The sequence below is a fragment of the Oncorhynchus tshawytscha genome, unplaced genomic scaffold, assembly GCF_018296145.1.
Source record: "Oncorhynchus tshawytscha isolate Ot180627B unplaced genomic scaffold, Otsh_v2.0 Un_contig_1824_pilon_pilon, whole genome shotgun sequence".
In the NCBI taxonomy this organism is placed as follows: Eukaryota; Metazoa; Chordata; class Actinopteri; order Salmoniformes; family Salmonidae; genus Oncorhynchus; species Oncorhynchus tshawytscha.
This window is the reverse complement of record NW_024609829.1, coordinates 642422-1093830: the sequence shown is the minus strand read 5'-3', so window position 1 is coordinate 1093830 and position 451409 is coordinate 642422. Positions and strand designations below refer to the sequence as shown.

At 43.0% G+C, this 451409-nt stretch overlaps 9 protein-coding genes, 2 long non-coding RNA genes and 1 pseudogene across 29 annotated transcripts; 5 read left to right on the top strand and 7 right to left on the bottom strand.

Moving 5' to 3' along the window:
• Nucleotides 1-8774: 8774 nt before the first annotated feature.
• Nucleotides 8775-16754, bottom strand: LOC112254192 (troponin I, slow skeletal muscle). 2 transcript variants are annotated; one of them, XM_024426511.2, is made up of 9 exons: nt 16511-16754; nt 12098-12211; nt 10820-10852; nt 10189-10195; nt 10034-10078; nt 9797-9928; nt 9618-9707; nt 9235-9411; nt 8775-8975 (listed from the first exon to the last, which is right to left on the bottom strand). In XM_024426511.2, exons 3-9 carry the CDS (start codon nt 10831-10833, stop codon nt 8871-8873), a joined length of 570 nt encoding a protein of 189 aa, XP_024282279.1. In that variant the 5' UTR covers nt 10834-10852; nt 12098-12211; nt 16511-16754; the 3' UTR covers nt 8775-8870. The 2 variants fall into 2 exon arrangements, with proteins under 2 accessions (XP_024282279.1, XP_024282280.1); XM_024426512.2 differs by having other exon boundaries at nt 10034-10075.
• Nucleotides 16755-16888: 134 nt separating this feature from the next.
• Nucleotides 16889-20682, bottom strand: LOC112254191 (cysteine and glycine-rich protein 1). The gene is made up of 6 exons (XM_024426510.2): nt 20457-20682; nt 18984-19093; nt 18279-18447; nt 17882-18011; nt 17402-17495; nt 16889-17255 (listed from the first exon to the last, which is right to left on the bottom strand). The coding sequence occupies exons 2-6, from the start codon at nt 19090-19092 to the stop codon at nt 17179-17181; spliced, it is 579 nt and encodes a 192-aa protein (XP_024282278.1). The 5' UTR covers nt 19093; nt 20457-20682; the 3' UTR covers nt 16889-17178.
• Nucleotides 20683-29155: 8473 nt separating this feature from the next.
• Nucleotides 29156-162356, top strand: nav1b (neuron navigator 1b). 13 transcript variants are annotated; one of them, XM_024426501.2, is made up of 34 exons: nt 29156-29495; nt 53691-54553; nt 54809-54897; nt 78786-79529; nt 97254-97356; nt 99878-100240; nt 121192-121333; nt 123707-124016; nt 126148-126940; nt 127292-127735; nt 127974-128024; nt 128132-128292; nt 131151-131351; nt 132057-132109; nt 136570-136593; nt 137017-137094; nt 139464-139472; nt 140129-140218; nt 141110-141221; nt 141396-141514; nt 142117-142125; nt 143622-143839; nt 144051-144213; nt 144758-144932; nt 145270-145367; nt 145492-145587; nt 145995-146163; nt 148763-148998; nt 153328-153482; nt 153577-153648; nt 155368-155564; nt 156316-156434; nt 156851-157048; nt 157426-162356. In XM_024426501.2, the coding sequence occupies exons 2-34, from the start codon at nt 53718-53720 to the stop codon at nt 157513-157515; spliced, it is 6717 nt and encodes a 2238-aa protein (XP_024282269.1). In that variant the 5' UTR covers nt 29156-29495; nt 53691-53717; the 3' UTR covers nt 157516-162356. The 13 variants fall into 13 exon arrangements, with proteins under 13 accessions (XP_024282269.1, XP_024282268.1, XP_024282277.1 ...); XM_024426500.2 differs by having other exon boundaries at nt 29157-29495; nt 127974-128015; nt 156839-157048; XM_024426496.2 differs by having other exon boundaries at nt 29159-29495; nt 156839-157048.
• LOC112254190 lies at nt 150747-153335 on the bottom strand. The gene is made up of 3 exons (XR_002954125.2): nt 153177-153335; nt 152918-153046; nt 150747-152054 (listed from the first exon to the last, which is right to left on the bottom strand). It is a non-coding gene; the product is annotated as an uncharacterized LOC112254190 (long non-coding RNA).
• Nucleotides 162357-163160: 804 nt separating the features above from the next.
• Nucleotides 163161-181861, top strand: LOC112254188 (myosin-binding protein H). The gene is made up of 12 exons (XM_024426495.2): nt 163161-163486; nt 166560-166697; nt 167686-167853; nt 169764-169852; nt 170086-170281; nt 171600-171739; nt 172006-172165; nt 175050-175186; nt 179758-179950; nt 180516-180575; nt 181336-181376; nt 181496-181861. The coding sequence occupies exons 1-10, from the start codon at nt 163216-163218 to the stop codon at nt 180548-180550; spliced, it is 1527 nt and encodes a 508-aa protein (XP_024282263.1). The 5' UTR covers nt 163161-163215; the 3' UTR covers nt 180551-180575; nt 181336-181376; nt 181496-181861.
• Nucleotides 181862-190172: 8311 nt separating this feature from the next.
• Nucleotides 190173-270641, top strand: LOC112254186 (synaptotagmin-2). Of its 3 annotated transcripts, none has more exons than XM_024426490.2 (10): nt 237250-237416; nt 237567-237672; nt 249402-249632; nt 249773-249933; nt 254430-254558; nt 255671-255838; nt 264418-264585; nt 264799-264916; nt 265932-266065; nt 266338-270641. In XM_024426490.2, the coding sequence occupies exons 3-10, from the start codon at nt 249431-249433 to the stop codon at nt 266551-266553; spliced, it is 1296 nt and encodes a 431-aa protein (XP_024282258.1). In that variant the 5' UTR covers nt 237250-237416; nt 237567-237672; nt 249402-249430; the 3' UTR covers nt 266554-270641. The 3 variants fall into 3 exon arrangements, with proteins under 3 accessions (XP_024282259.1, XP_024282258.1, XP_024282260.1); XM_024426492.2 differs by having other exon boundaries at nt 237252-237416; nt 254436-254558; XM_024426491.2 differs by lacking the exons at nt 237250-237416; nt 237567-237672 and adding an exon at nt 190173-190544.
• A 65-nt stretch (nt 270642-270706) lies between these two features.
• Nucleotides 270707-295523, bottom strand: LOC112254187 (protein phosphatase 1 regulatory subunit 12B). Its single transcript, XM_042319243.1, has 7 exons — nt 295223-295523; nt 282399-282415; nt 282018-282129; nt 281714-281818; nt 278521-278580; nt 278296-278346; nt 270707-271372 (listed from the first exon to the last, which is right to left on the bottom strand). The coding sequence occupies exons 3-7, from the start codon at nt 282069-282071 to the stop codon at nt 271286-271288; spliced, it is 357 nt and encodes a 118-aa protein (XP_042175177.1). The 5' UTR covers nt 282072-282129; nt 282399-282415; nt 295223-295523; the 3' UTR covers nt 270707-271285.
• Nucleotides 295524-310863: 15340 nt separating this feature from the next.
• On the top strand, nt 310864-321532 carry LOC112247288 (arf-GAP with SH3 domain, ANK repeat and PH domain-containing protein 2-like). 4 transcript variants are annotated; one of them, XM_042319246.1, is made up of 10 exons: nt 310864-311002; nt 314104-314171; nt 314419-314526; nt 314686-314911; nt 316543-316695; nt 317361-317478; nt 317846-317901; nt 318529-318608; nt 319219-319338; nt 320703-321532. In XM_042319246.1, the coding sequence occupies exons 1-10, from the start codon at nt 310954-310956 to the stop codon at nt 320775-320777; spliced, it is 1053 nt and encodes a 350-aa protein (XP_042175180.1). In that variant the 5' UTR covers nt 310864-310953; the 3' UTR covers nt 320778-321532. The 4 variants fall into 4 exon arrangements, with proteins under 4 accessions (XP_042175180.1, XP_042175181.1, XP_042175179.1 ...); XM_042319247.1 differs by having other exon boundaries at nt 314419-314532; nt 319225-319338; XM_042319245.1 differs by having other exon boundaries at nt 314419-314532; nt 319222-319338.
• A 1272-nt stretch (nt 321533-322804) lies between these two features.
• On the bottom strand, nt 322805-336622 carry LOC112247280 (annotated as a pseudogene).
• A 13708-nt stretch (nt 336623-350330) lies between these two features.
• Nucleotides 350331-375656, bottom strand: LOC112247281 (disintegrin and metalloproteinase domain-containing protein 17-like). The gene is made up of 19 exons (XM_024415995.2): nt 375447-375656; nt 371308-371440; nt 370389-370522; nt 370183-370271; nt 369244-369412; nt 365722-365852; nt 363428-363514; nt 362881-363006; nt 362463-362607; nt 362234-362325; nt 361639-361791; nt 361325-361524; nt 360379-360482; nt 359899-360033; nt 357918-358048; nt 357595-357673; nt 357367-357455; nt 357047-357088; nt 350331-350812 (listed from the first exon to the last, which is right to left on the bottom strand). The coding sequence occupies exons 1-19, from the start codon at nt 375553-375555 to the stop codon at nt 350414-350416; spliced, it is 2547 nt and encodes an 848-aa protein (XP_024271763.1). The 5' UTR covers nt 375556-375656; the 3' UTR covers nt 350331-350413.
• Nucleotides 375657-381437: 5781 nt separating this feature from the next.
• LOC121846132 lies at nt 381438-381668 on the top strand. The gene is made up of 2 exons (XR_006083055.1): nt 381438-381494; nt 381557-381668. It is a non-coding gene; the product is annotated as an uncharacterized LOC121846132 (long non-coding RNA).
• A 729-nt stretch (nt 381669-382397) lies between these two features.
• On the bottom strand, nt 382398-395216 carry LOC112247291 (14-3-3 protein zeta-like). The gene is made up of 6 exons (XM_024416011.2): nt 395076-395216; nt 393969-394404; nt 383809-383932; nt 383125-383288; nt 382730-382825; nt 382398-382534 (listed from the first exon to the last, which is right to left on the bottom strand). Exons 2-6 carry the CDS (start codon nt 394260-394262, stop codon nt 382460-382462), a joined length of 753 nt encoding a protein of 250 aa, XP_024271779.1. The 5' UTR covers nt 394263-394404; nt 395076-395216; the 3' UTR covers nt 382398-382459.
• Between the last annotated feature and the right edge of the window lie 56193 nt (nt 395217-451409).

Below are 451409 nucleotides of genomic sequence, written 5' to 3'. Positions count from 1 at the left end.
CCCATAGGAGAACCTATCAAGGCTCAGGCTAAGACGCAGATGCAGACACATGAGGTGGATACTACACGTTTCAGTTTATTATAGTACAAGGGGCAGGCAAAAGGTAAGTCAAGGCAGGCAAAGAGTCGTAATCCAAATCAGAGTCAGGCAGGTACATGATGGCAGGCAGGATCAGGGTCAGGACAGGCAGAAAGGTCAGAACTGGGAAGACTAGGAGAAAACAAAAACTAGAGCACAGGAAACAGGGCAACACGCTGGTAGGACTTGACAGGACAAGATGAGACAGGAGACAAAGGTGCTGTGAGGTAGAGGTTTAATCCTAGACACATGAAACGTGGCATGTATACGGAGGGTGCGGGACAACAGAAGACAAACAGCAGAGGGGCTAAGGATTTTAGAGATGGGGAAAGGGCCGATGGAACAGGGGGAAAGTTTCCAGGACTCCTCCCGGAGGGGCAGGTCCCGAGTGGAAAGCCATACCCTGTGCCCAAGCTGATAGCGGGGAGCAGGTGTCTGGCGGAAATCCGTCTGTTGCGATACCTGGATGTGGTCTTCAGAAGAGTGGCCGGGCTCTCTTCCAGGTACGGCGATAGCGCCGGACGAACATCTGGAAAGAGGATATGCTGACTTCTTTCTCTTGCTCAGGGAAAAGGGGGAGCTGATATCCCAAGGAACACTCAAAGGGTGAGAGACCAGTGGCCGAGCAGGGAAGGGTGTTAAGGGCGAATTCCACCCACACAAGTTGCTGGCTCCAGGTGGTGGGGTTGGCGGAGACGAGGCAACGAAGAACCGTCTCCAGGTCCTGATTGGCTTGCTCCAACTGGCCGTTAGATTGGGGGTGAAAACCAAAGGACAGGCTGTCCAACGACCCAATGAGGGTGCAGAACGCCTTCCAGAAGACGTGCTGCACCATGAACTGAGCAGTCTCCTAGGCTGAGGTTAACTTTGGAAGGGGAATAAAATGGGCTGCTTTAGAAAACCTATCCACCACCATCAGGATTGTGGTGTTGCCATCTGACGGAGGAAAACCAGTAACAATGTCCAGGGATATATGGGACCAGGGGCCATGAGGAACAGGGAGTGGTTGAAGAAGGCCAGCCAGAGCTGTCGTGGAGTCTTATTTTGTGCACACACAGTGCAGGCTGAGACAAATGCGGAGATATCAGGAACCATGGAAGGCACCAAAAGCGTTGTTGGATGAAAGCCAGTGTCCGACGGGAGCCTGGATGGCAGGTCAGTCTCGAGGAATGTGCCCATTACAGGACCGGGGAATTGGCAGGGTCTGGGACCAACATCCGGTTAGCCAGACCTCCCCCATAAGGAAGTGGATCTCTATACCCCAGATGAGTGCAGCCACGAGGTGGGAGCAGTGGATGAGCGAGTGTGACTAGGAACAGACCTCCTCTCCTTCCAACATTCCCGTAGCCGCACATCTGGAAGGTCAAGGTGATGAGGGAGACGAGGGCCATTGGAAGCTCCCGGGCTGCAAGCTTGTCTTTAACCTCCGATAATCCATGAAGGAACGTGTCGAAAAAGGCTTCTGGTTTCCAGGAACTCTCAGCCACCAACGTGCAAAAATCCACTACGTAGTCTGACACACTACAGGAGTCTTGACGTAGTTGGAGTCCCGGACAACGAAGAATCAAACAGATTTCGTACCTCCACAACTACCTCCTCCAGACTGAGACAAACGGTGGACGGTTGCTCCCACACCGCCAGCGAGTGCCCTCCCGGACATCAGCGTAATGAGGTACGCTATCTTCGAGCGGTTCGAGGGGCACGAAGAAGGCTGCAGGTTGAAGACGAAGGAGCACTGGTTCCAGAATATCCAGCGTAGCACTCCGGATGAGGTAAGCAAGGTTCTCGGGACACCGGGGTAGGCTAGCAAGAAGCGCCACTGATGGCTGGGTTACTGTTGTGGCTTGCTGCCTAGTAGGGAATCCAGGGAATTGATCCAGCAATGTATTGAATGCATGGTCATGGAGTTCTGCCAGGGTATGGAGTCCCTCCATAAGGCTTTGCAGTAACTTCTTGTGTCTTCCAATGGTGGTTGCTTGGGAGGAGACAACGTTGCGGAGCTGGTCCGAGTCTACTGGGTTAGTCTTGGCCATTTCATACTATCACGGCTCAGGCAAAGACCCATGATGCAGACACAGGAGGCAGATAGTACGAGTCTCAGAGTTTATTACAGTACAACGGGCAGGCAAAAGGTAAATCAAGGCAGGAGGGTTCAACATGGAACCCAGAGTTCTACCTGGAATCAAAAATGGTTCTACCTGAAACCAAAAAGGGTTCTCCTATGGGGACAGCCGAAGAACCCTCTTGGAACCCTTTTTTCTAAGAGTGTAGCATTAGGGACAGCGCAGCATAGCCCTAATACACACACATTTCAGAACTAATTGGACATATCTAGATTTATGGGTCATTATAGTTTATGATTATGAATTGTGACTCCCATCAAATGGATAGTTGATCTGCTTAATCTGCTAATCAGTTAATCATTGGCAACAACTTGCATACTCTTATAAAAAAGGCTTCCAAAAAGGGTTTTCGTCTGTCCCCATAGGAGGACCCTTTTTGTTTCCACGCAGAATCCTCTGTGAAAAGGGTCCTACATGGAACCAAAATGGTTCTACTGTAACGACTGTCTTCGAGTGAAAGAGAGGAGGACCAAGATGCAGCGTGATGATAATCCATATATAATGGTAATACTTAAACACCGAACAAAACAACAAACCGACAAAACGGAACGAAGACGAAACAGTCCCGTGACGTTAACACTAGAAGAGGAACAATCACCCACAAACTATGGCTGCCTAAATATGGTTCCCAATCAGAGACGATAGACAGCTGCCTCTAATTGAGAACCAATCTAGGCAACCATAGACTTACAAAAACACCTAGATAGGAAACACCCCCATAAACATACAAAACCCCTAGACAAAACAAAAACACATAGATCACCCATGTCACACCCTGACCTAACTAAAATAACAAAGAAAACAAAGAATACTAAGGTCAGGGTGTGACATCTACCTGCAACCAAAAAGGGTTCTTCAAAGGGTTCTCTTATGGGGACAGCTGAAGAACCCTTTTAGAACCTTTTTTTCTAAGAGTGTATAGAATATTTTCCAATTTGGAACAAACAGTAAGATTAAACCAACAGTCAGATTAGAAAAGAAATGTTCCAATTGGATTGAAGAGTATTGTTACACTGCAGTTGAAGGGCATAGGCCTATTTCTGTTCAGTAAACAAGTAGTTTTGCATCATACCCATGGTTTATTGTCTGATATACACACGGCTGGAATGCTGTTTCAGCCAATCTGCATCCAGGACCCAAACTACTCGGTTTATAATTAGCTATATATTCCATTTGGATTGGAGAGTATTGTCACACTGCAGTTGAAGGGTATAGACTTAGTTCTGTTCTTCACACACTTGAACTGCCGAATCCTCTGCTGCACCTCCATTGTTCAGTGTCTTATTCCTCTCTGTTAACTTGCAACAACATGTTTACAGCACTCTTTATCTCCCTGGCAAACCTTTTAATAGAAACCAACATTCTATATTAATATGAGACCCCACACGTATCAGATCTAACATGTAATTATGATTCAGCACATGTCTCACACCGCCTAAAGGACACAGCCTTTCAAAGGTTTTGTTTATAGTGTGTGTTTCTGCCCTCTGGTTGTTTATAGGTTGTTTGGTGTGAGATTTCTGACACACTTTTGGGAGCCTGTAGGACCTTCAGAAAGCGGAGGCCAGCTTTGTCTCATGTCCCATGATATATGTATGGAGATGTTATGTGACCTACAGTGAAAATCTACACACTCCTTGCACCCTTTCCACCAAGTACAGTATTAATTCCGTGGTGTGAAGACATACGCAGTCAAGGCATTTTATTTTGTATATTCATTTAGAAAATTGACTATATTATTTATTTCACTTTGAAATTGTGGAGCAGGTTGTGTAGATAAGTATGAAAAAAAATCGAATTTAATCCAATTACATTTTAACGCAGTAAAAACTGAAAACTATGCTAGTGGTGTGTAGGTTTTCACTAGGCACTGTATGTGTTATGTAAGCAAGTACACAACATACTGGCCATTATGACGGAATAACCGGTGTGGCTGTAGAAAAACAATCCCCTTGCTGAATTGGTAACTCTTTATAATAACCTTCATTCATATCCTTATAATTAGATTAAATTCAAAACGGGATACAAGTGATATTATCTAGAAATACTGCATATCCCTTGATAATTGAACTTGAGAACTCAGAGCAAAATTCTGACTTGAAATCCATGTCCTCTTCATAGAAATATTCCATCCAAGGACAAAGTCCAAGTTACAGACAATTCAAGTAAGTATACGACCCACAGTTAATAAATTCTTCTTAGCTACTATTGCAACATTGTCAGGTCTACCACAAGTTTGAACGGAAATCTGAACACAGACCATCCTACACTCTTAGAAAAAAGGGTTCCAAAAGGGTTCTTCAGCTGTCCCCATAGGATAACAGTTTTTGTTTCCAGGTAGAACCCGCTGTGTAAAGGGTTCTACATGGAAACTCAAAAGGGTTCTACCTGGAACCAAAAATTATTCTTCAAAGGGTTCTTCTATGGGGACAGCCAAATTTAAGGTAAGAGTGTACAGCATTGCTCATATTAGACTGTGTTTGAATTCAGCACAGCGGTAACACTGTCCTCTAGCTTCACAGAGTTGCCATTGCAGTTACTGTTATGAGACTGAGGTGGGCCCTGTCCAGACATAACCCCTTGCCCTTAAGTAACAGAGCTTGGGCATACAAGGGAATATCGTGTCTGTTCAAGACAATGTGAACCTGTTCCTTTTGCTAGATAGCCTGTAAAGTTCTGTCATACTTTCCAGGTCTATGGCCAAACAGTTCGAGCTTCAAATTTTAAAATTAATCTCTCCAGAAATAAGTCTCTCACTGTTGCCGACTGTTATAGACCCCTCTCAGCTCCCAGCTGTGCCCTGGACACCATATGTGAATTGATTGCTCCCCATCTATCTTCAGAGTTTGTTCTGTTAGGTGACATGCTTAACACCCCGGCAGTCCTACAATCTAAACTAGATGTCCTCAATCTCACACAAATGATCAAGGAACCACCAGGTACAACCCTAAATCCGTAAACATGGGCACCCTCATAGATATTATCCTGAACAACTTTCCCTCCAAATACACATCTGCTGTTTACAATCAGGATTTCAGCGATCACTTCCTCAATGCCTGCATCCGCTATGGGTCCGCGGTCAAACGACCACCCCACATCACTGTCAAACGCTCCCTAAGACACTTCTGCGAGCAGGCCTTTCTAATCGACCTGGCCCGGGTATGCTGGAAGGATATTGACCTCATCCCGTCAGTAGAGGATTGCCTGGTCGTTCTATAAAAGTAATTTCCTCACCATCTTAAATAATCATGATCCTTTGAAAAAATGTAGAACTAAGAACAGATATAACACTTGTTTCACTCCAGACCTGACTGCCCTCGGCCAGCACAAAAACATCCTGTGGCGGATTGCACCAGCATTGAATAGTCCTTGTGATATGCAACTTTTCAGGGTAGTCAGGAGCCAATACACACAGTCAGTTAGGAAAGCAAAGGCTAGCTTTATCAAACAGGAATTTGCATCCTGTAGCTCTAACTCCAAAAAGTTTTGGGACACTGTAAAGTCCATGGAGAATAAGAGCAAGATAACAAACAGATCACTGACAATTTTGAATCCCACCATACCTTCTCCATTGTGCAAACCGGTTTCCGAGCTGGTAACGGGTGCACCTCAGTCACGCTCAAGGTCCTAAACGATATTATAACCGCCTTCGATAAAAGACAGTACTGTGCAGCCATCTTCATCGCCATGGCCAAGGCTTTCAACTCTGTCAATCACTGTATTCTTATCGGCAGACTAAACAGCCTTAGTTTCTCAAATGACTGCCTCGCTGGTTTACCAACTACTTCTCAGATAGAGTTCAGTGTGTCAAATCGGAGGGCCTGTTGTCCAGACCTATGGCTGTCTCTATGGGGGTACCACAGGGTTCAATTCTCCGGCCGACTCTTTTCTCTGTATATATCAACAATGTTGCTCCTGCTGCTGGTGATTCCCTGATCCATCTTTAAGTAGACGGCACCATTCTGTTTACATCTGGCCATTCTTTGGACACTGTGTTAACAAACCTCCAAACGAGCTTCAATGCCATACAACACTCCTTCCGTGGCCTCTAACTGCTCTTTAACGCTAGTAAAACTAAATGCATGCTTTTTACCCGATCGCTGCCCACTGCCCACACGGTTCTGACTTAGAACATGTGTACAACTACAAACACCTAGGTGTCTGGCTAGACTGTAAACTCTCCTTCCACACTCATATTAAACATCTCCAATCCAAAATTAAATCTATTCGGCTTCCTATTTCGCAACAAAGCATCCTTCTCTCATGCTGCCAGACATACCTTCGTAAAACTGACTATCCTGCCGATCCTCGACTTCGGCGATGTCATTTACAAAATAGCCTCCAACACTCTACTCAGCAAACTGGATGCAGTCTATCACAGTGCCATCCGTTTTTTCACAAAAGCCCCATATACCACCCACCTCAGCGACCTGTATGCTCTCGTTGGCTGGCCCTTGTTACATATTCGTTGCCAGACGTGAAGAGGGCACGACAAAGCCGATTACCCCTCAGGAAACTAAAAAGATTTGGCATGGGTCCTGAGATCCTCAAAAGGTTCTACAGCTGCAACATCGAGAGCACCCTGACTGGTTGCATCACTGCCTGGTACGGCAATTGCTCGACCTCTCGACCGCAAGGCACTACAGAGGGTAGTACGTACGGTCCAGTACATCACTGGGGCTAAGCTGCCTGTCATCCAGGACCTCTACACAAGGTGGTGTCAGAGGAAGGCCCTAAAAATTGTCAAAGACCCCAGCCATAGACTGTTCTCTCTACTACCGCATGTCAGGTGGTACCGGAGTGCCAAGTCTAGGAAAAAAAGGCTTCTCAACAGTTTTTCCCCCCAAGCCATAAGACTCCTGAACAGGTAACCAAATGGGTACCCGGACTATTTGCATTGTGTGCCCCCCCCAACCCCTCTTTTACGCTACTGCTACTCTCTGTTCATCATATATGCATAGTCCCTTTAACCATATCTACATGTACATACTACCTCAATCAGCCTGACTAACCGGTGTCTGTGTGTAGCCTTGCTACTTTTATAACCTTGCCACTGTATATAGCCTGTCTTTTTACTGTTGTTTTATTTCTTTACTTACCTATTGTTCACCTAATACCTATTTTGCACTATTGGTTAGAGCCTGTAAGTAAGCATTTCACTTTAAGGTCGACACCTGTTGTATTCGGCGTACGTGACAAATAAACTTTGATTTGATTAATAATGAGCTAATGAGGAGTGAATTCGCCTGCCATACAAAATGTGCTTTCTCGTCAGGACACTGTTGTTCAGAGGAGCTAGCCAACAACACAGCACAATACAATAAGTTCAATAAGTTCAAACTGAAGCTGGAAAGACTGCGAACTAGCTTCACTTCAATTTGTTTGACCTTTTTCAATTGACATTTCTTTCCATTAAAATTATGCCAGTTGATTCATGATTTTGACTGGCTGAGAAACGCTGCCTGTCTGTCCTGTCCCGACTCCCAACCCCTACACGTTCATTACTATGGGACAGCTGGAGATTGAATTCTAATATTGAAACAGTGTTGCAAATGTTGGAGAGACAGACAGTAAGGTTTATACAAATCCCCACTGTTGAAAACTACATTTTAGTATAAAATAATGTGAGATAATGTCTTGATGCTTTTTATAGTGGAGATCAAGTTTATAACTTTCCTGGCTGGGCTGATGAGACAGTGGATTGCACAGTCAGATGGAACAGAGTAAATAGGCATTTTAACGTCACAGATTTAGCCGGTGGTAACTTGTGGAATTGACACTGGCTGGAATGCGCTTTTAACCAATAAACATTTAGGATTAGACCCACCCGTTGGCCATTATAAACTGGGTGGTTTGAGCCCTGAATTCTGATTGGCTGACAGCCGTGGTATATCAGACCATATACCACAGATATGACAAAACTTTTATTTTTACTGCTCTAATTACATTGGTAACCAGTTTATAATTTTGTCAGTCGCTCTCACTATCTCACATTCACCAAAAAGTTGTCTCCACCCCACGGCAAAATGTGTAGAATTGCAGCACAGTAGTAGCCTGACTACCCATCCACATCCCTCTGGCCAAATGTCACACCCACTAGCGTTTCTTCTTCACGATGAGTCTAGATTTGCTTTCCTCCCTGACGTCTTGTAGAATGCGACCACATTCTGACCGTTCTGATTGGTCCCAGAAAGTGTCGGGCCAAAACTGCACTGCATGACGACCTTGTCAACGTTGATACTCGGATTGGTTGGAGCTGATCCAATCGCTGATGAATTTGTTTTCTACAACGCCCCTCATTTTGGCATCAGCCCAATCGACTTCTAGTCTCAGACAATGTATGACGCGATTGATAGCGAAATTAAATTCAGGTGTCAGGCAAGCAAATAAGCTTTAAATCTGCAAAATTATTTATCTGCCTCGTCAAAATGAGTGGAATTGCATGAACTATCATTTACTCTAAAATTTCTTCTCAGGTCAATATTAACAGTGAGGATGAAGCAGAACATTGTGATTGTAGCAGCATACAGCTCGTACTGTGTAAGCCTTGCTAAACAATAAACACAAGCATTGTAGTGCCACTGAAACGAGACTTTAAACCATTAACACATTTTGAATGTTCAGGATGAATAGAAATGAAGGAAACATTTAGAGTATTCTCCTCTCTGTCTACTGAGGGGTGCCTTTGGCTGCGTCAAACATCTTCTTCCTTCCCTCCATGCCAGACATGGCTTCCACGTTCTTCCTCCAGTCACTCACCTCCACTGTCTTCTCCTGCAAAGCGTACACACAATGGCAGTCACTACCATGTCAGTAGGATGTCAGTGTGTCAGTATATCAGCCTGGTCAGCTTCAAGTTACAAGAACAAACTGTTAGCTCCTGTCATTGATGTATAGATTACCACCGGTTGGGGGAAATATTGACAATTTAAATAAAGCTCCAGGCAGTATATTATACAAACTTACTATTTATTACCTGCTGCCTTTGATTTTATGAGGACACACTAAATCTACCAGGAAAAACTCAACTTACCTTCTCTGTGTCCTCCTTCTTGACTGACTTGAGGTTTGCCCGAAGGTCCATGGAGACCTTGTGTTTGGAGCCCAGGAGGGAGCGCAAGATGGCATCAGCAGAGACCCTTACCCTCCTCAGGCTGGGCCGCTTGAACTTCCCCCTCAGATCCAAAACTTTGATGTTCAGGTCCTTGATCTACAGGACAGGTGGAAAGAAGAGGTAGACCCCATCCTAGAGATACAACTAAAATGGCTTCTTTCTCTATGGGCTACACAAAAGGTATCTCAGATTACACCATCTTTAAAGTTAGCCCTTGGAGTCGACCATGTCGTGGATATACAGTATGAACCACATTTAGAAGGTATGTTTCAAGCGGCAGAGAGGTACAGTAGGCACGGTACCTCTCTGGTGTTGTGCATGACTTTGGCTTCAATGTCATATCGCTCCTCATCCACCACGTCAACCTTGGCATGTAACTCCTGACATAACTCCTGTTGGGGAAATTTGAATTTTGCAATGAATTAGTACCCAGGTCAATGTAGTCAATAGGTTTACTGAATGTGTGTATGGATGGGAGTACCTGGAGCTCAGCAAAGGACATGCCACCGGTCTGTAAGGTGGGTGCTCTCTCTGCCAGATACCTCTCCTTCTCCTCCTCTTTATCCACAATCTCCTGCTCAATCTCCTCCTTCGCCTTGGCCACCATTAAGCTCTGAAAACACATTGAAATATTTCTAACGTATGGCCTCATATGACTGAGGTAGTTGCCAAACAGTCAAGTGTTATTGCTGTGGTCATAGTGTGGCTATAGATTCACCTTTAGCATGAGCTTACGGGAGGCCGAGATCTTCGACTTTCGCTTCAAAAAGATGAATCAATTTGATTAAGTTAGTCATAGATTGACAGTAGAATTAATGTCTCACTTAATCTGTGTTTATTGGCATTTATGCAATAGAATTATAGAAATCTCACCTCTTGTCTGTAAAGAAAAAAAAACACATTTTAGTGTAAACATAATTTAGCATAAGAGATCAAGTATCTGAAATACTTCCTAATGTGGCACACAGAATTTATCAGGCAGTCATTGTTAGTGTTTCTAAAGATAACTGGCATGTGCTGTCTGACCCATCCCATCTCTGTTTGGCCCTGTCTGGGGGTATCATCGGATGGGGCCACAGTGTCTCCTGACCCCTCCTGTCTCAGCCTCCAGTATTTATGCTGCAGTAGTTTATGTGTCAGGGGGCTAGGGTCAGTTTGTTATATCTGGAGTACTTCTCCTGTCTTATCCGGTGTCCTGTGTGAATTCAAGTATGCTCTCTCTAATTCTCTCTTTCTCTCTCTCTCTCAGAGGACTTGCTGAGCCCTTGCTGTCCCCAGTCCACCTGAGGTGCTGACTTGCTGCCTAACCTTCCTAGGTTTTGGCATTTCTAGGAAGTTTTTCCTAGCCACCGTGCTTCTACACCTGCATTGCTTGCTGTTTGGGGTTTTAGGCTGGGTTTCTGTACAGCACTTTGAGATATCAGCTGATGTACGAAGGGCTATATAAATACATGTGATTTGATTTGATTTTATGAAGGGGTTCACTGGAAAAGAATACACTTACACTTGCTCTGGCATCTTGGCAATGTAGATTCCCCTAGAAGACAAAAATAAGACCTATGTTTCTGAAGAACTTGACAAGAGAAACCATTTGCACCTGTAAGCCTATGGTACATATGTCTCCCATTTCAGTTCCCTTGATATATCATCATAGCTTTCAATGTACTGACATGCAACACAAAGTAATTTCTTTATTCTACAGTGTATTGTCAACTTGAAAAGTTATGAAAAGTAACTATCATACTCATGTAATATGACTGAAAAACACCTAAATCATAGCTTCTTTTGTTGTTATTCATTCCTTCTTTTGCTAAATGAACTATAGAGCATGTTTCCATTTGGTCATAGTTATTTACTATCTAGGCATGGGTTGTTTTTCTCCAACTACTACAGTACATTATCAGCAGGTTAAGTGGTCGCTCAGGGCTCCAAGTGGTCTACATCACCAGTCCGCACTTCTACATCTGACCCTCTGGCTTGGAGCCTGGGGCCTGCGACCCATCCCCCTGCCGCCTCTCTCTGCTGACAGTGGCACTCCCCCCCAAAAGAAAGTGATTGCAGACAGGGGGAGAGACGTCTATCTGCCCTGGCATGGTAACTATTCCAGACAGATAACGATCCTGGCTGTCTCCTGCTTATTTTCACTGGATAATGCTCCACAAATAGACCAGGAGGTCTGGATTTGGGAAGTTCTTTTTTAGAATTCCTAATTCCATAAAGGAATGTTGCAGTGTCCAGTTTAGATGGGAATCCAGTGTAAATGATTAGTAAATGGAAACCAGTGTGGAATACTTTATAGAAATAACTGGTAAAACATGAAAAACCTGTAAAACAATCTCAGAAAAGATTCTTTCCCAAAAGAAAAGACAATTGAATAAAACAAAAGAGACATTAGAAAACTCAAATAAGTTGGAAACCGAAATTGATGAATACATTTTCTAAACTAACGAATTGTAAAAAAATAAATAAAAATAAAAGACAGAAAACATATATTGAGTCCAGATTTTTCTAATAGCCCTATCCTAAAATGTTCATTTAGATTTGTTTCTGATTTACAGATGAATTTTGAGCATCTGTAAATAGAATCCAAAAGTATGTGAGATGTTTTCAAAATAGTTAAATAGTTTTAAAAAATACATATGGAAATACACCGATAATAACAAATATTACAATGAATAATGTTCAGCAATTATCAGACCTGAAAACCTCAAATTCAGGAAATACAGAAAAGCTCTAAGCATTGTCTACACAATATCACATTCAGAGAGGAGCCCAGTCTTACCTTTCTCTGCTGAGGTTGGAGATGTCCTGTAGAGGCTCAGAGTGATGGGAAGAAGAATGCACCAGAGTATTTAACTCAGCCTCCCATTGTCCCTCCTGCCCGTCACTGGGACCCCTAAATAGAACACACACACACACCCTAGTGGTCTCCCTTATCCAATGCTTATGATGCTGAACTTTCCAGTGGTGTTGGTACCATAGGTCATGATCCAGCAGCTGCTCAGTGATAACACATTGTGTTAGTGGGCTGTGTGTTGTGCCAGGTGGGGACAGACACTTTCCTTATCAGGTATCACAATAATATAATGCCATTTAGCAAGCACTCATCCAAAGCAAATTACAGTCATGTGTGCATAGATTTTATGTATGGGTGGTCCTGGGAATTGAACCCACTATTCTGGTATTACAAGCTCTATGTTCTATCAACTGAGCTACAAAGGATCATGTCATTTTTACTGTGAAGACCCTGCCCAGTCTTACTGTTGGTTGGGGACAGTGCCAGTAACTTCAACAGCCAGCAATGAATACCAAGTGGAGGAACTGCTTTTTACTATTTTCTGACTATGATGGAGCCTTGATAAACGATCCAGTGGTTGGTTTTGCAAGCAGTTGTGTCAGGGCCGTCTCTAGCCTTTTGGGGGCCCTATGCGAGATTTGGTTGTCTCCCCTCCCCGCCCCCACCTCGCGGGCAAAACATTTTGATGGCAGAGAGACATGTTAGTTTTAAATATAATTTCCTGCAATTCTACACATTTTGCCATGGGGTGAAGAGAACATTTAGCAATTTTATAACACATTTCATACAATTGTACATATTTTGCCATGGGGTGTAGAGAAAATGTTGCCGTTTTAAAGCAAATGTCCTGCAATTCTACACCTATTTCCATGACTTATGTCATGTTAATGATATCCGAGTGAGAGTGACTAACAAAATCAATGGGGGCCCCCTGGAGGTCAGGGCCTTTGGCCATTTGCCCGGTCGTTATTCAGCCATGATAACAAGTTTAGATAGCTGGCTAGATTAATTTACCAATCTGAAAATTGTTAGCTGACATAGTTAATTGAGTGACGGTCAGTTACTGACACAAGGGAAAAATTGCTGATGCACAATCAAATTTCAAACTTGCACCTTGTGTTTTCTACCATTCTAACTCTCAACAGTAAGTTGAGACCCCGACTGAGTAGTTTTGTTGGTCTGGGGCTCCCTAGCGTCCTGGAGCCCTAAGTGACCGCTTATTTAGCTTATGCCTGGAGCCGGCCCTGGGCTGTATTCACCCTGTATTTCAGATCTCTGTTGGCTGGTAATGAGAAAGGTATTGCAGACACACACTGCCCCCTGAGAACAGCAGGCCCCCACGGCCTGATTAGAATATTAACTGCAGGCAATGTTAAGCCCCGCAGTTGATGAAAGGAATGCAATCATATCCACCACACAATAGCAGGGTCCTGCCAACTATACATAGACCAGTGTATCACCATCTGATTCTACCACTCTGTTTGGGTTGTCGGATGCTTAAGTGCATGGTTTGCTTTTGTGTATGTGCGCAGGGCCAGCCCTCGACATAAGCGACCATTTAGGGGGCTGCGGTCGCTACGAAAAATTGCATGAAATGAGTTATACAATTGCTATATCTTCTCTGCACCCCTGGATAAAATGTGAAATTGCTGCAAACTTGCAGGCCTGAAATTTAAGTCGATTGTTATGCTCCTGCTGTTTTTTTTGTCTAGAAGCAAGTAGGCCTATCTCCCATTTATGGTTGCCTGTTGTACCAGGCAATAAGGAGACTGTCAGTTGTGATTTCTGTCACTTGAGAACTAGGCCTACTGATGCATCGCATGACAGCTGATTTTAATTTCGATTTATATATGGCAGCAGGATCAACCAAAGTGCTGTCGATTTGTTTGACTGTTGCATGGAAACGAGCAGCCCATGTACACAGAGAGGATTATGACCAAACCGTTGCAATACTTTGTCATAGGTATGGATTCCATCTCTGTCAAAATCAAATCAACGTTTTTTTTTGCCAAGCCAAATTTCTTAAGGCTCCTGAGGTTGAAGAGGCGCTATTGCGTGTAGCGGGTGTGGCGCCTTTGCACACACTGAATCAATTTAATAGGGCTCAGATGGGTTGTGTCTCTCTTTCTTTCTTCAGTTATGGTTTTGGAAAACTGGAGCACCGACTTATTTTTAGCATACACATTTCAACAACATGCTGGTAGCATGGTTTCCAAATGTTGAAGATGTACAATTATCTCTGGGGTGAACCATTCATTCAAAATAACTTAAATTGCTTAAAAAAACCCTGATAAATGAAGAGTCAAGGGTACAAGACTGTAGACAGTACATACCAGCGTTAGGGGACAAACAAACTACATATCCCGAACAGAATTGCGGTCTGTATCATCCAATCACAGAGCAGATACAAGTCACGTGCCCACTGGAATCATTTCTTGGACATTTTGAAAAACATGGCGATTGAGGTTTGGGTTAGGTGTTGCGTTTCCAATTTCTGTTAGCTAAATTACCGTAAAAAGGATTCAAATAAACCATGAGATTTGGTAGCGAACACATGGCACTTGATAACTGTCACAGGCGCAAACTGAATTTGTTCATTGCGTTATAGGAAAAGTCGGTGCGTATGATTAAAACCATTGATATCGTTTTAAATTACTAATATAAGTACTAATTATTAAATAATCGAATTCCATGATGTAAACATTCTAGATAATACAAAGGAAGTATTACTGGTCATACCATTGTGTTTTTAAATAGAATCCCTGCAAATAAGGCCATACATTTAATTCTGTGTAACGGCACATTTCATACTCTACTGTATCTCCAGAGATCATAAGGTAAAATATATCCAATTGTCATTTAGCCTATATTTACAATCCCCTTATCCAAACAGATTACCCATTTAGCTAGCGTTTATCAATCTATTAATTACAGTGCATGGAGAATGCCATTATTTCTACCAGAAAAAAAACGTGTTTTTCCACTTGCAACACAGGTTCGCTTGACCTTGTGTAAAGGTGGTGGAATTATTAGGGAATTAATGCTGCGTTCATAACCATGTGGGAAAGTAATAGATACCAGTTGGATGCATTCACATGCTTTTAATTATTTGAGAAATGCTGATTGGATAATGCCCAACAGGCTGCATCAACCACAAACTAACAGTACAGGTATCATGCCTGTAAACAAATGTTAATTAAAATCATATTAGTTAGCTTTTTATAATGTTTTGTTGCATTTAACTGCCGAAAGGGCTGTTCGATGTAATTTCCTTAGGTGACAGCATGTGGAAGAAACTGGAACGCAGGGACGATAAACAAGTTTCCCACTAATTTCCAGTTGGAGGGGTGTTCAAGTAGATTTCACAGTTGTGTGTGGTAAATACCACCGTCCCACATTTTTATGACCGCAGCACCATGTCAAGATCAGAACATTTATCTGTATACACCAGAGGCTGGTGGGGGGAGCTATAGGAGGATGGGCTCATTGTAATGGCATAAATAGAACAGTGTCAAACATGTTTGATACTGTCCTATTAATGCCATTTCAATGGGCCTGTCCTTATATAGCTTCTCCTATGGTAGACAGATCTGCCACACCTCCATTTCTGTCATCTCCACCACAAACAAATTGCTGGCACATGCATTTCCTCATGCTTAAGTTAGGTCAGAATGCTTGAAGAGAGAAGTGTGTGAAAAGGGAATTAAGTTCCATGTATCTCGGGTCTGAATTCCCCTCCAATTATAATTCAAATAAAACATTAACACTTGCAATGCAACAACTGTCTGAATTGAAAAGGAATTCCACTTTTTGTATGAGTGGAATTCTAGTGCCCCAGTTGCATTTTGCAGTGGGTAAAAATAGTTCTAATAACTAACCCAGACAGCTCTTCCCCCCATCAAATGACAATGGTTGACTCATGGCCTTAAACGGTACCAATTTATTTCTTGTCACCCATACTATTTTAAATCATTTGATTGTATTAATTATGGCATATTGATTTCCAGGTTTTTAAGTACACGTGTTTTCAAGATGAAGGAGACGTGAATCACCCAGCCTATTGGCACCTCGCCACACGCCCAGATGCCATGTCTTGAAATATGCAGACGGAAATAAAGTTTAAATTGTAATACCTCTGACAGACAACTTTCTAGCTCTGCCCATACATTTGGGACTTTAACATTTACAGAATGCGTGGCTTGAGTCAGTTTTACACTTGTCTGTGGATAAATAATTTAGTCGTTTTTTACTGGATTAAGCATACATTGTTAACTGTAATACTGTTAATTATGCTCAGATCTTGCCATCTTGTGCCAACAAACTAAACTTAAAATGTTGGTTCCAATAGTAATTCTCTAAGAGTGTCAGTTACTCTCAGCAAGGTTTTGTATAGCTTACCCATCATATGCACCTCCTTTTCTGACTCCCTCTAGGTTGCTCTGATGTCCAAAAGATTTCGGGTAAAAATCAGGTTGTTTGTTGCCAGATGCGTGGTTGTCATGCAAGCCTATTTCCCAAACAATGATCCCAGTGTCAAATTCAATGCTTCCTCCTAGTTTACCTTTTAATGTGCACAGTATTTGATACAGTACATTTCATAGGATAAGATCAATGCAAGTCTTCAGAATTCATAGCCTTGGACTTCAATACTTTGTGATATTCTTCTTTCACTCTGCTCTACTCTGATAAATTGCCCCATTAAGCAAACTCAACTGCCAAACAAAACCTGGGTGTGTCCATCTTACTGGCAATATAAACGGACTCACTTGGTATATATTCAAATTGCAAAAAGGAGTTTATTAGGCCAAAATGAACACGCTGGTAAATCTTGGTTCTCTCAGTGGTTACAAATTTTTTTATCATGCAGAGTATTAACCTCATTCATGCCAAATCTTAGAAAAAACATGAGCAGCTAACACCGCTGGTAAGGAAAGCACATAAGTAAACTGTGCACTGCGTGAGCCTCTGCCAGTAGCTGGAATGAGATAGCAGGAATAAACACAGGTTGACTGGGGAATCCAGGGATTTGCAGTCCAAATGTTTAGGAGTCCGAGGAGGCCTGACCCCTACTGAGCATGTGCCAGAGCTCCTGCCCCCTGGCCGAACCCAAAGCCCTTTGGACCAAAATTCTTGGCATAACATGCTGTGGATGAAAAGGTAGTATACTTGATAATGTATATAATACAAAGGGAGATACATTGATAAGATGCTACAGCATTTGCATTCTCTAGTTTATTTAAATTCTGTTTTGCTGCATTTACAGTAGAAGTTCAGAAATAGTACACCCACCTTTACAGTAGATTTCTCCATCTTTGTCAGCCACAGTGGTTGATTCCAGCCCCTTCCCACACTTGCTACAGCGGAAGCAGCTCTTGTGCCAGGACTGGAAAAGACAGATTAGGAAAAGTGTCGTCTCAGCACTGGGCTGCACAGATACAGTATGTCAACAATAACTGGTATTTCTCCTTCACATTACACCATTTGAACACATAAGATATCCCTAATCATGCATTTCAGTTGACCCACTGCCACAGCAGCCGTTGACACAGTATGGCCATTAGTACTGTTAAATATATGGGCGGTTTCCCGGACATAGATTAAGCCTAGTCCTGGACCGCAAGCTCAATGGAGAATCTCCTTTAAGTGCTTTTTAGTCCAGGACTAGGCTTAATCTGTGTCCGGGAAACCGCCCCATGATGTTCAGGAGATTACCCATAATGTAGCTCTCCCCCTTTCAAAAGACAAGATCAGCCCAAAACACTGACTTACATTTCCACCTCCGAGCACCTTCTCGGCAGAATACACAGCCTTGGCGCAGCGTGGACACACATCTGAGCTGCCAAACTTAGTGGCCAACTTTGAGGCGTTGGGGTTGTTGGTGGGGCGGTGGGCTGCCTGCCTGTTGATGAACAAACGGACCGTCTTACTGGATATGTAATGACTTAGATTTGTTATGATTAAACTACATAGAACAGCATTCAAGTCAGTCCTCAAGGTCTGCAGGTTTTTCTTTATCCCTAATTGATTAATTAATGTAATGTTCGCCCAGGCTTTAAATCAGCCCCTTATTAGAAGGGAATGATGAATATCAGCAGTGCTGTGGAAAAAGCCCTGGTAGACCTATTGGTATGGAGAGTACATACAACACTTAAGATTACTTCCTTACTCTTCAGGTCTGATTCCAAGATGTGCCCCTGTGTCCATGCTCAGGGTGCCTGCTCCCCCACCAAAGCCATAGCCTTTTGGCCCATACTTCTTGCCATAGCAGGATTTGCAGTAGATTTCATCCACATGGCAGGCTACCGTTGTGCTGTCCAGGTTCTTCTTACATGCCACTAAGAGCAGAATATTTTAGGCAGGGAGAGGCAGACAGATTTAGTGGCATTGAACTGATTGGTCAATGCTGTGCCATATCAGCAACACAAGCAGTTTAGAAGCTACACACCAATACTAACAGTCTTCCAACTGGAGGTCATTTTGTGTTATGTTTATCAGCAACAGGCCATGTAGTTGCAGACATTTGACTCTTTAGAGTCTGAGTCACTGCAAAGACATTATGGCATCACCACAGTGTTAGTTTAACATTCTGACTCTGGGGGCGAGAGAGGTGCATAGTTAACTAACAAACACTCATCTGAGCCAGATCACTCTGATACCTTTTCTCCCATACAAGGCCTGTGACAGAGCCATTTCTCCCTCTCCAAATAAGGACATGCTAGCAAGAACAGAGAACTTTGGATTCTCCGCTTCCTCAGAGTGCCAAATACTTCACATTCCATCATGAGCTCTTAATGTCAGCTCAGAATAATTGGTACATTAGTCGTCAATGTGGTTTACGAAAGAACGGGATGACCTCACGCGGATCACTTACTGCACAGAAAGCAGGACTTGTGGAAATATTTCCCCTCGCACTGCACTTCCTCAGCGAAGTACACGGTCTTCTGGCAGCAGCCACACTTATTTCCTCCTCCCAAAGGCATTCTGCAGAGTTACAGTGGAGAGTTAGTTCCTTACATAGAAATGGGAGGCATGTGGTTCCTTCTGTTGGGACACCCACTGAATGGGAGGAGTGCCTTATATATAAATAAGCAAGTATGCTTCTACAGTTCCTGACACGCATTGGATGGTAGGAGAAATGCATGAAGCTGTGTATACAATGGGAGGTTTTTCCAGACCTTGTGACGCAACAAAAAACAAAAAGTACAACCAGTTATGGACTATAACTAGGGTTCTGGTCATGTAGTCAAGAATTTTACAAATGAGAGAATAGTATTTACACAATAGAGCCTGGGTATCCTCTGTAGGTACCATACATTTAGACTAAAGGGTATTTTTAGGAATGTACTCAAAAAGATAAAAGGAATGGCCTTAGAGTTAAAACTGCTGCTGGGTTTGGCTACAGTACATGCAGGCACTTTCACTGTTTATTCTCCTTTATCATGAAATTCAAAGTTCCTCCTGAGGCTAGGGAGGTGCCAGAACACTCATTCAGAATAGTTATTGACTTAACCCAACTTATCAAGTCTACTGTTGAATTTAAATAAATTGCTGTTGGATGAGTCTTGTACTTCAATCTATATTGTTGAAATATGTCACCAAGACAGAAGGTGCTAATCTGCAATTTGAGTAAACAGGAAAGTCTCTTCATTTTATGGTAGCCTAGTGGTTAAGAGCATTGGGCCAGTAACCGAAATGCGCTTTTTCAAATCCCAGAGTGGACGAGATGTGCCTTGAGCAAGGCACTTAACGCTAATTGTCCATGTAAGTTGCGCTGGATAAAAGCGTCTGCTAAATTACCAAAAAGTTAATGCAGTTCGACTACATGTTAACAGTCACTTTATGACCTTAGTCACTGAACAGGTCAGGCAGCTTTAGACAGAATATCACTTTTGAAAAAATATAATTTTGAGCAACACATTGCATAGGAAGCTGGTCACAAACATTACTCATTTCCGGAGTTGTGACTCCTTTCCTGCAGATGCTCAGGAAATAGAACCATGAATGTACCCAGCCAAAACATTTAGGTGATTTTCCATCTAACAATGTGTTCTGGCAGCCATCATGATCGAAGAGCTGCGGTCATCATCATCATCACACACAATCAAGCTACTAAGCAATTAATTCCCTACTTACAACAGCTTATTTTACCCTTCTTACCCTGTAAGTGTCTGGCAGAGCAGATGTGATCTGCCCTGCACTTTTAAAGTGAAAAAGCAGAAGAATCTGTCCATTCTTGGATAGTAATAAACATTTTGAAAGTGTTCTGTGGCCTGTTACTGTATACTATGCATCATGAAAGCAGTGGCTATAGTAGCTGGTAGGTGTTGAGATGGTCCCATCTTACCTTGTGTAGTGTGTGTGGCTGAAACTCCCTGGTTGTAGAGTGATCTCTAACAGTGGAGTTCTGGAGTGGCTTCAGTCTAAAAGAACTCAGAGAAACAAACCAAGCTGGGACTTAGGGAGGAGTCTGCTGGGTACACACATAGACTGTGAAAGAGATGTAGAGCGAGGAGGACAAAAAAGAAAGGGCTTTAGATGGCTGAAGGAAAAGGGTTTGCGAGATGCAGAGAGAGAAAACAAATTGAGAGCCAGAGAAGCCCTGTTTATACCTGGTGCTAACATGATCTTGTCCACAGGTGTAGACAATTAAAAGACACATTGGCTGCATTCACACAGGCAGCCCAGTTCTAATTTTTTTTCACTAATTGGTTTTTTGACAAATCAGACCAGCTCTTAAAAAAAATCTGATGTGTAAATATCTGATGTGATTGGTCAAAAGATGAATTAGTGGAAAAAATATCAGAATTGGGCTGCCTGTGTAAACAAAGCCATTGTGATCCGATTGATATCTTTTTAAGGGTCATTGCACAAAATAAGTGCCTTTTGCATCCCTATGTAAACCCAGACTTAGATATTTTAAGTAGATATTGGGCACTAATATAGAATTTTAAAAGCCTCATATTAAATTAAGTGTCCTCTAATATAGACCACATGGAAAATTCAATACATATATATTTTTTACATGAATAAAGACTTACTAAAGTGCCAGAATTCACCATTTTGACATGTCCCTCTGGGAGTTCCTCCTGTCACAAGGGGATTTATGGCTGATTTAAGATGAAATCGTCAACCCTGTTACAGTCAACCCTGTTACACTTAATGGGCACATATTGTAGTATTTTTTTTTTTTGAGATTGGAAAACATGTGCTCTTTATTTTTTTTCACCAAGTTACACTCCTCAAAAGGCACCTAATAGGTGGAACAACCCTTAAGTCATAATGATACCGGCCTCTAAAATCATTGAAAGGTAGCACCATTGACTTATGGCATCAGTAATTGTCTTAAATTCATTATATTTTTAAGAATATCTGTCAAATAATTTGCATACAGGGAGGCATTAGCTAATCTGGTCACAATGTGGACACAGTGGATGGATAGGAGACACATTTTAATACAATGTGTAGATGCGACAAACCTTGATCAGATAGTGATTGGATCATATTGATCAGATCACAAATTCACATTAGTGCAAGGTGTAAATAAGGCTAGACAGAGAGGGAGAAAGTGAGGGAGGAAAGGGGAGGGTGGTGATGGAAAGAGGAGGTTAAAGGTAATAACATACCAGCAATCCAAGATAGCCTCTGTCTGGGACTTCTGACCCAGAGATATGATATGCAAAGCAAAACATTGTATTGCATTGATTAAAGATAAAACAGCTTCTGATTGTTGGCCAGTATGATATTTGGTCTGTCTTTGACATTCCCCAGTCTGTGAAGTTTGTGTCTTGGCTACAATGCCTTATAAGGTGTTTGTTATGATGATTGCAGACTGAACGTGTTTACTGAAAGGATTACTCACTTTCTCCAGGGGTGGGGCCATTAGGCAAAGCTGAAGTCAAATAGGTCTACAATTTTGGGGAATTTTGAAGCTTTGAGAGCAAAATATTTTTACCTAGCCTAGCTACATTCTTTTTGTTGGGACAAACTGTTATTTTGTACCTCAATGGGACAAACATGATGCGATGATACGATGTGTCGCGTTCCCGTGCTCAGATGTAGCATGCATCAACAAATGGTTGTGTGCCACGTCATCAACTCTGCCGTCGGGCACCAGATTGCTTTCTAAAATACCTATCCAGGAGTCTAAAATACCTACCGCTATCTAAAATACCTATCGCGCAATGAAGTCGGGGGTACGCCAAATAAAAATGCTATTCACATTTTAAAAAATGAAATAAAATGGCTCCACCTTGCTGGAAAAATTATATATCTTCACAATACATTTATAGTTTTTTTTCTCGCCTGAGTAGCCTTGTTTCACTGCCAAAAATAAAATGAAACCATCTAGTGTTCAGCGAAATAACAACAAAATGTCAAATACAGGTAGCCGAGTAAAATAATTAACATCCAATCACATTAACCGTTACTCTCTCGCGGGAAACCTTCACTCTTGCGCAGACATTTAGAAACGAAACATGACCATTTGAAAATAAGACACAGGAGTTTTTTGATCGAGAATAAAGACGACTTTTGAGTAGTAAGACATGTATAAAAGCAACAGATACCATTAATAAGAAGGGGCTAGAAGCGTCTTATATGGTGAGCTCCTGAGTGGCTACGACAGACAAGGCCTGTACTATTGTGGAGGACTTCATTCTTCCTGCCGCTGTGGATATGGCTGGGACAATGCTGGGGGAAAAGGCCCAAAAAACTATACAGACAATCCTTCATCAAACAACACTGTTTCACGACACATCAGTGACATGGCAGAAGATGTTTTCAAACAATTACTACTTTGCATACAAGCAAGTGAATTATATGCGTTACAGCTGGAAGAGTCAACAGACATGATGGGCATGGCACAGCTCCTGGTATATGTCCGTTACGTTTATTGGGGTCAGTTAAGGAAGACATCCTCTTCTGCAAACCACTGGAAACCAGGACAACATGAGAGGATATTTTAAAAGTTATGACAGGGAGACATAGTGGAGTGGTAACGCACGTGCAAGCAGTTGCTCCCGACGCCACTTAGGTACACCGCAGCATCCACCGAGAGGCTCTTGCTGCCAAGGGAATGCCTGACAGCTTGAAAGATGTTTTGGACACAACAGTGAAATTGGTTAACTTTGCAAGGCCCCTGAACTCTCATGTATTTTCTACATTGATAACCAGAAGTGCGCTGGTTATCAAGGGGCAAAGTATTGACAAGTTTTTTTCTAAATTGAGAGACGAGCTTAAAGTTTTCTTTACTGACCATCATTTTCACTTGTCTGACCACTTACATGATAACAAGTTTCTCATATGACTGGCCTATCTAGGTGATGTTTTTTCTCGCCTGAATGATCCGAGTCTAGGATTACAGGGACTCTCCGCAACTATATTCCATGTGTGGGACAAAATTGAGGCTATGATTAAGAAGTTAGAGCTCTTCTCTGTCTGCATTAACAAGGACAACACACAGGTCTTTCCATCATTGTACGATTTTTTGTGTTCAATGAACTCAAGCTTACGGACCATGTCAAATGTGATATAGCTAAGCACCTGAGTGAGCTGGGTGCTCAATTACACAGGTACTTTCCCGAAATGGACAACACAAACAACTGGATTCGTTATCCCTTTCATGCCCTGCCTCTAGTCCACTTACCGATATCTGAATTCTTATTTATTTTTTTATCCGTTATTCTACCAGGTAAATTGACTGAGAACACATTATCATTTGCAGGAACAACCTGGGGAATATTTACAGGGGAGAGGAGGGGGATGAATGAGCCATTTGTAAACTGGGGATTATTAGGTGACCGTGATGGTTTGATGGCCAGATTGGGAATTTAGCCAGGACACCAGGGTTAACACCCCTACTCTTACAATAAGTGCCATGGGATCCTTAATGACCACAGAGAGTCAGGACACCCGTTTAACGTCCCATCCGAAAGACAGCACCCTACACAGCTCAGTGTCTCCAATCACTGACCTGGGGTATTGGGATATTTTGTTTTAAACCAGAGGAAAGAGTGCTTCCTACTGGCCCTCCAACACCACATCCAGCAGCATCTGGTCTCCCATCCAGGGACCGACCAGGACCAACCCTGCTTAGCTTCAGAAGCAAGCCAGCAGTGGTATGCAGGGTGGTATGCTGCTGGCTGAATAAGAGAGCCTCATTGAAAATTGCAACAAGCAGTTCTGTGAAAATGTAATTTAATCAGAAGCCACTGCCAGATTTCTGGATAGGGCTGTGCTCAGAGTTTCTTGCCTTGGCAAATCGCGCTGTTAAGACACTGATGCCATTTGCAACCACGTACCTATGTGAGAGTGGATTCTTGGCCCTCACTAGCATGAAAACTAAATACAGGCACAGACTGTGTGGAAAATGATTTAAGACAGACTCTCTCCAATACAACCCAACATTACAGAGTTATGTGCATCCTTTCAAGCATACCCTTCTCATTAACCTGTGGTGAGTCATCATTCACCATTTTTGATGAACAAATAAGGTTTTATATGTAAGATGGCTAAATAAAGAGCAAAATGATTGATTATTATTATATTATTATTTGTGCCCTGGCCCTGTATGAGCTGTTTGTCACTTCCCATGAGCCGGGTTGTGACAAACACTCACACTCATTCTTATGTTTAATAAATGTATCGTATAGTGTGTGTGTGGCAGGCTTACAATGATGTCAAAAAACAACATTTGAGAGTGCGCCGACCCTGGTGCTAGAGGGGGTATGCAGCTGGAGGTTGAATGTTTGAAGGGGTACAGGACTATAAAAAGTTTGGGAACCACTGCCCTAAAGCATAGTCAAACAGAGCATACCAATGTCTAGGCAATCTAGGCAAGGGCCAAATCTAATTATGTAACAAGACAAACAGGCACAGTACCTTGATAAAACAATCACAACCACATGCCTAAAGCAGACAATGTACCTCTTATTTAAATTTTTACCCCTTTTTCTCCCCAATTTTGTGGTATCCGATTGTTAGTAGCTACTATCTTGTCTCATCGCTACAACTCCCGTACAGCCTCAGGAGAGACAAAGGTTGAAAGTCATGCATCCTCCGATACACAACCCAACCAAGCCGCTTCTTAACACAGCGCGCATCCAACCCAGATGCCAGCCGCACCAATGTGTCAGAGGAAACACCATGCACCTGGCACCATGCACCAAGCCTGCACTACACCTGGACCGCCACAGGAGTCGCTGGTGCGCAATGAGACAAGGATATCCCTACCGGCCAAACCCTCCCTAACCCGGACAACGCTAGACCAATTGAGTGTCACCTCACAGACCTCCCTGTCATGGCCAGTTACGACAGAGCCTGGGCGCAAACCCATGAATGAATCGTGAATAATGATGAGTCAGAAAGTTACAGATGCAAAATATCATACCCCCAGGACATGCAAACCTCTCACCATTACAATAACAGGGGAGGTTAGCATTTTGTGGGGGGGGGGGAGGGTCATTTTTATTCACGGAGAGAGAGAAAGCTACTCTGGATAGGGCAGGTACTTTTGTGTAATTCCTGTCCCTAGAGAGAAATACAAAGGACAGCGGTAACAGCAACATAATATTCAGTGCTGTCTAATTGTATAGTATAATGAAGTATAATGAAGCCTGTTCTTTGATGTTTTCTGTCCTCATATACAGAGATGAAGATGTCCCAATGGATGTCCCAAGACTGCAGTTGTTCTCAATCCTGGTCCTGGGCACCCAAAGGGGTGGACATGAGCAACTCATCATCAAGCTTTGATGATTTGAATCAGGTGTGTAGTGCTAAGGCAAAAACAAAAAGGGGCACCCCTTCGTGTTCCCCGGACCAGGATTGAGAACCACTGCGCCAAGAGGAAAAGGGTATGTACTTGTATACCATCGGTTATATGTTAGCAAATCTTGTCACAAAAATCACATAGCCTGCCAGAAGGGTCCGCAATTTTGGCAGCACGTGTGGCAAATAAAGGCCCTAGAAAGTGTCAAAGACTCCAGCCACCCTAGTCATAGACTGTTCTCTCTGCTACCGCACGGCAAGTGGTACCGGAGCGCCAAGTCTAGGTCCAAGAGGCTTCTAAACAGCTTCTACCCTAAGCCATAAACCTCCGGAACAGCTAATCAAATGGCCACCCAGAATATTTGCATTGCATCCCCCCCCCCTTCTATGCTGCTGATACTCTCTGTTACTATCAATGCATAGTGACTTTAATAACTTGAATAACTACATGTACATATTACCTCAATTACCTCGACTAACCAGTACCCCCGCACATTGACTCTGTACCAGTACGCCCTGTATATAGCCCTATTGTTATTTTACTGCTACTCTTTAATTATTATTATTATTATCTATGACTTTTTCTGGGTTAAGGGCTTGTAAGTAAGCATTTCACTGTAAGGTCTACACCTGTTGTATTCGGCGCATGAGACATATACAAATGTATTTGATTTGATTTCAAATACCAACTTGATGATTGTTGAGTTGCGAATGTCAGTGAAAGAGGCCCAGCCAGGCATATCGCAGTGTATGAAATTACAATCGTGGGAAAACATAGTTTAAAAGCAAATGGCTATTGGTGCAAAGAGAAGACAATGAAAAGACTCTAATCTGTTTTTTAGTTCTTAAAATGCTCAACTTCTCTTATTGACACCAGGGGAGTGTCCATTTTCTCTGTCTTTATCACTCAGCTTAGATGGACGTTCTATAATATTTGTGTCTCCCATTTTCGTAGGCCTATTAGATAGTTGCGGACAAGGTCATTTTAATTGATCTATTTGTCCATTTTTTTTTTAACCTTTATTTAACTAGGCAAGTCAGTTAAGAACAAATTCTTATTTTCAATGACGGCCTAGGAACTTTGGGTTAACTGCCTGTTCAGGGTCAGAACGACAGATTTGTACCTTGTCAGCTCGGGGATTTGAACTTGCAAGTGTCAGCAGAGTATTGGCGAACTTGTAATTTTTGTCATATTAAATAAAAAGACTCTGCTATCGTCTCCAGTCATATAAAGCAGGGTTTCCCAAACTTGGTCCTGGGGCCCCTCTGGTTGCACGTTTAGGGTGCATTTCGACCCGCAATTCTTTGTGTTCCTGCATGTGGGCACTGCTTTCCTGCAGTTCTGTTAATGGCGGCGAAGGCAGGTTTCGGCAGGCGGGAGCGAAAGGACACTGGACTCCAGTACATAGCAGGCAGGAATGGTAGCTAGCTAGCTAGGACAACGGTAGACAATAGGGTTTTGGAATAAAGGCCTGAGGTTAACACAGGCTTCAGAGGACTAATATGTTTTGTTCTATGAGATAATAGCAGTCAGTTAACATGACCTTTATGAATTATGAAGCCTTTATGTGCTTTGTGCATTTTTTTTAATAACAAGTTCTGCAAAATTCACGTTATATCATAGAACAAAGCTTAAGATCTCCTAAGCCTGTGTTTACCACATACCTTTTTTTGTCATTAGTCCAAAAACCCTACAAAAATGCCATACAGTTTCTCCATAGGCTTTGTCCAACGAAACATTGCAGAGATTGCGCCTACAAGAAGACGCCATTACTGTTTCTCTCTATGCCCACATGTAGGAATGTCCCGAATTGTGGTCCGCAATCACACACGATTGGAGAGGCTGATGAAGCGCGGGAATACAAACACAATAATCAACCGATATGAAAATGAAATGAGGAATTTTTAAAATCTACTTCGTAGGTATTTGCAAATGTCCATGACCTCTCAAACACCACACCCACTCAGATGATCAAACAGCAGATAAATTCCATGAAATATAGAAAGAAACAAATATTTGCTGGACAAAATAAACGTACACTATATTAGCGAACTGAAACCATGTGGCTAGCAAGCTAACAATAGCTTAGCTAACAATTAGGTCAGAGGTTACAAACATACATCCCACAAGGGGGTCAAATCCGTCCTTCGGTTGGTTTGAGGTTTTTTGTTGTTGTTATATATATTTTTGTTGGGGGGGGCGACAAAGTCAAAATACTTTAAAATGATTCAAACCAAATCAAAACTGCACAAATGATAATACAGTAGACCTACATTCATACCGTTTCTTGACGGTGTCCAACTCACTAATAATCACCAAAATAAAAGCTAGACAGTCAGGGAGCATTGAAAATTCCCAAAACGATGGATAGAGGACTATGTTGACAGCGAGGAAATAGAACACATTTTTAGTACGGCTCTCCGGACATCGTTGAAAACAGCATGCGGTCCCTGGGGCAAAATTAATTTGACACCCCTGAACTAGGTTGAAAAAATACAACCTTACAACAGGAAATGGGGTTGGAAATGAATGGTAAGGGGCTGAGAAAACACCAGTGAGCTAATGAAATAAGATAAATACACATGAAACTATTCAGAACTGGGAGAATTTGCAATGCTACTTTCTTACCAACAGACTGTGCTCTAATCACATAAATTGCTACAGTATGGACCATGGACCATGCCTACAGTACATACAGACTCAAATCATTGGCCACTATAATAACTAATTGTGACTAATACAATTTGATTTGATTTGATGATTATCTATGATTTATTGTCTCTCAATAGCCAGCATCCTTCTTGAATCTTGTACTTTTTGTTGCAGTTATTACAATAAAACACATAAAGCTTTGCACATACATCACTGTATCCAATAACCATAATATACACTATAATCAATGGCAATGACACATGACTATGTGCTAAGTAGCCATGTCTCATTCTAACGCCCCTTGTATTTCTGCTTAGTCAAACCTATACTGTTTATGGATCTCACTCAGTACTTCCCGTAAGGCAAACCAAGATACTATACTGATAATTTTCCTCCTATCGAAGAGGCTGAAAAAAGGTGAAACTGGTGGGGAGTAGAGGCAGGCTTATACAAGGAAGTGGGAACATCAGGCTGTAGAGAGTCCCTGAGTGGTGCTTGGTCTGTCTGCCTCCTCCAGCCTCCTCACTCTCATAGGAAGAGACATGCTATACTGAAGAAGCCTATAAATAGCTAGGACCCTGGACCAACACTAGCCCACTGTCTGTTTGTCCTGTGGACATCCGCTCCGGCTTGTAGTGTGTAGGCTACTTGTGATTGTGTGTGTGCATGTGGGGTGGGGGGTAAGTTTGAGCTTTGTGTGTGTGTGTGAGAGAGAGAGGAAGCCAGTGGAAAAGGAACTTCATGCTCTAAGGTCCATTGTTACATTGTGAAGAGGAAGAGTTGTGATTACTCATTGGATTATTTTTTATTTAAAAAACTAAAACATTTTTAAACCTTTATGTATCCAGGAAAACCCTATTGAGGACAGATGAGAGAGACCTGAGTGGGAGTGCCGATCTGCTCAAGTCCAGTCTAATTTCATGGAGCCCAGAAGATCTTGACTGGTAACCAGGAGTCTTCTTTCTGGTGAGTGTCTCCCTCTGGCATTATTTTGTAAAGCAGCTTTGCCAAGATAACCTCTCATGTACGGAAGGCAGAGCTAGTTTAGAGCTCAGGGAGGTTAGCTTCAAGACAATGTGCTTGGCACTGGATTGCAGTGACCATGATTGTTTTTTCAATGTAGTTTTGATTTGATATTTGCTTCATTGTAGCGATTGACGTTAGTTGAACAAGGTGTTAGTTGGACAAGTTTTGGTATGGGTTATTTGCCATCTTAGGTGGTTTCAAAATTGTTTAGAGACAATCGCTAGCTATTACTGCCATGTGTTAATAATCTAATAATAATCTAACATGGAATTAAATATGCATTCCACTCTAATAGATATTTTAACATCTTAAAGTCAAAACATTAAGAGCACTGATATAGGCCTATCTGCCATTATTTTATGATTACTGATAATAACTCCAGTGCAGGACGTGATGATCATGTGCATGCGGGCTGTTTAGTCAGAAGGTTATAGTCTTCCTCTGTTAGGACATCTCGGCAATCAGCTGACCCTTCCTCCCAACACATACCGTACTTTTAAACAAGACGGCTTTTGTTCCCTCGGGAACATATGGTCTGCTTCAACTAAGGTTTCAATTCTGCATGTCCAAAGTTGTCTTTCAATGTTAGGTTTTTAAAATAACACCTAGGTCTTTAAATAGGTCTTTAAAAAAAATGTATGACTTAACTACGCGCTCACATAGGCTATTTGTAATGATAATGTCATGAAGAGATAATTGGTCTAAATAAGGAAATCCATTTTAGGATACATTTCCATCAATGCATGCAATTGTCCTCAATCTGCGGAGCCAATAATAACACTGTTAGATTCATTTCTGTGGGGAAATGAGATCATTTAGTTGATTTCAGAAGCGGTCGTTGACAGACTTGTATAGTGCTGCATGGAGGACCCTCTCTCATTCAATAGTCGGGTTAGCTGACAACGTCACTTAAACGATGCGAATCATTCAGTGGGGCAGAAGGTCGTGTGTTGTTGTGATTCTAGATGGCCAGATAGCTAGCAACAATGACAAGAACCTGCCATGTGGAGAATCATAGGTGGCTTGTCTCAGCTAGTTTTATCTTATTCTTGATACAATGTCTTGTTTTAAGATGTTTTGGCTGATGTCACGTCTATGCTAATATGGCAAATAGCTAGCTAACCAACAACTGTAACAATGTATTTGAGGGACATCAAGAGCTCATTGTTTAAATGTATTTATTTTTTATTTCACCTTTATTTAACCAGGTAAGCCAGTTGAGAACAAGTTCTCATTTACAACTACGACCTGGCCAAGATAAAGCAAAGCAGTGCGACAAAAACAACAACCGAGTTACACATAAACAGATGTACAGTCAATAACACATTAGAAAAGAAATCTGTGGTTACATCACCCTGTGAACAGAATCTTGGGAGAGGTGAGTACAGACAGGGTGCTGTAAACCCCAGATAAAGCGGGGATAAAAGTTGAAGAATCCCAGGAAATGTTGCAGCTGCACCCTGGACGTAGGCTGGGGCCAATCCACCACCACTTTACATTTCCGGGATCCATCTGTACACTCCCTGCAGCGATGCTGTAACCCAGAAAGGGGATGGTGGAATTCGATGGAATTCACACTTCTCTGCTTTTACAAAAAGCTGGTTCTCCAGGAGGTGTTGGAGAACCTGCCAGACATGGAGCACGTATTCCTGGGCAGAGCGGGAGTTGATGAGGATGTCATCAAGGTAGACGAAGATGAACCGGTTCAACATGTCGCGGAGAACATCATTAACCAGAGCTTGGAACACAGTAGAGGCGTTGGTAAGGCCAAATGGCATGACCACTGGCCATGTTGAAGGCAGTCTTCCACTCGTCCCCTTCCCGAATCCGCACCAGCTGGTAGGCATTCCATAGGTCCAGCTTGGAGAACACGGTGGCCCCCTGGAGCGGCTCGAAGGTTGAGGAGATGAGGGGTAGCGGCTCTTCACCGTGATGTCATTGAGACCCCAGTAGTCTATGCACGGGCGCAGGGTTTTGTCCTTCTTCGCCACAAAGAAGAACCCTGCGCCGGTGGGGAGGCAGAAGGACAGATGAACTCTACAGCTAGGGAGTCCTCAAATGTAGGTCTCCATAGCCTTGGCGTCCGTACCCAACAGAGAGTACAGTTGTCCCCGGGGCGGAGTGGTGCCTGGGAGAATGGCAATCCTGCAGTCATATGGTCGGTGCGGCGAAAGTGAAGTGGCCTGGGCCTGACTGAACACCTCCCAGAGGTCACGGTACACTGCGTGAATGGCGGAGACGTCCGGGGCAACTTCCAAGCACCCAGGAAGACGTCCCGGGGCAGGCTGCACTGACTTCAGGCAATGGACATGGCAGAACAGGCTCCAGCCCATGATGGCACCAGCAGACAATGAGAGGATTATGTCGCTGGAGCCGGGAGAATCCCAATACCACAGGAATCCGGGGAGACTTAATGAGTAGAAATTAGATCGTCTCACTGTGGTTCCCTGACACACGTAGGTTGATGAGGGTGGTATTGTGGGTCACCCGGCCTAAAGAGCACCCGTCCAGCGCTCTAACGTCCATGGGAATGGAGAGGGGCTGAGTGGGGATGTCCAGCTTGGAAGCCAGGATAGCGTCCATAAAGCTCTCATCGGCCCCAGAGTCAGTGAGTACCCAGAGAGTTTTTGACTGATTCCACCACAGCAAAATAGCATGAAAAGGGATGCGAGCAAGGGGAGAGGAAAAGTTCTCTGTATGGCCCACCAGAGTACTCGCTCCTATCGGTGAGCCTGATCATTAAGTGGACAGGTCGAGATGAAATGACTGCTAATGCGGGTAAATCCACTGCATAGTCTGCCAAACTGCGGTAGTCTTGCAGAAGCTGGCCTTCCCGGACATCAGCACCCGACAGGTGCCAGACTCTCCATCGAAGCATTCTGAGGGAGGTAAACTGGGTACCCTGGAAACCGGGGTGACTGGGGAGGCAGCGCTGCTAACAACCCGGTTACTGAGGGGCTGGGAGGTTACCCTCATGGTAGGCTGCCTAACAGAAAACCCACAGAATTGCTCCAGCAATGTGTTCAACACTTGGTCATGGCGTTCGGCCAAGGTCTGGAAACCTTCCATAAGAACACAAAGAAACTCCTCGTACCTTCCGATGGTGGCTCCTTGGGAGGAGATGGCGTTGCGGAGCTGGTCCGAGTCTGCTGGGTCAGTCATGGCCAGTTCGTACTATCACGTTTCAGGGAAGTCCCAGATGCAGTCAGTGTCGAAGTAACAAAAGTATATTACTAGTACAGGGACAGGCAAAAGGACAGGCAGAGGTCAGTAAACCCGATAGGTTGCAAAACATCCAGAACGGCAGTCAGGCTCAGGGTCAGGGCAGGCTGGGGAAGATTGGCGACACCTGAAGGGGGATGGAGACAAGCACAATGACAGGTGAAACAGATCAGATCAGAGACTAAATATAGTTGACATGTTCTCAAAAGTCTAAGCCAACCCTGTCTGTTTTGCCGCATAGCTGCTTACACGTGGGTTTCGTTGCTAAGCAACCAACCCGTCTATTGTCCCGCAACTCTATTGCGCCATAGCTCAACTTTGTGTAGTCAGCGGGTTATTCATTAGTGCATACGTAGCAAAACATTTACAAAGGAAAAGGTTTCACAATAAAAACCACCGTTTCTAATTGGACACATTTAGGTAGTCTCTGCCAGTTTCCACCCATCTCCTTCCGTTTAGTTCCTACTGAATACACCTCAGCCGAATAGAGCAGTGGTTCCCAAACGTTTTGTAGACCCGTACCTCTTCAAACATTCAACCTCCAGCTGCATACCCCCTCTAGCACCAGGGTCAGCGCACTCTCAAATGTTGTTTTTTGCCATCATTGTAAGCCTGCCACACACACACTATACAATACATTTATTAAACATAAGAATGAGTTTTTGTCACAACCCGGCTCATGGAAAGTGATAAAGAGCTCTTATAGGACCAGGGCACAAATAATAATATAATAATAATACATTTTGCTCTTTATTTAGCCATCTTACATATAAAACCTTATTTGTTCATCAAAAAGTGTGAATAAATTACCACAGGTTAATGAGAAGGGTATACTTGAAAGGATGCACATAACTCTGCAGTGTTGGGTTGTATTGGAGAGAGTCTCAGTCTTAAATCATTTTCCACACACAGTCTGTGCCTGTATCTAGTTTTCATGCTAGTGAGGGCTGAGAATCCACTCTCACATAGGTATGTGGTTGCAAATGGCATCAGTGTCTTAACAGCGCGATTTGCCAAGGCAAGAAACTCTGAGCACAACACTTTCCAGAAATCTGGCAGTGGCTTCTGATTAAGTTACATTTTCACAGAACTGCTTGTTGCAATTTTCAATGAGGCTCTCTGGTTTAGATATTGGTAAGTGGAGGCAGGGCATGAAAGGGATAACGAATCAAGTTGTTTTTGTTGTCTGTTTCGGGAAAGTACCTGCGTAATTGCACACCCAGCTCACTCAGGTGCTTCGCTATATCACATTTGACATTGTCCATAAGCTTGAGTTCATTTGCACACAAAATATCATACAATGACAGAAAGGCCTATGTGTTGTCCTTGTTAATGCAGACAGAAAAGAGCTCCAACTTTTCTGAAGAAAAATGTGTCAATACTTTGATAACCAGCGCACTTCTGTATGTTGTAAAAGCGTTACATGGTCGCTGCCCATATCATTGCATAATGCAGAAAATACACGAGAGTTCACCACGAGATATACCACTCCACTATGTCTTCCTGTCAATCCTCTCATGTTGTTCTGGTTTCCAGAAGAGGATGTATTCCTTAATTGACCCCCCCATAAACGTAACGGACATATACCAGGAGCTGTGCCAGGCCTGCCACGTCTGTTGACTCATCCAACTGTATAGAATTCACTGGCTTGTATGCAAAGTAGTAATTGTTTAAAACAATCTCCAGCCATGTCACTGATGCATTGTGTAACAGTGTTGTTTGATGAAGGATTGTCTGTATAGTTTTTTTTTGCCTTTTCTCCCCAGCATTGTCCCAGCCATATCAACAGCAGCAGGAACAATTAAGTCCTTCACAATCGTATGGGGCTTGCCTGTCCTAGCCACTCAGTAGCTCACCATATAAGACGCTTCTAGCCCCCTTTTATTAATGGTATCTTTTCCTTTTATACACGTCTTGTACCTGAAAATCGTCTTTATTCTTGCTATAAAAGCTCCCGTGGCTTATTTTTCAAATGGTCATGTTTCGTTTCTAAATGTCTGCGCAAGAGTGAAGGTTTCCCGTGAGAGAGTAACGGTTAATGTGATTGGATGTTAATTATCTGACGAGGCTACCGGCATTTGGGCTCCCAAGTGACGCAGCGGTCTAGGCACTGCATCTCTGTGCATGGGGCGTTACTGCAGTCCCTGGTTCGAATCCAGGCTGCATCACGTCTGGCTTTGATTGGGAGTCCCATAGGGCGGCGCACAAGTTGGCCGGGGGTAGGCCGTCATTGTAAAGAAGAATTTGTTCTGACCTGACTTGCCTAGTTGTGTTGTTATTTTGCTGAACCACTAGAGGGTTTAATTTTATTTTTTGGCAGTGAAACGCACACCTCAGTTTGGGAATACCTGGAATAGAGGATATGATGATGGCTGTTTTTGCTGCAGTGTGGTGTGGCGGGTGTGGAGAGAAGCAGTTTCACTCTCAGACCAGCAGAGGGCCCCTTCTGCTTTGTGAGAGGACAAAAGCTGCCTTTTGAACATCACCGCCTCTTGAGACACACCCTCTTTCTCTCTCTCGAAGGTTAAAAGGACTAGAAATCCATTGGTTAAGGGGGGCCTTTGTCAATCCAGATAAGATGACAGGACTCTTACTTTGATATAGACACAAGGCATAGAAGGCATACAGCATGACATAATAGGAGTTAGCGTCAAAGTATGACACAGTCTTTTACTTTTAACCTTGCTGTGGAAGACAGTAATGACACTACTTCCAGTATATTGCGACCATTGTCTTTCATTTCTTACAAGGTGACTGTTTGAGTTAGTTGTTTTGAATACTAAAGGTCGTTTTACGGCTAGTGTCAGCAGGTGAAGGTGTGACAGTGATAGAACACCTTTCTGTGTCTCAGCTCAGTAGGTGCTTTTGATGAGTGTTGTTTATTCTGAGTTTGGTAGCCTACCAAGTCTGTTTCCTTCCTGTGCTGTGCCTGTAAACACAACTCGATTTGATCAAGGCAACTCGTTAGCCGTACAAGATTGGAGGTGTGAATGTGCCTGCCTGTGTGTGTGTGTGTGTGTGTGTGTGTGTTAGTGTGCGTCGGGGTGTGTGTGTGTGCGTGGATGCTTGTTCATATACATGGGTGAAATACAGTTGGTTGGCTATCATGTAAAAGCAAGAAGAGTCGTGGCTATACTTTCTCACTTGTCCTCCATTTTGATGTTGAAGCATTGTCTCCCAGCGTGAGTACTCCCCCTTATAGCTTTGACTCTAATCACTGCTCTTGTCCTGACTCACTTCTCCTCCAAAGCAGAAGAGGAAGAGGAGCCCAGTAATTACCGCAGCATCTCTAACGGTGTCATTTATCCTCCTTCGAAGTTAGTCAACCCACAAAGCAGTCAATTTTCATGTAGACAATGCTTGTTCTCTCTGATAAAGATTTGGCCTTTAGCCATTTAACTATCTGACCCACTTTCTGATCAACTTCGTCACAATACTGTATGTCTGTTCTGTGATTGCTCACAATGACACCTATGATACTGAGTTAAGTATATGCTAACCATAACATCCTACTTTTTGTGTGTGACAAAACCTGTTCTGTAATGTGTTTTTTTTTCCACCCATGATTCAGTATTTTTCCATGATTCCGTGATCCACTCTCAAACATTCCCCTCTAAGACACCGTGTGGCATGTAGATCCCCCCTCCCTCCAGTGCTGAATATGACATGGTGTGGTACAGTACGCTTTTGTTGGCACTATATCACTGCCTCTGAAAATGACTCCTTGCGCTGACGCCTCATAGTCACCCCATTTGGCCCAAATTCAAAGTGAGGGCCGTGATGATGAGTGTGTGCCCGGCGGGCAGCAAAATACAAACATACAGCGACAATGAGAATCAGCCCTGCCTCCGTTCTCTCCGCTCTGCCAGCTCTTTCAGTGACTCCGGACTCACAGAGGAGTAAGTGCCTCTGTGGCTGACAGGGCTTTCAGTCACAGGTGAAAATGGACACATACCACATCTAAGAGCATCTTTCCCTAGCAGGTAAAACTTTGCATTCCTTTGCTGTAGGCTAATGTACTGTGTATTAGAGAGTAGATTGTTAAAAGCTGGACTGGGGCCAGCGGGTCCATTTGCAGAGAGTAGGGAAGCTTTGCTGCAGAGTGTACTGTAGGTACAAACTGCAGCAGGGAAATTGTCGGGACGGAGCATTGTTTACGCAGGCAGAAGACGGACATCCTCGTAGATCCAGACATTGGACAGAGAGCAAAACTAATATGTTCCTGACTGCTGTACCACTGGGTCGAGGTGACTGCAGTGTTTTCCGATGACCCGTATTGACCGAGGCGTTAGTGGAGTAACGGGGTCGTTAGTGAGGACACACTGGATTGAAGTGCAGTGTTAGATCATTAGAGGCTGGTGCGTCCATTAGCTGTTGGGATGATGGAGAGAGAGGCATTGGTGAGGCACACCTGAAGAGTGGCTCTCACGTCAGTGTGTTGTCAGCTGTCTGCACCTCTAAGGGTCACAGCTACCCTGCACCTGACTGACAGGTTAGTTCAGCCCAATATTTCAGGTGCTAAATTGGAGGTAAGTTTAAGGTGTTGTTTTGTCCGATATTTCTGATATTACTTCTCTGAGTTTGTGAGGCTTTGAAAAGCAGCAGATGTTGCTATTATGTAGAGCTTAGCAAAATACCACTGCCTTGGAGGCATGGACATGACACAACATCCTAAACCTAGACCTAAAGTATGTGTCAATATAGGCTTGAGCGAAAAAAAAACAACAGACACCCCTTAACTATCTTGTGTTTAGTTGTTTTAAAAAGACTATATTCCCTTGTCTCTCCATTTGATATGCTATGTGAATATGAAGGCTATGGTTCATCGTTTTATGCATGGCTTTCTCCCGATCAAAAACCATGAACGTAACGGAGTTCCATCTCAAAAAGTTATTTGAATAACCTAAAAATGTAAGGTAGCCAGGGGATTAATAACAAGTAGCCTATAGAAAAATAGAATGACAAGTTGAATACATTTTAAGCTTATTAAGAAAGAAATTATCCATGCGGGTAATGGTTAATAAGCTATCCTCATTCCTCAAGGCTGGCCTAACATAACAGCTTAAAAAAAACGAGTTCAAGCTATGAACAATAGCTTTGAAGGCTGAAACGTCAATCTTTTAAACTTGCATAATAAAAACAGTAGTTTTTAATGGTGAGCGAGTGTTGCGCCTTTTCTTTTCCAATGATGCTTACAGATTTTTAGGTTGCACCTTGACTCACGTTGGTTCATCGCCCTATATTTCTTTCCAGTAGCTTATTTCTCAAATATTCTAGCCCAGAAAGGTGTTCTCCTGAAGTTGTGGCTTTCAAAAATAACAAGAATGAAAGTCTATAATCCATGTCTAGGCAAAGACTACCCTCAAGCACAGCTTTATTATAGATAGACCAATAACATTATTATTTTTCTATTATTTTAGGAGGCAATTATTATCCAGGGAAGATGGTAGACTGCTTTTATCCAGCCCATGATGTCACTATGGTTCCTCATCAGTCACTGCTCCATCGCAGGCAGGCAGGCAGGCAGCAGGCAGGCAGGCAGGCAGGCAGGCAGGCAGGCAGGCAGGCAGGCAGGCAGGCAGGCAGGCAGGCAGGCAGGCATTATCTTTCATCATGATTCATCCAGTTGCATCCGATCTTCGTGCTATAGTGCTGTAGTGTTTTTGGAGAAAAAAAAGAGAGAAAAATTTGGGTTGGCCAATAGGGGGAGATAGCATCGTACCAGTGTGCCCAGTGAGTCAGCTCTATTTGGCCTGACTAGGAAAATGTATAACTTTCGATTTTAGTATCAACTTTAAAATGCTTCCCTCCCTGTGAGACCTGTTATGAATACAGTATGATGAATTAGGCCATGAAGACAAAAAGAGGGAGGATGCAAACTGCTGATAGTAAGCAGAATAGAGCTATGATTCCACATGTATTTTAGAACTCAGGAGAACACATATTATTTCAATTTGGACATGAAGAATGGGGAGGAGGATTAAGCCAAATCTACTCCATTACATAAATGATGCTCTGTTCTCTTTCAGCCCTGGATTCACTTTAGGGTTCTGTTGTAAGTCATTATGTATATGAAATATTTCTTGGACTACAGACTTGAGGACTAATCTAAAATACACACACACATACGCACACACACACACACGCACGCGCACACGCACGCATGCACGCGCACACACGCACACAGCATCGTTCGCACTCTCATACAGACCTCAGACAATGCCTGGGGTCACCAGTGGGTTGTCATATGGCCATCATGAGTTCAGCTGTAGACAGACAAAGAGCTGAGGACATGGCCGAGCAGAACTAATTCCCCTGGAGAAAGTCTGATTCCATTTTAGGCGCCTGTTGTTGCGCTGGATACAGGGAGTCTTAAGGGTAGCCTTGGAATATACACATGTGTTGTTTGGTTAATATCTTGTTATTAGACAAGCAACATTGGCCACAGATTTTCATGCTAAAATAAAACAAGTAAATATGTGTTTCCATAAATGTACTTGTTGCGGATAAAAGGCTCTGCGTGATGACATAGTGCACATTAAAATAACTTTTGCAGTTAAAAACATGGACCCCATAAAAACGCAACATGTTAAATGGGTTTCCATCATATTTTCAAATCTGTTGATTGTTTTGTCACAACAAATGCTGCATTATCTAACGAATGAGCACACTCTGGTTTTGGCACGAGTGCTTTAGACAACAGCTCGCAGAGACAGTGTAAGTAGGCCACCTACATGATGAGATTGTTATAGATAAGAGAGAGATTATTTATATTTGTCAAACTGCAGCAAATTTATCGATCATCATGTCAGCATTGATCATCATGTCGATCATCAAGACCCTTGATATTTAATTGAAAGGAGCATCAAGCTCATCACCATGCATTTTCACCACCCTGTGAAATTCTTCGTAACTTATTTCATATGTAGCCTAATAAACTGCATGCTTTCCAGAGTCGTAGTGTTGACTAAAACATATCATTGTGTCACTCTAATACATTTTACTTACACAAAGAGATCCCACCTTGTCTAGCGTATTTTGTCGACGTTTGGAAAGTTTACAGACAAATTTGCACAGACAAATTTGCTGTTTCCATCAGGCCTGTACTTTACTCGCATAAAAAGGTTGGATGGAAACCTGGTTACTGACAACATCCAACAAATTCAAGATGTGAGGGTAGGGGTGGAGTCAATATGTGAGGGTAGGGGTGGAGTCAATATGTGAGGGTAGGGGTGGAGTAAAGGTGTGAGGTTAGGGGTGGAGTCTAAATGTGAGGGTAGGGGGAGTGGAGTCAATATGTGAGGGTAGGGGTGGAGTCAATATGTGAGGATAGGGGTGGAGTAAATATGTGAGTCGTTAGGGGTGGAGTAAAGATGTGAGGTTAGGGGTGGAGTCAAGATGTGAGGGTAAGGGTGGAGTCAAGACGTGAGGTTAGGGGTGGAGTCAAGATGTGAGGGTAGGGGTGGAGTCAATATGTGAGGGTAGGGGTGGAGTCAATATGTGAGGGTAGGGGTGGAGTCAATATGTGAGGGTAGGGATGGAGTCAATATGTGAGGGTAGGGTTGGAGTCAAGATGTGAGGTTAAGGGTGGAGTCAAGATGTGAGGTTAGGGGTGGAGTCAAGATGTGAGGTTAGGGCTGGAGTAAAGATGTGAGGGTAAGAGTGGAGTCAAGATGTGAGGGTAGGGGTGGAGTCAAGATGTGAATGGTAGGGGCTGGAGTCAAGATGTGAGGTTAGGGGTGGAGTCAAGATGTGAGGGTAGGGGTGTAGTCTAATGCATACAGTAACATCAGTCATGTTTATGTATAGGATGTATCATTATGTCATGCTTGACTTTTTGTTTTCATTGTCAGAGATTGAATCACTGGTTGTGGCTGTCATTGGGCAACCCCATTGAGGGGCTGAGGGAGGGATTGAAATATAGATTTGACATTTTCTAAACCCTAATATTCAGTGTGCGCTAGAACTGGGCCGTTACAAAAACAAATGTGCTCACTCTCTGGCTGTTAATAATCTTGCATCGAGTGGGAAGTCTGATCTGCTGTAAAACTCTGTCATTCTTTTCAGTCAGGCGAATGCCTCTCTCCAAACGGAAACCAAGCGTATAGTAATCTCTGCTACGCTAAGCCAAATGTAATCATGTAACAAATTTAAATGGATCAGTTCGACACAGCAGGAAGAGGAAGGGAGATTAATTATGCGCAGGATTTGTCAGATCCATATCAAATGGACTGAGAATGTACTTAATACACTGAACAAAAATATAAACGCAACATAACATGTAAAGTGTTGACCCAATGTTTCATGAGCTAAAATAAAAGATCCTAGACATTTTCCATATGCACAGATACACATTTTTTTTACATCCATGTTAGTGAGCATTTATCGTTTGCCAAGATACACCATCCACCTGACATATATCTGATATATCAAGAAGCGTATTAAACAGCATGATCATTACATAGGTGCACCTTGTGCTGGGGACAATAAAAGGCCACTCTAAATTATGCAGCTTTGACACACAACACAATGCCACAGATGTCTCAAGTTTTGAGGTTGCGTACAATTGGCAGGCTGACTGCAGGAATGTCCACCAGAGCTGTTGCCAGAGAACTGAATGTTAATTTCTCTACCATAAGCCACCTCCAACATCATTTTTGAGAATTTGGCAGTACATCTAACCGGCCTCACAGCCACAGACCACGTGTATGGTGTTGTTTGGGCAAGCAGTTTGCTGATGTCAAAGTTGTGAACAGAGTGCCCCATGGTGGCAGTGGGGTTATGGTATGGGCAGGCATAAGCATCGAACAACAAAGAAAATAGCATTTTATCGATGGCAATTTGAATGCACAGAGATACACTGACAAGATCCTGAGGCCCATTGTTGTGCATTTCGTCCGCCGCTATCACCTCATGTTTTAGCATGATAATGCACAGCCACATGTTACTACAAGGATCTTTACACAATTCATGAAAGATCAAAAAATCCCAGTTCTTCCATGGCCTGCATACTCACAGACATCACCCATTGAGCATGTTTGGGATGCTCTGGGTTGATGTGTACGACAGCGCGTTCCAATATCCAGCAACTTCACACAGCCATTGGAGAGGAGTGGGACAACATTCCACAATCAACAGCTTGATTAATTATATGTGAAGGAGATTTGTGGCACTACATGAGGCAAATGGTGGTCACACCAGATACTGAGTGGTTTTTTGAGCCACGCCCTTACCTTTTTTTAAGGTATCTATGACCAACAGATGCATATCTCTATCCCAGTCAAGTGAAATCCATAGATTAGGTACTAATGAATTTATTTAATTTGACTGATTTCCTTATATGAACTGTTACGCAGTAACATCTTTGAAATTGTTGCATGTTGCATTTCAATTTTTTGTTCAGCATAAGTAGTCATATGGTGTGTGTATGTGTGCGTGTCTGTGGATGTTGTGAGCATTTGTCATGATTCAGACTCACCTTTCCCTTACACACACATAATTCAATACCATGTGATGTGAGGCGTCTGGCCCTGGAATGCTGCAAGGGAATACCACTAATGGCTGTTGATGTCATCCCCAGTGGAACAGACCACACCCATGCACACAGTCTATACAGCTAACCTTGTGGGGACACACAATTCAGTCCCATTCAAAATCTTATTTTCCCTAACCCTAAACCTAACCTGTACCAAAACCCTAACCTTAACCCTAGCTCCTAACGCTAACCCTAAAACTAACCCTAGTTCCTAAACCTAATTCTAACCCTAAAACTCATTCTAACATGAACCCTAAACCTCCTACAAATAGCATTTGACCTTGTGGGGACTAACAAAATGTCCCCAATTGGTTACATTTTTGGATTGTTTACTATCATAGTTAAACACATCCACACACACACACACACACACACACAGACACGCACAGACATCTCACTGCACTTCTTCTGAACTTCTGAAGTAATCTCAATGTCAACTGTGATTATGGGAGGACTGGACTGAAATAGCAACCTGTGGTAACATCTAGTGTATTGCAGAGGCAAGCTATGCTGCTTCAAGCATAAACTGAATCTACAAAACATTAGGAACACCTTCCTAATATTGAGTTGCACCCCTTTTTGCCCCCAGAACAGCCTCAATTCGTCGCGACATCCACGGGGTGATGAATGCATTCCACAGCGATGCTGCCCCTGTTGACTTCAATGCTTCTCACAGGCACTTAAATCTTTTGTCTTGCCTTATTCACCCTCTGAATGGAACACATACACAATCCATGTCTCAATTGTCTCGAGGCTTAAAAATCATTCTTTAACTTTTCTCCTCCCCTTCATCTACACTGATTGAAGTGGATTTAACAAGTGACATCAATAAGGGATCATAGCTTTCACCTGGTCAGTCTATGGCATGGAAAGAGCCTGTGTTCCTAATGTTTTGTACTCTCAGTGTATACTTTCTAAGATGTTCCCTCAAGGGCAAACTAAACTGTATGCTTCATCTACGTATGTCTGAAAATGTAGTTTCTGAATGTTTGCGGCAAACAAGGTGCTACTAAGTGTATCATTTGTATAACGGACGAAGGTCTCCATTAGCCTCTCTGACTGCCACGTCTCAGTGATGCTCACCGCCACACCCTGTGTGTCCGGGCCAATGTGGACTCTGGTTTGGGCCGTCTGGTCCAGAGACACGCTCCAGTGGTAGTCTTTCCACCCTGACAAACCCAGAGTCTGGACACGTGTTTGCCTTGGAACCTTCAATCTGTTTGGCATGTGGTGTTTTTCATGGAACTCTCATAGGAAGTGTCCCAAATGGCACACTATGTAGTGCACCACCGTTGACCAGGGCTTTGGTCAAAAGTAGTGCTCTATATAGGGAATAGGGGTCACTCGAAACACATCCATCGACTTCTCATTGACCAGCTAGAATAGCTCGGGTTACAAATCAGAGAATTTGTGGTGGTGAGGTGAAGTGAAGGATGTTTATGTATAACCTAGTCTTAGACATTACCCCTCAATATAATAACATGGTAGTATATGGAAATATCTGTGGCAGAAGTGATAGCAGCTTGGAAACGGGTGTGTGGATTCCTCCAAGAATGGTGTGTTCTATCACATCCAATCCATCTTATTATGTACTTCAGAGGAGACTGCTTAGTTCTCAAGGCACACCTCCGGATGGGGCATGTGATATGTCCATAACGCAGTCTGACAGTTGATCAAGACGGTAGAGATCTTGCCAGCATGACGATGAAGAGGAAGACATGACAGTAGGATTACTGAATGCATAAACTCCTTATGAACTATAGCATTACTCAAAGGGAAACTCTGAGGCAATAATTCAGGACAACCAGGGAGAGTCTCATCCACCTCTACCTGCACAGAGAGGATCACATGTTTAAATTTGATATGCGTGAACTGAATCTCACTGCCACTGCACCTTATAAGGTAAACTAGATGCAGAACGGCAGGTATTCAATCTCCAGTGCTCCTTAAAACACTGTTGTACTATTCTGTATTCTACTGACCTACTTGTCAGCCCACATACAGATCTGTAGGCTAAGCACCACAGAACGATTGTCCCACGCCTACACTCTCTGCAGCATCCATGCTCACTGCACTCACTGCACTACAGCGTCATCCATTACTGCAGTAATAGTAAGAGTTCAATAGAGAACTGTGTCAGTTACATAACATGTTGACTGCAGTGGTCTTGCTTGTTTTTGTGGGATGTCACAGTGTTGGTTGGCACTGGCAGCGTGTACTTTCTCTCCTCTGACTACTGCTTTTAAAGTTTGGCCATTTTGGATTTGGCAAATCTTCCTTTGAAACAGACTTGTTTGTGATGAAGTGGGAAATAAATGTGGAAAAACGAGTCAATGGACAACGAACAAGGTCACCGGTGTCTCTAAATTCCTGTTTAAGTTAGATAACTGAAATAATGACACCTCTACCTTTCCTTGCTTAATGGATTGAGGGATACGTAGTTGACTGAGGCTGCATGTGCGCTCTGTAGGAGAGGCCTTTGAAAGTCTGTGTCATCATTGGACATGAGTTGCTGCCCTGTAAACTGCCCTGCAGCATGAGCTCAGCTGGGCGGCAGTGATATCATCACCATGGCCCAGGGCTGGATAGATTAGACCTTTAAAGTGACTAGTAAGGAATAAATTCCCCTTCTTAACTCACCCTCCCAAAGCCTGCAGTGGCTATGGCAGACAAAGTTCCAGGACTAATCCAACATATGCTGTGGGAGCTTAGAATTCCACTCAGTATTTAGTGTTTAAAATGGATTAAAACCCTTTTAATCGTGAACTAATTAGCAGTGATAACTGCTTAGATAGACATGTGTGTCTCTATATGGCTGAATGTTGCAGGGCGACAAATGCAAAATGGATGACATGTCAGGAAAATTGTTGCAGCTCTCGTTTATATTGACTCTTACTTGCCTTCATAAGATGCCAGTTTCAGCCAATCTATACTACCTTTCAAAAGTTTGGGGTCACTTAGAAATTTCCTTGTTTTTGAAAGAAAAGCACATTTTTTGTCCATTAAAATAACATGAAATTGATAAGGCGTACAGAGGTCCATTATCAGCAACCATCACTCATGTGTTCCAATGACACGTTGTGTGAGCTATTCCAAGTTGATCATTTTTAAAGGCTAATTGATATTTTGTTGTACTGATTAAAGAAGCAATAAAACTTCTTTAGAAGTCCGTGTCTGCATGCACGCACACACATGCAAACACACACACATTCCTTCAGGAGAGTGCCTGCTGCATAGCTGCCGTAATTGCATTAGAATGCATGACGGATTGAGGACTGAGCTTGACTAGCTTGAGTGAATGAGGCACAATTGGATTAGTAGCGATCTGTTCTGGGAAACGGAAGGGCTGGCACACTGGTCTCCCAGTATCTGTTATCTAGGTGGCAGTGATGGGAACACTGGGACCCAGCTGTGGACGGGTGATCCTGGTGGTACACTTTGGCCTGTCCTGAGTCTCATGGCATGTCTCTTTTTCGCCTCTGTGGATTTAGATGTATCATCTGCTGTGACTTATCCACAGCACAGAGAGAACGGACGGAGTTGTTTTAAATTTGTCTATTTTACACTATTGTAAATAATTAGCTTACATAAACACACATACAGTGCAGTCAGAAAGTTTTCAGACCACTTTACTTTTTCCAAATTTTGTTGTGTTACAGCCTTATTCTAAAATGGATTACATTTACATTTTTCCTCATCAATCTACACATAATACCCCATAATGAACAAGCAAAAACAGGTTTAGACATTTCTGCAAAGGTATACAAAATAAAAAATAATGAAATATCACATTTATATAAGTATTTAGATCTTTTACTCAGTACTTTGTTGAAGCACCTTTGGCAGCGATTACAGCCTCAAGTCTTCCTGGGTATGACGCTACAAGCGTGGCACACCTTTATTTAGGGAGTTTCTCCCATTCTTCTCTGCAGATCTTCTCAAGCTCTGTCAGGTTGGATGGGCAGCGTTGCTGCACAGCTATTTTCAGGTTTCTCCAGAGATGTTCGATCAGGTTCAAGTCCGGGCTCTGGCTGGGCCAATCAAGGACATTCAGAGACTTGACCCAAAGCCACTCCTGCGTTGTCTTGGCTGTGTGCTTAGGGTCGTTGTCCTGTTGGAAGGTGAACCTTCACCCCAGTCTGAGGTCCTGAGCTCTCTGGAGCATGTTTTCATAAAGGATCTCTCTGTACTTTGCTCTGTCCATCTTTCCCTCCATCCTGACTAGTCTCCCAGTCCCTGCTGCTGAAAAACATCCCCACAGCGTGATGCTGCCACCACCATGCTTCACCGTAGGGATGGTGCCAAGTTTCCTCCAGATGTGACATTTGGCATTCAGGCCAAACAGTTCAATCTTGGTTTCATCAGACCAGAGAATATTGTTTCTCATGGTCTGACAGTCTTTAGGTGTCTTTTGGCAAACTCCAAGTGGGCTGTCATGTGCCTTTTACTGAGGAGTGGCTTCCTTCTGGCCACTCTACCATAAAGACCTGACTGAGTGCTGCAGAGATGGTTGTCCTTCTGGAAGGTTCTCCCATCTCCACAGAGGAACTCTGGAACTCTGTCAGAGTGACCATCGGGTTCTTGATCACCTCCCTGATCAAAGCCCTTCTCCCTCGATTTACTCACCCGGGAGGCAAGCTCTAGGAAGAGTCTTGGTGGTTCCTAAATTCTTCCATTTAAGAATGATGGAGGCCACTGTGTTCTTGGGGACCTTCAATGCTGCAGAATTGTTTTGGTACCCTTACCCAGATCTGCGCCTTAACGTAATCCTGTCTCAGCGCTCTACGGACAATTCCTTCGACCTCAAGGTTTGGTTTTTGTTCTGACATGCACAATCAATTGAATTTACCACAGATGGACTCCAACCAAGTTGTAGAAACATCTCAAGGATGATCTTTGGAAACAGGATGCACCTGAGCTCAATTTTGAGTCTCATAACAAAGGGTCTGAATACTTATGTAAATAAGGTATTTCTGTTTTTATTTATTTTTTATACATTTTCACAAAATTCTAAAAACCTGTTTTCGCTTTGTCATCACGGGACATTGTGTTGCAGATTGATGAGGATATTTTGTTGTCGTTGTTGTAATACATTTTTTGAGTAAGGCTGTAACGTAACAAAATGCGGAAAAAGTCAAGGGGTCTGAATATTTTCCGAATGCACTGTACATACAACAATGTAGGTCTCTCTTGGGAAATGCAAGTTGTATCTCAAAAAGGCTAACCTCGTTAAGTACAACAACACAAGTATGCACAACTATGCTCCAAGCGCTTCCTGTGTTTGCAGGCAGACAAACTGAATCATTGTGTTAACCCTATTATAGCCCTATTATATTTATTGGTTAGTGAACATAAGGAATATTAATCCGATTCTAGATCCCGTTTCATCATGATTATTAAACAGCAGAACAATAGATGCCAATGATCCTATTACAGTAACACTTAGACCAGAATTATGATAAGTATGTGAAACACACCGCGGGCACTTCTTTCTTTCCAACAAGCTCATTTTCCAATCACTCGAGCGATGGTTATCACGCGACAGAGATGTGAAAGGGATATAGAGGAAGCCAATGCCTTTCTGCTGGAGGCCATGTTGAAAGACAAAGCAGAGCAGTGAGCCGTCATGGAGATACAGCGTCTCAGCCCCGCTCAACCACTGTCTTCTCACTGGGGGCTTTGAGCCAAATGTAAGGCGAGACACAGTGTTGTGATGCTTCCGCCTCTGACCCCCCAGTCTCTGGGACTCTGATCAGAACTTAGGAAATGGATCAAGATATAACGTTAGTAGACAATGTCATTATGAAGTGGTGCTCGCCTATCGCCTAGTGGTCAGCTCTAGTGGGCAGTTAGGTGTGACTCTGGAAAGTATCAATGGGGAAGATGTTGCTAATCCAGTTTTATCAATGGACTTAAATTGCTGTGACACACTCATCATTATAGTGTAAAACTCAGCTTTGCTTGAAACTCAGCTATGCTTGAAACTGAAATTCACAGTTTGACAACTTTGTTCAGCCTGCTGCCACAGACGTCACTTGATCAACTGGTTGTAATGTAGAATTCGATCGATGCAAGCTGATTGGGTCAGATTGGGTCAGTTTCCTGTATTGGTCAATTTCAGATGATGGGATTAGCTATTGAACTGAAGAAGAGCTACAAGCAACTGGTCGAAAGCAGACATTTTTTTTGTCAGACGGTGTATAGTTAGCAATTTTCCAGGATGCTTGTTTATTAAAATTAGCCACTTTCATGGGTGATGTATAAACATTTGGATTACAAGAGAGCAAAAAATGAAGACCACTACACTTTTCAAATATCACATTGGGAATATTAAACCATGGAAAGTTATTTCTAATTACACCCTTTTCAATCCCGTTGATCTTCAAGATCTGAATGACTGTTTGGAAATCCAGGACATTACAACCCTCATCTGAATATCACCTCACAATAGTTTTTGTATTTTTTTATATTCTGTTTTGTTTTTCCATGTGAATTTTAACACGACTTAATCAAGAGCAGTACAAGTCTTAGGTTCAACATAAAGAGATGTAGGCAGAACTAGCCTCGAAATGTCCTCAGCTTTGGGTAGTAAGACAAGGCCCTGAATTTTAAGGTCTCTCTGCAACCAGCTATTAAAATGGCATTTTTCCTTGTGTATTTTAGAGAGAACATTGAGTAATTCTATTGGAAGTTGATTTGTATATTTAAAAACCATCCCACTTGGCACACACTCGTTGAAACAATGTTGTTTCCACATCATTTCAATGAAATTCTGTAGAGCCAATGTGGAATAAATATTCCACATTACCACTGGGTACAATTGACATCTGTGCCCAGTGGGATGGTTCAATACAGGCTGATTGTTGGTATGTTTACTGGGCTGGGGCAGTAATGCTGGCTGTGTGGTTTGATGTTTGCCCGTTGGAAGGAGCTGTGCTGAATGTCAAAATCAAACAGTGTCGGACCATGAACTCAGGGGATAGCTTGACATGATGTCACACAAAAATATGAATCACTGTATGTGTGCGTGTGTGTTGTGCACGGAATTTGGCCGTGTGAGAGAGATTGAATAAGAGCGAATGACAGCGAGGGGAGGGGGTTAGTGCAGACGAAAATACATTAAACATAAACAGGCTGTTAAAATATATTCAAGCCTCGTTCTTAGTGCTTCCATTGGCTCATTTGTGTCCAGCATCCTCTGACCCACACACTCAGACACTCTCTGTAACGCAACACGTGGGTCTTACATTGCATTCAACTGCGTTATAGGTTTATCCCATTGCAGTGGTTAGCAGTTGGTATGGAACACTGACATATGCAGGACTGCTAAGGACTTATAGAGGAATTACTCTGGCTGGCGTGGAACAGGAAGTCTGCAGTTAGGTGAGAAAATAACTGTACTTTCTATTTCAGCCTATTGAGCTATTTTCAGATCAGATTCATATTACTGCTTTACAATTGTACAAATTCTACTATATGTCTAAAATAGTAAACTCTCTGTTTTACTCCTTTGCTTTAACCCTTTGTAAAAAAAATAGGCTATTGAGCTATTTTCAGATCAGATTCATATTACTGTTTTACAATTTTACAAATTCTACTCTATGTCAAAAATAGTAAACTCTCTGTTTTACTCCTTTGCTTTTACCCTTCGTAGGAGGAGATGTGTCACTCCACTGTCATTAATGCCAAACAGATTCATTTGAATTAGTGTGTGTGTGTGCGCGCGTGTGTGTGTGCACGTGCATGTATGTGGCAACATCTGCTGCCCTACTACAAGGCCTATATACACTAAAAGACCTGCTCGTCGAACATCTCATTCCAAAATCAGGGTCATTAATATGGAGCTGGTCCCCCTTTTGCTGCTATAACAGACTCCACTCTTCTGGGAAGGCTTTCCACTAGATGTTGGAACATTGCTGCGTTGACTTGCTTCCACTCAGCCACAAGAGAATTAGTGAAGTCGGGCACTGATGTTGGGCGAATAGGCCAGGCTCGCAGTCAGCGTTCCAATTCATCCCAAAGGTGTTCGATGGGGTTGAGATCAGGGCTTTGTGCAGGCCAGTCAAGTTCTTCTACACCGATCTCGACAAACCATTTCTGTATGGACCTCACTTTGTGCACGGGTACATTGTTATGCTGAAAAAGGAGGTAGCCTAGTAGTTAGAGGGTTGGACTAGTAACCGAAAGGTTGCAAGATCGAATCCCCGAGCTGACAAGGTAAAAATCTGTCATTCTGCCCCTGAACAGGGCAGTTAACCCACTGTTCCTAGGCTGTCATTGAAAATAAGAATTTGTTCTTAACTGACTTGCCCTGTTAATAAATTAAGGTAAAAAAATATATAATAATAAAAAGGGCCATCCCCAAACTATTGCCACAAAGTTGGAAGCACAGAATCGTCTAGAATGTCATTGTACGCTGTAGCGTAAAGATTTCCTTTCGCTGGAACTCATGAAGCTCCCGATGAACAGTGTTGTGCTGACATTGCTTCCAGAGACAGTTTGGAACCCGGTAGTGAGTGTTGCAATCGAGGACAGAAGATTTTTATGCGCTACGTGCTTCAGCACTTGTTCTGTGACATTGTGTGGACTACCACTTTGTGGCTAAGCCATTGCTGCTCCTAGACGTTTCCACTTCACAATAACAGCACTTACAGTTGACCGGTGCAGCTTTAGCAGGGCAGAAATTTGACTAACTTACTTGTTGAAAAGTTGGCATCCTATGACGGTGCCACGTTGAAAGTCACTGAGGTCTTCAGTAAGGCCATTCTACTGACAATGTTTGTCTATGAAGATTGCATGGCTGTGTGCTCAATTTTATACACCTGTCAGCAACGGGTGTGGCTAAAATAGCAGAATCCACTAATTTGAAGGGGTGTCCACATACTTTTGTATATATAGTGTGTGTGTATATGAGCTGTTCCGTCGTCAGGATTGTGGAATAATTCTAATGTTAAGCTAAAATTGGAAAGGGAGAACGCTGATCCGAGAGCAGTGCTATCTTTCTTTCGATCCGATCCGTATCAACACATGCCTCAACGGACGCACCTAGCAAACGTTCTCTCGGCGAGGTGTTTTAGGGAAACGCATGTTACATCTTCGGCTGTTGTATGAAAGATGCATCGTTAGAACACTCATAAGCCTAAATTCCACCCCTGTCGGGAAACTTGGCCCTGTTCTGTTTATCTCCACTCCAGTGATTACTGAGTGGTTAATCTGGAACAGAGACACGGTGCCATGTGTTGTGCAAGGGAGGTAAATAGGGATAAAACATTTACATGTCCAATTATATACTTCACTGAGTATCTTAGAAGTGATTGCCTCTGGCAATCTAATGTGCAGCTGTAGCACACCACGTCAACAAGTACCCCACGGTACAGATAGCTGGTGCTGGTTTGTTGTGATATGAGGGTGGTAGATAGGGGCTGGGTGTTGATGGGGAGGCCATGGTTCGCTATGCCCAGGGAGGAGGAGTGGTGGAGCATGTCCAAGGGACCAGAGCAGACGTTGGGGTGGGGTGCTGCTGGCACCACCTTAAAGGGCCGGCGGCCCTGCTAAGTGTGCCAAACGGTGTCAGTCGGTCACAGACTCTCCCAGCATGCAGTTCACTGGAGGGGAGAGCCTCATGTTGGAATATGTTTGTGGCAAAGCTGCTTCAACCTTAACAAGTAATATTGATGATATAGATCATTCTAACAAAGATATATTTGAATTGACTTTCATGACACTCCAATCTTATCCACACGCATTCGTAAGTCTCTGTTTAAATGATATTTGAAGGGGAAATACAGTAAATCTATAGACTGTAACCCTCTCTCTCTCTGTCAGACAGACAGCCTGGTATGCACATCTGTTGTCCAGTATATAGTGGAACAAATGTTACAATAAGCATGCTGTGTCTTCCGTCTCCTACGGATTGCAAGAACACGATCCACTGTATAACTTCTTATTTCAGACAGACACATGCGTGTGTTCTCCCTAGTCTCCCACAAAGCAGGACCACACACATCGAGCTTTAAAACAATGCTCAATTTCTTTCAGATTGATTCCATATGATGTGTACAGTAAGCTAGCTACTGATATTTGCCAGTCTGGAAGTAAAATACCATGAAAAAGGCAACAACTTAGAATCAATCAATTGTAACATGACAACAGTTTTGATGATTTTTGCTGGGTCTTATACAAATGGAAATGAACGCTAACAGTTTTTCTCAATCGCATTCAAGCAATTTTGGGATCTGTGTTTAAAGGTATTTATATCAGAACAGCAATGATCAAATGCTCAAATAGGCCTACAGAACTTCTGATCATTTTCTCGCCTTAGTACCAGACTTGCAATATCTTAGACCTTTTGCAAAAAAAATTTAACAGATGTCAACAGTTAATACAAAAATCCACCGTATAGTGTTTTGTTCACAGAATATTAAAACATTGCAAGAGAAATGTGTGCAGTTGTGTTGCACACTGTTTTCGGCAATAAGTAAATACTACTTAATCACCCCATCAGTGCCATACCATGTACAATATATGGAAAGTTAAAGGCAAAGGGGAATGTCTACCATATGTTTTACAATACTGTGGACATGCAGGGAATGACGTTGGGTTCCTTCTATGTAACTTTGGGTTACTACTCAGTCATTGTCGCCAACATTTTGACCTTCCATTATAGAGCTTTGCTTTGGTGTGAATTGAGGCCTGTACATTCATTTCAGTTGTGTTCCTCCTTTGTATTCACCTTTCCTTATTTCTATTGTGGATTGTGTTTCTGTGCTCCAATGGAAAGTCTACAAAACTGTGAGCAAACCAGCCTTTGCACTGAATACATGGAATTGGATTGAGATGGTACTGATGACAGAATCCTCCACCCAATGTGATTATTCTTTTTTTTATAAAAAATTGTTTATCAGGAATAATATTTACGTGTAATATATGTGTATGATATTGTTCGGTCAAATATACGTAAAAAGGAGAGTAATTTCCCATAATTCTGCACTTTTGTAAAGTTGTACTCCTAATTTTGATCATCATGATTTAGTGACTGCTAAGAAAATGCATTGATCTACTAAGATTTTTAAAAGACAGACTAACTTTCTGTTTTGTCTGTTTGGACTCAAGAGATAAGTATGGTTGCGTGAATGTTTTTGCAGGAAGTCGTGCTCATTCATATTAGCAATCTTGACGATATATGTCGATGTATTTATGTTTTGAGAAGGTAGCTACATTTTCAAAACGCGAAAAACCCACAGAGTTTTGTGTCTTGTGGACTCTGTTTTGTAAATCCACAACAATTGTTCCATAAAAATTGTTGTAGGCGATTGAGAAAAAGTGTAAATATGAAATACGGAGAGCGGCGTGTCATTTATTTCTTCTTTTTCTTTCAGAAACTGTCCCAGTGATATTCATTGACCATGAGCGGCGGTGTGAACATTAAGAACAGGTCCCAGGCCCAACCAGGCTCAGGTCTGGTTTCTGGTATCCCCCTACCCCGGAGCATGATCCCCCTCTCCAGACTGGACCCCAAACACCAAGGGGGCGGCGGCCTCCATAACTCCACAGCACAGTTTCAGCTCAGCGCCAAAACGCATCCCTCCTCCTCCTCCTCCACCTTTTCAAATGAGCTGCAAAGAGGTGCAGCTTTGAAGAGCCACCTGCTGCAGCAGAGGGGTGGTATCTGTTCCCCTTGTCCCCCCTCCAGAGCCTCCTATGCCCCAGAGAGAGGCACAAGCAGCCGGTCAGCCTACAGCAGCCCCCAGGTCCCCAAGAGGCAAGCTCCACCACCACGCTCCAAGGACACTCTTGACCTCCGCAGCAGCAGCGCGCTATCCCAGAAGGCTTTGCGAGAACTTCACGTCAGGAGAAACGCCAACAGGAACTGGGCCTCAGGCGAGGTTTGCCCCAGAAGTCTGGATGACAATGGAGACGCACAGGATGCCTTGTGCAAGCTCTCTGCTGGTAATGTCCACTCAGGCCAAAGCCGGGGTAGATTCTCCCACACTAAAGCAGGGAACGGGAACCTGATCACCTCTGTGTTGACGACCACCCATACATGCCAGGAGCGTAGGGAACCGGGAAAGCTCTCCAGCCAAGGCATGGGCATGACTGAGAGAGATATGTCCACCAACAAACCCAGAGAGTCCCATCAGAGCCAGGGTGGTGGTGATGGCAGTCAGACAGTCAGTGTGCCACGCCGAGGGATTGAGCCAGCCCAAGTCAACATGGCCACTGTGGCACCTTTCACGTTCAGGTGATGGCAGTGTTTCACATTTTTAGACGGATAACATCACCGTTACTCTACTGTTACTCTACACTCACTGGCTGTATGTCCTGGAATATATTCTAGACAGAAAACATGATCAGAGAATATGTATTTGTTCTGCATATCAATTAGGTGTAATTTCCTCGCAAAGCTGACTTCTGTATTCAAGTCATTTAATTAGGCGTATTGCCTGTGCATGATGTTGTATCATTCTGTGAAGTGATGGTCATGCTGTGTGTGTAGGTTGCAGGCCCAGGATGGTGATACCTCTTCTCTGGAGGACCTGAGTGACTGCTCCTCTGACTCCATGGAGGTGTGCTGTGATGACCTGGGTGAGTCACATTCATTCACTGCATGTCTTGCCCCAGTCACATTACAGTATATTATGGTAGGCCAATTAGGTAAAGTATTCTGCCACACTTGGAATCCAACCAAGAATAAATGATTTAAAAACAAACGGGTTTTGTTGAGTAAATTCAACTTCCGTTAAAACATCTCTTGGACATCCTTTTCTTTTTGCCAATTTATTGAGGATACTGTATGTCTGTGGGTTTTACTGCCCATGTCCTACACCACTAGGATTAAGGCTTAGGTGTTACATAAATCTGCAGACACAGGGGTTTTGGTACCAAATCTAGTCCTCCTGCTGTAGATGGTTATCGGAGCAGGCTTTCTGGGTATTTCTTTTTGTCGTTTTCAGCCACTTATCTGCGTCTAAAGGCTTGGCATCATCCCACAATTCCCCCCTGACAAATGTATCTGCTTGATTCTGGAGTTCTCATCTGGGCCTTGAAGGCCACATGTATAAAGAAACAGACTTAACTTTGGACATGATTTTGCAGCGCTCCGAAAATGATACCAGGAATAGTCGAACATATGGTAAGCCTTATACTTAGGTATCGTTAACCCATAGGATTTAGGATTTGATTTAGAAATTTAAGACCCCTTGAAGTATCAAACAAATAGTTAAAATACATTATTTGATTAAAATAAAAAAATTTGGGGGGGGAAACCTTACTGCTATTAGCCCATACAAACGCATTGACCAACAGATTCACTACATGGAACAACAGATAGTCCCCCCCCCCAAAAGAAATCTAAAGGATGTTTGTGTCTGTCCTACATCTGAGAGATATAAGAAAGATCAGGAAACATTTGTAACAATTTTTATTTTTTTTAACATGTATTTAAGCTCTTATTTTTGGCCCTAACATGTATGTATGTGTCTTCTGTTTCCCTCTACGACACTCACAGGCAGTGCAGGAGATATTAGAAGGGACTGTGACAAAATCACATTTGAAAGCAGTGCAGATCAACATGCACACACACACACACACACACACACACACACACACACACACACACACACACACACACACACACACACACACACACACACACACACACACACACACACACACACACACATTACCAGATGATCCCAATACCTTTCTGTTGCAGTTCAGTCACTACAAGCTATAAATCCTTCAGACTGACATTTTCTCATATCTAGATATGTTATTTAGTTCATTTATTGAAGTAATGGCAGTAAGATTTAATTCAAACTCTTCATCAAATGTTTTTTTTCTTCACATTTGTTTCTAATACCCCCAGGTGTCCTAAATAGAGAATCAAATAGCCTGATTGTCCACGTTTTTACTATCTTAAAACAATTCTGGGTTAAGGAAGTAGTATGTGTTTTGAATTTTAAAAAGCTATGGTCCCTGTCACAGGCAAGTTATGGACCTAAACTCAAACACTCATGAAAACATGAAAACATTTGTCTATATCAAATAATACAATTTTGGCCATACAAATGTTTTTCATAGAAGTTATTGCATTTTTTTACATGTTTGACACATAAACACCATCTCAAACCATCTCAGTGGCCTTGTGGTTAAAGTGTCTGCCCTGAGACTGGATTGTTGGGATTTCGATCCCCAGCCGAGTTCACAAAAGACTCTTTGGCGCTCAGCATTAAGCATTAAGGACATGGATTGGGGATAAGGCTCTGGTGCCTTCAGAAAGTACTCATACCCTTTGACTTACTCCAAATATTGTTGTGTTTCAGCCTGAATTCAAAATGGATTAAAAAAATAATTGCACCAATCTACACAAATAACCCAATAATGACAAAGTGAAAACATGTTTTTTTTTATTTTTTTAAATGTATTGAAAATAAAATCCAGAAATATCTCAAGTATTCACACCGCTGAATCAATACATGTTAGAATTACCTTTGGCAGCGATACAGCTGTGAGTCTTTCTGGGTAAGTCTCTAAGAGCTTTGCACACCTGAATTGTACAATATTTGCACATTATGCTTTTAGATATTCTTCAAGCTCTGTCAAGATGGTTGTTGATCATTGCTAGACAGCCATTTTCAAGTTTTGCCATAGATGTCCAGGCCAATTTAAGTCAAAACTGTAACTAAGCCACTCAGGAACAATCAATGTTGCAACTCCAGTGTATAGTTGGCCTTATGTTATAATGTAGGTTTTTGTCCTGTTGAAAGGTGAATTTGTCTCCCAGTGTCTGGCACGTTTTCCTCTAGGATTTTGCCTGTGCTTTTATCAACAACAAAAAATAAATAATCCTAGTCCTTGCTGAGGACAAGCATACCCATAACATGATGCAGCCACCACCATGCTTAAAAATATGAAGAGTGGTACTCAGTTATGTGTTGTTTTTGCCACAAACATAACGCTTTGTATTCAAGTTAATATCTTTGCCAATTTTTGGGGTAATTAAGGTTAGTATTGTGGAGTAATTACAATGTTGTTGATGGATCCATCCTTAGTTTTCTCCTATCACAGCCATTTCTTTCCTCTCTGGCAACTGAATTAGGAAGGATTTACTCCTGAAAAATACTCCTGAACGTATTTAGGCTTGCCATAACAAAGGGGTTTGAATACTTATTGACTAAAGATATTTCAGCTTTTCATTTGTTCATTTTGATTAATTTGTAAAATTGTCTAAACATAAATCCACTTTGATATTATGGGTATTGTGTGTAGGCCAGTGACACAATCTTAATTTAATCCATTTAAAATTCAGGTTGTAACAGAACACAATGTGTAAAATGTCAAGGGGTGTGAATACTTTCTGAGGGCACAGTACATCAAGTAGCTTCACACTACATAAACAGAAGATACTGTAGGCTCCTGCCCCTATAGGCCATTCTGGCTCAGACAGGGGGTGGCAGGTAGCCTAGTGGTTAGAGCGGATGCTACCGTGATTACAGATGAATCGATGAATTATTCACGAGCCCTGAATGAATCGTGAATAATGATGAGTGAGAACGTTAGACGCACAAATATCATACCCCCAGGACATGCTAACTTCTCACCATTACAATAACATGGGGAGTTACTGTATCACCAGTACTCAATGACAGGTTAAAAATCAGGCTAAAACAAGGATTAAAAGATCAAAAAGTTAAGAGCATAAACTCTATCTAACACGCTCTCCTCTATCCTTGCTTCCAACTGCCTCTCTACACATATATGCCTGTATTTCTATCATATACAATTAGCCAACCCTGATTCTACACACATTCCTCACACATTCAATGAACACACTTAACTGCTGCAGGTGAAATGGTTGAAAAACATGCAAATTGGTCCGTTGGCAGACCACTCCCTATTCTTGCCTAAACATCAGACTGTTACCATGGTTACGCCATTGATTTTCAAATCTTACCAAAGTTGCCCTAATAGAGATGCAATAGTCTTTACAAGCCATAATGTTGAATAACCTATTTACATATCCTTTACCGGTTCTACATGCTGTTGGTCCTTTTGGCGGTAGGATGTGGCAATGGGGTGTCCACAGGAAAGTGTTGTCTACCTAATTTTGCAGGTTCTGTCGCTTATATTTTCAATCTTGACGCATTTTACGTGATTCACAACACGTAAGCAATAGCCGAATATCACCGAACGTAGTCGCTGAATCACATTTCCTCTCAACCAGCTGAAAGTGTTTGCCGTTCGGTCTGTGGCTTCGGTTAGGCTCGGCCATATTGTGTAAGTGTTTGTCACGTGCAAATTTCATCAGTATGGAAAATAAAAACTGGAAATACAAACTGATATACAGACCTGCGTACTGAATGTTGCGTTGATAACACTTCCCTGTTATCAGATTACCACCGACATAGGGCCAAAATCAGTGGACAACAGGCAAAGTACGTTGAAATGATTTTTATTGTGTGTTTTTTGTTGTTGAATTTTAGCCCTTTTTCTCCCCAATTTCGTGGTATCCAATAGTATTTTTTAGTAGTTACTATCTTGTCTCATCGTACGGGCTCGGGAGAGACGAAGGTTGAAAGTCATGCGTCCTCCGATACACAACCCAACCAAGCCAAACCAAGCCACTTTGCTTCTTAACACAGCGCACATCCAACCCGGAAGCCAGCCGCACCAATGTGTCAGAGGAAACACCGTGCACCTGGCAACCTTGGTTAGCGCGCACTGCGCCGGGCCCGCCACAGGAGTCACTGGTGCGCGATGAGACAAGGATATTCCTACCGGCCAAACCCGGACTATGCTAGGCCAATTGTGTGTCGCCCCACGGACCTCCCGGTCGCGGCCGGTTACGACAGAACCTGGGCGCAAGCCCAGGGTCTCTGGTGGCCCAGCTGGCGCTGCAGTACAGCGCCCTTGACCACTGCGCCACCCGGGAGGACCCCGTTGAAATGAAGTTTGTTCAACATTCTGACTTGTGTTGGGACTGTTCGGGAATGGTGAACCTACATGTTAGAGACGAGTGTGTAAATATTTCACTCTCAGATTCTAAAAGACAGAAGGCATGTCAACCCCAACAGATTACCTTGGTTCCCGAGCTGAGCATCTCAATAGGCACTAGGCTGCCTCCCTCCGAAGCCCCTGGAAAGTGTCCCCTTGGTCCATCTGACGTCCACCAATAAAGCTGCGGCAGCGGCTCTCCCCATGGCTCACTTCAGCATTGCGTATTCCCGAACCACTTCCCCATTTGTGCTCCACCCACGCTCCACCACCCGGCGGAAAGTCCCTCCAATCCAGCAACCACAAACGCCTCCAGGTTTTCATCCAGTTGCTCACCGCCTGTGGTTAAGCCTGTTCCACACCATCGTTTAAAACACTGTTCCATAAAACCTTTGTCTTTTAAAAAAAGTACAAATCATGAGTCTTCTCATTGTAGCTAGGGAAATCATCCCACTTCTGACACCATGTGTGACGAAGTTTGCATTTACCTCGTGCACATAAAAAGGTTTCTTTAAGTCTGGACTTAGTTTTACTCCAAACATTTTTATGTATTGTCAATAAATACACCGATGGGTTAAAATCAGGCTAAGAGCTAAAAGCAAGTATTACAAGTACAAAAAGGTAAGAGCATAAAATCTAGCAAAGATATGCTCTCCGCTCTCCTCTATCCTTCTGCTTTTGCTTCTATGATATCATGGCGGTCCGCAAACAATGGTTTAAGTGCATGCCTATCTGCTGGAATGTACGATCAATCAAAATCAGCCTAATTCTGTACTACCATAATAAAAACAAAAAATCGAGACCAAATAAATCCCTAACTTCTACCACACCCTCCCTCCTCCCACAAAAAACCCTCCCAACCCCATTCAACCTTATCTATATCATTGTGAAACACTCCACCCTTGGAATTGTTCAGCATGTCAACAACCATTTCAACAGTAACATCTGTTACCCCCAATATCTCTTTTGCTGTCTCCACAATAACCTTCAAGCTGGCATTTCTACTTTCCACAATCCGAGTCGTACTGATAACCTTACCAAAATAAAAGCTATTAAGTCAACTCTATTCATTAGCAAAGTGCCCTTCGACACTGCACATTCATGAGCACAAGATTTCTGAACAGGCCCCCAAACCATGCCAGGGCCATCAGAAGGGCCCCAACAGTAGGTCCACTTACTTACAGGTGCATCTATGTAAACTCCATCAGTCCGCACTGTAGTTCTACCAATCTGTTTTACGGCCTCTGCATACGATTACATCATGACTGGTCCTATATCTCTGAGCCTCTCTAGCCTCTCTCTGTACCTGACATCCACCAAATGCTGCACTGTGTTCTCCCCCACAACTACAGCACTTAACCTTCACATTGCTTCCACATTCATCGTAATCATGTGCACCTCCACACTTGGTACATATTTTCCCCCCCTTTACACTGAGCAGTGACATGTCCCATTCCTTGGCATTTAAAACACTGCAGTGCATATGGGACAAATTCTCTAACTAATGAATCCTATCTGTACTTTTCCCAGCAAGACCTTCTCAAAACCTCAGCATCGTTGATAGGCTTTAACTTCTTTGACCCTCTTTCCTCCTGATCAACCTTTTGGCCCCAATCACTCTGCCTCCCTTCACATTTTCTTTCATATCATCTGTGGACATATATATTGGGACCCCGGGGGTGACTCACATCCATCTCCACCCTTAGGATTACACACTCACGTATAAGCACCAGGGACATGGCTTTTAATCTTCTTCCCATTAAGCTTTTCCATTTTCAGAATCTTCTCTTGCTGAGCCTGGCAACCGCACAATATTAACAATCTACCATTTCCAATGAACCAAGCTCATTTGACTTCACCTACCTCTTTCTCTATGGCGGTTAGTTAGTCGGAGTGGGTGTAAGTGAGGCCCTGTGGTCTCATCAAATACTATCACCACTTTCCTCTCCAACACATCATTACTCTTGCTTCATACCATGGCCCTCTTTATGCTTTCTTTACTAGACTCTCCAATGCTTTCTGTACCATGATCTCTCTTCTTCCTATGTCTTTGAACCTCATCCTCCCGCTCCATTACCATCAGAACTGACGCCCAGATTGTTTGCATTCCAGCCCAGCTGTTGCTTCACCAACTTTTTCTCAATTTCTCCCGCACTACTCGCCGCCATTTCCGACCTCCAACCCTCTCTTCCCCAGCTAGCTTTATTCCTGGTCTTCTCTTTCCTTCTACAACAACTTTCTGTCTTTCCTCTTTTACTAACTGTATGTGTCATTCGATCAAGCGTCCGGATTGACTGTTTGCATAGATTGTTTGGTGGTGGAACAGGAAATGGGCCGATGATTCGATGATGTCAACATCAGTCAAGGTACCTAGTCCCGCCTCTCTCAATACCCCCTTCAGGGGGGCGTTCCACTGTGAACTCCTGAAGTCCCAGATACTTTTCAGCTGCAGCCACAATGATGACCAACTTCTTTCCTTTCTTTGATACTTGTGCCGTACAGTTAACAGATAGTAATAATAATTTATTACATTTGTAATGATCTCTTCATTATTCAGAATAATCTCGCAGTTGCAATGACCGCTACAAAATCCAACTTAACACATAGCATATCCGGTTCTCTTGCTTGGCACACATTCATGGGCTGCGGTTCATCCGCGACCATATCTTCAACACTGTCACTTGCTTTCTCAACTCTTTTGGTTGCCTCCACATAGGAGATCTGATGGACCATCCTGACTTTTGCCACCTCAACTTCCTTCAACATTACAGGGCACTCCAAGAGCTCTAACCCTCAACTACCATCGACACCCCGGAGATGACTCCCTTAGCAAGCGCCCTGCTCCGGAGTTCAAACCACGACACGTTGGATGTCAAGATTCTTGTGATTCCCACTGCACTTTCTCTCTGTTCCTCAGAAATACAATTAATCAGAACAAGCTCAGCTTCTGGTCACTCAAATTGACTCCACTTTTCCCAGCACCCGTTTGACCTTTCTCGAGACCTCATACGGGTCTCCCAGATATTCATCCTTATCCAAAAAACTTCATCCAAACAGGACACATATCCTTGCCTGCATTACACGTACCATCCACTTCAATTTTAGACCACTTCTTTTTTGTTCTATTCCTCGACGCAACTGTTTTCCATTGATCTTCTCCAACCCTACTCAACGCACTTCTTGTTTCTAACTCAGCAACAGTAGCGGTGCGTGGGTCAAATCACTGCGGAAGCCAAGCCCCCCAAACCTATGTGTTGTGATAATTGCGTTGCTTGCTGAAACAATAAGAAGACACAGAATAAATTCAACCACATCTTTGTTTTTATCACAAAACTGGATAGCAACTTATGTCCAGTGAAGTCCACAAAGCACATTGCATGTACAGTTACAGACCTACAGCATGGTCAAGCAAGTTACTGTTTCCAACATTTTCGGAAACAACTACTGATTTAGAACCACAGAGTTATCGCAAAGTCGCAAAGAATGATGATAGCTGACACCACTATTCCAGCACCATTTCAACATCATCAAATCACCTCTGCTTAGTCTAATACAGTGACAACTAAAAGATAGCAAAAACAATTCAGTCCAATCAACACAAGCTAAATAGCATATGCTGTGGCATTATATTATGATTTCTGTGTGCGTGTTTGCATGTGTGTGTTATTGTGTGTGTGTGCGTGTGTGTGTATGTGTGTGTGTGTGTGTGTGTTTGTGTCTGTGTGTTCGTACAAGTAGAAAAACATGTTGACTCACCCTACTTGTAGAGAAACGCTAATGCCATCCTCCTCTCTTTCATGTTGACGAAATTATCTATCACTCTGTCATACAGTATACACTTTTATTTTTTGTTGTCCTAGCCTACCTGGCTAAAATGCTTGCTCGCTAGCCTAACTTCCATTCATGGGCAACGTTAGCTAGTTAACATGAGCCTTCAACATCTAGCTGCATATTGAACTTCCATACTCTCAGGCCAGGGGCACAACAATGTATGAATTAATGGTTGGATCTGAATCGTCGTTATAATCATTGGCCAATACAGAGAATTAAGTAAAACCTAAAGTCCAAATCTCTATATCCTTCCATGACTAATTTAGGAAAGTCTCAATTTTAGCTATCTAACTAACCACCGGAGGACAACAACACAACGAGATGCAACAATTCAAGTTTCTGTCAATGACGTATGCTATGCTCTCAATTGGATTGGATAGGAGTGATGCCAAAATACAAGCTGGCTTCCCTTAACACTTTTTTTTGGTGCGCCAGGACCATTCACAGTTGAGCTCGCTCAGTTTAGCTCAAAGCTGATTGGACATTTTTTTATACTTTTTTTGTCAAGAGAGGTCAAATGTTCACTGGCTTTCCTTACCAATGCTAAGCATCACACAGAGGGGCGCTGTTTCGCTCACTAGGATGATTTCTCCTGTGAGATACTTTCAGCATCTTGCGAATTGAAGGAAAATTATGAAACACAGAGAAACGAAAGATAAATTATTTTATGATTAAAAAAAAGATATTGGTCAATTTTTGGGGAAGCCTTGCTTCTCTTGGCCTCCATGAATACATGCCACTGCTTAACAAAATCAAGTTATGCCATCGCCAACTTCCCAGCTGTCACGGATTTCCTCCTCTTCATCTGAAGAGGAGAGGCGAGAAGGATCAGACCAAAATGCGGCGTGGTAAGTGTCCATGGTAAATCTTTAATAAAGAAAATACTGACACTGTATACAAAACAATAAACAAATGACAACCGTGAAGCTACAACATAGACAATCACCCACAAACAAACAGTGCAACCCAGGCTACCTAAGTATGATTCTCAATCAGAGACAACTAATGACACCTGCCTCTGATTGAGAACCATACTAGGCCGAAACATAGAAATGCCCCAAAACATAGAAAAACAAACATAGACTGCCCACCCAACTCACGCCCTGACCATACTAAATAAATACAAAACAAAGGAAATAAAGGTCAGAACGTGACAGTACCCCCAAAGGTGCGGACTCCGGCCGCAAAACCTTGACCTATAGGGGAGGGTCTGGGTGGGCGTCTGTCCGCGGTGGCGGCTCTGGCGCAGGACGCGGACCCCACTTCACCATTGTCTTAGTCCGCCTTATTGTCCGCCTCCGTGGCTTTCTCACCATGGCCACCCCTCTCAATGACCCCACTGGACAGAGGGGCAGAAGCTGTGGACAGAGGGGCAGAAGCTCTGGACAGGCGGGAGACTCCGGCAGCAGCGCCGGACAGGCGGGAGGCTCCGGACAGGCGGGAGGCTCCGGCAGCAGCGCCGGACAGGCGGGAGGCTCCGGACAGGCGGGAGGCTCCGGCAGCGGCAGCGGCGCCGGACAGGCGGGAGACTCCGGACAGGCGGGAGGCTCCGGCAGCGTCGCCGGACAGGCGGGAGACTCCGGCAGCAGCGCCGGACAGGCGGGAGGCTCCGGCAGCGGCGCCGGACAGGCGGGAGACTCCGGCAGCAGCGCCGGACAGGCGGGAGACTCCGGCAGCTGCGCCGGACAGGCGGGAGACTCCGGCAGCGGCGCCGGACAGACAGGACCACCTGCAGGGAGGAGACGGAGAGACAGCCTGGTGCGTGGGGCTGCCACAGGAACCACCAGGCTGGGGAGACCTTCAGGAGGCTTGGTGTTAAAAGGAGGCAACTGAAGGACCGGGCTGTGGGGAGCACTGGAGCTCTGGTGCGCAACCTTGGCACCACTTCCCCAGGCTGGACAACTACTCTAGCCCGGACCCTCCAGAGTGCAGGCACAGGTTGAACCGGGCTGTGGGTAAGCACGGGAGATCTAGTGCTTACTACACGCACCTCTCCCTTAGGCTCCACTCCCACATTCGCCCGGCACGAGCGGAGAGCAGGCAGAGGACGCACTGCACCCTCCCAGCGCCCGGAGACACAGCACGCAGAGCCGGCGCAGGATAACCTGGACCCAACCTGCGTACCGGCGACCAGACCCGCTGAGCAGGCACCATACGCCCTGGCTCGATGCCCACACTCTCACGGCACTTTCGGGGCTGCCCTATAGCGCACCGGGCTATGGGCGCGCACTGGCGACACCGTGCGCTTAACCGCATAACACGGTGCCTGACCAGTAATGCGCTGCTTATAATAAGCACGAGAGGAGTGAGCTCAGGTCTGCTACCTGGCTCACTACCACACCTCGTCTGCCCCCAAAAAAATTTTTTGGGGCTGCCTCTCGTACCTGTCGCACTGCCGTGCTGCCTCCTCATATCGCCGGCTCCTCTCTCCGGCTGCCTCTGTTCTCCTAGCTGCCTCCACCTGTTCCCATGGAAGGTGATCCTTTCCCGCCAGGATCTCCTCCCAGGTGTAGCAACCCTTGCCGTCCAATACATCCTCCCATGTCCAGGAGTCCTGTGATGCTGGCCGTTGTGGTTGCCGCTGCTGCTGCTGTCGTCGCTGCTGTTTACCACGCCGCTTGGTCCGTTGGTGGTGGGTGATTCTGTCACGGATTTCCTCCTCTTCATCTGAAGAGGAGAGGCGAGAAGGATCAGACCAAAATGCGGCGTGGTAAGTGTCCATGGTAAATCTTTAATAAAGAAAATACTGACACTGTATACAAAACAATAAACAAATGACAACCGTGAAGCTACAACATAGACAATCACCCACAAACAAACAGTGCAACCCAGGCTACCTAAGTATGATTCTCAATCAGAGACAACTAATGACACCTGCCTCTGATTGAGAACCATACTAGGCCGAAACATAGAAATGCCCCAAAACATAGAAAAACAAACATAGACTGCCCACCCAACTCACGCCCTGACCATACTAAATAAATACAAAACAAAGGAAATAAAGGTCAGAACGTGACACCAGCAGGACAGTCCAGCCCCCACTGACCATCCCCACAAACAGATATACACCTGTATTCAATCAAATCAAATTGGTGGGGCCAACAATACACAATTAATCCTTATTCTACACACATACCTCACACATTCAATTGACACACTTAACTGCTGCAGGTGAAATGATGGAAAAACATTCAAACTATAACAGGATATGAAATATGACTGAAAACAGGGCCCTTTAACAAACACTAAAGACATTTACATTCACACACAAAAGATGGAATGTTCAGTCTTTGGTGAGGATGTTTCATCATTCCAACAGACCCCCGCCAAAATGTTCAAATTACGACTATGCCACTGCTATGTGGTTTTTCCATGTTCCTTTTCAACATAAATCTATTTGAATTCCACTCTGCTTAGAATCAATCCTAGCCCCTGATCATGTTTTGACAGATCATTCAACCATGATTAGCTACATTACATTACGATCTGATTGGCTAAAATGGGGCTCCAAGCCATTGACAATTCCCTGTAATCTGCACTGTCTGAAGTAGCCTCGTCAATCGCTGAAGTAGTGCCAGTTTTCAAAATATCCATGCCTCACCTCAGATCCAAAGCCAGTGGTAGCCACAAACTTTAATGAAGCTTACGTTAAAATGAAAAGATTCATGTTAAACTTGGCTCGTGGCTGCAACACATTTTGTAACACAGACAGACCGTAGTATGCATATCACTCACCTTAAGATTCTGCAAAAAATACATTTCTGCATAAACTAATTCATTCTAGCTAGGTAGTAAAGTTTACCCTCGTCGGTCCTGCATTTTGAATGCATCCAATTTCAGTTTGTTAGGTTGTTGGTTTGTTTTTTTGTAACTTCGTAGCAAGTAGGTTGCTGCCTAGGCAGTGAGCATGCACGCTTGCTAATTAATGTTAAGTGGGCCAACCAATCGTCAATCAAGAAGCACTACACAAATAGCTGACAAATTGCCCTGCAAATTGAGGCTGGCTAGCCACGTACTGTAGGTATAGTTTTATAGTTTTATAGCCTGAATTTGAAATGGATTACATTTAGATATTGAGTCACTGGCCTACACACAATACTCTGTAATGTCAAATGGTTTAAGGATTTAGAAATATTTACAGTTAAAGTTGGAAGTTTACATATCCTTAGGTTGGAGTCATTAAAACTCATTTTTCAACCAGTCCACAAATTTCTTGTGAACAAACTATAGTTTTGGCAAGTAGGTTAGGACATCTACTTTGTGCATGACACAAGTAATGTTTACAACAATTGTTTTTTAAAATTTTACCTTTATTTAACTAGGCAAGATCAGTTAAGAACAAATTCTTATTTTCAATGACGGCCTAGGAACAGTGGGTTAATTGCATGTTCAGGGGCAGAACGACAGATTTGTACCTTGTCAGCTCGGGGGTTTGAACTTGCAACCTTCCGGTTACTAGTCCAACGCTCTAACCACTAGGCTACTCTGCCACCCCATCTGTTTACAGACAGATGATAATTATTATTATTATCATCACAATTCCAGTACGTCAGACGTTTACATACACTAAGTTGACTGTAACTTTTAAACAGCTTGTAAAATTCCAGAAGATGATGTCAAGGCACTAGAAGCTTCTGATAGGCTAATTGACATCATTTTAGTCAACTGGAGGTGTACCTGTGGCTGTATTTCAAGACCTACCTTCAAACTCACTGCCTCTTTCCTTGACATCATGGGAAATTCAAAAGAAATCAGCCAAGACCTCAGAAAAAAATTGTAGACCACCACAAGTCTGGTTCATCCTTGGGAGCAATTTCCAAACACCTGAAGGTACCACGTTCATCTGTACAAACAATAGTACGCAAGTATAAACACCATAGGACCACGGAGCTGTCATACCGCTGAGGAAGGAGACGCGTTCTGTCTCCTAGAGATGAACGTACTTTGGTGCGAAAAGTGCAAATCAATCCCAGAACAACAACAAAGGACATTGTGAAGATGCTGGAGGAAACAGGTACAAAATTATCTATATCCACAGTAAAACGAGTCCTATATCGACATAACCTGAAAGGCCGCTCAGCAAGGAAGAAGCCACTGCTCCAAAATCGCCATAAAAAAGCCAGATTACAGTTTGCAACTGCACATGGGGACAACGATTGTACTTTTTGGAGAAATGCCATCTGGTCTGATGAAACAAAAATGGAACTGTTTGGCCATAATGACCATTGTTATGTTTGGAGGAAAAAGGGGGCGGCTTGCAAGCCAAAGAACACCATCTCAACCGTGAAGCAGGGGGTGGCAGCATCATGTTGTGGGGGTGCTTTGCTGCAGGAGGCCTGATGCACTACACAAAATAGATGGCTTCATGAGGTAGGAAAATATTGAAGCAACATCTCAAGACATCAGTCAGGAAGTTAAAGCTTGGTCGCAAAGGGGTCTTCCAAAATGAACAATGACCCCAAGCATACTTCAAAGTTGTGGCAAAATGGCTTAAGGACATCAAAGTCAAGGTATTGGAGTGGCCATCACAAAGCTCTGACCTCAATCCCATAGAACATTTGTGGCAGCACTGAAAAAGCATGTGTGAGCAAGGAGGCCTTATAACCTAACTCAGTTACACCAGCTCTGTCAGGAGGAATGGGCCAAAATTCACCCAACTTATTGTGGGCATCATATTATCTTTATGGACCAAGGAGTAAAAAGAAATGGAACAGAGCTAATCACAAGCAAAATCCTAGAGGAAAACCTGGTTCAGTCTGCATTCCAACAGACACTGGGAGACAAATTCCCTTTCAGCATGACAATAACCTATAACACAAGGCCAAATATACACCGGAGTTGATTCCGAGACAACATTGCATGTTCCTGAGTGGCCTAGTTACAGGTTTGACTTAAATCGGCTTGAAGATCTTTGGCAAGACTTGAAAATGACTGTGTAGCAATGATCAACAACCAACTTGACAGAGCTTGAGGAATTTTAAGAAGAATAATGTGCAAATATTGCACAATCCAGGTGTGCAAATCTCTTAGAGACTTACCCAGAAAGACTCACAGCTGTATCACTGCCAAAGGTGTTTCTAAAATGTAAAGACTGAGGCGTGTCGATACCTATGTACAGTAAATGAGATATTCCTGTATTTAGTTTTTACATTGTCATTATTGGGCGTTGTGTTATATGGGTGAGAAATAAACATATATTTAATCAATTTTGAATTTAGGCTGTAACACAACAAAATGTGGAATAAGTCAAGGGGTATGAATACTATCTGAAGGCACTATAGCTAGGAAGATGGAGTTTGTTCTCATTTCTGCTGTCAAGTCTCTGACGTGACTCTGCTGTACTGTAGGTAGCTAGCTAATGTTAGCGCACTAGTTAGCTAGCAAGTGAAGTGACAAGAAGTTTAGCCAGCTTGTGTAACAACCAACAGAGAGGAAGAGGCAGCTAATTGTCCCTGCTACTCTATAGCTGGCTAGCCAAGTGAGTATGTAGCAGTTATGGCATTACTACTAAGGCAGACTGAGGCCAATATTATCGTTCTGTCATCATCGACATAACTTGTTGCATGTCGCTTAGTGACATGGCAACAGTCAGAGAAGTAGTGGGGGATACATTAATGTCAGAAATTAACCACACTGCTGCAACCAGAAACTGCTGGCTTTTTTAGCGACAAGCAGTCGTTTTCAGAGGGAATTCTCACAAATAAAATGTTTCAATAAAAACATTTTATAAGCACATTAACACACCCCCGTCTGTGCGTTGCTAGGTAATTACCGCACACCTCAGCGGTTGAAGTCACTCCCTCCAGCCTTCCCACACCACTGAGTTGTGTGGCAATACCCTGACAATGCACAGTCTGGATTGTGTTAATGCTGACGTAGTGAAGTGTGTCCAGTTATTACTATGAAATCGGAGCACCAGCCTGTTATTGGACAAAATTGGTCTTCTATGAAGACCTGACTTATGCGTTAGTTCAACAATAACCTGGTGATATAATTGGGGTTTATCTGAAGGTATGAGTTCTTTACTCGTCAATTTGAGCTCACTTCTTCCAGAGTAAGAAGACAACACAATTCCATTATACATCAATTATATACAAAGTAATCCAAATATTTACAAACATAATGAGAATGATCATGGAAAAGGGTAGGGAACAGGGTGAAAGATGCGAAGTAAAGACCTCGATATATCAGAATATTAAGATGTCATACTCAGTGAATGAGCAAAGTCTGTTGCTCAGACCACATAGAAAAGAACACAGGGGAAGATGGCTGTGTAGCCTTTCTTGTTCTGAGTATCCTTGTGATTGTTTCTCTTCTTGTCTCCTCAGGATTGTGTTCCTGGTTGCTCTGTCTTTTGGCTAATTCATTGAGTTCCGGAGGCTGTGCTCTGACTGTCTTCTTCTTTCCTTGAAGAAGGTTAGCTTAGGCGTCCGCATGCATAGGTTCGGTTTGCTCCTATCAGAGCTCGGTTAGGTGGAGTGAATGTCTGTGCTCACATACTCCCTTAAAATACCTACACTTGGAAAACAAGAAGCAACAATATTACTGTTTTATAATCTGAATTAATGTGTGAAATTCATATTTTACGTTTTGGCAGAGGTCTTAGTCGCACAATTCTACATCTAACTAATATGTTTGGTGCAGTATTTCTCAAGTGAAAAAATGTACATGAAAATTAGTTGTCTGTTGTTGAATGACAACAAACACTTAATTGAATAATCCCTACTGTTGACCAATCACTGACGAAAGGGTGTATACTTCGGCTACCGAACTTCGACTAGCTTCAAGAAAACTTACAAAACATACAAAAATGTACAAAACAAACAAAAACATACAAAAACATCACAAAATATAATATATACACAAACTTGTTTCTGTCACACGACTGATCTGTTTCACCTGTCTTTGTGCTTGTCTCCACCCCCCTAAAGGTGTCGCCCATCTTCACCATTATCCCCAGTGCATTTATACCCGTGTTCTCTGTTTGTCTGTTGCCAATATGTTTTGTTTTGTCAAGCCTACCAGTGTTTTTTCCGTGCTCCTGTCTTTCTCTAGTTCCTGTTTTTTAGTTATCTTCGACCATTCTGCCTGCCCTGACCTTGAGCCTGCTTGCCGTTCTGTACCATGGCACACCACCCTGGATTACTGACCTCTGCCTGCCCTGACCCTGCCGTTCTGTACCTTTCGGACTCTGCTCTGGATTACTGACCTCTGCCTGCCCTTGACCTGTCATTTGTCTGCCCCCCGTCATTGTAATAAACGCTTGTTACTTCGAAACTGTCTGCATCTGGGTCTTCTCCTGAGCCTTGACAGTTTCGACTGGGAAGCACACAGTAAGCTGAAGTGTGTGTCACACTCGTTGTAATGATGAGACCAAGGCGCAGCATGAGTGGAATTCCACATAATTTTAATAAACCGAAACTCACTGTACAAAAACAACAAATAACCAAACGAAATGTGAAGCTACTGTTGTGCCCTCAGGCAACTAAATGTAGACAAGATCCCACACCAGAAAGTGGGAAAAAGGGCTGCCTAAATATGATCCCCAATCAGAGACAACGATAAACGGCTGTCTCTGATTGGGAACCATATCAGGCCAACATAGAAATACACAACATAGAATGCCCACCCAAAATAACACCCTGACCTAACCAAATAGAGAAATAAAATGCCTCTCTAAGGTCAGGGTGTGACAGTGTGCTAGTGTTTAGGCAATAACTAGCTCTCTAAAGTCTTGTGCCTTTTTCTGGGACTAAGGGGGCTTTCACATCAAAATGGTTTGGAGTAGTTTTTCTGAACTCTGGTGCATTTACCACCTTAGTTCAGTTTGTTTGGACTGGTGTGAACAATATCTAAACAACGCACTAAAAAACGCACCTTGGTTCACTCAAAAAGAGAACGCAATCCGGACAAACCACAGGAACAGAACCAGAGTCACTGTATGATTGGGTGTTTGACCAATGCTCGAGAATCATATCTTCATATCTTAGAAACATTCTGTGAGTAGAAGAACATTTATGAGTGCATCCGATGAAGATTAGGGGCGATGGGTACCTTGGATATAGGCTACTGATATAACCTATTCATGTTGCAGTTAGAAAAGGGAAAGGGAAATTGGGTTACCTAGTCAGTTGAACAACTGAACGCCTTCAACTGAAATGTGTCTTCCGCATTTAACCCAACCCCTCTGAATCCGAGACGTGCCGGGGGCTGCCCTAATCGACATCCACGTCTTTGGCGCCCGGGGAACAGTGCCTTGCTCAGAGGCAGAATTACAGATTTGTACCTTTTCAGATCGGCTATTGCGCTGTTTCCTACCACATGTTGTTGAAAGACCAAAGCAAAAGTAATATGAAGACTGGGACACACAAGTCCCAATTCCGGTACTGAATAGGTACTTTCTCCCTAAAATATACTTCACCCCCTGGGTACTATTTCCCTAAAGATATTTCCCTCCCCTGTGAAGTAGCTGAGCTCAGAGCGGGGCAGAGAGGAGGATAAGAGGGATAGATATAGAGCTTTTTTATGACCCATTGTCTTGCAGGTAGAGAAAATCTTCAGGGAGAAGACCTAAAGTTGGCTAAAGTCAATTCAACATAATGTTTTACATTATTCAAAATATGACACTAAAACAACACATCGCTACATTACTAACATTTTAATCACCCCCTGTATTTTTTTGACAGTCGTGGCAATACGGCGAAATATGATACTGTATACAACATGCAGTTGTTTTTCAGTAAACAGGGCAGACTGCCAGACACATACAGCATATGAAGTCTATATTATAATAGTCTACTGTTAATATGCCCAACTCAGCCCCTGTCACTAGTTCTCACTACAGTGACTGCTAATGTACAGTACAGTAAAAGCTTCATTACTCCACCTGTTTGATACATCAGGATCTAGGATCTCCTCCAGCAGTTTGTCACGACTGGATGGCACTGCTGCTGTCTTGTCAGTACAGCTTTTCATAAATACACATGTGGGAAAACACGTTTTCCTGACTGTTAAAATCACTCTCAAATCCCGTACAAAATATGAAAACGGCTTAAAAAGCCACTCTTAACTTTAAACTCCACTGCCTGTTTTAGGCATATCTTATCGTAGAAAGACAAGTACAGCAGGTGTTTGTACATTTCGCATCATCAAATGTTGAATAGGAGCTTTTTCGATTTCACAGTGACATGTCTGTGAAAATGTCTGTTCATGTCTGTGAAAATGTTTAGTAAGAAGTTACTTAATGGTTGACAATTAGAGAATAGTCATTCTGCCATTATTATCCATTTACAAACATTCCTATCTACAACAAACCACAATGTTAACCTACAATTACCACGGGCCTAAGAGGAGAATGCAAAGGTCACTGGTAATGTAATAAAGATAGGGGGGCATTGTGTCCAAGTTTTGTACTGATTAGTACTGTTTAGGAACACCCAGTGCACGGATAATGAGAAAAGTACCTCATAAAACTGCGTTCACTATAAAAGCCTTCAAAGTAGTCTCTTAATTATTGTGATGACTTAGAGAGGCGGTATCCGCCCCTCACTTTATTCCTCTGAGAGAGGGTGGTGGCAGGTTGCATGGTTGAGTGGTCTTCAGGGCCGAATGGACAGATGCCGGACTGAGGGACCCAGTGATTTGATCTGGGGATCAACTATCGCCTCCTGTCAGAGAGTGCCTCTCATCCCCCCGGGACAGCCCTGGGGGGCCACTTCCAACCTGTCACTGTGTCCTAGACACTATTGATGAGGGAGAGAGGGATGCTCGGGTTATCTGTTTATTTCATATGGATAAATGCTCTCTGTGTGACTTCATCAGTATAATCAGTGTGTGGTTTAATTAGCGAAACAAAACAAGCAAACAAATAATCTAAAGAAAGAAAGGATATGTAACTCTGATCTGATTGCTGTGCTGGTTGCAGTTATGCCAGCATTGACTGTGAGCAATGACGCTCAGAAGGGGGCTGAATGCACCAATTATTTTTCTGGTGCTCATTTTGGGGGTCTTGGGGGTGTGGTTCGATTTGGGTGTATTATGTTCCCCACATCGTACCGTGGCAGTTACTGTTGTTTGTCCTTCTGGAGTGGCAACAACATAGCCACTACCTCTTCGTCAAAGTAGTCCGAATGAATCTAAGATTCATCAAGAAATCTGTTATTAAGTTTGAAGTTTTCACTGAGGAGATCTCCGAGGAGCACAGTTTTGCTAAGTCTTGCTAAGGTGTTTGGTGCAGTATTTCTCAAGTTAAAAAAAAAAGCGCATATCTGGGTGTATTTCATAGCGAACCAGGTCGTGGCAGCACAGACGATTCTCTCAAATGTTTTTTTTTCTATTGTGGCAGTTGGGATTCAAGTGCGTATCGTCTCAATTCTCATTTTGTCCAAAACAGTGGCAGACTCGAGTGATCACTATCAAACACATCAACAAGTGGCCACTCCATAAAGGGTTTAGGGGCCAAGTGTTCTTTCAACAGAACATTGGCGACATGTTGTCTTAAGTAAACAAGCCTAAGGAGCTGCGTAATGGGGGCAGGTTTGTCTCACGGTCAGGTTCTGCTATACGATTGCATAGAGTTCAAACAGCATGGGCAAGTGGGCATGATTGTAATCCAAAACCAACGCTTGTGTAAATCGTGATGAGCTCAGTTACATAAATCTTACACAACTCTGTTTTTGGAAAATACTGACTTTATGACCAATATTATCCTACTTGCACTTTTTAGCACATTCTTTCCAGTGGAATAAATGTTTCTGACTAATATCAATGCCACATAGGCCATTTCTAACAAGATACGTTTTTTCTTCGCATTCAGTTGCTCATTAAGAATGACTTCTGTTGAAACAGCCTGTAAACATTTTGACATTTTTGGTCGGTTTGTCCAGGAACAATACAGTGGAACATTTTACTCTAAAAATAGTATTATTTCTGTGGCATAAGACAAAATGCTCCCACATTAACACAAGGAGGTAAGATAATCACTTTGATGAGATTGGAAACGAGCACGGCGGATTAGCAGTTTGCTTCAGCCTTCCTCTACAGGTTTCCAGCCCATTGAGCTCAGCAGGAATGCACTAATATTCAGCATATAGGGAAGTTTGGGGGGAAAAAAACCCACTGATTATTATTTAATTCAGGTTTTTACAACATCGTGGACCCTCGGTCTCATATTCCGCTCAGCAAAATGATTGAATTAGTGATTTAAACAAGATGTATTTTTATGGTAGGGTATCAATGATCACTCTGTTTTTCTTTGACCACACACGCACACGCACACTGGGTGAGAACATTTGGACGTTCCTCTACATCTTTTATGTGTTGCATCATCATATGTTGCAGCACCCCATAGCAGCTGAGTCGCCACAAAATGATTACACAGATTGTCCAGGGAAATTTACTACTGGCAGCTGTGGAGCTATCCCCTCATAGCCTCTTTACTCATAGACATGCACACACAACCAGAGACACATGTAAACACACACACACACACACACACACACACACACACACACACACACACACACACACACACACACACACACACACACACACACACACACACACACACACACACACACACACACACACACACAAAAACACACTGCTGGCCAGTACATTCGGAATTGTCTCCAGATCTGTGGGAAAGCAGCGGCTGGATGCTGTTTCACCCTCATCTCTCCTGAGGAAGGTTGTCTCTCCCCTAGTTCATTAAATCAGTTGAGAACAGTCGGGAAATGGGTTCGCCGTATCATTGGCTGAGTACATTATGATACTTTGTGTGGTCTTTTGTAAGCTAACATTCTCTTTATAAGGACTTATGCACAGTTCATATGTTGGTTGTACAGTAGGGTTGCCCAGGCAGAAATGACTTGATGCAATTGCAATATTTCCAGCTCCATTTCATAAATATGCTCATACAAAAATATTTTCAAAATATTGTGATCAACATTTTCCCATCCACAAATATCTACACAACAGGAAACAAGCTTGTCAGAGCAGCTTGGGAGTGAGGTTATCATCAATGGACTCAACTCAGCATGGGGGCATCGCTTGTGACAAGCAAGAACAAAACATGACATTGTTTTCAGTCCCCCTCGCTAAGCCACATCAAATGACTCCATGGGTCTCAGAAGAACCCCAGGTGTCCCGGGACCAACATATCAGGCCAGTGGAGTGTGTAGGCACACGGTGGGAGAGCAGTGAGAAATGGCCCTTGAGGCATCGTAACAAACTAGTCCGTTGCATTGCATCAAAGCAAAGTGAACCATAGTGTTCCCAAAAGGTTATTGGTTCTCCTGGTTAAGAGAAATTGTGTTTCATTGCTTTTGAGCACAACCTAGAAATGATTTCTTGATTTCTCAAGTGGGCACATTACACACATACTGTATGTCAACACACATAATTGTGCCACTATATTGTACTATTTTACTGTAATAGAAGGTATAGAGGTTAATAAACAGGCATGTATTTCCCAGCTCTGTTGTCTGTGTGAACAGAAAGCCACCTAGCTGGTATAGCAGCCCTCATGCAGTATTTAGAGTCAATGAATGTCCACTTGTTCTAAGTGGAGGGGGTGAAGCAGACAGTCATTTTGCAGTAATTCCAGTGCTATACTTACATACTATAAGACATTATGAGTCTGGGTTGGATGCTGTTACCTGGGTTTAGTGCTTATGCTGCTTGCAGCTCTTTCCATAGTGTGCTAGCACTTTATTTTACAGTATTTTCCTAGTATTCAATAGGAAATTGTGGTATCAAATGGCGCCTAGTTGCACTTGTTTTATTGAATTTATTGAAAAATGAATAAATAGGTTAACTGTAATTACCATTCCACCATTTCATTCTTAGTACCCTGAACAAAAATATAAATGGAACATGTAAAGTTCTGGTTTCATAAGCTGAATAAATGATCCCAGAAATGTTCCATATGCACAAAAAGTTTATTTTTCTCAAATGTATTTCACAAATTTGTTTACATCCCTGTTAGTGAGCATTTATCCTTTGTCAAGATAATCCATCCACCTGACAGGTGTAGTATATCAATAATTTGATTAAACAGCAGAATCCACAATGCCACAGATGTCTTAAGTTTTGAGGGAGCATGCAATTGGCATGCTTAACTGCAGGAATATCCACCAGAGCTGTTGCCAGAGAATTGAATGTCCATTTCTCTACCATAAGCCACCTCCAACGTCGATTTAGAGAATTTGGCAGTACGTCCAACCGGCCTCACAACCGCAGACCATGTGTAACCACGGCAGCCCAGAACCTCCAAATCTGAGGGTGCTGAGGAGTATTTCTGTCTGTAATAAAGCCCTTTTGTTGGCAAAAACCCATTCTGATTGGCTGGCCAGGGGAAAGATGACAATTGTTTGGTCCAGTGACACTCATTTAGGCTGTTGGCAAGATACTGTATAGTGAAAAAGGACCTGAAAACCTCCATAGACACCTGCCAAAATCAGCATTTTGTTTTGTTTATTTGAAACTTGTTCTTGCTCGTCCCAAGCAATTCCCTCATGCAGAGTTTAGTCTATTGATGATGACCTCACTCCCAAGCTGCTCTGACAAGCTTGTTTCCTATTGTGTGAAACTGTGTACGCGACCAATACAATTTGATTTACCGTCAATAATTTTGATACACGAGTGATATTTTCATAGTGTATACCTCACATATATATATATATATATATATATATATATATATATATATATATATATATATATATATATATATATATATATAAAAATACGGTATTGACACACTTTGAAACTTATTGGACAGCATTGTTCTTCTGTACACATCATTGGACTGGTTCCATTTAAGTAAAAAGTCAATAACACTCAGTAGATTTAAGCATATGATTAAATCAGGATTAGAGTTAGGTAATAAGACAGCTCAGACAGGATAAACAGCTAAGTTGGATGTTCCAGTTGTTGTGGGCTTTTGGACACAGCTTTCCTCACGGCTGTTAACCCTGTTCATTTTGTGCACTGAGTAAACGACATGCCTAAATGTGTCTGACTGCACAATCCATTTCCCCAGCACACAGGCAAATCATGCATAATTGTGTGTGCGATGAACGTGCCTGACCCAAGAGGTGAAGGGAGGGGGGAGGGGAAGAACAAAGGGATTGAGAGAGGCGAGGGCGTGTGAAAACATGCCTGTGATAAAAAAAATCATTATGCTGTCCAGTTTTAAAAATGCCAAGCTTATCATTTCTCATCGCTCCCTTTACATTTCACACATGCTGCTGAGGCAGAGCAAAGTGTCTTTAAATGGTACATAGGATGAGAGAGGGAGGAGGGGGGAGGGGCTGTTGTTGCGTCTGCTGCTACTGTCATTCTGCTGCTGCGCGCTTCAGCGGCAGGAGGCTCTGCTGAAGGGAGGAGTAGAAAACGGAGCCAGGGAGAACGAGAGAGAGAGAGGACAGGGAGAGAAAGGAGAGAAAAGAAGGGAGAGTCTGTCATGAGGACAGAGAGGGGGAAGGAGGAGAGGAAAATAATTATAATCTGTCTGAAAAAAGGACCAAAGATCCAAGAACTGTGTTGTGGTTGCCTTTTTCTGTTTTCTCTTGACAAGGACAAGGGGACCGAGAGGAATACTATTTTTTCTCCTCGCTGATGCTTTTCTCAATGCTCTCATGCAGGAGGCATGCTCAGAAGTAGTGTGAAAGGAGGCAGAGAAGGAGATTTAAAGATGGAACGGGCGGAAAGTACCAAAACGTACGGCCAAGCAGAGGGCAAAGCTGTTGGCGTGGCAGCCAAGAGGGGCAAGTCGGGGATGCCCCAGAGTGCCCAGCGAGGGGAACTGAGGGTGTACCGTGCAGGTAGCTCTGAAGGGCGGCTGCCTGTGTCCTCCAACCTTCGCAAGCAGAGGTCCCTGACCAACCTGGCCGTGCTCACCGATGCAGAGAAGAAGATGCACCTCTACGAGCCCAAGTGGTGTGATGACATGGCCAAGCCTGGAGCGGGGCATCTCAAGACGGGCAAGCCCAAGCTGGCAGGAGGGGGTGGCAGTGGCGGAGGAGGTGGCGCGCCACTCTCACGCAACCTCTCCAAGTCAGAGCACTCTCTCTTCCAGGGCAAACCCAAACCCTTCAGCCCACTGGTGGCTCCTTCTGGCCTGGTCAGACCCGGTCAGAGCCGGATCCCTAGGGGTCCCTATGCAGAGGTGAAGCCCCTGAGTAAGGCCCCTGAGGATGGAAAATCTGATGATGAGATCCTCTCCAGCAAGGCCAAGGCTGTCAACAAGAAGCAAGTGGCGGGAGCTTCTGGGGAGGCAGGGGCCAAGGGCCAAGGGGATGGGAGCCAGTCCTTCCTCAAGGTGGATCCAGAGCTGGTAGTGACTGTCCTTGGTGACCTGGAGCAGCTTCTCTTCAGCCAGATGCTGGGTGAGTAAAACCAAGCGGAACCTTTTCCCTGCCTGTTGAGCCTGTTGCTTTCTACAGCACAACAAATAGAAACGCCCCTCTCTCCTCACTGTCTCCTCTCGATGCCTCGCGCAGTCAGCACGCCCCCTTACTACAGCTGTCGCTAACACCTGCTTGCTGCTGCAGACTTCATTGTCCCTGAATGGAGCTAATCTGGCCCAGCATCGATTCAGAAAAAAGCCTCTACGGTTTTTACACCGTCTCTCAGTGTTAAAATTGCATGCATTTGAAACGCTTTCTCTTGAATGCTGCCCCAGCTTTTGCGTTTTGATTTAAAGTTGTTTCCACATTATTGTGAAGCAGGGGTTTGGATCACACGACGGGTGGTGGTGGACAATACCTCCATTGTTTGCAATGCATGTAGGTTATTGTTTTGAACATCCTACTGGCTACGCTATCTCTGGCATGTGAAGCATGATGTCATGGATTGTGTGTGTAAGGTTGTTTCCTATAGCACTAGGGCTGGGAATTGCCAGCAAATTGATACTTGGGAGTCAAAGTATTGATATAATATCGTACAAGTAATATTGCAATATATAACTGTGTTGATTTTTCCCCCATCACTATCTAGCACTGGCTGTTCAATGGTATGAAAGAAAAAAAGAAAGCCCAGGTCTAGCTAGTGACACGCTGATCTCTATTCCATCTCAGCTAGTCTGCTGCAGCGGGTCTACTAACCAGCTATGCCCTTAGTGATTGTGTAGCCCTCTGTATGCTCCATGCAGGGATATCTGTGAATAGTTCCAGTAAATAGGAGCTGGGAAATAAACCAAGCCATATTTAATTCATTTTCAGCCCACTGTGAGACACATATTTAGCCTCCTCCCAGCCTCATTCATCCGTGGCCATTGGCAGATGGTGCCCACACTGTCTGCTATGGGAAAGAAAATGGCCATGGCTGGGCCTCTCTCTCTCCCTCTCATGTGGGTATCTCAGTAGAACGACAACCTCTTTGTTAACAACCAGGTCAATAGAGATGATATAATGAGTAGATATAATTGACTAAATACAGCACATTTTGAACAGGATATCTCTCTTTTTCACATAATTTTTCAGTCAGGTTTTATACTGACCAGTGATATAGGTTGATCCCTGGATTGCCTACTGTGCTTTTTTTATTGGCCTCTGGCTATGCATGTCATCATCCCAACTGAGTGCATTAGATTAGTGTGTTGGGTTAATTGGCTTTGACATTGATCAGAAACAACAGCACAGATTAGGACCAAGAACCAAATATCCCGCCCAAACCTTGTCTTTCTCTGACAGTCATACATGGCTGTCACATATCCCACTGTACAGTTTGTGCATCAGCTGCTGAATCAGTGACCTCAATTTCAATTGTGTCCAACCCCTGCCCTATTAAATTGCCAATTTCAAGTTACATACCCTCGCTATGGTTTCATAGAACGCTCATTTTGGGGGTCTGTTTCTCTGCAGGCCCCTGAAAGGGTCAGCTCTTCTCTGGTCCACTCTAACAAAAACCATGTTGAGATGGCCGGTAATTGAAGATGGGACTGGATGGTTTGAGATTATTAGGCCACTACTTTGACTGTATCTGGCGATTGCTCCCAGGGGGTTCAAAGCTAATGACAGTGAGCTCTGCCCTGAATCATAGAGCCCAGAGACTGATTTTAAACAACACAGCTCTGTCACAAATATCCTTTATGTTGTTTGGAATCTGTTTATTGATATACTATTTTAAAATCAAAAGGTTTTATGAACAAGCCCGTCAATGAGCGTTCCAGCTAGTCACATAGAGGTAGCCTATATTTTGTTGACATACCAGCTAGCCAAGTTAGAGACATATTTTATTAATGGACACATTTTTACTGATCTCATTTGTTCTCCATGCCTTATTAGTTCATAAGGACGGGATGTCGAACCCTCGTGTTCGTCAGGCTTGGAGACAAGTAAACAGTGTCAGTCAACAATCCCATTCTGAACATTGACAGTCCGTTGTTTGTGTGTATGTGTGTTTACTAGTGATCGGGGGAAAATTGATACAATTACATATTGCAATATTATTTTGGGAAAATATTATATAGACACTTTGACTCTTTTTTTAAGTACCTTTGCTATGTAGCGCTAGCTAGAGCTAGTCGGCAGTACCTCTGCCAAAACTCTGGTATTTTTCATCCGATAGCTTGTTCTCCATATTCTTTTTAAATAGTGAGCCAACATGTTTTCATCACTTTTATTTCCACGACTGATCAAATCGATTTTTCTCATGCTCTCGCTTGTCTCTCTGCAGCAGACATATACTGAGCAGTATGTTTGGAACATCAAATCAAAATAAAATTGCAGTGTCAAATGGTATCGTAAGAATCACAATACATATAGTATCATATTGTGAGGTCCCAGGCAATTCCCAGCTCTGGTGTTTACATGATTGCAATTTAAAATATATATTTTTTTTAATTTCATCTTTATTTAACCAGGTAGGCTAGTCGAGAACAAATTCTCATTTACAGATAAATCAAAGCAGTGCGACACAAACAAAAACACATGGAATAAACAAGCATACAGTCAATAACACAATAGAAAATAAGAAAGTCTATATACAGTGTGTGCAAATGTCATGAGGATGTAAGGTAATAAATAGGCCATAGTAGCGAAGTAATTACAATTTAGCAAATTAACACTGGAGTGATATAGGTGCAGATGATGATGTGCAAGTAGAAATACTTGTGTGCAAAAGAGCAGAAAAGTAAATAAAAACAATATGGGGATGAGGTAGGTAGATTGGATGGGCTATTTACAGATGGGCTATGTACAGCTACAGCGATCGGTTGGCTGCTCAGATAGCTGATGTTTAAAGTTAGTGAGGGAAATATAAGTGTCCAGCTTCAGCGATTCGTTCTAGTCATTAGCAGCAGAGAACTGGAAGGAAAGGCAGCCAAATGAGGTGTTGGCTTTGGGGATAACCAGTGAGATATACCTACTGGAGCGCGTGCTACGGGTGGGTGTTGTTATCATGACCAGTGAGCTGAGATAACGCGGAGATTTACCTAGCAAAGACTTGTGGATGACCTGGGGCCAGTGGGTCTGGCGATGAATATGTAGTGTGGTCCAGCCGACGAGAGCATACAGGTCGCAGTGGTGGGTGGTTGGGGCTTTGGTGACAAAACGGATGCCACTGTGATAGACTGCATCCGGTTTGCTGAGTAGAGTGTTGGAGGCTATTTTGTAAATGACATCAATGAAGTCGAGGATCGGTAGGATAGTCAGTTTTATGAGGGTATGCTTGGTGGCGTGAGTGAAGGATGCTTTGTTGCGAAATAGGAAGCCAATTCTAGATTTAATTTTGGATTGGGGATGTTTAATATGAGTCTGGAAGGAGAGTTTCCAGTCTAGTCAGACACCTAGATATTTGTAGTTGTCCACATATTCTAAGTCGGAAGTAGTGAGTAGTGATGCTAGCCGGGCGGGCGGGTGCGGGCAGCGAACGGTTGAAAAGCATGCATTTAGTTTTACTAGCGTTTAAGAGCAGATAGAGGCCACGGAAGGAGTGTTCTATGGCATTGAAGCTCATTTGGTGGGTTGTTAACACAGTGTTCAAAGAAGGGCCAGATGTATACAGAATGGTATCGTCTGTGTAGAGGTGGATCAGTGAATCACCCGCAGCAGGAGCGACATTGTTGATATGTACAGAGAAAAGAGTCGGCCCGAGAATTGAACCCTGTGGTACCCCCATAGAGACTGCCAGAGGTCTGGACAACAGGCCCTCTGATTTGACACATGGAACTCTGTCTGAGAAGTAGTTTGTGAACCAGGCGAGGCAGTCATTTGAGAAACCAAGGCTGACGAGTCTGCCGATAAGAATACAGTGATTGACAAGAGTTGAAAGCCTTGGCCAGGTCGATGAAGACGGCTGCACAGTACTGTCTTTTATCGATGCCGTTTATGATATCGTTTAGTACCTTGAGCGTGGCTGAGGTGCACCCGTGACCAGCTCGGAAACCAGATTGCACAGCGAAGAAGTTACGGTGGGATTCGGAATGGTCAGTGATCTGTTTATTAACTCGGCTTTCGAAGACTTTAGAAAGGCAAGGCAGGATGGATATAGGTCTGTAACAGTTTGGGTCTAGAGTGTCACCCCCTTTGTAGAGGAGGATGACTGCGGCAGCTTTCCAGTCTTTAGGGATCTCGGACGATACGAAAGAGAGGTTGAACAGACTGGTAATAGGGGTTGCAACAATGGCGGCCGATAATTTTAGAGAGGGTCCAGATTGTCTATCCCAGCTGATTTATAGGGGTCCAGGTTTTGCAGCTCTTTCAGAACATCTGCTATCTGGATTTGGGTGACGGAGAAGCTGGGGAGGCTTGGGCAAGTACAGTGCCTTGCGAAAGTATTCGGCCCCCTTGAACTTTGCGACCTTTTGCCACATGTCAGGCTTCAAACATAAAGATATAAAACTGTATTTTTTTGTGAAGAATCAACAACAAGTGGGACACAATCATGAAGTGGAACGACATTTATTGGATATTTCAAACTTTTTTAACAAATCAAAAACTGAAGAATTGGGCGTGCAAAATTATTCAGCCCCTTTACTTTCAGTGCAGCAAACTCTCTCCAGAAGTTCAGTGAGGATCTCTGAATGATCCAATGTTGACCTAAATGACTAATGATGATAAATACAATCCACCTGTGTGTAATCAAGTCTCCGTATAAATGCACCTGCACTGTGATAGTTTCAGAGGTCCGTTAGAAGCGCAGAGAGCATCATGAAGAACAAGGAACACACTAGGCAGGTCCGAGATACTGTTGTGAAGAAGTTTAAAGCCGGATTTGGATACAAAAAGATTTCCCAAGCTTTAAACATCCCAAGGAGCACTGTGCAAGCGATAATATTGAAAATCTACCAAGACCTGGCCGTCCCTCTAAACTTTCAGCTCATACAAGGAGAAGACTGATCAGAGATGCAGCCAAGAGGCCCATGATCACTCTGGATGAACTGCAGAGATCTACAGCTGAGGTGGGAGACTCTGTCCATAGGACAACAATCAGTCGTATATTGCACAAATCTGGCCTTTATGGAAGAGTGGCAAGAAGAAAGCCATTTCTTAAAGATATCCATACCATAAAAAGTGTCGTTTAAAGTTTGCCACAAGCCACCTGGGAGACACACCAAACATGTGGAAGAAGGTGCTCTGGTCAGATGAAACCAAAATGGAACTTTTTGGCAACAATGCAAAACGTTATGGTGTTATGGTGTGTTTGGTGTAAAAGCAACACAGCTCATCACCCTGAACACACCATCCCCACTGTCAAACATGGTGGTGGCAGCATCATGGTTTGGGCCTGCTTTTCTTCAGCAGGGACAGGGAAGATGGTTAAAATTGATGGGAAGATGGATGGAGCCAAATACAGGACCATTCTGGAAGACAACCTGATGGAGTCTGCAAAAGACCTGAGACTGGGATGGAGATTTGTCTTCCAACAAGACAATGATCCAAAACATAAAGCAAAATCTAATGGAATGGTTCAAAAATAAACATATCCAGGTGTTAGAATGGCCAAGTCAAAGTCCAGACCTGAATCCAATCGAGAATCTGTGGAAAGAACTGAAAACTGCTGTTCACAAATGCTCTCCATCCAACCTCACTGAGCTCGAGCTGTTTTGCAAGGAGGAATGGGAAAACATTTCAGTCTCTCGATGTGCAAAACTGATAGAGACATACCCCAAGTGACTTACAGCTGTAATCGCAGCAAAAGGTGGCGCTACAAAGTATTAACTTAAGGGGGCTGAATAATTTTGCACGCCCAATTTTTCAGTTTTTGGTTTGTTAAAAAAGTTTGAAATATCCAATAAATGTCGTTCCACTTCATGATTGTGTCCCACTTGTTGTTGATTCTTCACAAAAAAATACAGTTTTATATCTTTATGTTTGAAGCCTGAAATGTGTCAAAAGGTCGCAAAGTTCAAGGGGGCCGAATACTTTCGCAAGGCACTGTAGCTGCGGGGCTGTTGGCCCGGGGTTCGGGTAGCCAGGAGGAAAGCATGGTCAGCCGTAAAGAAATTCTTGTTGAAATTCTTGATTATCGTGGATTTATCGTGGTGACAGTGTTACCTAGCCTCAGTGCAGTGGGCAGCTGGGAGGAGGTGCTCTTATTCTCCATGGACTGTACAGTATTCCAAAACTTTTTGGAGTTAGAGGATGCAAATTTCTGTTGGAAAAAGCTAGCCTTTGCTTTCCTGACTGACTGCGTGTATTAGTTCCTGACTTCCCTGAAAGTTGCATATCACGGGGACTATTCGATGCTAGCGCAGTCCGCCCCAGGATGTTTTTGTGCTGGTCGAGGGCAGTCAAGTGTGGAGTGAACCAAGGGCTATATCTGTTCTTAGTTCTACATTTTTTAAAGGGGCATGCTTATTTAAGATGTTGAGCAAATTACTTTTAAAGAACGACCATGCATCCTTGACTGACGGGATGAGGTCAATATCCTTCCAGGTCGATTAGAAAGGATTGCTTGCAGAAGTGTCTTAGGGAGCGTTTGACAGTGATGAGGGGTGGTCGTTTGACCCCGGACCCAGAGCGGATGCGGGCAATGAGGCAGTGATCGCTGAGATCCTGATTGAAATCAGCAGAGGTGTATTTGTCAGGATAATGTCAGGGCAAGTTTGTCAGGATAATATCTATTAGGGTGCCCATGTTTATGGATTGTACCTGGTGGGTTCCTTGATAATTTGTGTGAGATTGAGGGCATCTAGCTTAGATTGAAGGACTGCCAGGGTGTTAAGCATATCCCAGTATAGGTCACCTAACAGAACGAACTCTGAAGATGGATGGGGGGCAATCAATTCACATTATGGTGGCCAGGGCACAGCTGGGAGCTGAGGGGGCCTATAACAAGCAGCAACAGTGAGAGGCGTATTTCTGGAGAGATTAATTTTTTAAAATTAGAAGTTCGAAATGTTTGGGCACAGACCTGGAAAGTATGACAGAACTTTGCAGGCTATCTCTGCAGTAGATTACAACTCCTCCCCCTTTTGCAGTTCTATTTTGATGGAAAATGTTGTAGTTCGAGATGGAAATCTCAGAATTTTTGGTGGCCTTCCTAAGCCAGGATTCAGACATGGCAAGGACATCAGGGTTGTTGGAGTGTGCTAAAGCAGTGAGTAAACCAAATTTAGGGAGGAGACTTCAGATGTTAACATGCATGAAACCAAGGCTTTTTCAGTTACAGAAGTCAACACATGAGAGTGCCTGGGGACACGCAGGGCCTGGGTTAACATCCACATCACCCTAGGAACAGAGGAGGAGTAGGATGAGGGTACGGCTAAAGGCTATCAAAACAGGTTGTCTAGTGCGTTAGGGACAGAGAATAATAGGACCAGATTTCTGGGCATGGTAGGATAGGTTCAGGGTAAAGTGTAGGTAAACCCAGGCATTGAGTGATGATAAGAGAGTTTGCATCTCTGGACGCAGTTATGCTGGGTGAGGTTTACTGCATGTATGGGAGGTGGGACAAAGGAGGTATCTGAGGCATGTTGAGTGGGACAAGGGGCTCCGCAGTAAACTAAAACAATGATAACTATCCTAAACAACAGTATACAAGGCATATTGACATTTGAGAGGGACATAAAGCGAGGCATTAAGCAATCACAAGTGTTGATTGGGAGCGCTAGCGAAGACAACAACGGTTCAGACAACAACAGCTAATCAGCTAAGACAACAACAACAGGTAAAATGGCGATGAATGGGCAGAGATGGTCAGTTAAGTACACACAAGACCTGAGTTCGAGGCTAGGGCCGACAGATAAACAAAAATAAACAAAACGGAGTACTGTGATTAATTAACAGTCCAGCAGGCATCAGCTATGTAGCCAAGTGATCATAGCGTCCAGTGAACAGCAATAGATGAAACAGGGAAGCCGCTGGGTAGTCATTGCTACACTAGCAAGCGGGTGACACAGCGTTCAAAGTTAGCTGGCCGGGGCTAATAGAAGCGTCTGCTCCGACGTCTGGCAAAGGCCGGTTGAGGGCACAACGGTTAGAGTTACATCGGCAGACCAGTCCTGGTGGAACGGCGGGGCTCCATGTCGACAAAGGGTCCAGGGCAGTTGGCGAAAGAGGTATTGTAGCTGTAGTAATTTTGTTTGCTAGCTGGGAGATGTGCTAACTGGTGCTAGCTTCTGGACAGGGGCGTTAGCCACTATAGCAGCTAGCTAGCAGCAATGATCCGATGCAAAGGTCCAGAGCTTACGGCAAGAATCCGGTGGAGTAGTGGTGGATTCTAGTCGGGTTGGGGTGGAGTCCGGGAGGCATCAGCTGTGTAGCCGAGTGATCACTGAGCAGGCCGGAAGGTGGGCCTGGCTCAGAGCTAGCTTCGGTGCTGGGCCACTCGGTGGCAGCTAGCTGTGATGATCAGAAGTAATGTTTCAGGGCTTACGGCAAGAGTCCGGCATTGTAGTGGAGAAAAATAGTCCGATACTGGCAGGCTGGCAAGTATTATCCAGGCTAAAATCGTCTGGAGTCTGTGCAGAAGGTAAAGGCCGCTAGCAGTGACTGACAATGACTAAATAGCTAGTTGCTAATTAGCTGGTTAGCTTCTGATGGCTAGCATCTGATGAAGGTTCTGACTAAGGTTGAAAAAATAGCGGATCCGTATCACATTGGGTGAGGCTGGTTGCCAGGAGGTATATTTAATTTAAAAATAGGAAAGAGATTGAAAGTAAATTGAAATATATATATATATATATAAAAAACTAAATGTACACGGGAGAAACAACAAACCACGTCTGCACTGCTACGCCATCTTATAGTCTGTGTGGTTGCGTAGGAACCACTAGAGGCAGTTTCCACTAGAGGCATCAGGGATTATTATGTATAATAATAAATCATTAATTAAGCAGATGTTTTAATTGAGAGTACCTCGTTTTAAAATAATGTGACACTTAAAATCTCTTTTCCTTAATAAATCTAGGAGGATGTGAATTAAGAACACATCCTCATAGATTTATTAAGGAAAAGAGATTTTAAGTGTCACATTATTTTAAAACGAGGTACTCTCAATTAAAACATCTGCTTAATTAATGATTTATTATTATACATAATAATCCCTGATGAGATAACATTGCAATGATTGAACAGCTTTGTTTTATGAATGCAAATATTGCCAGAAAAACAGGCAGAACTTCAGACAGTATAAGGAATCATTTGAGTCATGACTCGCCTCCCCACTGCCCATGAGAGCAAATATTAACACACACATACACCAGACTACTTCTCTTTGTGGAACTGGGAATAAAAATCAACAGGCGATTGCCTCTGCAAATGTACAATAAAGGGAAACTTGACCAAAATGTCAACAAATAAATGTGCGCGTTTACAGGAGTAATTTTCATTTGACGAACAGTAGGCCTGACAGACAGCCCATTTAGGCGGTAGTTAGCTAATTGTCTGTGAGTACCAAGGCTCAACCCACGGCCACCTGACAATGTAGCTCTGTTTAGCTTTCAGTTGGCAGTGTTTGAGAAGTGAATAATCCATTTGTCAACTAATTGACACTTCACCGATTGCTTTCAAAAGAGAAACTGACAATATATACAGTACGATTACCTGTGCAAACCATCTGTTCTCCTAGACTTTACTATGGGTGAAAAGTGTGAAATGTTATTTCAAAAGGATGGGGGTAATCGTCGGAAATCGTAGACATTGGACTAAAAGGTTTTGACCCGCGTGTAAATAAAAATGTAAATACCAATTAGGGATGAAACGCATTTACATGGCAAAACATGACAAGACAGAATGAAAAACGGTCTACTCATGTACAGTAAGTGTTCCACTTCGTGGAATAGAAAAAAATGGTTGATGTTTGATTAGATCATGTAAACAAAGTCACCACTCAGAAAAGAAAGCAGGCACGAAAAAGATGACATATTTAAATGAATCGCCAAATATCTGTATTCCCTTGATTTCCTGTCTCATTATACAATTGTTTATGTGCCATAATACAGTCGGTATTTTTGTTTTATTCAAAAATGGTCTTACTCCATTATGCAGCGGTTACATTGATCAGAACTGTATTACGGAACATGCTTTTGTGCCAGTCTTTCTTTAAGTAAATGTTCCTTCCCTACGGCATGGTATCGTACAATAGCTATCCTTATAGACGGGTTGGTTGTTTAGCAACAAAACTGACCCTTGTGCAACTATGGGGCCAAACAGACGGGTTGGCTTCGAAGATTGTTGACATGTTAACTATATTTTTTTATTAAAAACATAAATAACACACGGACCTGTGCCCCATTGAAGCATTCCCCGAGTGGCGCAGCGGTCTAAGGCACTGCATCTCAGTGTAAGAGGTGTCACTACAGTCCCTGATTCAAATCCAGGCTTAGTCACATCTGGCTGTGTTTGGGAGTACACAATTGTCCGGGGTAGGCTATCATTATAAATAAGAATTTGTTCTTAACTGACTTGCCGAGTTAAAATAAAATTGTTTTTGTGATTATCTCAGCTAACCCATCTATTGGACAGATACACATATTCATAGTCTGCATAATGCAGCCGTAACCCACTTTTAATTTGATTTATTGCTCACAACAGCATTAATGAAAAGACTGTTTTTATTCCTCTATATAGAGGCTCTATTTGTGGGACACATCTTATGACTTCATTCTGATTCGGTGGTACAGTTGTCCTCTGGATGTCATAATAGACTTATTTATGAAGTCAGTTTGTGTAATGCGACCTCTATCCACTACCAGAACAACACAGTCCAACCCTCTCACCATAAGACAGAACTGGAGATAGACTTTGGTTCACCCAATACATAGCCTCTATTGTACAGTATGGTGCAGCTGTAATGGATGAGAATGCGGAGGGAATCTCAATAGCAATCGGCAATTGTCTATATTCAACTATATTGTAAAATGGCCATACAGTGTAATGGGGGGTGGAGAAGGAGTGCACGTTAACACAACTAAGGGAGATGGAATTTGACTCGTTCTCAATGGCAGATTGAATATGAATGCGTATTCCTTCAATAGCCATGTCCACGAGGAGAGTAGGGCAGGGAAGTAAAGCATAGCTCAGGGTTACTACGACGACGACAAGAGAACTAGCAGATGAGGCGGATGCAGCATACAAGTCTTTCTGCAGTAATTAGATGTGAACTGTGCAAGCCCACCATGACTGTGACAATAGGCTGCATACACTGCCATAGAGTAGCAGGCAAATACTGTAGGTACAGTGCCTCCGGAAAGGATTCAAACCCTTTGACTTTTTCTATATTGTGTTGTGTTACAGCCTGAATGTAAAATATTTTAAATAGAGATTTTTTTTTTGTCACTGGCGAACAAACAATAGCCCATGATGTCGAAGTGGAATTATGTTTTTCCAAAGTTTTCCAAATTAAAAATGAAAAGCTGAAATGTCTTGAGTCAACAAGTATTCAACCCCTTTGTTATGGCAAGCCTAAATAAGTTCAGCAGTAAAAATGTGCTTAACAAGTCACATAATAAGTTGCATGGACTCACTCTGTGTTTAACACGATTTTTGAACGACAACCTCATCTTTGTATCCCCACACATACAATTATCTGTAAGGTCCCTCAGTCAAGCGTTGAATTTCAAAGACAGATTCAACCACAAAGACCAGGGAGGTTTCAAGAAGGGCAGCTGTTGGTAGATGGGTAAAAATAAAGAAAAGCAGACATTGTATATCCCTTTGAGCATGGTAAAGTGTTTAATTACCCTTTGGATGGTGTATCAATACATCTAGTCACTACAAAGATACAGGCATCCTTCCTAACTCAGTTGCCGGAGAGGAAGGAAATCGCTCAGGGATTTCACCATGATGCCAATGGTGACTTTCAAACAGTTACAGAGTTTAATGGCTGTTATAAGAGAAAACTGAGGATGGATCAACAACATTGTTGTAACGGCTTTCTTCCGTCGAAGGAGAGTCGGACCAAAATGCAGCGTGGTGGTTACTCATGTTCTTTAATAAAATAGAACAAACAAACAATACAAAACAACAAACGGAACGTGAAACCCTATACAGCCTATCTGGTGAAATACAATACACTGAGACAGGAACAGTCACCCACAAACACACAGTGAAACCCGGGCTACCTAAATATGGTTCTCAATCAGAGACAACGATAATCACCTGACTCTGATTGAGAACCGCCTCAGGCAGCCATAGACTTTCCTAGACAACCCTACTCAGCCACAATCCCAATACCTACTAAAACCCCAATACAAAAACACACCACAACATAAACCCATGTCACACCCTGGCCTGACCAAATAAATAAAGAAAACACAAAATACTAAGACCAAGGCGTGACAGAACCCCCCCCCCCAAGGTGCGGACTCCCGGCCGCACACTAAACCCATAGGGGAGGGTCTGGGTGGGTGTCTGTCCACAGTGGCGGCTCCGGCTCGGGACGTGGACCCCACTCCAACCAAGTCTTAGTCCCCCTGTAACGCGTCCTTTGATTGGCGACCCTCGCGTCCTTTGATTGGACTGACCCTGAGGTGGAAGCTCGGGACTGAGGGGAAGCTCGGGACTGAGGGGAAGCCTCGGGACTGAGGGGAAGCCCGGGACTGAAAGCCCGGGACTGAACCCACTCAGTACCAAGGACCCCACTGGACTGGCAGATCCTGGCTAGCTGGTGGTTCTGGCAGATCCTGGCTGACTGGCGAATCCTGGCTGACTGTGGCTGACTGAAAGATCATGGCTGACTGGCAGATCCTGGCTGACTGGTGGCTCTTGCTCCTGGCTGCTCTATGCAGACTGGCAGCTCTGGCTGCTCCATGCAGACTGGCAGCTCTGGCTGGCTCCATGCAGACTGGCAGCTCTGGCTGCTCCATGAACTGGCAGCTCTGGCTGCTCCATGGAGACTCTGGCTGCACTGCAGGAGACTGGAGAGGAAGGAAGACTCTGATAGCGCTAGACAGGCGGGAGACTCCGGCAGCGCTGTAGAGGAGGAAGGCTCTGGCTGCGCTGAACAGGCGGGAGACTCCGGCAGCGCTGGAGAGGAGGAAGGCTCTGGCAGCGCTAAACTGGCGGGAGACTCTGACAGTGCTGGAGAGGAGAAAGGCTCTGGCAGCGCTGAACAGGCGAGGCGCACTGAAGGCCTGGTGCGTGGTGCTGGCACTGGGTAGAGGACATGCACAGGAAGCCTGGTGCGGGGAGCTGCCACCGGAGGACTGGTGTGTGGAGGTGTCACTGGATAGACCGGACCGTGCAGGCGCACTGGAGCTCTTGAGCACCGAGCCTGCCCAACCGTACCTGGCTCGATGCCCACTCTAGCCCGGCCAATACGAAGAGCTGGTATGTACCGCACCGGGCTATGCACCCGCACTGGAGACACCGTGCGCTCCACAGCATAACAGGTGCCTGCCCGGTCTTTTTAGCCCCCCGGTAAGCACAGGAAGTTTGCCCAGGTCTCCTACCTGGCGTAGCCATACTCCCTGTGAGCCCCCCCCAATACATTTTTGGGGCTGACTCTCGGGCTTCCATCCGCGTCGCCGTGCTGCCTCTTCATACCAGCGCCTCTCCGCTTTCGCCGCCTCCAGTTCTTCTTTGGGGCGTCGATATTCACCAGGCTGTGCCCAGGGTCCTTTTCCGTCCAATATTTCCTCCCAAGTCCAGAAGTCCTGTGATCGCTGCTCCTCACGATAAACAGGGGGAGTTGGCTCAGGTCTGAACCCTGACTCTGCCACACTCTCCCTGAGCCCCCCCAAGACATTTTTGGGGCTGACTTTCGGGTTTCCTTGCCAACCGTGTTCCGTCGTATCGTCGGCTCCTCTCTCCGGCTGCCTCTGCTCTCCTAAGTGCCTCCACCTGTTCCCATGGGAGGCGATCTCTTCCAGCCAGTATCTCCTCCCAAGTGTAACAACCCTTGCCATCCAAAACGTCTTCCCATGTCCATTCCTCCTTTCGCTGCTTCTGCTGTCGCTGCCTGTCACCACGCTGCTTGGTCCTGGTGTGGTGGGTGATTCTGTAACGGCTTTCTTCCGTCGAAGGAGAGTCGGACCAAAATGCAGCGTGGTGGTTACTCATGTTCTTTAATAAAATAGAACAAACGAACAAAACAAAACAACAAATGGAATGTGAAAACCTATACAGCCTATCTGGTGAAATACAATACACTGAGACAGGAACAATCACCCACAAACACACAGTGAAACCCGGGCTACCTAAATATGGTTCTCAATCAGAGACAACAATAATCACCTGACTCTGATTGAGAACCGCCTCAGGCAGCCATAGACTTTCCTAGACAACCCTACTCAGCCACAATCCCAATGCCTACTAAAACCCCAATACAAAAACACACCACAACATAAACCCATGTCACACCCTGGCCTGACCAAATAAATAAAGAAAACACAAAATACTAAGACCAAGGCTTGACAATTGTGCTTAATCCACAATACTAACTTAATCAAGAAGACAGTGAAGTGGATGAGTTATTGAAAATCTATGGCAAGACGCAAAAATGGTTGTTTAGCAATAATAATGGACAAATGTTGCACAATCCAGGTGTGGAAAGTGCTTAGAGACTTACCAGGTAACTCACAGCTGTAATTGCTGCCAAAAGGCGATTCTACAAAGTATTGACTCATGGGTGTGAATACTTATGTAAATGAGATATTTCTGTATTTCATTGTCAAAACATTTTTAAAAAAATGTCTAAAAACACGTTTTCATTTTGTCATTATGGGGCATTGTGTGCAGATCGTTGAGATAAATTAATGTAATCCATTTTGAATTCAGGCTGTAACACAACAAAATGTGGAATAAGTCAAGGGGTATGAATACTTTCTGAAGGCACTGTATGTAGGGTGAAATGGGTGAGGCAAACTCATCTGGAATCACTGGTCATGCTGCTCCAGTAGGAGAATATCTTACATTCTCTCCCCCATGCTACTGGACATAACTAACAATAGAAAACTATTCATGTCCACACAGATTAAATAGATGAAAGGGATTTTCTTGCTGTAGGATTTCTCGACCTTTGCACTCATTCGTGTTTGGGAGAAGGCACCATTCTGTTGTGAGATTGAACCCTACCATTTGGTTATCACCTATCCTTTGGGCTGTTTGTACAGTTGAAGTGGGGTGTTTTATTGTGGGAGACCATTTATAGTCCTTTCACTGCCATTCTATCGTCTTCTCAGTGAAAAGACTAATCTATTGACTGGACCTTAAAGGAACAAACAGGGATTCCAGACTGCCAAATCAGTCTCGATTAACTAATCTATACAAGTTTACCCTGTCTGTCAGACCTAAGAGGTAGGTAGCCTAGTGGTTAGAATGTTGGACTAGTAAATGGAAGGCTGCAAAATCAAATCCCTGTGCTGATAAGGTAAAAACCTGTCGTTCTGCCCCTGAAAAAGGCAGTTAACCCACTGTTCCTAGGCCGTCATTGAAAATATGAATTTGTTCTTTAACTGACTTGCCTAGTTAAATAAAGGTAAAGAAAAAAGAGAGCTGAACAGATAGAAACACGTCAGTTATTTCTGCCCCCCCAAAAACGTATGATTTAAACATTTTCTGAGATTGAAAGTGTTCATAATGTCCATGGTCTTTCCATTGAGATCTGCTTAAGCATTCTGTCTGTCTGCGAGTGAGGAGGATTCCTGTTCGAACTACAGCACGTCGTCCCTCTTCTCAGTGCAGGGCACCAGGGACCTGCCAATCATTTTTACCATGTAGACCTATTTCCTCAGCAGCACATGTGGTGCGGCGCCTGCATGCATGTCTGCTATGAGCTCTGCTGGCTGGCTCAGCTTTCGTTTTTTTGGTCTATATCTTTGTAGTGGTGGTTGCCACTACAAAGATAAGGATGTTTCCCATGTAGCTGTATCCTGGAGACCGCATTCTTACGGTAGTTCCATGCCAGTGGTGCTCTGAGGTTGTGAAGTGGTTGATGACACGCATACATTTTATGGTTAGTAAGATATTCATTCAAATGGCACCGTATGGAAATTGACCGATACATTTCGGTGTTGCCTTCTTACTGACCGGTGATATCAGAACTAGAAATAGGTTTCTCAAAGGTAGCCAGATTTCTCTTTGAGATCATATTCACCGTTGTTAGAAACATATGTTTGATAGATTGGTGTAGATCCAACATACTGTATCAGCAGGCGTTATCTAGGATTAAGCTATAAATGACTCTCACCTTGCCCTAACAGGTTAAAGGGTGTGTCTGCTGTGGTGGTAGGCTAAATATGAAGGAATGGTGCATGGCTCAGCTAGCCTGGGTGCCAGTATGTTTCTCCTTTGTTACCAAGTCCTTATGGAATTGTCATGCTATACATGTTTGGCTTGTCAATGACAATGGATTAGGCAAAAACACAAATAGATCTGGGACAAGGCTATGGTTCAGCTTCTGGCAAAGACAGGTTTTGAATGAGATTGATTTTGAGCTGATGTTATCAGATTATGATATGAGTTCAAGTGTAAACTGTTTGAAATACTGTGAGCAGCAGAGGTCCTTATTTTCAATCTACTGATGCTGAAAGGACTAGAGAGTGTAATTACACACGTTTTAAAGCTGCTAAACGAGAGCATACTTTTAGCTTACAATAGCACTTCTCAGAACATTAACATTACAGCCATGTTTCTATATCCACATTTTCATGATAGTGAAAGAGGTACGAAAGGCCATACATTTTTATTTAAGGCTGTTTCGCTAATTTACAGCCTCTCCACGTGTCTTATTCCCTTGGATTGCCTCACAGCGAACAACTAATGAGTATGGCCCATTATTTGAGATGGGTTTCCTCTGCTATGCTTGACTCTTAGCCAACACCTTCAGTTAATGCAGTGGATGATAATTTTTTGTCACCTCTTATGGGCTATTACCTGTAGCTATTGTGCTGTATAGTGGAAAACAGCATTCCTGTTTTCCCACATCTCTCTTCTTCACCATCATGGTCACACAGAAATCCATTCATTCTTTTTCACAAATGAGACAGATAGCGTGGCTTCGTGTTATTGATTTAGGATAGGGTGGTCATGTCTTGTCCGCTGTCCGTGTAGGACTCACATCATCCATCATGACATTTCCCTTTGTTTTGCTATGATTTACTATGGATTATTGTGAGCGTGTGTGTGTGTGTGTATACAGTATGTGCAGGGGTAGAGGGGGGTGACTGAATGTATGTGCGATGTTGTGATTGTGTTATGCTATAATTGCATAAATGTGCGTAGGAACACGCACGCACATCAAGGAGAATGCATGTCTTCCCTAGTGGGAGGCTATGGAGTTTGAAGTTTCGATAGAATGTCAGAAGCATCCCCCTGGTGGCCACTCACAGTCCCAGTCACTGTCATCAGTGTTTTACATCTAGGACTGTACCACGTCAAGATCCAAAACAGGGGTGTTTCCACAGTTAGATCTGTATTATGTCAGGATCCTGTAGGAGGGTTAGAGCAGCGTTGCCATGGTGAGGGAGCCCAGGGAGTCACATTTGTCTTCCTAACAATGTGAACGCAGCATGGATGCTTCTCACCAGCAAAACACCTGTCACTACACAATACCCGTCCACAGTCACAACAGTGTGTTCACACTGGAACTTTCATATTTATTTGCAGAGAGGAAAATCTTTGGGATATCTCAAGGGAATAAGACGCAACAGTCTGACAGTGATACATGGAACATGTAATTGCATTGTGTGTCTGACCACAGTGACTGATGTGATGTCCCCACAGACCCAGAGTCTCAGAGGAAACGCACGGTGCAGAACGTCCTTGACCTCAGACAGAACCTGGAAGATACCATGTCCAGTCTACGGGGAGCCCAGCTCAGCCATGGGTGAGTCCATTACCGTACATTGAGTTTATAGATTATGGTAGGCAATACTGGGGTGCTTCTGATGCCACGTACTGGTGTGAACGGGGCACAACGTTAAAGGGCTTTCTCGAAACCAAGAGTATCCTTTTATTTCCGTATTTGTCTTTCTTTTAAAGTTCCATCTGCGCAAACATTACTTGCTGCCCACACCTTACCTGTCAACTGTATGTTGTTTCATTGGTTCAGCAAGATGCTGTACGTGTAGACATAGAAGAAAGCTATGGATTTGTTTGAGAAATGTAGCATACTCAGACACATTCACGAAACACAATGGACAGATCGATAGAGTACACCCAATCATATTTACACAACTGCCCTCCTTTATGTCTTCTTGGCAACTTGCCACCTGTTAAACATATCCTGTCAATCCCTCTGAAACAGACTGTTTCTGTTTCATGACCATTACATTCCGGGAAACCCTTTGTCGAGTATTTCGTTTCGGACGGCCTCTATCACGAGGAGACACGGACAATAACAGGAAGCACCAGAGACTAACTCCACGGAATATTGAAGAACCTGGGCAGAAACCGAATCGTTCGTTAACAAAAAGTTGTTCTGCATTCCAAGCCTGTGTATCTACCATTTTTGCCTGCTTCTTATCTCCAGCTCAACAGTATGTGCTCTGCCTACCAATGTTCCCCTATGCCGTTTGGTCTCTCTTTGATGTGTGTGGTGTTCATGTCCTAAGGGATTCCATCCCAGATATGAGCTCTGAATTTCCATAGCCCTGGCCTCTGGAGATTGACAGACACCTCGGCAACTTCACCCATTTAAAAACTCATGCTTTTCGACCTTGGCCACCAAACCTCTAGAGCATCTCAGTCCTGCCCCCCCCAGGTGCACATTTAGGTTTTTGGCCCGAGCACTCAACAGCCAAGTCAAATAATCAAAGCTTGATGATGAGTTGGTTATTTGAATCAGCTATGTAGTGCTAGGGGTCAAAACAAAATGTGCACCCAGGGTGGGGGCCCCAGGACCGAGTTTGGGAAACCCTGCTCTAGGGTTGGGCTCTCCAACCCTGTTCCTGGAGAACTACCCTGCTGAACTACCCTACTGTATGCTGTCGCTCCAGCCCCAGTTGTAACTAACCTGATTCATCTTATCAACCAGCTAATAATTAGAATCGGGTGCACTAGATTAGGTTTGGAATGAAAACCTAGGATGGTAGCTCTCCAGGAACATGGTTGGAGAGCCCTGCTCTAAAGCAAAAATGGACTATAGGTACTGTAAGTAACATCCACATACAGTACTACTAATACATCATAAGCTTCGGATGACTTTACCTCACTGCGTATACAGCATGTTTTTTTTTAACAGCTCTCTGACCGGCCGTAATTCTGTCACTAGTTCAGCTCCCTGTCATAACTCCCAAACATATACCCTAACATATGGGATTGTTTGATGTGCATCCATGAGTTCAAACTATCTTGCAAATTGAAGTTAAACTACATTTCAAAACTCTCAAGGAAGTACCGTCCTACTGTGAGCTAATGTATCATTCCACTGAAGCATTGTGGGCGTCGGAATGTATTCCTGAGGCAGTAACAGTTAACAGCCCCTGTTGATGAATTATCCATCTATAGAAGTACAGAAATAGCAGAAGGAAAAAACACCCACGTGGTCTCAGGCAGGCATTGCATTATTCATCTGGGCTGGTTGGTGCATCTGGTTATGTAATCGCCAGACTCAGCAGAAGCTCCTTGCCATCGGGAGGGCATTGTAAAACCTGACCAACTTAGAGAACAGACTAGAACTACTCTCTAGTCTAAACTAGAACTTCTCTCTAGTCTAACCTCTCACTTAGACAACAGACTCGAAGTACTCTCTAGTCTAAACTTAGAAGTACTCTCTAGTCTAAACTTAGAACAACTCTCTAGTCTAACCTCTCACTTAGACAACAGACTAGAAGAACTCTCTAGTCTAAACTGGAACTTCTCTCTAGTCCACATTGGTTCACCTTTCACTGGCTGACACAAAGGCCCAGAGTTTTCCCTGGTCAGGTCATGTAGTCAAGAAAAACTCCTGGCCCGAGCAAACATTTTTTTAAAATGATGTTGGCGGTGTGTGATTACGTGCTGATTACCTTGGGTCTGTAAGTCCCAGCTGGTAATGATATTGTGAACATAATGCTGAGGGTTATGAACGATCCCGTCAAAGGGAGAGAGGGGACAAAATACTTTCCTCTGTTCACACAATGATGCTATGCTCTTATTCTATAGCAAGCGAGATGCCCTTGAGTTCTGAGATGCCACCCATTCTTTGTTGTAGTCGCTGAAGGCTGAGAGTGAATGTTACAGCTGTATCTGGGTCAGCAGAGACTATATGTCAAGACAGATTTCTTGAAAGGCCCAATGACAGAGAGTGAGAAACAGGAAATGGAATTTCTTTCTCTAATTCTCTCTCTATATGTCCCTCAAACCTCCCTTTCTGTCCTCTCTTTCTACAATACTATAACCGCTCTCTCTTCCTCTTCTCTCCCCAGCTGTCTGGAGAGCAGTAATGTTTGCTATGACAGTGACGAGACCAACGCCCGCAGCATGTCCAGTCTGTCCAATCGCTCGTCTCCTCTCTCCTGGCGCCACGGTCAGTCCAGCCCCCGGCTGCAGGCTGGAGACGCCCCCTCGTCCACGGGTAGTGGCGTGTACCATGGGGGAAAGGCCGGGTCCCAGTATACGGCCCACACCATGCCTGCCCGAGTCTCCAGCCGTCTCAGCCACTCCTCCCGAATCGAGCTCATCGAAGGGCTGGATGTGGACGATGCTGACCTCAAGTCTGGTTACCTGAGCGACAGCGACCTGCTGGGAAAGAGCATGCCAGAGGATGACGATGACAACCTAGCCAATGGGTAAGGGGATATAGCAGGGGTGTCAAACACATTCCATGGCAGGCCGAGAGCCTGCTGGTTTTTGTTATTTCAATTTTTTTTTTAATTTGTGGCCAGACAACCAGGTGAGGGGAGTTCCTAACTTATCAGTGACCTTAATTGATCAATCAAGTACAAGGTAGGAGTGAAAATCTGCAGATACTCAGCCCTCTGTGATATGAGTTTGACACCTGTGGTTATTCTATTGTCCAACTCAGGGTTATTCTACTCTGGTTGTGGGGAGCTACTAGGTGTTTGTGCAGGCTTTGGATCCAGTTCTTCAGTAAGACTCACTTTGCATCCTACTGTAAAATGATCTTTGATATTGTCCTTGTGGAGTCTACGGATGGCTGTTATCACTTGGTCCTACAACTTACGGTATGTCATAAAACAAGCATCAATCAGGGATGGATTTGGATGCACTGTGCTTGTAGTAACCCTTTCACAGTGCTGTCCTCAGCAGTCCAGGGCTCCAGACTGCGACCATTTAGTCACATTTTGAGACCCTTTATCTCGGCTGTGCGAGTAAAATGTTGAATTGGTTACACTGGTGCGAGCTGCACATTCTACCTCGTCATCTACATCAAAACGTCCTATTTTTAGAGCGACTAAAACCATGAATTTGTTAAACAGTAAAGTGCATTATTCCGCTTGGACATGTTAGAATATTATAAAAATACCATCTCAGTAGTCTATTACATTCTTAATAAAACATTATTAATTACTTAATAAGATGATGACTCAAATGTATTCTACTATGTGATGCTGAAATGTTTTAACTTTTCTTTGAAAAAGTTAGTGCCACCAGGATAAAATGTTAGTCTGGAGCCCTGCAGTCTTGTCTAGTGTAACTCGCTTGTTCCTGAATGGGTCTATTATGGATTCATGCTTCATGCAGCAACCATGTCGCCTTCATCTCAGACTGATTCTGCTGAGGTGGATCAGCAAAGTCCTGCAGGATTCCTGTAGGATTTTTTGGAAGGTTTAGCTGTGATGAGTAGCGACTTGCATGTGAATCATCAGGTATTATTCTCAGCATCGATAGTTGGTTTTACTAATCAGGTTTCCATCCAACCTTGTAATGCAATTAAAGTATATGTCGGATAAGTAAAATTCACGACAGGCCTGATGGAAACAGCAAAGATCCGAATGGGCACATTCGCTATATAATACAACATGTTTTGTGGCAAAACCTTCAGTAGAGTTGAAAATGCGATGGAAACCCATTTAACTAGTATTTTTTATTTGGTTCATTGGAATTTACCGTACAAGTTATTTTTATGTCCACTAAGTCATCACACACAGCCTTTTATTTGCAACAAGTCAATTTGATGGAAACATATATCTGGTGGGAAAATTTGCATATTTTTTAAATGCATTTTATTTTATATTTGCATGGAAATATGTTGCCAATTAGATAGAAACCTAGCTACTAATGCGAATCTGCTGAAACTCATTGTCCTGTGAAATACATTGTGTGTGTGTGTGTGTGTGTGTGTGTGTGTGTGTGTGTGTGTGTGTGTGTGTGTGTGTGTGTGTGTGTGTGTGTGTGTGTGTGTGTGTGTGTGTGTGTGTGTGTGTGTGTGTGTGTGTGTGTGTGTTGATGGCAACTAGTGAATAAACATGTGCAAACACTAGACTCTAAACAAGAGTCTAGAGTCCAGAATAATTCCAAACTTGCAGCTTCACTATTCCGTCTCTGTTCCTAGCCGTTCCAACAACTTGGGAAATTATCTGCTGAAACAAGACAAGAATTGATCTGTCTTAGAGTCTTCCATTTTGTTGAAAATTAAGATGTCCGAATGGCAGCAAAACCAAAAGTGGATCTCTAAATTGATCTAAATGAGTGCAGATCACGTCTGAGTTGTGCAGTAATGACATTCATTACCAGCCCTCCTGCTGAGCTGGCTGTGTCAAAGACAGCAGTGGGCATTCATTCACACCCACATCTCACTGCAGAGACGGAGGAGGGTGTAACTGACACAAACGCACACAGAGCCCCCCGAGTCAGTGCCTGCCTCTCCACTAAATGGGATTGAGCAAGTCACTTTGTGCTACCAACAATTTAGCAGAAAGGACTGAAGTACAGAATGACATTGGCTTAAAGTACTACCCTACTTCTTTTTTTTTTTTACAGTTAAAACCCACTAACGAACTAACTGCGCATTAGTAACAGTAGCCTACCGATCAATGCTGTGGTAGGGCATCAGTCTGATCCCAGGTCAAGGTGTCAAGTGATCCCAGGTGCAAAGCCACAGCATTCTCTCCTTTCATGCGTCATTCATGCCTCATTTAACACTCATTTAACAGTCTCTTTCGCTCTCTCAATCTCTCTCTCTGCCCCCCCACCTCTCTCTTTCTCTTTCTAATTCCCTCTCCCTAGTTGACAGTCAGTAGGCAGGGAGAGGATAGGCAGAGGCAGGGAATCCAGGCCAGTTCTCTGGTGTGATGTGAGCAACTTTATCATTACTCCACATCTACTGGGATTTACTCTGCAGCTTCTGGGGCACTGACTGACTGGCCCGCTTGGGTAATCAGTCCACTCTGCCTATGAGAGACTACAGTGTAAATATTGAGAAGTGTGATTGACGGAGACAAGGCATAGTGAGAAGCAGAATGAGATTGAAGAGAAATAGAGTGAGAGTATGATGGTATGTCTGGTGATTGTAAAAATGCCTCATAGTGAGTGCTCAGCACTGGGCCACCTGTGTCCTCAATCCCTAGGTGAGCTATTTAAGGTGACCATGATGAGAAACCCTGTACCTCCTGTGGTGTGCCACCTGTTCCCAGGTCAGCCCATACAGAGACAGGACTACTGGCGTCTTTTTGATAACCATACGCTTGGATCGAGATCCCCAATGTATTTTATCTGTCAGAATATAACGAAGGGATAGTATAACTACCAAATCCCTAAGAGAAAATGTATACAGTGCCTTGACTTATTCCACATTTTGTTGTTACAGCCTGAATTTAACATTTATTTAAAAAATAATAATTCACACGTAATCCATACGTAATACTCCACAATGACAAAGTCAAAACATGTTTTCAGAAATCTTTGCAAATTTATTGAAAATGAAATACAGAAATATCTCAAGTATTCAAACCCATGATTCAAACATGTTAGAATCACCTTTGGCAGTGATTACTGCTGTACTTCTTTCTGTGGAAGTCTCTAAGAGCTTTGCACACCAGTATTGTACAATATTTTCACACTATTGTTTTTTGTACATTCTTCAAGCTCTGTTAAGATGGTTGTTGATCATTGCTAGATAGCCATTTTCATGTTTTGCCATAGATTTTCAAGTCTTTTTAAGGAAAAACTGTAACTTGCCTACTCAGGAACAGTCAATGTTGCCTTGGTAAGCAACTCCAGTGTACTGTATAATTTACTTTGAGTTTTAGGTTGTTGCCCTGCTGGAAGGTGAATTTGTCTCCTAGTGTCTGTTAGAAAGCAGACCGAACCAGGTTTTCCTCTAGGATTCTGCTTGTCCTTAGCTCTATTCCGTTTCTTTTTATCTTAACAAACTCCCTAGTCCTTGCCAATGAAAAGCATGCCCATAACATGATGCAGCCACCACCATGCTTGAAAATATGAAGAGTGGTACTCAGTGATGTGTTGTGTTGGATTACCCCAAACCTTAACACTTTGTATTCAGGACATAAAGTTAATTTCTTCTGCAATTGTTTTGCAGATTTACTTTAGTGCCTTATTTTTTAAAATTCTGCATAGCATTCCTTCTTTTCACTCAGTCATTTAGATTAGTATTGTGGAGTAACTACAATATTGTTGATCCTTCCTTCCTTAGTTTTCTTCTTTCACAGCCATGAAACTCTTGAACTACTTTAAAGTAACCATTGGCCTCATGTTGAAATCCCTAAGTGGTTTCCTTCGTCACTGAGTTGGGAAGGATGCCTGTATTTTTGTAGTAACTGGGTGTATTGATACACCATCCAAAATGTAATCAATAACTTCACCATGTTCAAAAGGATATTCAATATCATTTTTTAAAAACCAATATTCCAATAGGTGCCCTTCTTTGTGAGGCATTGGAACACCTCAATGGTCTTTGTAGTTGAAGCTGTGTATGAAATTCACTTCTTGACTGAGGGACCTTTAGAGATAATTGTATGCAGTAGCGGTCGGTGCCGTTTAAGATGAGAGCGGATGATACATTGTTTTAATGAACATGGCCTTATTTCTTTTACAGCATTTTATTACAGTTTAACTGTTTTTCATATTTCATTCACCCAGTTCAATGTTTATCCCAGTTGCTTCATTTTAAGAAACATAGTTCAACAGTTTCAGCACAATTGTATTTTTTTTAACCTTTATTTAAGTCAGTCAGTTAAGAACAAATTCTTATTTTTAATGATGGCCTAGGAGTGGTGGGTTAAATACCTTGTTCAGGGGTAGAACAACAGATTTTTACCTTGTCAGCTCAGGGACTCAATCTCGCAACCTTTCGGTTACTAGTCCAACACTCTAACCACTATGCCACCCTGATCACCCGCAAACACAGTTCACCTTCATAGCAGCCACATACAAACAGCTCATTGTATATCTACGTGCTCTCTGCCTCTCACATTTTCCCCTCGCTTGTGGACTTCAGTGCACAACACATCAGCTGTCTGTGACCAGGCGAAAAAACCTTTCCAAGCCAAACATTCATATCATGACCACTAACTGCTACACACAACCTACATCGTTGTCATGTCATAGTCAACATAGCTACTAGAACTAACATGTTAGTAAACCCGCTACAATCATGCAGTACAGTGTACAGTCAGCAGCAAGCAGTTTAGCAGTTACACCGGCAAGTCCCGGTGGCAATACATTTTTAAAACCAAAAGCTTACCTTGAGTTGGAAGAGTTCCAGTGTTGGATAGCAATAGCCAGCTAGCTAACATAGCATCCCTCTCTGTTTGAGTCTGGTGTTTGAGTAGGCTAAACTAGCTAGCTGCAATTGACTCTAGCAAAGTAAGTGAAAGTAAAAAATGTATATACTACGAAATATAGCTCTCTCTTGCTTCTCTTTCATTTTGGAAGAAAACTTGTCTTTCTCTCTTTGAGTCAGCGACTCACCACATTTTATGTGCTACAGTTAGCTGTAGCTTATGCTTTCAGTACTAGATTCATTTTCTGATCCCTTGATTGGATGGACAACATGTCAGTTCATGCTGCAAGAGCTCTGATAGGTTGGAGGACGTCCTCCAGAAGTTGTCATAATTATTGTGTAAGTCTATGGAAGGGGATGAGAACCATGAGCCTCCTAGGTTTTGCATTGAGTCAATGTACTCAGAGGAGGACAGAAGCTAGCTGTTTTAAACAGGTCCATGCAACTTATTATGTCACTTGTTAAGCAAATCATTACACCTAAACATATTTAGGCTTTGAATACTTATTGACTCAAGTCATTTCAACTTTTCATTTTTTATTCATTTGTAAAGTCTAAAAAAGTCTAAAAGCATAATTCCACTTTGACATTATGGAGTACTGTGTGTAAAATCTCAATTTAATCCATTTTAAATTCAAGCTGTAACACAAAACAATGTGTAAAAAGTCAAGAAGTGTGAAAACTTTTTGAAGACACTGAAATTGGAGCATGTCCTTCGATACATTCTTGTGCTTGAATGCTAAAACCACCTGAAAAGCCTTCATGATACATACTGTGCAGATGTGTTGTCTGTGAGTTCAGCGGGAAATGCCCTTGATTTGGATAAACCCCTCATTCTCATAGGAATAGTGCTATGCCACTGACTGTCAAAGGGCTAATCTATAATAGCGTTTTATAGTATGAATAACTACCGGTATGCAGCTAGGCTAATCCAGGTCTTAAAAACGGAAGAGACGGCTCATGCTCTAGTTTCCTCCATACTACATATCTCATCTTACTTCTGAATACATTTGCATTTTTAGCAACAATGCTGTCCTTGTTGGTAACCATTAATTAATTTTATCTGAGAGCTACTGTACGTACAGTCAATGTGAAAATAATCCCAGATTCTGACAGCACTCCACACACACACACACACACACACACACACACACACACACACACACACACACACACACACACACACACACACACACACACACACACACACACACACACACACACACACACAGTTCAGCTCATTGGAAACCATTAGCATCTACAGTCTCTTGAAAATAGATAATTTCTGCAAGCCCCTCCTGCATCTCCATAGCAACCAGCTCCAGTGTGACTGTGGGGAGACGGAGCATTTTTCCACCTAATTCGTCGTCATCCCTAATACATTCTCCTTTATCTGAATGGAAGCCATAGAATACTGTCAAGCATATCCGAAGGAAGGTTTGAGTGCCATGGGTAAAATGGGAATGTTGAGCTAAAATGGTCCTGTAGTATAATATTATAGCCACATCTATAATTCAGATGGCTCTGTATTCTGATTCCTGGTTGGCTTTTATGTTAAATCGTTGACTTAATTGAGGCAATTTGTCATACGTGTTATCAAACCAGACGCTCTAATCTTGGCTCGTTACAACACGTTTAGACCAAGCCACTGTGTGTGGTCCTTCCGGGGGTTTTGGATTCTATGGAGTGATTTGAACCTGCAGCCCATTGTTGGTGGCCTAATGACTATTGATTATATTGCTACATTAACAACATCAAAACACATAGTAATGTAGGGCTGTGTGTGATATGCACAGCTAGTCTATGCTGTACTGTGTGCTGGGGTAACCCGGGTACCCAGAGAGCAATGCCATTCCTCTGAGTGCGGTGTGCGGTGTGTTCAGATGAGGTTGAAATGTTTAGATAGAAATATGATGCATAGAGCTGAAAGGCTCCATGGCTTACTCCTCATGGCCGAGAATAATGTATGTTCTACACAATACGTTTCCATCTGAACATTCTGACTAGGCCCCACTTTGGAGGAAGGAGGGTAATGTACCATCTGTTAGAATCTGTATGGTAGAATCATAATGTCTTTATAATGACAGAATCGTAGTTTTCAGTAGTTACACTCTTCACACCACATAATAATGGAGGATGACCATCAGCAGTATCGTATTGTAACATTGGCAGCCATTTTAACCAGGTCTCCCTGAATCATATTCCACACATTGGGTTAGGAGTAATAATGATATTACTGTAATAATGATATTACTGTAATAATGTAATAATGACATTACTGTAATAATGACAATACTGTAATAACGATATTACTGAATATAGTTTAGATTTGCTATACCTGAAAGAGAAATGATAAATGTCCCACTATTCAGTGCCATTTTCACAAATGTAGAATTGAGTTTTTCACCCGTCATCTACGGTTACACCCTTAGACCCACCGAGTGGCGGCATCAGCGCTCTGTTTCAGCCCGATAGCTACTTTCTCATGTCCAATCCCGTCGTTTCACAGGAGGATAATCTGTTTTGTCATTCGCTCTTTGACGGAGCGAATGGTCTACTGCGTTAAAAAGGACATGCAAACATGGAACTTCGCTAAATGAGGCCCACCCAGAATGCTCTCTGTTTATCGCAACCAAGGGATTTACCGTCTTTTCCTGGCAGACGTTGAGTAACTCAAAACATTACTGAATGCTTATTTAGACTCTCAGACAGAAAACGAATGACTCCGAATTTTTTTTTGGGGGGGGGATTCAGATTCTAACCTGTTTAGTGAAACGGCTATAAAGCGCTTGACTGCATGCTGAGGTATCGATTATGGAGATGCCTACAGGGTGAGTAGCTTACATTACCATGTGGAATGGGAGTACTGTAGTAGGCTGAGTACTAGGCTATCTATGGCCCCCCTCTTTCCACTGTGCTGCAAGGTGAGGTAATGTATGTGGGAACATGGTGGTACAGGGGTGATGGACTGTGTGTGTGTGTTTGTGTGCGTGCGTGCGTGTGTGTGTGTGTGCGCGCATTGAACAGTGTTCTAAGCAGTGCAGGCAAAAGGAAGGGAAAGGCTGGTGCAGCAACACGCCTCTCATCATGCGGCACATGGATCGGGATATGCTGCCATGGCAACCCTCCTCTTCTGACCCACTGACGAGTCAGTGTGCTGGAGTCAGCGTGTGTGTATTCGTGCACGTGTGTGTGGTTAATGTGTGTGTGGAGGATGAAAGGGCTTCATATTGACCGATTTAAGAAGATCGCTCTGCGTCCAAACATGAAATGGTATAGTGGGAGACTAGGCAATGGATGTCTGCGGCTCGTACCTATTGTTAGAACTCCCCTTTGAATCCTTCCATGGCAGACATACTTGTTAAGGGTTTCAGATCACCTATCAATGATTACGGCACAAAGACTTGCAAGTGGTCATTCTGTTTGAGTTAGGGTCATTAGAATGTAATCCATCTCTTTCCATAATAGGTGTTGTTTCTGAAGAACAAGTTGAACAACATCATGCTCGGTTAGGTTATCATGCAGTATGCTTAATGCTGTTTAAGATACAACACTATTCAGAGTCTGACCAAAGATATGCATATTAAGTATGTGCTATGTATTACTGAGTTAAGACAAAGAATGGAGTCCTTCATGTTAGCTAATCCATCGTTTCAGTTTGCTCTTCTGGTAATGTCATTTCCATGGCAATGGTGAAAAAGCTTTGCACATGCTAGGAAATCTGTCTGTCTGTCTCTCTCTGTGTCTCTCTCTCTCTATCTCTCTCTCTCTCTCTGTCTCTCTCTGTGTGTGTGTAACCATTTACACTATGGCTCATTTTAATGGAAATTGCACATCAACACACCCATACTTGAGTGCATACAGTACAGTATTTGCCTCTAGTCATCTAATACTGGTCCACAAAGAACGGAACAGTCTGCCTTCAATTTCCCTTTCCTGCATACATTGGACTCTACTCCACAGTCAGTCTCTTCTTGGCTTTCCTGACCAGCCTAGATTAGTGCTTTCCTGACCAGCCTAGCATAGTGCTTTCCTGACCAGCCTAGCATAGTGCTTTCCTGACCCACATAAAGCCATGTGCAGATTGATTAGGTCTGGGCCTGCTTGGCCGGACCCTCCAAAAGCCCTGCAGGGATTACGGTTTAGTAGGACCGCTGCTCGGGGTCAACCCTTTATGGACCATGGCTCAAGTTCCACGTTTTAATTTCACATGCACAAGTACCGTGAAATGCCTTACTTGCAAACTCTAACCCCAACAATGTAGTAATCAATAACAATGTAAACTAAAAATAATAAAGTAGAACAAAATCACAAAATATATAAAAAATAACAAGAACACGCTAAAGTAAGTAAGCATAGTATGTATATACTATTTCCAGTACCATATTTACAATGTGCATGGATACTGAATCAATAAAAGTAGATATGTACAGGGGTAAGGTGAAGAGGGAGGGGATCACTCTACTCTACATACCCTACCCCCGAGGCCAGGAGGGGTCTTGGGCCACATGTGAACAGAGGAGGCCCTCCCCTTACACACACACACACAGACACAGAGACATAGTAGAAGACAGAATCAAGAAGACCACCACTACAGTATCACCTCCACATACATGTCTGATAAACGGACCAGTATCTAATTAGATGACCATAGCCCTGGGGGCATGTGAACATCTCTGTATCATGTCCATGATGTCATGTCATCACTCACGGCAGGCAGGCTCCATTACAACCATATCAGGGCTAGGTGTCCTGGTGTGCCCCTGTGATGTGGTGTTTGGTAAGGGAACCCTCCCGTCCTGTCTGAGGTCTAGTCTGGCTGATGTTTTCCAGCCCAACGATCAGAGGGAGTCCATTTTCACGTGGATATACAGAGCTCAAGTCTCAGATGGACTCAACAATGCATCTCAGAGCCATTACTGTTTTACTGCAAGTGTTACTGGAGCTTCCGTGCTGTACCGCCTTGCCTTGCTGCTGATGGCAGCGCAATCCTGTTAGCTTTGCCAGGGTCAAGCTCAATACAAATCAAAATAACAGTACGAATCTCTCTTTTTCATGTACTGATTGAATAAGAGGATAAAGTGATGAGGTTAAAACTGACTGGACAACACGGTGTGCCAGTGGACACTGCGCTTGATCCTCAGAGAGCTGCTTAGAGACTTCTATAATGCATCAATAAGGCATTGCTTCAGAGGAATTCAACGCTTTTCATGATAAAGGTCTTGAATATAAATTGATTGATGAAAGTATGTGGACAAAGTGTGCACAAATAGAATACAATGTACAGAATGCAAGAAAGACTGTAGTGGTCAGGCACCAGCTGCCAACAAATGCAGCAATGACACCCAAGTCATTCTGCCAATCCTTGCCATTGTCCATGCCATAGCAGGCTCCCTCAATCTGGGCTCATTGTGCCTTCTACTGGAAGGATTGTGTCATTACACCACTAGCCTTGGTAGTCATTATTGATTGATTTTCTGGGTTATTGAGTCAAGCCTTTTCAAGTAGAAGTTTCTTGCTGAATGCATGAATGGTGTTCCACTGGGTAATCAAAGGGGTTGTCCAAGAGCAGTGGATGCCTGTCATGATTATAAAGTGGATATAGCTTTCTACAACAGCCTCTGGATACTTACCTTATTTCCTACCATGTGGAGGAAGAGACTCCGCTGGCACCTATGAATATTTTAGCTGATTTTATGGACTACCTTAGCCAATGCCAATTCTGGATTCATATTAAATAATCATTCTGAGGGAGGGTGGTGCAGGGCTCTATCTCCTGCGCCCCCCCCTCCTCCTCTCCCTCCCTCCTTCCATCCCTCTCATTTATAACCAAATAAACGGCCGTCTTTTTTTACACATGACAGTCAGGGGGGCGTATCTACCGATTTGAACTAAACCTCGAACATGGACTTGCAGAAATGTTAAGCCGGCCAGACATCTTTGCTCGTTACCTTTTAACTGGTCCGGCAGAAAGAGCTGACAGCTACTGATAAAGACCACAGCCGTGAAAGGTCAGAGCATGAAAGCAGCTTCCTGTTGGTCGGGTCTGCTGCGGTACAGCCAACGGCAGTTAACGACAGCAAAGAGAGTGCAGCACATGTCATGAGTTAGTGTGCAGTCATCGCAGTCATTCACACTGACAGTGGAAATCAGTGTTTTAAACAGCTTGCACATGTCCCATCCGAAAATGCTATATTCTTGAATGGTGAGTCGTGACCTAAGCAAACATTTTGGGGATGGTTGTTTCAGACACAAGCCACTCGGTCAGTAGGTAATGGCTATACTAGTAATTACTGCTTAGTAAAGGTTACGTATGGGATAGGTGACCGCATGTTTAGCAGCACTCTGAATTGGTCAGATAAACAGGAGGCAGGAGATGTGTACAGAATTTGTATAAATGCCTGATATACTGTAGTTCATTTCAATGGCAGCAGGAAATTGGTTTCCCGGGAATGGCATTCACTTTAAGCACAATAATTACAAAGCACTTCACAAATACACTTATTATCGTTATTAAGCTCCATTGAATTCAATTACAGGTGTTATTGGTGAGAAAGGGATGTGGGTCTCTCACTGAACAAAGAAAAGTGGCAACAGGGAAACTGTAAACTGACTGTTTGCCACATAATTTGTATTCAAAAGATCAGGTTACGAGTATCAGGAGACGTAGGAAGACACAACAGTCTTTTATTGAGTATCATCGCCACAGTCCGTCTGGTTGGGGCATATCATTTGCTTTCTCTTCGGGACAGAAATCTTCCCATTGCCTGTTGTGTGGCTGGTGCTAGCTGATAACAGATCACTGGCTGTTGTTTGGTCTGGCTCAACTCAGGAACTACCATGGTAGATAAATCTTAGCCTCGCCAGCCAGCCTGATCTTGCGAGCTCACATAAATGATTCGCTACACGGATACATGAAGCGATGAGGTGAATTGACACAGAATGAGAATGCAGTGGTCAGGGTGGTCTAGGATCAGGCTAGATATACAGTATTTACATACTCTTGTTCCTTCTATGTGTAACATTTCAAAGGGTATCACAATAAAAACAAATGTCAATAAACAAATGTAAATAAACAAATGTAAATACACATTTTTAAAATGTATCATCTTGCCTCCTGAGCCGAGCTATGACCACCTTTGGTCATGAGACACCAGAACCCTTTGATAGTGTCTGCTTCAGCCAACTCTTTCCACGTTGCCATGTACTGGACCATCAGACCAGTACAGATCCATGACACAAAGACAATTTACAGCGCCATTCAGATTGAACCAATTAGCCTTGAATCTTCAGGCCTGTGCTGGTTTGGTCTGCTCTGGTTGGGGAAGGTACCTTCTTGGCCCACACAGTGAAACTCCCAGAGTTGTTGGATGCTCCTCTGACCCGATGACATCACGGTGAGAACGCTCTGTTACTAATGTGGGGAGGAACCAGAATAACATTTTCCGAGGTTCCTCATGCCCTGCTGGAGGTCCCGGCTAGATTGTGTTGTGGTTGTCTAAGCCTTGTGAATCATTCAGTTCACAGAGTTAATGCAGGCTAGTCTACCCGGCCTATGCCAGGACTTAATTTCCACTCTGATCTCAGCAAGTGAATAATGTTATAAAAAAATTAGTTTAAAGGAATAGGTTATGGAGCAATTTGCATTTAGCCACAGAAGCACAATGTGTGTATTTATTGCCGTAGTGTACCGGTCTATGTTTTAAGTGAAGTAGAGCTGCTGCTCTATGTTATCATCTCTCCTCCCCGGTGGTCCTCTGACTGAAGGTCAAGCAGGGAGGACACTCAGTCAAGCTGGCCTCCCGGACGACAGACAGGCAGACAGTGAGGCGGTGTCCCTTACCGCTCCAATGCTTTCATTTGGCAGGAGTTGGAGCGTAGAGAAGAGATGCCCAGAGAGAGTGTATGAATATTCTTTTTAAGTTATATTAATTAGCTTTCCAAGTCAAATCCAATTTTATTTTTCATATGCTTTGTAAAACAGCAGGTGTAGACTCACAGTGAAAACGCTTAGTAGTTATCAGCCCTTCCCAGCAATGCAGAGAGAACACTTAGAAAAATAACATCCTCTATGTGTTTGTTTTAAACTGGTGTGGTGTTGGTTTATGTAACCTACAGCAAAGCAAGGTTCCCCCAAACTTCCAGATGAATTCTGCTAACGTTCTATGTATTATTTCCCTGTACATTTAACTCACTGTCATTTTAAACATGATATCTTGTCATATGCCATGCAATCTCCATATATTATCCACATAATCCCAAAGAGGGTAATAATTCCAGGGTCATTGAACAATTCGTTTATTCATGTAGCTATAATGGTGGTGTCGATGATATGATGTGGGTTACATGCGAGGTTTTGGGAACAGTTGAACAACAGCTGTTAGCCATCAGGAGAGGGAGAGTAGGGGGGGTGGGGGTCACTTTTTGGAGGTGTTTCCTAACGGTTTCGCAGTCCTTACTGGGGGAACAGGGAATCGGAGGTTGTTGCAGTGAATATCAGAATTTGAATGGAGCGTTCCTTGAGGCTACATGGATACTACGGGAAATAATTGTAAAAATGCTCGTTGATGTCAGAATTGCGCGAATATGAGCGGACGTGTGCTAATTGGGAAAGTGCCGCCAATGGGGCAGCGCCAGCGGACGGCGCCCTGTGCGAAAAAGACGATACATTTTAGTCCAAGGTAAGCGCTAAACAGAGATCTGCGGCGATACTGATCTGCGTGTATCACTGTCAGACGATGTTCTGTAGCTCTGTAAATGATTCTGAATACAGTGAACACGCGGAATTTGAAAACAGTTTGTTTCACTTCAAGAGTTGAACAACGAAATGCTTAGAATGTAACGTTAACATTGTAGTTTACCGAATGAAATGATGAAAATTAGTACTGTACCATTTTAAATTCTATAAAAAACACTTTTATAGTGTATTTTTGTTCTTCCTAAAAAAGTGAATGTAATTATTTGATAGGAATAAATTAACTGAAATGTAGAGTTTCAAGTGTTGATGTTGAAAATAATAGATCAATCATCCATTTATTTTATCTATCGACAGCAGCGTCCCTATGGGAAAATCTTGATACTTTTTACTGGCTAATGTGATAGTGTTTGGCTACATTTACTAGCTTATAGGCTATATAATCAAAATACTGACATTTTCAGTAGGCTAGGCTACCTGGGGGTTCAAATGGAGCTACAGCAGTGTGACTCAACATTTTGCTTATCAAGCAAAGCTTTATACTTTGGCAAACACTGAGGTCTTGTTAGATAGGGACTTGGCACTTGTTTGTCACAAGCAATTATGGGATTGGTTAAAAGAGCACCCTCCATGATGGAATTGCGGCAACTGTACCACAGCTATCTGGGTAATTGAAGATTCCTTGAGCGTTCAGCCACAGGTATGCGCTCCCAAGATTCACAAACTATATTTTTGCCTAACTGTGCTGTCTGCCTTCCTTTCTCCCAGTCATATTTGTATGTATTTTTATCTTTATTTAACTAGGCAAGTCAGTTAAGAACAAACTCTTATTTTCAATCACGGCCTAGGAACACTGCCTGTTCAGGGGGAGAACAACAGATTTGTACATTGTCATCTAGGGGATTTGAACTTGCAACCTTCCGGTTACTAGTCCAACCACTAGGCTACCCTGCCGCCCCATAGTTGTTGTCACCAGACCAGGGACACAGATACTGTTGAAAGTATTGGAGGTGCACTTGATTTAGCTTGGAGTTTGCACTTTTGGGACAATTCCATTAGTTATATATATACTGGGCAAACTAAATCAAGCACAGCTAAAGTATTTGAAAGTATTTGGCACACGTCTGGTTGTTGCATACTGTCTTGTGCGAAGACTTAACCATGAATGGTCGATGGACCTTTTACTACCCCGTAATGTCTATAGGGTAACATGTCCCACATGTTTGTGTGTATGTCTACTTTACAAAGCTAGTATGTTTTCACTGTGTCAGAAGTTAAAACTGTCTCTTTAATCATGACTGGCTACCTGGTCCCTGCATCCGGCCTTTAAGTTCTAAAAGTAACTACATGGTAAATAAAAGTGTCAGCTGTAATTGGATAACATCAGTGGCAGCTGGTCTCTCATAATGTAGACTGGTGTTTGGGCTTCCAACAAGATGGATGAGTGTTAATTAGATTTTTTTTAAATTAAGGCGGTCATAAATTGTAATAAATAATACATTTCAGACAATGCTTTTGTCAACAACTTTATCAAGGTCATATCACAATCATATCAAACGTGGGACACTCCAATAGTGTGCAGCAGCAGTGGTTATAAACCCGGTCAGATGGTGTGTATCCCTGTGTGTGCGTGGAGAAAGTACCATTTAGTAGGTGTGATGGCTGGATGCTTATCTAAATGGGACACTTATCAGCCTGGTAGGAATGACATCAAAGTCTCAAGGTAGTGTTTTGTCTTTCTCTGTATGACCAATTAAGCTGTTTGTTTCTGTAGTCACGGCTGTATGAATACAGTTTAAATAAATCGTTATAGGCTTTTATTGTGCTTTAATCACATTTCTCTGCACAATAATATCATATATTGTGATTGATTGACTCAAGTGACGTCATTGTTAGGTTTAGTATCTCTACATTATGAAGAAAGTTGCCTTCTAGCAGTCAGATGGTCTAGTAGCCATGCAGATCTACAGTACTTTACATATTGACATGCTTTGGGGTCCAATAAGTAAGAGTCATCTTGTTGCACACAGCTGGTCCCAGTTTGTGCTCCACCAGGGAGGAGTGTAGAATGTAGATCATGTTTTTCCCCTCTTCCCCCACCACACAGCCCCTCTCTCAATCGTTCGAACTTAAACATTTTCTCAGGGACAGAAATTCAAATAATAGCACTAACGCATAAATCAGCCGGTAAGCTTGGAGCAGTGCCACTGAAAACAAAAAGGCCAATTCCCCACCCCGATGTATGAAGTATGTACATGGTTCAGTTCCTCCCACCTCCCTTGTCTGAATTCCACTTCCGAGATGTAAGCTCCAAAGTAGACCCATGTTGCAATATCAACAGACTACGGCAGGTTTCCCCAACTGGTGGCCCACGGGCCAAAGGTTTTATTTGCCCCCCCCCCCCAAGTTCTCTGAGCCACATTTTTTTTTCTATACACCGAACAAAAATATAAATGCAACATATAACAATTTCAAAGGTTTTACTAAGTTACAGTACATATAAATCCATTTAAATAAACTCATTAGGCCCTAATCTATGGATTTGACATGAATGGGAATACAAATATGCATCTGTTGGTCACAGATACCTTTAAAAAATAAATGTTAGGGGCATGGCATCAGAAAACCAGTCGGTATCTGGTGTGACCACCATTTGCCTCATGCAGCACGACACATGTCCTTCACATAGAGTTGATCAGGCTGTTGATTGTGGCCTGTGGAATGTTGTCCATCTCCTCTTCAGTGGCTGCACGAAGTTGCTGGATATTGGCGGGAACTGGAACACGCTGTTGTACACATCAATCCAAAGCATCCCAAACATGCTCAATAGGTGACATGTCTGGTGAATATGCATGCCATGGAAGAACTGGGACATTTTCAGCTTCCAGGAATTGTGTACAGATCTTTGCGACATGGGGCCGTGCATTATCATGCTGAAACGTGAGGTGACGGTGATGAATGGCACGACAATGGGCCTAAGGATCTTGTCACAGTATCTCTGAGCATTCAAATTACCATGGGAAAAATGCAACTGTCTTCATTGTCTGTAGCTTATGCCTGCCCATACCGTAACCTTACCGCCACCACGGGGACACAACATTGACATCAGCAAACCACCTGCCCAAACAACGCCATACAAACTGTCTGCCATCTGCCCGGTACAATCTGAAACCGGGATTAATCCGTGAAGAGCACACTTCTCCAGTGTGCCAGTGGCCATCGAAGGTGAGCATTTTCACACTGAAGTCAGTTACGACGCCAAACTGCAGACAGGTCAAAACCATGGTTAGGATGACGAGCACGCAGATGAGCTAGCCTGAGACAGTTTCTGACAGTTTGTGCAGAAAATCAGCTGTCCGGGTGGCTGGTCCCATATTATCCCGCAGATGAAGAAGCCGGATGTGGAGATCCTGGGCTGGTGTGGTTACACGTGGCCTGCGGTTGTAAGACCGGTTGGACATACTGCCAAATTCTCTAGAACAACATTTGAGGCGGTTTATGGTAGAGAAATGAACATTAAATTATCTGGCAACAGCTCTGGTGGACATTCCTGCAGTCAGTATGCCAGTAGCACGCTCCCTCAGAGACATCTGTGGCATTATGTTGTGTGACAAAACTGCACATTTATAGTGGCCTTTTATTGTACCCAGCACAAGGTGCATCTGTGTAACGATCATGCTGTTTAAACAGCTTTATCTTGGCAAAGGAGAAATGCTCAGTAACAGGGATGTAAACAAATGTGTGAACAATTTCAGAGAAATAAGCTTTTTGTGTGTGTGGAAAATGTATGGGATCTTTTATTTCAGCTCATGAAACATGAGACCAACACTTTACATGTTGCGTTTATATTTTTGTTCAGTGTATATATATTTTACATTTTCATTGTTGGACATAAAAGACTGTAAAAAAAAAAACAGGAAATCAGGTCCAAGTGATTTATTTTTTGGAACTCTATTCCCAAGCATTATAGAGCGACGTGGTCATATACAAATGTAAACAAGGTTTGAAATGATTATGTTTTAGACAAATATTATATCTGTTTAGGTTTCTTGTGGTCAATTTGTAGTCTACAAATGATATGTAATTATGTTCCAGCCCCCTGAACATCCACTCAAGGGGAAAAAACGACCTGCAGCTGAATCTACTTGATAATCCCTGGACAACAGGCTATAAAACACTCCCTCCATGTCTCTCTTGGATTTGCCACCCCCTTGGGGACATTCAAAGGAATGACCCTGTCTTACTTCATCATGAGTGTCCAGGGACAAACGACTGACTAATGCTACTGACGAAAGGTGTGACTTGATCGAACACACCAGACTCGTGTGAATATCCGAGGTATCTGTTAATCACTTTAATAAGTCCAGAACACTGAATGCCTTGAAGAAAAATGCTCTGCCTCATAAAATGTGATCAAGTACCAAAAATGCTGGTTTCACAAGTGTGTGAATCCCAATGTAAAATCAAAGATGGAACCTTTCCTTAGACAACAATTCATAAAAGAATGTAGCCAAGTGTGTGAGTGTTACTGTGAGCTAACGTCCCTGCTGTTCTTCCTAGTCCTCGTGATAAAATCCCTGCTGGTTTGTGGTTGTTAAAAGACTACCACGGACTACTAAATGTTTATAGTATTGTTGCTTAGAGTGTCGACAAATGTGCCTCACCTCAGTCCTCTGTATAAAGTTTGTAGACCCAGAAGTCCATTTCAACCTTCGCGCGTCACAAAACGCTGCTTAGCATTAAACATATTAACTCCCAATCTTGCAATCTTTGATATCTCTTTTCTCAATGCTGGCTAGACGTGTGGCTAATAGGTCAGAGGGATGCATTCGTACAAGTCTTGAAATTAGATTAAAAGGATATTAAAGAGTTTTGGAAAGGATATTAACTGATAATTGGCACTAATTACTGTGGGGGTACGGGACTTATTTAAAGGTATAGTTCGGGACGTGGCCCTTTATCTAATTCCCCACTCGTGGATGCCGCTAGTTAGCAACTTCCTTCAAACTGCACTCGGACACATAAAAATGGTATCCACAAGTTCATCTGACCCTGGGGAAGTAGATAAAGGGCCAAAATTGCCTCATTGCCAAAATCCCGAAATATCCTGAGGGGTTAGTGTTTGACAACCACCATGGAGTGCACTGCAGTCCAGCAAAAGATCCGTCTTAAAACTCTTAGCTCCACAACCGCAAATTAAAACATCACTCAACACCCTGTCTCTGTGTTGGCCAACAGTTCTGTGTGTGTTTGATTGATGGAGAGTCTGTTTTGTCTACCTGTTAAGGGATAGGGATAGGAAATAAATGAACTACTTTGTTGATTGAATTAACCAATTAGGGTGATTGGCGCTTCTGAGAAATGCACGATTAGTACACTTTAGTTGATTTTGTGGCTGACAACAACATGTCATACTTTCTCCTGTTGTGATTATGATGTACATTTGTGGTAGCAGTTCCTTTCAGAGAGCAAAATGATATAGTGAATTATTCCAGTGACTGTTAGATTCTAGGTCTCAAACAATGCCCTTTTTTGGACACCCTCCTCCATAGCCATGTGATTTAAAGGGCTCCTTCGGGATTTTGGCAATGAGGCCCTTTCCTTTCCCCAGCATACTAGCCGATACCCAGAGACTTCCAGTCATTGCGCTAACGCTAGTTAGCATTGGCTCTCGCAGAAACTACCTTCTGACTTCCTTCATACTGGACACAGAGACATACAAATGGTATCCACAAGTTCATCTGACTCTGGGGAAGTAGATGAAGTTAGATACGTTACAGATTAAATAGTTCCCCCCCCTCATCAATCTACACACAATACCCCATAATGACAAGTTGTAGAAACATCTCAAGGAGGACCAATGGGAACAGGACGCACCTGAGCTCAATTTCAAAGGGTCTGAATATTTTTTTTTTAAATCTAAAAGCCAGTTTTCACTTTGTTATTATTGGATATTTTGATGAGGAGATTGATGAGGAAAAAATGATGTAATCCTTTTTGGAATAAGGCTGTAACGTAACAAAATGTGGAAAAAAGTCTTGGGGTCTGAATACTTTCCAAATGCACTGTATCCCTTTAAGTCCAATTTCCTCCTCTGCTTCAGACTTTTTATGGGCCATTTTTGTCTCCCTGTGTTTTTTATTTTTTACATACACTATTCCATGTTCCATCGCCTTGCTAATTGCAGAGTAGAAACCCACAAAGAGCAATTTCAAGTCAGTGGGGCAGCACAGAAAGGGAAGAGAAGTTAGGAATGACTCAGCTTTCCAAGGGTCTTATTACTGTATCTACCTTTTCTCTATGCCACGTTTGTGTCTGGATTTTAAAAAAATGGATTGCTACTTACCCCTGCCAAACTAATGAGAGGTAGCATAATAATTATGTAAATCTAAGAAGTACTTAACATTACAGCACTCTGGAGATGTTTCTATTGAAACCATAAAGGCATACAAAGCTGTCTTCAGAACCCATTCCCTCCATTTCAAAAGTCTCTGCTTTAAATTCGACAGTGTTTTGTCCTACTCTGAACCTTACGTGACAATTGTCCTCTTCGACGACATACTCCACCCCTCCTGAAATTAAATTCCATGCAATGATGTGTATATTTGGCATGTGAGATTCAAATGAACTCCTATTCAAATGTATTCAGAGGATGCATTTGGCCTGTGAATTCCCTGCATTTGTCCCTCCCTCCCTCCTCTCACGTAGGAGCCTCTCCAGCAGTATATGTCCCAGGGTGAAACAGACCAGGCAGACGGGCGGCTGGGTGGCAACCCTGACCCTCAGGCAGCTGTCATTGTGATTTCCCCTTCTCCTCTACTTCCCCTGCTCCCTTGTTCTATCGCTCCTTGGAACACGCCATCCCAGCTCCAAGACCTTGAGCTGCCTGTCAACCCACTGCCGCCCTCGGCCTCGACCGGTCATCTTGATTTAACAGACACATCCCGTGCTGAGGAAACTTCAGTCGAAGAATCCGCTCATGGAGCTGTAGTTTGTTACTAAGAGGATGTGTTGCACATGAGAGAGTAAAGAGAGTTGTGTTGTTAGAATCAAACCATCTCTGTTGTGTAACTTAGGCATCCCTTGCCTGATAAAACAGCTTGTAGCTAGAGATCCCAACCCTCCGCTGGCAGTTACCATGATATCCCTTCAGGAGGACAGATGGACATGTCAAAGCTGTTGCCAATTTAGGCCTACCTTTGTCTTCTCCTTCGATAACCTCCTCTGTAACTGCACAGTTGCTGTTAGACAGCGTTGTCACTGTTAATGCACAGTAACTAGTACTTTCTACAGTCCCATGCTCTTCTTTATTATAACCTTTGACCCCCTTCTTTCTGCAGTTGGGATGAGAGTAGCTCCATCAGCAGTGGGCTCAGCGATGGCTCTGTAGACAACCTCAGCTCTGAGGAGTTCAACGCCAGCTCCTCCCTCAACTCCCTGCCCACCACGCCCCTCGGCTCCAGACGCAACTCCTCTGTCATGGTGAGTAAAGGCCACATTCAATCACAGCAGCCGTAGCTATGTTTATGTACTTCTGTTTACAGACAACGTACTATCTGCACACACACACACACACACAGTAAGCAGATACTGGTGTTTTGAGAAAAGCATACTCTAATAGATTTAAGGGAACAACTTTTTCTGTTTAAGTTCTGGAAGAACACAGTTAGGTAAGTCCTTTGTCCTTAAATGTTTAAGTCAATATTTCAGACTGACACTGCACCCATTGCGCCCTCTCACTGTCCCCCTGCCTGCCTGCCTGCCTGCCTGCGTCTGTTATTCACCCTCTGCAGAAGCGTGTCAAATCTGCCTGAGTCATTTGGGTCCCAAAGAAGCAGTTCACACGACAGACACTGCAATGTCATTACATCTGAAATGGATTAAGCTGATGTGTCATTGTGCACCACTCAAAGTTGTTTACTGCAACGGTTTGCCCCATTAGCCACTCATTTGAAATCAAAGTGATATTTTGCATTTCATTTAAGACTGCAACATCATGCATCCAACTTACAGTCAGTGGAAATCTGAACTGGATTTAAAATGCATTTTGTAGATAGTTGACCAACTTTTGGTAGGTGACATCTCAGGGGGAAAAACAGCCACTACTATTGCTTCATCAGGCACTTCAAATAGCCCTTTAGAAACCCCTTCACTAATCCTCATACCACAAATGATAAATGTCAACTTTCAGTAATCAATTACGGTTTGAGAATACTGTACACATTTCATTCTTCATTGGCGTGGCAAGTATGGAGGTTCTCCACTTTATCCACAGGTGAAAAATGCTTCTCAGACGGGCTTGTCACTTCTGGTGTTACTGTGGCAACACTGTGTCTTTCTTCTGTTCTCCTCCTTGTCCAAGAGAGAGCATATTGATGAAGCATGGGGATTAGTATAGCTGACTGAGCCATCTGTGACCATATTACATTATAAGGTGCGCTGCCAAGACACACTGCGCCCAATTCTCGAAGCAGCTACATACAGTAGTCCTACAGTACATTTTCCAGTATAGCACCTGTCTAGAATTATAAACACGGTCTTTGTTTTTTCTTTTCTTCCTGTGGTCATATTTTTTTGGATGATGGCTCACTACAGTATTTCCCTGTCATGGCTTGGTTGGTTTCATCCTGTCGTTACTTATACGCTAAAGCAGTGTCAACCTTGTATTAACAAAGACTTCAGCAGAGGGACGGATTAGGTGAAACAGCATTGTGGCCCGTATTGTTTTGATGAATGAGTTTTGGTGGTGCTTAACGAAGAGAATAGCTGAGATGACTCAGTCGTTGTGCCCTACAGCATGGTACTATATTGTTTTGGCCACCCCCGGCCTTGCCCACTGTGCAGAATATAATCGTAAGTAAAAGTCACAGTGAATTATTCTCTGTTGGTTCTAGTTTAATTGGGCAGTTAATAATGTGCCTGCCCCCCCCCGCATACGATGAAAGAGTAGTCCTTACGTAACAGGGTTGCAGCCTGCAGACAAGCCACTTATTTTCCCCGCTTAGGAAGAGGAGGGCATTGAAAAACTGGATGCATTTGGAACAGCGTAAATCAGCCCAGACTTACCAAGCTTTCACGTAGCACATGTCACCCAAAATGCATGTCACGAGTATGTACTATAATGTTCCTTGAAAATGCCAAGTCAATACTCGACGCACCAACATTTGTGGGATTCAAGAGGGACACATGAGTCATGATGCATCCTTTGTAGTTACAATGACTACTGGGGTGAAAGTCTCTGAAGCTCATAACATAGTGACTTTGGTAAATCTCTGGTGTTATACAGTATAGGCTTATCCGTTCCTCCCACTTGCTCTCCCTCTAGAATGCTGACATACACTCAGATTGAACAGCAGAGATTACTGAGGGCCTTCCACAGATAACAAACACAATATCTGTCACACACACACACACACACACACACACACACACACACACACACACACACACACATAAACCTGGGTGTTTCTCACATGACCCCAAATATTCCATTTCATTTCAAAATAAATAAATAAATGGCACTTTTCAATTCCGAAATCTGAATTTCGACGAATCTTCTTCATTGACCAAACTGCCACGGAATTGACTAACCCTGTGTTTCCCATTGGGACCCAGTGGAGGCTGAGGGGAGGACGGCTCATAATAATGGCTGGAACGGCGCAAATGGAATGGCATCAATTACCTGGAAACTGTGTTTGTTGTATTTGATACCATTCCACTCCAGCCATTACCACAAACCCGTTCTCCCCAATTAAGGTGCCACCAACCTCCCGTGTTGTGACCATTATAAATAAAATAAATACTTCCATTTGCAAAGTACCTCATGTTGCTGGTTATGTCCCTGTCCTCATGCAGCTCCGCACCGATGCTGAGAAGCGCTCCCTGGTGGAGAGTGGCCTGTCCTGGTACAGCGAGGATGCAAAGGCTGCACGCAAGATGGACGGGAGCAGCTACGAGACAGGGAGCCTCAAAACCGAGACCCCCAGCAAGTGGAGGAAGTCCTCCAGACCCATGGAGGGTGCTAGTGAGGACGTGGGGGTCAAGGGGGAACTGAGGAAGCCCCAGAGCCTGGGTCAGCCAGGGAACTTTAAAAAGGGACGCAACCCCCCTGTGGGCGTGACCTCACCCATCACGCACACCTCTCAAAGCGTCCTGAAAGTGGCAGGTGAGATGGGATCATTTGTTTTCTCTCTCTTTCGCTCTCTCTCTCTCTCTGACCTACCTCTCACACTCAGACGTCCACACATTTCTCTATACATTAAACACATTTTTTGGGGGGTCCAGTCCTGTTGAGTTGGAAGTAACTTAGCAGTTTGATGATTAAGTAACCCATCATTATTCCAAGTGAGCGCTATACAGGAAAGACAATAAGGGTTTTTACTTCATGCGCTAATAAAGAGTGTGTGTTAAAGTAGATGTATAAATGGTGAGGAAACATGGGGAGAAAACAGGATTGTTAACTTGTTTTGCAAGATATCCTTGTCATCCATAACCTCCCCTAAATGGATAACACATGGAAAACCAAGTCTGGTTTGGAGAGTAGCCACAGCCAGCAGATATCAACTGAAATGTAGCAAGGCAGTCTGGCTCTCTGTGCCAGAGTTTGATTGGTTGTAGTACTGTACAGGAACACTGAGAATAAATGATACTGTACAGTGTGTTCCATGCAGAACTGGGCTCCTCTTTGTGGATTTCCCTCTTGGTTCGTCTTCCTATGTGTCTTGTCAAAAAACAAACTGGCTTCAGAGAGCCACTGTCTTGTGAAGCATTTTCAGGTTTTGAACATATTTTCATATTTTTGCTCTACCTGAATTTGAAGACCATGGATATTTAATGAAGCTTCATGGGCAGTATCAGTGGAAGATGTACATTTCAACAGCAACAAACACGGTACAGTGCAGCACGGCATTTCAAATGACCACTGTGTGTTCTGTGTGCATATCTTAATGAATGGTGTCTTTTAAGACTGGATCCGCTGCTGTATGACTGCTGCCATTGAGGCAGCAATAACCGATTCATCGTTTTTAATGAAATAAATATTTTCAGAGTGAGACGTGTTGCACTGTAGTGCCTTACCTTTCTATCCAATCCAAAAGCCAGTTTAATGGAAACGCCCTTTTTTTTTTTTAGTAATGACACGCAGCAGACTGCAATGCTGTCTAGTGACTCATCCGTCTGATCACAGCAATAATGTTGTGTTTGGTGTTCTTTCATCCCACGCGATATACATGATTGAACGATAAGGGAAACATTCAAACTGCAGTAAAATGTCCTGACTGTAGTAAAATGATGCAATTTATTGCATTACCCTCTACTACTTATCTAGCTGGTTTAATGTGGCTGATTATAAGGAGGTTCTAAGGAGGTTCTAAGGATCCATTATGTTTTCTGGCATCGTTCTCTGGGATACGAATGGAGTCTAAAGATATTCATACACAGACTATTTTGTTTTTAACCCCCCCCCCCCAATCAATTATGCTGCTCTACACGTCTGATTGCATCTTGAATTCCAATGATGGCTGCCAAGTGAGGCTTTTATACGTGGGAAAGACTGGGAGCTATTTTACTAGTGTTTGCTTTGTCAACTCGCTATCTCCATTTCTCCCTTTCCCTGACTGAGTGACATGAACTGTTACTTCATGCGCCTGTGAATATAAGAGCAATAATTTATGTACTTATATTCTGAAAAGCGTTAAGCATGTCAATTTGAGTTACTTGTCCTTGACAAGTTGCCAGAATAATGTGAATGCACAATCCACAGAGTGCCATTTAATAAAAACAACCAATTTTTTCCCCTCATTTTGGCCGCGTCGCCAAAGTTATTGGGCGTTGCATTTCTCCACGTCTTGGTCAAGGGCCCAGTTTGTCACACAGACCGGTCTGCAATACCTTAGATAGATTTGTGTGTCTGTATGTCGGTGACTCGACCTCTTCATATAAACCATCTGTAAGTAAATACAGATGTTTCTTGCTTATAAAGTTGACTCTCCTCTAATAACACGAGTTATATGCAGCTGTGACCAAATGCAGCTGTGACCAAATGTAGCCATTTAGACATATTGTATGGTTCTGGTCATCCATGACTCCAGTCTGACTGATTCCTCTGATTCATCCAACATTCGTCACAGTGGTGTCATCGACATCCAGTCAGTTCACTGATGCTTTCACTCTTTTGATATTTTCGGTTAGGTTCACATTCAGCTGCACTCATTATCACAGCTTGCTAGGCAACAGATGATTACTCTGTAATGTAATCTCATCTAAACTCTATACTTATCTATCTCTTTTGATTGCAGCACCAAAGAGCGACCACAAGGCGGTGGACAAGAACAAGATGTCTGTGAAGGCTGCTGGGCTGCAGCGCTCCCGTTCCGACGCCGGGAGAGAACACCTCCCGGAGCACCGGGAACACCGAAAGCCCCCGTCAGGCCTGGTCAAGCCTTCCGCCGGGGCCTCGTTCGGCTACAAGAGATCCCCGACTACCGGCACTGCCACCGTCATGACAGCAGGGGGCAGCACCATCTCTAGTGGCTCTGCCACCGTGGGCAAGATTCCCAAGTCCTCTGGCATCCCTGTGAAGCCGATGGGAGTAGGAGGGGGAGGAAAAGGGGGGCGTAAGAACAGCTTTGACGCCACAGGCAGTGAGGAGGGGGGCTTCCTGGGGCCCAACGCCCGTAACAGCCTCCAGTACCGAAGCCTGCCGCGCCCTGCCAAGTCCAGCACCCTCAGCCTGATCGGCCGCCCTGGGTCGGCCCGGCCTGCCAGCAGCAGCATCGACCCCGGCCTGCTGAGCCTGAAGCCTGTCTCCATGGCCTGCCCTGGCCCCAAGAGGAAAGAGCCCGGCAGTGGAAGCACTAAGGGGGCCAGTCGAGGAGGGAGCACAGGCCCTGTCAACCAGACAGACCGGGAGAAGGAGAAGGAGAGAGCTAAGGCCAAGGCTGTGGCGTCTGATATGGATTCCCTGTGTGGCTCCCTGAAGATGGAAGACTGTCTGGGGGATTCTACAGGGGAGGCCAGCACCAAACTGCAGGGACTGCGGAGGGCCAGTAGCAGCAAATACCCCGAGCTCTCCTCGCCCACCAGTCAGAGGTAAATTCACCACCGTGACACATTCTCACACTGTTCAAGTCCTACAGTACGTTAAAATAATACCACTCCTTTTGCTGTGGTATGGTGTTTATAGAATCAGCTATGTAGTCATGTGTTAGTTTCGACTCAGTTTGTTCAGCTGTCATTTTATGAAGAGTTGCTGTGTAATGTTTTAACCACTTAAAATAGACATAAGAGAACAACACCGCAATAAAACAAGTAACTGTCATTCTGCTTGCTATGTTTTGCACTCATGTCTTAGAACAGGACCAGCCCAGTAGGGTCTCTGGATCCGTCCCGGTGCTGTATGGTGCTGGATCTGACATTCTGTGTCTCGTGTCTAATTCATAGGATGCTGAGCTGCAAGTCTCTGGGTCGGCCGCCCAGCCTTGCCCACTTGGACAAGGTCAACTCCAATAGCCTGGATTCATGCGTGACCATCCAGGACCTGCCTCCTAAAGTGCCCCCTTACTCTAAGCTCCAGGACCTGGCCGGGTCTGGCTCACGCAGCCCGGCCCCCCGGGGCCTCACCCCTAGCCCAGCACCCATCCTGCACTTGGACTCCCCCAGCTGCTACCCCAGCCAGACCCTGTCCTTGGGGGGCTCTCCGCTGCTGTACCCCAAACTATCTGGCCTGCACCGCAGCATGGAGTCCCTTCCCCTCACCATGAGTGTTCCTCCCAGTGGAGGATATATCCGGGCAGAGTCCCGAGACAGGGACAGGGATAGGGAGGAGGTGAGGGGCACAGGGACCTGGGTTGCTGGGAGCAGGACTTCCCTCAATCTCCCAGACAGGTGGGTCTCGACTGGAGCAACACCCTGATGATGGGGTGGCATGGGTTGGGTAACCCTCTGCTTGTGGGGGATGTCTTCACTATGCTACCTTCTTTCTACTGCAACAGAGATATTATTAATAGCAAGAGATTTTGTGATTTGAAAAAAAAACATCTACAGGTTTATCTACTGTTTTATCATGAATTGTTTGATAGCAGAAAGGGTCAAATTTGGTTTCTTCGTGTTCTTTCTCTACCAGTTTGCAAACGGACAGGAACACCTTACCTAAGAAAGGATTAGGGTATGTCAAGTAAGTTTGTCATAGTTTCCCGCAACATTTGCTGTATCAAATTATGTAGTATTCTAATCGTCTGAGGCGCATGTTTAATTGTTGCTCTCTTAATTGTCCTGCTCCAGTCGCTACAGCTCTGGTCCGTCTGAGGGTCAGTCGGAGGGAAAGGAGAGGCGTCACTCCCACACGGCAGTGAGCCTGACAGAAAGCGAGAGCCCCCCTCAGCTGCCTTCTCCCACCCACATGCCCCATCTTTCCTCTGGCAAGGCCCACCTCACTAACGTGGGTGAGTCTCAGTTTTCTTTCGTTCATCAACTGTCCTCCAGCTGACTGACTGACAAACTCTGTCTAACTCTAAACTCTCATTAAGACACATCCCCCTGCTGGTTTGTATTTATATTTTGTTCAGTATATACGTATATCCAGTACCAGTCAAAAGTTTGGACACACCTCCTCATTCCAGGGTTTTTAGTATTTTCTACATTATAAAATAGTAGTGAAGACATCAAAACGATGAAATAGTAGATATGAAATCATGTAGTACCCAAAACAGTGTTAAACAAATCAAAATAGATTTTAGATTTTAGATTCTTCAAAGTAGCCACTCTTTGCCTTGATGACAGCTTTGCACACTCTTGGCATTCTCTCAACCAGGTTCATGAGTTAGTCACCTGGAATGCATTTCCTTTAACAGGTGTGCATTGTTAAAAGCTCATTTGTGGAATTTATGACAAGGTAGGGTATACAGAAGATAGCCCTATTTGGTGAAAGACCAAGTCCATATTATGGCAAGAACAGCTCAAATAAGTAAAGAGAAACGACAGTTCATCATTACTTTAAGACATGAAGATCAGTCAATCTGGAAAATGTCAAGAACTTTGAAAGCTTCTTCAAGTGCAGTCGCAAAAATCATCAAGCGCTATGATGAAACTGGCTCTCATGAGGACCGTGACAGGAAAGGAAGACCCAGAGTTACCTCTGCTGCAGAAAGGATAAGTTCATTAGAGTTACCAGCCGCAGAAATCTGCAATTAACCACACCTCAGATTGCAGCCCAAATAAATGCTTCACAGAGTTCAAGTAACAGACACATCTCAACATCAACTGTTCAGAGGAGACTGCGTGAATCAGGGCTTCATTGTTGAATTGCTACAAAGAAACCACTACTAAAGGACACAAATAATAAGAGAATCTCGCTTAGGCCAAGAAACATGAGCAATGGACATTAGACCGGCGGAAATCTGTCTTTGGTCTGATGAGTCCAAATTTGAGATTTTTGGTTCCAACTGCCGTGTCTTTGTGAGACTCAGACTAGGTGAACGGATGATCTCCGCATGTGGTGTTCCCACCGTGAAGCATGGAGGAGGAGGTGTGATGGTGTGGGGGTGCTTTGCTGGTGACACTGTCTGTGATTTATTTAGAGCTCAAGGCACATTTAACCAGCATGGCTACCAAAGCATTCTGCAGCAATATGCCATGCCACCTGCTTTGCGCTTAGTGGGACTTTCATTTTTTTTTCTCAACAGGACTATTACCCAAAACACACCTCCAGGCTGTGTAATGGCTATTTGACCAAGAAGGAGAGTTATGGAGTGCTGCATCAGATGACCTGGCCTCTACAATCACCCGACCTCTACCCAATTGAGATGGTTTGGGATGAGTTGGACCGCAGTGTGAAGGAAATGCAGATAAAAGGGCTCAGCATATGTGGGAACTCCTTCAAGACTGTTTAAAAAGCATTCCAGATGATTACCTCCAGAAGCTGGTTGAGAAAATACCAAGAGTGTGCAAAGCTGTCATCAAGGCAAAGGGTGGCTACTTTGAAGAATCTAAAATATGAAAAACCTTTATTTGTACTATGTTCTACATTGTAGAAAATAGTGAAGACATCAAAACTATGAAATAATATATACATATAAATAGCCCTTACAGTTGACAATAATATATATACTAAATGACCAAAAGTATGTGGACACCTGCTCATCAAACATCTCATTCCAAAATCATGGGCATTAATATGGAGTTGGTTCCTCCTTTACTGCCTCCACTTTTCTGGGAAAGCTTTCCACTAGAGGTTGGAACATTGCTGCGGGACTTTCTTCCATTCAGGGACTTGCTTCCATTCAGCCACTAGCATTAGTGAGGTCAGGTACTGATGTTGGGCGATTAGGCCTGGCTCACAGTTTGCGTTCCAATTCATCCCAAAGGTGTTCGATGGGGTTGAGATCAGGGCTCTGTGCAGTCCAGTCAAGTTCTTCCACACCGATCTCGACAAACCATTTCTGTATGGACCTCACTTTGTGCACAAGGGTTTTGTCAAGCTGAAAAGGGAAAGGGCTTTTTAAGATTTCACTTCACTGGAACTGAAGGGCCTAGCCAGATCCATGAAAAACAGCCCCAGACCATTATTCCTTCTCCACCAATCTTTAAGGTTGTTGGACAGAGAACGCATTTTCGCTGCTCCAGAGTCCAATGGCGTTGAGCTTTACACCATTCCAGCCAAAGCTTGGCATTGCGCATGGTAATCATAGGCTTGTGTGCAGCTGCTCAGCCATGGAAACCCATTTTTGAAGCTCATGACGAACATGACGAACTTGTGCTGATGTTGCTTGCAGATGCAGTTTGGAACTCGGTAGTGAGTGTTGCAACCGAGGACAAATGATTTTTACGCGCTTCAGCACTCAGCGGTTCCGTTCTGTGAGCTTGTGTGACCTACCACTTTGCGCCTGAGCCGTTGTTGCTCCTAGATGTTTCCACTTCACAATAAAAGCCCTTACAGTTGACAAGGGCAGCTCTAGCAGGGCAAACTGACTTCTTGGAAAGGTGGCATCTAATGACTGTGCCACGTTGAAAGTCATTGAGCTCTTCATTAAGGCTATTCTACTACCAATGTTTGTCTATGGAGATCGCATGGCTGTGTGTTCGATTTTATACATCTGTCATCAATTGTATATATCATGTTGACTGTTGTGGACCCTGAGTGTCTCTTTACACTGTCTCATCAGGGGTGTGCGTGCGTGTGTGCGTGTGTGCGTGCGTATGCATGCAGGTATGTGTAAGTGCGTGAGTATGTGGGTGTACTTACTCGCCTCATTGTACTGTGTCAGTCTGCCTCTTACCCATGCCAACCTTCCTGTCTTCCCAGTTTCCCCCATCCCGAGCGGTGCCTGTGTCCCCAGAATAACCCGCTCCAACAGTATCCCCACCAATGACGCGGCCTTCGACCTGTACGGCTCCTCTCCACTGGGCAGCAGCATGTCGCTGGCCGACCGGCCCAAGAGCATGATGCGCTCTGGATCCTTCCGTGACCGCGAGCCCGTGGATGACTGTGAGACAGCTAGCACATGTAAGATACCTGTATACAGATATATCATTCCTTTTTTATGGCTAGCCACTATGGCTCTATTTCTAACGGCAGTTCCTTTTGGGTTGTCAGTCTACCACTGGGGCCCTCAGTTGATAAAGTTAAACTCAGGAAATGAATTGAAATTCCAATTGCCATTTGAGTGTGTTAAGTTTTTTTACTCCCTGAGTATATTTTAGGGAACCTGAACATTCCCCTGATGTTTCAGGCCCCGGCCTAGACAACCCTTGAGTCTAGTAGTGTCCTTGAGGCTGTGTTCTCAGTACAGAGAGAGGGGGGCAGAGGGTGAGGCAGAGAGCGAGAGAGATTGAGTACCTCCATGTTAGAGTTATGTAAAGGTATAATGAGGTGACCCAGTTTGTCTCTATCACTTCTCTGAAGTCATTTATCTCTTCTTCAACGTTGTCTGCGTTGCATTATGTTGCATTATGTTCTGTGAAGTACTTATATACTGCCACAAGTGAACTGTCATTTATACCTTGTTGTGAATCTACACACACACACACACACACACACACACACACACACACACACAGTAGCAGGTTTACTGGATATAACGTTGTGTTTAAAAATCTGAACAACGATAGATTAGTCATATTGTTAGCATATTCTGTAAAGTATGGATATGGCATATTTCAGTACTAAACCATGTTATGTGTTTGTTCTGTCTTTTTCTACCTCTTTTAGTCCATGGCTCTGTCCTGTCCTTGGCATCCAACGCTTCATCCAACTATTCCTCTGTGAGTAATAGAATTATTGAGTAATCCAGAAATAGTTATTGTGCTCAGCTGTTGTGTGCCCACAGGACATACTTTCATGATATAACTGTTGGACTCTTCACAATGACATGAATGTGTGCGATGCAACCGGAACAGTGCCAGGCCTGGCTAGCCAACTGTACAAATACAGCCGTGTAGTTTTTCTGTCTTTGATTGAAAACATGCCTGAAGTGAGGTGAGATGTTGTGCCAACTGCCACTGAGGCATTCCAGAGCTGAAACCTTGTTCAAAGACAACATTTTACCTCAGAACATTGGGTTCTCTCTCCTTTTCCAAATTTGGCCATTGTTTACGTTCAGATAACTGCCAAAATCAAGGGAACACTTCAGTAAATGAGGAATACAAAGTATATTGAAAGCAGGTGCTTCCACATGGCTGTGGTTTCTGAGTTAATTAAGCAATTAACATCTCATCATGTGTAGGGTCATTATTTGGGCTACCATGTCTAGAAGGAGAGATCTCAATGACTTTCAAAGAGGTGTCTTAAAGGATCATAGGAGGTTTTAAAGGGTGTGTGTGCATGTGTGTCTCAGTTTTCAGATCTCAACCCAATTGAACACTTATGACAGATTCTGGAGGGCGCCTGAGACTGCGTTTTCCACCATCATCAACAAACACGAAATGATGGAATTTCAAGTGGAAGAATGGTGTTGCATCCCACCAATATGCTGTGTTTACACAGGCAGCCAATATTTGTACCACTAATCGGTCTTTTGACCAATCACATCAGGGGCTGTATTTTAACAAACCTAACACAATGGTAAATCTTAAGTGCTGGAGGTAGAGCTATAGGTTAGGGGGTGTTTCCTATTTTCTCAACCAGAATTATAGGCGCAGGAGCTGGCGGTGGCTTTAAAGGGCTAGGTTTTGAGAAATAAGCAAGTTGAAGTATGTCGAGGCTTGAGCCCTTACTGGCCAATCATAAGTAAATAGTCAAATCTATCTTTTATGTATTGCGTTGTCATCAACTCCAAATCGAATGATAGTCTGTTATAGCCTAGTATCCTTGTCCATTATAGCCTAACCTTTACCAAACCATGTTAAATGTAAACTTCAATGAGGTTAGGGACGTCCCGAGGATCAATTATAGCAAGGACCATTTGTTAAATAGCCTACAGAAACAAAATAACAAAATGTAGTCCTATCCCATATTTGTTTTTGAACAGTAATTGAATGGCTACAATATAGAAATATATTGTTAACATAGCATTCACACTGATATAGGCCTACTGTAAAATGCATTATATTTGAGCTATGGACATGCCAAACGTTGTCAATAAGCACGATTAAGTTAACTTTTGATAAGACCTAAAACGACAGTGAATAATTAGAATCAAATTCTAATAAAACGAAACAACAACTTGTTTCAAATATGCTATGTCTAAATACAGGCACCAAAATTGCTCCCCATGGGAATATACTAATTAGGCCTAAGACAACATAGACAATGGAGGGTTTTACGCACTTCCACATTTTTCACAGGAGCTGGAAAAATATCCAATATATAGAGAAAGGGGCAATGTCCACTCACCGTTACTGCTCTCAAATATATAGCTGTAGCCTACCGTCTTCGTTGATATGGCCAGTAGTGACTTTGCCACATGAAAGGTAAACAAGCAAACGGGCAAATATAGCCTACAAGTGGATTCAGCACCACGGACAGCGATCGGAATTCCCACGATTTGAAAGTTAGGTCCAACAGAGGAAAGTGTAAAATACAAAATGATCAATAAAACACAATAAACAGTATTTTTAAATAACTTGATGTTCCTAAACAGGCTTCCTACAGTCACTGACACGTTCCATGCCAGATTGAGTCCAAACCTTTCACAGAAGCGGGATAAAAATAATGTCCAATATAAATAAAACTTAGTGAGTGAATGTTATTTATAATAAGGGTCACGTGGAGAAAATCGTACCTTTCTGAAATGAAGACGAATGGCCCTTCATTCAGCAAGTATATTTTTCTTAAACCCTCCATGAACACTTGAAGAAGAAAAAAAAGTGACCCCTATAGCCAAAATAATAATTCAAACAAAGTGGATAGCAGAGAACATGTCTACCTGTTACCCTCACTTCTTGGACAGACCAGAGCCTTAGATATGCAGTTTTAGAAACTGTCTTTCATCCTGTTAGCATTACATGGCAACGCAGGAATTTTGGAAGCACGCAGGGCTGCGGGCCAGAAGGTTGTGGGTTCGCAGACCAACGTGGACAAGAGTAGAGGTGGAAAAATCTCATTTAGAGTAAAATTATTTCATGAATCTATCATCGTATTTGCAGGTCCGAGGAAAAAAATGGCCTCTTATCAACATTTAATGCAATTTTGCGTAATTGTACGTTAGCAGAATTGTTTTAACATCATATAAATGACCAAAAATGACAGGCTAAGAATGGACAGAGAGATAGGCCTATGTGTTCATCTTATTATATTTCTCCAACGCCAAGTCAGTGTGTCTTGTTTGCAACGAAACGGTCCTTATTTCCAAATAATTCAATCTGAGCGCCTTTCCACCCGACAGAGTAGGCCTACCGATGCAAAAAAAATGTAAACTTTACCTGCTGGCTACTCTTCTTCTGTGGCTTAACCCAACGAGAGAAGGTCACAAGTGTTTCCCTACAAGCTGTCTGGGTTTAAAGTGAATAGTGAATAGCTTAATAAATTGATAGAGACCGAATTTGATTACTTCCCAAGCAAAGTCTATTTTTTTGGTCTCCTCAGCAATAGAGGGTGGAGGTCAGCCTCTGAATGTCAAAGAAACTAAACAATGATATCCCCATATGCATCAGAATCACACATCTTTCCCAAGTATTTTACAGCTTGTTTCTAGCATAAAGCACTATTATAGATCACTTTATATCATTGGATCCGTTTTATGTTCTTCAAAATCTTAAGCTAACATTGGGTAGACCTGTGCTTTGTGCCATTTTCTTTAATAAATGGTAGACCTATGGCATACCCTCTCATACCCACTCAATTCGAATCTTAGTTTGAACTTAACAGCCCTTCACTGACACAGAGGTAGTCTATTTAAAGAGTGTGTGGTTGGTGGAGGAATTGACTGACAAGTCTATGGATATAGCAGCCCATAGCCTCATTTCGTCTGTCAAAGAAATAGCCCTCTTGTTGTTAGTCTCATTAAAATGAAGATGGTTGAAATGAATTGTGTCTACATAAATCAGCACCATGAGCTGTCCATTTCCAATTGATTGTGCCACGGTTGCTGCTTTTAGTTTCAGCCACACAATGTAAGTTACTCGAATCTCAAAGTTGACCTTCGGTCCTCCTTCTCCTCTTCGCGCTCTCCTTTTCCAAACAGAACAAAACATAAGCTGTAGGTGAGACCCACACGCAAGATGCTGCATTTTTGGGACAAGGCCTAATACATAAAAACATTTGGGAAAAAGCCTTTGACTGTCCTCCTGGACTGCCGTCATAGGTACAGCCATTGGTTAGGCAGCACACAAAAAAAGCTTTTGATCAGCAAGAGCAGAGCAGGCCGGGGCTCAGCATCGGAATATTCACTGCAGTGTGTAGTGTATCCTATTTGTATTTACACCGTCCCAGCAGATATCTTAGAAATACAACTTTGCTCTGTGCTTCTTTAGCCCATATGGATAACTTGATTGAGACCAGACTGAAGAGCCTGAAGGCACACTTGATATCGCTTTCCCAGCGGAGAATCAGATTATGGGCCGCATCGTGCACACATCGATATATATCCCAATAAGCAACTCATTCTAAAACACTGAGAAATATTGACATTTCGTCAATTGCAAATGACGTGACCCTCCCCTGGACTAGATTAACAAAATACTAAACCCTCCTCTTTCTGATCCATCCCTTACGAACTAGCGTGCGTTTAAAAGTTACACCTCTTTGCCGCCAGCCGAAAATAGATCCCCAGAACTTGTCGCAACACATCTTTTTCAGAGCTGATCTGTTTGGTCAAAAGACCAGCCATATAGTTCCAGACACTTGTGGAATCTATGCCAATCTACGCATTGAAGCTGTTCTGGTGGCTCGCGGTGGCCCAATGCCCTATTATGTTGGTGTTTCCTTTATTTTGGCAGTTACCTGTTTATCCAGGTCTTTACCATGATGTTTAAATTCTATAAAACCTCACCTCTCGTGAACTACCAAGGCTCACAAGTTGTGGTTTGACTGCTACTGATACACACATCAAGTATATCCTTATATACAGTCATTATTTTAGGGTGTATTCAATCCTGCCTTTACCCTGCTGAACACTTACAAGATGCAGTCTGAATCCCCTGCCCTCTATATATAAACTCAGGATTGTACCTTAGGCCAGATCTACCGTTAGACTACCACAACCCACCGTAACCTCGACTACTCCCAAGTTCACTCTATGTGCTTTCTTCTCGTTCCTTCTTTCTGTCCTACTGTGCTCTCTAAGACCGAGGAGAGGATACAAGGAGAGGTAAGGCTAACGCGTTCTGCTCTTCAACTCTCCCTTGTCTTCATCTCCCAATATCATCTCGTTTGCTCTCGTCCATCCGTACCGCTCACCTCCACCCGTTCAGCAGTGCTTCGGGGATCAGAAGCGTTGTTTTCCCCCAAAATTGTAATTCATTTAGCATGTTCAGAGTAACGTGGCATGCTGTCCAGCAACCATTGTTTCAATTGTTACTACTTTATAATTTCATGTTCTCCCATGAGCTTACTTAGTGTCATGCACCTTACCCAGCCAATAACTCATTCCATGTACTACCATACAGTGTAAGGCGCTTTGAGATGTGGAGAAGTAAGTCAATTGTCAGGCCCTCCGTCCGTAAATGACAAGGTGTGATCTTAGCCTGCTCTGCCTTTCTGAAGGACCTTGTTGTTATTGTCTTCTTCGCAGCAAATCCGCAAGCTGAGACGCGAGCTGGAGAACTCCCAGGAAAAAGTGGCCAACCTGACCACCCAGCTGTCTGCCAACGTATGTAGAACAGGCTTCTCACCCTTTCAACCTCTGTCTCACACACCATGGTAGCAGGATCCATTTGTTTGCTTTCAATATAAAAATATAAAAAATGTCTTTGTCTGTGTTGGGACATATGATGGATGGAAGCTGAATGAGACTGAATCCAAGTCTGTTAAGAGTCATCTAATAATATGAATGAACCTGTCTCTGGGTGCCAGACATTGTGATGAGGTCTTTAATGCACAAACCAACACAAAAACCATGTCAGACAAATGTTGATATTTTTATGAAGATATTTAAAGCGCCTGGATCATTAGGCATTGATTAAACTGATGTTGAGCTACGATAGGAAAGCATGCATAGTGGAGAGGGTGAGATCAGATATGGTGCTGGCTTTGATAGATTTATGCCCAGTGCATAGAACGCAATCTAACTCGCAACTCGAAATCCAATCAATGAAAATTAAGCTAAAACTAAGCTAGCATTGGTTAAAGCTTGGGTCAAGAGTTTTCCCCGGTCATGTGACCTCACCAGGGAAAATCTTCTGTCCATTGTTGTGGTTACTAAGCAGACATAAACCTATAGTGTTCTAGATGGTAGGCAGACATAAACCTATAGTGTTCTAGATGGTAGGCAGACATAAACCTATAGTGTTCTAGATGGGATAAATGCCCACCTTGGCCTGGTGATAGCTGTACGTGGTGCTGGTTAAAGCTGGCTTTGGCCCTTGCCACCTATGGTTAGCCTACTAGAGGCTTGCTCTGGCTCCCGCTCCATAACCGTACCCAGTACAGCCAGCGATGCTGGTGGAGATTTATGAACCATAGGCACAACATGGTCTCAGGGCAATTTGTATTATTCTGTACGTAAATATTTGAGACTCTATTTAGTATGATATATTATGTTACTTGAGCTAACATTATGAATGGAATAGTCGTCTTACAATATCATACGAATTAGAGGACATATAGTATCATGCGTCTTGCCCTGTCGTGCAATAGCATATGAATTCTAGGATGTAATTTATCACATGTAATGGTGGATGTGTAGGATAGGTCTTTCTCTGTGACCAAGTTTTTCTTGTTGTGTCATAACAACAAGGGAGAATTATGGGGAGAATTTACATTGGTGGGTAGGTGAACTAACAGCAAAGGTTAGAATAATTTACGTGAAAGGTTAGGGGAACTAAAATGACAAAGATTAGGTTAATTTACATAGCATGTTAGGTGAATTGGGTTAACTTTAGAATAAGGGTTAGGGGAAGGCTTAGCGAAAATGCTACCGTTGTCCCCGACGCGACTCGAACACACAACCTTTGGATTGCAAGGCGGTCACGGATTATGCTCGCCTATCCTCCCCGAGCAACCTCTCTACTTTCGTTTCTGTCTAAAGTAACTAGACCATTAGTAGGTATCATACATCTTGGATGTACTCAGAAATACGTAAAGTATGTTGCGTATAGTTCTGAGGCCAGGCTGGGCCCACAGGGGGTAAACCATCAACGCTGCACCCCCAACAATCTCTTCTCTCTCCCCTGTACTGCCACAACCCCTTTTATTCTCTCTGCACTATACCTCCCCACCCCATATGCCCCTCACCCCATCAACCTTTACCTCCCCCCTCCCTGCCCCTGCTTCTCACACCTCAGCCTAACAATCCGGCAACTAGATGCTACATATATTTGATGTGTTACGAGAGTGAGCGACTGACTGCCATGTACTCTGTGTGTTCATGCTGAAAGAGACATGAAATCTTGGGAGGTGTCGACCAATCTAAAACCAAAGCTCTTTTCAGGAACTGCACTTGATGACTATATTGCATGCTGTTTAAGCAAAGAATGTCGAGTCCACTACAGTACTAACACTGTCCATTGGCAATACCTTTTAACCCGGTCTAACCCTCTAACCTGAGTGTGTTACTGCTACTGCATGATTGAGTGTGATATGACCACAGACCTTGGTTCAGTGTTAATACATGCATAAACAGTATTTATAAAACAATTGATAAAAACCTACACAGTAGGAAAAATTATAATTTTGCTTCATCCCTTACCCACTGGATTATTGTCTCTTTATTATGTGATAAATTGTACGATGTCGCTATTAACTGTAATTTATTATTACTGTAATTAGCTCTCTGGCCCAATGTCTGTGTGTGTGTCTAGGTTGCGTGTGTATGTGTGGATGTACGTGTGCGTGTGCGTTCAGGTGTGTGTGCACGTGCACATACTGTATGTGTGGGTGCATGCGAGGAGTGTGATCCCGGCCTAACGCCACTGTCCCTCTCTCCTCCACTGTTGGCTGTATTGACCGCTGGTTCTGGACTCTTTGCTGCCCCCTGCCTGCTGGCCGCTGACCCACACCTCTGGATGCTGGGTGTAGCAGCTAGGCCAGGTTTGTTGGACTGTCTGTTGCTTCCAGATCCCCTCCTCCGTCCTTCGCTGTCGCATGACTCTCTCTCTCTCTCTCTCTCTGACCGTCCATCCCGTTCCGCAGGCTAACAGGCTGACCTGGTGCTGAGGTTCCTGTTTTAGGCGCCGTGTGGCGACGCCAGCCAGGCCTCGACACCTACCTTGAATCATGTGGATGATGGCATATCTGTAGTTTTAGTTTTAAATAAGCCTCTGTACTTTACAATTGCCATGTAAATAGTAGCTCATGTTGAAATGTAAGAGAATGTAAAGATGGTAGCCTTGTTACAAGATGCATACACATACCATATAAGTTAAAACAGCTGAGGTTTATTGTTACTCTATTACATTAGAGTCACATTCACTACTGTGAGGGTTCAGAACAGTCTCCCATGCTACATCAGGTTGGAGAGGCCTGTGCCCCAGTGCCATACTCCAGTCACCACTCACTCACACCCCACCCTCCTCTCCTCCTTTCCTTTCATCCTCCACAGCTGTCCATCCCTTCACCCCTCCCTCCTCCTGGCAGATGGAGAAAGCCATTTGCTTGATGTGCAGTGAGCCTGTGGTGCCTGTGGCCTCTAAACGGCAGTGACTCATCTCTGTGTTCTCTCTCTGTCTCTCTGTCTCTCTCTCAAGGCTAATTTGGTTGCAGCGTTCGAGCAGAGCCTGCAACTGATGACGTCACGTCTGCAGAGCCTGTCGGTCAGCCAGGAGCAGAAGGTACCGGTAAATGCAGCTGCATTATTCTGCCCTCTCTTACATCCTTCCACGATGAGGGGGGTTATTTTCCAAATCTTCAATGGAGCAGAGTTCTATTCATTTACTGTCCAGCTATTTCCAATCCATGTCAAATAAAATGTCCATAAGATATGTTTATTATTCAGCGCTCTTTCCAGTTCACCATAATTAGTTGTTAGCAAACAGAGCTTCAAGTTGTGAGAATTTCATCAAAAAAAATGCATCTGGAGAATTCATGTTTAACCAATAGTTTTTCAAACAAATGAACCAATTTGACTTTTGTTATATGAGAAGGCTGAGCGCAAAGTGAGCATAGAGTGTAGACAGAGTCTGATCTCCTCAGTGTGTTTTGACAGTCAGGGCTAACATCCTGGACCACAACATGCCCTTGAGCGTTAGCCGCATGACCACCCCAAAGCCCTGGCATGGTCTAACTGTATCATGCTGATGGAGAGCAGAGGACAAAGACTGTCAGGAGGACAGGAAGTTAAATCTAGGTCAAAAGTTGACATGGTGCTAAGGTCTTGTTTTCACCAGCCACTCAGCACAATCCTTCAGGTCTGAGACACCATAGACACACCAGAGTCAGTCCCCCCATGTAGGACTGCTGTCAGCTGCTCAACGGGGTACATTAGCCCAGAAGATATAGAGTAGGGAGGCCTCTCTCAACATCAGAGTAAGATTTCAAAATTCCTGTAACTTCCACAAAATTCCCAGGTTTTCCCAGAAATCTTGGTTAGAGGATTCTCCGATTTCCTGCTTCCAGGAATCTTCCAACCAGGATTTCTGGAAAACCTGGGAATTTGGGAAAAGTTACCAGAATTCTGCAACCCTAGAGGCAACAGACAGTTGTAATGTACTGGTCCTGTTTCCTTGTAGGACTCTGAGCTGACTGATCTGAAGGAGACCATAGAGATTCTGAAGACGAAGAACACAGAGGCACAGGATATAATCCATGTGGCCCTCAGCAACCCTGACATCCCTCCCAAAGGTAGGGAGCCAACCAAGGGTCTAACGTTCTTTCAATATAATCGCTTTGACCATTCCCTCTCTTCTCCAGACCAGTTTTTATCTTCTTCACCGCCCTCACTAGCTCATCTTCTCTTCTCTAGAACGTTTTTTCTCTCTCTTCACTCCCCCTCACTAGCTCCTCTTGTCTCTCCAGAGCTGCAGATGAAGAGGCAGAACTCTTCTGAGAGCATCTCCAGCCTGAACAGCATCACCAGCCACTCCAGCATGGGCAGTCTGAAGGAGCAGGAGGCCAAGAAGAAGAAGAAGAGCTGGGTGAGGGCACAGAACCGTCTAAATATAATAAGGAATTAGAGTCAGGAGTCTAATTGGGTTTCTGGTTCTATGAGAGAACCCCTTTAACTAGGGTCAGGGCAGTGGTACTGTCTTGTCAAAACGGTCTGGATTTTTGGATCAATGGGATTTGATCGGCCTATTGGTGTCCAACATTGCGAAAACCTACAATTTGAGTTCCTGGAGTTCACTATCCCAAGAGTTTACCACTGGACTGGCTAGTAACAAGCAAAGTGGGTAACTTTACTTCACTTTATGTGATCTAGCTAATGTATGTATTCATCAAGCATTCATAAACTCCACATAACATGTTTTACACGAGCTATAAACCAACATAAACATTCTAAAGAGCCTATAAAATAGCAACATCATGAAGTTATGAGATTGGCATAGAACAGGATTGCTACATTTTAGAATCCTAACTTATGTTTTGCATTGAAAGGAGAGAAACCATCCAGCCACTCGCTCTGTGTCTGTGCTCCTGCATGTGTGGGTTCTTACTCTCTCTCTCTCCAAATCTGATATGAAGTATGACTCCTCTCTGATCTCTCTCTCATGCTTCCCTGCTACTGTATTTTATTCAGGTCTTTGAGGTGAGTAGTGGATTTTGTAAGAGCCCCAAGCCCCAAGCCCCCCCTCTACCTCCCTGCACTGATGAGTCATACTTGTTAGGTATTTGGAAAAGCTGTGTGGTTTTTCATCCCATATTAAACCTAGCCAGATCCACTTCATTCACTAACTGTACTTTACGGTAGCATACATTTTTATGTATACCATTTACAGTAAATATAAGGCAGATAAATGATTCAGAAATGACAAAGTAAATTGGATCATCAGACGACGGCAAATGTTGTTTTCAAATTCTGTTTTGTTTAGTGTCCCGAGAAGTTTTGATTTCGTGCAAAGCTTGTCTGAAAGTTAGTGAATGACAGTGAATTTTTTTTTGCCAGAGGACAAAATAAAATAAAAATTGTGATATAGTCACTCCAGCCATTTCCTGTTGTTTTGTTGTGGTACAGCAGTCCTCATATTTTACATATCATGACAAAACATCAAACTCAACACAATTTTTTTTTAAAGCATATGTATTGTCGAATCATAGCACTCCCTTTGTTTAAACTGTACAGACAGTACAGACACTTAAGAAATGTGGATAATTCCTCGTATAGGGTTTCTATTGTCAACAAAGTGAGCATAAACACAAAAATCATTTTGGTCATGATTCTTGCAACAACTCAAATCTGTACGGTCTGTACAACGCTCGCGGCTTTTTCCACCATGGGGCAGTTCTTTTCTCTCTTCCTTCCTCCTCATTGGACATAACTTAGTGAACATAAGTCTAGTGAACGTCTCTGTCTCATCGCCAGATGCTTATTTCTATGTGCTCCGTTACCTACAGACTAATCTGCTAGGTTATCTTCATGTTGCGTGGACTGCATCCATAGGACTGCGTCCCATGACTAGTGTTCTGCAGGGTTAGGGTAAATTCCATTTCAATTTCAGTCAATTCAGGAAGTAGACCTGGAATTCCAATTCTATTCAATGCTTTTCCGTTGGGACAATTTGGAATTGGAATTTGGTTTACTTTTTTGAGTTGACTGGAATTCTTTATGAAATTTACCCCCGCCCTCGATTAGCCTTGGGTTCTCTCATTTACCCCCGCTTCACCACAGAATAGAGGACAACACCGGTCTCACATTACCCTGCTTCACCAAAGAAAAAAGAGGACACCAGCATAGGGGTCGGGAGAGTTGGGGATTTTGAGGACAGTGTGTTTTTTCTTTCTTTCTACTGGCTATATATTCAAGTGTCCAAATCAAAGCCGAGTAATGAAATAAACACAAAAAGACCCCTGCTGTGATTTTGATGAAGAATAGCTGTGCGTGTCAAATAACACCCTTTCCCCCTATAGTAGTGCACTATACAGGGGGAAAGGGTGCCATTTGAGACACATCAAAGGTCGAATGCATCAACAAATACAGGGATGGTTACAGGAGTCACAACACTGTACGTGTTCATTGTGCTTCTCTCTGGGTGCCCCACCAGTCTTTAATTCTCACCTCTGCTGTCTATGTATTTCTCTGTGTAGCTGAGGAGTTCCTTTAACAAGGCGTTCAGTAAGAAGGGGTCCAAGCTCTCGGCGTCATACGCCGACATCGAGGAGATCGCCACGCCAGACTCCTCGGCACCCTCCTCTCCTAAAATCCCCATCCACCACGTGGACAGGGATGGGGATGGGGAGGGAGATGGAGATGGAAATGGGGACATTTCCATGATGAGGTCCTCTGTCTCTGCGTCTTCCTCTGGGTACGGTCAATTCCTCCGGTGCCCCTCCAGTCTGATTCATGTTTTGCTTCCTTAAGAAACATATTTCAAATGGGCACCAAATGGCACGTGTATGAATGTCATGTACCGTTATCTCTCTTATTCATCTCTATCACACAGTTCAGTGCAATTGAGGCGGTACCTGCCACCTCTTTTCAGTCTAAGCAAGGTGTGTTCTTCTCTTCTTCTCCAGACTGTGCGAAGGAGGCGAGGAGCCCCCGGAGGATGAGAAGGTGGTGACCACGCTGCGCTCAGCCCTCTGGGAGAAGGAGAGGAAGCTGACAGACATCCGCTTGGAGGCCCTTAGCTCCGCCCACCAGCTGGAGCAGCTGCAGGAGGCCATGAACAACATGCAGGTGTGTGTGTGTGTGTTAGAGGTCCTGCAATGGGTCGGACACCCACGGCTCGGCTCACGGTTCAGAATGATATTGCGTCGAAAACGTTTTAAATCGACACATGTTGTGTTGCAATGTGTTGCAAATTCCATCTTGTGAGCGGTGAGGCAGGCATATAGGCTACCAGTTACGCACACAGTGGATCAAGGTACTTTCCATTATTTGTGTGGCGCTGAAACGTACGTTTCATCCCCCTCATTGGAGAATACGTTGCCAAGTGTCCTTTCCCTGGCTAGCCTTGCTCATAAAAACAATGATATAAATGTATGTTATTCAGTGGGTCACTGATCCCCTTTTGGGTAGAAAGTCAATTTGGGTAGAAAAATCTGTACTGATGTCATATTGGAATTGATGTGGCGCGGGTGTGGTTCCAAAAAACTGACCTATAACTGGTTTGTGCGGTTTGAACTCTGACCCTGACCCCATTACGGCCCTACAGGAGTCCCCTCATTAAGTAGCTATGTAAGTATCACCCTAATCCTACACGGTGTGTTCCTGCCTGCAGATGACAGTGGAGAACCTAAAGGCAGAGAATGACCAGTTGAAGACAGGCGGTCCCTCCACCTCCACCTCCCAGTCCTCCGGCCTGGCATCACTCGGCACCGCCTCACCACGCCAATCTGTTGCCATGTCTCTGACCAAGACCTTCAGCATGAGTCTGGGAGAGGGCAGCCCCTCTGGTGAGGCCTGGCGTCAGTAACTATAGGAACGCAGTCATCACTCAACAAGTCTTAAGACTGAATTTCATGAATTCAAGGAGACAAGGGATAATTATCATGAAGCATTTCAGCTAAATAACCCTCCTTAGTGTGCAGGGTGAAAGGGTCATAACTCAGTGATAAGTAAACATACAACTGTCTAACAGAACACAAGGACATTGTGTACCCACGTTTATGTGTTTGACATGTTGTAATTATGACATGCATGTAGGACACTCATTAGATTACTCCTTGACCCAGTATCTCTCCGGCTGACTACCACCCATACCATTCTCTCTCTCTCTCTCTCTCGAAACAGACGTGTTCCAGACAGACACCGTTAGCCTCCCCGCTCCCAGGGACGACACTCGCGTGAGAGTGGTGGTTCGCGTGGCCAATCTGCGCGTCTTCAAAGATGTGAGTCTATTTATACGATTCATGATTTATGTATGAGCCAGACTTGTTCGGTTCAGCTGGCCTCTACAATAAGTATGATGGTGAACCATTTAACCTCTCCACTGCTCCTGTCCTCGTTCAACAGGAGGTGAAACAGCAGGACTTCTTCATCGGAACTGTGAGGGTTAACGGCAGAATGGACTGGCCTATGTTGGACTCGGCTGTTGGCCAGGCTTTTAAGGTGAGTCTCAACAGGCACCTCGATTGTGAGAAAGCACGTTTACATTCAAAGGTGGATATATTGTTGATGCAAATGTACCCTAAAAATTGTATTTGTTTAAACTTAAATGACAAGGTAGGGTGTAGGGTTATGTCTACAAACAGAACACGCATAAATACAGGGCCACTTTTCTTCTCAGTTAGGACATGGTTTTGGCTAGAGTTTAATCTGTATCTGTAAGGTCTCAGTCTGCTTTTCCCCAACACCACTAATGCTCCCCTAATCTCCTCTCCCCTCCTCTGCCTCCCCTCCTCTGCTCTCCCCTGTCTCTCCTCCTCTCCCCTGTCATCTCCCATGTCTCCTCTCCCCTGCCCCCACTCATCTCCTCTCCCCTGTCTCCTCACCTCCCCCTTCTCTCCTCCCCCCAGGTGTACATAGCCAAGGTGGACCCCACCTCCAGCCTGGGCCTTACTACAGACTCTGTCTACAGCTACAGTATGAACCACATCAGGAGGGTGCTGGGAGGGGAGCTGCCAGAGAGCCAGCCCTCACGCTGTGTCTCCAAGGGGCCCAGCGGCATCACTGTCACACTCAAAGGTCAGTACCTGACTAGGATCATAATGGTATAATTATGAACAATGGTCATTTTCTGGAAATATACCATTATTTAGGGCCAGTATGTAATACAAGGATGCCCTTTATCACTGTATCTATTTAATGTGACGATCAAAAAACTTGTTATAAAAGTTAGCTACAATCTGCAGTTTCATTTCTGATGTAGACAAATATTTCTCTGATTGTTAATGTACTATTAACTGATCATCACGGCAAGTTAGTTTTTTTCCGTGTCAATTCTTTGAGCATCGATTGTAAAAGACAGCTCGTGTCTAGCTTGTGTTAGATATATTTGGGGTCAACAGTCAATGGAGTTAATGTTCACCCCAAAGGTCATTGAGGCACATGTTTTTTGGCTGCGAGACCGTGTATGTTTGGTCTAACTGACATTCGCCTCCTTTTGTCTGCTCTGGGAATTTCTGTCCACTCTCTTCAGATCTCCCGTTCCGCACTGAACAATGATGAAAGGAATGTTTTATTTAGAGATATCATGATTTATGACCCACGCTGTGGACGTTAACCAGATATTTGGACTGCTTGTTATGTTCCATACTAAGATAGGATGTAGAATATTAGGCTTGGGTTCAAATCCATTTCAATTCAGGAAGTAGACTGACCATTCAAATTATGTTCAATGGTTTACTTTCTGAATTGACTGGCATTTAAATGGAATTGACACCAACCCTGCTGTGAAGTCTCATAAGTCCTTCTGTTTGTCTCTTTATTGATTCAACTCTATCGCGCCCCTGTCTTTGACCTCTCTCTGACCCCTGGCACCCTGTAGCGGAGAGCTGACTTTGGGCTAAGATTTGTGGTGTCTTACAGTGCCTTCAGAAAGTATTCATACCCCTTGACTTATTCCACATTTTGTTGTGTTACTGCCTTTATTCAAAATTGATTAGGAAAAAAATGGTGGTCAGATTGGAAATTTAGCGGGGACAGCGGGGTTAAAACCTCTACTCTTACGATAAGTTCCATGGGATCTTTAGTGACCACAGAGAGTCAGGTCCCCTACACAGGGCAATGTCCCCAATCACTGTCCTGGGGCATCGGGATATTTGTTTTAGACTAGAGGAAGGAGTGCATACTACTGACACTCCAACATCACTTTTAGCAGCATCTGGTCTCCCATCCAGGACCAACCCTGCTTAGCTTTAGAGGCAAGCCTCTCTGTTTCCCATGCACTTCCAACATTTAGAATATAAAGCATTTGACCTTCCCATTGTGATACGGATGGAGGATTGGTTGATTTTTCTGTTTTTTTTAAGTATATGTTTTTTTCAAGATAATTGACGAGAAATGTCCCGTCCAACCCATTGGGTATCTCACTACACCCTATTATGCCATGTCTTATGCAGTCAGACGGATTAGAAGTACATTTACATTGTCAGACGTATTACAATACAATCAACTTTCTAACTCTGAATGGCACTATACCGCTCCCTACTTGCTATATAAGAGAATGTGTGGCTTCCCTCCGTCCCCTAGGAGATCCAGAGGAAAACATAGAACATAGAAAACAAAGATAATTCAGTCAATATCTGAAGGATCATAAATAAACATTTTGGAGTATCTTCATCCATTGTCCAACTGTTGCATTTAATAGAATAGTTTGTTAAACATTTTAACAATTCCGATGACTGTTTGCTACTGGCACCCTGTAGCGGAGAGGTTAGGGCCAGGCTGAGACTGATTTGTGGTGTCTACAGCTCTCTACTTGCTAAGTTCCAGAGGAAAACACACACTCAGACAGGCCATTAGCAGATTAGCTTTCTTGGTTCGATGTCGTTTTTTTTTTAGAGCGCATTTCCTTAGAACAGTAGTGTACATAGATCCATTTCAGGGTAATCCATATCAGTTAGAACCCCATTTGTGTTTTTAAACCAATGAAGAGGTGCAGGCTGGGTAGGCTGTCTGTTCCACCTGGCTAAGCAGGAATGCCGTAGGCCAGGGTGGGAAAGAAGCAGGGGAGTGCAATCGAGGGTTCAGAGGAACATGATCCCGCTGCAGCTTGTGTGTCAGACAGCTCAGGCAGTCCGACCCAACTGGCTCAGGCCTCACACACACACACACACTATAAATGTGGGTGGTGATATGTCACACTGTAGGGTGAGGGCATGGAGGAGGTAGGGGGGAGAAGGTATGGAGAGGGAAGAGGAGGAGCACATACTCCTTGCTCTTGATCTGAGAGTTATTTACAGAACATTCTTTCTGGACTCCAAGTTGTTTATGAAGGGAGACATATGATGCGGTAAATCGTTAAGCAGAACATTTTCATGCACACGGATGGACTCCCTGATTTAACTACTCCCTGGTTTAACTTCATGTACAGTATGTCTCTGTGAGCAGCTGAATGGAGGGCTGTTTGGAACGCCCTACACCCGACCAATCCTTGTACCTGACCTGTCTATGTGTTGTCAAAGAAATGCTGTTTGAAATGTTTACCCATATAATCCCTATAATTCTGGGCCAAAATGGCCAATTTTTGTCCATTCTAGTGTTACATTTAATTCTGTGTGTTTACCCTGAACAGACAATAAAGCTTCCGAACACTAAACATTTGAAATCTGCGTTCCTGCAGGTCTGAAGGAGAAGTGTGTGGACAGCCTGGTGTTTGAGACCCTCATCCCCAAGCCCATGACCCAACACTACATCAGCCTGCTGCTGAAGCACCGCCGCCTCATCATGTCTGGGCCCAGCGGCACCGGCAAGACCTACCTCACGTCTCGCCTGGCAGAGTACCTGGTGGACCGCAGCGGTCGAGACCTCAACGACGGCATTGTGGTCACCTTCAACATGCACCGCCAGTCTTGCAAGGTGGGGACATTATAGTGTGTGCCATACGGTACTGGGGTTCCTCACTCCTAGTTCTGGAGAGGAGCTACGGGCTGAGCAGCTGAAGGCCCAGTGCAGTCAATGTGATTTACCCGTGTTTTAAATATATTTCCACCCTATGAGGTTGGAGTAATATTGTGAAATTGTGAAAATGATATTGGCCTTTTAGTGCAAGAGCTGTTTGAAAGTAAGTTAATAGACCGATAAGCCTCTCTGCCAACCAATAAATCAAATGTATTCATAAAGCCCTTTTTTTACATCAGCAGATGACACAAAGTGCTTATGCAGAAACCCAGCCTAAAACCTCAAAGAGCAAGCAATTTGGTATTTTCTTAGGATCCCCATTATCTGTTGTGAAGGCAGCAGCCAACTCTTCCTGGGGTCCACACAAAACATGACATAATACAGAACATGAATAGACAAGAACAGCTCAAGGACAGAACTACATCAATAAAAAATAAAAAAATGGCACACACAGCCGACATATCAATACATACACACAATATCTAGGTCAAACAGGGGAGAGGCGTTGTGCCGTAAGGTGTTGCTTTGTTTAAAAAAAAAAAAACAGGTTTGTTGTTCATTTGAGCAATATGAGATGGAAGGGAGTTCCATGCAATAATGGTTCTATATAATACTGTACGCTTTCTTTAATTTGTTCTGGATTTGTGGACTGTGTCAAGACCTCTGGTGGCACGTCTGGTGGGGTAAGTGTGTGTGTGTGTGTCAGAGCTGTGCAGATGTAGAAGCTTGGTGGCTAGGAAAAACTCCCTAAAAAGGCAGGAACCTAGGAACCAGGCTTTGAGGAGTGGCCTGTCCTCTTCTGGATGTGCCCGGTGGAGATCATAAGTGTACAGGGCCATTAAGGCCAGATCATTCTTCAAGATGTTCAAATGTTCATAGATGACCGGCAGGGTCAAATAATAATCACAGTTGTTGTAGAGGGTGCAACAGGTCAGCACCTCAGTAGTAAATGTCAGTTGACTTTTCATAGCCGAGCATTCAAAGGTCGAGACAGTAAGTGCGATATAGAGAGGGTCGAAACAGTAGGTCCGGGATAAGGTAGCTTATCCGGTGAACAGGTCAGGGTTCCATAGCCACAGGCCGGACAGCAGAAACTGGAGCAGCAGCATGGCCAGGTAGACTATGCATGGGGACAGACAAGAGTCATCAGGCCAGGCAGTAGAGAGGGGGAGAGAAAGAGAGAGTTATTAGACTGGCATATAGACTATTACAGCATAGATACTGAGACGGAGGGGATCGGGGGACACAGTGGCCGCATCCGGTGATATCCCCGGACATTTCCGAACCAGACAGGATATAACCCCACTCAAGGCTAGTAAAGCGAACAGAGCCTGGCACGACCGGATGCACACTTCCTAGGGACAGCATGGGATTACACTAGCAAGCCAGTGACTCAGCCCCTGTAATAGGGCCAGAGGCATATCATCCCAGTGGAGAGAGGGGAGCTAATATGATACCATTTGTGTATTCTAGTCTAAATTCTAGCTGCCGTATTTAGCACTAGCTGAAGTTAATTCAGTGCTTTATCCGGGTAGCCGGAGAGTAGTACATTGCAGTAGTCTAATCTAGAAGTGACAAAAGGATGGCTTAGCTTTTCTGCATCGTTTTTAAACAAGAAGTTTCAGATTTTGCAATGTTACGAAGATGGAAAAAAAAGTCTCTTGAAATATATACAGTACCAGTCAGAAGTTTGGACACACTTCTCATTCAAGGGTTTTTCTTTATTTTTACTATTTTCTACATTGTAGAATAATAGTGAAGACATAAAAAAATATATACTGTTACACACGCACTTATCACATAGTATTCCATACAAGTTAATGCCATGCAACCTGAGATGAAACCTGTGTGAGTTGCACATGTACAGTACAAAAACAGATTCATGCACTGTTTATTTATGTGGTGGACACTTGATACGGTCACATGAGGTTGTGGTATGTCACAAAATCATGTTACGACTACACATATCAATATTCATTTTATATATCAATATTTTGCTAAGTCTTGCTAAGTGGATGGGTCTCCCCAGTAGGTGTAAACGGTACAGCCAAATGGTTACTTGCAGAGTAGAAATATCAGAAATAGATAGTCAATATAAATCAAATAATATACAGCATGTACAAGAACAATATGAATAACAATATCAGTGATAAACGAGGTATTTATATGCATACAATCAGGGCTCAAGTGGCTGAGCAGCAGGACAAAAAAATAAAAATAGTAGCAGCAACGTATGTGTTTAGAGAGAGACTGTTTCTGTCCTGCCCTTGACTTTGGTGCAGGGCATGTGATGTCCATAGCCTCTTCGTCGCAAAACTCCCATCTCTTGTCAAAAAAATAGTTTGTCTAGCTGTGTCCAGTCCAGGTGGTGCTTGTACAGGCAGACACTTTTTCAGAGGAAGGATGTCAGCGTTGCGCAGCAGATAAAACCTGGTCCCGACAGTCCGAATGCTCATTAGCGACAACACCAGGCTCCAGAGCATCAAAGCTGTAAAACAGGGAATAACAACTGGTACTGCTTGATCTGTGGCAGCAGCCTGAAGTTGTTGCCAGCCATAGCTTTCCACCAGCACCGTGCCATCCTCCAGTCCAACCAGCTGTGGGATGTTGACCCCTGTCACAGTGATGTCCTTCACAACAGCAGCAATCTCAGACAAAGTGTTCACTCTTGTCTTTCTGAAGTGCTGCTTGATGAGGCCGAAGCACCAGTCAGAGGCGAACTTGGTGTGGCCTGTGATCAGGAAGTGAAGGTCCAGACTGTGGTGGAGCTTTTGCATGGTCTGCCAGGCACAATACCAGAGCACAAACGTGTTCTTGTTTTGGCCACTGCAGTTATCACAATTCAGATCCACACATGTTTCCTCCAACTCCGTAGTTGGTGAAGAAATGGTGCATCTAGTTGATGACTGCTCTGCTGCCTTTGCTTGCTTGGGCCAGATCTCTTTTTGATGGGAGGCCTTAGACTATTCTCCCTGTATGACTGGTGTAGGAGAGTCAGGCATGTTCTACTGATGCTGAAAGACAAATTCCACATACAAATATTTTAGCATTATTGTACAATAGATGCGAAATGGCATTCTGAGATAATATTACTACACAGATCATACACGTAATGTTAGCTAGCAAGCCAGCCATCGAACTTCAGCTGGCTAGCTAACAGCAAGCTTTAACTAACAATACAAAACCGATGGTCACAGCTAGCTAAAGTTAACCAAATAGGTTAATTGTGAGCTAGTTAGCATTAGGCTATACCTAACAATGCGAAATGGCATTCTGAGAAAACATCACTAACTTTACACACACTTCATACACGTAAGTTAATGTTAGCTAGTAAGCCAGCCATCTAACTTCAGCTAATCGTAGTTAGGTAACAGCAAGCTTTAATTTGGGGTCTTTTGTTTGGGCATGTCACGTTAACTTTGGCTAGCTAAAAAATGAAATATGATCCCAATCCATAGAGTAACATTACTAGCAATACAAACCAATTGTCATACAGTACCTTGCTAAAGTTAACCAAATAGGTTCAATGTTAGCTAGCAAGCTAACCATCGAACTCCAGCTGGCTAGCTAACAGCAAACTTTAACTTGAAAACAACTTTCTGACAAAATTAGAAACTTATAATATCTGAAACTGTAGCTAGATTCTTACTCGTATACATGGATGAAAGCTTCACGGCAGACTGCAACCCCTTTTATTAAAATAAGACATCCTGTGTCATTTCTGTTTAGTTTGCCCAGCTTGTTTGGCCCGTTGTCTTCCACTGATTTCAAAACTCAATAAACTTCTTCCGTGACAAATGTTGATCACCATTTCTTCCCTATCACTGACTGTCATCAGAAGACTCTACAATGTATTCTTTAACTAAAATGTTTTTACCTAAATCAGGGATTTCCTCATCGGTCTGATTCATTTTCTGAGTAAGAGTCAACATGGCACGATTGTCATCCAGAATGTAGCCCATCACAACTGTTTCTCACTGACCGTTGTCGATAGCGTCGGTAGCACCTGATAAATTCAGGGCAGCAATGTTATTGAGAGCTGTAGCAACATATTTGCAGTTCTTTATGGCTAACATTGCATATTTTGTTGTGAGGATACAGAATCAGAGTTAAAATAGCACTAACTAAACATTTACCTCTAATTGTCAGGTGTGTTAGTGTTGGGCTGGCATAAAAGGCTGTAAACCGTTCAGTTCAGGACCAACAGAAAGCAATCATCTGGTTTCGGGTTTGTGATTTAATATCACCATACATCAATAACATTACCTCTCACTCCCCTCTGAACAGGATCTCCAGCTCTGCCTTTCCAATCTGGCCAATCAGATTGACCGGGAAACCAGCACCGCTGAAATTCCATTGGTGGTTATCCTGGATGATATACATGATGCCACTTCCATCAGTGAGCTTGTCAATGGGGCCCTCACCTGCAAATACCACAAATGGTGAGCAGACTAACACTGAAATGGAACCTTTTCTCAAGCATCTAATACATTATTGTTTCTAATCTGAACTGTGACTATTCTGTGTTTATTTCAGTCCTTACATCATTGGAACTACCAACCAGCCAGTGAAGATGACCCCGAACCATGGCCTGCACCTCAGCTTCAGGTGAATGAAGAGACAAATCAAGTTGTTTTGTGTTTTTTTTTTCTGTGTGCAGGTTTTTGTTCTGACCTAGCCTTAAAACATCTTATTTAAGGCTACAATATATCCCTGTCATGCATCTAAAGTATGCTTTGATGCATATTTAAACTGGGATGTTGTCAGTCTAATGAATATGGACAGTGGTTAGAAAATTGGCAATGTAAAACAGTGCCTTCAAAGTATTCATACCCCTTGACTTATTGCACATTTTGTGTTACAGCCTGAATTCAAAATGGATTAAATATATTTTTCCTCTCACCGATCTACGCACTACCCCATCATGACAAAGTTTTTATTTTTTATTTTTAATGTCTGCATTGGCATTGAAAATATAATCTCATTTACATAAGTATTCACACTCCTGAGTCTAAACATGTTAGAGTCTTTCTGGTTAAGTCTCTAAGAGCTTTGCAAACCTGGATGGTACAATATTTGCACATTCTTTAAAAAATTGTCAAGCTCTGTCAAGTTGATTGTGTATCATTGCTAGACAGCCATTTTCAAGTCTTGCCATACATTTTCAAGCGGTTTAAGTCAAAACTGTAAATAGGCCACTTAGGAACATTCTTTGTAATTTTGGTAAGCAACTCCAGTGTATATTTGGCCTTGTCTTTTAGGTTTTAGGTCCTGTTGAACGGTGAATTTGTTTCTCAATGTCTGTTGGAAAGCAGACTGAACCCGGTTTTCCTCTATGATTTTGCAATTGAAAATTCCTTCACCTATATTTGCAGAAGCCGTCAAGCGCTATGATGAAAAAAAAATCCATAGCTCTTGCTGATGACAAGCATACCCATAACATGATGCAGCCACCAGTGTACTTGAAAATTTAAAGAGTGGTACTCATTGATTTGTTGTGTTGGATTTCCCCCAAACATAACAGGACATAATTTTCTAGCAATTTTACTTTAGCACGTATGTTTTGGAATATTTTTTTCTTCTGTACAAGCTTCCTTCTTTTCACGCTGTCATTTAGGTTAGTAATTATTGTGTAGTAACCACACTGTTGTTGATCCATCTTCAGTTTTCTCCTTTCACAGCCATTAAACTAACTATTTTAAAAAGTCACCATTGGCCTCATGGTGAAATCCCTGAGCAGTTTCCTTCCTCTCTGGCAAATAAGTTAGGAAGGACGCTTGTATCTTTGTAGTGACTGGGTGTATTGAGACACCAGCCAAAGTGTAATTAATAACTTCACTATGCTCAAAGGGATATTGAATGTCTCCTTATTTTATTTAACCCATTTACCAATATGTGCCCTTCCTTATGAGGCATTGGAAAACCTCCCTGTTCTTTGTGATTGAATCTGTGATTGAAATTCACTGGTCGACCTTACAGGTAATTGTATGTGTGGGTTACAGAGATGAGATAGTCCTTCAAATATCATGTTAAACACTATAATTGCACACAGAGTGAGTCCATGCAACTTATTGTGACTTGTTAAGACAAATGTTACTCCTGAATGTATTTAGGCTTGTGAAAACAAAGGCGTTGAATAACTCATGGTGTATTGTGTATAGGTTAGTGACACAGAATCTCAATTTAATCCATTTAAAATTCAGGCAGTAACACAACACAATTTGGAAAAAAGAGGTGTCAATACTTTCTGAAGGCACTGTATATATTAGAAAAGTACTTTTGATATATACAGTATGACCTGACCTTTGACCCTCTCCTGACCCCAAGGATGGTGACCTTCTCTAATAATGTGGAGCCAGCCAATGGCTTCCTGGTGCGTTACCTGCACAGGAAGTTGATGGAGGCGGAGGACGAGAGGAGCCTGGCCAACGAGGACCTCCTCAGGGTGCTGGACTGGGTGCCCAAGCTGTGGTACCACCTGCACACCTTCCTAGAGAAACACAGCACCTCTGACTTCCTCATCGGTAGGAAAACATTCTGTTATAACTGGGAAATAATACACAAATATAAAGTTAGGTTACACTTTAATTGGATATCAAATCAAATCAAATTTATTTATATAGCCCTTCGTACATCAGCTGATATCTCAAAGTGCTGTACAGAAACCCCGCCTAAAACCCCAAACAGCAAGCAATGCAGGTGTAGAAGCACGGTGGCTAGGAAAAACTCCCTAGAAAGGCCAAAACCTAGGAAGAAACCTAGAGAGGAACCAGGCTATGTGGGGTGGCCAGTCCTCTTCTGGCTGTGCCAGGTGGAGATTATAACAGAACATGGTCAAGATGTTCAAATGTTCATAAATGACCAGCATGGTCAAATAATAATAAGGCAGAACAGTTGAAACTGGAGCAGCAGCACAGTCAGGTGGACTGGGGACAGCAAGGAGTCATCATGTCAGGTATTCCTGGGGCATGGTCCTAGGGCTCAGGTCCTCCGAGAGAGAGAAAGAAAAAGAGAATTAGAGAGAGCATATGTGGGATGGCCAGTCCTCTTCTGGCTGTGCCGGGTGGAGATTATAACAGAACATGGCCAAGATGTTCAAAAGGATAGTCCCCTGTGGATGATCTACAGATCTAAATCTACATACTATCCAAATAAAGTGATATAAGTAGTTACTAGAGATCTGATTCTTGTCCATGGCCACAGACTGTGTATTTTGATTTGATGTGGTCATTAATATGATTTATTCTCTCTCTCTTGCGCTCTCCCTCTCTCTAGGCCCGTGTTTCTTCCTGTCCTGTCCTGTGACTGTGGAGGAGTTCCGCTCCTGGTTCATTGACCTTTGGAACCTCTCCATTATCCCCTACCTGCAGGAAGGAGCCAAGGATGGCATTAAGGTCAGACAGGTTTTACTGTCCTGGTAGATGAATTATAGCCTGGTCCCAGATCGGTTTGTGCTGCATTGCCAACTGATATGGTCATTGTCACGTCAAACGTTTGGCGTGACGGCACAACCAGATCTGGGACCAGGCTAGGTGAATTGCAGGTAAAGTAAATGGATGGAGCAAAGATCTTGCAAGAAATAACACTCACACTTTTCTCTTCAAACTAGCACAGATTTTGCTGATAACTTCCTTAGAGGAAAAATTGACTTACTATCACTGTGATTTGTAGCTGTCTCACCTAGCTGTCTCACCTGTCTAATGCAATAACTGTAAGTCTCTCTGTATAAGAGTGTCTACTAAATTACTAAAATGTTAAATGTGCTCGGAGTATGACGTATTGTGGCTTTGTGCCACAGGTGCATGGTCAGAAGGCGGTATGGGAGGACCCAGTGGAGTGGGTGAGGGGCACCCTTCCCTGGCCCTCAGCCCAACAAGACCAGGCCAAGCTGTTCCACCTGCCTCCCCCCAGCATGACCTCTGGAGGCCCAGGCCAGCCCAGCGAGGCCTCAGCCAGGCCTCTTAATAAGGAGACCCCACCCAGCTCCATGGACACCCTGGACCCTCTGGTGAGACACTCGACTTCCCATATTTGTACCATGGGGTATGCAACTGTTGTCCTGGAGGTCCCATAGTGTGTGTATGATTTTGTTGTGGTCCAGCAACAATACACCTGATTCACCTACTGTGATAGTGGCCAAATTTGAACAATGTGATTTGTTGATTAGTTGAATCAGGTGTGCATAGCCCGAGCTGGGCTGGAGCAAAAGCCTGTGGTACCTGATTCCCAACCCTGCTGTAAGGCCTTCTCTGGCCTCATCTGTATCTCAATTCTATTACTGTATGTCCTTGGAAGGCATCGTTGTCACAATACTGTACATTATATAGAGTTCATTTGAAATGCTTCACCTGTTCTGACCATTTCCCCCTCTGTCTGTTGTTCCAGATGGCTATGTTGTTGAAGTTGCAAGAGGCAGCCAACTGCATTGAATCTCCGGACAGAGAAACAATGGACCCCAGCCTCCCTACATTTTGAACGTCAACTTCAACTGTAGACTCAAAACCTAGCCCTTCAAATAGCCCCTAAATATTTACCCCTATGTGAGCTCTAGTATACACAGTTCATAATATTCAGGAACAAAAACTCCAATATAGTTTTCTGCTCCTTTTGGACCTTATCTTTAATCTCCGCAAACAACAATCACACTACGTATGGTTGAATGAGAAGCCATTTTGTTTTGATGTTTTGAAATTGTATTCAATCATGCCAAGTCATACCAACATATATTATAGTGAGAGAGAACATTTTGATTTCTTGAACTAGAGGTTATATTCACAATACACAGTATAAAGTCTCTCTTTCTTTACTGAAGCCTTCTCTCTATCACTGCTACCCTCGATAGAAACAGGTGCTAATTATCGAGATAATAAGTATCACTCTTACTTTAGAAATTAATCCTCATCTCTCATTGGTCTAAGCAGGTGGTTCTTCCAACAGCAAATTCAAATGACAAAATAGCACCATTCTTGCTTGTCAACTTTTGCTCAGCAACAGCAACATGGCCTGCAGTGTGCATGTACAATTAAGTCAGTTGGAGACCCTGTTTTTGGCTTATTGGAAAGAGTATGGCGGCATGTTGTATGGCTTGTCAGATTGTATAGTCCTGGTCCTGAATACATATCCATCTATCAATCTTTGAAGGCCAAATCTTAGACATATGCAACTCTTTATACATAACCAGGTGAACTTGTTTTTGACTCTGTGACCAAACATACTGAATGCCTTAATAAATATATTCCTTATGATAACCTCAAGATGAACAGCAGTATACAACAGTGGTGCTTTGCTTAATAACCATCGCCTCAGAGCAGAGTAGTGAGTGCCAAGACATTGACTTTTTGCCCCCCACGCCTAGTTCAGTGCAGTCCTGCACAGGTCAGTTTATTTTGGAGCCGCACCCGCCCCGTCCACATCATTTCCGAGCCTCACCCGATATCCGACATCGGGACAGATTTTCCTCTGCATAGAGTTGTTTCCGAGAGACGATCCATGACACTCCAAATGACATCAATTTGTTTGACTGTTTTTATGACTCCAGAGTAGTAAGGGAGAGGGGGATACCTAGGAAGTTGTACAAAAATGCATTCAACTGAGGTGTGTCTTCCACATTTACCCCTCAGGCTATTCCCATTCCCTGCAGGAATTCATTTGTCTGTTCAATGTTTGGATAAAATGAAACCATGCCATGAATTAAGGCCTATGTTCTTATTTTCACAATGCAATGCGGCACATTGACAACTCACATCGCTTTGAATAGGATCCTATTTAATTAGCCTTCTTCTTACTTGACGAAAGCCTATAGCCGACATAACAAAACAATACCTTTACATTCAAACGTAAGTAAACATTTTCCATAACTGAATAGGCTGTAGGCTGCAAAAATAGCCTACATTCATTCAGTAGGCTATTGGCTACTCAAATGTTTACCAGCCTCACAGGACTAAACTGCATATGGTCTAAATAAATGAAAGCCTGAATTATTGTAATAATGAACTTATATTAACTGAATTAACATAAACAAATACCAGCTTGCACTTTTGCAGGCTGTGTCCATACCGGGTTGTTGTCCTTGTCCACAATGACTCCAAAATCCTTCCAGACCGGGGATTTCAGTCACGCAGCACCTGTTTCCACGATGGTGTATTCCACCATCACAACCGTTGATAGGAAATGTGTTCATTCCACCCGCCAGCTGATTGCGGGTCAACTGGGGGAGCCGTGGGTAGTTCAGGGTTGATTTTAATGTCACTTAACTATATTTGAGGGATAAACAATGTGTTCCAGGTAGTCTAGATGGTGGGGATCAGGCTTCCATGGTCAAGTGAGAAAACAGGGTTGAACAGAGCAGCGCACGGACACATGGTTATTTCCTCATGGTTAATATCTTTGCTTATCATTCATTGCAAAATGACAAATGCTGTCCACTCTAACCAACACATTTAAAGATGTCATCAGTACATACTAAATTTCAGCTTCTGTGGTACTAGTTCCTCATTTACTTGCAAGCAGCATACATTTGAATTCATTTGACTGAACTGACATACAGCCATAGATTTGAAATCCAACTATCCGTTTGAAGATAGAAGGCCACGCCAGCACTACCAACATATAAAATCAGGTATTACTAAGAAAGTTATTTTTGGGGGGGAATAACACATAAGCAACTACTATTTGCTTGTAGCTCAGATATTGCTTGGCTTTTATTTTGAATATGGTGAGGTATGGTCTAATCTATTCCACGACATGATTCGGTATAGTTAATTTTGCTCAATGCTTTATTTCCAATATCGATTTCAGTTATTTTATCTACATTAGTTGCATGGCGCAAAAACCTAATTTTGCTGATCCAAATACTTTACTGTAATCTTGCATGTTGACAGTCTAGTTTGGGGAGAGCATAAAAGAGCATAAAAGTGCAAAAAAAAAGAATGTACACGTGGATCTTTTACTCAATGTGGTAGCCATATAACATCGCAGATCATTTAGGTGCTTTCGAATATAGCCTTCTCCCAAAGCTACGGTCTCATTCCTTGTAGAAAACATGTATTTGGGCCTATTACCAAGACCCCGGGGTGAGTTGAACATCATTATTTAGAGTTCTCTGTTGCATCCCACAAATCCTTTTCGTCAGACACAGGTTTAACTCTGCTATTAATAACAGTCTTTCATCTACTGTAGCAACCAATGGTGCTCTCCCCTCTTTTTGACTGGTACTATTGCTTTGCTCGCCTTTGGTTTTAGGTTATGACCGTTCAGACACACAGCATAAAACAGAAGAATCATCTGTTCGCGCATAGCAATGATCAAGGACCATTCCCCACTTCGGAGGCATGGAACATAGAAATATCGGTTGATCAAAACAAGATAGAAGTCAAAGACGATGTACATCTTTGTAAAATGGGGTCATTTTAGAGTATAGTGGGTTACGGCAGTGCTCTCAAAAGATACAACTGGCCATACTGGCTGATGCTGAAACAATGTAGGAGAATCAGTCTGTGTTTTGGGACTCTTCACACTAATGATGTATAATCCCTTTATCATAAGTCACCTGTGTATAAAGTGTCATTTAATGGCAGATTGCTTTCTTTGTACAACGGTTATCACAACTGAAAGAAATGGTGCACACTGTCACAAGGTCATTATTAAGCGCAGTGCAACTAAACCACCGCGATGAAGTTTAAAACATGGTACATTCCCTTTTTACTTCAGTTTTTTGGTATGCTTTTGCATCAAACTGTTAAACGACTCCATCTGATGACTTGAAGCGAATTGCTTTTGCTGCCTTGTGTGGTCACATTTTTACAAATAGAAAGGAATCCTTGAATAACCATATGTGTGAAAAGATGCCCCTTTGGCCAATCCATTTCACAATGACACCATGGCTGCGTTTACACAGGCAGCGCAATTCTAATCTTTTTGCCTAATTAGTGTAGAAAGAGTGGATCAGATTGGTCAAAAGACCAATAAGAGGAAAAAGATCCGAGTTGGGCTGCCTGTGTTAACTCAGCCTACTAGACCCATATGAACCTTCTGTCATCTTAATGATCAGCCTCATTAACAACTCTGCATTGTTTTACCATTTAGAAGAGTATATTATACCCCGTATCTATGTATGCAAGCAAACAAATGCCATTCTGCTCGTTCTTCATCTCATTCACTGGTCGTTGTGGCTGTTGCGCTGTCGTGCTGTGTGTTTTGCTAACTATCTTTTGTATCAGGACTATGCAGCAACTTCTACTGGTGTTGGCAATTAGAGAAAAGAAAACGGTCAAAATTGTTCTGAAAGCTAACAAACCCAGTCTTGCCCCAGTCTTGCAGTAAGTTGGACCAAATGACGATTAGGAGATAGTTTTCCAGGCAGGGTTTGACTATGCCTTAATGTGAATTTTGATGCAAGTGTTGCATTGAGACAGAGTGAGTATGTAACCTTGGACAATGGAAGGGATGCTTTGTGTCAAACCTTGGTCTCACAAGACACCACCTGACCTTGAATTGGTGGGAAAAACCTGGGCTTTAGCTCAGTGGGCTAACACACCCTTGTGGCGCACAGGAAACCCGGGTTTGAACTCAGGTTGGTCACATGAGGGATATGATGTGTAGGTTAATAGAGTTGGTTGTCCAAAGGTTTAGGCCTGTATTACAGTTGGGCACAATTGAAATATTATCAAAGATCATAGTTCAACATAAAAACTTGATTTAAAAAAAAATCTAAGATAAATCAACATTTTTTATATCAGGGTCTTCAAAAAATCTTAAACAAATCTGAAGTTCTTGGAAATGAAGTATTTCCACTCGATGAAGGCCAATACAGGTTGCTGAATAGTCATACTTATTTTACAAAGCTTGTTACTGACTCACAATAAAAAAAAATATAAAAACTGTAATAATGGTATCTAATGTCACTGACGGGCAAATGTGATGGATTTTTAAATGTTGTAAATGCATGCCAAATGAGTGTGTGAACAAAATCTGTAATAGCATCAACGTATTGTTAGGGGTTCATTCTATATAGAAAATGCTTTTTCTTTTTAAGATGCTGATATTTGATATTTCTTTTTCTAAGGAATCCTTTGTAAAATGTCATTTATCTATTTTGTACAGGATTTCATAATTGTAAACATTTGTACATAGTTCTGCATACTGTATGCGACAACAATCATTAAGGTAAACAAATAACTCCATAAAAGCCTATTACAAGATTAATAACTTATCACTCCAGAGTTGAGCCCAATACATGGAGAGGTAGGCATGCTTCTGAAATGACATTTTCATCCACCTATCGCTGTTCGTTCCAGTCAATAAAATCATGTCATATATGATTTGTCTCATAATTGCAAAAATACTTCCTTTTAAAATTATGAATACCATTTTGCAATCAAAGAGTGCTTGAGGTCTTTAAGAGCGGTCAGTGCACATTTGGGTTGTGGCCTAACCATCATATCGGTGTATATCATAGTAATTTATCAGAACAAACACAGCAGTGAACTGGAAACGGAGTGAAACACAGGGTAAACCCCCTGCTCACCTAGGGGTGTCAAACTCATTTTGGCCCCCAGGGGCAGCATTCGTTCTTCATCAAGGTCTGAAGGGCCACACTGAAAAGTGGTTATATTTCCTTGCAGTCAAAATTTATGAAAATGAGTTCTCTATCGTTTTTGGAATATATAATACTCCCTGACTGTCTAGCTTTCATTTCAGTGATTATTAGCTAGCTGGAAACAGTCAAGAAACTGTATGGATGTACAGTAGGTCCATTATCAGTTCAACATAGTTTTTATTTGGTTTTAGTCATTTTGTAAATATATTTAGTTCACCCCCCCACACAGAATTATTTAATATATATAAAGTATTTATATAGATATATTTTTCACAAACCACCCGTGGGCCTATTGGTCCCTATTCTTACTAGAGTTAGTGCTATTCGGAATCCTTGGTACGTCCCTACCCTGAACCGTAACTTTAACCATTTTAACATTTCAACTTCAACAGGGTAATGAAAGTGTTAGGATGTCCCTACTAGGTCTATAATAAGGTCCAAGATTCAGTCAAGTATCTGTTACAGACAATTCCTTAGGGGGTGGAGTCTGGGACCACTGTCTATATAGCCTGCCACTCCCTCTAAAGTGATGACTCTTTGAGGACTTACTGACTTTGGGAGTAGCAGAAACTGCCACCATGCCTGCGAAGCCTGCCCCTATCAAGAAGGCATCGCCAAAAGCGCCTGCTCCTAAGAAGGAGGAAGCACCTGCCCCTGCACCCGCGGAGGCGGCTCCTGCTGAAGTTGCTCCCCCTGTCGAGGTCGAAGCTCCACCGGCAGAGGCTGCCCCTGCCGAAGCAGCCGCCCCTGCCGAGGCTGCCCCTGCCGAGGCTGCTCCAACCGAAGAAAAGGCTCCCGCAGAACCTGCTCCTGAGCAGCCCAAAGCACCCACACCCCCTCCTCCAAATGGTAATGCAATAATGCTCCATGTAATGAGCCTCGGTTGGGCTTTTAGCAGAAACACGCGGGCTACTTTGTCATTTATGTCATTGATCTCCTCTCTGAATGGATGAGCCATGGTGACATTTGTTTGGTGCGCAAGGGGCATACTTAACATTTTCATAAGTTCCCAGGAGTGCTGAAACTAAACGCTGACATGATTTGTTAATGGGTCTTTATAATTTACCCAATACTTCAATGGAGGTCATGGATCTTATGCCGGTCCCTTTGCCACTGGGTCTCTCCAAGAGCCTTCTATAAATAGCCTTACCATTTTTGGTCCAAAATGTAACTAACTCCCATTGCGCACCGCCAAAAACCCAGCAAAAATATTCCGTCACGTGACGTGTATTCCGAGAGAGTCTGTTCTTCCACATCATTTGGTAAAAAAAAAAAGCAACATTCGTCCATGATTGATTCATAAGAGAAAACGATAAAGCACTGAAGCCCCTACTTTTGAGATAGGCCTGAAGACTCATTATGGAATACTTTGCAGAAGAATCATTGTGGGCTCCATGACGACAAGCCTACAATGTGTTGTGCAAGTGGTTGTGTAAGGCAGGGGTTTCCAAACTCGAGGCCCCCCCCCTCTTGCATCGGGGAACAATTTTGTGGTGGTGGAACTCAGTCCGTCTTTAAACTTACTCTTGAAAGTCCCCACAGTTTAGGATCCACTGGCGTAAGGCTCTTGATAGCCTGACTACCTAGTCAAGTACTAAAACTAACATACCATATTACCAAACCTTTAACGTTAGCTGCTCTTGCTGAAGAGGCTCCTTCCCCACCTGAGGTGCCTGTTGAGCCGCCTGCTGAGCCAGAGGGTAATTCATGCATCACAATGCTGACAAGGCATACTTGAATTAGAGTGCATTCACTACATCATATATGTTTCAAACTATACTGAACAAAAATAATATAAAACGCAACATAAAGTGTTGGTCCTATGTTTTATGAGCTGAAATAAAAGATCACCGAAATTTTCCATACGCACAAAAAGCTTCTTGTGCACACGTGTTTACCTCCCTGTTAGTGAGCATTTCTCCTTTGCCAAGATAATCCATACACCTGACAGGTGTGGAATATCAAGAAGGTGATTAAACAGCATGATTATTACATAGGCACACCTTGTGCTGGGGGACGATAAAAATGTGCAGTTTTGTCACACAACACAATGCCACGGATGTCTTAAGATTTGAGGGAGCGTGCAATTGGCATGCTGACTGCCGGAATGTCCACCAGAACTGTTGCCAGAGAATTGAATGTTTTTCTCTATCATAAGCCACCTCCAACATCGTTTTAGAGAATATGGCAGTACACCCAACCAGCCTCACAACTGCAGACCACTTGTAACCACGCCAGGCCAGGATGTCCAAGTCTGGCCTCTTCACCTGCGGACAGCTGATGAAATCAAGGACTCTATCTGTCTGCAATAAGCTCTTTGCTGGGCCTACGCTGAGGCACCATCCAAGGGTAAAGCCAAGAATAACAGATGTTTGTTTTGACTAGGCTACTTAACCTCTTTTACTGTAAGTTCTTGATCTCTACTCGTGTACGGGTACTTCCTATCCACATAACATTCTGCAACATCTTTTCATTTTGTAACATCTTTTGAAATGTTTATAGTCAGCTTTTGCTCTAAACGCCTTGCTAATGTTTAATTAATAGCAGCCACCTCCACTGCTGCAGAGGAAGGCACCCCAGCTGCTGATGCTGAGGTTGTTGCCCACCCTGATGGTAACAGGCTCACTACCAATCCATAAGGAGCCAAGGGACTTCATCATATGCCACTTAATATAGATTTTCCTGTTTAGAATGATGGCAAATCATTTTTGGCTAACAGCACTAACTCACGAGTGGCACAGCGGTCTAAGGCACTGCATCTCACTGCTAGAGGTGTCACGACAGATCCTGGTTTGATTCCAGGCAGTATTAGGGTTTGGCAGGGGTAGGCCGTCATTGTAAATGAGAATTTGTTCTTAACTGACTTGCCTAGTTAAATGGAAAAAAAGAGCTAGACGATCTCAATGATAATTGGGCATTTTGCCCGTCCTGGAAGGTATGGCCTTATTTTCATGGTCCCTGATCTGTTTGTGCTGTCTGTCTTGCCAACTCCTCTGGTCATTATCATAAGAGTTAACAGATCTGGGACCAGGCTCTTATGTTATTTGAACTAACATTAAACACTAGCTGATGCTGCTGCAGCTACAGGTGCCTCAACCACAGAGGGATATGCCCCTGCTGCTGAAGGAGTAAACCCTGTTCATGTGAAATGGATCAATTATACCTTCACATCTGAATATTCCAATTCCAATTCCAATCCACTCCAATATGGGATCATGAGAAGGTATAGTTAGTTTGGTATACATATAATCCATTCAAAGGTTTTTCCTGTCCATGTGACCTGACCAGGGGAACACTCCGGGCCCTAGTTAAAACCTAGTGCACCTTAGCAGATGGAATAGGTGAAGACTGTTTTCATCTCTCTACTGCATGAACAAAGAGGAGTTCAGTAAGAGATGGCATTGGAATGGATTCTAGAATACTGCTCTCATACCTACTGCCTCTGACCTTTTATGTAAATGCACATTTAACATCAGCCGCTGCTGCCGACGCAGCCTCCGTAGAGGTACCCCCAAAACACCTACCGCCCCCCACCCAAAGGTAAACCAACTCGACAGTCAGAGGAAAGATTGGTCAAACCGTTACGGAGCTCTTCACACATTCTCCTATTACATTTTTAAAATAATTGATATGATAACCCAGTATCGTGTCCTCCAAGTTTCAAGTTGTACAATGTCTGCATTATTTTTGCATTTCTAAACAATGTGGAGCCCTTAATGTCATGTTTCCGTTGATATGATAACCCAATTAGGCTAACTATTTCCTCTCGCAACTCGAGTTGTACATTGTCTGAATTGTGTAATGTGAGCCACATTACTTTGTTTTTGATTGATAATGTATAATCCAATAGGGCTAATATTTAATCTCACTTCCGAGTTTTACAATGCGTTGTCTGAATTGTGTTTGCGTTTCCCAACTGTAGAGCCCACCAGTGAGCCCTTGGAAGTGACAGTGGACGACAAGAGCGACACTTCAGTGACCATCACCTGGAGGCCTCCAAAGACCATTCCAGCCAACTCTGGCCTGGATGGGTACACTGTGGAAATCACCAAGGAGGGAAGTAAGTTATTCAAGCCCACTGCCTTAACTAACCTCGTCCCAGATCTGTTTGTGCAGTCTTGCCAACTCCTATGGTCATGGGCGTGATCAATCTGATACCAGGCTACTATTTGACTACTAAGTTCTTTGAATCTTATGTTGTCCCATTGAATGTTGTACATCTCTGATATGCTTATAAGGTCAAATAGAGAATTAACCACAACCTTAGAAAAATGTTTATCGATTTGTTTTACCTAACACCATACGATGTGGCTGCGTTCCACTTTAAGCTGTTGCCATTTGGAAATTATATTATTTGAGCTGGTCAGACCTATCAGTTGCACCTGTCCCCTGCATGTCACTAGATGATTTATACTGTACCTAACCTCTCCCTATAAGGAGAGAGGCATTACTGGCGGTGCCATGGACTAGCTGGTGCCTGCTTTTAGATCACAACCTTCTGCTAATGTCAGTAACAGACTCAAGTCAAAAAGAAATCATAGTAATGCAACTGCACATTTCACCTTGCAAATGTAATAATGCACCTGGAAAATTTGAACGTATGATATTCTTATTCAGGAATCTCCTTAATTCATCAATTTAAAAATACGTTTTTTTGGGCCCAGATAGGAAGATAAGTCATGCCAATCCTTTCCATCCAAGTACTTCCCCTGATTCTCAGTCACCACTAGAAATATTATTTATTGAAATATGTGTCCTGTAGTTTACATTTTCACTCAGTGAAGAAGTGAAGATTCTCTGTATCTGTCTCAGTGTTTCTTAATTGTCCCTGCCTCTTTCACCTTGCTGTCTGCTCATTGTCTGATCATAAGGTGTACCTTGAAGGTCCTGTCAAATAAAATGACACAACTCATGAACTGAGCTATTAGCTGATACTTATTGTCCTCACTGTGATCACTCTCCTGCCACAGTTCTATTTTGTCCTCCCTGTTCTAACTCTCCTGCCACAGTTCTATATTGTACTAAGTTTGTTCACTTTCCTGTCACAGCTGAAGACTGGAAAGTAGCCAACGAGGATCTGACCGTCTCCTGCCGTTATGTCATCAAGAACCAGACTACCGGCGACCGTCTGCTGATCCGGGTGGTTGCTGTAAACCCTGGTGGCCGCAGCCCCCCTGCTACCATCGCTGACCCTGTTCTGGTCAAGGAGGTTGGGGGTAAGCAAAGCCTGGACAATAGTCCTCACTCACAAACAGCCCTTAACTACTGTACTTCAGAAGCATGCCATGGTCCATTTCTTCCAACCAGCAGATGTGTGGGTTTTCTTCCATGGACTTCAAGTAGACAGTATTGTATTATTGCTACGGCAATAACAGCAAGTCCAAACTGTTTGCGGTGGGCGGTGTCAGTCTTTATCGTTGAAATGGCTTTTAAAAGAGCTGACGTTGAAACAGCTAGGGAGAAACGGCTCCGCTTGATTTCAATCTCAGATATCCAACGGCTGTTGTCACATCCCTGGCCCGTTAGAATAATGCAACTGTTGCCTTCCCAGATTGTTGCCACCAAGAGTGGGGTAGAGATCCTCGGTCTAAGCTCCCCATTTGTAAAAGGATAAATATACTACCTCCGACACCTTTTGGGTGCATGTTTTCACCCGTGTCTTTTTACTTTGTCTACTTTTTGTTTTCCTCAATGACAACCGTTAATGGTTAGTCAAGCCTCTTCATTTACAGCAATCATCCTGGAAGCAAAGTGAATGTACTGTATACGGTGGCCCTGGATTTTGTGTTTTATCCAGAGTCCGATGTTCTGAATATACGGTAAAATAGTTATATCAAAACCAAAGTAATTGGTAGACCTACGTTTTTGTTTTTTTATGAGAGTTGATTAAAACATTATTTATGTAAGCAAGGATCAGCAAATGTGTAACGGAGAATTTTAGTGGAGGGTAATGAAACCTGAACCCCAAGGACTTATACAGGGACTGGCCGACCCCCAATCGGAGTGTCACAGTCCCTGTACCACAGTCCCACCGTCAAACTTAGCCATTGGTCCACCAATAAAAGCATCTGGTTTACCACACAATGGAACGACCGCTAACTTTCCCACAAATCCTTGGAAAAATAGTTGGGACGTGTCTGCTATTAACACGGATTCAATTCGGAAGGTTTGGCATCAAGTTGACTCCCTGGTCCGAATGCGTGCTGGAGAGGTGTCAAGCCAACCCATGTAAGAGCGATGGAAACAAGTGCAATCTGTCGAGGGGGGTGGGGATGGGGGACATTCCAAAGTGTCCACTCTACACAGAGGGGGTGGGGACAGGGGAGGGATCTAACGTCTCGTATGCCATCTAAGTCCTTTGAGACGACCAGGGACCCTGTGTTTATTTTGAAACATGCCACAGACTCTGACGGGGACAAGGCAGTTCTCTTTTGACCTGATTTCCGCATAAGGAGCGTCAAATCAGGACACTCCACGGAGAAACACACCTAATTCTACCATACCCATTCCGCAGTTGGTTGATTGTTTTGCTTTAAATACATTTCCTGATAGCAGCACATATTTCTGCCTAGAGCACTAGTGCATAGGTTTGTATGGGTGCAGGTGTGCAATTATATGAACATTAGTTATTTACAAATGTAAACCATTCTGTCCATGTTTTAACACAGTAAGCCATTGGCTGTGAATGGTGTGTTTGTGGGGAACCCTATGGTCTTGGAGAATCTACAGTACAGTTGAGTGTGATTCTTACGGCAGCCTGTTTAACAGTGTGGGCTGGGGTAACTGTAGATCTACATCATGTGTTGCGACATGGCATGAGTTCAGATGGGACCTATTTAGAGCTCTGGTGAGTGACACTCCGCTAGACTCAGCAGGTGTTTGGTTCCCACCAAACTAGATCTGGTCTGGATGACTGGAGTGCAGGAGAATCTGTCTCGAAGCTGAAGGTACAGAGAGTGGGTTTTGAGGAGGTTGATTTTTATTCTTTCAGATACACATTCAATTGCTCGCTCTGAAGTATCTCTGAAGTGTCCTATCCATTGTCTGGGTCACAGTTTCCGAGTAATTTTACTTCTTTGAACAGGTTGATTATTATTATTCGTAAACAATTTTTTTCTGTCTGTAGCTCGCCCCAAAGTCCGCCTGCCTCGTTTCCTGAGGCAGAGGTATGTCAAGAAAGTCGGCGAGAAGATCAACCTTGTCATCCCCTACTCTGTGAGTTTGCATTATGAGATGGGAAGGCCTGGGAGTGTCTAAACCACATGAGCTGAGCAGGACCAAAACCATTGGGCCCTAGCTATAGGCTACAACTATGGGCTAGAGGTTTTTCACATGGTCAGAAAAGACTCCTGGCACTAATGATGTGAAAGGACTTGATGTTGTAGCATGTGTCCATACAGATGGAAGCTAAGGCAATTGATTGAGCCTTGTGTTCTTTACTTTCCTAGGGTAAACCTAAGCCAGTGGTTAGCTGGTTAAAGGATGGACAGCCCCTCGACTCCAAGAGGGCCAACATCCGTACATCTGACAGAGACAGCATCCTGTTCATCCGTCAAGCAGAGAGGGGGGACTCTGGCTCATACGAAATGTGCGTGAAGGTGGACGACTTTGAGGACAAAGCTGCTATCATCATCCAGATTATTGGTCAGTCAAATTCTATTAGACTATCCAACCTTCTTTTCATTTCCAAAACAGATGATGACACAGCATTAGCCTGTCAAAAAAGACAGTTGAAGTCAGAAGTTTACATACACTTAGGTTGGAGTCATTAAAACTAGTTTTTCAACCACTCCACAAATTTCTTGTTAACAAACTATAGTTTTGGCAAGTCGGTTAGGACATCTACTTTGTGCATGACACAAGTAGTTTTTCCAACAATTGTTTACAGACAGATTATTTCACTTATAGTTCACCGTATCACAATTCCAGTGGGTCAGAAGTTTACATACACTAAGTTGACTGCGCCTATAAACAGCTTGGAAAATTCTAGAAGATGATGATGTCATGGCTTTAGAAGCTTCTGAATGGCTAATTGACATAATTGGAGTCAATTGGATGTGTATCTGTTTATGTATTTCAAGGCCTACCTTCAAACTCAGTGCCTCTTTGTTTGGCATAATGGGAAAATGTATTTTTGGAGAAATGTCCTCTGGTCTGATGAAACAAAAATAGAACTGTTTGGCCATAATGACCATCGTTATGAAGCACGGGGGTGGCAGCATCATGTTGTGGGGATGCTTTGCTGCAGGAGGGACTGGTGCACTTCACAAAATAGATGGCTTCATGATGAAGGAAAATTATCTGGATATATTGAAGCAACATCTCAAGACATCAGTCCGGAAGTTAAAGTTTGGTCGCAAATGGGTCTTCCAAATGGACTCAAGCATACTTCCAAAATTGTGGCAAAATGGCTTAAGGACAACAAAGTCAAGATATTGGAGTGGCCATCACAAGCCCTGACCTCAATCCTATAGAACATTTGTGGACAGAACTGAAAAAAGCGTCACCCAACTTATTGTGGGAAGCTTGTGGAAGGCTACCTGAAATGTTTGACCCAACTTAAAACATTTAAAGGCAATGCTACCAAATACTAATTGAGTGTATGTAAACTTCTGACCCACTGGGAATGTGATGAAAGAAATAACAGCTGAAATAATTAGTTCTCTCTACTATTATTCTGACATTTCACATTCTTAAAATAAAGTGGTGATCCTAAAACAGGGAATTTTTACTAGGATTAAATGTCAGGAATGGTGAAAAACTGAGTTGAAATGTATTTGGCTAAGGTGTCTGTAGACTTCTGACTTCAACTGTAGGTATATTTTGGTCATCACTAGGGCCAGGAGTTGTTTCTGGTCAGGTCTTAACTGATCTGGAGAGTGATCAAGTTTTTTGTGAGTCTACTGATACTAATGATGCAACCCATATTGAACCATGTGTCTCGGTGCTTGCTCTCCCACAGAGTTACCCGGGCCACCAGCCAGCATTAAGATTGTGGATGTCTGGGGATTCAACGTTGCTTTGGAATGGACCGTACCCAAAGATAATGGTAACACAGAGATCACAGGCTACACTGTCCAGAAAGCTGACAAGAAGACCGGGGTGAGAAACCCTCTTGCTTACCATACAATGTAATCGTGAATGACATACTGAGTCATTCACAACTTCTGTAGCCCTCTCGTCTACACAATTCCCATTGATTCAGCAGCAAATATATTCCCTGTAATCAAATACAATCCCCCAAAATGTTATTTAAAAGTACATCTCAGTATACTTTACACCAAAAAATTGTCTTCCAAAAGAAAATACAATATGTGTAATAACAGGCCATTGAAATGTTATTAATACTCATATGGTTTCTTGCCCAGGACTGGTTCAACATTTTGGAGCACTACACCAGACTAAACGCCACCATCTCAGACCTCATTATGGGCAACACCTACACCTTCAGGATCTTTGCAGAGAACAAGTGCGGACTCAGTGACGAATGTGCCATGACCAAGGGAGAAGCCACCATTGTGAAGGAGGGTGAGACACTCTCCACACCACCCTTAAAAAAAAAAGTCCCTTACAAAAAAAGAAACATGAGAAAATCACACGTGAAAAGAACATATATATATATATATATATATATGCACCAGTCAAACTAATTCAAGGGATTTTCTTTCATTTTACTATTTTCTACATTGAAGAATAATAGTGAAGACATCAAAACTATGAAGTAACACATATCGAGTCGTATACTAACCAAAAAAAGTGTTAACCAAATCAAAATATATTTTAGCTTCTTCAAAGTAGCCACTCTTTGCCTTGGTAACAGTTGTGCACACTCTTGGCATTCTCTCAACCAGCTTCATGGGGAATTCTTTTCCAACAGTCTTGAAGGAGTTCCCACATATGCTGAGCACTTGTTGGCTGCTTCTCCTCTATGGTCCAACTCATCCCAAACCATCTCAATTGCATTACGGTTGGGTGATTGTGGAGGCCAGGTCATCTGATGCAGCACTACATCACTCTCCTTGGTCAATTAACCCTTACACAGCCTGGTGGTGTGTTTTGGGTCATAGTCCTGTTGAAACAAATGATAGTGGGACTAAGTGCAAACCAAGACGGTAAGGCGTATTGCTGCAGAATGTTGTGGTAGCCATGCTCGTTAAGTGTGCCTTGAATTCTAAATGAATCACTGACAGTGACACCAGCAAAGCACCCCCACACCTCCTCTATGCATCTCACAAAGACACGGCGGTTGGAACCAAAAATCTCTAATTTGGACTCATCAGACAAAAGGACATATTTCCACTGGTCTAATGTCCATTGCTCGTGTTTCTTGTAGACTTCCTTTCCTGTGGCGATCCTCATGAGAGCCAGTTTCATCATAGCGCTTGATGTTTTTTTGCGACAGCCCTTGAAGAAATTTTAAAAGTTCTTGAAATTTTCCAGATTGACTGACCATGTATTAAAGTAATGGACTGTCATTTCTCTTTGCTTATTTGAGCTGTTCTTGCCATTAGATGGTATTTTACCAATAGGTCTATCTTCTGTATACCTTCTCACAACACAACTGATTGGCTCAAATGCATTAAGAAGGAAAGAAATTCAGCAAATTAACAAGGCACACCTGTTAATTGAAATGCGTTGCAGGTGACTACAGTACCTCATGAAGCTAGTTGAGAGAATGCCAATAGTGTTCAGAGCTGTCATCAATGCAAAGGGTGGCTTGATTTCCTAAATACTGTTTTGGTTTCTACATGATTCCATATGTGTTATTTCATAGTTTTTATATCTTCACTATTAGTATTACTAAATAGTAACAACTCTGGAATGAGTAGGTGTGTCCAAACTTGACTGGTACTGTGTATATTTGTACATGCCATTTTCATGAGTCAGATACATGGTTTTCGGACACGCGTGACGTTTCACGTGAATTTGTCACGTGAACAAATCATACAAATCATATGTAAAATCATGTGGGGAAAGCAGACACATTGTTTTCAGACATGTGAAGTTTAAAATGGATTTTCACATCACTCAGACACATTTCCCTGTTTCTCAACATTTCACATGTGATTATATACGTTTCACATTTATGTTTTTATAACTGGCAGGATTAGAACCCAGGTGTCCAACGGGAGATGCCAATGTCTTTACCATTTGACCATGAGGGCCAACACTATTTAGAAGTCGTAGGTGGGGCTAGCTCATCACGTGGCCATTAGCAACCATGACCGACTCATGTACGCTTTTCACATTTTGTCAACCATGGGTATCAACAATAACAAAAAACTGTAATCGAGTTTATCACAGGATTTGCTGTGATTAATCGCAAATTCATAGTTTGCTCAAGTTGAGTTGTCATTTTAGATTTTTGTTTATACAAAAAACATTACATGAACATTGCTGTTCTGATTTTATCCAAAGTAACGTTTAGCAAAACGTTTAGCAAAAATAAATTGTTTAACAAACTTAGTTTAACCTCAAAGTCAACTTGTTTTGACATCGTATTGCTGATTTTAGCTATATAGACTCATGTATTTGGATGTTTTCAGTGTATTTTAAACGCTTTCAGACATTGCAATAAGAAAATTGAGCACAAAAATGATTTCAGTTAATGACTTTGGTTAACTGATTAACTTCGACAGTGCTAACTTTGACATGTTAAAAAGGATAAATAAGGAGACACGGAGCGCTAGTTTCTCAGTTCTTTTCCCTGAGCTTCTTCCAACGGTCAGTGATCAACGTATGAAGGAGAGAGGCGTGTGCTTGCAGCTGTAACACTCCGAATTGATGGCTCAAGAATAAGAAATTATACCGTTTAACACACTTGAATTATTATTCACAGAATGCCATTAAATAATGAGCAATTCCATATGTGGAAACATTTCTACCGCAACATGTTACCCCACTTTTTTCACATGTGAGGAGAATAAACACCATTTCACTACACGTGACAGTTAGATTTTCACGTAATTGTTTTTTACATGTGAAACTGCTAATTCAATTTTCATGTGATAGATTTTTTTGATGTGAACTTGAAATTCTACATTTGAATGTGAGTTCTTCACGTGAAACTGCATATCCGATTTTCACATTACATATTTACAACATGAAACAGCAAATTTCACATATGCAACTGCAATTCACATGTGATGTGAAAATGTTTTTCTTCTCACATCTGAAAGGTGGTGTTAACTTGTGAACTCTAAAAGTAATAATGTGAAAATACGGTTTCATGTGAAATTTAAGCTCAACATGTGAAAACAGCTATTTCACATGTGAAAATGCTAATTTGACATGTTTTTTTTAAACGGGTCCCCCACAACGTTAGAGAATGTTAGAACGAGTGGAACAATAAAGTCTTCTTGTAGTTGCCCCCATTTAGAACCTAATCCATGCTTGTCTCATTATTTTTCAGTTATTGACTACAAACCTACCCCGTTCGTGGAGCATGACTTCACCGAGGCTCCCAAGTTCACCACTGTTTTGAACGACAGGTCCACCACTGTTGGCTACAGCACCAAGCTGCTGTGCTCTGTGAGGGGATGCCCCAAGGTAAAACTTAGGTTGTTAATGAGGTTGTAACTGTAGGTTGTAAATGAAATGGACACCTGTCGGCTAGGCTAGCAGAACTGCATTTGTTAAGGATACCCATTAGCCAAGGCAGCAGCTTCTCTTCCTGGGGTCCAGCAACATTAAGGCAGTTATATATTATTTAAAATATTACATTAACGCTTTTCACAGCACAGTAAGTGTGTGAACTCAGGCCACTACTTTACTACCACATAAATACAATACAAAATCCATGTGTACGTGTGTGTAGAGTGCATGTCTTATGTGAATGTGTAAACGTGTGTGTGTGTCCGCTGTTCCATAAGGTGTATTTTTAACTGTTTTAAATCTGATTCTACTGTTTGCATCAGTTACCTGATGTGCACACACAGACACACATAGTCTATGGAAGGAGGGTTTTTTAGTCTCTTTGTTAGCCTCCTGCATATTTTAGGCTGGGTATCTGTATAAGCACTTTGTGACAACTGCCGATGTAAGAAAGGCTTTATAAAAAACAATTTATTGATTGATGTCTGAGCCTCCAGCTCAGCCTGTCCCCTTCCCTCCCACCAGATCCACTGGGTTGCCAGTCGCCAAAGCAGAGCAGCATTTTTTATTTAACCTTTATTTAACCAGGCAAGGCAGTTAAGAACAAATTATTTACAATGAAGGCCTACCCCGGCCAAACCCTAACGACGCTGGGCCAATTGTGCACCGCCCTATGGGTCTCCCAATCATGCCCGGTTGTGATACAGCCTGGAATCGAACCAGGGTCTGTAGTGACGCCTCTAGCACTGGGATGCAGTGCCTTAGACCGCTGTGTCACTCAGGAGTTGAACATGCAGCTCCGTATAGGGTTAGGTTATGATAGTCTCCCTCTGATCGGAACCTTGGACTCCTAGCCGACTGGGCCGTAGTGGGTGTGTGGCAGAGAGGAGGGGGTGGAGGGGTCAGATGTGTTACATTCCTACCCTGAGGGGATCATGGGGGGCCTTTACACTGACCCTTACAAAAGAACAAGTCATTTGCAGTTTCATATGTTGAGCTTAAATTTAAATATTACATTTAGACTTCACATGTTAACACCACCTTTTCACATTTGAGGAGAACAACATGTTTTCACCTCACGTGAATTGCAGTTTCACATGTGAAAGTTAACATATAAAACTGCAAATTTCACATTTGAAAAAAAAATCTCACTTTGAAATGTAGAATTGCATTTTCACATGTGAAAACATTCACTTGTGAAAATCACATTTTTCGTTTCACATGAAAATCTTACTTTCACTTGTGGAATTGCAGATTCACATGTGGGGTTGACATTATATTATTCTCCTCACATGTGAAAAGATGGTGTTAACATGTTGCAGTAGCAATATTTATTTTGTGCATGACACAAGTCATTTTTCCAACAATTGTTTACAGACAGATTATTTAATTTATAATTCACCGTATCACAATTCCAGTGGGTCAGTAGTTTACAAATTTCTTGTTAACAAACTATAGTTTTGGCAAGTCAGTTAGGACATCTACTTTGTGCATGACACAAGTCATTTTTCCAACAATTGTTTACAGATAGATTATTTAACTTATAATTCACCGTATCACAATTCCAGTGGGTCAGAAGTTTACATACACTAAATTGACTTGAAAATTCCAGAATATGATGTCATGGCTTTAGAAGCTTCTGATAGGCTAATTGACATAATTTGCCAATTGTGGGTGTACCTGTGGATGAATTTCAAGGCCTACCTTCAAAGTCAGTGCCTCATTGCTTGATATGGAAAAATCAAAAGATATCAGCCAAGACCTCAGAAAAAAGAAAATGGTAGACCTCCATGTCTGATTCATCCTTGGGAGCATTTTCCAAATGCCTGAAGGTACCACTTTCATCTGTACAAACAATAGTACGCAAGTACAGTATAAACACCATGGGACCTCGCAGCCGTCATACCACTCAGGAAGGAGATACGTTCTGTCTCCTAGAGATGAACGTACTTTGGTGCGAAAAGTGCAAAGAACAACAGAAAGGACCTTGTGAAGATGCTGGAGGAAACGGGTACAAAAGTATCTTTATCCACAGTAAAACGAGTCCTATATCGACATAACCTGAAAGGCCGCTCAGCAAGGAAGAAGCCACTGCTCCAAAACCGCCATAAAAAAGACAGACTACGGTTTGCAACTGCATATGGGGACAAAGATCATACTTTTTGGAGAAATGTCCTCTGGTCTGATGAAACAAAAATACAACTGTTAGGCCATAATGACCATCGTTATGTTTGGAGGAAAAAGGGGGAGGCTTGCAAGCCGAAGAACACCATCCCAACCTTGAAGCACAGGGGTGACAGCATCATGCTGTGGGGATGCTTTGCTGCAGCAGGTACTGTTGCACTTCACAAAATAGATGGCTTCAAGAGGAGGAAAATTATCTCGAAATATTGAAGCAACATCTCAAGACATCAGTCAGGAAGTTAAAGCTTGGTCGCAAATGGGTCTTCCAAATGAACAATGACCCCAAGCATTCTTCCAGAATTGTGGCAAAATGGCTTAAGGACAACAAAGTCAAGGTATTGGAGTGGCCATCACAAAGCCCTGACCTCAATCCTATAGAACATTTGTGGGCAGAACTGAAAAAGTGTGTGCGAGCAAGGAGGCCTACGACCCTGACTCAGTTACACAAGCTCTGTCAGGAGGAATGGGCCAATATTCAACCAAATTATTGTGGGAAGCTTGTGGAAGACTACCCAAAATGTTTGACCCAAGTTAATCAATTTAAAGGCAATGCTACCAAATACTAATTGAGTGCGTGTAAACTTCTGACCCACTGGGAATGTGATGACAGAAATAAAAGCTGAAATAAATAATTATCTCTACTATTACTCTGACATTTCACATTCTTAAAATAAAGTGGTGAGCCAAACTGACCTAAGACAGGGAATGTTTACTAGGATTAAATGTCAGGATTTGTGAAAAACTGAGTTGAAATGTATTTGGCTAAGGTGTATGTAAACTTTCAACTTCAACTGTATGTTACCATCAAAAGAAAGGGCTTAATTTCCCCCTAGAAACCAACATAGCCAAGCCTATGTGATGTTCCTTCCTTTATAGGGGCATTTAATTGATTGATCATAGAGGTACACTACAAAAGTATGTGGACACCCCTTCAAATTAGTGGATTTAGCTATTTCAGCCATACCTGTTGCTGACAGCTGTATAAAATTGAGCACACAGCCATACAATTTCCATAGACAAACATTGGCAGTAGAATGGCCTGTACTGAAGACCTCTGTGACTTTCAACTTGGCACTGTCATGCCACCTTTCCAACAAGTCAGTTTGTCAAATCTTTTGCCCTGCTACAGCTGCCCCGGTCAACTGTAAGTCCTGTTTTTGTGAAGTGGAAACTTCTAGGAGCAACAACGGCTCAGCAGCTTAGTGGTAGGTCACACAGAAAGGGACCACTGAGTGCTGAAGTGCGTAGCATGCGTTGTTGTGCAAAATAGTATTCAGCATCATCTGGCTATGTATGCATCAAAAAGTTCAACATTTGATGCATACGTTCGATAAATCCAACGTATGCACCACACCGAACGCACTGCAACAGCCTCTGCAATGCAATGCTGCAAGGCAAACGTAGAGTTTCCTTGGAAATTAATGTAATTCTGGTGTATCAAAACGAACATGACGCTGTCGGTGTGATCGACACGTTAGATCACCTTGCGCAATGCCAAGCTTCGGCTGGAGTGGTGTAAAGCTCGCCGCCATTGGACTCTGGAGCAGTGGAAACGCGTTCTCTGGAGTGATGAATCACACTTCACCATCTAGCAGTCCGACGGGAGAATCTGGGTTTGGCGGATACCAGGACAACGCTTCTTGCCCCAATGCATAGTGACAACTGTAAAGTTTGGTGGAGGAGGAATAATGGTCTGGGGCTGTTTTTCATGGATCGGGCTAGGCCCCTTAGTTCCAGTGAATTAACATTTTTACGCTACAGTATACAATGAGATTCTAGATGAATATGTGCTTCCAAAGTAGTGGCAACAATTTGGGGAAGGCCCTTTCCTGTTTCAGCATGACAATGCCCCCATGCCCAAGCAAGGTCCATACAGAAATGGTTTGTCGAGATCGGTGTGGAAGAACTTGACTGGCGTGCACAGAGCCCCCACTTCAACCTCATCGAACACCTTCGGGATGAATTGGAATGCCGACTGCGAGCCAGGCCTAATTTCCCAACATCAGTGCCTGACCTTAGTAATGCTGAATGGTAATCTTGTGGCTGAATGGAAGCAAGTCCCTGCAGCAATGTTCCAACAACTAGTGAAAAGCCTTCCCAGAAGAGTGGAGCAGCACAGGGGGTACAAACTGCTGTTGTAGCAGCAAAGGGGGTGCAAACTCCATATTAATGGCCATGATTTTGGAATGTGATGTTCGACGAGCCATGTAGTGTATGTCCCCTTTGCGATGCGCTGATCATTGTAGGATTTTAGTATCGTGCATAGTAATACATGCTCCAAGTACACGAAAGCTGAAATAAACTATTGATATGAAACGTATAAATCACATATGTCATTGCAGCCTAAGATCATGTGGATGAAGAACAAGATGATTCTCAACAACATGGACAACCCCAAGTACAGGATGATCAGCACAGGGGGCATCTGCACCCTGGAGATCCGTAAGCCTGGCCCATACGACGGTGGTGAGTATGTCTGCAGAGCCGAGAATACACTGGGGAAGGTCGACACCGGCTGCAAGCTGGAGGTCAAAAGTAAGTTGTTGTGGTGAAAAGATAAATAGCTTTCACTTGTCTTTTCCTGCTAGTACTGTCTCTTCTAGTAGGATAACTTCTTTGTTGAGAAAATTGTACTTACTATGACTGTGTGACTGTGGTATGTGGTTGTCTCAACTTAAGTAACTAACTGTAAGTCTCTCTGGATAAGAGCTTCTGCTAAATGACTAAATTATCAAATGTAAAAGTAACTTAATTTCGAACACCCTGGGCACACTCGGCTTGAATCAACGTTGTCTCCACGCCATTTCAATAAAATTACATTAAATCAACGTGGAATAAAAGTTGAATTGATGTCTGTACCTAGTGGGAAAGTGCTTTCTCATACATGGTTTTACCCGAGGAAGAAGTCTCACAAGCGAGTTCATCTATAACATAGACCATGCTTTTGTAATCAAATATATTTCTACTTTTAGTGGTGTTATATATTAATCATTATCCATGCAAATTTAGACACTCGATATTTGCTGTATTTGAAATCAGGCTGTGTGGAAATATTGCCATTTGTTCATGATCACTAAATGACTTATATTTATCTCAACAGAGCCTTTGCATGCAGACACTGACAAAGACGAGTAGGAACAGTAAATGCACATGCATACAGGTCAGTCACTCTTATTGGCATGAATAAGGTTTCATGTGGCAAATGGGCTTCAATTTACAAGGCCCGAATTCAGAAGTTGACTGAATCAATAAATAAAAGGCCACTTTGTTTCAAAATATACTTATTTAATATCTTTATTAAAAGAAAGAAATAGCCATCTTGGCCTTTCATCTGCTTTGACTTTGGTCTTATTGGAGAGAGAGTTTATATGTACCCATATTATCACCTAAAATGTTGCACCAACATTTATTTTAATATGTACCAAAGTCTATTTGAGTCCTGGTGTGACGTACATATTCTCCAAGGCTGGCCTTACATGGTGAGCACTAAAGTGGGAGGTGGAAGGTGGCCTCTGCAATTGCAAGGGTCTGAGTGCTAGTCCTATCATGCTGCTCATGAATTAGTCCTGTAATGGCTCCATATACAGTGGAGTTGCACTCAGTTGGGGGACGACATCATTTCATTGACTCGGCATAGCAGGCCCATTAAGGACCAGCGAGACACTGCAATTTACTACCAGGATCCACAGCATTGCAAGCAGCTTTTCACCCACCAAGGTGTTGAGTATCCCCCGTGGAGATTCAATCAGCTCTGTTGACTTGCAAAAAAAATAATGTATATTTTAAACTGGCTGCATTTTTTATTTTTTATGTTAAACTCTTGGAATATTAATTTTGTAGACCTGCTACTGCAGTTCTAACCACCACAGTTGGCTAAATATGGCATGTGAATTGACACCTGTTCTTTACATCTGTTACAGTCCCAAATTAGAAGCAAGCGGAATGAGGCCTTTACAAAAAGGTGAGGTGGTCTTTATAAGCTCTAAACTGTACTTTCTCTCTTTTGATGTGAAATATGTCGAGACACTAAATAACTTTCGGTGAGTTTTAAAGTTATATATGCCACTTGTTTTTCTATAGGATGGTTCTGGATGCTGGAAAAAAACATGTACATATGACTGACTGGAGAGAACAAACAATGAAATGGTTCATGTCTACAACCGCTGTATCCTACCCTTTCCTATATTTATGAAGATTTTGTTTTTGTTGCCTTTATTTATTTTTCTTCCTTAGTACTCTCTGGTATAGAGTTCATATCCATGTCCACAACCAACTCAGATGTCAACAACTGTCTGTCACATTGTAATTCTGAATAGGTCTCCATTATATAGAGCAAATCGATTGTTACTGATTGGAGATTAAAGATGTAAAACCTCAGAATGTGTTACAATATTTTGATTTAATGCTTTTCTTTTGTTGAATAAACCTACAATTGAATAAACCTTCTCTAACCTGAAGTAAAAATTACAATGGGTCGATCGAAAACATTATGTACTTATTGTGGAAGAGGAAAAGTTATGGCAAGGCCAGCAGATTATTTCCTTACAAGGATTTTGTCATGTATTTGTATAATATACAGTATGTGTATGTGCAGTACACAGTAGTCACTCTTTAACTTGTTTATCACATGATATGATCTGATATTACAGTGGCATTTTATGGGTTGAATCCAAGCTGATCAGGTATCAGTCTACACACTGTCCTGGCACTCGATTAATCTCCTATGAATCCAGCCAAGAAGAATACAGAACTGAAAAAAAGAAAACAGGGCAACAACACCCCTGCTAAATCAAGAGGCATAAGAGCGTGTCCACACTTGGGCACTTTGGCTCACACACAAAAAGGTACAAGTGTAGCAACAGTATGACTGGCCCTCCAGCGGGCTATGTATCTGTCTCATCCTCACACAGTCATGGAGTTATTGGCATAGTGATAAGAGGCTGTGTTGCCAGAGATATGTAGATTGTTGCCAGTGATGACAATATGAAGCATTTGGATATGGTTGCTGGATGACATTATGTCTTTAAGAGAGTTGGAGAGAGAGGTGACCAGTGTCTGAAGGCATGGTTGGTACAAGAGAACCACTCAACAACAGCTCCCTCTAGTGTCCTTACTTGGAAATGACAAAAGGTAGAGGCTATTTCTATTACAGTGAACCCACAGTGGACAGAAGTCAGTGCAACATCTAGTTTTGATTTACATTTGGTTGAATTGTCAACTAACATGAAGTCACCATGTTTTTAAGGTTAAAAGTTGGATGAAAAAAACATTGACTATCTGGGTTGAAATGACGTGTAAAACCATTAAAAATAATACATGTAGGGAGTAGATCAACTTTAATATTGCAGATTGTGGCTTCTATCAGTGTAATTATCTGCATCCTTTCCAATCCCCCATATATTTCTTGTTAAATATATATTTTTAATGTATTTTCCTTATTTTTCCCTAACCCTACCAAAACTATGAATCAAAACTATGAATATGGAATCATGGAGTATTTTTTTTTTTTTAAATATATTTTAGATTCTTCAAAGTAGCCACCCATTGCTTTGACGACAGCTTTGCCCACTCTTGGCATTCTCTCAACCAGCTTCACGGGGAATGCTTTTCCAACAGTCTGGTCCAACTCATCCCAAACCATCTCAATTGGGTTTAGGTTGGGTGATTGTGGAGGCCAGGTCATCTGATGCAGCACTCCATAACTCTCCTTCTTGGTCAAATAGCCCTTACACAACCTGGAGGTGTGTGTTGAGTCATTGTCCTGTTGAAAAACAAATGATAGTTGCACTAAGCGCAAACCAGATGGGATGGCGTGTCGCTGCAGAATAGTGGTAGCCATGCTGGTTAAGTTTGCCTTGAATTCTAAATAAATCACTGACAGTGACACCAGCAAAGCACCCCCACACCATCACACCTCCTCCTCCATGCTTCATGGTGGGAACCACAGATGCGGAGATCATCCGTCTACCTACTGAGCATCTCACAAAGACATGACTGTTGAAACCAAAAATCTAATATCTTGGACTCATCAGACCAAAGGACAGATTTCCACCGGTCCAATGTCCAATGCTCGTGTTTCTTGGCCCAAGCAAGTCTCTTCTTATTGGTGTCCTTTTGTAATGGTTTCTTTGTAGCAATTCGACCATTAAGTCCTGATTCACACAGTCTCCTCTGAACAGTTGATGTTGAGATGTGTCTGTTACTTGAACTCTGTGAAGCATTTATTTGGGCTGCAATCTGAGGTGCAGTTAACTCTAATGAACTTATCCTCTGCAGCAGAGGTAACTCTGGGTGTTCCTTTCCTGTGGTGGTCCTCATGAGAACCAGTTTCATCATAGTGCTTGATGGATTTGCAACCGCACTTGAAGAAACTTTCAAAGTTCTTGACATTTTCCGCATTGATTGACTTCATGTTTTAAAGTAAAGGACTATCATTTCTCTTTTCTTATTTGAGTTGTTCTTGCCATAATATGGAATTGTGTTATTTCATAGTTTTGATGACTTCACTATTATTCTACAGTGTAGAAAATAGTAAAAATAAAGAAAAACCCTGGAATTTGAAAGGGGGGGGAGAGAGAGTCTTAGCTGTTGACTTTAGGCTTACAGTGGCACTGTCTGTCCGTCTGATACACCTGATGGTTTGTTTGTCAAAGCTTTGCAACAATGTTGCTACTAATCTATGCGATCATTGACAGGAGCGGTCCCAAAAGATTACAACCACAACCTAGAGAGGCATATCTGGTGATTGACATAAACACTTCACAAACTGAACACGCTGAAAATCAACAAGACTTCTGCAAAGAGTTGCACACACTGTCAGACTGCCGTGCCAAAACGAGAGCTTCCACACAGAGCCAGAAAAGCGATCTTTATTTTCTCCTCTTGACTGCTGATGTGCTCTTAAAGTGGCAGCGCACGGTGAAGGCTCCGTGCAGTTTTTTGCCAAAATATTCATTCTCTTTTTAGCAATGTAAATACTGATAGTCTTTTCTTATTATCTGCTAAGCCATTACAATTATAACTGGCTATTCTTATTTACCATAATGAGTTATAAGTTTCAATTCTGTTTTTTATAATATAAACTCAGCAAAAAAATAAACTTTTCAGGACCCTGTCTTTCAAAGATAATTGACAAAAATTCAAATAACTTCACAGATCTTCATTGTAAAGGGTTACACACTGTTTCCCATGCTTGTTCAATGAACCATAAACAATTAATGAACATGCACCTGTGGAACGGTCGTTACGTTGACAGACTCTGAAAAACACCAAAAGAAAGATGTCCAGGGTCCCTGCTCATCTTCATGAACATGCCTTATGCTGCAAGGAGGAATGAGGACTGCAGATGTGGCCATGGAAATAAATGTCAATGTCCATATTGTGAGACGCCTAAGACAGCGCTACAGGGAGACAGGATGGACAGCTTATCATCCTCGCAGTGGCAGACCACATGTAACAACACCTGCACAGGATCGGTACATCCAAACATTTTTTATTTATTTTACCTTTATTTAACTAGGCAAGTCAGTTAAGAACAAATTCTCATTTTCAATGACGGCCTAGGAACAGTGGGTTAACTGCCTGTTCAGGGGCAGAACGACAGATTTGTACCTTGTCAGCTCGGGGGTTTGAATTTGCAACCTTCCGGTTACTAGTCCAACGCTCTAACCACTAGGCTACCCTGCCGCCCCATCACACCTGCAGGACAGTTACCGGATGGCAACAGCAACTTCCCGAGTTACACCAGGAATGTACAATCCCTCCATCAGTCCTCAGAATGTCTGCAATAGGCTGGACTGAGGGCTTGTAGGGCTGTTGTAAGGCAGGTCCTCACCAGACATCACCGGCAACAACGTTGACTGTGGGCGCAAACCCACCATCGCTCGACAAGACAGGACTGTCAAAAAGTTCTCCTCACAGACGAGTCGCGGTTTTGTCTCAGCCGTGGTGATGGTCGGATTCGTGTTTATCGTCGAAGGAATGACCGTAACACTGGAATGAGCTTGTTGTCATTGCAGGCATTCTCAACACTGTGCATTACAGCAAAGACATCCTCCTCCCTCATGTGGTACCCTTCCTGCAGGCTCATCCTGACATGACCCTGCAGCATGACAATGACACCTGCCATACTGCTCGTTCTGTGTGTGATTTCCTGCAAGACAGGAATGTCATTGTTCTGCCATTGCCAGCGAAGAGCCCGGATCTCAATCCCATTGAGCACCTCTGGGACCTGTTGGAGGGTGAGGGATCTCAGTTGTTGAATCTTGTTATGTTCATACAAATATTTACACATGTTAAGTTTGCTGAAAATAAACGCAGTTGACAGTGAGAAGACATTTCTTTTTTTGCAGGGTTTATGTTTGTAAACTTACAGTACAATTAAAAAGTACCTTTACGATTGAGTGTCCATATAGCTGTACCATGATATTTACACTGCTACTGAGTAAACCTCCAATTGTTCTCTACTACTCGCTAAAACTTCCCCCCATCCCAAGTTGGGTTGTCCTCCTAGTGACTGGCAGACCTCCCCTGCCCACCCGGATCCCAGAGCCCCCCCAGAGACTGGTACCCATCCTTTGAAAAGAGCACACTAGATCACCTACAGAACAGAAGCAGACAAACAGCCAAAAGCATTTCCAACACACTCACTTCAATTAAACTTTATATAGTTATAGAAAATATATTTATACACTATATATAAACAATTGTTACATATCTTATTTTATTTCCACAATTAATGAAAAATATGCATAATAATGTAGGCCCTTCTAACGAAGGATTGTTACCTATAACCAGGATTGACATGACAAAAATTACATTTTCACCAAACAATTATTATTTTGGCAAATAATTGTGATTCATCCTATACTGTCCTTAACATCATTGCCCTATAAGAACAGATGTAGGTTACAAACACACACTCTCCCCACCCCTCCCTCACAAACATACACAAGCTCAGATGTTCAACAGTTGTTCCAACCCCGAGCCCAACTCAAGAGAAGACTTGATGTGTGAATGCGAATACAGTTGTAGCTGTTTGAGAAGGCATGCCAAATTGGGGAGATTTGATTAACCAATGTCTAGTCCTAGCTGATGGAGTTTGGATACACCCCTTTCTCCCGAAACACACACACGCTGGTCTCCTGTTGTGCCCATTTTCCCAGGCACCTCTGAGCAGTCAGACCATTCTGTTTTTTTGTCCCACCAGGGCCACAATAATTTGCCCCCTCAATTGTCTGAGTGTGACCCCCTTCCCGTGAGTTATTGCAGCTAGTGTTGCCAGCACGGCCACTACCTGGGTGGGGGTACTCCACCAGAATTCCCACCAGCTAGGTAAAAGGTTGTCAAGGTTCTTATTAGCAGCTTTGAGAGATTCCTTGTATATTATGCTCACCCATCAAGGTGCTTTGGCTTTGTTGGACCAACCTTGCCAGACAGTCTTAGACTCTTGAGGGGGCGGTGCTGCTTTAGTGTGTCTCTGACCATGTTTGTCTTTCTGTCTTGGCTACATATAGGCTACTTGCAGTAGGCCCATAAAACAGATAAGGACTCCTCAGTGTGTGGGTCACTTGGGTGGGTGTCTAGGATATAGGGTTGGAGACTGTTCCATCATGATAAGACAATACATAAATAAATAAACTGTATTTGTAATTTATTTTAAAATGTATATCCCATATCTGCACAAAGTTGAAAACTCTTTGTCACAACTCCTGCTCGCAGACACACATTGGCTCTGGCTTTTGCAACCATTTTCACAAACACGAACACCTCTTCCATCACAACCCCGCTCCCCCCACATATACACCCATACATACCCACATGCTGTGCCTTCTATGTCCTCTGTTTGCTGTGTTTTTAAATTTTTTATCTCTACCATGTTAATTCTTGCCTTATTTCAGGCTTTTGAGTACTTTTGTCTTCCATTTCCAGTTTATTTCTTTATCCATTGTTGTATTTTATTATTTCCTGTTTGTCACGCCCTGACCTTAGAGCTTTTTATGTCTCTATTTTGGTTTGGTCAGGGTGTGATTTGGGTGGGCATTCTATGTTCATTTTCTATGTTTTGTATTTCTTTGTGTTTGGCCAGGTGTCGTTCTCAATCAGAGGCAGCTGTCTATCATTGTCTCTGATTGAGAATCATACTTAGGCAGCTTTTTCACACCTGTGTTTTGTGGGTAGTTGTTTTCTGTTTTGTGTCTGCACCAGACAGAACTGTTTCGTTTTGTGCCCTTTTGTTACTTTGTCTCAGTGTTCAGTTTAAATAAATTATCATGAACGCGTACCACCCTGCGCTTTGGTCCACTCCTTCTTCATACAACGATGAACGTTACATTGTTATTCATTGCAACCAGTATTTGCCGAGTGCATACTACTCACATCCCCTCTCCTCGCCTCCTTCTCAAAACCCATTGGATGAGAAAGCCAGAGATCCTAACCTTCTCCAATGGGTTTTGAGAATGAGGCAATGAGAGAGGACACAAGGAATATGCAATTGAGACTCTCCCCCTTTCTCTCTCTCGCTCTCTCACTATCCTATGTGAACAGAAACCATAAACCAAAGGTTTGGTACATAAATGGTTTTATCTATCAAACTTCAGTGACAATCTTAATGCTGATCGACTGCAGTCCATCCAGTGTCTTAAAGTCAGTGCTACATGATTAATTAGTAATTAGTGAAGCACTCACTAAATTGGTGTGCACTAGTGCTCCTTCTTCACTAAACTATGAGATCACCTCACTGTACCTTAAAAAACAAGCTAGTTCAAGACTCACAGTGCAGTGAATGAGGTAGGCCTATGACCATAGTTGTGGAATGGGAACTTAATTTTGGTTTAGCTGTAGCTCTGTAATACTGGGTTGCATTGTTTTAATCACTGGTAATGCAGTGGGCCAGGGCTGATGGCTCCTGCGTCAAGGGTATCGCTAAAGGAAATTAAATGGCCTGTTACATCCTGGACATGGAAGGCTGCCTGCCTGTCTGTCTGGCTGCTATTCGTTTAAGGTTCTGGCACTGTGCCCAGATGGTGCAATAAGTCTAATGGTGAAACTGGCGGTCACACCAATGTCTCTGTATTCATCTTCCATAAAAGCTCACCACAGCTGGGGCACTGGCTACTATATCAAGAGCAGAAGAACATGTAGGGCCTCTCAAACAATTATTATATGGAGGCAATATATTTGAGTTATTATCCATGTGCTATTATCAATACATTGATAAAGATCAATATGCAGTCTGTGAGTTCCTTTATGATGATTTGGTAGATGACATGACACCCCCTATTTTTGTCCATAACCCTAACCCTAACACAAATAAAACTTAATTTAAATTGGTTAAGTCTGAGCCAAATGACAAAAAACTGTCTTTAAATTGAATCAAATTCATACATCAAAACTATGAAATAACACATATGGAATCATGTAGGAACCAAAAAAGTGTTAAACAAATAAAAAAATGTTATATTTGACATTCTTCAAAGTAGCCACCCTTTGCCATGATGACAGCTTTGCACACGCTTGGCATTCCCTCAACCAGCTTCATGAGGTAGTCAGCTGGAATGCATTTCAATTAATAGATGTGCCTTGTTAAAAGTGAATTTATGGAATCTATTTCCTTCTTAATGCGTTTGAGCCAATCAGTTGTGTTGTGACAAGGTAGAAGATACAGAAGATATATACAGAAGATAGCCCTATTTGGTAAAACACCAAGTCCATATTATCTCAAGAAAAGCTCAAATAAGCTAAGAGAAATGACAGTCCATCATTACTTTAAACAGCATGGCTACCATAGCATTCTGCAGAGATACGCCATTGCATCTGGTTTGCGCTTGTTGGGACTATCATTTGTTTTTCAACACGACAATGACCCTACACACCTCCAGGCTATGTAAGGGCTATTTGACCAAGAAGGAGAGTAATGGAGTGCTGCATCGGCTGACCTCCACAATCACCCGACCTCAACCCAATTGGGATGGTTTTGGAAGAGTTGGACCGCAGAGTGAAGGAAAAGCAGCCAACACCTGCTTTGCATATGTGAGAACTCCTTCAGGACTGTTGGAAAAGCATTCCAGGTGAAGCTGGTTGAGAGAATATCAAGAGTGTGCAAAGCTGTCATCTATGTAGATTACCCCACCCTCCCTCTGGCATCTTAAATAATTCACTAGGTGCATATTACCTGCATGAAAGAAAGAAAGAGAGAGACAGTATAGCTTTTTTTCCTCTAGCAGAGTTTGCTGTAGCGTCACGGCCGCTGCCTGGACAAACTTCCTGACTGCTCTGCTGCAACAGAGCCAACCCTGGGAGATTGGCACCCCCTTTTCCCGCTTCACACACCTCACTGCACTCTGGTCCTGTATAGAGGTAGCGTTGTCGGGAGGAGAGAGCAGCACATACGGCCAGATTCTCTGAGCCCCTGCATTGTACCAGGCTCAGCGTCTGCACGGCACGTCGCTCCTCCCTGCCAATCGATTCTCCCAGCTTTTACACTTCCCTCGCTCCCTTACTCTCCCTCTCCATTCCAACCCTCCAACCTCCATTTCACCCTTCATATAATTTTCAAAGCTCAGCATTCCCCTCTGCGTGTACTGGAGAGAGAAAAAAAAATGAGAGAGGAGGAGGAGGAGGAGCAGAGTACAGAGTGCGCCATAAAAAAGCCCCACCACCCAATTGATGACAAGTAGGATTTTTATTGAGTAGCTCTTCAGCCAATGAGGCTGCAGTGCCGGGAAATACAGCAGTGAAACAGCACATAGCTCTGATGCTGGTGCTGATTTGCAGTGTGAGAGAATGTTAATGTGCGTGTGTGTTTCTTTTCATTTCTCCCACTGATTAACTCAGCAGCACAGGCCCTACCACAACTCTTTTGTGTGTGTGTGTGTGTGTGTGTGTATGTATGTGTGAGAGAGTGTGTGAAGAGGGCTTTTGGGAAGAGATCCCCAGGGGTGACTGCAGGGACTGAGCAGTTACAATAGGCTTATCTTTTTCATAGGGGGTAAACCAAAAAACGATTCATCTTCAAGATAATACTTTTCCCCCATTCTTCTAAGACCATATCTCAAGTGTCCTGCAGGTACAACAGAGAGAAGTCCCTCTGTCTCTCGTTTTCAGGAGACGGCAGCTCTCTCCGATACAGGTAATGTGCACTTTCTTACTGTATGTACATGTTTGATGATCAGTGATGAATGCAGTGGTCTTGTATAATTTAGTCACGGCCATACCATGCCTCATTACAGTGCCTATCTAGAGGACTGCGGTGGGAGAAGGAAAGGCTCAGAGTAATTATAGAAGACGATAATATCTTCCCCAGTTGTAAATTCCTATGGTTTTAATGCACAGAGAGACACTTCAGGGAAAGGGAAGCTGCAAGAGAGGAACTTTCTCTCTCAGCATTGTGCCAAGTCCTCGTGCGTAGCTTCACACAGTGCTGCAGTATCATCTTACATAACAGTGGAAAATGTGTGTGAAAGAGTCAAACTTGGGATGGGGATATTCACGTTAGAAAACATTGAAACAACATATTTCACACCTTATGGAATCAATCCACTTCAGGTATGCTGATTAAACTGTAACCAGAGTGTTCGGTGGAGTGTGTTTTAGTCACAACTCAATGCTTTTCAAATGCCTTTTCAACATTGTTGCAATAAAACTGCTTTACCCAAGAGAAAATGACAAACAACCAATTCAGGTTCTATTAATCCATTGATATCAAGTTGATATAAGATTGACATAATGTTGATACAATTCTGTTTAGATTGCTATCCTAACAGTTGGAGAACATGGAAGGTAGATAGTTGATCAAATTAGATTATGGCAGCAGTTTATTTATTCGTCCTGAGAGGAACAGCCCTGTTCCAGTATACGTACAATACAATGCTTGGAGAGGCGCATGCAAGGTCAATTCTGCTGAACAAGCTATTCTGGAAGGGCCCATGCACTGAACAGCTGCTACACTGTACCATCATGGTTTAAAAGTTATCGGAACTGTCAAAGCTAGGTTTCTCATACCAAATCAACCACATTGGCCCATTCCACCATGTGTAGCTTGTACCTGTAGGCGTTGCAGCATCACTGCCTATGTTGACTGCGTATTCCACAAAAGCGTTAATTTTCTTGGGCTGATTTCAAAGTCTTCCGCATCAGCATCACTCTGAAGGGCGTTGTTTGTAAGGTGAAGTGGAACTCAGTGAAAATGCAGCAGTTTATAGATCTCATACCTGATAATAATATACAGTATAATATGTTATTGAGCAGTCACTTTTGTCCAAAGCAACTATGTCATGCTTGCATACATTTTATGTATGGGTGGTCCCGGGAATTGAACCCACTATCCTGGCATTGAAAGCAACATGGTCTACCAACTGAGCTGAGCAATTCCATATTCCTTATAAGCATACCTTGGTCATGAGTCATAAGCATAAGGATAGAACATCTATATTACAAATCAAGATTAAGATGATTGTATTGAAAGGCAGCAACATCCACAGTGAGAAGTGAATATGTTTCCAAGATGCTATGGTGCTGTTGTGTTATCAGGTGATGTTCAGGCCTGTCGGTCCTCAGGGGCACTATGTGGACAGGACTATCCTGGTTTAGATGCAGAGGAGTCCACCTCCTCTTGGCACAGCAGAGGTGATTCAGAGGAGCCACAGCCACACGCACACATAGTGGAATAGTGCTGAGTTGGCCACGTCATGAGGGAGGATACTGAGATACGTACCAGTGCCGATGGTGATAAGACCACTCGTTTATAAATCCATGAGATGGAGTCAGGGTTATTTTGGGTTGGTGGGGTAAGAGGGAGAGAAAAGTTTGGGGTTTAACTGGATTAAAATGGATGAGCTTCAAAAGGGAAGATGCAACATTATATAATTCAACTATATTTCTTGCACGTGGAGGTCAATTGTTGTTTTCTTTCCTACTCAACATAAAAATATACGTTAATAAATATTCCTATATCTCCACAGGCCTCTATACAGTAGAACCTAAAAGGATTATTCCGCTGTCCCCATAGGATAAACCTTTGAAAAACACTTTTTGGTTCCAGGTAGAACCCTTATGGGTTCCATGTAGATGGAACCCAAAAAGGGTTAAACCTGGAAGCAAAAAGGGTAAAATGACTTCAAATAAAATAAAATGACTTCAAATCACGTTATATCTACCATAGCTTTGTTTGGACCGATCATGTCAACATCATACCGCTAGACAAGTGGTCATCGTCATTAATCACGTCGACAATCTACAGGCAAATCCTTTTCAAATGAGACATTTTTGATCAAACGTATCGGTGCTCATCGGCCATTTAACATAAACATTACACAAGAAGTTGGAAATCGCAAATTCAACAATGAGTGGTTTTGAAGAAATCAGTGGCTAACTGCACGCTTTGCAAAGCAATCCGTATTTTGCTTCCCTGCCTGCCATTCTCCTGCACTCAAAACAACTGGAAACTCGGAATTTGGAAATCTCAGACTTCAGTGAGCTCCACTGGGAAAATACGTTTTGAACGGTCATCCAGCTAGGAAGTCGGGAACTCTGGTCACTTTCTAGAGCTCCAACCTGAAGATCACTGACGTCATGATTCGACCTTGTTTTTTTCAGAGTTCCCAGTTGTCTTGAAAGCACCATAAATCCAGAGAATGCTAGACACTGATGAAAGTTTGATGACAAAATTTACCCACAAGAAGGACCGCCACGCCACCTTCCTGTTCAAGTGAGCACAGCACAACTGAGAGTCCAATAATGTATTTGTATGCTGTTGCATAAATTATGTAATATGCTAAGGAGACATGTATACTGTAGCTAAGAAAGTGTATGTTGTGTAGTAAGCCGTTAGTAGCCCATGTGCCTCACCCTAATAATTTGGTTCCTTTCCCCCTCATAACTTAGCCTACTGTCCTGACTTGGTGGTGAAATGTCACCTTTGAACATTGTAAGAGCTTTCGCTGTCTGCTGATATGTCCCCTTTATTTATCCTACGGTTCTGACTTGGTGGTGTACAGGGAGAATACTGTAAGAATTCTGTCACTGTATATTTCAAAAGTGCTCAACAAATAGTTATACTGTATTGACTACGTCCGTCCTAGCTCTATGTCTTAATCAAAATGACTCTTATCGTTCCCTTATGCCATTGTTTGTCCATCTCAATTGTCAGTAGAAACCATATTTGTTTAAGCAAGTCAGCCATATCAGCTATGTTTTTTTAAAAGCAGTGAATGAGGCTGAATGAACTGTTTCACTGCCAGACAAGGCTCCGCTGATAGCCAGGTGTAGTGGTGGTAAGGATTCACTCCATGGTGCTGCAAAGAAAGCTCTGCTGTTGGGACAACTTTATGTAGGCCCTAACAGTTTGTGTGTACCGATTGTCACTGTCATAGTGCAATTCAGGTATTGTTAAGTACTGTGTTGTGGATTTGATGGCATGCATAAACAATGTTTTTACATGATTTACATGCTAAAATCAACACTGAAAAGCCTTGACACATGTTTCTGAGCTCCTCTCTCTCTCTCCAGGAGAGATGTTTTGTATGTTTTAGAGGAGTCTGCTTGATGGCTCATGAAATGGAATTGTGTATTGCCCTATAATCCTTTTTGGGTGGAATTGGGATCCTCTCAAACAGTGACGGGTGCATCCATGTGTGTCTGTATGATTCTGATAGGCAATATAATGGTAAATCGGTGTTTATGTGTTGTGGTTTTGGAGGACAGTAATACAGTAGGATGTTCAGTCTCAGTGGGGTGTCTCATCAGATTGCCTTGCTTAATAAGTGGGAACAAAACGAAATTCTAAAATTATATTTCCCAGAAGACGCTACATCCTTAATGAGACATCTGGTGCACAGTGGGATGAGACTGATGTTTTCAATTGTGAGTCTGAAAACTATATTTTAGCCTGTGAAGTCTTCATGTGCCCATGGTAGACATTTCTGTAGCACTTTCTAGAAAGTACATACGTACTGTATAATGTTTTAAAATGTGCTCAAATTCTTGAAAGAACATGACCCCATGGCTCTCTTACACATGATAAACCAATTTAAGGCAACAATGTTTTTGTAAACCTGAAGCAGGTTTTGGACATATGCATTGGCCTATTCTCAGTGGTGTAAAGTACTTAAGTAAAAATACTTTAATGTACTACTTAAGTCGTTTCTTGGGGTATCAGTACTTTCCTATTTATATTTTTGACTACTTTTACTTCACTACATTCCTAAATAAAATAATGTACTTTTTACTCCATATATTTTCCCTGACACCCAAAAGTACTTGTTACATTTTTAATTATTAGCAGGACTGGAAAATGGTCCAATGCACTCACTTATCAAGACACATCCCTGGTCATCCCTACTGCCTCCCTCTGATCTGGCGGAATCATTAAGCGCAATGCTTCATTTGTAAATTATGTCTGAGGGTTCATCCGATAACATTGAGGAGCTTACCAAATCATTAATAAGTATATATTACCTCGTACCCCGAGTATATAGCCAAGTTATTGTTACTCATTGTATATTTATTCCTTGTGTTTTTATCTTTCTAAAAAAATTTTAAAGTATTTCTGCATTGTTGAGAAGGGCCCATAAGTAAGCATTTCATTGTTAGTATACACCTGTTTTTTTATGAAGGATGTGACAAATACAGTTTGATTGATTGATTGATCACATTGAATTTTGTTGTTCAATTGACGTGGAAACAACGTTGATTCAGCTCGTTTTTGCCCAATGGATGGACTTCCCTCTGAAAGTTGCTGTGTCGCTGTCTTTGTATCATGTGATACTCTCACGAACACATCTGTTGTACATGTTTGCTCTAGGAGGGCCATAAGCATCACATGACTTGTCTGAAGGTTGCCCGGTACCAGTTAAAAAAAAAAATGGAAGTCTACTGTATATGGAAGTGATTTAAATACAGTACCAGTCAAAAGTTGACACCTACTCATTCAAGGGTTTTTCTTTATTTTTACTATTTTATATGATAATAGTGAAGACATCAAATAACACATATGGGATCATGGAGTAACCAACAAATTCTTAAAACAAATCAAAATATATTTTAGATTCTTCAAAGTAGCTACCCTTTGCCAGCTTTCAAACGATTGGCATTCTCTCAACCAGCTTAACCTGGAATGCTTTTCCAACAGTCTTGAAGGAGTTCCCAAACATGCTGAGCACTTGTTGGCTGCTTTTCCTTCACTCTGCAGTCCAACTGTCATGACTTCTGCCGAAGTCGGTCCCTCTCCTTGTTCGGGCGGCGTTCGGCGGTCGACGTCACCGGCCTTATAGCCACCGCTGATCCACTTTTCATTATCCATTTGTTTTGTCTTTGTTTTACACACCTGATTTCCACAATTACTTGTTCATTATTTAACCCTCTGTTCCCATGTTTTTTTGTGAGTGATTGTTTATTGTATTTTCGGTCTGTCATGGTGTGCGTGTATTTGTTACTTTGTATATTTGATATTTTGAGTAAAAGTACGTTGATTACTCATATCTACTGTCCTGCGCCTGACTCTCTACACCAGCTACACATAGGATCCATTACACCAACTCATCCCAAACCATCTCAATTGGGTTGAGGTCGGGTGATTGTGGAGGCCAGGTCATCCGATGCAGCACTCCATCACTCTCCTTCATGGTCAAATAGCCCTTACACAGCCTGGTGTTGTCCTGTTGAAAAAACAAATGATAGTCCCATTAAGCGCAAACCAGATGAGATGGCGTATCTCTGCAGAATGCGGTGGTAGCCATGCTGGTTAAGTGTGCCTTGAATTCTAAATAAATCACAGACAGCACCCACCACCAAATGACCAAGCAGTGTGGTAACGGCAGCAGCGATCTCAGGACTCCTGGACATGGGAGGAGATTCTGGACAGCAAGGGACCTTAGGCACAGGCTGGAGAGTATCGCCGACCTAAGGCAGAGCTGGAGGCAGCGAAAGCCGAGAGGCGGTGGTATGAGGAGGCAGCACGGTAGTGCGGTTGGAAACCAGAGAGGCAGCCCCAAATATTTCTTGGGGGGGGCACACGGGGAGTGTGGCTAAGTCAGGTAGGAGACCTGAGCCAAATCCCCGTGCTTACCGTGGAGAGAGAGAGGCACCGAGCAGGCACCGTGTTATGCCGTGAGGCGCACGGTGTCCCCGGTGCAGTACATAGCAGCGCCTCTTATCGGCCAGGCTAGAGTGGGCATCGAGCCAGGTGCCATAAAGCCGGCTCAGCGCATCTGGTCTCCAGTGCGTCTCCTCGGGCCGGGGTGCATGGCACCAGCCCTATGCATGGTGTCCCCGGTTCGCCAGCAAAGCCCAGTGCGGGCTATTCCACCTCGCCGCACTGGCCTGGCTACGGGGAGCATTCAGCCAGGTAGGGTAGGCTCGGTGCTCAAGGCCTCCAGTGCGTCTTCACGGTCCGGTCTATCTCGTGCCACCTCCACCCACCAGCCCTCCGGTGACAGCCCCTCGCACCAGGCTGTCTCTCCGTCTCCTCCCTACAGGTGCTCCCACCTGTCCAGTGCTGCCAGAGTCTCCCGTCTGTCCTGAGCTGCCAGAGTCTCCCGTCTGTCCTGAGCTGCCAGAGCCGCCCGTCTGTCAGGAGCTGCCAGAGCCGCCCGTCTGTCAGGAGCTGCCAGAGCCGCCCGTCTGTCAGGAGCTGCCAGAGCCGCCCGTCTGTCAGGAGCTGCCAGAGCCGCCCGTCTGTCAGGAGCTGCCAGAGCCGCCCGTCTGTCAGGAGCTGCCAGAGCCGCCCGTCTGTCAGGAGCTGCCAGAGCCGCCCGTCTGTCAGGAGCTGCCAGAGCCGCCCGTCTGTCAGGAGCTGCCAGAGCCGCCCGTCTGTCAGGAGCTGCCAGAGCCGCCCGTCTGTCAGGAGCTGCCAGAGCCCAAAATGGACTCGTTTTTCTTCTCCAAAAAAATGAAATACAAATGAAAAGCTGAAATGTCTTGATTCAATAAGTATTCAACTGCTTTGCTATGGCAAGCAAATAAGTTCAGGAGTAAAAATGTGCTCAACAAGTCACATAGAAAAAGTTGCATGGACTCACTCTGTGTGCAATAATAGTGTTTAGCATATTAATTATGACTACCTCATGTCTGTACTCAATTATCTGTAAGGTCCATCAGTCGATGACTAAATTTAACCACTGGATTTTTGTTTTAGATTCCGTCTCTCACAGTTGAAGTGTACCTATGATAAAAAGTACAGACCTCTACATGCTTTGTAAGTAGGAAAACCTGCAAAATCGGAAGTGTATCAAATACTTTTTCTCCCCACTGTATAGTGTAATTTGGGGCAAATTAATATGTTTGATGAGAGCCTGGACAGTGACTGTGTAGGTCTGCGTCTCTTATCCTCTCTGTTTGTTTTCCTAACTGTTTGAGCCATACACTGCCTATGTTGTATCATAGCAGAGTTAGAAGCTAAATAGATGAGAGAGGAGGATGTATACCTGAGTATTCTCATAGCTGAGTTAAGTCCACATCAGCACGAACTCTGCTGATTTAGGTGGGCTACTATTGCAGAAAGGGCTTCCCCCTCCCTGTCCTTTACTACATCTGATTTGGTGTATGAGGGGGGGGGGGAGGTAATACCTCATTAAAGTTTCATCAATGATGTGTGAAACCATGATTAAATGATTGAGCAATGCAATGCAGCCGTGTAAAAGGACAAAGTGCAATCGAAAACGGTATCATATAACATTGACCCTCTTCTGATACATAAAAGGACAGTTCAACACTACCGTTCCCTACGGCTCAGAAACCAGACCTTCTCTTCCAGACTGGTGCATCTCTACAATGTGAGTACAAAGCAGTAGCGGTGCGTGTGTAAAATCACTGTGAAGCCAGACAGAAAAGCTATATTACAACCCGTGTTGTGATAATTGCGTTGTTTGCTCTTATAACCTGTTAGTTCATATGCCCTGTGACCGTGATGCATAGGCAGACAGTCTGAGACAATAAGGAGACACAGTAGCAGAATAAATTCAACCACACCTTTGTTTCAGCACAAAACCGGAGAGCAGCCTCTGTCCAGTGAAGTCCACAAAACATACTGCGTATGACAAACAGTTACATGACCTAAAGCATGGCCAAGCACGTTAATGTTTCAGACATTTTCGAACCACTGAACAACTATTGATTTAGAACCACAGAGTTACCGCAAGTCACAAAGAAAACAGGAGCTGCCTCCATTTCAACATCATCAAATCATCTCTGCTTAGTCTAATACAGTGACAACTAAAAGATACCAAAAAATATTTAGTCCAATCAATGTTAGCAAAATATGTGGCAGTCCATGGTTTTGATTTCTGTGTGTGTGTGCGTGCACATTCGTGCAAGTAGAAAAAACTGAAATACTTCCCCTACTTCCCCTACTTTCATCCACTCTTTCATGTTGATGAAACGGTAGACCGTAGACTCTGTCACACAATAGGCCTACTCGCTTTTATTTTCTTGTTGCCCTAGAATTCCTGGCTAAAATGCTTGCTCGCTAGCCTAACTTCATTTCCTGGGCAACGTTAGATAGTTAACATTAGCCTTCTACTTCTATTGAACTTCCATCCTCTTAGGCCAGGAGCACAATAATGTATGAATTAATGGTTAGATCAGAATCGCCGTTATAATCATTGGCCAGTATGAAGAATTAAGTAAAACCACGAAGTCCAAATCCTTATCTCCATCCATGTCTAATTTAAGAAAGGGACAATTTTTGCTAGCTAGCAACACAGAATGTGTTCTGTCCAAGATGGCGTAGCAGTCAGACGTCGTGTCGTGCCCCTTGTATATATATCGTTTTTTTTTACATATCTTTTAAAACATTTTGCTAAACCTCAACATCTAAATACTCTCCAGCAACCCGCCTCACCCAATGTAGCGTGGATCTGCTTTTTTTCTTTTTTTAAAGTATTTATATTTACTTCGGATCCAGAACCCCTCAACTGAAGCTAGCCAGCTAACTACCAGCTATCAGTCAGCAAACCATTGCTAGCGGTCATCAGCTAACCTTTAGCTCGGAAAGCTCTCGCCAGTTCGAACAACGCGACTCTAACCAGAGCATAACGGACCTATTATTTTTATCCCCGGATTCCCACCGCAAGCGGAACATTTTCATCTGGATCTTCACAACTAGCTAACTAGCTAACCGCAACCCCGGATGACTACTCCTGGCTAGCGTTTCCATCCACTTAGCTTGAAGCTAGCCCGGCAAGAGCTCCTGTGCTACCACCGAAGCATACTCCTGGGCTACAATATCCGGACCCATGACCAGTCTATCGATGTCACTGCATGAAGAGGCATAAACAGACTGAGCCTTTGGGGGATGTCGCGATGGGGTTAACTTTCTAGCCCTTGCTATCTGCTTGCTTGCTAATTCGGCCTGCTAACTGCTAGCTTGTTTAGCCCCGGCCTGCTAACTGCTAGCTTGTTTAGCCCCGGCCTACTAACTGTTAACAAGCTAACACAGGCCTGCTAACTGTCTGAATCGCCGCATCCCCAGCCAGCCCAACCACTCACTGGACCCATATTTACTTTCAATCTCTTTTCGATTTTTAATTCGATTATACCTTCCGGTAACCTTACTCACCCAATGTGATATGGAACCACTATTATTTTTTTATTTTTAGAACACATTCAAGAACCTCCAGAAGCTAACCAGCTAACTAGCTACAAGCTATTTAGTCATTGTTAGCCACTGCTAGCGGCTTTTACCTTCTGCACAGCCAGACAGTTTTTTTTAGCCTGGATAATACTCACCAGTCTAGCTTCCCTGCCCATCCACCACTGCCCCCTGGACACTGTGATCACATAGCTGATGCCTGCTGGACTGTCCATTAATCACGGTACCCCATTCTGTTTGTTTATGTTTTATCTGTCGGCCGCACTCAGGCTCTGTGTGTAGTTAATCCAAACCTCTCTGCCTAGTCAACACCATTTTACCTGCTGTTGTTGTGCTAGCTGATTAGCTGTTGTTGTCTCACCTACTGTTTTCAACACCTGTGATTACTGTATGCCTCGCTGTAGGTCTCTCTCAAATGTCAATATGCCTTGTATACTGTTGTTCAGGTTAGTTATCATTGTTTTAGTTTACAATGGAGCCCCTAGTTCCACTCTTCATACCCCTGATACCTCCTTTGTCCCACCTCCCACACATGTGGTGACCTCACCCATTACAACCAGCATGTCCAGAGATGCAACCTCTCTTATCATCACCCAGTGCCTGGGCTTACCTCCGCAGTCCCTGCACCCCACCATACCCTTGTCTGCGTATTATGCCCTGAATATATTCTACCATGCCCAGAAATCTGCTCCTTTTATTCTTTGTCCAACGCTCTAGGCGACCAGTTTTGATAGCCTTTAGCCGCACCCTCATACTACTCCTCCTCTGTTCCGCGGGTGATGTGGAGGTAAACCCAGGCCCTGCATGTCCCCAGGCACCCTCATTTGTTGACTTCTGTGATCGAAAAAGCCTTGGTTTCATGCATGTCAACATCAGAAGACTCCTCCCTAAGTTTGTTTTACTCACTGCTTTAGCACACTCTGCTAACCCTGATGTCTTTGCCGTGTCTGAATCCTGGCTCAGGAAGGCCACCAAAAATTCTGAGATTTCCATACCCAACTATAACATTTTCCGTCAAGATAGAACTGCCAAAGGGGGAGGAGTTGCAGTCTACTGAAGAGATAGCCTGCAAAGTAATGTCATACTTTCCAGGTCCATACCCAAACAGTTCAAACTACTAATTTTAAAAATGTCTCTCTCCAGAAATAAGTCTCTCACTGTTGCCGCCTGCTACCGACCCCCCTCAGCTCCCAGCTGTGCCCTGGACACCATTTGTGAATTGATCACCCCCCATCTAGCTTCAGAGTTTGTTCTGTTAGGTGACCTAAACTGGGATATGCTTAACACCCCGGCAGTCCTACAATCTAAGCTAGATGCCCTCAATCTCACACAAATCATCAAGGAACCCACCAGGTACAACCCTAAATCTGTAAACAAGGGCACCCTCATAGACGTCATCCTGACCAACTGGCCCTCCAAATACACCTCCGCTGTCTTCAACCAGGATCTCAGCGATCACTGCCTGTATCCGCAATGGATCCGCAGTCAAACGACCACCCCTCATCACTGTCAAACGCTCCCTAAAACACTTCTGTGAGCAGGCCTTTCTAATCGACCTGGCCCGGGTATCCTGGAAGGATATTGACCTCATCCCGTCAGTTGAGGATGCCTGGTCATTCTTTAAAAGTAACTTCCTCACCATTTTAGATAAGCATGCTCCGTTCAAATGCAGAACTAAGAACAGATATAGCCCTTGGTTCACTCCAGACCTGACTGCCCTCAGCCAGCACAAAAACATCCTTTGGCGGACTGCAATAGCATCGAATAGTCCCCGCGATAAGCAACTGTTCAGGGAAGTCAGGAACCAATACACACAGTCAGTCAGGAAAGCAAAGGCCAGCTTCTTCAGGCAGAACTTTGCAACTCCAAAAAGTTCTGGGACACTGAAGTCCATGGAGAACAAGAGCACCTCCTCCCAGCTGCCCACTGCACTGAGGCTAGGTAACACGGTCACCACCGATAAATTCATGATTATCGAAAACATCAACAAGCATTTCTCAATGGCTGGCCATGCCTTCCCCCTGGCTAGTCCAACCTCGGCCAACAATCTGGTTTCCGAGCCGGTCACGGGTGCACCTCAGCCACGCTCAAGGTACTAAACGATATCATAACTGCCATCGATAAAAGACAGTACAGTGCAGCCGTCTTCATCGACCTTGCCAAGGCTTTCGACTCTGTCAATCACCATATTCTTATCGGCAGACTCAGTAGCCTCGGTTTTTCTGATGACTGCCTTGCCTGGTTCACCAACTACTTTGCAAACAGAGTTCAGTGTGTCAAATCGGAGGGCATGCTGTCCGGTCCTCTGGCAGTCTCTATGGGGGTGCCACAGGGTTCAATTCTCGGGCCGACTCTTTTCTCTGTATATATCAATGATGTTGCTCTTGCTGCGGGCGATTCCCTGATCCACCTCTACGCAGACGACACCATTCTGTATACTTCCGGCCCGTCCTTGGACACTGTGCTATCTAACCTCCAAACGAGCTTCAATGCCATACAACACTCCTTCCGTGGCCTCCAACTGCTCTTAAACGCTAGTAAAACCAAATGCATGCTTTTCAACCGTTCGCTGCCTGCACCCGCACGCCCGACTAGCATTACCACCCTGGATGGTTCCGACCTAGAATATGTGGACATCTATAAGTGCCTAGATGTCTGGCTAGACTGTAAACTCTCCTTCCAGACTCATATCAAACATCTCCAATCTAAAATCAAATCTAGAATCGGCTTTCTATTCCGCAACAAAGCCTCCTTCACTCACGCCGCCAAACTTACCCTAGTAAAACTGACCATCCTACCAATCCTCGACTTCGACGATGTCATCTACAAAATAGCTTCCAATACTCTACTCCGCAAACTGGATGCAGTTTATCACAGTGCCATCCGTTTTGTTACTAAAGCACCTTATACCACCCACCACTGCGACCTGTACGCTCTAGTCGGGTGGCCCTCGGTACATATTCGTCGCCAGACCCACTGGCTCCAGGTCATCTACAAGTCCATTCTAGGTAAAGCTCTGCCTTATCTCAGTTCACTGGTCACGATGGCAACACCCACCCGTAGCACGCGCTCAAGCAGGTGTATCTCACTGATCATCCCTAAAGCCAACACCTCATTTGGCCGCCTTTCGTTCCAGTTCTCTGCAGCCTGTGACTGGAACGAATTGCAAAAGTCGCTGAAGTTGGAGACTTTTATCTCCCTCACCAACTTCAAACACCTGCTATCTGAGCAGCTAACCGATCACTGCAGCTGTACATAGTCTATCGGTAAATAGCCCACCCAATTTTACCTACCTCATCCCCATGCTGTTTATATTTATTTACTTTTCTGCTTTTTTGCACACCAACATCTCTACCTGCATATGACCATCTGATAATTTATCACTCCAGTGTTAATCTGCAAAATTGTAATTATTCGCCTACCTCCTCATGCCTTTTGCACACAATGTATATAGACTCCCTTTTTTCTACTGTGTTATTGACTTGTTAATTGTTTACTCCATGTGTAACTCTGTGCTGTCTGTTCACACTGCTATGCTTTATCTTGGCCAGGTCGCAGTTGCAAATGAGAACTTGTTCTCAACTAGCCTAACTGGTTAAATAAAGGTGAAATAAAAAAAATATAGATGCCACAATTCAAGTTGCTTGTCAATGACAAATGCGTTCATTGCGATTTGATGCCAAATCCAAAATGGCTTTCCTTTTTTTGGTGCGCCAGGACCATTCACAGTTTAGCCCAACCAGTAAAGCTCAATGCTGATTGGCTATTATTTTATACTTTTTTTATCAAAAGGAGGCCAATTGCTCACTGGCTTCCCTTGCACTGAATGCTACGGGCGGCAACAATGTCATTCTCTTTTGACCTGACAGCATCAGATAGATGGCCTACACATACAAGGAGTGGAGTTGTTTTGCTCGCTCGCATGCTTTCTCCGGTGAGATACATTCAACCTCTTGTAAATTTAAGGAAAATTATGAAACACAGAGAAAAAAGATACATTATTATTTTTTTGTTGGTTATTTTTTGGGGGGAAACCTGGCTTAGCAGATCTCAGAATAGCACCATCATACATCATCTCTTCAAATTATTTAGTGAGATTGAGAATGTATCCATTCTATATTGAATGTTGTTAAGAAAATGTACAATGTCCTGAACAGGGACAGCTTGAAGAGACAGTGAGAATATTCTGCTTCTGTGAGGGAATGCTGAGAATCAGCCTTCCGTAATGATGCCAATGTCTCTTCCACTCTCGTCCTACTGGTGAGCCTTGGGGATCTGCTGAAGTAGAAAATAAAATATGCCTTTTTTTATTGACACATCTCAGGTTCTAGAACATGATCATCACATTTCCTTTTTTGTCCTATTTTTTTTTTGGGTTATATAAGTTCCTAAGACATGATTCAGGCCCCCTGCTGATGATGTAACTGCTGATGCAGGTGCCTTGTTTTGCAACATTAGAGGATTCAGTCTAATGGTTCTCCAGTAACCTTAGAAATACCAACAAATCACATTAAAACACTTACATTTTCAAATCTGCACTGAAATTGTTGAGAGGGCAGAGAAAATGGGGTGCAACAAGATCGGTTAATTTGTCAGTGAACTTGTGTCCCTTATGGATGGCCTATCCCTCAGTGCTCAGTCAAGCTGCCCCAGATCCGTTGAATGGGGCAACACGCTCTGCTCTCTGTGTAGGTTGATGAATTAAGACAGAGGAGAGTGAGAGAGAGCTCAATCTTCTCCCCTAGTCAGTCTCTAACTGCTTCAACAAACCAGCACTATTCGGTCAAGCTATTTTAGGTACCAGCAGGAAGCAACAAAAAAAATATATAGCTGTGAGCAGCAATGAATGGGGTTCACAGGATGAAAGAAAGGACACAAGATCAGTTGGATAACTAAGCAAGCAATCTATCATGTAGGAACTATCTTTATTTATGTGCAATCAGTGAAAGCATCTTTCAATACCACAAGGATTATGCAAGTGAAGTTTAGTCTAGTGCTGTAATTGTAATGTTGTCCTATGGTTCATGAGAAGATTGTTTAAGTATTTTTCACATATTTGAGCATATTAGCTCATATGAAGCTACTGCAGTGTTTCCCCAACTCGGTCCTCGGGACCCCACGTTTAGTTTTTTAGCCTATTACTACACAGGTTATTCAATTAATCAAAGCTTGATGATTAGTTTATTATTTGAATCAGCTGAATCAAATGTGCACCCTAGGACCGAGTTTGGGAAAGACTGATCTACTTGTATAATGTGGCCATCTTTGAATGCATCAACATTATTTTCTCAAACTCTTTAAAGACTTTTGTGAAGATTCCAAATATCAGTCCATGAGAATAATATTTTTGGGGGATTATTTTAAGCATTAGCATTGCATAGTCAAAAAAAGTGAATTGGTAATAGTGTCCTTATTTTTTAAGACATCAATGCCAAACTTACGTGGTTCATCGTGGTAATGTTTTGGATGACCCTAAACAGATTCAAGTTGATAGGCAATTTTGGAGTGATTTATAAAGTATTTAAAATGGACACTTACAATCAGATTTCCTGATTTATAAATAACTCAGCCTTCTATTAACCTCTAGCGACGAGCAATCCCGTATCCGGGAGCGTAATCATAGCCTCAAGTGCATTACCATAATGCAACATTTCCTATTCATGAAAATCGCAAATGAAATGAAATAAATATATTCAAACACAAGCTTAGCCTTTTGTTAACAACACTGTCATCTCAGATTTTCAAAATATGCTTTTCGACCAAAGCTACACAAGCATTTGTGTAAGAGTATTGATAGCCTAGCATAGCATTAAGCCTAGCATTCAGCAGGCAACATTTTCACAAAAACAAGAAAAGCATTACAATAAAATCATTTACCTTTGAAGAACTTCGGATGATTTCAATGACGAGACTCTGTTAGAGAGCAAATGTTCATTTTTTCCAAAAAGATTATTTGTGTTGGCGAAATAGCTCTGTTTTGTTCATCACGTTTGGCTAAGAAAAAGACCGGAAAATTCAGTCACTACAACGCCAAACATTTTTCCAAATTAGCTCCATAATATCGACAGAAACATGGCAAACGTTGTTTAGAATCAATCCTCAAGGTGTTTTTCACATATCTATTCGATAATATATCAGTCGTGACAGTTGGTTTCTCATCAGAAGCAAACGGAAAAATACTGCAGCTGGAGATTACGCAATAATTGCAACGGAGGACACCAAGCGACCACCTGGTAGATGTAGTCTCTTATGGTCAATCTTCCAATGATATGCCTACAAATACGTCACAATGCTGTCGACACCTTGGGGAAGCGACAGAAAGCCTAAACTCATTCGTGGCCCATTCACAGCCATATAAGGAGTCATTGGCATGAGGCGGTTTCAAAAAATGCGGCACTTCCTGATTGGATTTTTATCTGGGTTTCGCCTGTAACATCAGTTCTGTGGCACGCACAGACAATATCTTTGCAGTTTTGGAAACGTCAGAGTGTTTTCTTTCCAAAGCAATTATATGCATAGTCGAGCATCTTTTCGTGACAAAATATCTTGTTTAAAACGGGAACGTTTTTCATCCAAAAATTAAAATAGCGCCCCCTATTTCCAAGAAGTTAACCAATCCCTTAGCGTTTCTTAAACTTAGTTAAGAGATGTACCATGGGCCTACATACTGGATTTATGGTTCATGAGAATACGCTTTGAAAGGTTTTCTAGAATGATCTCGGAGGAAAATCTATCCTGAGACCTTATGGGTCCTTGAGGCAACTTTTTTCAGCATGAGGAAATACACCTACATACATAGTTTCAACTCTTTAGGTCAAAAGGGGTGAAGGATGAGGATTTAAGTGAGACCGCTTCAAACAGTGCCCACTATAGGCCAATCGGGAGCATTCATTTTGAACCCCTAATGAGCTTCGCTGTGAACCCCTAATGAGTGTGTGTGTGTGTTTAAAAGAGAGAGAGCGAGAGAGATACAGAGGGAGTGAGAGAGCGACTGTGTAAGAGAGTGTGCATGAGAGAGGGCGGCTGTGTAAGAGAGTGTGCATGAGAGAGGGCATGTGCGTAAGAGAGAGACAGAGAAAGAAAGAAAGTGGAGTGTGTTTGTGCATGTGAGAGAGAGACAGAGTATCTGTAAGAGAGAAAGGGGAGGGGGGGTAAGAGCAGCCAAGAGGGTAAGAAATGAGAAAGACTTCAAAACGTCTGACTGGCCTAATTTGAGTAACCTTCAGCAGTGTTGGAAAGACACTGTAGAGGAGACAGAGGCTCTGCGGTAGTGATGGGACAGAAGGACTGTGAGACTGTGTCCAGGGGGAAGCCATGTACTTAGGTTACAGTCATCCTCTCACAGTGACAGATCCTGTCCCGAGACATTAACAATCTATAATAATAGTCCTGAATATGAATCATGCTCATAATCATTTCCCATCTTTAATCCTTGACCCAACTGATTTATTTACTGGAGGCAACTATTTTTTTAAAATCTGAAATGTGACTTCTTCCAATGGTTTTGGTTAGTTTGTTTTGATATCATTAGTGTCCAGTTTTTTGAGTAAGTATTTTGACTAGCTTTATCCAACCTGGATAGTAAATGTAAGGCTGCTATATCCGGTTTGAAATACAGTAACTATAATGTTAACACTTCTAAATAACATTAGAGTGGGTGGTAAGGCACATTATACATGATCTAGATTAATATCATAAAGAGGTAGAAGATAGTGGTGTATTTTGCAAGCCCAAATAACTTATTGTAAATTGTCGTGGCATGCATTATTTAAAATGTCTGGTCTGGCACAACATATTTGATTGAATCCACAGGGAAGTCCACTTTTAGATCAGTGACATTACTGTTGTCTTTGTTCCCTGTCTTTCAATGTATCTTGAAGATCGCAACTGCAGACAAGCACAGGAACATATTTTATTTTCAGCCCCGGGTCCTTGTCATGTAATAAAGTGTGTCACTCACATTTTGTTGTCCTTGCCTTTGTACGTCTGGATGTCAGGCTGCTGAAATGACATTTTTGATCTAACACTTTCTGATTTTCCTCTGTGCTTGCACTAGCATTTTTTACTACAAAAAAATAAATAATTTGCATAGTTGCCAACATGCCACAGAAAGACTTGCGATTGGACATAATCTGTATAGGCATTGTAGATGGCACAACCAGTCTCAGCGGACAAACAAACGTTCCAACAACATAAGATAACGTTCCCTTATGAGTCTCATTAGGTCATTAACTAATGTTTTCGTATGAATATTCCTGTGATTTTCAAGGAATGCTTCCAAGAGAGACTGTTCCCTTAATGTCTAATAGAAATTACCCAGAATGTGGTTACCATGTTCTCAGAATTTAAGATATCGTGGGAACGTTGCGAGAACATTCATGTGTCCAGTTCTCTGGTGGTTAGGAGAATATTCCAATCAACTTTACACCAAACATAAACAGAACATAGTTGCCATATTCTCAGAATACAGTATTAGTGTCCTAGACACGTTAAATGAGAACATTCCTGTGTCCAGTTCTCTGTGGGTTAGGAGAATATTCCATCAACGTCCCACCAAACATACTCAGAACAGAACATATAAATGTTCTCGACCCATTTCATTGGAATGTTCCAAGAACATTTGTGTCATGTTTCATTACACATCATATCTAGTTACTGAATAAATGAACGCCCTGATTGATTAACCACTGATCCATGCATAGCTTTTTGTCTGTTAGCAAGGTTAGGAATACTCATACACACTGTTAACAACTTACATATTTTACACACATGATTACATTGTGAATGTTTATTTAAACAGTAACTATTACACAAAATGTCCTCAGCTGGGATTAGAACTCAGAACCTCTTGGTTCACGGTATTCCGAGCTTTCTGCTACACCACCATGTCGATGTCAGGTATGAGTTAATCTGCCTGTTCTCATCATTGATTCTAATGACTTATTTCAGCAGATTAAGGACTTTTAGAAAGGTTGTCTAATGTTATTGGGGCATATTAACCTGTTTTCATGAAACTTCCTGATTCACTGACCAATAAAATACAGTTGAAGTCGGAAGTTTACATACACTTAGGTTAGAGTCATTAAAACTCGCCTTTCAACCACTCCACAAATTTCTTGTTAACAAACTATAGTTTTGGCAAGTCGGTTAGGACATCTACTTCCTGCATGACACAAGTAATATTTTCCAACAATTGTTTACATACAGATTATTTCACTGTATCACAATTCCAGTGGGTCAGAAGTTTACATAGACAAATTTGACTGTGCCTTTAAACAGCTTGGAAAATTCCAGACAATTATGTCATGGCTTTAGAAGCTTCTGAATGGCTAATTCACATCATTTGAGTCAATTGGAGGTGTAGCTGTGGATGTATTTCAAGGCCTACCTTTAAACTCAGTGCCTCTTTGCTTGATATCATGGGAAAATCAAAAGAAATCAACCAAGACCTCAGAAAGAAAAATTGTAGAATTGTAAGTCTGGTTCATCCTTGGGAGCAATTTCCAAACGCCTGAAGGTACCACGTTCATCTGTGCAAACAATAGTAGGAAACTATAAACGGCATGGGACCACGCAGCCGCCATACTGCTCAGGAAGGAGACGCGTTCTGTCTCCTAGAGATGAAGGAACTTTTGTGCGAAAAGTGGTATACCATAACTGTAACTCACCTCATCACTGGTCTTGGCCCACTTAGACCTCCCAAGCACCACCCTTTTCACGTATGACACCTCTGCAGTTGTTGTAGGAGCAGTGCTGTCCCAGCTGCAAAAGGAAAGGAAAGGCAGATTGGCTTCTACTCCCGAGCCCCATAGAGTAGAGATATTCCGTGGGTGACCATGAAGCTCTAACATGTGTCTGGGCATGTGAAAGGTGTCACATTTACCTGTACAGATGTGCATTTACACTTCAGATAGACAACCAAGTGCTCATCACCCTTCTGGCCACATCTGGCACAGAACACAAACCCTGCCGCCCCTACTGCTGGTTGGACCGTCTGCAGCAGTAAAACTTCCGCCTCCAGTTCACCAGAGCGTGACAACGTTGTGGCGGACCTCCTTTCCCCCCTCCATTCAAACAGAGCCTCAGCTTTGGCTCATGGACATGACCAGGCTGAGCACAACCTCGTCCAGAACCTTCACACTTCACTCCACTGCAGGAGCTCCAGCATGCATCAGCAGATGAATCTACTCTCTCCAAGCTGGTGACCTTCATCAGACAGAGCTGGCCCGAGAGAAACTGTCCGAGAGGAGCTGTCCTGCTGGAACAACACCGGTGTCTTGCAAGGGCTCTGCACTGTGGTCCCAAGGTCTCTTTGTGCGACTGTGCTTGCTATGGAGAACAATTGAGTATAGGCAGGCTCTAGTATGGTGGCCAGGCATCGACAGGGATTTTGAGGCCCTGGTCAGGGACTGGTCAGGGACTGCCTCACCTGCCTTGTTAGCAAGAAAACAAGGCCCCCGCCCCTTTCCCCCCAGCCACTGGACTGTCTCTGTCCTGCCCCTGGGAACATCATCTCAACATTTATGGGGAATTCCATGTAGTCCCACTCAAGAATGTCTATATAGTCAACCAGGTTGTGGCCGAGCCCACCGGCTCAATAATTGTATCAGGGCCAAACTCGCACCAGCCTGCTCCAAACATTGCTGCACTACAGTGCCACGTACCACTCCACCACAGGGGTCTCCCCAGTGTCCCTCTTGTTGGGATGTGAGCTACAGCTGACACTGGACAGACCCCACTCTCATCATTGCCCTCCTCTGGCTCAACCACCTGCTCACAATGCTTGGGCCACAGTCTAACAGTGGTTGATCCTGGGGTCATGTTACGTCCCCACATTCTGTATTGTTCAGTTGACGTTATGATTAAAAGAGTTTGCTGTGACACCTGTGGTGACGTCTATCCCTCAAACTAAGGGGGATAGACGTGAGGCAGTAAACCAGATTCATAGCTCATTTTTCTCAATAGTTTTCAGTAGGGCCCTCAGTTTTTCCTGAACAATTTTACCCGACAGGAAAAACGTAGGGCCTTACTCAGCAGTCATGATGCTGTATTTTTGTCATTATTGATAACTGGAAAACTCTGACATAATCTGGAAGTTTTATTTGTGATATCCAATTGGTAGTTACAGTCCTGTCCCATCGCTGCAACTCCCGTACAGAATCGGGAGAGGCGAAGGTCAAGAGCCATGCATCCTCGAAACATGACCCTGCCAAGCCGCACTGCTTCTTGACACTACTCGCTTAACCCGGAAGCCAGCCGCACCAATGTGTCAGAGGAAACACCATCCAACTGGCGACCATGCATGCGCCCGCCTCGCTACAGGAGTCGGTAGAGAGCGATGGGATAAGGACATCCCGGCCAGCCAAACCCTCTCCTAACACGGATGACGCTGGGCCACCGCCTCATGGGTCTCATGGTCACGGCCAACACTGTGTCCTGGTGTTGTTGCTCTCCCAATTGAGTAGATTGTACTTTTTTTGCAACGTTGGCGACACGGTGTTACAGCTGGGCAGTGGCAAGCACCCTATAGCCGGAAGGCACCTGATACAACACCGGTCCACTGGTCATTCACAATGGCTTTAGTGGTTCGCAAGTAGTTTAATCGCCCACAACGTGGTTTATGTGTAATATGCGGCCCGTCAAATCCAAGAAAAAAAAATTGTTATGCCTTTGAACTGCCAGAAAAAAAGTTGTTTTCTCTGTAGTAATGGTGAAAACATAACCACCACAAATAAGCACTCAATTTATTTTCTATGGCAATTTGCGTTGTAGCCTACCTTAATTTAGGGATAGGCGTTCCGCTAGCAACCCACTTCGACAACATCCGGTGAAATTGCAGAGTGCCAAATTCAAAATACAGAAATACACATAATAAACATTCATAAAAGATACAAGTGTTATACATCGGCTTAAAGATTAACTTCTTGTTAATCCAGCCACTGTGTCAAATTTCAAAAAGGCTTTACGGCAAAAGCATACCATGCGATTATCTGAGGACAGTGCCCCGCTTACAAAAGCATACAAACATTTCCAAGCCAAGTAGAGGAGTCACGAAAGTCAGAAATAGCAATAAAATTAATCACTTACCTTTGATGATCTTCATCTAGTTGCAGTCAGAAGAGTCCTTGTTACACAACAAATGTTCACTTTATTCGATAAAGTCCCTCTTTATATCCCAAAAACTCTGTTTTGTTGGCAAGTCTTGTTCAGTAATCCAATGGCTCAAAGGTGGTCACAACATGCAGAAGAATGCATCCTAATAGTACCGGTAAAGTTTGTTGAAACATGTCAAATGATGTTTATAATTAATCCTTAGGTTTTCTATTGTCTAAATAATCGATAATATTTCAACTGGACAATAGCGAATTCAATAGAAAGGAAAAACAATGAGGGGCGCGCAAACCAGCTCTGCCTCATTCAACAGTGCTGACACCTAGTGGAAGCCATAGGAACTGCAATCTGGGTCCTAACCCATTACATACTGTATAAGCATTCAATTGAAAAGTACCCACATCAAAAATATCCCACTTCCTGGATGGATTTTCCCCAGGTTTTCGCCTGCCATATCAGTTCTGTTAACTCACAGACATTATTTTAACAGTTTTTGAAATGTTGAGTGTTTTCTATACAAATCTTACTTTGGGCACCTCAGTCATCCAAACTTCCGAATACTGCCCCCCATCCCAAAAAAGTTAAACGTCTATCGTCACAATAATTATTATTAGCAAAAGTTTGCCAGCTAGCTAGCTAGGTTAGCTAAGAAAACATGCAGTAATTCAACGTTGGCTAGCAATAAAGATACTTATAAACAAGTCATGGTACCTACACAGCAGCTGCTGAAAATACTATTCCAGTTCACAGCTGCTTCAAGAAGATGAGTTTCATGTGTCTCACCTTACAGCATGAGGTTAGCACCTGAAACTGATCATTTGAATCTACAGTAGGCTTAAGAAATACAGTATGTTAGAGTAATTTTTACAGGAGGCTTCCAATGACAGTTAACAACAAAAAATCTGCATTTTACCTACAATGCAGTGCCATCTACAAAACACATGGATGCACAGTAAAATATCATACTACAGTGTTTTACTGCTGCGATTACAGAAAAGTCTTAGTGTTTTTATATTAAAACATTATTTTATGTTACCCAAATATAGCCCTATTTATGTCACCAGGCGGTGGCTAGCATAGTATTCTGTTGATGATGTGAAAGAAATGGAGGAATGCAAGAACCCATGCTGTAGAATTCCCATAAATACACCTATTACTTTAAATGATCAGAGTATGTTCTATTTCACATAATTGTATCTTAATTTAGTCTTCCCAGTGGTTAGATGTTTCGGAGGTCAGTTTATATATAAAATATGTTTTAGTGAAAGAGTAATTAAAAACGACTCCTCTTATTTCACAATTGATCTCACTGTTAATTATAATAGAGCTGTAAGGTCAATACATGTAACTACAGTTGGGGAATGGAGCATGTATAGGTAACTGCCAAAATTATGGAAACAAATGAGGGGTAAAGTATATTGAATGCAGGTGCTTCCACACAGGTGTGGTTCCTGAGTTAATTAGCAATTAACATCCCATCATGCTTAGGGTCATGTATAAAAATGCTGATCAGGCCATTACTTTGGCCCATATAGGATGACAATGCCCCCATCCACATGGCACGAGTGGTCCCTGAATGGTTTGATGAGCATGAAAACAATGTAAGTCATATGCCATGGCCGTCTCAGTCACCAGATCTCAACCCAATTGAACACTTCTGGGAGATTCTGGAGTGGCACCTAATTTTATAAAATGTTCATATTTATTATTATTATTCGCCTTCCGCTACCACCTGCAGCACCAAAACGGGGACAGCTCCCAACACCAGTTATTTCTCTCACTCAAACCCTTGTAACTACCCCACATTTTACAGGAATACTCTTATCATGTTACTGAATGTATTTTCAGATTTTGTTATCAACAAATACATGAAAAAGTACAGTAAATGTAAAATGCACATAAATTCAACAGTGTAATGTCTGACCCTCAACTCCAAACCCTTTCAATTGCTGCCATGCTTATGCATATGCATTTCATATTTCTTCTGTAAGAAACATTTCAATTTAGGACTATCCATATAGACCAATTCCCACACGCATATATTAATTAATGTCATTCCATATATTTTCTATTAGTTATGTATGCATTGGGTTGCCACTCAAAAGAAGATAAAATAAAATAAAAATGTTGATCGTATTTGAAAGAACTAATAAATTCAGTATGAACAGGAAAATAAACCAAAAAAGAAGTGGGCCTCCACTGCCAACCTCCTATCCCATTCCCCCAACCCAACATGTCTTCATCCAAATCCCCTACTCCCACTCTCGGAAATCATGTTTTCCACCCCTTCCCACCCCCCTGGCAACTACACGCTTAGAGAAAAAGGTGTTAGCCGGAACCTAAAAGGGTTCTACGGCTTTCCCCATAGGATAACCTTTTGAAGATCCCTTTCCACAGATGGTTCTGATATGGGGACTGCTGAAGAACCCTTTTGGAACCCTTTTTTTCTAAGAGTGTAGAGCTGCTTGTCAGTCAATCCCCAGAAGAAGAAAAATGGTGCACACATAAGACACAGAACGCGAAGGAAGAGAGCAGATAGAGGAAGAGGCTTGAAGTTACGACACACCAGAAAACAAACACTGTAGGCAGTCAACAACACAGACGACACTAGGATGATGAAAAATAACACACTGATTGCCTGTTTGTAAAAAAAAAAAATATTCAGGACCATCTTTCATCATGTGGAGACAATTAATTGATTGTTTTAATTAACTGTCACTGGTGCATGGGGCCCTCTTAATGATATCAGACCCATTCAGCCTGGAATTAAGCAGGAACACTTCACAATCCTACCCATTTATTCTACTCTGTCTGAGATGTGACTCCTCGGGTCCATAGGTACCATATCCATTATCTTTAAGCATTGAAGCCAGCTTACCCTACAGATGTCATCTTGTTTACAATGCTTACGTATTTTGCATTACTCTTCTCATATGTATATATTGTATCTTAGTCTATGCCGCTCTGACATTGCTCATCCATATTTTTATATATTCTCAATTCCATTCCTTTACTTAGATTTGCGTGTATTGTTGTGAAAGTGTTAGATATTACTTGTTAGATATTACAGTTTTTCTCAATTGCTAAAACACAATTTCTGAAACCTTGCTCCATTTCCTGAAAACATTAAACACAAAACGTCATCTTCAAGCACAATTTACATAACCTCTGACGCCTCTTGCAAAATGAAACATTCGCCTCAAAACAGTTTCACCTGTGTTCAAAATCAAACACTGCTCTCAAATCATAAACAAAGTGATCAAAATGATACACTCAAGCAGTCAGTAAACAATACACCAAAAAATAGAAAATTGTTCAAAACATGCAATTCTCAGGGAGAAGTACATTTTTAATCTAAAAAAATATTAATATTTTTCCGTCATTGTCTTTTGATGAACGAAAACATGTTCTATCATAGTAGCTCAAAATTGATCAGAAATTACTACTCTGCTTTGCTCTTTGCAATTTAGTGTTTTGTTCATCCTCCTCCTTGTACCCCTATTTTTACAGTACTGTACCCTGCATCTCACAAACTTGTCCTTTGTCTCTGTGATACTGTAATTCTTGTTCTTTGTTGATGTGAACCTGCAACCAGTCAAAATCTATTGAGCAGTCAGTACTGTTAATAAATGGGAAGCACAATGTTCAGGGCCATACAATTCATCCATTGTACAGTATACAGCCTACAATGCACTGTACTACAGTATCCATTCTCAGACTTTCTCCTTCCCACCTTAAACAACCTGTTTGCTCTCTGAACTGGCTTATATTGGTTGTGTCGCATCATTTGAAACAGGTTAAATCAATTTTGAGTGGTTGTGTTCAATCAATGACATATATTCTCTATTTGTATTTGATTGTTGCCACTTGTGTTTACCAGTATGGATGACATGTGCATGAGAGTGCAGAATGTGTTTGGAGTTTTGCTGAAAAGTCTAAGTGAGATGTGCAAATTGTGTTTTATCATGTGAAATGGTTTAAGGTATTGACAACAGACTGCATAATTAGCTAAATGAGTCCAGGCAACTGAGAACTTTGTTCAGCCAATGGGTTTTAGTGTTTTAGCAATTGAGAAAAACTGTATTGCACTGTTGGAGCTAGAAACACAAGCATTTCATTACACCCACAAGAACATCTGCTAAACACGTGTATGTGACCAATACGATTTCATTTGATGTTACAGGAGAAATTGTGTTTAACTTGTAATGTATTTGATGTTTAAAAAGGCTTCTGAAGGTTGTTTTTTCCACTTTGAAATTTCAGACTAGATTTTCCTTACGAAAAATGCATCAACCCCTACAAAAATGTCCATTCATTATAATCCACATAATAATTCACATTTCCTGTAGCAGATATGTTTGAGCGGCACCGGAGAAATGTCTGCCGTTTTATAGGCTCTTAACCAACCGTGCTATTTTGTTTGCTTTTTCACATTTTTCAACTTATATTGTACATAATGTTGCTGCTACCATCTCTTTGTAATGAGTATGATGGGAGAAAGAGTGCTGGTTTCAAGCGCAGGGCTCAGCAGGTGTTTATTAGTAAACGACCACAGGAGGCGGCAGGTAGCTGGGTCCAGGGGCAGGCAGAAGGTCATACACAGGGAATCCAAAAAGGTAACAGTACAGGCAGGAAAAAGGCTAAAAATGTAGTCCGGGAGATCCGGCAAGAGGTTGATGACAGGAAATCTGATTGGCAAAAGTACAGGCAGGGAATAGGCAAAAAGGTGTCATTAGTGAGGATGGCCAAAAACTACAATATACGGGAGGACTAATAGGGAAATTAGCAGCGCTCCGAATAGAATGTGTCAAAAGAAACAATACCTCAGAATGATGGGGTGCAAAGAACTGAACTAAATAGTGCGTTCAGGGGATCTATGTGTTTGAGAGTGTGAGCTGGAAGATGGGCTGGGAAGTGAGCTGTGGCACAGATTGTGACAGACTACAAAGGGACGAACAGCCAAGAGCTACCCAGTGACACAAGCCTACCAGATGAGCTAAATTATTTCTATGCTCGTATCGAGGTAAGTAACACTGGAATATGCATGAGAGCATCAGCTGTTCCGGACGACTGTGTGATAACGCTCTCCGCAGCCAATGTGAGTAAGACTTTTAAACAGGTCAACATTCACAAGGCCGCAGGGCCAGATGGTTTACTCCGAGGACGTGTACTCCGAGAATGTGCTGAATGGAAGCAGACGTTACACTCTTCTGACCGAAAAGAGCTTCTGGAAATCAGAACAGTGAACTGAATGAAGAATTTCTCTTTAATGAGCCGGACGAGAGGGATTTAGTCCAGACACCCGAACAGGCCCTCATCCCCGTCATTCGCAGGAGAAAAGGATGGAAGAGGAATCGCGGAAAGAGATTGGGGTGCCTTGTGAGGATCCGCCGATAATTGGCTAATCTGCTTTTGCAATTCGTACTATTGGCCAACGTACAATCGCTAGATAATAAATTGGATGAACTAAAATCACCTATATCCTACCAATGGGACATTAAAAACTGTAATATCTTATGTTTCACTGAGTCGTGGCTGAACGACAACATGAATAACTTACAGCTGCCGGGTTATACTCTGTATCGGCTGGATAGAACAGCAGCCTCTGGTAAGACAAAGGGTGTCGGTCTATGTATATTTGTAAACAACAGCTGGTGCATGATATCTAAGAAAGTATCAAGGTTTTGCTCGTCTGAGATGGATTATCTCATGATAAGCTGTAGACCATACTATTTACCTAGAGAAGTTGAATCTGTATTTTTCGTAGCTGTCTTACATACCACCACAGACCAATGCTGGCACTTAATGAGCTGTATACCGCCATAAGCAAACAGGAAAATGCTCATCCAGCTCTTAATGGCCAGGGACTTTAATGCAGGGAAACTTAAATCCGTTTTACCTCATTTCTAACAGCTTGTTAAATGTGCAACCAGAGGGAAAAAAAGACCATCTTTACTCCACACACAGAAGAGTACAAAGCTCTCCCTCACCCTCCATTTGGCAAATCTGACCATAATTCCTCCTGATCCTCCTGATTCCTGCTGACATGCAAAAAAGCACCAGTGACTCTGTCAATAAGAAAGTGGTCAGATGAAGCAGATGCTAAGCTACGGGACTGTTTTGCTAGCACAGACTTGAAAATGTTCCGGGATTCCTCCGGTGCATTGAGGAGTACACCACATCAGTCAAGTGCATCGATGACTTCTTACCCACAGTGACTGTACGTACATACCCCAACCAGGAGCCATGGATTACAGGCAACATCTGCACTGAGCTAAAGGGTAGAACTGCCGCTTTCAAGGAGCGGGACTCTAACCCGGAAGCTTATAAGAAATCCCGTTGTGCCCTCTGATGAACCATCAAACAGGCGAGGTGTACATACAAGACTGAGATCGAATCATTCTACACCGGCTCCGATGCTCATCGGATGTGGCAGAGATTGTGACAGACTACCAAAGGAAGCACAGCCAAGAGCTGCCCAGTGATACAAGCCTACCAGATGAGCTAAATTACGTCTATGCTCGAATGGAGGCAAGTAACACTGAAATATGCATGAGAACATCAGCTGTTCCGGACAACTGTGTGATCACGCTCTCCGGTGTCAATGACCTTTAAACAGGTCAAGCTTTAAACAGGTCGACACTCACAAGGCGGCATACTCTGAGAATGCGCTGACCAACTGACAAGTGTCTTCACTGCCATTTTCAAACTCTCCCTGTCTGTAATACCAACATGTTTCATGCAGACCACCATAGTCCCTGTGCCCAAGAACACCAAGGTAACCTGCCTACATTACTACCGACCCGTAGCACTCAAGTCTGTAGCCATGAGGTGCTTTGAAAACACTAGACCCACTCCATTTTGCATACCGCCCCAACAGATTCACTCCAATCTCTATTGAACTCCACACCGCCCTTTCACAACTGTACAAAAGGAACACCTACGTGAGAATGCTATTCATTGACTACAGCTTAGCATGCAACACCATATTGCCCTTAAAGCTCATCACTAAGCTAAGGATCCTGGGACTAAACACCTCCCTCTGCAACTGGATCCTGGACATCCTGAAGGGCCGCCCCCAGGTGGTAAGGTTAGGTAACAACACGTCCGTCACGCTGATCCTCAACACTGGGTCCCCTCGGGGGTGCGTGCTCAGTCCCCTCCTGTACTCCCTGTTCATTCATGACTGCATGGCCAGGCACGACTCCAACACCATCATTAAGTTTGTCAATGACACAACAGTGGTTGGCCTGATCACCAACAACGACGAGACAGCATATAGGTGTGGAGGTCAGAGACCTGGCCGTGTGGTGCCAGGACAACAACCTCTCCCTCAACGGGATCAAGACTAAGGAGATGATTGTGGACTACAGGAAAAGTAGGAACGAGCACACTCACATTCTCATCGACGGGGCTGTAGTGAGCAGGTTGAGAGCTTCAAGTTCCTTGGTGTCCACATCACCAACAAACTATCATGGTCTAAGCACACCAAGACAGTCGTGAAGAGGGCACGACAAAACCTATTCCTCCTCAGGAGACTGAAAAGATTTGGCATGGGTCCTCAGATCCTCAAAAGGTTCTACAGCTGCACCATTGAGCATCACTGGTTGCATCACTGCCTGGTAATGCAACTGCTTGGCCACCAGTACATCACTGGGGCTAAGTTTCCTGTCACCCAGGACCTCTATACCAGGCTGCCTTAGAGGAAGGCCCTAAAAATGTTCTAAACTCCAGCCACCCTAGTCATTGACTGTTCTCTCTGTTACCCCACAGAAAGCGGTAAAAGAACGCCAACTCTAAGTCCAAGAGGCTTCTAAACATCTTCTACCCCCAAGCCATAAGACTACTAAACATCTAATCAAATGGCTAGCCAGACTATTTGCATTGCCCCCCCTCTTCTATGCTGCTGCTTCTCTCTGTTATTATCTATGCAGAAGTCATTTTAATGACTCTACCCACATGTTTATATTACCTCAATTACCTTGACTAGTCGGTGCCCCCGCACGACTCTGTTCCAGTACCGCCTGTATATAGCCTCGCTGTTGTTATTTTACTGCTGCTCTTTAGTTATGTCACTTTTATTTGTTTAGTTTTTTAGGTATTTTTCATAAAACATCATTTTTGTTAAGGGCTTGTAAGTAAGCATTTCACTGTAAGGTGAAATACCTGTTCTATTTGGCACATGTGAAAAATAAAATGTTTGATTTGCTGCAGGATTATTTTCCTGCTGTAGCAAACTAGCTCAACTTAAGATCCTACATCTGTTGCAGTCATCCTCTAATTGGAATGCCACAAATTATGGGGCTCCATTACTTTCTCTACCCATTACCCACTGCATGCCTAGTCCCTTCCCCATAACAAAGTGTGTAATATTTCAATGTACGTCACAATGAAGTGGGGTAGAATGGGGTAAATTGCACTCAACTTCTTTGGTCGACCATGGCGAGGCCTGTTCTGAGTGGAACCTGTCCAGTTAAACCACTGTATGGTCTTGGCCACCGTGCTGCAGTTCAGTTTCAGGGTCTTGGCAATCTTCTTATAGCCCAGGCCATATTTATGTAGAGCAACAATTCTTTTTTTCAGATCCTCAGAGAGTTCTTTGCCATGAGGTGCCATGTTGAACTTCCAGTGACCAGTCAGTATGAGGGAGTGTGAGAGCGATGACACCAAATTTAACACACCTGCTCCCCACATGACACCGGGGAGGGAAAATGGCTAATTGGGCCCAATTTGGACATTTTCACTTAGGGGTGTACTCACTTTTGTTGCCAGCGGTTAAGACATTAATGGCTGTGTGTTGAGTTATTTTGAGGGGACAGCAAATTTACACTGTTATACAAGCTGTACACTCACTACTTTACATTGTAGTAAAGTGTAATTTCTTCAGTGTTGTCACATGAAAAGATATACTCAAATATTTACAAAAATGTGAGGGGTGTACTCACTTTTGTGATATACTGTATATATATATATATATATATATATATATATATATATATATATATATATTCCCAAATTTTAAAATGGGAAACGATTGGGATTCCATAAGTAGAGATGGAGTCCTCCTTCGGGGTCTTGAGAGACAGTAGGGCTGATTTGGTTAGATACATTTGAGATTTGAGACTAAGCTGAATTTAACTATGATCTTCAATGCGTTTTGGAGCAATTGAGATACATTTTCTCGATACAGTAAAATATTTTCTGAGTATAATGAGATTAAGTGATCAGTGGAGTTTAGGGAAGTTGGTGTTATTTCCTTCGATTGACAAATTGCCTGGTCCAGGGGGTTCCATAGATAATAAAAATAGAAAGGCCTTGTCTGCTGCTTCTAGTTAACGGAGCGGAGCAATATTGCCTGTTATAACTATGACTGAGGGATTGACAGACAGCATTTTAATCATATTAATGAAATTGGAGCCTATTCCCATATATTCCAAGACAGATAGAATGGTCATATCTCTGGTCTATCAAAAGCTTTTTCTACATCGTGAGATAAATACGCAAAAAAATATGATTTTGGGAGTATATTAATCGGAGAGGATATGGTGGAGAGCCTTGGTTGCATGTGGATTGTAGTTGGTTGTATTAGGCATTCATGTCTGTCCCAATAACCAGATGGAATTCAGTTAATTCTAAGAATATGCTGTTCAGAGAATCAAAAAATGTAATAGAACATAATGAATTTGGAGCGTACACATTAAAGCTGCAATATGTAACTTTTTGGGCAACCCAACCAAATTGGGATATGTGTTATGTGTTATGGATATGTAATTATCATTGAAAGCAAGTCTATGAAGCAGTAGATCTGTTCTATGTGCACTATTTCTATGCTTGCAGTGCTTCATTTTGCATCTTTTACTTTCGATTTTGTACACCAGCTTCAAACAGCTGAAAGTACAAAATCTTTGGTTATGGAAAATATATTTCACAGCGGTTTAGATGATACGATGATTCTCTGCACTTTACTGCTTGTTTTGTGACATAAACTAAAATTAGGCAAACTATTTGAATTTTAGCAACCAGGAAATGGTGGAGCGATTTCTGCTTAGTGTATCTTTAATAAAGGCAATATTTTTTACATCATGGATACATTTAAGGAAAGTGATTCTGCCTTCTGTGTCTTCATCTTTACTCAAGATGGTGATTTTGAGTTTCTTATGTATCATAATGGTTACACCTTTCTGGGTGGCTGATATAAAAGCAGCCAGTTTATAGAAATAGTTCTCTATTCTATGTGTGTCCTTTTGGAACAGGTGTGTTTCTTGGAGCACTGCTATATCAATATGGTATCTTGCTCTTATCAAGACAGCCTGAACGATTGATGGGACTTTGGCTTTTCAAATTCGAAGAGAGAATAGGTAGCGTTGCCATTGTAAAAAAAAAAGAAGAAGAATGTATTACTAGCAATATTTAATAAGTGTCACGTTTTATCAAGGTGGGTGGAATCAGGCGCAGAGAGCAGGTTTCAGTGATTCGGTGCACAAAAAACACGGTCAACCCAACACACAGGGTGAAGAGCCAGGGAACCCCCAACACCACTGGAAACGCAGGTGAATCTATAAGGAACAGACTAATCTGCTCCTTGTGATCCCCCTGCGTTACCATGTCCAGCGGCACCGTAGCTTACCTAATTACTCCTGACCCTAATGGTCGGCTATCTAAGGAGTGCACGGGGAAAGGTTGGTCTAACGACACAAGGGGAATCCCTAGCCTTAACGCAAGCCCACGATCCATGAAATTCCCAGCTGCGCCTGAATCGACTAGCGCCTTATGCTGTAGACAGGGAAAAAACCCAGGGAAAGAAGTCAACATATACACATGACCGACAGGAAGCTCTGGGTGAGTCTGGTGCTTACTCACCTGGGGTGATCGAGCAGTGCTCCGCCTGCCCTCCCGACTCCCAGACGAGTTCCTCCAGCACCGGTCGGACGTGTGCCCTCGTCGACCACAACTGGTGCAGGAGGACACTCCTCCTCCGGTCCCCCTCGAAGCCGCCCCTCCTAATTCCATAGGGATAGGGGCAGGAGGGTTGGGAAGTGGAAACGACAGGACCTGATCCGAACGCCCGCGGGCAGCCAGCAGATTGTCGAGACGGATAGCCAAGTCAATGAGTTCATCCAGTGTGAATGTAGTGTCCCGACATGCCAGCTCCCTGCAAACGTCCTCCCTGAGACTGCATCTGAAATTATCGATCAAGGCCCTGTCGTTCCATCTTGCTCCTGCGGCCAAGGTCCTGAACTCCAGAGCAAAGTCCTGAACGCTCCTCGTCTCCTGACGCAGGTGGAACAGCTGTTCACCCGCCGCCCAACCCTCTGGTGGATGGTCAAAAACAGCTCGGAATCGGCGGGTGAACTCTGGGTAATTATCCCTCGCCGAGTCCGGACCATTCCACACTGCGTTGGCCCACTCGAGGGCTCGCCCAGTCAAGCAGGAGACGAGGGCGCTCACGCTCTCCTCTCCGGAGGGAGCAGGACGCACGGTAGCCAGGTATAGTTCCAGTTGAAGGAGGAAACCCTGGCACCCAGCCGCCGTTCCGTCATACTCCCGTGGGAGTGTCAGCCGAAGAGCCCCGGAGCCAGATGTGGTCGCAGGAACAGGAGGTGCTGGAGAAGGGGGTGCTGGAGATGAGGTGGGAATGCCACTCCTCTCCCATCGATCCATCCTCTCCATTATTTGGTCCATGGCAGAACCAATCCGGTGAAGCACGCTGGTGTGATGGAGGACCCTCTCGTCCATCGATGGGAGAGGAGACGCGGCTGCTCCTGCTGATACCATGAGGGTGCGGGATTCTGTCACTTTTATTCAAGGTGGGTGGAATCAGGCGCAGAGAGCAGGTTTCAGTGATTCAAACAGTTTATTCTCCAGTGCACAAAAAACACGGTCAACCCAACACACAGGGTGAATAATCCAACACAGGATCAAAATAGACCGGAGAATAAAACACAAGTGCTACACCAAATGACACGAATACAAAAACAATCCCGCACAAAACAAGGGCGGGACAACCTACTACATATAAGGACGTTAATTAAACTAAAATACACACAGGTGAAACTAATAAGACAAAACCAACAGACAAACGAAAACGGGATCGGTAGTGGCTAGTAGGACGGTGACGACGACCGCCGAGCACCGCCCGAATAGGCAGGAGAGCCAACTTCGGCGGAAGTCGTGACAATAAGCCCATGAATGCGAAACAAGACCCTCCCAGGGTTAATTTGATCCAGTTTGCGATAGCATGTCAACATTAAATGCAAATTGTTATTTGGATTATAATTGGTCATTTTTGTTGGGTCTGAAATTTCAAAATGGAACTTACAAACTTCAGAAGCCTTTTTAAGCCTCAAATACACTACAAGTTTTACATTTCCTGCAAATGGAGCAAAAGTTCTGCTGCTATAGGGTGATCAAAATAAGAGCCTACATCTGTATTTGCATAATTTTAATGTCTTTCAGGTGTCATAGACTTGAATGGGAAAAATGCTGGTCATTAGCAGTGTTCAGCTGTTTAAGCTAGAAACGCCATTCAAACTTTAAATTGAGCAGACTGGTCTGAAAGAGTGTATTTGATAACATTTTGAACACTAACCATGTACAATTTGCATAAAAGCTCCATAGACTTCAAAGGGAAAATGGGGATAAACCACTGCTCTTCATCTGTTTCAGCTGCAAACACCACGCCAATGCTGACATGTACAGACTGACTCAATTTAAGTAGCTTCAACAGCTTTAAGCTACCATTCCTACTTTATAAATTGTGTCCCTATTCATTTCAATGGTGGAATGTAGGCTTGAACATTCTAAACTGAAATCACTGCCACAAAACCTTCCGAATGTTCAAACTAAAATATTTGAGAGCTTAAAAACACATGTATATGGCTTATGATGATACTCACCTTAGCCTACTAAACTAGCCCACTATAACCCACTATAATAACTCCACACCTACAAGCCAGTCCAAAATAGGTCACTATAACTAACACACAGCCTATGAAAATCCTGTAATACTGTAATTACCACTTCCAGCACTACCTCTACCACAATACTATTATTTCACAACCATAGATACTTCAAGACTAACAAGCCCACCACAAGTACTTCTGTAAATGTATTTTTCTAGTTTTACTTTATTATCAGATATTGGTGTAAACCTGGTGAGGTCGGGATATCGATTTGATGTGAGCTTGCTCATTTGCCATCTATCAGAGATCTAGACTTAGTAACTGTGTTTGTGTGTTGATGTTTGCATTGGTCCAATTGATCCATGCTCTGTCTGTTTATGAATGCAGCGATCATAAGCATCGTATAATCTCTCTGAGAGTAACTGTTGTTAATTAGACCTACGGCACTGCTACATGTTTGTCTGTTCAGGATAGTCTACTGTATCAGCTTCAGGCCAAACTGTAACAATGATATCATCAGTGAAACACAGTCATTCCAGAGCTAGCTACAATGCTACTGTATATTACTACGGAGACAACTGCTACGGGTTCGCTGTGGAACTATCTGTTCATTCCTACCATTTGTAGACCACACCCCCCTAGTTTTGCTCTTGGCTGTCTTGCAGTTTCACTGTCAGCATTATGAGGGGCCCAGCTGGAGAGAAGTGTGTTTGCGTGCGCGCGTGCGCTCATCCATGTGTGTATCAAACTCCATCTTTATATATCTCAGCATTAGTTGATTTTGGAACTTTATTGTGGAGCTTTATTTGCCTAATATACAGTATATTGTATACTTTGAATAAGAATTAACCAGAGTGGTTCTTGCCAGCCAGGAATTACGTTCTGGAAATGAGCAGCATCATTTATGCTTCAGCTCTTTTTTCTCTCTCTGTTTTGCTAGCAGCCCCTGCTGAAATAATGTGGCCATTTTAGGACTCGTGCACAATACAAAATGCTTGCCCTGCATGCTCTTATCACAGAGATAGAAACACTCTTGCTTGTCAAGTACATCAGCAAGGAACATAATCAGAGGGGCTGAACTTAACAATCTCATTTGTAAGTGTGTGTGTGTGTGTGTGTGTGTGTGTGTGTGTGTGTGTGTGTGTGTGTGTGTGTGTGTGTGTGTGTGTGTGTGTGTGTGTGTGTGTGTGTGTGTGTGTGTGTGTGTGTGTGTGTGTGTGTGTGTGTGTGTGTGTGTGTGTGATTGCATCCATTCCTGCATGTGTGTGTGTGTTTGCGCAATATGTGTGTGAGAGAGAGAGAGAGAGAGAGAGAGAGAGACAGACGGAGACAGAGTGGAGTGGAGAGAAGCAATCGGCAGACTCCTTTTGCCTGTGTGCTCTCTAGCTTCATATTTCTATGTTAAACCCCTGCATTGCAGTACTGCCTGCAGGTGCTGGAGAGGATTGCCGTCTTTTCCCTGTCCTCTTTGCAGTCACAGCGGAGGGGAGTGAAACGTGGCCCAAATAACATTGACAACTACAAGCACCCTGTACTACGCACGCAACTCAGCACCACCACACATTGCCACTACGGACTGGGTTTATTATTTGTCCCTTTGATTTTGGTTGGTTGTTATCTTGTCTTAGCTCAGCAGTCCCCAGGGCATAACCGAACCGCTCATGCGGAGATGAAACATTGGTTTCGGGTCCAGGTTGACTGAGTTTCTCTTACAGATATATGCAGGACATTTGGTTTGGTTTGGAGGAGCAGGAGAGAAGGGGGGCCGGGGCCAAGGGAGGGGAGGCGGGTCGTATCCCGTACTGCAGAGGGGGGAGGGGAAACCTTGGGGATAAATAATTCACGAGCTCCAGACCACTGTTATGCTTCCTGGGTTGCCGCGGCAGCTGCACTTTGACCTTGCAGAATTTCATGTCAAATGGCACCATCATACTAGAGCTGCTGAGTCGATAATGATGACTGGTTGAATCTGGTTGGTTGCTGTTATCTGTATGTACTGTAGTACAATCTTACACCGTATTCACAACATCACTCTGACTTCATCTTACAGGCATACTGTATTTGTTGTTTGATGTTGATTGGTAACATCAGGTAATCTAAATTAGGTTAATTACTATAATGGGGTTAGTGTAATCTTTGAACAGCCCATGAACAATCTGCTCCAGAATATTGCATTCTTCAAAAAAGCTTATGTGCCTTCATTAGCAACAGTGTTGTTTGCAACAATCTGAAGAACATACTAACTCACCCACTACCATGTACACTCTTAGAAAAGAAGGTGCTAGCTAGAACCTAAAAGTGTTATTCGGCTGTCCCAACAGGAGAACCCTTTAAACAACCCTTATTGGTTCCAGGCTATAACCCTTTTGGGTTCCATGTAGAACCCTTTCTACAGAGGGTTCTACATGGAACCCAAAAGGGTTCTACCTAAAACCAAAATAGGGTTTTCCAAGGGGACAGCCGAAGAACCCTTGTGCAACCTTTTTTTCTAAGAGTGTACTGGATCATGGTTGATGCATGTCTGCTGTAAAATCTTCAGTCATGACTCATGATTGAACTGCCCTCTTCTTTATGAGCAAGGTCCTTTATATTGATCCAGTTTTGATTTATGTAACATACAGGTGTCACGCCCTGGTCTTAGTATTTTGTGTTTATATATTTATTTGGTCAGGCCAGGGTGTGACATGGGGTTATTTTGTGTTGTGTTGTGGTATTGGGGGTTTTAGTAGGTATTGGGATTGTGGCTGAGTAGGGGTGTCTAGCATAGTCTATGGCTGCCTGAGGTTCTCAATCAGAGTCAGGTGATTCTCGTTGTCTCTGATTGGGAACCATATTTAGGTAGCCTGGGTTTCACTGTGTGTTTGTGGGTGATTGTTCCTGTCTTAGTGTTTTGTATTTTCACCAGATAGGCTGTTTCGGTTTTCATTATTTCATTTCGTTAGTTTTGTAGTTTCTGTATGTATAGGTTTTCCTTCATTAAAATATATCATGAATCATCATCACGCTGCATTTTGGTCCGATCCTTGTTCTACCTCTTCGTCAGAGGAGGAGATAGAAGAGAGCCGTTACAACAGGCTATATACCCCCATTCTCTCTCTAGATCTATTGGTCTGTTTGAACAGAGGATCATAATCCATCCACCACAAACTTTAGACAAGTGACATCTAAAAAGCCTCCACTGGTCAGCCATTTCTCTGCATTTGGGTTGGTGTTCTGTAGTCTGTCGGCTTCAGATTTTAAGCATGGCCCTATTCAATAGGCACAAAATAAAAAACAACTTTTAAACAGATCATGAAAATGGCCTCTTCACATGGGGCCTGATTCAGATTTAAGAAGTGTATGCCTTTCCTGCGCACTGAGTAAATTGAATTCAACCGCTGAAAACACTCCTACTTGCTGCCAACAGGTTTCCTCATGGAGTTTTCATTCAATGGGGTTTTCAGTACATGTATCCAAAGCCATCCCTTTAAATATTGTGTACCTTTAGTTTGAATGTTCTTGACAGACTATAACATATAGAGAGAACAGGTTCAGAATTTAAAGGGTTGGGATCAATTAAGGAAAGCCATCAAAATATAGGCCTATGCACATCTCAGTTTCAGCACCAATTAGTAGATAATTTTTAAAATATTTTCTTGTAGATGATTTAGGGTTAGCAACGTATTTATTTAGCAACGTAACCTACTTCATAAAAAACAGGTTTAGAGTCTTTACACACAATATTTGGTTGAATCAAAAAATACAGTGGTATAATTCATCTTGAAAGTTGCCATGCAGTTGTTCAATTACAGATATATGTTAATTTGAGCCAGTTTACTACAGCAGGAAAATAATCCTGCAGAAACAGGAAATGTGGATTATAATGAATGGACATTTGTGACTGACCGGCTTGATTCGGTCTTATGTAGCAAAATTTGTAATGGTGTTTTTTACATTGGAGAAAAGTAGAGACTCAGAGCTAGAAAATGGTATCATACACTACTATAGTTGAGGAATAATGGGAAAGTAATTCTGCTTTGAAAGTTTTTGTAAACCTTCTGGAGAGCTCTTCTTTGTTTTACACCCATTAAGCATTGTTCACACCTTCTTAAGCCTTAGCCCCACTTATCTCTTTAAGGAGTCACATGTGAGGCCATGTACTAAACCAAAGACTTCCATACTTAAGGCTGGGTTATACTACGAGGCTGGGTTATACTACGTCTATCGACATTTGTCCCAGAGACGTCATGAACATTCTATTGCCGTCCGACATCAACCTTGTCATTGTTGTTATGAAAAAGGATAAACACAAAAACTACAGGCTGTATGACATCAGCAGCCTGGTGGTCCAAAATAGCATAACTGGTGTATTTTAACACCAATAAACCCACCTGTTAAAAATTATGAATTTAAATCACATCAAATGTGATTTGTAACATGTGCTGAATTTACAACAGACCTTACTGTGAAATGCTTACTTACCAACAATGCAGTTTTAAGAAAAAGAAGTGTTAAGTAAAAAATAGATTTATAAAAATGTGTTAAAGAGCAGCAGTAAAATAACTGTAGTGAGGCTATATACAGGGGGTACAAATACAGAGTCAACGTGTGGGAGCACAGGTTAGTCGAGGTAATTGAGGTAATATGTACATAGGTAGAGTTAAAGTGACAATGCATAGATAACGAACAGAGAATAGCAGCAGTGTAAAAGGGTGGGGGGGCAATGCAAATAGTCTGGGTAGCCATTTGATTAGCTGTTCAGGAGTCTTATGACTTGGGGGTGGAAGCTGTTATAGAAGCCTCTCTGACCTAGACTTGGCCGTGCGGTAGTAGAGAGAACAGTCTATGACTGGAGTCTGGAGTCTTTGACCATTTTTAGGGCCTTCCTCTGACACCGCCTGGTATAGAGGTCCTGGATGGCAGGAAGCTTGGCTCCAGTGATGTACAGGGCCGTAGGCATTACCCTCTGTAGTGCCTTGCGGTCAGAGGCCGAGCAGTTGCCATACCAGGCAGTGATGCAACCAGTCAGGATGCTCTCAGTGGTGCAGCTGTAGAACTTTTTGAGGATCTGAGGACCCATGTGAAATCTTTCCAGTCTCCTGAGGGGGAATATGTTTTGTTGTGCCCTCTTCACCATTGTCCAGGTGTGTTTGGACCATGATAGTTTGTTGGTGATGTGAACAAGAACCTCTCAACCTGCTCCACTACAGCCCCGTCGATGAGAATGGGAGTGTGCTCGGACCTCCTTTTCCTGTAGTCCACTATCATCTCCTTTTTCTTGATCATGTTGAGGGAGAGGTTGTTACCCTTGCACCACATGGCCAGGTCTCTGACCTTCTCCCTATATGCTGTCTCATTGTTGTCGGTGATCAGGCCTACCACTTTTGTGTCATCGGCAAACTCAATTATGGTGTTGGAGTCATGCCTAGTCATGCAGTCATGGGTGAACAGGGAGTACAGGAGGGGACTGAGCCCACACCCATGAGGATTTGTGGATCTGTTGGGGCGGTATGCAAATTGTTTGGGTCTAGGGTTTCTGGGATAATGGTGTTGATGTGAGCCATGACCAGCCTTTCAAAGCACTTCCTGTCTATAGACGTGAGTGCTACGTGTCGGTAGTCATTTAGGCAGGTTACCTTACTGTTCTTAGGCACTATAATGGTCTGCTTGAAAAATGTTGGTGTTCCAGTCTCGGTCAGGGGCAGGTTGAAATGTCGGTGAAGACACCTGCCACTTGGTCATCACATGCTCAGAGTACACGTCCTGGTAATCCGTCTGGCCTTGTGAATGTTGACCTGTTTTAAGGTCTTACTCAGATTGGCTACGGAGAGAGTGATCACACAGTTGTCCGGGCAACTAATTCTCTCAAGCATGTTTCAGTGCTGCTAGCCTCGAAGCAAGCATAGAAGTAATTTAGCTCATCTGGTAGACTCGTGTCACTGGGCAGTTCGCGGCTATGCTTCCCTTTGTAGTCTGTAAGTTTGCAAGCCGTTCCACATCCAACGAGCATTGGAGCCGGTGTAGTATGATTTAATCTTAATCTTGACGCTTTGCCTGTGTCTGAGGGCGTAGCACGGATTTCTTATCAGCGTCAGGGTTAGAGTCCCACTCCTTGAAAGAGGCAGCTCTACCCTTTAGTTCAGTGCAGATGTTGCCTGTAATCCATGGCTTCTGGTTGCGGTATGTACCTATGGTCATTGTGGGGATGATGTAATATGTACTTAAGATGCACAATAAGATGCACTTATTGTATATGTAAATTTGGCAAATCAGGTAACTAAAAGCATCTTTCTAACCAATGTTTTGGTTTGTTTCTAGCTTGTTAGCTAGCTACCTAATGTTAAGTTAGCTGGCTAGCCAGTTAAGATAATGACCACATCATAAAGACCATACTTCAGCTCACTTGTCTTCATTATTACAGGGAAATAAACTCACAGCAAGATCATTATTGATCTTAAGTTAATGGTGAGCCAATTACAGAAAATAGATTACGGTTGTGAGTGTGACTAAGTAAAATCAGGACATTCTACCGGATAATTTAAAAACTTGAACACTGTCTGGCTGGCCTAACGTTATATCCTAATTTGACTTTGGTTTAGGTCATGTTCTTCACATTACCATCTTTGGTAAACGCATACTATATCTGATAAAATCAAACTTTATTTGTCACTTGCACAGAATACATAAGGTGTAGTGAAATGGTTACTTGCATAGTGGAGTCTTTTGTTTCGACATGCAACTAGCTAGCTAGCTAAACAACGAACCATAATCCCAACTCAAAACATTAGTACCCTACATGAATCCACAGGTAGCTAACCAACCAGGTTCAATGTTAGCTAGCTACAGTGCCTTGCGAAAGTATTCGGCCCCCTTGAACTTTGCGACCTTTTGCCACATTTCAGGCTTCAAACATAAAGCTATAAAACTGTATTTTTTTTGTGAAGAATCAACAACAAGTGGGACACAATCATGAAGTGGAACGACATTTATTGGATATTTCAAACTTTTTTAACAAATCAAAAACTGAAAAATTGGGCGTGCAAAATTATTCAGCCCCCTTAAGTTAATACTTTGTAGCGCCACCTTTTGCTGCGATTACAGCTGTAAGTCGCTTGGGGTATGTCTCTATCAGTTTTGCACATCGAGAGACTGAATTTTTAAAGTTTACGTTCAATTGCCTCATGTGGAGTAGTAACAAGTGAACATACACCTAGTTTCCTGAAACAAGTCACATTTGTGTTAGGGTTGTTTGATTTTTCATAAGGGAAAATCAAGTCTGAAATTCCTAATTGGAAATTAAGCCTCAAATACATTACAAGTTAGACATCTGATCAAATTACGATCCGACATCTCTAAATATTGGAAGGGGAGAAAACACTAACAGTAAGTGTTGACCAATAGTCCTATAAATTTACCCTAATCCTCACCGTTCATGTAACTGATACGACAACGGTCCCGTAAGGGCTCCAGGTTTAAACTGCCAGGCTGAAACCTGGAGCCTGATTCCATGATGATTCCATGAAGTGGGCTACAAGTCCAAAATTATTGAATAACTTGTAATATGTTAAATGTGATCCACTATTGCTAGTGACCCTCAGGATCAACCACACGGACATGACAGAGGAAAGAAAGGGAAACTAACGATGTAATGGAATGATGCCAAATATAGGCCTAACATTGAAGGGAACTAACACTTAAGTGACAGTTAAGAATGTGTGTGAGTATTACCGACGATAGCTACCGATAGTGCCAAATATTTAACATGATACAAATTATTTTTAAAAAGGCTGAAATTAAAAACATTCTTGAACGCACAAAAGGTACGTTTGGCCCGACTGTCACTGCACAGATTTGGCTTGTCATCTCATTTGGCTCGTGTCTCCACGATTCATCCCTGCAAAATATAAGGCCATGCAATTTAAATTCTGCATAACAGCACTTCATTGTGGGAAAGGGGCACACACAGCCTACCTGTCATGTTGATATGCTTCAGTTTGCTGCCATGTGACTGGGTTCACATTTGTCTCCAACCACCATAAGGTAAAATAGATCTAAAACAGTGTTACTATATATATTTACAATCCCCTTATCCAAACTGACTACTAATTGACCTACCGTAGCTCTTATCAATAGCCCTTATCAATTTGTAAATGACAGTGAATGGAGAATGGGAAAAAATATATATTAGATGTTTTTCCACTTTAACCGACAGGTTGCTCGACCTTATTCATCACTTCCTCAAGTGTAAAGTTGACGAAATTATGAGGAAATTGAATCAAGGTCAGAATACGACGTGTCTGTAGATACACCTCCTTCTCACGTCCATTTATTTGATCTCTGTCCCAAATGCGTATCTTGCTGGCGCTGGCTCAGAATACGAGTACAGAAGAAGGGCACAAAAAGGTAATAAAGATCCATTTACACTTTCCTAACTCTGGTCTGAATTCCCTCCATGGCAATTCAATGTGTGCAGGACTGGAACAAGGTGATAGAGATAAAACAGGTTGTTAGATAAAACTATCCCGAGTGGACACTATGGTCTAATTAGCTTCTGAAAAAAATTGCTTGCATTTAATATGATATTTTCCTGCTGTTATCACAAAGACAATACTTTTGCCTTTCCCAACGGACTAGTTTATGGAACACCATTATCCCAGAAACTGTAGACCCACTCCAATTTGCATACCGCCCCAACAGGTCCACATATGATGCAATCTTTTTTGCAGTCAACACTGCTCTTTCTCACCTGGAAAAAAGGAAAACCTATATGAATTTGCTATTCATTGACTGCAGCTCAGCTTTCAACAACATAGTTCCCTCAATGCTTATCACTAAGCTATGGAACCTGGGACTGAACACTTCCCTCTGGATCCTGAATTTCATGAGAGGCCGCCCCTAGGTGGTAAGTGTAGGGAACAACATATCTGCCACTCTGATCCTCAACACAGGGGCCCCTCAGGGATGCGTGCTCAGTCCCCTCCTGTACTCCCTGTTCACTCACGACTGCATGGCCAGGCACGACTCCAACAGAAGGCCTGCATCCCGAATTCGCCTCTTCACTGTTGATGTTGAGACTGGTGTTTTGTGGGTACTGTTTAATGAAGCTGCCTCCCAATCCTCTTTCTATTCTGGTTAGGGCCAGTTTGCACTGTTCTGTAAAAGGAGTAATACACATCGTTGTACGAGATATTCAGTTTCTTGGCAATTTCTCGCATGGAATAGCCTTCATTTCTCAGAACAAGAATAGACTGACGAGTTTCAGAAGAAAAATCTTGAGCCTGTAATTGAAGCCACAAATGCTGATGCTCTAGATACTCAACTAGTTTAAAGAAGGACAGTTTTATTGCCTCTTTAATCAGCATAACAGTTTTCAACTATGCTAATATAATTGCAAAAGGGTTTTTACTAATGATCAATTAGCATTTAAAATGATAAACTTGGATTAGCTAACACAATGTGCCATTGGAACACAGGAGTGATGGTTGCTGATAATGGGCCTCTGTACGCCTATGTACTATAGATATTCCATAAAGAAATAAGCCGTTTCCAGCTACAATAGTCATTTACAACATTAACAATGTCTATACTGTATTTATGATTAATTTGATGTTATTTTAATGGACAAAAATTTTTGTTTTTCTTTCAAAAACAATGACATGTCTAAGTGACCCCAAACTTTTGAACAGTAGTGTACATATTATTTCAATTACCTTAACTAACCATTTCCACCGCACATTGACTCTGTACCGGTACCCCCTGTATATAGCCTCAATGGTTATTTTACTGCTGCTGTTTAATTATTTGTTACTTTTATTTTCTATTTTTTACTTATGTATTTTTTTTAACTCATAAAGCATTGTTGGTTAAGGGCTTGTAAGTAAGCATTTCATTGTAAGGTCTACAGCTGTTGTATTCAGCGCATGTGACAAATATAATTTGATTTGATTTGACAGCATTCAGGTCCCTGAGGACTGGAGTTGCTCATCCCTTGTCTATACATTAGGCTATTTGAAGGCAATACATTATTGACAAGGGTCTAAATGAAACTGTTCATAGTAAGGAGAAAATCCTGTAACTTGCTTCACATTTCAAATGATGTGCCGCAATCGGTGTTAAATGTTTCCTGCTCTAATGGATTGGGATTAAGATAGGACAGTAAACAGATCGTATATCTGTGTTAAATGTTTCGCCCTCTAATGGATTGGGTTTAAGATAGGAGAGTAAACTGTTCCTAGACCTGTGTTAAACACATCCCCTCTAACGGATCACGATTAAGATTGGAGAGTAAACTGATCCTAGAACTGTGCCTATGGCCAACTTCTACCCAGAGCCTGGCTGAGGCCTGATTTCCTCCCCTCCTCCCCAAAGTGTGCACTCCATCTCATCGATTTAAAAGGAATATACTAGTGTTAAGGGAACTCCCTCGAAATAGGGTTTACCAAACTCGGTCCTGGGGCCCTCCCTGGGTGCATAATTCGTTTTTTTTCTTCTACCCCTACACAGATGATTCAAATAACCAACTCATCGTCAAGCTTTGATTATTTGAATCAGCTGTGCAGTGCTAGGGCAAAAACACAATCCAATGCTTCTAAATACATGAGGGGTGGTGAGTAAGTGGGTAGGTGGTGAGGGTAGGGAGGTGAAGAGGAGTAAGGAAGGTTTAGTGAATCGGAACGCAGCACAACAACAACTCATTACTTCTTCCAGCCAAGGCCATAACCGACCATGCACAGAGCAGATTAACATAAAGTGATGCAGCGTGAGCTGTGAGTTAACTACTGCCCCCATCTGGTGAAAAGGAGTCCTAACACGCTGAAACATAGCAGCGACATAGCAGTGCCCGCTAAGTGGCCTGGCTTTCACCAGCTGTTCAATTCCACACTAACGCGGATGGAGCCAAGCTATTCTTCCAGGAGGCGCCTTGTGAGAGTTCTGGAAATGAGCAGAAATAGGATTCTTCCACCAAGAAGTCCTCACTGGAATGCTGATGGAGGATTTGACTCAAACTAGAGGGGATGAGAGTGCAAGGAAATGGCAACATCTGTTAGAACATGAATGTTGCTGTTATGTTGCGACTTTGTTGTACAAATGAAAGGACACAATATGTTGGAATGGTTATTTCAGCTGGAGTTAAATGGATGAGTGGATGAGGTATGCAAAACTGCCTTGTGTTACAAAACAACATGTAATTCACCATCAGTTTAAGCACAATCTTGACTCACATACTGTAGGGCAGACTTACTTACTCCTATTCTTGTCATGTACTGTGGGGACAATAACCTCAAGGTGCATTTAGATAACTTGAGAGTTCAAAGTTAAGGTGACATGTTTACAATATCATTACCTTTACAGCCACAGAAACATGAAACAAGAAAAGGGTTGCTACTTTGAAGAATCTGAAATATAAAATATACTTTGATTTGTTTATTCACTTTTTTGGTTAATACATGATTACATATGTGTTATTTCATAATTTTGATGTCTTTGCTATTATTCTACAATGTAGAAAATAGTAAAAATAAAGAAAAACCCTCGAATGAGTAGGTGTGTCCATACTTTTGACTGGTACTTTAAGGGTACTGTAAAAGGGGTTTCTTGGCCTATAATGAGTGATTTTATACTCCTAGTCTGGCATATCAAACACTACAGATGGAGAACTGAATATGTATTCATGGTCGTATGCTGAAGATGAAATATTGGTATACACAGTACAGTGCATGGTATTACCCTTTTGACTTCAGTGTAACTTTTAAATAGTTTAGAAACAGCACACTTTTCAAAAAAACGCAGTAACCACATCCCTCATCTCCCCATTCTCTCTCTCTCTTTCCCTCTCTTTCCCTATCTCCCTCCCTCTCCCCTCTCTCTTCTTTTTCCTCTTCTCCTCTCGTCTCTGTCGCTCTCCTTCCATGCTGCTCTTTTCTTCCCTCTTCGATCCCTTTCTCCTATCAGTAAATCAGTGAGCCATTCCACAACCCCTAAGAACAGAAACAAGTGGATTTGCATATTGATCCTTTACGATGGCCATTCCATCAGATGCTAGACCGATGCGTAGCATACTGTGTGAGCAGCATCACAAATGAGGAGAGAGAAAGAGAGAGCGAGAGAGGGAGAGAGAAATAGAGAGACATTTGGGGAGATTGTGTATGTTGAGAGAGAGACAGTGAGGGAGGAGAGAATTGACAGAGTGGGTTATTTGATTGAGAGTGGGAAAGGGGGGAGACGGTGTGTACAGGAGAGAGAGGGCTAGAAAGAGAGGGAGAGTACTGCCCTGCTCTGCTGCAGTGGAGAGAAGTGAGAGGAGAGACTGCAGTCTCTGCTTATGGGAGAATTCAGGGGATGTTACCACGACACTGAAACGTTAGCCCTACGAGCCTGATTATTGGATGGGTCACCCAGCCAGTGCGAATATCACATTAGACTGGTAAGACTTTCTACCTCACTCTCATTTCCTCCCTGTTAAGGATAACCAGCAGATGATATAAATATTCAGGTCATTTTGGGACAACTTTCATAATGAACATTCTTTATTATAAATGACTCAGAATGACAATGGTTCTTCTGTCATTTGAAGATTTGTCCTAGGAATCTGAAAATCGGTGTGTATCTGGGGCTTCAGGTTTGCGACTAACTAAGTGGAGCTGTCCAGTGCTGAGCTGCAGAGATGCAGAAATTGGAATGTAAGTGTACCTGCAGTACCTGCAGGCTTGAGGTAGATACTACTGACCTAGATAGAATGGATAGCTTTCTCTTCTTGTCTCTTTCTTGTCTCTTTTGCCTTACAGCCACTGAACAAGATGAGAGTGAGACAAGGACAGTAAGATATTATACAGTTTTGGAATATAGCCTGTGGGAATTCCTGTTAGGACTGTTATGATCAGTTGTGATGTATTATGTCCATTTGTTTGGCAGGAATAATTTAATTTAATAATTTTTAATTTGTTATATAATTCTCCTTATCTCTTCAGATTGTCACATATCGATAAAAGAGAGGACATGGTGGAAGCAGCTATGTCTATATTAGCAATTTTCCTTCTATCTGTAAAGTAAAACAATCAGTCATTTGATTGGTCAGATCCCAAACTCCATTGGCTACCATGGCCTCAGGCCGGCTGTAAAGTGACTGGATATCAGACAGAGGCAATTCAGCTGGATTTGATTTGCTCAGCAACAACTAGTTTTTCTCCTGTAATGTTTCACAAGTAGCCTTGAATGGAACACGTCTTGCGGAGTGGGGTATCGTATAGCCTCGAGCTATTTTAAGCTTTTTAGAACACTACACTGCACCTTTTGAAGATGCACAGTCTATTGATTTGTGGACTATAGGTCAATGAAGACACAGTCCTGAATTCAATCCAAGGTGCATTATAGAGCAGCACACTATACAGCCGACAATGCGGCTTTCAAAGGCATTTTCTGGGCTGTTTGCATTCGTGGTAAATATGTTGGCTCAAACGTGAATTACCTATAGCAGTGTGTTATAAGGCACCTTGCATTGAATCCCAGCCACAGACTTGACAGAATACTGTTTTGCTGTTGCTGCTGACCCATGTTTCGATCATTTCACTGTCTGTTGCCACTCTAGACAATGAATTTCCTACAGATACCATTGCCTTTATGCTTGGTATCTTAGGTAAAGAACTGTACAGTTCAACACAACACAACAATTCTGAATCATATATGTTGTAATATGTCAGCTGCATTGAAGCATCTCTTTACATCCAAACAATACTACACAAAGCTGTTGGTTTGACAATGTAATATTCTTCTTGATGGTAAAATGTATACAAAATGGAGTGCACATGGTTATCTTAGGCTGTCTGGATCTAGCATCAGTGAATAACTGTTGTAGGCCTGTGTGTGTCTGTTTGTCCCCAGTGAGGACACATGTAATCAGGGTTAAGCTCTGTGTTTGCCAGCCATGTATGCCAAATCTGCCCAATTGCCTTGCCTCTGGGAACCTTGCTGAATTGGAGAGCCTCTCACACACAGACAACAAGATACATACAGGCACATAAACGTTGTTCCCACAGTGACTGTACGTACATATCCCAACCAGACACCATGGATAACAGGCAAAATCCGCACTGAGCCAAAGGCTAGAGCTGCCGCATTCAAGGAGTGAGTCACTAATCCTGATGCTTATAAGAAATCCCGCTATGCCCTCCGAAGAACCATCAAATAGGCAAAGAGTCAATACAGGACTAAGATCGAAACCTACTACTCTGGGTCTGATGCTCGTCGGAAGTGGCAGGGCTTGCAAACTACCACGGATTACAAAGGCAAACCCAGCAGCTGTCCAGTGACGCAAGCCTACCAAACAAGATAAATACCTTATGTACACGCTTCGAGGCTAGCAACACTGAACTATGCATGAGAGCACCAGCTGTTCCGGACAACTGTGTGATCACACTCTCCGTAGCTGATGTGAGTAAGAACTTTAAACAGGTTAACATTCACAAGGCCGCAAGGCCAGACAGATTACTAGGAGGCGTACTTAGAGCATGCGCTGACCAGCTGGCAAGTGTCTTCATTAACATTTTCAACCACTCCCTGACCCAGTCTGTAAAATCTAGATGCATAGTCCCTGTCCCCAAAAAATGTCAAAGCACTCATATTTGTAGTCATTAAATGCTCTGAAAGGCTGGTCTTGGCTCACATCAACACCATCTTTACATATACATTTTAGTCATTTAGCAGACGGTTTTATCCAAAGCGAGTGCAAGTGTTGGTTCAGGTTTTTTAAATGTCTTATTATTACTATTATTTGGGGTGGCTGGGAGGTCACCAGGTAAGTAAGATGAATATTTAATGTTTGAAGAGTTAGGGTTTCAGTTATTTTTAGAAGATAATTCCTAGGTTCAGGGGGAAGATGGTTCTGCCATTGGGGTGCCAGAACAGAGAAGAGCTTGAACTGGGTGGAGCAGGAGCTGCCCTCCTATAGGGGTCAAGAGACCTGAGGTGGCAGAGTGCTCGGGTTGGGGTGTAGGGTTTGAGCATAGCCAGAAGTTAGGGAGGGGCAATTCCTCTTGCTTTTTCCGTAGATAAGCACCATGCTCTTGTAGTGGATGCGAGCTTTGGCTGGAAGCCAGTGGAGTGTGCAGAGGAGCGGGGTGACATGGGAGAACTTGGGAAGGTTGAAAACCAGGTGGGCTGCAGCATTCTGGATAAGTTGAAGGGGTTTGATTGCACAAGCGGCGTGCGCAGCCAACAGCGAATTGCAGTAGTCCAGATGGGAAAGGACAAGTGCCTGAACCTGCAGGAGCGAATCACTGCTTTCATGTTTGCAGAGAACAACAGTGTGTTTTCCATGGTCACACCCTGGTTCTTTGCACTCCGGGAGGGTGACACTGTGGTGTTGTAAACCGTGATGAAGAGGTCTTTGAGCGAGCAGGCCTTCCCAGAAGAGCAGCTCTGTCTTGTCAAGGTTGAGCTTGAGGTGGTTGGCTGACATCCAAGTTGAAATATCTGCCAGGCACACAGAGATGCGTATCGGGTGTCAGAAGGGGGTAAGGATGGCAATGATAGGAGTGACTATGTAAGGATATGACTGAGCTGAAACCCTGGACGCACTCCAATTCCCAAATCGCCCCAACAGATCCACAGATTAAGCAATCTCTATTCCACTCCACACTGGCCTTTCCCGCCTGGACAAGAGGAACAACTATGTGAGAATGCTGTTTGTTGACTACAGCTCAGTGTTGAACACCATTGTTCCATCCAAGCTCATCACAAAGCTAATTACATGGGATTAAACACTTCCTTCTGCAACTGGATCCTGGACTTCCTGACAGGTGGTGAGGGTAGGCAATAACACATCTGTCATGCTGACCCTCAAAATGGGGGCCCCTCAGGGGTGCGTACTTAGTCCCCTCCTGTACTCTCTGTTCACCCACGACTGCGTGGCCGCGCACAACCCCAACACCGTCAATAAGTTTGCAGATGACACAACAGTGGTAGGCCCGATCACCGAAGATGATGAGACAGCCTACAGGAAGGAGGTCAGATACCTGGCCGTGTGGTGCCTGGACAAGAATCTCTCCCTCAATGTCAGCATGACAAAGGAGCTGATCGTGGACTACAGAAAATGGGGGGGCGAGCACGCCCCCATCCACATCGACGGGGCTGTTGTTGAGCAGGTCGTGAGCTTCAAGTTCCTCATGTCCACATCACCAAGGAATTGTCATGGTCCACACAAATCAACACAGTCATGAAAAAGGCACAACAACGCCTCTTCCCCTTCAAGAGGCTGAACAGATTTGGTATGGGCCCTCGGATCTTCAAAAAGTTATACAGCTGCACCATTGAGAGCATCTTGACTGGCATCACCACTTGGTATGACAACTGCTTGGCATCTGACCTCAAAGGGCGACAGAGGGTAGTGCGTACAGTGGGGCAAAAAAGTATTTAGTCAGCCACCAATTGTGCAAGTTCTCCCACTTAAAAAGATGAGAGGCCTGTAATTTTCATCATAGGTACACTTCAACTATGACAGACAAAATGAGGAAAAAAATCCAGAAAATCACATTGTAGGATTTTTAATGAATTTATTTGCAAATTATGGTGGAAAATAAGTATTTGGTCACCTACAAACAAGCAAGATTTCTGGCTCTCACAGACCTGTAACTTCTTCTTTAAGAGGCTCCTCTGTCCTCCACTCGTTACCTGTATTAATGGCACCTGTTTGAACTTGTTATCAGTATAAAAGACACCTGTCCACAACCTCAAACAGTTACACTCCAAACTCCACTATGGCCAAGACCAAAGAGCTGTCAAAGGACACCAGAAACAAAATTGTAGACCTGCACCAGGCTGGGAAGACTGAATCTACAATAGGTAAGCAGCTTGGTTTGAAGAAATCAACTGTGGGAGCAATGATTAGGAAATGGAAGACATACAAGACCACTGATAATCTCCCTCGATCTGGGGCTCCATGCAAGATCTCACCCCGTGAGGTCAAAATGATCACAAGAACGGTGAGCAAAAATCCCAGAACCACCAGTGAATGACCTGCAGAGAGCTGGGACCAAAATAACAAAGCCTACCATTAGTAACACACTACGCCGCCAGGGACTCAAATCCTGCAGTGCCAGACGTGTCCCCCTGCTTAATCCAGTACATGTCCAGGCCCGTCTGACGTTTTTACCAATCTTTTTGGTACAAACTCAACTCGTCGTGTTTGGAGGACAAAGAATGCTGAGTTGCATCCAAAGAACACCATACCTACTGTGAAGCATGGGGGAGGAAACATCATGCTTTGGGGCTGTTTTTCTGCAAAGGGACCAGGACGACTGATCCGTGTAAAGGAAAGAATGAATGGGGCCATGTGTCGTGAGATTTTGAGTGAAAACCTTCTTCCATCAGCAAGGGCATTGAAGATGAAACGTGGCCGGGTCTTTCAGCATGACAATGATCCCAAACATACCGTCTGGGCAACGAAGGAGTGGCTTTGTAAGTAGCATTTCATGGTCCTTGTGTGGCCTAGCCAGTCTCCAGATCTCAACCCCATAGAAATCTTTGGAGGGAGTTGAAAGTCCGTCTTGCCCAGCAACAGCCCCAAAACATCACTGCTCTAGAGGAGATCTGCATGGAGGAATGGGCCAAAATACCAGCAACAGTGTGTGAAAACCTTGTGAAGACTTACAGAAAACGTTTGACCCCTGTCATTGCCAACAAAGGGTATATAATAAAGTATTGAGATAAACTTTTGTTATTGACCAAATACTTATTTTCCACCATAATTTGCAAATAAATTCATTAAAAATCCTACAATGTGATTTTCCAGATTTTTTTTTTCTCATTTTGTTTATCATAGTTGAAGTGTACCTATGATGAAAATTACAGGACTCTCTCATCTTTTTAAGTGGGAGAACTTGCACAATTGGTGGCTGACTAAATACTTTTTTGCCCCACTGTATATCCCAGTACATTACTGGGGCTGAGCTGCCTGCCATCCAGGACCTGTCAGAGATAGGCCCTAAAAATTATCAAATACCAGCCACCCAAGTCAGACTGTTCTCTCTGCTACCGCATGGCAAGCGATAACAATGTAACAAGTCTGGAACCAACAGGACCCTGAACAGCTTCTACCCCAAACTATAAGACTGCTAACTAGTTAGCTAAATATTTAACCAATAGCTACACAAAATATCTGCATTGACCCTTTTTGCACTAACTTTTTAAAATGTACATACACTGCTGTTACTGTTTATTATCTATCCCTGTGCTTAGTCACTTTATCCCTACCTATATGTGTATATTTAACTCAATTACCTCATAACCCTGCACATCGATTCAGTACTGGTACCCTGTGTATATAGCCAAGTTGTTCATTGTGCTATTATTGTCACGGGATACTAGGAGTGGTGGATTGGAATCAGGCGCAGAGAGCAGGGTTCAGTATATCGTGAATTTATTCTCCGGCAAACAAACGGTCACGCCAACACACAGGGCGCATAGAATAGACCAGCCCAAACACAGGACAAAACAGTCCGGAGAATAAACACATGAAAACTACAATCCAACAGAGTAACAAAAACAATCCCGCACAAAACAAGGGCGGGACAACCTACTATATATAGGGAAGCTAATAAAATAAAATACACACAGGTGAATCTAATAAGACAAAACCAACAGACAAATGAAAAAGGGATCGGTAGTGGCTAGTAGGATGGTGACGATGACCGCTGAGCACCGCCCGAACAGGCAGGGGAGCCAACTTCGGCGGAAGTCGTGACAATTATTTTATTTATTTATTCCTTGTGTTATTAAAAAAAAGATATCTCCATTGTGGAGAAGGACCCATATGTACTCATTTCACTGTCAGTCTACACCTGTTGTTTATGAAGTGTTGTGGGAATTGTTTTACACAGGGACACTCGAAGTCAATCTTAAACGAATCATTGTTTGTTGTCAGCGCACTGGTGAGGGTCCAAACAACTCAAAGCATCATGGTACACGTCAATCAGGAGCTCTTCATGGGCAGACCCAGCAGTTGTCTTATATACAGCTATACACAGACAAGTTATATTTGCCCACACCCATGTTGTTTCATTCATGTGACCGACCAACACCTCACGAGGCTTCTCCTCTCTAAACTGAGACCTTGAAACTGAGATGTCTTTCGTTCGTTCTCGGTCATTCGTTCTCAAAACACGGTCTGGGCGTACTGCCAAATTGCAGCTACTGATAGGTGTGATTTGTACAGTCAGCCACTTGCATGAACACAGCAATTGGTTATTGGAACAGCACTTGAATAGAACAACATTTTATTTGACACATGCAAGCACACACATACACATGCACGCACGCACGCACTCACAAACACCCCCACACACACCACTACCATTACAACCCCATTGTATATATATATACTATAAGCAGATAATCTTAATTTATATCCAGTTTCTATCTATTTTCAATAGTTTACAAACCAACACTCCTTCACTGTGTATGAAAATATTGTAAACCATCATTCTCCAATGATGGTGTTTTGCATCAGCTAATTCTCCAGAGAGTGTTTGTAGATGTCAGGAGAGATGGATCGGGGTAATCTATTACCAGACGAATAGGATTTAAGAGATGCCTCTGTCTTGTGAGTTGCAAATCTACTCTCTTCTCGTCATCTGCCATTATTGATTTTGTGAGTAATGGATCTTACAACCAATTCCATATGTGCAGAATAGAGGATTATGCCTGTGTCATTTTTCACCTTAGATATCCTTTCCTGGGAGAACAACAGAATAGGGACAATAGGGACGCAGAGCCGAACAATGCCCATGTGGGAACAAATAGCTCTTTATTCGACACATTGTTGAGTGGCCGGCTCTAGGTTAGAGGCACCCTTTTCATACTATTGTGCCATTGCTCAGCCCTACCCAATCAAAGATGAGCATGACTCACAAAGAGTATCAACGTGATCTGTAAATGTTAATCATATGCTGGTATCACCCCTGAGAGTGACCAGGGTGTAGCTCTGAATTCTGGGACATCATTTGTCAGACTCTAATGTACATTCCCTATTCTTCCCTCCAGTCGCTGCCCATGAGAGCAACACAGAACTGGCACAGAATTATATGAAGCTTGCTAAGGCCTGAGAGGAGAATTGATTTTGTCAGTATGTTTGTAATGTATAGAAATCCCTAAAGAAGACAGATGCTGTACGTGTAAGTGAAAGTCACCCAGTTAAATACTACTTGATTAAAAGTCTAAAAGTATTTGGTTTTAAATATACTTAATTATCAAAAGTTAAAGTAAACGCTATAATTCATTTCAAATTCCTTATAGTATGCAAATCAGATGGCACAAATGTTAACAAAGCCAGGGGCATATTCCAACATTCAGACATCATTTACAAATGAAACATTTGTGTTTAGCGAGTCTGGGATGACCACGTGTTATTGTAATGGCTTTCATTGGAAGAGGAATCATCAGACCAAAATGCAGCAGGGTACGTGTTCATCTTTAATAATTGCACTGAACACTGAATAAACAAAACAACAAAAAAGGAAAACCGAAACAGTCCTGCAAGGTGAATAACACTAAACAGAAATTAACTACCCACAACCTAAGGTGGCAAATCAGGCGACCTAAGTATGATTCCCAATCAGAGACAACGATTTGAGAACCATACCAGGCCGAAACAAGGAAATACAAAAACCTAGACATACAAACATAGAATGCCCACCCAAATCACACCCTGACCAAACAAAAATAGAAACATACAAAGCAATCTACGGTCAGGGCATGACAGTTCTCGTGAATTTGACAGTATTTTTGGGTGTCAGGGATAATGAATTGGAGTAAAAAGAACATATCTTCTTTAGAAATGTAATGGAGTAAAAGTTATAAATAGTATATAATATTTAAAATACAGATACCCCAAAAAACTACTTAAGTAATACTTATAAGTTTTTTTACTTAGTTACTTTACACCACTGTATATCTTTGTATTTGCACAGTGATCTCATCCGTCACATTTTTGATACTTGTAATGAGAATGTCCCTTATTAGACTTGAGAAGTCATTCACTGTTATACATTTTGTAAATATGAATCATTACACGATAATGGCAACTACTGAGAACTTTTGGGAGAGCATTTGGCAATAACTGGAGGCTATAACTGTTGGTCTAATACGCATTCAAAGGTGATAATTCCCAATCAGCCTCTCCATCTCACCTACTCACAGTGTAAATGGTTTTAGTACAGTATCCATGCTAATCCTATTAGGAGTTGCTAGAAAGAAGGATGTTTCAGTCACAAGTGCCTCATTTCAATTTTGTGGAGATCATTGTTTCAGAAGACACTTATAATCACCTAATTCTTCACCATTCCTTCAGAGGTAACAGATCATTCATTATAACTGGAAGATAGCCCTCTTTGGAACTCATTTTGGATAGGGAGCCATATTCATCTAGCACATTTTCCACTTCAAGTAGAATTTGTATTAACTCCCACCATTAATTTTGGTTTAATCCCTAACTGACTGTGATGTAATGCTGTAACGTTTGATATTGACTTTCATAAGGGACTGAGGGTCTTCTTGATAGAATTTGATTCCATTTACCTTCATGTAATCTATTTTCCATTTATATATTTTTTATTTCACCTTTATTTAGCCAGGTAGGCCAGTTGAAGTTTTCATTTACAACTGCCACCTTGGCCAAAATAAAGCAAAGCAGTGCAACAAAAACAACAACACAGAGTTACACATGGGATAAACAAACGTACAGTAAATAACACAATGGAAAAATCTATGTACCGTGTGTGCAAATGTAGTAAGATTATGGAGGTAAGGCAATAAATAGTCCATGGAGGCGAAATAATTACAATTTGGCATCAACACTGGATGTGTTGTGCAGATGAAGAATGGCAAGTAGAGATACTGGGGTGCAAAAGAGAAAAAATAAATAAATAAAGAACTATGGGGATGAGGGATTTGGGTGTGCTATTTACAGATGGACTGTGTACAGGTACAGTGATCTGCAAGCTGCTCTGACAGCTGATGCTTAAAGTTAGAGTGGGAGATATCTCCAGTCTCCAGCTTCAGTGATTTTTGCAATTCGTTCCAGTCATTGGCAGCAGAGAATTGGAAGGAAAAGCGGCCAAAGTAAGTGTTGGCTTTGGGGGTGACCAGTGAAGATAGGATAGTCAGTTTTACGAGGGTATGTTTGGCAGCATGAGTGAAGGAGGCTTTGTTGCGAAATAGGAAGCTGATTCTAGACTTAATTTTGGATTGGAGATGCTTATGTGAGTCTGGAAGGAGAGTTTACAGTCTAACCAGAAACCTAGGTATTTCTAGTTGTCCACATATTCTAAGTCAGAACTGTCCAGATTAGTGATGCTAGTCGTGTGGGTGTGGGCAGCATTTGGTTGAAGAGCATGCATGGAGTTTTACTAGCATTTAAAAGCAGTTGGAGGCCATGGAAGGAGTGTTGTATGGCATTGAAGCTCGTTTGGATGTTTGTTAACACAGTGTCCAAAGAAGGGCCAGATGTATACAGAATGGTGTCATCTGCATAGAGGTGGATCAGAGAATCACCAGCAGCAGGAGCGACATCATAGATACAGTGAGAGAAAGAGTATTTGATCCCCTGCTGATTTTGTACGTTTGCCCAATGACAAAGAAATTATCAGTCTATAATTTTAATGGTAGGTTTATTTGAACAGTGAGAGACAGAATAACAACAAAAAAATCGAGAAAAACACATGTCAAATGTTATAAATTGACTTGCATTTTAATGAGGGAAATAAGTATTTCACCCCCTCTCAATCAGAAAGATTTCTGGCTCCCATGTGTCTTTTATACAGGTAACGAGCTGAGATTAGGAGCACACTCTTAAAGGGAAAAGAATCCCTCCTGAGATGTGTGCAAACCTGGTGGCCAACTACAAGAAACGTCTGACCTCTGTGATTTCCAACAAGGGTTTTGCCACCAAGTACTAAGTCATGTTTTGCGGGGTCAAATACTTATTTCCCTCATTAAAATGCAAATCAATTTATAACATTTTTTACATGCATTTTTCTGGACTTTTGTTGTTGTTATTCTATCTCTCACTGTATATACAGAGAAAAGAGTCGGCCCAAGAATTGAACGCTGTGGCATTCCCATAGAGATTGCCAGAGGCCCGGACAACAGGCCATCTGATTTGACACACTGAACTCTATCTGAGAAGTAGTTGGTGAACCAGGCGAGGCAGTCATTTGAGAAACCAAGGCTATTAAGTCTGCCGAAAAGAATGCAGTGATTGACAGAGTCAAAAGCCTTGGCCAGATCAATGAAGACGGCAGCACAGTACTGTCTTTTATCGATGGTGGTTATCATATCGTTTAGGACCCTGAGCGTGGCTGAGGTGCACCCATGAACAGCTCGGAAACCAGATTGCATAGTGGAGAAGGTAAGGTGGGATTTGAAATTGTCAGTGATCTGTTTGTTAATTTGACTTTCGAAGATTTTAGAAAGGCAGGGCAGGATGGATATAGGTCTATAACAGTTTGAGTCTCCCCCTTTGAATTGTGGGATGACCGCGGCAGCTTTCCAATATTTGGGGATCTCAGACGATACGAAAGAGAGGTTATTAAAGGCCTGTTGCCATGAAAAACATGATTTCCTGTTTTCTATATGTTTCTGAGGTTGGAATAATACTGTGAAATTCAAAAAAATCTTATAATGCCATTTTAGTGTAAAAGCTGCTTGAAAATACCATCTGAAATGTTAGCCTGTTTGGGTGGGATGGAGTTTTGGCCTACCTGGTAACATCACCATGCAGTCAATTAGTTAATAGACCACTAAGAAAGAGAGTTCCAAACCTCTCTGCCAATAAAAGCTCTTCTTCAGTTTTCCCCTCCCCCTCAAACCACTCACAGACAGTCCCAGAAAAAGTATTGCTTGAGAACTTTCTATTTGCAAAAAAAAACAATTTTTGTTTATTTGTGACCAATCACAGTCAGATACTTAATTGTTACCCAGAAATGATTTGATATTGAGATAAAAATGGCTGCATTGGATCTTTAAGATACTGTCTCATTTCTAAAAAAAAAATGAGATTAGCTTTTTTGTCCCTGAGTTAATTTTATTCAGGAGTTCATAGCACATTAAGGATGCAGGCCTACTGGCTGGCATATTATACACAATTATTTTTATCCTCAGAGTCTGAGATGTGGACTAAGTCCTTTTCCCTATGGACCTCTTCAGCCTTGTCATTTTATGTGCTGTTCTAATGTCTGACACAGCGATAAGGCATTGAATTTGGTCACAATGAGTCACCTGGGATATCATCCATTTTGTTACTTTTATGCATGTGTGTGTGTGTGTGTGTGTGTTATATTAAAGGTTACGCACTTCATTGCCTGTGCTGCTGGTGATAACAACTGACTATCCCTCTCTGTGTGTCTGTGCCTTGCCCCAGGGACTGTGTGCGTGGCCTAGTCATTGACGATGAAGTGGAACTTGTTCAAGAATAAGCCTGAGGCCATGGTGGGTCCAGAGCCCACGGGCACCGGTGCCACCATGACCGCGGCCCCAGCCGTAGCAATCGCCACCACAGTGGCTGAACCCCCAGGCAACGGTACAGAGTCCAAGAATGACATGTTCGAAGAGATCAAGAGCAAATTCTTGAACGAGATCGATAAGATCCCACGTAAGTCCTCCCTGTTTTTTCCCCCACCTCTGACTCATATTCATGTACTATGCATGGTATAATGCTGGAACAGAAAAGCCCAAGGTGAAAAGGAGCTCAAAGGAGCTTAATCTAACCCATACTGTGTGTTTGTGTTGCAGTCCCTTCCTGGGCTATCATAGCCATTGCTGTGGTGGCCGCCCTCCTCATCCTCACCTGCTGCTTTTGCATTATAAAGAAGTGCTGCTGCAAGAAGAAGAAGAACAAGAAGGGCAAGAAGGGAAAGGATGGCTTCAACATGAAGAACATGAAAGGGGATGAGGTATGGTGCTTCAGGCTCCGCTTATAAACTCAGCTCACTAAGAACAGGCAACTCCCAAAGACATAACTTATATCACACTCAGGATTCTTATTTCATCTGTCTAGTAAAAAGCAACAAGATACTTATTTTTTGATGATGAGAGTAGACAAACATGACCAGAAATGACTTTGGTATAGCTGAAAGACAAACGCTATATGTACATAAAAGTATGTGGACACCACTTCAAATTTGTGGATTCGGCTATTGCAGCCACACCCGTTGCTGACAGGTGTATAAAATCGAGCCCTCAACCATGCAATCTCCATAGACAAACAAAGGATGCCACCTTTACAACAACTCAGTTCGTCAAATTTCTGCCCTGCTAGAGCTGACCCGGTCAACTGTGACTGCTGTTATTGTGAAGTGGGAACGTCTAGAAGAAACAACTGCTCAGCTGCGAAGTGGCTCACAAGCTCACAGAACAAGTCGCCGAGTGCTGAAGCGCGTAGCGCCTCTGTCCTCAGTTGCAACACTCACTGCCAAGTTCCAAACTGCCTCTGGAAGCAATGTCAGCACAATAACTGTTTGTCGGGATCTTCATAAAATGTGTTTCCATAGCAGCCGCACACAAGCCTAAGATCACCATGCGCAATGCCAAGTGTCGGTTGGAGTGGTGTAAAGCTCGCCGCCATCGGACTCTGGAGCAGTGGAAACGCATTCTCTGGAGTGATGAAGCATGCTTCACCATCTGGCAGTCCGATGGAAGAATCTGGATTTGGCAGATGCCAGGAGAACACTACCTGCCCCAATGCTGGCTGTAAAGTTTGGTGGATGAGGAATAGTGTTCTGGGGCTGTTGTTCATGGTTTGGGCTAAGTTCGGACTCCTTAGTTCCAGTGTAGGGAAATCTTAACGCTATAGCACACAATGACGTTGTAGACGATTCTGTGCTTTCAACTTTGTGGCAACAGTTTGGGGAAGGCCCTTTCCTGTTTCAGAATGACAATGCCCTCATGTACAAATATTTTGTCTTGATCGGTGTGGAAGAACTTGACTGTCTGGCCCGCACAGAGCCCTGACCTCAACCCCATCGAACACCTTTGGGATGAATTGGAACGCCGGCTGCGAGCCATGCCTAATTGCCCAACATCAATGCCTGACCTCACTAATGCTCTTGTGTCTGAATGGAAGCTAGTCCCCGCAGCAATGTTCCAACATCTAGTGGAAAGCCTTCCCAGAAGAGTGGAGAATGTTGTAGCAGCAAAGGGGGGACCAACTCCATATTAATGAGATGTTCGACGAGCAGGTGTCCACATACTCTTGATCAGGTAATGTATCTCCCAAGAGTTATTAGCCTACTAAACTACACACTACCTACCAGTAAAGCTTTCTGTTTGATTTACTATGTAACTGTTTCTTTTGTTGGAGGGACTCAGAAACGTTTCTGTCAATATCTATGTTGATTGGACCAACAACAAATGGTCATTAAGCATTCCTTGGTGTATCAGTAAAAAACCTTTGACCTTTCATCAACAGCACTTTACAACATTTTTAGGGAGACATGTCGATAACCCCTTATCCTATCTGTTCTCTTGATATTGTCGTTGCCATCATTTTAAAATGTGTGCTGTAGGGGAGAGTGGGGTATGTTGAGCCATGTTTTACACTCAGCATTACTAGGGAAATGTAGTATTATTTCTATCAAATATATAGATATATTTCAGTATGTTGTGTATCCCGGGAAATAATCAGAATTCATGTAAACAGATCAGTTTTGAAAGCATTCCTTGTCCCGAAAAAAATGTGGTCTTTGGTAAGTTGAGCCGCCTTAGGGTGAGTGGGGTGATGGTGTTTTCCGTGTCAATGGGTGATGGTGCTGGTATGTCGAAGTTTAATTAATGGAATGTGGGTGTGGTATATTGTAAATTCTAAATGTACATATAATCTCTGTCGAGGACATGGATGTTTTTCAATGTTTTTCAATGTGCCAATTCATAGGCAAGTTCTCTGCATTTGAGGATTCTAACCCCAATGAAACTGATCCGCGAGATTCTTGATATGTTTAGCATGCTCAGACTCTGATACTATATCATTGCCTCTCTTTTGCACAGGTACTGTACATGTTAGTTCTCTTTTTTGTTAATGTACCTCTTCGATGTACCTCTTCAAACACACAAATGTGTGTTCTCTTGCTACTGCTCGATTGGGTCTCTCAATAACCTTTAAGGGGGCTAATACATCTGCTTGTTTTACATTTGCATACACGGGACATGATGATGTCTGCTCTGACTGTAACCACAAAAATTCTCTATCTTGAGTTCATATGCATGACACATTGCAAAAATACTATGCATATAATGCATACAACTGGCAAAATGCAATCATAATTTGTATGGGGTATGGTGGTCATTGGCTCAACTTAGGCCTACCCCATGGCCATTGGCTCAACTTACCACAAGGCAAACATTTTGACTATTGCCCACACAGCTACAAGGATGCAATTTCATGCTAGAATTAGAACCTCATATTGTAGCTTATAGAGACCCCAACCAATGTACAAACCAATCTTAAAAACATCTACTTTGGTTTAGATACAAGAATCAAGAAAACAACAAAGTAATTAGACTTTTTTTTAAACCTAAATTGATAACAATTATTTCCATGTGGTTTCTTCCTTCACAGACTCCATGGAATTATGATCTCTTCCTAAATATGTGGTCATGTGATTCATTTTGTGTGTGGTTTCCTAGAAACAAGGGGTGGCTCAACTAACCCTTTGGCTCAACTTACCCCACTCTTCCCCACTTCATTGTGACATACATTGAAAAATGACACACTTTGTTATGGGGAAGGGACTAGGTAATCAGTGGGTAATGGGTAGAGAAAGTAATGGAGCCGTGCCATACGTGGCATTCCAATAAGCGGATGACTGCTACAGAATCAAATTAAGACCCTACTTCTGTAGGGTAAGCTGGCCTCAATGCTTAAGGATAATGGATATGGTGCCTATGGACCCGAGGAGCCACATCTCAGACAGAGCAGAATAAACAGGGGGGAGGAAAAGAGCTCCTGCTTAATTCCAGGCTGAATGTGTCTGATATCGTTGAAATGGCCCTAATGCACCAGTTAATTAAAACAATCAATTAATTGTCTCAACATGGTGAAAGATGGTCCTGGAAGTAGGACTTTTTCTTAACAAACAGACAATCAGTGTGTCATTTTTTTCATCATCCTAGTGTCGTCTGTGTTGTTGACTGCCTACAGTGTTTGTTTTCTGGTGTGTCGTAACTTCAAACCTCTTCCTCTCTCTGCTCTCCTCCTTCTCGCTCGGTGTCTTATGTGTGCACCGTGTTTCTTGACTGTGATGGACCCCTGATTTACGGTAAGTGGAAGGATTGCGGTGATGCTCTCTGGCCCATGGGCAGATGATGATGGTGATGATGATGATGAGGGGGGGGGTTCATGGAATGAAAGTCGTAGCTTCTTTGCTTTTCTAACATGTTTTGTAATGGTGGCTTGAGAATGTAACTGAGAAAGCTATGGTCTGCTAAATAGACCCCGGAGAGAGAGAACTGAAAGGACTGAAATAACGCATCGCTTATGATGACAAACTCAACCACACTATGGAAAGTTTTGAACATAGTTTAAACGCAACCCACGATTAACACTAATAATATACTGTATGCATGTGACAATGGGCATGGTAGGCTGTTTGTGGACATGAGGACGACAGTAATAAATGAATGACCAATCAATCTTCAATCTTAGTATGTTTCATCTGCACCCCAATTACTTTGTCACTCAATGAAGAGTGAGAACAAAAAATATTTAAAAAACACAGTTTTGCAGATGAAACTGTCATGCAAACTTGAACATGTCAGAAACAGGGTTACCATAACTGAAATCTAACTGAAATACTGTTTCTACATTATCCAGATAGCCGGCTATGCCCTTATCTAATCCTGTAGCTACCATTTGGCTGGAATAATGGTGACCTGACTTGAGAGGAACATTCCTTGGTGACACATAAATGAAATAACAAGGAAGCAATTACGATTATGCAGGCTCTGCTTTTGGGATTCTCTGTTAGCTATTTCCTTGGGATATTTTGGGAAAGACGTCAAGGTCAGGGTAAGCGTCTTTTTGAGAAGTAAAATACAGGGTAAACCAATTGTGTCACCAAAGGACATTTTGAATTCAAGCTAGCAAATATCATTCCTGAGTACCCGATGGCATTAGAGACAGGATGGTATATTCCACTTTGCCACCAGGTGAGGAGCAGGTAAGCGGGAGCAAAAAACAAGCAGGTCCCGGTGCTAGGCAATGCAAGTCAATGCAACAAACCCTGGTGCTATGCAGCGCAAAGCAACGCAACACAAGGCCTCCTGGAGGTCCACTTGTCTGTCTGTGGCATGCTGTCTGTGGTGGGTGGGCTGGGGGCGCCCTCCTTCTGGCTGCTACAACTTAACCTTGGCCCCTCATCTCTTGATCCCTGTGTCCTGTGTTCCACCACTGCAGAAACAGGACGACGACGATGACGAAGGTGAGACAGGGCTGACGGAGGAAGAAAAAGAGGAAGAGGAGAAAGAGGAGGAGAAGCTCGGCAAACTGCAGTACTCACTTGACTATGATTTCCAAGACAACAAGGTCAGTCAGTGGCTGACATGTTCCCCTTTTAATCGTCGCTGGCACTGCTCAGAAAAACCTGCATTAGACTGTTTTATCATATTACAATATTTGTAGCATGTCAGTCTATCAGTAAGACTCCATCATGGTGGTGAATGAGTTAAAGCAAGTCACACTAGATTACTCGGCTTAGTACAAGTCACACTTGTATTTTCTCTGTTGATCTTGGAGAGTGACTTTGATACAGTGTCCATTCTGAGAACTAAAGTGTCTATAGAGTTGCCAATTAATTCAGGGCTGATTCTTATATAAGCTTAGCAAAAAAACTGCTGCTGTGTAAAAACATCAGCAGAATTGCACAGCGACACTTTTGAGGAGTGACAGCTGGCAATTGTTGGAATTATGGTTGATTAAACTAAATATTCAAGAGAGTAGTGAATCGGGATCAGGGTTCTGGGAATGAGAGGGTATCTAGTATATTCAGCATTTTTGGGAATTAATGGCTAGAGTCAGTATGACAGTGAGTATGTCTGCTATGCAGGACGTTGGCACTGTGACATACGTCCAAGAGGAAAGAAAATGCTAAGTCATTCTGAAACAAGGAAGTCCCTTATGAGTCACTGACACAGGATCAGGGCTTGAGATGAGAATGTACATTAAAGCAAGTCCTTTCTTTCTAACTGAATCAATCAACTGCAACATAATCAATGACACTTATCACCGGCACCCCTTTTTTCAAACATGCAAAACTACTGTAACATTATATTCTGTGACTTTCTTATGACATTGCAGCAAATACATTTGGCAGCTCTCGTGTGGGTAGCTTGTATCTAGTCTTGGTCATCTTAGAGAGCTGTGGTGATTATTGCTGGAGTTTTAGGTTGTCAGCTTGCAGACCACAAGCTTATGTAACAAGACTGCAGCATTTCTCTGCAGCAGTGACAGGAAGCGTGCATTGGCACAAATTAATACATGAACGCATTTAGGTTTTTCACCTGACTTGACATTGTTGGCTTGTCTCAGCACATCGGCACACATAAATACATGAATACATGTTGAGATTGCCACCTGATACTGTTGGTTTGTCTCAGTGCTGTCTCTGACACCTGACCACTGTGCCACTCCCCTCAAAGCTCACAGTGGGAATACTCCAAGCTGCAGATCTTATATCCATGGACAGCGGAGGCACCTCTGACCCGTACGTTAAGGTCTATGTCCTCCCAGACAAGAAGAAGAAGTTTGACACCAAGGTTCAAAAGAAAAACCTGAACCCTGTCTTCAATGAATCATTTGTTTTCAAGGTAAGTCCATAGCACAGTTTCTGTACCAGAACTGTACAGTAGTTAGTTGGAAGGGAAAAGGCATCAATCATCCTGCCAAACTATAATGCTGATAAGATATTGTCAGGCTAGGACAGCGGAGTCTCAAACAAAATGTAATGTAACAGTTTTAGTGTTGTAAACATACATGGTATCCATTTACCAAAATTAAGACTGTGGTTGAAGCCTACATTTATTTTTCATTGTGATGTCTTGCTGTGTTCACATGATATTGTAGAGCAGTGCTGGTCTGCCATGTCTGCCTGCCTGCTATGTACCCTCGAGCCTGTGTACAAACTTCAGCTTTCTGTACTACTTAATGAGGTCCACGGAGACTCCACATGACTCTCAGGGTCAGTGCGAAAGCACTGTTTGCAATCTTACCACCACTGTCTATTCTCTTAGCATAACCGTCATGTAGAGACCTAGATACAAAAGATACAAATTGGTAATATTGGACCTAGGTTGACTAGAGACCATGAAGAGATAAGAGAATTTACAATATATGACATCCTATGCATGCCTTTAGAATCAGGGTTGGGGTTTATTTGGAATTTCGGGAATATAATTAAATTCAAACAATGAATATAAATTTAATTTTTATTGACCACACCCCACAGTAAGGAGAATTTGAGTTACATTTGATTTAAAGGAAGTACAATGAGTGTACAAATCACTAGAAATCAAATCAAATTGTATTTGCCACATGCACCGAATACAACAGACCTTACAGTGAAATGCTTACAAGCCCTTAACCAACAATGCAGTTAAGAAAATTAAGTGTTAAGTATTTACTAAAATTAATTGAAGTAATAAATAAAATATAAGAAAATAAAAAATACAAAATAATTAAATAGCAACAATAAAATAACAGTAACAAGGCTATATACAGGGGGTATCGGTAATCAAATCAAATCAAATGTATTTGTCACATACACATGGTTATGCTTGTGCTTCTAATTTCAACAATGCAGTAATAACCAATGAGTAATCTAACTAACAATTCCAAAACTACTACCTTATACACACAAGTGTAAAGGGATAAAGATTACGTACATAAAGATATATGAATGAGTGATGGTACAGAGCGGCATAGGCAAGATGCAGTAGATGGTATCGAGTACAGTATATACATATGAGATGAGTATGTAAACAAAGTGGCATAGTTTAAAGTGGCTAGTGATACATGTATTACATAAAGATGCAGTAGATGATATAGAGTACAGTATATACGTATACACATGAGATTAATAATGTAGGGTATGTAAACATTATATTAAGTAGCATTGGTTAAAGTGGCTAGTGATATATTTTACATCAATTCCCATCAATTCCCATTATTAAAGTGGCTGGAGTTGAGTCAGTGTGTTGGCAGCAGCCACTCAATGTTAGTGGTGGCTGTTTAACAGTCTGATGGCCTTGAGATAGAAGCTGTTTTTCAGTCTCTCGGTCCCAGCTTTGATGCACCTGTACTGACCTCGCCTTCTGGATGATAGCGGGGTGAACAGGCAGTGGCTCGGGTGGTTGTTGTCCTTGATGATCTTTATGGCCTTCCTGTGACATCGGGTGGTGTAGGTGTCCTGGAGGGCAGGTAGTTTGCCCCCGGTGATGCGTTGTGCAGACCTCACTACCCTCTGGAGAGCGTTGTGAGCGGAGCAGTTGCCGTACCATGCGATGATACAGCCCGACAGGATGCTCTCGATTGTGCATCTGTAGAAGTTTGTGAGTGCTTTTGGTGACAAGCCGAATTTCTTCAGCCTCCTGAGGTTTAAGAGGCGCTGCTGCGCCTTCTTCACGATGCTGTCTGTGTGGGTGGACCAATTCAGTTTGTATGTGATGTGTACGCCAAGGAACTTAAAACTTACTACCCTCTCCACTACTGTCCTATCGATGTGGATAGGGGGGTGTTCCCTCTGCTGTTTCCTGAAGTCCACAATCATCTCCTTAGTTTTGTTGACGTTGAGTGTGAGGCTATTTTCTTGACACCACACTCCGAGGTCCCTCACCTCCTCCCTGTAGGCCGTCTCGTCGTTGTTGGTAATCAAGCCTACCACTGTTGTGTCGTCTGCAAACTTGATGATTGATTTGGAGGCGTGCGTGGCCACGCAGTCATGGGTGAACAGGGAGTACAGGAGAGGGCTCAGAATGCACCCTTGTGGGGCCCTAGTGTTGAGGATCAGCGGGGTGGAGATGTTGTTACCTACCCTCACCACCTGGGGGCGGCCCGTCAGGAAGTCCAGTACCCAGTTGCACAGGGCTGGGTCGAGACCCAGGGTCTCGAGCTTGATGACGAGTTTGGAGGGTACTATGGTGTTAAATGCTGAGCTGTAGTCGATGAACAGCATTCTCACATAGGTGTTCCTCTTGTCCAGATGGGTTAGGGCAGTGTACAGTGTGGTTGAGATTGCATCATCTGTGGACCTATTTGGGTGGTAAGCAAATTGGAGTGGGTCTAGGGTGTCAGGTAGGGTGGAGGTGACATGGTCCTTGACTAGTCTCTCAAAGCACTTCATGATGACGGAAGTGAGTGCTACGGGGCGGTAGTCGTTTAGCTCAGTTACCTTAGCTTTCTTGGGAACAGGAACAATGGTGGCCCTCTTGAAGCATGTGGGAACAGCAGACTGGGATAAGGATTGATTGAAGATGTCCGTAAACACACCAGCCAGCTTGTCTGCGCACGCTCTGAGGGCGCGGCTGGGGATGCCGTCTGGGCCTGCAGCCTTGCACGTTTAAATGTTTTACTCACCTCGGCTGCAGTGAAGGAGAGTCCACATGTTTTGGTTGCGGGCCGTGTCAGTGTCACTGTATTGTCCTCAAAGCGGGCAAAATAGTAATTTAGTCTGCCTGGGAGCAAGACATCCTGGTCCGTGACTGGGCTGGTTTTCTTTTTGTAATCCGTGATTGACTGTAGACCCTGCCACATACCTCTTGTATCTGAGCCATTGAATAGCTTGTTTGATTGCCTTGCGGAGGGAATAGCTACACTGTTTGTATTCGGTCATGTTTCCGGTCACCTTGCCCTGATTAAAAGCAGTGGTTCGGGCTTTCAGTTTCACGTGAATGCTGCCATCAATCCACGGTTTCTGGTTTGGGAATGTTTTAATCGTTGCTATGGGAACGACATCTTCAACGCACTTTCTAATGAACTCGCTCACCGAATCAGCGTATTCGTCAATGTTGTTGTCTGACGCAATACGAAACATATCCCAGTCCACGTGATGGAAGCAGTCTTGGAGTGTGGAATCAGATTCGTCGGACCAGCGTTGAACAGACCTCAGCGCGGGAGCTTCTTGTTTTAGTTTCTGTCTGTAGGCAGGGAGCAACAAAATGGAGTCATGGTCAGCTTTTCCGAAAGGAGGGCGGGGGAGGGCCTTATATGCGTCGCGGAAGTTAGAATTCCTGTATGTTGTATGTATACAGTTCCTGTATGTTGTTGTGACCACACCACGTCTCGTTAACCATAAAGCATACGCCCCCAACCCTCTTCTTACCAGAAAGGTGTTTGTTTTTGTCGGCGCGATGCGTGGAGAAACCAGCTGGCTGCACCGACTCCGATAGCGTCTCTCGAGTGAGCCATGTTTCCGTGAAGCAAAGAACGTTACAGTCTCTGATGTCCCTCTGGAATGCTACCCTTGCTCGGATTTCATCAACCTTGTTGTCAAGAGACTGGACATTGGCGAGAAGTATGCTAGGGAGTGGTGCGCGATGTGCCCGTCTCCGGAGTCTGACCAGAAGAACGCTTAGTTTCCTTCTTTTACGAAGTCGTTGTTTTGGGTCGCCGGCTCGGATCCAGATAGATAATAAATAATAAATAATAATAGATAATAAACAGAGAGTAGCAGTGGCGTAAAAATGGGGGGAGTGTCAATGCAAATAGTCTGGGTAGCCATTTAATTAGCTGTTCAGGAGTCTTATGGCTTGAGGGTGGAAGCTGTTAAGAAGCCTTTTGGACATGGACTTGGCTCTCTGGTACTGCTTTTCGTGAGTTAGCAGAGAGAACAGTCTATGACTTGGCTGGCTGGAGTCTTTGGCAATTTTTAGGGCCTTCCATTTACACCGCCTGGTACAGAGGTCCTGGATGGCAGTGATGTACTGGGCTGTATGCACTACCCTCTATAGTGGGTTGCGGTCAGAGGCCAAGCAGTTGCCATACCAAGCGGTAATGCTCTCGATGGTGCAGCTGTAGAGATTTTTGAGGGTCAAAGGACCCATGCCAAATCTTTTCAGTCTCCAGAGATGGGAGCATGCTCGTTCCTCCTTTCTCTGTAGTCCATGTACATCTCCTTTGTCTTGATGACGTTGAGGGAGAGGTTGTTATCCTGGCACCACACTGCCAGGTCTCTGTCCTCCTCCCTATAGGCTGTCTCATGGTTGTCGGTGATCAGGCCTACCACTGTTGTGTTGTCGGCAAACTTAATGATGGTGTTGGAGTCGTGCTTGGCCATGCAGTCATGGGTGAAAAGGGAGTACAGGAGGAGATTGAGCATGAAACCCTGAGGTGCCCCCATGTTGAGGATCAGCATGGCAGATGTGTTGTTACATACCCTTACCACCTGGGGGCGACCCGTCAGGATCCAGTTGCAGAGGGAGGTGTTTAGTCCCAGGGTCCTTGGCTTAGTGATGAGCATTGAGGGCACTATGGTGAATACCTTTATAGTCCGTAATAGTTTGCAAGCCCTGCCACATCCGACGAGCGTCGGAGCTGGTGTAGTATGATTCAATCTTAGTTCTGTATTGACCCTTTGCCTGTTTGATGGTTCGTCGGAGGGCATAGCGGGATTTCTTATAAGCGTCTGGGTTAGGATCAAGCTCCTTGAAAGTGGCAGCTCTACCCTTTAGCTCATTGTGGATGTTGCCTGTAATCTATGGCTTCTGGTTGGGTATGTACGTACGGTCATTGTGGGGACGACGTCGTCAATGCACTTATTGATGAAGCCAGTGGCTGATGTGGTATACTCCTGAATGCCATCGGAAGAATCCCAGAACATATTCCATTCTGTGCTATCAAAACAGTCCTGTAGCTTAGCATGTGCATCATCTGACCACTTCTGTATTGAGCGAGTCACTGGTACTTCCTGCTTTTGTTTTTACTTGTAAGCAGGAATCAGGAGGATGGAGTTATAGTTAGATTTGCCAAATGGAGGGCGAAGGAGAGCTTTGTTCACGTCTCTGTGTGAGTAAAGGTGTTCTAGAGTTATTTTTTTCCTCTGGTTGCATGGATTTAGGTTTCCCTGCATTAAAGTCCCCAGCCACTCGGAGCGCCGCAATCTGGATGAGAATTTTCTTGTTTGCTTATGGCCTTATACAGCTGTTTGAGTGTGGTCTTAGTGCCAGCATCAGTTTGTGGTGGTAAATAGACAGCTACAAAAAAAAATAGATGAAAACTCTCTTGGTATATAGTGTGGTCTACAGCTTATCTTGAGATATTCTACCTCAGACGAGCAAAACCTTGAGACTTCCTTAATATTAGATTTCGTGCACCAGTTGTTATTTACATATAGACACGGACCGCCACCCCTTGTCTTACCGGAGGCAGCTGTTCTATCATGCCGATGCATGGAAAACCCAGCCATGTCATCTTATAGCCACAACTCGTTGAAATATAAGATACTATGGTCTCGTTGGTATGTCAGTCTTGATCGGAGCTCATCCATTTTATTATCCAATGATTGCACATTGGCTAATAGGACTGATGGTAGAGGCGGATTACCCATTCGCTGTCGGATCCTTACAAGGCACCCCAACCTATGTCCCCGATATCTCTGTCTCTTTCTCCTGCGAATGACGGGGATTTGGGCCTTGTCCGGTGTCTGAAGTAAATCCTTTGCATCCGACTCGTTAAAAAAATATTTGTTCACTACGAGGTGAGTAATCACTGTCCTGATATCCAGAAGCTCTTTTCGGTCATAAGAGACGGTGGCAGTAACATTATGTACAAAATAAGTTACAAATAATGCAAAAAAAACACACACAATAGCACAATTGGATAGGAGCCTGTAAAACGGCAGCCATCTCCTCTGGTGCCATTAGTGATAGACATGACAGTCTGACCAGGTCAATCCAGGTGAAAGCTATGATCCCTTATTCATTTCACCTGTTAACGCCACTTCAATCAGTGTCAATGAAGATGAGCAGACAGGTTAATAAAGAAGAATTTTTAAGCCTTGAGCCAATGGAGACAGATTGTGTATGTGTGCCATTCAGAGGGGGAATGGGCAAGGCAAAATATTGAAGTGTCTTTGAACAGGGTATGGTAGTAGGTGCAAGGCGCACCAGCTTCAGTGTGTCAAGAACTGCAACGCTGCTGGGTTTTTCACGCTCATCAGTTTCCATTGTGTATTAAGAATAGTCCAACACCCAAAGGCCAGCCAGCCAAATTGATACAACTGTGGGAAGCATTGGCGTCAACATGGGCAAGCATCCCTGTGGAATGCTTTCGACACCTTGTAGTCCATGCCCAGAGGAATTGAGGCTGTTTTAAGGGCAAAATGGGGTGCAACTCAATATTAGGAAGGAGTTCGTAATGTTTTGTACACCGAGTGTATAATTTAATTTAAAGCAGTTCAAACCAATTGAACTGAGACGTGAAAGATGAACGTCTCATTCTCAGGATTTCACTGGCAGTATTTCATGTGATTAATTTATGTCTGTCTCTCATTTTAGAGCCACGATAGGTGAAAAAGTGCCACTGACCGTCCCAGGCGCAACTGTTATTCTTTTGTTTTGAGGAAATGATCATCCAGCATCGTGGTAGAAAAAAATCCTAGTAGATACTCCGCATGGGCAATGATGTAACGTCTTTGTTGTTGTAATATCGCAAACGGACGTGGCGGTTTCACCGCTACGGATTCCAGCTTCAAAGAGCGAATGATTCCGCATGTGTTTAGTCTGTTGCTCATTAAACACTGTTTTGGATGAGGCTGACTTTATGAACAAAACGATCCTATTTACACTTTGTAGTAAATTTGGACACTCGAATAAATGTTTCTGACTTAAATTGATGACACTCAGGCCGTTTTCTATCAGAGAAGTTGTTTATTGCCTTCAGTTGCGCTTTACGGTCAACCCTGTTACGAGAACTGAATTCTCGTTTTAACATGGTAGTAGTTTTTTTTCTACAGAAACACTGAACGTCTAATAGTAAAATCATAGTGTAAAAGCAGGTGTGCTGGTTCTACTCTTTTTAGTCCTTTTCTAATGTTTTGTGCTTGAAAAATGAGCGGGTCCTTCGAGCATAACACGTCAAACCTGTTACCCATAGATAGACAGGCTAGAAATGTTTTAACAATAAATAAATACAAATATAAGCTTGCATCCAATTGCCCCTCCCCGTTGCACACAACAAGCCCTCATTCCCCGTCACAAGGGGATTTATGGCCTATTTAAGATGAAATCGTCAACACTGTTACAGTCAACCCTGTCACAGTCAACCCTGTTACTTTATTTGTCACTTACTATTCTCTTACTGTAGCATTTTTGTATTACGTTGAATCTGTGCTCTTTATGCTCTTTATGACAGAATGTTAAATAAAATAAATGTTTTTGGGGACCAAATTACACTTCTCAAAAGGCACCAAATTGGTGAAATGACCCAGATGTTAGATTGTTCCTTTCTATTCTGCATTGTTTGATGCATTAGCATTCTGGGAAATGCATATATTTTTTCCTGCTATTTAAAGACATTAAGGGAATTATGAATCATTATAGACAGCCCACAACATGATCTTATAATATTTCCAGACCACTGTTTATTTTAAATTGTTTTAGGAGATTTTAAACCTTATGCTATATGGTATTGGTAACCAGACATGATGTCAAAATAAGCATTTCTATGGCTATGTGTAGAATAAATATGCCACATGAGTTTCATTGAATAAAGCTCTACTTCCTATACTTCGATTTCAATTCAAATGCTGTGTGGTGTGGCCAATTGTAATTGAATTCAAATTGAATAATTTAATTGGAATGAAAGAGCAATTCGCAACTCAAATAAGACTTGACCCCAAAAACCTCTTTAGAATGTATTTTTATTTATATTTGTCATTGAGCCAATTTACCACAGGAAAGGGAATGTCTAAACATGCTATAATGTATTATACTCCTGGTCTGCAAGGGCTGGATAGAATCGACAGATCTCATATGGTATACTATAATTATGCTTTAATGCTTTAGAGCTGAATAAATGATCTCTCCTTAGATGTTTTCCAAGTAAAAACAAAGCTACACATTATAATCCAGCCTAACCCATTTTCTGCCTGTCCTATTCTGTGTTGTACAACTCTGTGTATGTTGGCTGCCATTGTTCTGTATTACTAATGTATCGGCAATCAATGTCTTGCCAGCAGCCCATGGCACCAAATAATATACTTATACATTTACTTATAAATGTAATCATAATAATAATGTTTTATTGACAGCACATACTGTGAGTGTGGACATAGTGAGACATCAAGTGTGGACATTTACAAAGAGGGACATGTGGTTTTACATTCAGACTTAATAATTAAGCGGTGTTGTTGTTGTGTTGTGGTGTTGTTGTCGTTGATGTGTTCCTTCATCAGTTACCGTATGATGAGCTCGGTGGGAAAACCCTGGTGATGTCAGTCTTTGACTACGACCGATTCTCCAAGCATGACATCATTGGAGAGGTGAAGATCCCGATGAACACCATTGACCTGGGACAGCCCATCGAAGAATGGAAGGATTTGGAGAGTGCAGACAAAGAGGAGGTATGAGCTGAAAAGAAACAATCTATTTACGCTATTTATCATTTATCTTTTAATTGATTGAACTAAGGTAAGCGTTGGACGGGCGTGTTGCCCCATCAGAAGTAACAACAGCCAAACTCGGACAATTGTTTCATATCTTTTTGTCTGTCTTTCCCTCTCTGTGTCGTTGTTCTCTCTGTGCTTGCCCTCTCTCTGTCCTTAATCTCCATGCAGCCTGAGAAGCTGGGAGACATCTGTATCTCTCTCCGTTACGTGCCCACCGCTGGCAAACTCACTGTCTGTATCCTGGAGGCAAAGAACCTCAAGAAGATGGACGTGGGTGGACTGTCTGGTACGTTAAGACTTCCACTGGACGTACAGTTTACTCTTGAGATTCTTAAAGGGTTCTTGAGAGGTTCTTTGCAGTGAGTGATGGTTCTCTGTAGAACCATGTCTTCTCAAAGAACCTTTCTCTGTGTCGAACCCTTCCCTTCCAAATTGATCTTTACAATGTTGAAGCTGTCCTTCGCTAGATGGTTCTGGGTAATTATGAATTCCTGTTCTTTATGTTGCATTATTTCACTTACTGTGTGGTACCTATTATTTTGTTGTTTTATTCTACCTGTATTGTGTCTGTGTGTTTATGTTCATGGGTTCTGTTGAGGTGGCTAGTCCGATACCGTCAGTGAGAAGGGTCTGCAAGTATATTCGAGTTTATATTTTTGGACTAACTTCATCATTTGACATGGTTGAGTCAGGTTGATACAACTCCCAGGTGAGAGTAACTCAGCATGATCAACCCCATACTACAACACGGTAGCATAACAATGTTAAAAACAGATCATCATCATGCATATCATATACTAATTACCTGTAGATAACTGTTACAGAGGTGAAATGTTTATTATGCTATTCGAAACCGTCTCATGATAGAACTGATTCTTTATTGAACCTTTAATAGGCGGTTCTACATAGCACCTTCAAGAAAGTAGTCTACAAAGCCCCAAAAAGGGTCACCATTCAAATAACCCTATTTTGGTACTATTTGGGGAACAAAAATGTCCAGTGTGTCTGCTGTTAAAAACAAGCTTGTGGGTGGACTGTCTGGTAGGGCAAACCACTGGACATAACAATAGATCATTTCCAATCGAGCAGGCATGCCAATCTGCCATTAATTAAACATCTCAGTGATGCAGGGCCTCTGATTTATTTGCAGACATTGCATTACTGTGTGTTACATTAATGAGCTCTCTGAGTTATTTTTCTAATTAGCAAGCAACTCATATCACCTCACAATTTTGCTCTACCGAAGCAATGCAATGAAACATGAAATGAGTGATTAAATATCTGTTGGTCTTTCTTTGCAGATCCCTACGTGAAGATCGCGTTGCTGCAGGGTGGCAAGAAACTGAAGAAGAAGAAGACCACGGTGAAGAAGAACACTCTGAATCCGTACTACAACGAGTCCTTCAGCTTTGAGATCCCAATGGACATGATGCAGGTATAGAACGCTTTACATATTTGACGAGCAAAAGGATTTATATTTTTTCATACAGTTTGTTGAAGTGGTGTTATTTTTTTTACTGTAGGCCTACAACCACATTTACAGCAATTCAATTTTGAAAGAAAATCTTAAGCCCTATTTTAAGACCTAGTGGTTTAATACCTACTGTATGAGGCTTGCATATGAATGGTTACTTGATTAAGTGAGTGCACAATCTACTATAAACATTTTTTTTTCTCTTTCCTCTTTTTTTCTCTCTCTTTCCTCAGAAAATCTTGGTGGTGGTGACAGTGTTTGATTATGACAAGATTGGCAAGAATGACGCCATTGGGAAGATATTTGTGGGAAGCAAGGCGACGGGCCCTGGTCTGAAGCATTGGTCTGACATGCTCTCTAACCCCAGGCGTCCCATTGCCCAGTGGCATCCACTACAACAGGAGGAGGATATAGATGCGGCGCTGGCAGGTTTAAATGCAAAAAAATAACTTAATTTGGCCAATTTGATTACCAACTAACCCAACTCAGAAACCATCCCTCCCCAACCCTCCTACACTGCATGAAACTCATGACTTGCACATGATTCTGTCATGTCTACTTGAAACACTGAACAAAAAAAAAGAAACATCTAGAATATCAGCTTATTCATAGTTAAATTGAAGAACATAAACAACACTTTTTCAACATCATAGCATTTCACATATTTAGTGTATTGTGAGAAGAGGGAGATTGAACGATTGTTTGATTGATTGATAAATGGATCTGTGTTTCATTTCAGCATGCTTTTTAGCACCAGATGCTTAGATGCTGATAATGGATGCTTAGAGAATGGCTCAATGAAAGGGATGGTTATAGCTTCTTCATTTAGTTGATCGAACATTATGCATGCTTTACTTATGCTCTCACTGCTCTGCATAAACCATGCCAAACCGATTCCTCATAGCATATATCTTGTTCTCAAACCATAAGTGTGCCATATCTTGCAGTAGAATGAGTAAATGTCTCATACTGAACCGTTTGAAATCTTCTTATGTAAAGGGTTTAGGTGAGATGGTATAAAGTTAATACAATGGCAGCAATTCATTCCAGAATGTCTTTTTAACAGAACTTCAATGCAATGTTTTTTTTAGTTATTCCAATTTTATTATTATTATTATTATTATTATTATTATTATATGTATTCCCATACATATGAGAGAGCCATATTGTGGCAAAAAATGACATTTGACTTTGCAGTTAATGATTATTAATCAAACATCATCTCTATGCAGTTATGGCTTTCCGAGTGATACACAGTCTGGGAGGAGTTCATGGGTGCCTTTTTTGATTAAACAGTTTGGTGAAGTACACTAGGCTCTCAACTTAATGTGCACTGAGGTAAACTGTATACCTGGCAAAAGTCATAATGACACAGTCCAAGTTTTGACCACTTGGATGTAAACGTGTTTCCTTATTCCATGGCCAAGGTAAAAATGAAGAAATTATTTATCTCTGTCGTTGAAAACACATTTGACCCTTTACTAATTTAAGTCAAAGATACAAATTGTTGAGGATTTATGTTCAAGAAAATAAAGAAAAAACTATGAATCATATTCTACTAAAACACAACATTACACCCTGTACACTGTTGTGAATTCATTTTTGGCATTAGTGCTATCAAGATGAAAGGGGCATATGTTATAAAATGGGACCATCTGCTTGTTACAGCCGCTGCCTGTGAATTGTAAATCACGGTGCATCTCTGAAATGACTGATACAAACATACTGGAGGGGATGTTTTCTCAGTTGAAATGTGTGTTTGCATGAAGGCCCGGAGTCCATTTCTCTCCGCGGAGGATGACTCTAGCGGCGTGGGTATTCATTCCATTTTTTGGATGCTCAATTTGTAATGATGAAAAGGTACTCGTCAAGCAACCGGTACATACAAATGCAGCTTTTGCATGAAACAAACGAGAGTAAAGTAAGCATGATTTATGCCTTGTGCAAATCTTCATGTCAGTTGGCCTTTGGCTTTTGCACCACACACTCATCAGCAACCTGCTTAGTATGTAACCCTTACTGTTTGATGCCAAACTACTGAAACATTGTGTATTGTCTGCTGTTTATTCAAACCTGTTTTTCCCAAGGGCGTTGTTCGTTCAGACATCCTATGATTTTGATGTCCAAGAGGCCACTGTATATAAGCTGATCAAACTGAAAGGAGGGTGAACGTTAGGATGCTAATTAGTCCATTGTAGTTTTGCCCCCCTCTCTCTTCCTTCTGTAAACATTATGCATTGAGCAAATGTGTTAATACAGCATGCATCGATACAATGTTGTAAATATCAGCATGTTTTAAAGAGGAATCATAACAATATTGTGTTTGTGTCCAATGTCATTTTGATAATAAAACGGAGAGAAAATATGCATTGACTGCACATTTGATGTATTTTCCCTAAAGGCTATGGGACTCAACGTATGTCTGCATAGTATATGGGTTTTAGAGGCTATTTTCTTGCCTGGAATTCAAGTGTTGATTTTTACTGTGTGGGTATTCATTTAGCAGACCAAAAATGTTGCATGCTTGTTTTTAGTATGTGTTAATTGTATAATCCTTTCAATCTGTGTACTGTGGTCAACCCTAAATATTTTACTATATACTACAAGTACAAATGCAATATTACTAACATGTCCTGCATTCACTTGTATGTGTGCATGGTCTTTGATGGCCATGATTCATTGTGTATTTATTGCAAAAGGACAACATTCACTAGCTCTCTTGCTTTGTAATTATATGTACCATAAGTGTTTCCTTCATTTATCCTGCCAGAGGTTGCAGTAACTGCCTTATCAAACGTAATTTGTATCTGTTGTGTTGGGTTGGCCAGTATTGGCCCATTACTAAGTCAGATGACGGTATTACACAAATGTAAGTCCAAGTACTAGACCTTCCTTAGACTGTTTAGTGACAGGTTCATAACTCACCGCATAGAAGTCAAAGCATGGACCTGTAGCCCTCTTTCAATACATCTTATATATTTGTACCCTGAGTAGACCACTGCTTGCTGTCATTCAATGCTTAGTATAACAGTTAAATGTGTCTTTTTTTTAGTATGTTGATCAAAATAAGAAGAAAAGCCATACAACTTGAGCACTGAAACATTAGAGCTCATCTGTGAGGTTAGTAACCAAGCCTAAAACACCTCTTAGGTATCTATACTCTGAGCAAAGGTATATTGCTACTCATATAAAAAAAACTTATAGAGATATTAACAGAGTAGCTGGTTCAGACTTTATAACTTTCCTATGACAGAATAGCTTAAAAATGATCTACCGAATAAGTATATTTATATGTGAATTATATTAGATTTGTTCCTCTATATAATCACCTGTGCCAGCTCTGTTGGATTTTCACCTCACATTATATAATATGTGTTTTGCTTATATATAGGTACTTAACATGATAATAGTGGTTATGTTTACCGACATTATTGGCATGACTTTGAGTTAATATTGTAAGATATACATGCCTCGCCATGTATTAAATCCAATGACTGCTTGGCTTTTTGGGATGATCAAATACATACCTATGTTCGGAAAAAGTTGAAATGAACCTTCAGTCAGACGTATAATTTGCACATGGAATGCAAAACAATGTTTTATGTTAGCATAAAGAGCCAATAGCAGAAAAATAGTGAAATGTTACTCGATTGCAAAATTACGTACATTTCTCCATGCTCTTAATACACCGATTGCAAGTATACATCTGATTTATTTAACCCATAAAACCCATACAGTATAACCTCCATTCCAGTTATGCAGTTATTACTCAAATTATGAGTTTAATTGTGGTGATGAATGAATACTGTTACTTCCTCACATGTTTTCCGGATCCCTCCTATTGAGTATGCTTGGGTTGATTATGATTGTTTTATAGACCATTATTCTGTCCATTTTTAAAAGTTGTGTTTGCAATAGGACCAATAGCGCCTGTGTTCTTCTAACATTTTCTCAGTGAACAACAGAAACTGAGTGGGTTTTTTCAAATTACTGCAATGCAGGCAACAAAATCCCTGTCTTCCTATGGGTCTATGGAACTCTTCTGAGTATGGGGCGGACCCAAACAGTGCAGAGCTACATTCGCAATGCAATACTGCCAACCTTGCTGCTTAAAAAAAAAAGAAATAGGGTTCCTCTTTATGCATAGCGTTTTGATCCTCCATGGCCACCATACTTCACGACTTCCAAAGAACTGTTCCCCTCTGCCTCTCCTCCTCACTCGCTCCTCTCCTTCTATACTATTCAACAACATGGACAAGGGAAATGCTTGAACGTGATTGTTATTTTTGTCTCATTGTAGAGGTGTGCGTATGTGTGTGTGTGTGTGTCAGTAGTTGTGCCTTTTGTGGATTGCATGATTTATTTCCCTACCAACAAACATGTTGTTGTCCAGCAAAAAGACTACATATCCTCCAGCTCTTGTATCAATATATCAGTCAATGTGATATTATTAAGAACCTCAAGGGAACCAAAACATGGAATGTCTCCACAGACGTATCTATATGTTATCATAGGAAATAAAGGTCTTTTAAGTATGCTCGTCTTGCGTCGTTTGTAAACAACACAGTCTTTGTATTACATTTTCAAATTCACCTCTCCATATAATCTTTACCTGCTTTATTAGTGCTTACAAATGTGTACCAACCTTGGTTGTCGATCATGCATACATACTGTAGGCCTCTGCGGTAAGATGCATTACCACACATGACCATTTGATGACAGTGAATACAAGAGATTGCATTGGATTGCAGCATCGAAAAGGAATTATAAATCATTTATACAAGGCTCAGGAGACTTTTCAGGTGGTGCAGTTTAAAAATAAACATGAAATGTAACTTTGTTACATAGAACATCATAATATACCAACTGTTACACCAGTTCATAGATTAAACCTTCGTAGACATTCGTACAGTATAATGTGCTGTGACGATATGAGTATGCATTATAACAATCCATAAATACATTTTTTTTAAATATGCTAATATGCTAACTGTGTGTGAACTATGTGTGTACAATACAACCATCAACAGAGGAGAAAAGTGAAAGGGGCATCAAAAAAGGATTTAAAGTTGGCGCCCATCTGTCATTCCTGTCATGATTTGAATGTAGCGGTGGTTGGTGGTTGGTGATGGTGTAGTTGGGGTAAAAATTGGAAATAATTCTTGGATCATCCTCTTCCTCTCACTTGGACAGTTTACTGATGACCCGGATTAAGGCTCCGTTCTCGTCCTTCAGTCTCTGGTTCTCATTCTGCAGCTCTGTCTGGATCTGTGGAGGACAGCAGACAACAAGCAAACAGAGCAAACAGAGAAGGGTTAGGGCAGGGGTTACTGAAACATAACATCTACGTGCTGTACTGTTTGTTAAAGGGAAAGCTAAAAGTTGAAAGTATACCAATTCAAGCTGATTTACAAAAAAAAAAAAACTCTAGTCCAAGTGTGATATACAGCACAAATGACAATGACTGACACATTCATCACCCCTCTCTCCTCCGAGTCAACTGGGGCCATACTTGAAAACATGAGCAACCATTTAATTAAATGGGTTCTCCAGCTCAAAATGTGTATTAGCCAATTCAAATCGTTGATTTTGACCACTACCTACATGTACAAATTTCCTCAACTTAACCTGTACCCCTGCACACTGACTCGGTACTGCTATGTTTGCCAGGTCGCAATTGTAAATGAGAACTTGTTCTCAACTTGCCTACCTAAATAAAGGTGAACACCTCCAAGCCTTTATTTCATAAAGGTGAAATAAATATAGCCTCGTCATTATGTTACTTTTTATTATTTTTTGCTTTAGTTTATTTGGTAAATCATGTCTTAACTCTTTTTAACTGCACTGTTGTTTAAGGGCTTGTAAAGTAAGCATTTCACAGTAAGGTCTACACTTGTTGTATTCGGCGCATGTGACAAATTAAGTTTGATTTGAAATATTGTGACAAATTCTCAATTGTAGCTTGTCCCACATATTAGCCCCATGCTAACTTCAACAGGTGGCACTGATTATGTCCTGGCACAAGTGCATCAGCCAATTAAAATTATTGAAGTAGTTGGACATGTTCCTTAACATACCTAAGTCCAAAATAATGTTCTGATAATCAAAGCAACTATCACATGTATTTGACCCACTGGTCAAATTACTCTCTGTGTAAAGTGCCTAGTCCACGTAATTGTCGCAGATGGTGGAAGGGTTCAAATCTCGGATGAGTCCACTTGCCCCTCTGAAATGTTTATTTCCATCCATTATGTTAGTGTGGAGTTCTTGACTCGGACTAAAATAAGTGCCGGTATTTATTTTGTGTGCCGGTACTCTTTATATTTAGGTGCAGGAACTGCACAAATTTGTGGTGCCGGTACTCAGTTCCGGTGAGCTCCTGCCCAAGCCAAGCACTGTTAGTGTGTTGAAAAGGGATGCCTAGAGCCAACAGCTTGAAAATGAAGATTATGAATAAACTTAATAAAGGAGCTACCTCTTTCTTCAGGATTGCACACAAACACACTGTTGTTGTCTAATAATCACATTGAATAGGCTATATTACATGGATGTGTACACCTAAATTAAGGCATTTTTAATCATCTACTTCAGCATATATGCGATATTTTACGCAAAAAAACCATGAGCATTACAAAGTGTACATCAGGTAATGTGCACTCTCATTATTATCCTACAGATGGCAGTATTGTAGTTATTTTAAAGAAGTTTGCTTCTTTAATTGATCAACAAAAACGTGGGAATTTGTCATGTGTGAAAATGTTCACTATCACTTGTAGCCTAGTCAAGGATGCATCAGTTCAATATTGGCACATGACATTTTGTTACAGACCAATGTAACAAGTAAACCTTGAATTTGTAGGTTTAAATTCTCTCTAGTGGCCAGGGTTGACCTATTTTAAGAAATGCCATTGGTTGGTGGATATAAAGTTTAAGATCTTTCATAGGCTAATGAAAAAGTTAGCATAGAGCTAACTTGTGCCATGTTATGTGCTAACGTGTGCCATGTTATCTGATGGGACCAGCTACAATTATGCGTTCTATCACATGCAAGTAAATCGATGCCTTTCATTGGCTGATACGCATTTTGAGCTGGAGAACCCATTTAAATTTAAATGGTTGCTTATGTTCGCAAGTATGGCCCCACAGTGTTTGCCCACAGAGATATTATATATTCAGTTCAGTCTTCCATCTTTATTGAGAGCTCTCATTCAGAGATAATAAGAGGTTGTTGTCTGTACCCTCGTGTATGGAACACTGCAGATGCTTGTGGCAGTAGTGAATGCAGGCAAATACTAATGGCTTGCTCACTCGATGAATATCAAATCAAAGCACTCTTACAAGCCACAGCCAACAGGGCATAATGGTTGACAAACTATGTCATCTTAGAATATCACAAAGGAGTGCATTATAGGGAATCGGGTGCCATTTGATAGACAGTAACACTATAGTACCAAGTCACATCCCAGAGCATCTCCTGATAGTTCTTGTTCTCCGTTTGTCTGCAGGGCAGCTTTGTGATAACTGGACCTCTGTGGAGAGTGTGTTTTGGGAATATGTTCTGTCTCTGCTGTGGCTCAGTTTAGTCTATTGGAAATATTCTCAAGAGAGACAAGAGCTGGTAATAAGCCGCAAGAAAAGGGCCCTGAATTGGTCAAACAATGAAAAACTCTCGGTATCAATTCGGTAAATTCAAGCAGGTTGTTATTTACCAAGTTTAATCCAATTTTATTGGTCACATACATGTGGTTAGCAGACATTAATTCTTGATGCACCCATCCCGTTACCGGGATCATTTTCGACAATATCCGCTGAATTGTAGAACACCAAATTCAAATTAAATTACAAAAAATATTTAATTTTCATGAAATCACAAGTGCAATATAGCAAAACGCAGCTTAGCTTGTAGTTAATCCACCTGGCGTGTCAGATTTCAAAAAAGCTTTTTGGCGAAAGCATACAAAGCGTTTATGTAAGGACATCTCTCTCAGCAGACAACATTAAACAGCTTGCAGCCAAGTAGATTGGTCACGAAAGTCAGAAAAGCAATAAAATGAATCGCTTACCTTTGATAATATTCAGATGTTTGCACTCACGAGACTCCCAGTTACACAATAAATGTTCCTTTTGTTCCATAAAGATTATTTTTATATCCAAAATACCTCCATTTGGTTGGCACGTTATGTTCAGAAATCCACAGGCTCAAACGGTCACGACCGAGCAGAAGAAAATTCCAAATAGAATCCGTAAAGTTCGTAGAGACAGGTCAAACGATTTTTTATAATCAATCCTCAGGTTGTTTTTACAGTATATAATCGATAATATTTCAACCGGGACTGTAGCTTCTTCAATAGGAGAGAGAGAGAGAAAATGTCTGCTCCACGCTGTTGCGCATGCAAAACGCTGCTGGCACCCAAGCCATCCAATGACGCGATGTGATCTTTCTCGCTCATTTTTCAAAATAAAAGCCTGAAACTATGTCTAAAGACTGTTCACACCATGGGGAAGCCATAGTAAAAATAAGCTGGTTGATATCCCTTTAAATGCAGCGAAGGCAGGCAATGGAACAGAGAGCTTTCAGGAAAAACAGCACTTCCGGGTTGAAATTTCCTCAGGTTCTCGCCTGCAATATCAGTTCTGTTATACTCACAGACAATATTTTGACAGTTTTGGAAACTGTAGAGTGTTTTCTATACTAATCTGACAATTATATGCGTATTCTAGATTCTGGCCTGAGAAATAGGCAGTTTCATTTGGGTACGTTTTTCTTCCAAACATCAAAATACTGCCCCCTACACTCAACAGGTTAATGCGAGTGTAGTGAAATGCTTGTGCTTCAAGATCCGACAGTGCAGTAATATTAAACAAGCAATCTAACAATTCCACAACTACCTAATACACACAAATCTAAGTAAAGGGATGGAATAAGAATATGTACATATAAATATATGGATGAGAGATGACAGAGCGGCATTGACAAGATGCAATAGATGGTATAAAATACACTATCTAGATATGAGTAATGCAAGATATGTAAACATTATTAAAGTGGCATTATTTTAAAGTGACTAGTGATCCAGTTATTAAAGTGGCCAATGATTTCGAGGCTGTATGTAGGCAGCAGAGTCTCTGTGACAGCTGTTGAACAGTTTGATGGCCTTAAGAATCTGTTTTTCAGTCTCTCTGTCCCAGCTTTGATGCACCTGTACTGACCTTGCCTTCTGGATGGTAGCGGGGTAAATAGGCAGTGGCTCAGGTGGTTGCTGTCCTTGATGATCTTTTAGGCCTTCCTGTGACATCAGGTGCTGTAGGTGTCCTGGAGTGCAGGTAGTTTGCCCCTGGTGATGCGTTGTGCAGACCACACCACCCTCTGGAGAGCCTTGCGGTTGCCATACCAGGAGGTGATACAGCCCAATAAGATGCTCTCAATTGTGCATCTGTAAAAGTTTGTGAGGGTTTTAGGTGACAAGCTACATTTCTTCAGCCTCCTTCACCCAAAATGTCTGTGTGGGTGGACCATTTCAGTTTGTCCGTGATGTGTACGATAAGGAACTTAAAATTGCCACCTTCGCCACTGCTGTCCCGTTAATGTGGATGGGGGGTGTGCTCCCTCTGCTGTTTATTGAAGTTCATGATCATCTCCTTTGTTTTGTTGACGTTGAGTGAGATTGATTTCCTTACACCACACTCCCTGTAGGCTGTTTCGTCATTGGTGATAATCAAGCCCACTACTTTTGTGTCATCTGCAAACTTAATGACTGAGTTGGAGGTGTGCATGGCCACGCAGTCATGGGTGAACAGGGAGTACAGGAGGGGGCTGAGCATGCACCCTTGTGGGGCCCCAGTGTTGAGGATCACAGAAGTGGAGATGATATTTCCTACAATTGCACAGGGCGGGGTTGAGACCCAGGCTCTCAAGCTTAATGACGAGCTTGGAGGTGTTGAAAGCTGAGCTGCTGTCAATGAACAGCATTACATAGGTATTCCTCTTGTCCAGATGGGATAGGGCAGTGTGCAGTGTGCAGTGTGAAGGCGATTGCATCGTCTGTGGACCTATTGGGGCGGTGTGCAAATTGAAGTGGGAATAGGGTGGCAGGTAAGGTGGAAGTGATACGATCCTTGACTAGTCTCCCAAAGCACTTCATAATGACAGAAGTGAGTGCTACTGGGTGATAATCATTTAGTTCAGTTATGTTTGCCTTCTTGGGTACAGGAACAATGGTAGCCATCTTGAAGCATGTGGGGACAGCAGACTGGGACAGGGAGAGATTGAATATGTCTTTAAACACACCAGCCAGCTGGTCTGTGCATGCTCTGAGGATGCGGCTAGGGATTCTGTCTGGGCTGGCAGCCTTGTGAGGGTTAACACATTTAAATGTCATACTCACATCGGCCACAGAGAAGGGGGGGCCCACAGTCATTGATAGCATGCTGCGTCGGTGACACTGTATTATCCTCAAATAGAGCAAAGAAGGTGTTTACATTGTCTGGAAGCAAGACGTCGGTGTCTGTGATGTGGCTGGTTCTCTTTTTTAAGTCCACAATTGCCTGTAGACCCTGCCACATATGTCTCGTGCCTGAGCCTTTGAATTGCGACTCCACTTTGTCCCTATACCAATATTTTGCTTGTTTGATTGCCTTGAAGGGTATAACTACACTGTTTATATTCTGCCCTATTCCCAGTCATCTTTCCATGGTTAAAATGCAGTAGTTCGTGTTTTCAGTTTTGCCCGAATGCCGCCATCTATCCACAGTTTCTGGTTAGGGTAGGTTTTAATAGTCACAATGGGTACAACATTATCTAATGCACTTCCTTATAAACTCACTCACTGAATCAGCGTATAAATCAATGTTATTCTCTGAGGCTGCCCGGAACAATTCCCAGTCTGTGTGTTCAAAACAATCTTGAAGCGTGGATTTCGATTGGTCAGACCAGCACTGCATAGTCACGGGTACATCCTGTTTGAGTTTCTGCCTATAGGCTGGTAGGAGCAAAATGGAGTCATGGTCATATTTGCAGAAGGGTGGGGGAGGGCCTTGTATGCATCGCGGAAGTTAGAATAGCAGTGATCCAGTGTATTGCCCGCACGAGTGTTACAATCAATATGTTGATTGGATTTAGGTAGCCTTGTTCTCAAATTTGCTTTGTTAAAATTCCCAGCTACAATAAATGCAACCTCAGGACATATGGTTTCCAGTCCAATGAAGTTCCTTGAGGGAGGTTGTGGTATCAGCTTGTGGGGGGATATACACAGCTGTGACAATAACCAACAAGAATTCTCTTGGGAGATAATATGGTCAGCATTTGATAAAGGAATTCTAGGTCAGGTGAAAAAAAAGGACTTGAGTTCCTGTATGTTGTTACAATTACACCATGAGTCGTTAATTATGAAGCATACACCCCCACCCTTTTTCCCAGAAAGATTCCATCGACGCAACGCATAAAGAATCCCGGTGGCTGTACCGACTCCGACAACATATTCCGAGAGAGCCATGTTTCCGTGAAACAGAGAATGTTACAATCCCAGATGTCTCTCTGGAAAGCAACCCTTGCCCTAATCTCGTCTATCTTCTTATCTAGAGACTGGACATTGGCAAGAAATATACTCGTAAGTGGTGAGTGGTGTGCATGCCTTCAAAGTCTGACCAGGAGGCAGCTCCGTCTACATCTTCTGCGGCGTCGTTGTTTTGGGTCGCCCTCTGGAATCAGATCCAATGTCCTGTGTGGTGGTGCGAACAAAGGATCCACTTTGGGAAAGTTGTATTCCTGGTCATAATGTTGGTAAGTTGACGTCGCTTTGATATCCAATAGTTCTTCTCGGCTGTATGTAATAACACTTAAGGTTTTCTGCTCTAACAACGTAAGAAATAATACATTAAAAAAATAAAAAATACTGCATGGTTTCCGAAGGACTAGAAGTGAGGCGACCATCTCTGTCGGCCCCATCTTGCGCCATCTTGGGATGACTCGTACTGGAGGCAGCTCTGTAGGGTAGTCACTAGCTGGCACAGCCACAAAGTTATGAAATCTGATTTTAAACCTAACCCTCTCACCCGTATGCCTAACCCTCACCTTCAATTAAGACCAAAAAGCACATTTTTGTTTTCATTTGTACAATAATAACAAATATAACAAATTTGGATTTTGCAGCTGGTCCATATCTAGAGGAAATTGATCAATTCTGGACAGATACCTTCACTTCATCTTCCATGTCTGATATCTTCTTCTGAAGGACACGTGTTTCCTACAGAGAAGAGATGACACAAGCCACAATGAGACTAAACATGACAGGGCTATCAGCCTGACCATGACATTAACTAATAAAACAAAATATAATCAAATAGACATGTTGTACCAGAACAAGAGAGAAGTAAACAGAAAGTGCATAGGCAAACATCTTGTGAAATGAGGATCTCACCCGTTTTTCTTTCTCAAGCATGGACCTCTCATTGGACCTCTCAGTCATTGTGATCTTTCTCTGCAATACAAAAGTCCATGGTTAAAATAGTGACAATGAGAACCATCCCTGAAACAGCAAACATTTCTCATATGAAGAGTTTAATTCCAAAATGCTATATATCCATTTTCAGATGGAGTCTATTGACTCACCTGTGAGTCAATCTAAGTAACATAAGAAAACCCCCATCAAAATCTGTCAGTTTAAGCTAGAGATATCAAACACCGCTGTGGAAGGTGGCCGAGCTACAGTGGTGTTTGTTAGATCATGAGAACCTGAAAATCGGTCTTCTCACAAAAAAATGAAATGTCTGTAGTGTCCGAATGGTTTGGCCTAGAAAGCTAATAGGACCACTCTAGGGATAGATGACTCTCACGATGGAGGGGAGGGGGGGTTCAACTTTGTTTCATTTGGAAATTAGAGCTCTACCTAGTGGTTGAGAAGCCTAGAGATGATCGTATTAGCAATGGCACATTAGAAGGGCAATTTGCCTAACATAAATGACTTTAGTTCTGCTTTCATAGGTAGGTAGGCATTGTTAAATGAGGGCTGATGTCAAATTTGGACACATTATGGTAATTTTGTGTGACCAAAAATGTACAGTTAATTACATTTAAATGAATGTGTTTTCAGGTGGTGTGTAGTGCAATATCACCCAAAGTGTTTTTCTTGAATTTCAAATTAGCTACTGTACATGTTTCCATCATGGTTCCCACATACATGACAAAGAGTAGTTTTCTATTATAGTCTTTTTTGTATTACTATTTACCATATTCTTATTGCTAACAGGAATGGTGCAATATTCATCCCTCAACAACTGAATTCCTACCTTTTATCCCATGTCTTTGGTGACTGATTGAGTTTTCTTACAGTCCTCTTATTGGCCAAAGTTAGAGTGCCACAACACTGAACTGCAGCAACCCAAAAGGTTACAAATTATGTTAATTGGTGCAGGAGGGCTGGGGAGACAAACATCCAAGTTCAAATGAATATTTGTTTCATATCTACTTCTAAATCCATTGTCAAAAAACATGCTCAACCAACCGGTTGAGAATAGGGTTAAATAACTTATTAAAGTGATTTGTGTTTGTTCACGACCTAATCAAGGAATGGGGTTGTTCAATAACAGAAATGTATTTGCTTGAAATCTACAGTATCAATTGAAAGTTTCATTTCAGGGAGACAAATAATCATGTTTTGTTGCAAAACACTAAATATCCACCTGAGCCTCACTCAGACAAATAAGTATTACTTGTAGGTTTTAATAAGTAATTACATTTTTTAAGGAGAAATTTACAAATTATACATTTCTGACATTAATATAAAAATATATATATATTTTTAAATGTATCAATAAAGTAATATGAGGTATGTATATAAAATATTTACATTTGCCATTTTTAGCAGATGCTCTTATCCAGAGTGATTCATTCATTTTAAGATTGCTTGGTGAGAGACAACCACATATCACAGGCGAATATACAGGATACGAACATTCCATTCCAGCTAAACAATGGATAATTCGAGTTTTGCAACAAAAGCCATTTTAATACACAATTAAAATCTATGAATAAAAAAAATCTTAGAACAGTAATATTTTACCCACACATGAAGGTAAGTCATAAGCAATCATTTCTTTTGAAAAATAAAACACAATTGTGAAAGATTTGTGGACATAGCGTTTTTGGAACAAAACTCTTCAATATTTACCTTTGAAAACAAACATGGTACTGTACTTCAAAAATACCAATTCCCAAGCATTTCTGGGAATAATCCAATGCCTTTTTCTTGCATAATCTGTCATGGTTCTCACTCCTGGAAGAGTCACTCCACATTGTATTTGACAAGAACTCTAAATTGGGAATCACAATGATAAGTCATGATATGGCACAACCGTCCATATACACTACAAGTATGTGGGCACCCCTTCAAATTAGTGGATTAAGCTATTTCAGTCACACCTGTTGCTGACAGATATAAAATCGAGCACACAGTCATGCAGTCTCGAAAGACAAACATTGACAGTAGAATGGCCCCTACTGAAGACCTCCGTGACTTTCAACGTGGCACCGTCATAGGATGCCACTTTTCCAACAAGTCAGTTGGTCAAATTTCTGCCCTGCTGGAGTTGCCCCGGTCAACTGTAAGTACTGTTTGTGTGGAAACGTTTAGGAGCAACAACGGCTCAGCCTTGAAGAGGTAGGCCACACAAGCTCACAGAACGGGATCGCAGAGTGCTGAAGCGTGTAACTCGTAACATTCGTTTGTCCTCATTGCAACATTCACCACCGAGTACCAAACGTCAGCACAAAAACTGTTTGTCTGGAGCTTCATGAAATTAGTTTCCATGGCCGAGCAGCCGCATATAAGCCTAAGATCAACATGTGCAATGCAAAGCGTTGGCTGAAGTGGTGTAAACCTCGCCGCCATTGGCAGAAACGGGTTCTCTGGAGTGATGAATCACGCTTCACTATCTGGCAGTATGGCGGACGAATCTGGGTTTGGCGGATGCCAAGAGAACTCTACCTGCTCCAATGCATAGTGCCAAATGTAAAGTTTGATGGAAGAAGAATGATGTTCTGGGGCTGTTTTTCATGGTTCGTGCTACAGTAGGCGCCTTTGTTCCAGTGAAGGTAAATCTTAACGCAACAGCATACAATGACATTCTAGACAATTCTGCGCTTCCAACTTTGTGGCAACAGGTTGGGGAAGGCGCTTTCCTGTTTCATCATGATAATAGAAATGGTTTGTCGAGATCGGTGTGGAAGAAATTGACTGGCCCGCACAGAGCCCTGACCTCAACCCCGTCAAATTGGAACGCTGACTGCGAGCCAGGCCAAATCACCCAACATTAGTGCCAGACGTCACTAATGCTCATTGCTGGATGGAAGCAAGTCCCTGCAGCAATGTTCCAACGTCTAGTGGAAAGCTTTCCCAGAAGAGTGGTGGCTGTTATAGCAGCAAAGGGGTCCAACTCCATATTAATGCCCATGATTTCGGAATGAGTTGTTCGACGAGCAGGTGTCCACATACCACGTAGTGTACGTATTCATTTGACTCTTCTGCAATCTGGTCATTTTCATCTGTGTTATTTGATTTTGGGATGGTTTGAACTACTTTGTGTGGCGGATGAATACCAGTTAGGGATAATCACCTGTGTGACTTTCTCCAGCTGAGTCTGCACCAACACCAGCTCCTGTTTGCTGCCCTGCAGCCGGGACTTGAGTCTCTCATTTGTAGACATAGCCTCCTCGTACATCTGCAATATAAAACACAGACACAGAATATCATAACATGCCACAGTATTTTACTACTACACTTTACTTGAACCCTCTGTCATAAAGGCTACATAATACTTTTATTATCATGACATAACAGATGTCACAACAGATCATTAGCTACCTACGCCAGTTTGCTAGCTTTAAGAAACTGTTAGAGAATTTTACATTACAGGTTACCTTCTTATAGTCAGTGCATCCTGCCTCTTCCTCAGCCTTTTTCCGAGCTGCCATTCTGTTTTCCCTGCGAGCGTCATACGCTTCTCGGTCGTAAGCACCAGACGAGTCCAGTCTGAGGTAAAGATAACAAATGACTGAAACTACTTCACTGTGCCAGAGCTTGATCATCAATATACTTTATATTTCACCTCTATTTAACCAGGTAGGCTAGTTGAGAACAAGTTCTCATTTACAACTGCGACCTTTTGAGCCGAATTGTAATAAAAAGATCAGTTGCAAAGGAGGCCTGAGTAATAAAGTTGACCAATGGCTGTTAGGATATGCATGAACGCCTGGTAGTGAAAATCTTTGATGAAGTGAGCTGAGATGAAAGCAGCTTACCTGGACACTCTTTCATGCTGAAAACAAACAAAAAAGATATGTCACTTACAAAATGCATAAAACATGAGTAGTTTGAATGATCTTCAACACTGAGGTGTAATGGCTTCTTCCTGGTTAATATTGCACACTCAGACCGTAACTTTTGCCTGGGACTGTATTTTAAATCAACCTATGCGTATTGGGCTTTAATGAACAGGAATAAAATAGGCACTTGTTAGGACAGATGACACTTGTAAATGACACCTATGTTCAGAACCTTTGATTGTGCATTCCTTTGGGGTTTCCAGTGAAATACCATGAGAACATTTAGTTTTGACAGCAATATATCAAATAATGCTAAAATAACAAAATGGACAGTCTAAGTAAATTCCATACAGTATTTGACATGCAATTTATAAAAAATATATACAGTGGGGAGAACAAGTATTTGATACACTGCCGATGTTGCAGGTTTTCCTACTTACAAAGCATGTAGAGGTCTGTAATTGTTATCATAGGTACATTTCAACTGTGAGAGACGGAATCTAAAACAAAAATCCAGAAAACCACATTGAGTAAAATCACATTGTATGATTTTTAAGTAATTAAATTGCATTTTATTGCATGACATAAGTATTTGATACATCAAAAAAGCAGAACTGAATTTTTGGTACAGAAACCTTTGTTTGCAATTACAGAGATCATACGTTCCTGTAGTTCTTGACCAGGTTTGCACACACAGCAGGGATTTTGGCCCACTCCTCCATACAGACCTTCTCCAGATCCTTCGGGTTTCGGGGCTGTCGCTGGGCAATACGGACTTTCAGCTCCCTCCAAAGATTTTCTATTGGGTTCAGGTCTGGAGACTGGCTAGGCCACTCCAGGAACTTGAGATGCTTCTTACGGAGCCACTCCTTAGTTGCCCTGGCTGTGTGTTTTGGGTCATTGTCATGCTGGAAGAACCAGCCACGACCCATCTTCAATGCTCTTACTGAGGGAAGGAGGTCGTTGGCCAAGATCTCGCGATACATTGCCCCATCCATCCTCCCCTCAATACGGTGCAGTCGTCCTGTCCCCTTTGCAGAAAAGCATCCCCAAAGAATGATGTTTCCACCACCATGCTTCACGGTTGGGATGGTGTTCTTGGGGTTGTACTCAACCCACTTCCTCCAAAAACGGCGAGTGGAGTTTAATCCAAAAAGCTCTATTTTTGTCTCATCAGACCACATGACCTTCTCCCAATCCTCCTCTGGATCATCCAGATGGTCATTGGCAAACTTCAGACGGGCCTGGACATGCGCTGGCTTGAGCAGGATGACCTTGCGTGCGCTGCAGGATTTTAATCCATGACAGCGTAGTGTATTACTAATGGTTTACTTTGAGACTGTGGTCCCGGATCTCTTCAGGTCATTGACCAGGTCCTGCCATGTAGTTCTGGGCTGATCCCTCACCTTCCTCATGATCATTGATGCCCCACGAGGTGAGATCTTGCATGGAGCCCCTACCGAGCGTGATTGATCGTCATCTTGAACTTCTTCCATTTTCTAATAATTGCGCCAACAGTTGTTGCCTTCTCACCAAGCTGCTTGCCTATTGTCCTGTAGCCCATCCCAGCCTTGTGCAGGTCTACATTTTTTCCCCTGATGTCCTTACACAGCTCTCTGGTCTTGGCCATTGTGGAGAGGTAGGAGTCTGTTTGATTGAGTGTGTGGACAGGTGTCTTTAATACAGGTAACGAGTTCAAACAGGTGCAGTTAATACAGGTAATGAGTGGAGAACAGGAGGGCTTCTTAAAGAAAACTAACAGGTCTGTGAGAGCCGGAATTCTTACTGGTTGGTAGGTGATCAAATACTTATGTCATGCAATAAAATGCAAATCAATTACTTAAATATCATACAATGTGATTTTCTGGATTGTTGTTTTAGATTCGGTCTCTCACAGTTGAAGTGTACCTATGAGAAAAATGTCAGGCCTCTACATGTTTTGTAAGTAGGAAAACCGGCAAAATCGGCAGTGTATCAAACTTGTTCTCCCCACTGTATTTGTATCATAAAGCAGGTTGTGAGCATGTTGAGAAATATGTCAGTCTTAGAGATTCATTTTCCTTTTACAGTATCAGTCAAAAGTTGACACACCTACTCATTCAAGGGTTCTTTTTTACATTTTTTGTTTTTACTATTTTCAGCATTGTAGAATAAGAGTGAAGACATCAAAACTATGAAATAATACATGAAATCATGTAGTAACCAAAAAAAGTGTTAAACATATAGCAGTCACCATTTGCCTTGATGACAGTTTTGCACACTCTTGACATTCTCTCAACCAGCTTCACCTGGAATGCTTTTCCAACAGTCTTGAAGGAGTTCCCACATATGCTGAGCACTTGTTGGCTTCTTTTCCTTCACTCTGCGTTCCAACTCTTCCCAAACCATCTCAATTGTGTTCAGGTCGGGTGATTGTGGAGGCCAGGTCATCTGATGCAGCATGCCATCATCATCTTTGGTCAAATAACCCTTACACAGCCTGGAGGAGTGTTGGGTCATTGTCCTGTTGAAAAACAAATGATAGTGGGACTAAGCGCAAACCAGATGGGATGGCATATTGCTGCAGAATGCTGTGGTAGCCATGCTGGTTAAGTGTTCCTTGAATTCTAAATAAATCACCAGCAAAGCACACCCACACCATAACACCTCATCCTCCATGCTTCACGGTGGGAACCACACATGCGTAGATCATCCGTTCACTACTCTTCATCTCACAAATACACGGCGGTTGGAACCAAAAACTCAAATTTGGACTCATCAGACCAAATGACAGATTTCCACCGGTCTAATGTCCATTGGACGTGTTTCTTGGCTCAAGTAAGTCTCTTCTTATTATTGGTGTCCTTTAGTAGTGGTTTCTTTGCAGCAATTCAACCATGAAGCCCTGATTCACGCAGTCTCCACTGAATAGATCATGTTGAGATGTGTATTTTACTTTAACTATGTGAAGCATTTATTTGGGCTGCAATCTGAGGTGCAGTTAACTCTAATGGAATTATCCTCTGCAGCAGATGTAACTCTGGATCTTCCTTTCCTGTGGCGGTCATGAGAGACAGTTTCATTATATAGCTCTTGATGGTTTTTACGACTGCACTTGAAGAAACTTTCAAAGTACTTTACATTTTCCAGATTGACTGACTATCATGTCTTAAAGTAACCATGGACTGTCAATTCTCTTTGCTTATTTGAGAATTTCTTGCCATAATATGGACTTGGTCTTTTACCAAATAGGTCCGTCTTCTGTGTATCATCCCTACCTTGCCACAACACATTGGCAGAAACACATTAATTAAGAAGGAAAGAAATGCCACAAATGAACTTTTAACAATGCACACCTGTTAATTGAAATGCATTCCAGGTAACTACCTCATGAAGCTGGTTGAGAGAATGCCAAGAGTGTACAAAGCTGTCATCAAGGCAAAGGGTGGTTACTTTGAAGAATCTCAAATATAAAATATATTTTGATTTGTTTAACACTGTTTTGGGTACTACATGATTCCACATGTGTTATTTCATAGTTTTGATGTCTTCACAATTATTCTACAACGTAGAAAATAGTACAAATAAGGAAAAACCCTGGAATGAGTAGGTGTGTCCAAACCAAATAGGGGTATTGTAAAGTAGTTGGCTACTGTGAAAACGTACTGTGATGTTATATGGCATTTCTGCCCCACGCAACATTGTGCATTTCTATGTGACTTGTCAACTGGTACAGTATAGCTTGTGTCTCTGCTTGAAATTCATCAGCTTACAGTGAGTGTATCAATGAAATACAGATAATGAGTGGAATATATTGTTATATACAACCCAGGTATTTCGTCAGTGTCTTGTACAATACATTATAATTCCAATTGGTAGCACAGAGTGTATCTTTCCACTTTGTCCAATTACTGGCTGATGGAGAATGATTATGTAGTATTTACAGCCACATTCATGTATGATTTGGTTTTACCTGCCAATAGAAATTGATGTAAAATTGATACATGTATGAGGAAAAATGTAGAATTTTACATTGTTCAGCACTTTATAAAACTATATATACACTATATAGCCAAAAGTATGTGGACACCTGCTCGTCAAACATCTCATTCCAAAGTCACGGGCATTAATATGGAGTTGGTCCCTCCTTTGCTGTTGTAACAGCCTCAACTCTTTTGGGAAGGCTTTCCGCTAGATGTTGGAACACTGTTGTGGGGAATTGCTTCCATTCAGTCACTGATGTTGCGTTATTAGTTCTGGCTCACAGTTGGCATTCTAATTCATCCCAAAGGTGTTCGATGGGGTTGAGGTCAGGGCTCTGTGTGGGCCAGTCAATTTCTTCCACACCGAACTCGACAAACCGTTTCTGTATGGACCTTGCTTGCCTGAGTGGCACTGGGCATTGTCATGCTGAAACAGGAAAGGGCTTCCCCAAACTGTTGCCACAAAGTTGGATGCACAGAATCATTATATGCTGTTGTGTTAAGATGTCCCTTCACTGGAACTAAGGGGCCGAGCCAGAACGGTGAAAAACAGCCCCAGACCATTATTCCTCCTCCATCAAACTTTACAGTTGGCACTATGCATTGGGGCAGGTAGCATTCTCCTGGCATCCGCCAAACCCAAATTCGTCAGTCGGACTGCCAGAGACTGCCAGAGAGACATTGTTTGCTGATTATAATAATAATAAATTACATTGCTATAGCGCTTTTCATAGAATCTCAAAGCGCTTCAAGAGCAAAAAACAAACAAGCAATATGAAAGCTGCATCCTCCGAAGATGGAGAGGCTCAGTCATGGCTTGAGCGGAGAGAGCTGGTCAGAGGATGGTAAATGATTGTGATGGAGTCTGCTGATGATCTTGTAGAGGGCAAGTCTGGGAACCAGACTCAATTGTATAAACACTTCTCCTCTTCCACTCTGTGTAGCACCCACTTGGGTGATGCCTCAGCAGCTCTGGGTGCCAGACAGCTCTTCAACACAAAATTCAGAATAGTACCCAGTTGTCCTCGCTACGAGCCCTCTGTCTCAGCACTGCTGTATTCCTCTATCTGCCATTCCTCTCCTGTTTCAGGCAACTCCTCAAATTATGTTCTCAGAATAGCTGGTACTGTGTCCAGATGTTTTTGCAAACAAAAACATTAGCCATTTAGCTAGCTAGCTAGCCAAGCCTAAAAGTGTTAACCTGTTAGTCAATCTGCAAATCCATGGTTCAAATACACCAGATACAGTATATGCAATTAAACTCAATGTTATCAAAAACAAAAGAGCTGATTAAAAACACCTAACAGATTACTAAATATTTACACATTTATAGGAGCTCTCTGCTGAGGCTGCTACTAGGGCACCATGGCAACTATAGAACATACTCTAGTCATTTAAGCATGTTAACCCTTCTAAGGCTGCCGGCCTATACGTCAACTGAAGCCACGTCCTCAGACCAGCTGCCTGGAGTGTTTACGGACATATTCAATCTCTCCATATCCCAGTTTGTTGTCCCCACTTCCTTCAAGATGTCCACCATTGTTACTGTACTCAAGAAAGTAAGGGACAGTAACTGAACTAAATAACTATCACCCTGTAAGCACTCATTTATGTCATCATGAAGTGCTTTGAGATGCTAGTTAAGGACCATATCACCACCATCTTACCTGACAACCTAGAGCCACTACAATTCGCATACCGCCTGAGTGGCACAGAGGTCTAAGGCACTGCATCTCAGTGCTAGAGGCGTCACTACAGACACCCTGGTTTGATTCCAGGCTGTATCACAAACAGCCGGATTGGGAGTCCAATAGGGTGGAGCACAATTGGCCCAGCGTCATCCGGGTTCGGCCGGTGTAGGCCGTCATTGTAAATAAGAACTTGTTCATAACTGACTTGGCTAGTTACATAAAGGATAAAAAAATAAACAGATCCGCAGACGACGCAATCGCCATTGCACTGCACACTGCCCTATCCCACCTGGACAAGGGAAACCCCTATACAAGAACGCTGTTCATCGACTGTAGCTCAGCCTTCAACACTATAGTGGCTTCCAAGCTCATCACTAAAGTCAGGGCCGTGGGTCTGGGTCCTGGACTTCCTGACGGGCTGACCCCAAGTTGTGAAGGTAGGCAACAACACCTGCACCACACTAATCCTCTGTCACACCCTGATCTGTTCCACCTATCTTTGTGTTCGTCTCCACCCCCCACCAGTTGTCTCCCATTTCCCCTAATTATCCCCTGTGTATTTTTTTTTTTATTTGTTTCCAATTCATCTTGTCAAGTCCTACCAACATTTTCCAGTGTTTCCTGTGCTCTAGTTTTTGTTTTTCCTAGTTCTGACCTCTTTGCCTGTCCTGACCCTGATCCAGCTCCCTCATTTTCGAGCTGCAGCCTTTGTTCCTCTCAGACCGCTTGATGACAGTATACCTCATAACGCTGATGTCCAGGAGGGCACTCGCCTGGGCTACGGCAGTGTGGGAGCAACAGTCCACCGTTTGCCTCAGTCTGGAGGAGTTTATGGCGGAGGCACGAAAAGTGTTAGATTTTCCATTGTCTGGGAGAGAGCCTGCTCGTAAGCTGCTCCAACTACTTCAAGACTCCTTTAGTGTGGCAGACTCCGCGGTGGATTTTCGCACGTTGATGGCTGAGAGAGCCTGGAACCTGGAGGCTCTTTTTGACACACTCCTTAATGGATTACCGGAAGAGATTACAGACGAGCTTGCAGCCCGGGAGCTTCACATAGACCTCGATTACCTCATCCCCTTGATAGTATGGATCAATGGGCGGCTACAGGAAAGTAAGAGGGAGAAGAGGTCGGTTCCCGGTCACATTCGCTCGTCCACTGCTCCCACCTCACCTCCGAGGAATCCTGGAAGTTCCCGTCGTGCACCTTACTGAAAGAATCCGAGGTCACCCGAGTGCCCACGGGTATCCACGAGGGCGGTTGACTCACCTCCCCCAGAGCACATTACGTAGATTGAGCACCAGGAGCTGTCTGTATTGCGGGACTACAGGATATTATATTTCCACCTGTCCATTAAAAAGACCAGGTTCACCAGTAGGTACCCCTCTCCATGCCAACCTTTTGTGGGGTGACCAGGCCAAATAACTTCGGGTGCTCGTTGACTCTGGGGCTAACGAGAGCTTAATCTACACTACTTTGGTGTCGGAGCTGGGTATCTCCACTCAATCCCTCTCCATTCCCATGGACGTCAGAATGCTGTATGGGCGCTCTATTGGCAGAGTCACCAGCAATACGGTTCCTATCAACCTACGAGTACCAGGAAATTATAGAATCTCCCCATGTACCCGTGGTTTTGGGGTATTCATGCATTCAGAAGCACAATCCTCTGATCAACTGGGCTACTGGTTCTATCGTGGGTTGGAGCCCGTTCTGATATGCGCAGTGTCTTAAGTCAGCACAGCCTGCCCCAGGACGTTTGCCTGCAGGCTTGGGAGAAGTCTTTAACCTCTCCGCCATTCCCGCGTCGTACTTTGACCTCTTGGAGGTCTTCAACAAGACCCGAGCTACGTCACTACCTCTGCATCAACCCTATGACTGCACCATTGATCTTCTCCCGGGCACTACACCCACTCTAGGGTGGCTTTATTCCCTGCCGGGTCCGGAAACCAAGGCTATGGAGGAGTACATTGAGGACTCTCTCGCTGCAGGGATTGTTTGTCCATCTGCCTTTCCCGCCGGTGCAGGGTTCTTCTTTGTGGAGAAGGACAATACCCTGCGCCCGTAGATTGACATCACAGTTAAAAAAACGTTACTGCCTACCACTCATCTCATTGGCTTCAGGGAGCGACAATCTTCTCAAAGTTGGACCTTCGGAACACTTACCATTTGGTTCTGATAGAGGAGGGAGACGAGTAGAAAACAGCCTTTAACACGGCTATTGGGCACTATGAGTACTTGGTTAAGCCATTCGGACTGACCAACGCTCCCGCTGTCTTCCAAATCCTGGTCAACGATATGCTCTGGGACATGCTGAACCGGTTCGCGTTTGTCTATGTCGACGACATCCTTGTCTTTTCCCATTCAGCTCAAGAGCAGGTCCTCCAAGTCCGACAGGTCCTTCAGCTCCTCCTGGAGAACCAATTTTTCATTGAAGCGGAGAAGTGTGAATTCCATCGGCACCACCATCTCCTTCCTAGGATACGTTGTCACTGCCGAACATATACAGATGGATCCAGACAAGGTGAAAGCGGTGGTGGATTGGCCTCAACCCACATCCAGAATGAAGCTGCAACGTTTCCTGGGATTTGAAAACTTATACCACCACTTCATCCAGGGTTACAGGACCCTTTCTCCCCCCCTCTCAGCACTCACCTCTCCCAATGTTCATTCACGTGGTCTCCAGCAGCTTACCGGGAGTTATCTGACCTAAAACATCGATTCACTATAGTCCCCCTCTGAATCCATCCGGATCCGTCCTGTCAGTTTGTGGTTCTGCCCGGGACCAATAGCCCCGCCCCGGCGCTTTTCTCTCCCATCGTCTTACCCCTACCAATAGGAACTATGATGTGGGAAATAGAGAACTCCTTGCAATCAATATTGTACACTTTGTACTGTTCTAATTCTCAGAGCAAAAAATGCAAGGAACTCTATGAAAGCTCAAACCAAGTTTATTCTTCCCAGAGGATCAATACAGCTGCATTAGACAATGACATTTCACACAAGCACTGATATTTAACCCTTTCTCCTAGGAGGAGCCTCCTCCTACTCATCTGAACAAACAGTTTATCTTCATTGCTAGGCAGGAAACTCATTGATACGGGCCATAAACCTTTGTTTCTCCCTTAACGTGACCTGACCTCAATCCCCTTCATCACTAATCCACGGCTATCTCTCCTTATCAATGCCTGCCATATGTGATCACTTTCCCTACACTCAGTACTTCCAAGCTTAATTGCCCCCACTATATACTTCCCCCCTACAGATAACCATTAACTTCTGGTGTAGACCCTCTAAACCTAAACACTCAATATTTCAATAGGATACCTGAAAATGAACCCTATACCAAGTTTAGGAGTTAGTCAGTACATTCTGTCTACACACGCACACCCCTTCAAATGAATAGATGTGGCAATTTCAACCACACCCGTTGCTGACAGGTGTATAAAATCAAGCACACAGCCATGCAATCTCCATAGACAAACATTGGAGGTAGAATGGTCCGTACTGAAGAGCTCATTGACTATCAACGTGGCACCATCATAGGATGCCACCTTTCCAACAAGTCAGTCAGTCAAATTTCTGCCCTGCTAGAGCTGCCCTGGTCAACTGTAAGTGCTGTTTTTGTGAAGTTGAAACTTCTAGGAGCAACAACGAAATGTTAGGCCACACAAGCTCACAGAACGGGACCGCCGATTGCTGAAGCGCATATCGTGTAAAAGTTGTATGTCCTCGGTTGCAACACTCACTACCGAGTTCCAAAATGCCTCTGGAAGCAATATCAGCACAATAACGGCTCGTTGGGAGCTTCATGAAATGGGTTTCCATTGCCGACTAGCCGCACACAAGCCTAAGATCACCATGCGCAATACCAAGTGTCAGCTGAGGGGCATAAAGCTCGTCGCCATTGGACTCTGGAGCAGTGGAAAAGGGTTCTCTGGAGTAATGAATAACGCTTCACCATCTGGCAGTCCGACGGACTAATCTGGGTTTTGCTGATGCCAGGAGAACACTACCTGCCTAATGCATAGTGTCAACTGTAATGTTTGATGGAGGAGGAATGTTTGGGGCTGTTTGTCATGGATCAAGCTAGGCCCCTTAGTTTCAGTGAAGGGAAATTTTAACGCTACAGCATACAATGAGATTCTAGATTAATCTGTGCTTCCAAATTTGTGGCAACAATTTGGGGAAGGCCCTTTCCTGTTTCAGCATGACAATGGCCCTGTGCACAAAGCAAGGTCCATACAGAAATGGTTTGTCGAGATCGGTGTGGAACGACTTGACTGGCCTGCACAGAGCCCTGACCTCAACCCCATCGAACACCTTTGGAATGAATTGGAATGCTGACCAGGCCTTATTGGCCAACATCAGTGCCCAACGTCACGAATGCTCTTGTGGCTGACCGGAAGCAAGTCCCTGCAGCAATGTTCCAACATCTGGTGAAGAGCCTTCCCAGAGGAGTGGAGGCTGTTATAGCAGCAAAGGGGGACCAACTCCATATTAATGCCCATAATTTTTGAATGAGATGTTCAAACATGTTAAAAAAAAGAACACACACACACACCTCACCCATCTACACGCAAACCCCATAATGACAAAGAGCAACATGTTTTTAGAAATCTTTGTCAATTTATTGACATTTAAGTACAGAAGTACCTCATTTACATAAGTGTTCGCACCCCTGAGGCAATACTTTGTAGAAGCAGAGATTACATTTAGTATTTTTGGATAACTAAGAGCTTTGCACATCTGGATTGTACAATATTTGCCCATTTTAATTTATTTTATTTTATTTCAAGCTCTGTCAAATTGGTAGACAATCATTTGGTAGACAACCAGCATTGCTAGACAACCACTTCCAGATCTTGCCATAGATTTTCAAGTAGATGTAAGTCAAAACTGTATCTCAGACCCTCAGGAACATTCACTGTTTTCATGGTAAACAACTCCAGTGTAGATTTGGCATTGTGTTTTAGGTTATTGTCCTGCTGAAAGGTGAATTCATCTCCCAGTGTCTGGTGGAAAGCAGATTTAACCAGGTTTTCCTCTCGGATTTTGCCCGTGCTTAGCTCCATTCTGTTGATTTATTATCCTGAAAACTGCCCAGTCCTTAACAATTGCAAGCATACCCATAGCAGATGCGTCCACCATTATGCTTGAAAATATGGAGAGTTGTACTCAGTAACGTGTTGTGTTGGATTTCCCCCAAACATAGCACTTTGTATTCAGGGGGAAAAGTGAACTGCTTTGCCACATTTTTAGCAGTATTACTTTAGCCATTGTTGCAAACAGGATGCATGTTTTGTAATACTTAAATTCTGTATGTGATTCTTTCTTTTCACTCAATCGTTTTAGATTAGTATTATGTAACTACAATGTTGTTGATTCATTCTCAGTTCTCTCATATCACAGCCATTAAAAGGTGCACTATGCAGAAATCGCTCTGCCATTTCCTGGTCGCTAAAATTCTTATAGTTAGCCTAATTTCAGATTATGTGATAAAACAAGAAAGTATAGTGTAGAGTATCTCAATCTATTTTCCATAATCAAAAATATTGTATTTTCAGCTGTTTGGAGCTGGTGTCCAAAACCGAAAGTGTGAATGGGAAGCATAGAAAATAGCGCACAGTTTTAATTAAATTGTAAACACTTTGGAAAACATAATTCCACTTTGATATTATGGGGTATTGTGGGTAGGCCAGTGACAAAAAAAATCTAAATTTAATACATTTAAATTCAGGCTGTCACAACAAGGGCTGTTGCGGTCATGAAGGCAGTCAAATTCCACATGTCCGTTTAGTCACCAATTAAGCTTCTCCAAGATCTGATGCTGCTGATGGTCATTAGTAGTCTACCAAACGTGCTAACTGCCTGGTACTCAGCACTCTATTGTCCCTCTAATCACTCAATACAAATGTAATCGAAAATCGAAACAAGCACTTCATGAGAGCCCATGAGCTCATGTTGCACAACATTTCTAAAGGCTACGCAAGTGCGCGAGAAAACAGAGTGATGGCCTCTACTAAAAAGATAATCCAATCAGCTTTCTATAGGCTATGCCTACTATATTTATTTCTCAACTTTCCTAATATTAAGCACAATGCTTATATTTACAACAGGTGTACAGCCTATCTAGCTGGCATGAAAATGAACCACGGGGAAAAGCGTCCTCCATTCGCTATTTAAGTGTATAAATGACATGTATTTTTTCCAGCTGCCCCCGTTTCGTGACAGATGCATGATAATGGTTGATTTTAAATCAAATTTCACAAACATATTATTTAGTATAAGACTAGATTAAATCAAGAAAAGTCTGATGGGTGACAATTTTAGCCTACTGTATCACTTGTGAAATATATGTATTATCACTTGTGAATGATGCCCAGCATAAGAAACAATGCTTTTTTTTGCTACTTTTTCAAATCATAGTTGAACACCTCATGTAGCCTTGCCCATAGACCTATATGTTTTGATAAGGTTTGTATCACAACTAAAGTGGCCAAATAACTTCTTAAAATGAAGCACATTAACCCACTTTACAAGGGGTGGAGAGCCTAACTGTCATACATAAGCAGCGCATGAGTTTCAAGTTTGGGGAAGATATATTTCACCATAAAAATGCACCATTGTCATAAAAACATTACATGCAGAATCTCATTTGCAGTCACTATTGATAATGGTGTTTACCCACTAATGGAACATTTGCGCTTACTGCCATGTGTGCTTTATTGCATAATTAATATTTGTATTTTATCCTGGTGGTTGTATTAATTTGGGATCTATTGCATCCCACAACTGTCCCAGACAATGTTTGGAATATTTATTTCTCGCACAGAATAGGTCAACTTTTGTACTATGGGGGATAATAGATTGACATAGACTAGTGCTTTCGCTGTTCATTAGGCCTACTCATCTTGTTGACTGATGTAACAGATGTTTATGTACTCTCCTTGAGTTGTGTTTTCTCAAAATAAATCACTTCGGCCAGTGGTCCCAGTTGAACAACATTTATTTATGTTGTTAAATGGGGAAACAGCACGTTAGTTGTGCAGGGCTTAACGGTATTGATGGCTGTCACTGGCAAAATCCCTTGCATCACATTTTCATACTGGGCGAACAAAATACAAAACAAAATATAACATGTGTAAATACCTGTTGTTAAATGGGAAACAGCACAGCACGTTAGTTGTGCAGTGCTTACCGGTATTGATGGTTGTCGATGGCAAAATCTGTAGCATGAAGACAACTGTGTTAGCAGTGGCTTATGTGACCATTACATCGGTGTATGCTAGCTAACACACTTATTTACAGCAATCATATGCCAAAGCACATCCCAGAAAGCCCCTCAATCCCTAACAGGTACCATATACCCACACATGTATAAATCAGTAACGTACAGCAAACTTGTACACATTGTAAAATAGAAAATAGAAAACAGTATTCAGAATGTAACCTAGCCCTTGCATCACATTTTCATACTGGGAAGACCTGACATTCACGATCTCCCCCTATCTGCAAACGGGGCCAATCACAACACACCTTATTGTCATCAGAGTTGAACTAACCAATAAGAATGCCTGAACATTAAATACACATTTCTTCAGAGGCAAGTGGAAACATAACCAACCCTGTTACACTGACGAAAAGTAAATGTGTACAGTTCTTCTAATATCTTCAATATGCCTCTCGGAATTGGATAAGGATACACGCAGTTGCGTCCCCGATGTGTCTGTCTTCACTTGTAAATCTTGTCTGCTAAATTAACTAGTGTACCCAAAGCCATTTGGCATAGCCAGTTCAGGCCCTAACATAAAGACAACTCAGAGTATGCTATTCTGTTCTTCTGAAATAGACTGCATTTTCTTCATATCATGGTTCTTTAGACCAGTCTAAAAGTAAAGTAAGAAAGTATTCAGACCCCTTGACTTTTTCCACATTGTTACATTACAGCCTTATCCTGTCTGGGCGCATGAACCGCTAGCGGGACACCTTCGACAACATCCAGTGAAATTGCAGAGCACGAAGTTCAAAATACAAAAATCGTAATATTAAACATTCATGAAAATACAAGTGTCATACATTATTGAAAAGCTTAACCTCTTGTTAATCCAACTGCGTTGGTAGATTTCAAAAAGGCTTACGGCGAAAGCATACCATGCGATTATGAGGACAGCGCCCCACACCAAAATACTTTTTCAACCAGCACAGGAGTCACAAAATCACAAATAACGAACAAATAAATCACTTACCTTTGAAGATCTTCCTCTGTTTGCAATCCCAAGGGTCCCACCTACACAATGAATGGTTGTTTTGTTCGATAAAGTTCTTCTGTATATCCAAAATAAGTCTGTTTAGTTGATCGGCAATGATCTCAGTAATCCACTCTTTCAACATGCATACACACGAATCCACAAAGTTACCAGTAAAGTTCATCCAAACAAGTCAAGTGATATTTCTAATTAATCCTCAGGTACTCTAATATCTAAATAAATGATAATATTTCAGACGCAGAATAGTATGTTCAATAGGGAAGATAAATAACGAAGAGCGCACACCTCATTCACGCACCAACAAGACTACATTTCTAATGAGAGACACCTTGGAGTTTTTCCAACTACTTGATTATTTTTCAAAAAACAAGCCTGAAACCCTTTCTAAAGACTGTTGCCATATAGTGGAAGCCATAGGAACTGTAATCTGGGTCCTATCTATTTGTATATCCCATAGGCAAGCACTGACATCCGGCGCCGACAGAGATAGCCATCTCGCTTCGTGTTCCTAAGAAACTATGCAGTATTTTATTTTTTTACGTGTTATTTCTTACATTGGTACCCCAGGTAATCTTAGGTTTTATTACATACAGTCGGGAGGAACTATTGGATATAAGAGCAACGTCAACTCACCAACATTACGACCAGGAATACGACTTTCCCGAAGTGGATCCTCTGTTTTGCCTACCACCCAGGACAATGGATCGGATCCCAGCCGGCGAACCAAAACAACGATGCCGTAAAAGGGGCAGACGAAGCGGTCTTCTGGTCAGGCTCAGGAGATGGGCACATGGCGCACCGCTCCCGAGCATACTACTCGCCAATATCCAGTCTCTTCACAACAAGGAGGATGAAATCCGAGCAAGGGTAGCATTCCAGAGAGACATAAGAGACTAACGTTCTTTGCTTCAAGGAAACATGGCTCACTTGAGACATGTTATCGGAGTCGGTACAGCCAGCTGATTTCTTCACGCATCGCACCGACAGAAACAAACATCTCTCTGGTAAGAAGAAGGGCGGGGGGGTGTTATGCCTTATTATTAACGAGACGTGGTGTGATCATAACAACATACAGGAACTCAAGTCCTTCTGTTCACCTGACTTAGAATTCCTCACAATCAAATGCCGACCGCATTATCTACCAAGAGATTTCTCTTTGATTATAATCACAGCCGCATATATTCCCCCCCAAGCAGACACGTTGATGGCCCTGAACGAACTTCATTTGACTCTATGTACATAGGAAACCACATATCCCGAGGCTGCATTCATTGTAGCTGGGGATTTTAACAAGGCTAATCCGAAAACAAGACTCCCTAAATTCTATCAGCATATCGATTGTGCAACCAGGGCTGGTAAAACCCTGGATCATTGTTATTCTAACTTCCTCGACGCATATAAGGCCCTCCCCCACCCTCCTTTCGGAAAAGTTGACCACGACTCCATTTTGTTGCTCCTGCCTATAGACAGAAACTAAAACAGGAAGCTCCCGCGCTCAGGTCTGTTCAACGCTGGTCTGACCAATCTGATTCCACGCTTCAAGAATGCTTCGATCACGTGGACTGGGATATGTTCCGCATTGCGTCAAACAACAACATTGACGAATACGCTGATTCGGTGAGCGAGTTTATGAGCAAGTGCAGTGGTGATGTTGTAACCACGGCGTTTATTAAAACCTTCCCCAACCAGAAACCGTGGATTGATGGCAGCATTCGCGTGAAACTGAAAGCGCGAACCACAGCTTTTAAACAGGGCAAGGTGACCGGAAACTAGTCCAAATACAAACAGTGTAGCTATTCCCTACACAAGGCAATCAAACTAGCTAACAAACTAGTCAGGATAGAGACAAAATAGAGTCGCAATTCAACGGCTCAGACACGAGAGGTATGTGGCAGGGTCTAGTCAATTACAGATTGCAAAAAGAAAAACAGCCCCATTCGGGACCAGGATGTCTTACTCCCAGACAGACTAAACAACTTCTTTGTTGTTCGCTTTGAGGACAATACAGTGCCACTGACACGGCCCGCTACCAAAACCTGACTCATCGACTGCAGACTCTCCTTCACTGCAGCCGATGTGAGTAAAACATTTAAACGTGTTAACCCTCGCAAGGCTGCAGGCCCAGACTGCATCCCCAGCCGCGTCCTCAGACCAACGCAAACCAGCTGGCTGCGGTGTTTACGGACCTATTCAATACAGTGTGCAACTGGGTACTGGACTTCCCGACGCGCCGCCCCCAGGTGGTGAGGATAGGTAACAACATCTCCACCCCGCTGATCCTCAACACTGGGGCCTATAACGTTGCGTTCTGAGCCCTCTCCTGTACTCCGTTCTGAGCCCTCTCCTGTACTCCCTGTTCACCCACAACTGCGTGGCCATGCACGCCTCCAACTCAATCATCATGTTTGCAGACGACATTACAGTGGTAGGCTTGATTACCAACAATGATGAGACGGCCTACAGGGAGGAGGTGAAGGCCCTCGGAGTGTGGTGTCAGGAAAATAACCTCACTCTCAACATCAACAAAACAAAGGAGATGATAGTGGACTTCAGGAAACAGCAGAGGGAGCACCCCCCTATCCACATCGACGGGACAGTAGTGGAGAGCGTAGTTAGTTAAGTTCCCCAGCGTACACATCCCGGACAAACTGAATTGGTCCACCCACACAGACAGCGTGGTGAAGAAGGCACAGCAGCGCCTCTTCAACTTCAGGAGGCTGAAGAAATTCGGCTTGTCACCAAAAGCACTCACAAACTTTTACAGATGCACAATCGAGAGCATCCTGTCGGGCTGTATCACCGCCTGGTACGGCAACTGCTCCGCCCACAACCGTAAGGCTCTCCAGAGGGTAGTGAGGTCTGCACAACGCATCACCGGGGGTAAACTACCTGCCTTCCAGGACAACAACCACCCTAGCCACTGCCTTTTCACCCCGCTATCATCCAGAAGGCGAGGTCAGTAAAGGTGCATCAAAGCAGGGACCGAGAGACTGAAAAACAGCTTCTATCTCAAGGCCATCAGACGGTTATTAAACAGCTACCACTAACATTGAGTGGCTGCTGCCAACATACTGACTGAACTCCAGCCACTTTAATAACGTAAAAATTGATGTAAAAAATATATCACTAGCCACTTTAAACAATGCCACTTTCTATAATGTTTACATACCCTACATTACTAATCTCATATGTATATACATCTACTGTATCTTGCCTATGCCGCTCTGTACCATCACTCATTCATATATTTTTATGTTCATATTCTTTCCTTCCTTTACACTGTGTGTATAAGGTAGTTGTTGTGGAATTGTTAGGTTAGATTACTTGGTTATCACTGCATTGTCAGAACTAGAAGCACAAGCATTTGCTACACTCGCATTATCATCTGCTAACCATGTGTATGTGACAAATACAATTTGATTTGATTTGAAAATGGACTGTGACCTCAAAATAAAGAAATTCCGGATGGATTTCCCCGGGTTTTTGCCTGCCAAATCAGTTTTGTTATACTCAGACATTATTTTAACAGTTTTAGAAACTTCAGAGTGTTTTCTAGCCAATGCTACCAGGTATATGCATATCCTAGCTTCTGGGCCTGAGTAACAGGTAGTTTACTTTGGGCACGTCAGTCATCCAAAATTCCAGACAATAACCAGTATGCTAATGAAGTTATTCTAAAATGTATTAAATTGTTTATTTTCCTCAATATACACACACAATACCCCATAATGACAAAGAAAAAACAGGTTCAGATTTATTTAAAAAAATATAAAAGGAAAAAACTGAAATATCACTTTCACAAATATTGATGCACTTTTGGCAGCGATTTCTAAAACCTGTTTTCACTTTGTCATTGTGGAGTATTGTGTGTAGATTAATGAAGGACAAAATGTATTTTATCCCTTTTAGAATAAAGCTGTAATGTATCAAAATGTGTCAAAGGTCAAGGGGTCTAGATTGAGGTAAACTGTCATATCCAGGATGGAGTGTCATGCACTCCACCCCTCCTGCAGTCAGGTGGCACCGGTCCATAACCTGTAACACATGACATAGATGGAAGCGACTTCATCATTCACTGGAGACTTAAAGACAGAACCTTACCAAGAGAGCTGTGACTGATAGTGTGTGGTTAGACAGCCAAATCCATATAAATATAATGCTGTTCTGGTTAGACAGCTGAAGTTGTACTCTATACATAATTAAAATATTGTAAACATGTCCCTAGATAAACGTGCATATATTTTGTTGTATCAGCTGTCTAGCCAAAATGAAAATGTTAACGATCTTGATGAAAATAACAAATTGTGACATTTTATCAGATAATAATAATGTAAATGCCTGCGCCCAAAGCCTTATCCTCCAATGGAGACGTGCCTAATAGTTATTTTATTTATCCACTGTACTTTGCAGCTATGTGTATAGATGTAATACATTATAGACGATGCCACCATGGTTGACTATGATTGTTTTAACTGTCTCAAAACTCAATTTGAGTGGTCAGCAATGTGGTTAAAAACAGTAAGTATTTTGTATTATTGTGGAGTGACACTTAAACACATTTTTTGGTCCCGCTTTAAGTGACGTGCAGTTTATAAAGGCTTCATAAAATTCTATATAAAATTCTATATAAAATTCTATATAAAATTCTATATAAAATTCTATATTCATTCTATATAAAGGGTGGCATAAGCACCGCTTAATAAAGGCTTTATAAATCATATTAAATTGAGGCTTCACAAAGCATTTTGTAACCTTGTCATGCATCTTGGTAGAGCATTGCAACACCAGGATAGTGGGTTTGATTGCTGGGACCACCCATACATAAAAATGTATGCACACATGGCTATTAGTCGCTTTGGATTAAAGAGTCTGTTAAATTTGATAATATTTCTAGGATGGCCCAACCTCTTTCCCTCTTGGGTGTATAGCCAATATTGGACCTGACCTCAAAATTCCACAAAATGCTGTTCTGCAGGATGACACACACTAAAAGTGCAGTCATATGCACAGCAAACAGCTTTGGAAGGGCCTTTTAAAATCATTTAAACATTTTGGCCTAATTCCATTTTCTCGGTTTTGTATTTCCAAGTTTCGGATTTCCCCCAATTTTTTCAGGTTTTCCCAGTTTTTTTACACTTTTTTTAAATAGAAAAAAAACAGAACAATTTGATTTTCTGTGTTAACAACAATTCTTCAACCACATCAGGAGATGACTTTTGAGTTCTGTGAAAAATCTAAGAAACTTATGTTTGAGTGTAATTGCCCTTTAATTCAGTGCCCATTCTCTGCACTGTTGTTTGGTTAGCTGTGTTTTCATAGTACAGTAAGTGCACGTGATGAGTTTCCCACTTGTTTTGCCACTTGACAGCGAAAAACTAGTAAGTAGACCTTAATTGATAAACTTGGGAATTCATTTCTCTGGCGATGAAAGCCAGCTGTCCAGGCCCTGAGGCAGCAAAGCAGCCCCAAACCATGATGCTCCCTCCACCATAGTTTACAGTTGGGACGAGGTTTTGATGTTGTGTCAATGGTGAATTGGAGGTGAAGTCAGGTGCAGGAGAGCAGAGTATAATGAACAGGCGCACTTTTATTATTGTTCCAAAAACGAGAGCACTACATAAATCAAACGCGCTCAAAAAACGGAACATAACAGTAAACCGTGTAAACTAACACCACATAACACAAAACAATTACACACAAAACATGATGGGAACCAGAGGGTTAAATATAAGTGGATTGATTGGGGAAATGAAAACCAGGTGTGTATGGAAACAAGACAAATGGATATATGAAAAATGGAGCTGCGATGGCTAGAAAGCCGGTGACGTTGATCGCCGCTCGAACAAGGAGACGACGTCGGCGGAAATCGTGACAGTACCCCCCCACTTGAGGCGCGGCTCCAGCGGTGCGCCAACACCGGCCTCGAGGACGACCCGGAGGACGAGGCGCAGGGCGATCCGGCCAGCGACGGTGAAACTCCCGCAGCAGTTCAATATCCAAACCATCTGTAACCGGAACCCAACACCTCTCCTCCGGCCCGTACCCCTCCCACTCCACGAGGTACTGAAGGCCCCCCATCTGATGCCTGGAATGAACGATGTACGCCGGGCCCCCTCGATGTCCAAAGGGGGCGGAGGGAACTCCTGCACCTCAGATTCCTGGAGCGGACCAGCCACCACCGGCCTGAGGAGAGACACATGGAACGAGGGGTTAATACGATAATAAGAGGGAAGTTGTAATCTGTAACATACCTCGTTCACCCTCCTCAGGACTTTAAATGGCCCCACAAACCATGGACCCAGCTGCCGGGAGGGCAGGCGGAGGTGCAGGTTACGGGTCAAGAGACAGACCCAGTCCCCCGGGGTCTCACTGCGGTGACGGTCCACGCTGGTTTTCTGGCGACGCGCGGCTCGCTGGAGATGGACACGGCCGGCCTCCCATGTCTCCTCCGCACACTTAAACCAGTCGTCCACCGCAGGAGTCTCGGTCTAACCCGGATGCCATGGTGCCAGAACCGGCTGGTACCCCAATACACACTGGAAGAGGGAGAGCCAACAACTCCCGGTCCCCCATATCATAGTTACGCTCCGCTGGGCTGAGCTTTTTCGAGAAGAAAGCACAGGGGAGCGCTGTGAGAGCACGGCTCCTATCCCAGCCTCGGACGTGTCCACCTCCACTATGAATGCCAAAGAGGGATCGGGATTGATCAGCCGACCACTGCAACCTTACAGGACCCCCCATTCAGCAGTGAGGTAATGGGTGCAGCAACCTGGCCAAAACCCCGGAAAAATATACAGTAGTAATTGGCAAACCCTAAAAATCGCTGCACCTCCTTTACCATGGTGGGAGTCGGCCAATTAAGCACGGCTGCAATGCGGTCACTCTCCATCTCCACCCTTGATGTGGAAATGCGATAACCTAGGAAGGAGACGGCCTGCTGAAAGAACATGCATTTCTCAGCCTTGACATACAGGTCATGCTCCAACAGTCGTCCAAGTACCTTGCGCACCAAGGACACATGCTCGGTGTGTGTCCTCAGAATGTCATAAATATACACCACTACACCCTGCCTGTGCAGGTCCCTGAAAATCTCGTCTACAAAGGATTGGAAAACTGATGGAGCATTCATCAACCCGTACGGCATGACAAGGTACTCATAATGCCCTGTGGTGGTACTGAACGCTGTCTTCCACTCGACTCCCTCCTGGATACGCACCAGGTTATACGCACTCCTGAGATCCAGTTTCGTGAAGAGGCGCGCCCCATGCATTGACTCAATCACCGTGGCGATAAGAGGTAGCAGGTAACTGTATCTCACCGTTATTTGATACCTCTATAGTCAATGCACGAGCATAAACCTCCATCCTTCTTCTTCACAAAAAATAAAAACTTGAGGAGGCGGGTGAAACAGAGGGCCGAATGTACCCGACGCAGGGATTCAGAGACATTTGTATCCATAGCCACCATCTCTGCCTGCGACAGGGTATACAGGTGACTCCTGGGAAGCACGGCGTCTGCCAAATCGGCATATTCTGGGGGGGATGTGCACGGTGGAGACCTGGTCTGGACTTTCCACCGTGGTAGCACCAATGGAAACCCCTACACACCTCCCTGAGCACTCTCGCGACCACCCCGTGAGAGCCCTCTGTTGCCAGGAAATAGTGGGGTTATGCAGAGCCAAACAGGGAAGGCCTAGTACCACAGGAAACGCAGGAGAGTCAATAAGAAAGACACTGATTCTCTCCTCATGATCCCCCTGCATAACCATGGCCAAGGAGATGGTGGCCTCCCTGATTAGCCCGGACAAATCCACCAGTTGGGCGAAGGAAATGTTGGCATTCCTGCAGGCCAGCTCATGTCGGATGTCCTCTCGTAGGCTGCATCGATAGTGGTTGATGAGGGCCCTGTTGTTCCAGCCTGCTCCGGCGACCAAGGTCCGGAATTCCAGGGCGAAGTCCTGGGCGCTCCTCGTCCCCTGCCTCAAATGGAAGAGCCTTCCCCCGCCGCTCTGCCCTCAGGTGGATGGTCGAAGACAGATCTGAAGCGACGGGTGAAATCCTCGAAGTGGTCTGGCACCATGTCTCCTTCTCTCCACACGGCATTTGTCCACTCCAGTGCTCTTCCTGTGAGGCAGGAGACGAGGGCGGCCACTCTCTCCCCTCCTGAGGAAGCTGGGTGCACAGTGGCCAGGTAGAGGTCCAGTTGCAACAAGAATCCCTGGCACTGTGCTGCCGTTCCAACATACTACCTGGGAAGGGAGAGGCGCATCCCCCCGGAATTCTCTCTGGATGGAACGGGTGGAGACAACCCCGGTTGTGCTGGTCGAGGCACTGGAGTGACTTCCTGTCTCTCCCAGCGGTCCATGGTCTGGACAACGCGATCCATCATGGCACCGCCATTTCTGACCCAAGCAACATTGCATAAGATCAACTTCTATGTGATGTGCACTGTAACCGCTACTGTATCATTAGATAAAATCACAGGCTTTTCAGCAGTGGATTGTTACTACACCACATTTAAAAAATTGTAGCACTAGCACATTTAAAGATAATTTCCATGTTGCCCTACAGTATTGAAGCACACTGGCTGACAAAGGATGATGATGTAGTAGTTACAGCCACATATGATGTGGTTTTACCAGATAACCTAAAATGAGTTCCACAGGAAAGTGGGCCTGTCAGGTAGCCAGAAGCTTTTTTTGCACAGATTCCAGCCGACATCCATTGATTTATTTAGTCACCCTCATTCTGGCATTCCTACAGGGTTAAAAACTCTGATAACTGTTGAATCGATTATGATAGAAAGCCAATATTCCAACCCCCATGGCTCTAAGAGGACCACACACACACAGGTTTCTCAAACGACTGCCTTGCCTGGTTCACCAACTACTTCTCAGACAGAGTTCAGTGTGTCAAATCGGAGGGTCTGTTGTCCGGACCTCTGGCAGTCTCTATGGGGGTGCCACAGGATTCAATCCTCGGGACGACTCTTTTCTCTATGTACATCAATGATGTCGCTCTTGCTGCTGGTGATTCTCTGATCAACCTCTATGCAGATGACACCATTCTGTATAATTCTGGCCCTTCTTTGGACACTGTGCTATCTAACCTCCAAACGAGCTTCAATGCCATACAACACTCTTTCCGTGGCCTCCAACTGCTCTTAAACACTAGTAAAATCAAATCATGCTTTTCAACCGTTTGCTGCTGGCACCCGCCTGCCCGACTAGCATCACTCACATCAAGCTGTTTTTTCCAAGCACAGTCTTGATAAACAAAGGTTTGGCAAGTTTGTTAGGACATTTACTTTGTGCATGACAAGCAATTTTTCCAACAATTTCTTTACCTTGTAAAGAAACTGGAGGAAACAGATACACAAGTATCTATATCCATAGTAAAACGAGTCCTATATCAAAATAACATGAAAGGCTGCTCAACAAGGAAGAAGCCACTGCTCCAAAACCGCAATAAAAAAGTCAGACTACGTTTTACAACTGCACATGGGGACAAAGATTGTACTTTTTGGAGAAATGTCCTCTGGCCTGATGAAACAAAAATAGAACTGTTTGGCCATAATGCACATCGTTGTGTGGTGGAAAAAGGGGGAGGCTTGCAAGCCGAAGAACACCATCCCAAACGTGAAGCACGAGGATGGCAGGATCATGTTGTGAGGGTGCTTTGCTGCAGGAGGGACTGGAGCACTTCACAAAATACATGGCATCATGAAAAGGAAAATGTGGATATATTGAAGCAACATCAGGAAATGAATGCTTGGTCACAAATGGGTCTTCCAAATGGACAATGACACAAAGCACATTTCCAAAGTTGTGGCAAAATGGCTTAACGACAACAAAGTCAAAGTATTGGAGTGGCCATCACCAAGCCCTGACCTCAAACCTATAGAAAATGGGAGGGCAGAACTGAAAAAGCGTCTGCGGGCAAGGAGGCCTACAAACCTGACTCCGTTACACCTGCTCTGTCAGGAGGAATGGGCCAAAATTCACCCAACTCATTGTGGGAAGCTTGTGGAAGGCTAGCTGAAACATTTGAGCCAAGTTAAACAATTTAAAGGCATTGCTACCAAATACTAATTGAATGTATGCAATTTTCTGACCCAGTGGGAATGTGATAAAAGAAATAAAAGCTGAAATAAATCACATTCTTAAAACAAAGTGGTGATCCTAACTCTCCTAAGACAGGGATTGTTTACTAGGAGTGAATGTCAGGAATTGTGAAAAACTGAGTTTAAATGTATTAGGCCGAGGTGTATGCAATCTGTTGACTTCAACTACAGTGGGGCAAAAAAGTATTTAGTCAGCCACCAATTGTGCAAGTTATCCCACTTAAAAAGATGAGAGAGGCCTGTAATTTTCATCATAGGTAAACTTCAACTATGACAGACAAAATGAGAAAAAGAAATCCAGAAAATCACATTGTAGCATTTTTAATGAATTTATTTGCAAATTGTGGTGGAAAATAAGTATTTGGTCAATAACAAAAGTTTCTCAATACTTTGTTACATACCCTTTGTTGGCAATGACAGAGGTCAAACGTTTTCTGTAAGTCTTCACAAGGTTTTCACACACTGTTGCTGGTATTTTGCTCCATTCCTCCATGCAGATCTCCTCCACAGCAGTGATGTTTTGGGGCTGTTGCTGGGCAACACGGACTTTCAACTCCCTCCAAAGATTTTCTATGGGGTTGAAATCTGGAGACTGGCTAGGCCACTCCAGGACCTTGAAATGCTTCTTACGAAGCCACTCCTTTGTTGCCCGGGCGGTATGTTTGGGATCCTTGTCATGCTGAAAGACCCAGCCACGTTTCATCTTCAATTCCCTTCGTGATGGAAGGAGGTTGTAGGTTTTCACTCAAAATCTCACGATACATGGCCCCATTCATTCTTTCCTTTACACAGATCAGTCGTCCTGGTCCCTTTGCAGAAAAACAGCCCCAAAGCATGATGTTTCCACCCCATGCTTCACAGTAGGTATGGTGTTCTTTGGATGCAACTCAAGCATTCTTTGTCCTCCAAACACGACGAGTTGAGTTTTTACCAACAAGTTCTATTTTGGTTTCATCTGACCATATGACATTCTCCCAATCTTCTTCTGGATCATCCAAATGCTCTCTAGCAAACTTCAGACGGGCCTGGACATGTACTGGCTTAAGCAGGGGGACACGTCTGGCACTGCAGGATTTGTCCCTGTCGGCGTAGTGTGTTACTGATGGTAGGCTTTGTTGCTTTTGTCCCAGCTCTCTGCAGGTCATTCACTAGGTCCCCCCGTGTGGTTCTGGGATTTTTGCTCACCGTTCTTCACTGCTCACCGATCATTTTGACCCCACGGGTTGAGATCTTGCGTGGAGCCCCAGATCGAGGGAGATTATCAGTGGTCTTGTATGTCTTCCATTTCTTCCATTTCCTAATAATTGCTCCCACAGTTGATTTCTTCAAACCAAGCTGCTTACCTATTGCAGATTCAGTCTTCCCAGCCTGGTGCAGGTCTACCATTTTGTTTCTGGTGACCTTTGACAGCTCTTTGGTCTTGGCCATAGTGGAGTTTGGAGTGTGACAGTTTGAGGTTGTGGACAGGTGTCTTTTATACTGATAACAAGTTCAAACAGGTGCCATTAATATAGGTAACGAGTGGAGGACAGAGGAGCCTCTTAAAGAAGAAGTTACAGGTCTGTGAGAGCCAGAAATCTTGCTTATTTGTAGGTGACCAAATACTTATTTTCCACCATAATTTGCAAATAAATTCATTAAAAAATCCTACAATGTGATTTTCTGGATTTTTTTTCTAATTTTGTCTGTCATAGTTGAAGTGGACCTATGATGAAAATTACAGGCCTCTCTCATCTTTTTAAGTGGGAGAACTTGCACAATTGGTGGCTGACTAAATACCTTTTTGCCCCACTGTATATGTATATCACACACACACAAAATATATTTTTTTGATTGGACACGTATACCTATTGAAGCACAGTGGCTGATGGAGAATGATGATGTAGTTAGTTACAGCCCCATCCATATATGATTTAGTTTCACCATCCAATGTGTATTGATACCAATTGATACATTTATGATGTAAACAATAGAATGTTGCCAGTGATCAGCAATTAATGAGTATGTATGCAAATTGCAAGAGTGATTTGGTGCAGTGAACAAATTACTGAATTTGTTTGTGGTATTCAGTCAATTGAGAATATGCTTAGGGTTTTAAAACAGGAGGCATTTTGATGATCTATTTTTTTGTGTTTAGAGTTGTGATGTACCACATACTTGTGCATATTGTACCAAAGTGATTGGTACAAAGTAACTTCAAAGTGAATGTGTTTGAGTTTCCATTTTCCATTATTTGCAGTCCAAGTCATGACCCAAAGACAACATTCTGAACACTCACAGAACTGCCTGGGTCATACTTATTGTATTGTAACGAACCTTGCCAAGGTTGTTACAATTCCTCCTTAAAAAGTTAACCCATATTGGAGCTTTGGTTAGCAGTCCTGCCTATGGGCTTGGAGACCTGGGTATGAGACCCATAACAGGCATTTCTCTTTTACCGTTTGCAATAAACTCTATACTATACGTCTGCTCCCCTATTTGTTTGAATGTTGCCAGTGGAATCTCCCTCAGCCCCGCTCTGGACCTTACTTGAGTGACCTCAATAAGACCACTGTATTACCAGCCTCTAAAATGACAGAGCGGAGCTGTCAAGATGAGACTTTGTAAAGGACTTTGTGACCCGTTTGCGTAAGGATTCTGGTGTTTTTAATTTTCATTTCAAGTGGTCAGGAAAAATCCCCTGGCCCTAGTTATGATCTCGCACGGAAGACTTAGACCTTCACACTGCCCTGCAGCCAAGCATGTGCTTATCAGCAGAGGGCATCTTGGGATGAAACTTGAAGCTCACACCAAGTTAGAGAAGGACTGAAGAAACAGCCACATGCATTTAACTGAGAGCCAGAGATAAAAACTAAACATATCCAAAAAAGGTCATAACTTTGGCAGTGGCTTAGCTTGGGAATCCTGACGGATATTGCCTGCTGAAGGGTTGGAGGCAGGGTGTACGAGTGTGTTCTTAAAGAGACACTCCTGCAAAAATGGCATTGTTTGAGCTTTTTTTAATAGTGTCCGATGGGGTTCAGGTCACTGACCATGTGGATTGTTTTCAGCAGAGCTGAGAAGTGTACTACTGATAGAATAGGAGATGTGTTCCACTGCAGACCGAATCATTCATTCTGTGATATATCCTCAGTCACTCTCCTACAGTATCTGGAACAGGCCCTGACCTCTGTGTTCTCAGGCTGCAGTGGACAGCCTACTTCCATTTTGAAGCCCATACTGCCTTTCGATGTGACTAGGGAACCATGACGGACCAGCGCTTTGTCAGGCAATAACAAGAGGTCACCCGACAAAGCCAAATATGTATGCTTTTACGCCATGGCATGCAAGAGTGAAGGCATTCAACATCGATTACTATTGTGCCATCTAGAAATCACTTCAATGGATAAAGTCAACAAAGTAAGATCATATGCATTTTCTCTTGTTTTTGTGCACTTGCCTATTATTGCTCTCAAGAATAAGAGAGACTTAAATGGACGAGAGACTAAAGGCCATGCACAGATGTAAGGACTCACTGCATTGTTTAGACAGCTTTATTTTTTTTACTACAGACCAGGCTACCTGTCAGCATTTCTTCCAGCTGGGGACAAACCATTACACATCAAGTAAATCCTATCACATGCTTCCCAGTCAAAACAGTTTGCGCATATATTATGATTACATTTTTGTTTGTTTTGATTTGTATTTTTTTCTCCCACTTGGAAAATGCTGCAACTAACATCTTAGTTAGATTAAAAATGTGTGACTAAGACCTCGTCGGCAAAAACATCCAAATGAATTTACAGATGTATTGATTTCATTCTATTTTGAGGAACTGTATACCGGCTATGTTGTAGCTAGAGGCCAAAACAGTAACATTGCCGCTTTTCTCATTTTTCAGGTGAAAGTCTTTTAAGGGTCAACGCGAGTCACAGACATTCGCCGAGTTCTGCTAGGAGCAAACCAAACCTAGTATGCGGGCGCCTTTAGGCTCTATAGAGTGTTGGCCAGTCTCTCCACAGATATAGATTAAACTGAATTGTTCAAGGTGGTCTAGGAGGAGGGGATCAGTCCATTGCTTTAGTCTTGGGCCTCATATAAAAAACACAAAGCTTCCCATCAGACATCAACAAGCTCTCAGTCTGTGTCAACACTGTCAGCTCTCTTTTATATGGAATAGTGAAGTGATCTACGGTACTTTTAATGAGGACCAGCCAACCTTTTGATACAGGATGCAGTGGTCAGTATTTAAACTGTCACCTATGATAAAGCGAAGGGCGCTATGGTAGACGTCATCCAAAGGTTTAAGAGAAGTGGCTGCTACAGTCTGGTAAATGGTGTCACCATAGACAGTTGACACACAACTAAAACAATGAATGAAGCCCTTTCTACTGGTTACTCCTCCACCTCTCACTGGTTGCCTCCTCCATCTCCTCTCCCCATAGTGTGAACCTGGACAAACAGACAGCCAAAGGCAGTACGGCCTTACACTACTGCTGCCTGACTGACAACATGGAGTGCCTCAAACTGCTCCTGCGCGGCAAGGCCTCCATTGACATAGGTAAGAGACCATCACATCACTCCTCTTTTGGGGAAAGACTGGTTTGGAAACAGCTTTGGCACAAACTGTTAGTGAAGACATTGTTTATTGTTGTCGAGTGTCTATCCATAAACTGATTTATGATGAAATTCATAGCTACAGAAATGATAACTTTGAAGAAAACAAATGATGAAGACACATGCATACAAACACCAAGTTTCCTCTACACGGAAAAGACCCGGACACACCACTTTCTCACAACAGACCAATCTCTCTGACTCCAAACAAACTGACCCATGATAACACAGATAGAAAAGAAACCGAGAGACAGAGACTGTTTAGTGTGGGAATCCTGCTAATTATCGGTCTCCAGCAACACAGTTAACTAAGGAACAGGGGGGCCATGGTCTGTTGACCGGAATGTGTTTATGTGCCAAGGAATCACATTGTTTCAGTCCACCAAGTATCACAGCCTATCTTGCTCTCTAGTTTAGGGAGACAGGGAGGGGAGATTGTGTTGTGACACACATGGCTGTTGACAAAACGTGGCTTGGCTCTGCTTAGCTGCAGTAGGCACCTGCTGGCAGCCTAAATGTATGCTAGCATTGCAATGACACGTTGGTGAATTGGGTGTAGATAACTTCATAATTCATGCTGTCGTGGCCTAGTGGTGCTAACTGTGTCGCGGGTTGCTTGTCAGTGCTCGGCTATGAGGTGTTGATTTCCAGGGCAGTGTGAAGAGGACACAAGGCCTGTGTCTGAATACCCATACTAGCATCCTAAATAGTAGGTAGTTTGAGTATGCGAAATAAAATAGTATGTGACATTTTGAAAATTGAGTGCTTTAAATGCCCGGATATCATACTAAATCCGACTTCTCATGTAGTATGAATGAAGTGTACATTTTTCAGGAATTTCACACCCGCAATGCATTCAACCAGATAAAAGGACAACTTCGATACAGTTTTCTGAAAATAATCAAACAATTACTAGAAGATAGCAAAGGAGACAAGCAAAGAGTCCCCTGGAGTGTTCAAATGTATGTTGTTGTTTTTGTCCTTAAAATGACCACAACTATTTAATCTTACATTTTTGAAAACCGATAATTATTTGCACCCTGCCGTGACTTTTCTTTAGCTAAATACTGTAGCTTACGTTAGCTAGGTGCTTTAGTAGGACTTGAAGTTAGCTGGATAGCCGATAAGCTTGCTGCTGTTGAGCGACAACTTCATATTTCACCTAGCTACACAGTTCTCAATGCGAAGCCGTAGTAAAGTAGTACGCTACAGTCGTGGCATACTGCATACCTTTTTACTAAACATTACGTCATAAATCGTATGTGAACATGAGTTCATACTATGCAGTTTAAGTAACATAAATATCTCAGTTACATAAGTAGTCACGCCCCTGAGTCAATACATGTTAGAATCACCTTTGGTAGTGATTACAGCTGCGAATCTTTCTGTATAAGTCTCTAAGAGCTTTGCACACCTGGATTGTACAATATTTGTACATTATTGTTTTTTGTATTCTTCAAGCTCTGTCAAATTGGTTGTTGATCATTGCTAGACAGCCATGTTCAAGTCCTCCTATAGATTTTCAAGTCAATTTAAGTCAAAACTATAACTAGGCCACTCAAGAACATTCAATGTCATCTTGGTAAGCAACTGTAGTGTATATTTGGCCTTGTGTTTTAGGTCAATGTCCTGCTGAAAGGTACATTTTTCTCCCAGTGTCTGTTGGAAACCAGATTAAAACAGGTTGTCCTTTAGGATTTTGCCTGTGCTTAGCTCTATTCCGTTTCTTTTTATCCCCAAAAACTCCATAGTCCTTGTCGATGACAAGCATCCCCATAACATGTGCCACGGAATCGCGTTGTTTCAGTCCACCAAGTATCACAGCCTATCTTGCTCTCTAGTTTAGGGAGACAGGGAGGGGAGATTGTGTTGTGACACACATGGCTGTTGACAAAACGTGGCTTGGCTCTGCTTAGCTGCAGTAGGCACCTGCTGGCAGGTGTAGATAACTTCATAAATGTAACTGTGTCTAGTGCATTGCAATGACACAAGGGCTGTGTCTGAATACCCATACTAGCATCCTAAATAGTAGGTAGTTTGAATATGCGAAATAAAATAGTAATATTAATAATACTAATTCCGACTTCTCATATAGTATGAATGAAGTGTACATTTTTCAGGAATTTCACACCCGCAATGCATTCAACCGGATAAAAGGACATCTTCGATATTTGACAGTTCTCTGAAAGTAATCAAACAATTAATTAAAGATTGTGAAGGAGACAAACAAAGAGTCCCCTGCAGTGTTCAAATGTACGTGTTTTGTTGTTGTTGGCCTTAAAATGACAAACACACGGCGATTAATGGCTCAACTATTTACTTGTACATTTTTGACAAGAGATGGTCATTTGCAGCCTGACGCATCTTTACAGTAGACACCATAACATGATGCAGCCACCACCACGCTTGAAAATATGAAGTGGTACTCAGTGATGTGTTGTGCTGTATTTTCCCCAAACGTAACGCTTCGTATTCAAGACATAAAGTTTATTTCTTTGCCACATTTTGTGCAGTTTTACTTTAGTGCCTCATTGCAAACAGGCATGTTTTGGAATATTTTTATTCTGTACAGGCTTCCTTCTCTTCACTCTGTCATTTAGGTTAGTATTGTGGAGCAACTACAATGTTGTTGATCCATCTTCAATATTCTCCTATCACAGTCATTAAACTCTGTAACTGTTTTAAAGGGACCTTCCAGATTGTATGTGTGGGGTACAGAGATGAGGTAATAATTCAAAAATCATGATAAACGCTATTATTGTACATAGTCCATGTAACTTATTATGTGACTTGTTAAGCATATTTTTACTCCTGAACTTATTTAGGCCATAACAAAGTTTGACTCAAGACATTTTTAGCTTTTCATTTTTTATTAATTTGTTAAAAAAACAACGAAAAAACATAATTCCACTTTGGCGTATTGGGTGCAGGCCAGTGACACAAAACCTCAAAAAGTCAGGATGTGCGAGTACTTTTTGAAGACACTGTGTACTGTATAAATCAATGGATGATCAATTAATAGACCAAAATGATGTCTTTCTCTAGCTAGTGAGTCTGGGGAGACGCCGCTGGACATCGCTAAGAGACTGAAGCACCTGCAATGTGAGGAGCTGGTGAGTGCTGTGTGACTGCTGTGTGACTGCTGTGTGACTGCTGTGTGACTGCTGTGTGACTGCTGTGTGACTGCTGTGTGACTGTGACTGCTGTGTGACTGCTGTGTGACTGCTGTGTGTGCGTTTATGTGATTTCTTTAGCAAGATAGTCGCTGACTCCTATCTTTTAGCTTTGTATGAACCATTAATCTCTGTGTGTGTGTGTGTGTGTGTGTGTGTGTGTGTGTGTGTGTGTGTGTGTGTCTAGCTGAACATGGCGCTGGCGGGGAAGTTCAACGCCCATGTGCACGTAGAGTACGAATGGCGTCTGCACCATGAAGACATGGACGAGAGTGATGAGGACCTGGATGACAAGGTGAGGGTGAGGACCCTCTTCAGATTATACACACAGTTACACACCATGAACTCACCACACACACACAAAATAGTAATACAGTATATACACATACATAACACACACACCATGATGACCTTTCTATAATGTTTGACCCCTGACCTCTGATTTGCCATTCAGCCCAGCCCCCATCGGAGAGAGGAGCGCCCTGCCAGCTGCTACACCCCTGGCTCCAACTCCCACCTCCAGCCCAGCCCGGCTTCCCTGGCACGGGACAAGCAGCGTGGTGGGTACATGCCCAACCTAGTCACCAACGAGACGTATGGTGCCATCCTCAACGCCAGCCCTCCTGCGCCAGGGGGGCCCGCCACCACCTCTGCACCCCCTCTGCCTCCACGAAACATAGGTACTTTATTTTTCCTTTTTAACATGTTATAGCAAGGTGGTTGTGGCATACAGTTATTCATTTGTGGATAGAATATGTTAAAAAAATTACGCTAGATTTTAGTTCTTGGTTAACCAAGATTAGCATAGAGTAGATGTTTTTCCATATAGAGCTGTATTTCTTTGGCAAACATTTCAGAATACTATGAACCAGTTTAGTTTGTTCAGTGAACCCGGTCTACATGCTATTTGAGCACGGATTTATATTAAAAATGTTCAAAAGTGTTCCTGATTTGAAGTTCATAAACGTGATCCATATCAAATGACCCGTCAAGCCCTTTTCAACCCACATTCACCTTTCATCCTTGCCATTTTTGGAGAATGATATTTATAATACATGCCCAATGGGTTCAGTTCAAATACAGGGAAACCTCATTTGGCCACATATCTGTCATCTACTGTAGATGCCTTCTCTAATTAATGCATTGTTCCATGGGGACTTGTGTGATTCGTGTAGCGCTCTGACCTATTTGAAGGGCAGAGAGGGTTCTGGGTAGGGAGCAGGGACCATCACATTGGCGGCTGCTGGGTGAGCTAGTGAGCTACTTTTCGTGAAAGTTCTCAAAGTGCACTCCATAGCCCATGATGAGAGGCATACTGAAAATAGCCCATCCTATCACTGGAAAGCAATTTGAACTCAATCTGGTTCATGCTCATTGAAAACGGTAGAAAACATTCCACCTTGCTAAACAATTTGTTTCAATTCAACTTACTGACTTTACATTCAAAGCACATGTCGTTTTTACTTACTTACTTAGGCCCGTAACCACACTAGATAGGTACACCATTCTAGTACTGGGTCAGAGCGCCCTTTGCCTCCAGAACAGCCTGAATTCTTCGGGACATGAATACATTGCTCAATTTATGTCAAAGGACCCTAACGTATGCCAGTAAAACATTCCCCACACCATTACACCACTGCCACCAGCCTGTACTGTTGACACCAGGCAGGATGGGTACATGGACTTTGCTGCTTACACCAAATCCTGACTCTGGCATCAGCATGACGCAACAGGAAACGGGATTCGTCGGGCCAGGTGATGTTTTTCCACTCCTAAATTGTCTACTGGAGACACTTTAGGTGATGGGAGTGGAACCCGGTGTGGTAATCTGCTGCAATAGCCCATCCGTGACAAGAAACGACTAGTTATGCGCTCTGAACACCACTGTAGTACGCCGCTGAAATCTGCCTGTTTGTGGCCCGACTGTTTTTGTTTGTCGCCCCATTCTCTGGAAACCCTAAACACTGTTGTACTTGAAAAGCCCAGCAGGCTGGACGTTTCTGAGATACTGGAACCGACACGCCTAGCACCGACCATCACACCACACTCAAAGTTGCTTAGGTCACTCATTTTGACCACTCTAATATTCAATTGAACAGTAACTGAATGCCTCGATGCATGTCTGCCTGCTTTTATATAGCAAGTCATGGTCACATGACTCACTGTCTGTAGGAGCAAACCATTTTCGGGAATGGGGTGGTTTGCCTATTAAACTGGCCACTGAGTGTATTCCCAGCCTAAAACCCTGAAGAGCAAACAATGCACATCTTCAGGAACCAGCTTTCCCCCTCCTCTCTCCTCCCTCCTCCAGTCCAGATGCCAGGTCTGTGTGGGATGGTCCAGTCATCAAGGTCTTCTGGGTGGAAGCCTGGCTCGATAGACCTGGGGGGCCGACAGAGGTCCTCCTCAGACCCCCCCAACATGCACCTCCCGGTACCCCCCATGCGGGTCACCTCAACCACTGGTAGGCACCCCTCACCTCCTAGGTCTCATTGTCTGAACACATCATAGGGAAAGGGAATTTCAAAATGGTTTATAGGTTTTCCTACCCTGTAAGCAGTCTATAGACAAGGAATGACAGAAATCCATGCTTTAGTTTTGTTTACCTGGCCGCTGTTTCAAATGAGAACTTGTTTGCATTTGTGGCACAAATCCAATTGTACTTTTATTATAATTTTTGCATTTCATGTCCAAATACCCCAAAAGTTCAAGTATTGTGGTGGCAGCATCATGTTAATCGGTATGCTTGTCAGCAGCAGGGACTGGGGAGTTTATCAGGATCAAAATAGATATGAAAGGAGCTAAGCCTGGGTAAAAAGTAAGAGGAGAAATCCGCCCTAGGCTTCTGAAAGCCCTGGGATAGTTTTATGCCAAAGACACACCAGTATGTCTTTCCATGTGTTCCTGAATGGTCCAGTCTCAGTCCTGAAATCTGCTTGTAAATCTTAAACATGGTTTGGATATTGCTGTAAATTTAACTTGTATCAATTCAGTTGTAATCCAATTGGTTTAATATGCAGCCAAAGACTAATGTTGCTAAAGCAAAAGTAGCAACGGACACTGAGGACAGAAATACGCCCTGTTTCAATAAGAGAAAGAGATGGGTAACTTCTCTCTCTGTCTCCCTAGGTCTTGCTCCTCCCCCCGTGGCCAAGACAGTGAGTGTGATGGAGGCTATGAACCAGCAGTCTAAACCAGGGACCGGACATGTCCACAGCAGAGCCCCACCACCCAAGTCTTCATCTGGGTGAGCATATACACACACACACACACACACACACACTGCCTGAGGCAGCATGTTTTGCTTCGATGAACACAAAGAAATGTTACTTTTGGAGAAAAACACCAATAGGGTTTCTGGTTTACCACTACATTAACTTCCAAGCTGAGCTCCTAAAAGACAGGGCTCCTCATCGACATGGTTCTACTCAGTCTCCCATAGGTCTGAGTTGTGACTGTCAAAATGGGAAATGCTCTGTCATGGGGAAATGCTCTGTCATGGGGAAATGCTCTGTCATGGGGAAATGCTCTGTCATGTGGAAATGCACTGTGGGGTAAATGTGTTAATTTAAGCACATGATAAGCAGCAGCTGACTACTGTTTGTGGTTTTCAGCAACGCCAAAAGCTTCAGCAAAGGACCGACTCGAACGGGGTCCATCGAAAGACCAGGTGGGTGTTTTAAAAATAAATAATTTACCAGTCAAAAGTGTGGACACCTTCTCATTCAAGGGTTTTTCTTTATTTTTAGTATTTTATACATTGTAGAATAACAGTGAAGACATCAAAACTATGAAATAACACATATGGAATCATGTAGTAACCAAAAAAGTGTTAAACAAAATCAAAATATATTTTATATTTGAGATTCTTCAAATAGCCACCCTTTGCCTTAATGACAGCTTTGCACATTCTTCGCATTCTCTTAAGGGAGAAGGAACAGTTTAATGACCGCGTCACTTAATTTTCTGCCAAGCAATAGAGATATAATGTTTAGAGTATAGAATGACGTCACCCAAATTGGGGTATATATACTACCACTCGTGGAAATATGTCTGTCTGTTCAGCTGTTCGATTGCTTGGGTGAATAAACTTGGTTGGAGCTTTCATAGTGTCTGTCAATTTCTTACTCTGATATTTACAACCTAACACTATGGATTGGTCTTTTACCAAATAGGGCTATCTTCTGTATACCACCCCTACCTTGTCACAACACAACTGTGGGTTAGTTCCATCCTGTATGGTTGTGTGGAACAGTTTTTGTTTTCACAACAATGTAATTTCCTCTTCCTCCTTCAGCTAAGGAAGTGCCGGGATGCCCCCAGAACTCGATAGGTCAATCACTGCCTCCGGCCCCCATGCCTAGGAAGACCTATCCGGTGAGTTCCTTCCTCCTACCTACCGTTGACCTTATGGTTGTTTGTCCTGTTGTTGATTGGACAGTGATTTTCACTTCTGTATCTGATCTTATGTTTCAGTTGGACTGATTGTCTCTGTCGCTCTGTGCATTTGAATATTATCGTCTTTAACTGTGTTTTCTCTGTGGTTTCCTTCATATGCACACCACTACTAAGAGGGAGGGAACTTTGAAGTGTGTACTTGTTCCAGATACCTCTGCGGTCAATGGCTACCCTCCTTACCCAGTCAGATGCTTACTATGTCCTGTGTCAGTGGTTCGCTATTCAACCCTCCAGCAGTCACTGTGGAAAAGGGTGTCAAACATACCAAAGAAGTGACAAATACAGGAGATCCTCCTGTTGAAAGACAGCATCTGTCTGCAGAACACGCTGTATACTTGCCTGCCTGCATTTAATTAGAGTGACTAGAATGGGAAAATCCCCTCAGACCACAGCAATTTGACATCATGGTTCCATTCAATGTGGCTACCAGCCCACCTGTCACAGAAGGTTGACTTGAATGGGAATGTTCGTTCTAGTAATGATATTTCTATGCCTGTCTGTCTCTTCATATTGAACCTGTGTTTTTCAGAAGCAGAGGCCCAAGCGAGTAAAGGCCATCTATAACTGTCTGGCAGACAACCCAGACGAGCTGACCTTCACTGAGGGGGAGGTGATTGTGGTGGATGGGGAGGAGGACCAGGAGTGGTGGGTGAGTATGTCTCTCTCTCTCTCTCTTTCTGTGTAAGTGAGTGAGTGAATCACCTCTAGATCAGGCTCCTGGACACGCTCACTTTCTGAAAGTGTTTGTGTGTGTAGTAACTGGGTCGGCATGGCTACTGCATATGAATTTGTGTGTAGGGATTTAGAAACCGGAGAGGGTGAGAGTGGGTGTGTGTTTCTGTCATCATTCACACGCAGTAAGAGTCGTCCGGCCCAGTTATGGTCCAAATCGGGTCCTTTCCAAATTCCAAGAGCGTCCATTGAGCATGTGTCAGAAACCATGGTGACGTCAGCAGTAGAAAGCCATGACCTCATTCTGGCCAAATCTCTGTCTCTCTCAATTCAAGGGCTTTAATGGCATGGCCAAAGTAAGGGCTTTATTGGCATGGCCAAAGTAAGTGAAGTAAATAATAAACAAAAGTGAAATAAACAATACAAATCTACCTTCCTGAATACAGGCCAGCTGCAACTGTTGTCTGAATACAGGCCAGCTGTAACTGTTGTCTGAATACAGGCCAGCTGCAACTGTTGTCTGAATACAGGCCAGCTGCTGTTGTCTGAATACAGGCCAGCTGCAACTGTTGTCTGAATACAGGCCAGCTGCAACTGTTGTCTGAATACAGGCCAGCTGCAACTGTTGTCTGAATACAGGCCAGCTGCAACTGTTGTCTGAATACAGGCCAGCTGCAACTGTTGTCTGAATACAGGCCAGCTGCAACTTGTTTTTCCCAAAGCCACCTCTGCAACATGACTATATTTAGTCACTTGTATATGGGACTCTTTATATGGGACGGACTCTTTGCAGTCAGCATGCCAATTTCACGGTCACTCAAAACTTGAGACATTTGTGTTTTGTGACAAAACTGCACATTTAAGAGTGGCCTGTTGTCCCCAGCCCAAGGTGCACCTGTGTAATGATCATGCTGTTTAATCAGCTTCTTGATATGCCACACCTGTTGGGTGGATGGATCACATTGGCAAAGGAGAAATGCTCACTAACAGGGTTTTGAACTAATCTGTGCAAACAATTTGAGAGAAATAAGCTTTTTGTGCATATGGAACATTTCTGTAATATTTTATTTCAGCTCATGAAACAAACATAGGACCAACACTTTCCATGTTGTTTGTATTTTTGTTTGGTATAGAAGGTGGTAGAAGAAGTCCACAGAGGTGAATGTCTGTTGAAAGTACACTGGGCTCTTGGCTGGAAAATGCTGCAGTTAAAAACACTTTTGTTATGCTGCTGCATCTCTCAATCTATATGCAAACTAGTGAGTGTTTACTAACAAAAGTGGGTGTTTTTTCCCCTGTTATCAGTGTGTGATGTTGTTCATCTCTCCTGTTCTCTCCCAGCTGGGCCACATTGAAGGAGAACCAATGAGGAGGGGGGCTTTCCCCGTCACATTCATACACTTCATCATGGACTGAAGGTCAAAGGTCAACACAGGCACTGATCTGGGATGGAAACCTCCACCTCCCCACGTCTGCTGGTTTGTGGGACGAAATCATCATGTTCATCATCAAGCTTGTGCCTGCGCTAACACTACAGAAGAATCAAGTGTCGCTGCCCAATGCTTTGGCTGGACAGTCTGGGGGTTGCCATGACAACATGCACACCCTTCACTCCGGGAATGTTACGTGACGTCATATCACTGCTCTTTAGACCAAGCCCGCAAATGCTCATGAGGAAACTGTGTTTAGACTTCTGACACCATCTGACATTTTAAAAAACAATGATTGTAATGAGTGTTCACAACATTAAGAGGATTATTGACAAAATGAAGGTTCTGTTCATAAGTTTCACTTGGTTTTCCTCTGTGTGAATTGTACAGAAAGTTATTTAAAAACAACTGAGAGAGGGGACTACACACAGTAATGTGGATCTTTAGGATTTCTTTCACTTATCGTTAATGTGAATATAGTCGTTATGCTTACATTCCACCTCCTTGCATGGTTAAAGGGTGAACAATTTTTTAAACGCATAATTGCTTAGTAGTCAAAGACATGTAAACTTTTTAGGACTTCCAATGTGGGAGGAAAAACTTCATTCAAAATGGTGCTAACCCAGGAATATGCTAGGAGCCCTCACGTAGGGATGATCCACTGTCCCCATCTCAAGACAGCCTGTAACGTGGTAACAACGGGGGGTTGATGTGGGACAGCCTGTAACGTGGTAACAACGGGGGGTGACGTGGGACAGCCTGTAACGTGGTAACAATGGGGGTTGATGTGGGACAGCCTGTAACGTGGTAACAACGGGGGTGACGTGGGACAGCCTGTAACGTGGTAACAACGGGGGGTTGATGTGGGACAGCCTGTAACATGGTAACAGCGGGGGGTTGATGTGGGACAGCCTGTAACATGGTAACAGCGGGGGGTTGATGTGGGACAGCCTGTAACATGGTAACAACGGGGGGTTGATGTGGGACAGCCTGTAACATGGTAACAACGGGGGTTGATGTGGGACAGCCTGTAACATGGTAACAACGGGGGTGATGTGGGACAGCCTGTAACATGGTAACAACGGGGGGTGACGTGGGACAGCCTGTAACATGGTAACAACGGGGGGGGGGTTGATGTGGGACAGCCTGTAACATGGTAACAGCGGGGGTGACGCCTGTAACGTGGTAACAGCCCTGTAACAACAACGGGGATTGATGTGGGACAGCCTGTAACGTGGTAACAACGGGGGATTGATGTGGGACAGCCTGTAACGTGGTAACAACGGGGATTGATGTGGGACAGCCTGTAACGTGGTAACAACGGGGGATTGATATGGGACAGCCTGTAACGTGGTAACAACGGGGATTGATGTGGGACAGCCTGTAACGTGGTAACAATGGGGGTTGATGTGGGACAGCCTGTAACGTGGTAACAACGGGGGTTGATGTGGGACAGCCTGTAACGGGGTGACAACGGGGGTGACGTGGGACAGCCTGTAACATGGTAACAACGGGGGGTTGATGTGGGACAGCCTGTAACGTGGTAACAACAGGGGATTGATGTGGGACAGCCTGAAACGTGGTAACAACAGGGGATTGATGTGGGACAGCCTGTAACGTGGTAATGATGGTTTTCTAGGAGTATATGTAAACCTCCATTGATCACACCTAGGAGAACCCAGGCTCACTACTGTGTGTGTGTGTGTGTGTGTGTGTGTGTGTGTGTGCACGTGCATATCAGCTTGAAACCATATCAGTTACTTACAGCACATTGTCTTCATGTCGATGGTCTACAGTGTGATGCCATTATAAACAGGATGGTTCGAGCCCTGAATGCTGATTGGCTGACGGCCATGGTATATCAGACTGTATACCACGGTATGACAAAACATGTATTTTTACTGCTCTAATTACATTGGTAATCAGTTTATAATAGCAATAAGGTACCACTGGGTTTGTGGAATATGGCCAATATAATACAGCTGAGGGCTGTATCCAGGCACTCCGTGTTGCGTCATGCTTAAGAACAGCCCTTAGCCATGTTATATCAGCCATATACCACACCCCCTCTGGCCTTATTAATTAGTTATAAAATGGATAACTATCTTAGCTCCATAGATCACACTTAAGATGTGAACCTCCATCGCTCTGTGGCTAATCTTTGGGTTTAGCCCTCAGGCCTTCACACTCTACTTTTTGTTGTTTGCTGCAGAGCAGGAAATGTGTCTGTCCTCTCAGCAGGACAGGCAGCAGGAGAGGTGAGGTAAGGGGGACAGAAGTGTGTGTGAAAGCCAGTGGTCCGGTTTCTGTTTGATCTCTGACAGACAGCAGAGGGGTTTATGAAGCTCATGGGGTGATGGCTCCTGATGTCCTGTGCCTTTTATCTGTCATGGACAGCAGGCTACCAAATGGCTCTCACACAGAGGTAGATGTGGTCGACACACACAGTTGTCATTGTACTAAACACAACTTGTCCTGTGATGAGGTGCCATTGTAAGGGGGATGGCACTGCTGGATTACAGTTAAGGACAATGCAGCTACTTTTTACACACTTTCTCTCTCTCTCACATTCCTACTAAAGTATTAAATCTGATTCATAGTGCTCAGGACTAAATTGTACCATATTACACAACTTGATTACTAGCTGGGACCACAGTAGTTGTAGACTCCCCATGTTTTATATACATACTAGTTCCTGTACTGAACAGACATGTTTAATTTAATATTCCTACATTTTATGTTGTTTGGTTTTGGTTGCAGAGCAACTCTGTACATGTTTTGACATTTAATCTTAAATGGGACATACAGTTCCCTCGATTGTGAATAAACTTCGATAGGCGACAACAAGGTGTCGCATGTGAAAATGTACATGACAAGCCTCCCCATATTAACTCACTGGAAATAGAATGGTTAATCTGTTAATGTACATACATTTTGTTTGTTGATATTTAAATATAAAAGAGTTAATAACCTTGGCAGTAACTGTCTCAATCAGGGCTGGGGTCAATTTCAATTGAAGGCAGTCAATTCAGGAAGTGATTTTAATTTAAAATAAGAAAATATAAAATGTTTGAAATAGCTTTTATTCCTCATTTTATTGAGAAGTCATTGACAATAGAAGCTGTTTTTTCCTAAACTTTTTTGTTATTTAAGTTAACTTCAATTCAAATTTACCTCAGCCCTTTACCCTGCATTGTGGTAAAGTGCGGTTGCCATATTGTGTTTTAGCTGGTGTTCAGTGTGTATGTAGACTAGTAGAGAATCTATTCCATTCACGCTCATTGACTGTGGATCAGTACATTGACTCTAACCTATTCTGCAAAATAAATGGAAAACAAACTGGAATAATAATAATAATGACTGTTTTTCCCCTGTATTCAAGTCAAATACTTATTTTGTATTTGAAAAAGCATGTTCTCAGGGTGTAAATGTGTAGTAGGTGGTTTGAGAAAAACCAGAGTGCTTGACTACTAGGTTGGTAACTTTCTGGGCAGTACACTGAATGAAGAGCTCCCTCTGGTGGAGAATGGTCAAGCCCAATATAGCCCAATCATGTGTGCTATGTCCATGGTTCTCAACTTTCTGCTATTATCATATATGTTCTGGAGCCATACGACTGCACTAAAGGTTTACATACACAGTGAACTCTGAATCCTGGCCTCACGCCTTAATTACGTCATGGATTAGAGGCATCGCTGTTTTTAAAGGCAACGTTCCCGCGTGCGCCGAACATTGCCTTTACTGTTAACGTTGCATATGTTGGCTTAATCGGAAATAGTCTTTAAAGCCGCAATGTTTATAACCCGCGATCAGACTGAATCCCGGCCTAAATCTATAAAGAGTAAACTAGCTCTGTAAGGTTGTGGCTGGTATGTGTATACCACAGGCGAACGCGGCATAACACCAGGGTCATTTGGTACCTCATGGTCATTCCTACACACACAAACACAGCCCGGCTGGATGCTTCATACACTTTGAGGACCCAGAGTTGGGAAGGAAGCATGCATCCCATAAGTCAGTCTGAGAATGACGGGAATACTGAAATACCACAAACTGACCTGTTTTAAAGGACAAAAAGGGAATCAAATAAAACACATTTTCATGAATTATTCAGTATTAACATATCCATCTGGAGTAAGGGAGTATAGGAGAGGTATGGAGAGAGGGACGAGAGGTACAAACGCATGTCCTGCTACCACCCCTTTGGTGTGTATAGGGAGGGGGTAAGAGAGGGAGATAGGGAAGAAAGAGGGTCTACCGCATATTTATGATGGTCTTGTATGTTCTTCCATCCATGGTGGATATAGTGACTGGTGTACTATGGTTATAAAGGAGGTCAATTGAGTCTCTGGATGCTGTAGTAATGTCATCGGACACCTAGATATCAAACAGCCACATCCTTTCCAAGTCCAGCCATGACGGAGACATGCACTGAGGTCCCTGTACTGTGAAATGTATTTACATGAAATAAGATTAAGTTACTCATGATGGTCAACTGACAGGTGTATGGTGTATGTTAGGTGTTGCAGAGCATGCTGGGTAAGTCATGTGACCCATTGGCGTATTACGCAACCCCCGCAAAGGGGGGCCCCCAGATAGCATGTCACATGCCATTTCAAAAACAATAAGAATTACAAGAAATTAGCTTTTAAAACTGCAATATTTTCCCTCAGCCTCATGGCAAAATAGCAGGAAATTAGCTTAGGGATTCTTGAAAGTCGGGACAATCCTTGTCCAGCAGGGAAACTTTTTGTTATTTGAGCATAACATTCACATTTAGGGGAGTTTTATAAGGAAGATATTTGTTTATGGAATTTTCTAAATAATTTCAATATTATTCATTTCCATGTAGGCTTTATGCCTGAAAATGCCCTGGTCTAGAGCAAAGGATCCCAATTTCAAACTCAACAAAAAAATCTGGCAATAATTTTATGAAAAATGATCTTATGTAGTTTCTTGCACTAGCCCTATGTGGCTTTAAAGAATATTTCTCTAAAAGATGTGTCTGGAAATTTGGTCAACTCCTAAGCAGGGTCATCTATACCATACCACTACATTACATGTAGTGCAACGAGACCATTAATGGTCTGTAAAGTTGACTTTTGATAGATTTAAACAAACAATATTGAAATCACCATGGTCACAACCATGAACTGTCAGCTCCATATGCCTGATGAATATCCTATCGTAATCTATTTTGGTTCAAATGTCACATTTAATTAGGTTTTAGAGTTATAAAGTAACTGAGGAGAAACTAAATTGCTACTGTGTATACAACTTGAATGAAGTACAAAAATAAACATTTTGTGAACTCCGTAAACCATCAACTTGATCTGATTTTTGTCTAAAGTCAACAGAGTGCTGAAAGATATGACAGGAATGTTGTTTCTTTTGGGGATTTTGAAATCATTTTCCAGATTTTAAAAATGTTTTGTATTTAACTTTTATTTTTAGAGGCAAAAATATGTCTGTTTTGAGTATCAGTTGTCAAGTCTGTCAGTGGCTTGTTAACTCCGTCACTGATGGCTAACGCCCTTATGATACATTTTTTGTTGTCAATATTCTGACACAAATATTTTAATCACTGTTCTGCACCATATGCTTAAACAATTGAATTAATTGCTGTGCTAGACCTAATGGATAATGTTGGCCTCATAAATGTTAATGTCCTAAATATAGAAAAACATGCCAAAATGCTAACTAAATGAGTCCTGGAGCATTATATAGTGCTATAAAACAAAACAAAAAGAAGTTAATCAATAATAATCAAATGTTAGAATTAAACAACCAAGGCCAACCAAACACTTGTTGGATAATAATTGTAAGTGGAATGCCATGTATGGTGTCTGACAGAGTAGACATTTTATGAAAACATGTTATTTAAAAAAAAATAATAATAATAAAAATAGGTTGTTCCTTTTACATGGTGTGATAGCTGATACTTTGGTCTATCAAAATATATATTTATAATGCTGTTTAAGAAAGTTGAGATTGTCCCGTCTTTCAAGAATCCCTGAGCTCTAAAACAGCAACATTTTTTCTCAGCCTCATGGCAAAATGTGTTAAATGGCATGAGATTAGCTATACAACTGCACATTTTTCTCTCTGCCCCATGACTGGGGTTGTGCGGGAGCCTTGCTCGGATCTTGCGGACTGTGCTACGGCCCTGATGTGACCCTGCTGTAAACTATGGTTTCCAGGCTCCCGACTGGTTCATGGTGCTACCTGTCTCCACCACGTCCCTGAGGGCAACTGCTCTTCAGGACTTCTGATGTCAGCACACAGTCGGACGAGGCGTACAACACCTGCAGATGGCCTGGCCTTGTTCCTGCACAGAGACAGGGCAAGGAGAAGAGAAATCAACTTCTTATGAAAAACTGTCATTTAGCATTTCAGTCGCTCAAATTTCTATCATTAACATTTCAGTCATTCGGCATTTTAGTGAATGACATTTCAGTCATTGGCTTAATGGGAATCTTAATAAAATAACTGTCAGCTATTTGGCAGATGAGTTTATCCACTGGGACTGATGCTGACAGTCGGGCCATTATGAAAACAACTTGTCTGTCTGGGCCATTGAGGCCCGCGTCCTCAGTCTCCTGCTATATGAAGGGATAAGAAGAGACACACAGGAATACATGATAAACAATTATCTTGCACAGCATTGCCTTCAGTTTGCCACAAACGGGCAGTTGTATGATAACCTAGAGAGGACCAGAGTTTGTGTGGACCCCAGAATATTGCCATGAGATGTATTGATATGAGACAGTGATATAGTGGTAAAAAAAAACAGGTGGATAAACGCTGATCGCCGTTCACGGTAAATAAAGTTCACGGTAAAGTTAAGCTCCATATTCTTTCAATGCATTTTTCTGCCGAAGGTAGGTAAACGCTTGTGCAAAATTAAAAAGGTACGTAAAACTGTGTTTTCACCCATTTACTCAACTACACCACTGGTCGTAGTACAGACTGTATGCTGGATGTACCATCTGTTACATACATGCACACACATGCAAGTGCACTTACACAGACATTCACCGCGCTGCTCCACTGGTACACCCAGATGCTACACTCCTGCTGCTTGGCGTCGGTGGTCTTGAGAGCCAGCAGGTTCTTCCCAGACCCCAGGCCGTCATCATAACACAGCATCCTCACACTCAGGTAGAGAGTGTGGCTCTGCAGAACGTCCTGTACAGGATCCACAACAATAATACACATTACAAACATCATCGTAACACAGACAATCAAGTAGAGAGGGTGGTGCTGGAGAACGTCCTGTACAGGATCCACAACAATAATACACATTACAAACATCATCGTAACACAGACAATCAAGTAGAGAGGGTGGTGCTGGAGAACGTCCTGTACAGGATCCACAACAATAATACACATTACAAACATCATCGTAACACAGACAATCAAGTAGAGAGGGTGGTGCTGGAGAACGTCCTGTACAGGATCCACAACAATAATACACATTACAAACATCATCTTGCTAAGGACAGACAATCAAGTAGAGAGTGACTGGTGCTGGAGAACGTCCTGTACAGGATCCACAACAATAATACCATTACAAACATCATCGTAACATTTTACAATCAAGTAGAGGGTGGTGCTGGAGAACGTCCTGTACAGGATCCACAACAATAATACACATTACAAACATCATCGTAACACAGACAATCAAGTAGAGAGGGTGGTGCTGGAGAACGTCCTGTACAGGATCCACAACAATAATACACATTACAAACATCTTCGTAACACAGACAATCAAGTAGAGGGTGGTGCTGGAGAAGCGTTCAACATAGGAAACGTTGCAACAATATGTTCCAACTAGAAAGGTCAACCTTTCAGGAGAAAATGTTGCGGGACGCTAAAGCATTTATAACATGGACTCAATCACTGATCCATGGAGGCCACTTTGACTCCATACTTGGACACTCCCAGTACCATCTCCTCATCTGTAGGTATTAACGGCAGCTTTCTATCTTGCTTTGGAAGGAACACACAATGTTCATGTATAGTGACTTGTCAAGGAGGACACAGAGGCTGCCTCTGCCTCAAATCCCTATAACATTAATCTCCATCACCAGGTTTTAGAGTTATAAAGCAACTGAGGAGAAACTAAATTGCTACTGTGTATACAACTTGAATGAAGTACAAAAATAAACATTTTGTGAACTCCGTAAACCATCAACTTGATCTGATTTTTGTCTAAAGTCAACAGAGTGCTGAAAGATATGACAGGAATGTTGTTTCTTTTGGGGATTTTGAAATCATTTTCCAGATTTTACAAATGTTTTGTATTTAACTTTTGTTTTTAGAGGCAAAAATATGTCTGTTTTGAGTATCAGTTGTCAAGTCTGTCAGTGGCTTGTTAACTCCGTCACTGATGGCTAACGCCCTTATGATTTTTTTGCACCTTCATTTAACTAGGCAAGTCAGTTAAGAACACATTCTTATTTTCAATGACGGCCTAGGAACGGTGGGTTAACTGCCTTGTTCAGGGGCAGAACGACAGATTTTTACCTTGTCAGCTCTGGGATTCAATCTTGCAACCTTACGGTTAACTAGTCCAATGCTCTAACCACCTGCCTCTCATTGCACTCCACGAGGAGCCTGCTGGTTACGCGAATGCAGTAGAAGCCAAGGTAAGTTGCTAGTTAGCATTAAACTTATCTTATAAAAAACAATCAATCAATCATAATCACTAGTTAACTACACATGGTTGATGATATTACTAGTTTATCTAGCGTGTCCTGCGTTGCATATAATCGATGCAACGCTGGGGGATGATTTAACAAAAGCGCATTTGCGAATAAAGCACAATCGTTGCACGACTGTACCTAACCATAAACACCAATGCCTTTCTTAAAATCAATACACAGAAGTATATATTTTTAAACCTACATATTTAGCTAAAAGAAATCCAGGTTAGCAGGCAATATTGACCAGGTGAAATTGTGTCACTTCTCTTGCGTTCATTGCACGCAGAGTCAGGGTATATGCAACAGTTTGGGCAGCCTGGCTCATTGCGAACTAATTTGACAGAATTTTACGTAATTATGACATAACATTGAAGGTTGTACAATGTAACAGGATAAAAAATTTAAAAATAAAATAATTTTATTTGTCACATACACATGGTTAGCAGATGTTAATGCGAGTGTAGCGAAATGCTTGTGCTTCTAGTTCCGACAATGCAGTAATAACCAACAAGTAATCTAACTAACAATTCCAAAACTACTGTCTTATACACAGTGTAAGGGGATAAAGAATATGTACATAAGGATATATGAATGAGTGATGGTACAGAGCAGCATAGGCAAGATACAGTAGATGGTATCGAGTACAGTATATACATATGAGATGAGTATGTAAACAAAGTGGCATAGTTAAAGTGGCTAGTGATACATGTATTACATAAGGATGCAGTAGATGATATAGAGTACAGTATATACGTATGCATATGAGATGAATAATGTAGGGTATGTAACATTATATTAGGTAGCATTGTTTAAAGTGGCTAGTGATATATTTTACATCATTTCCCATCAATTCCCATTAAAAGTGGCTGGAGTTGAGTCAGTGTCAGTGTCAGTGTGTTGGCAGCAGCCACTCAATGTTAGTGGTGGCTGTTTAACAGTCTGATGGCCTTGAGATAGAAGCTGTTTTTCAGTCTCTCGGTCCCAGCTTTGATGCACCTGTACTGACCTCGCCTTCTGGATGATAGCGGGGTGAACAGGCAGTGGCTCGGGTGGTTGTTGTCCTTGATGATCTTTATGGCCTTCCTGTAACATCGGGTGGTGTAGGTGTCCTGGAGGGCAGGTAGTTTGCCCCCGGTGATGCGTTGTGCAGACCTCACTACCCTCTGGAGAGCCTTACGGTTGTGGGCGGAGCAGTTGCCGTACCAGGCGGTGATGCAGCCCGCCAGGATGCTCTCGATTGTGCATCTGTAGAAGTTTGTGAGTGCTTTTGGTGACAAGCCGAATTTCTTCAGCCTCCTGAGGTTGAAGAGGCGCTGCTGCGCCTTCTTCACGATGCTGTCTGTGTGAGTAGACCAATTCAGTTTATCTGTGATGTGTATGCCGAGGAACTTAAAACTTGCTACCCTCTCCACTACTGTTCCATCGATGTGGATAGGGGGGTGTTCCCTCTGCTGTTTCCTGAAGTCCACAATCATCTCCTTAGTTTTGTTGACGTTGAGTGTGAGGTTATTTTCCTGACACCACACTCCGAGGGCCCTCACCTCCTCCCTGTAGGCCGTCTCGTCGTTGTTGGTAATCAAGCCTACCACTGTTGTTTCGTCCGCAAACATGATGATTGAGTTGGAGGCGTGCGTGGCCACGCAGTCGTGGGTGAACAGGGAGTACAGGAGAGGGCTCAGAACGCACCCTTGTGGGGCCCCAGTGTTGAGGATCAGCGGGGTGGAGATGTTGTTGCCTACCCTCACCACCTGGGGGCGGCCCGTCAGGAAGTCCAGTACCCAGTTGCACAGGGCGGGGTCGAGACCCAGGGTCTCGAGCTTGATGACGAGCTTGGAGGGTACTATGGTGTTGAATGCCGAGCTGTAGTCGATGAACAGCATTCTCACATAGGTATTCCTCTTGTCCAGATGGGTTAGGGCAGTGTGCAGTGTGGTTGAGATTGCATCGTCTGTGGACCTATTTGGGCGGTAAGCAAATTGGAGTGGGTCTAGGGTGTCAGGTAGGGTGGAGATGATATGGTGACTAGTCTGACTAGTCTCCTTGACTAGTCTCTCAAAGCACTTCATGATGACGGAAGTGAGTGCTACGGGCGGTAGTCGTTTAGCTCAGTTACCTTAGCTTTCTTGGGAACAGGAACAATGGTGGCCCTCTTGAAGCATGTGGGAACAGCAGACTGGGATAAGGATTGATTGAATATGTCCGTAAACACACCAGCCAGCTGGTCTGCGCATGCTCTGAGGGCGCGGCTGGGAATGCCGTCTGGGCCTGCAGCCTTGCGAGGGTTAACACGTTTAAATGTCTTACTCACCTCGGCTGCAGTGAAGGAGAGTCCGCATGTTTTCGTTGCAGGCCGTGTCAGTGGCACTGTATTGTCCTCAAAGCGGGCAAAAAAGTTATTTAGTCTGCCTGGGAGCAAGACATCCTGGTCCGTGACTGGGCTGGTTTTCTTCTTGTAGTCCATGATTGACTGTAGACCCTGCCACATACCTCTTGTGTCTGAGCCGTTGAATTGAGAATCTACTTTGTCTCTGTACTGACGCTTAGCTTGTTTGATTGCCTTGCGGAGGGAATAGCTGCACTGTTTGTATTCGGTCATGTTACCAGTCACCTTGCCCTGATTAAAAGCAGTGGTTCGCGCTTTCAGTTTCACGCGAATGCTGCCATCAATCCACGGTTTCTGGTTAGGGAATGTTTTAATCGTTGCTATGGGAATGACATCTTCAACGCACGTTCTAATGAACTCGCACACCGAATCAGCGTATTCGTCAATGTTGTTATCTGACGCAATACGAAACATCTCCCAGTCCACGTGATGGAAGCAGTCTTGGAGTGTGGAGTCAGCTTGGTCAGACCAGCATTGAACAGACCTCAGCGTGGGAGCTTCTTTTTTTAGTTTCTGTCTGTAGGCAGGGATCAACAAAATGGAGTCGTGGTCAGGTTTTCCGAAAGGAGGGCGGGGCAGGGCCTTAAATGTGTCGCGGAAGTTAGAGTAACAATGATCCAAGGTTTTTCCACCCCTGGTTGCGCAATCGATATGCTGATAAAATTTAGGGAGTCTTGTTTTCAGATTAGCCTTGTTAAAATCCCCAGCTACAATGAATGCAGCCTCCGGCTAAATTGATTCTAGTTTGCAAAGAGTCAAATAAAGTTCGTTCAGAGCCATAGATGTGTCTGCTTGGGGGGGGGGATATATACGGCTGTGATTATAATCGAAGAGAATTCTCTTGGTAGATAATGTGGTCTACATTTGATTGTGAGGAATTCTAAATCAGGTGAACAGAAGGATTTGAGTTCCTGTATGTTTCTTTCATCACACCATGTCTCGTTAGCCATAAGGCATACGCCCCCGCCCCTCTTCTTACCAGAAAGATGTTTGTTTCTGTCGGCGCGATGCGTGGAGAAACCCGCTGGCTGCACCGCCTCCGATAGCGTCTCTCCAGTGAGCCATGTTTCCGTGAAGCAAAGAACGTTACAGTCTCTGATGTCCCTCTGGAATGCTACCCTTGCTCGGATTTCATCAACCTTGTTGTCAAGAGACTGGACATTGGCGAGAAGAATGCTAGGGAGTGGTGCACGATGTGCCCGTCTGACCAGAAGACCGCCTCGTTTCCCTCTTTTACGGAGTCGTTTTTTTGGGTCGCCGCATAGGATCCATTCCGTTGTCCTGGTTGAAAGGCAGAACACAGGATCCGCTTCGTGAAAATCATATTCTTGGTCGTACTGATGGTGAATTGACGCTGATCTTATATTCAGTAGTTCTTCTCGACTGTATGTAATGAAACCTAAGATGACCTGGGGTACTAATGTAAGAAATAAAACGTAAAAAAACAAAAAACTGCATAGTTTCCTAGGAACGCGAAGCGAGGCGGCCATCTCTGTCGGCGCTGGAAGTCATTTGGACTTATGGATGCCACCCGTTAGATAAAATACCGAACGGTTCCATATTTCACTGAAAGAATAAACGTTTTGTTTTCGAAATGATAGTTTCCGGATTCGACCATATTAATGACCAAAGGCTCGTACTTCTGTGTGTTATTATGTTACAATTAAGTCTATGATTTGATATAGCAGTCTGACTGAGCAATGGTAGGCAGCAGAAGGCTCGTAAGCAAGCTTTCATTCTAACAGCACTTTCGTGCGTTTTTCCAGCAGCTCTTCGCAAGCACAGCGCTGTTTATGACTTCAAGCCTATCAGCCTAGTGGCTGGTGTAACCGATGTGTAATATCTAGCTAGTTTGCGGGGTGCGATGTGTTCCTGGTTCGAGCCCAGGTAGGGGCGAAGAGAGGTACTGTTACACTGGCAATACTAAAGTGCCTATAAGAACATCCAATAGTCAAAGGTATATGAAATACAAATGGTATAGAGATAAATAGTCCTGTAAATACTATATTAACTACAACCTAAAACCTCTTACCTTGGAATATTGAAGTCTCATGTTAAAAGTAACCACCAACTTTCACCAATCCACTTGTTCAACATGCAGAGAAAGGAATCCAAAAAGCTACCGCTAAACTTTGTTTAAACAAGTCAAAATACGTTTCTATTTAAACCTCAAGTACCCTAAAATGTAAGTAAACTATAATATTTCATACGGAAAGATGTTGAATAGAAAAGCAAAATTAGCAGGTGCCTGCCCTCTTCGTGGCGCACGCACAGACTGATTTCCAACTCTGACTCCCAGTACTAAAACTCAAAATTCTTCCTCGTTTGGGAAGAAACAAGTCTGAAACCTTGAACAAAGACTGTTGACATCTAGTGGAAGCCATAGGAATTGCAATCTGGGAGCTGGATTTGGATATGACCTTATAAGTTCCATTGGAAGAGCATGAGCTCTCCAAAAAAAAAAATTCAGGTTGGTTTTTCTTGGGATTTTCTCCTACCATATCAATTGTGTTATAGTCTCATACATTATTTTAACATTTCCACAAAGTTCAAAGTGTTTTCTATCCAATGGTACCAATTATATGCATATCCTGGCTTCTGGGCCTGAGTAACAGGTTTGGTAAGAAGAATGCCCCTCCTCCGATAGGTGTTATTACTACCTCTGAGGGTTGAGAGCTTGAGGTAGTCACCTCATAGAAGTACTTGAGAGTATGGCTAGACGATGCACTGTCCTTCTCTCAGCACATATCAAAGCTGCGGGCTAAAGTTAAATCTAGACTTGGTTTCCTCTATCGTAACCACTCCTCTTTCACCCCAGCTGCCAAACTTACCCTGATTCAGATGACCATCCTACACATGCTAGATTACGGAGACATAATTTATAGATCGGCAGGTAAGGGTGCTCTCGAGTGGCTTTACCATTCGGTCATCAGATTTGCCACCAATGCTCCTTATATGACACATCCCTGCACTCTATACTCCTCTGTAAACTGGTAATCTCCGTATACCCTTCGCAAGACCCACTGGTTGATGTTTATTTATAAAACTGTCTTAGGCCTCACTCCCCCCTATCTGAGAGATCTACTTGCAGCCCTCATCCTCCACATACAACACCCGTTCTGCCAGTCACACACATCCCTGGATCGCTCCTCTTTTCAGTTCGCTGCAACACTCAAACTGGACCGTTTTATGTCCATCTCTTCATTCAAAGACTCACTCATGGGCACTTTACTGACAGTTGTGGCTGCTTTGCGTAATGTATTGTTGTCTCTACCATCTTGCCCTTTGTGCTGTTGTCTGCGCCCAATAATGTTTGTACCATGTTGTGCTGCTGCCATATTGTGTTGCTACCATATTGTTGTCATGTTTTTATGTGTTGCTGCCATGCTATGTTGTTGTCTTAGGTCTCTCTTTATGTAGTGTTTTCTCTCTTATCGGGATGTGTTATTTTTTTATCCCAGCCCCCGTCCCCGCAGGGGCCTTTTGGTTGGCCGTCATTGTAAATAAGAATTTGTTCTTAAACTGACTTGTGTAGTTAAATAAAGGTTAAATAAAACATATATATTTAAAAAAAATACTAAGCTAGTTTATTAATCTAAATCCACAGCAGCAAACTCATAAAGCAATTGTGCACCGACCTATGGGACTCCCAATCACGGCCGGTTGTGATACAGCCTGGAATCAAACCACAGTCTGTAGTGACACCTCTAGCACTGAGATGCAGTGCCTTAGACCACTGCGCCACTTGGGAGCTCAACATCTATCCAGTCTTCAGATCAACTAAAGGGCATCATCTAGGGCTGATGGAAGGGGAAAATACACATTTTGGGGGTTTGGAATGTAGCCCAGGACAGTGTAATGTATTGTATAATTATCCACCTTGCTCTTGGTACTGATCTTACTGCTTTGGGAGCTGCTGCGATGCTTTTTGACCTTCTGGAACATTGTTCACCATGACACCAGCACTCCTCCAGCACCGTCTGGTGAAGACAAGGACATTAGCAGCAGGTAGCCTAGTGATTAGAGTGTTGGACCAGTAACAAAAAAAAGTTGCTTGATCAAATGCCCGAGCTGTCAAGGTAAAAATCTATGGGACTCAGTTGTGATACAGCCTGGAATTGAACCAGGGTCTCTAGGCCACTTGGAAACCCCAGTACACAGGCCAAGTAAAGTGAATTGGCTTGTGGTCTACAGAGAATGAGACGAACCCATCCACTTAGAATATAAATTGTGAAGACAGTGATACATGTATTACTAAGTTATTAGGAGACCAACAGCTGCCACAAAGTGAACAAACTATTCAATTACTGTACACTATCACTCCCATTACAACTCCAGAACTTTGTCCAACTTATTCACAAGAGGCTATGGCACACGCGCACTTTCTCTTGATCCACTAGGCTGCGCGCCTGAGCCTGAAATGATGTCTGGAGTCGGCTGGGCCTCAATGAAAAACCATTGTAAATGGCCAAACTTTGTCAATGAATGCCATGTGTAACGGAAACCCGTTGCTAGGATAAACAATTTACCCCACCCATAACCGTATCGACGTATCTGCTCAAAAAGGTTACCATTGTCGTGTATTTTTACAGAACGTGGCAAACTGGAGCACTAAGAACAAATACACACGGCATACCTCAGTTTGGAACTTGTTCTATGCGGCTGGAATGGCTGATCAGTTATGGCTATTTTGGGTTGTTGTTCATCAAAGTAGCAGGGCTGGGGTTCTTTCTGTGTAGGCAAGACTCGCATAGACATTTCACTTCCTTTGCAGCTCCACCCAACACCACTTTAAAGGGGAAGTAACTTAGTTACAGTTGTATCAATATTTGACACAAAGCATCAACATGAATGGATACTTCTGTTTCAGGTGCCCCCAACACGAGTGTATAGTGTGACGCTGCTTTTTATAGTGATTGAATCGAGCGCTAAAACTAAAAAGCGCAGAGAGCATCATGAAGAACAAGGAACACACCAGGCAGGTCCGAGATACTGTTGTGAAGAAGTTTAAAGCCAGATTTGGATACAAAAAGATTTCCCAAGCTTTAAACATCCCAAGGAGCACTGTGCAATCGATAATATTGAAATGGAAGGAGTATCAGACCACTGCAAATCTACCAAGACATGGCCGTCCCTCAAAACCTTCAGCTCATACAAGGAGAAGACTGATCAGAGATGCAGCCAAGAGGCCCATGATCACTCTGGATGAACTGCAGAGATCTACAGCTGAGGTGGGAGACTCTGTCCATAGGACAACAATCAGTCGTATATTGCACAAATCTGGCCTTTATGGAAGAGTGGCAAGAAGAAAGCCATTTCTTAAAGATATCCATAAAAAGTGTTGTTTAAAGTTTGCCACAAGCCACCTGGGAGACACACCAAACATGTTGAAGAAGGTGCTCTGGTCAGATGAAACCAAAATTGAACTTTTTGGCAACAATGCAAAACGTTATGTTTGGCGTAAAAGCAACACGGCTCATCACCCTGAACACACCATCCCCACTGTCAAACGTGGTTGAGGCAGCATCATGGTTTGGGCCTGCTTTTCTTCAGCAGGGACAGGGAAGATGGTTAAAATTGATGGGAAGATGGATGGAGCCAAATACAGGACCATTCTGGAAGAAAACCTGATGGAGTCTGCAAAAGACCTGAGACTGGGACGGAGATTTGTCTTCCAACAAGACAATGATCCAAAACATAAAGCAAAATCTACAATGGAATGGTTCAAAAATAAACATATCCAGGTGTTAGAATGGCCAAGTCAAAGTCCAGACCTGAATCCAATCGAGAATCTGTGGAAAGAACTGAAAACTGCTGTTCACAAATGCTCTCCATCCAACCTCACTGAGCTCGAGCTGTTTTGCAAGGAGGAATGGGAAAAATTTCAGTCTCTCGATGTGCAAAACTGATAGAGACATACCCCAAGCGACTTACAGCTGTAATCGCAGCAAAAGGTGGCGCTACAAAGTATTAACTTAAGGGGGCTGAATAATTTTGCACGCCCAATTTTTCAGTTTTTGATTTGTTAAAAAAGTTTGAAATATCCAATAAATGTCGTTCCACTTCATGATTGTGTCCCACTTGTTGTTGATTCTTCACAAAAAAATACAGTTTTATATCTTTATGTTTGAAGCCTGAAATGTGGCAAAAGGTCACAAAGTTCAAGGGGGCCGAATACTTTCGCAAGGCACTGTAATGGGGCTTCAAACAGATGTTGCATTATGAGGATGAATGCTGTAGTGTCTGTGTTGCTGTAGTGCTGACATTACTTTATCTTTACCCCCCCCAATTTCGGTCTTGTCTCATCGCTGCAACTGGGAGGCTTTTTATGAGGATTATGAGGATGAATGCTGTAGTGTCTGTGTTGCTGTAGTGCTGACATTACTTTATCTTTACCCCCCCCCAATTTCGGTCTTGTCTCATCGCTGCAACTGGGAGGCTTTTTATAGTGATTGAATCGAGCGCTAAAACTAAAACGTCTAATAAGCGAATGTATGTCCAGTAACTATCAATCAAAATATACAAATAGTTTTGAATGATAAGCAAATAATTTAATTATGTCGGAACAAATTATGGAATGGTTTTCTTTCTCTGTGATGCTCTTATCATAGAGGTGCAGGGCAGGAGGTGGGTATTATGGTGGTTATTACCACTTGCCATTCAAAGAATGTCCAGATGTAGTATGTTTTGCAATTAAATTAAAACTAGGTGTATAAGTAGTGTACCTGCAATTGTGCCACAAAAGCACTATGCAATAATGGGATGGCTTTCTTTCCCAGTAATGCTCTTATCATAGAGGTGCAGGACTGCAGGTGCTTATTCAAAGGGAGGCAAATCATGGTAGGTTTTTGTGGCCCTTTTAAGCATTTAACATTTTTCCATCTGAACATGTATGTTTTGTAAAGTGGGTAACACTATAGGTTAACACTTGCAGGTATAATGCTTTACAACCTGTTGCATGTTTTGTGACCCTATGACCCTACTATGTGTTACTGGGTCAGCTGAGACACCTCACAGGAGATGTAGAGGAGTTGGATACTACTGGGTCAATACTACTGGGTCAGCTGAGACACCTCACATGAGATGTAGAGGAGTTGGATACTACTGGGTCAGCTGAGACACCTCACAGGAGATGTAGAGGAGTTGGATACTACTGGGTCAGCTGAGACACCTCACAGGAGATGTAGAGGAGTTGGATACTACTGGGTCAGCTGAGACACCTCACGGGAGATGTAGAGGAGTTGGATACTACTGGGTCAGCTGAGACACCTCACAGGAGATGTAGGGTCAGGAGTTGGATACTACTGGGTCAGCTGAGACACCTCACAGGAGATGTAGAGGAGTTGGATACTACTGGGTCAGCTGAGACACCTCACAGGAGATGTAGAGGAGTTGGATACTACTGGGTCAGCTGAAACACCTCACAGGAGATGTAGAGGAGTTGGATACTACAGAAAAGACACATTTACAATTTAGTCATCTAGCAGATGGTCTTATCCAGAACAGTAATTGCATTAATCTTAAGATAGCTAGGTGGGACACCACATATCACAGTCATAGTAAGTACATTTTGTCGCAATAAAGTAGCGATCAGCAAAGTCAGAGCTTATGTGTGTGTGTGTGTGTGTGTGTGTGTGTGTGTGTGGGGGGGGGGGTTAAAGTGTGAGTGTTAATTCTCAAAAAGCATTGTTTTGTTTTTTCTTCAAAAACATGCCCCTGGTGCATGAGGCTGGCATGGTAATGGTGGAGGTAAACAGGCATTATTTTGCAATCTGGGCCTTGTACATTTGGCACCAAAAAGAAGAAAATGGACTGGAACATGGAGGGATTACCTTTTCTGTTGCAAATGTGAGTGGACCTCCAACACAACAGTAGTGATTGCATCATCATACATGTCATAACGGGTTAGCAATCCACTAATAGATGACATAGAAACATGGATGAAAAACTGCTGTTTCTCAACAATCTCACACATCACAGTTGTTCACTGGGCCAAAAATCTTCTCCAGCAGGTGTCATTGTTTTGTTTCTTTCACTCATCAAGCGAGGAGTTTTTGTATGGAAGTCAATGAGAGAGTGTTGGAATTGGTCAACAATATATATATTCAGCAAAAACTCAGCAAAAAAAGAAATGTCTTCTCACTGTCAACTGTGTTTATTTTCAGCAAACTTAACATGTGTAAATACTTGTATGAACACAACAAGATTAACAACTGAGACATAAACTGAACAAGTTCCACAGACATGTGACTAACAGAAATGGAATAATGTGTCCCTGAACAAAGAGGGGGTCAAAATCAAAAGTAACAGTCAGTATCTGGTGTGGCCATCAGCTACATTAAGTACTGCAGTGCATCTCCTCCTCATGGACTGCACCAGATTTGCCAGTTCTTGCCGTGAGATGTTACCCCACTCTTCCACCAAGGCACCTGCAAGTTACCAGACATTTCTGTGAGGAATGGCCCTAGCCCTCACCCTCCGATCCACAGGTCCCAGACGTGCTCAATGGGATTGAGATCCGGGCTCTTTCGCTGGCCATGGCAGAACACTGACATTCCTGTCTTGCAGGAAATCACACACAGAACGAGCAGTATGGCTGGTGGCATTGTCATGCTGGAAGGTCATGTCAGGTTGAGCCTGCAGGGCGGGTACCACGTGCCCATAGGCAATGTTGTTGCCGGTGATGTATGGTGAGGACCTGCCTTACAACAGGCCTACAAGCCCTCAGTCCAGCCTCTCTCAGCCTATTGCAGACAGTCGGAGCACTGATGGAGGGATTGTGCGTTCCTGGTGTAACTCGGGCAGTTATTGTTGCCATCCTGTTCCTGCCCCGCAGGTGTGATGTTCGGATGTACTGATCCTGTGCAGGTGTTGTTACACGTGGTCTGCCACTGCGAGAACGATCAGCTGTCCGTCCTGTCTCCCTGTAGCGCTGTCTTAGGCATCTCACAGTACCAATATTGCAATTTATTGCCCTGGCCACAACTGCAGTCCTCATGCCTCCTTGCAGCATGCCTAAGGCACGTTTACGCAGATGAGCAGGGACCCTGGGCATCTTTCTTTTGGTGTTTTTCAGAGTCAGTAGAAAGGCCTCTTTAGTGTCCTAACTTTTTATAACTGTGACCTTAATTGCCTACCGTCTGTAAGCTGTTCGTGTCTTAACGACCGTTCCACAGGTGCATGTTCATTAATTGTTTATGGTTCATTGAACAAGCATGGGAAACAGTGTTTAAACCCTTTACCATGAAGATCTGTGAAGTTATTTGGATTTTTACTAATTATCTTTGAAAGACAGTGTCCTGAAAAAGGGACGTTTCTTTTTTGCTGAGTTTATATATTTTATTCTGATTTTTGAGGGGGTGCTGCAACACCCTCAGCGTGCCTACTTTCTGAGGCTATGCCTAGTTCCGACTAGTACGGGGCAATAACAAATTATTGATCACGTACACATATTTATCTGATTTTGTTGCGGGTGTAGCGAATAGCTTGTGCATCCCGAAAGGTTAAAGAACACACATCCACCAGGTCCACTACATGACCAAAAGTATGTGGACACCTGCTCGTCAAATATCTCATTGGAGTTGGTCCCCCCTTTGCTGTTATAATAGCCTCCATTCTTCTGGGAAGGCTTTCCTCTAGAAATTGTAACATTGCTGTGGGGACTTGCTTCCATTTATCCATAAAAGCATTAGAGAGGTCAGGCACTGATGTTGTGCGATTAGGCCTGACTCGCAGTCGCTGTTCCAATTCACCACAAAGGTGTTTGATTTGGGTTGATGTCAGGACTCTGTGCAGGTCAGTCAAGTTCTTCCTCGCCAATCTCGACAAACCATTTCTGTATGGACCTCGCTTTGTGCATGGGGGCATTGTCATGCTGAAACGAGAAAGGGGCCTTCCCCAAACTGTTACCACAAAGTTGGAAGCACAGAATTGTCTAAAATGTCATTGTATGCTGTAGCGTTAAGATTTCCCTTCACTGGAACTAAGGGGCCTTGCCTGAGCTATGAAAAACAGCCCCAAACCATTATTCCTCCTCCACGAAACTTTACAGTTGGCACTATGCATTGGGGTAGGTAGCAGTCTCCTAGCAGCCACCAAACCCAGATTCATACATCAGATTGCCAGATGGTGAAGCATGATTCATCACTCCAAAGAACGCATTTCCACTTTTCCAGGGTCCAATGGCGACAAGTTTTACACCACTACACTGGACACTTGGCATTGTGCATGGTGATGTTAGGCTTGTGTGCGGCTGCTCGGCCATGGAAAACCATTTCATGAAACTTCCGTAGAACAGTTCTTGTGCTGACGTTGCTTCCAGACGCAGTTTGGATCCCCATTAGCCAACGCCAATGGCGACAGCTAGACTTACTGGGGTCCAACACATACAGTGCCTTGCGAAAGTATTAGGCCCCCTTGAACTTTGCGACCTTTTGCCACATTTCAGGCTTCAAACATAAAGATATAAAACTGTATTTTTTTGTGAAGAATCAACAACAAGTGGGACACAATCATGAAGGGGAACGACATTTATTGGATATTTCAAACTTCTTTAACAAATCAAAAACTGAAAAATTGGGCGTGCAAAATTATTCAGCCCCTTTACTTTCAGTGCAGCAAACTCTCTCCAGAAGTTCAGTGAGGATCTCTGAATGATCCAATGTTGACCTAAATGACTAACGATGATAAATACAATCCACCTGTGTGTAATCAAGTCACCGTATAAATGCACCTGCACTGTGATAGTCTCAGAGGTCCGTTAAAAGCGCAGAGAGCATCATGAAGAACAAGGAACACACCAGGCAGGTCCGAGATTCTGTTGTGAAGAAGTTTAAAGCCAGATTTGGATACAAAAAGATTTCCCAAGCTTTAAACATCCCAAGGAGCACTGTGCAATCGATAATATTGAAATGGAAGGAGTATCAGACCACTGCAAATCTACCAAGACCTGGCCGTCCCTCAAAACCTTCAGCTCATACAAGGAGAAGACTGATCAGAGATGCAGCCAAGAGGCCCATGATCACTCTGGATGAACTGCAGAGATCTACAGCTGAGGTGGGAGACTCTGTCCATAGGACAACAATCAGTCGTATATTGCACAAATCTGGCCTTTATGGAAGAGTGGCAAGAAGAAAGCCATTTCTTAAAGATATCCATAAAAAGTGTTGTTTAAAGTTTGCCACAAGCCACCTGGGAGACACACCAAACATGTTGAAGAAGGTGCTCTGGTCAGATGAAACCAAAATTGAACTTTTTGGCAACAATGCAAAACGTTATGTTTGGCGTAAAAGCAACACAGCTCATCACCCTGAACACACCATCCCCACTGTCAAACGTGGTTGTGGCAGCATCATGGTTTGGGCCTGCTTTTCTTCAGCAGGGACAGGGAAGATGGTTCAAATTGATGGGAAGATGGATGGAGCCATATACAGGACCATTCTGGAAGAAAACCTGATGGAGTCTGCAAAAGACCTGAGACTGGGACGGAGATTTGTCTTCCAACAAGACAATGATCCAAAACATAAAGCAAAATCTACAATGGAATGGTTCAAAAATAAACATATCCAGGTGTTAGAATGGCCAAGTCAAAGTCCAGACCTGAATCCAATCGAGAATCTGTGGAAAGAACTGAAAACTGCTGTTCACAAATGCTCTCCATCCAACCTCACTGAGCTCGAGCTGTTTTGCAAGGAGGAATGGGAAAAATTTCAGTCTCTCGATGTGCAAAACTGATAGAGACATACCCCAAGCGACTTACAGCTGTAATTGCAGCAAAAGGTGGCGCTACAAAGTATTAACTTAAGGGGGCTGAATAATTTTGCACGCCCAATTTTTCCGTTTTTGATTTGTTAAAAAAGTTTGAAATATCCAATAAATGTCGTTCCACTTCATGATTGTGTCCCACTTGTTCTTCCATTCTTCATAAAAAATACAGTTTTATATCTTTATGTTTGAAGCCTGAAATGTGGCAAAAGGTCAAAGTTCAAGGGGGCCGAATACTTTCGCAAGGCACTGTAATGGGGCTTCAAACAGATGTTGCATTATGAGGATGAATGCTGTAGTGTCTGTGTTGCTGTAGTGCTGACATTACTTTATCTTTACCCCCCCCAATTTCGGTCTTGTCTCATCGCTGCAACTCCCCAACAGACTTGGGAGGCAAAGGTTGAGTCATGCGTTCTCCGAAACCTGACCCACCAAACCGCACTTTTGAGAAGGGCAACCAGTTTGTGGCCCAGCACCTGTAGAAGCTCCTGGAGGGCACGGTGTATGAGCTGCCCTTCATCCTGCCTTACTGGGGAGACGTAGACCCTGCTGTGTACCAAGTGAGAGTGGAAGGGCAGAGAGATGAACCATCCGGTCCACCGATGGGAAGGGATCGGTTCTATAAGGGTAGTAGGGGCTGGTAATGGGATAGGCCAGGGGGTACAGGACTGAAAGGAGTGAATCGGTCTTCATGCCATTACAAAATGGAAATGTATAACACATTCAAAAAAAACATGTTTAGATTTCCTGAGACCTGTGTTGAAATGCACAATAAATATATTTTTAAAATAATGTTATTCTTGTTTCACTGTAAGCATGAGGGCACATTTCAAGTTGGTGTACACATTTATTAGCATAGAGGCATTTATTTATTCATCCAGATAATTTATTACACCCTGAAAATGAAACATAGGACACAGGAAGAATATGTGATTCAAGGAGTTTCCCCCTCACATCTCCCACAGAGCTAATACTATGGACTTAGGTACATGCTAAAGATGTATCCAGACCATACTAGTCCAAAGTCATAGCAAAGCTGCAGAATGCCCTTGACCCACAAGCAAGACACATATTCCCCCTTTCATCAGACTGAACATATAGAAGTACTTATTGCCTAATATACAGGAAACGGTGAACAGACAATATAAAACAATATTTTAGCGTAACGTTCCACAAGCCGATATGTATTCATTTATCATTGGCACACGAATACTCCAACACCAAGTGGTGCTTAGGACAACACTTCCCATGCCAGCTAACAGGCAACATTAGTAAACATGAGTTCCAGCTGGGTGATAGACCTATTCCCTTTGCTTACAGGACATACAGTGCCATCAGAAAGTATTCACACCCCTGGACTTTTTCCAGGTTTAACAAATTATGTTACAGCCTGAATTTAAAATGGATTCAATTGAATGTCATCACTGGCCTACACACAAGTTAAAAAATATATATTTTACAAATTAATGAAATGAAAAGCTGAAATGTCTTGAGTCAATAAGTACTCAACCTGTTATGGCAAGCCTAAATAAGTTCAGGAGTAAAAAGGTGCATAAGTCACATAAGTGGCATGTGCAACATGATTTTTCAATGACTACGTCATCGCTGACGGATTCAACCACAAAGATCAGGGAGGTTTTCCAAAAAAAGGGCACCTATTGGTAGATGGGTAAAAATAAAAATGCAGATATTGAATATACTTTTGAGCATGAAGTTTTTAATTACACTTTGGATGGAGTATCAATACATCCAGTCACTACAAAGATACAGGTGTCCTCCCTAACTCAGGGATTTCACCATGAGGCCAATGGTGACTTTATAACAGTTAAGAGATTAATGGCTGTGAGAGGATAAAACTAAAGATGACAACAACATTGTAGTTACTCCACAATACTAACCTAATAGACAGAGTGACAAGAAGCCTGTACAGAATAACAAATATTCCAAAACATGCATCCTGTTTGCAACAAGGCACTAAAATAATAATGCAAATAAATGTGATAAAGCAATTAACACTTTGTATTCAGGACAAGAAGTTGTTTGGAGTACCACGCTCCATATTTTCAAGCATAGTGATGGCTGCATCATGTTATGGGTATGCTTGTAATCGTTAAGGACTTGGAGATACGCAAAATTGAATGGAGATACGCACAGGCAAAATCCTAGAGAGAAACCTGGTTTAGTCTGCTTTCCCACAGACACTGGGAAATTAATTTACCTTTCAGCAAGACAATAACCTAAAACACAAGGTCAAGTCTACACTGGAGTTGCTTACCAAGAAGACTGAATGCTCCTGAGTGACCGAAAATCTATGGCAAGACCTAAAAATGGTTGTCTAGGAATGAACAACCACCAATTTGACAGAGCTTGAAGAATAAAAAAAAAATAATAATAAATTTTAAAAAATGGGTAAATGTTGCAGAATCCAGGTGTGGAAAGCTGTTAAAGACTCACAGCTTTAATCACTACCAACGTTGATTCTAACATGTATTGACTCAGGGGGTTGAATACTTATTCAAGATATTAGTATTTGATTTTTCATTCATTTTTTTCTTTGGACAATGCAATTAAACCTTTTGAATCCCACTTTGTAACAACAAAATGTGGAAAAGATGAATGGGGTGTGAATACTTTCTGAAGCCACTGTATAACTAGAGAAATGAGGTGAGATATAAAACAAAAATACTCAACTTATGAAATAAGGCACTAGTCTTTTTTTCAGATTAAAAAAAACAGAAGTTGGTCTACAAACATCTGACTGCATAGAATGTCTGCACTGCTCTAACAGTCCCTCATCATCCAATCTTTTGAGTAAATTGTCAAATAAATGACTTGCATGAATTGCAAACTTCAGATTGAAGATGAAAAGGTTAATAGCCCATTGTACCAGCATAAGGCCATACACAAATATCAAAACGGTTCATCATTATTTCACTACAAATGAAACAGAACCAATACTTCAGTGGAGACATACAGTAGAACAGATAAATTGATGTTCGGTAGGCCAAGGTCCGATGAAGCGCTCCGATTTGACCAAGTATCCAGCCCAGCCTAACTACTAGCTTAGTTTACACAGGCAGCCCAATTCTGATCTTTTGCTCAATTATGGGCAAAATATCTGATCGGTCAAAAGACCAATTATTGGCAAAAGATCAGAAATAGACTGCCCGTGTAAACACAGCCTGACACTCAGTGCCTGTTTGGTTGCAATTACTAGAAAATAATGCCTTCCTCTGCAACATTAGAAACTTTTTAACAATACCCTTTGGCATCCATTTCACAGCTGAATGACTTTGTCGATAGTAGTAATGTTAGGCATCACCCAATATAATTGCCAAAATTTCAAACAGATGAAGTTCAAACTTGGAAGACAAACCATGGTGATAAGGAGGACTAGAAACATATTCACAACCAATTAACAAGGTAAAAAACACGGGAATATCAGAAATAAAGGCAAATAATTAAAAACATTGTCTTACTGACGTGACAATGGAAAGATGACATTAACAAGGTCCAATGCAGTCATTTTTAATCATTTCTGGCTAACAATTAAAGCTGCAATATATTCGTTTTTTGGGCAACCCGTCCAAATTCACAAATCTGTCATAATTGAAAGCAAGTCTAAGCAGTAGATCTGTCCTAGCTGCACTATTTCTATGCTTCCTGTTCTTAAGTTTCATTTTTGCGTCCTACTTCCGGTTCTGTACACCAGCTTCAAATAAAATACTTTGGGCAGTGGTGTAAAGTAAATAATACTTGAAAGTACTACTTAAGTAGTTTTTTGGGGGGTATCTGTACTCCACAATTTATATTTGACAACTTTTACTTTACTACATTCCTAAAGAAATTGACTTTTTACTCCATACACTTTCCCTGACACCCAAAAGTACTTGTTACATTTTGAATGCTTATCAAGAGAACATCTCTGATCATCCCTACTACCTCTGATCTGACGGACTCACTAAACACATGCTTCATTTGTAAGTGATGTGTGCACCTGGCTATCAGTGTAAAAAATGTAAATAATAAAAATAACAATCCTAAAAAACGGTGCCCTGTGCTTTGCTTAATATAAGGAATTTGAAACTATTTACTTTTAATAAGAATTTTGCTAGGACTGTCTGGGTGTGGTCTGAGTAGGGAGGGGAAAACTGAAAACTAGCTGTTGGCGGATAGGCTTGGAACTCTTCCTTATTGGACTATTAACTAATTAACTGCCAGGCAGGCCAAAACTAAATCCCACCAAAACAGGCTGACACTTCAGGCTATCTTTTTAAACAGCTCTCACATTAAAAAGGATATCATCATTTTCAAAGTAGAATTCTAACCTCTGTGTGGAAATACATAAACACAGGAATATCACATTGTTGACTGCACTGGGCCTTTAAACATTTAAAATAACACATTTTTCAGTTATTTGACCTTAACATGATTCCTTTTAACACTAGCACTCTAACCCACCCACATGCGTAACCAATAGCCATAGAGTCGCGGCAGTGGTAAATCAACTGGCCCAGCTGTCAATCAATCAACCCATTCTGACAGCTGTTAGTCAAGTCATTGAAAATAACAACTCCAAAGACTGTCTGGCCTGTATCGGTCTGTCTGGCCTGTATTGGTCTGTCTGGCCTGTATCGGAGTGAGTGGTGCCAAATAAAGTACTTGGCTTTGACTCTTGAAACTAACAAGGCACAAATTATTTCTTCCCCACAACACACACACAAATCATTCAGTATCTAGGCTATTCTAAACTGCAGTCACTTGCATCAGAGCACTACTACTCACAAACACCTACTGTTTTGGTTGTATGGGAGTCTTCCAAATTGACCTTATAAAATCTAGGATGTAGCTAACTCCACAGTGCTTTATTTAAGAGCTCTACTAGAATCGGTGTTGTTCTATGAACCCCAACCAGTGCTGTGTAACCAGTATTCCAGTCCCTTCTAGGAGTGGATGTTTGTGTGTACTATAACAGTGTGTGGGTACTATAGTTTAGTCATGTATGCATGCTTCTTCTATATGTGGTGTGTCTGTATGCATGCATCTATCTATTCTAGACTATGTTCTCTCGTGTAAAATTGTGTGTGTACACACGTGTGTTTGCATGTACATGCCCGTGTATGGGAGTATATATACAGTGGGGCAAAAAAGTATTTAGTCAGCCACCAATTGTACAAGTTCTCCCACTTAAAAAGATGAAAGAGGCCTGTAATTTTCATCATAGGTACACTTCAACTATGACAGACAAAATGAGGGAAAAAAATCCAGAAAATCACATTGTAGGATTTTCAATGAATTTATTTGCAAATTATGGTGGAAAATAAGTATTTGGTCAATAACAGAAGTTTTATCTCAATACTTTGTTATATACCCTTTGTTGGTAATGACAGAGGTCAAACGTTTTCTGTAAGTCTTCACAAGGTTTTCACACACTGTTGCTGGTATTTTGGCCCATTCCTCCATGCAGATCTCCTCTAGAGCAGTGATGTTTTGGGGCTGTTGCTGGGCAACACGGACTTTCAACTCCCTCCAAAGATTTTCTATGGGGTTGAGATCTTGAGACTGGCTAGGCCACTCCAGGACCTTGAAATGCTTCTTACGAAGCCACTCCTTCGTTGCCCGGGCGGTGTGTTTGGGATCATTGTCATGCTGAAAGACCCAGCCACGTTTCATCTTCAATGCCCTTGCTGATGGAAGGATGTTTTCACTCAAAATCTCACGATACATGGCCCCATTCATTCTTTCCTTTACACGGATCAGTCGTCCTGGTCTCTTTGCAGAAAAACAGCCCCAAAGCATGATGTTTCCACCCCCATGCTTCACAGTAGGTATGGTGTTCTTTGGATGCAACTCAGCATTCTTTGTCCTCCAAACACGACGAGTTGGGTTTTTACCAAAAAGTTCTATTTTGGTTTCATCTGACCATATGACATTCTCCCAATCTTCTTCTGGATCATCCAAATGCTCTCTAGCAAACTTCAGACGGGCCTGGACATGTACTGGCTTAAGCAGGGGGACACGTCTGGCACTACAGGATTTGAGTCCCTGGCGGCGTAGTGTGTGTGGTATGGTAGGCTTTGTTACTTTAGTCCCAGCTCTCTGCAGGTCATTCACTAGGTCCCCCCGTGTGGTTCTGGGATTTTTGCTCACCGTTCTTGGGATCATTTTGACCCCACGGGGTGAGATCTTGCGTGGAGCCCCAGATCGAGGGAGATTATCAGTGGTCTTGTATGTCTTCCATTTCCTAATAATTGCTTCCACAGTTGATTTCTTCAAACCAAGCTGCTTACCTATTGCAGATTCAGTCTTCCCAGCCTGGTGCAGGTCTACAATGTTGTTTCTGGTGTCCTTTGACAGCTCTTTGGTCTTGGCCATAGTGGAGTTTGGAGTGTGACTGTTTGAGGTTGTGGACAGGTGTCTTTTATACTGATAACAAGTTCAAACAGGTGCCATTAATACAGGTAACGAGTGGAGGACAGAGGAGCCTCTTAAAGAAGTTACAGGTCCGTGAGAGCCAGAAATCTTGCTTGTTTGTAGGTGACCAAATACTTATTTTCCACCATAATTTGCAAATAAATTCATTAAAAATCCTACAATGTAATTTTCTGGATTTTTTTTTTCATTTTATCTGTCATAGTTGAAGTGTACCTATGATGAAAATTACAGGCCTCTCTCATCTTTTTAAGTGGGAGAACTTGCACAATTGATGGCTGACTAAATACTTTTTTGCCCCACTGTACAAACATGTTCCCTCAGCACTGGGACTCTTTACTGTTCACCATACAGGTTTGCCTCGAGGCGGGGCTTGTCGTGGCTGCCCGACCGTGGCGTGCTCCACTCTGCCGTCAGGTCCTCGTAAGACGACTTGGTGGCGTTGGAGCCTCCGGGTGGAGGGAAGTCGTCTTCATCCGGGTCGAGGTGAGAATCGCAGCTGGGATCCTCCTGTATGGTGGCCATCCGCAGGCCCTCCCCCACCACGACCACCCCACTTCCCGGGCCAGAAGCCAAGCCTGGGGCACTGATGCTGCCTGAGGCAGGTGGGCCCGTCGGGGGTAGAGAAGGGAGGGAGTGGAGAAGAATCCGAGTGCCGGAGGAGGAGGTTGGAGGCGTAGGTGGCTTGATGACGACGACAGAGGCCGTCTCGAGGCTGCTCAGCATCTCTGCTTTCTGAGGGTATGACAGGAGGACAGCAGGGTCAGGTTTGTGTTTGACTAATCCACTGCCTGACTGTATCCTTTTGAACTCAATTCAGTTGATCTTTAATGGTCTGGTCACACCATTACAACTGAATAGCCCAAAAACAAACAACTCAGACACTCTGGCTCCAAACAAGGTCTACACTCTGCCTTTTATAAAGACAACACGGCTCTTCTCCTCACATACATCGCGCATCCTTGTGACACGCCGGCAGCGTGCACCCTGGCCCCGCCCCCCCAAACCCACTCCCCTAAAAGGTGGAGCTGTACCAAATACAGGTACCTTCACCATCCTCTGCAGTTCCGCGAGGGGCCAAGGCTTTGGGGGGGGGGCAGAACAGCTCATTGTAACGGAATTATCTCAGTTTACTATTATTTATCCTTTATTTCACCAGGGAAGTCATATTGAGATTTATTTTTCAAGAGAGCCCTGTGAGGCCATCAGACGTACTACCTTCTGGAACTCATTCATGTCGCTTCTGGGCCAAGTACAGCCCAGTTTCAAATTCATTCCTGAACTCTTGCCCCTAGGCACTTCGTGTAAATGTGAAAAGATTCAATGGGTAATAGCATATGGTTGTCACGCCAACTTGCTCTCTTACAGACTTGGTGGAATCTTCACCCCATACTGCTTACAACTATGAAGTCCTTTCAGATCTAGGGGATCTGGGCTAGAGTCAGGCTCAACAGGGGGATCTGGGATAGGGTCAGGGTTAGGCTAGGGCTGTTGCAGTGGCCGTATTACCGCCACACCGGCAGTCATGAGTCATGACTGCAGTCAAATTTGACGTGACCGTTGAGTCATGGTGATATCCTCTTATCCACTCTGGACATGTATTGGTAGTAAATCAAATCAAATCAAATTTTATTTGTCACATACACATGGTTAGCAGATGTTAATGCGAGTGTAGCGAAATGCTTGTGCTTCTAGTTCCGACAATGCAGTAATAACGAGCAAGTAATCTAACTAACAATTCCAAAAAAAAACTACTGTCTTATACACAGTGTAAGGGGATAAAGAATATGTACATAAGGATATATGAATGAGTGATGGTACAGAGCAGCATAGGCAAGATACAGTAGATGATATCGAGTACAGTATATACATATGAGATAAGTATGTAAACCAAGTGGCATAGTTAAAGTGGCTAGTGATACATGTATTACATAAGGATGCAGTCGATGATATAGAGTACAGTATCAACGTATGCATATGAGATGAACAATGTAGGGTAAGTAACATTATATAAGGTAGCATTGTTTAAAGTGGCTAGTGATATATTTACATAATTTCCCATCAATTCCCATGATTAAAGTGGCTGGAGTAGAGTCAGTGTCATTGACAGTGTGTTGGCAGTAGCCACTCAATGTTAGTGGTGGCTGTTTAACAGTCTGATGGCCTTGAGATAGAACCCAACTAGTAGTAGTTGTAGTAGTAGTAGATAGTACCCAACTCACTAATGATCATCAGGTCGCTAATGGCCTGGTACTCAGGACTCTAATGTCCCTCTAACCACTCTGACATCAATGTAATACAATCGAAAATCACAACAAACATCATCAAAACACTGCTTTTAAAACTCAACTTACTGTGATTGATCAATTTGAAGAAAGTTCAACAACAGTTTGAAAACGAATGGAAAACATGGTCGTTGTGGATGTTGTTTTAAAGCCTATTAAAGCCTAACAACTAAAATGGACAGCACTTTCTAAGGGGATGATTAAATCAAAACATGCAAACGGAACGTGACGGAACAGGTCATTGTAACTCAAATATCCCAGTTACTATTATTTATCCTTTATTTCAAAATGTAAAGTGTTGGTCCCATGTTTCATGAGCTGAAATAAAAGATCTTAGAAATGTTCCATACACACAAAAAGCGCATTTTTCTCAATTTTTGTGACCAAATTTGTTTACATCCCTGTTAGTGAGCATTTCTACTTTGTGAAGATAATCCATCCACCTGACAGGTGGCATATCAAGAAGCTGATTAAATAGCGTGTTGGGGACAATAAAAAGCCACTCTAAACTGTGCAGTTTTGTCACAACACAATGCCACATATCTCAAGTTGAGGGAGAGTGCACTTGGCATGCTGAATGTAGGAATGTCCACAAGAGCGGTTTCCAGATCATTTAATGTTAATTTCTCTACAATAAGCTGCATCCAAAGTCGTTTTAGAGAATTTGGCAGTACGTCCAACCGGCCTCACAACCACAGACCACGTGTATCCATGCCAGCCCAGGACCTCCACATCTGGCTTCTTCACCTGCAGAATCGTCTGAGACCAGCCACCTGGACAGCTGATAAAACTGAGGAGTATTTCTGTCTGTAATAAAGACCTTTTGTGGGTGGGCCAAGCTCCCAAGTGTGGTGGGCTATCTCATGAATCTGATGTATTTAGGTGAGCGGACACCTGGGGCGATTGATTTGTGAGTTGCCCTTCGTGCCCGCTCCCATACCCTAGAAGTGTTTATTTCTTAGTGACTCATTTGTATACAGGTAGACCAGAAAAGCCACATCCCTGATTGGCAGATGAGTGGCAACCCTGATTAGAAGCATCTGTTGTTCTTTACAAATGCTGTTTTTAATTTTGAAATTCTACCTACACACTGAAAAAAGCTGTAAAGCCAAAACGTTGTGTACATTATCCTTGATGCAGTGAAAATAAATTACAAAATGTTATTGGTCAGGGAGGTGACCAAGAACCGGATGGTCCCTTTGACAGAGCACCAGAGTTCCTCTGTGGAGATGAGAGAACCTTCCATCTCTGCAGCACTACACCAATCAGGCCTTTATGGTAGAGAGGCCAGACAGAAGCCACTCCTCAAATCAAATCAAATTTAATGCTTGTGCTTCTAGTTCCAACAATGCAGTAATAACCAACGAGTAATCTAACACTTCCAAAACTACTACCTTATACACACGTGTAAAGGGATAAAGAATATGTACATAAAGATATGAATGAGTGATGGTACAGAACGGCATAGGCAAGATGCAGTAGATGGTATCGAGTACAGTATATACATATGAGATGAATAATGTAGGGTATGTAAGCAAAGTGGCATAGTTAAAGTGGCTAGTGATACATGTATTACATAAAGATGCAGTAGATTTTATTTTTTTACCTTTATTTAACTAGGCAAGTCAGTTTAGAACAAATTCTTATTTTCAATGACGGCCTAGGAACAGTGGGTTAACTGCCTGTTCAGGGGCAGAACGACAGATTTGTACCTTGTCAGCAACCTTCTGGTTACTAGTCCAACGCTCTAACCACTAGACTACCCTGCCTCCCCAGATGATATAGAGTACAGTATATACATATATGAGATGAGTAATGTAGGGTATGTAAACATTATATTAAGTAGCATTGTTTAAAGTGGCTAGTGATATATTTGTTTTCCTCAATAAAAAGGCACATGACAGCCCGTTTGGAGCCCTAAAGGCACTTAAAGACTCTCAGACCATGAGAAACAAGATTCTCTGGTCTGATGAAACCAAGACTAGGAAACTAGTCAGGATCGAGGCAAAGATGAACGGAGCAAAGTACAGAGAGATCCTTGAGCGCTCTGGAGCAGGTTCTTAGACTGGGGCGAAGGTTCATCTTCCAACAGGTCAACAAGCCTAAGCACACAACCAAGACAACGCAGGAGTGGCTTCGGGACAAGTCTCTGAATGTCCTTGAGTAGCCCAGCCAGAGCCTGGACTTGAACTGGATCGAACATCTCTGGAGACCTGGAAATAGCTGTGCAGGGACGCTCCTCATCCAACCTGACAGAGCTTGAGAGGATCTGCAGAGAATAATGGGAGAAACTTCCCAAATACAGGTGTGCCAAGCTTGTAGTGTTAGTTCGCCACTATGGCCTCTTTATTGCCTTACCTCCCTAATCTTACTTCATTTGCGCACACTGTATATAGACTTTTCTACTCTGGTATTGACTGTATATTTGTTTATCCCATGTGTAACTCTGTGTTGTTGTTTGTGCCGCACTTCTTTGCTTTATCTTGGCCAGGTCGCAGTTGTAAATGAGAACTTGTTCTCAACTGGCCTACCTGGTTAAATAAAGGTGAAATAAATCAAATAAATAAAAATATCCAAGAAGACTCGAGGCTGTAATCGCTGCCAAATGTGCTTCAATAAAGTACTGAGTAAAGGGTCTGAATACTTATGTAAATGTAATATTTACATTTTTTATTTAAAAAATGTTTAAAAAATGTTTGTGCTTTGACATTATTGTGTGTAAATCGATGAGGGAAAAAAATGATTTAATCAATTTTAGAATAAGGCTCTAACGTAACAAATTGTGGAAAAAGTCAAGGGGTCTGAATACTTTCCAAATGCACTGTAGAAAAGAGGAGAATATATTCTTTCCAATGCTGTTAACTTCCTTTCTCAACTTCTAATATTGAGCAAATGACACACTCACTGGCGTTTGACATAGGCGTTGAAAAAGCACCCACGAGTACTAGGCATGGCAAATGCCTTGGCTGATGGTAAGCTTTCTTGACTTACGACTCTATTTCATCCGTATCGCACCAGTTCAGCTTTACAGCATGATTGAAAGGCAATGTTCCTTCATTAGACTGCATTCACGGTAAACGCTGCATATGTCGGCTCAAATCGGAAATTACATTTACATTTCTGTCATGCAATCTGTAGTCCTTAACATCTTGCCAACACATGGCCGACCTTTGACTAACCAGCTAAATGGCTGCTATTAGATGTGTGTTTTCAGTTTATTTATTTTTTTTACCTTTATTTAACTAGGCAAGTCAGTTAGTGGGTTAACAGTGGGTTAACTGCCTGTTCAGGGGCAGAACGACAGATTTGTATCTTGTCAGCTTGGGGATTTGAACTTGCAACCTTCTGGTTACTAGTCCAACTCTCTAACCACTAGGCTACCCAGTTACCTATCTACATAAAAAGGCTGTTAGTTTACAATTACTTTTCTAATTATAATGTGGGGAGGTCAAAATAATAAATCTACCAAATCTATTGGTAGTTAATTACTTCTCCTTGCCGTTCACCTGAAAAGACCTGCTAACAAAAGACCTTGCTAACATATGATGGTGGTCCCTGGGTCTCCGGTTTGCCTGGACAGGGGTCCCTGGGCAAGAAAAGACAACATGCTCTGTAGTAGTCTGAGTTCTCTAAAAGGGATAGCGTGTTATAGTGAGTGTGACTTCAAAGTTCAAACCTAGAACACGTGGACAGTGGTGAACATGGGAGGGCATAGGACTTATGTTGTGGAAGTTCATGGCATAGTCATGACAGACTTACGCTGGGGAAGTTCATGTTTTAGTCATGACGTGACAGACTTACGCTGAGGAAGTTCATGTTTTAGTCATGACAGACTTACGCTGGGGAAGTTCATGTTTTAGTCATGACAGACTTACACTGGGGAAGTTCATGTTTTAGTCATGACGGACTTACGCTGGGGAAGTTCATGTTTTAGTCATGACGTGGCAGACTTACGCTGGGGAAGTTCATGTTTTAGTCATGACGTGAGACTTACGCTGGGGAAGTTCATGTTTTAGTCATGACGTGAGACTTACGCTGGGGAAGTTCATGTTTTAGTTATGACGTGAGACTTACGCTGGGGAAGTTCATGTTTTAGTCATGACGTGAGACTTACGCTGGGGAAGTTCATGTTTTAGTTATGACAGACTTACGCTGGGGAAGCTCATGTTTTAGTCATGACGTGAGACTTACGCTGGGGAAGTTCATGTTTTAGTTATGACGTGGCAGACTTACGCTGGGGAAGTTCATGTTTTAGTCATGACGTGAGACTTACGCTGGGGAAGTTCATGTTTTAGTCATGACGTGGCAGACTTACGCTGGGGAAGTTCATGTTTTAGCCATGACGTGGCAGACTTACGCTGGGGAAGTTCATGTTTTAGTCATGACGTAGCAGACTTACGCTGGGGAAGTTCATATTTTAGTCATGACGTAGCAGACTTACGCTGGGGAAGTTCATGTTTTAGTCATGACGTGAGACTTACGCTGGGGAAGTTCATGTTTTAGTCATGACGTGAGACTTACGCTGGGGAAGTTCATGTTTTAGTCATGACGTGGCAGACTTACGCTGGGGAAGTTCATGTTTTAGTCATGACGTGGCAGACTTACGCTGGGGAAGTTCATGTTTTAGTTATGACAGACTTACGCTGGGGAAGTTCATGTTTTAGTCATGACGTGGCAGACTTACGCTGGGCTTGGTGTTCTCATACTCCTTCTCCAGATTTTTATCCTACAGAAATGAAACAGAAAGCATGCCATTAGTGTATCAGCAATATACATTAATTTGTCTTAAATCAACCATGTGGTGGGCTTCAAATATTATTATACAACATGCCAATATGAAGACCCTTTTATCCAAAGCGACTTAGTATCATCCGTGCATACATTTCACTTATCGGTGGTCCTGGGAATCGAACCCATTATCCTGGCGTTGCAAGCACCATGCTCCACCAATTGAGCAACAGAGGACAACATGTAAAGACAGACATGCTCAGTAAGGTGTCTCACCACACAGTGCACCAGGATACTGAGAGGGATCCAGAAAATCAGAGAGAACACCACCACTGAGGCCACGATGTTGTCTGCCAGGAACTTCCCTACAAGAGGGAGACCGAGAGAAAAAGACAAACTCCAACCAGCCTTTCAAATAAACTCCAAGCTAGTCCAACTGGACCTCCAAGCTAGTCCAACTGGACCTCCAAGCTAGTCTAACGCCAACATTGCATCCCAACTCACCGAAAGTGTTGATGTCCAGCTTGTCGATGAAATCCCACAACCTCTCGATCACATCCTGAACTTGCTTCATGCATTTGCCCTGAAACAAACAGACAAATCAATATATCATAATTGTCAGCCAATTTAAATAGAACGTGGTAACACTCCCTGTAGGACCAATACCATCTATTCAAAACATTCTCTTCGTGTAAAAATGTATTTTATTATTATTTTAAAATGGATTTATTGACGTGAAATGTGTTGAAACTCTGAATAAAGGCGGAGTCCATTCAGTGTGAGTAGAGGTGAAAGGTCAATGCTAATGGAAGAGGTCAGTCACTCACGCCCTCATCACAGAAGCCCACGGTGCAGGGTTTCCCCTTGCGCAGGTACAGGAAGTTCTGGTCCTTTTTGACGAAGGGAGTGCAGGTGCCATTTTTGTCCCGGCAGCAGACCTTACACGAATTGACCAGCTCTGGGAGAGTAAAGGGAGGTCAGTTAGGTTCAAAGACAACCTGGTGCTATACTATTATCTGTATCTTTCTCCAAATGTCCTTTACAGTGCCTTAATATCCCTGGACTTATTCCACATTTTGTTGTGTTACTGCCTGAATTCAACATTTATTATTAAATTGATTATTTTTTCCTTACCCATCTACACACAACACCCCATAATGAAATGTTAGCACATGTATTGAAAATTAAATACAGAAATATCTCATTTACATAAGTATTCACAACACTACAAACTGAGTTCTGGTGCATACAATTTCCTTTGATCATCCTTGAAATGTCACTATAACTTGATAGTTATAATGTCACTATAACCAATTCATTTGTTTGGACATGATTTAGAAAGAAACACCTGTCTATCTATACAACATGTCAGTGCAGAAACTATACCATGAAGTCCAAGGAACTGTTCTTAAATCTCAGAGAGATAATTGTGATGAGGCATATATCTGGGGAAGGGTATAAAACTACTTCTAGAATGTTGAAAGTTTCCAAGAGCACAGTGTTCTCCATCATTGGGAAAGTAAAACATATGGAACTACCCAGACTGATTAGAGCTGGCCATCTGACCAAACTGAGCCTCCGGGCAAGAAGGACCTTGGTCATGGAGGTGACCAAGAACCCAATGACCACTCTGACAGTACTACAGAGTTCATTGACTGAGATGGGAGAACCTGCCAGAAGAACAACAGTCTGTACAGCACTCCACCAATCTGGAAGAGCGGCAAAACGGAAGCCAGTCCTAAAAAAAGAAGAACATGACAGCACGCCTGGAGTTTGCAAAAAGTCACGTGAAAGACTCAGAGCACAAGGCAAAATGGTCTGATTGAAAAATGTAATTCTCTGGCCTGAATGCAAAGCCAGGCTCTGCTCATCGCATGTCTAAAACCATCCCTACCATGAAGCATGGTGCTGGCAGCATCATGCTATGGGAATGCTTTTCAGTGGCAGAGACTGGGAGACTGGTGAGGATAGAACAACCTTAGACGGTGGCAAAGATTTACATTCCAACAGGACATTGACCCCAAGCATACAGCCAAAGCAAAGCTGGAAAAACTTCAGAACAATAATGTGAAAGTCCTTAAGAGGCACAGCCGAAGGCCAAACTTGTATTCCATTGAAAATATGTGGAAAGACTTGAAGATTGCTGTTCACTGCCACTCTCCATCGAACATAACAGTGTTTGAGAAAATCTGCCAAGAATAAAATGGGAGAGAAGACCCAAATCCAGATGCAAAGCTGATGCAGACATACCCAAGACGACTCAAAGCTGATGCAGACATACCCAAGACGACTCAAAGCTGATGCAGACATACCCAAGACGACTCAAAGCTGATACAGACATACCCAAGACGACTCAAAGCTGATACAGACATACCCAAGACGACTCAAAGCTGTAACTGCCGCTAAAGGTGCTTCTATAAAGTATTAACTCAGGGGTGTCCAGAAACTCAAATGTCCAGACATTTCTTTAAACATGTTTTCACTTTGTCATTTTGGGGTATTGTGTGAGGGTGGGTGAGAAAAAATCAATTGAATCCATTTTGAATTCTGTCTGTAACACTACAAAATGTGGAATAAGTCAAGGGGTATGAATACTTTCTGAAGGCACTGTACAGTATATTGGCAGAAATCAAATTTAAGGCTTTGCGTTTCGAACATTAATTTAAACTTGAAGCCTCAAATCAAATAAAGAACAAAACCTTTAATGCAAAGATATTGGGTCCACCCATAGAGATAGAAATACAACTATAGAGAGGCTCTATGAGTACACCATGGTACTGTACAGTGGTGTATGTGAGAGGGTTGTACCATTACAAGCACAGGGCTGCAGGTTCTGCACAGCCTCACAGAAGGTCATGCACTCCCCATCGCTGCACCTCCCACTGTCCACACAGATGGTATTGTCCGGAGCGTTGTCTGGGTTTGGGCACTCACTGCTCTTACCTAAGGTTTTGAGAAGGCGGCGGGGAGAGAGAACATCAAAGAAATTGAGATTCTCCCTCAAGGAGTCAGTCAAATACCCAAACTGATGTCTCAACAGCAAGACCTGGAGACCTAGCCAGCTAGAGGATGTTGATCCAAAATATCACTTACATAGCAGATAATGGTTAGTTGTCCAGTTGAATAGGAGTATATTTATTTTTCTTTAAACAGGGGTGAGTCCCATTGAGAACAACATATTTTACTAGGGAGCCCTGTATTACAAAGCATCAATGATCAATAAAAAATAAAATCACATCGGTCTGTTTAGTCGTGGCTATCCTGTGTATGAACAGTAGGGGAGGTTACCTGTGCAGAGGGACATGCCCTTACAGGTGGCGTTGATTGGCTCCTGGCACGGCTTGCCTGCCTGCTGAAACTTGCAGTTCTTACAGCATGGACTGTTCCTGTCACTGGATGTACCCGGACATAGAAAACAATAACTTCAGTTTCCATGTGGGGAATGTCACTAAGCATCATAGTAGTGTGAATGCACTGGCACTGTGATGATAGAGAGGAAGGTTACTGGATAGTATGTTCAAGGTCCAATGCAGCCATTTTTATCTCAATATCAAATCCTTTCTGGGAAACAATAAAGTACCTTACTGTGATTATTTTCAATTAAAATGGTAAAAAAAAAAAAAAAAAAATGTAAATAGCTTCTTAGCAAAGTGCAATTTCTCAAGCAAGAATTTTGCTAGGACTGTCTGGGAGTGGTCTGAGTGGGGAGGGGAAACCTGAAAACAACCTGTAATTGGCAGAGCGGTTTGGAACTCTCTCTCTTATTGGTCTATTAACTAATTTACCACCTGGTGGTGTCACCAGGCAGGCAAAAACTGCCAAAAGAGGCTGAAATTTCAGGCTGTCTTTTCAAACAGCTTTTACACTAAAACGGCTTCATGGTCATTTTCACAGTATTATTCCAACCAGTGTGAAAATGTATATAAAACACAGGAAGGAAAAAATTATAATCACATTTTTGAGAGCACTGGGCCTTTAAACACACACAAAAGAACTGCAATGTCAGTTTACTTTATTAGTTTACTGTATATTATGAAATTGACATGATTCGGTATGTAACCATGTTGTAACTTCTACATGACACTGCAAACTAAATTTCCCCAAGGGGACAATAAAGTCAGCCAGTAAGTAAAGAAAGGCAGGAATTCACTGAAGCCTTTGTAAATGTCATCCTGCCATATGAATTACTGCACTCAGAGGTGGCCATTTTGGGCCGAGTGTGGCGGGTTTCTACCTGCACTGGGACTCGGGCCTGAACTTGCAGTCGGCGGAGCAGCACTGGTCGTCGTTGAGGTGCAGCAGGCCCGGGTCGCACTCCTCCCCTTCCTCAACGCGCAAGTTCCCACACACCTTGCTGTTCCTCTCCTTGAAGCAGATGGGAGCCTTGAGGCGCAGCGTCTTCCCTATGGAGATCTTACTGCAGTTGGAGAAACGCTGTGGGGAGAAGACAAATATAAAGGAAGGGAGGAAGGAAAGAATATAAGGTAAATGTCATGTGAGCATATATGAGTCATTTGACAGAAGATTTGAAGCACACAAGAGCATTACCCTGTTATTGTAGTGGTCCCCGCTCACAGCGATGGGGTACATGACAAACTTGCCCCCGTGGTCATCGCTAGGGGCGCAGTAGTGCATGCTGTCAGGGTCGTGCTCAGCTCCAAAGTTGTGGCCCAGCTCATGGGTTGTCACCAAATCTGCTTCCTGGTGATGGGAGAAAAAAAATAAAAAATAAAACTTAATGCTTGGAAACCATATATTGACTTGCAACAATTAATAAAGAAATGACATATCTATTATCTTTGGGATATAAAAGCATGTAAATATCTGAGGAGCAGTGACTTGAAGAGGGTCTTGTAAGGTCTAAGTCATTAATTTTAGTGATGCATACGGCTGCCTACTCAACCCATGACCCAACACAATGTGCCCCACAGGTTATTCTATCCATGTGTCATTAGACAACATCTCCAACCATCATCTTGACTGAGTACTGCCCATCATCTGACCTATGACCTATGACCCAGAAAGATGTCATGAATTATGCAATACAGGGAGTTGTTCAGTCCTGGTTCTAGTTTATTCGATAGAGGGTGCAGAAGCCATAGAAATAGCATGGCTGGATTCAGATACTCAATGAGGAACCTACCTTGGTTAGAATGGTTTTGCCATAATTCTTAGTGCTGGTTAAACCAGTGTTGAGGAAACTGGGGTTCTTAACGGAACTAGATGGAAAGAAAGCTGCAGAAAACAAAAAAAAGAAATCAGACTAGAAATATAGGAGCAATCTCTTGAGAATCTATCACACCATTATCAAAACACTAATCATAGTTATTTGGTCAGAATTGAGAGGACCTCTGTGAGAGGCTAAGCCTTACGTTTAGGGCAGAGGCCCCCCATAGCCTGGGCTTTAGAAGGGGCCACGTAAGCCAAGCCCAGTGTCCCTTCATCAAAGTCCTGATAGGTGAACAGGTGGGCAAGGCACACAGTGCTAGCATTGTCCGCTATGTCCGTGCTAAATTGCTGCAGAGAAAAGAGGTATTGAAAAATGAATGAGAAGAAAATACTAGTCATTACAAGCCAAAAGTATCCCCAAGGTGAGAGTGTTTGTTGTCAATCATGTTTAGGCCCGTTCAAGTAAATGTTATTGAAGATTCTACAACATAAAGTTCATACAGTGACCCCCCCCCCAAAAATGTGACTTCATGTATTCCCTACCTACAGACAACAGAACACTGTACAGGCTACACTCTGTAATGGCATCTGAGTAGATTAGAGTCAGTAGCAGTGTCTCACTTCCAGCAGTTTCTTGACGTCCCACACCTCCTTGCCTTGGATGGGGCTTCCATTCATGTTGTAGTGGGTCCAGTCCGGCCCAGCCTGGCCAAGCGGCGCTCTGGTCGGCTCCTTGTTGATGATGATCTACAACCAGGACATTACAACTTCTTAAACCCAATTAAGGTTACAGCACGTACTACAGTCCCCATAATGCTCTGCACAAGATATTATGGTCTGGAGAAGCTATGGATCATAGACCGCCACATTTATTCAGTGAGGCGGTGGTTTCGTAGTAGACGCAGTGTTGCCATTCATTCCCACACAAAGAGCTTCCACGGTCTGCTCCAAAAATGCTTTTCCAATTAGGGTACTACAGTTATGCTCAGCTTAATTTCTTAACCCAGCACTGACACACAACACACTGAGCTATGGTGTCACTAGTGATATGGAATGATTGGCATGGAAATGACAACACCAAATGACAACATGCCAAATATTTGCTTACAACTACTACAACAATTACAACTACTACCAACTCACACACACAGTCAGCAAATAGTCCCACCTGTTGGATCTGAACACCGTATCCTGTAAACTCATCATCCCAGGTTGTGTTCCTGTACATGTCGTCCACTCTGTCAATCAACTCAATCTGGGGTAAACAGACAGTATTAGCACAAACCCAGATGATGCCTGTTCCTGAACAGTGGTTCGTTGCAGCACTACACAATTCCAAATGGACCTCATGGCTCTACTTTCAGGCACTTCATGAAGGTTTAAAACACGTCTCAAACTCATTCCACGGCGGTGTCTGCGGGTTTTCACTCCTCCCTTGTACTTGATTGATGAATTAAAGGTCACTAATTAGTATAGAAATCCTCTCACCCGCTTGTTTAAGTCTTAATTGAAAGGAAAAAACAAAAACTAGCCGACACTAGAGCTGTGTTCGAATACTCACACTAACCCCATTACGCATACTATTTGTGATGTAAATTAAGTCTGTAATATGCTTATTTGTCATAAACTCAGCAAAAAAGAAACGTCCTCTCAATGTCAACTGCAGCTGTATTTCCACACTATGAGGTTGGAATAATACTGTGACTTTTTTGAAAATTATGATAATGCCCTGTTAGTTTAAGAGCAGTTTGAAGAGAACGCCTGAAATTTCAACCTGTTTTGGTGACATCACCAGGCAATAACTTAGTTAATAGACAAATAAGAAAGAGTTCCCAACATTGTTGGTAAATCATTAATTAGGGTTCAGATGGACCTGCAAACTATATTGTTAGGGTATCTGAAAAACCATGATCAGTCAATGGGAAATATCATTAGTCTTGCGTAAAGTATTTATTTTTAAAGCAATATCGGTAGAAATGTTACAAATAGGGAGGTTCAGGAGCCTCGTAAGACATCACAGTAAAATGGAGGGATGTATTGCAGAAGGAAATTGTTAAATGGCGTTATACTGTGAAAGATGGGTTAATCTGTGGACATGGGAGGATTGGAGTTATACTGTGAAAGATGGGTTAATCTGTGGACATGGGAGGATTGGAGTTATACTGTGAAAGATGGGTTAATCTGTGGACATGGGAGGGTTGGCGTTATACTGGGAAAGATGGGTTAATCTGTGGACATGGGGGGATTGGAGTTATACTGTGAAAGATGGGTTAATCTGTGGACATGGGAGGATTGGAGTTATACTGTGAAAGATGGGTTAATCTGTGGACATGGGAGGGTTGGAGTTATACTGGGAAAGATGGGTTAATCTGTGGACATGGGGGGATTGGAGTTATACTGGGAAAGATGGGTTAATCTGTGGACATGGGGGGATTGGAGTTATACTGGGAAAGATGGGTTAATCTGTGGACATGGGAGGGCTGGAGTTATACTGGGAAAGATGGGTTAATCTGTGGACATGGGAGGATTGGAGTTATACTGGGAAAGATGGGTTAATCTGTGGACATGGGAGGGCTGGAGTTATACTGGGAAAGATGGGTTAATCTGTGGACATGGGAGGGCTGGAGTTATACTGGGAAAGATGGGTTAATCTGTGGACATGGGGGGATTGGAGTTATACTGGGAAAGATGGGTTAATCTGTGGACATGGGGGGATTGGCGTTATACTGTGAAAGATGGGTTAATCTGTGGACACCGGAGGGTTGGCATTAAAATCACAATGAATGGTGGATTGGCCGCTGTGGGTGAAAATCCAGCACTTGAAAAAAAGAGGAAAATAGGAATATATGTGTAATTATTTAACTACATACAGTATAATGTGTACATTAAGTATTGTTGTCTCTTAGTTTAGTATAATCAGGGTAGGGATGGTAGGGGGAAAGTATAAATAAATAAAAAGGGGATTAGAAATTATACAGAACAATTAAATTGATAGAACCCACAATCTGCAATATTAAATCTTTATTTGGTACATAATAGGCACTTACTATAGTATTTTTTTTATTTAACCTCTTGAGATGGGAATACCTGTTTTTTATTACTTTGTTCTCATCATGACAGAATGTTAAAATTAGGTGAAATAAAACTTTTTTTACCATCAAATTACACCACCCAAAAGGGACTAATTTCGTGGAATGCAGATTTTTTTGGGCACTGATCATTTAGACAATTCACGATGTAACAGGTACTCGCATCTTTCGAATTTCGGAAGAGGAAAGGACATTTGGCCCATAGACTTGCCCAGAAACTGGCTGCAAGTTTCCCTTTAGAGGGGTAAATACTTCGTTAGTCTCGTTAGTATCCTTTCTAACACGTCGCCCCGGAAAACTTAAAAATCGAACATCCGACACAATAATGCAAGATTTTAGATCTGGGTATCTGAGATTAGTTTGGGACTCTCACCAGGTAGTTGAGTGTAATGCTCTCCTCTCCGCGGCCCATGTGTTTGAAGAAGCGGTAGTCGGCCACCAGGGCTAGAGGACAGGTGTTCTTCTTGTGGTTGTGGGTCACTCTCTTCTCTCTGTGGAGGGAATCTATGATGGGAGGAAGGAAGGAGAGGAGAGAAACACTGTGAGAAGTCACAGCTGGGAGAATGAGTGAAATGAGGCCAGCACTTAAGTTCCAACTGTTCGGTGCCCTTGTATTCACATTCCGTTTGTCTATGAACTGATTTCATGCAGTATACTATACAGTGGCAAGAAAAGGTATGTGAACCATTTGGAATTACCTGGATTTCAGAATAAATTAGTCAAAGAAATTTGATTTGATCTTCATCTAAGTCACATCAATAGATAAACACAGTGTGCTTAAACTAATAACACAGAAATTATTGTATTTTTCTTGTCTATATTGAATGCATCATTTAAACATTCACAGTGTAGGTTGGAAAAAGTATATGAACCCCTAGGCTAACGACTTTTCCAAAAGCTAATTGGAGACAGGAGACGGCTAACCTGGAGTCCAATCAATGAGACGAGATTGGAGATGTTGGTTAGAGCTACCCTGCCCTATATTTTTTTTAAATGTATAAAAAAAAAATGGAGTTTGCTAGTCAGTCACAAGAAGCATTGCCTGATGTGAACCATGCCTCGAACAAAAGAGATCTCAGAATAATTTTTGTTGACTTGCATAAATCTGGAAAGGGTTATGAAGGGGTTAAACCAAGGCCTAATACCTTTAAAAAGGTTAATAAATTGTGTTATGATAAACTGTAAGGTCTCTTCGTCAAGGAGACTTGTGTGTGTGTGTGTGTATTAACACCTGTTTTGAGTGTTGTGCCCTTCAGACACTATCAGAAGGCGGAAACCGCCTACATTCATACTCCTCCTGTCTGGGCCCTACCTGGCTGAGGTTCTGAGAATATGACTGGTTTCCCGAGAACACAAGGCTGCCGCAGGCCTGATGAAAACAGTCACCTGTCAGAAGATGCTTGGACTCGTTCACCTTGTTATGCCTCCATTCTTGTGATGAAAGGTCAAGTTTCGGTCAAACCCAATTCTGAGCTTTTAATTGCTTACGAGGTGGTTGCTGCTGTCAGGGGGAGGTTAGAGTTATTAAAATGTTGTTGCCAGGGAAACTAACACAAGGAGGACTGGGAGAGGCTATATGAGTTACAGGATGTCTTAGACACTTTACAGAGCTATCATATACTGTACTCTGTACCAACTTCTGCCTACAATTGTTTTACTAAAAGATCATTTTAATACTTAAACAGAGTCTGTGTTTCCTTTCTACTACCAATATATAAGTTTGATAATTATATAGACCTGACCATCTGTTGAAGAAATTGACCAATAGTTACAAAAGTATCTCTAAAAGCCTTGATGTTCATCAGTCCATAGTAAGACAAATTGTCTATAAATGAAGAAAGTTCAGCACTGTTGCTACTCTCCTTAGGAGTGGCCGTCCTGTAAAGATGACTGCAAGAGCACAGTGCAGAATGCTAAATAAGGTTAAGAAGAATCCTCGAGAGTCAGCTAAAGACTTACAGAAATCTCTGAAACATGCTAACATCTCTGACGAGTCTACAATACGTAAAACACTAAACAAGAATGATGTTCATGGGAGGACACCACAGAAGAAGCCATTGCTGTCAAAAAAAACATTGCTGCACATCTGAAGTTCGCAAAAGAGCACCTGGATTTTCCACAGCGCTTCTGGCAAAATATTCTGTAGACAGATTAAACTAAATTTGAGTTGTTTGGAAGAAACACTCAACACGTGGAGAAAAAAAAAAAGGCACAGCACACCAACATAAAAACCTAATCCCAACTGTAAAGTATGGTGGAGGGAGCATCATGGTTTGGGGCTGCTTTGCTACCTCAGGGCCTGGACAGCTGGCTATTGTTGACAGAAAAATGTATTCCCAAGTTTATCAAGACATTTTGCAGGATAATGTTTGGCTATCTGTCTGCCAATTGATGCTCAACAGAAGTTGGGTGATGCAACAGGACAATGACCCAAAACAGAAGTAAAATCAGCCTGACCTCAATTTAAAATGCGGTGGCATGACCTCGAGAGTGGTTCACACCAGACATCCTAAGAATATTGCTGAACTGAAACAGTTTTGTAAAGATGAATGGACCAAAATTCCTCCTGACCATTGTACAGGTCTGATCCGCAACTACAGAAAACATTTGGTTGAGTTTATTGCTGCCAAAGGAGGGTCAGCCAGTTATTAAATCCAAGGATTTACATACTTTTTCCAACCTACACTGTGAATGTTTATACGGTGTGGTCAATAAAAACAAGAAAAACGTGAAATAGTTTGTGTTACTAGTTTAAGCAGACTGTTAGTCTTCTGTTGTGACTTAGATGAAGATCATATCAAATTGTATGACCAATTTATGCAGAAATCCAGGTAATTCCAAAGGGTTCACATACTTTTTCTTGACACTATTTGTTCAGAAGAGTAAAATTAAAAATGTAAGATATAGGCCCAGCTGATGAATTCTTTACTATAGAGTAATTTTCAGAACTGTCAGATTTCCAACTTTGTGTTTAGTCAAATGAATCAACACCACTTATTCTATGAGGAGGAAGACTGGCTGTGGCTTGTAGGATTCATCATTACAAGAATCTGTAATCAAAATAGCAAAGCACTACTTTCGGAATAAACGTTTTTATTAACCCTTATTTGAAATTCACAGGTTATTCCATCTGTAGAATAATAGCTTCTGCTCAGCTCAGAAGCCACATTGTACAGTATGTGTCAATTCAAACTAACTATGTTAATTCCCTTCCGACTACATCCATTTGGAGTGGGCCTGGTGTATCATACGTAGTGTGTGTCTTAGGCTACACATCACAGTCAGCAGCCCCCCCACAAAGACAAGTCAATCATGTGCTCTCCTTCCCTCCACAAGACCTCAGATTCTTCTGTAGAGAACCACAGCATGTGGGTGTACTCACTATGGCTTCCCCTCCGTGTATTACATACAACAGCTCTCATGAATTCTAATGCTTCTGTGGAGCTCATTCACCTCATTTTCCACACAGTTTTTTTGAAGAGGACATTGTCTTGAGTGCCTTCAGATTTCCCCCAGGTCATTGTCATGCTAATGAACTTTACATTTTACAGGCAGCACAAAGGAATCAGAGCTTTATATAACACCCTGTTTCCAGCCTATGGAACATAGGGTTTAGACATTAAAGGGTTTTTATTCATTGTGAGGCTGTGTGGGGACAAGATAGATTGGGCGCCCACCTACCTACTACCTCTTCTCCTCAAGGAATCATCTTCCTCCCTTTCCCTACCTCCTCACACTAAGGTTGTATAAGGTAGCTTCTAATGTTTGACTCCTACACACTTTTGCACACCACACACACAAGCACTCGGTCTATGCATATGAAACATACATAAATGGGGTGTCTCCTACTCTGTATGTAGGCCTATACTGTCGAACACACACACACACACCATACCCTCCCGTGCCTCTCCACCTCTGGCGGCCTCTGGTAGCAGGTCCTGGGCCCCAGCGTGGATGTATCCACACACCTTGGGCGAGGCCAGGCGACTGAGGTTCCGGATGTCCTCAGAGCGATATACCAACAGACGGCCATCGGGGGGCACCTCGGTGAACCTCCAAAGGGGCTGAGGAGAGAGGGAAGAGGGGGATGGAGAGAAAGAGGAATAAGAGAGAGAAAAAGAAAGAGAGAGCGAGAGAGGATGAAGGAGTAGGAGAAGTAGGATTGGTTAGATAAAGTATTTTACCAAAACAAAGGCTAGCGCTGGTTTATTTAGCTGATAGTTCTCTCTTTTTCCCAGCAACTGTTTTAAGACCCTTTTTCTGGTCTAATTTAAACCAAGGGGTTGGAACCGGAATTATTTTCCAATTGTTTCATTCTGAACAAAACCACCTTTTTCCCCGTTCCACTGTTCCTACCAGCAAAATAAAGGTCTGAACCGGTTGGATCTCAAAAAGAACTGGTTTATATCGTTCCTTTGACTTCCTTTTTAAACCTGTGAAATCAACCGTTTTTTTTTACATTTAGCTCATTATATTACTTCACCAATCAGTGCAGATAGAGCAGGTAGCCTAAACACACAGACATTGGCAAAGATTTTCAGCTTGCAGGTGGACACTGGAATACGCCTTTGAGTGAAAGAGCTTTGCATAGGAACTTTGTTGCTTTTTTTATGTGGGACAAAACAAAAAATGCCTGGAATGTAAAATAACATTATTAACCGGTTCCCTTTTAAAATAATGGTTCCATTCCGGAACAGTATGGATCACTCTCGTTCCAGGTTCCGTTTCAGTTCCTTGAAAAATGATTATTTTCTGTTTTTCTGTTCTGTTCCCTGAACCAGTTCCAACCCCTGCTTTAAAAACTTCAAAGCAGTGCTCCTGTTTTGGGATTTACCTCTACGTTGTACTCTATCTCCTCTGTCAGGATGTGGGCCGAGAACTCGTCCCCGTCTATGTGTGCCTGAACACGGGAGTGCTCCTCACCTACACACACACGAAGGTATTCTTCTCAGTACTCACTCTCTCACACACACAGAAATGGAAGCACACACACAAAATATTCCATATAAAACCAACAAAACAAATACCCTCCAGACTCACCTACAAGATGTCCAGTAAAGTAGTTCTGCAGCTGAACATCATAGCGGTCTTCCTTCCCTTGCTCATCTACAAACACAGCTTTGAAGTCCTCAGTGAACAAGTCTGTGTTAGTTGTCAAGTAAAGCTTAAAATGTCTGCGGAAAAAATAAATTACAGTTTGGTGGATAGAAACATGAGGAATGTACATATTCGGGTTTATTGAGGGTACAGATAACATTTTAACTTTGCCAATGGTCTGTTTCAATTGCACTGAAAATCCATGCACTCTAGTCATTAGGCCATGGCAATGATAAAAAGCCATTCCAGTAACAATGTAAAAACACATAGGGGTAGGACTTAGCAGGGAGGACTAGAACCTCTGAGAAAAGTTACAGATAATTGAGACAGTGAAAGTCTATTTCTCCAACCCCTAACATCATATGATCTTTCCTAAGCACTGGGCGGCATCAGAATGATCCAAAACCATTGAACATCAACTTGTTTTGCTTGCTTTTGAATGTTACATGAGTGGGTGGAAACGCCTCATTGAGTATAATGGGGTGTTAGCTGTTGTTCCCTTATATTTTAGTCATTTAGCAGATCCTCTTAGCTTAAGAGGTAGAAGTCCCATATTTTTTTTAACCTTTATTTAACTAGGCAAGTCAGTTAAGAACAAATTCTTATTTTCAATGAAGGCCTAGGAACAGTGAGTTAACTGCCTGTTCAGGGGCAGAACGACAGATTTGTACCATGTCATCTCAGGGATTTGAACTTGCAACCATTTAGTTTACTAGTCCAACTCTCTAACCACTAGGCTACCCTGTTTGTGTGTGTGCTTCCATTTCTGTGTGCATGTGTGCGTGTGTGTGTGTGTGTGTGTGTGAGTACTGAGAAGAATACCTTAAAATCGTGTGTAGCCTAGAGACTTTGTGCCACCTACCTCTTGAGGGCACTGAAGCTGACAATGCGCTCCAGCTGGGACTCTGTGTGGACGTCCCTCTTCCTGAGTGAGTGCTGCTGGAGGCCGGACACGGGCAGCACCTCAAAGTCAGACAGCAATGAGCTCAGAGCCTCTGGAATAAGGGAAGAGTCATATGAGGAGAGTGAGAGGGACAGTCCTATGTAGCTCAGTTGGTAGAGCGTGGCGCTTGCAACGGTAGGATAGTAGGTTCAATTTCCGGGACCACTTGTACATAAAACTTATGCATGCATGACTGTATGTCGCTTTGCATAAAAGCATCTGCTAAATGGCATGTTATCTCTATATCAGTACCAGAAAAAAGTTTGGACACACCTACTCATTCAAGGGTTTTTCTTTATTTTTTACTATTTTCTACATTGTAGAATGATCGTGAAGACAACATATATGGAATCATATATTAATCAAAAAACTTGTTAAACAAATCAAAATATATTATATTTGAGATTATTCAAAAGTTGCCACCCTTTGTGTAACCGAGGTGAAATGGCTAGCTTGTTAGCGGGGTGACGGCTAATAGCATTTCAATCGGTGACATCACTCGCTCTGAGACCTTGAAGTAGTTGTTCCCTTTGCTCTGCGCAATAGGTAACGATGCTTCGAGGGTGGTTGTTGTCAACGTGTGCAGAGGGTCCCTGTTTCGAGCCCAGGTAGGGGTGAGGAGAGGGACGGAAGCTATACAGTTACATTTGCACACTCTTTGCAGTCTCTCAACCAGCTTTATAAGGTAGTCACCTGAAATGCGTTTCAATTAAAAGGTGTTCCTTTGTGGGACTATCATTTGTTTTTTAACAGGACAATGACCCAACACACCTCCAGGCTGTGTAAGAACTATTTGACCAAGGAGGAGAGTGATGGAGTGTTGCATCAGATGACCTGACCTCCACAATCACCCGACCTCAACCCAATTTAGATAGTTTGGGATTAGTTGGACCGCAGAGTGAAGCAAAAGCAGCCAACAATTGCTCAGCATATTTGGAAACTCCGTCAAGACTGTTGGAAAAGTATTCCAGGTGAAGCTGGTTGAGAGAATGCCAAGTGTGCAAAGCTGTCATCAAGGCAAATGGTGGCTACTTTGAAAAATCTCAAATATATTTTGATTTATTTAACACTTTTTTGGTTACTCATTGATTCCATGTGTTATTTCATAGTTTTGATGTTTGGACACACCTACTCATTCAAGGGTTTTTGTTAATTTGTACTATTTCTACATTGTACAATAACAATGATGACAAACTATGAAATAACATATATGGAATCATGTAGTAACCAAAAAAAAAAAAATGTTGAATAAATCAAAATATATTTTATATTTGACATTCTTCAAAGTAGCCACCCTTTACTTTGATGACAGCTTTGCACACACTTGGCATTCTCTCAAACAGCTTCACCTGGAATGCTTTTCCAATAGTCTTGAAGGAGTTCCCACATATGCTGAGCACTTGTTGGCTGCTTTTCCAACCTGACAGGTTGCATCACTGACTGGTATGGCAACTGCTCGGCCTACGGCCGCAAGGCACTACAGGGGGTAGTGAGTACGGCCCAGTACATCACTGTGGCCAAGCTTCCTGCCACCCAGGACCTCTATACCAGGCGGTGTTAGAGGAAGGCCCTAAAAATTGTCAAAGACTCCAGCCACCCTAGTCATGTTCTCTCTGCTACAGCACGGCAAGCGGTACCGGAGTGCCAAGTCTAGGTTCAAGAGGCTTCTGAACAGATTCTACCCCCAAGCCATTAGACTCCTGAACACCTAATCAAATTGCTACCCAGACAATTTACATTGTCCCCTCCCCTCCTCTTTTACCCTGCTGCTACTACTCTCTGTTATTATCTATGCATAGTCACTTTAATAACTCTACCTACATGTACATAGTACCACAATTACCTCGACTAACATATTGCAGCAATACGACCATGAAGGCCTGATTCACGCAGTCTCCTCTGAACAATTGATGTTGAGATGTGCCTGTTACTTGAACTCAGTGAAGAATTGATTTGTTCTGCAATTCTATTTGGGCAGTTAACTCTAATGAACTTGTCCTCTGCAGCAGAGGTAACTCTGGGTCTTCCTTTCCTGCGGTGATCCTCATGAGAGCCAATTTAATTGTAGTACTTGATGGTTTTTACGACTGCATTTGAAGAAACTTTCAAAGTTCTTGAACTTTTCCAGATTGACTGACCTTCATGTCTTAAAGTAATGATGGACTGTCATTTCTCTTTGCTTATTTGAGCTGTTCTTGCCATAATATGGACTTGATCTTTTACCAAATAGGGCTATCTTCTGTATACCACCCCTACCTTGTCACAACACAACTGATTGGCTCAAATGCATTAAGGAAAGAACTTCCACAAATTAACAAGGCACACCTGTTAATTGAAATGCATTCCAGGTGGCTACCTCATGAAGCTGGTTAAGAGAATGCCAAAAGTTTCCAATCCTGTCATCAAGGCAATGGATGGCTACTTTGAACAATCTCAAAAATAAAATATATTTTCATTTGTTTAACACTAATTTGGTAACTACATGATTCCATGTGTGTCATTTCATAGTTGATGTCTTCACTATTATTCTACAATGTAGAAAATAGTCAAAATAAAGAAAAACCCTGGAATGAGTAGGTGTTTCCAAACCTTTGACTGGTACTGAACACACACACACACACACACGACTGAACTCCCGCAGTGTAACTCCAATAAAGTGAAAATGGTAACATTCAATATCATTGGTACAGTAACCGTACAGTGGTTACCAACCCTTGTCCCAATGAGCTTCAAATGTGCAGGCTTTGGTTCTAACCCAGCAGTAACACACCTGATTCATGTATTAATCATAGTCTTCCTGATTAGCTGAATCAGATGTGTTAGTGCTGGAACAAAACCCTGGTTTATTTTTAGTGACCTCTGCAGTAGCCTATACTCTACTCGCTCTGTGGCAAATAATATTGGATTGATGCAGCACTGATTAACAGTTAGTAGTCTAAAATACATTTTTACCATGAATCTTTCAGAGGATTCAGCCAAAATGGAACAGCCAAAATGGAAGTTTCTCACTTCCTCTTGAAAGCTGTCATGTAGCTACCGGTAGTTCCTTCCTGTCTAAAGGGCTCTACACAGTCTATGAAACAGATCCAACAGAGCGTAGTTCTACATACTTTTGCGAGGCTGAATTTTGTGTAGACTGTGAAATCCCTGTGGAGAGCCTTTAATGACACACAGCCTACAAATAGATTGTCAACACTGTCTTTGTGGGGTTAGTCAGAGCATTACACCTTCCTAATTAAAACAAATTGAGCATGGTTTAAATTTTAACTAGGTACTTAATTGTCATCCTCAGCCTGTGACAATTTCAAGCTATGGGCCTATATGGGCGGCAGGTAGCCTAGTGGTTAGAGCTTTGGGCCAGTAACTGAAAGGTTGCTTGATCGAACCCGAGCTGACAAGGTAAAAATATGTAATTCTGCCCCTGAACAAGGAAGTTAACCCACTGTTCCCAGGCCGTCATTGTAAATAAGAATTTGTTCTTAACTGATTTACCTAGTTAAATAAAAATAGACAAATACCAATCTTAATTTAACAAATTATTAACAAATTACTATGCGTACACGTTTGTTGTTTCAGCACATCACTACAGGTTATGTAAAACATTGAATTGCGATCTTGCTAGATAAGATTGGGAGCAAATGTATTATTCAACCCACAGGTTGCGCAGGTATTTGTTCCTGCCAGTGCCATACATCTGTAGCTAGTAACAAAATATGTCAGTTGAATCACAAGATGTGATGAGACTAGGATTGAAGATCACTGCTCTGGCACCACTGGAAAAGGAATAGCCCCCCTGTCTTGATTAATTTGAAAGCGCACAGTTGATGCTGAATACCAGACATTCCATCTTGCTAGATAGCGAGTAAGATTTTCTTCGGGACTTACTAACAACATTAGCTGTCTAGTTAACTAACAAACGAGTTATCTAGCGAACACTATCGTCAAACTTTAGCAATTGAAGATGTAGCTAACTAATAGCCTAATTTGCATACATTTGACTGACAGCTTGCTCCTCTAGAACATGTCTGCTAGCCACTAGCTAGGTTAACGTTACTCACCGAACTCTGTGTCATTTTCCCGTGTTTCTTCCTCAGTGGCCCTTGATTTAATCGCACAATTGACCCAACAAGAAGCCAAAAAGGTCACAAGTACCAGATACATCATCATGACGTTAAAAGCGCTTACTCCACCTGTGTCATTATTGCAAGTTGTTGATGAATAATGTCAACACACGAACCGTTAACCAGGCTAGGCAGAGCAGGTGTAGCACCGAGGTAAAATTAGTTTTATATTGGATATTCTGGTTCTCTCGTCAATAACTGTTGTACCAATCATGCCATCACTGGTGTAGTTGAGGATATTGGCAGATATAGGCCATATACCCACTTACTATTCCCATGGGCATTTGCGTGTACTCACTTCTTAATCCTCACTGATAGTACCAAAGTCGTGTAGTTGAGGTATTCTCCGTCTCAATAAGGCTGATTGAAAAGATCAGAACATTTAGCTTAAATGTTGATATTATTATTTTTTCGCATTTTAGGCGCAGCAATATACAGATGGTGTGCTTTTGCGTGAATGTTCCAAAATGCAATTTGCGGGAAAATGCTGTTCTAAAATGTGCACCGGGTGTCATGGACAGAGATGGAAATATCCAAGGGAAATTTTGTAAGAGGTTGGATTTAAATATGCAACTACTATCATGGGTTGCTAAAATGACTATGATAATGCCTTTGGGTGTTAGACAATGAAAGAAAGTTGAAAGAAAAATCAATAGAATAGGAGAAAGCATATGAGTCTTTTTACAAATAATTTCCTCCATGTTTCTATGGTGGGATTTTGTCTATAGGCTACTTTCAAGTAAGGTAAGACATGCCTCATATGAAGTAAAATGTTCAGGTTTCAAACAATTAAGGAATATAAAAATATAGCAATGCCAATGATAGACCCAACCATTTTCTGGTAGATGGAAAGGCTTTCCTATTAAATGTTAACTACCGTAGCTATAAAGTAGCCTACGCCAATCTGTCAGTGACATGATTATTTGCATCAATCCGGTAGCCTAGCCATTTATTTTGCAAACTCCATCTCATGTGCTACAGAAACACTGCTAACCAAACAACAGTGCTAGATGCCTACACACTTCAATTAACTACACACAACAAAAAAAAAAAAAATCCAGACATCAAAAGTGGTCTCCTGTGGTCTCTTCTTGTGTCTGAGCCGTTGAATTGCGACTCTACTTTGTCTCTATACTGACGCTTAGCTTGTTTGATTGCCTTGCGGAGGGAATAGCTACACTGATTGCATTCAGTCATGTTTCCGGTCACCTTGCCCTGGTTAAAAGCAGTGGTTCACGCGAAACTGAAACTTTCAGTTTGCTGCCATCAATCCACAGTTTCTGGTTTGGGAATGTTTTAATAGTTGCTGTGGGTACGACATCGCCGATGCACTTGCTAATAAACTCACTCACCGAATCAGCGTATTCATCAATGTTGTTGTTTGACGCAATGCGGAACATATCCCAATTATCACATGATCGAAGCAATCTTGAAGTGTGGAATCAAATTGGTCGGACCAGCGTTGAACAGACCTGAGCGCGGGAGTTTCCTGTTTTAGTCTCTGTCTATAGGCAGGGAGCAACAAAATGGAGTTGTGGTCAGCTTTGTGGTCAACATGGATATTATGCTAATTGCCTCAGGTGACAATCATGCTCAAGTCAGAAGCCATATTGTGTAAATGAAGAGTTGTCACTTAAATCAATGGTGAATAATTAGTTAAAAGGTATGTCCCTTGTGAAGATAATACCTAAGGCCAGGTTATAACCTCAGTCACAAGATCCAGGGCCTTTTGTTCTAAAGCAAACAGATCACGACCATTTCGAATCCCACCGTACCTTCTCCACTATGCAATCTGGTTTCAGAGCTGGTCATGGGTGCACCTCTGCCACGCTCAAGGCCCTAAACAATATCATAACCGCCATCGATAAAAGACAGTACTGTGCAGCCGTCTTCATCGACCTGGCCAAGGCTTTCGACTCTTGTCAATCACCACATTCTTATCGGCAGACTCAATAGCCTTTGCTTCTCATGACTGCCTCGCGTGGTTCACCAACTACTTCTCTGATAGAGTTCAGTGTGTCAAATTGGAGGGCCTGTTGTCCGGACCTCTGGCAGTCTCTATGGGGGTGCCACTGGGTTCAATACTCGGGCCAACTCTTTTCTCTGTGTATATATATATATATCAATGATGTCGCTCTTGCTGCTGATGATTCTCTGATCCTCCTCTACGCAGATGACACCATTCTGTATACATCTGGCCCTTCTTTGAACACTGTGCTAACAAACCTCCAAACGAGCTTCAACGCCATATAACACTCCTTCTGTGGCCTCCAACTGCTTTTAAACGCTAATAAAACAAAGTGCATGGTCTTCAACTGATTGCTGCCCGCACCCTTCTGCCCGACTAGCATCACTACTCTGGACGGTGCTGACCTAGAATATTTGGACAACTACAAATAACTAGGTGTCTGGTTAGACTGTAAACTCTCCTTCCAGACTCACATTAAGCATCTCCAATCCAAAATTAAATCTAGAATCGGCTTCCTATTTTGCAACTACGCCTCCTTCACTCATGCTGCCAAACATAGTTTTACGAGGGTGACTATCCTACCGATCCTTGACTTCGGCGATGTCATTTACAAATTAGCCCCCAACACTCTACTCAGCAAACTGGATGTGGTCTATCACAGTGCCATCCATTTTGTCACCAAAGCCCCATATACTACCCACCACTGCGACCTGTATGCTCTCATTGGCTGGCCCTCACTACATATCCGTCGCCAAATCCACTGGCTCCAAGTCTATGCTAGGTAAAGCCTCACCTTATCTCAGCTCACTGGTCACCATAGCAACACCACCCGTAGCACACACTCCAGCAGGTATATTGCACTGGTCATCCCCAAAGCTAACACTTTCTTTGGCCTCCTTTCCTTCCAGTTCTCTGCTGTCAATGACTGGAACGAATTGCAACCATCTCTGAAGTTTGGAATCTGTACCCTTCCTCTACACATAGCCAATGGAGTGTAGTGCAACTGGGGAACACACGCATTCAAGCACAGACACACAGCACAAGGATTCCCCCACTTTATCATGTACATTGATTGTATAAAACATTAGGAACACCTGCTGTTTCCTTGACATAGACTGACCAGGTGAATTCAGGTGAAAGATATGATCCCTTATTGATGTCACTTGTTAAAATCACTTCAATCAGTGTAGTTGAAGGGGAGGAGACAAGTAAATTAGGGTTTTTAAGACTTGAGACAATTGAGACATGGATTGTGTATGTCTGCATTCAGAGGGTGAATAACAAAAGATTTAAGTGCCTTTGAACGGGATATGGTAGTAGGTGCCAGGCGCACCGGTTTGAGTGTGTCAAGAAATGAAACGCTGCTGGGTTTTTTACACTCAACAGTTTCCTGTGTCAAAAATGGTCGCCAAAGGACATCCAGCCATCTTGACACAACTGTGGGAAGCATTGGAGTCAACATGGGCCAGCATCTCTGTGGAATGCTTGACACCTTGTAGAGTCCATGCCCCAACGAATTGAGGCTGTTCTGAGGGCAAAAGGGGGTGCAACTCAATATTAGAAAGGTGATCCTAAAGTTTTGTACACTCTGTGTATGTGAGCTCTAGAATTCTTCAGTACCAGACCATTGTGCATATTATAGAGCCACAACACAGGGCAGCATGCTCTTCGATGCATGGGCAGAAAACCAGGTGTGTGAAGGAGTGAATTAGCTGGCTCTTGGTTTTACTGTGCAGTCATTGTTTTTGAACGCCTCTAAATAACACCTGTTCCTATGAGATAGTGATCGTTGTAAAATCATCCATGTGATTGTTCTGAGGCTGGTTCACTGTAAGTATTTCATTCTTCTAAAGAGAACTGAAAACAGTCACGTTTAATCTAAAGTTAAAATCCCCTGAAACATATTGTGGACAAATACATTCCATTTGGCGGGGTCAGTAATTCCCTTTGATTAGGCTACAACCAGGAGCACAAGGCATTGTAATAAAAGGCCGTTTTACTGATTGTGTTCATGAGCCATCCTCCCCCTCTCTCTCACTTTATTTCTCTCTCTCACACACACACACTTTTCCTCACTCTCTGGTTCTAAATGCTGATTTGCAGATGGACCTAATCACTGCATGTGGTGTAACAGCTAGAGTGAATGAGTCAGTCCATTAATCACCCTCCTCCTCCCACCCCACAAATCTGCTCTTTAACACTTTAAAGTGGCACTCGAGTCTCCTTTTCACCTCTTTTAACACCTGATTTACTTAAAAGGTACATCTCAATAGGTGGTCTAGGTAAGTCATGACATCACAAGTGGAGGGGTGGGCATTTCCTCTTTTGTTCTCTGTTGCTCCTCAGCAAGGGGGAGGCCGATGACATCACGACTTCCCAACTCTTTGAATGCCCTACTCCTTGAACTTTGCAGTTGTGTCTAAAAAACACAACTTTACCCTTTGGTGTGTGTAGTTTACTGTATTTATACGTAGGATATCACTTTCCAACAGTAAAGTTCAAAAAGTGCTGGAGGATGTCTTAAGTCTGAAACAGACCATTTTAGAACATAAACAAAGAAGAAGATTGAAACAAAAAAATCTGTGGATTTTTCTCCATCCTCCCGTGATTCAGAATCTATGCTTTTCATAGTCATTACACGCTTTGTGTAAGAGCTATTGAAGATTGAAAGCCGTGGAATTTTCTCCATCCCGATTCAGAATATATCATATTCATAGGCATGCTTGGTTGGTTGGTTCAATAGCTAATGACGAGAGAAACCGAACATCCAGTATAAAACTCATTTTACCTAGGTCAAGCAAGTTTGCTTAGCGGTCCTTGTTCGCGCTTGACTTTTTAACCAAAATTATTCCGATTGCGACTTAAGTTATATTCGCAAGCCTTGGATATATAGCTCAAACTTTGAATGTCTAATAATATATTGTAGATTAACACATTTGAAGTTACTCAGTCATTTAATTAGCAATGGCTGCTTTCTACACCCGGAAGATTAATAAAAACGTAAAAGGAAAAAAAGCAACATGCGCTGCATCTGAGAAAACTATATATTTTTTTGTACAAATATTTCATATTGAACAAAATTATACTAATGGTAGACATTTAGGACAGGGAATAACTGCATACCATACTCATTAATTTAAATGCGGTAGGTCTATAGCCTGCAGATGTTCTCCTTTCCACTATTGGAATGGGTGTCTTTACTCTTCTAAAAATTAATCAATCACGTGATATTTGCCCCCCCCCCCCACAATATTGTGGTGTTTTCCTACATGAACGCTGGTTGAAAGCAGCAAATCATACAATTTGAAAAGAAACAGCACAAGCCTAAATTCCCTTTAAGAAAGATCCTATCTCGAGATGGGTTTATAAAATTTCATTTTTATTCATGTTACATAGCTGAAACATAGGGCATTAACATTTCCACGAGGCTTTTGGGAACTACAATCGATGATTAGCAAAAACATAGTGGTCCAAATCTAATGACAAATCACTGGACTAACCAAACACCCTTGTTAATTAACACGTGCACAAACCTGCATTGAAAAGTACTAAATTTGACATTTGGACTTGGTGTGTATAGCGCATTGGTTCCCATTCCAGTGTACCATTCAATTACATGCATGTAGGAGTATTTATTTTTGTTTTGGTCTTCAGAAAGCCTCCACCGCTTCTCTTCAACCAGACATGCTTTATTGTGAATGTCATAACCAGGGGGGAGCGAGGAAAAACATTTTCAGAACCAATGGAAATCACCTGGCTGTGATACTTGGTGCCAGCTCATTGACTGGCCCTCCCTGCAGCAATGTCAGCAGCTGTAACCATACAAGATAACCGTGTGGAGGACGTCACAGCAGCTGTAACCATACAAGATAACCGTGTGGAGGACGTCACAGCAGCTGTAACCATACAAGGTAACCGTGTGGAGGATGTCGTCACAGCAGCTGTAACCATACAAGGTAAGCTGTAACCATACAGGATAACCGTGGAGGACGTCACAGCAGCTGTAACCATACAAGGTAATGTCAGCAGCTGTAACCATACAAGGTAACCGTGATGTCAGCAGCTGTAACCATACAAGGTAACCGTGTGGAGGATGTCAGCAGCTGTAACCATACAGGATAACCGTGTGGAGGATGTCAGCAGCTGTAACCATACAAGGTAACCGTGTGGAGGATGTCAGCAGCTGTAACCACAGCAGCTGTAACCATACAAGGTAACCGTGTGGAGGATGTCAGCAGCTGTAACCACAGCAGCTGTAACCATACAGGATAACCGTGTGGAGGATGTCAGCAGCTGTAACCATACAGGATAACCGTGTGGAGGATGTCAGCAGCTGTAACCATACAAGGTAACCGTGTGGAGGATGTCAGCAGCTGTAACCATACAAGGTAACCGTGTGGAGGATGTCAGCAGCTGTAACCATACAAGGTAACCGTGTGGAGGATGTCAGCAGCTGTAACCATACAAGGTAACCGTGTGGAGGATGTCAGCAGCTGTAACCATACAGGATATCCATGTGGAGAAATAGAGAACAAGCCTATGGAGGGTGAGGGAACAATTCATTGAATTTGCTTAACAGACACCCCTGTTCTAACATCTTAACTCCCCTTGTGTTTTGATGGGACTAAGATTTAGTAGCTCAGCAAAAAGCCCTAGAATGTCTTATTTTTTCCTCTAATTTGGACTAAAACATTGATAAAAAGAAGCTATTAATACTTTACTAACAGGAGAAACTGCACGTATGGAAGGTCAGGACAAACAAACCAAGGAATGGAGGTTTCACCCCCCCCCCCTCAATCAATATTTTTCTCTTTTATTTGCACAAAAGCTGCAGCGTGAAAAGTCAAATTATTTAGGAATTTCCACATGCAGCTTTTGTTCAGTAATGGGTTTCATTGCTAAAAGACTTTAAGTGGAGCAATACAGGAATGGAGATGTGTAAAAAGGTTTTTTTTTTGAGAGAGAGATGACCCTGTGAGTTTCAGTTCTCGTTCTCTCCGGCTTCGCCAGCTTCTCCAGCCTCGCCTTCCTCAGGCGCGTTGTCGGATGTCCATAACTGGAAAGAGACACATTGACGTTAAACACATCTTAGCTTACTTCCTCTAACAACTCATTACCCCACGCTGACAGTCTTCCTCAAACTATACATTATCATAGTCTTCATTTTTAACTAAATTAAACTTGTAACAGTCTAAGCATTGTTTGACTAAAATGAAGAACATGGGGAGAGCAGAGAGGGAAGGGTACTAACTGTCAGGTTGTCTCTGAGCAGCTGCATGATGAGAGTGCTGTCTTTGTATGACTCCTCGTTCAGTTTGTCCAGCTCTGCAATGGCGTCATCAAATGCCTGGAGAGACAAAAAGCACACGGCAAGTTTAAAAGAAGAATCGCTATACAAAATCCAAGCTACCATCAAGTAAACCCTCTGCTTGTCCAGCACAGATATAAAGTCATATACTTGAGATCTCCCATTGTAATAACCTTTCCCAGAAGAAACATTCTCCGCCCATTCACATACTTGTTAACAATTCAATCAAACACACCACTTAACATTCCCTTTCATTTGTTCTGACATGGAACAAGCAGATAACATCTGTAACAAAGTCCCCATACCTAAAGCAAACAGGGGAGAGGCGCAGGACTGACCTGTTTGGCCAGTGAGCAGGCTTTCTCTGGAGAGTTGAGGATCTCGTAGAAGAAGACTGAGAAGTTGAGGGCCAGGCCCAGGCGGATGGGATGCGTGGGGTCCATCTCCTTCTTGCTGATGTCAAATGCCTGCTGGTACGCCTCCTGAGAGTGCTCTATGGTTGCTGGGGAAGTAAAAAGATCAGAATGGACTTTATTGGAGGCAATGATACAGTATGGCACCCTATCTGACTTATTTGGATTACAATCAAGTGTAACAATGACAGAAGCCTGATAACCTTGTGAGCTAAATTCACTCTATAGTGATTAAGATACAGGAGAGTGGACTTTGACAGCTAGTGGCTGCTAGATGGAAGACTACAAATGCAGTATTGGACAATTCTGACTGTGGTACATTCTCAGCAATAAGCAACTCGCAGTTGAGCGGCACATTTATTTCCTTTTTCCTGGACCCATTTGAATTGCACATGCTAATAACAAGCTAATAACAGGTCTAAAATAGGGCATAGAGCTCTCTTTAGTGTGCGTCACACAATGGGTACAAGGGGGAGTCTGAGGCCAATAAAGTCAGTAAAACCTGCTTAGGATGTCGTCATCCCCCCTAAAATGTAGGACTATTGCTTGAAAAATCACAACATGGCAAATACCTTTGCCGCATTCAGTTCAATTTCATTGCAATCTCACCTGTTTTGTCATCCCCAGAGGCGACTTCGGCAAGGTATCTATAGTAGTCGCCCTTCATCTTAAGATAGAAGACTTTGCTTTCAGCATTTGTGGAGTTCTCAATTAAATATTTATTCAGCAGTTCCTGTGGGAAGGAAACACAGATTTATAAATTGTTCACACTGCATAAACCTTCCATTTGACAGTCAATGTTTCCTTTAAGTTGTGTTTGTGTAACCCCATTTCAAAATCTTCAAACCTACTGACTGGCTAAAGAAGGTTGCTTATGATTGGCTGAGACAACATCCACCCAAACATGACCATGCGAGTGGAGTTCCCATCATTTCCAGAGTTCCTAACCAAAATCCTCCCACACCAGTGGTGGGCAGATAAGTGAAGTCACAGACAGCAACTAGCATCAATCTTTCCATTACAACTGAGATGAAACTAACAAAAACTGGATTAGCAGCAGCATTAGTGACTGTACTGGACCAAGGAGGTGTATCAATGAGGACCACAGGATTCAAAGTTGAATATAAACAATTGTATAAAAATGTGGTTGAAAAATCCTGACCAGGCTAGTTGTGTCACTTGATGAACAAGCAGATATAATGACATCGTGTGATGTCCATGCAGCAATGTGCCCACACAAGGGCACGTTATAAGACTGCCGTGGTCACACCGAGTGGAGTGGACAGCCTGGACACCTCTGCATCATTAATCAAGCCTGTTCTGTCCCCACCAAGAGCCTAGCTGTGCATATGGACACGCAGCAATAGGTCAAGTACAAGCAGGGAGGGAGCCAGCATGTTACACTGCGACAAGTCATTCCAACTTGTCCACAAATAGGCCATCCCCACTGCAGGTTCCAGACCATCTTTTGCCCTAGATTCATCCAGACTTCTTTTGTACCAACGTCCCTCACTGCTCTGTCTTAGTGGCACAGCGACTCTCGGGAAGCAAAACCAACAGCTGAATGCAAGTAGTATCACTTGCAAGCTACATCTTCGATATCACTCACAGGGTCTCCAAAGCACCAATATTTAAACCCCACAGCAGCAGAAACTCCACTATTACTGCAGACCAGTTCCTATGCAACGCACTAAATAGACTGTAGAGGGTACAGGTAAGATAGTAGGTGCCCCACACACGCCATGTGGGATTCAATCCCATGCATGTTTCCTTCTGTAAGGGAAAATTATCAGCTCCTGACATTGAGTTCTGGAACGCTAAATCCCCAGTTAGCTAGCGTGAAGGAGCCTAACCATCCAGTGGCCAACTCATCAGGATCTCGAAGGGCCGGATTGCTGCCTGATTACAGCTTTACTGCTAATCTGTGTCAGTGAGACCAAGGGTTTAAGGTCACCGTAACTGGTTTCAAATACCAGATTAAACAAGTTCACCCCAGATGAGGCTGTCCACCCGGCCCAGCCCCCACTTACTCCAACCACTCCCACCCGGCCCAACTCCAACCACTCCCGACCCAGCCCAGCCCCCCCACTCTACTCCAACCACTCCCAACCGACCTAGCCCCCCACTTACCTCCACCCGGCCCAGCCCCAACCACTCCCACCCGGCCCAGCCCCAACCACCCCATCCGGCCCAGCCCCAACCACTCCCATCCGACCAAGCCCCCACTTACTTCCACCCGGCCCAGCCCCCACCTACTCCAACCACTCCCACCCGACCCAGCCCCCACCTACTCCAACCACTCCCACCCGACCCAGCCCCACCTACTCCAACCACTCCCACCCGGCCCAGCCCCCACTTACTCCAACCACTCCCAAACGGCCCAGCCCCCACTTACTCCAACCCAGCCCCGACTTAGACCAACCACTCCCAACCGACCTACTTAGACAGATTAGTCGAGACGATACATGGTACACTCAAAATGTCAAGCATTCCTTCCTATACGTCTCCCTGGCTGCAAACGAGTGGAGGGGAAGCGGCTTGGATTTTCACAATGCGTTCAGTTCACACGGCGCTTCAGTTTCACTCAGACCACAGAGTAGTCTATTACAGGTACCAAACGGAATGAAACAGGGATGAATTACCTGAACATGTCCAATAAGAAATGCTTGTTCTCGGTTTTCGTTGTAAAACGTTTTGCTACGGTGTGCCTTAATGGATAGGACACAGGCAAGAGCACTGTGCTCCATAAAACCCAGTGCCCCATCTCCCCTATGTGGCCATGATATAGGCATAGGCCTACTAAGAGCTGGTGTCGAAATTCTCCAGGGTTTGACTAATTGCAGTATCGCACTCCTCAAACAAATGGATTGCAATTTGCAGCTGTGCTCGTGTTGGAGATGAGTGTATCCTGAACATCCGGATAGGCATATTTTTGTGTGATTCTGTCAAGACTACTGTGTCAATCTGGCTGGGTTTTCAATTATCTTCGAGAAATGTGGGTCATCGCCATGACAACCTAAATGGTTTGACTTTGAAAAATGCGTCTTGCCAAGGTTATATCCACAGGTGAAGAGACAACCAGCCTGGATGGTTTTGTAATTGGGCCCTGTTCAGTCTTACCTATTGCTGAAACTGGAGTGCTGAAAACTGCCTGCATCATTCTCAGTCAACATTGTTTAATCAACAATAAGTTATCAGATTCTGACCACGACCGCCTGTAGTCGCTTACAAACTACAGTTGCCAACAGATTGTGGTGGTTATTAGGGGCAACTACTCAGCATGCATGAACTAGTACTATAAAGTATGACTAGGCCAGGGTTTTCAACAGGAAAATGTGGCACCGGACATTTGACCGGCAGCATTTTAAATTGACCTGACCCTTATGGATTGGGTGAGTAACCTAATTAGGGTGTCCACCCACAGTGCTCAGAATGAGAATATGTACCTTAATCTAAACGTGATTAACAGAACATGCAACTCGAGGTTACAACGGCACGCGTCCTTCTTACCGAATTTCGATTTGAACTTTGAAGATGTTACAATAAGTGTCCACATTTACTTTCTCAGCCAACATGAGTAAAGAACAGCAACATCACTAGCCTATGTCAATCTATTCCCCATTGTAGAAAAGTACATATTCTATTGGTCAGCTTGTCGTTCTGTGCAAGAAAGAAACAGCCTATTCCAAACAGACTCTAGGACAATAGATCCCAAATTCATACAACCAGTACATCAAAATAACTTTAAAAACAATACTATTTACCAAGAGAGTTGACATATTTTTCGTAGCTGTCCATTTACCACCAAACCAATGCTGGCACTAAGACTGCACTCAATGAGCGGTGGTAGGTATGATCACCAATGATGAGACAGCCTATAGGGAGGTCGTCAGAGACCTGGCAGTGTGGTGCCAGGACAACAACCTCTTCCTCAACATCAGCAAGACAAAAGAGCTGGAAAGGAGGGCCGAGCATGCCTCCATTTACGTTGATGTGGCTGTAGTGGACCGGGTCGAAACCAAGTTCCTCTGTGTCCACATCCCTAAGGATCTATCATGGTCCAAACACCACCAGTCGTGAAGAGTGCACAACAACGTCTCTTCCCCTCAGGAGGCTGAAAAGATTTGGCATGGGCCCTCAGATCCTCAAAAAGTGAATACAGCTGCACCCCTTGTATATAGTCAAGTTATTATTACATGTTTTACTTTCTATTATTTAACTATTTTCTTTCTCTCTGTATTGATGGGAAATTAGCATTTCACCGTTTGTCCACACGTTGTTTTACGAAGCATGGGACAAATAAAATGTTAATTGGATTTAAGTTCATTTGCCTCGTAATATGAAGTAAAAAGTTAAGGTTTCACACAATTAAGTACATGTTTTCAAAATGCATACTGCCTCCAGCTTATAATGCAAAGTGGTGTGTGAAACACTGAAGCCTGCCCACCGTTGCCTAAGCATTTGAATGCAGAATGGGAAGCGCACTTCGATTTATTAAATCGTGGCCTTAACTGTGTTTTAAACCCAAGATTGCATTTAGAATTTTTTTCTCAATGATTGGGCATATAAAAGCACATAAGTAACCTATAGACCGATAAGCATGACCGGTCTAACGTGTTTCCATCGATGTATAGGCTGAAAAGTATTATTTTGCAATGGGATTTATTTATTCTACTGCCCGATGCCCATTTTATTTATTGGCTGTTCATTTATTCATTTTTGTCCAAAAGCCAGCGGCTAACGGAAAGCCTGGTTAGGGTTGGACGATATGGTTTAAAAATCATATCACTATTATTTAAAACTTATGGGCAATTCACATATATACAGTGGGGCAAAAAGTATTTAGTCAGCCACCAATTGTGCAAGTTCTCCCACTTAAAAAGATGAGGCCTGTAATTTTCATCATAGGTACACTTCAACTATGAGACAAAATGATTTTAAAAATCCAGAAAATCACATTGTATGATTTTTTAATGAATTTATTTGCAAATTATGGTGGAAAATAAGTATTTGGTCACCTACAAACAAGCAAGATTTCTGGCTCTCACAGACCTGTAACTACTTCTTTAAGAGGCTCATCTGTCCTCCACTTGTTACCTGTATTAATGGCACCTGTTTGAACTTGTTATCAGTATAAAAGACACCTGTCCACAACCTCAAACAGTCACATTCCAAACTCCACTATGGCCAAGACCATAGAGCTGTCAAAGGACACCAGAAACATTGTAGACCTGCACCAGGCTGGGAAGACTGAATCTGCAATAGGTAAGCAGCTTGGTTTGAAGAAATCAACTGTGGAAGCAATTATTAGGAAATGGAAGACATACAAGACCACTGATAATCTCCCTTGATCTGGGTATCCACGCAAGATCTGATCCCGTGGGGTCAAAATGATCACAAGAACGGTGAGCAAAAATCTCAGAACCACACGGGGGGGGGACCTAGTGAATGACCTGCAGAGAGCTGGGACCAAAGTAACAAAGCCTACCATCAGTAACACACTACGCCGCCAAGGACTCAAATCCTGCAGTGCCAGACGTTTCCCCCTGATTAAGCCAGTACATGTCCAGGCCCGTCTGAAGTTTGCTAGAGAGCATTTGGATGATCCAGAAGAAGATTGGGAGAATGTCATATGGTCAGATGAAACCAAAATAGAACTTTTTGGTAAAAACTCAACTCGTCATGTTTGGAGGACAAAGAATGCTGAGTTGCATCCAAAGAACACCATACCTACTGTGAAGCATGGGGGTGGAAACATCATGCTTTGGGGCTGTTTTTTTGCAAAGGGACCAGGACGACTGATCCGTGTAAAGGAAAGAATGAATGGGGCCATGTATCGTGAGATTGAGTGAAAACATCCTTCCATCAGCAAGGGCATTGAAGATGAAACGTGGCTGGGTCTTTCATTATGACAATGATCCCAAACACACCGCCCGGGCAACGGAGTGGCTTCGTAAGAAGCATTTCAAGGTCCTGGAGTGGCCTAGCCAGTCTCCAGATCTCAACCCCATAGAAAATCTTTGGAGGGAGTTGAAAGTCCGTGTTGCCCAGCAACAGCCCCAAAACATCACTGCTCTAGAGGAGATCTGCATGGAGGAATGGGCCAAAATACCAGCAACAGTGTGTGAAAACCTTGTGAAGACTTCCAGAAAACATTTGACCTCTGTCATTGCCAACAAAGGGTATATAACAAAGTATTGAGAAACTTTTGTTATTGACCAAATACTTATGTTCCACCATAATTTGCAAATAAATTCATTTTAAAAAATCCTACAATGTGATTTTCTGGATTTTTTTTCTAATTTTGTCTGTCATAGTTGAAGTGTACCTATGATGAAAATTACAGGCCTCTCATCTTTTTAAGTGGGAGAACTTGCACAATTGGTGGCTGACTAAATACTTTTTTGCCCCACTAAATATACACACACAGTACCAGTCAAAAGTTGGGACATACCTACTCATTCAAGGGTTTTTATTTGTACTATTTTCAACATTTTACAATAGTGAAGATATCAAAACTATGAAATAACACACATGGAATCTTGTAGTAACCAAAAATGTGTTACACAAATGAAAATGTTATATTTCACATTCTTCAAAGTAGCCACCCTTTGCCTGGACAGCTTTCACACCTTTGGCATTCACTCAACCAGCTTAATCTGGAATGCTTTTCCAACAGTCTTGAAGGAGTTCCCACATATGCTGAGGACCTGTTGGCTGCTTTTCCTTCACTCTGCGGCATGTATGAATAATAATGTTCTTTAAATAAGCTTTGTTGTACAATTAAAGGTCAAATACACTGCATTTCAAACAGTCAGCAATAATCAAATGAATTCAGGGCTCGTGAAATTATACCAAAGCTAAATATAAAAGTCTCACAACCATAAGACCCACTATTAAAGGTAATTATTTTTGCTAAATAATTTAATGTGCTTTTTCTGCAATCACTGTCTTGGCTTTCAAGTTAGTCTATGAAAATGCCCTTGTTACAAATTTAACCAGAACCAGGCATAATGCACATTCACTAATGACAAACTTCTTTAAGCAGAAATTATAAAAAATGAACACAGGTCTCAAACCATTTCTCAAGCACAAGCCCACATGCTAGTGAGTATCCAGCAAATCTGGACAGGAATCTTTATATAGTTCAAGTTGAGCAAACATGGATCTATTAGCCAGCTAACAAGGAAGAAAAGTTGAAATGTTATGAACACACCCTTCTGTCCGTCTCCAACGGTTTGAACAGCATGCTAGCCTGTCCACATGTTGAAATCAAGTGGCCTACCTTATTTCTCAGAATGAGAAAGAGTTGCAAATTCCTTCTATAAGTTGTATTTTATGCTTATTGTACATTTATAAAATCTCACACTAGACAGCTAGTATAACGCCGCGTGACAAACTGAGCATTTATGTTCTAGAATCAATGTTCATTGATACTCTTGTTTTAGTAGTGTCTGCTCTGCTCTCAATGTGAGCAGTTGAGACATAAAAAGGGTATTGTTAGAAAAGGTAACTTCTCTATTAGAGATAATAATAGATAGTAAAATAATGTCTCTGATTCTGTTGGCCCAAACCTCAAATGCAAATAGCGAGTTTGAAACTGCTTGTCAGAGAAGAAGTGATCTCTCATCTTTTGTGTGAGTGGCAGGGGCTTGGTGTGCATGTAAACAGAGAGGAAGAGGTGAAGCCCAATGCATTTCTATTGGCTTATTTTGGACCTAAGCTTGTCGCCTGCCTTCCCGCCTTTGGGACAAAAACTTCAATTTTTAGGGGCGGAGACATGTGCATCTCGTCATTATACACAGATCTCAGGTATAAATGGGAAGGTGCACACAGCACAGAAGGAGCGAAGGAGATGAGACCAAAATGACAACATAAGAAAAAGTAGACAAACAATTTGTTTTTTTTTAATAGAACATATTTCTGCAATCTAGGCATTTGGAATATTGCACAAAATCTCATTTGAATTAGTTTGATATATCACCCAGCCCTAACCCTGGTCTTGACCAACACAGTGCAAGCAGACAGTGGGTAAGGCCACAGCAGAGGGCAGCAGTGTCTGCATGGCTGTGGGCAGCAGAGCAGAGAGGTTCCACCATGTCCCTGCCCAGTCTGGCATGATGTCACCTTAGTGGAAAGTGAGTATCACATTATCCAGTCGTCTCTGCCACCAGGCTCACTTCAGCCCAGTGCAGACCAAGCCTGTCAGCTGAAAGTAGACATAGGAATCCCATCCCATAGTGGTTACTTGCATCAGTAGCCAGCCGCTGAGTAGAGGAAACGAGTTGGGGCAAGAGTCGTGAAACACCTTTCTAGGCTGACTCCACCACACCCTCAGTCAACACCGGCAAGGGGCTGAGTCAGCCTAGAAGGGTGTGTTTCTCACACACACACACACACACACACCACAGTGGCATGTGCAAAGAAGTGGGGTAGCTGTAAGGTGTGGTCTGAAAGCGTGACCATCTGTACAGTTTACAACATGACTCATTCAGGAAAGGAGAGGGCAGTAATTCAACCTGAAGTACACCAACCATATCCTACAGTTATCTGCTTATCGGTTATGTCTAGCTACATATGTAGGATTATCCATTGTTTGCTTGCTCCCATGTATAGAGAACCACTATGCATATATGCCACCCAATCTCTGTTGGTGTCCATTCAGATTAGTCAAAGTAAACGACTTCAACCCAATTAGAACGGCAGCGGCAATGGAATGTGGTTTCATAGTTTTGAATATCTCCCTGGCTAGACGTTCTAACAGAGAATGGATCCTTCGTCACTCTGCTGCCTTCATATAAAAATAAAATAACAAATAAGTAGACGTATGACCTTTCATTGTCGTAGCCATAACCGCTAATATGTATAGATAACTGCTGGATTGTGCTCCAGTGTGCTTACAAATGCTGCCCACCTCCCCAAACCCCCCCCATCCCAGACCTTGTGTCTAAGGTCAGAGGCTCAGGGAAATGCTCAACCTCCCAGCTAATCCGGCAGAGATCCTCACTTAATCCACCATCAAGACCAAATAGAAAAAAAACAGACAGAGCTATTCACTTGTAAAGCCTTGGATTTAGCTGAAAACAATAACAGATGTAGAAAGTTGTTAGAAAGTTCAAGTCAATAAAAGTCAAATAATTTTACTAAAAACTAATAAAATATATTTTCCTGCATGTTTCATGTTTAATAAATCACAGAGCGCCATAGCAATTCAGAGCATCAAATGGGTAACTAGTTAGGTTAGTGGGGTTGAGAGACGTAGCCTATTGAGCAAACTGGCTATGAACTTCTTCACTTGGCTAGCTTCATTACAACTCATGTGTCAAATGAGACCGATTATGAAAACAGGAGGACACACTCCTCGTTTCAGGTGTGTAACAGCATGGCTCTCGAACAGTCACCACTAGTGCTCTGCCAGAGCCTACCTCTCAGATTCTGACACACCTTGCTTTGCAGACACACTGGATTGTGACCTTTGTCAGTATGCGCCGTCACGTGGTTAAATCCCATTGTTCATTGTGACAGAATCCCAACAGGAAGGAACCGGGTAAGGGGGTGAAAATACAATACTTCCTTCTCATCAGGAGGCCAGGGGAGATACCCTTTTTAGACTGGAGGAACTCATTGAGGAAACCTGGGCCATGACATTTGACCCATAGTGCATTGAAACAATCTAATGTTAGTCTCTATTTTACAGTAATAGAAATGGGATGTGTGGTGTACTAAATGTTTCAAAATAAATGAATGGTTGGAACTTGGAAGCACTCACTGCTGATAATGAGACCAGAGTTGGGGTCACTTCCATTAATTAATTAAAAAGTCCACAGAAAAAATGCCTACATGTGCAATTCTACCTGAATTGAGAGAATTAAACCCAATCATGGTAGACTGGTCAAACACGTGAGAGGAAAAGTTGAAGGCTATGCTTTTGTGAAGAAATGGACATCTTTCATCATACAGAATGTATTGTTCACTGTTCAGAGAAGGCATTGCTCTTAATTTTAAAAGACTCCCTTTTCTAAAGGCACATTTATCCAGACATCAGAGAGACAAGAATCCTGTAGCACTAGGGCTGGGTGAATTACTGATGCCTCGTGCTTTGCACTGATGCACTCAAATATGCCCCTGGAGGAGCATGAGGTGTGCAGTCCAAAGACCCAACAACAAAAGACTTCCCAGACCTAGTGAGACATGACTAATATATGGACTAGAATTACTGAAATTCTATTTCAAATAAGCAATATGTTTGTTGTCCATGTAATTACTTTACATCCAAATAAATTGCCCCATATAATGATACAATACAAATCTGACCAATTGTCTGACCAGTGACCACACTTTCCCAGTAGCAAGCTGTGAGAGGCAGTGAGAGCGAGAAACAGGTGTATTCAATATCCCGGGTCAGGGTTTCCCCAAACTTTTTTTTTTACCAGGTAAGTTGACTGAGAGATTTCCACTTACAGCAACAACCTGGGGAATAGTTACAGGGGCGAGGAAGGGGGATGAAAGAGCCAATTGGAAGCTGGGGATGTTTAGATGGCCATGATGGTATGAGGGCCAGATTGGGAATTTAGCCAGAACACAGAGGTTAACACCCCTACTTATGATTTGAATCAGCTGTATAGTGCTTGGGCAAAAAACAAACATGCACCCTGGGGGGCAGCACCAAGTTTGGGAAACCATGTCTTAGGCTACCATATATTAAAATCCACACCCATTTGATACAGTCAACATTTCCATTCAAATGAAGCTCTACTAGTACTACATACCAGTACGTCGTTGCAGATATCTCTCAGCTCACCCTCCACCTTCTCCCGGTATTCGTTGACCATTGCGAGCTTCTTGTCGCTTCCCTCCGTCTTCTGTCCGATGCTGGAGATGACCCTCCATGCCGACCGCCGTGCTCCGACCACGTTCTTGTATGCGACAGATAGCAGGTTCCTCTCCTCGTTTGACAGCTCGCCCCCCTGTTCCGTTACCTCCTTCATCGAGGCGGCCATGTCATCGTAGCGCTCGGCTTGCTCCGCCAACTTGGCCTTCTGAATAAGCTCCGCTTTATCCATTGTTTATTCTTTAGTGTGTAACCTTAGCTTGATTCGTCACGGACGGGTTAAAAACAATAGGAGTCCAGGAATGCAAGAGGGACTTGAAGATGGCGCTAAACGATAGAGAGTAGCGGATGCTGCGCAGTATTCCACCAAAAACCTGCAAATGTAAAACAGAAGGTTTATGTCACTAAGTAATTTTATTATAGAATACAGAATATGACCAGAATGTACTGTACCTAGAACCAACATATTACACACTGCAGCCTTTAGAAAATAACCAGATACAGTAGTAATCCAGCTCGCAGAGGTTACACGCGCTGGCAACATACGGATGGTGTGCGCGCGTCCTGCGTGCGTTGACGTGGTATCTGTCAAATTCTATGGGTCGCTAGCTAGTGGAAACGTAACTAGCTTACGCAGAAAGACTCGATGTACTTAGCTTTCTAGTTATCTATAAACTAACCAGTGGTCACGGTTGCTGACTAACGTTAGTCTTACACTAGAGATAATCAGTTAACAAGCTAACTTACATCCCTGCTAGGTGGACATGTATTTACCACAAAAACGATGCATCGGTCTTGCTACGGCCAAACAAGCCAGCGGAGCAAATTAGCCAACAACTAGCCATATAATTAACGTTAGCACACATATTTAACGTTAGTTTAGCTAAAAGCTACTATAGTTAGCTACTAGCGTTGGGCCACTCCTTTCATTGAGAATGGATTGCTACAAAATAACATTACCATGCCATAAGCTTGACTACAACAGAACAATCATTTACAAATAGAAAACAAAAAATATTTTGAACTGATTTCTGAATATTCTAACCTTCTAAGGTCCCGATTTGTTCCTCCGAATTGATCCGCTGTGAGATTGGTATGAAGCAGAGCAAAAAAACAGCAGCCGTGAAATTCAACCAGACATGCTAGATGGAGCAGCTCTATGTGAGAATGATTCTCCAATCACAAATAGACTTTTCTTCCTGTCAACAATCATTTCTAGTAATATTAGCCAGTAGCTATTTAGCGCGGGGAAAGGGGGAGGGAGTTCAGAAATGGGTTCGACTGGCGTGTAGGCTGCGGCTGGGGCCACGGGGTTTCCTCCAATTAGAGCAAGGGAGAAGACGTCACCATTGCCATGGTTATTCTCCATTCCTACCCCCTTTCACAAGTTGTAGCAGCATCAGGGAGGCCCGAGGCGGGCGTGGCACCCACTCATTATAGTGACCGAGATATTCCTATTTTCTCTTCTTGATACCCCTTTCCTTTTCCTAAGCTTCCTTTTGTGGGTGATCAGCCATCCAACCTTGACCAGATGACCTCTGCTTAGTGCTCACTTAGTGCTCACTTTAATAATATTTTCACTACACAGAACACATTATGCTGGTGATAGGGCACACAGACAGCATGCAGTTTTATTAAAATCTTTGTTACATAGGCCAGAGTATATCAAATATTAATTTGCCAATAATTTAACAATAATGTTTGTACCATGTTTTGTGCCGCTACCATGTTGTGTTGCCACCATGTTGTTGTCATGTTGTGTTGCTGCCTTGCTATGTTGTTGTCTTAGGTCTATCTTTATGTAGTGTTGTGTTGTCTTTCTTGTTGTGATGTGTGTTTTGTCCTATATTTATATATATTTTATTTTATTTGTAATCCCCCGTCCTCACAGGAGGCCATTTGCCTTTTGGTAGGTCGTCATTGTAAATAAGATTTTGTTCTTAACTGACTTGTCTAGTTAAATAAAGGTTAAATAAAAAATTAATTAAATTAACTCAATATTTCATTTCACCCATGGGGAAATGTCCCTGAATCTTGATGGTGATAATTGTTATTCCTTGGATGATCAACTGGCTGGGTCCTCGGCAACCCTTGTGTTCATGTTGTATCCCAGCCATGACACATTGTAGCCCCTAGGTGAAAAGAAGACCTCTGCATCATAATTTGCTGTGATTGCGTAATACTGTGTGGCTTGGTTTGTAAAAATAGCATCACAATTGCAAAAGAGGTCTGCCGATGGGCAAGCAGGACTCAGTGCCCTAACTCCCTCTTATCTCTGGGGTCACATCTCTAGGTCACATGGGAGATCCACCTGTCTACTCAAGTCCTACATCTAGATGCGTTCTGATAGCAGATGTTCACAGCAGGATATGCTATTGATAAATATTTCACCCGAGACCAGCTGAACAGGGGGTGTAATCGGGAGAATCCGTTTTCAAATTCAGACCTCATCCTGTGATTTATATTGATCATATGTTCTTTCCGTGAGGTCGGAGATCAACTGATATTCTCTCTATCTAAAGCTTATCTTCACAACTAATTCCATCGCTGTGTACTCAGAAATATAATCAGAATTAGTTTTCCATTGCGACCACTTTCAGCAGCCATTGTGTATGTCTCCGTTGAGTCTGTCTGCCCTGTGGTTTTATTGTTAGATAATTGGCAGGATGCATTAGCTGGACTGAAAGGCTCACAGTCTCTCAGGAGGGTCCTGAATGCTCTCACACAGCGTCATGGGAACAGCTCTACAGTGGAAAACAGAGCATCAAAGCCATGTCCGTTCATCATAAAACCTGTGAATTTGTTGACTTTAAAGGGGCAGTGCAGTCAGCAAAGTCAGAGCTAATATTCTCTCTATCTTACAAGCAAAAATTAAACCATGATGCATCTGTGACTCAGTCAATAAAAAGGTGGTCAGATGAAGCAGATGCTAAGCTACAGGACTGTTTTGCTAGCACATTCTTCCTATGACATTGAGGAGTACACCACATCAGTCATTGGCTTCATCCATAAGTGAATCGATGGTGTCGTCCCCACACTACCCATACAGAAGCCAAGGATTACAGGCAACATCTGCACTGAGCTAAAGGCTAGAGTTGCCGCTTTCAAGGAGCGGGACTATAGGACCAAGATCGAATCGCACTACACCGGCTCCGACGCTTGTCGGATGTGGCAGGGCTTGCATACCATTACAAACTACAAAGGGAATCACAGCCGAGAGCTGCCCAGTGACACAAGCCTACCAGACGTGCTAAACTACTTCTATGCTCGCTTCGAGGCAAATAACACTGAAACGTGCATGAGAGCACCAGCTGTGTGATCACGCTCTCTGCAGCCAATGTGAGTAAGACCTTTAAAATGGTCAACATTCACAAGGCCGCAGGGCCAGACGGATTACCAGGACGTTTACTTCGAGGATGCGCTGACCAACTGTCTTCACGGACATTTTCAACCTCTCCCTGTCCGAGTTTGTAATACCAACATGTTTTAAGCAGACCACCATAGTCCCTGTGCCCAAGAAAACTAAGGTAACCTGCCTTAATGACAACCAATCCATAGCACTCACGTCTGTCGCCATGAAGTGCTTTGAAAGGCTGTTCATGGCTCATATCAGCACCATTATCCCAGAAACCCTAGACCCACTCAAATTTGCATATCACCCTAACAGATCCATTTGCACTCCACACTGCCCTTTCATACCTGGACAAAAGGAACACCTACTGTATATGAGAATGCTACTCATTGACTACAACTCAGTGTTCAACACCATAGTGCCCTCAAAGCTCATCAATAAGCTAAGGACCCTGGGACTAAACACCTCCCTCTGCAACTGGATCCTGGACTTCCTGACGTGTCACCCCCCAGGTGGTAAGGGTAGGTAACAACACTTCCACCACGCTGATCCTCAACACAGGGGCCCCTCAGGGGTGCATGCTCAGTCCCCTCCTGTACTCCCTGTTCAATCATGACTGCACGGCCAGGCACAACTCCAATACCATCATTAAGTTTGCCGATGACACAGCAGTGGTAGGCCTGATCGCCGACAACGACTAGACAGTCTATAGGGACGTGGCCAGAGACCTGGCCGTGTGGTGCCAGGACAAGAACCTCTCCCTCAACATGATCAAGACAAAGGAGATGATTGTGGACTACAGGAAAAGGAGGACCGAGCATGCCCCCATTCTCATCAACGGGGCTGTAGTGGAGCAGGTTGAGAGCTTCAAGTTCCTTGGTGTCCACATCACCAACAAACGAACATGGACCAAGCACACCAAGACAGTCGTGAAGAGGGCACAACAAAACCTAATCCCCCTCAGGAGACTGAAAAGATTTGGCATGGATCCTCAGATCCTCAAAAGGTTCTACAGCTGGACAATCGAGAACATGGTTGCATCACTGCCTGGTATGGCAACTGCTCAGCCTCCGACCACAAGGCACTACAGAGGGTAGTGAGTACGGCCCAGTACATCACTGGGGCCAAGCTTCCTGCCACCCAGGACCTCTTTACCAGGCGTTGTCAAAGGAAAGCTCCAAAAACTCCTGCCACCCTAGTCATAGACTGTTCTCTCTGCTACAGCACGGCAAGCGGTACCGGAGCACCAAGTCTCGGTCCAAGAGGCTTTTAAACAGCTTCTACCCCCAAGCCATAAGACTCCTGAACATCTAATCAAATAGCTACCTCTTTTACACAGTGGCTACTCTCTGTTATTATCTATGCATAGTCACTTTAATAACTCTACCTACATGTAGATATTACCTCAATTACCTCGACTAACCGGTGCCCCCGCACATTGACTCTGTACCGGTACCCCCTGTATATAGCCTCCACATTGACTCTGTACCGGTACCCCCTGTATATAGTCTCGCTATTGTTATTTTACTGCTGCTCTTTAAATACTTGTTACTTTCATTTCTTATTCTTATTTGTATTTTTGGTTGCATTGTTGGTTAGGGTCTTGTAAGTAAGCATTTCACTGTTGTATTCGGCGCATGTGACTAATACAATTTGATTTGATTTAATGAAGCTATTTCCACACTATGAGGTCAAAATAACACTCTGAAATTGTGAAAATTATGATAATGCCCTTTTAGTGTGAGAGTTTGTGGAAAAAAATGCCTGGAATTTTAGACTGTTCATGTGGGGTGGTGTTTTTAACCCACCATGACATCTGATTTGATTATTCTGACCAATGACCAGTCATTTTTTATTTGCACATGTATTCTCCAACTTTGAAGGGGTAAGCAAGTGTAGACTTTAGAGTCTAGACGATCCTACCCGTCAATCATTGCTGTGTATGTCAGTATATTTACATTTGTGTCAACACGCCCACACAATCAGACTGAGCATTTTATTGGCAAAATGAGGCTCAGGGAAATAAATGAAATTATTTTCATGAAATAAACACACACAGTGATTTATTTGACATGCAGCAGTGATTTAAAAATACAATTAAAAATACTGCATGGGGGCTTTAAAGTACACTACTGTGATTGTGTTAGACTGAGACAAGTCTTAGATAGATGTTGAAAGTGTTCTGTGTGTCAGTTCTTTCATCATGCTCTACTCAGTCCTGACACTTTCGTTGCGATGGATCCTGCAGCAGTCCCAATGAATTCAGCAGGTTTGGATGTGCTTGAGTGTTAGAGGGAGAATGGTCTATAGGCTATGCATCAGGGTGTTTTTTTTTACAGTGGCCTCACATTTTTACAGTGACCTCACATACGGATAAGTCTAATAAATATATATAAAGGTCTGTAATGTCCCATCACAAGCCCTGTAACTCTAGAACCTCAATGGCTATGACTGAACAAACAAGGAAGGATAGTTATGGTATACTTTAATCTCTTTTATGCCTTGAATCTTGACTAATTTCCCTGTAGATTTGTCTTCGCTTCAAGAGGGTTCATCTGTCCACTGAATGCAGAGTTATTCACAATCTATGTGATATTGCAGAGATATGACAGATTTGAGGATGAGTTCATAGACAGTGTAAGGATAACACTTGAATTTGGGCATTTCTGCCTTTCTGGCCCATTTGAACAAATGGTAATCAAACACCTTTACATTCCACTCTGTGAGGAAGCTACCCAAAGGCCATTGAGGGAATAAATAGGAATCAGATAAACAGCAGCAATGGTTTCTAAAAGCTTATTGCCTTAAGCACAAAAAACAGCTTTTTGTGAGGCACAAGGTGTGATGGTCAACGGACAATATCCATCTTCAATTTCCCCTTCTTGCATAAATTTCCCCTATCCACCCTCAGTACTTAGTGTGACTGCCACCCTGTCTCACCTCCAGTATGTAAAGTAGATCCCAGGCTGCTCAGTAACTGAACAGGCAGGCGTAGGCTTACGTAACTCAGAGTCCCTGGGTTTTGTTTGTCTCTACTGAAACCTACCTGCCATGCAACAGTTCTGCTGACTCTCATTCACTACCAGGCCTGCACAGATAGACAGGACGGATATGAATCCAATAAATGGCTAGGCTTGATTGGACCCTGAAAGTGCTGAGTCATAAATGTCCAAGGTAACTTCCATTATTTAGGCCGCTAGAAGCAGTCAGCCTAATAGGGTCTTAGTCATGGCAACCAGTCTCCAATGGCCTGTCCAAAGTGACAGAGAGAGATGGAGGGAGGCAGAGTGAGAGAGAGAGCTCTACGATGCTAGGAAAATCACGATCTTTGGTTTAAGGAGCGCCGAACTGGATGGCTGTCGTTTTGCCAGCTCTGACCCAATTTTACTATTTTGTGATTCTTTTGGCATTTGTTTTTATTATATTTTCACAGAATGTATCCGCCAGAATATCTTATAACCGACAATAACTTTTGAACATCAGATCAGCAATTACTTACCCCAAATTCGGCTTCAACATGGACTTTTACTCAACTGCCCTGGGCACTTTATGGTATTGGAACTAACCCTGTATATAGCTTCTTGCTTTCTTGTGTTCTTCTTATTTCTTATTTTTATTTCTCATGTGTTTTTGTTCTACCTTACGTAATTGTTTTGTACTACATTGATATTAATCACTGCATTGTTGGGTTTAAAGCTTGCTGTAACGAATACTCAGGGAGAAAAGGGTGTAGATTCACGCATTCAAGAGAACAAAGAAACAGGTCTATGTTCAAGAACACAACGAAACAGAACACAAGGTGACTAAGAAAATAAATATAGAATCTTACAGTACCCCCCCGTTTTTCTGGATTTTTTTGTTGTTATTCTGTCTCTCACTGTTCAAATATAGACTGATCATTTCTTTGTCAGTGGGCAACGTACAAAATCAGCAGGGGATCAAATACTTTTTTCCCTCACTGTAGTTCTACATTGCCTCATTTTCCGGGATAGATAGGGGGTAAACACGGCCCTTCGTTGGGGACACTCCTGGGAGTAAGTCAATAGCACAGTCCCCTGGGTGATGTGGTGGCAGAGTGGAGGCCTTGATTTTGCTGAAGACATTGCTGTACTGGGCGTATTCAGATGGTATGATGGGTGGCACTGCAGAGGCAGAGTCCTCAATGGTGGTGGCTCTGCAGGGTAGGCTGAGACAACTAATGAAGCAGGTAAAAGTCCCACAATCCAACAAGCCCTCTACATACTTAGTAACCCCCTTCACGGTTATCAATACTGGGATGCAGATTTGCTTCTGGGAGATATTTAGAAATAAGGACACGCCTACCTGCATGGCAGCAGAGGGACCCTTTTCATCTCTCTGTGGGGGGGCGAACAGGGCAACGGCTGAGTAAATGATCTTTCTCTCCACAGTATAGGCAGAGCCCTTTTTGGATCCGCCTTTGACGTTCGATACACTGGAGAGGAGCATGGGCTCTGGAAGACTCGGACAGGATGACAGAATCATGGAAAGAGAAGGTTTCAGGTTCCTGGGTGGCAGAGTTCTTCGGCGGTCGGCGATGTGGTGGTCGATGGAGAGGGACATACGAATGCATTTATTTAAATCCCGAAGGTCCCCTCTACAGGCCAGCTCTGCCTGAAGTTCCCTGCTGATCCCTCTTCGGTAAACGGTAAGTAAAGCAGCCTCACTCCATCCACTCCCTCCAGCCATGTTGAGAAACTCGAGGGCATACTCAGCAGCTGAATTGCGTCCTTGTTGAAGTTCGATGAGGAGGTCTCCTATAGGAAGACCGGAAGGAGAGTGATCAAATACCTCTTTGAAGAGGGTGTGGAAATGGGTCTTGGATCCGAGTTCTGTGCTGTTGGCAGTCCATATGGCAGTGGCCCAATCCAAGGCTTTGTCTGTGAGTAGAGACACAACAAAATCCACCCTTGTCTTGTCAGTGGCTCAATGTATTTGCTGCATTGCATCAGAAATCCCTGACGTTTCCCAGGTGAACCGTCATATTTTCCAGGCATGGATATGAATGAAGGGCTATGGGTTACGATACCTGGCATCGGAGGAGTAGGGATAGGCTGGCGGAGAAGATGGCAGATTTCCTCCATATGCTCCTCTTGCTGGGTTAGGCGCTGCTGTAGCTCCGCTGAATCCATTCAGTTTTTTGAGTGAGGTATTCTGTAATGAATACACAGGGAGAAAAAGGTGTACAGTTGAAGTCGTAAGTTTACATACACTTAGGTTGGAGTCATTAAAACTTGTTTTTCAACCACTCCACAAATGTCTTGTTAACAAACTATAGTTTTGGCAAGTCAGTTAGCACATCTAATATGGGCATGACACAATACATTTTTCCAACAATTGTTTACAGACAGATTATTTCACTTATAATTCATTGTGTTACAATCCCAGGGCATCAGAAGTTTACATACACTAAGTTGACTGTGCCTTTAAACAGCTTGGAAAATTCCACAAAAGGATGTCATGCCTTTAGAAGCTTCTGATAGGCTAATTGACATCATTTGAGTCAATCGGAGGTGTACCTGTGGATGTATTTCAAGGCCTACCTTCAAACTCAGTGCCTCTTTGCTTGACATCATGGGAAAATCTTAACACATGAGCCAAGACCTCAGAAAAAAAATTGTAGACCTCCACAAGTCTGGTTCATGCTTGGGAGCAATTTCCAAATGCCTGAAGGTACCACGTTCATCTGTACAAACAACAGTACGCAAGTATAAACACCATGGGACCACGCAGCCATCATACCGCTCAGGAAGGAGACACATTCAGTCTCCTAGAGATGAACATACTTTGGTGCTAAAAGCGCAAATCAATCCCAGAACAACAGCAAAGGACCTTGTGAAGATGCTGGAGGAAACAGGTACAAAAGTATCTCTATCCACAGTAAAACGAGTCCTATATCGATATAACCTGAAAGGCCACTCAGCAAGGAAGAAGCCACTGCTCCAAAACCACCATAAAAAAGCCAGACTACGGTTTGCAACTGCACATGGGGACAAAGATCGTACTTTTTGTAGAAATGTCCTCTGGTCTGATGAAACAAAAATTTAACTGTTCGGCCATTATGACCATCATTATGTTTGGAAGAAAAGGGGGAGACTTGCAAGCCGAAGAACACCATCCCAACCGTGAAGCACGGGGGTGGCAACATCATGTTGTGGGGGTGCTTTGCTGCATGAGGGACTGGTGCGCTTCACAAAATAGATGGCATCATGAGGGTGGAAAATGATGTGGATATATTGAAGCAGCATCTGAAGACATCAGTCAGGAAGTTAAAGCTTGGTCGCAAATGAGTCTTCCAAATGGACATTGACCCCAAGCATACTTCAAAAGTTGTGGCAAAATGGCTTAAGGACAACAAAGTCAAGGTATTGGAGTGGCCATCACAAAGCCCTGACCTCAATCCTATAGAAAATGTTTTTGGCAGACCTGAAAAAGTGTGTGCGAGCAAGGAGGCCTACAAACCTGATTCAGATACACCAGCTCTGTCAGGAGGAATGTGCCAAAATTCACCCAGCTTAATGTGGGAAGCTTGTAAAACGTTTGACCCAAGTTAATCAATTTAAAAGCAATGCTACCAAATACTAATTGAGTGTATGTAAACTTCTGACCCACTGGGAATATGATGAAAGAAATAAAAGCTGAAATAAATCATTCTCTCTACTATTATTCTGACATTTCACATTCTTAAAATAAAGTGGTGATCCTAACTGACCTAAGACAGGGAATGTTTACTTTGAATAAATTTTATGATTTGTGAAAAACTGAGTTTAAATGTACATGGCTAAGGTGTTTGTAAACTTCCGACTTCAACTGTAGATTCACACGCAGAGCTCGGCAGGAGAAATCAATTAACAAAAATGAAAGACAGGGCTATGTTCAAGAACACAAAGAAACAGGGCTACATTCAAGAAGACAACGAAACAGAACACAAGGTGACTAAGAAAATAAATACAGAACCTCACACTTGCAAGAAAGGCATTTCACTGTGCTTGTGCGCGTGACATTACATTTTGAAACTTGGTTCCTGTTGGAATTGGCTTTAAAATCCCCCAAAACTCCCAATCCTTTACCTCAGATGCAACAAAGGCAGAAAGGTTTGTGAGAATAATGAATAAGGGAAATAATTTAGATTCTGTTGCTCTCAGACTACGTCCATTGTGTTTTATTTGGACTATTTTCCTCTTCACGGTTGACTGCAGCCTAGTGCTTCTACCTACTGCTTCTAATGACTGGGCAGACTGACTCAGACTGTCTGGAGGCTGGCTGGATTCTCTCCTGAAGCCTTTTGGCTCTGTGTGAAGCCTGATGTGGTTTGGGAGTGTCTGTCAAGTGAAAAGGCAAAAAAAACATATTTTTTTATAATAACAATAACATTCACCAAAACACCTCTATATTGTATTTGTTTATTTATTTATCTTGAAAACTTTTGTCATTTTTAAAGAAATTACTGAGCAGAAATTACTGCAGCATGATGTGAGAGTCGAGGAGAAACCCAGGCTAAAGTAAACTCTGAGTACTGTGTGCGTATGGAAAAACGAGATCGGTCTATAGAGAAGTATAGAGTAGTGGGAGGCCTAAAATCTTGACCATTGGTTGTAAATGTTGTATCTTGCCTGAATAAATGGATACCTACATACTGTTGGCAGTATGCCCAGTGTGCAAATTGGCTGTGTAAGCTAGGGTCCTGCAATCAGGGGTGGAATGAGGAAAATTTACACTGAGAACTCTACACTGTCACAATTTTGAAAAATAAAGTACATGCCTGAGATTTTCAAGTTGGGAATTCTGTTCCCAAATATTCCATTCCCAATTCCACCTCAGACTATAAATCATGAAATCATAGTTGTACTTTGTATAAACAAAGCATTATTTTGTGGACTGCTGTTTCATATCAAAAGTATTCCATGCTTAATGTACAGTGTGGGTGTTATTCCCCTTCAGGTTAACGACTGGGTAAAGGTGTGGCAGGATAAGTAAGGATATGAGAAAGGGCAAGAGGTTTGCTGTAACATGCAAATACAGCAGAGTAAGCAAGTTGATTCATGTACAGATGAATGACCAGAAACCAGACAAAAATCAAAGTACAAAACTCTTGTGAAGAAAATGCCTGGGATGGTGTAGGAAAGAGGCCTAGGACCTCACTCTTGAAAGAATGGTATTGTCAACAAGAAGGTGTAGGTGGAGTGGAAGGAGGAAGTCGTGGCACAAGGAATATAGGTTTAGGATTACTCATTTTCTTGTAGGGCTCAAAGAGCGAAAGGTCAAAATCTTGCAGCATCTTTGTATAGAAAGAGGCTAGTTCCAAACCACTCTGCCAATAACACCTTGTTTTCAGTTTCCACTTCCCACTCAGACCACTCCCAGACAGCCCTAGCAAATTTCTTGTTTGAAAAATAGTTTTTTGCTTAAAAGCTATTTTTGCCCATTTGAATTAAAATCTAGGTCACACTTTATTTGCATAGTCCAGATACTCCATCTGTAGATGCTCTACAGATGGTCATACTATCAACAAGCTATATGTTGATAAGGAACTGCTTGCTAAGGTTACCGTTATGGCTAGGGTTATGGTTAGCAGATACAGTGCCTTGCGAAAGTATTCGGCCCCCTTGAACTTTGCGACCTTTTGCCACATTTCAGGCTTCAAACATAAAGATATAAAACTGTATTTTTTTGTGAAGAATCAACAACAAGTGGGACACAATCATGAAGTGGAACGACATTTATTGGATATTTCAAACTTTTTTAACAAATCAAAAACTGAAAAATTGGGCGTGCAAAATGATTCAGCCCCTTTACTTTCAGTGCAGCAAACTCTCTCCAGAAGTTCAGTGAGGATCTCTGAATGATCCAATGTTGACCTAAATGACTAATGATGATAAATACAATCCACCTGTGTGTAATCAAGTCTCCGTATAAATGCACCTGCACTGTGATAGTCTCAGAGGTCTGTTAAAAGCGTACAGAGCATCATGAAGAACAAGGAACACACCAGGCAGGTCCGAGATACTGTTGTGAAGAAGTTTAAAGCCGGATTTGGATACAAAAAGATTTCCCAAGCTTTAAACATCCCAAGGAGCACTGTGCAAGCAATAATATTGAAATGGAAGGAGTATCAGACCACTGCAAATCTACCAAGACCTGGCCGTCCCTCTAAACTTTCAGCTCATACAAGGAGAAGACTGATCAGAGATGCAGCCAAGAGGCCCATGATCTCTCTGGATGAACTGCAGAGATCTACAGCTGAGGTGGGAGACTCTGTCCATAGGACAACAATCAGTCGTATATTGCACAAATCTGGCCTTTGGAAGAGTGGCAAGAAGAAAGCCATTTCTTAAAGATATCCATAAAAAGTGTCATTTAAAGTTTGCCACAAGCCACCTGGGAGACACACCAAACATGTGGAAGAAGGTGCTCTGGTCAGATGAAACCAAAATTGAACTTTTTGGCAACAATGCAAAACGTTATGTTTGGCGTAAAAGAAACACAGCTCATCACCCTGAACGCACCATCCCCACTGTCAAACATGGTGGTGGCAGCATCATGGTTTGGGCCTGCTTTTCTTCAGCAGGGACAGGGAGATGGTTAAAATTGATGGGAAGATGGATGGAGCCAAATACAGGACCATTCTGGAAGAAAACCTGATGGAGTCTGCAAAAGACCTGAGACTGGGACGGAGATTTGTCTTCCAACAAGACAATGATCCAAAACATAAAGCAAAATCTACAATGGAATGGTTCAAAAATAAACATATCCAGGTGTTAGAATGGCCAAGTCAAAGTCCAGACCTGAATCCAATCGAGAATCTGTGGAAAGAACTGAAAACTGCCTTTCACAAATGCTCTCCATCCAACCTCACTGAGCTCGAGCTGTTTTGCAAGGAGGAATGGGAAAAACTTTCAGTCTCTCGATGTGCAAAACTGATAGAGACATACCCCAAGCGACTTACAGCTGTAATCGCAGCAAAAGGTTTAGCTACAAAGTATTAACTTAAGGGGGCTGAATAATTTTGCACGCCCAATTTTTCAGTTTTTGATTTGTTAAAAAAGTTTGAAATATCCAATAAATGTCGTTCCACTTCATGATTGTGTCCCACTTGTTGTTGATTCTTCACAAAAAAATACAGTTTTATATCTTTATGTTTGAAGCCTGAAATGTGGCAAAAGGTCGCAAAGTTCAAGGGGGCCGAATACTTTCGCAAGGCACTGTAGTTAGTTGAAATGTTACTGATAGTCTGTACCCTTACAGAAAAAAACCATATGATTTCACATGTGGAAAACACATGACGTCACGTGTTCACATAAGATCAAATCGGATCACATGAAAACACAAGGGTAGAGCATCTACAGATGGACTGCCCAAATAAAGTGTTACAGAAATGTATTACAGTAAGGTACTTCATTGTTACCAAGAAATTATTTGATATTGATAGAAAAATGGCTGCATTGGGCCTTTAAACGTTTGACCAAACAAACAAAACACTAGGGCATGGTGATAATCAGCCTTGACCGCAGCCTTCCAATCAGATTTTCAACACACAGCGTTTTATAATTAAGCATGGCTGTATTGTATTTCCAACTGCGACTAAGAAGGTTGATAAGTTGGTTGAGTCATTGATTGATGCAGATAAGATTTGTTTATCTTCCTCTTATTAGGCACTTGTGAAAGTCACATTGATCATGGGTTAATGTGGCTTAAGTCACATTGATCATGGGTTAATGTGGCTTAAGTCATATTGATCATGGGTTAATGTGGCTTAAGTCACATTGATCATGGGTTAATGTGGGTTAAGTCACATTGATCATGGGTTAATGTGGGTTAAGTCACATTGATCACGGGTTAATGTGGGTTAAATCACATTGATCATGGGTTAATGTGGCTTAAGTCACATTGATCATGGTTTAATGTTGGTTAAGTCACATTGATCATGGGTTAATGTGGGTTAAGTCACATTGATCATGGGTTAATGTGGGTTAAGTCACATTGATCATGGGTTAATGTGGGTTAAGTCACATTGATCATGGGTTAATGTGGGTTAAGTCACATTGATCACGGGTTAATGTGGGTTAAGTCATATTGATCATGGGTTAATGTGGGTTAAGTCACATTGATCACGGGTTAATGTGGGTTAAGTCACATTGATCATGGGTTAATGTGGGTTAAGTCACATTGATCATGGGTTAATGTGGGTTAAGTCACATTGATCATGGGTTAATGTGGGTTAAGTCACATTGATCATGGGTTAATGTGGGTTAAGTCACATTGATCACGGGTTAATGTGGGTTAAGTCATATTGATCATGGGTTAATGTGGGTTAAGTCACATTGATCATGGGTTAATTGAGAATTGTTCCTTTTAGACAGTGGAGTGCCTCTTGTCCACCCCAGTGCTTCCAGTTTATAAATAGTGGCCTTAAATAGGCTGAATAATCCCATGGTGGGAGTTCTACTTTTGAGTTCTCATCTTGGATCTCAGCCAACATTATGGCAACTGTGTGCTGGAATTCATAAAAATTCAGTGTTGTGCTTTATTGCAGAAGAATAGAGTAATGGATTTGACCACTATATTTGTTGTGAAAAGGATATTGACTAAGGCATGTGAATGTTCAGGGTAAGAGTTATTAAACTCTTTTCTTGGATGTCTTTGTCCGACACAGTGTATGTACCACAGGAGGTTGGTGGCTTCTTAATTGGGGAGGATGGGCTTGTGGTAATGGCTGGAGCGGAATAGATGGAATGGCATCAAATAAATCAAACATCCTCCTGTGGTATGTACTCATGCACTCGACAGGTCCGTCTGGCAGTCCACCTGTGCCAGAGGAGTGTTGATGGAGTGAGCAAGCAGGAGGTGGTCTACACATTGAGGAGGCATGTTTAGGAGGGAAAGCATAGCAATTTGGCGTGTGTGTGTGTTCCAGTTCACCACCCAACCCACTACTGCAAATAAAGCCAATTAAAACGCCCTCAGTCCGGGCCTTCTTTATGACTGGCACCAGGGTGTGTGTGTGTGAGTGTGTTTTGGTGTGTGTCTCTTCCTACTGAGACTGACTGGTGGAGAGGACATCATTATTACTCATATTACATTACCCTCCACAGCTGCTTAGGTCTGGGATCTCATTATGAACATAGCAAAACTGAATAGAGCGAGGGAGAGAGAGAGGGTGGGAGGGGGAGAGAGACTGAATAGAGAGAGAGAGATACTGAATAGTTAAGTGGGATTTTTCTCTCTCTTGGTATTATTGACCTGCTTCCACCACTCCACCCTACATTAGTCCTTTGATTCACACAAACATAGGCTAATGAGTTTAGCTAATTACTCGCTCTATGATGTGCATTATGCACGCAGTATGTGAAGTAGGTACGTGCATATGAGCTGTATTGTTTGGACTGTGGAGTATGTCAGGCACAGTGGGCACAGTGGGATGCTGTGTTCAGTTTGGTATGCTGAGAAGATACGGTGCAGCAGCACTCTGTCTTGCACTCTTTGATATCCCCCTGACTAGCTTGTGGAATAATGCAGACACAGTGCTCACCAAGTGTACCATTCAATAGAGAGTGTTCTTACACCACACCACTACTCTGTAAAGCCTTTCAATGGAGGTGTGTGTTTGTGAGAGTGTACAACTGGGTTTAGATGCATGACTGTCACTGTAGCTACAGTATGGACCCCAGGAAGACCCCAGGGAGAGTAGCTGCAGCTAATGGGGATCCTTAATAAATACAAATACAAATGTGCAAGTGCCTGTGATGTTGTTGTGTGTGCAGTGGAAAAAGTACCCAACATTCCTACTTGAGTAAAAGTAAAGATACCTTAATAGAAAATTACTTAGTAAAATACATGTAAATGCAAAAATATACTTAAGTATAAAAAATAAATAATTTAAAATTCCTTATATTATGAAAATATATTTAGATATTTTTTTACGGATAGATCGTGGCACACTCCAACACTCAGACATTTAATGAGTCTGCCAGATTAGAGGCAGTTGGGATGACCAGGGATGTTCACTTGATATGTGCGTGAATTTTGCAATTTTTTCTGTCCTGCTAAGCAAATGTAATGAGTGCTTTTGGGTGTCAGGGAAAATGTACGGTGTAAAAAGTACATCATTTTCTTTAGGAATGTAGTGAAGTAAAAGTAAAAGTTGTCAAAAATATAAAGGGAAAAGTCAAGTACAGATATCCCAAAAATCTACTTAAGTAGTACTGTAAAGTATTTTTTACTTAGGTACTTTACACCACTGTGTGTGTGTGTGTGTGTGTGTGTGTGTGTGTGTGTGTGTGTGAGCATGTGCGTGCTTGTGTGTGTTATGTATTGAATCATGTGACCTTCACTAAGGTCAGTTGCTTGTGTTTTCTCCCCAGCTTGCTTTTATACCAGCACAGTGGAGAACACTCTTTTGAACAAATGAATAATAACATGGAGGGGATTCAAAAACCAAACACTTGCTTTGCATTAAAGAGGCAGGTTATTGTACTGAGTGTGTCAGAGATGGAGAGGGAGATCATTCAGTCACAGCACAGTGCTTTGAGACCTTGTATGAATACAAATGTATGTTTGGTCCTACCGTAGCTTGGTGTAATGGAAATGTATAGTCGTTCTCAGTGTAACGCTACCCAGAGGCACAAGACAACCTTCAGATAGCTTTAAGATATACGTTCGATAAGAGGCATGCAATGCATCACTGAGACCAGCCAGCCAGCTCCGACTTTATTGCTATAATGCTTTCATTTGAGGTGCAACTAACTCTGTAAGCATCGGTGATGTCAATTGGCTAGCTTAGCCAGATATCAAAACATACATTCAGAAGGGCATTTGGGGTTTATGGTAAGTAGGCAGCTGTCTAGCACTTATCGGCAATTAGTGGCAATTATTCCCTGCAATTGTTTTATTCGGCTTGTCAATCAAATGTCCCTAACAGGAACATTAACAGGAAGTGAGCTGTTCTTTCCAGCTGCTCTTTCTATCAGATTCCTCTGCGATTGATTGACGTGTCCTTAATAGCTATTTCCTCCCAGCTGACAGGCCAAGACGGAGCTGATCAGAATCCAGGGCCGTGGGCCAACTATAGCACAGTCAACCTTGGGAGCTGACTCTAAAAGGCTGTACGAGTGTACGGTCCATAAGTTCAGGTTGCCTTACTCCTCGGTTCTGTTGCTGTCACGCGGAAGAGAGAAAACACATACAGATTCAGTGGGCTGTGTCTATACATAACAATATGCAATCTCAGGTGCATTCATTATGACGTTTTGGCCTTTAGGTCTTTATCAGGTGTCACGTGTTAGATGACGTGAATTTAAGCCATGTATTTGAATGGGAGAACATTGATATGCCAAACAGTTAAGTCAGAGAAGCTCTTCCTTTGGTTGGAAGTGGCCAGTGTAGTCTTCAGTGACTGAATGCATGATACACATATTCAGCCCACTAAAAGATAGTGTTGAAAGATTCATTGGTCTGTGTTGGTTTTAAGGAAAGAACCTCTCCTCAGTTAAGTATTCCTCCCTTCCTGTCCCAGAGTCTATTTACCCTGCCAGTCTTCATGAATTACGCCTCATGGCTGATAGCGCTTGTGGATTGGGTTTGTTTAATTGTGACGGGTCCGTTTAACAGAGGATAAATGGCCTCCGAGGCATAAGAAGGGAGGAGATGGAGGAGTCCCCAGAGCGACAGAGGTTAAATGAAAGAGAATGCTCTTATAACACCCTAACAGTCCTTTGTTCCTCGCTGGTAACCTCCTGCTCTGCTTTGCATTGCATTGGTGCTCCTTTAGTGCGCTAGTCTTACAGGGTTACAGGGCATAGTGGTGGCTGCTACTGCACCTCTCTCTCACTCCCTCCCTCTGGTTGGCTGACTCAGCTTCCCTTCCCCCATCCCCCCCCCTCTTGCCCAAGCACCCTATCACATTCAGACATGTTCAAACTGACTCACATATGTGCACAATAACATACTCTCACAGAGGCAAGTCATGCTATGCGCTGCAAACCATTCTCATTATTTCATCACTATCCCTATAGAATAATGTGTTATCTTTTTCATTATAAACCGGGTCGTTCAAGCCCTGAAAGCTGGTTGGCTGAAAGCTGTGGTATATCAGACCTTATATCACGGGTATGACAAAACATTTATTTTTACTGTTCTAATTATGTTGTCAACCAGTTTATAATAGCAATAAGTCACCTCTGGGTTTGTGGTTCAGTAAATGGCCAACATATCATGGCTAAGGACTTATCCAGGTACTCTGTGTTGCGCCGTGCATAAGAACAGCCCTTAGCCTTGGTATATTGGCCATATACCACACACCCTTGGGCCTTATTGCTTAATTAACGCATCCCTGCTAACACAGACCCCATCGATATATCACACATGCACCCAACACACACACACACACACACACACACACACACACACACACACACACACACACACACACACACACACACACACACACACACACACACACACACACACACACACACACACACACACACACACACACACACACACACACACACACACACACTCCAGGGCTTGCAGCTCTGGCTGCCAAGTTTCATTCCACATTATTGCAAAATGGAATAGGAGCTCTGAAGGCCCCTGAGCTGTTTGGGGTAACACACTCCAGCAGAAGTAAATATTCGACTGCATCCCCCTTCACTGTCAATCTGCTCCTGCTGAGCTGCACATAAACATGGAGAGAGAGAGATAGAAGACGGAGAAACAGAGAGGCGGGAGGGAGGATAGAGATGGGGTTGATGAATGACCTTGAGTAAGCAGAGAGAGAGAGAGAGAGAGAGAGAGAGAGATAGAGAGAGAGAGAGAGAGAGAGGGAGAAGAATGAACATTTCGCCCACAACGTAAAAGTACAGAGTGCCTCTGCTTGAAGTTTGACTCTAATCACAAGGTGGTGGATCGGTAATGGCTTCTTATGCGTATATGGTACAATTAACCTAACATTTGGTACAATTAACATGGTGCAATTAACATAACATTACCACAGAGACCTGCCAACATTTATATACCAACCACATTTAATTCCCCATCTAACCAAAGCTTTCAACATTCCAACAGGGTAACATTCAAACTGTTGACATTCTTGTTGCTGTTTACCTAATCCGATTTCAGAGCACTCTCGAGTGTGCCAGAGCGCAGAATAACTGATGAATTTACAAACCGCAACCCCCGCTGAATATAACCGGTGTCAGTAAACATCCACAAAAAAACTTTCATTCAATTGTTGCCAGCAGCAGAGTTAGTCACTAACGCTCTAGATCACATGAAAACAGCCTAACAGCCTAACCAGCTCTGCTCGGGCGAGTAGAATTATCAGAGTGAGATGTTCTCTCATTTGTGTCTGGAAGTAGCTAGCAAGCTACCCAACTTTAGTTAGTTAGCTTGGGTGCTTGACTGCTGGGGTGAGATCAGAATGCTTGGATCAACCCTACTCCTCGGCCATAGCGTCCAGTGTGCTCTGAATTTACAAACAGACAACACTCTGACAACACTCTGACAACACTCTGACAACACTCTGCATTTACGAACACCCAGAGCACACTGAATTTAAGAACACACCCCATATCAGATTTCCCAGTCCATGGAGGTTTTGTGCACAATCAAACCTTCATGGATATGTGTGATTGAAGGTGAGAGTTATGTCTTGCCTCCCTGTACGGTAGAAAATATAGGGCTATTTTCTCCAGTCTCTATAGACACCAGTCACCTTTTCTGCTTGTGTGATGAGGGACAGTGTTGTGGAGCTGAGTAGTGCCTGATCCCTTTATTGTGCCGTTTTCTATCCATACATCTGGAACTCGCAAACATACACAGCACATACATGGAGGTTGTATAGTATGCATGTAATACATATGTCATATACATATATGTAAATATACTACATACTATACAACTTCCACTCAACACAATACCCATAACACCACACAGTCAGGTATCAGCTTCCATGATGGTGACTGTGTACTGCATGCTTGTGTGCTTGTGCAGTAATATGTTTCTGGGCATCAACAGAATATCTGTATTCATACATTCCACTCCATTGCTGATGAGCGCAAGTCTAACGGTGGTGTGTTTGACCAGCCAGAGCATATGACCAGTACAGGCTACGCACCAACATAAACCTCCAGGCTACATGGAACCACATCTCCAATCTGTCACAGGCCTGCTATTGTAGTCCAAGGTCATTGTGTGGTCAGGCTGACTCAATGCCAAGTGATTGAACTACACAGTGGTCAATAGGGGAGCTGGGGAGGTGCAGGTGCCAAACCGGCCAAACCAATGCAGCAAATCAATGAGGCTTGCGTGTTTGTTGTCCTGTGTTGATTGAGAGTGGCATGCAGTGCGTCAGAGGTTGGGACTGAGTTTAGAGAATATGACCACCAACGCTGCAGGGACAGTTTTTGTGAGAATAATAGGATTTATTATTGGCATACAGACATTGCAAGACCGAAAGCAGATAAATGTGACTGATAAGTGGTGCAGCGGTCTAAGGCACTGCATCTCAGGGCAAGATGTGTCACTAAAGTCTCTGGTTCGTATCCAGGCTGTATCACATCCGGCAGTGATTGGGAGTACCATAGTGCGAGCACAATTGGCACAGCATCATCCGGGTTTGGCCGGGGTAGACCGTCATTGTAAATAAGAATTTGTTCTTAACTGACTTGCCTAGTTAAATAAAGTTTTAAAAAATACACGTGAGAATCAAACCCTGGAACTCCAACCAACTAAGCCATCTAAATCACATCAGTGCAATGTTTGTGCAGAGGTATCAAATGGGCTAGATAATGCAGAGGGATAAAAATGGAATATCTTCCTGTTGGAAAGACGCTGCTTAGAAGAGAAGGTCTGAGAGTAACGCTGGGAAAACTAAGGATGGAATAAACCATGTAATAACTCAGTGTTCTGCAGAGTGTGGAGGAGGAGAGCGCTGTTACACAACAAGTAGGCATCCATTCCTCCCACCCAGGGACAGGCTGCTAGGTTTGCCTGCATGCATTACTGCTGTGTGTAGGTTGGAGTGGCTCTCTTGCTCACCCTCTGTCTATCTATGCTTTCTTTCCTCTCACTGCCTCTTTTCCCTCGACCGGTACACACTTTCAAACAGGCGACTTGTATTGGGAGAGGTTAGAGTTATGCAAGATCTCTCTCTCTCTCTCTCTCTCTCTCTCTTTTTCTCTCTCTCTGGGATCCCAATGTCATTCAGCAGCGACACACCCAAATACTGTGGAGGCAGCCAGCTGTCAAAGAAATCACACTGAGCTTCAGATCAACTCCTGCTTCAACCTGTAAAGCCGTAACATTTAAGACAGGAATGTAACTTACCAGGCAAGTAATAGAAGCACCAACTAGGTAATGCAAGATTCAGGTGACAAACAATTTGGCTTGTGAGGGAAACAGATTTCTCCCAAAGGGAACAACATAAGGACATTTCCCATAGAGGAAATGAAGTCAATGCATAAGTATGTCACAGCTGTATAATCTGTCAGATTCACTGACATACAGGAGCACTCAGTATTGGTTTGAAAGAAGCACAGATTCCTACCAAGTATAGTGTCTTTCCTGTGGTTGACATGAGGCAAGCCAACCAATGTGTAGTGTAGGATATCATCTATCCATTAGATTTACAGTTATGAGGGAGCAAAGAAAGCCCTTACTATGAAGTAGGAGTAAGTTACCAACAGACACTGATTTAGTTAGCTTTTCTATCTACCCTAACATGGAGTCACCCTGGACATGTCTTGGCTTATGCAGGGTGGTGCCTGGTGCACCACTGGCTGGCTGCTGAGCCACGCCCTTCAGCTGAGTCACCACAGCAATTGGTTGTTACATGTTTTAATACCCTTATATACTTCTGTGTATTTAATCATTACTGTTGTAACTACAGTATTCATGCTTTTTTCCCTCAGTACTATATGATTTTATTTGAATGAACTCCATTGGTATTTTCTACGTCAATCATTTCTAGAACCTTGTGAGGAAATTCCGCCCACATAACTTCCTTCAGCCTGGCTCTAATCATGAAGGGGCCACGCCTAGCCATTGAGAGAGCATTACTGACCACAACTATGACTGATGAGGATGCCTATGAACTCACCACAGGTAAACCAAACCACAGGGTGGGGCCCATTGTGTGTCATGTGGTTTACTCTATAGCTTTAGTAACTTTCCATCTGGACTTACTCATGTACCAGTCTACTGCTATGAGATTTCTGACACACAGTGGACACCATGGTGACAGCACTGCAGTGAATTTAAATAGGTATGGGTGGACCTTATCATTATCAGTCTGATTATACTGGAGGGGGGTATATACATACATACATACATAAGTCATACAAACACCTGCAGACCCACACTGGCATGTTGTTCTTTTTTTATATTTTTACTTCACCTTTATTTAACCAGGTTGGCAAGTTGAGAACAAGTTCTCATTTACAATTGCGACCTGGCCAAGATAAAGCAAAGCAGTTCGACACATACAACAACACAGAGTTACACATGGAGTAAAACAAACATACAGTCAATAATACTGTAGAAAAATAAGTCTATATACAATGTGGGCAAATAAGGTGAGATAAGGGAGGTAAAGGCAATAAATAGGCCATGGTGGTGAAGTAAATACAATATATCAATTAAAACACTGGACTGGTAGATTTGACAGTAGATGAGCGTGCAAAGTAGAAATACTGGGGTGCAAAGGAGCAAAATAAATACATTTATAGATGGGCTATTAATAGATGGGCTATGTACAGGTGCAGTGATTTGTGAGCTGCTCTGACAGCTGGTGCTTAAAGCTAGTGAGGGAGATAAGTATTTCCAGTGTCAGAGATGTTTGTAGTTCGTTCCAGTCAATGGCAGTAGGGTAATCTCCACTATGATGAAAAGCGTGCTAGTCTGAAAAAGTCTGGATGCCCTCATGGCAGCTGCACATACACTGTGGTATTTGACATGTTTATTTAACTAGGCAAGTCAGTTAAGAACAAATTCTTAATTACAATGACAGCCTACCCCGGCCAAACTCAGACGACACTGGGTCAATTGTGCACCGTCCTATGGAACTCCCAATCACAACCAGATGTGATGCAGCCTGGATTCAAACCAGGGACTGCAGTGACACCTCTTGCACTGAGATGCAGTGCCTTAGACTGCTGTGCCACTCGGGAGCCCCATGTAGGCCTGTCTAAGACCCGCACCCAGGGGTCTCTACAACTGCAGTAATCTTGCCTAAAATTTGTCTCCAGCAAAGGGTTTTTGCCAGGTCAGGCTGTCCCCTTGTAACCTGGTCCCAGATCTGTTTGAGCTGTCTGCATCCTCCTGACTGGTGGTTATTTATTTTTTTCAGAAACTAAATATACTTCTCTGCATCTCTGCTAAAATCTGGGTAAAAGATTGAAAGGAATGTGAGTCTTATTCAGTAGTACATTTCATTATTGCTTTCTTTTCTAAAGTTTACCAACCTTGGCAGCAGGCATGCCAGCTAAGATAATTAGACAAGCTAGCTGCTCTAACTTGATTGATAGCTTGAAATGGGGGTCATCACTAGTTACCAGAGGCACAAAGTCATAAACCCCGCATATTTCTAAAATGTGTCTTCTTAAACTTAACCCTAACATGAACTCTAACCTTAACCACACTGTTAAACGTATGACTAACCCTAACCTTAAAACCAAAAAACGATTTTTTGTTTTCATTAATTTTTACAATATAGGCAATTTTGTCTTTGTAGCTGGGGTATCTAGGAGAAACCATAAAATGGCTTCTTGGTATCATGTAATGAGGTAGGGAGACTGGGAACCAATCTGGGCTATCTAGAGCCAACTTCATACACTTGCTAGGTGGCTAGGAGTATTACAGAGAAACAACAACCAAAAATTAAACAAAAGTAGTGTTCTTTTTTCACTATTATTATTATTTTAAACATTTTTACAGGTCAAATCTGAGGGGGCACGTGCCCCTGTTCCCTCTATGGACAGCCTCTGAGTCCTGATGCTGTCTGAAGGGGATGATGTCACCATATACTGTAGGTCATGACCTGTATTAGATGGAACCAGAGCTCGCCTGTGTGTGGTGTGTGTTTGCGTGCGTGCATGCGTGTGTGTGTGTGTGTGCACGTGTCTGCGCACATGCAGGCACGTGTGTACGCATATGTGAGTGTGTAAGTCACGAGGTGGATTGTGGCAGTGTCTTTGGCTCTGGGATGATCAGGCAGAAAATACAAACTGGAATCAATTGTATAATAATTATTATAATAATTTGGGGATAATAATTTGCATGATAGCTTAGCTACAAAGCTAGTGCACGTATGCCATGGCACTGCATTGTAATTTACCTGGAACAAATTAAATGGTTTGGCTCCTGGGGTTAATTATTGGACGGATGAGTCATTAACTGTGGTTAGCAGGCGAGGGTCGGGTAGGTTATTGGGAGACAGCAAAGCAGAGGCACGGTAACGCGTACTGTAATAGGGCACTGTGTTGATTTCTAATGATGCTGGTTAGCGGGGTAGCAATGTGATGTCGTTGGAGATGTTTTATTTACTGAAAGGGAATTGGAGAGAGGGAGGGTGAGAAAGAGAGCGAGCGAACGAGAGAGAGAGAGAGAGAGAGAAAAAGTTTTTTTTGAGAAGGATACTACATAGAAGCATGGGATGGCTAAGGACAACAAAAAAAGCCCCTTGTGGGAGGAACAAGGCAATCATGAGTTTCCATCCCCGGGCCCCGTGGCCCATCCCCCAGCCCGCCTCACCAACTGACGGTCATCACTGTCTTTTCTGGGTTATGCTGTATGCCTGGGGGGCACAGATCAGCACACAGATAGACTTAGCATCCAGCAGTGCCCTCCCTGCTAGCCTGAGTTAGTCTGAGAAATGGTAGCTACTGCAGCACTTTCTGGTCTGTTGTTCTGAGACTAATTGTATTAGCATTGATAGCTGAAAGGCCTGTATATATTATCTCAACTTGACCAATTCCTTTTAGGTTAGTGATTGTGAAGGAAAGGAAATGAGGCGAGAAAGCTTTGAACGGACATCCCCTATTTTATTTCAATGTAAGAGACTGCCATGTGGTCAAAGTCTTTGACCCCTATTAGGACATAGCAGCCCCATAGCAGACTCTGACATAGAAATAGAATGAGAATGTCTGTTCAAAAGATTCTACTGTGGTCTCTTCTTTATACACTGTAGCATCCTCTCTGATTATAGGTACATGGAGTTATCTCAAACTGCACCACCACTTGATGTAAAGGATGTCCCACTGCTTGCTTAACGAGTACCGTTTACACCTGATTCAGCTCATACCGAGGTTCGAACTCAGGACCTCTGTCTCGCAGACACACCTAGGCCTAACTGCTTAGCTTTCTACCCAAATCAAATCAAAGTTTATTGGTCGCGTACACAGATTTGAAGATGATATCACAGGTGCAGTGAAATGCTTGTGTTTCTAGCTCCAACAGTGCAGTAATACCTAGCAATACAAAACAATGAGCACATAAGCCATGTTTATAATGATGGTGGGTATAGACAGTATGGACAGTATATGAAAAGAAAGATGTGTACAGCAGTAGTTATATAGGGTGAGCCATGACTGGTCCTGCCGTACATACCTACACGTACGCTACAGTCACCTGACACAGGCCTCCTAATTGTCCCTAGAATTTCTAAACAAACAGCTGGAGGCAGGGCTTTCTCCTATAGAGCTAAATTTTTATGGAATGGTCTGCCTACCCATGTGAGAGACGCAGACTCTGTCTCAACCTTTAAGTCTTTACTGAAGACTCATCTCTTCAGTGGGTCATATGATTGAGTGTAGTCTGGCCCAGGAGTGTGAAGGTGAACAGAAAGGCTCTGGAGCAACGAACCGCCCTTGCTGTCTCTGCCTGGCCGGTTCCCCTCTCTCCACTGGGATTCTCTGCCTCTAACCCTATTACAGGGGCTGAGTCACTGGCTTACTGGTGCTCTTTCATGCTGTCCCTAGGAGGGGTGCGTCACTTGAGTGGGTTGAGTCACTGACGTGATCTTCCTGTCTGGGTTGGCGCCCCCCCTTGGGTTGTGCCGTGGCAAAGATCTTTGTGGGCAATACTCACCCTTGTCTCAGGATGGTAAGTTGGTGGTTGAAGATATCCCTCTAGTGGTGTGGGGGCTGTGCTTTGGCAAAGTGGGTGGGGTTATATCCTTCCTGTTTGGCCCTGTCCGGGGGTATCATTGGATGGGGCCACAGTGTCTCCTGACCCCTCCTGTCTCAGCCTCCAGTATTTATGCTGCAGTAGTTTATGTGTCGGGGGGCTAGGGTCAGTTTGTTATTTCTGGAGTACTTCTCCTGTCTTATCCTGTGTCCTGTGGGAATTTAAGTATGCTCTCTCTAATTCTCTCTTTCTCTCGGAGGACCTGAGCCCTAGGACCATGCCTCAGGACTACCTGGCACGATGACTCCTTGCTGTCCCCAGTCCACCTGGCAGTGCTGCTGCTCCAGTTTCAACTGTTCTGCCTGCGGCTATGGAATCCTGATCTGTTCACCGGACGTACTACCTGTACCAGACCTGCTGTTTTCAACTCTCTAGAGACCGCAGGAGTGGTAGAGATACTCTTAATGATCGGCTATGAAAAGCCATCTGACATTTACTCCTGAGGTGCTGACTTGCTGCACCCTCGACAACTACTGTGATTATTATTATACGACCATGCTGGTCATTTATGAACATTTGAACATCTTGGCCATGTTCTGTTATAATCTCCACCCGGCACAGCCAGAAGAGGACTGGCCACCGCTCATAGCCTGGTTCCTCTATAGGTTTCTTCCTAGGTTCTGTCCTTTCTATGGAGTTTTTCCTAGCCACCGTTCTTCTACTCCTGCATTGCTTGCTGTTTGGGGTTTTAGGCTGGGTTTCTGTACAGCACTTTGTGACATCAGCTGATGTAAGAAGGGCTATATAAATACATTTGATTTGATTTGATGACTAGAATACAGTATATACATATGTAAACAGGATGTAAACATTATTAAAGTGACCAGTCTTCCATGCCTATGTACATAGGGCAACAGTCTCTAAGGTCCAGGGTAGAGTACCAGGTGGAATCCGACTAGTAACAGTGGCTAAGGTTCAGGGCAGGGTACTGGGCGGAGGTTGGCTAGTGGTGAATGTTTAACAGTCTAATGGCCTGGAGATAGATGTTTTTCAGTCTCTCGGTCCCAGCTTTGACGCACCTGTAATGTCTCCTCCTTCTAGATGGTAGTGATTTGAACAGGCCGTGGCTCGAGTGGCTGAGGTCCTTGATGATCTTCTTGACCTTCGTGTGACACCAGGTGATCGAGGGCAGGCAGTGTTGGGCTGACCGCACCACCCTCTAGAGAGCCATGCGATTGTGAACGGTGTAATTGCCGTACCAGCCCGACAGGATGCTCTCAATGGTGCATCTGTAGAAGTTCATGAGGGTCTTAGGGGCCAATCAAATTTCTTCAGCCTCCTGAGGTTGAAGAGGCACTGTTACACCTTTTTCACCACACTAGCTGTGTGAAGGGACCATTTCAGGTCTTCAGTGAGGAACTTGAAGCTTTTGACCCTCTCCAGTGCGGCCCTGTCTTTGTGGATGAGGGCGTGCTCTCTCTGCTGTCTCCTGTAGTCCACGATCAGCTCCTTCGTTTTGTTGACTTTGAGGTTATTTTCCTGGAATCACTCCGCTAGGACTCTCACCTCCTCCCTGTAGGCCGTCTCGTCATTGTTGGTAATCAGGCCTACTACCACTGTTGTGTCGTCAAATTTGATGATTGAGTTGGGGACATGCATGCCCATGCAGTTATGGGTGAACAGGAAGTACAGGAGGGGGCTCAGCAGGAATACACATTTCAGTTGAAGGCGTTCAGTTGTACAACTGACTAGGAATCCCCCTTTCCCTTTCCCTAATGCACCCTTGTGGGGCCCTCATGTTGAGGATCAGCGTGGCAGATGTGTTGTGCCTACCTTCACCACTTGGGGTTGTCCTGTCAAGAATTCCATGACCCAGTTGCACCGGGAGGGGTTCAGACCCAGGGCCCGGAGCTTAGTGATGAGCTTGTAGGTACTATCGTGTTGAAGAGAACCCGTTGCTCTATTGAAAAAGGCCTTCTTCAATGGCGCAAGCGGTGACACTTCAAGCTGAGGAGGGAGTTTCACAGATCTCCATCTGCTACACTGACACCCACTCAACATTTTTCTATTAACACACACATCTCTGTGTTCAGTCTACCCACCCAACACTTCTCTATTAACCCACACATCTCTGTGTTCAGTCTACCCACCCAACACTTCTCTATTAACACACACATCTCTGTGTTCAGACTACCCACCCACTGACATTTGTCTGCGATAGCCCATAGGAAGAGCTGGGATTGTTATGTAAGGGGGAGCTATTTGAAAGTAACAAGGCCCACTTCAAATTAAGTGTTGCCATCTACCCCATTGTGGTTCTGACACACTTCCTCTGTAGAGCTATACAGTATGTGGGGGTGGCCCACAACTCTCTCTCTCTCTCTCTCTCTCTTTCTGTCTCTGCATCGCCATCTCTCATCTTTCTGTCTTTTCCTCACCTCCCTCTCTTTCTGTTTATCTCCTCCCCCTCTATCTCTTTCTCTGTTCTCTCATTATCCCACTCTCTCTATCACCCTCTCTGCCTGTGACGGCAAGAAACAGTGTACTTGTTACCATAGCAATGCAACGCTGACCAGCCTACGCCTGCTTTTGTCATGTAACTGAAGACTGCTCGGTTCCTAAATCATGCAGACTTGATGAGGCTAAACCGTAAAAGCTTCGCATGCTTTATCCATAACATACTTTTATAAGCACATTTTTGTATGTATCCTTTTCGTTTAGAAACTGCATATATACAGTGAAGCAGATTTCACGATGATAGAGTGCAGAGATGTTCCTGGCATCCAGACCTTATGAACCTAATACAGTGAATGTATATTTCAGTTGTTGAATATCTGACCTACCCAATATAAAGCTAACATCAAACCATTACATCATCATGGAAAGGACATCCCACAAAGGAAATAGGATCTTCCTGGAGACAATACAACATGAGGAAGAAGAGGAGGAACACTGCAGTGACCAGAAATAACATGGAAAATATGATGTGAAACTGTGACGTCAGGAAACAGGAATTTCCCTGACATAGAATAAGCCTAGTCCTAGACTAAAGGCCATCCTCAATTGATGTTTTCTATTGATACCCCTTTTTAGTCCAGCACTAGACTTCATCTGTGTCTGGGAGAACCGGCCCTAAGACTCCCAGACCTTTCCAATCCATATTTTTTCACACACAGGTTTGACCTGACAATAAAGCACCAAAGCAGAAAGCTCAGTGTGTAGTATCCAACGGAGGCTCATTGGAGGAGCTACAGGAGGACAGGCTCATTGTAATGGCTGGAATGGAATAAATGGAACAGAGTCAAAGATGTGGTTTCTATATGTTTGATGTGTTTGATACCATTCCATTAATTCCATCCAGCCATAACAATGAGCCTGTCCTCCTATAGATCCTCCCACCAGCCTCCACTGGTAGTAACATATCCAACACTATGACATATTCTCTTACTGTAAGACCATGGTCTCTGCATATCCCTGTTGACATTGGACCATGGAATATGACTGTGGAAAATACAGTTAACTGCCAAAATAAAGGAAGTACTTAAGTAAATGAGGGATACAACATATATTGAAAGCAAATGCTTCCACACAGGTGTGAGTTAATAAAGCTTAGAGTCAGGTATAAAATGCCCAGTTGCCCATTATTTTGGCTACCATGGCTAGAAGAAGAGATCTCAGTGACTTTGAAAGAGGGATCTCAAAGGAGACTAGGTTGTGTGTGCGTGTGTGTGTGTGTGTGTGTGTGTGTGTGTGTGTGTGTGTGTGTGTGTGTGTGTGTGTGTGTGTGTGTGTGTGTGTGTGTCAGTCACCAGATGTCAACCCAATTTAACACTTATTGTGTGGAAATTCTGGAGAGGCACCATCAACAAAACACCAAATGATGGAATTTCTCGTACCTCCAATAGAGTTACAGACACGTGTAGAATCTAAGCCAAGGTACATTGAAGCTGTTCTGGTGGCTCGTGGTGGCCCAATTCCCTATTAAGACACGTTGTTGGTGTTTCCTTTATTTTGCCAGTTACCTGTAAATGTAGCTAAGTGGTGAAGATGGAAAACAGTAAGGGCTATTTACTCTTTTGACTCGATTATGATGAATGATTTTCCTCCACAGTCAGGAAGTGTTGACGTTTTATATTCTGTCTCAAAGCTTGGTGTAACTTCACTAAAGGCTGAGGAGCACAAGCATTAGGTCGTATTTTAAAACAGGATCCCATCCGTAGGGCGTGTTCTGCTATGATGACCATAGCCTCCCCTCCCCTCCCCTCCCCTCCCCTCCCCTCCCCTCCCCTCCCCCCCTCCCCTCCCCTCCCCTCCCTCTGTCACCTGACACTGTGCCAAAAGTGGAACCTTCAATGTGAACATGGAGAAGAAGGGTTCTTAGCAAACACTGTATACCAGCTTCCATTCAAAATGGAACAGGAATCTAACCATCATTTTATGACAAAACACATAGTTCCCCATCAATGAGCAGCAGACTTTATATTGTAGATTTCCCATTACAAATGATTCAATGACCTTTCATTTGTCATGGCATTTTTGCAGTCTTCCCTTAGATGTCACAGTGTAGCCAAAACAAGATGACATGTTGTAATTATTCAGTTCTATGTATCAATTCCACCTGTGTATTTTCTGTAAGTACTGCATTTATTTCACCTTTATTTAACCAGGTAGGCTAGTTGAGATTTACAACTGCGACCTGGCCAAGATAAAGCATAGCAGTGTGAACAGAAAACAACACAGAGTTACACATGGAGTAAACAATGAACAAGTCAATAACACAGCCAAAAAAAGGAGAAAAAAAAGTCTATATACATTGTGTGCAAAATGCATGAGGAGATAGGCGAATAATTACTGCCAAAATAAAGGAAGTTTTGGATTATTGTCTTGTTGGAAGACAAATCTCCGTCCCATTCTCAGGTCTTTTGTAGACTCCATCAGATTTTCTTCCAGAATGGTCCTGTATTTGGCTCCATCCATCTTCCCATCAATTTTAACCATCTTCCCTGTCCCTGCTGAAGAAAAGCAGGCCCAAACCATGATGCTGCCACCACCATGTTTGACAGTGGGGATGTGTGTTCAGGGTGATGAGCTGTGTTGCTTTTACGCCAAACATAACGTTTTGCATTGTTGCCAAAAAGTTCAATTTTGGTTTCATCTGACCAGAGCACCTTCTTCCACATGCTTGGTGTGTCTCCCAGGTGGCTTGTGGCAAACTTTAAACAACACTTTTTATGGATATCTTTAAGAAATGGCTTTCTTCTTGCCACTCTTCCATAAAGGCCAGATTTGTGCAATATACGACTGATTGTTGTCCTATGGACAGAGTCTCCCACCTCAGCTTTAGATCTCTGCAGTTCATCCAGAGTGATCATGGGCCTCTTGGCTGCATCTCTGATCAGTCTTCTCCTTGTATGAGCTGAAAGTTTAGAGGGACGGCCAGGTCTTGGTAGATTTGCAGTGGTCTGATACTCCTTCCATTTCAATATTATCGCTTGCACAGTGCTCCTTGGGATGTTTAAAGCTTGGGAAATCTTTTGTATCCAAATCCTGCTTTAAACTTCTTCACAACAGTATCTCAGACCTGCCTGGTGTGTTCTTTGTTCTTCATGATGCTCTCTGCGCTTTTAACGGACCTCTGAGACTATCACAGTGCAGGTGCATTTATACGGAGACTTGATTACACACAGGTGGATTGTATTTATCATCATTAGTAATTTAGGTCAACATTGGATCATTCAGAGATCCTCACTGAACTTCTGGAGAGAGTTTGCTGCACTGAAAGTAAAGGGGCTGAATAATTTTGCACGCCCAATTTTTCAGTTTTTGATTTGTTAAAAAAGTTTGAAATATCCAATAAATGTCGTTCCACTTCATGATTGTGTCCCACTTGTTGTTGATTCTTCACAAAAAAATACAGTTTTATATCTTTATGTTTGAAGCCTGAAATGTGGCAAAAGGTCGCAAAGTTCAAGGGGGCCGAATACTTTCGCAAGGCACTGTATATACAGAGAAAAGAGTCGGCCTGAGAATTTAACCCTGTGGCACCCCCATAGAGACTGCCAGAGGACCGGACAACATTGCATCTCTGGCTCTGTGCAGTGGGTCACTCAGTCACTCACTGTTGTCATGGAGACGAAGGCAGGAGGAAAACACACTGACATGCTGACTGGCATCCCTGAGTCAACCTCAAAATGTGAGGTCATGTGTTCTGTAGAGAGGGGGAGGAAGGGAGAGGGAGAGAGAATGAGAGAGGGAGAGAGAATGAGAGAGTTCATGCTGACAGGTCAGTGCTCCGGCCAACACCGGGGATTCGCCCACCCGTTGTCGGCCAGCTGTGATATCTGTGATACACGCGCATGCGCGCACACACACACACACACACACACACACACACACACACACACACACACACACACACACACACACACACACACACACACACACACACACACACACACACACACACACACACACACACACACACACACACACACACACACACACACACACACACTGAAGAGGTTGGGGATGGATAGGAGGAAGAGGGAGTGTTTTGGCCTTTGGTATTTTCTGCATCCTAGTCAGAGAATGTGTTCCATACCATCAGCCTTGCTTTTATAGTCTCAGCCTTGTTCCACTCCCCAAAGTCAGCTGAAACATGGCTCAAGGAGAAATGTGGTTGACAGCAAAGAAATAGGATATTTCCAGAGCAGAAAAATCATAACTGACTACTCCACCAAGTGATATTATGAGCCATATTCTGTGTTGATACAACCAATGATATTACAGTTACAACAGAGGCACATACTGTATATCTATTTTACACTATTGTTGTCATGGCAACGTGTTTTTGCTGTTCTGAGAATAGATAAATGAACAATCCCTTTACATTTTCATAGGATGAACATATTACAATTCCGTCCTATGTCACTGGCAGTGGCCACAACAAATTTAAAGCAAACAAAAACAGAGTGCAGTGGTTTCCTTGATGACCAGCAGTATGCTGCTGTTGCAAGTGGGCAGAGACTAACAGAGGAGTCCTCAGAGAAATGGAGGGGAATTAAAGAGCAACATCTGTGTGTGTATGTGCGTGCCATGAGGGTGTGTGTGTCTTCATGTGCGTTTTGTCAGTGTATGTACTGCGTGCATATGTGCATGTGAAATATCCATGTGTGGGTGTATGTGTGTTTTGTATGTGTACCTACAGATGTAGGATCTTAATTTGATCACTCTTTTGGTGATGAGGATTTTCCTACTCAGCAGGAAATTCTAAAGTGTAATATATTTGATTTTTAAAAAAGCTTCTTGAGTTTAATTTCCACTTAGAAAATTCAGACTTGATTTGCCCTAGTGAAAAATGTATCAACCCCCTACAAAAAAATTCATTAATTATAATCCACATGATAATTTAAATTTCCTGTTGCTGCAGGATGATTTTCCTGCTGAAGCAAACTGGCTCATATATCTGTAGGTGCGCATGTGAATGTGTTTGTATGAGTGTTTGGTTGTATGAAATTGATCTAAAGCTTGGAATTCTTGGATGAATCCTCCAAACCATCCCTTAGACAAAAACACCAGGAAGAGGCAACATATCTATTTACCATGACACCTCTGGGTGAGGATATCCAGATTGTGAGTGTTTAACAGTCACATGTAAAGGGTTGCAGGTTTGATTGCAGGGTACAGTGAAATTCTTAGGCTCCGAGCTCCAACATGCAGGACTAAGTGAAATAAAATGAGGAAAATGGTAATAAAAAGAACAGTAGAAATAGCACTACATACATCATAACAACTGTGGAAGTGATAAATAAAAACATGTCCATTGGGGTAGAGGCAGAGTACAGATTGTTGAGGGGTTGTGGGGGAATGGCCATAGGGGGAGTAGCAGGGATGAGGGGGGTGGCTGACTAATCAAATCAAATTTCATTAGACACATGCGCCAAATACAACAGGTGTAGAGCTTACACTGAAATGCTTACATACGAGCCCCTAAACAACAATGCCATTTCAAAAAATACAGATAAGAATAAATTATCAAAGTAACAAGTAATTAAAGAGCAGCAGTGAAATAACAACAGCGAGACTATATACAGGGGAGTAACGATACAGAGTCAAGGTGAGGGGGCACCGGTTATTTGAGGTAGTATGTACATGTACAGCTGAAGTCGGAAGTTTACAGACACTTAGGTTGGAGTTATTAAAACTAGTTTTTCAACCACTCCACAAATGTCTTGTTAACAAACTATAGTTTTGGCAAGTAGGTTAGGACATCTACTTTGTGCATGACACAAGTCATTTTCCCAACAATTGTTTACAGACAGATTATTTTACTTATAATTCACTGTATCATAATTCCAGTGGGTCAGAAGTTTACATACACTAAGTTGACTGTGCCTTTAAACAGCTTGGAAAATTCCAGAAAAGTATTTAATGGCTTTAGAAGCTTCTGATAGACTAATTGACATAATTTGAGTCAATTGGAGGTGGACCTGTAGATGTATTTCAAGGCCTACCTTCAAACTCAGTGCCTCTTTGCTTGACATCATGGGAAAATCAAAAGAAAATCAGCCAAGACCTCAGAATTCATTTTTGTAGACCTCCACAAGTATGGTTAATACTGAAGGTACCATATTCATCTGTACAAACAATAGTACGCAAGTATAAACAGCCATCATACCGCTCAGGAAGGAGACACGTTCTGTCTCCTAGAGATGAACGTGCTTTGGAGCGAAAAATGCAAATCAATCCCAGAACAACAGCAAAGGACCTTGTGAAGATGCTGGAGGAAACAGGTACAAAAGTTTCTATATCCACAGTAAAACGAGTCCTACAGTTGAAGTCGGAAGTTTACATACACCTTAGCCAACTACATTTAAACTCCGTTTTCATCATTCCTGGCATTTAATCCGAGTTAACATTGCCTGTCTTAGGTCAGTTAGGATCACCACTTTATATTAAGAATGGGAAATGTCAGAATAATAACAGAGTGGCAGTGATGTAAAGAGGGTGTAAGGTGTTGGGGGGCACTGCAAATAGTCTGGGTTGCCATTCCTAGTAACATTTCCCAGTCTTAGGTCAGTTAGAATCACCACTTTATTTGAAGAATTAGGAGACTAGGAGTCTTATGGTTTGGGGGTAGAAGTTGTTTAGAAGCCTCTTGGACCTAGACTTGGTGCTCCAGTACCGCTTGCTGTGCGGTAGCAGAGAGAACAGTCTATGACTAGGGTGGCTGGAGTCTTTGACCATTTTTAGGACCTCCCTCTGACACCGCCTGGTATAGAGGTCCTGGATGGCAGGAAGCTTGGCCCCAGTGATGTACTGGGCTGTTTGCTCTACCCTCTGCAGTGCCTTGTGGTCAGAGGCTGAGCAGTTGCCATACCAGGCAGTGATGCAACCATGCTATTGATGGTGCAGCTGTAGAACCTTTTGAGGATCTGAGGACCAATACCAAATCTTTTCTGTCTCCTGAGGGGGAATAGGTTTTGTCACGTCCTCTTCACAACTGTCTCTGTGTGCTTTGACAATATTCGTTTGTTGGTGATGTGGACACCAAAGAACTTGAAGCTCTCAACCTGCTCTACTGCAGCACCGTCAATGAGAATGGGGGCATGCTCGGTCCTTCTTTTCCTGTAGTCCACAATCATCTCCTTTGTCTTGATCACGTTGAGGGAGAGGTTGTTGTCCTGCACCACACGACCAGGTCTCTGACCTCCTCCCCATAGGCTGTCTTGTCGTTGTCGGTGATCAGGCCTACCACTGTTGTGTCAACTGCAAACTAATTATGGTGTTGGAGTCGTGCCTGGCCGTGCAGTCATGAGTGAACAGGGAGTACAGGAGGGGACTGAGCACCCACCCCTGAGGGGCCCCTGCGTTGAGGATCAGAGTGGCGAATGTTTTGTTACCTACCCTTACCACCTGGGGGCTGCCCGTCAGGAAGTCCAGGATCCAGTTGCAGATGGAGGTGTTTAGTCCCAGGGTCCTTAGCTTATTGGTGAGCATTGAGAGCACTATGGTGTTGAATGCTGAGCTGTAGTCAATGAGTAGCATTCGCACATAAGTGTACCTTTTGTCCAGGTGGGTATAGGGCAGTGTGGAGTGCAATGGGGATTGCATCATCTGTGGATCTGTTGGGGCGGGAGGCTAATTGGAGTGGGTCTAGGGTTTCTGGGATGATGGTGTTGTTGTGAGCCATGACCAGCCTTTGAAGGCACTTCATGGCTACAGACGTGAGTGCTAAGGGTCGGTAGTCGTTTAGGCAGGTTACCTTAGTGTTCCTGGGCACAGGGACTATGGTGATCTACTTAAAATATGTTGGTCTTACAGACTTGGACAGGGAGAGGTTGAAAATGTCAGTGAAGACACTGGCTAGTTGGTCAGAGCATGCTCGCAGTACACGTCCTGGTAATCCGTCTGGCCCTGCGGCCTTGTGAATGTTGACCTGTTTGAAGGTCTGACTCACATCGACTGCGGAGAGTGTGATCACAGTCTTATGGAACAGCTGGTGCTCTCATGCATGTTTCAGTGTTATTTGCCTCGAAGCGAGCATAGAAGTAGTTTAGCACATCTGGTAGGGTCGTGTCACTGGGCAGCTCTCAGCTGTGCTTCCCCGTGTAGTCTATAATGGTTTGCAAGCCCTGCCATACTCGACGAGCGTCAGAGCCGGTGTAGTACGATTCGATCTTAGTCCTGTATTGATGCTTGCCTGTTTGATAATTCGTTGGAGGGCATAGCGGGATCTCTTCAAAGCTTCTGGGTTAGAGTCCCACTCCTTGAAAGGGGCAGCTCTATCCTTTAGCTCAGTGCAGATGCTGCCTGTAATCCATGGCTTCTGGTTGGGGTATGTACGTACAGTCACTGTGGGGACGACTTCATTGATGCATTTATTGATGAAGCCAATGACTGATGTGATGTACTCCTCAATGCTATCGGTGGAATCCCGGAACATATTCCAGTCTGTGCTAGCAAAACAGTCCTATCGCTTAGCATCTGTTTCATCTGACCACTTTTTCATTGATCTAGTCACTGGTGCCTCCTGCTTTAATTTTTGCTTGTAAGCAGGAATCTGAAGGTAGAAACTATTGGCCAGTCTTCCAGTTTTCTCCATGTCGCTCCTGTACTGACCGTGTCTGAGTGATGGAAGCAGGGAACAGGGCATGGCTCGGGTGGCTGGGGTCCCTAATGATCTTCTTGGTCTTCTTGTGACACCTGGTGTTGTAGGTCCTGGAGGGCAGGCAGTTTGCACCCAATGGTGCGTTCGGCTACGCGTATCACCCTCTGAAGCAACTTGCGGTCCGCGGTGGTGGAGTTGCTGTACCAGGCTGTGATGCAGCCCGACAGTATGCTCTCAATGGTGCTCCTGTAGAACTCTGTGAGGAACCTTGGGCACAGGCCAAATTTCATCAGCATCCTGAGGTTGAAGAGTAACTGTCGTGTCTTCTTCACAACAGTGTCCGTGTGGTTTGACCATTTCAGCTTCTCTGAGGTGTGTATGCCGAGGATTTCGAAGTTATTGACCGTCTCCATGGGGCCCTGTTGTTGAGGACAGGGGTTTGCCCGGCCATGTTCTTTGTGAAGTCCACAATCAGCTCCTTCACTTTGCTGACGTTGAGGGAGAGGTTGTTTACCTGGAACCATGCTGACAGAGTGTCTACCTCCTCCCTGTAGGTCATCTTGTCGTTGTTGGTAATCAGGCCTGTCTTGTCGTCAGCAAACTTGATGATGCAGTTGGAACTGTGTGAGGCAACGCAGTCTTGGGTATACAGGGAATACAGGAGGGAACTGAGGACGCACCCTTGTTGGGTCCCTGTATTGACAATCAGGGTTGAGGTAAATGTTGCCTAACTTCACCACCTGGGAAGTACAGGACCCAGTTGCATAGGAAGGAGTTCAGACCATGGGCTGTGAGCTTTGTAATGATCTGAAGGCCGGGCGGTATTGAAGGCCGAGCTGTAGTCGATGAACAGCATCCTCATATATGCATTATTTTGGTCCAGGTGGGTAAGGGCAGTGCAATGGTGATTGTGTGTTCTGTGGATCTGTCAGGATGGTAGTTGAATTGTAGAGGGTTGAGTGTGTCGGGGAGGGAAAAAGGTGATAGTTAGCGAGAGATTGAAAATGTCACAGAACACGAGAGATTGAAAATGTCACAGAACACAACAGTCAGTACATGCTTGGAGGGCACAACGAGGGATGCCATCTGGGCTGGAAGCCTTGTGAGGGTTAACACGTTTGAATGATTTACATACGTAGTCAGTGGAGACCGTGAGTATGTAGCCCACGTTGTCATTAGGGTCGGCAGCTCAGGGTCATTGTGCTCAAAAAAACGTGTTTAGCTCATCTGGTAGTGTGGCGTTGGTGACCGCGATGTAGCTGGCTTTCTTTTTGTAATCCATGATCGTTAGGAGCCCCTGCCACATACGCCTTGTGTACGAACCACTGAATTGCTCCTCCACTTTGTCCCTATACTTGTGTTATGCCATCTCAATCAATCTGTGTAGGTCGTATTTGTACTGTTTAACCAAGATCCTCGCTCTGAGTTCATCAAGTTTGTTCATTAATGATTGAACATTGGCGGGTAGTATGTTCAGTAAAGGAGGACTGGTCGCCCGGCGTCTTCATCTCACTAAGACGCCGCCACATCTGCCTAGCCGTCAGCGTCTTTGCACATGGAAGGAAGGAGTGATGTTGATGCTTGACTTCCTGTTCACATATCTTTTTTCCTGTTTTCTGATGGTTTTCCTTCTCCATCTGTGTGTGAGCGCGTGCCTGTGTCAGTGTGTGTGTGTAAATCTCACTGCAGCTGCCCAACCCTAACCAGCTGTGCTCAGGCACTGCTCCAGAGAGAGAGAGAGAGAGAGAGAGAGAGAGAGAGAGAGAGAGAGAGAGAGAGAGAGAGAGAGATATGTGTCTCAGTAGCCCACTGTTTGACAGCTAGCTGCTGCCACCTCTCTCTCCCTGGCCACAAGCCACAGTATGGCGCTTCGGCTGCACCCTGCCACACCGCTTCTCTTCTCCTCCCACCTACAGGAATTGAGGAAAGCAGGGGAAATGATCCCTCGTAAATCCCGATAGAGGCTTGTTCAAGTTAACCAAGCTGATTATTGAAATAGAAAGGCTAAATTGTAATCAAAGACCATATTTTCATATGGGTGAGTGGACCATACTGTAATGTAGCTTTGCTATGTGTGAATGCTTCCTCAGTTTAGTGCCCTTCAAACACACAGATGAATCATAGAGCCCAGGGTGTTAGCATTGCCAATTAGCATGCTAGCAGTGTCTCTGCTCTCTGCTCTGTTTGTGGTTGTAAGTGCAATGAATCCAGCTTCCTCCTGTGATCTGACCTGTGGAGACATAAATCAATATCAATATAAATCAATAGATCAATATTCTCCTCCTTTCAAAAGATGAAAGGCTGTGTAAGAAGGAAATGTATGACGAGAGGTAGCCCAGTCTGATCAGCAGCATATTAGCATTGAGCAGGAGGCTAGCTTCAACAGTGGTGATGAAAATTGTGAAATATTAATGAGTGTGTGCGTGCGTGTGTGCACTTGGGTTGGTGTGTGTTTGTGTGTGTCAGTGTCTGTGTGGCCCCTTCAGAAAGGTTTGAAACTCACCATAAAACCATCCTCCTCTCAACAGTCCCTGTCAGTTCTCTGAGAAATTTAACTACAAATAAAAGCAACACAGAAATGCCCCGGCCGAACAAGAGGCCTCATATCAAACTATGTATTTTACTGTATGACGAATGGATGGTCAGTCACAGCTTGACATGGATCTCCATAGAAAAAGAGGCCTTATGGAAGACATTTGCATGACAATATGGGGTCAGTTTAAAGTTGTAATGCCACATGCACAAGTACAGTGAAATGCCTTTCTTGCCAGCTTTAACCCCAACAATGCAGTAATCAATAACAATGTAATAATAAAAATAACAAGTTAGAACAAAAACACACAAGATATAAAAATAAGAAATAAGAAGAACACGATAAAGTAAGCAAGCATACTATATACAGAGTCAGTTCTAGTACCATATTTACAATGTGCAGGGATACTGGAGTGACAGAGATAGATAAGTATAGGGGTAAGGTGACTAGGCATCAGGATATATGATAAACATAGTAGCAGTAGCGTATATGATGATTGTATGTGAGTAAAGGATGGAGTGAGTGTTTGTTTGTGTGTTGGGGTGTCAGTGTGCATAAGTATGTAGGGCCCTGTGAGTGTGCAGAGACAAAAATAAGAATAAAATACAAGGGTCCACTCAGTCTGTGTGAGGAAGCATTCACACATAGCCATTTTGTTAGGAATTTGGTTAGCTGTTCAGCAGTCTTATGGCATGGGGATAGGAGCTGTTCAGGAGACTGTTGGAGTCAGACTTGATGCACGGGCACTGCTTGCAGTGCGGAAGCAGAGAGAACAGTCTATGGCCTGGGTGGTTGGAGTCTTTAACTGTTTTCCGGGCCTTCCTTTCACACCGCCTGATACAGAGGTCCTGATTGGCAGGGAGCCCGGCCCCAGTGATGTACTGGGCTGTCCGCACTACTCTCTGTAGCGCCATGCGATTGAGGTTGGTGCTATTGCCACACCAAGCAATACACTGATATCTGGTATTTCAAATTAGCTCTTGAACAAAGTATTGTTTTAGAAATTGCCTGAATCATACTATACTTGTTAAGGCAGTGGAATTTCTGAGATAATCTGCTGTTAAATCCACTGTTATGAAATAAAATAAAATTAGATGTAGAACAGATAAGTTAAAACTAGACGTTGGATTCAAACCAGCGACCTTGTGTCATTATAGTGCCTTGCAAAAGTATTCATCCCCCTTGGCGTTTTTCCTATTTTGTTGCGTTACAACCTGTAATTTAAATGTATTTTTATGTGGATTTCATGTACACACAATATTACAAATTGGTGAAGTGAAATGAAAAAAATAACATGTTTCAAAAATTCAAAAAAATAAAAGTGGTACGTGCATACAGTATGTACTCACCCCTTTACATATGTACTCACCCCCTCTGCTATGAAGCCCCTAAATAAGATCTGGTGCAACCAATTACCTTCAGAAGTCACATAATTACTTAAATAAAGTCCACCTGTGTGCAATCTAAGTGTCACATGATCTGTCACATGATCTCTGTATATATATATATATATATATATATATATATATATATACACCTGTTCTGAAAGGCCCCAGAGTCTTCAAAACCACCAAGCAAGCAGCACTATGAAGAGCAAGGAGCTCTCCAAACAGGTCAGGGACAAAGTTGTGGAGAAGTACAGATCAGGGTTGGGTTATAAAAAAATATCCAAAACTTTGAACGTCCCACGGAGCACCATTAAATCCATTATGAAAAAAATGGAAAGAATACGGCACCACAACAAACCTGCCAAGAGAGGGCCGCCCACCAAAACTCACAGACCAGGCAAGGAGGGCATTAATCAGAGAGGCAACAAAGAGACCAAAGATAACCCTGAAGAAGATTCATAGCCCCACAGCGGAGATTGGAGCATCTGTCCATAGGACCACTTTAAGCCATACACTCCACAGAGCTGGGCTTTACAGAAGAGTGGCCAGAAAAAAGCCATTGCTTAAAGAAAAATATAAGTGTCACGACTCTGACCGAAGGACACTCCCCTTCCCGTTCGGGGTCGGCGGTTGTCGTCGCCGGCCTACTAGCTGCTACTGATTATTTCCTCCCTCTCCTTAAATGTTGATTGTGTGCACCTGTTTTGAGTTAGGTAGTAAGGCTTTATTAGTCAGCCGGCCCGCAGGGTTCCTTGTGCGGGATTAATTATTGTGATCGTCTGTTTGGTGTACTTGTGTGCACGTCTATGGGTTTTGTGTTTTCCCATTTTGTGGGTTTTCCCTGGACAGTTTAAGTCCCCCTGTTTGGGGCATTTGTTTGTTCAGTACGCCCTGTGTTTTTGTGAGGGTTGGCTTATGTTCAGCGTTTCTTAGTGCATTAAAATAGCACTCCCCTGAACTCTCTGCTTCCTGCGCCTGACTCCTCACCCACTACACTCAGACCGTTACAGAATCCCGCACCCACTGGAATGGAGTCAGCAGGAGCAACAGCCACTCCCCTCCCATCGATGGAAGAGAGGGTTCTACATCACACCACCATTTTTGTGAGGGTTGGCTTATGTTCAGCGTTTCTTAGTGCATTAAAATAGCACTCCCCTGAACTCTCTGCTTCCTGCGCCTGACTCCTCACCCACTACACTCCACTCAGACCGTTACAGAATCCCGCACCCACTGGAATGGAGTCAGCAGGAGCAACAGCCACTCCCCTCCCATCGATGGAAGAGATGGTTCTACATCACACAACCGTTCTCCATCGGATCGGAACGGCGATGGATCTGGTGATGGAGAGAATGGACCGATGGGAGAGAAGCGGTCTCCTCTCTCCACCTTCGGCCCCCCCTCCTCAGGACTCCCCATCTCCCGACTCCAGCACCCTCCGTCTTACGCTCCCGAGGGTCTATGATGGAGCGGCAGCAGGGTGCCAGGGTTTCTTACTCCAGCTAGAACTGTACCTGGCCACCGTCAGACCTACTCCCTCGGGAGTGGAGAGGGTGAATGTCCTCATCTCCTGCCTCACGGGTCGTGCTCTGGAGTGGGCAAATGCAGTTTGGAATGGCCCAGACTCAGCGAAGGAGCAGTACCCCGAGTTTTCTCGCCGTTTCCGCGCCGTGTTTGACCATCCTCCAGATGGCCGAGCGGCGGGAGAACGACTATTCCATCTCCGGCAGGAGAAAAGGAGCGCCCATGATTACGCGTTGGAGTTCCGTACCTTGGCAGCAGGATCCGGGTGGAACGACAGGGCCCTTATCGACCACTACAGGTGTAGTCTCCGGGAGGACGTCCACAGGGAGCTAGCGTGTCGGGACACCGCTCTTTCCTTGGATGAGCTAATTGACATGTCCATCCGACTGGACAATCTGCTGGCTGCCTGCGGGCGTTCGGAGAGGGTCCTGTGTGTTCCACCACCCAGCACCTCCACTCCTGTTCCGATGGAGTTACCCCTTTGCCGAGGGGTACCGGAGGAGGAGGCTCCCTCTGCATCAACTGTGGTCGGAGAGGACACACGGCCGATCTGTGCTGGGGGGGTCCGTCTGGGAGTCGAGATGGCAGGCGGAACATTTCTCGATCACCCCAGGTGAGTCAGCACCAAACTCACCCAGAACCCCCTGTTGGTCACATGTTTGTCTCGATTTTTTTTCTTAATTTTTTTCCCTCTTCCCAGCATAGGGCGCTAGTCGATTCAGGCGCAGCTGGGAACTTTATGGATCGCGGACTTGCTATTAAATTAGGTGTTCCGCTTGTGCCGATAGATTCTCCCTTTCCCGTGCACTCCCTAGATAGCCGGCCATTAGGGTCAGGGGTGGTCAGGGAGACCACAATCCCACTGGACATGGTAACGCAGGGGAATCATAGGGAGTGTATCAGTCTCTATATTATTGATTCGCCTGCGTTTCCAGTGGTGTTGGGGATTCCCTGGCTGGCCCGGCACAATCCTAAAATTTTGTGGAGACAGGGGGTTCTCCAGCGGTGGTCAGAGGAGTGTTCTGGAAGGTGTCTGGGAGTTTCCGTGGTGCCACCTCGGTGGAAAGTCCAGACCAGGGTCCCACAGTGTGCATTCCCCCCGAGTATGCCGATTTGGCAATCGCTTTTAGTAAAAAGAAGGCGACTAAATTACCACCACATCGACCGGGAAGGGATTGTGCGATAGATCTCCAGGTAAACGCTGCGCTTCCCAAGAGTCACGTGTACCCATTGTCCCAAGAGGAGACGTTGGCTATGGAGACATACATCACGGAGTCTCTGGGACAGGGGTACATTCGGTCCTCCATTTCACCCGTCTCCTCAAGTTTCTTTTTTGTGAAGAAAAAGGAGGGAGGTTTGCGTCCTTGTATTGATTATAGAGGTCTAAATGCCATCACAGTGGGGTTCAGCTACCCACTACCTCTCATTGCTACGGCAGTGGAATCCTTTCAGGGAGCGCAGTTCTTAACAAAATTGGATCTCAGGAGCACGTATAGCCTGGTGCGTATTCGGAAGGGAGACGAGTGGAAAACCGCATTTAGTACCACATCGGGCCACTATGAGTACTGCGTCATGCCGTATGGGTTAAAAAATGCTCCAGCCATTTTTCAATCCTTTGTAGACGATATTCTCAGGGACCTGCACGGGCAGGGAGTGGTTGTTTATATCGATGACATTCTGATCTACTCAGCCACTCACGCCGCGCATTTGTCTCTGGTACGCAAGGTGCTTGGTAGACTGCTGGAGCATGACCTATACGTCAAGGCTGAGAAGTGTGTGTTCTCCAAACGAGCCGTCTCCTTTCTGGGTTATCGCATTTCCACCTCGGGGGTGGAGATGGAGGGTGACCGCAGTAAGGGCGTGCGTAATTGGCCGACTCCAACCACGGTAAAAGAGGTGCAGCGGTTTTTGGGTTTTGCCAACTACTACCGGAGGTTTATCCGGGGTTTTGGCCAGGTAGCGGCTCCAATTACCTCACTGCTAAAGGGGGGCCCGGTGTGGTTGCAGTGGTCAGCAGAGGCGGACAGAGCTTTCAACAGGTTGAGGGCGCTGTTCACGGATGCACCCGTGTTGGCGCATCCGGACCCCTCTCTAGCATTCATAGTGGAGGTGGACGCGTCCGAGGCTGGGGTGGGTGCCGTGCTATCACAGCGCTCGGGTACGCCACCAAAACTCCGCCCCTGCGCTTTCTTCTCGAGTAAGCTCAGCCCAGCGGAGCGTAACTATGATGTGGGGGACCGGGAGTTGTTAGCGGTGGTCAGGGCTCTGAAGGTGTGGAGACACTGGCTTGAGGGGGCTAAGCACCCCTTTCTCATCTGGACCGACCACCAAAATCTGGAGTATATTCAGGCAGCTAGGAGACTGAACCCGCGGCAGGCAAGGTGGGCCATGTTTTTCACTCGATTCCGGTTCACTTTATCATATAGACCGGGCTGCCAGAACGTGAAGGCGGACGCACTGTCCCGCTTTTACGACACGGAGGATAGGTCCACCGAACCTACTCCCATCCTTCCGGCCTCAAAGCTGATGGCACCGGTGGTATGGGAGGTGGACTCGGACATCGAGCGGGCGTTACGGGCTGAACCAGCGCCTCCTCAGTGTCCGGCGGGGCGAAGGTACGTGCCGCTTGGTGTTCGGGACCAACTGATTTGGTGGGCTCACGTCCTACCCTCCTCGGGTCACCCTGGGGTGAGGAGGACAGTAGGGAGCCTTCGGGGGAGGTATTGGTGGCCTACCTTGGCTAGGGACGTTAAGGTTTATGTCTCCTCCTGTTCGGTATGCGCCCAGAGTAAGGCTCCTAGGCACCTTCCTAGAGGGAAATTACAACCCCTCCCCGTTCCACAACGGCCATGGTCACATCTATCCGTAGATTTCCTGACCGAACTTCCCCTGTCTCAGGGCAACACCACGGTTCTGGTGATTGTGGATCGGTTCTCTAAGTCCTGCCGTCTCCTCCCGTTGCCGGTATCCCAACAGCCCTACAGACTGCGGAGGCATTATTCACCCACGTCTTCCGGCACTACGGGGTGCCAGAGGACATTGTTTCTGATCGGGGTCCCCAGTTCACGTCCCGAGTATGGAGGGCGTTCATGGAGCGTCTGGGGGTCTCGGTCAGCCTGACCTCCGGTTATCACCCCGAAAGTAATGGGCAGGTGGAGAGAGTAAACCAGGAGGTGGGTAGGTTTCTGCGGTCGTACTGCCAGGACCGGCCAGGGGTGTGGGCGAGATACATCCCCTGGGCGGAAATGGCCCAGAACTCATTACGCCACTCCTCTACTAATGTGTCCCCCTTTCAGTGTGTGTTGGGGTACCAGCCGGTCCTGGAACCATGGCATCCGAGCCAGACCGAGGCTCCTGCGGTGGAGGAATGGGTGCAGCGCTCCAAAGAAACCTGGAGGGCCATCCAGGAATCCCTTCAACAGACTAGTGGACGGCAGAAAAGGAGTGCTGACCGCCACCGCAGTGAGGCCCCCGTGTTTGTACCAGGGGACAGGGTCTGGCTCTCGGCCCGAAACCTGCCCCTCCGCGTGCCCTGCCGGAAGCTTGGGCCGCAGTGTGTAGGGCCGTTCAAAGTCCTGAGGAGAATAAACAAGGTGTGTTATCGATTACAACTCCCTTCCTATTATCGTATTAACCCCTCGTTTCATGTGTCTCTCCTCAGGCCGGTGGTAGCTGGTCCCCTACAGGACGGTGAGGTGCTGGAGGTCCCTCCTCCCCCTCTGGACATCGAGGGGTCCCCGGCGTATACGATACGGGCCATTCTGGACTCGAGACGCCGGGTGAGGGGCCTGCAGTACCTCGTGGACTGGGAGGGGTACGGTCTAGAGGAGAGGTGCTGGGTACCCACCAGGGACATTTTGGATCCATCAATGTTGAGGGATTTCCATCGCCTCCATCCGGATCGCCCTGCACCTCGTCCTCCGGGTCGACCTCGAGGCCGGTGTCGGCGCGCTGCGGGAGCCACGTGTCAAGGGGGGGGGGTACTGTCACGACTCCGACCGAAGGACACCCCCTTCCTGTTCGGGTGGCGCTCGGCGGTCGTCGTCGCCGGCCTACTAGCTGCTACTGATTATTTCCTCCCCCTCCTTATGTGTTGATTGTGTGCACCTGTTTTGAGTTAGGTAGTAAGGCTTTATTAGTCAGCCGGCCCGCAGGGTTCCTTGTGCGGGATTAATTATTGTGATCGTCTGTTTGGTGTACTTGTGTGCACGTCTATGGGTTTTGTGTTTTCCCATTTTGTGGGTTTTCCCTGGACAGTTTAAGTCCCCCTGTTTGGGGCATTTGTTTGTTCAGTACGCCCTGTGTTTTTGTGAGGGTTGGCTTATGTTCAGCGTTTCTCAGTGCATTAAAATAGCACTTCCCTGAACTCTCTGCTTCCTGCGCCTGACTCCTCACCCACTACACTCAGACCGTTACAATAAGCAAACACATTTGGTGTTTGCCAAAGGGCATGTGGGAGACTCCCTAAACATATGGAAGAAGGTACTCTGGTCAGATGAGACTAAAATTGAGCTTTTTGGCCATCAAGGAAAACTCTATGTCTGGCGCAAACCCAACACCTCTTATCAACCCGAGAACACCATCCCCACAGTGAAGCGTGGTGTTGGCAGCATCATGCTGTGCGGATGTTTTTCATTGGGAAACTGGTCAGAATTGAAGGAATTATAGATGGAGCTAAATACAGGGAAAATCTTGAGGGAAACCTACTTCAGTCTTCCAGAGATTTGAGACTGGGACGGAGGTTCACCTTCCATCAGGACAATGACCCTAAGCATACTGCTAAAGCAACACTTGAGTGGTTTAAAGGGAAACATTTATAGCCTAGTCAAAGCCCAGACTTCAATCCAATTGAGAATCTGTGGTATGACTTCAAGATTGCTGTACACCAGAGTAACCCTTCCAACTTGAAGGAGCTGGAGCAGTTTTGCCTTGAAGAATGGTCAAAAATCCCAGAGGCTAGATGTGCTTATAGAGATGTGCTTATAGAAGCTTATAGAGACATAGCCCAGCAATGGACCAAGCAGCGTGGTAACGGCCAGCAGCAGCAGCGGCAAAGAACGCAGGACTCATGGACTTGGGAGGAGATTCTGGATGGCGAAGGACCCTGGGCACAGCCAGGGGAATATCGCCGCCCCAAAGCAGAGCTGGAGGCAGCGAAAGCAGAGGCGCCGGTATGAGGAGGCAGCACGGCAGCATGGCTGGAAGCCCGAGAGGCAGCCCCAAAAATGTATTGGGGGGAGGCACACAGGGAGTGTGGTGAAGCCAGGTAGGAGACCTGCGCCAACTTCCTGTGCTTACCGGAGAGAGCGAGGAACCGGGCAGGCACCGTGTTATGCGGTGGAGCGCACTGTGTCCCCGGTGCATGTGCATAGCCCGGTCCGGTACATTCCAGCTCCTCGTATCGGCCGGGCTAGAGTGGGCATCGAGACAGGTGCCATAAAGCCGGCTCTACGCATCTGGTCTCCAGTGTGTCTCCTCAGGACGGCATACATGGCACCAGCCTTACGCATGGTGTCCCCGGTTCGCCAGCACAGCCCAGTGCGGGCTATTCCACCTCGCCGCATTGGCCTGGCTATGGGGAGCATTCAACCACGTAAGGTTGGGCAGGCTTGGTGCTCAAGATCTCCAGTGCGCCTTCAAGGTCCGGTCTATCCGGTGCCACCTCCACGCACCAGCCCTCCGGTGGCATCCCCCCGCACCAGGCTGTCTCTCCGTTTCATCCCTACAGGTGCTCCCGCCTGCCCAGCGCGGCCAGAGCCTTCCTCCTGCCCAGCGCCGCCTGAGCCTTCCTCCTGCCCAGCGCCGCCAGAGTCTCCCGTCTGTCCTGAGCCGCCAGAGTCTCCCGTCTGTCCTGAGCCGCCAGAGTCTCCCGTCTGTCCTGAGCCGCCAGAGCCGCCAGCCAGCCAGGAGCCGCCAGCCAGACAGGAGCCGCCAGAGCCGTCAGCCAATCCGGAGCTGCCCCTCGGTCCGGAGCTGCCCCTCGGTCCAGAGGCGCTCCTCGGTCCAGAGGCGCTCCTCGGTCCAGTGGGGCCTTTAATTAGGGTCTTAGACCCAAGGTCGGAGGCGAGGGTCACCACTCTACAGAGGCCCTTGAAGAGGGAAATGACTATGGTAGAGTGGGGTCCACGTCCCGCGCCAGAGCCACCACCACGGCTAGATGCCCACCCAGACCCCCCCCTATAGGTTTAGGTTTTGTGGCCGGAGTCCGCACCTTAGGGGGGGTACTGTCACACTCTGACCATTATTTGCGTTGTTAATTCTATGTTTTGTTAGGTCAGGGTGTGATATGAGTGGGCATTCTATGTTTGTCATGAATCCCGCTTCCTGAGTCTGTGTTTGCCTGTGTTTCTGTCCTGGAGTGTGTTTCCGGTGTCCTGGAACGCACCCTGTCTGGTTGCCGGGCGAATCAGCTTGTTGGGAGATCGATGTTCACCCGCACCTGTATCCCATCAGTAATCTGCACACCTGTCCTGATCATCACCTCTCCCCTTCAAAAGCTCTGACCTGACATCCATTCCCTGCCGGATCGTTAGCCATGAACAGTATGTTGTGCCATAGTATCAGCCTCAAGTTGGATAGAATTTGTTTTGTTGTTTTTTACGTATTGCTTGCCTTAAACTTACCTCCGTTTGTTCTGTCTTCAGTTACTCACCCGGATCATTTACCCCATTCCCGCCTGGTCGTCGGAGGATTCCGCTACCCCATTGGATCCACCTATTTACTCCCATCAACTCACCACCGCTGCCCGCTACGCCACCTGGATATATCTACCCATTCACATTCACTTGTAAATAAATACTCACCTTCTTCCTACTCTCCTTGTCCTGGTCTGCTTCTGGGTTCGATTTTGAAAGAATGTGACAATGTTGCATGTCTAGTTAGTCTGTTTCTATGTGTTTTGGCCTGACATGGTTCTCAATCAGTGGCAGGTATTTGTCGTTGTCTCTGATTGGGAACCGTATTTAGGTAGCCTGTTTTGTGGTTCGTAGGTTATTGTCTGTGATGTTGCATGTTAGCACAGAGTTTCTATAGCGGTCACGTTCGTCTGGTTAGTTTGTTTTGTTTGTTCAGTGTACTTCGTGTTCTTTTTGTCTTTAATTAAAGTATGCATAAAGTGATGCTTCTCAGGCACAAAGTTAGTTTTGTTTTTATGCCTCTTAGAAGTAATGTGTAAAGATGTTCATCACAGAGTACAATCAACATGGATACATTCAGAGGGGAGCCAAGAGTAAAGCTTAAAACAGTAATTATTGTATATGAGCTTTGATTAACAACTATTAATCAACATGAAAGTACTGTGTGTGCGTTTTACATCTTACAATATTTTTCCTTTTATATTTCCTCCATATTATATAAAGATGAAAAAAGGTGACATTGAGATATAAGGTTGAGATTCAGATAATACTGGCACAATCTGGCAATATCAACACTGGGCTCTGTACTTTAAAAACTGTAAATGCAGTGGGCAAATCAGGGTCACACGGAGTGATTCTTGGTGTTAAACTAGCGTTGATTGAAGCACCGGTGCGTCAATCTAAATGACATAACAAAAAATTCCCCATCAAAATCTGTCAGTTTAAACTAGAGATATCTTGTATTGGATGCGTCTCAATCCACTGCATCCACCAGTGTCGCACTTCTGCATCTGTGGTGAAAGGTGGCAGAGCTAGAGCGGTGTTTGTCAGACCATGAGACATCTGTGGTGAAAGGTGGCAGAGCTAGAGTGGTGTTTGTCAGACCATGAGACATCCCGAAAATCTGTCTTCTCACGAAAACGTCTGTAGTGTCACGGGACTCATCTGAAGGTAACCGTAGCGGTTTTAAAAAAGTAATGGAAGTTTAAAGGTAGTTTTGTGCTTACCCAAAAAAAGGTGTTACATATGTGTAAAATATATATATATATATATACTGTATATATTTCCAGTTTTTTATATACAGTATGTCACTCCCTTTGGTTCCTTCCTCAGGCATCATTGTTTCTGTTCCAGTGTCATGTGTGTGCGTTTGTGTTTCTTGTTTTGTATTTAGTTGTGTTTATTTATTAAAACACTCACTCCCTGAACTTGCTTTCAGACTCTCAGCGCACTCGTTACAATATCGCCTAGATTCAGGACAGACACTTTAAAACCTTTCTCATGATTTCTTTTTTCACTGTCCTTTTTGCCATTATGAATGTGTTATTCAATGTGTTCCTATGGGTTTTAGTAGTAAAGGCCAAAATCTTTAAAAAAATGTAATATACATTTTTAAATATTATTGTAGAGTTTTATTTGTAGTACTTTTAGCCTACAATATTTAGAGTCACAGTCAATGTCTATTTCAATTGGAATAATGTATAATTCCTTATGAGCTTTGTACATCTGTCATACCCTATCATAACCCATCTATCATGTTGATCTCATGGGTTGTAAGTCTGTGTATCCGAAGGTCTGTCTACTAGAGTGGTTACATTTTCTGACAATGTTGTTCCAAGCGAAGTGGTCGCGCTGCCGTAGGCCTGAAACACACTCATGATTGTGGCTTTAATATTTGTGGAAATGGGCTTCCTCAAATAAAATAATTTATATTTTGTCTCGCTCTGTGTTTTCATCATTTTCCAGCCTGGAAAATTTGAAAGTGGCTGAATGTCACTGGTGAAATCCTCCGAACGAGGGAAACAGCATCCCTCTGTCTCAGTATGTGTAAACCATGTATCTGATGCTGTCTGGACCAAAAGAGTATAACATGTTGCAGCCGTAGCATTTGATTGATTGATGCCAGCAAGCATTTGGCCTCCCTTGATAAAACAATTATAAAATAATTTGCCAATCAGCTTTGAGCTGAGCTCAACTGTGGGTTGTCCTGGTGCAGCAAAACGCCCCCAAGGGAGGCCAGTTTGGATTTGGCTTCAGACCAATCAACTATCTAACTTAGCTGGTTCTGTGATTCATTTTTGCCCATGCAAGGAAATTAGGATAGCAAGCATTTTAGCTAGGTAGCTTATGACAACAAAAAATAAAAGTGTACTGTATGACAGAGCCATAGACCATTTAGCCAGCATGAAAGAGAGGAGGATGGCATCAGCGTTCAACTAGTCTACAAGTAGGGTGAGTCAACAAAAATGTTTATACTTGCACGCACACACACACACACACACAAACAGACAGAAATCAGTACCATGGACAGCCACATGTTTTTGTTGATTTCACGTTGAATTCATGCTAGTTGACAACTCAACCAAATGTAAATGAAAACTAGACGTTGAACTGACGTCTGTGCCCAGTGGCTTCCTCCTGTAGTTCTCGCCAGTATTAGCTTATCCATCAGTTCCTGTAAATGCACGGTTACAACAGAGAAGTAAAAGGATGATGCAGAAGAGAACCAATACAAAGTCAACAAAAACCTGGGTGGAAAGTCCAAACCAAGGGGAACCAGTGAAATTATGGAGACAGAAGAAGAAATGAAAGGCAGCACAATGACATATAAGCTCTTTACACATAACTGTGAGTATATTTTTACTAACCTCAGGCAAGCATATTGCACTGATTGGAGGAATATTCTACTGATGTTGTAATGTTTTGCCTAGAGAGACACTCCTTATGGGTATTTTCTCTGTATATATTTTCCTTTAGGCAGATGACACTGCTTTTAGCAACAGCAGGAGGTCTAGGCCAAGTGTATGGTCCCACAGTTATTACTACTGGTGTCTCTGCTCTCTTTGGCCCTGTATGAATCCAAGAAGATATATCAGTGATGAAAAGTGCCCTTTCATAACAAAAAGTTAGTTTAGTCATTTTCCTGCATAGCAAATATATAGTTTATTATTACTTTATAAATTAAAACATATTATTAAATAAACACTCATCTTTCATTGTTCTAGACTCTAGATACAAAAATGACTTTTTATATGTATATAATATAATTTTCTTTAAAAGTAAAAGCACACTCTGGACCAGGTGTGGTCCTCAGTGGTTGGGCACTTCTGGTATTATTTGGTTTTACTCTGGGTCCCTGGTACTTTGATATGCTAAAAGTTAGATATTCCACATGACTGATTCTCCAAGTTAGAATCAGTCCCTGATTAAGGGAGGATGGAAAACCAGCAGCACCCACAAGGACTGGACTTATCCACGTTAGATATGTTACTTATCAACTGAACTAAAACAGGTAACCAGTTTAGTTCTTTACTTCACTTTGCTACCAAGGCACAGAGGAGGGTTGTCTCATGGATGCTTCTCACCCCTAGTCATCCATAGTCCTTAAATGGACATTTAGCTGAACACTTAAAAAAAAGACTGATAATAAGCAATGAAATAAACTCAGGTTGTTTTACTCTGTTTCTACAGAGAGTGACACATTTAACATCCTTTCAAATTGCAAATAAATAATGTTTTCGTGCCATTATGGGAGGGTGGAGGTGGGCAAAAATAACACATAGCGTATCATATTCTCACTGTGTGCACTGTGCAGAGTCATTGTTTTGGCTACAACTATGATCAGTGAACAGCCTACTAGTTCGGTAACGTCAGTCAGGTGTGTGTTTTTCTGAGAAGAGCTCTTTTTGATCAGATATTATTTGCGCAGAAAATAGAAAACATATTATGTCATTTGCTTTGCTTGTCTATCATCTTAAACTCTGTGTGTAACTGTGAGATGAGAAAAGTATTCAAATGTTTTAACAATTGAATTGATCTATTTTAAGAAAGAATCTTGTAAAGGCACTTGTATTTAGCCTTTGATTTTATTTCATTGTATTTGTGTTCTGATTGGCTGAAAGCCATGGTATATCAGAACATATACCACAGGTATGACAAAACATTTAGTTTTACTGCTATAATTACATTGGTAACAAGTTTATAATAGCAATAAGGCTCCTCTGGGGTTTGCACTGTAATTCATATCATAGGCCTAATAGTACAGTAGAGCTCTGTTTACTTGCACACAATATAGCTGGATCTTCTCATCCTGCCCCTAGGGGTCCACCGTCCTGCAGTGCCCCAACCCACTACATCCCACTCAGCTTTAGGATCTTAGTGAAACATTAGTTATTGGTTTCAGGTTTGTTAGGCCAAGGCCAGAGTGACAACCAATTGTACGGCAGACCTCCAGGGCCAGGACTGAGCAACCTAGCAGTAGGGATTGCCTAAATAGGTACAGTGGCTTGCGAAAGTATTCACCCCCTTGGCATTTTTCCTATTTTGTTGCCTTACAACGTGGAATTAAAATGGATTTTTGGGGTTTTGTATCATTTGATTTACATAATATGCCGACCACATTGAAGATGCAAAATTTATTTTACTGTGAAACAAACAAGAAATAAGACAAAACAACAGAACTTGAGCGTGCATAACTATTCACCCCCCCAAAGTCAAAACTTTGTAGAGCCACCCTTCGCAGCAATTACAGCTGCAAGTCTCTTGGGGTTTGTCTCTATAAGCCTGGCACATCTAGCCACTGGGATTTTTGCCCATTCTTCAAGGCAAAACTGCTCCAGCTCCTTCAGGTTGAAAGGGTTACGCTGGTGTACAGCAATCTTTAAGTCATACCACAGATTCTCAATTGGATTGAGGTCTGGGCTTTGACTAGGCCATTCCAAGATGTTTACATGTTTCCCCTTAAACCACTCAAGTGTTGCTTTAGCAGTATGCATAGGGTCATTGTCCTACTGGAAGGTGAACCTCCGTCCCAGTCTCAAATCTCTGGAAGACTGAAACATCCATCATTCCTTCAATTCTGACCAGTTTCCCAGTCCCAGCCGATGAAAAACATCCCATTCCATATGTTTCATGGAGTCTCCCACATGCCTTTTGGCGAATACCTAATGTGTTTGCTTATTTTCTTCTTTGAACAATGGCTTTTTTTCTGGCCACTTCCGTAAAGCCCAGCTCTGGAGTGTATGGCTTAAAGTGGTCCTCTGGACAGGTACTCCAATCTCCGCTGTGGAGCTTTGCAGCTCCTTCAGGGTTATCTCTGGTCTCTTTCTTGCCTCTCTGATTAATGCCGTCCTTGCCTGGTCTGTGAGTTTTGGTGGGCGGCCCTCTCTTGGCAGGTTATAATGGATTTAATAGTGCTCCGTGGGACGTTCAAAGTTTTGGATATTTTTTTATAACCCAACCCTGATCTGTACTTCTCCACAACTTTGTCCCTGACCTGTTTGGAGCGCTCCTTTGTCTTCATGGTGCCGCTTACTTGGTGGTGCCCCTTGCTTGGTGGTGTTGCAGACTCTGGGGCCTTTCAGAACAGGTGTGTGTATATATATATATATATATATATATATACAAAGACCATGTGACAGATCATGTGACACTTAGAATGCACACAGGTGGACTTTATTTAACTAATTGTGTGACTTCTGAAGGTAATTGGTTGCACCAGATCTTATTTAGGGGCTTCATAGCAGAGGGGATGAATACATATGGAAAGGGATGAATACATACTGTATGCACGTACCACTTTTACGGTTTTGATTTTTTAGAATTTTTTGAAATATGTTATTTTTTTCATTGCACTTCACCAATTTGTAATATTGTGTGTATGTCCATTACATGAAATCCACATAAAAATCCATTTAAATTACAGGTTGTAACGCAACAAAATAGGAAAAACGCCAAGGGGGATGAATACTTTTGAATGGCACTAGTACATTTTATGGATGGTCTTAAACTGCAGTAATTTATGTCTGAGATTATATGAACATGACTGGGCATTCAAACATACAGTGCCTTGCGAAAGTATTCGGCCCCCTTGAACTTTGCGACCTTTTGCCACATTTCAGGCTTCAAACATAAAGATATAAAACTGTATTTTTTTGTGAAGAATCAACAACAAGTGGGACACAATCATGAAGTGGAACGACATTTATTGGATATTTCAAACTTTTTTAACAAATCAAAAACTGAAAAATTGGGCGTGCAAAATTATTCAGCCCCCTTAAGTTAATACTTTGTAGCGCCACCTTTTGCTGCGATTACAGCTGTAAGTTGCTTGGGGTATGTCTCTATCAGTTTTGCACATCGAGAGACTGACATTTTTTCCCATTCCTCCTTGCAAAACAGCTCGTGCTCAGTGAGGTTGGATGGAGAGCATTTGTGAACAGCAGTTTTCAGTTCTTTCCACAGATTCTCGATTGGATTCAGGTCTGGACTTTGACTTGTCCATTCTAACACCTGGATATGTTTATTTTTGAACCATTCCATTGTAGATTTTGCTTTATGTTTTGGATCATTGTCTTGTTGGAAGACAAATCTCCATCCCAGTCTCAGGTCTTTTGCAGACTCCATCAGGTTTTCTTCCAGAATGGTCCTGTATTTGGCTCCATCCATCTTCCCATCAATTTTAACCATCTTCCCTGACCCTGCTGAAGAAAAGCAGGCCCAAACCATGATACTGCCACCACCATGTTTGACAGTGGGGATGGTGTGTTCAGGGTAATGAGCTGTGTTGCTTTTACGCCAAACATAACGTTTTGCTTTGTTGCCAAAAAGTTCAATTTTGGTTTCATCTGACCAGAGCACCTTCTTCCACATGTTTGGTGTGTCTCCCAGGTGGCTTGTGGCAAACTTTAAACGACACTTTTTATGGATATCTTTAAGAAATGGCTTTCTTCTTGCCACTCTTCCATAAAGGCCAGATTTGTGCAATATACGACTGATTGTTGTCCTATGGACAGAGTCTCCCACCTCAGCTGTAGATCTCTGCAGTTCATCCAGAGTGATCATGGGCCTCTTGGCTGCATCTCTGATCAGTCTTCTCCTTGTATGAGCTGAAAGTTTAGAGGGACGGCCAGGTCTTGGTAGATTTGCAGTGGTCTGATACTCCTTCCATTTCAATATTATCGCTTGCACAGTGCTCCTTGGGATGTTTAAAGCTTGGGAAATCTTTTGTATCCAAATCCTGCTTTAAACTTCTTCACAACAGTATCTCAGACCTGCCTGGTGTGTTCTTTGTTCTTCATGATGCTCTCTGCGCTTTTAATGGACCTCTGAGACTATCACAGTGCTGGTGCATTTATACGACTTGATTACACACAGGTGGATTGTATTTATCATCATTAGTCATTTAGGTCAACATTGGATCATTCAGAGATCCTCAATGAACTTCTGGAGAGAGTTTGCTGCACTGAAAGTAAAGGGGCTGAATAATTTTGCACGCCCAATTTTTCAGTTTTTGATTTGTTAAAAAAGTTTGAAATATCCAATAAATGTCGTTCCACTTCATGATTGTGTCCCACTTGTTGTTGATTCTTCACAAAAAAATACAGTTTTATATCTTTATGTTTGAAGCCTGAAATGTGGCAAAAGGTCGCAAAGTTCAAGGGGGCCGAATACTTTCGCAAGGCACTGTATCTGTATCCA

Bases quoted from the DNA above. Each gene is read 5' to 3' on its own strand.
- LOC112247281 (XM_024415995.2), bottom strand. From the start codon at position 375,555: ATGATGATGTATCTGGTACTTGTGACCTTTTTGGCTTCTTGTTGGGTC. The intron at 369,413-370,182 runs GTAAATCCCAAA...CTCTCTCCTCAG, and splicing joins AGATAGAGTACAACGTAGAG to CCCCTTTGGAGGTTCACCGA. The intron at 363,007-363,427 runs GTGGGACTATTT...TCCTGGTTGTAG, and splicing joins ACGGTGTTCAGATCCAACAG to ATCATCATCAACAAGGAGCC.
- LOC112254191 (XM_024426510.2), bottom strand. From the start codon at position 19,092: ATGCCTTTGGGAGGAGGAAATAAGTGTGGCTGCTGCCAGAAGACCGTG. The intron at 17,496-17,881 runs GTAAGTCAGTGT...TGTCTTTTCCAG, and splicing joins AGGTGCTCGGAGGTGGAAAT to TCCTGGCACAAGAGCTGCTT. The intron at 17,256-17,401 runs GTGGGTGTACTA...TTTCATCCACAG, and splicing joins TGGAGAAATCTACTGTAAAG to CATGTTATGCCAAGAATTTT.
- LOC112254192 (XM_024426511.2), bottom strand. The intron at 9,929-10,033 runs GTGAATCTATAG...ATGTGTTTTCAG, and splicing joins CCCGTAAGCTCATGCTAAAG to AGCTTAATGGTGGCCAAGGC. The intron at 9,708-9,796 runs GTACTCCCATCC...TTTCCCCAACAG, and splicing joins TGTCCTTTGCTGAGCTCCAG to GAGTTATGTCAGGAGTTACA.
- LOC112247291 (XM_024416011.2), bottom strand. From the start codon at position 394,262: ATGGATAAAGCGGAGCTTATTCAGAAGGCCAAGTTGGCGGAGCAAGCC. The intron at 383,933-393,968 runs GTATGTAGTACT...TCCTTCCCACAG, and splicing joins ATATCTGCAACGACGTACTG to GAACTGCTGAATAAATATTT. The intron at 382,535-382,729 runs GTTAGTACCCTT...GTCTCTTTCCAG, and splicing joins TGCTCAGAGACAACCTGACA to TTATGGACATCCGACAACGC.
- nav1b (XM_024426496.2), top strand. From the start codon at position 53,718: ATGAGCGGCGGTGTGAACATTAAGAACAGGTCCCAGGCCCAACCAGGC. The intron at 141,222-141,395 runs GTAGGGAGCCAA...TTGTCTCTCCAG, and splicing joins CCCTGACATCCCTCCCAAAG to AGCTGCAGATGAAGAGGCAG. The intron at 155,565-156,315 runs GTAGGAAAACAT...CCCTCTCTCTAG, and splicing joins CACCTCTGACTTCCTCATCG to GCCCGTGTTTCTTCCTGTCC.
- LOC112254186 (XM_024426491.2), top strand. From the start codon at position 249,431: ATGAAGTGGAACTTGTTCAAGAATAAGCCTGAGGCCATGGTGGGTCCA. The intron at 254,559-255,670 runs GTCAGTCAGTGG...CTCCCCTCAAAG, and splicing joins ATGATTTCCAAGACAACAAG to CTCACAGTGGGAATACTCCA. The intron at 264,586-264,798 runs GTATGAGCTGAA...ATCTCCATGCAG, and splicing joins AGAGTGCAGACAAAGAGGAG to CCTGAGAAGCTGGGAGACAT.
- LOC112254188 (XM_024426495.2), top strand. From the start codon at position 163,216: ATGCCTGCGAAGCCTGCCCCTATCAAGAAGGCATCGCCAAAAGCGCCT. The intron at 167,854-169,763 runs GTAAGCAAAGCC...TTCTGTCTGTAG, and splicing joins TCTGGTCAAGGAGGTTGGGG to CTCGCCCCAAAGTCCGCCTG. The intron at 171,740-172,005 runs GTGAGAAACCCT...TTTCTTGCCCAG, and splicing joins AAGCTGACAAGAAGACCGGG to GACTGGTTCAACATTTTGGA.
- LOC112254187 (XM_042319243.1), bottom strand. From the start codon at position 282,071: ATGGCAGCTCGGAAAAAGGCTGAGGAAGAGGCAGGATGCACTGACTAT. The intron at 281,819-282,017 runs GTAACCTGTAAT...TTTATATTGCAG, and splicing joins GATGCACTGACTATAAGAAG to ATGTACGAGGAGGCTATGTC. The intron at 278,581-281,713 runs GTGATTATCCCT...TTTGTATTGCAG, and splicing joins AGCTGGAGAAAGTCACACAG to AGAAAGATCACAATGACTGA.
- LOC112247288 (XM_042319244.1), top strand. From the start codon at position 310,954: ATGGAGTGCCTCAAACTGCTCCTGCGCGGCAAGGCCTCCATTGACATA. The intron at 314,533-314,685 runs GTGAGGACCCTC...TTTGCCATTCAG, and splicing joins ACCTGGATGACAAGGTGAGG to CCCAGCCCCCATCGGAGAGA. The intron at 314,912-316,542 runs GTACTTTATTTT...TCCCTCCTCCAG, and splicing joins TCTGCCTCCACGAAACATAG to TCCAGATGCCAGGTCTGTGT.